This window comes from Syngnathoides biaculeatus, chromosome 22 (assembly GCF_019802595.1).
Source record: "Syngnathoides biaculeatus isolate LvHL_M chromosome 22, ASM1980259v1, whole genome shotgun sequence".
NCBI classification, from domain to species: Eukaryota; Metazoa; Chordata; class Actinopteri; order Syngnathiformes; family Syngnathidae; genus Syngnathoides; species Syngnathoides biaculeatus.
The window spans coordinates 18,407,405-18,834,594 of record NC_084661.1 but is presented as its reverse complement, the minus strand read 5'-3'; the positions used below and the strand labels follow the sequence as shown (position 1 = coordinate 18,834,594).

Below are 427,190 nucleotides of genomic sequence, written 5' to 3'. Positions count from 1 at the left end.
TCGCCCTGGACACCAGAACGGGAAGGCTCAGTTCCCCTCACCTAACCCTAAAATTAACCTTAGCTAAACACCCATCTTGGGAGCTCCGGAAGACATAATAATTCAACTCCCCTCCTAAAATATTTCCTAGGGATCGCGTCAAATCAAATCTAAACACGTTCTTCATCGCTTCTAAAACCTCAAACTTGACTCAAGAATAAATTACTATTAACATTACGCTCACCGTTTACCACTTTTTGACTCTTCCCCTTTTTCTAAAAAAATAATTTGACTCTTAACCCCAAAAGAAATTGGCTTATAAATAATTTTTTTTGATTAATCTTAAAATAATTTGATTAATCTAGAAACAAAATGGAGGATGGACGGTACCAAATTTTGGAAGGAGGTTGGCACGATAAAATTAGGCCCATTGGACACTATTTAAAAAAAACCAAATTTTTAGGCTAATCATAAAATGTCACACCACAATTGGCATCCGGTCCCTGACGACTAAAAATGATCGGCTCTATATTATTGTAAATTAGCTTCCCCCCAAAAAAAACATAACTTAAAATAATAATTCTTCAATTTTGACTTAAAACTCGACCCCAAACTTTAATTCTAACTTTAACATTCTCTGTTTTCTTTCTTAACAAAAACTTTTTTTACAAAAAACTGTACGCCTTTCCCCAAAACCCCCCCTAAACACAAGTATAAACTTACACTCTTAAACCTTCCCTAAACACAAAGATCACCTAGCCCTAAACACAAGTATAAACTTACACTCTTAAACCTTCCCTAAACACAAAGATCACCTAGCCTCATAACTACTCTATTCTTATTTTCAAAATTAAAATATCTTATCTCAAATTTAAAAACTGTATGCCTTTTCCAACCCCCCCCCCTAAACACAACAACCGATCTACTTTCCTCAAACCTTTTCTAACCACAATACCCACCTATTTATTACTTTTCTAATTCTAATTCAAAACTAAAATACTTCATTCTTAAACTTCAAAATCATATTCCTTCCCCCCATACCTAAACATAACTGTTGATTTACTTTACTTAGCCCTAATCTTAGAGTCAACCCTAACATGCTCAAACCCTAGGATGCTAATTTTATATCAACCTTAGCATAAAATAAAAAAATAGACTCTTAAAAGCAAAACAAATCCATAACCGGTGTGCCGCTTTCAAATGCTAAAATCGGTCGTCCGAGCTAGCTCTGCAGGATAACGACAACGATGGGAGGAAGAAGGACAAAACATTCACAAAACGAGGCCCCAACAACATCTTGCAAATGCATGGAGCCGCCCCCACAAACAGACAAATGCTGGTGAACATCCCAGACCCCAAGTACAATACTAACGAAGGAGGAGTAACCCAATGGTGCCCATCCACAAGAAGAGTTCCACCCACTTTCCAAGCCATCCCAGCCCAAATTTGCAAAAACAAATGAAACTGCAACTACGGGGAGATTTAAGAGCCCCAGCGAGCAGCTTGGACACAAACAGAAGTTCAACTCTGAACGCCTGAGGATCCACACGCACAAGACGCTGCTGCCGCTGGGAATTGTGTGCTATAGATTCTGAGGAAGACACAAAACTACTCGTCGATACGTTAATCGATCAGCACACACAGATAAGTATATATTTTCCTTATATTATTTGGATTTTAAGAGACTTATTCATAGGTGTTATACTCCAGTTTGCTCAGGGGCCTTAAACGTCTGGGGAATATCCCCTAGGCCCAAAGTGCCCTTTAGCAAACAGAGTTCTGCTCTGTCTTTTTTAAAAAAAACACAATTTTGTTTTTTGCACCCTTTCCTACCTTTTTACCACCTTTTAAACCCCCCTTTTTTTGGCACCAAGGACTTTTTCTTAGCAAAGCAACCTCAAAACAATTTTTTTTTGAGGCCTGCAGCGCTATAATCCCTTTGTGCTAAAAGTGAAGGCCCCAAACAAAACAACAACCCCCCCCCCTTCTCTTCCTTTGTCTAAGTGGAGAAGGAGTGTCGGCCTTCTTTGTTTGCACTAATTTGTTTTGCAATCATTTTTATGGTATTTTTCCTAGTTCATTACTTTACTCCAAAGTAATTTTTTTACCATACATCTTCACTTATTTTTCTGCACTTTGCCTCTTTTCCCTTTTTTTGGCAACCCACATCCTTTGGCATTTCTCTGGGGGACAAACTTTTTTCTCCCTCAGGTAAGTGTCTATTTCCCCCACCCGCACACATTGTCTCTCACAAAATAACAAGCTCCCACCAGGTTCTACACTGTAAAACAACCGTGATGACGCACCCGAACCGCGAGATGGGGTCCGGCCCACATGCGAACCAAAACCACGGGCATCGCCGCGACCACCACCACAGGGACACCGACGGAAATGGGCACAGGAGAATGGACCGCGCATTTCCTTCCCGTCCTGGGGGAAGGGGCGCTCGCCCTGGACACCAGAACGGGAAGGCTCAGTTCCCCTCACCTAACCCTAACCTAACCCTAACCCTAACCCTAGGCACTTCGATCGGAGGGCCGGTGCACCTCCCTTCCGCTTCAATGGCGGGCCCAATGCCTACCAGGGGAGAGGGAGGGTTCAACCTCCACTGCCTAACCCTTTTCACTGGAGTTGCTCTGTAAATAACTTTGTTTGCATTGCAAGCATCAAACTTGACAAGCAATTCCCTGTTGATTTGCTAACATCCTTGAGTCGTTGGTGATGAGGAGCAGCGTTTTTCCTTGGTCTGTTTGTCACTGGGACCGGTTGGTTGCTGGCTTGCATTGTGGGCATTGCAAGTGTCAAATTTGACAAGCAGTCCCCCTTCAGCAATTTGTGTGTTTTGAAGATTGTTTAATAATTTGTTGACAAATAACCCCCCATTGTTAATAAGCAAAAGTGTGGCTTGGTATTTTTTCTGAATTACTTTTATTGTATTGTACAAGGTTTTTGGTGGTGTTTGAATAACAATACACATTCTATCACCGGGACATTTCCAACACTAGCAACAGAGCGCAGCTTAGCGGTCTTCTTCTACACACAAACATCTACACGCACGCACAGGGATCACCCACAGTTCTACTATAACTCACACACACACACACATCCACACACTATTTTTGACCCTTTTGTTTCCCCTTTCACTCCACTCCGAGTTCCAACCAGACAAAAATTAACAGATTAAATAAGACAACCAAACGTCAACAACAAACGGTTACACGGACAATCAAATGTATTCAAAACAGGAAATGGGGGATGATGAATGGACAGTAGTCCGCTATGGGCGGCGACGCTCCCATGCTGACCCCAACATTTTCACAAATAATAACTGGAGTCAACCGTCCCGGTACCGGGGAAGACGGGCACACCGGGGGAAGGACCGTGCATTCACTTCCTCTCATTTTTATGAGGGAGGTGCTCCTAACCCTTACCCCATCCCTAACCCTAACTCCTGTACAGAAAGTAAACCCTTTTGGATTAACACGCCAGCAATGTACTTTCACACGTTTTTTTTTCAGATGCATTTTCAATTCTTAAACCATTACCTGTGTTTCCCCAACTATTGCTCCTGGGAAGAATCTTAAATAATCCCATATTACCTGTGTTTTGCCATTACTTGTAGTGTTGTAAATAAAAGCAGACCAACGTGACTAACTAGATTAATCCAAGTTTAATATATTTTGTTGCTACATGTCAAGTTAAACAGTTGAAATAAATTTTCAGAAAAACAGGACCCAGCATTCATGATACACACTTTTAAGGCTGTGCAATTAGTAGAAATGGGGATGTTCAATAAAAATCGTGTGGCATTCAATCAGTGAGGTCTATTTTCAGGGATGAGAATGACCATTTTGGAAAACTGAAAATGTCTCCCTGGGAAGGGGGGTGTCGAAGTGGGGTGCAGCCCACTTTGGGTAGGAAATTTATTTTTAACACACCCTTAAATGTTGACCTCTGGTTACTTCTAACAGTGTAAATACTGGGCAATCAATATTTCGAAAACCTAAAATACAAATACAAACCAAAATAATTTTGGCAAACTTCAGACAAAAATGTAAACAGTGAAATTTAGATCAAATAGGCTACTGCACTTACAAGTTATACTTGAGAAATAAGTACTCAATATATATATATATGAATAAAGGAGAGAATATTAGTGAGTGATAAAAATGCATGATCTACAGGGCCAGTGCTACAGATAGACCTAATCGTATTAACATTTATATATTTGAGAAATTTACGTCCAACTTACCTTTGCAGGGTTCATACTCAGTCTGACCAAAAAAATTTAAGGACTTTTTAGGGGCTGACATGAAAAATTTAGGGCTGACACGAAAAATTTAGGGCCATCGTGGGAAATCAAAAGTAAGGAAAAAAAGACTCACCCAATGGTGCCATCAATCGTTCTTGGTTCATCAAATGTTCCAGTACCTCAGTACCTGTGACAGTGATCACCTGTCGCCCCTTGTGGTAGTTCTCATTGATATGACCATTGTCAATGTCTTCACATAACAGTCTACAGAAAAACAGATTCTAACTACAATTGCAACTATATACACAAATGTCTTCTACTGTCTGTCTCAGCACCCCTACTCTAGCTCCTTGAGCCTACCCAGTGCCTCCTCTATTTGTTGCTGCAGAGGTGCCAAAGTGGCTCTCTTGCCCTTTGCTCCGCCTCTGAGTGCATTGACCTCAGTGATAAACCTCAGATTCCTCTTTTCTTCTGACTCCTCACACAGCCTATCAGCCTTCTCAATAAGCGTAGATATGTCAGACTCTATTCTGGCTTTTTTGGCTTTGAGGCAGTAGAGATGAAAAGTGGGCAGCGATGCCAAATGTAGGCAGGTACGAAGTCTTCCTTTCCCCACAGTGGTAGTTTTTAGCAATGTTACTGTCTGGGAACATGACTGCAAACACTTTTGAATTATTTTCACAAGATTTGTAACTGTAATGGCTGGAGATCACTTTTAAAGTCCGCACGATCTCTGCCTTTAACGAGTCCGTCTTCGTGTTAGTTGGGACTTTCACGAGTTCAAAGAGGGCCTGTGCACCTCATAATTAGACCTATTTAACACATCTAAATTTGAAATTTAATAAAGAAATAATCAATGAAAATGCCTGTTGTATAGAGGCAGATCATGGGGCCATTTTTAAGTGAATCCGATGGCAGTGCTCAAGAGGAAAGACACCTCTCGAGTGAAAGAAGTTGATAGATATGTCAAAAATAAGTTCCGATGAGATTAGCTGGAACGAGAAATCGTCGATACAGTTGGAAAGAAGGAACTTGCCACTCTAAGCGACTTCATTCGCAAAATCGATCGACCACCACAATAACGAGGTGAGAGTTCATAAGCAATTACTTGTTGTAAATGTCTATTATTTACTGATAACGACACATGACGTGAATAATTGTTGTCAAATTTATGCGTATCAATCATTTACTAAAGAAATTAAAACGTTTTTGAATGCATACAATACACACAGTATGAAAGCATGCTTGCATGCCATGATGCAAATCTGAATTCAATTTAGTTGTTTACTTGGTTGAATTTGTAATTTTGGGGGGTAAAGGTATGCACCTAAATCGAGGCCCCATAGCTCAGTGGTTAGAGCACTGGTTTGGTAAACCAGGGGTTGTGGGTTCGTATCCCACTGGGGCCTCCACTCCCTGAGAAGGGTTGCGTCAGGAAGGGCATCCGGCGTAAAAATTGTGCCAAACATATATATGCGTTCATCTGAAATGATACGCTGTGGCGACCCCGAAAGGGACAAGCCGAAAGGAAAACAACAACAATCAATAAATACATACATAAATAAATAAATCGGCTTCCCAGGGAAATTTTCTATTTTTTGAGGGGTGGGTATCTTTTGTTGGGACATTATGTCAAGGAGGGCCCGTGAACCACCCCTGTCAGTTTTGTGATTCCGATCGAGGTTGAGGCTGGCGGGGGTTCATCCTTAATTTCATAACACTAGTACAGGGAGTCCTCCATACACGGAAGCGTATTGCTGCCACACGCTTACCTGCATAAACCTCTCTGTGACAGATGTTTTTTTTTTAAATACGCATTGTTCTCAAATGACTCAACTTGACGTCATAAATACTTCTTGATCATTTGAGATTGAGAAGAATAATTCCTACCTGAAATGAAATGATCGTTACACAAGCATGTGTACATTTCGTGTGGCGCCATCGATCCCGTTTAATTTCCGAAATCCATCTTTGGTGGTCTTTTCTGCTAGTATTTCTATAGAATGATATCTTTGAAGAAATGTCTCATCTATTGTGACAACCAACAGCACAACAGGTCTCGGGCAATTTGAAAATCTGCTCCGGTTCAATGACTCCTGCACTGCCAAGCAGCTAGGTTTGACCGGCAATATGGCGCCGTGCAAACTGTGACGTCACATGCACGAGCTCTATATTCTGAGCCACTGCTGCTCCTTTATGATACTGGAATTAAAAAGAAAAATATAACATAAAGGTGTATTCAGCAGACAGCAGAAAAAAAGGATAAAACGCGTGTGCTTTTCGCACTCACTTTATTTGCACCTTTTCAAATGATACATGTTTCAGCTGATATGTAAAATAGTACTCTTAACATGTGAAACAAAGGCAGTAGAAACCATCATCACCTGCACTGGGAATCAGCACATAGGCATTGTGGGACATTGAGGTCAGCTGGTTTCGGATAGGCCGAGTGTTCAGTTGCAGGATGCCAGACTCTGAAAAACAAAACCAGAAACTAGGCTAAATTTTTTCTACTCATGAGTATTTTTTTGTTACTTGTCACATGTTTGGTTGCTGAGGAAAATGAACACAAAAAATGTGATTTATGAATCTGTTGTACAGTCACACTGTTAGTGTATTACATTTCGATTCCTTTAAAATATAAAGATATAAAATATACGCAAATTAAAAAGAGATGATTAGGGTGAGGGTTACCTAAACACGGTGGAACAACTGGTTTAGAGCGTTGCTCTCACAGCTCTGAGGACCAGGGTTGAAAAGCCTTTGTGGAGTTTGCATGTTCTCCTCGTGCCTGCATGGATTTTCTCTGGGCACTCCGGTTTCCTCCCACATCCCAAAGGCATGCATTCATTGGAGACTCGAAATTGCCCATAGGTGTGATTGTGAGTATGTCTGTCTCTACATGCCCTGCAATTGGCTGGCAACCGGTTTAGGGCACTCCCCACCCGCTGCCCGAAAATAGCTGGGATAGGGTCCAGCGCTCCCGCCACCCTTGTGAAGGGAGGCGGCTCACAAAATGGATGGATGGACAAAAATAGAAAAGTTATTTTGCTCGTGTCGTCTGTCAAAGCTGCAATAAATGCAAAGTTAACAATACCCTTTCACCACTATTCCATTCATACTGTGTGACGTGGATTTGTTCGCGCATTAAGGACAAAAGTCCTGTGTTTGCTTTAATGTCTCGTTTTAAAACAGACCAATGAAACATCTTTCCTTATGTTTTGGAGATTGTAAGGTGAAAGCTGCATATATATATATATATATATATATATATATATATATATATATATATATATATATATATATTATATATATATATATATATATATATTAACTACAAATGAACAATGTTTGAAAAAGGTTGACTTAAATATATTGAACACAATTGAACTCGCTCATTTGCGGAACCTTGAACCAAACTATAATTTAGTTCAACTTTCCCAACACTGATCTTACATTTTTTCACATTGCAATATATAGCACAGGTTTTAAAAAGATAACGTTATTTTTTTCTGCAAATACTGTATTGCCATAATTTATGACCATGATGATTAAATATTCTGCCCTCTAACAAAAACTCAGGTTAAACAAAGTTGACAAAGTGCACAACAAAGGAGGACAAACAAAAAGTGACTGAAAAGCAATCACTAAGATCACTATTACAAAAATACAAGATACACCAAACCAAAAGTTGTAGAAAAGTGACAATTGCTAAATGTAAATCAATGCAGAGTGCAGTGACACTGACTCACCGGCTGATGTTAGGACCACAGGATGAAGGCCAGAGAGAAGAATAAGAAGAGAAAGAGAAACTTCTCCTCTAATTCTTTGATTTGTCGTTTCTGGCCTTCGATGAATTCTTCCAACTCTTTGTTTCTCTATGATGGAAATTTGAAACTGTGTGACGGGTTAAGAGGAGTAAAGTATTGTGCAGGTTGTTTGCAGCCCTGACCTGCTGTGTGGCTTGCAGCAGATCCATTCGTTCTTGGAGGATCTGAGCATCTCGCTCCCTCAGTTCACACATCACAGCTCGTTTCCATTGGTTCATTGCGCTCTGAAGCCCATCCCTCTGGTCTTGTGTCAGCACATCATTCACGCAAGTGTCCTTCTGTCCAACAATTCTGGACTCATCCTGTTGTCGTAGTGCCTCATACAACATGGCCTCCAGCTCCAGGATCCTCTGTGTGACAACCATTGTCGATCAGTGGTCCGTCAGGAGATTTTAGTTTGCTTACCTTGTGAGCCTGATCCATGGAGCGCTTCCTGAAGTCGAGCTCTTCATCTAGGTAGCCCTTCTGCTTGCAGAACAAATCCTATCAGTGCAACACACACATGCGCACGCACATGCACACAGAGTTCATGATCGGAGTTGCTCTTCTACATTGCTTTTGTGCCTCTTTGCTGAGTTTCCACGTTTACCTTCTCACTTTCAATGTCCAACATCTTCTGTTGCAGTGCTGACTTCGTCACTTCAATGGATTCCAACCACTGAGGAAATGACAAATTATCACATTATCAACATTTGTGTTTCCCAGTGTGTGTGTGTGCGCGTTTGTGTGTAACCTTCTCAGCAAGGGTGAGAACAGTCCTGGCATGAATCACAACCACCTGCTCCTCATTGGCCAGATTCTGCAGAATACAGTAACAGCAGTATTAACCAGCTAGCAGCATGCTAACAAACTCCTTTATGTACTCAGCCTTTTCAAACTATATCTTCAGCAAAACAGTAAGAATAGCACAAGATGCTCCATGATGCTAACAAGTCAAAGTATAACAACGTGTTTGCTTGATATAAAATAACTTCAACATACACTTACGGCGTTATCGCCGAGGATGTCCAACTTCTTCATAAGGTCACTGATCACGATGTCCTGCCAAAACATAGAAACACAAACACGGTGACACCAGCTCGCATTTTGAATGAGTGGAGTAATGGGTGTGTTACGTACAGCTACGCCCTCTGCCTCACAATAGACCTGCAATGGGCTGAGACTGTCTGGGAATTGTATCTGCTGGAATTTCATTCCAGGGGAGCGCCACTCCCTTTCCTGAATAAAAACAAGGATTTGTCACATTCTGTCTCGGGTCACCATTGTTGTCTGAGTCTTATCACCTCCAGCTCTAAGATTCGGAACTCGAGTAGTTCATTTTGATCTCTGACATCCTGGATGTCGTTTTTCAGACGCACTTCTTCTGCCTCCATATGTCTCACCTGAAACAGCAACACACCAATTGAATACCATCATCTCCGGCATTAGCAGGGATATTGTACAGTAGTGTGCAGCGCAGTCATAGAAGGACCCATTTTGTTCCTCATAGTGAAGCTACTTGCTGACTCTCCTCACTGCGCAATGTATGCATTTGCTCAACAAATATCATCCATGCTTCTGTTTCCACAAATCTAGGCCCGTTTTATGAAAAAGCATCCAAATTCAAGTAATGATGAGTGACCTAACAAAGCTATTTTCTTTCTCCCGTATGCTCCAAGGAAGCTGCAACCTTCTACTGGGGAAAATTAAAAGTGAATACGAGTTACCTTTTCCACCAACTGCTGGTTCCTCTGATACAACAGATGCTTCTCCTCCACCCACTTCACATCCTGGAAGATTATGGACATTGCAAATCTGAAGTGTCTATGCAGGATTTGCTCTCCAGCACTTTTCCGTTCAATCGCAAAAGATTGTTGGACTGTGGTAAACACAATACATTTTACACTACAACTAAGCATACACGTGTGCATGTCCACGCTTACCCGTCCTTGTTGTTTCAACGCCGACTCTAGATCTGCTACTCTGGTTTGACATTGACTGATTTCTGCCAGCAGTTGTTCTCTGGTCTGAAAAGAAAGATTCAACCGCTCACGAGGAATTTGAGCACGAACCTGGAGGTTGCAGAAAGGGGTCGTCACCTTGATCTCCTTTTCAGCGTCATAGTTCCCGCCACTCGTCTCAGTTAGAAGAGCATAGGCTCTCTGCAGAGCTTGATATTCTTGTGTCAATTGGCGATAGCGAAGCTCTGCCTCCTCATGAACACACACCTGCAACACAACACTACTCCCAGAATCAGTCAGACGACTGACAAAACATTTTTAACAAAACCACTCTTTAGTCCTGCTCTCGTGTAGGAGAAAGAAGGCGTATCACAACTCCTAGGGAAGGGCCAAGGCGAAGGGGTGTGTAGACCTTGAAAATAAGTGTGCTCCAGGATATTGTTTGAAATCAAATAGTATTGGACTTGAGTCCGCCCACGCTAACAGGCAAAGACCTTGCTCCTAACATGACAGAATAGGCAAGGATGCACATAAAAGTGAGTATAATTATTGATATTCATACTCTTGACATTCATGTCTGTCCATCCATCCATCCATCCATCCATCCACCGTCAGATTAGGATGAAAAATTCATGGCAAATGCACTTAACGACAATGTACTACTTTCTATGTAGGGTTAGAAAGAACGATTTGATAGCTAGAAAGAACGATTTGATAGCTAAGTCATGTTAAAGAGCTACATAGTCAGCTGAAGTTGATGGGTTGTAGGTTCATGTATAATATAGTAAGTACAAGTAGTGTTGCTGATTATACTGTTTGCTTTACATATGGTTAAGATGTAACCAAGTGACTCATGTAATCTAGCATCTCATTCTTGTGAAGCTGTTATCCGTGGCTATCATAAACACATGAAGTTAGCGTAATAAATGACCAAAAGCCTTTTCTTCATCAGCAACACAACACAATCATCTTCAACAACAGCACACAAAAATCCAGACATACTAACCCGGTGCTAAAATGACAACAGACACAAATTGCAATTGTAGAGTTCCTTTGTAGAGTAATATATTCTTTTTAAGATGATTTTTTTTTTATGTGCTTACAAATGTTTGGTTGCATGTGTTTTGTGATGTTTGTTGTTGGCTGACATTAGGCCCTAAAATCTGCTGGTCAATATATATGTTCCTTCTATCAAAGGGTTACAAACAGAAAGAACTCTCGTGCGGTAGAGGAGATGATTAGCGCATTTGCATCACAATTGTGAGGAACTGGGTTCAAATCTGGCCTTGCCTGTCTTAAGTTTCCATGTTCTTCCACTGCCTACTTGGATTTCCTCTGGGTACTGCAGTTCTCTACATTGGAAGAACTGACCCGCTTGACTAGCTTGAGATGCCTAATGGGAACACACCTTACTAGTTGCCCACCAAGTATAAATTACTGCAAAACAAATTAGGATGGAACAAAGAAACACAATGATTCCCAGCTTTATCATCGCTCAACACGTATCCACTCATTTCACACTCGCATCCCGAGTTCAGCCATTCAGCGCGCCTATATCGCTCTCGTCATCCAGTATATCTTGTTCTTTATAAATATTTACGTGTCATCTTCCTCTAGTTCTGTTCCCAGAATTTCCCTGCAGTGTATATAACCCTCTCTCTAAATTAAAGATTGTGTATGTTTGAGTGCAACGTTTGACCGTTGAAAACGAGAACTATCATATTGAATATAGTGAGCCTCCAGAGAAAAGAGATTGAGGTTTTTCCTCACTTTCCGCTAACTATATTTACATAAAAAGAGGCGGTGCCGTATACAAGAACAACATAGCTTTGATTTTGAAACATTTTAACATTTGCTTTGAGTTACCTTGGAGTCAAACCCGGGCATTTCACCAGTGACGCCCCCTTTCAAAATAATCACGGTTTTATCCGAACCAATATACAATAGAAAAGAAAGAAGAAAGGACAACAATTGACCACCTCTTCAGGTTCCGTGTCCGGGGTTTTGTCCGTGTGAAAAGACAAGGATGAGCCATCTGAGTCCACTGACACGTCTTCATCATAACCATAAAACGTTTCTATAACCTGCAAACATACAAACGCAAAAAGAACAAGCTAAATAGACACATTATGATCTCTTGTCCAATAACATCCATCCATATCCAGAGCCGTTTATCCTCGCAAGGGTTGCGGGAGTGCTGGAGCATATCCGAGCTATCTTCGGGCAGTAGGGTTAGGGTTAGGTTAGGGTTAGGGTAACCCTAAAATATTTGCAATTCTTTAAAACACAGATTAATGTGGACTTCAGAAGAGTTTGTCTTGTCTCTGTCTGCTTCAGCATTAAAGACTCTTTGTGTCCGAGAGTGAATTTAAAACCAAGAAGAACAGTCCATTGGCCACCAATAGTTCATCTTTGTCTCATCCAATTGTTAGCTTTTCTTTCCCAAATCTACAGGATGTAGTCTACAACATGCTGTCAAAGCTTAGCATGTTACCCTGGAAACACTGTGAAGACATTATCCAATTTACTTGTAACCAGCTGCATTTTAATAGGTGCCAATGGTTTTGATACTTTCAATGCTCCTTGATGCCTCACTATATTGATGAAGCAAAGTTTCACAAAAGAGGTCCCATTGACTTGAAAAAAAAAATGTTCTCAGTGTTGGACTGGGGCTTTTATGCCCCAAATTTCTGTAACTCAAACTGCAGCAGCTTCATAACAGGGCAATTACATTTATCAGTTCAGAACATTCCCATCAGTTGTCCTTGCGCAGTTCTCCAGTACGTCCACCCAAATGCAGCATGTTGCTGTAGTTTTGGCACAATGTATGCAAGAACGTTAACCACAGCACCCTCTATGTCAGGGGTCGGGAACCTTTTCGACTGAGAACCATAAATGCCAAATATATTACTATGGAATTTCAAAAGAGCCTTCCAATATTTTAAAAACTAAATACAGGCGTGTTTGCGTGGTGATGTAAGTTTTCTGCTAGATGAGGATGTGAGCAGAAAATCGCGCACCACATTTCGACGCCCTCGTCGTTAGCGTCAAGACATTGGCATTGCTCAGCCACTTTTCACAAAAGAAACTTTTCTTCAGGTCCAGTTACTTTTGCTGTCTCCATTTTGGTGGTGACACACCGAAGAAGCTGCTTAACCCATTCCTGGGCAGGGTTTAGATTAAAGTCTCCTAACAGGCCACAATCACGGAAATAACACTTCTTTTTCGTTTATGGTTAAAATATATAATAACATTACTAATTTATAATCTCGTCCCAAAAATCAAACTGCTAAATTTTAAACGATGAGTTATCCTCTGCTGATACCAAATTATGGCTTCAGATTAAAACGTAAATATTTTGATATAGTAAAGGTTATTATGCGAGAAAATCCTGATGTCCCAAAAATGGGACGCTGCCCACGAATGTCTTAAAGTTGTTTTTTGATATCTTTCACAGTTGGCTCGTACCATCGTTGTTAGTGACAGAGTTTCTTTCGGCTTGTCCCTTTCGGGGTCGCCACAGCGTGTCATGTCAGACAAACGCGCATATATGTTTGGCACAATTTTTATGCCGGATGCCCTTCCTGACGCAACCCTTCTCAGGGAGTGGAGGACCCAGTGGGATATGAACCCACAACCCCTGGTTTACCAAACCAGTGTTCTAACCACTGAGCTACGGGGCCTCTATCGTTGTTGCTAGTGACATAAATTACATTATGTCTTGCTGATATTTCACGCGCTTGTGGCCTGTCTGGTAGTTATGTACACCAGGGTTAGGGTTTATTCTATCACCTGGGTAAATGAAAATGAAATGGCAACAAACAAATCAACAAGAATAAAGCTGTCTCACCCTGCAGGATCTCACAGTTCGTTTTCTCTTCAATGATTCTTGACGTCTGTATCGTAACAACAAATCTCTTTCCTGTTGACACAAATACTAAAGGTTTGAGATACTTCTAATTGTTCAAATGGAAACTTCATGGCTACAACCCAACACAACTTACGATGACATTTTTGACGTAACCTCCTGTTTCCAGAGCCTGAAAAGACGTTTGGAGGTAATATATAAAAGTATAATTTGTGAATTTGAAAGAATGTTCATTAGATTTATATATAATACGCATACATATATCAACTGTTGGGTGAAATCCTCACATGTCCAAAAAGCAATTTTTCATCAAACGTGAAAAAGGCCACAACTGTGAATATATTTCAGTGTGCTCTGATTTGCTCTCAAGCAATTTTGAACACTTGAAATTTTTAAGTCATTTGTACAAACAAGACAAGCATATGGGGACGGACCAATAGTACTGCACTGTGGGTACAAAATGGGAAATTGACCAAATTTGAATGTAAGAGGTTTCTGCCCGACAGTGACAAGATTGTGCCAGCAGTGTTTAAAATGCTACAAGGACCTTGGATAAATCGTCAATGATGTGTTGCTGCTCCAGAACTTGAAGTCGCAGAAATTCCATTTCACTGTCCTCCTGGCTGTAACCGTGATAACCACCAGAGTTGCTGCGGTCCAGGTCATTGAGCGAACTTGGCCTTCTCTGTGGATCACAACAAACGTAGCTTTATGTGGTCAAATTTTTTTCCCTTTTTGCATTACTGTTCAAGACAAAACTTTTGCTTTGGAGAAGACCTGCAGAGTTACTGTACGTACCATTTCCATGTTCTCCTGGGTGACAAAGCGCAGTTTGTTTTCTAGGCGGCACAGCATGAGCGATAGCTCTTCATTTTTCCTGCTCAGGCGTTTGTTTTTGTCCAGAAGAGGAAGAAACTGACTCTCTGTTTCTCTCAGTCGCTTCAACTACATGTCCCACCAAACAGGAAACAACACACAAAACAGGAAACATGTGGAATACAATACACTTAACAAAACCTCATTTCACAAACACTCCTGTACACAAACAATTCAGTTTAAGAACAAAATTAAATAAGACCCCTGACCTCCACCATACGGTGCACAAACTGGTTTAAAAAGCAGAACATTCCACCATTCATTCACAAATTCATACACAAATGGATGGTTGCTGCCATGGGTCAATTTGGCGTTCAGTGATTTACTCGAGAACACGTTTCTACCAACCAAGTCACAGCCACCTCAATTATTTTCTGACTTTATTTACCACCAATTAGGAGTGCGCTAGCAGACAACACTGCTACCGGCAGTAAAAAAATAAAGTAAACATACACTCAGTATAATCGCCAGTGCATCCAACTTTGTTTCATATCAGACTTTACAAAACTGAAATAACTCCTCACTTGGCAAGGAGCAGCGGATCCGCCTCGCTCGCGCACCCGTGCCAGGGCCTGTCGGCCGGTGTTCTAGCCACCGGCCCGTGCCAGAACACGTGTAGGGGGGGGGGGGGACTCTGGTTTGCAGTCAAACTAACAAAAATCTATAAACAGAGTTGTCGTTGGGTGACAGGGTCGATGACAGATTTGAACATTTGCCTCACAGTTCTGAGGACCCGGGTTCAAATCCTGGCCTCGCCTGTGTGGAGTTTGCATGTTCTCCTAGTGCCTGCGTGAGTTTCCTCCGGGCACTCCGATTTCCTCCCACATCACAGAAACATGCGTGGTAGGTTTATTAGCAGTAGGTGTGAATCTGACTGTGACCGGTTGTTTGTTTCTATGTAGCTGGCAACCAGTTCAAGGTGTACCCGCACCTCTTGCCCGAAGAAAGCTGGAATAGGCTCCTGCACGCCTGAGACCCTTGTGAGGATAAGCAGTACAATTGTCATTGTACCATATACAGTATAAACTCTTGTCAATAATTACCAGTTCATTGCGTTCTTCAGACAGCAGAGCATTTCGATCCTCCAGTTTCCTGATAACTGCGCTGAGCTCAGCAATTTTCAGTTGAAATCGTCGTGTGTCCCGATCCTCCTGAGACTGAACAAACAAATGCATGCACAGCCTTGTTGAGGTCACTTGCATTGGGGTCATGTGATCTCCAGATAAAGTACAAGTCAAAAAAGACAACTAGTATTTGTGATCTACAGTGAAATGATCTGATCATGTGTAATTATCAGTGACCACATAGCAAAGAAATGTGTGACAAGATGACTTCTTGATGGTAGTGTTATTGGATGTGCATGCTGGAGCTGGGCCACGTGGTGATGAACACGTAGTTGATTTTGGTATCTGGTATCGAACATGAACTCGTCATTACGATGTGGTACTGAGCGCAAAGTTGCATTTCCGATGAGGTGGTGAAGACAAAATTGGTTTCAGTGCGACTGGTGGCAACAAGAGGAGGCGGGGCTTACAATCTGAGGAGGACTGTTCATAATGGTGTTAGTGATGTTTCCTGGGTGGGTTTGCCCCGCCCTTTGTGCATCCCTCATCGCTGCAATTTGCTGCTCAGCAGCCTGAGTCTGCAGCTGAAGTCGATGGGCATGGCCGGCCTGTAGCCCCAGGGCTTTATCCAAAACACTAACTGCTCTATCCTTCAGTTTGATCTCGTCCATCTAGACATAAACAGGTAGCGCTTGGTCAGAAGTAGTCTCTTTTTTTCTGCCAGGATTTGACAAAACTAGTAGTAGTACACAATGTTTTTGATGTGCAATCGATCATACCAGTCGGCGGATCTCCCTTTCACAATCCCTCTTGGTTCTGCTAAGCTCCTCCTGGTGTTGGTGATGGGCTGAGCGCAGCTCAGCTACTCGGGATTGGCAGGCCTGGTGCGCCACTGCTAGAGCTTCTTCAGCGCTCCTCTTTGCTCCACGTTGCTCCTGAAGCTCCTGCTGGAACCGACATCGCTCAGCTTCCCAGCTCTTCCGGGTCTCATCCACCTCAGCCAGCAAAGCACTCCTCACCTGAAGAACCGCAAAGAGACAACACTCAGTAGGTCAGATCAAAAGAACCACGTGACGGTAAGTCAGATACTAGTGCCAAGCTACAAAAACTGGTTGCAGCCATGTTAAATGAATTGGGCAAATAATTGGAATCAACACTGGACTGGACAAATGGCTAAGCAATCGGAAAGCCAGATGTGAATCAGATGTCTCACCTTATCCATGGACCCATCGCGCAGGGTTAGCACCAAACCATTCAATCGTTGAATCTCTCCATCTTTGATTTTGATCACCCTCAACAACTCCATCTCGTGCTGCCGTAGTAACGTCTCCCTGGTAAAGGCTAATTCCTTTTGCTTCTCCTCGTGGAGTTTGCTTTTCAGTTCCGTCATGGCAACGGTGGCGCGGTGATGCTCCGTCCTCAGTTCCTGACTCTTCTCTCTCTCCAGACGACTGACCTGACATGACACACACACATCAACTCCGCATCACTACGAATTTGACACACATATGTGCAGTGACGGTTGAGGGCTTCACCTTGTTCTTCTCCTGCTGAAGTTCTAACTGTACGTTTATCAGTTTAGCTCTCAGTTCATCATTGACAGCTTGAACGGTCGCCATGGTGTCTGCTCTCTCCCCCTTTCCTCGCCCTCCTACAACTCGTTTGGACATAACTAACTTGAGGCTTGCTGCTTCTCTGTCAGATATCACAACATTTGTACCTGCAAACCACAAACACACAAAACGTGCTGAGCGACAAACAACACTTTGAGCAGGACATCCAGGGTAGGAATTGCTGTGTGTAGCTGCTCTCAACTGGCTCGGAAGAAGACTCGGACTTTACGTCAACCCCGACTTGACAAGGATGGAAACTGGCATTCAACTAAGAGGAAAAACACAATGGTGTATTTTGCTAAGAGTCCTATTTTAACAACAACTGATCACTTTAGTACAGTTGATCACTTAATTTTATTTTGTCACAGGAACAAAGTCATTATCTAATTTTCAGCTAGGGAGAGAAGAGATGAGCAGGCTGTCACTTATACAAACTGTTTTCATGAGAAGACACTTCAGTACTTGCACGCTGCAAAAAATAAGACAAGAGCAAACAAAAACGCTTGGACTGTTCAAATCCTGGTCACCACTTTTTCCCACTCCTTTCCTCATCCAGGCACCATTGAAGAAAGCATGCGGAAACCAGCAGATGATTCAACATCTTCTTCTCTCTTATCATTAACTTTATTGCCGTAGGGAAGTTTTGTACTTCTTAATTTAGTGGCACGACTACAATATCCTTTGTTGTAGCCTTTTCTCTCTGCATGATTTGCACAGCTGTCATTGATCAGTTTTACCAAACCACTGGATACTGTAGATTGCTGGAGGACTCTGCACCCTTTTGCACACTTGTTGTTGGATCAGACGTATAGAACAACCAGTCCCCTTTCATGGCTCAGTGACGCTTATGAGTTTATGTCCTAAATGTAATTTTGTCATTGCGCCTTGTTTACTGTAGTACTGCAGTGTATGCAACTACTGGTGGCAAATTCCTTGTGCGTTTTTTGTATACTTGGCCAATCAAGATTATTGTGATCTATGGGCAGAACCAGGAAAACTGACAGGACTAGATGTCACAGGGCCAACCAATAGAGCACACTGTGACTGTGACTCTGTCCAGAAGACTCAATCAATCCCATACGCCGAGTAAGTTAGACGATGTAGTAGAACCTTAGAAGGGAATTCAATCCTCATGTCCAAATTTTCTGTTAGATGTTACATGTTCAAATCTTCTTCAATGGTGGCTGTTAACTTAAATCCACAAATTAATCATTGTAAAAAAAAAAAATTAAAAATCAAATATGGTTACCCGTATGGACCACCAAGGCCTTTTCACTATGTGTGTGTGTGTGTGTGTGTGTGTTGTGTGTGTGTGTGTGTGTGTGTGTGTGTGGTGTGTGTGTGTGTGTGGTGTGTGTGTGTGTGTGAGAAACATGAGAATGTGATCAATGTTGACCAATTCTTGCATGCTTCATCTACTAAGGAAACCATACGGTTTGTAAATATTCAAAAAGAACAAGCCATGTATTCAATTTCAAGACTTGTAAAAAAGTTACATAAGAAACTACAATTATAAATTTGACCATTTAATGTACAGGTACAGTAGTTATGAGTTGTTAGCCAATTGGGATTTCAGTGTTTTGGATCTTTCTGATCAAGAAGTTTAGGTTTGACAGTTTGGCTCTTCACTGCAAATCCTCCGACGACCTCCACACATTTTGCATCTCTGCAATGCTTTACGCACGGTCCAAAAAGTAAATCCGTGGCTCTAAAATTTGTCAATAGGACTAGGATGCTAGGGAGAACCAGTAAATGCCGACAGGTAAGTCCAGATGAACCCTTACAACCAATAACACCAGTGTTTCCATGGTATTGCCATCAACATGCTACAGCACAGCAGACATTACACTTCATTGCACATGCGTCCGTACATTCATGCACACACACACAATGTAAGGTCATTACTCACCGTCCAATAGGACACCTGCATCCCCTGCGTACGTGTGTGTGCGTGCACGAGCGTGTGGGCGTGTGTCTGTGCCTGTGTTAGCTTCTTTTTTGTCTTTGTCAAGGCGCTCGGCAGCAACTAGGATAAAGCTATTGTGGGCATTATTAGCAAGTGTACTTATTAGCCACCTTCTTTCAGCATGAATAAAGGAATCTGCGCCTGCATGTAGCAGTTAGCTATTAGCTTGAGTGTCTGTGTGTGTTTAAGTGTCCATACTCTTCTGCCGCTGTCATCTTCATCCTCCACTCCTCCTCCCTCTCATCTTCATCCTCCCAGCAGCCTCAGCTGTGACGCGCGCCTTTCCGTCTTCGGCTGGGCATGCGACTTCCCCAAGTGGACGTTCACTGTCATTGTAGATAAAGTCACTGAATTGTATGTTTTTCTCCGTATTTTATGGAAAGTGTAACTCCAATTCAGTCACTCCGGACAAGATGCTCTTTTTCAGAGCCCTTTATTAGCACGTCAACAAGCTTATCTGCCGACATGCCAAGATACTTTGATGCCAAAATGTCAAAGATGGCATAGATGCCTTAAGAACTATATACAAAACAAAACGCATACACATTAAAATTCATACGACACAAATAAATGACAAAACAAAAGCGATAAACACACCTCATTGACCTTTCTGACCAAACATTCTTCTTGCTTCTCTCTTTCTAATTAACACCCTCCGAATCTTTCCAGCTGAAATAATTTGCACAGGAAGTGCCCCAAAATAAGCGTCGAGACACCGACAACATAAGTGAACGAGTTTCCGTTACATAAACATGGACTAACAAAACGAAAATGTTTTCTCTCAATAACATAAATTCTTATTTACTTTAATTCACTCTTTAATTCAAATACATAAATAACTAAGTTAACTCAAGTAGTGTAACTGACACGGCAGCTACAGAAAGGGTAGGGGCATCAATAAATAAGAAAAACGATTTGTGTTATTAAATATATGAGACATGCGCGAATGATTTATTTTATTTTTTTTAAATAGAGTGCCCTTTCTAAATGTATTTTTCTTACGTTTGCAATTTATTCTAACTTTAACACTATTTTCAAGAAAAACGATTTATAAGCATGATGGCATGGGAAAAAAATACTCTCTACAGTTATGGACGTTCACACTATATAATTACATCAAAAAATTAATAAGTATAGTTTACACTTTTGTTCTCATTTCCAAACGTCAACTTGGCCGACCTCAATAAATTTTGTCACAGCCCACTTGTTAGTGATGACAAACGATCAGGGTAAACAAAACCAATCGCTCCAATTCACCTTCAAAATTTGGGTTTGATAATGCTTAATGTCTTTTGACAATTCAAACCATAATAATCATCTGTTTGAATATCCAATAGGAACTTGGGAAAGTGAGACAAAGAAAGTGCCACTTGATAAGATTCTGGTGCTCTTTTTGTCCAATTGGGATGCTTCTATTTGTAAAAATAAATGTTTCCTTCTGCAATTGGTGAGCTGGGCCAAGTTTCTTATGATGTGGTTTATTATTCACAGTCTGTTACTCACAGAGTGCAAACCAGGTCGATACAATAGTGTACTGGGGTTGCGCAAACTTTTTTTTTGTTGTTTTCCCACAGGATAAATGGCGCGTGGTTAACCCGCACCGCAACACCGACATGGAGGTATTGTGTGTTGGTGGTCGTAATTATTCATGGTGTGTTTTTTTAGGCTGTCATGAATAACCTTTCCCCTCGAACCTTCATTTAAATGCACAGCTCCATGTTGACAAGATTATCCTTGAGTTGAATGGTTTGAGGTCCAAATCATTACTGTCACGAGTTGTTGCAGAAAGGCTTGTATGTAGTTTGACAGAAAAGTGATGTTTAATTTTGTAGACAGACAAGCTGCTGTGCATACTTTGGTTACAAAAACAAGTGCATTATGATGTTGTGCAAAACACAATAATACTGACACATCATCAGGGAGTGCTGTGTTTGGAGCATCTGTCGCAGACTTGGTACCATTATTGTTAATTAGCATCTGTCATCTTGGGACTGTGAATACTGTTCAAGATCAATGAACTTGGTACCTTTTAATACTGATCACCATCAACAAGCAGAACCAAAAGAGAGTCAAAAGGTGTCTAACTGACACTAGGGGGCGCCCTGCTGTGTAGCATCATAGAGAAATGATAAATTGTGTGGTTTAATACTTAAGGTATAGGTTTTAGTATTTCAGCATGCCCCGAACCTTCGAACGTTCAAATTTGGCTTCGAGGGCATATTTAGTTTGGTGAATTTTCCCAATACAGAAAATTCATCAAAATCGGAGTGCATTTTCAGTACGACAAGAACAGTGCAAAAAGTTAACATTTGGCTCATATGGGGCGCTCATCAACTTCCTTGTCAGACAATCGATCAATCAATCAATTGCCCGATGAGCTCGGACCTGGACAACACGACAGTTTGTTTTTGGCTTCAGCTCATCGTGACCGTCTACATGCATATGTTGATGTGTTTGCCTAGCTCTCGGTCCAGGTCGTGAATAAGGCTATCAAAGTCCTTCAGGCTGAGTTGACAATTAAACGGTGCATCAAAATCCATAACATCTTCCACATAGAGCGCGGTGCTCCCTCCTGGAAACCAAACATCTTTCTTCTCCTCGTCATCTTCACTTCCTGCCAAAATGTAGCAGCACACACAGACACACAACTCAAATCAATCCCAACATCATTAGACGTCATTTGAGTTATTTAACATGACATTGAGACAGGGTATCAACAAACATAAAACTCAGACATTAGAATGGATGACCAAAGAAGGCTTAGCTGCAGTTTAAACTTTGAAAATGTTTGTCTTCCTTTAGCATTAAGTGAGCCCCCGATACCAAAAGACACACTTGAAGACGGTAAAAGCCAAAAGCAAATCATCATGCTTGATTGTCTACCTTGGTCACTTTCACTTGCTGCCACCTCATCATAATCAGCTTCTTGTCCAGACAAAAAATGTTGCCCGCAAATACTCCAGTCACCAGCATAGCGGTTTATGGGGGGTGGACTATCCAGGCGTGCCACACCGTCTCGGCCACGACGCGACACCACCGCCTCCTCCTCCTCTTGCTCCTCGTCCTCCTCTTCCTCCTCCTCTAAAACAGAATGGGCTGGGCTTTTATGGCACAGAATGGGGGAAGAAGGAGAGGAGACATCAGCGCTGCCGTCTGCTGGGATTCGATGAGTCGGCACTGAGCAGGAAAGAGGTGACAATCCAAATGTAGTCACCAGCAGATCTCAATAACGCATCCCTTAAAAGCAGCCCGTCCTCTCACCTGGCCACAGCTGCAGCAGGTAGTGCAATGCCTCAATGTGTCTCTTGAAATCAACCGCACTAGCTGAATCTTCTCCTTGACTGAAAGCCTTCGCCCCTTTTTGTCCTCCTTTCGCTCTGTCACCCCTCCAGGACTCCTGGGTCTGTTTGAGGAGGACTGGGCCAAAACAGACAGCCAGGTTTTGGTGTGTCATCCTGTTGCAAGAGCTGAAGTGTGCCACAAGGCTAAGATGGTCCAGCAGCATAGTCAAAGTGGCCTAGAAGAGAGAATGGGAAATAGCCGCGGCCTCCATCCTCCTCATTGAGGCTGAGTTGTCTTGATGTCTCACCTTTTCTGGTGCTGGCAGACAGGACAGTAGCTGCACCGTGTTCTCAGATAGCCTGGGGTCAGGGTTCACCGTTGGAACGGGAGGGGGGCGTCGGGTCATAGCTTCAGTAACAACCTCGTACAAAGTCGTCGTAATGAGTGAAGATGGCAGCTCCCGCAGGTAGTCTTTCAATATGCCTGTCCACACATTCAACTCGGTTTTGAAAGGCAAATTGTCTTGCTGATTTTTTTTTTATTCCAACAATAATTGCTCATGTCATCTATAGCATTGCCAAACTAATGCTTTTGTACTTTCAATCGCTCACACCAATAAGACATGAACCTCAGGATCTTAGCTCATTTCAGTCCCATTTTATTTAACTTAAGATAGGATCAGTGATGGAAAGTGCAGAAAGTAATTGGTAAGTATGGCTCAACGTCAAACTCAAATCCCACTCTTCCAACAAATTTCTCCACTCACCTGTAATGACATTTATGTCGGGATAGAGATCCTCACCGAGGCGCACGGCTGAACTGTTCCTCTCAAACCAATCCCTGAGCTCCTTCTTCACCGCAGCAGAACCGCACAGTCTATACAGACCCACAGCCTGGATGACAGGAACAGTCACAAAAGAGAAAGTCTTTATTGTTTGTACTTGGATTCCGCCCAGTTTTGAAAGCTGTAATGCTACCTTCAGTCCTCGCCGTTCAATCTCTGCCACAGTCTTCTGGATGAGCAAAGGAACTTCAGAAGCAGATCCTTCTTCCTCCACCAGGTGGCGCAATTCAACCCCAAACACATTAGCGGGGGCTGTTGACTTGCTGACAAACTGAATTAAATCAAGATTGGTATGTGTAAATGATCACATATGGATTGCAATTCGTGTTTCATAAAAGTTAGCCAGTCTGATCGCCCCCTTCCCAAGTCTGCAATGACAAGCTCTCTCTATGTGAAGCGCTGGTTTTGTTTCTACACTTCTACCTGCATGTCCCATTGTTCCTGCAGTGACACTTTTATGTAAAGAAGACCTGTTGGTTCCAGCTTCACACACAGCTGCTGACTGCGACTTCCTGATGTACACATCAGTAATTATAATCAGTCCATTCCGTTACTGATCAAAATGTTATGGTGTACTCCACCTTTGAAGAGTGGCGGGATTGTGACTCCCCCGAGACAGCAAACTCTGTTCCTGATCTGGTCAAACTTCGGCTGAGCTGATTGGTCAAATTCAGACAGTGACGTGAGCCCCAATGGCACCAGTTGTGCCAGTGCAATCAGTTTTACCTGATGAAAGTACCACCACTCGTAGTTGACGCGCTCTCTCCAGCTCCAGGTGGAACGTGTGATTTAGAGGAATAGTGTGGCCTTGCAGGTTAAGAAGAGAAGTCCTGGCTCGAGTGATTCCATCAATCTGGATTGCGAGAAAAATCTCTTTGCTTTCATCTGACCTGAGCGAGACAACAACAAAACCATTCAAAACAAAGCCTTCCCGTCATCTTGATTGTTATTTATCCACCCATCCATTTTCTTAGCCGCTTATCCTCACAAGGTTCGCGGGAGTGGTGGACCCTACTCCAGCTGTCAACGGGCACGAGGCAGGGTACAACCTGAACTGGTTGCCAATGCCAATACCAGGGCACTTAGAGCCAAACAGCCGCACTCACAATCATACCTAGAGTGTTTTTGGGATGTGGGAGGAAACCGGAGTGCCCAGAGAAAACCCAAGCAGGGATGGGGAGAACATGCAAAGTCCACACAGGAAGGGCTGGGATTGAACCCGGATCCTCAAAAGGCCTATGCTTTCAACTGCACCACCATGCCGCCTTTGATTGTTCTATTACTGTTTATTTTTACATCATTTGGGCTTCCAGCTCATAAAACCCCTGAAATGAGGGATTCCAAACATTTGAATCCTGTGACAAAATCACCATTTACTTCTCGGTTTTTGGCAGAAAAATGAAAAATCCAAATGCGAAACTTTGAAAACGCTACATTCATTTTGGCTATTTGGTCGGGGGTCCATTTGCCTGAATTAGTGCCTGGATGCAATCGGTCTGTGGCATAGCCTGGGAATTCTGGAAGCCCAGATTTTCTTGATGATTGCCGTCGGTTCTTCATTCATATTGGGGTCTGGAGCCCCTCCTTTTCCTCTCGATAGTCTCTCATTGAGTCTCATATCATAACATATTATATATATATATATATATATATATAATTTAGGCTTACTTCTTTGTCTTCATCTGGTCCAGGCCCACAAGGTGAACAGTCAGTAGACCCGTTATTCGCTGGCAGGATCGTGACGGTTCAGAGCTCACGTAGAGTGGGAATGAAGCCAAATCACCGGGTTGCCGTGGCAGCAGTTCAGGTGAATCTCCGTCACTAAGATAACCTAAAGATATTTGTGTCCGGAGAGCACATTAATGGTTGAATGACAAACGTCTTTAATTAGTAGGGTGACAGCTGACCTCCTTGACCTCCTTTAGTGGCTGAGCGAACTCTCGATGACCGCCGCAGGGGCAATGCACGAGGGGCGGAGCTATCCAGGTGATATCGACTTATGACATTGTGCTTGGAGGCATTCTTATTGGTGCTTTCGTCCCCTCCTGCCACTCTGTCACTTCCTTGTCCAACACGGGAGGAGCGGAGACTGAGTTTGCGTGTCAGTTCTGGAAGTTTCCTCATCTTTAGCGAGAGTTTCCTCATTGTGCCAGGTGACCTCAGCCGGTCAATAACACCCCCTTTCTTTGAAGAGAGTGGCTGAGAGGCTGCCAGAAGGAGACATTGGGGTATCTTTAAACAGTCTAAAAAGAAAAAAGAAAAAATCAGCCCATGGCAAGTTTTCATACCTGAGCTTTCTGCAGTTAATTCGTCGAGATGGTGGCCGATAGCTTCCAGAGAAGGTCCGTCTCTGCAAGCGTGAAGCTGTTGTGTTCTGGTCTCTGACTGGCCTGACTTCATCTCCCTCCTCAGCCACACTTGTCCAGCCGTGTCCTCCTCCTCTGGGATGGGGTTGTACCAAATGTCACTGCCGCTTTCCTGCCACAATCCACAGGTCTCGTCTGACGTGTCGGGCTTTCCAGAGGACAGCACCCAGTCTCGACTGCTGCGATCCAAGCTCTGCAGGTAGGCCCGCTTGCCAGACAACTTGTTGCTGATTGTTGTGCTTCCGCCTGCCGGCTGTGAAACCACGTGAAATGTTGAAAGCCAAGAATCTAGATGTCCGTTCCTCCTTCGCCTTGTACCCAAGAACAGACTGTCCCCCGTTGACAATTACCTTGTCCTGGATTAACTTTGGAACCTCTGAGTTTCTGTCGGAATCAGTGTTTTGTGATGTGGGCCGAGCTACTGAACCTGGCCACACGCTCTTATCCGGGTGGATGAGTGACGCTGATGGAGGGTCTGCAGCTGCCTTCCTGGATTTACCTGTCATTCCTGGCAAGGGAGGACTGGAGTTGTGGAGAATAACATCGGACTGAAATGCAACTTTGAGAAAAACAACAGGTAATGGTCATCAATACGCATGTTGTGATGTTGCCGTTTTGACGTGTAACATTAAAATCACATCCAATATTTGTGTGTTGGTCTCATCCTGTACAAGAACCACTTTGTATGAACGTGTTTGCAAGAAGGGGGGGGGGGGGAGCGGGGGGTTCAGTGTGTGAGTGAATGAAGTCTCTGTAACCCATCCGGGGGAAAAAATGGTGCTATTCACTATTCATCATCCAATTCCGCACACGGTTAATTAAACAGGATACACAGTGAGCTTGGCTGGGCCAATGAAGCTAATCTATCAAAGTCTTCCCTTCTTTGCCAGCACACAGATAAACAGGAAGAACACACTGACACTGGCAGTAAAGTGTTCAGCAGGTCCATTTTCATACTGTTCATTACTGTACATACAGATTACATTCACCATTCACAAAATGAGATTTGCCTATGGATCATTCGGTCCTTTGGTTAAATGTGTCAAATGTTTGTCCTGATCGAAACATACTCCTAACCTGACACGACTGGATGCAAAGACAGTTCCTCACAACAAGTGGTCCCTTGAGCAGGATATAAGATAGCAGTTATTTCCCTGACAAATTTTCATAAAGTCTTCCCAAGTGAAAGCCAAAAAGATCCAGTTGTGAACGAAGAAGACGAAGAGCGTGCCTGCGATGCTCACCGTTCACTTGAGGGTCCGTCTTCCGGCGGGATCTGTTTTTGGATCGCAGCCGGGAGAAAGTTTTCTTGAGCAGAGGCTGGGCCATGGCTCGCTGGCAACGCCCGTCTCCTCCCTGCAATGCCGCCGCTGCTTTTGGGAGAAAACGCAGAGAATACTTCACTGCCTCATGTTTCCTCAGTTTTTGTCTATCAAACGCTCAGAGACGCAGAACAGGAAATGAATTCCACACATTCTTTCCCAAACTCCCCCTCCTCTTCCATTTCCTCCTCCCACCGTCCTCAGCACACAGCCACCAGCTCGGGCGGGGGCGGTAGGAGAAGGAGGGCTGTTGGTTGCTGGAGACTCATGGTAATTGCAGTTCAGATTTTGTACTCCAGGCCCCCAAAACAACAAGCAGACGCAAGAAACGGGAAGATGTTTGCTTACGCGGTGCACAGAGCCAAACGACAAATGCTAGCAATGCTCGAGCAACTTTGACTTGTTGCCGTGCTTGCAGCGCATTAGCACAAGCTCAATGTGACTTGTTGCCACGCTGACGTGTACAGAGATGATGCCAACACGTGTTCTTGTGATGGATTTACATTTCAGGGTTAGGCTTAGGGTCAAAATCAGCACCTACACATCTGAGACCATGGTCATCAGTAGGAAAAGGGTGGAGTGCTCTCTCTCCAGGTCAGAAATAAGATGCTGCTCCTAGTGGAGGACTTCAAGTATCTTGGGGTTTTATTCACGAGCCGCAGATTGATCAGGCGAGGGTTAGGTTTGGGGCCGTGGCCGTGGCCGTGGCACTTCCTTGTGCGCGCTGGGGCTACTTGGCAGCACCTCCACCTCGTTGCGCCCTTGTTAAGTTATGTATTTAAGTCCCGTTTTAACCTTTGTAAAATCCACACTTATGTTTCGGCTTCCTACATTTGGGTCCAACCTTCGCCTCATTTGTGACAAAATCAAGTTTAGTTATCATCTCTGCTAATATTGCAGAGTTTTGAAATGCAAGACGCCATTATGAATTTTGATCTCCTTTTGCACGAGAGACCTTGAATTAACAAGAACTGAAAAGTAAATGGCAGCACAATGTGCTGGAGACAGAGTGAAAATATTAAGTCCAAAAAAAAAAAAAAAATCTACCTATTGAACCTACTTCTGATTGTTTTTGGGGCCTCATCTGTAGTGATGGGAATCTGTATCATTTTCTTGTGGTGAAGAAGGTGCAGAGCCGAAAGGTGACAATTTTCCAGTCGATATACGTTCCTATCCTCACCGATGGTTACGAGGTCATCACCGAAAGAACAAGATTACAAATATCAGCGGATGAAATTAGTTTCTTCTGCACTGTTTCCGCTTTTCCCCCTGAGAGATAGGGTGACAAGTTCAGATTTCCAGGGGGGGCTAAGAGTCGACCCACTGCTCCTTGGCATTGAGAGGAGCCAGATGAGGTGGCTCGGGCATCTTCTTACGATGATCTTTTCTGGGCACGTCCCAGCGGGATGAGACCCCAGGGATGACCCGGGACCGCTGGAGAGACTTTGTCTCCAGGCTGACTTGAGAACATTTTGGGGTGCCCCCGGAAGACCTGTATGAAGATGTTGGGAAAGGGAAGTCTGGCCTTCCCTGCTTAAGCTGCTGCCCCCTTCCGATACGCGTAAAGTAATGAAAAGATGGATGGAGGGATTATATCTTTTCTCAAGTGCAAGGAGTCATTGTAAAAAGTCATCAGTGGAAAAAAATCAAGTCAAGTACAAGCATTTGAAAACTCTTCCTGTGTACAGGTACATTGGAATACACGACAGGGAGAGCACAGCAGAACATCTTCTCAGATTTCACAAGCTTTTGATAAACGTTTCATTTCAGCATCTTTTTTATGATGCAATTTCCTTTTTCACCCCTACGTGGCGACAAAGTCCGCGAAACGGCTACATGCGTGGAGCCGAATGAATTTTTCAATGGAGGTTAGGGAGGGAAAACAGAAAAGTTTCAAAAAAAAAAAAAAAAGGCCCTAGCATTTCTTCATGCTGAATAGCATTAGCATTCCGAGAGTTCAAGGGGCAGTGGTCTTCGTGGGTTCGCTGTTCCTTACCTGAGTCCTGATGAAAAGGACGTGCCAGGAATTTGGGGATTTTGGAACCGTGGAACCACCGCGCAGTCAAAGGTGAATTGTCATTTGAAATGAATTCGCCCATTCTGTTGAAAAGTAGTTCGCAAAAAATAAAAAAAAATGTAATACTTCCTTGTCGTGCACACAAATTGGTTGCCAGAACACGGTGGAATTTGCTGGCTTTCGGATGAAGGTTTGAATCACCATCATTTGGCAACAAACAAGGCAACGTTTTCTTAAAAAAAAATGTCAACGTTGTACTTGTGTTGATTAATGAGTTACAGTTGCACGCATGTCTTATTCGCTCTTTGGTGTTCTTCATGTTCAGCATTTGTTGTTCGGTGACTAGTTCAAGTAACGCACCTTGTTGTCCAAAGTAATTATATATATAACCGTTATCAATAGATAAGAGGCAGTGGCACTGAGCAGACGACAGGAAGCAGAACTGGCGATGCGGTTAGGGTTAGTAGTGAACAGATTGGATAAAATTCAAAATGAGCTCATAATAGGGACGACCAAGGTTAGACATCTTGGAGACAACATTTGACAGCGTGGATTCTGATGGTTTGGTGGAGAGAGAGTGAGGGGATTGGTCGAAGGGCGATGAGGGTTAGGAAGACCAAACAGAAGGTGGATGGATGGAGTTTTTGAGGGAAGACACGAGGGCAGTGGGTGCAGAGGGGTACGTGGAAAAAGATGACGCGCTGTGGCCAGCCCGTCCAGGGCAAGCCCAAAGGAAAGGAAGATTTAAAGTCATGGTATATTGCATAATCTCGCTTTACACTCGCACAAGAAGGCAAACTAATGGAATAAAATTCAATGATGCCACGAAGGTAATAGTGTACCTTATTAAACGAATGTCTATGTCTACACACTCGAGTTATATTGGCTGAATTTTGTATTACACAGGAGACCAGGATACTTGTTCTAAGAATGTTTGAACAAAAAACACCTTGAATTTGACACAGTCTAACCTGTGCCTCTGAGAAGAATCCCACTGAATCTTTTTGAGAGGGCAAGTAAGAATAAGGAGGTGAAATAATGTGAAAGCACAAGACGACTTCTTTTCATGGGGAATGCGGCTGTGTTCAAAAAGAACCAATCACATCCAGACTCATGTTACAAGGGAGCCAGCTGCACACGCTCGCCACCATTTGTAGTGCCTCTGATTTAGCCCAAATAAAGTGCAGATGTTCTAGTAGGCTTTTCCCAACTTGACGGTTTTGTGCCAGCATTGACTGCTACTTGCAGCCGTTCATAATTTCCCTCCACCCTGACCGAGGTGCCAGTTCCACCTGAAGAAAATCGGCATCCGCCAGTCTTTGCGCTAATCTTGGTGGACAGTGTTTCTTTTTCTTCTGAACCCTAACCAAGAAAGTTGAACCTTAGTTGCAAAATGTTCCATTCCATGTTGTGGGCCGATGAAAGCAAGGCTGACCGTTTGAGGCGAGCGTATCGAAGGGTTTGCATGCACCCGTGCGTGCATGCGTACGTGGCAACATCTATTCGTCCCATCTGAATCTCTTCAGGGTCGCGGGTCGCTGGAACCTATCCCGGGTGAGTTGGAGCTAAAGGCGGACTACACCCTCAACTGGTCGCCAGTCGGTCGGAGGGGACATAAAGACACGGACAACCGTTGGCATTCACATTCACGGCGCCTCTGAGTGGGAACTGAATGCAGGTAAAAAAAAAAAAAAACAAACCAAATCATGCCAATTTCCACGACACCATCAGTGACTGCAGCATAGAAGCAAAAACGATTTCTTGATTAAATGAATGTAGTTTTTCGTGTAATGCGTATTGTTTTCATATTTTATATAGTCTTCTAGCTTGCAGAAATCAAGTTTTGACTTTTGTCCAAAGTTGAAATATATTTGTACTTCACGGCATAGAAAATGGATGGATGTATGAACAAATTCAACAAGTACATAAAACTATGACGTGATGCTACAATAATCGTGGATTGAATACATTAGACAAAGAAAATGACACATTTGGACTCAGATCTGCTGCTAAATGGAAGTGATTTGAAATGAAATCATTTCATTAACTAACCCGATGAAAATCCCTGAAGGGGAACTTGGACTATTTGTTGAGCTCCAATATGACCAAGGAATTAAAAAGTGTGATAAATATTTCATCTATTTGGGTTACTTCAACATCTTCTCATCCACTCCAGTGGATGTAACTGAGGGTGGCAATGAACGCTGCAATTCAAGCATCCTGACGAATTCCTTCACCGTAGCGCGAGAGGGCATCCATCTTGTTGTGTTCTTTAGCCGCCATTTTCCTCAAAGTTTGCCGGTGACTTCTTTCGAGGCAGAGCACACGCATACTTTTTGTTTACCTGCGCTCTTGGTGTACTCTTGGAGAACAAAGCCATCTTCATCTTCTTTCTCTTCTGGAGACCACCTGATTGTTTGGGAGGGGGGAAGCAAGGTCTGCCTTTCCCCACGGCGGGTCGAGCGGCTCTCTCTCCATCGCTCGGCGCATCCTTATGAGGGCAGGCCCCGCCCCCGCTGGCGTGTCGTCATAGCCGTGGGGTTTTGGGGTTTGGGCGTCCGGTCCTGCGGGGCCACGGGGCTGAGACTTCTTTGCCTTCTCCTCATCGCTCCGTCCTCTTCCTCACCTTCGTGCTCGCCACGCGACATCTTTGGGGAAAAGAGGAAAAAAGTCTTTGCTTTCCTTCGATTCGCCGCCTTCATTTTTTTTTCTGCCCGGATTTTCTTTGGCGGCTGAATTCCCCAATGAAATTTTCCCCGTTCAAATTGTAAGCGTGGGGGAAAAAAAAAAATAAAAGTATCGCAGCCGACAGGCAAATAATTTTCTCTTGCCGTCTGTCACTTTTTACAACTTCCAGAAGAAAAAAGTAACAACAACTTCTTTTGGTTTTCCTGCCGGACATTCTTCCCGTTGCTCTCGTTCGTCATCTTGTTCTACTTCTTCTTCTTGGTCCCGGTCCCGGTTTGGGTCTTCGGGCATGTTCGGGATTCACGACGGCGTCCCGCGAGGTTCTTCGGCGAGCCTGAAGGAGGAGCCGCCGTTGGTTCGCTCATGGATGCACTCGAGCGGCGTGCTGGACGCCAATGCCGCCGCTCAGAGGTAAAAAAGAAACGCCGCAGCCCCAAGAGATTGTGGGAAATATCTGCCGCAGCCCCAAGGGATTGTGGGACGGGAAGTCCCGGCCAGCGCGCGTTTTTCTTTATTCCTCCTTTGCTATCTAATATGCTGAAGGTTTTTTTTTTTTGTCACTGAGTGAAAATGAGATGCGAGAAAAGGCTCAACTTTGAAACAGAATCAATTATTTTTGTTCAATTTATCACATTTTTAAAGCTACTATGTATGCCTTCATATTTTAGACTTGCTTTTGTATATTATTCAAATTCAGACTCCACTTCAGCACCAACCTGCAGATGTAAAATTAAATTAGGGTTAGGAAAGAATGTTACTGTTACTGTGGTTGTTATTGTCGAGAGATTTCAGACAATATCTGGTTTTCAAATGATAGGAAGGGGAAACAAAAAAGGAAAGAACAAGGAAATTGTGATATCATTTTAGAATTAATAAATGATATTAATATTACGGTTAGGTGGAAAGTAAACATTCGAGCTTTCCATTTGGTCAAAGAAAAATGCTGCCATTTGTGGCTTTCTCAATGAAAAGAAAACATGTTTCTGTTTTCATGAGATAATATTATGATGAATATACATTATATTTTCTTCTTATTATTGTGGATACGTGTATTGGTGCAGTTCTATGTGGTAGATACCACAGATGTGCTCCTTTGTACACAAACCCATGCACCCAGGTACATCCACATAGTGTTTTTGTTTTTGGAAACAATTTTTTATTGATTATTCTTTCAGGGAAGGGAATCCATTAGTGTGTGACTGTCAAGAAAATGCCAATGAAATATATTTTGGATAAATTCATGATCCTTCCAAACAAATTCATTTTTCTCTAAAAATCAATCCTCTCATCTCCTGTAATAATTTTGTTGAAAGCTTTACACAGTTTCTCTTCTCATGATAATGAATCTGATATTTTTCATCAATCAATGTTTTTCCAGCAGTTCTGAATCAGGAAATAAAACCCTTCAAAAGTATTAGGGTTAGGGTTAGGGTTAGGTTAATCCTAACCCTATCAGTAAAGGGCATTATGTTGTTCCAGTAAACATATTTGATTTTGTGTGTGTTAGCGGGGTGGGTTTAGCACGAGCCCACTTTGAGAAGCAGCCGCCATCCAATCTGAGAAAGTCCAACTTCTTTCATTTCGTTTTGGCGCTGTACGACCGCCTGGGTCAGCCCGTGGAAATCGAGCGCACCGCCTACGTGGACTTTGTGGAGAAGGAGAAGGTAAGGACGTTCACGAGCGTGGCCCAACCTCGGCAAAAAGCTCCTTACGCTCCCTTTTTTTAATATTGCTTTCTTTGAGGAACCCACCGCAGAAAAAACCAACAACGGCATTCACTATAAACTCCAGCTGCTCTACAGCAACGGTGCGTTCAATTATCTCACCCGGCAGCCCTGACGTTGCTGCTCTCTACACACTGTGTGCATACTTGTGCGTGTGTGCGCAGGAGTTAGGACGGAGCAAGACCTTTACATCAGACTTGTTGACTCCGTGACCAAGCAGGTGAGATCTTGATTGGTGATCCATTTTCCATGTGGTGTATTTGTGGAAACCTTTACAATTTGCATTGTAATTAGTCTGCAAAGTACGTCAAAAAATTTAACTTGTTTCTACCAGCTGAACGGCTCAAGAAAATGAAACTGCCAGTCATTGCCAAAAATGTCAATCCTCTTTGGAGAAAATGTTAAGTATCAAAATGCATTTGCCACACCCCTTTTTTCATCTCCGATCCAAATGGCCCGTGGACCGGTGCTCGGGGTCCGACGTATCACATTGTCTATGATGGGGTGATGTTGGCCTCTAAAGTCCTGAAGGCGCAATTCAGCCTGAAGTGATGTTAGCAGAGATGCTCGTACGTCCGTCCGTGTCCCCCACCACCACATTTGTCACATTACGGCAGGTTGCCTCCCGCTTCTCTCGCCCTTCAAAAATGGACGCCGGGTAGCTCCGGGACACCTGTGCGGCCCGGCGGGGGAGCTTAAATTCCGATCTGCCGGATCCAGAGTCAGTGTCAGTACTGCAAAGAGATCTCGCATGATATCACGACATCGCTTTTCTGTCTTCACTCATTTATTTCTTGTATTAAACGGCCCGGTCATTCACATGCAGTACGCACGGCTGCGTTTCTCATTCGCACCGACTGCTGAAACAATTTTATCATCAGTCGAAAATCTGAACGGATGTCAGCGCCTATCAGGACCTGTCGCGTCTCCCTCGTCCCATGTTGTGTTGTGTTGTGTTCAATCGTGTTTTTGCGCAAGGGGCCGCCGTGGCCACTGGGAACGTAGCGTATACGGGCCTCAGGGAATCGCGTGTGCCTGTCAGGCGATCATCTATGAAGGTCAAGACAAGAATCCGGAGATGTGCCGAGTCCTGCTGACCCACGAGATCATGTGCAGGTACGTCGCGCAGGTTTTGATTGGAGTCGACTTCATGCCGACAACCACTTAAAGATGAACGATCCTTTTTCTGCTTGTCCTGTCAGTCGTTGCTGTGATAAGAAAAGCTGCGGAAACAGAAACGAGACACCGTCCGACCCCGTCGTCATCGACAGGTAGCGAGCGCACACGCTTCCACGCGCTGCTTCTACACGCTTGGACACGCTTCCGGGCATTGCCAAATGCTTGCATATGCTTCCGCACGCTTACACCATTTTGCCGCTCTCGTTCGCTTGCGTGTGAACACGCGTTCACGTCAACATTGCAACAAAGGTCGCAGGCCACGCGCTCGGTGACACTCGAACTCTTTGTGCTCAGTGAAGCTGGCAGTTGTGGTTGTCGGCGCGGGATGAAATAGCCCAGCAAAATTGTCCTTCTGCAGGCTCGTATTTGAATCCCGCCCCCGTCCCAGGAGGAATCGCAGGAGCTCCGCTTTTCACATCTTCCTCCCCCTCCCACTCCTGCTATTAATCCCATCCTTCCTTCTTGAGGCTGCTGCTATTCCAGAGCCTTTCCTTTTTTTGTTTTTTGTTTTTTTTACCGGTTCGTGAAAAGCAAAACGGGAACGTCTCTTGTGGCGCCAATTTACTCAGCGACCATTTTAACGAGCTGTTCAACAAGCAATTTACTCATCACTTTCACAAGCACTTGAACAATCCCGTTTACCCTCCAGTTTAACAAGCAGTTGAACAAGCAATTTACTCAACAGTCCGGTCAGACTACACGATTGTAGCTGCGTCAGCAATTTGCTGAGCGCTGGCGCAATTTGTGACGGCAGAGAGTGCCGCGCTGTCAATCATTTGTTGCAGGCTAAATGTGTTGACGTCTTGACGCGTTTGAAGGTGAATCACAGCAGTATTGACAGCTCTTAATGGCAGAAGTACAGACAAAGAAAAATGGGTCCCTCTCAATATTTGCATCTTTCCGTCCACTCTCTTACCTTTGTCAAAATAACAAAGACAATATGAAGTCAGCCCTGCTTTCGTGTTACGCTTCCTAACGAGTTCTTAATCAGCCAATAAACTTCAGTCCAGCTGATGTCCGCCGTGACGTGACTGACGCCTCGCGTGTGTGTCTGATTTAAAAAAAATAAATAAATAAATAAAAAAAATAAAAAAATAAAAAAAAAAGCAGCTTCGATTGACAGCCGACGTTAAGTTTAGTGGTCAAATGTCAGTGTTTGAATAATGGTTGGACCAATATTGGACCTCAGTTGTCTGCTGCAATTTGACTGATTCCCTTTGAAATTAATACACCTTGAATATAAATGGTATTATAGAGTTGTAAAAATGTGATTTTCAGTGGTCCCAGTGTCTAATTGTTTTATTTCTTCTTTGCTCTACTGTCGAAATGAATACGTTCGACTATTCCGGTCTGCTTATTTGCAGGTTCTTCCTCAAGTTCTTCCTCAAGTGTAACCAGAATTGTCTGAAAAATGCTGGAAACCCAAGAGACATGAGGAGGTTCCAGGTGACACACATCGCGTTAGCGTCTATACATCTCGTGTTCTGATTAATGGAAAGCGTCTCTGAGTGTCTTGAGGTTTCATGTGTTATTAACACTAAGAAGTGGAACGACAGAGCTAAATGTGTATCAGCAACACCTTGACCACGCCTCTTCGGTCTCTTCGTCGTGAAGGAGTCAATCGATTTTTGCATCGGCAGGTGGTGGTGTCCACAACGGTCAACGTGGACGGACATGTCCTTGCCGTCTCAGACAACATGTTTGTGCACAACAACTCCAAGCATGGCCGCCGAGCTCGTAGACTGGACCCGTCCGAAGGTACAGCACGACTGGAGAGATCTTATCAAAGGATCCAGAGAGGAACTTCCTCACGACTTAGCAGAACATTGCCATCTTTTCAGTTGAATCTCATCATCACTCAGCCAAAGCGTTTGCCTTCCTTTAATGGGCTCAAGCGTGAGGGTTAGCATCGTCCCATGCGATTGTCATCATCAATATCATATAATAAGAGGACGTCGTGGACATTTATGAGGAAACGTGAAGGAGAAAGAGGGTGTGTTGTGGTGGAATGTGCCCAAGTGGACTTGGGGTTGATAGGACCTGAAGCCTGGCAAAATAAAATCACTTTAATTCCATCTCAGAAGAAATCAAATCAGTGGATTGTGGGTTAGATGAGCTGAATCCTTGCTTTTTCTGGGTTAGGACCGGCATTTGCTGGCCGGTCAACCACTTTAATCGTTCACCTAATTCAAGATGGTAACCCTGTGGATGCCCCACCCCCACCGCCATAGCATCTGCTAAGTTTGAGTGTCTCTTTCACTCACTTTTATTGTTTGGAAGCTAGACGGTGAGTCAGGCAACCTGCACAACATCACAGACCGTGTTTCTATCTTTTTGAAACATTTCTTTTCTCTTTGGGCTGACAGTGCCAAGTAAAGAACGCACTCCATTTCTCCATTGTGCTCAACATGAATTGAATAGAATAGAATGGAAGCGCAGTCAAGTGCTGAATTGTCATCTTAAATTGTGACAGAGGGTCACTTCACATACACACAAACGCACCCACACGTCTTTCATTTTGCTTAATAATTAATGTTCAGTTGCTCTTCTAAGAAGAGCAAGCGGTTGTCATTATCAGCTAACTGTGTGTGTGGTGGGTGTGAAAGTGGATAAAAGCCACAGCCTAATTAAATCATTTCAGTGCAATTGTGTGTGCGCGCATGCGTGCGTGAGTGACATTGCCATCAAATGTGTTGGCAAGAGGGCAAGTAAAAGAAAGTGAACGCTTCTTGGGCCCCAGCGGCGTGTCCGTGCATCAAGGCCATCAGTCCCAGTGAGGGATGGACGACTGGGGGGGCCACAGTCATCCTCATCGGAGAAAACTTCTTCGACGGCCTTCAGGTGGTCTTCGGCAGCATGTTAGTGTGGAGCGAGGTAAACGCGCGCGCACATTGTTCCAACGTTGTACGGGCTCCGAGCTAACGAGCATTTTTTTTTTGTTGTTGTTGCAGCTCATCACGCCGCACGCCATCCGTGTGCAGACCCCACCCCGACACATCCCCGGAGTGGTGGAGGTCACCTTGTCATACAAGTCCAAGCATTTCTGCAAAGGGGCACCCGGACGCTTCATCTACACGGGTAACGCGGCCATATCGCGAGATCGCAAGTCAAATATCTCCTTCGGACTCAATTTGGAATTTGCCAAACTTTCTCTTCATCAGCGTTAAACGAGCCCACCATTGATTACGGCTTCCAGAGGTTACAGAAAGTCATTCCCCGGCACCCCGGAGACCCGGAGCGTCTGCCCAAGGTAGCGCACTCGTGAATGTGCGCACACACACGGGATGCTAAGCTGATGATTATCGTGACTGAGCAGCCAAGCAGAACAAACAATGATGGAAGAACAATTGTCACTTTATTTTCTGTTTGGCAGCATTGACTTTGTGCGTGCTTAGGAGTGTGGGTGCTGGGTTGTTTGTTGTGAATGTGTACTTGCCAATTGTTCCGCCGGATATTGTTTGGGAACAAGGGCTTAAATTAGTCACACAATTAGCTTGCTTTAGCCAATTAGCCGAGAATAAGGAAGTGTGCTCTCCGATTTCATTTCACTCAAATGAGTCAATCTCAGCTCTCTGACTTGTTTTCCGATGGCACGTGGGAGTGGTTAACACGTGATGATGTCACTGCACGTTATCATCTGATCGCTGATGTCATCACCAAAGAAGCGCAAAGCTTGTCAACCGCGTTTTGCACTTCGACAACTGTCAGGTGGCGACTGTCGCCTCAACTCGGTCGGTTGCGTCTCCGCCGTGGGACTGCTCAGCTTTAGGACAGCCAATCACAGGCTTGCTTGATGCGTGAGTTCATCTGAACAAAACACAGCCACACACATCAACAAACACACTAACGCACAAGTTAACAAAAATTGAATGTGACAAACATTCAAGATGATTCGGTACACGTAAACCTGTGTGTGTGTGTGTGTGTGTGTGTGTGTGTGTGTGTGTGTGTGTGTGTTGTGTGTGTGTGTGTGTGTGTTTTAAGTCCATTGGCAAACAAGATGGTTGAAACAGTCAAATCAGGAAATCAGCGAGGGCAGTCATGTGGCAAAAAAAGGAGATTGGTCTACCCCCACACACACACGCACACACACATACACGCACTGCTTGACTGTTATTAAATTCCTTTTGAGAAGAGGTGTACAAGAAATTAAAAGTCATCTTTGTGAACATTGTATTGCCCGTATTTGTGTGGATGTCACTTCCTTGATTTCAGGAAGTGCTACTGAAACGAGCCGCTGACATGGTGGAGGCGTTGTATGGGATGCCTCCTAGCAACCAGGTGACATTCTCAACTACACGCAAGCGCGAGCACACACACACTCCAATTGGAGAAGGTGATATTTGACAGGTGTGTTGTTACGAAGGATGTGATCCTGAAGCGAGCGTCGGACATCGCGGAGGCGCTCTACAGCGTCCCGCGGAACCACGGGCAGATCCCCTCGCTGTCAAACGCGGCTTCCCACGGCATGATGGCCATCAACTCCTTCGGTGGCCAACTGGCAGTCAATGTCAATGACACGACTCAAGGTCAGACCTTGTCGTGAGCCCCCACCCCCGCAACCACCACCCCAACAGCCCTCCCGAGCCTCTCCCGAGACTGCCTGTTCCAAAAAAGAGCTTCGGTGATCGCTTTGCTTTTCTTCTCCTTCGTCTTGCAGGCCTGTACACTCGCAACGGAAACAGCCAACAATCCGCCAGAGGTTACGCCCCCAGCTCCACCCCCCAGCAGAGTAGCTACGGCAGTAACGTCAGCAGCAGCATCAACGGCTATGCTAATACTAGCGTTCCCAACCTCGGGGTGGCATCTTCACCCAACTTCCTCAATGGCTCCTCAGCCAACTCCCCCTACGGCAGTAAGTAGACACCCACCAGGACTGGCCAGGGCCCCGCACTGGGACACGTTTCACGTAGAGCCAGTACTCGTTGAATCTCTGGATGAGCGTTTGAACCTTGGTTCCCTTTAGTCCAAACGGCGTCAACGTGATGTCCTCAGGAAAGTTTATTTGCTGTTTCAGTTGTGACGACCAGTCCCACCATGACGGTGTCCAACTGTAGCTCCGCCCACAGCGTCTTCGCTTTCTCGGCTAACGTAAAAGCAAAGAGCGCCTTCGCTCCTGTGGTTCGAGCCACCTCCTCGCCGCCACTGCCGACCAATAACTGCGGAGTCTCCTCTGGACTGCAAGGTGATCGCTTGATATGCACGCACAATTGCACGCAAACACACACACACAGTGTAAGATGGGGCGGGTGTCAGTATTTGCTCTGTACTGGTGCACAAGTGTATTTGTTGTTTCAAATAAATCCACAATCGCTGTGTATGTGTGTGTGTGTGTGTGTGTTCATCAATCAATCATTCAGATTTATTTCCAGACTCGGGATCCATGCGTAAACAAGTTTTAAAATACATTCAAATAGTCCTCAAATATACATATATGCAGAGGTGGATAGAGTAGCCAAATATTGTATTCAAGTAAGAGTACTGTTACTTTATAATAATGAGTCTAGTAAAAGTAAAAAGTAGTCATCCAAATATTAATTTGTGTAAGAGAAATTACTCAATGAAAAAACTACTCAAGTAGAGAGAACTTTGGAAGTTCAGATTTATTTATTAGTTTTTTTTTTTATCAGAAAATGAACATCAAATTTAAAAAAAAAATTCAACACACACACCTGCCTACAGATCCATGAATTGCTTTATTCACTTAAATAACTTCATGAAGAAGCTGTTTGCTGAAGAGATCGTGTGTGTGTGTGTGTGTGCGTACGTGTGTGTCTCTGCACATGTGCTCCTACCAAAACATGAGCAAAAACATCTGGCACAACCCACAAGGTGAAGTGAGTTTGTGAGCAGAATTTTGCAGCCCACCAGCTCAGCTCTCCGACTTCCAGGGTTAGGGTACGATGATGTCATCGCCCGCTATCGTCCAATCGCTGGTGTCGTCACCAAAGAAGCGCTGTGCTTGTCAGCCATGTTTGTCAGCCATGTTTTGCACTTCGACAACTGTCAAGTGGCGCCTCGACTTGGTCCGTTGCGTCTCCAGCATGGGACCGCTTCAACTTGACGACAGCCAATCACGGGCTATCTTTGATGCGCGATGTCATCCAAACAAACATCTTTCTTTCTTTCTTGTTTGTTTGTTTTATTTATTTGTTTGTTTGTTTATTTTTATTTTCAAGAGACACCCACATACATCAACACACAAATTAACCAAAAGACATTTAATTTGACAAACATCCGAGATGATTCGGTACACATAAACCTGTGTGTGTTTTAAGTCCATTGGCAAACATGAAGATTGAAACAGTCAAATCAGGAAATCAGCGAGTGCAGTCATGTGGCAAAAAAGGAGATTGGGCTACCCCCCCCTCCCCCCCACACACACACACACTCGCAAACAGGCACATGCACACGCAAAGAATGAAATCCGGAATATAGGAATGCCAGATTTCAATGCACGCAGTGATGTTTTTATGGCATTTATGGAACATGTTGTTCTCAGGTATTTAAACATACTTGTAAAACAATACAAGCATACTTTAAAACATACTCAAGCGCAACAAAGTCAGCTGAGATAAGCTCCTGCATTCCGTGAGCCTGTATAAGATAAACACCACTGAGAATGGATTGAATCACCAAAAAAAAAGAATGAAGCAGTTTTAAGGAAAAGAGCTCAAAGGATGCAACTAATCCTATCGGCCTCTTATCAATTTAAATACTTGGTAGGTCAGAACAAAAAAGGACTGCACCGTACATACTTTATGTGTCCCCCAGGTTATACTTTGCTCACCCCTGCTTTAGTCTTTATCCACAGGAAATAAACTTGTTAAGACGGCGACAATTCTTGATTGTCAATATGCAGGCATGTCGGGCCTGGTGGCTTAGAAGAAAAACGGCGAGGAGGTGAAGAGGTGAGGCTCTGTGGGCGTGGCCTCTGCTCGCAGCCGATCCATTGGAGTGACCTATCGCATTTCTGGGCGGAGCCTCTGTGTGGAAGATGCGATGTCGCGCTTGAGGGATAACGCGCAAAAGCGTCCGTCTGATGTAGCCCCGCCCTCTGCCCGTCAAGCTCCACCCCTTGCATTAAATGTCAATTTTCACTGTCACCTTGTCTTAAAATGAGTTAGCAAAAGGTCATTTTCATATGTCGGAGATGGTTAGTGCGTGCGTGTTGTTTTCTATTGAAAAAACAAAAAACAATCAATCAAAGTGGTTTTAATTGTGAAATTGTGATTTTGGTTCAACCAATGTTGATGTTTTTCTTCACAAAAAAATAAAACATCATAATAATTTGAGGACCAAGTTAACTTATTTATTTGTCATTGAAACAAGCGTCTATAAGGGTTTTAGCAAGATGGCACCCCACCCCACCCCACCCGCACAAACAGTAATTACTGCACACAATTTAACGCCACTTTCGTATTTTTTTTCACTCAATATAGCAATTGGGGTTTTTTTTGTATGAAAATGTCTGACAGCTGTTTATTGTTTTGATAATTGAGTAGCTGAGATTGCTTGAGATATGAGATGAGTGACCCATGTTCTGAGTTTTTTCAAGATTGGACCTGTGGTTCTGATTATTTTTGGGGGGTGGGGGGGGGGCTTTGACTTGTGAGTAAGAATAGGCGATTGAAAACAGCACGTCCCTCACTTCCGAAAAACATTTAGCTTAAGACAAGCAGCTGTGAGGATTCTGAAGTGATGACGCACAATTAGCGACATTTCTGCTCAACAGATTTATTTAGCACGGCTTTTGGATTTTTTTAATTGATTGCACTTTCCAACATTTGAAACTTGAAACTGATAACATTTAGTCTTATAATAATAGTCTGTTAGGAAAAGGTCATGCTCGCCACATGGTAGCCGAGATGGACTTGTTTAGTTTTGAGTGCTAATGCTTATCAGTAGTGCTAGCGCTGCCATTTTGGAAGGAAAGGCCTTCATTCTGTGCTACAACTTCAAACAGTGACCAAGCGCCTTCCTAATGGAGCACAGGTGACTCGTTTTGTCGGGCCAAGTGGTGTAATGCTGCATTCCAGAAAAGTGGGAAGTCTGACTTTTACCACGTCTGACCGGGAAAGGTGCACTCCAACTAAACTAAACTAAATCTGATTCTGATTCTGCACTGAAACTGTGTTCCTCTAAAGAAAGCCAAACTTGGAGGTGGCGGAAATTAAGATGTTGAGGTTCTCGCTCGGAGTGAGCGGCTCGGATAGGGTTAGAAATGAGCTCATTCGAGGGAAGGCCAAAGTCAGACGTTATGGAGACAAGGTTAGAGAGAGCAGACTTTGACAGTTTGGACATGTCCACAGGCGAAAGAATCTGAGGATGGAGCTGCCAGGCAAAAGAGCGAGAGGAAGACCAAAGAGAAGGTGGCTGGATGTTGTGAGGGAAGACGCGAGGGCATTTGGTGGAAGATGGAGGAGAAAGGCGCAAGTGGAAAAAGATGGCGCGTTCTGGCCACCCAGTACAGGGCAAGCCCAAAAGGAAAAGAAGTCGATGGAAAGTCATGATGTATTGCATCAACTCACTTTACACGCAGTGAAATGTGATTTGTATTGTATTGACTATTGCTTCATATTGGTCTACATGGCTTACAAATGGATGTATTTGGGAATATAATTATGGCAATCAGCCATTGTTGTTGTTGTTGTTGTTGTTGTTGTTCACCTGGAACACTTTGATGTCGCAACAGGTCCAATTTGAGAGGGATTCATCTGACTTTCCACTTTTTTGGAAAGCTCTATAACGACTTGATTCTGGTTCAGGTGACCGGCGGGCAGAGTGGCAAGCATTGAATGAGCGATATTTTATTCAACATACTTGTACTGAAAGAGGACAGTTTGTATGCTAATGACACACACGTGCGTACTTTGTGTACGCGATTGACCTCGCGAAGCTCACCGAGCTGTTAGTTCACTGTTAGCTTTGTTTGCATGTCATTAGTTTGTTTTGTCTTTTTGTTTGTCTTCTTTCACTTCAGTCAACAAACATGGCTGACCTTGAGTTTCGGGATGGGGTGGGGCTCGCGGCATCGCTGTCCTGCCACTGGTCACTGCAACAAGACCACGCCCGTGGCTGGTCACATTGATCACTGAAGGAACTTCAAGTGGCTCGTCAAGCAGAAAGAAGAAGAAAGCGCCGGGAGACATGCTCAAACGATGAAGATCGCTGGTCATGAGCGTGATCGCGTCTCGGTCTTCATCATCTGTGGACGGCAGACGACCTTGTTGTGACTCTCAGCTCATGTAAACGGATGGAAGGCTCATGTTGTCAGTTTTGGTGGATTTTGGTTTTGCCGTGTTCCATGTCTTGCGTGCTGCTTCTGTGGGGTGTGTCCACATTCACCTTCACTCCAAAACGTTTCTTCTCTCCAAGTTGTGGGTCTCATTTATATGCTGTGCCTGTTTGTTATTCTTGCCATTGTACCGGCAAGGAAAGGAGCGTTTTGCACACTGACGAATTATTCGCTGTTGGCGAGCTTACTGCCCCAATGCCGTGAGAGAATTGCAGGTGGGATAAATGTCAGTACACTCTCCGATGTTGGTGGCAAAACTCTTCTGAAGAATCCTTTGGCTGTAAAGAATGAAACATCTTCTTCAAGTAAGAGGAGTCCAGTTGCTTCTGTTGGAATTTTGACGCCGATTACCAACGATCCACACAGACGTGGCTCATACTTTCTATGGTCACGATGTTGCTGCTTGGCTGACATTCGGCCAACGAAACGGACAAAAGACTCAACAGATGCAAGAATAACGGTGTGGACGGCTTCTGCTGCTCTCGGTTTTGGCTGCCAGGTCACTTCCAGGCCTGATGAGAAGACCGCAGCCCCTCCCGCACAGGCTGTCCATTGCAGCTTTTCCCCCATCCCTCAAAGGTTCGACCTGCAAATGTTCAGCTTGTGAGGTCGTATCAGCGAGCCAGTGTGAATGGATCCGTTGACTAGGGTTGCGCAGGAAGTGAGCTGAGAAAGGAAAAAGTCTGTTTGCCGATTTATCCGCTTAAACGCGATAAAAAGGGTTATTATTTTTCTGGGAAAAGTTGTCTGTGATGGATGTCGCTAGCACATTCCACTTGGCCCAAAATAAGAAAGTCTATTATTTCTTATCATCTTTGTTACATTACAAGTACTTTTATCAGCTCAGCGTCTGATTGGCTGTCACTCAGCCACTCCCCTTCCCCCTACTTGCCATCGCAGTGATCATATGTGGTGGTGTGGGGAGAATGGGGTGGGGGTGGGGCCTTGAGTGACAGAGATATTACTGGCCAGGAAGATTGGAGCTGCGATTTCTTTGATGAAGAATGACCTACTGAGGATGAGGAAGATGATGTGAGGATGATGACTATCAGCTAGGAGGTGGTGCACCACTTCCTGGACCACTTCCTGCTTCACCTTCCATCTTTTGCCCCAGTCATTTGAAATCATGCTTTATGCTTAATCCTTACATGCTACATACATGCTCCTTCGCCGGTTGTGCGAAGACCCAATTCCAGACCCCCAACTTCCTGTTTGCAAAGAGAGCCAGGAGACTGAACGCCAGCCGTCAAAGTCTCCCGGAGTCGAGCCGCTGCCGGTCGCCATGCCAACAGAGCAATGCAAGCAAGGTGCTTCTAATTGGTTGATTTAGTTAGCAAACGGCGAACATAGAAGACTTTCATTAGCACGGAGCACCCACGTCAGCGTATTGAGGCGTAATTACAACGGCGCCTCATCTCAGCGCAATGTATCGCGGGAATGAAATTGAGTCAGTGAAGAATAAGCGACGCTCGGGTTAAATGAATGTCTGGGTTATTTGGGAACAGCGTAGGTTCGAATCCCCCAGAGGACGCCGGTAAGACGTAGCGGCACACGGCCCGACGGCGCCTTGGGTGCCGCGCGCAAGCCGTGCGGCTTCGGCGCGCCAGCGTCCCATGCAATATGAAGCAAGACGGCGTTTGGGAGTCACATAAATAAACTCTAATGGAAACGTGTGTCTGGAACGTTGTTTTGTCACAATCAATATCCCGTTATCCTTCCATCCCTCGCCATGGCAATACACACACTGAAAGTGAGTGGGAAAGTCCTTTTGACTTGAACAAGACAGAAGAAAAAGAGAAAGACGACAAGAAAAATGAGAAGAGTCATCTGCAGGCACTGCAACGATGGAACAGATCGTTTTGTTGAGGTTTGAGGTTGAGGTAAACAAAGACTCGTTAAAAGATGCTGATAGAAATATCAATACTTTTTTCAGACTTCGGCGCTTCCGTCTTGCATCGGCGCCACTCGAAGCGTCTTGAAGACAACTGTGACGCTCCTAAAGTTGACGGGTTAGGGTCACAACTTCCGGGTCGTTTGCGAGGATTTGAGGCGCGAGTAACGTCAACATTAAGAGAATCGAGATGAGCCCCGAGTGTTTCAGCTGATGACGCGAGCGGCAGTTCCTCAATCAAAGCCTCATGGGCTGTCGCCAAGGCAACAGACAGAAAGTGACAAAAACTCCTGGTTAATAAAGTTGCTCATTAAAGTAACAGGGTGTTAATCATATGCTGCTAATTGATCTTTAAGACGAATACACTGTCTTGTGTGTGTGTGTGTGTGTGTGTGCCCTGAACTGACAAAAGGTTGTCAATCACACAGTTTTCTGTTTTACATGCACACACACGACGGGTGGGGTGAAAGTTAGGAAGTGCGAGGAGGAAATGAAAGAAGTCCAATTAGCATGTAGTTAAATGTGTGAATTTGCTCTGCGTGACAAAAAGTTTTGTTGAAAAAAAAAATCCTCTTTTCTTTGAATTCTTATTCCAACTTCAACTTGACTTCATCTTTAAGAGTTTTACTTTGCAATCATCCATAAATAAAACCAATGTTGTTGTGAAGGCAATGAAGAAGAAATACTGTAGTGTAGTAATAATATAGTAATAAAGTACTACTGTCGCAATACTGTAGTAACACTGCATCAATTATACAATACAAAAAAAAGCGTACTGTATTTTTTTTTTTTTTAAGTTGTCATCTAGGCTATACACGCCAAGGAAGACGGTCAGCACGTCTGCCTCACACTTCTGAGGACCCGTTTTCAAATCCTGCCTCGTCTGCGTGGAGTTGACATGTTTTCCCCCATACCTTTGTGGGTTTTCTCCAGGTACTCCGGTTTCCTCCCTCACCACAAACACATGTGGTAGGTCAACTGAAGACTCTAAATTGCACGTGGCTGTGCATGTGAGCGCGAATGGTTGTCAGTTTCAGCAGTGGGTACACAAATTATTCAGACACCCATAAATTTGATAACTCTTTGTTATAGTACAGCCATTTGCTAAAATCTTTGCTTCAGTTTCCCCCTAATTTATGCTCACACAGCACCCCAGTATTGACAGAAAAAAACTGAATTGTTCAAATGTTTGCATATTTATTCAAACAGACGAACTGGAATATCATGCAGAAAAAGTCTTCAAACCCTTTGCTGTGACACTCGTTTCTTTCACTTGGGTTCGGTCCATTTGTTCTGATCGTCCTTGTGATGGTTCCACACCTTCATCAGAGTCCAGCTGTGCCCGGCCGGGGAAGCCAAAGTCTACAGAAGACCTTACGGCTCCCAGTGGCTGTCAGGGGAAATGAGAATCGTGAGGTCAAAGGAACTGCCTGAAGAGCTCAGAGATAGAATTGCACAGGCACGGGGAGAACATGCAAGCTCCACGCAGGTGCGGCTGGGAACTGAACCCCGGTCCCCAGAACTATGAGGTGGTCACCCTAAATTCTTGAAAAATCAGACAGGGTTACTTTTTTTTCTTCTCAATTGTTTCTCATAGGTGAGGTGATGAAAATTCCAGGCCTCTCTCATCTTCTGAAGTGGGAGAACTTGCACATCGAGTGGCTGACTAAATCCATTTTTGCCCCACTTTAGAGTATAAAAGTGGAAGTTTGAAACATCGCCTCTGTAAGCACCCAAAACTGACGGAATTTGCCTTTTTGTACAATAATCTCCCTGTCATGTTTTTACTTGTTGAGGTCCAAATCCATACTTCCATACGATCCAGTTCCGTACACCGTTTGCATCTCGGCGGACGGACAAACGGACGTTTTCATCCGCCGACAGTTGACGTAGATTTGAAGGTAGACGCGCATGGACGAGGTTTGGCTGTGTGCGCGGTCTGAAGTTTGAAGGAATGTTTGTGTTGATGTGTTTCTATGTTGCTATGACAACAGGGTAATTATCGATTGCTTTAACAAGTTGGAACATAATTGAGACAGAAGACACGGAGATTTAAATCAGGCCAAATTTCTACCGTCAGCACTTTTTAAAAGCTCGCCCCCTCAAGGGAAGTCTGGTTGCTGACATTTTGTTCAAAGCCATAAAATAGACCCGCCTTCCCTCCCCCAACCAATTTTACCTTTTATTTCCCATTCCGACTTTGAGCACCACGCTAAACTACTATCCTACACTACTTTACCACATTGCAATGGTAAAATACTTGAGACACAACACCTCGACAGTACTTCCACTACTTATACTGCACTGCAATATTGACACGCCTGCCATGTTTTGTGTTTTCGTCAACTTAGTTTTGATGAGATTTCATTTGTTTTGTCAAGTTTACCTTTGGCCCACATTCATGTCTTCGCCTGCTCTCCTCAACACCGTTTACAGTACCCAATGATGCTGGTAACACATTACAAACTATGTCAAAATAGAAACATTTAAAAAAAAAATGCTACTTTGAGTAGTACACCAGGTAAGACATTACTTCTCCCAGGAATATATTTAAACTCTGTTTACTTCTTGAACAGTTACTTTTTGCACGTGTTCGTATAAGCGCACGTGCTCGGCGCATCTCAGCGTGGTCAAGCCCAGAGTGGAAGACAGACCGACCCCTCTCAATAGGACTGGCACAGGAGCCCGAGCCGTGCGCAGAGGCCAGCCCGACCATATCGAGTCGGAACTTCTCCACCTCACCCGCCGACTCGGGCTCCTTCCCTACTCGGGTGGTGATGCTCGACGGCCGTAGCCGCAGATCCGATCGCCGAGGTCGCCGAGAGTCTGAAGATAGCTCGCGCGTGCAATTATTGCTAAAGAAGCAAATATTAGTACAGAAAAGTCACGGTCTTCACGTAGGTCATTGTATCGTTTCTTCTCAACACAAATACTCAAGCAAAAGTAAAAAGTAGGTTATATTTAATTGCTCCGATACATCCCATTTATCCCAAAAGTTACTTGAGTGTATCTAACGGAGGAAGTGTAATCCATTCCTACCCACCTCTGGAGAATCCTGACTTTGAGCACAGCATTCTTTCAAGCCTACACTGCTAGACATATTGACATCACTTGTACAATACTGCAGTATCCGCAGTATAGACTAGAAGAGTCAACTGGTGGAGCGGTCAGGTAATACGAAGGTACTCGATACGACGCCAGAGAGGAGCAGCACGGCAAAGTCGCCAAGAGACAAAAGGGCGACCTCGACCTTGAGCGACGGCTCAGAGGACGAAGCGCTCGTTGGAGGAAATGCGTTTTGGGCGGCGACAGACGGAGATGGACGCGCCGGCACATCTTAATAAAATCCAAGAGGCTGATATGATCAAGCATGAAGTACATTACAAAGGTAATGTGAATTTAGAGCCACTTCCTTTCATTATCAAAAACACTGAGCCGGCGCTCGCGTACTCCGCTCGCCCAATTTATGAGGCCCGCTTCCTCAATCTAATAGAAGGATTCAGCTGTTACTAATGGACGATCCGCCGAGGTAATAGACGGCAAACCCGCACATAATGTGGACTGATGCGCCGCCGCGGCTGGCGTGCGGGCTGATGGAGGCGAAGAAAGACAAAGACGGAAAAGTTTGAGAGCGGGGCGGCCTGAAAAACAACGGAGGAGAATACACGCAGGAGTCAGGAAGCGGAACTGCGGCGGCTTCAAGACGGACTTGTAGTCGGCCTTTCGGCCACCGGGGCGTTGGCGTTGTTGCCGTCAATCAACGGCTTTTTTAATTCACTAAGCACAAGCGCAAATTGACTTAACCTCAGCTCACAGTGCGAGTGTGCGTGCACATGAGTGTGAGCGTCAGATCACTCAACTAAAACTGCAACACTAATTAAAAGTGTGCTGAGTGGGTGCGCTCTTGTCAGCTGCGGCAGCTTTAGGTTCACTTTAGGTGGGGGGGGGCTGTGTGTGTGTGTGTGTGTGTGTGTGTGTGTGTCAGCCATTTGATGAGGTGTCAGTGTGCATGTGAACTCTTAAAGGGTCAACACACACACTTTCTGTTTCTGGCCATTTCTCCATTTTTGTTCCTTCACTTGTCATTCTGTCTGTCATAGACACCCCCCCCCCCCCCCCTGTGCCCCACCCTACACCCACACACACACAGTCGAACGTCATTGTCAGGTGGCAGTGAAGCAGAAAAGCTTGCTAATAGCAGGTCACCGCCTGCGTGTGTGATGTTTACAGCTGTACAGCCATAAAGGTTGGCTACATGCTAACCCGTTTTTAAAGCTTCTCACACCAAAATAGAGCAGAGACATTTTGTCATTTAGCTTCAGATCGTCTGTTCAAAAACTGACGTGTTTTTCTGCACGTTCAGAACAATATTTCTCAACTTTGTATTTCAATCCACCTAACCTACACCTCATCCCGAATGAAAATGTTCAATATTTTAATCTAGACATAAATGAGATTTGGCTGTTGCGTTCAATATTTGGATTTAACGGCAACCAATTTGGGGCGTACCCTGCCTCTCGCTCGAAGATAGCTGGGATTGGGCCCAGCACATTCGAGACCCACGAGAGGAGAAGCAAGTACGGATGGAGCATGATGGGCCTCGCGTGGCGGCAGGATCCAGTCTGAATGGACCGCAGCCCTCTACCTGAGTGTGTCAAACGAGCCGTGTCCTGGCTGGGTCAAGGTTAACCGTGATCCCACCCGGTCCTGCGGATGCGCCGCGCTTTGCGACGGACCCCGGCCGTGGCTCCGGTGCAGGTGTGGGTGGACTCCACGGTGGGCGTGTGAAACTGCACCAACCCCGCGACTGGCAGCTGGAGATCACGGCGAGGCCCCCGCTCGAAAACGTCGCAAACTTGTAATTGTTGGTCCTCAGTTACTTTGATATCACAAACGTTCCACGCCAGCATAGGCACCCAAAAGCCGGCCGCTTTCATCTTTCATGAATATTGGCGCTCCCGAACGGGCGCTCGTAAATCTCGCTGGACGTTACGAGCCTCACATGAAATTTGATTGACACGTGTATGCCCGAGGATGCACCTGGCCCCGCCTCCTCCCCGACCGCCCGGGTTATGGCAGGTGAGCTCATTTTCCTTCTTTTATCGGCTGACTGAAGTCTGTCTGTCTGCTTGACGAGCTCCCCTTATTAGCTCGTTAGAGACGGGAGTGTCGTTAAAGAGACAAACTGACCATCTTTCACACACTCGCACGCACACACACAGCAGCTGTTCAAGCAAGACATTAAAAGTCTCATTTTTTCCTTTTATGGCTCTCGTTAATGTTTTTAGGGGCCTGCTAATGACATCACACACCCACACACACAGTCATTAGGTTTTTAGTAAGTGTGCCACTGCTGACCTTTCGGACAAACGACTGACAGGAAATTTCATCAAACGTCAGGCGAAGAAGACTTTCAGAAAGGCGGACGAGCTTCATTGGGCCGTATGGACGTGGTCTTTAAACACGCGCTCCTTTCTGACCGTGCTCAAGTTCGTTCGAGACGGAGCAAAATGAACGGACCACACCGCATCCAAGCCGTCGGAGGGCTTGGGCAAATGCGCTCGGCGCCATAAGATGCTGGCTTTTGTTTGCGACAGACACGTCATTGCGCATTCCCGCTTTCAAGCCCACGAGAGAGCCAATGCCAACATTTTGCTTGTATTTAGGAAGACGTCGTCATGGTCGCCTGTGATGTCACTGGGTGACAAAATGCTGAGTCGGCGTAGCTGTGTAATTAGCTCTGTCAATCATTGCTCAGCTTGTATCCTGTTTGCAAACAGCAGGTAGCAATCAGCCTCAAAGAAAAAGAGTTCTTGGGAGCGCTGAAGGATGATTGGTTGTCGAGCGATGAGTCCCTCCCCCCTACAGTACTTAAAGGAGCCTTCCCGAGTATACGCGTGCTCTCGTCAAAATACCCCAAGCATCAGAAGTATTAAACTACACGGTGGCGCAGCTGTAAAGCGTTGGCCTCACAGTTCTGAGGACCTGGGTTCAATCCCGGCCCCGCCTGTGTGGAGCTTTCGTGTCCTCGCCCCGTCCGTGCCTGCGAGAGTTTTTCCCGGGAACATCCCAAAGACGTGCAGCATTAATTGGACACTCTAAATTGCCCCGTCGGTGTGATTGTGAGTGCGACTGTTGCCTGTCTCGACGTGCCCTGTGATTGGCTGGCAACCGGTTCAGGGTGTACCCCGCCTCCTGCCCGTTGAATGCCGGGATAGGCTCCGGCACTCCCGCGACCCTTGTGAGGATAGGCAGTTAAGCAAATGGATGAGCGGATGGAAGTTTAAACGTATATCTGGCTATTGGGAAATTGTCTGTTTTTAGGGGTAGATCCGTCCGGTGCAGCGTGTCCACCCTCGTCCCCGGCCCAATACGAAGCCGGACCAATGGCGAGTTCGTTTTTGGTCGATTGACAACCCGTTAGCTGGGTCTGTTTGTTTGTCTCAGTTTCTGCCGACTGGCTTGGAGAGGGCACAGTGTGAAGCACGTGGCCAAAACTGGCAAGATGTGTGTGTGTTCCATATGGAGTTGTCCAGCTGGCATGCGGGAAATGGATCATCTTCAAGCAGCAGAATTCCCACAGAGGATTCTAATCGGCTTCACTGTGGTCATGTGACACAAATGTCTGTGAGTGGGTGTGCGTGTGTATCCAGCTGCTGGCTCTCTTTTGCTTTCCTTTGTTTTGATTCCAAGACCTTCTTGGGACTTGCTTTCAACATTGAAGCAAATGACCTTGAAATGTTTTCTACTTTTAACGTTATGATGTCAGATTTCTTTTGACGCGGGCGTCGATTGTCACTCATCGAGCAGAGGCGACAGTATGTCCATTGAATGTACGTGCATGGAGCAACCGAGACTCAAGTCTTCAGTCCCAAGCAAGTCAAGTGAGACGAGTCAAGTCACAACTCGTGTTGAGGGAGTTACGATTCAAATCGGACAATCTTAAGTCACAACACTTACCACAACACTTTTCACTAACTACAACACTAAAACGCAAGCTAACATCTTACAAAACAAAAGTTCAATAAACAACAGCCCAGCTTATGAAATTGATCATTCTAAAAGTGACATAAGACACAAATGACACTTGTTTGAACAACTTTACTTGTTTGCTGTGCACTTTGCGCTAAAGTGACAGATGGGCACGACGACGCCTTACACGAGCGGGATTTTTGGGGCCGCTCACCGATTCCAACACAAGATGGAGTAAGATGGAGTGTCCATTTAAATGACTTCCTCATTTACAGTCTAGACGTGTACTTTACAGTGAGTATCCTCAAAAAGCATTCTCTCTTCATGTCACGTATTCAAATCGGTCAAGTCAAACCTACATTTTAACAGGAGAGAAATAATGGCTCCTAATTTACTGTAATTACATTACCAAAACTTTCAAGCATCACAGAACGGTGGTACTGTATGTTTACGTACAACCTTTAGTGCTCGCACTAGCTTGCTAGGTTGCATAACATTTTATTGCGTGCCTGCGAGTAGTATCGCATTCAAAGTACGTGAACATACTTCAAGCGAGCTTTGAATTTAAGTCATTTCCTGAGCACCGGTGACCACCAGTACATCTTTTTCCTCATTTTCTTCTGACAATACAGAAGACATGAATCATTGTTTCTGTCGTTGCTATGTAACGTGTACCTGGTCGTGTTTCAGTTCACAAGATAAAGTCCAGCGATCGTAAAAGATGAAGTGGAAAGAACAAGACTTGAATGCAGTAGTCTCACATAGTGCATTTGTGAAAGACCAAATTTGTCATTTCGTATGAGCATGAGCAGAAGCTTCACGTGGTGGTTGTTTCAAACATATAATCTGTCCCACACCAGACATTTTTTGATATATAACTTTATTGGTGGTTGGATATTTACAGTATTACCCTAATGGGAGCCGGTTAGAAATACAAGAAATACATACATACATCAAAAGACGTGACAAGACTGAATCTAATCGGTTCTACAAAATAATGCGGTGGTTTTATTTTGAAGAGGTCACACTTCCCGGACGTGCCGTATTTATGACGCTAAGGATTTGAAGTTCAGTCCATCCAGGACCAGGACGTGCTGTAGGTCACATCTGGAGGTCAGACAAGAACGACAAGGCGATCGATCGCCTCTTGACGGCTTCCATTGATGTTTGCCTCAGGTTTTGCTTCGGGCTAACTGGATATTAGCCGGCCGTCTTTGGCATGCAACGCGAACAAGTCTTCAAGAGATGTTGGGAGCCGGAAATAGATCTTTGGACATGCAGACCGGTAAGCGTGTGCGCGTGCATTTATTATTATTTAGTTATTTAGCTCCATGAAACGTATTGCGTGGATGTTGTCTTGAAACGTGCAGAAGAAGCGAATCCGTTTAGGGACGGGACTTTCGGACGGCAGTAGTCCAATGGAAATGCTTTCCGCTTTGGTTCGTGAGGAGGAGAAGAAGAAGACAGTAGGGAAAGTGGAGCAGGGAGTGCAGGTCAGTCCCGGTTGCCGTGATGACGATGGGCTTTCCGCTGTTGTTCTGGAAAGGTGCAATGTGCTTGTCCGCGCAGGTGTACCTTCTCCCACCCGGAAGTCCGCACCTGTCTTGCGTCAGATGTCTCGCAGGCGAGCCGGTATCCGACCAGAACGGCAACACGCACCTGACATCACACATACATACGCAGAAACATACGTGCACAGAGCTTTACAATGCGCATAGTAGAGAGCTCGTGCACGAGACGTCACACTTTGCACGGCGCCATATTGCCCGTCAAATCTCGCTGCTTAGCAGTGCGGGAGTCGCTGAACCGGAGCAGATTTTTCAAATCGCCAGAGGCCTGTTGTGCAGTTGGTTGTCACAATAGATGAGACACTTCTTCAAAGATGTCATTCGATAGAATACCATCAGAAAAGATCGATGGATTTCGGCAATTAAACGGGATGGATGATGCCCAACCAAATACACGCGCCTGTGTAACGATCATTTCATTTCAGCTGGGAAATATTCTTCTCAAATCATTGAGATTTATTTTAAGTAATGGCAATTTGACTCATTTGAGAACAAAGGGTATTTTAAAAAAAAAAAAAAATTAACCGTCTGTCGGTTACAGAGGTAAGCGTTTGGCAGCAATACGGATCAGTGTATGGAGGAGAGTTCTCCCTGTTCAAATTGTTTCTTCCAATCATAGTTAATAAATGAGAGTCTGTGTAAAATCGAGGGTCATTTATTGAAATTTGAGTGGGTCCATCACTGGGATTTATTCTTGATTGAGAACAGATCCAGCAATGAAGTATTTGTGTACGTCCAGACTTTTAAACACTTTCAAACCCTTTCGTGTAAATCTCAAAATCTTCACCAGATACATGCATACCTAATATCCAGTTGTCCAAGACAAGCGGAAGCGAATTTACAGCCCACTTTCTTATCAGCGAGAACATCGCCTTTGGCATTAAATATGGATCCTCCTATGCCAAGTGTCTCATTTTTCCACGTACCTTCGTTTGTCACCTTCTACATATTTAATGGCATCGGACAAAACCCTGGGTGTCGTGCTATAAGACGTTTTCGTTTCGTCTCAATGGAATTTACTTGCAACAATGCTTTGTTTGACCAGCAATATGCCCACGTAATCAAAAATCACGTGATTTTATGACGGATGTTCACGAGTTTTATACAACACAACACACCCGCATGACATCCACACTCGTAGCACTTTTCAGATGTGATGGCAACGCGTTAACTCTGTGGGGGAATGTGGATGCCCCGCATGTTTACATGTAGTTGCACTTAGCCAAGCCCAAATAATAACACCATCACATCTTTCAATCACACTTTTCAGGGTCACATCAATCACATGAGGCCCGGTGGAGGCGGGGCTTTGACAAACTCGCACTCTTGATTGGCTGAGTGGGAGCAGAGACCAGCAAACAGGAAGTGGATGAAGTGGAGCCCTGTCGCCCCCTTTTGCCCGAGCTGGAATCTGTCACAGTCAACCGGGTGAGAGGCGGGCGTGCGCCCCAGACCAGTCAGAACTCCGTTGTGCTGAAGCCATTTCTTTTAGCCACTTTGCTTCTCACCTCTAATGTAATTACACTTTTGGTAACATCACTTCCTGTTTTTCTGAGAAAATGTAACCAACATTTTGTTTACGACTGTCAAAATAAACCAATCACAAACCTTTCAAGTAGGAGTTTTATTCTGAAGACATCCTGGCATGAACATGAACTTTTAATCTGCTGCAATCAAAAAGTAAAACCCCTGCGATCTTAAGATCCTGTTATCTGGGCTGGTAGCAGCGGAGGGGGGGAATAACTTATGTCTGGGAGTCTTCCGTCAGCTGACTTTTGAGTCGCTTGGCAGCAGGACCGTCACCTCTGCAAGGGGTGCCTTCGCCAGTGCCACCTACTAAGCAAACCAAAATTATGAATTGGCCCCACCGCCTTGAACCTGATCACTATTACTTACGAGGGGGGGCTGCCTCCTGCTGGCTGGGGGAGGTGCTGCAAGTCTTTTGGGTGAAAATGACACCACTTGCTGTCTTCCTGGTTTCTGCGACAAAAAAAAATCTTGGCTGTCAGACAACACACTTGGGATGCAAGCGCCACCCGCTTTTTACACCTACCAGCATGCAACAAAAGTGAGCGGCACACGCAGGAAACCGAGCGCTTAGCGTCCGAATCTGACAGACCGATCAACGAGCATCTGAGGGGCTCGTCAGGAAAACACACGTAGGAAACAACAGTTATGAGGAGTCAGAAGAGAAGTGGGTGGGCCCAAGGATACAAGTTGATGATGTCATAAGGTCCTCGCAGCTCCAGAGGCTGATGACATAAACACACATCAGCATTGGGCAGATAAACAACATAATGCGCACACACGACGTGTCAGACGCGCTAACTGCCGTACCTTCTCCGCCCCACTGGACAGCAGCACATTCTGAAAGACAAAATGGGCCATTGTGCTCAAGTTCATCATCGCCATGACGTCGGCGCCGTCACTCACCTTCCCTTTGCAGGCCTCCATCAGGCTAACAGCGTTTGCAATCGTGTAGCGCCTCAAGGTGGCGTCTCGGATGGCTGAGGCGAATGAAACTTCAAATGCCAGCCCCCTTGCCAAAGCCTACATGCGCAAGCACACACACACACACACACACACCATTGTGTGAATCTTGCCGGCATCAGGTGGAAGCCGTGCATATCCAAAATCTTCACTTTCCTTTAAACCCCCCCAATCCCCCAACACACACACACAAAAATGCATGTTGACAATCATAGAGAGCAAGTCATTCATTCCCAACACTTCAGTTTGGGCAGTGATTGAAAAGAATACCAAAATAACCATGGCAATTGACCACTAGTGGCCATTTGTGGGAAAAGTATGAAATTGACAACTTTGGGCAGCAGGTTTCCACCTATTGTCAAAAATATTTAACTGATATGAAGGGACTATCAAATCAAAATAAGTCACCACGTTGACTGGCGCTCTCTTGAAGAGGAAAGGAAGTTTTTCTGTCACTGACACGCTGATGATGTCCACGTCCAGCTGTGTGCACGCCGCCTTCAACAAACCCAAAGAGCACAACTCACAAGCATCAGTGTGTTCATTTTTGATTGTGTGTGCTGTGTAGATCTCACATGAAAAAGTTTTTCTGTCATTGGTTGGACTGCCAGCAAGTCATACCCAGTGTACTCTGTAGGATTTGGCCTCTAAACACACACACACACACACACACACACACACACACACACACACACACACACACACACACACCATTGTCTTGAGTACTTTTTAAGGACAGTGCAGAGATAACTTTTAATGAAGTAGATACTCACAAAGTGACTCAGCTCTGACATCACCAGAGTCAGTCTGTTGAGCACTCTGATTGGTCGAGAGCGACCCTGCTCCCCCAAAGACACACGCACAAACACATAACTCAGAGGTTTTGTAGCAGCGTGCAAACATACACACACACACACACACACACATTCATATATATGTAAACATACACATAAACAAGATGAGAAGTATTGATTACCTGGACAATGGGCAGCTGATCAATGAGCTCATCTATTGGCTTGGGTGCCGGAATGGCCTACACAAGCAAATACCGGCAGGTGTGTCTGATTCAGTGTGTGTTTGTTTGGATCAGTGAATTCCGTGTTTATCAGGGCGTCTGTCACCTGTTTCTTTTTGGTCGCTGGTTCAAACGTGTAGTTGACAGCCACTGTGGAGAAACCAACTGCACGAAGACAACATTGTTGGTCGTTATTTATACCAAATCACGCAAGAGACCCGCTGTGGCGACTCTCGACATGAGAACACTTGAAGTAGCTTCATCATAGTCTCTGACTGTAAACAACGTATTGACCACCATTGGCTTGCAAGTAGTTTAGGGCAGGGGTCGGGACTCTACTGCTCGCGAGCCATATCTGGCTCTTTTGATGGTTGCATACGACTCGCAGAACCCTCATAACAACATACTGTACATGTCATATCTGTCGTGCAGCCAACGCAAATTAGGCAGAGACAGTCTGTCGTCGTGGGGTTGCCGTAGTTTGCTGTGACAGTCAACATACGCAGGCCTATAAGGTTCGTACGCAGATCGGGTCGGAACAACTAAATTATGGAAACGCTTTTGACAAAGGTCACTCAAAGGAAAAAAAGCTGAGGTGTCCCGAAGTTTTCAACAGGAACGGACAGCCTTTGTGGAGATTGAGGGTTCTGCTGTGCCAAAATTATCATGATAAAATTGCAACAATGAAATGCTCAAATGTAAAAGTACCACTTCGACACATGCCTTACTCTGTTTGCATCCGAATACCCTCGGGGAGACAGCCGGTAGAAAGCATGTCAAGAGCTAGCAGAGTCCAAGTTAGTCAGCAGCAAATCCGTGTTTGGACCCAACAAGGTGAATGCAATTCAGATGGCTTTGCTGGCGCATTAAAAATTGTGAGAAACGGAAAGCCATTCACCGAGGGGCAAGTATACCAGAGCATTCATACTTGATGTTGCCAATAAACATTCTGACGGCTTTGCAAAAAGATAAGATAATCAAACGAATAAAAGACTTGCCTTTGTCGGCAAGAACTGTTCACCATCGTACCATCATGATGGAAAATCAAATTGAATTACTTTCACGATGAACAGATGGAAATCCCAAAGCCTGCAAGAAGCTTCATCTGACGACACCAGAAGTCGCATTCATGGTAAGAAGTACTTCGGGTCGTCACTGGTTAGTTATTTCAAAGAATTCAGAGACTTATTGTACAGTAAAAGTGTTGGTCTTACATAAATGCGCAAATACACTTACATTTAGTTTTGAAATTATATTGTATGGCTCTGAAATCTTTAAGTATTTAACATTTCTGGCTCTCTCGGTCGAAAAGGTTCGCGACCCCTGGTTTAGGGTGCAAATCGCCTCTCGCCCAAACTCAGCTGGGATAGGCTCCAGCACGGACGCCGGCCTAGTGAGGATAAGTGGTACGGAAAATTCATCGATGGAAGTAACGTATTAAATAGTAGAAAACTTCCGATTTGAGAAGCGCGCGCGTTTACAGTTCAGAGCGTAGAGTGTTAGCATCACAAGCCTCCTAGCTCGCTGCCTTTCGTATTCCAGTAAAATCAACTTTAGCCAAAACCTTAGGCTCAATTCGGTGTCGGGAGACTCACGATGAGCTGCCATGTCGATTAATTGCTGCATGTTTTGTTTATCTGGCGAGAAAGTCACGTTTAAGTCCATGAACACCGACATGATGGTGACCAGGAAGTTGCCGTCATGCACACGTTGGGCGAAACACCGAAGTGCCTCGTGGGAAATAAAACTTGGTGGCACAGGGGGCAGGCTGCTCCTAAATACTTCCACCAGTCAAGTGGCCAGAATCATGGTCACGTATGGATGGATAACACACGCCCTTTTTAGCTACGTGTCTTCGGCGACGCTAACTGGTCCGGAGGTTGAAGTCGTCGTCAGCGCATTGACTGTGCGCGGGTAGGGTTGCTACAATTTCGTCACGGAAATGGGACTCCTTTTGCATGAAACCCTAACCTAACTTCACCTTTTTTTTTTTGTAGCGTACGTTTTGGCGTCGACAAAGCAGTAAACCTTATGAAAATCGATTGAGGAATAAGCACGTTACCGTCTATTGGAACGTCGACCTTTCCAACATGGCAGTTATATAGACACGTCGGCTGTTTTCTATTGCGCAGGCGAATCTATGTCAATGATAGCTATGGACTGAATAAAAGAACGGGCTATCCGAGAAAGAAGGTCACGATCGAGTTGTCTGCGTGTGCGCTAAACTAACAATATTATCAAAACCAATCTTTTTTTACATTGAAAGCACAGCATGACATGCCATTAATCTATGTCACTTAAGTTCAATACAAGCACATTTTCTTGACATTTGGACAAGGGTTAAAGAGAATCTTGGTGTGAAAATGTAGAAAAGAAACTTACAATGTTGTTGTTGAAACTATGTGAAGGCATTGTTTTGTGTCCCATTAGCAGGAAGCTTGACTGATGAACTCTTGAGCCATGTGGAGGAAGTTTCTGTGTTCGTCTTCATATCTTCTCATGTTCCACCGTCGATCGGGCTTCGTCTCCAGGATGAGGTCTGCTCACTCCTCACTTGAAGAGTGGTGGGCAGATGGCTCCATGGATGGATAAATTCGAGACTCGATTGCTTATGCTGTCAGGTACATGAAGAAGCTGCAGCAGGATGACGAGGCATGCCTTGCAGCACTTGTGACAGGACATCTTCTCCTCTTCCACCGACTTGAGCCTATGCTCCGCAGGAACAATGCAGGAGGTTTCACCAGCCCAACTCTGTACTACACAGGTACACGCCAGAATGTTGAACACGCGCACACACAAGAGTTGAAATGCTCCTCCACGGCTGCGACAAAATCAATCGGACACCTTCATGTTCTTCACGTTTGTGTGTATGTGTGTCTGTACACGCGCACAGATATGCAGTCGGTGGTGCAGGCGCTGGGCGCTACAGAGTCACTGCTGAACGAGTCTCTTCTCCTCGGCTGCCGTGAGGACATGCACGCGTACTTCTGCCTGGATGTGGGTAAGAAAGAAGAAACAAGAAGCATGTGCAATCATTGCTCTTGTTGTTTTACTGTCATCCTGCTTTAATTTCATCTTTAAAAATGTTTTATGCATGCCAGCCCAGCTGGATCGGGAGTCAGTAGAGAAGTTGTGTGAAGGAACCTTTGTGGACCTGAAGAAGTCATTTTTTCTGCTGTCAGGAGCGGAGGCGCCTCTTGTGGCCAAGGTGCGTAGTACAGTATGCAGAAGGGACAAAAGCACCTCAATCCCTCATTGTCAAAAATGGCCCATTTTTTTCTTTTCAATATTGCTAGGTTAGGTTAGGTTCTGCTCTCGACATAAAGCCAGAAATGGACTAAACGATAACTTGTAATTGTTAAAACTGCAAATTTGGGTCGCCGGTAAGTCTAGGTAGCAGTGTACCTAATGTATGGATTCTTTCAGGGCAAGGCGCTCCTACGCTGGCATCAGACCAACAAGTACTGTGGTGCCAGCGGTCAGCCGACATGCCGAAACCAGGCGGGAAGTCACAGAGTGTGCGACACCACCGGCATGGTCTTGTATCCCACGGTAACATACCCCACCGCCCGTCTCCACATCTTGTCAACCCATCCCCAGTGGCCTTTTCACGGTGGTCCTCCAGATGGCGCCAGTGGTCATCGTGCTGGTGTCTGACGGCCAGCGATGTTTGTTGGGCAGGCAGCCGTCATTTCCGCCCGGACTGTACAGCGCTCTGGCTGGTTTCTGCGACATGGGTCAGGAGCGCCGGTGTCGCCGTGTCCCACTTCCGCCGCGGGTTCTTCCAACATAAATGATTTGTCTGTGTTTGCAGGAGAAAGCCTGGAGGATGCACTGCGTAGGGAGGTAGCGGAGGAGGTGGGCCTGGAAGTGGATGCCATCTCTTACAGCTCGTCACAGCACTGGCCGCATCCACACAGCTCCTTCATGCTGGCGTGCCACGCCCACGTTAGCCCTGACAAAACTCAGGTTAGACGTAAGCCGCAGCCAAGACAGCTTTCGTTGTTTTGGGGTTTTTTTTTTTTTTTGGGCGGTTTCTGTCGCTCGAAGCACTGACGTGCGCTATTTCGCAACTGTTTCCCGAAGTTTATTGAGCTAATGCAGATAATTTACATCTCAAAAAATCTCATGTCTCTCCACCCAACAAAAATCCCTCCATCTTCTACCACTTATCCAAGGTTGGGTCACGAGGGCAGAAGCTTTAGCAGGGATGCCCAGGAACGTAGATCAGTAAATTGAGAGCTTGACCTTTTGACTTAGCTTCTTCTTTATTACAATGGACTGATACAAAGTACGCAGACACTGGATCGATCCACCAATTCTTCCCTCAGTTGTGAACAAGACCTTAAGATACTTGAACTCTTCTACTTGGGACAGGATGTCATCCGTGACCTTGAGAAGCCACGCGACCCTTTTCTAACTGAGGAACATTGTCAAAGGATTGGATGGGCTGATTGTCATTCCAGCCGCTTCACACTCTGGTGCAAACCGCTCCAGTGAGAGATGGAGGTCATGGCTACATATGATGTCACTGAGGTGTGTTAACATTTATACAGTATAGATGGACAGATAAGCAGAACCCTAGAAACCTTGTTTTGCATGTGAGGGGGGAAAAAAGGGACCCAGTGGATGGCAATCGTGCAAAACATGGAGATGTGCCCGTTCTGACATTACGCAGAAGCACTCCTGTATCCATGCTTCCAAGGTGCCCACATTTGAATGAGGTCACCTTGACATCTTAAGAGAGACCGTAAATAGGAGGCCAGCTTGCTAGAGCGCGCCTTAATGTGCGTGCGATCGACAAATCCGCCACATCTGAATCAAGCGACGAGATGGATGATAGGCTGACGTCTTTTTTTGGGGGGCGGGGCTGGGAAAGCCGTCGCGCGATCGACCAAAACTTCCTCGATCGCGATCGACACATTGAGCAACCCTCATGTAGTGGTACACACGGCTGACTTTGATGCGGGCAGCGCGCGATCCGTTCCTGTTCAGTGATTGCAACCAGTTCAGAGAGTAGTCAGTCTTTTGCCTGAAGTTGACTGGGATCGGCTCCAGCACTCCTGAGACTCTTGTGAGGATAACCGGGTTGGAAAATGGATGGATGGATGGATGGATGGATGGTTTTACATTATTTTATAGTTTTTCTTCTTTAGAAGTGAAAGGAAAACTGGAAATTGGAACATAATTTCAAGGGCGCCATTTTGCCCAGGCACACGTTCTCATTAAATGTGAATTTTCATCCATTCATGCTGTTATCGTGATCCCGTTTTGAAGAATTTTTCGTGGAGAGCGCAGAGGAAACAAGTTCACCTTCGTTTTATGTCCAGCTCCTTGTGGACCACACAGAGCTGCAGGATGCTCGTTGGTTCACTTTGGACGAGATCACTGCCGCCCTGAAAGCAAAGTCTCCGCCCAGCGGAGGTCTCCTCGCTGCTGCTCCCTGGCTACCGCCAAAACACGCCATCGCTCACATCCTCATCCGCGAGTGGGCCGAGAGACGGCGCGACCCTGGGAGGCCGAAAGTGTAGAGATTTCCGCTCCGGTGTCCAGCCAGGTGTTTTAAGAAGGAAGAGTAGAAATGCTGAACACAAGCTTGACTTTTATTCCACAAAAACAATATACTGTACCTGAATTAATCCTCGTGACCGTCATACTGTATTTTCTCGTGTCACGTCTCAACACGTCACACAACTTGAACACAATTTGATCTTTTGGATTTGTTATTCATACTCGTCTCTTTTCAAAAGAATGAATAGCGTTCAATTTAAAATTCTGACATGAAACTTGAAATTGAGGGTGTTATGTATAATGTGGTTAGCGGCTACGCCCCACAGGTAGGATGTGACCACGAGTTGAAAGAGAAATTCTGGAAGGATCTAGACCAGGGGTGTCAAACATCCGGCCCGTCTGGTGGTTTGGTACGGCCCGGGGAAGAAAGCTGCATTGTATAAAAAAAAATATGAATTTTCTTTAAAATTTGTAGTTCTTGTATTATCCGCTAGGGGGCGCAGTGTTTTAGTACGTGCAGACAACATGAAAGCAACACTGCGGCGGAACTAGGACCACCTTGACCTGGTAAAATTGAACGTCTGTACAGCGTCTATTGGCGACAATTGCATTATCTACTTTTCCGTTTGCCTCGCACCCTCATCAGCAAAATGTCTTTGTCAAAAAGGAGAAAAGTAGACACAGTGTCGGACTTTTCAAGAAAAATGGACATGTTCTTATATGTTCACGGAGGTGAATGGGAAACCCGTGTGCCTGGTGTGCCAGCAGCAAGTTTCGGTGCTTAAAGAATACAATATTCGGCGCCATTACGAAACTCAGCATGGTGTAAAATACAACAGTTTGCATGGAGAATTGAGAAAACAGAAGGTAAATGAAATGATGGCGCGTCTGAAGAAACAGCAATCTGTTTTCACCCGGAGCCGAGAAGCCAGTGATGCTGCGGTGAAAGCCAGCTACCTAATTGCGAGCCAAATAGCAATGGCATCAAAGCCGTACAGTGATGGAGTTCATCAAAAACTGCTTGCTGACGGCTGCTGAAATTGTGCTGAGAAGCGACATGCTTTCGCCAATATAAGCTTGACAAGAAATACCGTGGCAGACAGGATTTCGGAACTCTCTGCAGATTTGGACCACCAACTAAAACGCAAAGTGGGGTCATTTGTGGCATTTTCTGTTGCAATTGATGAGAGTACTGATAGCACGGACGTCGCTCAACTGGCCATATTCATTCGTGGGGTTGACAAGACTTTGAATGTCACAGAGGAGTTTCTCGAGCTGGTGCCGATGATCGACACCACAACAGCTGGGGACATTTTCAGCTCCGTCGTCGTTGGAGCGCTGGACAGAGTCGGAGCGGACTGGTCGCGCGCCGTGAGCCTGGCTACTGATGGTGCGCCGTCAATGATCGGTAAAAAGGCAGGCGTTGTGACAAAGTTCAGAGATAAAGCACAAGCCCCAAATGGGGGAGGTAATTTTTGGACATTTCATTGCATTTTGCATCAGGAGGCATTACGCAGCAAATCGCTAAGAATGGATCACGTCATGGAGGTGATTGTCCGAACTGTTAATTTCATCCGAGCCGGAGGTCTCAATCATCGTCAATTTGACAGCTTTCTCAGTGACTGCAACATTATCCACGGTGTGCCTTATCACACGAACGTACGATGGTTAAGCAGAGGTGCTGTGCTAAAGCGCTTCTTTGATTTACGTGATGAAATCGGACAATTCATGGAGGAAAAAAGGTAAACCTGTTAAGGAATTCCAGTGCCATCTGTGGCTGCAGGACCTTGCGTTGATGGTTGACATCACTGAGCACTTGAATATTCTTAACAAAATGTTGCAGGGACGCAAAAAAATCGTAACGCAGTATTATGACAGCATACGTGCATTCAAGTTAGAGCTCGGGTTATGGGAGACGCAGGTGGCAAGCGGTGACCCTGCTCATTTTCCCTGTTTAAAAGATATGTGCGCAGCAAGCGTTAATTCTGACGTGAAACGGTTCAAAGAGAAGATTTCAGGGCTGTTGATGGAGTTTGAGAAAAGATTTCAGGTTTTTAGCGAACTCGAAACAGATTTTGCAGTTTTTCGCTCACCATTCACAGTCAAAGTTTCTGATTTGCCCGTTGCCATGCAACTTGAAATCATTGATTTGCAGTGTGATGTAGCGCTGAAGGACAGATTTGCCTCTGTAAGCTTGGACACATTTTACAAGTCGCTCCTACCAGGCTATCCTGCATTGACAGCACTAGCTGCTAAAACATTGTCCATGTTTGGGACAACCTACCTTTGTGAGCAAGTTTTCTCACTAATGAACATTAATAAAACAAAGCTGCGCTCAAAGCTCACACATAAGCATTTGAATGAGATTCTGAAATTGGCTGCTTCTCAGGACATGATGCCTCATATTGATGCACTTGTGCAGGATAAACGATGTCAAGTTTCAAGGGCAAATTCCAAGCAAGACGAATAATTGCTGTGAAAGTTATTCATTTGTTCAAATTGCTTTCCGGATGTTGAAAAACAGTGTTTTCAAGTTCCACAAGGCTGGTACTAAATGTTTTTGGAACATTGTTACTATTTCTGTGATCAGTTTTATGTACAACACACTTAAATATATGTTTAACTGTGTAAAAGTGTTGTTAAAATTGCACATACTTTATTTATGTTCTTATGTTATTCTCTTGTTCATAATATATTGTTCATAATGTAAAAGGAAAGTTCTGTTAATAAACATTTTGATAATTTACTCATTCTTTGCACTAATTATTAGTATTAGTGACTAATACAAAGGAAAAAAGTGGGCTTATTGTTAGTTCTATGTAATTTTGCAATGAGCTTACTGGTCCGGCCCGCTTGATCTCAAATTAAGCTGTATTCGGCCCGCAGACCAAAGGGAGTTTGACACCCCTGATCTAGACAAAGTACTTTTGAGCTTCCCAGACGGAGAGAGAGAGAGAGAGAGTTGTGATTGGTGCAGATTTCAATGGACATGTTGGCGAAGGAAACGGGGGCGCTGAATAAGTGATGGGTGAGTACGGCATTCAGCAAAGGAACTGGTGGTGGACTTCGCAAAAAGGACGGAAATGGCAGTGGTGAACACTTATTTTCAGGAGAGACCGGAACATAGAGTGACCTCCAAAAACACGCAGGTGGATTATATTTTGTGCAGACGATGTAATCTGAATGAGGTTACTGATTGTAATGTAGTGGTGGGGAAGAGTGTAGCTCGACGGCATAGGATGGTGATGTGTAGGATGACTCTGGTAGCGGGTATGAAGATTAAGAAGACAAAGGTAGAGCAGAGAATCAGGTGGTGGAAATTGTTGTGTGGCCTTTCGAAAAGAGGTGAGACGGGCTCTAGTTGCCCCCTGGCGCATCTCAATGTATTCCTTACGCCTCTCGTCAGTCCTCTCCGTGTGTAATCTCTTTCCTTGGATTACTTCCTGTATTTTGGGGTTCCACCACCAAGTCTCCTTCTCCCCTTTCCTACCAGAAGACACCCCACGTACTCTCCTGCCTGCTTCTCTGAATACCTTCGCAGATGTTATTGGGATCTGCAGTGAAAAGCAGGGAGCAGGAGGAGGAACAATTAGAAAGATGGAGGTAGGCACTGGAAAGGAGAGGAGTAAAACAATATATGTGCGTGAATGAGAGGGGCTGAGGAAGAAGAGTGAAGCTCCAGGGAGAAGAGATAGCGAGGGTGGACGACTTAAAATACTTGGAGGCAACAATACAGAGCAAAGGTGAGGGTGGTAAGGAAGTGAAGAAACGGGTCCAAGCGGGATGGAACCCTTGGCGGAAGGTGTCTGCTGTTCTATGTGACAGAAGAGTATCCGCTACGATGAAGGGCAAAGTTTATAAAACAGTGGTGAGGCCAGCCGTGATGTACGGATTAGAGACGGTAGCACTAAAGAAACAACAGAAAGCAGTAGTGGAAGCTCGACTCGGGACGGAAGTAAGTATCTGCGAGCAACAGTATGGTTTCATGCCTAGAAAGAGTACCACAGATGCCTTTGATGGTTTGGACATGTTCAGAGGTGAGAGAGAGAGTCTATTTGTAGGATGGAGCTGCCAGGCAAAAGAGCGAGAGGAAGACCAAAGAAAAGGTTGATGGATGTTGCGAGGGAGGACATGAGGACACTGGATAGTGCTAGAGAGGAAGATACACGAGATAGGCTTAAAGGGAAAAAGGGTTCACGCTGTGGCGACTCCTAACGGGGCAAGCCGAAATAAGAAGACATTTAAATGTTCTGTATTTGATCTATTTCAACCTCCATAGAGTGACTCTCTAACATGGACCGTGTCAGTTTCATAAAAGTAAAATTGTGGTTTTTGTCAGAACAGGCCCCTCTGACAGCTTATTCTGTTTGAGCCAGTTTTTTGTCCGTCTTTTCCATCTTTGCCTGAGAGGATGTACAAGCCCCCTTTCCTCTCATTGGTCGCCTCCGTGGAGAAGGTTCGTCTTTTTAATGTTGCCTGCAATTGCACTCAGCGGAGAGATCAATGGAGAGGTTCGCGGGTGATACGGATAAACTCCACAAAGTTCAATGAGCTGATGTCGAATCTCTTGGCAGAAAAATTTCCAACTAAATTTCTACTAAGAAATGCTTGAACCATTTTCATTCACATTTCACGTTAACTGAGGCAACATAAAGTCAACATAACTCCGAATTAGTCTAAAATTTGGTTTGATAAAATATGGCACCTTTTAACTGAGAACTTTTCGATTTTAAAATTAATTTAAATCTGTAATTATCCTACGAAATCTAAATTAATAATACAATTTATGTGTTTTTGCTTATTTTCCACGACTTATTTAAGTGAACAATTTTTTTTCACGTTTGGGTATTGCCGGAAATTCAATGTAGAAATGGGAAAAAAACCTTTCCGGGTTACTGAGCTTCCGGTGCAGAGTCAACGACTGTGTTCACTTCACGGTCATGCCCTCTCGAAAACTTCCAATCGATTGTATAGTAAGCAAGTTACTTGGCAAGTACTAAAAGTAGAATCGGTAAGTATTTGCCGTCACATGAGCCCGGACGTGCACACGCAGCTGGCCGCTGTCATGGAGTCGCTTGTCCACGCCGCCGTGGCCGAGCTCCACAAGCAGCATTCAAGCGGAGGAGGTGGAGGAGGAGACGGCGGCGGCCCGCCAGCCGACCTTCGCCGAGGAGAGGCGCCTCCGTGGGCGGCCAGCGTACACCAAGAGAGCCGCGAACAGCTGGTGAGTGCTCGGAGAAGCGCGAGCAATAATGAATACTGATCTCAGGAGATACGTCACTTCGTCCGCCATATTACGTGTGGCAGATAAACCGGTAAATTTAGACTGTAATTCAAGCACTGATCTAAAAAAAAAAAAAAAAAAGACTGGATCGCGCATCCACATCGAGCGGTATGGCGATTGGTTGAAGCCACTTGGCCGCCACCTTGGTACTCCCAAAACGTGCGCAGGACAAGGTTGACAGGTTGGATTATGGCGGGGGGTTTCTCAAAGTTTGGCATGTAGAATTAAAACTGGTCGTGTGACCTTGTCAGTTCTGGTAACTTCAAGTATTTTTAATGCGACTTGGTAAACCAGAAAAAGGATAAGTGCAAAGAAAAGACAGAACACCGTGACGACCAAGAAACCTTGCATATTAGCTAGGGCCCGATTTCCGTGACATTTTAACTTTTCCCAAAATACGCTGTGAAGCACTATCATCAGAACATAGCAAAAAAACTAAGCATTTGTTTGTCATTAAAACATTACATTTCAAGTCAATCAGTTAGATATATTTTTGGAAATAAGAACTCACAATGGGAAAATACATGCTAAACGCATTGTTCGTTTCTTGTCTCTGCTACGTCCTATTTCAGACAGTAAATTGAAACTTTCTTTCCTCACATTTGAAAATCAAATTGAATTTACAGAGTTCTGTATTATGAAATTCAGCAAAAATTTCCCAGAAAATGTGTTTTCTTGCTTACCCACTGATGGAGTTTGGGAATATATTTACATCGCTTTTTCGCGAAAAATCATCAGCTTATTAAGGTGAAGCAGAGAGCGAACAACAACAACAACCGGAAACAAAACTTTGTTCAAGTGAATTAAGCTCATCAGAAAATAAAAAAAACCTTTACAAACAAACTTCAACAATCTCAAAGTGAATCTTTCTAACTTGTGGAATCTTTTCACACAGCCACCAAACTGTCGCAAAGGTCGGCGTGGTTGTTTTGGGAGTATCAAGATGGCGGGTGGTGACTTCAGTTTTGGTGGCCAATGAGGCATCCAATTTTGTTTTTTGTTTTTTTAAGATCAGTGAAGTCAAGTCGTAAAGTGATGATCTACAAATTGCGTAAACTATGAAACCATTGAACCAACCAATATGTTATTTTTGATCTGATGGCTAAAAATTTTTACACCATTAATGTTTAGGCTAAGGAACGTACTAAACCAGGATGTGTTACTGACTGTAATGAAGGGTATTTTGAGATTCAATCTTCATTCATAATCAAACCCTGAAATGTTGATATGCCATGCAGGTTTTTCTGACTAAACAGCAGTGCTTTCATTTAACTGATTCTAATGGATAATTTTTATATTCTGTGCTTGGTATCAATCGATAACGATAGTAAGTGTCCAACTGTGATCTCATCCTTCCTTTGTATCGCTTTCTCAGGCCTTTCTCTTTGGAAGTGACATGTAGCTGTCCCTCAGCTCAATAAAGTGGCGAGATGTTTTCAGACAGCTTCGAGGGGCTACATGTACATGTCCTTTACACTCTGGAAAACGTTAGTGAAGTGGTTAATAAACATCAGACTAGATACTGTGGGGCTATTTATTTCAGCAGGAAAGACTAATTGTTGGAGCCCTGTTTTCACCACAGGAATTAAAAGTATTTGCACATGCAGGACTTCATAGTATTGGCTTCAAAGTTAGCCAATTATACTAGGTAAATTGTAATAGTCTACAAATACAATCAAATGTAATTATTCAGTCTCACCTGAGAGAGGAAATTCCACGAGATCCCATTTTGCGTCAAAAACCATTTCATGGTAGCATCACATGACTCTCCTCTCGCGTGATGTGAATGTCTGTCCCAGGTGTGCTTTGCTGCCATCTTGGAGACGCTGGCCAACGAGGCTTTGGGGAAGATTATCAATATTGTGGATGGCGTCGACCCGAGGCGGACTGTCAGCCGAGCGGACGGCAGCAAGATGCCGCAGATAGCCATCGTCCGCATCCTCAACAAGGCCTGCGTGGGTATGTCTCGAGGCCCCGCCATGTTATGTTGCAGCGAACAACGCTAACGTGCCGTCTGCCCGCACAGAAGAAGAGCACTCGTACGGCATCCCTCCGGCGGATCACGAGGCCCCCACGCTTGCTAAGGTAAGCCCGCAGACACGGCTGTCTGGCATCTTGCTCTGTTGTCCCCGCTGATGGATCTGTGGAACCAGGAGGAACCACTTGAAGAGACGCCATTGATCCCGGCTGTCAGCGTCAAAGACCAACACGGATGCGTGGACCTGGACGCCATTGCTGAGCGTGAGAACCCGATTCGGCGTAACCATTATTGGCTCAACTGCAACAACAAAATGTCGATCGTGGTACTGTACCTCAAATCACAAGATTTTGTGATATGAGCCTTACTAGTAACTCTGTCCTCGAACAAATTGATTTGGAAAGCATTTTTCCTTCCAAATCTTGATTTATTTATTTCTTTATTTATTTATTTTCCATCAAAGTGTGTCTCCTGGCCTCCACGTGATTCACCCGCTTGTGCTTTGTGGCACACTGCCTTCATAAGCCTCATTTGATCCATATGTCATCACATAGCTGAGCTTAAAAAAAATGCTTCTATTGCTGTTTAATTTGGATTACACTGGGTACATTGAAACACAAACATGTTCCTGGTATTGTTTATGTGCTTTTTGAAGAAAATTAGATTGCTAAGAAATTCTGTCCCTGTGTGTGATGTTCATAGCCCTCTGGAGGGTGACCAGTGTCAGTGGCAGCACCTAAACCGTGCATTAGCTGGCTGTTAAATGGAGACCATAAACACACGACTGTCTTATTTAGCAAAACCGGCAATCCAATCCAATCCAATACTGAGGCCATCAAACCGGACACCCTCAATGCCTCGGCTCCACCTACAAATTCTGACCATGATGTTATGAACAGAATTGAGGACAAAGGGCAGCCTTGGCGGAGTCCAACCCTCACCAAACCAAGTCCAATTTACTGCCGACAATGCAGACCAAACTCTGACAATGGTCGTACGGGGACCGAACAACCCGTGTGAGGGCGTTCGGTTCTCCATACTCCAGAAGCACCCCCCACACGACTCCCCCAAAGACATGGTCGGACACCTTCTTCAAGGCCATAAAAAACATGGAGACTGGTTGGCTCCAATGCACCTTCCGAGGACCCCGCTGAGTGTGTGGAGCTGGTCCACAGTTCCGTGGCTAGGACAAAAACCACACTGCTCATCCTGAATCTGAAATCCGACTTCCTGACTGACCCTCCTCTCTAGCACCTCAATAGACCTTACCGGGGAGGCTGAGGAGTGTGATTCCCCTTATAATTGGAACACACCCTCCAGTCCCCCTTCTTGAAAATGGGGACCGCCACCTCTGTCTGCCAATCCAAAGGCATTGTCCCCGATGTTCACATGATGTTTCAGAGGTGCTTCAACCAGGACACAACATCCAGAGTCTTTTGGAACTCCGGGAGAATCTCATCTGCCATTTTCACCGCCTCGCTGACCTCAGACCCAGAGATAGTTGAGCTTGCCTTAGAGAACACAGACTCTGCTTCCTCCTGGGAAGGTGTCTCTGTGGAATTGAGGAAGTCTTCAGAGTATTCTCCCCATCGACACACAACGTCCCTAGCCCAGGTCAGCCGTGACCCATCCCCACTATAAACTAAGTGTTGATGGTGCACTGATTCAGCATCCTAAAATGCCAGCTGGTGAACGATTGTTTCCTCGAAGCCGTCTGGAGGTCTTTTTCCATGGCCTCCCCAAACTTCTCTCGTGCCCAGTTTTTGCTTCAGCGACCACCAGACCTGCATTCCGCTTGGCCAGCCAGTACCCATCAACTGCCAAGGAGTCCCACAGGCCAAAATGGCCAGGTTGGACTTGACGGCATCCCTCAACGGGTTCGGGGATTGGCGCCATGACAGGCAGCGGCCACAGCTCCGGATGGCCACCTCATTGAATGGAGGCACCGAACATGGCCCCCACCTCCCTCGGAACATGAGCAAAGTTCTGTCTCCCTGACAGAGGATTCCGACAGACGTTCCCAGCAGACCCTCACAATAAATTTCGCCTTCTAGCCCCACCTCCAGGCTGGTCTCCAGACTGGTGCGCCAGTCACCTGCGTCGGGTCAAGCACTCAAATATAGAATACTAATTTTGTTGATGGAAAACAAATCAGTATTGTTAGGAATGTGAATACTCTACACTGTGTAGTGTCTACTGTGAGATTGGGCATGAAAATAAATCATTTCAACTTGGTGTAAGTCTTGACAGGACCTGCTTAGTACTACAGTGCAACGAAATATTGGTGGACCTCAGTATACCTCTGTGCTGAAGTAATCATCAGTTTTTTTTTTTTTTTTTTTCTACTGAAACCATGCTAAACTCTCAAAAAGAATAAATCAGGGACAGAAAAAGAAATGTGTGCTGGTTTATATATGCCCGTTTTATGTTTCCTTTCTTGTATTACTACCATTACATAGTGTCAGGTTTCTTTTAATTGTGCAGGCCTATCACAGATGTGTCCTTTTCCTCTGAGGAAATAAAAACAAGTGGTGGAACTCTGTCAACAGCATGCCTTCAATTACGTTTGTCTTTTCACTTCCTGGCAGGTGCCCGACTGAACACGGCGCCGCTAGCGAGCTGGGACTCCAAAGAGTTGGCGGCAGACGGCGTCACGCACAAGAGGAAGTCCTCCTCGTCATCGAGCCGACTGGCCTCGTGGAGCCATGTGCCACGGGAGACCTCCAGCGCCTCGCCCGACCGGGCGCGGCTCCAGCCGCATGGCGCAAACGAGAAGCCTTTTGCCTGTGAGTTGTGCGGCCGACGCTTCACTCTGAAACAAAACTTGCGGCGCCACGCCCGCGGCCACACAGGCACCAAGTCGTTCTGCTGCGGCGCGTGCGGGAAAGGCTTCACGCGTGCCGTCACGCTCAAGATACACCAGCTGATCCACACGGGCCAGAAACCCCTCAAGTGCGACCAGTGCCCCAAAACCTTCCGGTACGCCGTCAATCTGAAGAACCACCTGCGTGTCCACACCGGTGCGCGGCCCTTCGCCTGTGATGTCTGCCCCAAGACTTTCTGCCAGGCGGTCAACCTGAAGATCCACCGTCGCGTGCATACGGGCGAACGGCCGTACGCGTGCCGGCGCTGCGGGAAGACCTTCAGCCAGCAGAGCAGCCTGACTGCTCACGGTCGTACGCACTCGGCCGAGCGCCCCTTCGCCTGCGCGTCCTGCGCCAAGCGCTTCAACAGCGCAAACGGCCTCAAACTGCACGTACGCGTGCACACGGGCGAGCGGCCGTACGCCTGCGATGTCTGCGCGAAGACCTTCAGCCAGGGCAGCCACCTGCGCACCCACAAGAGCCATCTGCACGCTGGTGGAAAGCGCTTTATCTGCGACAGGTGCGGGAAACGCTACGCCGACGGACGCAACCTGAAGACTCACAAGTGCGGCTACGCGTGACGGCTTGCCGCCGCCTTAACAGCGCGTGCTGCTGCAGAGCTTTTACGTGTGATGCCACTCCCTCGACACGTTCCCTGCATCAAGTTTTTTTCATTGCGGAGGCTCCAAGTTTCCGATTTCATTGAAAGAATTTACAGAAGGGCCGCACGAGTGGTCACAATCCGGCTGAACAGGCTTGGACTTGTCGTGGCATGATTCATCATGTAGAAAGTTGTTTTGTTATTTTCTACAGCATTTCGTGACAGCTATTTGCGTGTTTGATTGGGTTGAAAACATTTAATATTTTCAAGTGCATCTCAATAAATTAGAAATACAAAATTTTATGTTTACAATTATTTGCATCAGCACTTTTGAAATCTACATTCAATTGAATACGCTAAAAAGACACTGTGGTTCAAGTTCAAAACGATTAACTTTTTTGTTTTTTACAAATATTCTTTCAATTTCAAATTATCGCCTTGGGCTACCATCCAGGTGATGATGCACCAAATCCCGATGGCCCCTCTCAGCAGCGGTGGGCCCATCGGAGGGGTGACCCATGCTCCCCTTTCGGGCCGTGCCCGGCCGGGCGCCATGAAAGTCTTGTCTGACCACCAGGCACTCTCCTTCAAACCGCCTCCAGAGCGGGGCCTCAGTGCCCCCAACCCAATTAAGGGGAAATGGCTTCGTAAATTGTTTGTCATCATTGGGGGTTTTGGAGCTGTGCTTTGTCTGGGCTCTCACCTCGGATCTGTTTGCCTTCAAGCCCCAGACGACGTAGCTCCCAGGATCATTTGGACACACAACATACAAACAGCTCAAGGAGGGGAAAACGTACCCCTGTCCTATCTTTTTGGAACATTTTATATTTACCCCCCCCCCCCAAAAAAAAAAAAAAACAAAATTGATCCGTTTGAATGTTTAAAAAATATATAGCTTTATAGTTTAGGTAGATAAAAGCACTTGTAAGTCATTATATTCTGCTTTTATTTTTCTCTATCTTTTTTTTTTTTTGACACAACATCCTTACTGCATTGGCTTTGGGGTTTGTACAAAAGAAAAAACCCCTACAATGAGGAAAATTAACGGAGTCAGGTTTCTCTTGCCTGGACGCGGGGCCCCCATTCTGGAGTTCAGGCCGGAGGTGCGGCTCGAAGGCGAACGCCCGCTGGCCTGGCCGGCACCCGTGGGGCTTGGCCTGGCACAGCCCGAAAGGGCAACCTCGGTCCCCCATTCCATGGGCTCACCACCAGTGAGAGGACTGATATGGGATGGGGTGCAACGTGAGCTGGGTGGAGCTTGGCGATTTGTTCCCGAGGGTACAGAAAGTAGCTCTCGGGGACATGAAACGGTCAAATATTTAGTATGGAAATGAGGTTGGAGTTGATCTTCTGAAAAGTGTGTGTGTTGAATCAATCCGTACGATTTTATTGATGACTTTCTCTTTTGGAAATCCAATGCTGAAATGCAATGCATAAATCTCTAGCGCCATTCTATTTTTTTTGAGTTGCGCCTTTTGGAAGGACAGGTTGCAATGCGGCATCCTACCGCTAGTTTCGCTGTCTCCAGCGGAACGTTTTGCATTTGCGTCATATCAACTCTTTAGTTTCCGGGTCACTGATCCTGATCCACGCGTTGCATACGCTTGTATCTGTCTTCGTTGTGCCTGAACACTTTTGAGCATCGTTATGGCTCCGGTGAGTAAAAGGCAAACAGAAGCCAAAGGGGATGTTAAATGGTTGTATCCATTTTCTTCCATTTATCCGAGGTCGGGTCGCGCAGGCTCCCCTTCTCCTCAGCCTCTTCTGGGCGTCCCCGCGGTATCTGGAAGGAAGAAGGCTTTAGGCTCTACTCGCCGCAATAAAACAACGAGCGAATAATGCAGGTGTTAGTTGACTTAGTTGAAAGTTTGGAGCACAGGTCTCCGAATGAGACGTCGAGTAAACACTCCTTTGTAGATGCGGACAGTCAGTTTTCCTTGGGAGCTACGCGGAGGGAGAATTACTGTGCCTTTTCGTTTTTTTGTTGCATTTTACTCCTGGAACAAGTCTCTGTGTGGCGCATATCTGTGATTTGGGGGGCACTGCACTCCATTTGGAGCAATTAAGCCCGATGTATCCTGAGTGTGCGGTTCTATATGCACAAAAAAAAAAACCCCAAACAAAATCAACCCTAAAAAAATATGATCCAAAAGTAGATGCAGCACAGTGTTTCAAATGTGTGGAGGCGATATATTAAGGGTTAAGCTTTAAAAAATGATTTCCTGATGTATTAAAAATGTCATAATTCTACACCATTTGTCAAAAGGTTCAATTGTTTTCTAATTATCAACAAAGTGCACAAACTTGAATGAACCGGCCATGCTTGTGTGTTTGTCTTGGCGTTTGCTTCTTCTTTGGTGGGTCGTCCGACCGTAGCCTCGCTCCAAGAAGCGCCGGCCGACGTTCCGGCGGCTGCTGAAGACGAGCAACATGAAGCTGGAGAACAAGTTGAAGAACCGGCAGATGAAACGACAAAACTGTGACAAGAAGCAGCGCAAGGAGCACAAAAGGATGCGGCAGGCGCTGAAGGGCGCGGCGCTCGCCACGCCGCGCCCGCTCGACGCCACTCCCCGCAGGTCCGGTGAGACCACGCACACACAAACGAGTCTCATTAAAGCACACTTTCACGTGACCCGCCGCCATGTCACCTTTATGGGATCATGGTGTGAATGTCCTGAGACTTGCAACATATTGAGTGCTTGGCATTTTTGTGGCAATGCCTAAAATATCAGCACGTCAAAAGACTCGAAAACCCTGCAGAACAAAAAAAGAAATCTGCAAAGAAATGACTGATTACTGATGCACGTGCTGCTCTTCTCACCGTTAATTTTAAGTAAAACTTTCAGCAAAAGTGGCAGCGTTTGAAATGTCTCGCTCATTTGGAAGTGTCCACTAGGAGAACTCGGAATTCTGGCCCGTGTCATTTTATTGGTGCATTTTTTTTTTAGAACATGTCAGCCAGTCAGAGCAGATGAAACCAAAGTTTGGAGGAGATACGTTGTGAAATAATCAAGAAAGACGTGTTTTACTCAGATTGAGGGGGTCTTCAAAGCAGTTTTTCTATTGGTGATGTCACACAAAAACATTGAGCGGGAACGCAAAAAGCTCCACTTTTCCAAATCTTATCATCCAAATTTTGAAGTTCTTGCTGTGTTGTATTCAGGTTGAAGTGTTTTTTTTCCAACCAGACTAATTTTTTTCATCAGACTATCTTCGCGGTGAATCTTGTCTCATTGCTAATTCTAGTGGGCGAGGATTCAGGACTAATGAGTGTTCACAGTCACCATCATCATTCTTGACTCCCAAACCAGAGCAACAGGGTTTTTAGTGGATATTTGAGGGAAAAATCTCGAAGGTCCACAAGTTGTGAAATGTTTATCCAACCAACCGTTTTTGCGAAATGTTCTCATGTTGCTACTGTTCCTGTCATGTGGCGTGGGCGTGTCAGAGGAAGAGGAGGAAGAAGACTTCCTGGAGAGTTTGCCCACCGACATGATGGATGACGACAACTTGCAACGGATGTCCTCGTTCCTCAGCAGAGACCTGTCGTCATGGTAACAGTGCACGCACGCACGCTTGTTCAAGGCGTGTCGGAAGATCACGTGTGTGTGTGTGTGTGTGTGTGTGTGTGTGTGTGTGTGTGTGTGTGTGTGTGTGTGTACGTCACAGTGGGCCGGTGCACGGCGCCAAGAAGCGAAAGTCGGAGGTGATGCGAGGGTACGAGAAAATTCCCAGAAAGATGACTGTTGCGCCTGAGACGGAAGTAGTGCACCTGCTGCCAATCAAAGACAAGACTAAACTCATCCCACAGAGCATACACAGAGGTGACGACCGAACCCCGAAATGGCCTCACCGCTTTGTCACTCTACCTTCTGTTCACAAATTATTCATCACTTAAATTGAGCACTTTTGTTGACGATTGGTCATCTTTTGTGCATGTGCAGTGGTGACGAAACAGATGGAGGAGGAAGAGGACGAAGAAGAACAAGAGGAGACGAGACAGGAGGCTGAAAACGGTTGGGATCACTTCAAAGTGTACTGACGGTCAACTTGCTGCCATCTTGTCAATAGCAACACTGCCACTGCGAGCGCAAAAGCTCCCTCCGGCGTTTCATACTGGAAGCTCTCAATCACTTGGCGCTGCCCTTGTTTTCAGGGGAGGCGGAGCTAGCGAGCGGCACGCCCCTCACGCCAGCACAGCAACAGGAAGTGAGAGCGTGCAAGATCAAAGAAAAGAAGTTGACTATTGCACGCCTGGCGTCCACTGTCATCTCAAACCCTGTCAAAAATGTCAGAGCCACACTTGTGTGTTTGTGTGCTTGCACAAGTGTGAATGGGCCACGTTTGTCTCGCATGTGTAACATCTCAACTGTGTATGCGTGGCAAATCTTCCCCGTGTGTGCAGATGAAGTGTGTCAAGCAGTTGCGTGGGATGTTGATGGAGGCGGATCCTCGGGTGGCGGTGACTGTGAGGAAGTTGGTGATGGTGTCCTTGATGGAAATCTTCAAAGACATCGCCCCCACCTACAAGATACGAACTTTGACCGCAGCAGAGAAAGCCACCAAGGTACCGGGTTTGTGGCAATATTTCACTGTTGTAAAGTTAAATGCTAAAAGACAAACCACTATTAAGTTGTCAAATGCGTGTCTTTAATATCTGTAATATATCTGTAATTTCTTTTAGCCGATTAACCGTTTGCAGCAGTTTAGCTGTCTAATGTCGGAGTGGCCTCAAACAAAAAAAATCTGATCATCTGATTGTTCGGGCATTATTAGTGACTCAGTGTGTGACGATGTTGATCTTGTTGCAGGTGAAGAAGGAGACGCAGGAGCTGCGGGAGTTTGAGGAAGGACTGCTGAGTCAGTACAAGTTCTACCTGGAGGACTTGGAGCAGTGCATTAAAGGTAGCATAGGGCGAATGGCACATGGGCACATGCTTGGTGCCAGGTGGTCACGGAGCACGTGCTACGCCGCGAGCCTTTTACCTGGCCAACACGCGTTTCAATGTTTATTTAACCACCGAAAAGTCAACGGCTGTGAAAAGAGTGGAATCAGCTTTTTTTGTTTGGCAAAGTATGTCACAAGACAAGCAAGTTTGTCTCCCGTAGTTGGAGCCGCAAACAGCCGCTATGATGAAATATACATTTGGGACGTTAAAAACGTGTGCAGCAACTAGGGTTAGGGTGAGGCTACTCGTGTGGTCATATTGAGATCATGCCAATTGCGTAAATGATGCAGTTCTCAAGCCATTTAAAGCAGTATAAAATGAGTAAGGCATTAAAATAAAAGCTTGTGGTTCCGATGTCCCGACCGACCCCAAAAATTCCCGCTGTCCCAAACATTTTTACACCAAGTAACAAATCTTTGAGGGCCGTTGTTCTCCACGGCCACACGCGCGCATATGCCGAAGCACAGTTCTGCTTTGACAGCAGCCGCGCCACTTCCTCGTCCGTCATTTTCTATTTCAGTCTTGTTTTCCTGCCTCTTGTTGCCAGAACGTTTTGCGTTCGCGAGCGTCAGCTAACGTTACTGCCTCGTCCCATGTGATAGCGTTACTGAGCAATATCAAGTCAAACGACCTAGCGACCCTAGTTCTGTAATGTAGGAAATCAGAACCAAGATTTTTTGGGTTTGGCTGAATCATGCTATGATCTGGCATAGTGACATTCGTGCAAATGGTGCACACACTTCTCAAAGACATTGAGTGGCCAGTAATAATTAACAGTATCCAAATAATGCCGCGCAATTGAAGAAGGGAGTTTACGAGTAGAAAGCAGCTGTTTAATGGAGCTCATGTTTTCATGGATTAGCAAGAATAAGACCCTATGAGTATTCTAATATATGTATACTGTTAGATCTGTTTGTGTGTGAATATTTGATGGTACATCCCTTTCCTGATCTAACGCTGATTTTTAGCTAGCTTGTCAGTCAGGTTTTCCATTGAGTGTTGGCAGTCTTTCCGGAACAACAAAGTGACTAATTAAATATACAGAGTGTGTGATTCTTTTTGTTGTGCATTTTAGTTTTGCAGTAAATGCTACCTGGTTTGTACAAAGCAAAGCAAATGTATTTGTATAGGGCATTTCATACACTCAATGTGCTTTCCACGATTAAAGGCACACTCGGGCAGGGCCGAAAAATATCCGTGACACACACTTGCGGCAAGCTACCTTGGGCGCATTCAGGGCACTTTTGCAATGCAGGAACTTGCATACACAACCCGCTCCAAAATCAAAATCATGATTTAAGTTTTGAAAAATTGCCCCGCCCTACTGCGTCCTGCTCTCACTTGCAATTCCGCAAGAAGACACGTGACGCAACGTGGCTTGCGTGGGGCCAGCTCGAGCTAACGATCGTTTGCGTGCGTGCAGACTGGAAGCAGAAAAAGAGCAAGCGCAGCCGGGCGGTGTCTCTGGAGTGCTACTCGGGCCTGGCCGGGGTGGCCGTGCGCTGCCTGTGTGAACTGCTGCTCGCCATGTCGCATTTCAACTTCCACAACAACATCCTGGTGGCCTTGGCGCCACTGATGAACGACTCCGACGAGACGGTCAGCCCCGCCCGGACCCTCTTGTCGCGCCCCATGCTGACGCGCACACCGTGTCTCCTCAGGTGTCCGACATGTGCTGCCAGGTCTTCGCCAAGCTGTTTCGCCAGGACAAGGTGGGCGGGGCCTCGCTTGCTGCCGTGCGAGTCATCTCTGGGCTCGTCAAAAGTCTCAACTACAATGTCAGGCCCAAGGTAATGCAACGTTGCAAATCCATTTCACAATCTTATTAGAGAGACAGATTAAATATTTTCCCATTAAGCAGAGGTGGGGAGAACAGCACACGTATTCCAGAATTCCGGAGGGTTTTCCGCTGAGAGGCTTGAAATCAGCTCTTTGGAATTTCTCGAGCTTATAAATGTCACTAGCAGAGCTCTGCGCCTGCCTCTCCTGTCACAAGCATTGGGGTCAACATAAATACGTGTGGAGACAACCCATCAGAGGAAAGCGGGCGGCCATCTATCTGTTGTTTACATCGACTGTAAGTGATGATCAGAATTCTAATAACAGTGGAGGTTTGTTGGAATATATGTGTATATATATATATATATTATATATATATATATATATATATAAAAAACAAACCTCACACCTCTCCAGTTTCAGGTCAGTCAGGATCACCAAAATTACTTCATTTTGTGAAATGCCACAATAATGAGACGGAGAATTTTAGATTTTCTCCCAGGTCAAAAGTTTACATCCAAAACCTTCATATTATGGAGTAGCATTTCATTTGAACTGCATGACTTGGGTCAAAGTTTTAGGGTCAGCTTCCACAAGTTCGTGCCAGTGCCAGTGCTGGACTTCTGGTCCTTTCCTTCTGACAGAACCGCTGGAGCTGAGTCAGCTTTGTCACTTTTCTTTTCTTCTTGCTCGCACACGCCTTTTAAGATGTGCCCACAACTTTTCCATGGTATTCAGGTCAGAGATTTGTGATGGCCACCCCAAGATACTGACTTTATCCTACAACAAATACACACACACACGCATATCTTTATACACTTGACTTCTACACACCTCCACTGTTGATATTAGAATTTCAATCATCACAATAACAGTTGATATAAACAACATTCCAACCTTGAGACCGCAACCTTCTTTTTCTGGTCTGCTATAAACATATGAGTAAATATTTCTGATCAGATTTAAAAGTGAAACGTGTAGTTTGGTGTTGCCGCAAAACTGTAATTGAGGGGCATTAAGTTATCTGTTTCAGTTTTTATTTGTCATCCACTTTCTGTATCCTCACAAGGCTAGTAGCCGTGCAGGAGCCTATCCTGTCTATCTTCGGGCGAGAGGCGGTGTACACCCTGGTGTCGCCAGCCAATCGGAGGGCACACATAAACAAGCAACCATTTGCACACACATTCACACCTACGGGCAATTTATAGTCTTCAGTCAATCTCCAATGCATGTTTTTGGGACATGGGAGGAAACCAGAGTGCCCGGTGAAAACTCACACAGGCACAGGAAGAACATGCAAGTTCCACGCAGGCGAGGCCGGGAGTTGAAGGCCAGCCTCAGAACTGTGAAGTCCCCCACCGTGCCAAAATTTTCCAGTTGTCCCTTTGGGAACATTTGGCCCATTAGCTTGTATCAGTTTTATGCGCGGCTCTGCCACATCCAATATGGCTGACGCCGAAGCCCTTATCTGCGCGTTTCTGTGCCTGCGCAGGTGCTGCAGACACTGCTGAACGTGAGGATTCAGGAAGTGCACGTGAAGAAGGACCTGAGCGACATCACACCCACCGCCAGGACCATGAGCTACAAAGACAAGAAGAGCAAACTGTCACGCATGCAACGCAAGGTAACGGAAGGCGGCCCGCGGCGGAGATGACGCTGCCGCCCGTCGCCGAGCGACATCGCTCACCCTCTTGCGTGTCTGCGTACAGTGGAAGAAGGCGGAGGAGATGCTGCAGCAGGAGCTTCTGGAAGCTGAAGCGTCAGACAGCAAAGACAAGAAGATCAAAATGGTGAGGAGTGCAGCGGGGTCTCTTTGGGCTCTCTTCAATACCCAAATTGAAATTTTAGTTCTCTGGAGCACTTCAGCCACTAGCGAGTCTTGTTTGGATGAGAGGATCTATTAAAATGCTGAAGTCATGATGAAACGATGGATAGATAGCTGTTGTCGCAACATTTCCGAGAAGGGTAAAAACCCATCCATGGAGAAAAAAAAATGTTGTAAGTTGAGCTTCGAGCAATCGTGTCATCATTTTTGTTAGTGGAGCAAAAACAGGAAATCCACAAACCTGTTTTGGGGTTTCTCTTCATTTGACGTTCCGCATATTGCAGATTATTATTTGATTTTATTTCCCCGTTAAACAATCCAAAAATACCTCGCAATCAATTATCATTTCCAATCAATTTTGATCTGACCATTTAACGGAATCTTCAATAGATTAATGGATTGTAAAAATGCTCAATATCTAAAGTAAAATTACGAAAATTCTTGTCGTCCTACAGCACACGGAGACTCTGAACATGGTCTTCCTCATCTATTTCCGAATTTTGAAAAAATGTCAGAAGTCTGTCCTTCTTCCTGCCGTCTTGGAGGGGCTGGCCAAGTAATGGGCGCGCGCGCGCGCGCACACACACACTTTTCATTCACCATCATACAGCCAAGGCACATATTTTACAATTGCGAAATTTCGCGACCCACTCAAGAAACAAAGTATGCTAATGGTGAAGTCTTGTGTCAGTTTTTCCCACTTGATCAACTTGGAGTTCTTCGATGACCTGCTCAATGTGCTTCAGAGCCTTATCCAATCAGGAGTGAGTATGACACAGACTCCCCCCCCAACTAGTCAGTTTTGGGACAGCACGACTGATTTGATTGCGTGCCGGTTTACCGTGCAGGATCTGACCAACCGGGAGATTCTTCACTGCATTCAGACTGTCTTCACTATCCTGTCAGGACAAGGTGTGTGCGATCGCTCGCCACGCGTGTACACGTGTACTGTCAGGTATTGATGATGCCTTTGTGTCCAGGTGACGTCCTCACGATCGACCCTCTGAACTTTTACGCTCAGCTGTACGCCATGTTGCCTAGTCTGCATGCAGGTGGGTGTCACGTGACCTTCTCTCTTCAAGCGGGGGTAGGTCGGCTGTTTCGGGAATCACTGGATGTGGATTTCTAAAATGGCCACTAAAGATTCCTTTGTGGTGATAGTAGTCAGGAACGATGACGATTGCGAATGCAGTCATTATTTCTGACTTCCGATCACCGTGTAGCCCAGCCTTGAGATATAAGTGACCAAACTCATGAGTTTTTCCACACTTTATTTATTTATTACTTGGGAGTGCAAAGTTGAGGTCCGAGCGGTTGGGTGGCAATGAACTTGACACCGTGCATACTTTGGCAATCACGATTAGTAAAAGTTTTCAAGCTGTTGAATGCCTCTCCCAGTGACGGTTTACTCAAAAGGTGACACATTGTGTAGTTAAATCGACTACAAAATGACTGTTAGTTTTTACGGTAACGTACAAGGGGGAAACTCCGTCGGCACTTGGGCTGACATTTAGCATCGATGTGGTGGCGGTTGTGGCGTTAGCTTTTATGTACCGGCCATCCCAACACAAATAGTGCAGCAAAACATGTCGATAGACAATACACCAGTATCTACAGACATGTTTTTCCAGCATCTGTGAAGAACGACTAATAGTGCTGTACTGAGAAGTTGGGAGGCGCCTGGTCTCCAGTAGAATGCAGTCGGTTTTGAATTGCCCCCAGGTGGCCAAGGTACAGATACCGCTATGAGCAGCATTGTTGGAGGAGTAACAGTGTTTCTTTTTTTTTTTTTTTTTTTTTTTTTTTTTTTTTCATTTTATTTCTCATTAATGTAAGTACAACGTTGCAATGTTTGAAGCTAAAAACGTTTGTGTTTGCAAGACGTCAGTGAGGAAAGATTTTAAATATTTTAAGTGGTTTTTGAGTTACAAGCGTGCTCATGGTACAAAAGCAAGTCATGTCTCAATGGCGGCAAGTAGGGATTTGACAAAATGGGCGCCTCACTATACTTTATAGCGGATTGGGAGGGGGCGGCATGGCGGTGCTGATGACCCGTGTTCCTCAGGGGCTCCCAATGATGACATCATCATCGTGCTGCGCTGCCTGGATGCAATGTTGATCCGCCGCAGGAAGCAAGTGAGCCCCCAGAGGGCGATGGCGTTCATCAAGCGTCTCGCCTCGCTCAGCATCCACGTGGATGCCAACGCCGGTGTGGGACTCCTCGCCGCCACCAGGGCGGCGTTGCACGTAAGTGCACGCGTGTGCGGTCGTGCCAACGTGTGCGTGCGGCGAACCGACTTATTCGCGGTTTTGTTTGCGTGCGGTGTCAGTCGTTTCCCAAGTGTGACTTCCTGCTGGACAATGAGGTTCAGGGCGGCGGCTTCTACCTGCCAGAACTTCACCAGCCGGAACACTGCAACGCTCACAACACCACCTTGTGGGAGCTGCACACGCTGCAGGTATGCGTGTACATGGCGTCAAGTTATGAGGCCATGTTTGACGTTGCACTGTGTCGTTGGCACAGAGACACTTCCACCCGGTGGTGCGCCAGCTGTCATCCCATCTGAGTCGCGGCGCCCCCAGCGAAGGCGCCGCTTCGCTCCCGCTCGATTTGACTCGCAGGTACGCCGGTGTGTCGTCTCGGGTAGTGCGCTGTGACCCTCTGGTTGCTATGCTAACGCATGTCAACATCCCATTCAGGTCGCCGATGCAGCTGTTTGTAGATTATGACGTCAAAGACATGAACTTCAACCCCCCAGTAGCTCCGCCCAAACACAGGAAGAAGGTACATGCAGCGTGTCAACACAAGCACACAAAAGACACACGTGAAAGTAACTTTTTTTTTTTTTTTTTTTTTCCCCCCCTAGGAGGTTTTCAGACTGGATTGGTCGCTGCTGGACATTGACCTGCAGCGACGCGTTGATGACATCCTCAGTGGCGGTCAGGAGGTGGAACTTAGCTTTCGTGCAACACACAAACACTGACACTCATGCACATATTTCGTGTGTGTTGGATGTCATCTGTAAAAAATTGTTTTGGGGGTGGGAGGGTTGCTACTCCTCAATCAAAGAACTGATCCCAGAGGACTTTGGGTTGCTCCTGTGGTTGTCCTTTTTAATCTTGTCTGTCTCTCTCAACAAAATACAAAATAAATATCAATAAACAAGACGTCGATGATGTCACTTGCTGCCTTCGAAGGCTTCCAAGGATATTCCAGACAGTTAGTTGACGAAAAAGGTGGGTAGAGTAGCTAAATATTTGACCCGAGTAAGGGTAGTGGTACCGTACTTTAGAATAATAGGACACCAGTAAAGAGTGGTCATCTAAATATCTATTCAAATAAGAAAGTGTGTTAGTTAGTTAGTTAATGGGGAAAATAAACTCGTCAAGCAAAGCTTTGGTGAAAAACTAAATGATTTATTTTGTATCAAATTATTTGGGAGTTCACACCTCCCATCATTGCAGTTTTTAAGAGGCTACATACCAACAACACGTGCAATGGGCCCTACAGAAATATTATTTGGTTTATTCACCCGACGAGGATGACAAACTCCAGTTCGGGTCAGGTCGGGATTCGGCGAGGACGACCAATGAACTTCAGTCGGATGAAGTCGTGACCCGGTGAGGATGACTGGCATGCAGATGCGCTTCCCTGAGGCGCTTTGTGACAGTTGAGGTCAAAATAATTTTCTTATTTTGCAGCAGGACTCTCAGCCCGTCTCAGAGGCGGACGTGTGGACCTGTTGGAGGTCTTACACGGTTGAAGGTATTGGCAAATTCTCTGAATCGGGATCTGCCGGACGTGCCTGCAGACAGGCCGGCAGCGTGTCAGTCGCGCGCTCCTGAATTGAAGCGTCCACGCCGTCGTGTTGTGTGAGTCACGTCGACGCGCGCATGAGAGGTGATCTCAGGCGCTCCTGTCGAGTAATCGTGCAGCTTAATCGCAAGCTCGCTGTGGCAAACCTGTCAGGTGGATGGAGCATCTTGGCAACGGAGAAATGCTCACTAATGCAGATTTCTGAAGAATATTTGAGACAAAAATCATTTGTATATCTTTGAGTTAAATTCTTGAAAATTGGAGCGAAAAGAAACATTCAGCCTGTCATCTTACATAGTTGGCTAAGATTTGTTGTCAAAGAAATCTCGCACAGTGTATCACTTGGACAAAATGGACTGGCGGATGAAATCCAACAAAAGAAGCAAGCCTATCAGATTTTTTGGGGGGAAAGTGGCGCCACCTGCTGTGAGGAAAACTGAACACACTAGTTGACAAGCCAAGTGTCCACATTCCGCCGAGAATTCCAAACGGGAACCACTCAAAACCATGGAACAAGCACATACACACAAACACATTCCAAAGCAGCTGCACGATTTGAGGATGTTCGTCGACCAATCAGATTCGAGCTTCACAAGTCCGTCACGAGCGCAAATCTTTTCCCATTTTCGGTCAAAGTCGACTAAGACTGTGTGAGTGATTCTGTGTGCGCATGTGCGTGCATCCAAGAGAGAGAAATGTGAAGGTGATCAATTGGTGACCCCTGCTCTTGCCTTACGAGGGGGGGGGGTTCTTGGCGGGGCTCCCATGTCTTCTCAGCTCCTTTTTAGGACTTGATGACATTCATGTTTTACTTGTTGGATTTCATCTACACATTTTACATGCACGCGCGCTTGAGCAGGAAGTCGTCTTGCGCGTCGTCTGTCTTCCTTTTAAGGAGAGCGAGTGTGTGCGCCTTCATCTTGACCTTTGACCTCATCTTCATCCCGGCCCTCGACTACATTTCCCACAATCCCCAGGCTGCGGTCACAGCAGAAACCAAAGTAGAACTCGCACCTGGCAATTGGTCGAGCCGGCTGAGGGGCGTGTCAGAAAAGGGAGGTAGGACCGGGAGTGACCCGAGGTCGGCGCAAGGTCAACGGGCCTCATTGAGGATAGATGGGAAAGTAGACCTTGACAAGTGTTCGGACCAGGAGGAAAATCACCTGGAATGGGAGACGCGTCGTGGGCGGAAAGCATGTTCGAAGCGAACTAGGAGAACGACCGAGACAAGAACCTGAAGCAGGAAAGCGCTTGTTGAATTTAGTTCCAGAGGGAAAGTCTGAAAACTGCCGGGAGAAGAATGTCCCCGGTGTCCAATTGGCTGTTTCCCTCGAGGCCTGCCCTATAAGGAGCCAAGCAGACCAACTGCAGCGGATGAGATGTTGGGGGGGCCGGAATAGGGGGACCGCTCCTTTTTTGGATGGATGAGAAGAGGAGGAGGAGGCGGAGGAGGCTTCTTAAGGAGTCTCCTCAGCCGGGAGCCTCACTCGATTGCCGCTCATCCGCTCGTCTTCTTCTGACCTTCGACCTCCCGATCCCTGCACCCAGCAGCTCCGCGGTAAGCTCCTCACACTCGTCTTCAACACCTCCTCCCTCTTCACCTTCATCACGTCCTCATCCTGGTTATTACATCCTCATCTTCGCGTTCACCCGTTTTGCTTTCCTGGACTTCGAACGTCCACCGGAGGTCTGCGTCGACGTCGCCTGCCGGTGCCCGGTGGTGGTCTCTGCTTAGAAGGCGCAGAGGAATGTCATGCCCAAATATGGTGTACACAGCTGAGAGGTGTAGGTGGGCACACGCATGACCAAATTAGGAAGTGTTCCTTTTCCTTGCCTTGCGGAACCCGGGCTCGTCCTACTGGACTTGGGGTTTGCTGGCGCCCCTGGCCGGCGTCACGCGTGTTTGTCAGCAAGGGCGGCTCACGGTGTGTGTGTGTGTGTGTGTGTGTGTGTGTGTGTGTGTGTGTGTGTGTGTGTGTGTGTGTGTGTGTGTGTGTGTGTGTGTGTTGTCTCGTTTGTGCCCTCGCAGCGTGGTAGCGCCCCCTCCCTGCAGCCATGTGTGACGACGAGGAGAGCACCGCCCTGGTGTGCGACAACGGATCGGGACTTTGCAAGGCCGGATTCGCCGGAGACGACGCGCCCAGAGCCGTCTTCCCCTCCATCGTGGGCCGGCCCAGGCACCAGGTCGCCGCCGTGCGGAATAGCTGAGCCGCTCCCACCCTTTTCCGCAGTTGTCATTTCATCGTGCGTGTGTGCGCAGGGCGTGATGGTGGGCATGGGCCAGAAGGACAGTTACGTTGGCGACGAGGCTCAGAGCAAGAGGGGAATCCTCACCCTCAAGTACCCCATTGAGCACGGCATCATCACCAACTGGGACGACATGGAGAAGGTGCGCGTCCGGCCGGCCCGCTTCCGCTCGAGCACGTGGCGCGTCTGAACATGTCCTCCGCTCTCTGATGGGCCAGATATGGCATCACTCGTTCTACAATGAGCTGCGGGTGGCCCCCGAGGAGCACCCCACCCTCCTGACCGAAGCGCCGCTCAACCCCAAGGCCAACCGAGAGAAGATGACACAGGTGACCTGTGACCTTTCGCTCAACCGTCGCGCCCCACCCGCGTCAGCCTCTGACCCGGTCACGATTAGCCTCGCCTGTGTCGCTCTGCGTCCCGCCAGCGCGCATCTTGCCTAACCGAGTCGCTTTTCTTCTCACCCCGTGTCTTGATCGCGATGTGGGTTGTGTCTTCGCAAGGATTTTAGCACTCGTGTCACGTTGCACTTAGGCTGAGTCCCACTCGTAAAGTTTGATCTCCAACGCTGAACCTTTTGCGGCTGCGTCATTGCGTGCAGATCATGTTCGAAACGTTCAACGTTCCTGCCATGTACGTGGCCATCCAGGCCGTCCTGTCCCTCTACGCCTCCGGACGCACTACAGGTGGCCACGACCGCCGACGGCCATGCGGGTGGCGGCCGATCGCGTCTAACCCTTTGTGACGTGTCGGCAGGCATCGTATTGGACTCCGGGGACGGCGTGACCCACAACGTTCCCATCTATGAAGGTTACGCTCTGCCTCACGCCATCATGAGGTTGGACCTGGCCGGGCGTGACCTCACCGACTACCTCATGAAGATCCTGACCGAACGCGGCTACAGCTTCGTCACGACTGGTAGGCGCACGACCGACGACCGCCTGCATGTCCGTCAATGTGCTTGTCATCGTCAGCGTTGCGGAAAAAAAAAATGTGCAAATCTAGCTGCGTAGCCTACTTGTCATAATCGTGGGAATATGTCAGTTACTTTCCCCAAGTAGAACTAGAACTATGTTAACTAATTCCTTTTAATAATGTCTTAATTACTTTTATGATAGCCTCAAAAAAAAAAAAAAGTGGTTTCAAACCAATGTTCACTATTTTGGAATGAATGAACAACACATCTGTTCTTTACAGAAACAATAATTTGGGAACAGAACATGAGGAAATGTAAAGGAATACAAATGTATTTGTTGCATGACGCATATGTTTGCATACACAGTGCACGTGTATAGAGAAGCATGTGGAAAACGTGATACCATGTTGATCTAATGATAAATGTGCACAGTTCCAACAATATTGCAATGAACGTTCCCCGCCAAAACATCCAAATTATTAAGATAAGTGGTCCAAAGTCAGTGTTCATTTCTTTGTTCCAAAGTGTAAATATGACTCCAACCTTTTCCCGATCTCAGACAAGCAAATCGATTGAACCACAAGGTGACGCTTAAAGGTCATCGGGTGTCTGTTTGGAAAATGATGTCATGTTTGAGACGAGAGCAGGAGAGCACAAAACCAGAGAGCCAATCACAAGCGTCTGCCAACAAGGAGGGTTGGAAGAAAACCCCCAGAAAAGAGCTTTTGTGGCTATTTTTCAAATGGAACTCAAATTAGGATAGAAATCTCCGAAAATAACTTTAATGACACATTTTCTTTACAATTACATAAATGACATTAAAAAAGCTAATCGCCTTAAGTGCAATTAGCGTCCATGAGGTCATGGCGCGTTCACCATCACGTGTGTCTGCCATCCCTATTCTGCCCTGGCCCGTGGGCGACATCTTGACGACGACGGCGGCGGCGATATGTGTTTTGCGCGTCAGCCGAGCGCGAGATCGTCCGCGACATCAAGGAGAAGTTGTGTTACGTGGCTCTGGACTTCGAGAACGAGATGGGCACGGCGGCCACGTCGTCCTCGCTGGAGAAAAGTTACGAGCTCCCCGACGGGCAGGTCATCACCATCGGAAACGAGCGCTTCCGATGCCCCGAGACCTTGTTCCAGCCGTCGTTCATCGGTGAGTGCGTGCGTTCAGGTCCGTGCGTCGCTAGCCCAACATAACGCAGCGTGCGTGCGCTCCGGCAGGCATGGAGTCGGCCGGCATCCACGAGACCACCTACAACAGCATCATGAAGTGCGACATCGACATCCGCAAGGACCTGTACGCCAACAATGTGCTGTCGGGCGGCACCACCATGTACCCCGGCATCGCCGACCGCATGCAGAAGGAGATCACTGCGCTCGCCCCCAGCACCATGAAGATCAAGGTTAGACCCCGCCCTCGCATATTTACAGGTCGACACCTGTCTGGAGACGCCGACTCGTGGACGTTGGCTCTTGGGGTGACATTTCCCAATCAACCAAACGCTTCAAGTAATAGAAAATCTTCATGTCCACACGCTGTGGTCAATCGTCACCCAACCTTTTGCCGACTCCTTTCCTTATGCCCACTTTCACCTCTGAAAATATTACAACGGCCGTCCCAGTAGTTTGGATTTTATGGACTTTTAAGAGTTTTCTTCTTCTTCGTATGAGCTCGCCGTATGCAGAAAAGATGGATGGCGTTCAGAAAAGGCAGGACTAACATCCGTGAAATCACCAAAGTTGTCAACTCATCAGCAGAACACCACTAACAGGAAGGGGCCCCTGAGCTTTGCGCGCGCGCGCGTGTGTGTGTGTTGTGGATGAAACTCGCTGGAACAAAAACGTCATGACAAGTTAGTTGTGCACAAAGAGCTCAGCCAAAGACAGGCAGCATCTGGTCTCAAAGCTGGATTTGCACTTTTTCATGGATCTGTTGTGAATGTTGCTGGCCGTTTACTTTCACGCAAGTTGTGCATGAAGTCGAGATCCCTTTAACACTTGGACATTCGCATTCAAAGGTTTACACACGGTCGAATGGAAAGGTTGAAATTTCCTCAATTTTCAGGTCATCCTGAAATATCAGCTTTTTGGGACTAGCGTGTATACACAGTGACCGTGTCGCCCGCATCCTTGACAGATCATCGCTCCCCCCGAGAGGAAGTACTCGGTGTGGATCGGCGGCTCCATCCTTGCGTCGCTGTCCACCTTCCAGCAGATGTGGATCAGCAAGCAAGAGTACGACGAGGCGGGCCCTTCCATCGTCCACCGCAAGTGCTTCTAGCGGCCCGCGCTCAAAGCGGCTAGCCGCTGTTGGCTAACGTCTGCGCCGCCTCAGTCTTGTTACTTTCTTGTCCTTTTGGTTTTCAAAACATGTTGGATGGAAAAAAAAAAAAGTTTGGACTGCTGCCACAGGGGCGTGGCCTCAAAATGAAAGAAAGCAAATAAAATTCAACTGCAACTTTTTAAAATTCGTCACAATGTTGTCAAACGCTCAGAAGGATTAGAGCGGGTTCTAGGAATTCACTCTGGGGGGGGGGGGGGGGGGACACATGGTGTGACATCCTATTTTTGTTTCATGATTTATTAGGCTACTAACTTAGCGCTACACAACAGCTTTCACTACGTCATGTTTTCAAACACAAATAACACAAGTACTGGCTATTGTTAAATGGGCGCTCATACGCACGTATTTGTGTGTCATTACTTCGTTGTCATTAAACCACACAGCCAAACGCGCACGCCATCTTCCAACAAGTGCCGCACAAGCTTCCCTCGTTCGGCGGATGTGACGTTAGCACCCGTGCGCCGGACCACTCCAATAACAAGAATGCACAAACACAAAGTCACGACGGGCCACGGCGGGCCACGATGGGCGCATTTGACATGAAGATGTTGGAGTGAGCAGGTCGGAGAGTATCGCCAATGAGCTCATCACAGGGACGGCGGCGCCCAATTTTCTGTATCCGTCCGCCGCGTTCGCCCTCTCCTGATAACGTTTATCCAGTCCGGGTCACGGGAGGGTTCGACGCTTTGGAGACAACGTTAGAAGGAGCAGGCTTTGATGATTTGGACACATCCAGAGGAGGGAGTGTGAACATTTTGGTAAGTAAAAGTGTGATGACGACGGAGCTGCCAAGCCAAAGGAAGACGGATGTTGGAAGGGAAGCAGACCTTGCATGCTCTTAATCGGCAGCGTGCAAATCCTCAGGGGTGGCTAGGGGGATACTGACCATTTTTCTGGCGGTCCAAAATGTCCGTCAAGGGCACGTTTGTACAAAAATACAAAACAGGGAGCTTTGCTATGGTTGGGTTTAAGGCGACAACGACGGTTTAGCTTAGGATACGCGTGGGAAACATCAACACAGCCAGTCACAACCGTCTTTGTCCGTCTGGAAGCAGTAGGACGTGTTCCACCGGGATTAAGAAGGCAACCGTCGTGCGACGGCGCCTGTCTTGGACTCGGTAATAATGGATGCCACCAGAGCCAGCGGAATTCCCAATGACCAGGCACATGTGCCCACATCACATACCTTTGACTCCACAAACAAGCATATAAAAACTTCCGCAGAATGTTAGAAATGCTAAAAACTGTGTGTGTGTGTGGGGGGGGGGGGGGGCATTGAAATGACCTAAAAAAAAGTCATCTTCGGACATGAATTTGGCTCATTTTGACCATTTGAAATCTTCAGCGTCTTCTTGTTCAGTGTTGCCAAAATAAACTGTTGAAATTTGACAGAGTACTGTTCAAACCCATACACGTACATATTGGGTCTTTAGCATTTTACAAGTAAATGACCTTAAGTGAGCCTTTCAATCAACTGTTCTTCTTGAAAACAATATTTTTTTGTCTTAAAAACATTGATTTCACATTTGTTGTATGATATATTCATAGCATTCAGGAGTTGTTCACACACTAGAATATTTCTTTTTCAGAACTCCAGATGGTTTGCTTTTATGAATGAATTGTGCTCTTTGGAAAGGTGGGAGAAAGTGACATCAATTTCTCTTAAAAGAAAAAAAAACCTTCTTCATTCAAAATGGGACATTGCTGACATTTCTTCCAAACCAAATGTTAAACATTGATCGGATCGATGATGTCAAACGTCTCTCTCTCTCTCTCTCTCTCTCTCTCTCTCTCGCCCCAACAATGCTGCGGTACCCGCTCGACCTGCAGATGGCGACATGAGCTCTTTGCTCAATTTACAACGAAGAAGAAGCACTCCCCAACTTCCTCTTCTAAGCTGCCTCCGAAATTATCAGCAAGGTGAAGATTTTGCCTTTAGAGTGTTCACGACTGATACATTTACGTGTAGTTTTGGCTTGGTGTTGTTTCAGCCACCATGTTTTGCGTCACTCTGCCGTCTCGACAAGCCGCCTTGCGCCCGCGGAGCCCTCGGAAGGTCAAGCTAATGCTAAGCTAACGAAAGCAGCGCCGACGACTTTCGCTTTTGGAAACGAGACAAGCGCCAAAGAAAGACGGGTAGACGTAAATAAACAGGTTTGGAAATTTGACGAGGAAGTAGGTCAATGGATGGACACGTTGAGAGATTGATAAATAGATGGATTAGACTCGTTATCCCTTGAGAGAGAGAGGGAGAGTAAACTCTTACATGGGTAACTTAGCAAAATTCTCAAATGAACTTGATGCTCAAACGGTCCACCACAATGAGGTTACAATGACGTCACAACAGTCTCAGGATTCCCATAGACTAATCGGATAAAATAACAATAGGTGAAGCGTGAAGTTTTTTTTCTACCACCTGTCGTCCCTAACCTCTTTGACACACAAGATGGCGTCATTTGAAACCCATCCATTGGTAGTCCTTGGCTCCTTTTGGAAACTTTCTGTTTCGTCTTTCAACTATGAAAATGTCCCTCGGTTTTGCTGTACAAAACCACAGGTTTATGCTTTTCGGTTACGATTGAACACTTTAACGGACGCGATGACGACGACGCGACGGTCGGACGGTGTTGACGCCCGCCCGTGCGTCAACGTGTGTCATTTTTATAATGAGGGGCGTGACAAGATTTCCCCAATCTGTCACAATGCTGTGTCTGGTCTGATTGCTCACAAGAGAGTTCCCCAAAATGTCCACTCAAAATCCCTTTGGAGTTACCGGGAAGTCCGATACGAGTCCGAACGACTGGGTCGGTAATCATTCATCCATTGGGACTCCTCGACCCTTACGATGTCATCATTTTGCATGTTTGCCATTGCTGCCGTGTCAAGATGCGCTTCTGATCGGGCTTTGACTTTTTCTGCGTCCCAGTTGGCTACGTGAGCGACGTCTTGAGGTGCGGCTCGCCGGCGTCGTTCATCATGGTGCTGAGGGAGCTTCCGGTGGAGCAGGTGGCGCGGCCCCTGGGCAGGAACGAGGTGCTGGGGCTCCTGTTCCGCCTCACCGTCTTCGGCGCAGTCACCTACTTCACCATCAAGTGGATGGTGGACGCCGTCGACCCCACGCGCAAGCAGAAGGTGGAGGCGCAGAAACAAGTCAGTTGATGCCGCACTGAAGTTGGTTTTTATGGTGCAGCCATAAAACAAGTATAGTGAGGCTGACAAAAAAAGAAATTGAAAAACTGAATTTGAAACTGCGCGTACTACGTGCTAATCAGTGTTGGTGATGTCAGTTCTAGAAAAAATAATGCCCAGCACAATAGGTCCAATTATGAAAGTGTAGTTTAAACTAAAAACTCCTGTCGAGCAGCTCATGTGATGACAACAAAAAAAATAGAAATTGAGAAAGAGCTGGCGCAGTGGACAGAAAAATATTCGGTAAAACATTTACAAAAAACCCTGTAAATTCAAATCTGCAATAGTGTACAGCGGGACCGGGAAGCGTGAACAGCTGACGCCCCCTCCCTCACTTTAAGACTTGAAGCCACGTCAAAGTCTGTCTGGACGTGATGCGGCTTTTGATCCTGAAGGACAAAAAGTGATGCGAAATATAACTGAAGCGTAAACATTGGAACAAAGGAAAAAAAGGTTCTGTGGCGATGTGTTTTTCCTTCCGCCCGTCCGTCAGGCAGAGAAGTTGATGCGGCAGATCGGCGTCAAAGACGTCAAGCTGTCCGAGTACGAGATGAGCATCGCTGCGCACCTGGTGGACCCGCTGAGCATGCAGGTCAATACGCCAGAGCACACAAAACGCAAAAACAAACACACCCTTGCCAAAAGAACCAAACGTTGTCTGTTTGGAAAAGTTGACAACATTGTGGGGTGAATTTTAGATGTCGTGGCGCGACATAGGCGGTCTCGACGAGGTCATCACAGAACTGCAGGAGACTGTCATCATGCCCGTCCAAAAACGACATCTCTTCCAAACATCTAGACTTCTGCAGCCCCCCAAAGGTCAGAGGTGCTTCTCCTCATCATCATCATCATCAGCCACCTTTACATCACGCAGTTGTCACGGTAACAGGGGTCCTGCTGTACGGGCCGCCCGGTTGCGGCAAGACCCTGATCGCCAAGGCGACGGCCAAGGAGGCGGGCTTCCGCTTCATAAACCTGCAGCCCAGCACGCTGACGGACAAGTGGTACGGCGAGTCGCAGAAGCTCGCCGCCGCCGTCTTCTCGCTGGCCGTCAAACTGCAGCCCGCCGTCATCTTCGTCGACGAAATAGGTGACGGGCGACTTTGCAGTTAGGAACCGCCGCTCGGCGGGCGTAGGCGACACGCAGGCGACCCGGGTGGCGAACACCTTAGTTGACATCCAGTACCGAGTGCAAAAATGGTGGCGCCGGACCACGGGATGACATCGAGGCACTCTTTTTGTGTCTTTATGTGCAGCTGCATTTTTTTTTTTTTTTTTTTTGGTCCTGTGCCTTCGCGTAGATTCGTTCCTGAGGAATCGCTCGAGCTCGGACCACGAGGCGACGGCCATGATGAAGGCGCAGTTCATGAGTCTGTGGGACGGCCTGGACACGGACCACCGCTGTCAGGTGAGGCGACGGCTAACCGCGAGCGCCCGCCGGCCAGCCGTAACTGCGCCCGCCGCCCTTCGCAGGTGATTGTCATGGGCGCCACCAACCGACCGCAAGATCTGGACTCGGCCATCTTGAGGAGGATGCCCACCAGGTTTCACATCAACCAGCCGGTACGAACGCTGCCACGTGATCGCATGTCGCTGTTGTGTTTATCATGTTATTTTCTTATTCGTTGAGCTCATTAAATGTTTAGAATTAAGTACACAACGAGAATTGGTACAATAACAAATGTATACATTTAACAATATTTTTTTTATTAGTAACAATGTTGAAAGGGGCATTCCAGTGGTTTGCATGAACAATGTATCCAATAGGTCACGTAATATGTACTCCATTTTGACAATGCGATGGTAAATCCTTTTGAGAAGATTTTTATCGGCAATTACGAACCTCCCCGGCCGCCGAAGCTCGCTCGTCAGGTTCCGCGTCATTCCCGTCCGAAGAATCTTCCGCGCCTGCCAGCCCGGAGGTCGGGGGGCCTTCGTTTACGCACTTACGTCCCACACGTAGGCCTCCGAGTAGTCAGACTCTGAGTCGTTCCGCCCAAAGAACCATCTGAATATTCAACATTATTTACAGCCACAGGTTCAAATCTGTATGGAAGTATTCCTCCGTCTTCCCGATCAAGCGATACTGCCATTTCTTCATCAGATGAGGATAAATCCGAGAATTCAGCACTGGGCATAAATGGTGTCCCACGTAATCGAGCGTTTGGAACCGCACGCGACACGTCACATCTGCCCACGTAGGTCATGTGACTTGTGATAATGGCAGCGCGCTTGAAAATTCATAATTGTCGATTAAATATCTTCTCAAAACACTCTGAAATGAGAGAGGATTTAACATCACACTGTCAAAATAGAGTACAGATTAAATGACCTATCGGATACATTGTTTATGCAAACCACTGAAATGCCCCTTTAAAATTATTGGCTAATTGTAACAAGAAAATTTGTAAAATAATTGAACAAACATTTCAGAATTCCGGCAACCCTCGTGAGACCAAGCGCGTCGGAAAATTGATGGAATGTTAATTATCATGTCATTTAAAAAAAAAAAAAAAATACAAATTCAAAATCAGAATGAATTTTTTCATTGCTAAAATGGCTCATCTGACTGTTTGGGGGAAAAAAACAATTTGCCCAGCCCATCGAGAAGCTTCCAGCAAAACATCAAACATGGTGCTGACTTCTCTCATCTTTTGTCCTCTTCTCTTTGTCATTTTTTTTTGCTCTCCTTTCGCTCCTTGCAGAGTTTGCGTCAGCGGGAGGAAATCCTCAAACTTATCCTGGAAAATGAGAGCGTGGGTTGACTTAATGGAGATGTTGGCGCCGCTCACTGCCGCCCGTCTGAGCACTGCCTGGCCTCCTCCCTTACCTCCCTCCTTCCCTCCCGCAGGTAGACAAGTCGGTGGAGCTTTCCGAGATCGCCAAGGAAACGGAAGGATTCTCCGGAAGTGACCTTCGGGAGATGTGCCGCGATGGCGCCCTGCTGTGCGTTCGAGACTTTGTACACACTCGCAGCGACGCGTGAGTAACACGTCGGTCGCCATTGTTACCCCAACATTCTTTGTCCGTAAGAGCTTCCCGTTTGTGGCTCTCAGCCCGTCGGAGGATTTCATCCGTCCCATTCACGCGTCTGACCTTCAGAGGGCCATTGTCAAGATGAGGAAATCAAAGATGGCGGGGGGGCACGGCGCCCTGTTGCACTCCGCTCTAGATTGAACACCCTGCGAAGCAACAGTCCACAGCGGTGCTGGTTGGATTTCAGCCCGATCAGCAATCAAAATGTTCACGTGCCACCTCGTATTTGTCGTCCAATTTGGACATGATCAACATTGAGGCTCAATCCACCAAATGACGTCCAAGGCCGTGCCAGGCCCGCCTGTCGTCTTTTTTTTTTTTTTTCTTGCTGAAGCTTGTTTTGGAAAGTCCTTTCCCAAAAATTCTTGAAAAAAAATTGTGTAAACTGGAATTGTTGTTTCCATATTTATGGCTTTAATGTGTCTCCTTCCTAGAGGAAAGTTTGTAAAGTTATTGTAGATAATCATGTCATTAAACTCTTAAGTTCAATCAAAGAACTTCCTGTTTAATTTCAACTCTCTTATGTTCTCAATTTCAATAAAATCAAAAAATGACAGCAGCCCAACAGTCAAGCTCATAAAACTCAGAAGATTCAGGAAGTTTAGTAAAAGCCGCCCAAGTTGTGAGGCATCCGCGAGATGGGCTGACAACTGTCGTCTTCCTTCCAGTTTGTTCATCTGGAGGCGGAAGCCGACAGGTTAGGGCAATATCTAATTCAGCAATAAATAGACTTGATTCCGTGTATATTTCACAACCTCAATGTTGCAAAAGAGCACAATTTCTTTTCCCAAAACGTGCGTTGACTTCACAATTAACTGTCTCAAAACTAAGCAATGGCACCCATTTGAGCCGCAGAAGGGCGCTTTGTTCGCTCTCCAAGACGTCACAAACACAACAGATAAATAGTGAAGCGCAGGAGCACAAAATAAGTCACGATAGTATTTCCAGTTCTGCGTTTTCTTGTTTTTGATCAACGAGGGAATCAGTTTTGGTGGCATCACGCGCCCGAGTTCGGCTTCCGGCGTTGACGCTATTTGTGACGCCACATCCAGGTCACGCGTTTCGTTTGGGGGTCACGCGCCTGAGTTCAGCTTCCGGTAAGTGGTCCCTTTTTTCCGTCGCTCCACAAAAGCGCTTTAAAGTGACCTAAAAGCGCGAAACGGCGTCTCCAGCCAGCCGGGGATGCGCCCGTGTGGGAAGATTCCCACTCGTGTGCGTGTCTGAGGCGCTTTTGCCACCTTTGGCGAGTTTGCATCAAGCTAGCGGGGCTTCGGCCGCCGCCGGCTTTGGCGAGTTTGCGTCAAGTTAGCCACGCTTCAACCAGTCAGTCTGTTTCTATCCGGTCCACCGATCGATGACAATTCAAGAGGAATACATGTAGTGTGTGCGCAGTCGGAAATGAAATAATATAGAACCATGGGGTGCAAGTGCAACTCACGATTGTTTACACAATTTATTCATCCGTTGATTGTTTTTTTTTTTTTTTTTAGATGTAAGTAAGTTTCTTTCGGCTTGTCCCTTTCGGTGTCGCCACAGCGTGTCATCTCAGATGAACGCACATATGTTTGGCACAATTTTTACGCCGGATGCCCTTAATAGGATAATAATAAAAAACGCTTTTTAATTTGCATCCCTTTGTCGAAAAACAGTATATGATGCATAATACTGTCAAATAAACGGACCATGATTTTGTTCCTGGTTTGGTCGTAACTCAGCAAAAAATGGAGATCACTTTTTTTTCCAAAGTAAAAGAAGAAGTTAGCAAATGTCTTCTTTTGATAAAACACAAAAGAAAAGCAGTCATCTTTCACACTGAACGACGGAATCTGGAGAATATTTGCTTTTGAAATGGTTCAATTCTGTAAGCAATTTCAAAAATGTCTCGAAACACTAAATTGATTCCCAAAGTAGTTGTTGATTCATTTGATAATCGATGAATTGTTGCGCTGCTGCTCGAAACCTGATAACAGTGTGTCAGAGTTCGTTGGCCGAACCACACCGCGGAGGCCGGAGTGGGGCTGCGGGGGGTGTTAAGTGTTCAGCTCAGGGGTTAGCAGCTCAGCCAAGGAGACCAGACGACCTTTGTCACCACACCGGGTAACAACAGGCCAGGGTGCTCTACGGGAATAAAAAAGAGGAACTTGGAGACTAATGTGTGTGTGTGTGTGTGTGTGTGTGCGCGTGTGCGTGTGTGTGTGCAGACAGCATGCGGTGTGCTCTTTGTGCTGCTCTTTGTCCACTTTTTGCAGTTCTGCTATGCGGTGCGGTCCCGGCTGACAGGTCGCCATCAACGGGGACTCGGGCGATGTTGGACCCGGAAGTACACATGAACATTGTGAGGATCTCACACGTATTTGTTAGGCCAGGCTTTCCAGCAGGACTTGATGGTTTACATTTGCACCCCCAACCCCTTGTATTAACAGAATAACTCAGTAATGTTGGTTACTGGAAGTATAAAAAGCCCAGAGTGCAAGGATTTTACAGATGTCTGGTTAAAATCCCCATTTGCATATTTCCAGCTGGTTGTCAAGCCTCAATTTGCTAAAAAAAAAAGAGATTTTCATGATCCCTCCCGGATGAGACATCCTGAGTGGAATTTTGCGATTCACATCTTAGTCATATTTCTTCATCTTTAGCGTCCCGCACTTATTTCCGAACGGGCTAGCCGGTGTGACGGTCTCCTTGTGACGAATGCGCATGCAGCTACAACGTTCATCTTCCTCTTTTGAAAGGATTTCTGGATATTTTTTGTTTCCGGTGACAGTTTCTTGTTTGAGTCCAGTTTTGGCCCGAGCTGTCGCCGCGTCCCGATGTGACGTCTTTCAAAACAGCTGACGGGGTCGTAAAAATGACGCCCGAGCCAGTTGATAAGCGTATTTCTCAATTACATGGCTCTGTGCTGAAATTGGCCGTTTTGCATTGGAAAACACTTCGAGGTGATTTTTCTATCTTTGCACCGTGGCCTTTAAAAGACTTTGTGAGTCGTCTGTTAAAAGTATAAACGCACACAAAAGTCATTCACACAGGCAGACTGCAGTTGCCACGGTAACAAAGTCACATGCGCACGCAGACGGAGATCATCGGCAGGTGGGGCTACCCGGCGGAGGAGCACGAGGTCCCGACGGAGGACGGCTACATCCTGACGCTCAACAGAATCCCCGCGGGACGTGAGCGCAAAGGAAGTCGGTGGAACGTTTCCTCTTCGACGTGTCGACATTTGCCTTCATTTTTATTCACCCCGAAAACTCGAAAGTATTTGTACCCGTTGAAGTCGAGGTGACGAACCAGTTTTCTTTGCGGTCGTCGGCGGCGCAGGACCCGGAGGCCCGGTCCTCCTCCAGCACGGCCTCCTGGCGGCCGGCAGCAACTGGATCACCAACCCGCCGGCTTCCGGCCTGGGCTACGCGCTGGCCGACGCCGGCTACGACGTTTGGCTCGGGAACAGCCGAGGGAACACCTGGTCCAGGAAACACCGCACCTTGACGCCGGACCACCGAGACTTCTGGAAGTTCAGGTACGCCCCAGAGGCCGCCTGGTCCCTCCCTGCGTGCGTCAAGTCAGTACGCCCGCCTGTGCGCAGTCACGACGAAATGGCCCTTTTGGATCTTCCCGCTGTGGTGGACTACATCCTGAAGGTGACGGGGCAAAAGCAGATGGTCTACATCGGACACTCCCAGGGGACCACCATCGGTGAAGCGCGCGCGCAGCATTTTCACGCACATCGTGGAGTCCAAATGATCAAAGTGATCACAAGTGTGTGTGTGTGTGATTGGGTAGGATTCATGGCATTCTCCAGACTTCCGCACCTGGCCACCAAGATCAAATTGTTTGTGGCGTTGGCTCCGGTGGCCACGGTGGCTTTCGCCAGCAGCCCCATGACAAAACTCGCCATCCTGCCCGACTCCCTGGTTTGGGTAGGACCCGCGACACCGGACCTGCCGACCCGTCGGGACTCCTTCGCTCGGTCCCTGTGATGCGCGACACCGGACCTGCCGACCCGTCGGGGCTCCTTCGCTCGGTCCCTGTGATGTCGTGGCCCAAATTGTTGTTCGCTCCAAATCTGGATGGAGTGACTCGGGAGTGAACTCAAAATCAGTAGAATGGCATTTTTCAATTCACTAAAAATAAGATTTAGAGATGAAGGGATATGGAAATGATTCCAAAGACGGCTAACGAAGCAAATGAAGTTGCAGTTGTATTGAACTTTTGAGGACATTTTTATGACGACAGTATTTTTTTTTTTTTTTTTTACAATGGAGCTTTGGTTTTTGTTTTTTTTTTAACCCAAATTTTCAGTTTTTTTGTTTTTTTTTTGCTATTGCGATGCGCGCGGGATGCCACAAATACACGTAGATGTGGGGAAACCCCGCGTTGAGGACACTTTTCAGGCTTCATCTCTGCACTGGTCTCGCATTCCGACAGGACCTGTTCGGGAGGCGGGACTTCCTGCCGCAGAGTCACATGATCGAGTGGTTCGCCGAACACGTTTGCGGCAAGCGTCTGCTGAGCGAGCTGTGCGGAAACCTTTTCTTCGTCCTGTGCGGCTTCGACGAGCTCAACCTCAACATGGTCGGTGGCCTCGTCGAACGTTACGTCGGCGTTCTCGTCGCGGCCCCCGTTACCCGTCTGACGTGTGCTTTCAGTCTCGCACGGCCGTCTACACCACGCACTGTCCTGCTGGCACGTCGGTCCAGAACATGCTCCACTGGGCCCAGGTCGGCGCAAACGTACGCCCGAGCGGATGGAACGAGAGCTCGATGACGCCGTCATTTGCTTTCAGGCGGTCGACGGCGGGAAGCTGGCGGCCTTCGACTTTGGCGCAGAGGGAAACATGAAACGTTACAACCAGGTGAGCGGGCGCCAACCCCGAACGGGAAAGGAGCGGGCGTAACGGGCGTCCTGTGCGCCCCGCAGACCACGCCCCCCCAGTACCACGTCCAGGACATGAAGGTTCCCACCGCCGTCTTCTCGGGGGGGCACGACACGCTGGCCGACCCCAAAGACGTCGCCCTGCTCCTCACGCAGGTCGCACCGCCGCCGCCCGTCTTCCGCTGTGTGTGTGTGTGTGTGGTCAGTTGTGATGTGTCAGGTTTGCTGCACGTGCGAGCGTTGATGGATGCATGGCTCACGAATTTGCGCTCACGCGAATGAGAAAGTGTGCTTCCGACATCACACGCCAAAATGCGTACTCTGTTTTCTTTTAAGTTCCAAAAAAAATGAGAACTTTGTAATTTGTTGGGCTATCATTTGGGAAGACGACAAGGCGGGTTGTGATTGCGAAGTCGTCCATTATTGTCGTCACAAATGGCGAATCGTCGTTGAGTTGAGGGCGGCGAGTGTGTTGTTTGACATTCGTGTGTACGTTAGTGTGTGTTTGACGGTCTTGTGTGACCCCCCCCCCCCCCCCCCAGGTGTCCAATATTGTGTTCCATCAGCACATTCCCCACTGGGACCATCTGGACTTCATTTGGGGTCTGGACGCTCCCCAGCTGATGTTTCCCGCCATCCTCAAGCTGCTGCAGCAGTACCACTAGGGAGGGCCGCTAGCTAGCTCACCCCACATCAGCTGATCACAACTCCTTACAAATTTCAAGTCTGCTGGAAATGTTTTGTCATTTTTACACCAATCATTTGTTTACATGTTTTTATTTGCCACTCGAGTGGATGTTTTAATTCAGGTTTCCCACTTGTGTTCTGAGCATCATGACGCTAAGTGGAGCTTGCTTTTCATCTGTGACCTTTTACATCAGCAACTCATTCAATAAAAGAAAAATAAAACATGACCAACATGTTTTTGAAAAAACAACATTTTTTTCAGGTTGACGTCGATAGCCAAAATGAAACTCCAATAACCGAGTGGTGATTATCGGTGGTCATGACCCGTAGTAATAGGACAAGCCCAAAGAAACTTACTATTTCTGCTCCGCTTGCTTCCAGTTTTACCGGCGATGACTCGACTAGACCCTATCACTGATCGCTATCTACGTGGGTTCAACCACTGATCGAAGATATCCGCCATCTTGATCCTCCCAAACCAAGCATGCCGACCTGTGCGCTAATCGCCAGTTTGGTGGCTGTGAGAAAACATTCCATAGGTAAGTTAGAAAGATTTACTTTGACACTGTTAAAAGTTAGTTTTTTACAAAAAAAAACAAAAAACCTTTTTTTTTTTTCCGATGAGCTTAATTCACTTGAACAAAGTTTTGTTTCCGGTTGTTGTTCACTGTTGACTCTCTGCTTGACCTTTAGAGGCCGACGTTTTTTTTGCAAAAAAGCCATGTCAATATTTCCAAACTTCATCAGTGAATGAGCAAGAAAACCACATTTTCTGTGACATTTTTGATGAATTTCAGAATACAGAACTCTGCAGATTGAATTTGATTGTCAAATACGAGGCAACGAGTTTCAATTTTCTGTCTAAAAAAGGACGTGGCAGAGACAACAAATGAACGTGTAGCATGTATTTGCCCATTGCAAGTCCTTATTCCCAAAAATATATCGAACTGACTGACTTAAAATTGAATGTTTCTGTGACAAAAATGCTTAGTTTTTTGCTCTGTTCTAATGATAATGCTTCACAGCGTATTTTGGGAAAAGTTTAACATGTCACGGAAATCGGGCCCTAGGTAATATGCAAGGTTTCTTGCTAGTCACGGTGTTCTATGTCTGTCCTTTGCACTTCGCCCTGCACTTGGCTTACAAAGTCGAATTAAAAATCCTTCATGTTACCAGAACTGAAAAAATATCAAGCTCACATGACCACTTTGAATTCTACATGCCAAAGTTTGAGAAATCCCCCACCATAATCCAACCCGTGAACCCACAATATTATTTGCACCTCTTTAGTTTCAGTTTTTAGGCTGCTTTCTATGTAGTTTGAGCGCTCGTTTTATTGGTAGCGACCTGAGGCCACAGAAACACGACATATGACAATGTTGGAACCTTGACGGCGTAGACAAAAAGGGGCGGGGGGAGGGGGGGGGTCGTGCGATAGAGCCGATTGTCTATTACGTTGCGGTACGTACTATGCACCTGCAGCACTGTGCATGACAAAATTGTAGTTTTTTTTTAAGTCCGCGGTGACATTGTCGACGTGCAATCCTCCTCGTCTGCTTTTAGTGTGTAATGAGAAAAATTGAGGTGGGGGGGGGATGTTTTTTTTTTCTTCTTTTTCTAATGTCATTAGCATTATCCTTTTGTGTGTGTCTTATGTTGTACTGTGGTTTCAAAACGCGGCTACTGTGTAACTATTGGCCAGTCGGTAATTGGGTTGAACAAGAGACCACAACGGTTGCCTGTCACTGCAGTGCCATTGCCACAGCCGCCGCCAGGTGGCGCACGTGCAGGTGAAGGGATTCCATCACTGCGCCTTCCTCAGCAGCCGCACTACTTTGGTGAACTTTAACCTCACGGCGATGTCCATCGGCGACTCGCCGTCCTGAAACCAAACAAAGGGGAAAAAAAAATAGCAGTCGCAAGCAGACGAAGGCGTGCGCGCGCGGACCTTTGGGGCCCGCGGCAAACGTGCGTGCTCGGTCGTACGCGGTTCTTGACGTGAGGGTCGGCGTCCCTGAGGAGCAGCGGAGGAACCAAATGATGACGTTTCCGGAGACACACGTAGTGAAGAGCTGTGTTGCCGTTCTGGGGGCGCCAACGCACACACACACAAAGTCACAGGCAAAGTTAGACGCGCGTGCTCGGATCTTGTGGCGATCGTACGTCGTCTGCCGCGTTGACGTCAACGTCGCTGTCCAGAACTTCCTTCATCAGAGCCTCGTTACGCCGCTGCTTCTGTAACTGCGCGGGCACACACACACACACGAGCGCTCATGTCACGTGATGATGTCATGCGACGGTGTCGTGTGATGACTATGTTGCGGGTGACGTGCCAGGATGAAGTATCCCAGGAGGAGGATGGGCATCAGGATGAGGACGATCAGGTGGTCCAGAAGAGAAAACTTCTGCTTCGCAACGTAGTGTAGGCACGTGCGACCTTTCTGAAACAAAGCAACGACATTTTCCAACTGGGGCCTTCGGGAGGACTATTTGCTGCTGGAAGAATTTCAACAGCTGTAAACTAGACAAAGTCCTTTGACGATTTTGTGAATTCAGTTGAAAGTCTACAAAACTCCAAGAAGAAGAAAAGTTCCGGTCTCGCGTGCACGACGGGGGCCTCCCCCACCTTGTTGCGCATTCGAGCGTCCGCGCCGCGCCCCAGCAGAACTGTGACGGCCCTCAGGTTGCCGCGGCGACAGGCGGCGATGAGGGGCGTGTCCCCGGTGACGTCATCCCGCCCGTTGACGCCGTCGGGGTCTCGGGCGACCGCGGACAAAAGCTGGCGGACGTCTCCGGCGTACGCGAACTGACAGGCCGGCTGTTGGAGGCAAAGAGCGCTCAGGGCGAGGGCCGCCGCCGCCGCGACTTGCGTGGGCAAACATCCCGAATGAACTTGTTGGACCAGTTCAAAAGCGCACATCCGCACACACGGGCCGACGCTCAGAGCAAAAGCCAGGTTTCAAATGTGACTTTTGGCTCATTTTTTGCTGGTCTTCGCAAAGACGACTTTTTGTCCATCAACTGGCTGAGCGACGGCGTGCGTGCGTGCGAGTAGCCGGAACGAGTGGGAATTGTAAATGTGACAGGAAAAGCCTTCTTACCTTGGAGTACACCTTCCCCATGTCTGCCGCGTGGGTGACACTTCTTGGACTTCCAAAATAAAAGAGGACGACCTTTGCAAAATAAAATTTGGAGCTTCCTTTCTAGATTGGTGTCAGAGGTCGTAATGGATTTTGATTGGACAGAAGCCGGCAATTTCCTGCCAGCGACAGGATGGAAACGCTTCATCTCAACACTAAAATCGGCTCGTATTTCAAATGCTGTGCGAAAACTTTCTTTTCAGAAATCCTTCGTGTCGCCGATTAGCGTCGCCGTCAAATGCCGCCGTCGGCCACGCAGAAATGTCGAGATGGACGGAAACGGACGCGGGATGTGCTCGCTAGATGAGCTCACTGCATGTGCAAGTGTTTGTGTTTTTTTTGTATTTAGATCTCCCCACCTTTCTTACTTTACAACAATATATTGCTTGGGTGAATGTGCATTGTTAACAGAATGAAGAAGCACTGATTTTATGAAGAACCTCACGATTGGGTTAACGAATCTTTTTAAAGAAGTCATTGGAGTCATTCAGAACACTCAAAAGAACGGCAGTGTACATCGCTTCATGGTCCACAAAGTTTATCGCCGGGGCATGCGCAGTGAAAACGAACGGTCACTGGGAAGCGGTGGGTCTTGCGCCCCATCGCCATCATCAGCGTTCGGCCATTTTAGTTTGGCGCGGCTAGCTTTTTATGAGTCTTCTTTTTTTGCGGTTGTTTGTTAGCTTAGCATTGCTAACTTGTTGGCTGGCAGGCGTGCGCTCACGTCACCTTGCAGGACCTGAGGTGACAAGACCGGAGTTGTCTTGACACATTACACCCCTGCCCTGGGAAGGTGATCTGTGGCAAAGGGGTCCTAGGTGGGGGACCGGAGAAACCGCGACTCAAAAGACCCCTTATGACCAGAAGTCTCTTTTAATGACAAGTTAGTAACGACGCACAAATACACACGAATGATTGCGCTGTAAAAAAAAAAAAAAAACCAAACAAACAATACCTGTGTGTTATTAGCGTTTTACACGGCAGGAAGGTTGCCATGTAGTCATCGCCAAGTTAGCGGTCTAATACGTGATGGAGAATGATATACGAATGCGCTGCCCCCTCAAGTATGCGTTCCTAGAACCGGCCATGGTAGACCAAAACCATTTCAAAACGGAAACCTCATGAATGAAAAATAAACGCGCGATGAGATTTTGGACGGGGACGATCAAATAAAGGCCGACTTGCCAATCCCACGAGCTGCCACGCTTTTCTTTTCCTACAGTTAGCATCGTCAATGTACATTGGCCAACGGCACAACAGGAAATAGGACAATATTCTTCCGTTTCCGAAGCAAAAGTCTGAAGACGAAGAAGAGCAGCGAGGCCATTATTGTGACAGTCCAGAAAGGAAGTATCTCCCCGTGGCCGCGACCGCGACTCTTTTGGCCTTGCTCACAGGCACAAAGGTTTTGTTTGCCGCCGTCGTCGTCGGGCTTTGCTTGAAATCAGGGCCGCCGGCGAGTCATTCGGATGCTTGGGACTTTGGGAGGAGGACCTGGAGGGCCCGGCTCCGACTGCGAGCAGGCTGGAGGCCCTGCGGACGCCTCCCGGCGGTTGTGACCCAGAAAGGAGCCGCGATAGCCGGGTCGCTCGGCTGCTAGCAGGCCGGCTAGCTCGCGTCTTCTCCGGACGTCTCCGGCTCAGCGCCGCCGGGGACGGACGGCGTCCGCTTCTCTCCCCGACCTCGTTGCAACGTTTGCCCCGGGCCGGCCGAACTTGTGGCGGCCCGCAGACGTCCCCCCGTCCTCCTCCCCCTCCCCCTCATCCTCATCCTCCGTCGTCATGGCAGCGCTCATCAAAGAGATCGTCAGCCGAAATAAAAGAAGATACCAGGAGGACGGCTTCGACCTGGACCTCACTTGTATCCTTCCCCGCTGTCCCAAGTCCACCTTTGGACTGGAGACTGCCTTGGTGACGTCACCGGTCGGATCTGTATGCGGCTCGTGGTGCTCCTTCGCGTCGGAGCGAGCGGCTAATGCGCTAAGCTAACCCGAGCAGCGATGTAAAAGCTGGAATATAAAGTGAAGGCTCTCGTTTACATTCGAAACTTGCAATAATGGCGTTTGAGGGTCGTTATCGCAATGCCCGCGAATTGGCTCCTGCGCAATGTTGGCGGATCGATTTGCAGAGAGAGGGACGTGATGGGTGGACTTGTCCGGTGTTGCGGAAAATGACGAACCACGGAGCGGCTCGGCGTTCTCTTTGTTTGCATCTTTTTCCGTATGAAAACTATGAACGAGGACTTTGTTGTGAATGGCGTACCGGGGCAGCACCGGCGACTGCCGCAGGGAAAATTCCCCGTGTGGACCCCCTCGGCCATGTGTCGTGCTTCAACTTATGCACTCAAATACTCAAGCAGGTGTTATAACGATGGTTTAATAGCCTCGATTTAGGAATGTGCTCATGACTAGCATGAGCAGAAATGCTTTTACACGTTTTGTCTGGCTGGACTATTTCTCAAATCCTGAATACAGGAAGACTTCATGCAAAGTAGTCAATACTTTTGTATTCCAACTTTTCTACGGAAGGAAGGAAAAAGAAAAGTTCCTTGGTTTCCTGTATTTTTGCGTGTGTTCGTTTTAACCCCCCCAATAATGGCAAGCTAGGTAGGTAGAGCGCGGGCATACGTCGCTCGCCCTGAGTCGTCTGCAAGGAAAAACGGTACGGAAAGCCGACGTGTCCGCTAGCTGCGTGGCGAACCCCGATTCCCAATGTCACCGACCACCCATACTTGCGAGTTCTTCTCCCTTTGCGCTTTGTCATCAAGAAGTTGTTGCCGTACGACGCTTTCACCATCTGCTGCTATTCCTCTGACGAGCGCCGCACGTCGCCCGTCTCAGCCGCGGCGGCCGAGCGGTCCGATGAGTGAAAATGTCGCTGACGTCATTTGAAAGTGCGCCGTATGAGCAGCTAACGTGCCGCTCGGGCACTCTAGCTGATGCCAATTTAAATTCTTATTTCACGTTGGCAATGTTTGTCAGACGGAAGGGGAGCCGGTTCAAATCGCGGCTCCGGCTGCCGTCGTGCGAGACGCTAAAGCGGAATTTTCTCACCCGTTGGTGCGTGAACGCGTGGGTGAGAGGGGGTGGAAGTGTGCGCGCCGTTCACGTTGAAGATGAAGGCTGCCGAAGTGTGCGCGCCGTTCACGTTGAATGCGTTCTTGCCAAAGAAACGATCAGGCTTAACGTGGCCTCGCAGACATCTACCCCAACATCATCGCCATGGGCTTCCCCGCCGAGCGTCTGGAGGGCGTCTACAGGAACAACATCGACGATGTCGTGCGGTGAGGCCGCCTCGCTCGCGTACGCTTTTTTTTTTCTCTCGGCTTCCTGTTGCTCATCACGCTGACGTCGCTGCTTTGTGGGACTCAGATTTCTAGATGTGAAGCACAAGAGTCACTACAAGATCTACAACCTGTAAGTGCAGCACAACAAACACATTTACGGAGCTGAGGAGATTTACAAGGGTTGCGTGTGTCGCCAGGTGTGCGGAGCGCCATTACGACACGTCCAAGTTCAACTGTCAAGGTAAGACGGCGCCGCCGTGCTGTCGCGCTTCTCGTGCAAAAACCGAGGCCGCCCCAGGAAATGTTGAAACGTCTCGTTTGTATTGCTGAGCTGCACGGAGACCAGGCGGCAAGTTGCCGAATTTGCAGTCGTGCCTTCCCTCAGTGGGCCGTTACCACCAGCAACAGTCCAAAAAAACGTGCTGGCCGCCGGGTCTGTTTTTCTCTTTGTGTAACGTTGCGCGACCTCAGAGAGCCTCGGCTAACGCCGGCTGAGCGGCCGTATGACATTATTCCTTTTCGAGCGAGCCCGCCGGCTGCATCGGGCCGGTCCGACCCACCGCGGCCGGCTCCTCTCACGGCTGACGGACTAGCGCATCTAAACTAGTGGCGGTCGTTTCGCCCTCCGACACTCCGGGCCAAAGCGATCCACATTTCTGTTGGTTTGAAAAGCTCTGAAGTTGTCCACCGCACTTTCAGTTGGAAAGACAATCTGCCGTTTGCATGAGCAGCGAAACAATGAATTGATTATCAAAGAAAGTCATATTTTGATTATCTCACTCATTCAGAGAAGTTGTCCAACTTCCAGCTGTCATCTGTTGAGCATCTCGACGGGGAAAGTGAGCCCATTTCGGTCTTCCTCAACAAAAGCAGAGTTGTGTTGAATCAAAAGAAATGTCTGCTTTGACTTTGAAAAAAAAAACAAAAGAAAACAGATCAACATTTTTGCTGATTTTCTTTACTGATGTATGCAAAAACGATGCAGCGCCCCCTACGGGTTAGCGCTGCAATTGCAGTCCAAATGACACCCAACCCTTTGAGAGGTTTTGGAGGCGGCGGCATCAAATTTGACCTGCAGCAAAACCCGGAGCCTTAGCGCAGCGTGTGTGCCCCCCCCCCCCCCACCCCCAGTGGCCGAGTACCCGTTCGAGGACCACAACCCGCCGCAGTTGGAGCTGATCAAGCCGTTCTGCGAGGATTTGGACGCGTGGCTGAGCCGAGACGAGCAGCACGTGGCCGCCATCCACTGCAAAGCGGGCAAAGGCCGCACGGGGGTCATGATCTGCGCTTACCTGCTGCACCGCGGCAAGTTCCGCGAGGCCCGGGAAGCGCTCGACTTCTACGGCGAGGTCCGCACGCGAGACAAGAAGGTGAGGGCCGTCGTCCCGCGCTCGAGACATTTGTCGCGCTGACGTTCCCGCGTCTCTCAAGTCGCTGTGCCCCTCCCGTGCGCTTTGAACACTTTTCCAAGGACTTTGTAGGGGTTTGAGTAACGTAATCATTTTTCACTTACGATGAGCATTTTTCACCCCCAAAGATCTTATCAAGTGTGCAATCTAAAGACTGACGACTCAAAAAAGGCTCGTACCGCCACTGTGCTAAATGGACAGCGGCCCTCCATTTTGAAGTTTGCGTGGTGTTGTGTGCGCCTTTAGGGCGTGACCATCCCCAGCCAGCGTCGCTACGTGTGTTACTACAACACGCTACTGAGGAGCAGCCTTCACTACTCCCCCGTCGCGCTCCTCTTTCACAAGATGCTGTTTGAAACCATTCCCATGTTCACCGGGGGAACCTGCAGTCAGTACACACGCTCGCAAGTTTGCTTTGTACAACATTCTTCCGTTCGATTTACGCTCCCTTGATTGGTCGTCCTCGCAGATCCACTGTTTGTCGTCTACCAGCTGAAGGTGAAGATCCACACGTCCAATCCGGCGTACACGCGTCGCGAAGACAAGCTGATGACGTTCGAGTTCCCGCAGCCGCTTCCCGTGTGCGGAGACATCAAGGTGGAGTTCTTCCACAAGCAGAACAAAATGATGAAAAAGGTGATCACTAGGCACGTTTTGTCTTGCGCTTCAGTCCATTTTGGGATCTGCCGTCATCCTGCACATCTTGTAACATTCAAAAAGATCACTGTTCATTTGCTCCAAAAACAGGCGATATCTGCCAGGACACGGTACCGAAGATATCAAATATGCAAAAAAGAAAAAAAAAAAAAAAAAAGCTCTTTGAGTGGTGAATTATAGGGTGATGTTGCTGCTTCGTTGGCTGCGGGAGGTTAGAGGTTGGCTCGAGCGGTTGTCTGTGTAAGTGGGGGGGGCTAAGGGCACATTTCAGCCAGTGTTCCTAGACATGCCACATCCAATATGGCGGGCACGCTGACGTGTCAGGGAGAGCCCATTTGTGTACACGTTTCTGTTCTTTGCAGCCCAGCTCACAAAAGTTGAATGTAGTCACGCTTCACCGCCTTACTTTTGTTGAAGTTGTACCACTTGACTTTTTGTCGATGCATGTACTCCAACCTAAGTTTCAGCAAAACGTCCGACGGCGCCATGAGGGCGTGCGCGGCAAATGATTGACAGCTCTTCAAAACATTGGCTTTCCGCCGGTTTTTGATGTTTTTTTCTTTCCCGTGTGTCATTTTTCCGAGAGAAATTTAGCAAACGTGATGAAGACTTTGAGCAGGTCAAAGAAATACGGTTAATATTTCTTTTGAAGGGAGGCGACCGCAGGAGCCGGTCGGAACGGCTCCCGAGTATTTCAAGTGGTCCACTGACTCCGTGATCTCCTTGCTCAGGACAAGATGTTCCACTTCTGGGTCAACACCTTCTTCATTCCCGGGCCGGACGACGAACCGGAGAATCTGGAGAACGGCCAAAGCGGAACCTTGCGAGAAGCCGACAGAATCCAGCAGAACCGAGCGCAAGCCGGCGACGACGACTTCCTGGTTCTGACTTTGATGAAGAACGACCTGGACAAGGCCAACAAGGACAAAGCCAACCGGAACTTCTCACCCAACTTTAAGGTTGGTGCGTTCGCTTGAGCTTTCTGATCACAAGGCGGGTGGACCGAGATACTTGAGGAAAATGGCCACGTCCGAGTGCTTCGGGAGCCGGTAATGAGTAAATGATTTCGGACCCGAGGGGCGGCAAGATGGGTTGTGGGCAGGAGAAAAAAAAAAAAGCATTTCTTCACATCATCCAATCCCCGTTAGCATCACAATTCTTTTCAACGTTTTTAAACAGAGAATACCGTCAACATTAAGTAAATAATAAAAAAGACGAGAATAGAAAGAAAAAAAAAAGTAAAATCTTCAACAGTTTATAAAAAATATGGTAAAAAGTATGAAATAAATTGGAACGCTAGTGTGGAATGTCTAAGCCCAACCAGCAGAGGGCAGCGTTTTCTACTCACAAATTTGAGATTTTCGGGCGGAAACCAAGACGAATGATTTCTGCGGCAGGAAAAGCTCAATTCTGATTGGCCGCCGTCACGCACGTGTCCACGAGCGAGCTCTCGGCCGATCACCGCGGTCCACCCGAAACGCATCACGTTCATATAATCGTCGGGCCGGGCGGCGGCAGGGGCGTTTGGATCGGAAGGATTCCCAACACGGCGTTTGTGTGCGAGCCGTCCCGCAGGTCAAGCTCTTCTTCACCAAGGCGACGGAGGACGGCGGCAGCTGCGAGGCGAACAGCGCGTCGGTGACGCCGGACGTCAGCGACAACGAACCCGATCACTACCGCTACTCGGACACCACCGACTCGGACCCCGACAACGAGACGCTCGACGACGACGAGCGCCATCACGTCACCGAGGTCTGAGCGGAGCCTCCGAAGACCGCCGCGACCCCGGCGACCCCCGCGGGCGGCGGTCCCGTTAGGACACGAGCGAACGGCCGCCGAGAGAAAAACGCAATTGAACAAATCATTCCTTCCACTACCCGGCGAACGCCGCACGGGTGCAGCCGAGACGGAGCTTCCGCCGCCATTGCGGACCTCGGCGGCGATCTCAGGTTCGGTCCGGGTGGAACGTCGGCGCGTTCGGTTTGTCTCTTTGTTTTCCAAAGACCTCACTAGTAAGTGAATAAAGCAAATATTTATCACGTGCACAGTGTTGCGCTCAGTGAACGTCGTGTGAACCGAGACGACGACGAGTAGAACCTTTATTGGTCTCACGAGCTGGACGTTCGGGTGGTGGAAATAGAACCAAAGCCAGCATGCAAAACAAAATACGAGACAACAGGACGCATTCCGTGGGTGCCTGACGCAAGCTAAGGCGCGAGCGTGACCTCCGCATCTACTTCCTGTCACATGACATCTTTGAACACGGCGAGGACGCTCAGTGCGGACGTCAGGCAGCCGTCGAAGTTCGAGTGAGTGAAGGCGTCGCCGGCGCAAACCAGCAGGGGGCGCTCCGACAACACCATGTGACCCGGGCGGCCTGCCACGGCGCTCACGACCTGACGAGCCACATCAGGCTTGTATCACGAAAGGGTCCCGAAGGCCTCAAATGTCCACACCGGCCTCACCTGCGAGTACCTCCACTTGTGGCACTTGATGCCGATGGGCTGAGGCAGAGCCGGGATGAGCCGGCGCACTTCCCGCAAGATGACCGGCTGCACTTCCTCCACGTCTCGCTCGAGGTGCCGCTTGCCAAACGGGACGCCGGTGTGGACCACTAAGGACGGACCGCGGCCGGCGTCGTCCTCTGGGTGCCGTGTACGAGTCGAAGGTTACCGACACGATCGCGCCAAATGTCAGCTTTCGACCGGGATGCGCGTCCGTCACCTGTGCCGCGTTTGCGAGGCTCCACGGCAGCGTAGCAGACCACCTTGAGGTCGGCGTCGTCGTCGTCGCCGTCGTTGTAGTAGCGCAGGGCCCACGGCACGCCGACGTCCACGCCGGGAGCAAAGAAGAGCGCCAGGGCGAAACGAGAAGAGTAGGACACGTCGCTCAACAGCGCCTTCTGCTGGACGGACACAACTGAGGGTACACACGCCAAGGAGTCATTTCTCGTGCAAACACGCTGGAAGCGTTTGAGCCGCAAGCAAGTAATTTTCCGGACTCTCCTTTCTGCATGTGCCCGTGAAAAACACCCGTGGGCCATTGGGGTTGGGCGCTCCAGTAAAGGCCGAAATGGATATTAAAGATTAAGTACACCTGCAGCGCAAACTTAACTAAATTATGCAACACAAGCCTGCAGATGACGACATTTTTGTTACGTTTGGAGCGGAACGGCGTTAAGATTCGGGCTCCGTCCGTTTGTGTTTCCTGGCTACTCTGATTTGATTTAGGTTTGTCATCAAAAAAATTGGAATAAATGTTCCAATTTATTGCAAAGTACCTTTATGTACCACTGGGAGGCGCTGTTCCTCATAGGACCGCCAAGGACTTCAACTCGAGGCTGACTTCCTTGGCAACCATCAGGCAGAATTGACCCCTCCGTGGATATTGCGCAATCCGCGTCACTGACCAATCAGAGGCCAGAGATCTGCATAGACCAAAGCCCGTTTTTGCTCCCGCCATTTTCCCAGACAACATTGCATGGTCCAGTATAGGTTTAGTTAGCGTTTTATCGCGTATTTGGGTTATTTAACAAAAAATATGGTTAAGAGGTGTAGTCACGGACTTTGACGACAGTGACGACGGGTATCCCGAAAGGCGAGTCGGTGGGACTTCGATTCGTGCCCTTTCCAAAACCGAAGACCCGGTCCGAAAAATGCCTTCGATGGATCAAACTTTGTGGAAGACCGCATCATCGACTGAATCCATCTAATATCGATCGGAACAGAAGACCGAGTATGAAAAATGTCTTTGATGGATCAAACTTTGTGGAAGACCGCATCATCGACTGAATCCATCTAATATCAACCGGAACACACATGTTTGCACCAAGGTATGCCCTATATTTGATTTTCAATAGACGTCTCGTATAAATGAATTCGAAGTTCTTCGCTAGCATAACAGTGCTGCGTGTGAACGATTGCCACACTTATTCTTTGTCGAGCGATATTTAGCGATGATCGGACTGCACAAACGTGTCGCTTTCTTGCCGGCTCGAAGCCGAAGCTTAACCAGACGGTGTTTGCACGAAGATATGCCCTAAATTTGATTTTTAATACACGTCTCGTATAAATGAATGAGACGTTCTGCGCTAGCATAACATTGCTACGTGTGAATGATTGAATGAAATCAGAAGCATGGCGTCTCTCTCAGTTCAGAATGTATTGCATTGTATTTGCCATTTTTACTGTTTGTCTTACGTCAGCGCACGTGGCGTGACGTCACTTCAGGGGGCTGTACGGAGGGGTCAATTGGGTTCAATTTTTGCGTGTCAACATCTCGTCATGCCCAAAAGCGCCACTGCAAATTGAGGCGGTTAGCGAGCGAGTACGTTTTACAATGTCAAATGGTTCACTGACGATCGTGCTCGAAATGAAAACCGTCACCGGAAAGAAGGAATGATCATTTCTGAAGACCTCGATGGAAATTGATGGGGGTTGAAAGCTTGTTTGCTCCCAGGAAACATAAGAGGAATCCATCTCAATAGAGACAAACGAATCAAATTCTTTTCTATGATTGCTCAACGAGTTGGTCATCTTTTGGCCCGCTACACAATACGACGTCACCCGGTTGGCCCAAAGCGGCAAAATGGCTCACCGTCCTCCAGGTCGCCTCGCAGCTGCAGAATTTGCGGAACGGGGACGGTCAAGACCACCGAGTCGAATTGCCGGCCGGCGCCGTCCTTCCTGCGGACCTCCCACGAGGCGCCGCGTCGGGACAGGGCCGTCACGTGATGCTCCAGGAACACGTCGGCTCCTGCGCGACCGCACGCGCCGAGGCTGAAACGGCGCTCGGGCCATCGTGCCGCAAAGACTCCGGGTTCCCGTAAAGGCTTACCTGACTCCCGCAGGAAGTGCTTGACCACGCCGCTCATGCCCAGCGGGGCCACGTAGTCCGCGCCGCCGTCTCTGCGCCGCAGGCCTTCCACGGCGCAGTCGAGCGGACGCAGGACGCCCGCCGCCAGCAGCTCCGAGTAGAAACTGACGAGACGAAGGAGTGAGAAGAAAGTGGAAAGGGACAACTTTCTGCTTGGAATATCAAAAATTATGATCATCTCAGATTTTCTCTGTGTGGTCACGGGCCTTTGCATAATTATTGTTTGGTGCTTTTTGAAAGCGTACAGCGGCGATCTGCAACCGGCGTGCCGCGGAAGATGATCACATTTCACTTCACCGGTCAAAATATGACATTATCGGCATTGTATCGCTGCACATATATGAGATGGCAGAAAGCCAAAGTGTGTACTGTACGTCATGAACTTGTGCGCGCATTCTGGTGACTTTTTGTTTCGTTGCTGGGTTTTTTTCCAAAAGTGAAAGGTGTGCCTGAGCCGGGTCGTTGGCTGACCTGTGGTGCGAGCGAGCGTACTCGCGCGTGGCGGAGATGTACTGCGCTCCCAAGTCGGCCGAGTGGGACGACGACGACGACGACGGGTCGGGAGGACGGAACGTCGACATCCTGCCGCCTGCCGCGCGCACGCGCACACACGCACACGCACGCACGTCCTACGTGACGTCCCAGTTCGACGATATGGCGAACCGGCGCGTGCCACAGCAGTGCTCGCGCTGGGAAAAGTGCAAGACGGCGGCGTTGACTGACCCGCTCCGCGCGCCTTGTCCCACACGACAATGTGGACTTTGTCCTGGAACTTCCTCCTGAGCAGGCACGCGCACAGACTACCCGTAAGGCCGGCGCCGACCACCAGAACCCGGCGGACCGCGGCCGGCGACGACGTCGACGACATCTTTGCGGTTTGATGGGTCGTCCGCTCAAGCGAGCTAACAGGAAGCCCGGCTTTTGCCGGAAGTGACGCGTAACGTAGCCTTCTGCTCTAAACCACCTTATCTTTAAAAAAAAACAAAAAAAAAAAAAAAACACGACTGAATGGCTGATTGGTCACCAAAAGTGAAGTCGCCATCCGCCGTCTTGATCCTCCCAAACCAAGCATGCCGACCTGTGCGTTAATCGCCAGTTTCGTGGCTGTGAGAAAACATTCCACAGGTAAGTTACAAATATTTACTTTGACACTGTTAAAGTTTGTTTGGAAAGCTTTTTTTTATTATTATTATTATTTTCTGATGATCTTAATTCACTTGAGCAAAGTTTTGTTTCCGGTTGTTGTTCACTCCCTGCTCTACATTCACAGACTGACGGTTTTCCGCGAAAAAGTGATGTCAATATTTTCCCAAACTTCCTCAGTCACTAAGCAAGAAAACACATTTTCTGTGACATTTTTAATGAATTTCATAATACAGAACTCTGTAAATTGAATTTGATTTTCATATGCGAGGAAACAAGTTTAGATTTTCTGTCTAAAAAAGGACGTAGCAGAGACAACAAATGAACAATGCGATTAGCATGTATTTGGCCATTGCGAGACCTTATTTCCAAAAATATATCAAACTGATTGACTTAAAATTTTATGACAAAAAAATGCTTAGTTTTTTTGCTATGTTCTGATGATAGTGCTTCACAGGACATTTTGGGAACAGTTAACGTGTCACGTATATCAGGGCCTAGATAATATGCAAGGTTTCTTGCTCGTCACGGTGTTCTATGTCTTTCCTTTGGACTTTGCCTTTTTTTGGCTTACCAAATCGATTTAAAAGTCCTTCATGTTACCAGAACTGAAAACAATCTCAAGCTCACACGACCGGTTTGAATTGTACATGCCAAACTTTGAGAAAACCCCCACCGAAATCCAACCCGTCAACCGTGTCCTCCGCAAGTTTTGGGAGTGCCAAGATGGCGGCCAGTGGCTTCAACCAATCGCCATACCGCTCGATGTGGATGCACTATCCAATCTTTTTTTTTTTCTTTTTAGATCAGTGGTCCAAACCAAGAAAAGGTTTAGTTCGGGTAGGCGCCAGCACACGTGCAACCAGCCAAACGTCAGTGGAGGGAGGCGGAGGTGAAATTCTCGAGAATCGCATTCAAATGTGCCAAGAGAAGTAGGACGAAGAAGCCAAAGGAAGTCACCTACATGGTATCCAAAAGTTGGAAGGGGAGCAAGTGCGATGTGAAGAGAAGAAATCGACTCAACGTCGGCCGAGGCACTCTACATTTCAAAGAAAAAAGGGCAAGACTAAACAGATTTATGTGACGGCTGTCAGGACACGAGCAGGTTCGACTTCATCTTCGTTATTATAAAAGAAGGCGCTGATGGCAGCGAAGAACGCAGGTTGACACCAAAGGGCGCATTAAAATGGAGGACGGCAACGCTTCAAGCGCCATTAGAACCGCTCAAGTGCAGGATGGGATGGCGCGTTCGCGTGTTTCCCATTTCCATTTCATCTCTGTGGTGGCTCTCGTAGAGCGCAAATGATTACAAATGGAGGCTCCGCCCGGACGCAGAGGTGTCAAACGTGAAGCCCGCGGGCCACAATGGTAAGGGGCTCCAATCCTTTCTGCGGGGTTAGCCAACACGTTCATTGCTATTTTTGATAGCTCTATTTAAAGTGTACAACTTGGCCGATTCCAATAAAAACACAAAACGATCGTCTTCAGCAGCTGTCAATCAAGCTAATAAATGAAAAAAAGATTCCGGAATAACAACAAAACAAACTTCGCCACGAAACTCTTTTTGTGAAAATATTGTAAACACAATCACCACAAAAGTGAAGTTAGTTGGTGCCGTTGACCACAAAACGTGTTTGAATCTCTGCCCACTCAGCCAGCGATGATGGGAGGAGCCCCGTCCATTGGCTGCGCTTTCACGACGGGCGCTCCAAGTAAAACGTGTCGCGTGGAAGTTGGGAGGATTCAACTCGATTTAGTCCCGAACAGAAGATGCCACAGTTTAGGGTTACTTTGTTTCTTCTCTCTTCTGAACGTCGTCCCGGGGCGGCGCGGAGACAAATTCCTTGGGTGTCGTTGCACGTTTGGCCAATAAAGCTGATTCTGATAACATAATCAAATTGGATCCAAAAAAGCAAAGTCCAACTGTCGATCAGGCAGACGCGAGCGAGTCCTCCTGAACGGTAAAAAGCGCAAGATTCCACAATGACGAAAGCAATTTGCACCCTCAGGCAGGCCCAAAGACGCTCAGAGTGTGAAAACACAATCAAGCACCAACAAAGTTCAGTTCACGAGTCCAGACTGGCCCAAAGTTTGTCGGCCGGCCAATCAGAGCTCGGTGTTGCGTCGGGGGCCGCCGACCGCTCCCTCGCACTCTTTGTGAAAGTCGCATCCGTCCAGCAGGTGGCGATACGCCGCCCGCACATCGCGATAAAGCGGCGCGTTCTCCTCCGGCAATCCCGGGAATCCAACAGGTGCCTCGTTGACCAGCAACTGCAGACGGGGGCCTCGCGCACAGTCCAGCAGAACCAGGACCACATTGGCTGCGTACGGGACCAGCGAGCTGGAACGGAAATGGCGGGCTGGGGGGGGGGGGGGGGGGTTGTGTAGTAACGCTGGGTTGGCGGTCGTGTTGGTGACTGGCGGGGGCGGTGGGCGGTTCTTCTTACCGTGCTGTGATGGGTAGTTGTCTGCGGTGGGCGGAGTCTCATCCTTGTAGAGGTTCAGCAGGCCCAGGAAGGGGAGGAGAGTCTCTGCGTGGCCAATCAGGATGGAGGCGGGCTCCGGGGGCGTGTCGCTGGACCTGCAGATGACCACAAGGCAATCCTTTCCCGTCATTTCAAGTTTTGCTCGTATCCGGAATCGTCCACCAAGAATTAACGTCGGCCCCGACCCGTTCGGGACTGGACCCGCCTGCTCCTAACACAAATTGGCTCCATGTGCGTTACGGCGTACGTTTGACCTGCGCGGGCGTCCGGCCTTGTCGAGGGTCCGGAAGACGTGATGGAAAAGCGGGCAGCTTGTCGCCAGCGTGACGGCGTGGCCGTGCGCTCGCTTCCAGAACAGCTTCAGGTCGCACTTGTACTCCAGAACCTGCCGGCGGAGAGAGGTGGAGCGTCACAGTCTGGAATACTGCTTGTGTCGTGCCAGGACACAACAGGAGGAAGGGTCCCGATTTTCCCTCCAGCCCGAAGCAAGCAGCACGGGCATCTGTAAAGCTGCCCCAAAACAAGGGCAGAACACACGCTTGTTACGTTGGGGCTGCACGATTTCATGGATGAACCCGTGAGAGGCCACCTGGCGCACTTTTTCGATTTGTTCTCCGATTGCGGATCTGAGGCAGCTCTTTCATACCAAGCATCAGGGACCTGGCGCGCTTTGAAGCTGGAAAACCTCCTCTGTCCATCGAGTGCTAATGTGGGTGGGGTACCATTAGGGTACCGGTGCGTACCCTTTGGGACGCGAGTGCGCGTACGTACCTTTGCGTCTTCCCGGTCGAACAGGAAACACCAGGGCGAGTGCAACGACTTGATGGCCAGCTCGTAGGAGCACAAGAAAAACGCCGCCTCCAGCAGATCTACGGAAGACGCGCTTTGTTACGTTTTCACGCCGGCCTGAGTTGCGCCGGGGCCTGTCGCCACGGTAACCTGGCGTGAGGCTGCGGTGCGGAAGGCCCAACTTGTCCGCCACCTTCTTCCTCAGGGCCTCCATCTCCGGGCCGCGCTTGAACTTGTAGACCTCGGCTAGCGCCGTGCGGTTCTTCTCCACGCCCTCCACGTAACCGCGGCAACCGTCAATGGAGCGCAGCAGCCCGTCGTCGGCTCGGTGGCGGTAGCGCACGGCTGTTGGGCCGGAGACACGGAAGCGTGTCAGGACATTTGGGCAAAGTCGGAACGAGACGCGTGATTGCGCAAGAAGACAAATTCGGACCGCACAACAAGGACGTTCCGGTTCGGTTTGTTTGTCAGGATGAAGCCCCCTCATGAACACTTGGCTAAGTTGCAAAAAAAAAAACAAAACCATGGAGCACCATTTTTGCCCAATTTTCTGGCAGATGTTAGGGACCAGAAAAGAAACCGAATGGGAATCAATTTACATTTGTACGTGTTGCGCAATTTGAAATAATTAAAAACGGATGTGATTCATCAGTTCATTGAAAAAGCAATTGTCAAATAAATTGGTAGTCGCAAGCAGCACGAGTTCATTTCTGTTGTCTTCCCATATTGACCTTTTCCTTCTGTTGACATTCTAAACTTGTGCGATGGATCTTATCATTTCCGCAGAAGCCGCTAACAGTTGACGCGGAGAAAAAGCGGCGGGTGCAAATCTGTCGCTTTTGCGTTTGCCTTTACGCCCGCCGGGCTAGGGTTAGATGCGACGGCGACGGTACGCACGTGTCACGTTGGCTCGCAGGTGAAGTCCTTCCTGGAAGGCCTCGGCGCTACTCACGCAGCGATGCTTGGAGCTGGTCAGCACGCGGATGCGGCCCCCCCGAAGCGGCTCCTCGCCCAGCAGGGACGGGAAGGCGTCGGCCAGACGGATCGCCAGCCGGCGCAAGTCCTCTCGCCCTTTGGGCGCCAGCTGACCTGCACGCACGTCGGCAAGGGCTTTACAATCGGACGCAAAAAGGAACCCTCGGGGCCGCTCGAGCATGCTGTCGGGCAACCTTCGGGGGGGGGGGGGGGGGGGGCTCGCTTGGTGCATTGGGCCATTTGATTGGTTGATTGGACTACTGACGGCTTAGTTGGATTGACGCCATCGATGTCGACGGCTCATCGGGTTGTTGGTTGAGCAGCCGCTCGCTGAGTGGACGACAAAATCTCGGGGTGGCCAGATCCCAAACAAAGCAAAATACAGAAGCCCCAAAAGAGGAAACACGCAAGTCATCAAAAATGAGGCCTAGGTTTTGCTAACAGTGGACATATTCTGCCTCAATATGGGAAATCTAAACTTTACTTCACTCACGCTTGAATTGAAATTGATTATTGAGATGTTAATAACTAAATCTCAGCACATACCACGAGAGAGAATTTGTGTACTACGAGCCATACTCCTCCCACACTTTGAGAACCACTGAGTGAATACCCTAAATGCACTTCCCACGTCTCTCAGGCCCCGCCTCTTCAAGCCACACACAAAGTCTCAGATACTACAGTGTAGAAGATGAGTCTGCCGACCCCTAAATGGACGCAAATCGCAGCTGCACCTCACATGCGTGTTTTGTAGTGGTATTTAATAATGTAAAATCTTTTTTTTTTTTTTTAAGTGAATACCTATACTTAATTGACAGGAAGACCAGTAGAATAATTGACTGTGACCGGGCCAGTCTAGCCGGAACGGTTCAGTGAGATAAAAAGATGTGCCCCGTCAGTAATCGTTGTGGCGGGATGAGGCCGACAGAAATTACTTGGCTCGGGCTGCGTGACGTTCCCCTTTATGGCCGGCTCGCTTGCTCTCCAACCACAGCGAAGGTTTAAATGACTTGGTGAGGTGCCGTGCGGCGTCCCTCCCTCACTGACCGTCCATGTCTTCGGTGTACCACATGTCCCAGCGGCGCAGGACGTCCCGTCTCCAGGCCGCGGAGCCCTCGCCTTCCGGTTCGGCTTCCCCTTCGTCTCGTCTCGGGCTCGCCGCCGTCCTCAACAGGTCGCTGAGCTCCCGCATGGCGCGGATGTTCTTGACGGTCGGGTAGCGGCTGCCGTGGCGGACGACAGCGGTCAGGTGCACCGGGACGCAGCGCTCTCCGCTCGGAACCCTCAGGAGCGAGCGCTCGACGGCCGCCGGGTCCCCGAGCGGCCTCCGGTAGGCGGAGGAGTCCTCGTAGCGGGTCTTGGAGCCGAAGTGAGCCGCGAAGTCCGGCACGTCCGCCGGCGAGCAGCCGCGGCGGCTCGCGAGGATCGCCAAGACGACGACGACGACGACGGCGGCGGCGGACAACATTTCCGAGGGGGGGCCTCGAGCTTCGTGGCGCTTTCCTTTCCTTTTCGGCTGGTTTCTGTTGTGTTGTTTATCTTCCGGTTCGGTGACCTTTCAACTCTGGCGCTACATCGAGTGTTGGGCGAGCGAAGCGAAGCGAAACTGTTCCGGAGCGTTCTTTTATTCTCAACCAACGAAAACGCGGACAGATGGATGGAAGGAATATTCGCCCCGCGAGTCGTTGGACGTCAAAGTACAACCAGTAGGAGAGAGCCGCTTTGCGAAGAATTATAATCACGACCCTCTCCCAAAAAACTGAAGATTTTTCATCGTGCTCCCTATTTATCGACAGTCACTTTTGTGTCATGACTCGGAAGTATTACTCGTGATATATTTGAATTGGGTGGACCAGTGATAAACTGGTTCGGACGTCTGTGTGCCTCGCAACTCCGAGGAGCAGGGTTCAAATCCCAGCCACCCGCCTCTGTGCAGTTTGCATTATTTCTCCGTGCCTGTGTGGCTTTTCTCTGGGTGCTCTGGGTTCCTACCACACCCCTAAAGCATTCACTTACATACTTGCTTGTTTTCATGTGCCCTGCGATTGGCTGGCGACCAGTTCAGCGCCTTCCTCGCCTCTCGCCCGAAGCACAGCGCCACCCTGTGGAGAGACACATTCATTCACCACAGCAGATCGCTCCCATTTCATTTCATCGGTCCGAAAATGATCCTTTATTGATTCCAGTTGATGTTTTTGTCTTTGTTCAGCAACGTCAAATAACGAGATGTTCTTCCACTCCGTGGCGGAATATGCGATGAATCCGCATATTCAGCCGTTGTCGTTCCCCCAAAGGAATCGGAGCAGCGTTCCATTCATGCAGCAGGCCAACATTTCACATCGTTCTTTAGCGCTGCGTCATTTTTTTTTTTTTTTTCTTGTGGGGTGGTGTGCCGTGAGATTTTCCTCCAGTAAAATAGACGCGTTGGATCGATCAATGCAAGTTGGGAAACAAGGGACTACCTGACCAAAGATTGAATGCACAAACGGCGAAAGGGGTTTAACCCCAACCTCTCTCAGCCGACCCTTAACCCTGACCCGTTGTAAAGAATGGCGTGATCTAAATGGGAGATTCTCAACTGGCGGATCGAGAGCCCTAAAGTGGGCCACGGGCTCCCATCACGTTGCATGTGCATTCCAAACGAGCTTTTCTTTGAAAGCTACGTTTTGGAAAATCAGGACTTGAGGTGGAAGTGCAACTTCCAGCAGCTTCTAAATGAGCCTCTCACATCAAACTATGTTTGGTGATTTATGTTGCACTTGCTTTGGTCTGCATTCTTTCCAAAAAAAAAGAAACATTTCTTGAAAAGAAGAGATCCGTGCCAACGTCTGATTTTTTTTCAAAGTCACGGTGTCGCCTCCCTCACTGCACAAAGTCTTTCTGCTGCCGTCCTGCCTTGAAAGCTAAGCTATGCTACGCTAAGCTACGCTAAGCATCTCAGTTGCTTCCCTCGCTGACGGGCATGTTGATGTGCGCGGTGAGCAGCGGCGCCCTCTGCTCCTCGTGCAGCACGAAAACTTTAATCACGTCAGAGATGCCTTTGTCGCTGGTGCACTCTACCAGGGTCTGGACCGGGTAGACCAGTCCGGGCACCAGCATTGGGATCTTCATGAACGGGTTTCTCACCCTGTACAAGTCGCCGTCATACACGAAGCTGACTGCCAGCTTGAGGACCGGCCGGCACGCCGCCGTGTTCTGCACGTTGAGTGTGAGCTTGAAGGACGGGCCCAGACCTTGGACCACCGCGTTCATCTTAAGCGACCGCCCGGGACCGGACGACACGGGGGTCAGACTGGACTCCAGGGCCTTGGCGTAGGCCTGGGCCGCCGCCAGTCGCAGTCGGACCAGGTCCATCTGAAAGGCGCGGTGCATGGCGGGGCCGTTCTCGCGCTCCCTCAGGGTCTGGTCCACGTACAGTTTGGTCTTCTTGGGCACATTGAGGCGCACGCTCTGGGCGGCCGGAGGTCCTGGAGCGCTGTCCCGCTCTCGGAACTCTGCCGTCCTCTTGAGGATTTTCACCATCAGGCCGCCGCCCTTCATGGTCATGACGAGGGTCCCGTCCTCGCGCCCGTAGCGGCCGAAGCAGATGGCGCTCACCGCGTCCGGAGTCTTGATGGTGCTCACCAGATTCTTGTCACGATACAGATGGACCTCGCAGTTGGCCAGACCCACCAGAACCCCCTGGAAGCCTCGAGCAGAGAGGTCCATGGTGGCCATGGTGCAGATGGGGGCCGGGAGGACCACTTTCCACAGCTTCTTACCCTGGACCAGTCACAGGAGATTATCACATTTGTAAACACCAGTCAGACGGTCGTTAGTCCTCGAGACCTTTAAAGAGTCAAGATCCTGTCCGGTCTCTAGATTTGTCACTTCCTCAGACCAGTAAATCAAGTCTTTAAACTCCCTAAAGCAGGGCTGTCCAAACTACAGACCGGGGTTCCGTTTGCACTTTTTGAAACGCCTGCGACAACCACAAAAGACGTTTGTCATGGCCTGCTACACTTTTTTTTTTTTTTTTTTTTGAAGGGGGCAGCAGAATCCAAAGTGTGGATGTTGAAAAGGGAGGGGTTGCGCCAGAGGCAGCCCCCGTGGATGCGATTGCCCCCTCGGTCCACCGCTATTAGTCGCACTAATGAGGCGGTTGCAGATTTTCTACACGCCAACAAACTATGATGTGTCTTTCTTGAGATGACAAAAACGACAACATTTAGGCTTTTTGTTTGTGTTAGCATACCAGCGTTGGATCAATAAATGATAGACACGTGTTCTAACGTTAGTTTGAAGGCGTTGGCAATGTGTTGTCGAGCAATTTCGGCTTCTCGTAGTCACGCTCGTTAGCGTAGCATCCACAGGAAGTCTGCGTGCGCTCACGTTTGGGTATGGTCTGCATACACCCAATGAGGGTGTGCGCACTTGTGCCACCACATGATTTCAGTTATTTGTACTTCTAAAAGATATACTCTTCTTTTCTTTTTTTTTTTCATTGCGTGATCCAAGTTACACGTCACAGTGGTGGAAAAGGCTTTGATATGATTTATCTTGGTTTCTTTTCTTTCTTTTTTTTTTACCCACAAAAAACACGCTTGCAAGCAGGCGTGCTAAGTCTTTTTGTCGTCGTTGTATCATTTTTTTTTTTTTTTGGAACAACTCAACAATAACAGCTTGATGGATTCGCTTTAGCGTCTTTGATAAATTAAGACTTAGCCTTTGCATCCATCTTGTTTTTTTTGGGAACGTGCTCCTCGGAGGAAAATGGTTCGTACAGCCCCGGCCTGAAATCTGCCGAGCCGTCTCGAGTCCCTCTGGCCAAGTGAGGCGGTACCTTCTGCGTGAATCCCTCCAGGTTCTGGTCCACGGTTCCCACCACCACGTTCTTGCCGACTCTCACCAGGCCGACGGGGTGCGACGACAGCTCCACGCAATACTTGGCTTTGTCCGAGTCCCTGTGAGCAGACGGAAAAAGGGTCAAAAGGCGCCAGGACCGGCAAAGCCGTCCCCACCCGGAGGCTGACCTGCGCAGGATGTAGACGTTCCCGTTCCGACACGCCGCCGTGATCCGGAACTCCACGTCGAACTGGCCCGTCACGTCCATCGCGGTGGGCGCGGCCGGCAGCGCCATCTGCGGCCGGACGCGACGCTCAGATTGCAACCTTTGACCCCCAAGTCCCGCCTCAAAATACCTCACGAGAGGGGGATGAGCCCGTTCCTGAGCCAAAATGGGCCACAGAGCTGCCGAGAGCATCCCTTCCGCTCCCACCGAGGTTTCCGCTACGACTTTGTTGAATTTTGCTGCCGCCTCCTGCCCACTAACCACAATTGGTCTTCGCGCCAACGCCCGCCCCGTGGAAACACTACAACTAGATTAGTAGATTGAGCATGATTGGAAGCCATTGTAGCATGACACTGCTGAAATATCCATCCGTGTTCTGAGCCGCTAATCCTCACGAGGGTGGCAGGACTGCCGGAGCCTACCCCGGCAATCTTCGGGCAGCAGGGCGGTTGCCGGCCAATCGCAGGGCACAAACAAACCGAAGGGTGATTTAGAATCTCCAACGAATGAATGCGCATTTTGGGGATGCGGGAGGAAACCGGAGTACCCGGAGAAAAGCAACGCAGTCACGGGAACAACGTGCAAAGCCCGCCCAGGCAAACTGTGAGGAGGGGCAGATTGGCTGGCGACCAGATGAGGGGGCACCCCCCACTACCCTAGCTGGGATAGGCCGCGGCTCTCCCGCGACCCTCATGAGGATGAGCGGTTCAGATAATGAATGGAGGCATGTCCTGTACTCCTTTCACGAGTCTCCCCGCGCTGACGTTAAAAAAAGCGTGCGGTGACCTTTGCGAGGATGACGAAGGCCTCCGGGTCGAGCACGTAAAGATGGCCGCTCTCCGTGCCGATCAGCAGGCAGCTGACGCCGTCGTCGTCCGCCGTGCTTTTCTTCAGGGTGGCCACGCACGTGATGACGGTCTGAGGACCACAAAGACAACGTCGGGCCCCGTGCGCGGCTGCACGTCGCGTGCGTGCGTCCGTCCAAACCTGTCGCTTGATCGCTCGCTGTTTGTGCAGCCGGACAAAGTCTTCCTGGTGCTCGGCGTCCAGAGACAGGAAGCGGAGGGAGTGGCCGGATAACGGCACGTCGGCCTTCTTCCTGACGCTGTCCAGCATCTCCTTGAGGGCGGCGGGGTCAATGTGCCCCTCCCTGGCCTGCTGCCACACGTCCTGACCAACCAAGTCATGTTTTATTTGTCTCGCACTTTTCATACATCCAAAAATTCAACCCCATGTGCTTCATACAGATAAAGTACACGACAACACAGCGGCCGTCAAAAAATTAACCAATCACGGAACAGACGTGCGCTTGCAACAGAATCACTTCATCGATCGACTATTTTGTTCATTCAGCGACGAATCGGGGGGGACAAAAGCTTTTAAAATTTCCATCCCTTTGCTCAAAAACAGAACGCTATTTCTGTCGGAATATCACCCCTAAGTAAAATGTTTGTCTTCATCGAATCGCTCCGCTTTCATGAAGGTTGCGAGGCAAAATTCTCAGCAGTTGGGACAATTTGAAGTTAAAGGCGACCATTTTTTCTTCCATTGTTTTATGCATAATAAGTCAAAATGTCATTATTATTCGATCCGAAACATGATGTTGGTTTGTGATTGATGACATTTATAAATGAAACGAAATGATTTAATCCATCCAATTTTCGGAGTTGGGAATGGCAAGTGCTACAGATTGGGGCCCAGACTTTGGTCCCCGCACACCTGCTCAAGCGTGTTGACGTCCAACCCGGGCAGCGTGAACTTGAAGTAGGGCCTGAGGTTCTTGTAGACGTAGACGCAAGGCCCGGACGCCACGGCCACGGCGGGAACGCGCGGCTCGTGCAGGTCCATGAAGAAGGAGACCAGGCCGCACGGAAGGTCCAGCAGGACGCTCTCGCTGGTCAGCGCCGTCCCGCGGTACACCTTCAGTTTCATGGCCGCCGGTCCGGCGCCGCCCAGGTCGGCCGCCACCAGCCGGCCGTCCCCGTCGCCGCTCAGGTCGGCCAGCGCCACGCAGGAAGTGAAGGTGCGCAGGCCCGCCACCGGGTCGTAGTGGGCGTCCAGCCACTTGCCGTCTTCCCCGTTCATGACGAGGCGCTGCGGGGCAACAACACGCGCGTGGCGGTCACGTGACGTGCGGAACTCTCGGACCCGAGCGCGAATCTCCATATTGCCGACAGCCGTTGGGAGCGCCTCAGCAGGACAAAGTGGGTCGGGGCCGCAGAGAAACACGACTTTCTCACCAAACGCAGACGCTATAATATCTTTTACGTTTGTGACACCTCCAACCGTAAAACGAGAGCCCACTCGGGAATAATGAAGTTGTCGCATAGCTGCGAGTAGCATGGATCCGGTTTTGACACGTTAATGTGAACACTCCATTTTTTTTTTTGTTCGTATGTGGATGAAAATCAGATGTGAATGCGATGAGAGTGCAGCCTTAACGCTCACCCTGGGCTCATCTGAGTTACAGTACACGGCGGCGGCGCAATTACTCAATCGTGCGAGTACAGAGCAGGGCCGAACGGGTCTTCCGGTCACCTGAGGGTTGCTGGTTTGAATCCTGACTCCAGCTGTGCTGCTGTTTTTTTGTTTTCTTTTTTGTGTTGGAAAAAAAAAAAAATCCTAATTAGGGGATGTTTTATATCAGCCCAAAAAATGTGGTCAAAAGTAGAGTTAAAACCGCATAAAGTTGATTATTTCTCAACATGACTCCTTGACAATTTCATTTGGTCTGCTACTCAGGGATGACCTCTGAGCGGCCGACAATAAGATCGTTCGGGGCGCAGTTCGCGTCCAAATGACCGGGAACATTTCAAAAAGCGTCACTTGCCCTGAAACACAAATGAAATTGCGCAAATTGAGCTATATTGGCGAGAAGGGCAACAGAATACGGTCACGGAGTCGTCAATCAATCATTTCCCGATGTACTTATTTATGAGTTATTTTAGAGGCGTTTGAAGTGCTCTTCGCGTGTTTTTTTTTTTTTTTTTTTTATGAAAATTCCAAAGACGGTGGGCACTTGTCACGTTTCAACTCAAACTCTGCTGCGCCTTTTGCATTGAAGAGATCCTCACGGTGGTCTTGCGGGCTCAATGCCCCTCCTCAGCATGAAAAGAGGGACAACAGAAGGAAGGGCAGGCCTGACAACGACCCCCCCAGCACGTAAACAATCGAGTACAACAAACATGATGCCGACGACTGATCCCGGATCGGCCTGCTCGCTCACCGTTGTCTAGGAAACTGTGGAGCAGCGTCTCACAAATGGCGTCCTTTTCCCGCGTTTGAGCACTTTCTGACGCAACGTCGTCGAGGGTTTTGATGTTAAACGACAACCGAAAGGGTTTAAGGGTCCGTCGGTTTTATACTTCTAATGTCGGCGGCGTTGTTGTAATCTAATCCACAAATCCGCTTCAAACTTCTTCCGCCTGTTGGCCAGTGTCGTGACGTCTTTTCGACGCGACGTATGTGCGCCCGTATGTTTCCGTCAAAACACGATCTAAGGTTTTTGTTTGTAGCAAAACAAATAAAAAAAATACAGCTATAAAATTAATTTGCGTGTCTGAATCAATTCTCCTAAAAAGTAAGACACTAAAGGGCAATTCTATTTTTGTTGATGTTACGTCGCGCTGTGTGACGTCACCAATCGAGTGTTCATGGATTGGTTGTTTTTTTCCAGTTTAAAAGTTGTAGCGCGGAGAGTGAACCAACTGCGGAGACATTTGCGCATTCAAGTATTTTCCACAGTGAGTTGAGTTTTTGGACAACAAGCACACATGCAGCGCATACGTCATAAACGTCCATATCTGAAAATCCGTCCAAACATTTTCTTCAGACACGTTAAACACTAACGGGGCACGTCCTTCGTCAGTCGGCTAGCTCTGGCTGTGCTAACAGCAGCAACGTTGGCACCATTATTTTGATCGATACGTGTCGTAATGGCACTTCTTACAGAGAGGACTCGCAAAAATGCTTCACATGGTTGAAGGACTGAATCGCCAATATTTCGCACTTTATGTAGCGGTCTTGCTACCAAACTCACTTTTCGTATGCTGCTCACGTTACTTGAAGACATTGCCTATTTGAAATGACAACAGTCGTTGGTCATAGTAACAGAATTTCAATGATCTTAGTCGTCTGTATTTGTGTCTTTTATGATTCGAACAAGATGATGGAGTCTTGTTTAGCCGGGAAGCCGGTGAGGATCGGCCCGGTGGAGGTGAACGACATCAAGCGAAACCTGCTGGAGGAATTCTCCGCTCTGCCCAAGCAGGTCAGGATCGCTTTCATCATCGTTGGCAAAAACAAACAGAAGCTCAATGAAAAGTTCTTGTCTAACTCTAAATGAAAGGCCAGCAAGAAGGTTGTTCACCATGCTAAAACTGGGATCATTCAGGTCTGGAACAACCGGTCCACGTCCCCTCACCATTAGCCAAGCTCGTTCTATCCATCCATCCATACAAAATTTGACTTTGGTGAAGTTATTCTGTTTTGGGTGTAGGCCATTAAGTTGTTGCAGTTGGGAAAATGAGCGTATTTGGCCAATCGGGAGAGCCACACGGAACTAAAGCATAAAAAACTGCTGACACCTCGGAAGAAGGCAAACATGAAAGTCGTCATGACGCGGGCATGCGTCCTACCCTGCAGCGCGTCCTCGTGCCTCACAACGGCATAGGCGTAATACTGCACATGAGCAGTAAACATTGTAATAGTGGATATAAAAGTGAGGACATGGATGCAGTGTCTCTCAACTGGGTGCTTGTTCATTTGTGTGGTGGCACCGCGAAAAAGCAAAAGCCGGTTTGAGGGCACTCGACTCTCCGTGACGGCCATCGACGTGTGTCCTCGTCCTCAGGAAGAAGTTCAGAGCCGGTCTGGGAACCTGCAGGTCTACCTGAGAATTCGACCGCTCACGGGAGCAGAGAGCGGAGAGTCGCAGGTAACGCGTACGGCGTAGCCGTCCAGGGGTCAAAGTTCGTAATGACGCGACTCCCAAATACGCTCAGGACTGCGTGGCCGTCGAGGGTCCTCACACCGTGGTCCTCAAAGTACCCAGGAGCAGGCAGGCTGACAAGGTCCCTCAGACTGCTCAGAGGTTCACCTTCACCCAGGTAAAGACGCGCCCACGCGCATTCTCTCTGATATCCATTTTGAGCTCTGAGATGATGTCACTTCCTGTTAGGTGTTTGGACCAGACGCCAGTCAGAGGAAAGTGTTTGAGGGGTCTGTTCATGGTTTGGTGCGAGACGTTCTGCATGGACAAAACTGCCTGCTGTTCACTTACGGTGTCACCAACGCCGGGAAAACCTTCACCTTCCTTGGTAAGAACACAACCAGGCTGAGCCCGTGTCCGTCCGTCCGTCCGTCCGCCCGCGTGTCTGACTGGCCGTCTCGCTGCATGTTCTCATTTTCAGGTCCGGACCACGACAGCGGCCTGCTGCCGCGCTGTCTGCGGGTGATCTTCAACAGCACGGAAGGTCGTCTGTGCGCGGGTTGCGATCTGAAACCTCACCGCTGTCGGGACTTCGTCCGACTGACTCCGAAGCAGCAGAGGGCGGAGAGCGCCGGAAAGACGAGTCTGCTGAGGACTGTCAGAGAGGTCGCCCGCCCGCGCTGAATTGTCGCCAGTGATAAAACTGTTGAACTTTTCACATCAGCATTACTATGTTTGCACTTGTCAGTGTGAACACAAAGTCCCTAAAAGAAATTTGAACAACAACAACAACAAAAAAATTCAATAGACTTTCTGAAAACATGAAATCTAAATCTCGTCAATGGAAAACACCAACGTGAATTTTCTCACATGCGAGACCCTAACAGAAAGAATGAACGTCAGTTTGAGGTCAAGCACAAAGTCAGCAGACCCATAAAGAAGCAATTGTTAAACGACACTTATTTGCAGAACACAATTGTCCGCATCGGTGGGAAGGCGCTTTTGATGGTGCAGCACTCGGTTGTTTGCGTTTGAGGCTCCGGACGGACGAGTTTTGTCTGCACCTGAGGACGCCGCCGCTTTCACGTTCCTCGTGTTTCATTTTTATCCAAGTAAACGGTTGCATGTTCACTTGTGCGTTTGTTTCTTTTCACAGATTGACAACAATGCGACTGCCAGATCAACTTCTCTTGACGGTAACTTCTTTTTATCGTTGACGTATGTTTTCATACGGGCCGTTTTCTCCTTACGTCGGCTAACGGTGCCCGCGTTGACGCGGGCGCCCGCGTCAGCCTCGTCTCTCAGCTCCGACTGCAGCCTTTCTGAGAGCGACCGCTTCATTCTGGACGTGGCCGGCGACGTTCGCTTCTCTGTTTGGGTTTCCTTTTGCGAGATTTACAACGACAACATTCATGACCTTCTGGAGCAGGTAACGCGAACACTCCATGTAAATGTCAGTTCCCCAATTGGCTGATGGCATCACGCGATGGTGTGTTCAGGTCGCTGGTGGACAAGTGAAGAGGACGGCGCTCCGTCTTTCTCAGGACATTAAAGGAAATTCCTTCATCAGGGGTAACGTGTTCCCCGACGCACAAATGAAATCACGCACAAACACAACGTAGACGTATGCACACAAACACACTCGCTCACGCTGTCAAAAGCGAAACGTACACACGAAGACACGGACATTCGAGGGCTGGGGGAGTAATCCTGATTACAAATTGCGCCTTCTCACGATTCTAAAAAAAAAAAAGATCGTCATGGCAATAATAATAAGAGCTTAGATTTAACTACAGTCGTGCCTTTCAACAATTTTCGATGTTCCTGCCGAGACGAAGCAGCTCGGGTTTACTCTTAATTTGAATTTCACACATCGTTTATTTAAATAGAACACGCGCTTTCTTTCCGAAACATTGCAAGCTTAGTGCTAAGCTAACTCAATGAGAAACCGGATTAACCAGCTGGCAAAAAATTGCACTCGACATGACGGGAGGGATTTCCCTTCCAATAACGTGCACGTAATGGATGCACGTAGTTCGTATAGCGATAGGCGCAGGCATACGGTGTGTTCTCGCCAACTTGTGCTCTTTTTATCTGGCCGAAAATGTATCGGCCGGAGGCGCCGCAGTCGCTGCAGCCGCCGTACTTCTTGCTTTTTCAATTGTTATTATTTGAATCGAATGTTTTACGTGTCACTCCTTTAAATTCGACTTAAAGTTGAGTTTCGGTAGTTGAATAAATTGTCGTCGTTTTGAAATGAATTATGGTTGACTGTATTGATTCCGACTTCAATATCAATCCAAATACCGTAATCACCATTATTCATTTTTCCCCACTTTGGCCGACCCCCGCGCACAAAAACAATCCAACTCTCACAGACATCCAGACACACGTGCACAGAAAGACCTGAAGTCCGGTGTGTTGCGCAGACCTGAGGTGGATCCAGGTGAGCAGCTCAGAGGAGGCCTACAAGGTGGTGAAGATCGGCAGGAAGAACCAAAGCTCGGCCTCCACCAAGCTCAACCATCAGTCCAGCAGGAGGTGAGGCCGAGCGCCCCGTCCGGCCGTCGCCGCGCGCTCACCCGCGTCCGTCTTTGCTTGCGCAGCCACAGCATCTTCTCCATCAGGATCCTCCGAACGGACGACTCCGCCGCTCCCAGATTCCTCGGCGTCAGCGAGTGAGCGCGGCCTCGCCGTCGGCCCCTCCGAACGGACGCCCGCTTGGTGTACCCATCGCCTTTGTTTGTGCGTCCAGGCTGGCGTTGTGCGACCTGGCCGGCTCGGAGCGCTGCTCGCGCACGCGTAACACGGGAGAGCGCCTGAAGGAGGCGGGAAACATCAACAGCTCGCTACTCGCTCTCGGGAAGTGCATCAACGCCATGAGAGTCAAGCAGAACGCCAAGTACGTGCCGTGCCCTGTGAGTGTGAGTGTGAGTGTGTGTGTGTTATTGGGCCTTTGAGCTGTCATTTTCATACGATGTGATCGATTAACGCTGTAAAAGCGTAAGAGTACATTTTTCCCCATTTTGAAACAGCCATGCTTCAAGTCCTCGTTTCTAAAATGATGCTCCGTGATTTCAAATTTGACACGTTCAGAATACGGGCAGTCCTTGTTGACAGAGCAAATGGAGACGGCGCAGTGAAATGGGGGCAAAAGCAAGAGAAAGACACTAAATAGGAGGCGTCTTTATGTCCACGTGCGCACTGGCGCGTCGGAAATTGGTCAAAACCGACCGTCGGTCACTCGACACGTGCGATCAAGCGACAAGGTAGACGATAGGCTAATGTCGTTTTTTTTTTTTTTTTTTTTTTTTTGCACGTGCTTATGCGATCGATCAAAACCGCCTCGACGATCGACTGTCGAATTGCAATTGAGGCGTTGGCAAGCCCAGATGTAAAGCCTCATTTCAATTCTAACCGCATTTATCTCGCTTTCTGCTGTTGTGTCAATGCAACATGGCAGCCGCATCGCAGATCCCTCTGGTGTAAAGCCGCAGCAATGATTCAAATACACGGCGGTCACATTTTTCCATTTTCAAAAGGAAATTCAGCGGCCCATGTCTTTGTACTGTGCAAATTTCCCTTTTTTACAGGAACAGATCAAACCTTGAACTGTTTTGAGTAAAAGAGTAAAAAGAGGAAATTTGTAAATTTCAGGCAAAATGAGGGAAAACTTTGAGCGTTTTGTGCCCGGTTGCAGATTCCAGCATCACGTTCCCTTCCGGGAGTCCAAGCTGACCCACTTCCTGCAGTTCTTCTTCTGTGGTGCCAGCAAAGTGTCCATGGTGGTGAACATCAACCAGAACTCCTCCTGCGTGGACGAGACGCTCAACGTTCTCAAGTTCTCCGCTCTGGCCCAGAAGGTGTTGGCAAACATTTCACAAGGTTCCCAAGTGTCTGACTGGCCCGGAAACTAGTTGGCGCCCTGACGGCGACTCCGGTCTTCCCCGTCACAGTTGCTGGAGTCGTGACTCGGGAGAAGTCAGCTTTCTCAGCACACGAAAAATATTGAACGGGCCCATTATTTCAGATTGTTGCGACCAGTCCACTTTTCTCGCGTTTGCCCCCAGGTGGTGGTTTTGAGCTCCCAGCCCACCAGCCCGGAAGACGCCTCCCTCAGGTCGGCCACGGAAGTGTCCTTCCTCGTGGACGGGGCCGACCGGCGCGGGAACTTGTTGGCCTGCGGGCGCAAAAGTTCCGCGGTGGCCTGGGAGACCACCCTGGAGGACGTCATGGAGGATGAAGATGAGGAGGAGGAGAGTGGGATGGAGGAAACGGTGCTCTTGGCAGAAGGAGAGGACGCCAAAGAGAACGAGGTAGGCGACGTGGCAAGTGTTTTCTCCAAAAGACGTTTGGAGTGGTGCACTGGCCCGATTTGGGCGCGGGCGGCGTGGCTTCACTTCCCCGCTCGCCGTCGCTGTGAGCGTGAGTGCAATTGTTGGCCGGGTCTACAACGGTCGCTGCGATTTGACGGGCGCGTACGCACCATCGCACTCGCAAATCTGCGCAGTCGAGCACAAAAAGTCGCCTGCGTAAAATTTGTTTTGAGTAGAAACACATAGATATTGAAAGACGTCGGTTATTTTGTGTAACCTTGAGCCCTCTGAGGCAGCGGTCGGCGACCTTTGACACCGAAAGAGCCATTTGAACCCGGTTTCCACGGAAAAGAAAACACTGGGAGCCGCACATCTAAAATGAAGAAGAAAAAAAAAAACTTCTACTACTTTACCGCAGCATGTTTCTCCATTGGCTTTGCCGGGCTTGAAAGTCGCTCCAAATAGACGGCGTTTCAGCGGGTATACCCGCTTCCGCAGTGTGACGTCTATTTTGAGCGACGAAAAAATAATATCAAATAATTTCATTAATATTTTAATATTTCAAGATCACAATCTTCAAATTTAGAACTAAAATAATATAAAAACTAACACAAATAAAACGCACTTCAATTAAATACAAAAAAAATTTTTTTAGTAATTTATTTTTCCCAAGCCAATCAGAGCCGCATTATAAGGATGAAAGAGCCGCATGAGGCTCCGGAGCCGCGGGTTGCCGACTGCTGCTCTAAGGCAACCACAGCCTAACGTCTTTTAGTTTATTTTTTTATTTTTTTTTAACACGGCAGCACAGGCTCTTTCAAGGAGAAATCCAGTGTATCCAACAGCGTATCCTATTTTGACAATCTGATGCTCAATCCTCTCTCATTTCATAGTGATTTTTGTCGACAATTACGTGATGTACTGTACGTGGGCGTATGCGACGTGTATTGTGCCGTTCCAAACGCTCGATTGCACGGGACACCGGTATGCCCCGCGCTGATTTCTCAGATACGGCTGATGTCAGCAAAGTAAGCTCTCCAACGGAACAGCGTTGCGAGTTAAACACTTGCATAATCTTGTGACTTTTTCTTGCGCTTCACATCAAAATTGCAAATGTGTGTTCATCATCTATGCGTCACTTTAAAGAAGTGTACTGGGAATATTGTGCTTGCTACTAACTGGCCATTCTTGTCATTTCAATTCTGCACTTAGTTGCTGATTTCACACTCATATTTAAGTTGTTGGTTCACGTTGATGTAACTTGTATGGCGTACATTACCAAGTCATGAGCGGATTTAAAATAATGCCTCTTTTTTTTTTGTTTTTGTTTTTTAATACTGGTTTAAATAGTATTCCCGTCACTTGCCACAACAAAACTAACACCGGACTTTGATGCGCTGGCAAAGATAAATAAAGATCAACAAAACAAAATAGTTGCCCTTTCTAAGTGAAACAAAATGAAAATCTTAACACTCTGTTTATTTTTCATACGTAAGCATCTGGTTGTGACATGATGCGCCTATGAAATTTTGAGGCCAAAAGTTTGCCCACCCCTGATCTCGGAGGTCCGCAAGTTGGAGGGGGCAAGACGAGCGCACCGACGCGCCTTTTGGGCAAACCTTGACTTCTGCTCGTGACCAAATGGACACCTCCCTTGACCCCCGCCCGTGTGTGTGTGTGTGTGTGTCAGTCGGATAGGGAGGTGGCGTACCGTTCGGTTGTGGAGGCCAAAATCCGAGAAGAAGTCTTCGGGGAGTTCATGCAAATCTTTAACAAGATGGAGCAAGACTACAGGTGACCGATCGCTCACCCGCACGCACGCGTGTTCCTCAGCTGACGCTTTGTCTTTTGTCCAGCGAGCATCTGGAGCGGGAACGCCAGATCCTGGAGGAGCGGGCCGAGGCCAGGCTGGAGATCCAGAAGAACCTCCTTATCAAGACTGCCGGCCTGCAGCCCGCCAAGGTGCGTGCGCGCCTTCCTGCGTGCGCGTGCGCGACGTGGCTTCTAACCGATTGGACGTGCAGGGAGAGGAGGAGGCGGACCTTGTGGAGGGAATCATCCGCACGGTCAGCGAAGACCTGAAGAAGATCCGAGCCGACGCTCAGAGCGCGCAGCGACAACTGCTGCTGGCCAATCAGGTGACGGCTTTCTCCTTTGTCATCTGTCGATCGGAAGCATCGGACGGCGGCGAGCCCCGCCCCCTCGCTGCTCCGGACGCTGACTTTTCTTGGCTTTCCCTGTTTGGTTCTTTCCCAGTTTTGTTTTGTCTATTTTGCATCTTGCCTTCTTTCTTTTGTTCCTTTTTTTTCCATTTTCTTCAATCCTTTCCTCCGCCGAGCGAACAGGCTGACCGTACGGCGCACGGGCAGCGGCGCGGCGACGACAAAGAGGAGGAAGGACGACGGACGAGCGCAAAGGACACTTTGACGCCCGCCCGCCCGGAAGAAGGCGACCAGATGGGCAGGCTCCGGGCGGACAACGCGGAGAAGGACGGCGCCATCGCCAGGCTGACAGAAGAAGTGCGCCGGCTGACCGGTAGGTGCGCCGAGAGCATTTGACAGCCTCACGCTGGTGATGTCACTTCCTCTTCCCTCGGCCTAGAGAAGGAAAGGGCGTGTCCAGCGCGGCTGCGGGAAACTCGTCAACTGGCACAAGACAAGGAAGTTCTCATCAACAAACTCTCGCAGGTGGAATCAAAAAAAGGCATTCTTTTGTCTCCTGGCTTTTTGAATATTCCTTCCTTTGTCTTCCTTCTCTTTTTGCTTGTTTTCTTTCTTCCTGTTTTTTCAGTCCTTTTTGTTGTTTTTCTCTTGCTTTGTGTCTTGCTCTCTCTTACTGCCCTTTTCCTAGTTTCTGTTGTTCTTCTGCTAGCTCACGTTTTCTTTTTCCTCTTTTTGTTGTTCTTGCCCTCCCGCTGCCTGTCTTTCCTTGTTTCTCCTTCTGTGTGTTGTCTTCTCCTCTCACTCCCTCCTTTTCTTTTCTTTCTGGCGCAAACGCGCAACCGTCGGCAGGTGAGCTCCGTAGAGCTCGAGTTGCAACAGGAGGTGGAGTGCGGCGCCGTCGCCGCCGAGGCCCGCCCGAATGCCGACGCACCGGAAGCCCAGGTTACTGTTGATTGACGAGCGTGTAGACGTGTGTGTGTGTATAAAGGTGGTGGTGGTGGGGGGGGGGGGGGGAATTATCGCTTTGACCGGCGACTGTTTGACTCAGGAGGACGACGGCGCCGACGTGACCGACCTGCGAGGGGAATTGCTGGCCGCCGCAGAGAGGTCCGCCCGCAAATCCAAAGTCATCCAGGAAGTGATGCAAGAAAAGATGCACGGATATTGGTTAGCATTTCAAATTGAACAATGTTTTGACATCTCGAGTTGAGCTACAATTTCTCCGTATGCATCCTTTTTTTTTTTTTTTTTTTTTTTTAAATCATCCATCCTCTGCTTATTCTCACTATATGAAACTTAAATACAAAATAAAAAGAGAGTAAACCTGTTTGATATGAATTGGAATCGTAGAGCAGCAGTGCACGCGTGTAAAGTTAGTCAACTTGAACTTTTCTCAGCGTCGGGCCTGTGAATATTCTTTGACGGGCGAGCGCCATTTGACGGTCGGGGCATCGCAGTACGTCGTGCCCGAGGGAGGTAGTAGTCGAATATTGTCCTGAGACAGTTGGGGGCAAAACCATTTCCATTTGCATCAGGAAAGCGAAGCGTTGGAGGTTTTCATGACTAGTTGCTGACTCCCTTGTATTTCTGCAGCGACCGGGAGTGTGAGAAGCTCGCTGAGCAATTGGCCAATCAGAAAGCAGAATACTGCCGCCAAATCGCGCAGCTGAGGGCGGAGCTCGAGTGTCAGCGTTCGGCACTGGAGAAAAAAATGAATGACGACCTCCAGCGACAAGAAGGTGAGTGACTGGGGGGGGGCACTTTCAATTCAATCAATTTGATTGATATAGGGGAAACTCATTTTGGGGGGTTTGGTTTGGGTCAATGTCTCCCATGCTGAAGCAGTCACACACCTTTGGAAAAGATTGCAAATGATTTCCCATATTTTGTCATTCCCAGTCAAAGCAGTGCTTCTTGACAGAGCCACTGAAATACATTTCTTTATGTGACACTAACAAGTCTACAAGTGGATTAACGAACTCAAGTACTCAGGGAAGCCATGACACTCTCGTCTTTAATCAGCTCTTAGCAGTAAAGACGTGTAATGTTTGCATACATATTCGCTCGTTTACTGGTAATAACAGCCTGAATGCCACACGACAACAAAATCGTGACGCATGCGGCATCGCCAGAGAGAGCCTCGTAATTTATGCACATCACGATATGGGCTCATTTGTTATACAAAAAAACAGCCCTCTTTGGACACCAAGGAGCATTCGTTTCCATTTTCATGGAAAAGGCGAATTCAGGAAGAGAAAAAAAACAAAACATCATCAAACTTCGTTTGGGACGACAAATGGGAAAGAAACGGTGATCATCTTTGGATGGAAAATTGCCAATAATTCAAAGACTCAAATGAATGGTCCATGTCTTTGGGCTCATTGATCAAATGATGCGCAAATCACGTTTGCGCCTCAGAACTCGAGCGTGTGGTGCGTGAGAAGGAGGCGCTGGTGGAGGAGCACAAGAGACAGACGGACGCCCTCAGACGAGGTGAGGACGAGCACGCGTCGGCGTCTACCCGACGCTCGCCCGATAACTGCCGATGCCCCTTTTTCCGGCCGTCAGAACTGGAGCGTGGCCAGGTGCGACTGCGGGACGGCGGGGGGCGCGTGGAGAAGGCGGCGCCGGAGGAGGAGGAGGAAATGCGCAGGGGACAGGAAGTGCGCCCGCAGGTCACCGTGACGACGGCGTGCGCTCAACTGCGAGCGTCCCCTTTGAGCGCCGTCCAAGTGGAAGGAAAAAGTGGGGCGAGGAAAAGGAAAAGCTGCCAAGTGCAGGTGGGAAACGGGACTTTTATCTGAGAAGCTTTTTGCAATCCAACCTTGACGTGAGGATGCATTTAGGGCTTGTCGTCCAGCGACGACAAGCGGACAAACGTTGGAAACGTCACGCAGGTGAGATGAGCAGCGCCATTGGTCATTTCCTGACTGGGAGAATGACAGAAAGACTCCTTTTGCGTCTTTCTTTTTCCTCTCTTGGTGAATCTTCTCCTTGTTGTTGTTGTTGTTGTTCAGGAGGCGTCGCCGTCAGTCCCGAGAGGCGCAGGTGAGGAAAGCCGACGTTTCGGGTCGCGGTCGGCAGGGGGCGCTTGCTGTCTTTTTTTTTTTTTTTTTTTTTTTGTCCGGTCAGCTAACGTTGGCTCTGTCTCCATGGCAGCCAAAGCCAAGAGAGGACGGAGGAAACTTTATGGGAAGGAAGCAGCCGCTCCGTTCATCATCTCGCCGCGCACGGTCAGTGTGTGTGTGTGTGTGTGTGTGCGCGCGCGCGCGTGTGTTTGGACACTGTCGCTGTTTGTGTGTTCAGACGTGCGCAGTGGCAGATGGCGACGAAAAGCAAAGTGATCACATGATCATCAAGCGTCAGCTGCGCTCCAAGACTGGCAGGAAGTGATGTCATCATTTTAAAGGATTTTTTTTTTTGAAATGTTTTTGTCCTTGGAAGTTTCTTACTTAAAGGAATTTGATGTTTTTCCTTGGAGGAAATAAAACTGTACAATTAAAAAAAAAAAAAAAGATCCAACCTCAGCCATCGACTCATGTTCTTGCATTCACCTGAGCGGGGGCAGCGGGGGCAGCGGCGGCAGCAGCAGCAGCAGCAAGCGTGGGCTTCCAGTCACTCGGGTCACGCTATCCCAGCTATCTTGGAGCGCAAGGCGGAGTCGCCGGCCCCATAGAATCGAGTTTTCAATTGACATTTTTGGGATGCGGGAGAGCAAGAAAACCTGTAAACTCTACACAGGATTTGAACCCGCAATCTCAGAAATGTGCCGCCATCCGCGCACTCAATTTAAAAAAAGAATAATCTAATCATTTTAGAATTGCCATGTAGGCACTTCTGCGGAGGTTTGTGTGTGCTGGGGACAACACTTAATATTTACAATCCAATTGCATCGTAAAAGGAAAGCAATTTTTGTTTATCAGCGCTGCCACGGAGCAAACTTTGCTCCGGGACCGCAAAGACGAGATAGGGCGCCACACGACCGATTCGCATGTGAGTTGCACTTGGCTTGTGCTGAATTTTCATGCCATGCCGTATCTTGTCATGACGCTTTTTTGTTTGTTTGTTTGTTTTTGTTGTTGTATGTTTACTGTTCTCGTATTTTGTGAGGTCTTGTTTCGATGAGTTTTGCGTTAAGCCGTGTTGTGTTGCGGGGACGTCAGAAGTTCTGGCATTCACCAGTAATGTCAAAGTGCTGACACTCTTCTCCCTATGAAAACTTATTTACGGTTCAGAGTTGCCTCGTTGCGATTGTACGACGTGTTCAAACGGAACGAGCTCATTTTAAAAGTAACATAGTATAGATAGTGTAATTAGTAGAATGTATCAATATTTGTTTTTAAAAAGTAAAAAGTCGGCAAGACTCGAGTAAAATACAGTCCATCCGTGTGGTTGAAACAATAATCCTCAGCTTTTCTTTTCAGCCAGGCTACTTTTAGAGGAGAGGAAGTCATTCAGCTCCTCTCACTTACTTCTTACTCTATTCGTATCTTTTCATCTTATCTTAATCTTTTAGTGATTAGCGTATTCGTTTCCCGCACTGACCCGGTTGTTGGGGCACTACAAACGACGCCCGGGCTACGACGCGGGTCCTTTCAAACGGTGCCACCTCCACTTATGAACGTCTGGAGTAATGAAAAATTCCGGTTACGAAACTCCTCCTGGGAAAAAAAAAAAAAAAAAAAAATTGTCTCTAGTTACGAAGGAAATTCAGGATAAGAAAGGAAAAAAAATGGATTCCCCAAATTCCACCGAACGCGAAGGTCCTGCATCTTGGTTTGTGTGGCGAAATAGATTGTAGACGTGCATTTAAGGGGCAGTACATCAATTGCTGATGTCGTATTCAAATGACGGCTCCGTTCTTTCGTCGTCATGCACAATTTGAGCTTAAGCCGTCTGGGGGGCAAAAGTTACATACTATACGTTACTAAGAAGACGTTTCCACAGCTGCTGTGTCTATGAATGTGATGTGCAGCGAGGTGATAAGAAGATGTCAGCCATATTGTTTTTTGCGTCCCAGTTCGACAAACAAGATGGAAGCCAGGAAGCGTTGTGCTCTTTCCTCCCTGGAGGTGATGCTGGCAACCCTCTTCGTCACCATGACGATCGTCAGCGTCACTCTGATTGCCGTGACGATCACGCGCTCTGCCAACACCTGTGAGGACCCGCCGATACACGTTAATGCCTACACGGCGGCATTGGTGAAGTCTTTGGTGCGCGTGTGAGCGATAGGTCCCGAGCTGACTCCGCCCCCAAGTGTAACTCCGAGCCCTGATCCGCGACCGCCTTTCCTGATTGGTGTAGGCCGCGCCGACTGTACGGGACCCCCCGCGGAACTTCCTCTGGTCGCTTGACTCACGACACAATACACTTTTTGTGGGCCGTGTGCGGCACGCCTCTCATGCGTGTTTTGGGGGTATGAATGTGTGCGCGCAGATGGGGTACGCTAACCCTCAGCAAACGGCCGCGGGCATCCACACCCGTTTGTTCAGCCGCGCCTTCATCATCGACGACGGCCGCCGTCGAGTGGTCTTTGTCGCGGTTGACGTGGGAATGATCTCGCAGAGGCTCCGATTGGAGGTGCACACGCGCACACGTGAAAACACCAACTGACTGCGTGCGTGGAATTGCAAATGACGCGACACGCGACACGTGATCAGGTCCTGAAGGCCCTGCGAGTGAAATACGGCGAGCTGTACCGGCAGGACAACGTGGTGCTGAGCGGGACGCACACGCACTCGGGCCCGGCCGGTTACTTCCAGTACACGCTTTTCATGATCAGCAGCAAAGGTTACCTCAGGTCGTCCGTTCAGCCGCTGGTCAGAGGTATCGTCAAAGTAAGACTCGTCGCTCCGACGCCGGGAAACAGACCCCGGCAATGCTCCGTGTGAGGTTTTCGGTTCTATTTCAGAGCATAGACAGAGCCCACGGCACCGTGCGGCCGGGACGGATCTACAAGAACCGAGGACGTGTGGACGCCAGCAGCGTCAACAGGAGTCCTCACTCCTACCGCCACAACCCGCAGGACGAGCGGATCAGGTAAAAGATTTTCAGTCTTACGCGACCAGAAAACGGCGCTGCGGTCGTGTTGTGTGCCCTGCGCGCCGATGATTTCAACACGCGACACGAAACGCAGAGAGAAAGACGAGTCCGCCCACCGCTGATCCCAAATCCAGTCCTTTCCTTTCAGGACCACAATATCGCCCGCGCAGAAGAAAGGCAATTCGGAAGGGCGCCGGTGTTCCGGACAGGCTCCGTCACCGCGTGACGGGGGGGACGTGGAACCGGATGACCTTTGTAATTATGGCTCACATTTGGGCAAAATAAAGACATCAAAGAGATTTGACGTTTAGCGACGTTCGTTATGCTGACGTCGGTGCGGCGCCATCGACGTGAGTCCCGCAGAGCTTCTTTTGCGGAGAGGGCGTCTTCTACTGAGACGCGGCAGCCAATGCCGGTGCAGCAGGGCGTGTCCCGGCAACGACGGACATGTTGCTCTGGTAAATATTGGCGGCACTTTTTGCCGCAAAATACATGGGATTGGATTTTGCTCAGGGCCGCGTCCTTCTTCCTCAGCGAGGTCGGTCTGTGATCGGCGCAGCAATTCCAGGTGTTGTGACTTTGCGGTAGTCGGTTTTCCTCGCACGTGAAGATTTTTGACAGTAAAATTGAGCACGCGTTTAATATTTCAGATTGTTTGATCGTCGGACACTTTCATCGGAAGCAGTTTGCTCGTGACGCACCTCAGAGCACACCATCATCTTATCGGGTCGTCTCGGAAGACAGACGAGCGACCGTGCGGCATTTGACGCGCTCGGTCGGAAGGAGCAAAACCGGGACAAAAACGGCCCGATTGAGCCTAAAGTCACACGACTCGTTACCCTCTCCGATCTCCATTCAGGTACGACGACGACGTGGACAAGGACATGGTGCTCCTCAAGTTCGCCGACGCGGACGGCGACGGCATCGGGCTGCTCAGGTAGCCGTCGCCCCGGGAAAACGGCCGCCGCGCGGGGGGGGGGGGGATGTGGGGGCGGGTCTAACTCTCGGGCCCGGTCTTCTCCCAGCTGGTTCGCCGTGCACGCGGTCAGCATGAAGACGACCAATCGTCTGGTGAGCGGCGACAATTTGGGCTACGCCGCGTACCTGATGGAGAAGGACAAAAACCCCGCGGCGCTACCTGGACAGGTGACGCCGGCGGTGCCTCAAGTCAAAAGGCGCAAAATCAAAACCGCTCACGGTCGCGTTTCGCAACAACAAAAATGAGACTGCGTACCAAGAATTGAAAGAAATCAAAGCATGGCTTCTGGAGAAATCGGCGGCTTGGCTCAATGAAAACATGCACCAACTCCTGCGCAAAATGAACTCTGCGGCAATTTGGCAAGTTTGCGCCGGTTGATCGCTGGACGGCCTTCCGTGATTTTGGGCCACAAACCTTCGAGGAAAGCAGCCCAGTGTGTGTTGTCTGTCTAGGCAGCTTTCGTGGCCGCGTTCTCCTCCAGTAACCTCGGCGACGTGAGTCCGAACGTTCGAGGTCCTCGCTGCGTCAACTCTGGATTGGCCTGCGACTACTTGAACAGCTCCTGTCCGGAGGGGGGGGTAAAACCAGACCGCACACACACACACACGCGCGCGCACGCGCAAGTCAATATGAGGTGTGTGTGGCTTTCAGACTAAGGAGTGTCAGGCGTTTGGACCTGGTGAAGACATGTTTGACAGCACCAGAATCATCGGACTCAACATCTACAGGAAGGCTAGGGTGGGTGTATGTGTTTGTGCGTAAGAGAGAAAGACCTGACCGTGTCTTTTGCGTGTGAGTTTGCAGGAACTGTACGCCGACGCGGCGGACGAAGTGACGGGTTTCATTCACTCGGCTCATCAGTGGGTCAACATGACCGACGTCGCCGTTCACGTCAACGACACGCACGTGGTCGGTGCGCGCGCACATGTGTGTGCGCGTCATGACCGCTAATGCTAATAGCGTGCGTGCGTGCGTGCGTGCGTTAGGCGACGACGTGCAAACCGGCGCTGGGCCACAGTTTTGCGGCTGGAACCACCGATGGAGGAGGAGACCTCAACTTCACTCAAGGTCACGCTCACACAATGACAAATACTGCGCATTGAAAAGTATACAGCGAGTCGGTGCGCGTGACAAATATGGCAAAATGGATCCCGCTATTGGCGGGAGATACGGACCGGACCGGACAAGAATGTGGGAATAACTGATGGCTATTACAATTGGACTGAATTTCTTTTTTTTTTTTTTTTTGTTAACCTAACATGTTAAAGAAAGCGGGGAAAAACTGGAAATAGGCGTTTGAAAAACAAAACAGGGAAAACAATCATCACATTGATGAATTTTGCATGTCCATAAGAAAATGTGTGCCTCAACTAAGAAATGCACAACGTAGGCGCCGTGGAGGGCGACCCATTTTGGGACGGTATCCGAGACGCCCTCCTGGGTCAACCGTCCAATCGGAGCCAAGAATGTCACCGGCCCAAACCCATCCTGTTCAGCACGGGAGAGGTGGGCGGAGCTTCACTCGCCTCTTACAGCGTGTCGAATACAACGTACACAAAACTGCGTGCGTGCGTGCGTGCGTGCAGATGAACTGGCCGTTGCCATGGCACCCAGAAATCATTGACATTCAGATCCTGACAGTCGGATCCGTAGCAGTTGTCGCCGTTCCCGGAGAGATAACGTAACAACAACAACAACAACAAATACACACACACACACATGTGCATAAAATCTCTGTTGTGAAGCACAGTAATGGTGTGTGTGTGTGTGTGTGTGTGTGCGCGTGCGTGTGTGCGCGCGCGCAACAGCACCATGGCGGGCAGGAGGTTAAGAGAAACGGTTGAACGGGTGCGTCACGTCCATCGAGCACTCACATAGCAGGCACACGCACAATTTCTGAGTGTCTTTGGAGTGGCAAGAAACACCGGCGTGCGTGTGCGTCAGGAGCTCCAGTCGGAGGGGGGCTTCTGGGACGTGGACGTGGTCATCGCCGGCCTGAGCAACGTGTACACGCACTACATTACCACCTATGAGGAATACCAGGTGCGCGCACACTGCCAGGTGGAGGAAGTACCGCGAGGACCACGACGATGACGATGAAGTCGCGTCTTCCAGGTTCAGCGGTACGAAGGCGCGTCCACCATCTTCGGTCCGCACACGCTCGGCGCCTACCTCCTCAAATTCGGCGAGCTGGCCCGCGCCATCGCTCAGGTGAGACCCCGATTCCGACGTCGGGGAGGGGGTTTCTCGGTCCCCGCTCGTTTTCTTCGTCTTAGTTCCGTCTTTTTGCCGTTGTCCCTTTTTTTTCTTGTTCTCCGATCGATTTTCTCTTCGTCCGGCTTTCACGCGCGTTGCTCGGAAAGCGGATCTGATCGTGAACTCGGCGGCGATGTCGTCACGCAGGACCGAGTCGGGTCCGTCCCTCCGGGTCCGCCTCCTCCGTTCTTCCAGAAGAATCTTTTCAACCTGTTACCCGCGGCGCAGGTGGACAGGAAACCGGACAACAGCTCTTTTGGAGAAGTCCTGGTGCAGGTCCTTCCCGCCTACAGACAGGTAGGACGTGCGAGCGGGCAGAAAAGCGATCAAGTCTGTTCCCAAAGGGACGCTGTGGTTTTTTTGTGGCTTTCCAGGGTGACGTGGTGTCCGTCACCTTTGTGGCAGGAAACCCCAGACACTCGGGAGACGTGGTGAGCCCGTCCGGTTTTGTCCTGGTGCGGTTGTTGGGTGCTCTCGTCCTCCGCTGGTGGGATTTTCTGTCTAGCTGGGGGAGGTTTTGTTCTCCTCTTTTTGTTTGGTTTTCCGGCCTCATCCTGTGGGCGTCTTGTTTTTCGTTCTGGTTTTGCATCCGTCTGATTCCTCGGTCGTGTCATTTTCTCGTCCTCCGATTGTCTGATTGTTTTCCGGGTTGGGGCCGCTCTTTGGTTGTCTGCTTCTCCCTTGCTGGAATCGTTTCCTTTGCCCGGTTTAACGACCGGACTCCTGTTGACGAGCGTGGCCTGTCTCCGGTCAGAGAGATCGGAGCTTTGTCGCCGTGGAGATGCACGACGCCGCCAGCGACTCCTGGACGCTGGTCCACACCGACGCATCCTGGGAAACCAGGTACGTGCGGGCGCCGACGACGCTAACGGCCGCCGTGTCGGCGAGGTTGACCGAAAGGCGCGCGTGCGTCCGGCGGCAGGTTCCTCTGGCTCAAAGGTCCCGAGCGCCGGAGCAACGCCACGGTGGAGTGGCACATCCCCGCGAACGCCGCCGTCGCGTCCTACAGGATCAAACACTTCGGCCACTACAAGAGCATAAAAGGCCTGCGACCGGTCATCACGCCCTACCAGGGCACGTCCGACGTCTTCCGGGTCATCGGCGGTTTTTATTCCCGCTGACTTTTGAGATGGATTCAGGCGACGTCGCGTCCTCTTTCTCCCGTGGAATTTCTTTTCAGTCGCAACAGTTTGCCGTTTCGAGTGTCCCCCGCCGCTCCTCGTCGGAAGGGTCCTTTTGGTGGTGTTGTTCCTCATTGTTGTGCTTCTGCATTGTCATCATCTTTGATCGTAGCAACGTGAGAGCGAAAGGCACACTTTCAATCAGCCTTCCGCACAAGTCCTTCATTTTTTAGTAATTGTATCGTAACAACAAGCCTCAGCATCAGAATCGTCATTTGAATAAAAGTATGGAAATCGTAAGGTTGATGTTCAGTGTTTTGAGAGAAAGCGACCGTCGTCACATTTGACTGTTCAGCTGTCGGACCGGGACTGCCGACATTCAGAGAGCATTCTTTTGACTTCAAAGTCGTAGTCCAAAACCGAGACGAGAGACCCAAGATGTCAGTCGTAAACTGGACCCGAGCGCGGGCATTGACGGGACCGGACAAAACCTCCCGGGAACATCGCAGCAATCCGCGCACCCGACACCCTGACATCAACCGCGACGTGAACCGAGGCAGCCGCGCCGTCGAGGCCTTCGAAGTCGTGCGACCGAGGAGGTTTTCGAAAGCGGAGGATGAAGAACGCGAGGCGAGGCGTCCTCCCTGGTGTTTCCAGACGTCCTTCCGCTTCTTCTCTCCAAACTCATCTTTGCCATCCGGAAGCCGACGCCACGCGCTGAGGAAGGCGTGCGCGGTTCTCGATGACACGGCGGCGCCTCGGTCGATTTTCTCCGCGGCGTACGTCTGGTCCGCTCGGACGTGCCGAGGACGGCGAGGTCAACGAGAGGAGCAAAGAAGAAAAGGAGGGCAGGAATCACATCTGATCTGACACAGACAAGTTCCGAGACCAAGAGCAAAGACCTGCGACCTTTGAATCAAAATGGATTTATTTTTGGAGGGAGGCAGCTAACTTACGGTACCAAGTGGACCGTACAACCGTGTATGGGCCCTGGACCGTACTTTGCACACCCCTGGAATTAACAGAGTGGATGAATTTTTAATGATCCCACGCAAAACAATTTCCTGACACGAATGACGTCCGCACAGGCCAATGATTTCATTCGGGGGCAATAACAAGCCTCCGGCCGCTCACATCGATAGCGGCAGGTTAAACATTAATGACGGCTTGGAAAGCTAACAAGAGCGAGACGGCGAACCTTTGGAGTTTGATATGATGCCATCGCACATGCGTGCGCGTGCGCACACACAACGGTCAGAATGACACGCGTCTGAGCGGAGGGAGGTGATCTCCGAAATTGCTCGGGTGAGTTTTTGTGTTTTCCCGAGCCCGCGCGAAAACGTCGACTTCTATACGTTTGTTTGCGTTTGTATGACCGTGCGGAAATCGACGGAATAGACGGACGGGAGCGCCTCAGTCGGCCAAACAAGCGGCCGACGTGCGTTTTCTTGAATTATCGTCGAGAATTGCGAACGGGCCTTTTCCGTCCTCTGTCGAAACGTTTGACGGCCAAATAAAGCACGTTTGAGAGGCCTCGGCGCTCGTTCGTCCGTCTTTTATTGTTGCTGTTGTTGTTTTAAGCGCCAAGCAATGGTGAAAACAACAACAAGCAAGCGGGTGAGCGACGCCTCCGCGACAAAGTCCGTTGATTCGGTGATCACGGGGGTGACGCAAAGTGTTTCATGACCTTTGACTTCACGCAAACACACGCGCACGCACTGAAGTTTGACCTGGAGAAATGTAACCTTTTCTTTTTTCTTTTTTTTTTTTTACATCCCCTTCGTGCTTCTGGTCTTCCTGGTGGTCCAGTGAGCTCTGCTAATTTCCTTGATTTATCCAGCTGTCAATCAAAGCCAATGGAAACCAATCAGAAGGTAGGAGGGGAGGGGCTAGTGGGGGCGCAGAAGGAGGAGGGGCTGAGGGCGCTGGTGCAGAGGACGGGGTACCGCCTCCAGCAGGTAAAGTGGGCGCGGCCGTCCGCCTTGTATGAAACTGAGCGCGGGGTGCCCCAAGGGTCAGTCGTAGGTCGACTTCTTTTTCACGGAGGGACGTCGTCGGGAGAACGCACGCAGCCGCACCCGCGACCTGAGACCGAAGGACTCATTATGTACGTGCGTAGAACCTGGGGGGCATTTTGACTTTGAGCTGCTGCTGTTTGTTCCTACAATGGAACCAAGATAGCGTTTTAACATTTTGGCAACACAGCAACAGTCCACCCAGTTTTTCCAGTCTCAGGTGCCAATTATCTATTTCTTAATTCTTCATTTATCCATTTGCTATTTCATTGCATCTCCTGTCGTCTTTCACTTTTGATCCTGTCCTGTCCGCCTGGCGTGTGCGTTTAAGTTTAGCATGTGAGGCTCCGCATTGGGTGGTGTGTGGCGTGCGCCCACCAGGTTGCCATCCTGCACTTTCCCGTTGGGGGGTGGGGTGGGGTGGGGGGGGGGGGGGACGAGACGACTGACTGCGCGCAATGTGAAGAATTCGTTCTCGTCTGCCCGGGCCGTGGCACCTCTGGGTGTGGACGCCATGTTGTCTCGAAGCCACGCATCAATACGTGCCTTTTTGGGGCGGGGGGGGGACTAACGTGTACGTTTCTTGCTGTTGTAAATGTCTGTCACGCAATTTGTGTTGCATTTTTAATATATAAAAAGCACTCTCTAGGATCTTTTTAAAAAAGATGCTAATACACGCGGCAGGAGAACGGCCAGCGGCGCTACGGCGGCCCCCCGCCCGGCTGGGACGGGCCCCCCCCGGAGAGAGGAAGCGAAATCTTTGTGGGGAAACTCCCACGAGATCTCTTCGAGGACGAGCTCGTGCCGCTGTGCGAGAAGGTGGGACGCCATCTTACACGGACGGGGCGGACTTGGCGGGTGGGGGCGGGCGTCACGCCGTCGCTGCGTGCTCGTCGTGTTTTTCTGTGCGTGACGGAGTCCTCGTGTTGTGTGGCCGTTTGCGTATTTTGTGAGGGGGGGACTGTTGTGTTCTTTCTTTCGGCGGCCTCACGACCTTCGTCGACCTTCTCGCGTCAGTTCGGTCAGATCTTCGAGGTGAGGATGATGATGGACTTCAACGGCAACAACCGCGGCTACGCCTTCGTCACCTTCGCCAGCAAACAGGAAGCGCGAGCGGCCATGAAGCAGCTCAACAACTACGAGATCAGGTGAACCTCTGGGGGGGGGGGGGGGGGGCGTCTGTCAATCCTGTGTCTGACCTTGACCTCGACCGAACCCTAACCCCCAGGAGCGGTCGCCTGCTGGGCGTGTGCGCCAGCGTGGACAACTGCCGACTGTTTGTGGGCGGCATCCCCAAGAGCAAAAAGCGCGACGAGATCCTGGCCGAGATGCGCAAGGTGACCGAGGGCGCCGTCGACGTCATCGTCTACCCCAGCGCGGCCGACAAAAGCAAAAACCGGGGGTTCGCCTTCGTCGAGTACGACAGCCACCGGGCGGCGGCCATGGCGCGCCGGAAGCTGTTGCCAGGTAACGGGCACGCAGGCGCGGGAACTTCCCGGCCGCGGGGGTGTGACTTCCTGCGTCGACTCAGGCCGCATCCAGCTGTGGGGTCACGGCATCGCGGTGGACTGGGCGGAGCCCGAGGTGGAGGTGGACGAGGACACCATGGCGACCGTCAAGATTCTCTACGTCAGGAACCTCATGCTGCACACCAGCGAGGAGAACATCCACAAGGAGTTCGACGCCGTCAAAGCAGGTGAGCGCCGTCGGCGGCGGCGACAAGCGGCCGTCGGCCTGACCGGCGTGTGCCGCAGGCGCGGTGGAGCGAGTGAAGAAGATCCGAGACTACGCCTTCGTCCACTTCACGCGCCGCGAGGACGCCATGGACGCCATGAAGGCCCTCAACGGGAAGGTGACGGCGGCGCTCGCTAGCGCGGCGGCGGGCCAGCTTGCGCAGGGTCTGACGCGCTCGGCGTTCTTAGGTGTTGGACGGCTCGCCCATCGAAGTGACGCTGGCGAAGCCGGTGGACAAGGACAGCTACGTGCGCTACACGCGAGGGACGGGAGGAAGAGGAGGGCGAGGGAGCTCGCTGCTGCTGCACGACGACTACGCGGGCCTGACCCTGGGACAGGTGCCCGATCAGAATCGTCGTGCGTTTGCCATGTTGTGGCGTTGGGATTTTTAAGCCTTGCTTGGACCTCTTTGGTTGGATCGTGACCAAAAAGAAGTTTTGTCTCTCATCCCCTTCAGGTGTACGACCCGACGGTGGCCTACCTCGGGGCGCCGGTGTTCTACGCCCCGCAGGCGTACGCCGCCGCCCCGCCCCACTTCCGCTTCCCACCCGCCAAAGGTCTCGTCGCAGGTCGCGGCCTGTTCAGGACACCTTCTGTTCGAGGTCAGAGGTCAAGCTTGACTTTCCTTCACTTGTGCACTGTCAATCAAAGGACGACTACTGGACGTCGGAGGCGCCGCTTTTTGATTGGTTACATCGCGTCCCGTCGCCATCTGCTATTTGCGGAAGGTCAGGTGACGAGGATCGACGAGGCGATTGTTCGAATCGTATTCTTTTTTTTCCTGCCGGTCTCTGTCGCGGCCACGCCTCTCTTCAGCGGGATCAAAGGCTTTTGCCAAATATTTCCACGCAATCGTTCAATCTTGAAGATTATCAGCCGCCCGTCTGGTACTCGATTATCAGGGCGAACGCAATTCCTACGACGGAGGTTTGCCGTTTGACGTCCTGGGTCGGGTCAAAATCCAGACAAAGACGGAGCCGCGACCTCGACGTGCATTTACGGAACCTCATTTGCGACGGCACCGCGGTTGCTGTTCCAACGTCCAGTAGGAGTTTAGAATCAAGAGGAACGCCGGGAAGACTGCGCCCGCCTGCGTGCGTGTCGTCACCGTTGCCTGTGATTGCGGCTGATTCGAACCGATGTGGTTGGTTTCTCCTGTAGAAGTTTACATGAGTGTGCCTGTAGGGGCGGCGGGGGTACGCGGGCTGGGGGGGCGGGGCTACCTCACCTACGCGGCGGCGGGGGGCGGCGCGTGCCGCCAGGCCGGCGTGCCCAAGCGGGGCGACGACAAGCTGTACGACCTCCTGCCCGGGACGGAGCTGACGCCCGTGACGGCGGCCGGCGGCGGCCCGAAGTCCGCCGCGCTCAAGCCGGCGGCGCAGGTAACCCGAACCAGGGGGCGCCCGTCCGACACACATTCCACCCGCGTGCGAGCAATCCACGCAGTCTTCGTGAGGCCCGCCGTGTGCGCAGGTTCTCGAGGAGTTGTGTGAGAAAAACAGCTGGGGGGCGCCGGTGTACCAGCTGCACTCGGCCATCGGACCCGACCAGCGCCAGCTGTTCCTCTACAAGGTCACCATCCCCGCGCTGGCCACGCACAACCCCAACGGGTAGGTAAGCGCCGGCGGGCGTGGCTTTTCTCTACAAGCCCCCGCGTGAGTTCGCCAGTCGTGGCGTACGAGTAAGAGCGCTCCGTCGTCCCGGGCGCCCACCCGCAGGCTCCCGTTCACGCCCAGCAAGCTGAGCGCCGCCGTGGACGAAGCCAGGGCGCACGCGGCTGAGCACACGCTGCGCACGCTGGGGCTGACCTCCGAGGGCGCCGGCCTGGCCCCCGACGCCGCCCTGGCCGCGGTGGCCTTCCCGGGTACGTGAAGGTCCGTACCCCGCCAGGCGCCCGCGGAGGACAGGAAGTGACCACGTGCTCCGTGTCTTCCAGGTTACGCGTTGGCTAGCCCGGCGCAGGGGGGCGCGGCCTCCCAGGTGAAGCAGGCCGTCTCTCTGGGCCAGGAGGTGGTCACCGGGGTGGCCGCGTACGCCGCCTACGAGGCCTACCCCGCCTTCGCCGTTGCGGCGCGCCACAGCGACACGTACGGCGTGTTTTGACCAGCGCCGCTTTCTGCTTTCTTCCTTCCTTCCTTCCTTCCCTCGACGAAGCCGTTTGCACCAGGCACCCAAATAAGATTGCCCCCCACCCCCCCTTTTTTTTTTGGTCATAATCTCCATTCCCAGGATGCGTTTACAACAATTTCCCTTCCGACTTTGCTCCGTGAAGAAGCTGATGAGCTCGTGCCTCGTCTTGACCCTGACAGTATTAAAGCTTTTATTTTGATAGCGCGCCACACACCCCGGTTCCTGTCTTCTTCTTACCTGCCAACGCAGCAACATCTTTCTTCATGACGCCGACAAGTCGGCGGCGGCCCCGCATCGGCCGCCGGCGTCAGTGACGGCTAACCGGCGTCCGTTTGCGCACGTGGCGGCGCTGACGCTGACCCCGCCGCCGGTGACGGGCGACAAGTCCGGCGTGGCGACCGCAGTGACTCGAGGATGTTTGACGATCACATTTATTTCTCGTTGACGGGCAAGACGATTGACAGCTTGACGAGCGGCGGGCCGACGTGAAAGGGGCTCACACGGCCTCCGCGAGTCCCAGCTGCTCCTCGACCCGCAGACGCAGTCGCCCCTTCTGCACCTGAAACGGGAAGCGGACCCTCAGGCCCCGAGAAGGCCGGCCCGCTTCCTTGCGGCCTCCTTTGCTTTCCTCGGCGGGCTTACCTTTCCCGTGACGGTGAGCGGAAAGCTGTCGACGAAGACCACGTAGCGCGGAATCTTGAAGTGAGAGATCTGCCGGAGATAGCGCCACGCGTCAAACGTTTTGCCTCGATTTGCGAGCGCAAACAACATGCGGCAGTTCCAAAAAGATCCCATCAAGATGTTTGTTGCCACTCCCGGCTGAAGTTTACTCAAAAGACGTTGAAAGACGCACATAGCTTAGCCTCTCCATCTGCTAGCTTCATCCTAACGTAAATAGCATCTACGTCGCGGATGCAACCCTTAAAACGACGGCCTGACCGCAGACGGTGCAGCGGCACATGTAGACGGAAAGTGTAAAAGTCGGCTACTCGTCATATATTAGTTATCCCCTGCAAAGAATGTCAACTGTGACTGTACTGATGAGTTTGGGGAGGAGTGGTGCCCTCTTCATGGCATCCTTTTGTGACTCCAACTTGCGGCGAGACACGCCCCGCTGCAATATGATTGGCCGCTGCATAAAATGGTGTACGGTTTTGTGAAGTATCTCTGTTTTTATCAAAATACAAATGACAACAATGATTGGCAATTAATTGATTGGTTAATTTTGGGCTTTTTTGGTCCTTGAACAATGACGATGAGCATCTGACAGTTTTACAAAACTTTTTTAAAAACTTTACAAAAAGAGGAAAAATAAGCAAAAAGTAGGTTTGTTTGAATGTCATTATCTTGGATCTTCTGCATTCATGTGTACAAAAGTAAAATGAGATTGTCGGAATCAAATGAAGCGCAGCCATATACGCTAATGCTAGCCAAGGCTAACCTTTCCCCTGCAGAAAGTCTTGACGTCGTCCTCGGTCAACCGCTGCCCGTCCTTGACTTGGATGCAGGCGCAAATCTCCTCGCCCATGCGGGCGTCCTTCACGCCCACCACCTGCCGCACACGTAAAGAGAATCGGGGATCCGATACGGTGAGGGTTTAGGGAGGGACGCCTTTGACGCGAGAGGTGTGCGATATTTACCACCGCTCGCGACCTTTTGTGAACTAATTGTGAGGCAAAATGGAATGCGGGTGGAAGGGGCGCACTCACCTGCGCTTCTTTGACATTGGGGTGGCCGTGCAGGAACTGTTCGATTTCTGCCGGGTAGACATTTTCGCCTCCCCTGATGATGACGTCCTTGATGCGACCTTCGACGCGGCAGTATCCGAAGGCGTCCAGGCGGCCGACGTCTCTGAGCGCGCCGACGCAGACGGTTGAGCGAGCGTTTGTGCGTGGCGTCGCACTTGGACTTTGTTTGTTTATGTTGGCTTTCTTTTGGGGTTTTGTTTTTTTTTTCCAATGGAGACGCGTCGCGTGTCACGTGAACGACACCAAGCAGGCCGGAAATGTGACGTTATCAAATATTCAAAATGCGAAGCCAGTACAAAGGTTGAAATTCAGTCAGCGCGTTGCAGCGCGAGTCCTCACTTCGGAGGGCAGTTGCGACGGCCGGATTAGATTTGGGACCCTCAGCCTACAGCGGGTCGGATACAATTGCACGCCGCACATTTGTCTGCGTGAGAATTCCGCGCGGCGTATTTCATTTCCGTTCCGCTTTACAATTACGTGCTACTTTGTGGTCGCATCAGATGTCAAGGAAAGTTCAAGGAAGAGCGGGAGTTTTTCAAGGAAGCGCACGCGTGACGCAACGTCGGCCGTCGCGACACTCAAGAAGGCCACGACGCAAGCGAAAGACTCGCACGCACTACAAAAACTCCCGAGCGCAGCGAAATGCGCCGCCCTCGCGAGCGTGTCGGGCGGGCGCGGCCTCGAACAGAAGACTCACCCGGTCTTGTACCAGCCGTCTTTTCCGATGCTCTCGCAGGTTTTGTCCGGGTCGTTCCAGTACTCCGACATGACGCAGTACCCTCGGATCAGGATCTCACCGGAAGAACCCAAAGGAACCGTCCGGCCGCTGGCCGGGTCCACGATTTTGGCCTGGGGACACGTCCGCAGACACTCGAGTACCGTTCGCTCGACTCCGCGTTCACGGACAGGCAGGTCACGGGTCACGGCTGTGCTCTCCGGTGTTAGGTCATGCTAACTCTTGTCAGTTGTCAAGGTGACTCGTGACTGGCGAAAGAGAACTAGTGACTGCGGTGTCAGGACAGCCGTCAGGAAAGGAGCGATGGGCAACTAGTGTCGGGTGGCATCAGCTGACCGGTAGAGAGCGACGGGCTCCTCTCGTTGAGCGAGCGACCTGTGAGATGTGGCAGGTCAACTCGGGCCCGATATCAGGCGACTAGCGTTCAGTGACGGGTGAGCGCTTGAGAGCAGCTACTAGTGCGGGATGACGGGTAACAACAGGCGACCGGTGGCGAGTGACGAGCCGGGATTGGGGGTCCGCCACGCACGCACGCACGCACGCACGCACCTCAGTGTGGTCCATGATGTAGCCGACCGTCTCGCACTTCCTACGCAGGTTGTCCAACGGCGAGCCGCAGAAGGTGACAGGACTGTTCTCCGTGGTGCCGTATCCGATCTGTCGATCACACGTTAGCATGTCGCTAATTAAGCCCCCGACCCCAGGGACAAAAAAGGCGCCAGCTCAAAAGACGGACAGCGGCCGAGCGAGTAGCAGAAGCGTCGAGTCAACTCCAAATTCCTTACGTAAGCGTTCCTCCCGCTTGCCGGAGGAATGTTTACAACACTTTGAGGCCATTTGAGCTCAAAAGCTCAGCCAGGAGGAGACAAACTTCCTCCTCATGCGGCTGCGAGATGTTAAAAAAAATAAATAAAAAAAAAAAGAGAAAATACGCATGTTGACCTTTCCCGGGCGGGAGCCGGTCAAAGCGGCGAGTGTTCTGGCGAGGGGGGGGGGACGTCCCCCTGAAGCGCGGCCACCGCCCACCCCGCTTTTTTCCCAGCAGCCCGGCGGCGGCCCGCTCACTCCGCACGACGACGACGACGACGACGACGACATGCGCCGCGCGGGCCGCCTGCTGCCGCTGCTGCTGGCGAGCGTCTTGACGGTCGGGGCGGCGCCCGGCCGGTGCCCGGCCCCGTGCCACTGCCACGGCGACCTGCAACACGTGATCTGCGACGGCGTGGGCCTGAAGCGGATCCCGCGCGTGTCGGAATCCACGCGGCTGCTCAACCTGCAGAGGAACCCGCTGGGCGGGGTCCCCGGCGGCGCCTTCGGCCAGAGCGGCGGCCTGGTGTCGCTGCACATGCAGCACTGCCGGCTGCGCCGGATCGCCGCCAACGCCTTCAAAGGCCTGAGCCAGTTGGTGTACCTTTACCTGTCGCACAACCACATCAGCAGCATCCAGCCCCACGCCTTCCGAGACCTGAGCAGCCTCACCTACCTGCACCTGGACCACAACCGGATCGGCGAGCTGGCCAAGGGGATTTTCTCGCCTCTGGTTAACCTTTTCGTCCTGCGTCTAGACGACAACAGGCTGCGCCGGCTCCGTGCCGGCACCTTCGCCGGCGCTAAGGACCTGCGCTGGCTGCACCTCAGCGGCAACGAGCTGAGCGCGCTCGACGCCGGGTCGCTGGACGACGTGGAGAATCTGGCTGTCCTTCACTTGGAGCGGAACAAGATGGCGGCCTATCCCGCCGCCGCTATGAGCAAACTGCGCGTGGTGGAGGAGCTGACGCTGAGCGGGAACCCCATGAAGAGCATCCCGGACCGCGCCTTCCACAGCTTCGGGCGCTACGTGGAGAAGCTCCACCTGGACCACATGGGCCTGGAGAAGGTCAGTGGGGGGAGGGGTGGGGGTGGGGGCTCAAAAAGCCTCCCGTGCGCTGGAAAACGGGCAAAACCTCACACGGCACGGTGTCAAACTCGATGCACGGGGCCCCATTCGGGCCCACATGGGCCTGGAGAAGGTCAGGATAGGGGGTGGGGGGGCTCAAAAGCCTCCTGTGCGCTGGAAAACTAAAAGAATTTGTGCGCCTATTTCTTGTTCATTGGATCTGTCCCTTTTGCAGGATGGTCAATACAATTTTGCCGGGGTATAATTTTGCGGTACCCAGAAATGTATTCGGGCCACTTTCACATCGATTGCTCAATAACAGGAAAGACCTGAATTCATTTGGCAATTTCAGAGTAGTTTTGTTCGTCCCCCAAGCTAAAAGGGAAATGCTTTTTTTTTTTTTAGCTTATTTTAGGTTTGAAATTGATATTGATGGCCCAGTGAAATATACTTCTTTTAAGAACCGTAAATACAAAAAGATGGTGTGTTGCACCCTTTCAAACTTTGTTCTCATTAGAGCGTTTACACTCATACGCAACTCTAATAACAACAAAGACGGCACAAATTCATTCGCATCTGAGAAATAACATCACTTATTGTGCCGTGGACACGAAACGGCTGCCCCATCCCAGATCGGTCGGGCGCGTTGACGCTCCCTCGAGGTCGTTCACGCCAGCGAAAGGTGCGTTCGGGTTCCTTTTCGCCGAAAACGCCGGTCGAGCAGAAAAAGCGTCGACTGCGAAGACTTTGCATACGATTGCAACGTTTTGATGGAAAAGCACAAATCAATCGATTTTCCCAGCGAAAGCCGAGCCCAGCAAATGGGAGAACGATTATACGATTGTTCGTTTTGAGAGTGCGACAAACAGTGACTTTGGCTGTCTAGCGGGTGGACAGATGCGTCTTTGCGCCCCCCAAACAAGCTGGGTTCCCTTCCCTCCAACCGTCCCCGCAGTGGAAATTTCCAAAGAGTCGCGGTCGCACCTGGACGAAGCTTTTAGCGCCAGCGGGATGTTGACACAAGATGAGAAAGGAGCCTTTCACGCAGCCGGCGGAGGCGCCAGCCTTCCCACGACCGCCAAGACGCAGTACTAGTACGCTTCTTGTCCTAAGACAGTTCCCGTGAAGCAGTATTTTCCCCTCTTCTCAAATTGAGCCTTTTTTTTAAGATCACCAAACTTGTGTCAATGTCAGACCAAATTCAGCATTTCATTGCTCCTTTTATCCAGTAAGAGAAAACACTTCAATGCCCTTGTTAAATTCCGACTTATCGCATCTTTGCGGTCGTTTTCGCTGACCACAGCCCGATGACCTCCAGACCTGTTCGATCAACAAATCACATCAATCCAACATGTCTGACAAAATCAAGTTAGCCAAAAGGTCTTGGGTTTGGCGCGCCCTGGATGGTTGTTTTTTTTTTTTTTTTTGCTATCTCTGCATACCGCTGACGTTCGTTTGATGATCTTAGCCATTAACGTGGGGAAAGTATTGAAGCCCAAAAAAATGGAGATGGGGCAAATCCTTTTTTTACGGCACCGTACAAAGATCAGGTCTGAGCGACGTGAAGATGACGGGAGGGGTTGCACGTTTTCCATCTGCTTGCGGTTCGCTCGACGTGGCTGCGGCGTTTCCGACGTGGCGTTTGTGTTCCAGATGTCGGACGAGGCCTTCGCCGGCGTGACGGCGCTGACGGCGCTGCACGTCAACAACAACAAACTGCGCTGGCTTCCGAGGAGCTTGGAGCTGTCGCGTGTGTCCAATCTGACCGTGGCCGACAATCCGTGGACGTGCACGTGCCAGCTGGCACCGCTACGCAGGTACGCGCTAACGGCTCGCTGCAGTACCGTCCCGGCGCTCTTCACTAACAGTAAGTAGCGTACACCGGTGCCTCGCCGTACCGAGGCCCGAGGGTTAACTTAGTTCACCCAGCGTGCAGGGTTTGGGGATGCGAAGCAAACCGTAGAACACGGAAATTCCGCGCAGGCGACTTTGAGGCGGGTGCGCTAACCAGCGGGTCCACAAAGACTGGCGAGCTTTTCAAGATAGGAGCCGTGGTCCTGGCCGCCGTTTGCCTCGACTTGCGGGCGCAGACTTTGTGGTTCCAGTGGACTGAAGTCAATTCTTGAGAAATCGGCGGGAAGCAGTTTTTGGGAGCGCTACCAGCTGAATCGCTTCAAACACAAATGACTCGTTTTTGTTTTAGAAGCAACACAACAGCTCCAGCCAGAGTCCGTTGTATGAAAAGTGCCGCTTACACGCTAGCGGTTAGCATCGTTAGTCGGCGTTCTGCTTCGACGCAAACGGTGGAGCGGCCCAGTCGGCTTTATCGCCGAACTGCTGGAATAACACGCGAGGGGAGAGAAAGAGAAAGCCAAAACGTCTTTCAAGTACTCATGAGGAGAACGCGATTGGCTCTCCATCGGCCTCTCCGTTCTGTCGCCATTCATTGCTGCTCTCGGGTCTCGAGGTCACCCGGAGCAAAAACAACGCGTGTTGCGCAGTGTCCTGCTCCAACCAGATCAATATCAATGATGCTATTGATGGAAAACAAATACAAATTAAAGGAAGCGGGGTCCATAATGTAATCCGACGCAATATGACTTGGGGAAAGTCGTGGCAATTACTTCCCCGCTTATTCCCTTTTCTAGAGCGACAACTTGAAAAATGCGATCTCGACCGACACGGGAGTCCAGTCAGGAATCGGAGCCGTTTGTCCTTGTTGTGTCCGCCCGCAGGTGGATGGACGCCAACGGCGGCGGCCCGACGGGGGCCGTCTGCGCCTCGCCGCCGCCGCAGAGGGGCAAGCCGGTCCGGGACAGCGCCGCCTTCGCCGCCTGCCGGGTCAAGCCCAAAAGGACCGAGGTGGCCGCCCGCCACTGAACGCTTCGGGGGTGGGTGGGGGAACCCGGCCGTCACGTGACTTGACTCCGGTCAGACTTTCCGACTTGCTCGAGTGCAGAAGCCCGTCGAGTGCAGAAGCCCGTCCGTTCGTCCGTCCGTCCGTCCGTCCGTTCGTTCGTCCGTCCGTTGGTTGGTTCGTTCGGCGAGCGAGGACCGCAGTTAGCAAAACCGAATCCGAGCGGGATTGCGTTGGCGTTACGGCAAAACTCCAAAGAGGATTACGTTTCCCTGACGACGGTTACGTTTTGGATCAAATGGGAAAAAGACAAAGAAAAAAGCGCCGCTAACCTTGCGCTTTAGCTGAGCGATTTCTGGTCCACCAAGCCAAGAAAAGGACGCGGTCACACGCTAACGCCTCTGATTCAGATCTTGATCGTTGTAAATGCTAAAAGTTATTTTATGCAATATACATACTGTATTGTTTTTGTGACTGTCCGATGAATCGGTAATCTGAATTCAATAAACTACAGCTTGGTCAGGCCCGACTTCAAATGCTTCTCAAATCCTGCGTAGCAAACAAATTTCAGCAAAAACAAACAAAAAAAAAAACATTAATGCGGACACGCAAGTCCTTCTACTGCACTCTCCCTCAATTTCCTAACGGCGCCACTCAAGTGGACTTGGGAGAATGGGATTGGCCGATATTTGGAATTGGAACTCGTCCGCCAATTGGAGGCCCGCTTCCACATTTAGCAGAGGAACGGAAGGGCTCCAGCGCATACGCCGGCAGACCGTCAAGGAAAAGGGTTTGACTGCAAGTTGAAGATTTTTCGGAACCAAATTTTCTCTCGCCGATATCGAAAACCTCCTCCCGCGCAAAATCCGTTTCTCGGGGACATTGATCAAATTTTCACATTTCCAGGCTGACTTTGAGCAAATCTTTGCAAATTCTCACCACTTTTATGCAAAAAAATTATTTGGACTGTGGCGGCGCCGGCGACGTCCCCCGAGGGTCCCACTTTGGTGACTCGGGAGTAGATCATTCACTCAATCGCTACGCAAGAGATTTCCGGAGACTTTTTAGGAAGGATCTGGCGTGCGCTGGAGCCCAACGTTTGGTTTTTGGCAAATCTCGCCACCAGAGCCGAGATCGTTGAGAGGTCGGCCGGGCGGGCGAACGGCAAACGTGAGCGCAACGTGACAAATATGTCACGAGCGGCTAAGCAAAATTGGACTTTTGACTGAGGTGACGGACCGACGGGACTGGCTCGAAATTTGGCGGAATCCAACTCGGGAAAGCAGCGGCGGAAAGCAGACGCTGACGACTTGAGAAGGTCCCCGTGACCGGCGCGCGTGACTTCCTCCCACCCCTGGCCGCCTGGTCCTTGGCAGATGGGTTGGTTTTTTTCCGCCTCTTTCCGGGCTCACAACTGCACGCCAACTTTTCCAGTCCCCCCCCCCCCGCTTGTTTGCTAACGCTTCTCGTTTGCGTCAGCCTCACGTTGCTCATTCCACACCGATTTGCCCTCAACGCCTCAATAAAAGAAACCTTTGCACCACTTTTGGCACTTTTGCTCATTCCAATTGGGTGACACGGCGGCACAGGACACGACGCCCAATAATCCGTCCATATTTTGAGCCGCTTCCCCTCACGCGGGTCTTCAGGCGAGAGGCGGGGCGCGCCCACAACTGGTCGCCAGCCAATCGCAGGGCAAAAGTAGTAAACGAGCGCTCGCACACCTACGGTCAAGTCCGAGTCTTGAGTCGGGACGCGGGAGTAAACCGTAGCAAAAGCGCGCAGGCACGGCGAGGAACGCACGCAAACTCCATGGGGGGTCAGATTTGAACCCGCAAGCCACCCTAAAATGTACAAACTGAATTTGATTTTTCCGGTTTAAGAATTTGTTGATTGTTTGATTGGAAATAAGAAAGAAACAACTTTGAAATGCAAAGCAAATTAATTGGTCGATTGTTTCTTTTTCTTTTGTTTTTTTTAAAAATAAGTATTTTATATATAGGGAGTCCTTGAAAACAGATGGCCCCTTGAGTCCATTTGCAAAACTTGGACTTCGGGACACAAGGCCTGCCTTTTGTCACCCTCTAGTGGGGAAAGCACAAAGCGCGCGTGCACTCACCGTCACTTCCTGGATGCCCAAGACAGACATGACGTTCCGAACCAGCTGAGGGGGGCACGGCGAGCCGGCGATGATGCCTGCGCACACGCAAAAGCCAGTCGCTCAGTCCCGAACGGCTCGGCGGCGACTTTCACGCACATTTGAGCCACCGACGAGGTCCGCTCGATCCAGTGGAAGTGACTGGTGAGTCGGGAAGGGGCGAACGATTCCCGGCGGGCTCATTCGCTCGTTCCCGACTCCAAAATGACCGGCAAGGGATTCGATTGTGATTCTAACTTAGCTTCGCCAGGAGCGATTCGGGAGTCGGGAAGGAGCCGCGTCGAGTCGATTCCAACGCAGCTCCTTCCCGACTCCCGAATCGCTGCGGCGGGATCCTTTGCGTTCGAGACGCCCGGCGGGACGGAAAGGAGCGGTCACCTCCGACGACAGACGAGAGGTCGAAGCGGCGGACGTCGGGATGGGTCGTCATGTCCACGTACATGGTGGGCGTGCCGTAGACGAAGGTGCACCTGAAAGCCACACAAGGCGGGTCGACGGGGCGGACGGACAAATGACGAAGGGCCGTCGGCGGCGGATTTCCCCGTTGTCTTACTTCTCGCTCTGCATGGCGGCCAGATTGTCTTTCCCGCTGTACTGGGGCGAAGGGAAGACCAGCGAGAGGCCGTGGACGGCCATACAGATGCCGCCCCCCACCGATCCGAAGCAGTGGTACAGCGGCACGGGCAGGCAGACTCGCGTGGCGGGCTGCGGCGGCAAAAACAAAGAGGGCGTCGGCAAGGTTTTCACGGGGAAACCTTTTTCGACTCGGCTACATCCGAAACCTTTTCAGGCGTCACGTCGTTCCACCAAACGTTAAAGATGTTTTCGAGCGCCTCGTCGTTGAACGAAACATCAAAAGCGTTTTCGGGCGTCACGTCGTTCGACCAAACGTTAAAAACTTTTTGGAGCGCCGGCCACTCACCCGCCAGTCAAAGCCGACGCGCTTTCCCACGAAGAAAGCGTTGTTGACCACGTTGTGATGAGTCAGGGTGGCGCCTTTGGGACGGCCCGTCGTTCCCTGGCAAAAAAAAAAAAAATCATCATCGGGTGACCTCACTAACGAACTGCTTTGCGATGAATCTCAAGCGGACCTGAGCTAATTGTCGTGACGAGTGAGGGAGTCGGCAAGGATGACAGGATACGCTCGTTTCCCTCCTCTCCTTTCCGAAAGGCCAGCGCTTATCGAGATAGCGGACCGTATTGTCGACTCTCGGGAGGAAACCACGAACCCAAGACTCCTCCATTGCCACATCGGCATTTTTACATCGCGGGTTGGCGTTTTGCCGATCGGGCCGCCATCTTGGTGACGAGCGGCGAGGCTGACGTGAATTGAGGAGTTTGGTTTCGCTTTGGCGTCATCTGGAGGCCTCTCTGGGCAATTAGGGGGTAAAGCGTCAAGCGGCCAACCGCGTCCAATATTTAGCCTCCGCCGTTGAAGGGTTTTTGCACGGGCCGAAACGAGATGATTGTTGGATTCACTTGCAGCTGAGTCACATTCAGGTCGGTCTTTATTTCGCGCCAAAATCGGCTGCGGAAATGCTTGCGACGCTCGCAAAGCTGAAAATGTGTCAAACTCCCAATATGACCTCTTCAATGACTCGATATGAATTTCATTCCCTCAGCGGTATCGAGAACGGAATCCAAACGTTTCCGCTTGGCCGCGGCGAACGCGGCAACCTGCCGTTTGGCCAGGGAGGGTCACGACCCTCCAGACCGCCTCCGCGACACGAGTACGATTTCTTGTACTGTTTATCTACAGCGGAGCCCCCCAAAAATTCTCCTTTGGCACCGATTCCCATTTTTTTGGCCGTTGTACTTATTTTATGTTACGGGCCTGGGGGCAACCCTCCCCAGAACGTTCACGGGCGCTTCACCCTCGCTCATTCAAACAGGCAATTATAACGGCCGTCCGTTAAATGTGGACTTTGGCTAATCGGCTGTCGGGCCCGGTCCGATAAAATCGATTCTAACTCGCACTCGGTCGGCTGTAAGGAACGAGCTAACGATGTGCGACGCGCCGAACGAGAGGCCCGCTTCCAGGAAGTCCCGAACAAAGATCAGATCGTGCGCCTTACCGAGGTGAAGAGGATGCTGACGGGATCGTCGCACGACAACTCGTTCCCGATCCGGTGCAGCAGGCGCAGGGACCGGTCGTCGCCCGCCTGCATGACGTCGTCCAGGTGGAACATTCCGGGCTGCCGGCCGCCCAGCGCGATCACGCAGCGGAGGTCGGGAAGTCTGCGGAGAGGCAACGTCACCGGCGATCGCGCCGTCGCTCGCTCCGTCGCACGGACCTGCTGCTCCGGATGTCTCCGGGGGGGCACGCTGGAATCTCCGGACAGATGAGCCGCAACATGTCGCAGTACTTTTGGGTCTTAAACGCCTCGGGACACACCACCGCTTTGCAGCCTACCTGCGCGCACACACACACACACACGTACAACAACAACGCCTGCTGGGGGCTCGGCTCGTAAGCAGTGTTGCACTCCTCTGGGCGCCGGTGTCGGATATTACTCCTGTAATCTGTTTGGACAATCCATTGAAACCACGGCGCCCCCGGTACGGGCACCGCCCACCTTTTCTCAAGTTCTTCTTGCAGTTTTTGCTAACACTCCAGTTTTCATGCTCCTGTTGATTCTGGGACCTTCATTCCACATTTGGCACAGATGTCGCGAGCCACCGTTTGTGCTAGCGTGTCTCCCAGCCTCTTACGTGAGCTGGACCGGCTCCACATTTGGAGGAGAAAAGGTACTGCACGTTGCCCCGAACGCACCAAGTTGGGAGGAGGGAACAAGGACGGTCCGGGGCTGCTTTTCAGCAAATGCTACTGGTAAAGGTCACATTATTGAAAGAAAGATGAGGGGGGGAAATGTGACAAAAATCTGCTGCCATCTCTGAGGAGGGTGAAAGTGAAATGAGGCTGGACGTTTTAGCAGTAGGATAAAATATAATATATATATATATATAAGAATAACGACAAAAAAAAAAGGAAAACTCTAATTGCTTTCAAAGAAAAACGAGTGAACCAGCCTTGAATCCAACTGAAAATCCATGGAAGGAACTGGCACTCAAGCCCACGGAACCTTCTAGATTTGAAGACACACACAGGCAAGTCACGCGACGGAGCCGCTCACCGTCCTCAGTGCGAACTCCGCCTCCTCCGCCTGATAGGCCGGGTTGACGGACACCTGCGGGAAAGGGAGATGAGCGGAGGTGGCGGTAGGACGCCGTCTTTTTCGCGTGCCCCACCATGATGAGTCCGGCCTTGGCCGTGGCGAACTGGAACAGGAGCCATTCGTACGTGTTGGGCCCCCACATGCCCAGGCGCTCGCCCCGCCGTAGGCCCAGAGCCAGGAGGCCGGCCGCCGCGCGCTCCACCTGCGTACACGTGCGCAAGGACATGACGGGCAACCCGAACCTCACCCCGAGCCCAACGGCGAACACGTGAGCGCTCACGTCTTGGTGAAATTGCGCAAAGGTCTTGCGCACGTCGTCTCGTACGAAGACGGCGGCCTCCCTGTCGGGCCACCTGTCGGCCGCCCGGGCGAGGGCGTCGCCCACGGTGACGTCGAGCAGCGACGACGACGACGTGCCGTGCGCGTAACTGCTCGTCAGCGTGGGGACGATCGGCGGCGCGTCCACGTGGATGGCGCTGCCGCGGCGACGGCCCGAGACAGGCGGGCGCAGGCGTTAAGGGGGAGCGGCATTTGCTTCCTTTTTGTTTTTTCACATCTTATCAACGAGGCCCCTAATCTGCCCGACGCCACGCGGCGTCTTCCGCTCGACTGTTGTCGGCAGGACTGCTCAAGCGTGTTGCATTTGTGTGTCGCTGCTGACTTGTCATGAAGGGACGCAAACTAAGAACAAGTTGACTGCTCGGGGGCGCTCCAAAAAGAAGACACTCAAGATGGAGCCCCCCAAAAATGCAAATTCAGCCCTTATTTTGAAGGTCAGAAGTGGCTCATTTCCGGTTGGACACCAACCCGTAGCCGTCACAAATCAGGTTTGGGCTCCTCAAACAAACAAACAAAAAAAAAAAAACAATGAAACAAATCCGCGCGCCGTGAATAAATGTAAAGTATAAACAATAACTATCATAATAAAGGATTTTTTTGTGGCCATTTTTACAGCCCGACGGCAGCACAAAGTCGACTTTTGGACGGGCGCGAGGTCTGTCAGGGGGCGTCGTGCCCCCGGTCAAAGGCGAGGCGACGTACACCCTGGACTGGTCGCCGGACAGCGACAGGGTGCACGCCGAGGAACAAAGGCACTGGTCGCCCACTTCCCACTCATCTTCATTGAAGCTAAGACGCTAACAGTTGCTAAGATGTTTTGTTTGTGGAATGAGCGACAGACAAACAGATTCCAATGTGGGCGCGTGCGGGCCACTCGGGCGCCGGCCGACTTGCTTTTTTTCTTCTTTTGAAACGTCATCTCACATCATAAAAGCTCATTTCTCTTCGACACAACTCGATTCTACTTGTTGACCTGCACTCGCGCGCGCGTGGATATCGCGTCGACTTTTCGTCAAACTTTTTTCTTCGTTCCTTCGCTCGTTTGTGCGCAAAAGTTGACGTTTGGAAGTCGAATGGAACTCACCGACTGGTCGCGGCAAGCGCCCACGCGCGTACACGACGAGCTTTCCCGAGCCAAAACTTTCGGGACGCGATGTTCGCAATCATTCTGGCTGGACGAGCACAAAAAAAAAGATTGGAAAAAAAAACAAAAAAAAACAGGCACTCCGTCGATACACACGCGGCCTGCAGGAGGCGCCCCAGGCTGTTTTGGGAGCACTACTGCGAGTATTTTTTTTCTTTTTTTTCAAACCCGGGTTGCTTCTCCTCACGCGGGTCGCGGGCGTACCGAGGCCTTTCCCGGTCGTCTGCGGGAGGGAAGCAGCCGGACCACATAGAAACAAGGACGGACTTCAATAAACCTGGCGTGCGTCTTTTTGAGACGGGCGAGGAAAGCCAAGTTTCCTTTACCCGGCTGGGTAAAAGCCACCCAGGAGAACACGCAAGGAGCATACAGGCTAAGCCGGGTTTCAACCCGCAGCCTCACAAGCGTGAGGCGGACGTGCCAATCTAGAAATGGTCGTGTCTAGGAAAAACAAAACCCAACCGGTCGCTCCCAAAATCCCGCCAATGATGCGAGCGTCAACAGCAAGTCGGCCCAAACGCGAGGCGGCGTTCGGATTCCCGGGTGACGAGTTCACGTTCCCTTTTTGGGGCCGGTTCCACCTTTTCCCGACCAAGCGCACCAGACCGCAGAGCCGACTGATCCGTCGCCGTTTTCATTTCGGAGCAAAAAGTCCCACGACGGCGGCGATTGTGACGTAACCGAGGCCGAAAGGACAACCGACAAAACCCGACCGACGTAGCGTCACGTACAGGAAGTACTCTTGCGAGGCTCCCGTCGGTGGCGGCCATCTTTGATCTTCTTGGGATTTGTGAGCACGCGAGATCGGGTGAGCGGTGTTCTACGTTGATATTATCGGAGCACAGCACATACCAAACGAGCCAAACTCTCGTAAGCCCGATTTGTAAAATGTTTAATATTTCGTCCCTCGTGCAGTGTGGAGCAAATGAAAACTTTTCAGACTGGGGAAAAAAAAAAAAAAATCCTAAGAGAGCGCTTGCGTCGGCTTCCTTCCAGACGTTAAAACGTCACGTGCGTGCACGTCCGTGGCATTTATGACTTTTTTAAAATTGTGGATTGATGCCCGTAATGAAGGAAAAGTGCTATAAAAGCGAAATATGACATAGACAGACCCCTAATTGTTCCTCCGGCGGGCGTGTCCCGCGGTAGCCGATCACCGCTCGGCATCGCCCCGAACGGCAGTCGGCCTGGGGCTGAAGAGCTCCTCCCTGAGTCTGTGGTAGCGCCCCCGCCTGGCCATCAGCTGCGCGTGCGTCCCCTCCTCCGTCACCGCGCCGTCCTCCATGAGGATGACGCGGTGGGCTCGCTCGGCGCTGTCCAGACGGTGCGCCACCATCAGGACTGTGCACCCGCAGCTCAGAACCTCCTCCAAGACCTTAAAAAAAAGTGACAAAAATGCATCAGCTGACTGAGCAGACGTCACGTGCCCTAATCCCTACTAGTACGCTATCGAGCGCAGTTTCCTCCTCTAAAAGGCGAAGAACTCGACAGACGGGTCAAGGGTCAACTCAATAAATGAGAAAATGTTGGGGGTTGGGCGGGTGAAGGGGGGGGCCCTCACTGGAGGACATCGCCCCCCCCAGCTGGTCTTGGTTTGTTCGTTATGTCGCTCGGACCGCAAGTTGTTCGCTGCAACAAAGTACTGCTGGCGTCATGCTGCAGTGTTTTTTTTTTCTTCTGTTCAACAGGATGAAGCGGCCCTTTTTCTTATAAAAATTGCGGATGACCACAAAAAATATAATTTTTTTTTTTTTTTTGCCCTGCGATTGGCTGACAACCAGTTCAGGGTAACCCCGCCTCCTGCCCGTCGACAGCCGGGATAGGCTCCGGCACTCCCCGCGACACTTGTGAGGATAAGCGGCAAAGAAAACGGCCGGACGTTCCAGTCGCATTCTCGAGGGCGTCCCGGTTGCGGAAGCGGCGCCACTCACGGCCTGTTCCGCGCTGACGTCCATCTGGCTGGTGGCCTCGTCCAGGAGGAGGACCCGCGGCCGCCGGACCAGCGCCCGCACCAGCGCCAGGCTCTGCTTCTCGCCCTCCGAGAGACGCAAGCCACCCTCGCCCACGTCTGCGTGCCACAAGTGGACGGGAAGTGCAAAGCTTTGGGCAAAGTCTGCTTCGAGACGGCGTACCCGCATGGTAGTTTGCCTCCAGCTTGGCCAGCAGATCCAACGCGTTGATCTTGACGGCGACCTCTCGCACCCGCGTGAAGTCGCAGTCGTCTAGGCCGTACTCCACGTTGTAGCGCAACGAGCCGCGCATCAGAACTGGATTCTGCGGGACCGAAACCACCTGAGGAAAATCACACAAATGACACCGAGGCTCCACCGGGATCCGAATAACCAGCATCTGTTCAGCATGGGATCACTCCCTAGACACCGCGGTCGCCAGTTCATGTCGCTTTGATCTGCAGTCGCCTTTGTCGCGGCTTTGTTCCTTGTTCGCAAAGGAAAAATGGCCACCGCATGTGTAGCCGAAGCTCCGCCCTGCGGCAACAGGAAGAGACCCGCGGTACCTTTTCCAAAGGTGCGCTCCGGGACGTCCGCGACGCCTGGGCTGGGCCACGTCGCCTGGCGTCTGCCGGCTTCCTTGCGGTCTCGCGCCACTTTATTGGTGCGGCAACCGAATGTTTGAGCGACACCTGCCCAGGCGTAAAGACCCGAGAACCAAAGAAAGGGAACGGGACCAAAGGTGAAGGGTCTCGCGGCCGCCGGGCACCCGCCTTGCGATGCAGGTAAGCGTTGCGGTACGCGTGCAGGGGCCGCCCGTCCACCAGGACGCTCCCTCGCTGAGGTTGGTAGAGTCGCTTGACGAGTCCCACGCAGGAAGTCTTCCCGCTGCCCGACGGTCCCACCAGGGCGGTCACCTTTCCCGCCTCCAGCACCAGAGACACGTCCTGGGCATAGAAGGCCGTGAGCCGGCGTGGGGCGACATTCGCCGGCCCGCCGCTTACCTTCAGCGCCGGTTTGTCCCGCGGCGCCGTCGGATACTCGAAAGTGACGTTCCGGAACTCGACGGTGCCCCCGAGCTCGGCGGGAGCCAGGCGGCCGTCCGGGGGGCTGTCGGGCGTCCGGTCCATGTAGCCCAAGACTTTGGAGATGATCCCCAGCGTGGCCAGCGTGTCGCTGCAGCACACGAAGATTTCCTGCTGGGCGGAATCACAATCTCAGCAAACCCCTTTCAGTATGCAGGACGCAGGACGGAGGACGGAGGCAGGCCCATTTGTGCACGTCAAGTCACGCCGCTCATATCGCTGCCATTTTTTTCCACGTTGACCACCGGAACTTGCTTGGCGTACATTGCGTTCGCTCATCGAGGCGGTTGCCACTTTCAAACGGACGACGCGCTCACCTTGAGGTTGTGCGACATGGGCTTCCGGAACAAGAGGAAGGTCAGGAGGGTCCCGACGCTCAGCTCCCCGCCCGCCGCCAGAGAGCGCGCCGCCAGCAGCGTGGCCGTCTTGGTGAGCAAAGCGCCCGACTGACGGGCGAAGGCGGGCGTCAGCGGCGCGACGCGGCGGCGCGGATGCGGGAAAGCCTCACCCTGCGCAGGAGGACAAAGACGGCTTTGCGTCGCGCCGCTCGCGTTGTGATGTCTCGCAGCGTTTCCAACTCTCGGCGGAATCTTCGGGCCTCGTCCGACTGGCCGCGGAAGCTTCGGACGGTGCGGATTCCGCCCAGCGACTGATGGCTCAGCTTCTGGAGGCGAGCCAGGCTGTCCTGCGTCTTCTCCTTCCATTCCTGGCGGGGTTGACATCGTCAGTCGCTGGCCGCCAAAGGGGCTCCGTGTCGGCTAAAGCTACTTTGATTTTGTATCAATCCTCGTTCGCCGATCCTAGTACTCAAGGATCCTTGCGCGTATACTGCTTCTATATTTCCTAGTTTCATAAAAACCCACTTGTAAGTATCCTCGTCCGTTTGCGTGGTCTACGTATCCCCCCCCCCCCCCCCGCGCAACCTACAGTCGGAGGTCGGTCTACGTCAGTTCTGCGCGTCCGAGTTCCGAGCATCCTAGTCTACGTCTCCTTTGTCAGTCCAAACCTAGCGGAAGGCAACCGAACGGGGTCTCCCCGCGGCGCGTTCATCCACCTTGTCGCAGCGGACTTGTCGTTTCTGCACGGCGGCCACGGCCAAGATCTCCACGCACGCCAGCGCCGTCAACGCGGGCGACAGACGCAACATGGCCGCCAACATGAGGACGGCCTTGACCGAGCTGCGAAGCGCCGCGTTGGCGTTCAGCGCCACCGTCAGGCCCATCCGGTTCACGTCCGAGTGCAGGCGGGAACAAAGACTTCCTGTCACGTGACACGCGCAACGGGCAAAATGTCATACATCTGCCATTTTTGTGTCGCTTCTGACGGAAAAAAAGAAAAAACGGCAGCGCGTTGTAAAGTATTGATTTTGCACATAAATAAAAGTAAATCAAAATGAATTGATAGCAAGATGGGCTCCTCTGCAACAGCTCACCTGGATCGTTCTCCTCGAAGAAAAGCACTTCCTGGTTCAACAGCGTGCGAAACAGCGCCACCTTGAGGCGCCTATTGAGCCGAGCGTGCGTGATCTTGAAGAATCCCGACCTCAGACCCGAGAAAACGCAGCTGCGGCAAAGAGAAACAAAACTGAGGGCGCCGCACAGGCGAGAACACGACGGACCTGTTCTTGGCGCGACACGTTTGAATTCCGTCCCGGTTGACTGGATTCAAGATCGGCTGGCGATGCGATTATCGGAGCACGACGCACGCGCTAACGGACGCAAACGTTGAATACGTTTGATGTTGAAATAGTCTCGCCCATATGTCGCCTTCGGTCATAAACATAACTTGAACTGCGCCGACCTTCAGACGAGCCCTTCCGAGCCTGGCTGGCGACGTCCGCACCGCGGCCCGGCAAAGTATCGCTGGCGATCGCCTTCTACCTATCTGGCGCCTCTCCGGAGGAATGGCAATCAGCAATCACTTCTGCTTATCTTTCCCAATGTTAAATCTTTCCGGATTTGAAATGCTTATGACCTCAGGTGGCATTTGTTGCCAGGCAACGGCGAGGCGGCGCTACCTGCCCGCAGAGAAGCACGCCAGCGCCGCCACGGCAGAGTAGAAGTCGGCGTCGAGCGCTCCGCCTCGCAGCGCGTCCGTCACCTTGCCCTGGAACAGCGGCACCGACGTGTCGCCTGGTGGCAAACGACAGCAAAACGTTTCATGTGCCAAATGCCGCTGACGTCTTTGCCCTCGCGAGCAAGACTCTTGCCGCTGAATGATGAACCAATCATCTGCTCCCTCGATGAGTCCCTTCCTTTTCAGGGCCGACGGAAACCGGCTCGGCAAATGACGCATTTCGACACATCTGGCCACGTCGCCTCGCCACTGGGACTTTTGTCCACAACTCTTTGACATTTATGCGCAGAAAAATGGCCCATTTGAAACCGGTTGACATCACGATGAACTTTTGAGGTCAGAGGACAAAGCTCTCATGGGGTCAGTTGCAACGTTGTCTATTTGTTATGTAATACACGCACGTCACTTCCAGCTTGTCGTTCAACTAAAAAGGAGCGTTCTAGGACACTCGGATATTTATTCCTCCCCGAACAGGCCGACCGATCCATCGGCGGGGTCAAAGTCCGAGTCGCCATCGCATTGAACCGATCGCAAAAGGCGGCGAGCGTGTCATGTGATCGACTTACAGACTACGGTGAGGATGATGAAGACGAAGCCCGCAGACAGGAAGAGGAAGTCGCCTCTGACGTACTGAAGCAGCCTGGCGAGCAGCCGGCGAGCGTCCGGCGGCGGCTCGCCCTCCCGCGTCAACTCGCCGCCGCCCGAGCCCGCCTCCCAAATCAGAAAGCTCAGCGCCGAGCACACCGCCGGCCACAGGGCGGCACCCGCCCGGGCGGGGCCGCGAGGCTCCGCGGGGGCCCCCGTCAGGTCACGGACGCTCCGGAAGACGGCGGGCAGGAGGGCGAGCAGCGCGGCCAGCCTGTACGCCGCCGCCCGTCGCCTCCCGGAGGCCGCCACGCGCGCCACCATGAGAAGGAGCGCCAACCTGAGGGACGCCGCCGCCCACTGCCCCGCCGCGCTGGCGCCGCCACCCGGCGGAAGGCCGTTCCAGAAGGTCCACGTGAGCGAGGCGTCCGCCAGCAGCAGCGGCGACGCGACGAGCGCAGGCCGAGTCATCTGGAAGCCTGCGTGCCAGGAAGAGAAAACATGGGGTTAGGAACGCGGCCGGCGTCAGCCGTCGCGATGAGCGCCATCTTTCCCGCAAAAAGACAGCAGATGATTTCGAATTGACAAGGTGGACAATGCGCAAATGTAAACTGATTATGATTCGGTGCCTTGTTTGCTCAGAAAACTGGCAAAAATGTTCACCAAAGCAGATGTTTGGGCTTGTGGGGGTACAAAAAAACAAACAAACAAACAAACAACATCAAAATGGAGTCTGTTCTTATGCAGGACGTCAGAAATCAGTCAGAGGCTTTGGACAATTTGACGTGAGACAAAGTCTCAAAACGAGTCAGCCATCTGACTGCCTTTCAATTCTTGAAGAAAAAATGAGTTGTCAATGATTGATCGATTCATCGTTCCACTGGCAGATGTCGTCCATACACGCCAAGCTAGCGACGCGACGCTCACGTTTCCATCTGGTGACTTAGTAGCCCTTCAAAAACTTCATCAGTTTAGGAATAAACATTCAAGATAAATTACAGTGTGCTTATCATTCCTTTCAGTTGATTAACTTTTGAGCAAACCTTGAAAGGGTCGTTTCTTGTCGGGATGCAACAAGCAAACCACCAAATGGGGAAAGGCAAAAAAAAAAAAAAAAAAAAGTTGTTTGCTCCAAAAGATTAGAAATCGTCATTTGAGATCAAAGACACGCGCACAAAAGTGGTTTTGCTTGCATGGCGCCCACTCTGGAAGGGTTCGGACTTCCATTCTTACCTCTTATCGATCAAATCGTGGAGACCAACACAAGCTGCTGCCAAACGCGTTTACTTTCACTTTCACCTTCTGCTCCACATTGTTGTCTTCTCGTCGTCAAAAGTGCTCCTCGTGTTCAATTAGTCCTCGCATGAATTCATATTGTCATTATTTCATAACTAAGCTAATGCTGTAATGTCAAAATGATGAGAACGACTTGTTGAACGTGACGATGAGCCAACATCCGGGACGTTCGTGACGCCATCATCAACGGACTTCTTTTGATGATGAAATAATAGAAAAGGGAGAAAATGTCATCATCATACGAAGATCTAAACAACGGTACTAAATACTTAACTGTAAGGTTTAACATAACGCTAAAACATGATTTTGCCTGTTGAAATTAGACACTGTCATCATCGTCACTGATGGGCTTTTGTTCTGCTGGTGTCAGAGCGCCACCTGGCGGTCCGGAGAGGACAAAGCCAGCCAACACTGTGACGTCATATTCTACGCCATTGCTTTGATGGAAAGCTTTCTTCCGGTCTCGAGCTTCCTGTCTTCGGCGCCATCTTGGGTCGAGACGAGGACGGCGGCCGAGGACTCGCGACCTCTCGCGCGCTTGTTCGTCCCTCCCCTTCCGCCTTTTTGGTTATTTTTAAAAACGTTTGCACTGCTTTTGACAAAAGTCCCGCCCTTAGCGTTAACGCTCACAATGTTGCCGCAATACACCAGAGGGATCTGAGATGTGAAATGCATCCAGGATCAGGCAGCCATTTTGCAGACGTGCGGGAATTTGACAATTTGCCTTGGGATCATTTTTATCTGCACTGTGAAGGGCCACAGGTCATCAAGCGGATACGGAAAATATTCAGACCCCTGTAAATTTTTCCCGCTCTCTTATATTGCAGCCATTTACAAAACTCATATGAATTCCATTTTTTTTTTTTTTTTTTGCTTGTCGGCGTCCACACGGCCTCCCATACTGGCAGACGTTCTTGGGCAGATTAAAAAGAAAAAGCTGGACTAATCACGCAGCAGTAAGTATTGCGATCCTTTGCTCAGTATCGAGCGGGAGCCGACGGATGTTGGCCAGCCATTTTCAGGTCTCCGTTAGGCTCCGGTCGGGCCAGGTTACCTGCTGCGCGCTGAGGGGTCATTGTCTGGTTTGGAAGGGGTCCTGAGCGGTTTTGGTCCAGGATAGCCCCGGATACTTCCTTGCATGGCTCGCGGCGGTCCTGCCCCCGCGGCTCCAAAACACCCCCACGCTTCACTGTCGGGAGTACTGGATCGGACGCCTGATGCCCGGGTGGAGGAGGGCTGACTTTCTAGAACTTTCTCCTATCTCCCCACTGGATTTCGTGATCTTTGGCTTCTTTTCGACCCCCCCCACCCCCATGGCTCGATTTGTGCGGAGGGGTTGTGGGGGTCAAAAATGTCTTCCATGGAGCCGCTGTGCTCTTAAGAACTTTTCAGTGCAGCATTTTGTTTGTTTTTCTTTTTCTGTGTGTGACCGTGGCCCGATCCGTGCCTTGCCACAATCCCGTCTCTGAGCTCTTCAGGCGGTTCCTTGGACCTCACGGTTCTCATTTGCTGTGACAGCCACTGGGGGCCGCAAGGTCTTCTGTAGACTTTGGCTTCCCCGGCCACAGCTGGACTCCGATGAAGGTGCGGAACCATCTCAAGGACGATCAGAACCCGAGTGAAAGAAACGCGTGTCACAGCAAAGGGTTTGAAGAATTTTGGCTGCACGATATTCCAGTTTGTCTCTTTTAATAAATGTGCAAACATTTCAACAACTGATGTGCGTTAATGAGGGGCGATTTAACAAAAAAAAAAAAATTTGAAAAAAAAAATTTTTAAGGGGATCCGAGTACTTTCTGAACCCGCAGTATGAGATGTATTTTTTTTCCCCCCCTTAACCGCTAGCATCTACCAGTCGCCAGCAATGCTAATACATGCTATCATCCTCGGCAGATAGCGTCCTGCTAGCATGATAATCAGGTCTGAAAAACGCACATGCAGGCGTCACGTTGACAACTCGCTGCTAGGTAGCGACACGGCATGCTAATGCTAACCCATATCCATTAGCATGTTAGCATTTCAAATGTCATTTGACGCTCATTCGATAAAAGCGCCAATTAACTTGAATGTCAGGCTTTGATCCAGAAAGTTGGCGTACAACCGTCGTCGTCCGAAAGACGCGACGCGATTGGCCAAACCGGACGAGCGTTTGCTCTCGCCGCTCCGCGCTCGCTGCCACGTGACCGGGTGATGGCGAGGGGCGGGGCCGACGCCCGACATGCGATGGTATGCCAGGGTCTAATTGCACGCGCGACACAGAGACGCTACGTCAAGAGACGGCGGCGCGTGTCACTTCCTGTGAAAACGGGAAGTGAGGGCCATCCAACGGGAAGCGTCCCACCTCGGTCGCCACGCATTTTCCCGCCAAACGGGACGGGAAGTAGCCCAGAACGACGAGCGGCATCTGTGCTCCAATCAGACGGCGCGGTCACATGCGCGAGCCTCGCTCCTGGAGGATCTGCGCAAGGAAAAGTTGCAGGGTCATTTTCAAGAAGGCTGGAGACACGCCCACTCAATTTCCTGTTGAAGTCATTTCTTTGATCCGGACGCCGCGTCAGGTTCAAGGAACGTGCGGGATTTGGGCCGCCACCCACCTTGGCCTTCTGGCTGGGCTCCACGACGACGCCGTTGGCCGAGTTGTTGAGCTCCCGAGACACCACGCACAAAAACTCCGCCTGGTCCTCGTTGCCGTAATTGTAGGATGAGCCGATGCTGATCAGCTGATTTGGCAAAAGAGCAAGAGAAAAGGTCAAGGGAGAGGTCGTGCACCCGCCGCATCCCCACGCGTCCCGTCAGACTTTCTGGTCTTGGTACTTTGGCGTGGCCCGCCTCGGTAGACGTCTTCATAAGGTCGTCTCGCTCATCTTCCCCCACGCCGTCTTCCTTATCTACTTTGGTAGGCGTTCGGGATTCTCGCCGCTCGGTACTTCGTTCCCGTCTCTCGGGCTCACCTGTTCAAATTTCCAGCCGTCCGACATGGTGGAGACCATCTGGGTCAGCTCCTCCTCCTGGCACTGCAGGACCCGGTAGACGTGTTTGACGGGACCCTGCGGGAGGTCACCGTGAGAAGCGGGCAAACACCGGCGCAGGCGCGGGGGTCCCGGGGGGGGACCTACCTGCGACGTGCGGCTCTCGTTGTCCCGTATGCGCTCCTTCACCAGACGCACCAGGGAGGCGATATTGTAGAACTCCGCCTCTTCGAGAACGCCTGAAGACGCGCGTGCGATTGCCATGCGTGAGTCCGTGCGTGCGTGCGTGCGTGGGCCACGATGGTCCTGCCTCCGGCGCGTCTTACCTTCCTCAGCGAGGTTCTTGTCCATGATGAGCTTTCCGTGGCGGAGATAGTTGAGGACGGGTCCAAAGTAGGTGGGGTCCCTGTCAATCAAATAGGCCCCGGTGCTGTCCTGGACGCAGAATTCAGACAATATTTGCCTTTTCGAAATATGCCCCCCCCAAAAAAAAGAAGAAAACAGCTGATGATTGTTGCAAGTTTACATGAAAGTAAGACAAAACTAATAACAATCCAAAATCGGCAATTTTGTTCTCAGTCAGCCCGTGTTCTAATCCTCAAGTGACCCAAAATGTGATTACGTTCATTCTATTTTCTAAATGAATCAATCAGTGATGGGAATTTGATCCGGATTTGGGTGAAAACAAAACAATCACCATCAGTCAAGCGGGAGCAGATCGATTTCCCCAAAGTATGTCACGATGCGGGAACTTTCTCGCGTGGACCTCGACACGGTAACGACTAAACCAGAGTGCCGGTGGGTGGGGAGCGGCTCACTTTGTCGGAGTCCAGGTCCGGGTGGTCCTGGCACAGTCGGAACAGGAACGACTTGGGCTCCCTGCAAAGAGTCTGCTTGGTGCTGACGAAGTACGTCCCGCCCACGTTGAGGCGCACCCAGCCGAGCGGGCCCGCCGGCGCCTGCGGCGGCGAAGACGCCCGGACCTTGTCGGCCGACTCGGAGGACGTCGGGTGGCGGACCGAGCCGCGGACGACGTCGCGGTGGTGCAGCTGGTGCTGGTGGTCCGCCTGCTCGGCCATGGCTTCGGAAGAACGACGGCGGCCGCTTCCCGTCCGCCGTCGAATCAGAACACGTCGTCGAGGCGGGAGCGCGGTGACGTCAACAGCGGTGACGCGTTTCGTCCGCGGCTTTTGACCTCAGTCGCGTAAAACACTTCCGGGTTGCGAGGCCGAGCACGTGACGCAATGCGTGCGGCTCAGCCGGAAGCTGCAGTTTTCATATTTTTACCCGTGGGGGGCAGTGTTGCTTCGCGTTGACGCAGAAGAGGGAGAGAAGAAGTACGTCAACGTAAACGAGTCGACCGCGAAGAAAGAAACCGACCCGTTTGTGAGCCGCTCGTCCTCACAGGGGTCGCCAGCCAATCGCTGGGCACATACACACAACCAAATGCACATCTGAGGGCGAAGACAGGAAACCGGAGTGCCCGGAGAAAAGCCACACAAAACATCTATCCATCCATCCATTTTCTTCGCCGCTTATCCTCACGAGGGTCACGGGGAGTGCTGGAGCCTTTCCCAGCTGTCAACGGGCAGGAAGCGTGGTACACCCTAAACTGGTCGCCAGCCAATCGCAGGGCACATGGAGACAAACAGACACACTCACAATCACACCGACGGGGCAATTTCGTGTCCAATTAATGTCGTTTTTTTTGGGTGGGGGGTGTAGAAGGAAAGCGGAGTGGCCGCAGGAAACCCACGCAGGCACGGGAAGGACGTGCAAACCCCACACAGGCGGGGCCGGGATTTGAACCCCGTTCCTCAGAACTGTGAGGCACATTTGGATTTATCCCGGTGTCGTCCTATTTTCCCAAAAGGAGCGTGACAAGTTGCCCAACGGCGTGATTGGGAAAATGGACGGACGGGTGTGTAGAAACGAGAGGAGGAGTGTAAAATAGCAGCCTCTCCATCCATCCATCCATCCATCCATCCATCCATGGATCCTTGCTCCGTTCTTGATTGCAACAAGTTTGTTCTCCACAAGGGGACACTGTCGGTAGCGTCTCGCACGAAGAAGCGCCGAAGCAGAAGGGGACGATGGCGCCTCGCTCGTAAAAGACAACAACAACAAACGAACGAACGAACGAACTCTCGTCATGCCTAAAGAATGATCTGAACGTGTGTGCGGCATCTTCCACACGCGAAAGCTCGCCGCGCGCAGCTTCTCCACCCGTCCACCATTTGTCGGCAGTTTTTTGCGGTACGACTTAGCAATGGCGGCAAACATGTTAGCATTGCACGTCGCCACTCGTCCGCGTCGTGAACTGCAATATTGTTGGCGTCCAATAAGAAGACCGGCACGTCTTCTGTCGAGGCAACATTGATTGGGAATGCAAAAGAATTGCAAGTATTTGACGCTTATCGCAGTGGTTTTTGACCCCGACCCCGAAAATGTCAAGCGCACGTGTATATTTGTGCACAAAAATCACTGTTCCAGCAACAAAACGTGAATGAGGCAAAAACATCCGTTCAGCCTCCTCTCCTCACAATTCAATGAAAATTGCTTTTGCTTTTGCCGTTAACCTTTGCTCATCTCATCAATTCGGCCGTCCCAAAAGCTTCAGGTGGAAAGTTGCAAATTGAAGGAAGGGGGCGACGAGCGACGAGCGGAGCGCTTGCAGCGGGCTGCCGGCCCGCCCGTCTCTCACTTCTGATCTTGGTCGAGCCGTCTGGCGATCTTTTCTCCATCTGTCCATTTTTCTTTTCGCCACTTGCAGCGGCATCATGAGCGAGTTTCGGATCCATCACGACGTCAACGAGCTGCTGAGCGTGTTGGACGTGCGAGGGGGCGACGGCGCGGAAGGTTACATCGACGTTCTGCAGAAGCACCGCACGCCCTACGTCACCACCACCGTCTCCGCTCACAGCTCCAAGGTAGTAACCCCCCCTTCAACAAGCAAGAAGTGTCTTTCACGGACTTTGCAACCCCAAAAGGTGAGGCTCGCCGAGTTCTCCAAAACGCCGGAAGACTTCCTGAGGAAGTACGAGGAGCTGAAATCGAAAAACGTGCGCCACCTGGACCCGCTCGTCTACCTGCTGTCCCGCCTCTGCGAGGACCCGCAAGTAAGACTGGACCGCGAGAGCTTTGTGGCGCGCGCGCGGCCGCCTCACGAAATTCTCATAATCCATCTCATAACGTGGCAGAAACTCAAAAGACCCCCACAAAACGACATTTGAATCTCTGTGGGAGGGGGGCCCCACCGACCCCCCCCCCCCAAAATGCTTTGTGGTGGTATTTCTTTCACGTCGTGACGGAATTAGAATCAGATTATGATCACAATCTCACTCAACTGATGGCTGAAAGGCAAAAGCGGTGTGAAGAATCGGCCAAATCCTGCAAATTTTGACCCCCGTACCGCATTATTGTACGCGTGCAACGCGTCACCGAAACGATTCCAAAGGTCGAAGGCGTCGCCGTCCCTGACCGCTCGTCGCCGTCCGCAGACTCTGCAGCGTCTGCAGCAGAACGCCAAAGAGCGTTCGGAGACCGGCGCCGCCGCGACGACCTCCGCGGCGGCGCCCGACCCCGTCGGCCTGCCGGCGAGCGGCTCCAAGATGTCCATGCGGGAGCTGGACGAGCTGCGCAAGAAGATCGGGAACGCGGCGGCGGCCAACGCGCCCCTGGTGAGCCGACGCCGCTCGCGCCGGGCGCTCGCCGGGCGCTCCCGTGACACGTCGCGCTGTGATTGGTCCGCAGTCGGCCGAGGTGACGCGGAAGATGCTGCGGGACAAGCACAGCAAGAAGAACCCGGCTCAGCTCAATCCCGTCTTTCCGGGCTGGGTGTACGAGCGGCCCGCCCTCCTGGGGGACTTCGTCGCGGGCCCCGCCCCGACCGCCGATCCCGCCTCGGCCGTGGGTGAGCCTTCGGCGTTGCGACCTTTGCGCTGTCCCATCCGGCGCCCGCGAGGGCCTCAACTTCCCGGTTTCTCCAGATCCGACCTAACTTGACACGTCGGATGCAGTTTCACTTACGGGTGTCGTCACTTTTGTTGCCAGCGCTGTGTGTTGCGTTGTTGTTGGTTTGGAAATCCAAGCTTTCCCCTCATCCGTTTGCTCGCAGGCACGCTGGCGCTGGCGGCGCAGGAGCAGCTGCTTCTGGAGGATCTGCTCTTCGTCCTGGTGGGCGTGGACGGGCGCGACGTGGCGGCTCAGCCGGTCCTGGGCCGCCAGAACCGCTCCTTCATCGTGGACCCCACGCTGGACGCGTCCGTCAAGGAGCTGGTGCAGCGCATCCTTCCTGTGGCGTCGTACTACTCCACCGTCACGCGGTCAGTCTAGTCGTCCGCCGTCCTTGGTTCTGAGAATGCCATCCGATGGAAAGCCATCAGCCAAAAGTGCCAAACATGTACGGGCCAGTCAGTAAAGTCTCCTCTTCGTAAAGCAAACCAAGCAAATTGTGGGCCGCAGCTTCGTGGAGGAGAAGTCGTCGTTCGAGTACGGGCAGGTCAACCACGCCCTGACGGCGGCCATGCGGACTCTCCTCAAGGAGTACCTGATCCTGGTCACTCAGCTGGAGCACGTGCACCGGCGGGGTCTGCTGTCCCTGCAGAAGCTCTGGTTCTACCTGCAGCCCGCCATGAGGACCATGGAGATCCTGGCTGCCATCGGTACGCTTGGGGGGGGTTCGGTCAGTGGATCGGCATTTGCGTGCAGTGGACCTGGCTGGTTGTGCTGGAACTATCCGGGTTTTTGCAAATATTCGCTTGTTGGGCCCCAAGCGGTCAAACCCAACCGAATGCTCTCGAATGGCCGTTCGGCGAGCATCGGAAGCCGCCCGGGCTCTCGCCAACTGGACCGACCGGTTCTGCGCCGTCCTCCCTGACCCGGTTTCTCTTCCCGCAGCGTCGTCGGTGGACAAAGGAGAGTGCATGGGCGGAGCCACGCTCAGCCTGCTCCACGACCGCACCTTCAACTTCACGGGCGACGCCCAGGCGCAGGAAGTGTGCCTGTACCTCACCAAGGCCGCCAGCGTGCCCTACTTCGAGACCCTGGAGAAGTGGATCTACAGGGGCATCATCCGAGACCCGTACAGGTGAGCGCCACGTCGGCGTTCATGGCGCGCCGCGAGGGATTCTGCCCGGTCGCCGACGGTTCGGGGTCGTTGTCGGCCTTTGGCTCAAAGTCAGCCGGCGTGGGCTCCCCGGACGGACTCTGTCGAGAGGAGGCGAGCCCGTGGACCGGGCCGGCCCCGTGCGTGTTCCGGAGCTGCGCCGCGGGCTTCCTCTTCCCAACAGACCGCCCGCCCGCCCGCCCGCCGGTCGGAGGCCGTTTTGGGCTCATGCTGCGGCGTCGCGCGTGCAGCGAGTTCATGGTGGAGGAGCACGAGCTGCAGAAGGAGAACATCCAGGAAGACTACAACGACAAGTACTGGGACCAGAGGTACACCGTGGTCCAGCACCGCATCCCGTCCTTCCTGCAGAAGATGGCCGACAAGATCCTCAGCACAGGTGGGATGAGAATCTTTTCAAGCGTCCGCAAATGACGGAAAGACGTTGTGGAAGTAGAGTTGCAAAACGTTGCCCCTGACCTTGGGATGTACGACCGGCACCGATATATGAATCGTTTTTCCGTGGCGTTACTGCGCTCGATCAATTGATTTGACAAAGGTCTTTCATCCCGACAAATACGGCAAACTGGACCCTTCCGCTTCGCTTCTGGTTCTGGTTCTTGACGTGACGCCCGCCAGGCAAGTACCTGAACGTGGTGCGCGAGTGCGGCCGCGACGTGACCTGCCCCGACGCCAAGGAGGTCCTGTACACGCTGAAGGAGCGAGCCTACGTGGAGCAGATCGAGAAGGCCTTCAACTACGCCAGCAAGGTCCTGCTGCACTTTCTGCTGGAGGAGAAGGAGCTGGTGGCCCGCCTCCGGTACCGAGACCAGAGACCCGCTCGCTACCTTTAAAGAATCGATTCGGGCGTTTTGAGATTTTAGTCTTTAGCGGATTCCCCCGCCCCCCGCCAGGTCCATGAAGCACTACTTCCTGATGGACAAAGGCGACTTCTTCGTGCACTTCATGGACCTGACCGACGAGGAGCTGCGGAGGCCGGTGGACGACATTGTCCCCCCGCGGCTGGAGGCGCTCCTGGAGCTGGCGCTGCGCATGAGCACGGCCAACACCGACCCCTTCAAGGACGACCTCAAGGTGGGCGACCGCGCCCACTGACACGGGAGGGCCCGACGCTCACGCCGCGCTTGCGTCCAGATCGACCTGATGCCGCACGACGTCATCACGCAGCTGCTCAGGGTGATGGCCATCGAGACCAAGCAGGAGAAGAAGAGCGCGGCCAACGGCGCGGCGCCGCCCGACGCCGCGCTCAGCGGCCTGGAGGCCTTCTCCTTCGACTACGTGGTCAAGTGGCCGCTCTCGCTCATCATCAACAGGTGGACCGCCTCGCCGCCGCGACTGCGCGCCGGCCGGCTGACCGAGCCCCGCTCTTGCGCGCAGGAAGGCGCTGACCATGTACCAGATGTTGTTCCGTCACATGTTCTACTGCAAACACGTCGAGCGTCTGTTGTGCAACGTGTGGATCACAAACAAGCACGCCAAACATCAGTGGTCGCACTCGGCCAAATGGTGAGTGGCGCCTTTCCCGTCCCATCACGCCGCCCGACACCCGAGCGCTCCGTCCCGTCCGTCCCAGGTTCGCGGCGGCGTTCGCGCTGCGTCAGCGCATGCTGAACTTCATCCAGAACATCCAGTACTACATGATGTTTGAGGTCATCGAGCCCACCTGGCACCTGATGGAGAACAACCTGAAAACGGTGAGCGGCCGTCCGTGCAACGGCAAGAAAAATCCCGACCTGGCGGTTCTGGAGCAGGGACGGGTCCCGCTCCCCGATCACTCCAAAAGACGTTGTACGTGCACTCGCGCGCTCTTCAGGCGTCCAACATCGACGACGTCCTGTACCACCACACCAGCTTCCTGGAAAACTGTCTGAAGGACTGCATGCTGACCAATCCCGAGCTGCTGCGCATCTTCTCCAAGCTCATGTCCGTCTGCGTCATGTTCGCCGGACGCATGCAGGTGAGGCGCAGACCGCCGCCGCCTTTGCGCTTCCCGTCTGAGCCGTCGTGTTTTGTTGCCTACTCGAGCGTTTCACTCAGACCTTCAAGCTGGAGCGCCTCTCGCCGGACGCCCCCCCGGCCGGCGACTGCAGCGGCCGCCAAGGGGCAAAGGTCAGAGAAAGGAACACGCCGCGACGCCGTACGGGCCGCTCACAAAAGTCTCGCGTGCGTGCGTTCAGCCAGAGCGGGAGGAAGCGGCCGCGCAGGCGTCGGACTCGGGCTTCGAGGCGTCCATTCTCAACTCCGATGGCAACTTCAGTGTTCTGCTCCTGGACCTTCTGGACAAACTCAGCATCTTCAGCACCAACAACTGCGAGCACAGCATGATCAGCATCATTTACAGGTGGGTGGGCCTTCGCCACTTTCGGGCGCTCGGCCGGCCGACGGTAACGTCCGACCGACTCCCGCCAGGTTGGACTTCAACGGCTTCTACACGGAGCGCCTGGAGAAGATGGCGGTGGAGCGAAGTCACAAAGCGGCCGCGTAGCCAGCCGAGGCGAGGCCGTCCATCGCCGCCGCGTCTTCCTTCCAATGAAAACTTGCGAGACGGTGGAGTCAACTTTATTCAACTTTACAAACAGCCTTTGTTAAATTAAAATGACATTTTTGTGCTGTTTGATTCTCCGTCTGTGTGAGTTTGTTAGTTTGGTCCCCGTCGCTTAACCGACGTCCGGCTTCAGCTACAAAGTGGCGTCGCGATTGTGACTTCCCGTTTCCTGTCCGGCGTCCAATCAGCCGCTGCAGATTCACCATTTCCCCTCACGCGTTCCTCTTCTTGAATTTGCCGCTCAGCGTTTCGTACTTGGTCCAACTCCAATCTTGAGCCTTGGGTGACAAAGTCCAAAAGAATTTGAGTGAGAGGACGAGAGGAAAGGGACCGTCGTCCCGGCGCGCGACCGATCGTGCGACTGACCACCATGCTCTTGGCCTGCTCGTCCGCCGCTTCTTGCATCAGGCTGGTCAACTGACTCAGGTACTTCTGGGTCTCCTGCAGCAGGCGGGGGGCCGCATCACTGAGGGTGGGGGGTGGGGGGCAGAAAGTGGCGCTTATGGACCCAGACCTCGACGTTTCCTAAAAATCACACTAAAGCGTGGCGGTTGAGACGCTCTCAACCAATCGCAGGCCACGTGACGAGACAAGACGCCGCTCGCACGTATTGGCTGTAAATCTACGCGCGACTTCCGGACGTACCTGTCGTTGGGCCCGGGCAGCGAGGTGAGAGGATGAGGAGCGCTGCCAGGCGGCGCCGAGCGGGTCCACTGCGACGGAGCCTCGGGACTGGTCGCCAGCGAGTTGCGCGTGTAGTTCTGGGCCTGGTGGAGACACGGCGGCTTTACGCGAGGTCCCCGTCCTGGTCCTGGTCCTGGTCCTGGCCCTGGCCCCGCCCCGGCGACGGGTGACTCACACACGCGATCTTGAGAAGGTGCCAGAACTCCCGCTGGCGCTTGATCTGCATCTGCATGACGGTGTGGTCCGCCTCCTTGATGCTCTCCAGCGTCTTCTCAATCCGCGGGAACAGCTCGATGATTTTCTGTTTGCTGCTCAGGATTTTACTGTGGGCGACGCGGTCGAGCGAGGTTGGGCCACGGCCGCCATATTGGATGTGGCAACGCGCAAAACGCCGTGGTGCGCGTTGACCGCTCCGACTGCGATTTCGGATTGGGTTCGAGCAATTCGACGTGATGTTCTACTGCGTGTTACTCGATACTAAGAAAATGGATGGAAACTTTTGAGCTGGGAGAAAAAATAAAATTCTGAAAGAAATTCACTCATTTTGGTGATGCTGAGTGACCTGAAACAGGAGAGCTTTCCCCTCGTTTGACTTGACGGTCAGACAACAAATGAAACGGAAACTTCTGGCTTCAAGTGTGCGCGTATGGCGACGGGAGGGGAGGAGCTTCAGCTGTCTAATAGAAATCATCATCATGTCGCATTGGAGGCCGACTTTCAGATTTCTTCCTAATGAGGCGGTATCGATCCCCGTCAATAGCGAGGAAAAACTACCGACTCGACGTGACGGGAGGTTCTTCTTGTTTTACCTGAGGTGCGTGTAGAGGTCTTTGAGGACTTTGTCCTGGTTCTGCACAGTCTGGATGATGGCCTTCACCATCTCCGAACTGTCGCTGCTCAGGTCCGCCTCCGGAACTGCCACAACAATCGTCACCGCCGCCGTCGTCGTCATTGTTATCGTCATCGTCATCGTCATCATCATCATCATCGTCGTCGTCGTCGTACCTTTGCATTTGAGCTTTAACTGTTTGTAGAGCTCCATGGCTCGCTCCCCCCTGAAAAGAGACATTTTCAAATTAGCCCCAACAGTCGCAGCCCTCGTTTGAGTCCACTTGCGTTTTGTCTCTCTCGCCTCGTCAAAGTGAAACGCAAAGGCAAGCAACGGCTCTCTCTCTCTCTCGAGAGAGAGAGGCAACGCCACCCGGGCAAAACATTTGCCGCTCGGAAGCCCACACCTCTTGGTCAAAAGTTAGGAATGTGCGGCTAAGCGCGCACATTTAACGGTCTTGCTTGTGTGAAAATGTTTGCGAGGCTCAATAAACTTGCACCAAAAATGTTGTCACTCACAGCTGCTCCATCTTGTCTCCTTGGCGCCGCGCGTACGGACTCCGCTGCAGCTCCACGATCTCCGAGTGCAGCGCCATAATCTCGTCGTCCAGGTGGCTCACCTCCGCCACCTGCGGGACGAGCCGGCCGGGTCACCATCTTTGCCGGCCTTTTCTCAAAAACACTATTGAGCGCTCGGAAGGCCCCGCTCGTGACGCCGTGCGAAACGAGCGCCCGGCTCGCAACTTTGTCTTGTCCAAACGAGCATATCGTTTGATATGTTGAAATGAAAGGCGGGGAAGCGCTTCCCCAATCGGCAGACGCATCCAAAAGGGAGAAATCGAATTTGAAGGCGTGATTTTCTCAAAGCGATATCCCACAAAAAGCTTCCCCCAACAAAACCAACACCATTTTTCTACTACGGAAACCGTCATCTGATCTTTTTTGGTGCACTTCAACTCAGGTACAAGTTGGCCAACCCCAACATGTGGGCCCACCCTCGGGGCAAATCTTTTGAGTCGAGCGATTTGGGGGTTGGGAATGAGTGAAAAGTGGCAATCACGCCTCACTCCCGGCTCCCGAATCAGTCCATGAGGACTTGCGGCGGACGCTTTGGCCGACCGTCTCGCAGGTCTACAAGTTAAAGAAGCGGCCGATCCGCGCGGATTTTCGGCACGTGGCGCGGTCGTCATTTTGGGGACCGCTCGTCACCGTCGGTGACCTGGGCAAAGGCCGCCGCTCTCTCCTCGTTCTCCTGCCAGGCCTTCAGCATCTTCTCCGACGCTGCGGAGGACAAGAACGGACGTGAAAAGACGGGACTGGACTGGACTGGACGGGGGACGGGACGCCGGCGCCGGACTCACAGATGCCGTAGTGCATCTGGTCGCTGTACTTTTCCAGGTCGTACTGGATGCTGCTGCGGAAGAAGTCCAGCTTGGCTTTCAGCTGCTGCGAGAATCCAAACATGCTGTTTTTACACCGCGTCAGGTTGGTGTTGTAGCGGAGGAGACTCAGCCTGCAACGCCGGCGGGGAAACGTCGTGACGTGACGACGCAAGTCACACTGGAAGCGCCTCGGTGGCATTTAGCGACTCACATGGCGGCGCGCTGACCCTGAAAGAGGCGGCTGTAGTCGTCCTTCAGGCCGCAGATGTAGCTCAGCGCCTCGGCCCAAACCTTCTTCAGAACGCCCAGCGGCAGCGGGGTCCGGGCCTCCTGGACTGAAAGAAAAGGCACGACTGGAAAAGGTCCACCTGACGCCGCCGCTAAAAATGGGAGGATGCCGTTGGTTTGAGTGGCAGAAAAAGGCCTGCCTGCATTCCGCAACCTATTTGGATGCTGTGGTAGACCAAAGTCCAATCCACGCGCATGATACGGCAAACATCTTTTCGCGTGGTGAAGCAAGCGGCAAAATGCAAAAGGGACCCGGCGGCTTCAGAACCTCCCTCCACTCCTTTTTTTCTGGCCACTTTGCTCAAGTACGCTCGGGCAGGTGATTTTTCTTTTTGTTGTTGTTGAACCGTCCACTTTTGAATGCACAGAAACAGGAGAAGCGCTCCGTTCTCCTTGTACGATGACAAATTGTCAAATCTGTTCTACTGACTTCTCCACGCAGGTGTCGGTACGCCGCGTTACTCACCGATGGTGTTGACCTTGTCCGGCAACTGCCTGGCGCTGAACGGACCCGAGTACTCGGTGGCGCTCTTGTCAAACAAGTACACGATGTAAGCGTCCCAGCCTCGCTGCGTCAGACAACAAACACGTTTTGACGGGACGTCGGCGGAAGCGTTGGTACGCGCGGCGCGCCGACGCACCACGCCGTCCAGGACGCACTGGGCCGCCGGCTTGCGGGGGTCCAGGGACACGCCGGTCTCCTGCAGCAGCTCCTGGTGGACCACGTGGATGCCGCTCTCCGTCTCCAAGCGTTTCTGCAGGGCGTGCAGAGACTCGTCCGGCGCCAGTTGGAAGGAATGCACCTGGGCCGTGGTCATGTTGAGGACGTGGACCGCCTGAGCACAAGACGGCGGCCGGCTCGCGCCATCAGGACAGGACGAGACGAGACGAGACGAGACCTCCGGCCAAGGGCGACGGGACTACCTTCATGTTCAGAATCTGATCCAGAAGATGGAAGCAGAGCGGCTTCCTGCTCTCGGGATGGACGCCGCCCCCTCTGTGGACCGGGTCCCATTTCAGCATCAGCTGCAAAAGTGCCTCCATGGGCTCCAGCAGCGTCCTGCCGGGACACGCCCCCGTTTACGCACTCCAACGTGACGAGATTTGCCCAAAAACGGTGGCCTGGCCACGTCAACCTGGAAACTCCACAGATAGTTCCCGAAAAATGTCCCCTCCAATTCCCGTAGTCACCAATGATGAACGACTGCGTTCGTGACGAGAAACTGGCAAAGGTGTTCTCGAAAGGGCCACTTGAAGCCCGGCACAATAACCGCAAGGCTTACTTTACAGCTCATCCCCGCAACAGAAAAAAATAGTGACCAAATGTTTCTGCTATTAATGATACGGAAACATATGAGGACCGACTGTTAGCTTGCTATTGACCGCTGCGGCTACCGGCAGGTGTGCCATCAATAAAGGGATTGGGGAAGAGTTCCGGCGGCTGTTTCCATCCTCCCTCTATCCAAACCACCTGTTACCAATGACAGGCAATATTCAATTAGCTGATGCTTACGTCTGTGCAGAAATGTAGTTTAACAACAGTACTATACATGACGATCCGACAAAAAAAAAAAAAAAAAAAAAAAAAGGAACCAAAAATCCCCGATGCACTGAACGCCGTCCGTATTAAGGGCACCTGCTCAGATTGTTGGGGTAAGGAAGATGCGTGGAGAAGCGCACTTCTCCGTTGGGCTCCTCCACCGCCATGATGTCTTTTGGACCCTTGTTGCGCACCTTGCTGGCCCTGTCGCACAACACGAGATTGTTTGTCCGGCGGAGGACGCGGCGGACGTTCCCGACGTACCACTGCACGGGCTGCAGGTTGTGCAGGAAGGGCCTGAAGCCGCAGCTGCACTCAAAGATCATGGTCCCGAAGCTCCAGTAGTCCACGCTCACCGTGTAGGCTTTGTTCTCAAACAGCTCGGGCGCCTGCGGACACACGGCGAGCGAGAACCCGGTTGCCCGTGTGCTGCTCAAGGCAGGAAAGGGAGCAGAGACACCTCCTCACCAGGTACTGCAGCGTGCCCACGAAGGATGTACACAGACTGCCCTGGTCCAGGTCTTTGGCGTAGCCCAGGTCGATGATCTTGTGCACCAACTGAAACAGGAAGCGACGAGGCGAGGTAGGTACACCCGTCGTGAAAACCACGGGCCTCGCTCCACGTTTCCATGTGGGGGAACTTGCGCAATTGCTGGCTGACTGAATACTTTTTGTCCAACGTATGAGGACTCGGCGAACCGATAAAACTCCACTGGCTAGCCAATCGCTTTTCTCTACCTTTGCTTTGGAAAAATCTGATGCGACTACGATCGTCGCATAAATCTGCAATCGTTGCAAGCGTGCAGAACGGAGGGAGCGACAACTCATTGAATTAAAAGGTCACCGGCCAGAAGATAAAACAAACTGAGGTGAAAAGATTTGGGGGAGGAAAAATACACGAATACTTTGGATGGTATTGACAGTCAGGGTAAAGGTGAAAGCTCAGACTAAGGTGCTAAGATGGAGGCGCCCCGATCGAGGTCACCTTCCCGTTGATTTCCTGCAGCACGATGTTCTCTGGCTTCAAGTCGCGGTGGATGATCTTGTTCTCGTGCAGGTACTGGATACCGGAACCTGCCAAACGTGCGAGTAACAAGTGAGAGCTAACCGCACGTGACCACGTCGAGTGCGGAACTGATTCCTTGCGTGTTGTCAGGTACTTGGCCAAGAAAGCTGATTGTGAATGTGACAACATGCACATAACATCGTCGCGACGCACCAACAAGTCAAACGTTGCAAGTAAGACGGCGTGCGGATGTTCCGCAAAGATGGCGCACGTGACGCGCGCCACACGACAACACATGCGCACGTCGCCAAACACGTGGCTTGTGCGTGACGTCGTGAAAAGGTAAGCACGTGCACGAGAGACGGCTCGACGTACCCACGTCGTTGAGCAGGGCCAGAACGTCGCTCTCCTTCAGACCGCAGCAGTTCTCCGGCCTGCTGAGAACCTGAACAAACGCAGGCCGAGGTCAACGCGCTCGCGCGGAGGCGCTTGGCGGGCGGGCGCTTCGGCCGCACCTTCCTGAGGTCGCCGTGCGAGCAGTACTCCATGGCCAGCAGCGGCAGGTCGTTCAAGGCGATCAAGCTGATTTCTCGCGGGACGTCCCGCGCAGTCACCACGTTGATGTGGTTTAACCTGAGCGGCAATCTCACGTTTTATGCCTTCAATCCGCCTTGCTTTTTCATTTGGCTTCCCCGCTGACATGCATTGACTTTAAAAATGTTCCTCTTTCCATATGTGCTTTGACAAAAAGGACTGCTTTTTTCTCCAAAAAGGAAAAACACATTTTTTACATGATGTCAACAACAAGAAAAATGGAAATTTGTCTGAAGTTAACGAGAATTAAATCATGTCACTGAGGTTTGATTTTCAACTTCAATGAAATTGGAAAGCCGATTTCGGACTCACTTCTTCATGATCTGGATCTCTCGGCTCCAGCGGTCCTTGTTCCTGGGCGTCAGCTCCAGTCGGCACATCTTGACCGCCAGCTTCTCTGCGCTCACCTACCCGACGGCAACGCATTTCATCGTGACGGCACGCCGACACCTCGAGCGTCTTTATTTTGGTTTGTTGTTTTGTTTTTTAACTCTCAGGATGCAGAATCCTCAAGCATTGAGAACAGTTCAAATGCCCGTCAGAGCTAAAGTCCGGTGCGACGAGCGCTGCGCAAAGGGCGTCAATACTTCAAGCGACAGGTGGTGCAAATGTCGCAGATCCTCACGCTCGATTGTCCAAGTGGTTCCGTTGCGACTCGGCTACGAGGGGCGAGTATTGGTCGACGGCGGATGAGCGGAGCGCTCCTATTTTGCCTCGTTGAGCCACCTTTTCACGAAGGTTAGCGCATCGTAGTACTTGCCGGTCTGGAGGTGAATGAAGTACATGAAGCAGTGATCGGAGGAGCCCAGGCCAGTGCGAGGAATAGGACGGGATGCGTTACTTAGCGGAATATAGCGCTGGTCTAAAAGTGTTCTTTTGCCCGGTCGGACAGTCGAAGCGCTGCTTGTATTTCGGGAGACGGCGGTTGAAAACTCCGACAATAATGAGGGGTGAGTCTGGGTGGGGGTTTTTTTTTTTTTCTGTTCTCAATTACGTTTACTTGTTCGGAGAGCGTTCGCAAGGCTGCGTTCACGTTAGTTTGGGGCGGAATGTAGAAACCGACTGGACAACGTCCCAGATTGCTGCATGACGACTCACTTGAAAGGGCAAACTTTCCGTGTTGCACTGGACTGTTGCCCTATTAGGCACTCAGAACTGCCAGAGAACTCTGCATCCTTTGCACAATCATCAAACAAACCAAAAAAAAAAAAAAAAAAGGTTCAATCATTGCCAGAGTACTAGCAAGCCTTCGTCCTCCGTGACCGTTCCCGCAATGTCTTTGCGTATCAATCGTCTTGTCACATACGTCGCCCTAGAGCACCTCCAACGACCGGAGGCAAATTCCTTGAATGTTTCTGTTTCTGACATACCTCTGCTTATGAAATTAATCTGTTCCGGAAGTCGTTTTGTAGCTTGAATTTTTCGTGAGAAGAAGCGGATTTTACATGTAAATGGCCTCATCCGGCCAAGAGAACACGTACGTACGAACGTACGCGCTCACGCAACTTCATTCCGCTAAAGTTTCTTGGGGCCCGTGGTGAAGAAACAAATGAAAAAGTTGTACTCCTCCAACGTGCGTTAGCTTGTGACGGCGCTAGCGTGAGTCGGTGACAGTCGAGTGTCCGAGGGAATCAAAAAGCATCGTGGGTAAAGACTGACGTACCGCCTAACCAACGGGATGCCAGGAAGCTGCTACGGCGATGGCCAATGGAAGATCGGCTCTATCGGGCCGCACAAACCAAGGTACCGGTTGTTTACGGTCGGTGGAACTTGGGGAATCCAGCGCCTAGTTTTGCCTTTCGTACCCTGAATTTCCTTCGTAACTACAGACAATATTTTTCCCAGGAGGCGTTTCGTAATGTGAATTTTTCCTAAGCAGCGGTACCACCGTACTTAGCGAATAAAGATAATTGCGATTTGAAATGTCACGAGTATTTTGACACGCCCACCTGGCGAAGCCCGCTCTCAGATTTTCGCCCCGCACTTGCTTATTGGTGGATATTTTCAACTCAAAATTGGCACCTAATCAGAGTTCAGCTTTCTGAAGTAGGAAAGTTCGAGGAGTCCACATTTAGACTGGCACTTATTTGGTGGGGGTCTAAATTCTTTAGCAATGAGCGAATGAATCCCGAACGGACAATTTGGGGAGTTACCTGGGAGTTCAACAGGTTGAAGTAGCGAATCCAGGGTGGGACACGTCACTTTGGGGAAATCCTGTCACGTAACGCAAACGTGTCGTCAGTCTTCCCTCGCCTCGACTCTTTGAAGGCATCGCCGGTGCGAGGAAAGAGGACTGGCATCCGGCAGGGCTTTGGGTTTCAGGTCCGCAGAAGAGCCCTGACACCACACGTTTAACAAGCGCTCCGAACGGCGGCTCCTCACGTTCCGCTGAACGACTTGACTTATCCGAAGCAAGTTGCGGCGCCCTTTTCCCCGTGACTTCACTTCGATCACCCGCACAGCCACAGGACCTGCTCTGGTCCAGAGCCGATATTCAAAGGGACTTCGGGGCTTCGTTTGCATTCTGGTGGCACAGGCTGGTCACAGCGCGCCCCCCACATCTATACAGTAACACCCTCATCTCGTCGTCATCTTCTCTTCGGGGGACTACGGAACCTCCCACGTGCGAGTCGAGCGCTTCTGCGGACCAACCTCAGGCGCCTCGAGCGACTCAACAACAGCTAGTCTGGTGTTACCCTGACGGCCCACTCACCTGATGCTGGTAAAGATAAACGTGGGCAAAGCCCCCCATGCCCAGCCGCTCCTTCAGCTCCCAGTCGCCGCAGTTGTGGCTATGTCGGAACGGAGGCTTCTCCATCGTGCTGCCGCCGCTACCTACACCAAAGAGTAGACGGTGACGCCGGTGGCTGACATTGCGGTCCCTCGTCCGACGAGACTCCGCCACCTGACAACGACTCAACTAACGCTAGGTGACAAAAAGGACTCCATTTCACGTCACGCTCAAATTAATGGCCACACCGAACCGGCTGCCCTTCGCCAATGCTAACGTCAACATCCGAGGGCGCTCCAGGACGTAGTCGCCGCCGAGCCCACGAACGCTGTCCCTTCGCGGGGTTATGTTGCCAAAAAAAAAAACACTCACGTCGTCGTCGCGTCGTCCTACATGAGCCGCATAAACAAGGCCGACGCCTTTGGTCTTTTTCCTTCGCTTCTAATTTCTTTTATTCCCGACAAACTCCGACAACGACTCTGTGGCTAACTGGACTTGCCTGCGTGACGTCATCAGTTAGTCAAATTGAAAGCGACGGGGGGGGGGAGAGAAGGAGCGTTCAATGACGCGCACAAAAAAAATAAAAAGGAGAACTCAACGACACGCACAAATAAATGCACGAAAAGAAGTTCAACAACACGAAAAAGGTGCGTCCAGCGACAAGAAATAAAAGGAAAAGGAGATTTCAAGAAGACACACAAATGAATAGTTCAACAACACGCACACACAAAGGAGCGTTCAACGACAAGCCGTTCAACAATTTGAAGTTAGCTACGTTTGCATCGTTTTCTTGCTTCGAAAACGACGGAGGCAAGTAACAATTTCATCTTGGAATGAAAGTCTCTCATTTGTTGTGCCATTTTGTTAAGAACTACCGAATGACTATAAAAACAAAATTTGAGTCAAAAGAGTTCAAAACCTGAAATATATTCAACATTTCAATTTTGATGGTAAGTTTTCCTAAATGTCAAAAATGAGTCTGTGTTGAATTTGATCATTATTTCACTTCCCTTATCATAACAAAAGTGAAATTTGCGTGGGTAATTGACATCCATTCAGAAAAGTTGAACAAATGAGACTGGACTTTCTTTTGAAACCGTTCTTTATTCCTTTTATTGCCGCAGGCAACGAGAACTCGATTGTCCCTGTAATGATGTGTCAGCTTTGTAAGGTGAAAGAAGCGCTGAAATGGACAAGAACGAGCCAAAGGCGGAGCGTCGGGCCACGTTTTGAGCTCAAGCTCGGTCGCCATCGTTACGTTACCCGGCCCGCTGGTCTCGCTTGGGGTTGTAGCGCCGGAGAAAAGGAGTCGGAGGCGGAGTGTCGGACACAGAAACAGAACTTGCTTTATTGTTCGACATCACCAAACTACTCGCATAACGGCGGGAACTCTGTTAACCTTTTGCTCCGGAAGCGCAACAACAAAAACAGTCCGTGTGGAACCCCGCACCCCAACTCGAGGTCCCGCGGGTGAATTATGTAAACACCACAGGGTCACATTTTGAGCTCGAGCTCGGTCGCCCCATCGTTACGTTGCCCTCCACCCTCGCTTGTCATTCCCGCAACCAATGCGGACGCTTCGATTTGACCCAAAGACGTCAAATTTATCATTAAGTGACGTGTTGGACATAAGTGCGAAACTTAGTGAAAATCTAGTTTGTCTTGTGTTTCTTTTGCTAGGGCCTAACCTGCAGTCGTTTGGACGGTTCTCAAACTCAGGATATAGTTGTACGTTTTTTTTTCCACGAGCACCGTCGGCGTTGTGTTCTCTATCCCTGGGAAGGAGAGCCAGGAGTCCCGACACAATGAAAGGACTGGTCGAAAAAATGATCAGTGGAAGAAATGGAGTGTCCGACTCAAATGACACAACCAGTGTCCCATTTAGGAAAGTCAACAACTTTTTATTCAACTGAAAAGCAGTAAAAAGAAGGCGGAGCAGATGCAGATATGATGAATGCGTCAAAACGGGCAAATCAAGTCCGAGAAAGATGCTAGCCAATCACGTGCGGCGACGTCGCAGCCAGCCCCCCCCCCCCCTCACTCGCAGGGCGCATCCCGACGCCAAAACAGCCCCCCCCCCACTCGCAGGGCGCATCCCGACGCCAAAACAACGCCCCCCCCCCCCCCCACTCGCAGGGCGCATCCCGACGCCAAAGTCACGCATCGAAACGCAACTGCGAAATTCAAAGGTGACGCACAAGTGGGCACGCTCGCAACTGAGCGCAGAACCGCCGGCACAGGATTCTTCCTAGTTGGAACGACGCGACCCCAAAATGCTTTTTTTGCACCGCTTAATCTACAATTTGGGCATTGAAGAGAAAAGAACCCCCCCCCCCTCCCTCCTCCCCACATAACTCGAACCGCCGTCAATTTATCGCAGACTTTGGCTGCCGGCGGCCCGGCGCAGCCGCTGGAATATTATTTACAGGTCACATCATTCGACACACTGAGCGGCGCAACTTTGATGGTCGTCACAATCAAGAACAGAGACGAGATTTTATTCAAGCTGGCGAAAAGGTGCACAAACGAGCAGAAAGAGAAGCCGGCGATCGTGCTTTTATGTACAAGCGTCGCCTTCGTGATTGACGGACAAAAACGTTGCCGTGCCTCGCCCCGCCAGCTGGATGCTGCGGTTACCATACCAACCGGTCCCTGATGTGGGGGCGTGGCTTCACCTGCCTCCTCCTTTCACATTTAAACATATTTTAGATATATAGACATTCATCCAAATACAGCACACACACACACACGTGCCGCTAAATAATTGCGCTTAAGTGAAAGCCAAGAAAGTTGAAATGTCAAACCCGTTGAGCGCGTGAGGGGGCGGGGCTCCGCCGACCAATGAACATCCGGTCGAGCGGCTGATCGACGGTTTTGAAATTGCCGTCAGGGTCGGGCCTCCCCCTCAAGGTCAAGCGTCCGCCAGCCGAACGCGTCGCCAAAAAAAGTTGAGCGGACACTCCAGATGTGTCCGGAAAATGCGACGGTGGCGCAGCACATGGGCTCCACGCGGGAAATGATGACATAATGAAGAAAAGTTGAAAGAAAAGAAGAGAAAAAGGACAGCAAAGGTGGCGACTGCTCAGGCACACCTTCCTGTTGTGGGCAGCCGCCAATTTGGACGCCGTTTGGGGCGCCGTTGTTCCGCCCATCCCACGATCCACGCGGGCGGCGGGCACGAGGGCCTCGGGAGGAGGCGGGCGGGCGGGCGGGCGGGCACGGGTCGGGGCGGCGGCTCCCGGGCAAAGAAACGGGCGTGCCCCCGCCGCCCTCACTTCTTCACGGCTTGCCTGTAGCTGTGCCTTTGGCCGTCCTGCCGAGGTTCGTCGCCCGCTCGCCGTCCGCCGGCCCGGCCGGCCTCCTGCGGCGCGGGTTCGGACCGCGTCCTTCGCGGGTCGCCGTCGTCGTCGTCCTCGGGAGCCTCCGGGCGGTCCTCGCCGCCGCCGCCGGCCTCCATCTTGGCCCGCAGCAGAGCGACGTACGTCTCGTAGCGCGTTTTCTGCGGAAGTCACGGACGGTCACGGCGTCGTTTGTCTCCCGTGTTAGTTGCTCAAATCAGATTTATGGCTCATTTTCATATCATTTGATCAATAACAAAGACAGGAAACTGGACTGAAGGGAATGTTTCCATTATTGTTGTCTTTCAAGAAAGATGAAAAAATGTTTGAAAGTCATATTTTATGTTATGATTGTTCCCAAAAGTGGTTTACGTCAAATGATGTCCGCCTCGGACTGCAAAGAGACGATTCCGTGTCCATCTCTCTCGATTGATTGCGGTTAGAAATCCGAAATAACTTTATGAAAATGGGACGTCCGACGTGGCAGTTTCGTCAAAAATGATGAGCGTAACTGATCAAATGAGGATGAAGCCGAGCCGCTGACTTTTTTCCGATCCCGACAGACCTCAAAGTGCAGATGCTGCTCCCTCCGCTGGTACTGCTCCAGCTGCCTCCCTTTCATCTTGCGTTCCGGAGGACTGGACCGCAGCTCCGCCAGTTCCAAAGAGACGGCCCGCAGACGGGCCTCGTGGGACCGGACCTGGTCCTCCTGCCGTCGGTTGCGCAAACACGTGGCACCGCATTAACACGCGCGTTTCCTCGCTCCGTGCCACGCGACGAGCGGCCCCCGAGCGTCATTTGCAAAATTGTCCTTTGGGTGTCGGCGATGTGCACGTTTTGGGTGAGAATTACCTCCGACGGCGCAGGTCGGGTGCGCAAAACCAATCGCCACGGCGACGGACGGCTCACCAAATACGTGATCTGCACGTCGCTTGCACAGCAGCCACGTGAAAGTTTGAATGCTCGAAAGACGGCGTCTGTCCAGTAGTTAATGATGGTTTGTTTTGACATTACGTATTCATCTACTGTTCACGCTTTACGTTCTTTCCTCGCGTTATTGACATTATTTAACCGTTGGAATTCACAAGCCGACGCGACTCCGGACGCAAACTCCGGACAACAAGCGACCGTATAGGCAGGACAGGGAGAATGTTTGCGTCACACTATTTGTTGAATTCATTCTCAATCGCGTCCTTTAATGGCAGTAAGTGCTTGCTGGACCTCCGCAGGCCACATGAAATGATGTGGTGGGCCATATCTGGCCCCCGACCTCGAGTTTGACACCCGTGAGCTAGAGAACGCTCGAATATGCAAGAAATGAACGAGTCATTGCCGGCCGGAGATGGAGATCGGATTAGTGATTGCTTTTTTTGCAAAAATGCTGACAGTGTAAAGCCTACTACTCACTCATTTATTATTTATGTAACACACGAGCTAACATGATATTTGAAAGTTACTTGGATGTTCTAAGCACATTAGTCACATGCGACTCGCCGATTCACACTACACACAGGTTACGTGGTATCAATATTAATTACGCATTTTATAACAGTGTCAGTCGGATGATGGCACATTATCAACGTTACTGGCATGCAATGTATGGCGTTTACGCGGGGGCCCACCTCAGAGAGTTTAGTCACGTTGCCCGGCAACAGCGGCCTGCTGAACTTTTTCTGGGAGCCGGCGGCGGGCGGGAAGGGCGGCGCCGAGAAGGTGGCCGCCACCGTGTTGATGCGAGTAATCCACGAGTGCATCTGCTCGGCGTTCCTGTCGGGTATGATGGTCAAACGTCAACGACAAGAAACGCAACACGTGCCCTGAAAGCTCAGTTAGTCGGGTCACTTTGTAGCGCTGACAGTACCCGCGCAGGTTCTCGTGCGCTCGTTGTATTGGGAATCCACACGTAGTGATTGGGGAGTCGCCAATGATGAACGCGGCTTTGGCCGCTTCGGAAGTGACGAAATAAGCACCGCGTCAAAATCACAATCCAGCCGATCAAGAGTCGGGAACGAGGAAGGACGAATGACCAACGATTCATTCACGACCTGGAAATCATTGGTCGATCCCGACTCGCAATGGCGGTACCGCGGCGCCTTGACGTACGCGTCTGCTTCCGAACCCACCGCTAGATGGCAGCAGCAGCACACGTGACAACTCTGGCCGCAGAGAATGCCAGGCGGGGGCGCTACTGTGCCTTCGACCTGTTTTGCCATTTGCCGGAGGAGGAGGAGGAAGGACAAATCATTAGGTACACTGGCGTTTTACGCTTGCCATGTCCGTCTTTGCGGCTTAGGCATCCGGAGAGCAAATTGGTCTCGTGAAAAAATGTGGTGAAAACCACATTTGGGGTGTTTGGGGGCACGTGGGATGGATTAAATGCACTTCCATTCATTTCAATGGGGAAAGAGGATTTGAGATGAGAGTAAAAATGTAAGCCGTGTCGCAAGGCAACGCTGAATAGGCCGCCATCCGACAAGAAGAGGAAGCAGGGCGATGTGGGGCGGTCGCCGTGGAAACGCAGAAAGAACGGGCCAATCGGCGAACGCCCTCAAGGCGGAGGCGGGGCTCGACTATCTGGGCCAAACGAGCCGCAACTGGAGCAAGGCCTCCGCCTCACGCCGCAAAATCCGACGCACACGCAGACTCACGGCGCCTGGAAGAGGAAAAGCCTCCAGTCGGCGGTGCGCAGGTAGAAGACGTTGGCGCGCTTGCTGTAGTCGAACGCTTTGGTGGCGAGCGAGTGATGGATGGAAACGGCGTTCTTCAGGTCTTCGTCCGTCAGCGGCTTGTCGGCGCCACACTCGCCCTGAGGCGCGGCGCGCCGGAGGAGGAGGACGTTAGCGTTAGCGTTAGCACGTGAGGCGTCGCGTGACTGACCTTCCGCAGGTAGAGGATGAGGCCTTTCAAGATGGCGTAGAAGGTCTTCCAGCCCCGCCTTCCTCTCGGCGCTGCGACACAGCAAAGACGTGTAAGAACGCTTTCGCGCTCGCGCACGGCTACTCTGGGCCCAAAACCCAAGCGGTGAAAGCACCACGTCGGGTCGCATCGATCGACGGATCGGACGAATAACCGCAACTTTTGTTTTCTTTCAAAGGGCTTCAACGGGCTTTCGCGACAGGGCCGGCCGGCCGGCCGGGAAGGGGAGACGCGGGATGAAATGTTATCAAATCCAGCATAATCACCAAAAAAAAAAAAAAAAAAAAAAAAAAGACAGCCTTTTTCCAAACTGAACGAAATTCTGCCCTCAACAGCCCGTAATAACAACGTAACAAAAAGTGCTTTGATTTTGGCTCATTTGCTGGAAAACAATCATGTGATGTGTGCATTCAAATCTGATATTACAATTCCAAAATTGAAATGTGTGCAATTGAAGTGAAAAGCTTGTCAAATCTTCAAGTGGCCTCTTACTTGACTTTCGATTTGTTTCCACGTTCTCGTTGCTCGTCAATATTGAACACGTCGATGATTGAACTTGACCTACTTGACCTGAAATGGGGCCAAGTCCGCCGTTAACGGAGGACTCGCGGGATCATCTTATCGTCTGGCGTCGGATGGACGTACTCGGTCGGGACGGGTCAGAAACGACGCAAAGACGCCCGCAAAGGCGGCGGCGGCGCGACTTCTACGTACTTCTCTTCCCGTCCGGATCGGCGTGCACTTTGCGGACCAGGAAGCCGTTCTTGTGAAGCGGCGTCCCGCAAGGCGCCGTCTCGTCCTCCACGCCTGTCCCGTCGTCGTCGGCGCCGCTCGCCCCCTTAGCCGATCTGGACGAATCGCACGCGCTGTCCCCGAGTTCCGAAAAGGACTTCCTCAGTTCCTCCTCGTCGCTACGGAGACAGCAAACACATGAGAGCCAGAACCGAGGTCGTCGTCGTCGTCGCCTCACTCGCACGCAGGCAGAAGCGGGAAAACGTAGCAAATCTGCTTAGAAATGTGAGGAAGGAAAAGAATTGCAGACGTGCGAAAAAACTCCACTCAAGCGCTAGTGCTCGGACTTCAGTGTGTGCGCTTTTCCAGTTGTCAGAAAAATCAACACACCTGAAAAGTAAGAAAGGAAGGATTTGTTTTGGCAGGGAGAAAAGGCCGATGACGTCACAGTCGCTCAGCAGGTGGCGCCGTGCGGTCCCACAGAGGAGGGGAGGACGAGAGCGCCACGTGAGCGCCACGTGAGCGCCGGGCCGGCCAATCGGCACGCGGCCTGTTGCCTGGCAACTGCCGCACCGCCTGAGTGGCTTCTTACGCCCAGACTGGTGGGAGGTGGGGGCGGGGGTCGTGTGTTTCCACGGTTACGCCTCGCCACGCGGGCTACGGACACGCCCCCTCAGGTGCTAACGGGACGTCATGAAAGAGTGTCGTCATGGAGACGAAGCGGCTATTCCGGGAGAGGAAGTGGGAGGATGCAGGTGAGGCGAGAGAGGAGAGAGCGGTCGCTGTGGTGCAGTTTCCATGGCGACAAAGCCCAGCCGGCCGCTCGCCTAATTGGCGTCGCCGAGGGATTTTCGTATCGTGGACTTGAGTCCGATGGGGAGGGGGGGGGGGAATAAAAAAAAAAAAATGTTGTGATTTGGGTGGAGGGGAAGATTCCAAAAGCTGAACGGGGGGGGGGGGAGCCTTTGGAATTGAAACGATTTCCTCAAGCGGACTCGGCAGCCAAACAATGAATTGAATGTGGCGAAATGTGACTTACAGCGTCCACTGCAGCTTCTGAGTCTTGATGGAGTTGTAGAGCGCCTGCGGAAAAACAAACAAACAAACGAGCGAGCGAGCGAGCGTTAGTCATCTCCGTCAGCATCGCAACGGCTAACGCAAGCGCTGAGACCAGCTCGCGGCCAGTTCACGACGAGCTTGTGGTGGGTCGGGACACACGCGGAAGGAGAATCGGGCCGGTTATGTGCCGATTCAGCCCCCTTCCCCCCCACCTCAAGCGCCGGACCCCCTCAAGTCCCGTGTCGATATATTGCAGCGGATTCGGGTCGGCGGTCTTTAATATTGAACGCGTTCAACGTTTACGACCAAAACTCTCCGTGCGGGGAGGGAGCCAGAATTGTGACACGGATCAGAATGTAGCCGAGCTCCGAGTCAACGGCCTCCGTTCGGGCAACGTCGGAGCGTACCGGGAAGGATCCGCTCGTCACGTGACTTCAGCAGCCAAACAGAATCTTGAGTTGTGCGACGCGCACGCGACGCACAATGTGACCAAAACTTCCTCTTGTCGGTTCTGGAACACATCAACAATCTTTGAATTTTGGGAAAATAATTGTGTGGACCAGGTCAAACGCAAGCGGTCCGTCACTAGAGGCGGCAATTCCACAGAACTTTTATAATCGCTCCAGGGGGTCCGTTACCGTTCTTGGAAGCGTGACGAAAGCCAAAACAACAAGTGGGGGGTCCTCTTAAAAGGAACCCAAGGGTGTCAAAGGGTTTTCGTCAAGAGACGCAAGCAGGCCAGATGAAGCCCTTCCCTGTTGTGGCTTGACATTCGGGTCGGGGTTGAGGCTCCGCCAGAATTCAGTTTGCAGCCGGTCTGCGACCGACCGGACGGCGGTCGGCCCAGAACCGGCGAAAGCGAAGTCAGCGGTCACCATCGAAACGCAGATAGTTTGATGGGTGGTGGGGGTACAACGGGCAGGTCAGATGGACCCGCTCGATGAAAACATGTTGGGTTTCCTTTTCAAGAAATGGCTTCTCATTGTTTTGGAATGTCTTCATCCTTCCGAGAGTGGGTTAAAATGGTTGAGGGAGTCCTGGAATTGTGCCGAGTGTCAGTAAAAAAAAAAAAAAAAAATACAAGAAAAACTTCATTTCAGTCTGGGCCTCATTTGAGTCTCCAGATTGAGTTAGCAACCGGCGAGTGAGGTTCTGGTCTAGGTCAGGAAATGTTGAAGCTCGGGTGGGGGACGAAAAATTTGAAAGAAATCTTGAGTTTGTGCAGAAATTCTTTGAAAATATAAACAAGCACATTTTTTGGAGCGAGCCAATTCTGAATATGCCATTTGAGAGCATAAAAATGCGACTTGGGCACTAAGACGTCAGCGTGAATCGCATCAAAGGCCTGGGAAAGGTCCAGAAAGACACGCGGCCGGCCGGCGAGGTTCCCTTCATTCACAATCGGTTCCGATTCAGCTAGCGAGCACCGAGTTAGCGCCTAGCGACCCGTCGGCGGACCGATGAGAACTTTGCAGAGGCTTGAAGTGGACCACGTGCCGGTTGCCGTGGCGATGCGCTTCGGCGTACCTTCCTCCTCTTTCGGGCTTGCGGGTGGTTCTGCCCGTCCTGAGCCTTCCCCAGCAGGTCGGGAAAGACGAGCGGCTTGAGGGATCGCGAGCGCGGGGTCCGCGGGTAGCGGAACGGGTCCATCACGCGGAAGTCGCGGCCGTAGCGCACCGTGCAAAGCGAGCGTGAGCGCAGGCGCCCCGCCGAGTGCAGGCTGTTCACGCCGATCATGGTCGCTCGCTCCGCCGGGAAAGGAGAAAGCTGACGGCCGCGAGGGGGGGTGTGGGGGGTGGCCGTCAATCACCGTCCGAGCACGTGCACACCTGACGCGTCCGCTCCACAACTTCTGCGATTGGGGGCGGTCAACGCTCGCAATCGGCGTCGGGATTCCGACGCGCGTCACTTTCGTCACGAGCCGACGGGGAGAAGCGCCAGGAAAAAGAAGCGTCCCGTTGTGCGCTGCCTTCGGCCTTTTCTCCGCTTTTCCTCCTTTTCCGAGCAGGCATTTCTCCTCGCCCCTTCTGTGTTGCCACGGCGACCAGAAGGCGAGGAGCTGCCGAATGTCACCGCTTGCCGAATGTCTTCCTCGCTCTCGCTCGCTCGCTCGCTCGCTCGTACCGCCCCCGACACCCCCCCCGACACCCCCCCCCCAAACGTTCTGGTCTTCGCACATCCGAGCGGTGACGAGCAGCTTGTGTGGGAGAAAATGTGCAAATGTTCGCCATCGAGTTTAGCGTCCACTTCCTGTCTCCGAGGGGCTGGGAGGGCGTCTGTCAGAGCGACAGAGAGAGAGAGAGAGAGAGAGAGAGAGAGAGAGAGAGAGAGAGAGAGAGAGAGAGAGAGAAAGTACGTGTGAGCTGGGGGGGGGGGGGGGGGAAGAAGGGTCATGTGTGATTCAGGGCACCGTTTTGGATGATTCAACCACGGTCCCGATAAGGAATAGCGATGAATCCACATTCTGGATTTCATATTTTCAAACAACTTGTCAGGATCCATGAAAAGAAAGAAAAGTGCACGGAGCGGCGACACGACAATAACATCCGAGAAATAAACTCTAAAGTGCAAAATGTTTCATGTGTGGACAGCAAAACCTTTCAAAAAGAGTCAACTGATAACCAAAATGGCCTCATTTGAATTTGCGTGTGGACGGCAAAGATGATGACAAACAATAAAAAAAAAACTCCCAAAATTATAAAGATGAAAGTCTTTCAAATGATGCCTTGAAAAGCAGAATTATAAATTGAACCTTTTCAAATTCTCCGACACGCCCAAAAGTTCTGCTTGGCGTTCATATTGGAAAAACCAGCTCAGAATGGCACGTGACCAGAGCGACCCAATCGCAAGCGTCGCTTTTACAAGGAGGAAGTGAAATCGGGGGAAAAAAAAAAAAATCCATCCATTTTCATCGCCGCTTATCCTCACAAGGGTTGCAAGAGTGCCAGAGCCTATCCCGGCTGTCGGCGGGGTTACCCGGAACCGGTCGCCAACCAATCGCAGGGCACAGCCGCCCGTTTTTTCCCGTTTATTTCCATATTCATACGGGCCGAAATGCCCGTCCGACATCCGATGGCAAACGGCGGACGTATCGGCCCACCCGGAAGGGGACGGGAACCCCGAGGAGACCCAAACGGAGAGCCGTCGGCTTCCGCGCCGGCTCGTTGGGGATCGGACGTCGTTAGCGGCAAAGGACAAACAAACCGTGTCTCACGAGCTCGTTAGTCATCTCCGTGGCGACCGGCGGAAGGCCGGGATGAAAGGGGGGGGGGAGACGTTGCAACCATGGCAACCGTGGAGAGGACACCAACAAACAGGGAGGAAAAAACACGCGCATCTGTTTACAGGCGTGGCTAAAAAAAAAAAAAAAAAAAAAAGCAAAAAACGGAGAAAAGAAAGCACCCACGCGCGGGACGTTCGGGCCCAAACGTTTGGAGCAGAGGCTCGCCCAAGCGTCCTCCGCCGCCGAGAAGGTGCGGACGTGACGCCTCGGCGAACGCGTTCTGACCGACAACATTCGCGTACGACCGCGACATCAAAACGGGATGCGCTCAACGTTCGTGCAAACTGTTTGTCTGGGAAACGACGAAATGAGTCTCAGCCTCGAAACAAGTGCGCCCACGTCGGCCGCGCAAGGAATTCCACGGATGCCGCTCGACTTTCTGGAAGCGCGGCCGCCGCCGCCGCCGTCGTCGTTCACATAACGGGCCACGGATGCCACCAAATTAGGCGCGCTCGAAAGTCCAAAATCAATCAATAAATCACAGTTCTGAAGACCGGGGTTCAAACCCCGGGCCGCCTGCGTGGACTTTGCGTGTCCTCCCCGCCGTGGATCCGTGGATTTTCTCCGGGTGGGCACTGCCCTTTCCTCCCACATCCCAAAAACGTGCGACATTATTTGGACGCTCTAAAAGTGGGACTGCGAGTGCGACTGTCGTCTGTCCCCCGCGTGCCCTGCGATTGGCTGGCGACCAGTTCGGGGCGTACCCTGCCTAATGCTTGGTGACGTCTGGGATAGGCTGGAGAACTCCTTTGACCTCGTGAGGATAAGTGGGTCAGAAAATGGATTAAAAAAAAAAAAAAATCACAGAGTGACGAGGTGGACAGATAGACAGACAGACAGATAGACAGCCAGATAGCTAGATAGATCGATCGATCGATCGATCGATAGATAGACCCACTGTACAGCACGGAATGCGTAATATCCCGTCCAGTCCGTTTGGCCGATGACAGACGAGAAGATTTTCTTGAAATGGAGGCCGAAAAGCCAAAGTTGTTTTGTTTTGAAACGATTTCCGCCTCTCACAGCGGGTCGCGAAGATCGATGGGAACGCGACGAGCGGCGACCATTCAGGTCCGGGCGTGAGCGCACGCGACGCGGACTTACCGGACCGCGCAGGTCGGCGTCGGGCAGCATCAGCGCACGTGCCAGCGTGCGGACGGCGTCTGAAGGAAAAAAAAAAGACAAAATGGATGGAGGACGCGCTCAAATTGCATCGAAGGCAAAATAATGAAAAGAATTCTTCATTATTGTCGCATCCCGACCGTCGAGCGAGCGTTCGCGTCATCGACAGTGGCAGAATATCAGTTGCAATGATTCTGTCACCCCCACAAAATGTGGTGAATATGAAAATATTTGCATCATGAAAACGTCCACTGAACGCAGGGGCCACCTGCACCCCAATTTGTCCGGGACATTTGCAAAATTGATCCAAAAAAAAAAAAAAAAATGGAAGCAGCCTTTTTATTGACATGTTGATGTTGTGAAAGTTCGCATTTCAAGACAAACAACAAAGACTTGAAGCGAAAAGTCCAAACGAACAAAAAGAAACCTGTCCAAAAAAACGGAAGCACAACACCACAGTGTCGAAATAAAAGCCAAGCTTTCAAAATAAGAGTACGAGTGCGCAAAGCAACTCAAAGCTGATTGGAGGCTCTCAATTGCCCAAATGTGTGCCCCGCGATTGGCCGGCGACCGGTCCGGGGCGCGCCGAAGATAATTCGAGGCCCGTCGTTGAAACCGTGTCAAGTATTCACAAGTTCACGTTGGCACGATTTGGGCTCGCGGCTCAGACTTCCTGCCCCCGAAACGGTTCCAAACATTCGAGTCCCGAGAGGAAGCCGACGGCGGCGTTTGCGACCCGGCCCAAATCCTGAGCCACTGCGCTGGTTTCACGCCGGTTCCGCTCTTCACCGGTCGTCCTCCCGAACGAAAGGCGCGCTTTACTTTTGTCGTTAGGGTCAGGTCGGTCCGGTCCGGTCCTCGTTCTCCTCGGCCCGTTGCGGGATTTAGCAGATCTGAGCCCAACGATGTCAACGTCAACTCATGACTACGAAGCGACTTTTGCCTTTTTGAACGTTCCAAATTTGCGCCGACGCGTGACACTTGCGCGCTCGTACGGGTTTTTGTGCGGTTCTCACCCTCCGAGGGAAAAAGTCTGGAGCTGCAAAGCCCAAAACGTTGACAAAAGCGCTTCCAGCAGCCCCTCCGGATTGGGACTCTCCCCCACTACCGCCCGCCGCATCAGGAAGGCCCTGCAAAGACGCACGCGGGCCAGCTGACCACCGGAGGGCGTCTCGAGCGCGACGGCGGCACCCACCTGAGTGCTCGGTCGAGACGGAGGCGCGAGAAGTCCGAATAGCGTCGGGCGAGCGTCGCCCGCCGGGCGGCTGAAATCCTGCCTGACGCACCGAAAGAAGAAAAAGAAGATTTCCCAGCACGCGTCGGGCGGCGCGTCGGGCCACTCACCTGCCGCTGAGCCGGTGCGCCGCGTCCGCCCGCCGGGGGCCCTCCGAGCCGCCCGGGTCGTCCCCCTCGGAGCCCGACGCCCTTCGCCTGCAGCAGCAGAGAGGAAGGGCCGCGTCGTCGTCATCGTCGTCGCACAAACCCACGCGGGCGCGGGAAGAACATGCAAACGCCACCCGGGTGGGGCCAGGATTCGAACCCCCAGGATGGCCCAAAGAACCAGCGCATCCACGCCGATATCGACAGAATCCAAACCTGACCTCAGGACGGACGGCGTCCGAGAATGGCGCCGCCTCTCCGGGGGCGTGTCCTCCGAGCCGCTGCTCAGCCTCTCGCTGGCGTCGGAGTCGGTCGGGGCGGGCCGCTCCTGGGGGGCCGGCGGCGCCGAGGCCCGGAGCCCCGCGGGGGCTCGGCCGCACAGACTGTCCCGGGACGTCCCCTTGACGCCCGCTGACTCCAAGATGCTCTCAAAATGGCGGCTGAAGGTGTCCTCGGAGTCCCCGCGAGGACCCGACGCCCGGACGGGCGACTTTAGAGCCGGGCGACCGGTGTCGAGGAAGCCCTCGGACGCTCTGCACGCAAAACAGCACCAGTGAAAATATGGCGCAGACCCCCCCCCCCCCTCCGTGGGAAACCGTTTAGAGCTGGGGGGGGGTCTCCAACCTGTGGCCCGCGGGCCCCAAGACGATATTTTGTGGCCCCCACCTTAAATGACATTTGATAGGAATGGCACTTTTACAGTGTTGTGTGCGAACCGACCAATCACGGGGAGGTTGTGGCTCTCGGGGGAGTGAGCGCGACCAGTCTTGATGCCACTTACAGCGGTGTTGCCATGGAGAGTTTCATGAGTAGTTTTGCACACGTCGTCTTTCCACTGGCTTCCTTGCTTACCTTATTTGGTGCTAAAAAAGGTTTTTTTTTTTTGTTTTGTTTTTTAAATTGTAAAATTTCTCGTGTAAATTGCGTGCACCGAGGCTGCGGCCCAGCGTCAGCTGGAAAGGGCCCACGGCGGCCCCCCGACGTGAAGTGAGTTTGAGGTTTTGTGGTTTAGAGGATTGAAATCCCGGCCCCACCTGCGTGTTCTCCGCCGTGCCTGCGCGGCATTTCTCCGGGTACTCCGGTACTACTTCCCCCCCACGCGTTGAGTGGAGAATCGAAATTGTCCGCAGGTGTGAGCGGTTGTTTATGTGTGCCGTGAGATTGGCCGGCAACCGGTTGCCCCTCGTTCAGAGTCAACTGGGACGGGCGCGAACTTTGTGAGCATAAGCGGCTCAGAAAATGGATGGATGCATGTTTGTGATGAGCTGCATACCTCTTGACCCCTGGGCAACGTTCTTCCGTGTCCTGTTGCTTCCTCGCACTGTCGCAGGGCACCTCTTCCTCTTCCTGGTCTCGGTCTCGGTCTCGACTGCCCTCTTCCTCCCCTTTTCCCTCGGGAGCCCCTAACTGAAACTGGTGAGGCCCTAGCGCTGACCCCTGACGACGGCCATTACGGAGCGTCGACGTAGCTCGGTCTTTCTGGCGTATTTCGCCAAGTCCAATTCGATCCCATTTGATAACTTTAGCGTAGATTTTGTGTGCTTTGTCTAAAACCTGAAGAGTTTCATATTGGATACTTTGACGAACAGGTTAGTATTGGAACGGGCATCTGCCTAAAAAACCAAAACCAAAACCAAAAAAAAAACCCCAAACAAACCTCCCGGTCTCTCAGGCCGAGATCGCCAACGTGGTCGCCCTCACTTCCAAGCCCCCAAAGGATCGCTCCAAAAGCAAATCCCAAGGGACTATCTCAGTCCGCAATATCGGGATTTGTACTGGAACGGGCCAGCCAACAAAGGAGTCGTCGGGTACTCGCCGGCGGCCTCTCGGGCTCCGAAGAGAAACTCCCGCTGGGCTCGAGCGATCTTCTGACAGTGCAGCGACAGGACGGGTGGCGCGCCGTCCGTCTGAAAGGTCCAAACGACAACAAAAGACAAATTCGCAAGAAGCTGATCCAAACCAGCTTCCAAAGGGGGCTGGAAGCAGTTGGGATGCGAGATTGGGGAAAAATTCCAAAATCAGAAGCTTTTCATGGGAATTCTCTCATGAAATATGAAGTGAGTGGTTTGCTCACTTAAGGAAAAGGTTAGTTGGTCTAATTGGGCCAGCTTGGACCCAAACAGGGGGCCTGACTTACTTCAGGCTCAGCTTGGCCATCAAAACGCAAACCGCTTGCTTTATTCCCATTCCCATGGAAAGTTTCCGGCTTTCACCGGCAACCCGGAGGAGGTCCGGGTCCCACCTGTATTCTTCCGGCGGAGGCTTCCGTCTGGTCGCCCTTCCGGCAGGACCGAAGGGACTCCCCGTCTCCCAAACTGCCCGTTACCCCGCTGGAGCTCCGCGAGGATCCTCCCACGGCCTCCGAAGGGTGGTCCCGGTCCTCGTCCGGAGAGTCCAGGACCACGGGGCCCAAGAGGAGGCGCTCTCTCCTTCTCCGCTCCGCCCGCTTCTGTTCCGTCGTCGTGCCGAGAGATCCGAGGCGGCTGGGCTCCCCGCAAGTCTGCTCTCCGTCTGGGACTGGCCGGAGACCCCCCACCTGCCAGGCCCCGCAGACCGGGATTGGGAACTGACCGCTACGCCGCTCCTTATCAGGTGCCCCCTGAAAACTTTCAGTTTTCTCCGGATGACCTTCTCTTTCTCTGTACCGTGAGGCCCTCCAGGTCCCGCCGGTATACTGGGGGTACTGGCACGGACGCAGATTGGGGCTGTCTGGCGTCTGGCGCTGGGCCACGGATAGGTTATTTATCTGAAAGACGAGACACCCGTCAGCCGTCTGCGTCGGATCCAGTCTTCTGTCGACTAGTCGCACTAAGGTACACGCACACTAACTTCAATATTTGCATCAATAGATGAATATGTGAGTGTGAGATGTTCTTTTAGTGTGTTTGTTGGTTCCAAATGTGTGTGTGGTGTGCGAATTCTTCTGCCGTCAGGTGTGCACATCGACTGCGTTCGTTGAGTCCGTGCTGCACGTGTGGCGTCTGGGGGGGGGGGGGGTCCCTGTGCGTGTTAGAGGGTCCAGTTTTTGGGGAGGCCACAACAGGGATGTCCGGCTGACGTCACGCAGAGGGTAAACGTGGGAGTCCGACCAAAATGTCAGCAAGTTTTGTCATGCAGGCGCACAAAGTTGCGTGAAAGCGTCCCACGAGGAAACGAAGACTTACTGAAAGCCGGCCGGGAACTCGCTCGGCGGCCATGTTGACGAGGACCGCGACGGCAGCCGCCGCAGTTCGTCCGTCCGTCCCGGTGGGCGCGGGAGCGTGCGCGTCCGCGTGCACTCGTCGTCAGGCGGGAGTGGGGGCGCGCGCCGTCCCGCAGCCCCGCCCATCGCCGAGCGTGCGCGCCGCCGTCGCCCGCACGCGCCCGCGCTGCCGCAGCTGGGACCGAGCGGGAGAGCACGTGGTGCAGTTTCACTTTTCTCCAGCAGGTGGCGACATCTCGACTCTGTGTGTCCGGAGGAGGAGGAGCTCAGACGCTGAACCGACCGACAACCCTCCCCTCCCGCCCCCCCCCCCCCCCCCCACCACCACCACCACCACCACAAACCGAGAACCCTGTTACGGTATTCGGGCTTCGGGACGGGAGGTCTTGGCCGTCGACTTCCTTCGATGGATCAGCCGGACAGCTCCGACCGAATGGGTCACGGACCGACCGGACTTGTTGTCGAAATCTTCGTCCGAGTGAATTAGAGCGACAACATTTGGAAAAAATATAAAAATAAAAGACCCCCTGGCGGCCATGTCGACTGTGTGGGTGAGGGTGAGGGTGGGAATAGAATCACAAAGGATTGTGGGTATTAAAATCACATGCCTTCAATATAGCATCAATAATCATCTTCTGAGCTGGAAACTGTGCCCCCAAAACCTCACACGCACAAATGATAATAACGTAAAAAAATAGTCATTCGACGATGAAGGAAAAGCTGAAAACAATAAAGTTTGCATTTGAAATGTCCCAAAAATGAAAAAATAAAAAGGCGGGCGCGCGCCCCCCAGCGGCGTGCGCGAGCACAGCGAGGAGGAGCCGCGCGTGCGCTTGCGCCAGCCGACCGAGGGGAGAGCGAACCGTCTCGAACAGCAGCCAGGTAAGGGCCGACCCGATGGAAATCCGTCCGGTTCCGAAAGCCGCAAGCCAATAACCGACCCGAAACCCTCCTCCGCCGCCGCCGCAGCGCGCGCGTGCCTCGTCTGAGGTCAGGCCCGCGCGCGTGCACAGACGTGTCGCGCACGCACGAAGCCCCGCAAATGCGCGCGTTTGCTTGTTTTGGGGTCGAAACGGGCGTCGTTCGGCGCGTGCACGCGTATCCTTCGAGCAGGTTCGCCCGACGACGACGACGCGCGCGCACACGGCTCATTGTGTCACGAGAGCGCGCGCTGCTTTATCCTACAATTCTTTGCATGTTGTGGGAAAAGAAAAACAAAAAACAAAACTAATTGGGTCGTCAACATATCTATAGAGCGAGCGTCTTCCTCATCGTCATCGTCGTCATCATCATCATCATTTTAATATGGCAAAGCCACGTTAAGACGCAAGCGTGCACTAGTCCGCTCTTTGTCCTCACGACTATGACAATTCGGTGCCGGCTGGGGTGGGGGTGGGGGTGGGGGGGGCGCTACATTCATTCATCCATTTTCTTTGCCGCTTATCCTCACGAGGGCCACGGGGAGCGAGCGCCGCAGCCTATCCCGGCTGTCGACGGGTACACCCTCGACTGGTCGCCAGCCAATCGCGGGGGCACGTTGAGACAAACAGTGGCACTCACAATCACACCTGGGGGGCAATTTCGAGTGTCCAATTAACGTTGCGTGTTTTTGGAACGTGGGAGGAAACCGGAGTGCCCACCCGGAGAAAAGCCACGCGGGCACGGTGAGAACATACAAACTCCACGCAGGCGGGGCCGGGATGGAACCCGGGTCCCCGGAGCTGCCAGGCCGACACTTTACTACATCTGGTTGTTAAATTCAAGCCCAAATTTCGTATCTGAAAAGTTTGAAAGTTGATCGCCAACTGAAAAACGTTGCGTGAACTGCGTGGATGCCATCGAGAAGGGCCGGACAAAACCAAAAAAAAAACCAACAACCTCAAAGTAAACAAATTGCGTCCTCAAGGATGTTTGCGCACGTGCGACGCTCGCTTTTGGCGTGGCGGCGCCAGCGGATAGCTCAGCGTCAGTTAGCGCAGGGTGGTCCACAGGTGGCGCTAGCGTTGGCGTATCAGCGCGTACCGCCGGCAAGAAAAATGACCACCTAGCGTCAAGGTGAGTGTTTGTGGTGTGCTCACATTTGCGGTGGCTGCTAATTGCTAATCGGCCCTTCGGCGTGGGTCAGGCTCAATGGAGCACAAAAGGGGAGGGGTGGCAGTGCCCCCCCCCCCCCCATCCCGATGGGTTCACCGAGTCGTTGATTCCAAGCATCTCGGAGGGCGACGGCCCGTTTTTTTCTTCAGCGATTCGCTTTGCGGGGTGGCCTCAACGGCGCTTTTGTCCCCCGCTGAATGAAGGCCGCCGTTGCTGAAACGATGACATCATCGGCAGAGTTGGCTTGTTAGTTGCGAGTCGGGCAGCGGGCGCCGCTGGAAGCCATCTTGACCGTGCCGAGCGCTGAACTTCTCGCTCAGCTTGCGGGAACTCCAAGCATCCTTCGTGGAGATAAGAAACTATTTGAAGCGGGTCAAGTGCCGCAACTTTGCCACAATGCAGGTGACGCCGGTCGAGAACCGCTGAAGTCGAGTCAAAGCGGAGATACGAGTCAGTTGCTTTGACTTGGGAGCCCAAACTTGAGATATGAGCGCGGTCGACTTGTCGACGGGCGGCAATTGTCAATAATTCGTCAGAAGCTGACAGCGTAATAAATGATCACGCTTTGCGTCTTTCCGCCCGCTAGCTAGCTTGACGCTTCTCTGCATCTGGGCTGCCGTACTTTAACGCCGAAAGCAACGCGAGACAACAGCATTCGCTCGTCTCTTCTTTATCCTCCGCGTGGAAGGTGACGCGCTCGCGTTCCGGTATTTCTCTCCATGGGCTCTCTACTGCCGCCGGGTGGCCGAGGCGAGCGCGGCAGAGCTGCCGACGCGACTGGAGGAGGAAAAAAATGCCCATTTGATGCGATTGGTGTGCACTTGCATAACGTCACACACGGTGGCGTGTTTTGGGGGTCTGGGAAAAGGATTGACGGTGCCCCCTTCTCAGCTTCGGACCTGCCCGGTCAGCTTCGTCAACGGCGCATTTTGTCTATTTTGGGGCCGTAAGCTGACTCACGGGGTGTCAGTTTGCATTTGCGACCCTTCCTGACCTCCCGTCTCCTGTGTGCCCCCCCCCCCCCCCCCCCGACACCCCACCGCAGCACCGCCGTCGCCAGCACGGACTACGGCGCCACCGCCGATAACGGCTACCCGGCCGCCGCCAAGCACGAGAACGGCGTCCCGACGGGACACGCCAAAGTCACAGGTGACGGCTCCTCGGGTTTCCCCCCGCCAGCCACGCCGGCGCGCCGCCATCGGGTCTCCCCACCCGCGGCTCTTAAGCGCCACGGGACGGGTCTTTGGCTTCTTTTGCTCATCTGTTGGCAATTTGGCTCATCGGCAGCATTTGGGCTGTCCTGCGCACCTCTGCCGGGGACGAGCTCTTCACTCGCTTCAGACGGCGTCACGTTGCAAAATGGAAAAATGTTGACGTTTCCGTTTCAAACCCTTCACGACAAACGATTCGGGGTGGAGCATTTTGCTAGGCGGCAAACCGAGAAGTCGTAACGGCCTTCTGCTGACCGTTTCCTGACCCCGACCCGCGTTCTGTTTCGCAGCTCACGCCTCCAAGATGGACAACGGCGCCGCAGAGAAGGTAGGCGACCGTCAGCGGCCACGTTGTGACGCGCACGCTCATCCTCCGATCAGAGCGCCTCCTTTGTTTGTCGCCGCAGATGTCTCAACCCCCCGCCGGCGAAACGCCCGCCGCCAGAGCTCAGCCAGGTACGCCCGGTGGACCGCGGCCACGCCCGCTTCCAAAACACGTGACGTGACCGCCGCCCGCTAACCTTCCAGATGCGACGAGCGGCCAGAGCAGCCCCGGGACGCCCAAGTCGCCCTCCGGCAAGGCGGCGGGCGACGCCCACAAGGTGAAGAAGGTGGCCGTGGTCCGAAGCTCCCCGAAGTCGCCCGGCTCCCTGAAGACCCGCCCGCCGGCCCCCCTGGCCGCCGCCGCCGCACCCATGCCCGACCTGAAGACCGTCAAGCCCAAGATCGGATCCACCAAAAACCTCAAGCACCAGCCGGGCGGCGGAAACGTAAGCGACGCGGGCGGGGCGGGGCGGGACGGGGGGTGGGGTGGGGTAGGGGGCTACTTCTGCGCTGCCGTTGAGGTGCTCCTTCCTTTGCAGGTGCAGATCCTGGACCAGAAGGTGGACTACAGCAACGTTCAGTCCAAGTGCGGCTCCAAGGCCAACATCAAACACATCCCCGGCGGCGGCAACGTAAGACGCGCGTGTAGATTTTCGAGGCTCCGTCGGAATCTGACGATAATTGGCGTTTTTTCCGCCGTCGTAATTCGCCGACCCGTAATGACGTCATGGATCGGCTCCGCGTCGCTGTGCTGAATCCAAAAGCGATTTCATTTTGAGATGGTCGTATTGGTCCAGCTGTATTTTGGCATCATTTGCCGCAGAACGGTAAATGGTTGACGGCCAATAAAGTGCTGAGAGACACGTGCAAGATGGATTTGCACCTTCACGATTGGACTGTGATTCCACAGAAGAAGAAGGCGTTACTTCTTCGACTTTATTGTCACAGCAGCTCCAGTTTGTCATTTCTCCTTGTCGTTGTCGTGCAGGTTCAAATCCTGGACAAGAAACTGGACCTGACGGGCGTCCAATCCCGCTGCGGATCCAAAGACAACCTGAAGCACACCCCGGGCGGGGGCAAGGTGAGGTGGCGGCGGGGGAGGGGGAGGGGGCGATTTGCGTGACCGCTGCGGTCCGCCTTCTCGGTGAGGGTTGGGGGGGGGTGGGGGGGGGCATTTTCTGCCCGGTAACTGGCGTCTCTGCCGTGTTGACTTCCAGGTTGAGATTGTGGACAAGAAGTTGGACTTGAGCAACGTGCACTCCCGCTGCGGTTCCAAAGATAATATTAAACACGTCCCCGGTGGCGGCAATGTGAGTAGCTCACTGCTGATTGGCTGCTGCAGAGCCCCCCCCACCTCCACAAGACATCGACCGGCCTGCGCTTCGAGCGCAAACTCTTCCTTGTGTGTCAGTCGCGCGACGACTAACGAGCGTGCGGCGCGACGGACTTTTCAAACGGGCCGTCCTCCAGCGGAGCGACGGGAAAGACGGGCCGTCCGGGCGGCCATTGCGAGCTTTGCTTTTTGAAGGGTGACAAAATTAATTTGTCCTGTTCTTTCCCGTCAGGTCCAAATCGTCCACAAAAAAGTGGACCTGAGCAGCGTGTCGGCCAAATGCGGCTCCAAAGACAACATCCACCACAAGCCAGGTGACGTCGGAAGCGTCCCCCCCCCCCCTCTGGCGAGCTCATCCTTCTTCTTGTTCTTGTCGTGTCCGCCAGGTGGCGGCAACGTGGAGATCAAAAACGAAAAGCTGGAGTTCAAAGTTCAGTCCAAGGTGGGCTCGCTTGGCAACATCAACCACGTCCCGGGAGGCGGACACAAGAAGGTACCGAACGTCAAAGAGCCGCAGAAAACTTGACGACAGCCCGTCAATTATGATCCGGTTTTGAAATAAAAGCAGCCGGACGAGAGACAAATACTTCGGGTGGAACATTCCAAATTCATAATGAGGATATTGGACCATTTCATCGGAAAAAAACTCAAGGAGAAAGATGATGGCGCAACATCAAATTTGATGACTCTGTAATAATAGTAGAACAAATTGGCAAAATGAAATTGCTCATAAAGTAAAAATGACCTCATCCGTGGATTGCTGCTGTACTCGCTTTATTGGAAGAACGATAGTCAAAAAGTTGCAATGACGCAAAGCGATTATTACGGGGCCCCTAAAGGGACATTGAAAAAACTCATAACAATCATAATAATAACGTGTTTCTCGTTGTAATGAGTAACAAGTCCAATGCATGTACAAAAAGAGCCTTTTTCCTTATTCAGGCCCTTTCATCGTAACGAGTGACTTAACTTGCTCGTGAGTCGGTTACTCGTTACAATGAGTAACCACATTTTTTGCCCCCCCCCCCCCCATCATGTCCCTTTAGGGGCTCCTAGATTATGACGACGTCACGTGAAAATAATCCAGATGAACTGAAACAACGATAATCATAGTACTGGCAAACGAAAATGTTGACCACTTGTAACTGATGGTCAAGAAAGAGGAGGAGGATTTGGAGGGCGGGCGAATCGTCGACCCGCCACGGTTGCCCCCCCCCCCCCCCCGCGCTTCTTTGCTCGTCGTCGTCGTCATCGTCGTCATTCCTTGTTTTGATTTTGCTTTCCTTTCTGTTGACTTTTTGTTGCATGCGTCATCTCTCGCCCCTCCCCCGCCCGACGAAGCGAGCGAAAGGGAAGGAAGGCGAGCGGAGCCCCTCGGCCTCGGCCGCCGCCGCCCTCCCCCTCCCCCTCCGCTCGCGCGCGCCCGCCCGCCAACGCGGAGGAAGGCAGTAAGTACCGGTGTGTGGTTTTGGTGGTCTTCATCCGCCATCTTCGGTGGCTCCACGATATCAAAACCTGGTTGTTTTGAATCCAAAGTCCAACCAAATTTGCAAAAGCGTTCGCGACGCTTCAATCGCTACGAAGGGACCTTTTTTTTTTGTAGCTTTCGCAGGCCCCTCCGTTAAAAAAAAAAAAAAAAAAAAAATCGACGTGACGGCAACAAAGGGAATTTTTCATATCGCAGACCAAATTCGAGCCTAAGATGGCTGGCGAAAATCATTTTGTAGTCGTCGGGAATCGAACGTCCGACTTTTGAGTCGTGATCCATTTGTCGTCTTTTCAGATCGAGAGCCACAAGCTGAACTTCCGCGAGAGCGCCAAGGCGCGCACGGACCACGGCGCCGAGATCGTCTCCTTGGAGGATTCGCCCACCCGCCAGCTCAGCGCGGTGTCTTCGTCCGGCAGCCTCAACATGGCCGACCCGCCGCAGCTGTCCACGCTGGCCGACCGGGTCAGCGCCTCGCTGGCCCGGCAGGGGCTGTGAGGACGGGGAAACCCCCGGTCCGGCCCCGGCCCCCGCCCCCGACTCGCCCGCTCATCACGCCGCGTTGGCCTTCCCTCGTCTCGCTTCTCACCGACCTTTTTTTGGGGCCGCGTTTCGTTACCCCGGTCGGGTCAAGCCCTTCCTTCCCGCTGCGCTGTTTTTTTTTCCTGGGGTCAACATTAATTCCATTTGTGTCACAGACGGCGTTCGACTCCCACTCCCGCTTCAACTTCTTGCTTTGGCTCCGCGGACTGCCCGCTCGACACTTTTGTTGTTGTGCCCACGGCTCGGTCTGGTGCGCACGCAAACATTTTTCAAATCTTCTTTCTGAGCCCCCCCCCAGCACCAATGTTTTTCCCACGGAGGTTTTTGATTGGCTGCATTCTGTTGACGTCACAATTCAACCGGCTGCACATTTCCCATTTTGATCCAATATTGAAGACGTGTATCTCCGCCGGTCGGCACAACAGAAGCTCCGATCAAAACAAAAAGCGGCCCGCTGGTCTTGGTGCTTCTCACTTTCTTTGCAAACGTTGCTAAGGGGCAGTCACAGTCGTGGCGTGTGGGACCGGGACCGTCTTTTTAAACGCTGGGGGCCAAACGAGCGCAAGACGACGAGCGACGGTCGGGATTCCCAGCAGTATTGACGCCCCCCCCCCACCTCCTTTTCATCTGTGGATCATCTCCAGTATTCATTGTCGGTTTCCCAGTTTGTACTCCCATTTGGGGGGGGGGGGGGGCAGAAAAAAAAACAAAACAAACCCCGTTTTTGCTGTTCCGTCACTTCCCGCATGCAGCAGCGCCAAACGGAAGCGAGCCGACTGAGCTCGTCTCCCTTTTTTCTGTTGTTAGCGCATCCGAGGTGCATGCTAACTGCCATCGTTTCACTCGAAGATGACGACGAGCCCCGTCAGCCAGTTTCCATAGTAACCGACACTCGCTGTACAGTGGCGCTAACGTGTTGTTGTTGTGCATTTAACGTATGTTTGTGTTTGACAATAAACGACGTCCACGTCCCCAAAGTCGTCAAGTTGCGTTTTTCGCAAAGATGGGCCTTTTGTGGAAAGCGGCTTGACCCACTGATGGGGAGGGGAAAAGTTAACAATGAGCAGAAAGATTTTTCAAGACATTACAATATTCATCGATTTTCCCGTGGCGGACCGGCCCACGCCCCCGACGATCTGGCCTCGCTGTTCGCTGATGGCGGGAAGATCACGTTAGCCGCAACCCGGCACCCGGTACTGCGTAGAACTGGAGAAGCCACGTAAGATACTGGACGGAAATTTCAGTAAATGAAGTCGCACTAATTGAGCGACCCACGTGTGGAATTCAGAACCGAAACTTGGAAAAGACAAGTTGGGGTGGGGGGCAAAGGAAACAAGTCGCTCGTACGCTACCCTTCCCAGAACATTTTCCCTTTTTTAACTTGATGCCAGCATGACAGGGGCCGGCGTGCAACGCTTAAACCAACCCCCCCCAATGACATTCGGTGCATCTTCTTCTCCTAGTATTTATCACTCCATTTCCAAAGAAAGTCAAACGACTGACAAATGCCATTTCCCCCCCCCCCCTTCTATTGCTAACTGTACAGTGTCCATACAGCCACCAGAGGGCGCCTCCACTTACGCTACATCAAAAGTGCGGCAGATTTAAATTCACTTCACCCAAACTGAGCCCCAACAAAGAATTCCAAAAAAGAAGTGAAAAGTTTGGAGGACGAAGAAGAAGAGAAAAAGAATTTAAGTTGAACACAAATGTTTTAATGCAACTATTTACAAAAAGCAAAGAATAGCAAGAACTGCTGCAACGATGAAACACGTACATCAACATGTGACATCACTACTGGAGAGGACAGTGATTGGCTATGGCCCAAAAAAAAAAAAAAAAAAAAAAAAAAGCAAAACTATGGATTCCTGGTTTTTTTTTTTTTTTTTTGTACTTTTCATCTTGCATAGTAATCAAGTTGACGGATGGCCGGAAGGAGATGTGAAGGGGGGTGGGGGTGGGGGGGGGGTCGACCGCCGCATCGCATCCCCGCAAAGTGAACGCCTCCTCGGACTAGTGCGGCCCCCGCGAGGGCATTTTTTTTTGGGGGGCAGTAGGAATGCTTCACAAGTCAAAGACGGACAACTGCACGCTTGAACACACAACATACGAACGTGTCAGGAATGGAAAATGAAAGCAACCAAAGTCAAGTGCTCTGCTCCGGGGGGGTCCACACACAAAATGTACCTGTTTATGTGGATGGGAAGGGGGCGGGGGGTGTCAGACTTTTTCCCGTCTTTTCTTATTTGTCACTCCACTAAAATGTACATGGGAATTACAAGCAAACTAAAAAGGATAGAAAAACACCCTTTGGCCACGTGGTATGCGGGCGTCGCTACATGTGCGCTACGAGCCGTGGAACAAACGCCGCTGACCCCCCCCCCCCCCCCGGACACGCCCAGCCTATTACACGAGTCCAACTTGTAACATGTTGCGTCGTGTTCACTAAAAACTGTGAAATAATTGACTGATGTTTGAATATCAAACAACAGGAAGGGCACAAGTCCGCTCAGGGCGATTTGCAGTCGCCATCGTCGTGGCAACAGCTCGGCTCACCGTCATCCGAGTCGGGGGGGCGTCCCGACGGGCTCCGCGCCCCCGGCCTCGCGCGCTCCGCCTCGGGCTCCGGCGCGGGGTCTTCGGCCAGCGGGAAGTTTCGCCGCTCCCACGGCGCCACGGTCTGGAAAAGACGGCACACGGATGGCGTCAAGCGGGGGGCGGGGCGTTTTGCCACATTTGCAACTGCCTATGAATCATTTTGCGTTTTCTCTTTTTTTCCATTTTCCAAGAAAGCGACGCAAACTAGACTTGACGCCGATTTGACCGGGGGCGTCGGCCAATCAATCTGGAATATTTTACGCCGATCGGCTCCCTTGTCATAATTCGCCCAACCATCAATGATGCGGCAAAAGACAGTTATGCTGCATCACCGTGGTGCCAAAAATATTGAAATACTGAAGAGTTTATTTTTTAGCATTCTCACACATCTTTTGACGTTGAACTGTAGATACGATGGTCCAAAAAAAAAAAACGGGAGAGACGACGCATCACGTGCAGATCAGACAAGACAAATTTGCTCCCTCAGGATTACACCACATCAGAGTACTGCTAGATTTTTTTTTTTTTTTTTTTTTTTTACAATCCTCAGGCTTTATCTTGCCAACTCAAATTCAACCAGATACTTTTGTTACCATGGTGACAATAAGTGGCTCGTGATGACTACAGGAGAGGGCGTTGGCGTACCTTGAACGAGATACGGCTGGCGAGGCGCCAACAAAAAGTTTGTGGTTTTTGCGTTCTCTCAAACACGTTTTGACATTTTTCAAGCAAAGTCTTTACAGGTGGAAACTCTCACAACACAGCAAGTGACAAAAAAAAAAAAAAAAAAAGCCACAAAAAGTCCGTCCATTAATTGCTGTCTTGGCAACTCTAAGCAAGACGTGACCGACCGCCGACCAGTTCGGGGCCTCTCGACCAAAAGGTTAAGCTGGGAGAGGCTCCCGCAGCCGTCGTGAATTCATCCCCAAAATACTCAACGTTAGTTACAAGCCCAAATTCTAATTCCCCGGAGACACGGAAGGCGGCGTACCCTCTCCTCGAAGGCCAAGTCGGGGGTGGAGCATCTGGTGTCCTCGCTGGACACCAGGCGGTGAGAGTCGCGGGAGCAGGGCGTGTCGGGGCTGGGGGGGCTCGCGGGCGACGCTACGTGCCCGTAGTCGTGCAGCAGCGGGTAGTGGCCGTGCTCGGGCGACGCCGGCTGGGGCGTCGGGGGGTTGGTGCCGCACAACAGCGGCGTGCTGCGCCCGTCCAAGGACTTGTACGACCTGGCGGAGACGAGAGAGCGGCGTCAGGACCGCCCGGGGGACGAGACGGCGCGCGGGGGGTGGGTTACCTGCTGCCCCGTCGCTTGGCCGGCGCCAGCGCCATCCAGGTCCAGCGCGAACGCTCCTGGTCCTCGTACGGCTGATGGAGCTGGGCGAAGGCGGCGTCCGACAAGTCCTCCACCTCCAAACGAGACAAAACAAAACGGGCTCGGTCATCGGCCGAGCGGAACCCGCGTGAGCGACCGACGGCAAGGCGGCCGTGTCAGGCCACGGACGCGCGTCCTCCTCCCGGGAAATAGGCAAGGACACGCCGGCGTGTGTGCGGAAGCCGCATTTCATCTATTCAACGCGCTTCGAAAAGTTTGCTGGACGAAGCAAAACAGAAGAGATTCTTCTGCAGAATTGCTTCATTTCACTGAACTTCATCTTGCCCCCTTCGGTTTCCTTTTTTTTTTTTTTTTTTTTTCTCCTCTCAATTGCTGTAACTCAACACAAGTCATCCGTTTGTTGCTGGAAGTGGCTTTCTTCAGAAACGTGCGTAGAAAAGACATTTTGAAAAAGAGCAGGCCGTTTTCAAGCAAAAACATTCCTGAACAAAATAGACATGCATGTATGCAAGTAAAATAATAACAATAATAGTAGAAAGAGTACCACGAGCTGGCGGGTGTGAAAACTCACCTCCCGCTGGTTCTCGTCCTGCGCGACGGGCTGAGACAAGACGTCCACGGCTCGCCAGCTGTGTGGAAAATAAATCAATACATAAACAAAAGTCACCGTCATTGGCGTGCAGCGGGCGGGCGTTGGGGGTTACCTGGGCGTGAGGATCTCCTTGTACTGCAGCTTCTCCACCCGCGTGGTGGCGGCCACAGACATGGGAATGACGATGTTGTTGATGTCGAAGGAGCTTTCGCCGCGCCGCCTCTTGACGGGCTGCAACTGGCGCGCGTGCACGGACGTTAATTAGAACAACAACAACACAGGAAAGTTGCAAAACGCTCGGACTTACCGGCGCGGCGTTGTCTGAGGACGCGGACAGCTGTCGCGCGACGGGGCTGTGGACGCCGGACAGCGAAGGACACGGAGCCACGCCGCCGGAGTCCATGAAGAATTTCGGAGAGCCTGCGGCGACACGAGCGGACACGTTAAAGCGTCGCTTTCGCATTCGATAGATCGATGACGGGCTGAGCGACTCACAGTCACTCCTGTCCAACGAGGGCTCTCGTAATCTTTTGCGGCTAAAGTTCCTGTCGTACGGGCCGGGCGCCGTGGAGACGGCGTGCAGTCGCTCCGTCTTGCAGGCGCCCTCCGGCGTCCGCGACTTATCTGCTCGACTCTTATAGTGGCCCAACCCTGGAAAGGGAATTTGCCTTTCATTCAGAGAAATTTGCCACCGCATCTTCGCTGGTGTGCACTGGAGGGCTGCGACTAACCCCCCCCCCCTTTCCGAATGACTTATTTCAATATTACTGAATATTGAAATCATAACTATTAATTAGTCCCGCGTGCACGCTTGCCCACTTACTGACTGCCATGAGCGAGCTGGCGAACTTGTGCTTCTCTTTGGATGAGGACAGCTTATGTTTGAGCGAGAACTTCTTGAGGGGTTTGGTCCGCTCCAGCGACCGAGCGCTCCAGCAGCTCTTCATGGCCTGCTGGACGCGAAGACCCACGCCCACGTCTGCGCACACACACGGTCAAAAAGAGAATCACACCCAGCAAAATTCAATCTCCCAGAGTCCAAACTACGCTCAAAAGTATAGACTCTACAACAAGCTATAGTTGTGTAACTTGACACTTTGGGCCATTTAGCTCGAAACTTTTTGAATTCCTGGGTTTCAACTGGCCTCAAAGTACAAGCAACGTGTCAAAACAACCCAGATGGAGCTTTTTTTTTTTTTTTTTTTTTTGTCCCGAAACCACAGAGACAAGACAGACCGTCGGCGAAGGACAGGATGGGGTGGACGGCCAGATCCAGTCTGGACAAGCGCTCCAGGAGCGGCAGCTGGAACTGGGGGTCCTCCCTGGGGGCGGGCCGACCCTCGCACATCACGCAGCCGGGGTTGACGCGGCACGGGCGCGGGACGCAGCCGCTTCGACCGGCCTGGCGGAACACAACGTGTACACGGGTCACACGCGGACACAATTTGCGCTGCGCCATTGAAATGGCGTCGGAACGCGAAAGGCTGAAATCCCCGCGGCGCCCCCCCCCCCCCCCCCCCTCCGGGGCCAAAAAGCAAAATTCATCGTAACTATTATTGCATTTGATCAAAATGTCACATATTGAAAGTTTTTGTCACGTTTTGCTTTACTTGAACGGCCACTGTGCAGCTCCTTCTGGTAGGCCCGGCTTGGCCACCAGGGGGCGGCATGCAGACAAATGAAAATATATCCCTGTGAGTATTAAAGAGTTATTTCTCCAGTTTGTTCCAACAGGCGTTGACACGCGTACCATGGAGCCAGGTCGACTTTTTAGCAAGCCAAAGCAATGTTTGCGACATACTTTTTCATTTGAGAGTAAATTTCGGCCGGGGATGCCAAGAAAGACTTTGAAGTCTCTAATTTGGAACAGATGTTCACAACATTCCCAACCTAAGCGACATTGAATAAAATTGGGGAAACAAACTCCAAAGGCGGGCGGGGTCCCTCCTATCTAAAGGCACCAGCCCACCGTATCGTGCGTGCGTGTTACTTTTCCGGTCAGGTTGGCCACTGTGTTGGGCTGGATGAGTCTCCGCCGCCGCCAGCCAATCAGAGGCCGCGTCCGCGCCGCCACGCACGTGCTGTCCGCCGTCTGCTGATGCTTGGCGTCAACGCACTCCGCCACCCTGCCAGGTCCACATTTTCTCATCACCGCCACCATAATCTTCATCATCTTCATCATCATCCGTACCTGCCGAGAACGCCGTTGACTGGCTGCCCGTTTTGAGCTTTCCGAGGTTCTGCAGCGATATGGTCCACGCGCTCCCAAGACCCATCCTGTAATAAAATTCAAACGACAATCGCTAACATGAGCACGGGAGAGTTTGTGGAGTGAACTTGTGGACGAGCGCACAAATTGAAAACGGGGGGAGAACACACATACAACCAGTTTAATCTTGGTGGTGTCGTTCATCTTCTACTTTCAAAGCCCCAAAATGAAAATATGTCGTCTTTTCTTAAGATGAGTAGTGAAAACAGGCAACGGCCGAGAACAATTTTGCACTGAAATTGTTGAAACTTGGTTTGTCATTCTTTCACCAAAACCTTCCTGAGTTTGTGAGAGAGGCTTTAAAATAACTCAAAAACACCCTCAACTATATCACCCTTATGCCACACAGTGGCCAATTGGCGGTATTGCACATCCTTTACCCACTTCTGCCAATACGGCATGCAAGTGGAATGTGTATTTGCGTTATTTGGGCTACATCTCTAGCGGGCTGCCACCACGAGTCGGCGGCTGAACGGAATCCGCCTCCCCGTGACCCTGCGCCGGCCCCAAAGCGGTCAGAGTAGCCGCCGGAGGTCCGGGAAAATAGCGTGACGGCAGTCAGCCTCAGAGCCGCCCGACGGACGTCGCGGGAGTGAGGAGAGGGAAGAAAAAAAACGTGTTGCCGCGGCTGTTTTGGGCACACGCTTAAGCGGCCACAGAAGCGAGATGTGCCGCTCCATTTCAAAGGAGGGAAAAGCGTCCAGACGGACCGCTGAGGCCGTGCCGCTTCCGTGTTTTTGATTTACAATGCCTGAGATATTTGCAAAAGGGTCTCAGTGCCATACTTGCGGCATCTGCAGGCTAAATTCTTCAACATTGTGAAGCCCGATTTCACAAACACTTTTTTTTTTTTTTTTTTTAAACCATTCACTCGTTCTCCAGCTTGGTAATCATTTTGGATGTTTCAGATGTACATTTTTTGTTTCTGTTTTGGGGTCTTTCTGAATAAAACTTAAGCTGCAAGCATGAATAATGTGTTTTGCTTTATTTCAATGCCAATGTTTACAGCGCCTTTTTTTTTTTTTTTAAACAGTTCATATTTGAATTATTATGCTCGAATATTCTTGTAGCAGTGGCATGAATAAAATCCACAATGCCGTTGTTTTGCCTCAGCACCCGCAGGTTTTGCCGCCGGACGCGAAGAACGCCGAAGCGACGTTACCTGAGTGCTAGCAGGTTCCGTCTTGGATTCTTGAGGACCGAGCCCTCCCAGCTCCACGGATCCCTGCGGACATGACGGAGTGGTCTCTGTCAGCGCGGCCGGCGGCGCACGTCCCTTCCTCGCAAAAACCATTATTGCCACGTCGGCCTTTAAAATGCTTCTGACCTTGTGTAAACTCCACAACGCTTAAGTACTTTTTTTTTTTTTGCATAACAACGAAGAGCCGAGCAGCAAAATTCCCAACAGGGTTTCGGCCCGCGAACAGTTCCGAGGCCGTCCGCTTTGATACTTTGTTAGTTAACCTTTGGACCTTTTGGAAAAGTCAAACCTCCGAACCTTAACAGCAGCTTGTCTAAACCTTTGTGAAAAGTGCTATAGGGTCAAGGCGAGATCAAATTCAAGAGGAGACACGAGTTCAACTCCCCTTTTCCTCACAGACGACGCACATTCATCAGTTGGACAAATACAAAAAAGGTCAGACTCAATTCACTCGCTTCGTTTTGTGCGGATTGGGAAATTTCAGCAAAGGCCGATCCGACCCGATGTTTCGGGAATCGTGCGGAAGACCGACCTTGCTGGCTCGGATCTGCCTGAAGATGTCAGTCTGCTGTCGGATGCGGTACTCCAAGTCCGAGATGTGCGCCTGCAGCCAGTTCCAGTGACTGATGATGGCCGCCCTCTCCAGAGTGTAGCGACTCTCCGCACGCTTCCATCTGATAAGACACACGCACACACAAAAAAAAAAAAAAAAAAAAAAGAATATCATCGTCACCATCTTGTATAGGTGAGCTCGCACCATTGGTCTTGTCAGTATCACAAGGGTGAAGTCTCACACAGTCAAAAAAATGACGTAAAAAAAATGGGGAGGCGAGCCCAAAACTTCACGACAATTTTTTGTTGTTGTTTTTGTTTTAAACTTGAGGAGCGAGCCGTCTCCAACTCTGCCCGCTCCTCTGATACAAACCAACTGCACACATTCATGAACAACAAATAACATGAAATGAAATTGTGAATCATTACAAAATTGACGCAACTCAAGGTCAATTAGTTAAGTTTTTTTAAATTTCCATGATAAAAATAGCTCCAATTTTTGTTCACATCAACCTCCGAAAGGCGACACTTACTATTACTACTTCTTCCCTCTCCGTAAAGCTTCAATTTTGGAAATGAGTTTGCTTCCCCTTCAGCCATCTTGTCCCTTTAATTCCCAAGGAAACTTTCCCGGTTTGACAATTCCCAAACTGTACGGAACGTAAACACTCGTGCCCCGAGATGCCGAGTGAACGGTACGCAAGAGTCCGGACGGGACCGAGGCGTGCCAACAGGGTGTGGGCAGGAAAGAACTGCAGCAGTCATTACATAAATAGGAGGGTGGGGGTGGAGTTATATAACAAGTGTGTTGAGGAACTGAGAAGTCAGCTGAACACATCCAGATGTTTCCAACGGGCTCTCGCAACCATGCCCGACGGATGTAAAACAAGCAGGCCTCCACTTTTTGTAGTCGTCGTCGTCGTCGCCCCCACCCAGCCAGTCCAAACACGTGACAAAATTGCTAAACCTTTCCTTGAAGCTACAAGTCGGGCGCCATTCATTGCTAATGAGCCGCTTTGTCACGGACGAACCAAAAACTAAAAACCTCGTCGCTGAAGACGGCCATCTGGGACACACCGTGGCTCCAAACTACTGAATGCTATAGTGGCCTGTACAGCGACCATCTTGTAGTCCTGCAGCAAGGTTAGCGCGGGGGGGGGGGGAGAGACGCCGCGTGGGCCGTAGCCCCAATGGGACAGGCCGAAAGGAAAACAAAACCCATCAAATTTGGAGACTCTACCACCCCCACAAGTATATTTAACATCCAAACTTCAATTGATATTTCTTTTATTGCCATCCTATCCCTTTGAGTCTGAAGCTACTAAATAGTCCACCATCCGGAGAAAGACTCTTTTGCGGAGACTATCGATTACATCGCCGATCGGCTCGGCGAATTACGCCAACCGGTATAAAAAGCTAATTACAGGCCGCTCAATAATGCCCTTGCATATAGGACAGGATTATCACAAACCACCATAATTAACGATGAGATTATTCCAATTTTTATGTACAAGAACACCTTTACAGCCATCTTTTCACTCATTAAGTGTGCAGCCACGTGTTGTTTACGTGCCAGAGGTTGGACGTTCACCTTGCAATTCCTCCCATCTCAACAAAATGCCACTCAAGTGTTGCCGTAGTTACTACTGAATTGGTCTTAAAAGTAACTAACTTGAAATGAAATAATCAGCAAAGTAACTAAGTCAGAAAAAAAGTAACTTTTTAAGTTACTTTTGCCAGCTGCATCACTTATCCACAGCACAAAAAAAGCATTAGCCTAACCAAAGCAAAGTCACTGAATCACGTCATCACAATGAAGCAATAATTGAAATATTAGTCCTGCTAAAAATCACATGAAATCAGCAACTTTGCGTGAACTTGACACGCCAGCACAATACAGTAAGTTCACAAACAAGCACACCGCCGATTGTGGTCCACAAAAGTGTGCACGGAAATGTGAACGTGAGTGACGAGCACGGATGAAAATGCCCCCCCCCCCCCCCCCCCACAGGAAATTTGATGTGGCGAGCCAGAAATCTTTTCTTACGTGACGTCAGCCATGGACCACGTTCAAACAGCTCAGACTTAAGTTGACTTTTCACTTATGGTAAATATTACTGAAGTGAGTCCATCCGTAACCTCCCTGATCGATTGATTTCTCACACTCCGTATGAATAATCAACCCACAACGCATCGAGTGTTTAACACCAGGAAAACTCTCCTTAAGAGGTAAACAAAAAAAAAAAAAAAACTTTCCTAATGAAAAGATGTGCGGCAACTGCAGCTAAATCCTCACCTACTCATCTTTCTCTCTCCGCAAGTTCTCGACCACTTGGCCTGGCTTATTACTCGTAAACAAGTCTGCAGCGGGTCTTCTGTTTTTAGTTGTTTAAATGTAACAATTTTATTGGAATTGGGTTTGGATTGACTGACTCCACAATTAGCTTGAAGAAAGTGCTGCTAGCGAAAGCTGGCCCCGCTCACCCAACAAAGCACCCCGTTCACTTCAGTCGCCGCAGAGCGCTGCCCGGCGGGGGCTGCTCATCGGTCGGAGATTCAAAAGTGACAAAACTCTTCAACGGCTCCGTTTCTGCTCCCAGGCGAAAACAACAAATCATTTCATAAACAGATTCGGTTTAGTTCAGTTAGTGAAAAGATTTGGTCGCCAGAACATATTGCTCATGAAATAAATGTGGGTGACTGTAAAAGCCTCTTTAAAGTTTGCCTTTATACTCGGGCACAACTCAGTTGTGCAATTTTGAAAATGTGCTGCAGTTCTTTTCCAGGTCACAGGTGTCACTATGGCTGGGATTGGCTAAGACACCACAAGGTGGCGTTTCCGCTGCATTTTGGGGTTATTTCCGGTAGACGGTTTTCACTTTCCTTTCCATAACGAGGAACAAAACACAAACGGCGAGCGTGGAGGAGAGTCTGCTAGAACAAACCGACCTAAATGACCACAATCCGTTCAATTAAAGCGCAAAATTGATCAAGGCGGCGACAACATAGGCGATATTGTGGGTCAGGGAGGAACGCCGAGTACGTCAACACAACACCACCATAACATACCAAACACGACAGATGAATTCCACGGCTTTCTCTTTTTTTTTTGACGTATGGGCGGCAAGTTACGCAAAGGTGTCGCGCGGAGGTCACCTGATGCAATGTGGGTGTATAAAGAGGCCTTCAGACAGGGGTGCCCACACTTTTTTGCCCCAAGATCTACTTTTCAAGCTGCCAATCAACATTTTTTTGTCATGATCCGAGTTTTACTCCAATGAAGCGAATGAGCCACGGAGGGGAGCTGCTGACGGGCCGCCTTAAGGCACTTCCGAATGGTCATCGGTTAAGGTGCAATTCCGTATGACTGGTAAATTTCACTTCCTACTTGGTCCAGTTCCCCACTCATTTTTTTATACCCTCTTAAGAGAAACCACCCAGAGATAGAAAAAAAAACAATTGCAAGGCTAGTTCCGACATACTTAGCCATCTTTGCACAGCTGCAGTTACCTTTCAGTGCACGTGTGTGACGCAACGGTCAAGCCAAGAGGTGGATTTTCTGTCGTCGTCGCGCCTTCTACAATTGCTGCCTTTGCGACCGACACATCGAACACCCCGCGATGTCGACTACACGACTTTTTGACACGTTAAAGTGCGCCGATGTGCAAGTTCATGCGCCAAATTACACCGAGCTTACAGTTTGTCTTAAAGAACTATGATTTCAAAGGAGGGATAGTTACATATATATTATTAAAAGGGGTTTGTTCTGCAGCCGCCCCCCTTTTACATTCCACATTCAAATTCACCTTTTAGCCTCTCTATTCTGATGAATCAGGAATCTTCTCAAACGTCACACTACTATACTCATTTGCTCCACTTTAGTTATTTTAAAAACTTCTCTACATTTCAAATTGTAGTTCTACTTTGTCAGTATTTAACGGCAAATGTGTTTTAATATTTGAAACTCAACTAAATCCTGGATCTCCGTGACTACTGATTTGTAAAGCTTTCCCCACCCCCCAATCATCCGGTGTCAGGGTTGTTGTTGTTGTTATCATCATCATCATCATCCCTCCCCGATGGACCACTCACATTTTGACGTGGCGCTGCTCGACGTCCACCCTGCTCAGCTCCTCCTCTTCGAGATCGGAATCTCCCCCGGAGCTGCTCTCCGTCACATCCGAGTCAAAGGCTTTTTCCACAGAGCGCAGGTTGGCCGAGCCGCTGAGGTACAACCTCTCCAGTTCCAAAGGCACGGTGCCGCTCTTCAGGAAGCGTCCCAGGCCGTCTCTGCTGTTGGCGCTCAAGTGGCGCCCCGTCCTCCAAGGCGCAGCTGGGCCGGCGTGGTCCTTGCGGCCCCCGGCCAACAGGCGGCTCACGGCCGAGTCCAAGAATCCGCCCAGCTGCTGCTGAACGTGGCGCTCCACCTGCTTGGCCTGGACCACCTGCAGGCGCTTACGCAAGCGCCTCAGGCGGCCTTCGATCTCCACCTGCCGGCTGCCGTTGAGGCGCGCGCGCTCCCCCACGCGAGCGTCGACGGCGTCCGAAGACGACGCGCCGGCCTGGCTGCACCCCGGCCTCTCGCGGTCAGTAGCGTGCGACCGCGCCGCCGATTTTGCGCACTCGGCACCGGGGTCCTGGTTACCGTGGGAACAGGGGGATCGCGGCGACAGTTGCGAATTTGGACAAAGTCCCGGGGAATGCTTGCAGTTAAGGGCTCCTCTGGCAGCAACGGGCGCCGGCGTCTCCAGAGCGTGCGAGTGCGCCGGAGGCCTATCCCCGTTCAGCGCCGCCATGGCGCAGCCGGAACCAGGCACTGCGGCCAGCTTCTTGGCCAGGCCATTGACTGGTACCACCGGCTGGCCGCCGCCGTTGGCGCCGCCGCTCATGAGGCTTTTGAGTTGGCCTCCAGAAAGTTCGATGGTGTGCCGCTTCCGCAACAGGAAGTCACCGCCGTTGAGGATTCTGTGACTTTTCAAGACCGACTGTTTGATGAGGACCCCTTGGAGCGTGATGGACTCTTTAGTGGAGGGAACGGGGGTCACATCGGAGCAAAGGTACGAGGCGACCAGGGGCTGGAGCTTCCCCAGGGAGTCGCCTTGGGAGGGCGGCGGCGGCTGCTGCTGCTGCTGATCCTGGTCTCCGCCGCACAAATCGAGAGTACACGAGTCTTCGGGGGCCACCTTACACTTGGGGGGGGCGCTGCCGTGGATGAGGATGTTGCTGGCGTCGGGATGGTTCTCGGTGCTGGCTGGCGACAAGCTCGATGACGGGGCAGCCAGTTTGAAGCGGATGTGGTGAGCTTCGGCTGGGGCGTCGGTAAGAGCGGGCGCCATCGCAGCCATGCAGTGCAGAGGGACTGGCACGGCGGCCTGCTCCACACCCACCGCTTACCGCCCCCCCAGAGGACAGCCTGGGTACGAGAGAGGCGCACACACACACGCACACACACACACACACACACACACACAAGGTCAATACGCGAACGGTTTTCGGTCAAAAGCGTCCTTCAGCCGAGGAGAGAACACGCAAGCGGATCAAAAGGGCACAAACGTTCAAATTATGATTTATAGCACGAGTCCGAGCACTATCCAATTGAATCTATCAGCAATGTTTTGGGGTTTTTTTTTTTTGGGGGGGGTGGGGGTGGTGCCGTTTTAATTTTGACATTTGAGATTCGATTAACCTGATTTGATGTTTTTAAGTTGCATTGGTAAAAGTGAATTAATCCACAACAAAATATCATACTGATATTTTGATTTAGGCAACAACCGTTTCCACCATTACAAGATTAATATAGTCAAAACATCAAAATACCAAAACCATAATTTATTAATTAGGACTCTCCGTACAGTAATGTTGACCCATTTCGGGAAATTCAGACAAATTGATCAGGGTGTAAATTTTTACAGGTTAGCAACTTTTCTACAATATGCTGATTCTGGTTGGATTGGGGACTTCAATTAAGGGGACCTAAACAGTTCCATAAAACATTTATCAATTAGGGAATAAGGAATGAGCGAACGATTGGGAATGCAGTACCTGCGCTGACAATCATTTTCTCCTTCCAGGCTCCCAAAGCGCTAGAATTTTTCCGGTAAACGCCAGTCAAGCAAAATGGCAAACCTGGTTGAAGGGGCCACTTCCACACCAGCACGACAATATATCTCCTGGCCCCTTTGGTTTCATTTGTTACTTTCAATTTTCAGATCAAATATGTCCACCGTTCCGCCGCTGAGAAGAGCTGGAATTTCAAGGGTGGGGTTCTCCAAGTTGACGCGGCAAAATGACCGGGACGTCGCCCGCCTTCAAAAGCTGAACCACGCAATGACCAAAAAATAAACATTATTGGTGAAAAGAACAACACAGTAGCTTATGTTCTTCAGTCAACTGCGGATGAATTTGAGGTGCTGGCCACACCGCGGGTCGGATTTGTCTTCAGGAGGAGTGGAAAAGGACACTTGCAACTTCAAGGACTCATTTGACGCTTCCTGGATCGAGATGGCCACATAAAGCAGGCAGAAGGAAAAAGGAGCAGGCCGGCCTGCTCAACGGGGAGGATTGAGGCCCCGTGACGTCATCGCGTCTCGTCCCCAACGTGGACGCGAAGGAGATGGTGTCAAAGGAGTTGAAAGGTGGGCTCCGTGATGAACACATCCACGCCAAGTGTCACACCGTCACGCCGCGCAGTCGCCGCACTTTGCTTCCAGTGGGCGCCGCTCGCTCACTTACGCCATGTTGGTACTTCCGAAACGCGCATTATGTAATCTGCCTTTCAGCACACAAACACGCTCGTCTTGGTGCTGCTGCTGCTGCGTTCGGTGCGGGCCGAGCGACGTGGAAACCTCCAAACGTCTTGCCGGTGTTTACAAAACGCACGACAACGACAAATGTCACGGAGGCTCCTGCTAACGTTAGCCCCGCTCGCCGCGTTGTTGCTGCTGCTGCTGCTGCTGATGCAACAAACCCGAGCAAAGAAGCCCCCGAAGCCGTCGCAAACCCACCGTCGGCATCGTTCCGACGACCCTCTCGTGAATAGTGACAAACGTTCCGTCGTTCCGCGGCTCCACATCCGCGGGCGCGAGGACGAGGGCGAGCGGGGCTCATTATGCAAGGCGACGGGTTAGGGTTCGGCCCATCGGTACTGGCGTTACGAACGCGCGAGGCGGTTGTGGGAGCATGAAAGCGCGGACAAGTTGGGAGGAGGCAGGCGGGCGGGCAGACGGACGCCAGGCAAGCAGGAAGACGAACACCGCCGAGCTAGCTGCGGCTAACAAAGAAAAAAGGAGGAACCTACCACGTGACAAGCTCGCACTATCCGAGGGAATTCGGCGAACAATTCCCTGCTGCACTCCGCCGCCTGGGTGAGGGGGGGCCGTGTGAGGGGGGGAGAGAAGGGTGAGGGGGCTGGGGGGGGGGGAAGGGCCAAAAAAAAAAAAAAAAAAAAAAAAAAGCGGCTGGAACCAACTCCTAGGCCATTAATTTCTCCGCAAAATACAACCGGGGGCCCGCCTGACGGGGGCCACTCGGCTTCGTTCCGGATTGAGGCAATGGACGAATCAACGAGCTACACCTTGCTCGCCAATTTCAGCACAAGGCCGTCGAACAAGTCCTCCCGGGGACCCGAGCGGGTCAAGTGGAGAGCATCTCGCGGCGACGCTCGGCGAAATTCCCGACTCGCGACGGGCGCAACGCTGTCCGGACGCCCGTTGGACGCTCGTCTTTTTCTCGGCTTTTAGGGAGAGACGCTGAGAAAATGGCGGCCCGCTGCTCGCTCGGCTTTGAGCTGACAAACACACGAGCGCCAGAGTGCGCATGCGCCGACTGCTGCCAGCGGGCGGGCGGGAGAACGCGGGCAATACCGCGGCCCGCCGTTTGGGGCGCCAGAAAAAAACGACACAAAGGCTTCAAAGGTCTTTTTTTTTTGGGGGGGGGGGTTTTTTTTTTTTTTTTTTTTTTAACTTTACAAAAAATACTTAGTTTGGCTGCTTCGTTCATGGACTCAAACACACCTTGAGATGTCGGCACTTTACTACAGCAACAAAAGGAAAAGGACAAAATAGACCACAGGGAGAAGCAAGATATTCCCCATCCATCAGTGCATGAAGGTGTGGGTAAAGGTGACGCCTTGACAAGCCACTGTCCCGATGTAGATAATGCGGTGCACTTTCTTGACCATTTTAATTAGCCTGCTATATTCTTATTCAAATTTGGTTACCCTCCATGAAAACGTGCTACTACCACACCCGCGTGACATCACCAAATCAATGATTTGGATCTTTTGAAATTGCCTGGAACTAGTACACGTCTTTGCTTTGCCTCCCCTCTTTGTGACACTTTTGTCAGAAGCGCGCGAAGAAGTGAAGAACCTTTATCGGCTAGCGTGTGGCGACCATCGGTGACTTTAATCCATTGATACCGGGCGAAAAGACGACTTCTGCCCGCGAGGCGAAGCGGCCGGCCGGGGAGTCAAACGGGGCGCACCGAGCAGCCGTTCGATGTGACACGCCGGTAATGTCGGACACTGGATTTTTTTTTTTTTTTTTTTTTTTAATAGCCAAAATCAGTGTTACAGAAGTGACGGCTCAATGTTCTGCTGATCAGGACTGAGGAGGGAGGAGCTTATCCATGACAGCCAATGAAGCGACTGCGCGTTCAGCGTGTGGAAATGATTGTGACGCAGCGGCTCGACAAATTGCGCCTGATAAAATACAAAAAGCAGCGAGCACAGCGCATGACGATTGTGCGGCGTCACCGCAAGTAGCTCGCGTGCAGTTTGCCTTCGTACTCGAGCGCATCCCAAAGCTATTGGCTGGGATCTACGGGGCGGAGTTTCCTCAGAATTTTGTGGCCGTTTTGACTTTCCTTTCCAGAACGAGGACCAAATGGAGCGAGGTGACCAGACGATACGTTGACGCTGTCAAGTCAATCAGGAAGGGCGAACGTGGAGCCGGGAGGAACCGCGAGGAGCTCATCGCTGCGTGTGGCCAAAATGGACCAATCGCGAGAGAGGACGTCCGCGGGATTCAACGGACCGACCGCGGCACTTTTTAAAGCGTCAGTCATGTGAAGTAAAGAGAAGCCTTCGCGCGTAACACAGCTCAACTGCCTCGCCACAATAATTATGATGAATCGGACTTTTGAGCAGAAATGTTATGAATCAAAGAAAATGCATCGTGAACCCACTCTGAACGCAGCGGGTCGCTAGTAGCAAGCATGCGGCGCGTCTCGTGCTTTTCCTCAGGGTAGCTAAGGCAGTTGAATGACTGACACCCCCTCGGGCGAGACCACCAAGCTTCCCGTTGCCGACAGCGGAACAGCAGCAAAACGTACCTCGGAGTCCATGCTTGGCGGTCGGGTGAAATCTTGGCAGACTTCAAAAGTCTTGACGGAGAAGTCTCAAAGAGCAACCCCCGCGCCACCTGAAGGGAGAGAAACGTTGCGTTATTAAGGCGACGGCATTAAGGCGACATTCACGCAAATTCAACATCATTAAAGTGGCGGGTAACCGCGACCAATCTTGGGCGACACCCGCAACAGGACCGCTTGCAGCCAATAGAAAAAGTTGAAAGCCTTTGGGATTTCAATTTCCACAAAAATCGCTCCTCAAATTGTTGTCTGACGAGGAGTGTCGGCCGCACCAACAATTATGTTTTCACAGCGTAATATGGAAACCGTGCGGAAATGGGGGCGACAAGCCCTCGGGCTGACGAAAGCGGTCGCCGCTTTGACGGCAATAGCGTCGAAAGGAACGCTTCCTGGGAAAAACAAACAGAAACGTCGGCCACACGAATCACAAGGCCAGATGGCAGTTTGCGAAGAGCCGCAAACGTTTTCCGGACCGAGAGGAACCTGGAGCAAAATGGCGGCAAGGCCAAAGTCGGGAGAAAGGAGCACGGCGGAGGTCACGTCACGACTTGGGCCGGCGCCGGGACGGGACCGCTCGTCTTTATTGAAGCTGCCACTCGTGATGCCATTCCGAAGCCTGGAAAAACATTTGGTCTGGAAATTTACAGAAAACCGCATTCAAAATGATCAGGAGAAGTCTTCCGTCCATTTCCGCAGCCGCTTATCCTCACAAGGGTCGCAGGAGTGCGGGAGCCTATCTCAGCCGTCGACGGGCAGGCGCCAGCGTACGCCCTGAACCGGTCGCCGGTTAATCGCAGGGCACACAGAGACAGACAAGACAGTGGCACTCACGTTGGCACCTACGGGCAATTTTGAGTGTCCGATGAATGCATGTTCTTGGGAGAGGAGAGACCGAGAAAGCGACGACATTGGTGGAAGGGTGCTGCCAGGCAAAAGAGAGAAAGACCAAAGAAAAGAGGACAGAGGAACATGCACGAGATAAGCTTGGATGGAAAAAGGGCGACACGCTGTGGCGACCCCGTACGGGACAAGCCCAAAGCAAAAGAAGACCAAGAAGAAGAAGAAGGAGGAGGAGGAAAAAGCCTCAGAAACAAGAACGTCTGGAAAGCATTTCAAATGAAAAACGCAACAGAGAAATGTGAAAAGATGCCCGTTCCAGTACTTTTTGCTCACTTGAAAAGTCGGTGTCCTCATTTAACATCGTGCTGTGAATAAACTCTGAATTTTTATGTCATGTTCATCTTTGGAGCTAAAATCCAAATGTCTTCAATACACCCAGAGGGGACCGCATAGACACACATTTCACCATTTTTTTTTTTTTCAATCTGCAATGAAGATACAACGCCAACATGGTTTTGTGACGAGGGGAGAACAGCGGCCGAGACTCGAACTCAGAACCTCCACACTGCCAGCCGGCAGCGCACGCCACTAGCGTTCCGCGCTGCCCGATGCTAACCCAGTGCCGAAAAGCGACGTGAGGGAAAAAAAAAAAAAAAAAAAAAAAAAGTTGTCCCCGTGTACATTCGTGTCACCGTTGGGTAGTGACAAGCTCCTGTAAGTGGAAGGCAGGACTTCTTGCACAGCGGACGCGTTTGCTAATATTTTTTTCATAATTTGATATTTTCGTCAAGCGTTGAAGAGTCTAGCGGCGAAGCTAACGCGAATGCTACTAAGCTAGCCCGCAGCCAATTGTCACGAATTCCCGATTGAAAAGTCAGTTAAAAATGTCAGCCTCGCTCCGAGCACACAATTAAAGTGGCTAGCAAATGTGTCTTTGGGTCTTCGCGAGAGCGGAGTTGGTCGAGTTCTGGCAAAAAAAAAAGAAAGAAAGGAAAAAAAAAAAAGCAAATAAAATTGTTCCCTACCTGCTCGGGCTGTTACTACTCCTTTACGAGCGCTAACGACCCTCCGCGCTCTTATTGGTCCCTGCCAACGTTTCACGGCTTCCCATTGGCTCACGCGGCTGTCAATCTGTTCAAATGCTCCGTACAGCGGAAATGTGGACGAAAGTTGGGAGCAGCAAACTTAAAAGGATGCCAAAATACGAAAGGATACGTGTCAAATGCTTTTCCAGAATCGGTAGGAGATGAAGAAATTCACTTGTACCGTCGGGAAGACGCTGCGGATGAGCCAGCTAATCTAGTGTCACTAAGCGCAATATCTGATGTTATATTTGCCACTTGACTGTTAAAAACAAACAAACAAACAAAGACTTCTCATTTGGTTTCCGGCCTTGTTGTTGTTGTTAAGCGTCAGAAGACAACGCACGTCGTAGCATGCATGCACATGGACAGAAATAGCGCGTCGCTTGTGTTTGACAAAATGCAACTTTTCTCTCTAGCAGCTGTGATGCATGGTCGACTTTTTTGGAAGGAATGTTGAACAGCCAGCAGGTCGTCCTCGTCCACAAGTCCGACGTCATCCGTGCGTGGGTCCCGCATCCTTCATCTTCAGCCGTCGTTTGTCGGGATGCGACAAGTAGCGCTTGAAAAAAAACCAAACCATTTGGGCTATTTTGCCAACATTGACATACAGCAGCGTAGGTGTTCCCGTCTCTTAGCTTAGGAAATCTCATCAGTTAACACTGGGCTTGAATATGGGAAAGTCAAAACAAAACCAAAAAAAAACTCCAACAATGTAAATCAGGATTCCTTTCAAATGTGTTGCACGTCAGAGGTAAATCCAAACTATAGCAATGTATCTTTGAAAAGAAATAGTTCCAAAAGATTCAGCCATTATCTAAGACGCTTATCCTCACAAGGGTCACTAACCCGGCTAGCTTTGGGCCAAAGACAGACTGGCTTTCGTCACTGAGCGGGAATCGAACACACTCTGCCTGCGCCGAAGTCAGCCGCGTGTGCAACTGCACCGTCGGCGACTGTGTGTGAAAAATACTTGCGTTCGAATCCAGTGCAACTGAAGTGTCATTGGGCAGTGGTTGTTTCACGTCCCACTGGAGGGAGCTCACGTACCACCAGTGGTATTCGTAGCAGCCTTTTCGGACTGGCCCGCGCCATCTTTTTTTTTTTACTTTATCGCTCACTTCACCGCATGAATAATCAGAATCATTTGGATTTGTCAGCCGTCGATGTTGTCAAAAAGTGTCAGCAAACAAGACAGGAGGACGCTTCCATGGCAACACAAGCACGGATGTCGTCACGTACACGTGGACCAGCACGTTTGACCTTGAAGAAAATAACATAAAAGTCTCGTTATTGCGGCGGAGAACATAAAGAAAGAATTGTGGCGACCCGAAACAGGACAACTTTAGTCCCATTTGACTTTGGTGAGACAAATATGGCGAAGAATTAGGAAAGTGGACACAAAAGTTGGAACATTAAGCAATATGGAAAACAAATGTTCAATCAATACTATATGTGCGTACTATACTTGTGGTTGGCGCTCCCATTCACACCAACGGGCAATTTGGAGTCGTCAATGAACCTAGCGAGCAAGTTTTTGGGACTTGAACCCGCAACCTCACGTGTTCTTGCATTTCAATGCAAGCGCTCGACATACTGGATGTATTATAAGTCCTGAAGTCAGCCGGGAGAGGCGCCTTGTGAGGATAAGCGCCTTGAAAAATGGGCATGGACTACAACGCGGCTCATCGGTGAAGCGGGCGAGCGACACTAGATGGCGATATTGCACAGCTTGGGTAAAAAAATAAAATGAAAAAAAAAAAAAAAAGCAGCAGTGAACCCGGCCTGGCTGGCGACTGCGTGCCTTCGCGTTGTCTTTGATTTCCATATCTTGTCCATCACGTCATCGGGACACCCCCCCTCCCCCCTCCCCCCAATCACAACGTCTGCAGGACTGGTTGTGCCGGATCCGGTTTTGACCCGATTTAAATCCCTTTTGAAAGAAGCAACGGCGGTCAGGGCGAGCAATTGGACACTTTTCACAAGCAGCAACTTCATTTACTATCGAGCATCCGTCCCGCTTATCCCCACAAGGGTCACGGGAGTCCCGCAGCCTGTCCCAGTCTTTGTTCTCTGAAATTGTAATCAATCAGTATTTAGTTCATTTCATAGCATTTGTTTCGGCTGCACTTGTGTGGTTGTTGATGGTTTTTTGTTTTTTTTTTGAAATGAGTCCTCGCTCAACGAGCAAGCGACTGCGAAGTGCTCCACACGATCGGAGTACCGCAATCTTGCCCTTTGGGAGCAATATTGATGCCTTGCTTTGGCCGCCGTGCGAGCGCGCGGTGCTATTTTGAGGCGGATGACGTGCGCTGAGGTAGCAAATGCGGCAGCAGCTGTGTCGTCGCTGATGAGGATGAGGATGATGAATCCTCCCGACCTCTAAAATCAAGCTGGGGGGAGCGGGGGGATCCTCGCGGGAGGTCACCCCCAGTCGAATAATTAGCGACCGCAGGGAGGCGAGGTTAGTCCACGTGTTGCCCCCGCCTGCAGACTTCTGGGAATCGAACATGCATTTAATTACGCCCCAGTGGGAACGGATCCCCCCCCCCCCCACCCACGTGGACGCCGGCGACAAACGCCGCTGTCATGTGGCACATGTGGTGCGCGTGCGCGTGCGCGTTTTGACAGGAAGTCCGAGGCCATAAATAGAGCAGACTTGTTTATTTGTTTGGAGTCAAAGCTCCACGCGCACTTTATTAGTCAGGAGGAAAATTGTCAAGCCGGGAGACGACATGAACCTTTTCCCGTTTGTTTGGTGCCAACAAGTTGCTTGGTAGCCTCGGTGAACATTCACATTATTTCAGCGGAATACATATTCATTTCCATCAGCTTGGATGCTGCCTACAAAAAAAAAAAAAGGAATTGACACCTGCATCGTTATTTTGGAATCATTAATAATAAACCCATAACATGATGAAATATGAATCAATCATCCAAAATGGGCCGGTCGCATTAAACGTGGAAAAGTCTCACGTCGACCGACCGACAAACGTGCGCAAATTCGACGACGACGCCAAGTATGGCAACCGGAAGCGGGAACCTTCCATTCCAAAACAAACAAACACAAGTCTCAAGATGTTAGTTTTCACAAATCAACGTTATTTTCGTGTGCCGGCCTTTTCAAAACGTCAAACTAACAGATTGTTTGGAAAAAAAAAAAAAAAAAAAAAAAGGTCACGTTTGACACTACGGCGGAATGACGCATGATCAGAGACAGCCAATCGCGTCGTTGGCTTTATGGAATATTTTTGTAGATGGAAAATGATCACGGGAATGTCCAAGAGCAATTATCTTCCCCCACTACCGTAATGATTTCACGGAATGGGCTTCGGGTGGACACGCGCCGGACCCCCTGACGGTCCCCAGTTCGCTTTTTTCGTGACACGTGAGAGTCAAACCTTCTCTTCGGTTTTTCTTTGGACCCAAAGGGAACGCCGTACGCGGCGGTCGCAAGCGCACCCTTTTTGTACGCGGCGAGCCCAACGCCGCGCGTTCCGAACGTGCCAAAGTATTCCACGTGGCGTATTGGGTGAGTCGCTGCGGGTCCGCCCCGACCAATCTCGCGAGCGTTGCGAAAAAAATGTTCAGGTGGTCTCCCGGAGTTCATAGGAAAATGTCAAGAAGCCAAATAAATAACAATAAATACAACAAACACCAACTAGAACACAAGACGCCAGCGTCGATGACATCACACACTCGACGCCAAACGTGACAACAAAATCAGCAGGACGGGACAAGAACGCCACAGGACGAAAGCGGCGCCGTACGGAACGTCGTCCGAGCCTTTATTCCGTAGATGTGACGTATCTGAGCAGCCGTTACTCAAATACTCAAAGCTAGGAAGTCCAATTCCTGACGACCTGACCCGAGAGCAAAAATATGTCTTGCTGTGTCTGTGTTGATGACACGCACAAAACACTTGGACGCGGGGAGCGACGCCGACGCCGGACAATTTTCCGTGCCGCGAGATCCCAAACGCGGGACGGGAAAAGGATTTTGGAAGAAAGCGCGGAATGTGTTGAAAGTTTCCGGAAAGACGGCGAGTCCCGGCGGGAAGATGGCAGACGTTGGACATCCGAAGCCAGCGAGTCGCGTTCATCAAAGCGACGTGGACTGTTTGATGCTGTGGAAGCTGACCCGCGAGGGCGACGTGGGGATGGACACGGCCTGGGTCATCCGGGCCCGGACGGAGTGCTGCTCCTGCCAGCGGTGGAAGCGCTTCCTGGCGGCCGAGCGCACCTGAAGGCCACACGCGCGCGCCTCTTAGCTCAAAAACGCAAAGGACGTGCGCGCGCGGATCCGTCTTTGTGACACGTTTGCGCCGCCCAGGTGTGGGAGGCGGTGACCACGGCAACCGTACCCTACATCACGGGGACGCCAATTGGAAACGGCCGGATCAGAATTTGCGTCGTTTTCCGTGCGCCGACACGAAACGGCTATCCTCGTCGCCGTGGTGACCGCGTCATCCAAGGAGTGCAATGGAGTGTCCCGCGCATGCGTGTAGCGTGTTGTGTCATGCGTGTCTGTGTGACGTGCATTTTGTAGGGCGTGTATTTGCCTTGTGCGCATGCTAAGTGTGTGTGGGGGGGCGCGTGTCCGTCCCGCTTTGTGCGACAACATCCATTTGGCAAAGGAGGCGGGGCTTAGCTCACCTACCTCACTGTTCAGGAAGCAGTAAAAGACGGAAACGAAGAACCCCTGGCGGGACAGACACAAAAAAAGTTGAGCCAGAAAGCGGCAGAGCGTCCTGGAACGCCGTCCGGAAGCGGTCCCACCTGGAAGGATTCCAGGAAGGAGTTGAAGTAGATGAAGACCAGCTGCGAGATCTCGTCCTCGCCGGGGTTGACGAAGAACAGCATGTAGGTGATGCCCAGAAGGGGGAGGAGCACCAAGGTGGCCTTCACCGCTTTCCTGGACGCACCAACGGACAGTGAGCGGTCGCGGCCCGCCCCCTTTCGGGCCACCCTCCTACCTGTACTGGATGGTCTCGGAGGTGGTGGACGCCCGCAGTTTGGTCATCAGGATCCTGACGATGTTGAAGAGGAAGATGAAGTTGATCTGAAAGACGAGCACACGCTGCAAATATTCCGCCGGCGGTCGGAGCGCCCGCGTGGGCTCTGCCGAGGATTGCGACGGCGCGTCGCGGTTAGCGGGAGGCGACTCGTGTCTTTGGCGCGGTTCCGCCGCCGCCTTCTGGAAAGCTGCGTGATTTTCTGCGCGGCGTTACCACCGTTGGCCTTTTGTTGGGTTTGCGTTCTTCCCGTGACGCCGGGACTCGCTCTTTGGGTTTTCGCCCCCCCGCCTGAAGTTATCCCACATTGGGTCTGTTTGCATTTTGCTGTCGGCTTTTGGGCAACTCGCGTCCTCGTTGCGGTCTGTGCCCCCCCCGCCCCCCTTCCCTTTTAGAGAAAGTGTGTAACTCGGGCCCACCCCGAGGGAGTAAAACGGCAAAACTCGGCCGTTCTCCTCGCGAGTAAAATCATCTTTTTGCCTTCCTTGTTCATTGTTGAAATGTTTCCGCTTGAGCGAAGCCGACACTCGCGTCGGCCAATCGGCTGTCTTTCAATCTGCGCCCCCCCCCCTTCCCTTTTAGAGAAAGTGTGTAACTCGGGCCCACCCCGAGGGAGTAAAACGGCAAAACTCGGCCGTTCTCCTCGCGAGTAAAATCATCTTTTTGCCTTCCTTGTTCATTGTTGAAATGTTTCCGCTTGAGCGAAGCCGACACTCGCGTCGGCCAATCGGCTGTCTTTCAATCTGCGCCCCCCCCCTTCCCTTTTAGAGAAAGTGTGTAACTCGGGCCCACCCCGAGGGAGTAAAACGGCACAACTCGGCCGTTCTCCTCGCGAGTAAAATCATCTTTTTGCCTTCCTTGTTCATTGTTGAAATGTTTCCGCTTGAGCGAAACCGACACTCGCGTCGGCCAATCGGCTGTCTTTCAATCTGCGTCAGTGACACTTTGTGATTTTTGGAATATTCACGTATTAGATTTTTTTTGTAATCTTCTTCTTGTACCTTTTTTTCCAGCCCTATGTTAGTTAGCGCATCAGAACGCCATTTATTGACTTCTTTGGATATTGACTTGACTTCATTTTGGCACCGTTGCGCAAAGCGTCACCGGGTAGAACCGGAAGTCGGCCCGCCGAACCACGACAAGGTTTTTCAAAAGCAACTCACCACCAGAACCAGAATCATGGGACCCTGGTAGATGTAGTCCGTGTAGATGCCCGCTCGCTTCCCGAACCAGCACCTGGCCACAGGACAGGCGGGACGCGCGTCACCATGGCAACCTCGCTACGCGGCATCCCGGCTGGCTATTGGTTGCTTTCCAGGAAATGGCGAGCCGCTACCTTGACTTGCACGACAAGCAAGTTTGGTTTAACTTGTGCACGATTTGTGGTGGAATAGCAGAAATACCCAGAAAATACATTGTTTACCCTCCTTCCAAAAAAATCAATAAGCAGGAAAAAAAAAAAAAAAACACCAAAAGGGAGAAAAAAATGTGCAGGTGCCGCATTGCAAACATGTGGGAAGAGTCGTCGTCCCCCCCCCCCCACTCCTCCCATTTAGATCAACTGAACACAATTTTCTACAATGAAAATGAAGCCCACTAAAGTACCGTTCCAGTCACTCGGTTTGCGTGCCTTTAAGGGGCGTGGCCCGGCGAGTGACTCGGGTCCCTGCCAGCGGCCCCATTTTATCGTGACCAGTTTGAGGATGCGTGGGCGCGGTCGACGGTAGCTGTGTGTGCTTCTCCTCGCCCACATTTGAATTCTTTTTTTTTTAACCGGGTCAGCTCGTCTCGTGTCGTCACGCAAAAGCAAAACGCGGCGGCTCGTAACTGGAAATATTGCCAAGTGGCTGCGTGCCCGCGTCGGTGAAAGTGCAACTGACTTCTCGTTGTCGTAGTAGAGCTTCCCGACGGCCCAGGCCACGATGATGGGGAGGGGGATACCTAGAGGGTCGGAGAAACACACCTTCATTATTGCCACCGCACACGTGTCAAGAAAACAAAATCCTAGCTAGTTACAATAAAAGATGCAGATTTGCGCTCTATGACGAGTGGTAGCGCGTACACACGTTTGACTTTTTGAAACATTTTGGCGGCAGCGTCACTTCAACATGTGCCGGTGACTCTCGGAGAAAGAAAACCGTTTGTCAGTCGACGCGAACGTCATCATTGGGGCACATTTGTGCGGAATTCCAGCAAACGTTGAAGGGCGAGCGTCCGTCGGCTAGGACGGATGCGAGGTTACGCTAAGCTAAGCCCAGGTGACGACTCGCGGGCGGCGTGAGCGAGCCCTCGCTCCGTGCGCGTACACCATCCGATGCAGATAAACATCCACTTGCGCAGTTTGTCCGTGGAGTACGTGAGCACGATGGCCGTGTGCAGGTAGCAGCCTTCGCCGAACATCCAGAAGAAGTTGGTGGAGTGGAAATAGTTAAAGGAAGCCGTCACCAGGCGGCACCACACCTTCAAAAGAAAAGCGCTCGCCGTGAATGCTTTGAGGCGCGCGGACGTTTGGCCCGCCGGCCGCCGGCCGCCCGCTCACCACGTTGCTCTCGTGCACTTGCGGACTCATGGTGAGCTGCACCACGAACCACGTGGCGTTCCTCAGGATGAAGGCGCCGATCAGGTTCCAGTGGATGATGTTCCTCAGGCAGCGGATGCTCCTGCCGCACCGCGAGCAAACAAACAAACAAACAAACAAACAAACAAAGGCTCAGGACTCGGACTCTGGAGGGAGGCCTCGCTCCTCCTCTTCCTCATTTGCATTTTTCACAGATGTTCCCCATTTGGAGCCTCCGTACGTAGAAATACTTCATTTCTTCCAGCCCATTTTTGGTGTGGTTTTTGCGACGCGAGTCTGCAGTAACTTTTGTCCAGCTCGCGACCCAGCGGAAACTCGTAGCATGAAAGGAAACCTGAAGCCGACGTCACCTTTCCGTAATTTGTCCCCTTTCGAGACGGACGACGAGCGAGCTTTGTTTTCCTCCAGCGCATCAGGAACGCCGTCGTTGCGAAACCATTGAAAGTATTTTCCGGAACTATCCAGGTCAAGCTAACGCAAACGTGCATTCGGTCACCTCCGACGAAGCTAACGCGCTAACGTGGTTTCGGATTCAAACGGGGAACTTTCAACTGCGGGGCAGGCACTAGGACGAGGACAAATTCATTTGGAATGTCGTGACCTTCGGCTATTTGGTGGCTCTTTTGCAGCATTTTGTCGAGCCCCCCCCGAGGGTCGCACCTCGCCCCCAACACGACTTGTGCATAAAGCCGCTCCTGCCGAGTCTTTTTCTCCTTCGCGCTTTTCGCTTTTCGCACTCTCGGGGCCACGAGGTCTGCAAGTCGTCCTCCCCCCACATTTCTGCCTGCGTGCCTTGACGCTGGTTGCCCCCCCCCCCCCCCCCAGTGGCATCAAAGTGTTCCGATTGTCTTTTCATATTCTCCCCGCATGCGTCCGTGTGTCCTACTTGGCGTTCCGTGACCAAACGCTTTGGAATAAGAGACGGGATGGGGGTGGGGGGGGGTGGGGGGGGGGGGCTCACGCTGCTTACCTCAAACACAGGAAGAGGAAGAAGGCCACCAGCAGCGCCAGCATGGAGACGGCGTGACCCAGGAAGTTGATGATCACCGCCATCTGGTAGTGCATCTTGCCCTTCTTCTGCAAAGCATCGTCATCGTCACTTTGGGATCTTTCTCACCAATCGTCATTTTGATTATTATTATTATCCCGATTACGATATTTGCCACACGAACTGATTAATCGGACAGTTCATTAAAACATATCGTTATCTGAGCCGCTTATCCTCACAAGGGTCACGGGAGCTACGATCGGGCAGGAGGCGCGGAACACCCTCAACCGGTCGCACTCACGATCGCACCGCGGCGCAATTTGGAGTTTTGGGGGTGTGCGAGGAAAGCGGAGTAAAACCACGCAGCCACCGTGGGGAGAACATGCAAACGCCACACGGGCGGGATTTCAACTCTGGGCCACACGTCTTTTTCAAATAATTTATGTACCGTATGTGTGTACATATATATATTAAAAGGTTGCTACCAATTACCCATGATTTTTGCATTTTTTTCGTTTGTTTTGCTACAATCAGCCAATTAATCAGTGCAACCTTAATCATCAAGATTGTGATTATTCTTCACGTTGACCCAGACGGAGTCGGACTCACCTCCTGGTGCAAGATGGCCGTGCACATGGAGTAGTTGCCCTTGGCCGCCCACGTTCCGTTGGCAAGGCACGTCCTGTACACACTGTCTACACGCACACACGTGGACATGGAAACATCGGCATCAAATGGGCGCGAACTTTCGATTCCGTTGAGCGACGGGCAAACCTTCAAAGTTTCAGTTCCCGAGCACGCAAACACGGAAGGGACCATTTTGGGACTCGCAAACGTTTTCACCCACAAAACTTTTCTTTTCAATTTACACACAACCGTCCGTCATCACCATGTGCCAAATTCCCCAAAATGAGAACGCGGGTGCGCTCGTCGGTCAACGTTTGCCTTTTCCCTCCGCTGAATCGGCAAAATGAAAATGCAAAAATCAAGTTCACGGCCGACTGTCGGACGTTACGACGTTAAAATCTACATACTTACAAAGTGGCGCCTTTACAAGTCAATCACGAAATGGGGAAAGGTCGCCACGGGCGGGGCCACGTGGCTGCGGAGTCGCGGAGGCCGGCCCCGAACGCCGACCCCGACCCCGACCCTGACCCGCCACCTTCCGGACTCGGAAGCTACGCGCCAGACTCCTCTGCGGCGACTTTCTTCGACAAAAATGGAGGTTTTATGTACGTTGGTGGAGCTACAGACACACACGACCCAAAAGAATACGCAACAAATAAAAAGGAGGAAAGTGCTTGTCCGAATGATGAGGCGGCGATTCACAGCTCTGACTCGATTTTCATGATGCCGCGCAGTGAAGGATTCCGTGACTCGATTCACCAAAGTCATTTGAATCCCCGCATGATTCCGTGCGCCGACTTCATTGGATGACGGATTCGGGCGACGGCGTCCCCCCGCGGCCCCTCCCTCTCGTGACTCCGTTCAATCCGCGGGCCCGCCGGCCAGTAGCGAGTCGGCGCGGCGTCTCCGTGCAAATGAGCGGAGCCGCGCCAAAAGACAGCGGCGGGCGCCGACGCGCCAACGTGCTGGCGGGCTAAAAATAGCCGAAGGGGGGAAATGTCATCTCACGTGAAGATTAGCCGCGTCGCGCTCAAGTCCCCGAAGCCCGACTCGTTTGAGATTCTCCGTCAGCAAGTGCGGGCGAGCGAGCGCTCTGCCAGCACCTGCCTCATATTTCAGCAGCGGCGGTGGCGAGCGGGCGCTAAATCCTCAAGCGGGCCGCGCGACCGACGTCGGCCGTTCTTCCTCTCTGCTAATTAGGTTTCCGGGGAAAGGATTTCGGCGCCTTAGTGGGATTGACGTGCTGGGTAACCGTGGCAACCCAAGAGCGCACAAGCGACCCCACTCACGCAAACCTGAAAACAAACAATCGACGGCGACCCGGTCTCCCGGTTCTACGCAGTTTGCGCGGTCGCTTTCTTGGCGCCTGGCTCGTATCAAAAAGTTGATGCGGGGACTTCCCTGAAGAATTTCGACTGGACGTGGCGGTGACCAAAGTTTTGAACGTAAAACCCCGTCGACGCCACGCGGCCTCCCCTCGATGCGGTCGACCCGTCTTACCGCTTCATTGACGGAAGGGCGCCGATCTCGACGATCGGATCCGCCGTCTCCACGGCGTTTTCCTGCGCCGCGTGTGGACACGCGACTACGGGGGCCGGGGGCCGTTGCAGATGAAGTACAGCTACAATTTGCAGTACTTTGGACGCGGACCGCTGAGACCTTTCCCATTCCCTGCCACGTTTGCGTTGGCCGGATCACAAGGTTCAATTCCCACCAAAGGGCGCGAGTGCGTGTACGCTGCATGCCGGTCGAGAGGTTCGGTGGTCAGGAAACGATGACAAAAATAGGCGGAATGAGGGAAGTGAAAGTGGGGGTGGGGGGTGGGGGGGGGGCGGATATCCAGCAAATTGCCTCTGGAGACCAGCGCGGGGGGGTCGGACGGACGGACGACACACACACAGCACCACTGGCAGCTGTCGCGTGCAGCCCGGACCCCCACCCAGAAGTCATTTGCTAGCACACGTTAGGGCCGTTCACAAAAAAATGTCTGAATATTCTCAAAGGAAACTTTAGGAAAAAAACATCATTTTTGAAATACGCTTGGAGAACGTTTGCTTTCAGTCATGGGCGTCGTCCTCCAAGGAGGATCTCGCAGACCAAAGAAGAAGGAAAAAAGTCAATGGAATGAAAATATGAGCAAGGAGCAAAGAAACAAAGAAAAGACATTTAAGACCACCGCCGGTTGGGCTCTAATTTTGGAAATCGGGCCCGTTTCCAGCAGCGGGATGATTCGTGGATCATATTCAGCCGTACAATGGGGGGGGGGGGGGGGGTTATTTTTAGAAGGGAAGACTTTATCGGGGATCAGGTCTCCTCGTCCTCGTCATTCTTCTTCTTCTCATTTGCACTTTGGCCACTTTTGTTGTTCAAGGTCATCCCAGTGACCCTTTGACCTTTTGATGAAAATGTTTCCACGACAACGGGAATGGAGGAAAAAAAAAGCCCCAAACTCCCGACCGAATATTCCCACGGGGAAAATCCCGACGACAACACATTCCAACTTTCAGAACCGGAAACGTCCGCCCATTTGCGCGCTCGCTCGCTTCCGAGTGACGACGAGCGAGCGACGTGGCTAACGTGACAAAAGTTGACAGCGGCGCCTTGAAAAAAAGATGGCAAAGGGAGTCTTGTGACCTGGCTGCTGCGCTCATTAAATATTTACCACCGATGAATAATTAAACGGTGTTTAAAATAGAGCACGAAAGGATACTTTACAAGCAATAACATCCACAGGGCAGCTATCAATATCACTTTTGGCATCCTAAGACAAATATGATTGGCCGCGCTTGAGAACGAGCTAACATCCCATATTAATCGCGCAAGTCGACGTGCTAAGATGTTCGCCAAGCTGCTATAAAATGCCAACGCACAATCTTTCAACAATTTTGTCAACACGCTGGCGCACGACGTTGGCTACACTCGAGGACGTCCCAGGAAATGGAAAGCGGGAGCTGATTCTGATTCTGATTCACCATGAACATTGGCCACACCCCACAACAAGCTGACATCCGCCGTTGGGGGGTCACACATCGAGACAATGGTGCAGCTTTTTGTCCCAAATGTTCCAAACCCTCCAACCCCAAAGTCGGCTAGGAGTTGGCCAAAAGGCTCAGGAATACCCACAATTCCTAGCGCTGATGTTCGAAACGCCGACTGAATGCCGTTCTTGTATCTGCGCCTGCCTGTGGTTCTTGTTACTGCGTCCATGAGCTAGCGGTGAAAAACGCAGACGGCGGCTTTATTTTGACGCGGACGAGGCACTCGCGGGGGGTGTCATGACTTGGATCGACCTTCTCCTGCCACACTTAAATCAATTAGCCCACAAATTTGGACTGCAAACGTGCGTGAAGCAAATCTGCCATGTAGTGCAGGAGCGGCCATTACTGCCACATTAGCCACGCGTTGCAGGTGCTAATGGAAATCATATCAGCCCCCCCTCCCCGTTAGCCGTTAGCCTCCTCCGATTTGATGAGATTGACGTTGACGTTTTTCTAAAATGTCAGCGCGAGGCGAGGAAATAGCGACGCCTATGCTAATTATCGGCCTTGTTTGTGCGCTCATCTGACAACTTTGGTGACGCCTTCAGCGGTAAAACAACAACTATGACAAAAAAAATGAAATTGTCACAAAGTGAAGTGATGACATCATCACGTAAGCCTCCATGTTTATGTATCCCTTTTTTTTTTTTTTTTCCTGTGCATTCAAATTAGAACGTTCACGCCGGAGCCCTCAGGAGCGACTCTCCTCCATTTTGGATTCTTCTTTTGTCCGCCGCCAGCGGCGAGATGGCCCATTCGGTCCACGCGGATGCGCGCAAAGTGTGCGTTGCTGCGTCGACGGCACGCGCTTTGCGAATACTTTTTGTGGCGCGTACGGACGGCACGTAGATTTCGGGTCAAGGGTCGGCGTGGCCGCCGTGTCGCTGTTGAGCGAACGCGTGTGCGGACGGCGTCCTTACTGGTGGTGTTGTATCTGACGCCGTAGAACGTCTCAGGACAGGGTCTGGCCACCACCCGGGCGGCGGGGCTGCGAGGCCAGCAGGTGCCGATGCCGTCCAGGGCCGCCTCGCAGTAGGCGTCCGCCGCGCCTGCCGCACGACACGACACACAAACGAACAAACAGGAAGTGGCGTTGGCCGGCTTTCGCGCGCGCTTCCCGCGAGCTAGGACGTCGCTCCCTCACCGCTGCGCTGGACGCTGGCGTTGGTCTGCGTCTGCGTCTCGTTCCAAGAGGACGGCGGCGATTGCACTGAAACCACAAACGGCAGGGAAGCTGTCCTGGCATCCACGTTAGCTAGCAAGACAAGCGAGTGCGCCGGTGGAACGGCGTCTTCCCTTTCTACTTTTAGTTTGACTTTTGGACCAATAGTACGCAGTGACACCTTGGTAACGAACCGCAGCTCTGTTCTAGTAACACCGGTAGGCACGGATCACGGGACTAGTGGCCTCTTAGATGATACATCACCAAATTGCCCACTGCTACTCTGTAATTGTGCTACTAGCGTGCACAAAAGTGGGAAAAAACATTGCCGATAAGACGTAGTCACGCGTTCTGTACTAGTGTCTTTTAGTCCTTTTACTTGTGTGCTTAAATGTGTTACTAAGAATACCGAGGGCCAAGAGCACACTAGTACATGCGCCTTAAGCTGGATATCAAGAAATGTGAATAAATGTTCAAACAGCTTTCCGGGACGTGTGTGTTTGTGTGTGTTTAAGGGCAACGGTAAGCGGTGGTGACAGGGGTCCCGCGGCGGCCACGCAAGCGCCAGTACGCCAAACGTGAACGTGTCCTCGGGCTTTGCTGTTCTTGCTCTGACAAGCCGGGAGCTTTTGGAGGAGCGCGGGGAGCAGACCCGGGTGGGGGGGTGGGGGGGGGACGCCGCCCGCTTGCTAAACTTAAACACTCCTTGAGACGTCCAAAGCAATTTTCAGCAAGACGCCAGATCGGGTGCTCGTTAGCGCCGTCGATACATGAATGATGTCGCCGACTAAATCTTTCATTTATTCATGAATGAATGACGATGAGCCAATTCGTCACCCGTGCCACGAAGCCGTTCATCGATGAGCGTCATCGGCCAACCTTCTCCAAGTAAACGTGGGCAGCTTTGGACGCGTCTCGTTGAAATTCGCACAAGCGGGACTTTGCGGTGCACGCGCTCACACGTCCGGGAGGCGCCGGACACGCCTCAAGCTGAGCCGCAGGAGCAGAATTTTTGCTGCTTTCGGCACAAATCAAACGATGCCGGATGTGCGCGCAGGAGCAACGACAAGTAAAGCTGCGGGCCCGTCCGTCGGGTCGCGTTGGCTTCCTGCACCCGCTCGTGTTGACGACTTACGCGAGGCGTTGGCGCCCGTGACGAGGGCGGCGTCGCATGTCAAATCAGCCCGAGAGGACGGCGGCAGGAAGACCAGGAGGGCGGAGCACATCTGCGGAAACACGGAAAGGTTACGTCGGCGTTGCGGTTCCAGTCGCCATCTCAAACATCATCACAAGCGCTGAGCGACGTTTGCGAACTCATCCATTTTCTTTTTTTTTTTTTTTTTGGTCCAATCAGATTTCGTTCTCACCCGCCAGATCCGATTAATCGGCTGACCAATTTGACCAAATGGCAATTTTTATTATTTAACCTTTTTTTTCCCCCTACGCATTAACACAAAACAACATGAAGACAGATAAAGACCCCCCCCACCACCAAAAAAAAAAAAAAAAAACTTTTCCCCTTGTGGAGACCTTTAGCAAATACAAAAGAAAGTGTTGTCAAACATCTGCCCGTAATTCATATCTTTGACGTAATTTTATTCATGATACTTTATATATAATTTTTTTTTTTTTTTTTTTTAAATCAATTCAGCTGATAGATCAGGTGTTGCAATTTCATTTTGCCAAAAATCCCAACGGCTTGTCCCGGCCCAACATTCTTTGCGATGCTTCTTGAACCAATCACATTTCAAATGCGTCCGTCCTCTGATTGGTCGCTCAAAACAAAAGACGTCTGTCGCGATCAACACGTGAATGCTTTTAATAATCAGATATCGATTCCGCGGTTGATTTTCTGGATTACGGTTGACGCACGCAGTCCGGCGGCACGCCCGATCGTTTTGGTTTTGCAGGACTTTGACTAACTGCGTGACGGACTTGCCGGCAAATACGTGACCACCCGCGATGACATCATCACGTGATGGGCGTGTTTGTCCTCTAAACACGCGAGGATGTGGCGGGAACGCTAGCGCCCGGCGCCACGCGTACCTGACGTGTCACATTACGCCTGACGTGGCTTTCGTTCACTTTGATCTCAGATTACTTGGGCGGCGCCCCCGAACGTCATCGCGACGACTTCGGCCAGAAAATGACCAGAAAATCCCAAGCGCGACATCTCAACAATAGATCCCGACTGGAAGCTTCCCCGTTTGACCGGAAAACCTAATCCAAAGGAGGATTGCGACCGGAACCGCTCGCCTCCACCGTCCCAAGCAAAACCTGACCTGAATGGCAACCCAATGGCTGCGGCAAACCCTGAAAGCGAAAAGACAAATATGAATCTCTCTCTCTCTCTCGTCACGACATGTCATTCGACACATTTCTCACGATAAAACAACCCCATCCCCCTGAATTGAAAATGTTCCCATCTTACGACTACAATTTGCTCAGATGAAGCGATTCAAATCGAATCCGTTGCCCGTTTTTTTCTGGCGTGCCCCGTGGCTCTGTGTCGGGGCCCTTGCTCTTTGTCACCTGCATGCTACCTCTTGTCAAAACATTCCCCGGTACACAAATGACACCCAGCTGAATCTCTCCACCTTCACCTTTCCATCCAAATTTGTACAAAGCAAAAGTATTGAAATCAAAATCCAAAATGAAGTTTTTCCACCCCCTCTCGTGTTAAGAGCGTGGTTTCTCCTCTTGACGGGCGGCGGGGGAGCCGTCGCCTATCCCGGCCGACTTCGGGCGAGAGACGGGGTTCGCCCCGGACCGGTCTCCGGCCGACGTCGGGCCACGCGTTGACAAGCGTGCCTTCGCGCCGACGGCCAATTTGTTCGCGTTTCGGAAATGTGGGCGGAAGCCGGAGCACCTGCGGGAAATCCACTCAAGTACGGCGACTTCGGCGTGCAAACTCCACGCGCAAAGGCCGGCTTGGAACCCGGAGCACCGGAGCCGCGAGACCGACGTATTCGCCGTGCCGACAGTCGCGTGCGCCAACGGGAAGATGGCAAGCGACCTATTAGTTTTAGGGAATGTCAGCAAGTCAGAAGAGGAAAAGAACTCACCTGGAGGACAAACATTTTCCCCTCACATCCTCCTCACAAGCAGGTGAAGAAGAAGAAGATGAAAAAGAAGAGAAGCTCTTGCGCTCATCAGGAGCGAGCGAGTGTTGCGTTCAGGGACACCACGAGGTGGAGTGTTGTCGTGTGCGCCTGGCGGGCGGGCGCTCGATCGCTCGCTCGCTCCTCCTCCTCCTCCCCGTCGTATTTGCCCTTCTGTGACGACGAGTCCGCGGCGCTGACGCACAACCAGCTATCTTGCGGACACGCGCGTCCCGTCCACGACGCTGAAAGCGAGACTCCCGTGCGCGACCTCGCGATTGCGGGAAAGGTGAGCGCGCGCGGAAAAGTTGCGCGGCTGCGGAGAGGCACCACGTCGCTCACGTGACGTATTTCCACTTGGACCTGCGCCAAAATGGGAGGAGACCAGATGTTAGTGACACCATCCCCCCCCCCCAAAAAAAAAAAAAAAAAAGTGGAGGGGGGGGGGTGGGGACCCATTATTATATCTGTGAGAAGATTCTGAGAAGTGGAAGGAAGGAAGGAAGGAAGGAAGGAAGGAAGGAAGGAAGGAAGGAAGCTGTCCTGATTTGCTAACATATTCAGCAGCTGAGTGTGCAGTGATTGCCCCCTGCAGGCCAGTTGAGGAACTAACGCCACCAAAAGCGCAATCAATTGCAAAAAATACCATCAAATACAAACAAATCATTTGTTGTTGTTGTCCTGGTGTCCCTCGCGGTTGCCGCTCGGCCGATCGCTAACAACAACCGGGACAGGCGGCGACGAGGCGTTCACGTGCTGTCGGGAATTCGGCGCCGTCTTGAAATGAGACAGGACGACTGAAGTGTTGATCGTCTTACCGAGGAGTCGGCAAACGCTTGCACCTGATTGGCTGCCGACGGGACAAACCCCGGCTCCTCATTGGCCGCTCGCGTCAGACCGGACACGGCAGCTGTGTTTTGCTTAGCCGAGCTTGCATAACAGATATTTTAATCAATTTCCCTACAGCTGGAAGTGGGACAATATCTCCCCCCCCCCACCCCCACCCCCAAGGCTTAACGCCACCCACGCCTGCCCCCGCTCTGAAAGAAGACAGTTGGTCTTCAATCGGCCTTAAATCCGCGGCTACGCGGGCACATTTGCGCCGATTTGATGGTCGTGGTCGTCGCCGTTTGGTGAGCGCGGCGGCTTCATTTTCACCTCTTGGAAAAGGTGACGCGCGACGTGGGTCAGGGGTCACCTTTTAAAAGCCACCAATGTTGACGCGCCTTTCATCAAATGTCGCTGGAAACGATCGAGTCGACAAGGGAGATAAATATCCATCCATTCTCCGAGACGCTCATCCTCACAAGGGTCGTTACACCACGAAGCGGTCGCCAATCGCAGGACACATAGAAACAAGCCAAAATTGACGCCTACGAGCAATTTGAGAGTATCCGCTGCGGGAGGAAATCCGGAGAGACAAACAGGGGCCGGGATTTGAACCCCGATCCGCAGAACCGTGAGGCCAACGCTCTGACCGGTCGCCCGGCGTGCCGTCAAGAGATACATATTGACATTGACAAATGTATGTGCTGGCCTTTTTCGAGAGCTTCCTAGGAAATCACAGTGAGCACCGGCGTGGGATGGATTGCCGCTCGGGATTTTTGCGCCCGGCGACCGGCTCGGGGCGCGGTCCGCCTTTGGCTCCCGCTACCCTCGTGAGGATGAGCGTGATGCCGAGCAAATATGAAGCCAACTCGTGTTTTTCACGATTCCAAGCGAGACGTTTCGATGCTAACAAACGAGTGGCTTTGATGTTCGCTGCTTTGTACTCGCTCAAAGTACTTTAGTGACGGAGTACTTTTAGAAAGTCGCCCCAAAAAACTTCAAAGACTTTGTGAGCTCCTCAAGTTCTGACCCAGAAAACGAAGACAGCCGCGTATTCTCAATCTTTGCGGTCACGTGTGTTTGCGCACGTGTGTCGAGCTTTGCGTTTGCGCACGTGTCGTATTTGTGTGCGTGCGTTTGAAACGAAGGTGGGCTCGCGTTTGAGCTGTTGTCGGCTGGCGCCCCCCACGTGAGCCGGGCCCGTCTGCTCGGCCAACATCAACAAACTTGGCGCCGCCTGAAGCGCCGAGACGGAAACAAACAAAGGCAGCGCTGGCGACCATTCACTCGTTCGCTCCTCCCCGACGGGCGCAAAGTTTTTGTATTTGTTTTTTTTTTTTTGCAACAATTCACTTTCACTTTTGACGCTCTCGTTAGCCGAAACGACGAACGGAACACACCTATCGGGTGACGGGCGGGTTAGGGGACACGACCCGTCCTCACTACACGTTCCGGCAACGACCACAAAACGGAAAAAAACGATAAATCATCCACGATAAAGTGCATTGTGAAGACAGCCAATGTCTCGGGACGGCTGGAGAAGATGAACTATTGATTTTGTGCCATCGCATCTTGACAAAAACCCGATTATTTTGGGATGCCGTTTGTCACGGGAAGACGGACGGGCGACCGTTTCTGATCGAACGAGACAAATGTCCTTCACGTCAATTTCGGTCGGACGCTCGGGGCTCGCTTCTCGTTGGCTGCTGAGCCGAGATTTCACCGCAACAACGCTGGGGCCTTATTGGACGCTTATCGCTCCATTGCTCCTGGTTGGTCTCAAGCTCAACAACTCATTTGGGGGTGCTAGAGATACGTCAAGTATTCGGCACCTCGTACGTTGTACAACTACAATCCCCTCCTCAGTCTTTATTGGTAATAGTTGAGAAGATGAAGATGAAGGAAATCGGTGACCCGAATCCTCTCATCCATCCGAGAAGTGAGAGAGAGTTTGCTTTCGTGCATCCAAAGCGCTCGACGCGGCACCTCGTCAATCCCTTTTTCGGTTGATTTGAAACACGAGCCCGAGCTGCGCTAGCCCCACAAACGTCCAGCAACGATACAGGAAGTAAATATGGCACAGGGGGCCGCAAAATATCACCCAGCCCCGGCCACGCGATGATGGACCTTTCCGACTGGCGCTCTTCAGCCCCCCCCCCCCCCCCAATCTTCCAAAATGGTGACCAAACATAGCAGCAGGTCCCTTGTTTCCTCAGTGGTTGAGGAAAATATGGTGTGGCGAGCAGGCGGGCGGCGGCAGGTGCGAAGGTCAACCGGCGGCCTCCTTTGAAATGGCCGCTAAAAATAAACGCCCCCGCACGTGAACATGCCGATCGCCGTCCCACGCTTGGCGGGCCCCGGGTGCCCTCGGTCGGCCATTTACAACCTTTATGGAGCCCAGCAACAAAAGTGGGCTGGATGTACCTGCTAGATGACGCATTTATTTTTCCCAACTATTTTTGGGCGCAATACTTTTTGGGAATCAAGAGTGGCGAGCGTGAAGCTAACAGGCACAAACGCTAACACTTGAGTTGGCTAGCAAAAGGCGGCTAACATTAAGCTAAATGAAGACGTTTGTAGGCCAAGTTGAAGCTCACCTAACGACTGAGAAGTCATCCTGGATGAAAGCGTCACCGAAACGCGTCCACATTTGAAATGTCGAACCGCTCTCGCGACGGTTTGACTTCCGTGACGTGACTCGAATCGGTGATCGCTGCTCTCTCGCGCCCTCCGTTGTTGCTTTCGAGTCATTACAGCTTAACGTCCACCAAACGCGGTTGCTTTCGAACGGTGGCCTGAAGTCGTTTTCGAGCTCAAACCTTCTTTTAGCCCAACGTGAAAAAAAAAAATATTCCGCTCGTTGTCGTCTGCACTTTTATGAAAAAACTTTTTTTTTTCAATAAGAGCGTCGACGCTACAGGAACAAACAAACGAGCACAAATGCAAAACATACATTTGACCTTACGTGTATGAATTACTATTAGGGTCAGCGGCGTGGCCAGCCCGCTGCGCCTGCCTCATTGGCTGTCATGATGGCTTCCTTCTTCTTCTTCTTCTTCTTCTTCTTCTTCTGGTTTTTGCCAAGCATCACGACCTCGTTTTCGTGTTTTTGTGCCTTTGCCTTCGGACTGCTTACCTGTGTAGGACCTCAGCTTGGAAAGAAACCACCCTCGGAACCACGTCACCGCCTCATACTTGAGCATTGGGTCCGAGGCCTTGTCCCCACGTTTCCGACATTAAGCGTAGAATTGTACACTTTAGCCAGAACAATTTGACTTTAATTTAATTTACTTTTACTCTATGAAGTCTATTTGTTTCCCCTTTGACCCCCTAAATGAAATGCCTTATTATAATAATAATTATTATCATGATTATTATTTCCGTTGAAGCGTCGCAAATGAAGTTGGGGACTTTTCCAAAAGTGCGCTACCGCCCCCAAGTGGCTGACTCAACTGCAATAGTTGGCAGCACGTGGAAATGTTGCCATATTTCCGTGGAAACAAAGCAACCTCGTTCCCTTATCAAGCGGGCGCTTCGGACCTTCTCCGAAAGGCCGCAAGTCAACGTTTCTTGAACGAATTTGGAAAACGTGGGAAAACCTCGGACTTGCGTCTGCACCGGCACCGGGTCCGCTTTGTGACGTGACGTGAGGAGCCCCCGCGGCTCCCGACAGGGGGCGCCATTTCCCTCACGCTGCCCCCCAAACGAGAGGCGAGTCAGCGTGTGCGCGCGCGCGCGCTGCAGCATCGCGCCGCGGCCCAGACACGATCCGGGACCTCGCAGCAGCCTCCGGATTCAGGAGCGGAACCGGGACCGGGACACGGCCATCCCCCCTTCCGTCATGACATGTAGCTGCGACGATGGCTGCCGTGCGAGTGTTTCGTGGGCTGGTTTTGGCGTGCTTGTGCGCGCTTTGGGAGGCCAAGTCCGTGCACGAGTTTTTTGGTAAGATCTCGCCGATGCGCACGCCCCCGCCCGCCGTGGGAGTGGTCCCTGCTTTGCTATTGTCATGTAAGCGATGGTCTTCACGTGCACGCGCCGTGCTTTTGTGCTATCGGCAATGACGTCATTGTGTCCCGTCCTGTCCCCGCGTGCACGCGCAGCATTGCACAAAGACCCAGCTCGAGGAGCGAGGCTAAGATGGCGGTCGCGCGCGACCCTCATCTCGGGCCGGAGGGGGGCGCTTTCCAAGGCCCCGCTCGGTTACCGTGGCAACAGCCCAGCACGAGCTCACGGCTGACACCCGATGAGCGATTTCCTGAGGTGGACCTTCACCAAGAAATCCCCTTTTTGCTCCTTTTTTTGAAAGCCAAATCCTGCCGAAAGCGACAATGTTTCATTTGGGCCTACGCAAAAGATTGAAAGTCTCCGCGTGGTCCGTTCAAGTGTTCAGTTTGCTCCACGTCTCCGCAGGTGGCTCGTATCCACTTGGGATCCGCGTTCGACACCGGGCCAAATACCACCAAAAGTCGAAGAGGCAAATTTCAATGGAGCCGTCAAGTTCTTTCCTCGTGCGGGATGTTCGGGCCCGACCGCAAAAGACCATTTTAGACACACGGCAGACCGTAGACCTTCATCGTCGAGAATTTTCAGTTGAAATGTTTTTTTTTTTCTTTTTCATATTGTTCACTCGTGAGCATAATATTCATGAATTAATCACGTTCTGCCGTGCTGGTCTTTGTAGGGCGCAAAAAAAAAAAAAAAAAAAGTGCTTCAGTTTCTTGGCAAATTGGATTTTGGGCCAACCCGTCCCACTGTCGGTCCGTGAAATCACACCGGTCGGGGAACGGGGATGTCGCCGTCGCTTTCTTTCCTCGATAGCCATCCGGGCTGTGTCCTACATCATCTTGAGTCTGTGCTCTGGGCCCAAATGGAAAAAGGGACCGGTACGGGTCCCCTGGCCTCGGTTTGGACACCCAAATGAAGAAACGCTTGTCTGGTTTTTTTTTTGGTGTGTGCGCGGCGCCGCAGAGGTCCAAATCAAGGTCCAAGTGTTGGACAGCGGCGACTTATCTCCGCTGGCCGACGCCCTGGTGCAGGTCCACGGCAATCAGAGCGTGTCGGCGAGCGCCCGCGCCGGAGCCGACGGCGCTGTGAAGGTGGACTTCCGGTACCGCGCCGCCACCTGGGTCATCATCAGCGCCGCCAAACCCGACTACGTCACCAACTCGGTGCCCTGGTACTCGGGCCGCCCTCCCCGTAAGACCGGCCCGCCCCTCTGACGTTCTGGTTGGGCCCGGCACGCCTTTAACGGTCTGCTCCTTCTTCTCCTTCAGTGTACGCCTCGGTCAGTTTGTACCTTCTGGCTCGTCGACCCGGGACGCTGATTCTGTACGATGACGTCCTTCAGATTCTGTCCAGCTCGCCAGGTAAAACCGAAAAGAAGTTGTGGCGAGTCGGGCGAAGGTACCGTGACGCCCGGGCACGCCCGCCGTCACTCACTAAACCCCGCCCCTCAAAGGCACACGCGAACACTCCGGAACGTACGCTCGTCGCACCGACGTCGTTCTTGGCTCTTGTTATGGTTTGCTTGGGAAAACGCGAGCAAAAGGTTTCGAGAGGGCGGGGGGCAGAAAGCCCCCACACGACGTTGCCATTTGGCCGTACTCGCCGAAATAGGTGGTTAATAATGTCATCGGGCCAAAAGAAGTCCGGTTTGGGCGCCGTACGGTGGCGTCATTGGAAGGAGAGACTTCATTTAGACAGAAGTAGTGCCTTGCCGCCATCTTTTGTCATTCAACGGATTTGCCGAACGAACGAAGGGCGTGCGCGTTGGCGCCTGTGGACTGAGCGAGCCCGCTTTGTGATCCGGCAGGTGGCGCCGAGCGTCCCGTGGCGCAGCTTCCCAGGAAGTCGCTGCGCCTGCCGCCCGGCTCCGACGGCACGGCGCTGTCGGCCTGGCTGACCGGCGCCGGGACCCGGGACGAGATGGGCGGCTTCCCCTTCCTGCTGGGCCGGGAGACCGACGGCTCAGGTCGGAGAACCGCGCCGTCGGGCTGTGAAACTTGTCCTAAGCGAAAAGTGGAATTTTGCCACCTGCGGAACCAAAAAGGACTCTCAGCTTGCAGGTTTGCGTTGGGGAGTCGCCCCCCCCCCCCCCCGCAAATGTGGACGCAAAGAAGTCTTTTGGTTCGAAGGGGGCGGCAAGAGTCCACGTGGCTGCGTTCAAATTTTCTCAAGACCCGAATGTCCTAAAACCAAACCAGAGACAGCGGAACCTCCTTTTCGGGACTAAAGTCCACGCCAATCGTGTGGAGTGAATGTAAATTTGAATATATTCGCAGTATGGATCAAAACTACAGCTCTGCATGCAAAAACCGGGAAGAGGAAGACAAATGAAGCGGCTGAGCAAACATTTCACGTTGATCGATTGCGTATGCGGCGAGGGAGAAGAGAAGGGAGCCATTTTCTCCCATTTTGTCAAATGGGCGCCGCTCTGAACTTTCGGGCACTTTAACGGACCGCCGGGGGGTCTTCCGCATCGGGCGAGTCAGGTGACCGTCGGCGTGGCCTGCAAAATACAAGCAGAGCCGTTTAGCAATCAAACTTGTTCAGCTGGGAGGCTCGTCGGCGTTGCGGAATGGGCCCCCCGAGCGTCCGACCGACGCCGCGTTTTGGGTTCCCGGAAATCGACGGCATCCGAAAACCGAGCGGACGTTTGGAAAGCGCGACCGAGTTCGGATGGAAAATGAAAAATTGCGAACGTACGGAAAGGGAGGTTCCGCTGAACGCTGAAACGGGGACCAGCTCCACGTGGGCTGGTTGAATTGATGGCGATCAATCGATCCCGCGAAGGATGAGCAAAGACGGGCGTAAATGCGATGGACAGATAAATGAAGTGAAGTGGCTTGGTTTGTTCAGGCGCAGACCCGGGTTGGACCGACTTGACGCCGCTGGCGCTGGTCAGCATCGAGCTCTCGGACCAAGATGGCCACCCCGTGGGGGTTTCCGACTCCATCCGCGTTTCTGTGCCGCTGCCGTCCGACACCCTCAACGAGATGGCCACCAGCGTGCCCTCTTGGATGTACCAGCACAGCACGGGTGAGGCGCTAAGCTAAAGTTAGCATCGGTTGGTGACGAGCGTTCGACGGCTTTCCGCATTTCTCGGCCCCGTTCCAACTTTTCCGTCTCGCAAATCCGCGGCAGTGCTTCCAGAAACCAAAGAAAGACAGCGGGGGACATTTGAGCAATGTCCGATTCCACGATTCCAACTTGGAACTATTTCGGCTCACTCCCAGAATTCACCCATTTCCGACCTCGGACCACTTTTTCCACCTGTCCCGTTGAGCTGCCGTTGAATTTTGAACTTTTCCACAATTTTGCAATGATTGCTTTGGTTTGTGTGGCACGTCGAAAGTTCTGACCCCTGTCGGTGCGTGACAGGACTTTGGGTGCGCAACGGGACGGGCTACGTCCAGAAGGAGGGCTCGCGCTTTGTCTGGACCGCCGTCCTTCCTCAGACGGGTTGCTGGTTGGCCGCCTTTCCCGCTTCCTCAGGTGACTCCTCCCTTCGGGCCCCTCGCAAACAACACCGACACTTCGGGGACCCCTTCTTGGTCACGTTCTGTACAAAGTAGAAAGACGAGTTCCGCTCCATGAAACAAAAAAGGTTATCAATGATAAAGAAAATCTATTCCTGCTTTGATCCTTCCGAGCACTCAAAGTGAGAAGAAAACTGATTTGTTTTTTTTTTGGTGTCGTTACGGTCGATCTCCCGAGGTCGGGTCGTTGGGGCGGGAGCTTCAGCGGACATCGGGCAGTTCTTCCGGAACCAGCCGAGCGACCTAATCTCTCCGGCGTGTCCCGGGTCATCCCCGCGATCTCCTCTCGTCAACTGCAACCGAGGGTGTCCCGGTGCCAAGTGCGCGTGCGGGCACCCTCCATGCGGCGAAGGACGGACGGAAAAGTGATCAGGGGGGTGGGGAGTGGGGCGTCGCCGTGGGCACCGTGGGCAACTCTTCAGCGGAACAGAGTCCAACCGCTCTCGAGAGCGACCGGTACCGGAGCCCGACCCGCGTCCGACTGTATCTAGTCGGAACTTCTGGACCTCACGCGCCAGCCGGAGAGGTGACCTTCCACATCCCGTAGGTGGGCCCGACCGACCCCTGTTGCCCCACCCGGGCGGGGGTCGGATCGCACCCGCATTGGATCTTCTATACGCTCTGTGCGCTCGTCCTTTTAACTGGCGTTTCGATAAGTTATCCTGTCGGGGGGGGCGATGCTTCGAGTAATCTGGAAGAACACGAGGAAGTGAGGTGGGGGTGGAGGTGGACTCGAAGTCAACTTTCTCACTTTGCCATTGCGCTTGCAGGACTGGGTCCGAGCCACCCGGGCCTGAGGGACATCAACGCCTACCATACCCTGTTCCTGCTGGCCATCCTGGGCTCCCTGGCTCTGCTGGTTCTCATCCTGCTCTGTGTTCTGCTTTACTACTGCAGGTGCGGCACCGTTCAGACCCGAGATCACGCCACACACGGTTAACGTCATTCCTAACACGTTTTGGGCGCAGGCGGAGGTGTTTGAAACCACGTCGGCAGCCGGGGAAACCTCTGTCTTCCAACGTCAACGGCGCCAAGCGGGACCAGGGCACGTCCACGTCACGCCTCAATCTGATATGCGGCGGGCACGCCGAGTCGGGCCCGTCCGCCGACAAGTCGGACCTGTCCCCTTCTCGCGAGGACCCGACCGAACAGCTGCGACGCGCCACGGGAAAAAACCTTTTGCCATCCCAGCGCGGCGAAAGCTTCGCCATGAAGGTGACGCGAGCCACTGACACCAACAACCTGGACAACCCGCTGCCGCGCGAAGACTACAACCGGGCCTACGGTCCCGCCGAAGCCGGAGAGTCCGAGTATCGCCGGCGCCGCAGCGCCAACGACAATCGCGGGTACTCGTCCGACCCGCCGTCCCCGCCGCGCTTCCAGGGTTACGTACCGAGCCAGCCCGACAAACCGCCGGAATACTCGGCCGCCGACGGCCTGGCTCGGCCCACCTCCCTCGGCGCCCGACCGGGCCAGATCATCTTCTGCAGCTCCGTCGACCAGATGAAGGAGAACATGTACCGCAGCATGGTGCCCACCCTGGTCATCCCCGCCCACTACATGCGCATTCCCTCGGAGTTCGCCGGCGCCAAGGACGGCAAGGAGCAGAAGGAAGCGGCGGACAGAGACGGCGTCCAGGTGGGCGGAGCCCAGCAGAAGCAAGGTCAGCGGCACCAGGGTCAGGGCAGCCCCCGCGGGGACGAGTCGGAGGAAGCCGGCTGGGCGACCGAGCCGTCCGGCGGACCCGTCGCCATCCCGGTGCTCTTCAACGACTCCGCCATGGCCCAGATGAACGGAGAGCTGCAGGCTCTGACGGAGAAGAAGCTTCTGGAGCTGGGCGTCAAGCAGCATCCGCGGGCGTGGTTCATCTCCTTGGACGGCCGCGCCAACGCCCACGTGCGCCACTCCTACATCGACGCCGGCAACGACCTCAGCGGATTCGGGGGCTCTTCCAGAGACGCCAACCTGGCGCCGCCCCTGGAGGCTCAGGAGCGCGAGGCCGACCACCAGCGGCGCTGTGCCGGGACCGGCAAAGGCTACTCGGGCGACGGGCGCCCCGTGTCGCCCGAGGAGAACTCCCTCACGCCGCTTCTGGACGAGGGGCCGCCCTCCCGCGGAAGGGGGCGGGGCCGCGACTCCGCCGCCGCGACCCCAGACGACAACGACGACGACGACAGAGAGGAGAACAGGAAAAGCCCCTGGCAGAAGATCGAAGACAGGCCGCTCATGGTCTTCCATCCCAGGAAGTGAAGGAAACGCCGTCCGAGCTTCTCGTGCGCACCGTTGCGCTCCGGGTCCTCGCTCGGAAGACCCCTCCCATGTTGCGGCAGAAGGACGAGGCGCGCTATTGCCTTCCACCTCCTTGAGAACACATTTCTGGAGACGAGTAGAATGAGTCGGGCGCGCTAGTGGAAGCGTTGGGCCGTTCCAATTCTGCCTTGCCTTGACATGATCGTCTGCACTAGTATAACAATGACATGTTACTATTGTGATGAAACGGTGCACTAGTTAACGACCCTGCGCTACTTGGACTACCAGCAATCGGTGACAATCTACCAGTTATACGTCCAGCACTATGTCAACCAGTACAGTTTTACCGCACTAGTAACATGTGGTTGTTCTACTAGTGTACTATTCTAGTTGTACTACTTCACTGAATTGCTTTTTTTTTTTTTTTGTGAAACGTATTCGAAGAAGGGCAGCATCGTACTCGCTGACATTAGTTCAGACGACTAAAACAACAACGACGTCACGTTGAAGCCAAATCGTGCACTAGTTGACGAGTGCGCGCCACTGGCACAACTACGGACTTTATCAAATTCTCCAGCGGCGTATAGACTACTAGTCAGCTCACGTAGACTTGGAGCTGGCTAATAGCGCTAGCGTTGAGAATACTGACGGCGCAGCGGAAGTCCAAAGTGTAACAAAGGTCACGTGTAACCGGAATGTTCTCCTTCGTGAGGACAAAGAGCGCGTTTGCAATTGTGCGCGGCGCCGGGACGGGACGCCCCAAAAAGGTCCAATCGCGAGAAGCACAAGCACCCCGCCGCCAAACTTTTTTGACAAGCAGCTGTTTTGAAAACACTACCGACGTTCTTTCGGGTCGGCGACTTGAACGTCAGATCGGCGCCGTGATCTTGTTTCGGACTCGATTTTTGGAAACCGTTTTTCCCCGTGAAATCCAAATGCTGTCAATCTGTCCCTGAAAGTTTGGACTACGTTTTCTACATTCGCACGTTTGTAACCGATAAATGAATATTCGTACAGGAGTGGAATATTCCGTAGATGGGTCGATTCCCAGTCATTGCGCCAACACCCGACCTCCGCCCCGACCCATTGAAGCGTCGCTTCAGGAAAAGGAAGGTTTTTTTATTTTGGTGTGTCTGCGGTCGAATCCCCCGACCGCGCGCAAGCGCCCGTACGAGTCTCGAGCGGTGGGCTGAGAAGAAATTCCGAATCGGCGTCATTTTGATTGGAATGACGAAAAGACCCGACCGACACCAGGGCAAAATATTCAAAAGCGGAGAACGTTTGAAAACGACGAGCTCGGCCCCGAGGTGACGGTTTCACCGGCGTGACCTTTTTACCCCAACTCGATGACATTTCTGAGCACCAGTAAGACAACTGCATGTCATTAGTGAACTGGGTCCAGTTCTACCAGCTAACATCTTAGTACTGCACTCCTATTTTGCCTCACCGGTTGTCGTACATGTTGTCGTACTAGTGTGCAAAAAATGTTGTGGAAAAAAGTTTTGAAGACGTCGTCCTTGCGCTTGTGAGTTCTTTGTCCGCACTAGTAAGATGATTGGACACGCTCACCGAGTGACGAGATCTCACTAGTGACGCTTTTTCCACAAGTGTACGACATTTCCCTGCCCTCGTAAAACGACGCACGACATTCCAACTGTGTGCTACTGCGACCACTCGCGATGAGAGAGAGAAAAGTCGAGCAGTTAAGCGCTGGCACAATTTTAAGGAAAGACAAAAAGTCGTGTCAAGGAAATGGAGCACGCGGTCAGTAGCGCCGTGCGTCCGTGGAAGGAAGGTCCGCGCCCAAGCCCCGCCTCCACCTGAATCCTCAGGTCCGCGCCGCCTCCAAGTGCCTTCCTCTCTGGCCAGATGGAGGAGGTCACGAGCCCCGCCCGCTTTTCCCGTCCGTCCACAAACGGCGACAAAAAGCGGCCTCGTCTTTTCCTTCTTGTTGAAAGAAAAACAACAACTGCCGGTGGGATCTTCTTTGTGTTTGTTGTTGACGACTGCGAATCGGCCACACCGGCCGGCCGCCGCACTTTCTTCTTCTTGTGCTTGTGCTTGTGAAAATGAGGAGCCACAGGCCTTCGTCACGTGACAAGTGTAATCTTTGTGTACAAAAATAGAAATAAATGTGTTGGTCACTCAGCAGCTGGTATTGGTATTTTCTTGTGAAGGAATGCCCCTCGAACAAAAACAGGAAAAATGAACCTTGAAGGCCAACTCTTGTCGGTTCAGCCCAGGCCCGCAGCTTCGGGCGGCTCACGACCGTCGCCCGCGTTCGTGTCCTTGAGCCTTGGCTGTCTACTCCGTCGTCCTCCGCGTTTTGAAGGTTCACCTTCCAAACTGAGGGAAATTCTCATCGGACCCGGCGCGAAGCTGCTCCCTCCCTCCCATCCCGATCGGCCCGACGCCGCAAAGTTCCCACCATTGTTTGCTGCTAAGTTGCTAAATGTCAAAGGGTCAAGATGAGGTGGGCGGAAACAAAAGGATGGCCGTTTGGCGCGGGGGCTCCGCTCTCACCAATCTCCGGGTCGACCCCCTCCCTGATGGTCCACTTACGAGGTTGCTTTTTTTTTTTTTTTTTTTTTTTTACAGAAATAGTAATTTACTATTTGGAGGTTGGGAACAGATTAAACTCGTTGACATTATTTCCTATGGGAAACGTAACAAAAACGAATTATCGATTATCTTCAATGTCGTCTTTTTTTTCCCTCCGAGTCCTGTCCCTTTAAGAAGCGACAGCGTCACGTGCCGTCGAGTCACGTGACCGTGGTCGATTTGACTCGACATCTTTCAGCGACGTTGAAGTCAGACATTAAGATTCACCTTTGGCTTGATTTTGTCTTCTCGACCCTTTTGGACTTTGGGGTCGGCCCCGTGGACGATTACGCGGTAATGAATCCAACCTCTTTCTTTTGTTTGCTCTGCTAGCGTGCGAGGTGGCAGACTTCCGTTAGCTTGCTCCGAAGGCCTCGGATAAAAACGCTGTGAAAATCATATTTCTTCGGCTTTGGAGTCGTACAGCATGTCAATATTTGTGTGCTTTTGTGTTCAGCGAGTCAGGGGCACGCATGCGCCCGAGAGACCTTCCTCTTCACTGACGTCATCGGCCGCAACCTCCGTCACGCTATGGTGAGTCGGCGTCGCGTGACGTCACATGTTCACTCATGACAGCGCGCATCTCGTGACACGAAGGAAAGGTCCGAGTCAAATGGATCTTCTTCTTCTTCTTCTTTTGCTTTCGGCTTGTCGTCGTCCTCTCTCAACACCCCAACTGGCCTCATCACCTTCTTCTTCTTCTTCTTTGGTCTTCCTTCCTCTCTGGTGCTCCTCAGCACCCTTCCACCAACATTGTCACTCTCCCGCCTCTGAACATGTCCAAACCACCGAATCTCGTCTCCAAAACAAACATCCAACTAAATGTGGATTTTTGGGAGCGACGGCCGCGACTGCTCTCCGGCCGATGTCAAAAATCGAAGACATCACTTTGCTGAATATTTGAAAGGAGCCGAACAAACCGCATACGGTTGTTGGCACCGAGATTTTCCCAACGGTTTGCCATCAGTTCAAAGATGATTTGCGCTCTTTTCATGATCGTGTTTGGTTTTTTTTTTTCAACTTTCGCCACATAAATGTCGAAACATTTCCCATCAAGCTGCCGTTTGACTGCGTGCAGGCGCTGGCGTGGTGCCCGCTGTTCTTGAGTTTGCTGGGCGCAGGCGCGGCGCTGGTGTGTCCCGACGGCGTCGTCTGCCAGGACGGAAGCGGGTGCTGCGAGGACGTCCCGGGCCGATACGGGTGCTGCCCTTTGCCCGCCGTGAGTTGGCGTGCGTGCGTGCGTGGCCGTGCGGTCGCCATCCCGATTCCCGCGTTTTTGTGTTCCCGCCGCAGGCCCCGTGCCGCTCCGACGCCCAGCAGACCGGGCGGGCGTCGGCCGTGATGTGCCCGGACCGGCAGACCGAGTGCCCGGACGCCACCACGTGCTGCCAACTCCCCGACGGCTCGTGGGGGTGTTGCCCGTTGGCCAAGGTGACGCCCGTGGCGCCGGCGGTCGCTCGCCGGCTCGGCTCGTCTCGGCGTCCGGGTGACCCGTGGACTCGCCCCGCAGGCGGTGTGCTGCGACGACAAGCGCCACTGCTGTCCCGAGGGAAGCGCCTGCGACCTGTCGCGCTCCATCTGCGTGTCGGCGGCGGGGAGAGACTGGCGAGGTTGGCGACCCCTGGCGGAAAAACTTCCCGCCCGGCCTCATCTCGCCGCTCCGGGTAGGCCGCCGGCGAGACGCTCGCGGGACGTGATTTTGACCGCCTGCTGTCTGAATTGCGTGCGCGCTCGTTTCAGTGGTGTGTCCCGACAAGGCGTCGACGTGCCCCGACGAGACGACGTGCTGCCAGACGAGCTCGGGCGGGTACGGCTGCTGCCCCATGCCCGACGTACGACTCTTGGAATCTAAACATTCGCGGTCCGTCACGCTCGCCTTTGTACTTCCAGTGCGTGTTTTGCGGGTGCGGGAGGAAAGCCACGCAGGCGCGGGGAGAACGCGAGCGGATTTGAACCCAGAACCTCACAACTGCGAGGCAAACGTGCCGCCTGTATTTTATAGTTGATTTCATCAAAAATTGACAAATGAGTTCTAATGACTGCGATTGGCTGGCGACCGGTTCAGGGCGAGCCCCGCCTCTCGCCCGGGATCGGTTTGCTCACGAAAATGGATTCGTCATTCTAATGAAGTTATTAAGAAATTGGCATCGATTCTTAGTGAGATCCGTTCTTGATTGGTGTTATGTTTTTACATCTTATCATGAAATAAGTATTGATAGGGCTAAAAAAAAAAATACAACTTTCCATAGATGGAAGTTGAATTTTTTTTTTTGAATCCGATCAGAAGATGAGAGTAAATGAATTTCTCTTTTTGCGCATTTGAAGTCAAGTCGGGCCCTTCTGCCCGCAGGCCGCGTGCTGCTCGGACCGCCTCCACTGCTGCCCACACGGCACCGAGTGCAACTTGGCCGCCGGGACCTGCGACGGGCCCGCGACGACGAAGCCGCGGGAGGAGGGGACCGGTCCCGCCGACGTGAAGAGCGTCGGCGAGCGGGATCGCCGCCCGCCGCCGCAGGTGACCGCTCGGCGTGCTGCCAAATGTCGCCGGATGCTGTGCTTGCCACCCGGCACGCCAACTGATTTGCCACGCTAACGTCGCGAGCGCGCCTCGTCGGCATACACGACACGCGTGCCCGCCGCCCAGTTTGTTTGATTTGACACGTAGCCCGCTCTGTGCCCTCAGGCGGCGTCCCACGGCCGGCCCCTCCCCCGAGGACGGCTCGCGGTCCCCTGGCTCGCTAAAACGCCCGCCGCCGCGCGCCCGGCGGCCGTCGCCGACGTCAAGTGCGACGACAAGAGCAGCTGCGCGGCGGGCACCACCTGCTGCGAGCTGCCCACCGGGGAGTGGGGCTGCTGCCCGCTCGTCAAGGTGAGGCCGCGTCGGGCGGCGCCGCGTCGCGATGTGACTGGAAGTGGCGTCTGTGCCCCCAGGCCGTGTGCTGCGCGGACCGGGAGCACTGCTGCCCGCAGGGCTACTCGTGCAACATGGAGACGGGCACGTGCGAGAAGAAGACGCACGCGCCGTCGGACACGACCGTGCCCTGCGACGCGGCGGCGACCTTCGCCTGCGCCGCGCGGGAGACGTGTTGTCGGACCGGCGCCGCGCACTGGGCCTGCTGCCCCCTGCCCCAGGTACGGTACCGACGTCGCCCCCGGAGAAAAAAGGGAAAAGAGATGATTTCTCTTCAATTCATTGACAAAAATGGACAGATGAATGAGTTATTAAATGCCTTCACTTCCCGTAGTCTCCAACCACAGTCAATAATGTTTCATTCACGCGTTCCAATATGGCGGAGTGTTGGGGGCGTGGCCTGACGCTGCCTCTTGCGCGTGCAGGCGGTTTGCTGCGCCGACATGAAGCACTGCTGCCCCGCCCCGTTCTCCTGCCACCCGAGCGGCGGCTGCGTCCGGGCGCCGCCCGCTTGAGACGGACGGTTCCTGCGTCAACGGGAAGTCGAATTCACTTGGCCGCTTTTGGCGTTGTGATCCGAAAGACGATTTGATCACGTGACCGCCGCCGGCCGCTCATCTTTTGGTTGTCACCTTAGCAACAACTCAAAAGTGCTTGGAATGAGTTGAATTTCAATAAAAATCATACGTCTGAAGTGTGGAGCTCTTTTTTTTTGGTTTTTGTTTGTGTAATAACTAAAAGAAATGGATCCAGCCTGCAAAACGTGACTCAAAAGCAGTCAGTGGCAATCAATCATAATAATAATGATAGTACGACCGCATAATATCTGTTGACTGAGCCAACGGAAAGCATCGAAAGCATTCGCGTCCGTCCGCTGACGGACGTCCGACAGCTGAGCGAAGCCGCGAGTCGCCGACGGCGGGCCCGGCCCGGGGAGGGAGCGTCTCCGTTGGTCTGCTGCTGCCCCCCCCCCCCACCCCCGCCGTTGCCCGGGAGAGAACACGCACGTACGGGTGTCATTGGACACGCGAGAGTTGTCTGGACCAATGAGAGCCGGCGCCGGGGGACGGGGGGCCGGGAAAGGGGGCCAAGTGTCACTTGACCCACAAAGAAACGTCCAGACGCTCGGGGAGGAACCCGGACCCCGAAACTGAAGAAAAGAGAAAAGAACCCGACTGGCCCCGAGAAGATCCGAGCAGGTAAGCGGTCAAACCAGAGCATCGCGTCATCAACGACGCCGTCACCTTCCCGGTCATTCGGCTCGACCGTTGCCGAGCCGCGACCTCACAAGCGTAAAGCGCCGGTCTGCCGGCCCACTTTGGGGTCCCGACCCACCTGTTGAGGACCGCCGCCCAAAAAGTCTGCCAGCGCACTTGTGGCCTTTTTTTACGCCCACGTGTCGCTCGCTGGCTCGGCGGGGGAAGACAAATCTGGACAGCTGCGCGGCCATTTTGAAGTTGATCCTTCCGACGGGCTTACTTGTCGAGCGAGCGCCGTTCTGGTCACGCAAGGGTGCGTTCGCCCCGTCTTTGCGGAGCCGCGGCGGCATTGTTACATGGTGACCATTTCACGGTCCGCTTTGTCCTGCCGCAGGATGTCGTCGTGGGGACGGGGCGGAGGGTCGGGTCGCCGGCTACCGGACGACGCGAGAAAAGCGCCGGAACCTTCCGTCGTGGCTCAGGCTGAAAGTGAGACGCGCGTACGCACCCAAGTACACAAACGCGCGTTCCAAGCCTCGAGACGAGTTCAGCGTGTGTGCAGGTGAAGACTTTCAGGAGTTCAGCCCGACGCGCCTCGGACGTTCCGGCTCGCGGCTCGACGCCGCGCTCGCCGGTTGCGTGTCCGCCACTTCCGGGTATCAACTTCTTCCCACATTGCAAAAACGTGCTAGCCACTGAGCATGTTAGCTTCACCGCAGATGTCGAACTTGTGGCAACGATGGACTTCCTCTCCGCGTGCAGGACAAAACCCAACCAAAGGAGTTGGGCTGAAGAGCAACAAGAGACGGCAAGAAGTCCGCGGCTCCGAGGCGCCGGTGACGGGATGACGTCACTGGACGACATCATCGCCCCGCCCCCTCGGTTTCGAGACCCGTCCGACGGCGATCGAAGTGAAAGCGAGGAAGCCTCGTCCGCCCGTGGCTCCTCCTCCTCCTCCTCCCGGATGGCCGGGCGGGAGTGTGGCTCCGCCCCCCTTCCGGCAGACGGGGTCGTGTCCCTTCGTCCTTATGTGACGCACGTCATCCAGCGCCGCCTGCTGGACTGGAGGGCGAGCGCGCAAAGCAACCGGGGCTTCCTCTTGCACCACGTGAGTGACAACACACACGCGCACACGTGCACGCAACACCACTAATCACCGGTGTTGTTGTCGTGTAGCAACTGCGTCCCGTGACGGGTCGGTACCGAGAGGGTCGCGAGTACGCCGTGTTGCATCACATCCACAGCGGGGCGTACGGAGACGTCGTGCGTGTGCGCGACTGCAGCACGCGGTTCACGTGTGCCGCCAAAAAGGTGCCTGTCGTGTTGTTTGAGTTGTGTGCAGTGGTGCCGTCAGAAAACGTCTTCATGGTTAAATCCTCCCCGACAGTTACACTTTGGGGCGAAATTCCCACAATTTTTGTCTGTGTGTGTGTGTGTGTGGGGGGGGGGCGGGCCCCCACCCCAAATGTCAAAACCCAGTGACGCCCCTGGTCGCGTACAGTTTGGTGTGTGTTGTTTGAATGTGTGTGCGTGTATATATTGGTTGTGCTTTTGTGTGTGCGTTTGACGTTGTGCGAGGTCCCCGCCAGTCGCTTCCGCGAGGAGGAGTTGACGTCGTGGAGCCTGGCGGCGGCGTCGTCGCCGCGCGTGGTCCGCCTCTTTGGCGCCGTTCTTGAGGGTCCCCACGTGGTGCTCTTCATGGACCTGAAGCCAGGTAAAGCCTTAAGCCCCCCCCCCAGGCCCCCGTCCCGACTTGACTGCGTTTCGAACGGGCTTTCCTCAGCCAGCCTGGCTCAGCTGCTGGCGGCGAGCGGCGCGCTGCCCCGGGATCTGGCCCTGCACTACCTGTGGCAAACTCTGGGGGCGCTGCAGCACCTGCACCACAGGAACGTCTTGCATCTGGATGTCAAAGGTCACAGCTCCGTCTGGAAAGGAAGTTATTGCACAACGACGTCCTAACCTGCGCGTTTGTTTGCCTGTTTTGCACCAACGCCTCGATGCAGCGGACAACGTGCTGCTGTCCGCCGACCTCAGCAAGTCATTCCTGTGCGACTTTGGACTTTCTCGCGTGCTGGCCGACAGCGAGCGCAGCGCGAAAGGCATTATGGGTAAAACGCGCACACTTGTGTGTATGAATCGTCACCTGACGGGACAGAAACTTCTTTGGAAAAATGAAGCGATTTCACGCTTGACATCCTTTATTTGCAAATCAAACGTGGCGAGTCCACTTCACGGTTGGCTTTTGTGCGTGTTGTGCGTCGAGGAGCGGCGTCCTTGGCGGGCACCGAGACTCACATGGCGCCCGAGGTGGCGCTGGGCGCGGGGGCGAGCGCCAAGGCGGACGTCTGGAGCGTCTGCTGCATGCTGCTGCACTTGCTGAACGGACGACAGCCGTGGCTGGGACGCTACGCGCCGCCGCTGTGCCTCCACGTACGTTAGGCCGCCCGACGCCTTTCCCGCTTCTGAGGCGCCGCTTGGCCGTTTTTGTCGAGTGGGCTCAGGAGGCGCCGCCGCCTCGTGACAACAATCAAGTCGCAAAAGTCCCATTTGTTCATTTTGGCCAAGCAGAATCCGAGCGGGGAGATCTTCTCGTTCCGCTCCGGATGCAATTTTTGCCGATTTTCTGCCTTTTCACTGTGGATGGAAAAACCACCACGTCAGTCGCGGGTGTTGGCTGTCGCTAGATTTTGAAGAACAACTTTTTTTTTTTTTCGCAACTTGGCCTCCTCGGGACTTCTCGGTTGACATCAACGTGACGCGCCGCGCTCGCTGTGCCGTGCGGCAGATCGCCACGCAGCCGGCGCCGCTGTGGGAGGTGCCGCCCGGCTGCGACCGGGCCACGCGACGCGTCTTCCGCGGCGGACTGCGCAAAGATCCCCGCAGACGCGACTCGGCCGGACGACTCCGCGGGAAAACTGCAATCGCGCTCAAAGCCGGTGAGTGCCTTGTGTGCATTTGAGAGCCTGAAGACAATTTGAATGGCACGAGTGGCGACATTTTCCTGCGCCACGTGCGTGGGTTGCGGTGCATTTGCGCGGCGCCCGAGGGTACGTACCCTCCGCACGCGTTACATAGAAAGTCAACGCAGGCGGCCCGAATGACACGGGCGCACGCAAATACGCCTCCTTCGCCCCAACGGTCAAATCCGGGAAGAGGTGGACTCGGATCGTCCGCGCCTTGCGGATGGGGAAGCCCCGCCTCTTCCCGACCTTACAACGCCGATGAAGCGCGTGGATGTTGAATGTGTCCAAAGCGATCGGCGACAGGCAACGTCTCGCCTTCCACAGCTGGGGGTCTGAACGGCGCCTCGATCCGGAGGGCCCGCGAAAAACTGTACGGGTCCGGGACCGCGAAGGCCCGCCTTCTCGAGCCCGCCGCCGGCCTCTCTCCCGCGATATGCTGGGTGAGCCCCTGGAGGACGAGGGCGGCCCACGAGGACGACGACGAGGACCCGGAGGAGGAGGACGAGGACCCGGAGGAGGAGGACGACGACGAGGACCCGGAGGAGGAGGACGACGACGAGGACCCGGAGGAGGAGGACGACGACGAGGACCCGGAGGAGGAGGACGACGACGAGGACCCGGAGGAGGACGACGACGAGGACCCGGAGGAGGACGACGACGAGGACCCGGAGGAGGAGGACGACGACGAGGACCCGGAGGAGGACGACGCTTATGTCGGAGAGGAGGACGCCCTCTACGGGGAGTACGAGGGGGACTGCGAGGACGAGGGTGAGGAAGCGTCCGCACGATACCTTCGGGATCTGCTGGAGGTTTTCCCTCTGCTGCGAAGAGGCCGGCAGACGGGCGGCGCCTGGGGGGGCTCCGATGGCCAGTTGGAAGAACTCCGAGACGGTCAGTCCGCCCGTAAAGTTCCAAAAACCTTCTGACGCGCAGACGAATCTCTACAACGCTTGCGGCGGCCACCACATCATTTGTTGACACGCACGCAGTCACAGATGGTCCTGTGTGTCCTCAGGTGCGGTCCTCAGGGGTGACACGCGGACCCCCTCGCCCGAGCCCCGAGACCACCCCCCCTCCTGCTTCAGCAGCTCGTCACGGGCCTCGGTGAATGCGTAGACGTGCGCGTCCTTTTAAATGCGGACTTACTTTTGTTGGTTTCCTCGTGAAGGACTCGGAGCGCTCGTCCGATGACGTCAGCTCGGGGGTCCCCTCGTCCTGCGGGCGCCTCGTGAAGAGTTCAGCGTTGGCACGCGATCCCCCCTCGCCCGGCTTTGAAGGTAACGCCGCAGAATGTCGGGCGGCGTCACGTCCTCTGTTTGCGTCACATTTGGTCACGGGACAGCGTCGGGCGTGGACGTCTGGATCGAGGACGCTCGGGGGGAGCGCGTGAGGATTCGCGAACGCCAGCGAGTCCGAGTCGGTCACGTGGCCGTCGGAATCGGCCGGCAGGTGACGAGCGCGCTCGAGCCCCGCGAGACGTGCCGCCAACAGCGCCAGTAAGTGACGCCCCCCCCCCCCCCCCCTTCGAAAAGGTGATCGTTGCATTGTGGGTCCGGAAGCCCAAAATGATGCCGATGGAGGAAACGCGGCCCACGTGCTGGCATCGGAAGGCCCATTATGACCTTCAACTCTGATCAATGTATGACCGTCTCAGAGTATGACAAACAATTCATAGAGGATTAGTTTTGCAATCAGAGCCCAGTAAAAACAAAAATCAAGTATTGTTCAAACCGTTTCAACACGAGGATTGGTTCACAAATATCTACATTTGTCAACATTTCCAACAATTTTCAATTTGGTATTCTAAGAAGAACGATGACGTTGCACATGCACATGATTGGTTTTTGCGGGCCACCTAAAACGATGCGGCAGGCAAGATCGGGCCCCCGGGCCCCGACTTTAACACCCGTGCTCTCGAGTGAAAGTCACTCGCAGTCGTCCAAATGGTGACCGGCTCGACTCGTCAACGGGTTGCGGGGCGCAATGTTGCGCTTTTGGCAGCAGGACTCAGTCTGCGTGCTTCCATTGCCGGCAGTGTGACGGCACGACGCTCTCGTGGTCACGTGGCTTCCTATCCTCCAATCAGATCTCGGCGAGCGCCTTCACCTTGGAGACACTGGACAGGAAGTCGGTGTCCTTCCGGCGGGAGATCTGCGAGTCATCTTTGTGGCTCCGGTGCGTGGCCGCGCCTGACTCGTGTCCGCGATGGACCTGGCGAGTTCGAGACGGCGAACTGGAAGTCCGACAATGACCCGGACCCGCGGGAACCGTGGCGGAGGGCGGCGTCTCCCTCGGCCGTCGGCAAACGCGGAGTCGGACGCTAGCCGCGGTCCGGGCTTGTCGGGCCACCTGCGCTTTCCGGACGCTGGCGTGACCCAACCGCTCTAAATTTCTTTCATCAGTTCCTCTTTTTTTCTTTATGGTCCGTCCACTTGTACTTTCGGGGAGTTCTCCGGCACTCGTTCCAGTCACGCTAGCTAGCGCAGCTCAATACTGCGAATGCAGCGCGCCCTTTTCGAGCAGCGTGCCCACGGTGACGCTAAACTAGCAGGGCGACGGTCATCAGCGTATTCCGTTTATGGCGAAGGCAAGAAGAACAAAAAGGACAAGGATGGCGGCGCATTGTGTGGGTACAGTTGTGTACGATACCGTACAATCACATCAAGGTGGATGGGAGTGACCTTCCTGAGGTCAAATTATTTTGATTCTGTAGTGACAGCGCAAAAGCTTGCGTTGACAAAAAGTACAAAAAAACGTTCTGACTTCATTTGAGTGTCCACGCATCGCCCTTGATAGGAAGCGCAACATGGCCGCCATGTCGGTTAGCTGGGCTGCCGCGTAACATCTTCACGTGTCTAATACTGCCTCCGTGGCGGGGAATGAGATCCACTGGACAAATGTCGTTATCACGTAACAGAGAACAGGAGAAGAGAGAGAAGCCGTGCTAACCGCTAAGCTATGGTGAAAAGTGGTCGCGCAACCCCGGAACGGGTTCTTGGGTTCTTGGGTGCTCCGCTAAGCCTCCCTGGAGCGAAAAGCCGAGAGCAGACGACTGTCAGCGGCAAATTATCGGGTGGGCGTCTCCGGAGAAGCGAATACAACAGCTACGCCGAAAGGCTGGAGTACGTTAGCGCACGTCAGCCAAGAGCAGGGGCCCGTCGGGTCGAAAGGATATGACGATATCGTACATTAATATTTCAGATATCAGCCGTCTATGTTTATTTGCACACTAGAATGCTGAATTTTGATTTGAACTTGAAAGATCTGCACAATAAATGTTGTCAAAGGGACATAATATCTTCATGTGTCTATTCTCTGTGGTTGGAGTCCCTCTTTCTAGAAAGTACAAGACAAACTATTTTGTGTGAAGAGGTTTTTTTTTTCCCATTGTGTCAGATTGTTATTGGATATAATTGATGGTGAAAAGTATTTAAATATCACTTTTGTGGTCCTACACTCAAAGTCGTTGTTTTCCTCCACAATTGAACAAGAGACAAAAACACATTGGCCTTCATCAAAGTCAAATCCAAAAAGGCTCAACATAACTAATCGAAAAAGGAAAGGACGACTAGCTCGAGCGAGCCTGCCGTGCAGCTCCCATTGCTCAATTCTCCAAAATTATGAGGATTTCTATTTTGCACAAGTCTGACGACTTTCAAAACAAGAATGAACTCCTTGTGTGAGTGGGGGAGGGGGTGTTAATTTCCTTGAACCACAAAAAGTAACAGATTTGATATGCATGCGCAGATGAGGACAGTCTCTGATCTGAAGTGACAAAATGTGTTTTGTTTGCGTGTGGGCGCGTTGCACTTCCGCGACATTTTGTGCACTCTTGGAAAACGCCGTCCGGGTGCGCTGCCATTGGACAGCGGCGTCGAGGAGGCGGGACCTCGGGGCCGCCCCGCACGCTGCGATTGGCTCAGACGGGATAGTAGGACGGCTCGCTGGCGCCGGTTGCGCAAGACGCCATTTTGGAGTGACGGCAGCCAATCTAACGGAACATAACGGAAGCATCGACAAGGTAGCGTTTGACAAGGTAAATTGTTGTGGAAGCCGACGGCGGCTCGCCGACCTTCGTCCGCGGCGAGAGGACGCGCGGAGGCGTCCGAACGGGCCGCGTTCATCTTAAGTGTTCGTGGAGGAGGTCGCGCTCGCTTCGCCTATGCTGTGACGCGGCATTTAGCGGCTAGGCTAGCACTTTCTCACAACGGCCCGTTTCGAAAAAATGCTCCATGCAGCATTTTTCTTTCTTGGGTTCCTCCTCCTTCCCCGTGGCGTTTCGCTTAGTCCAATGTTGCTTCGATGAAATGTTGCCAACGGTCGCCATTTAACGGCGCAATGCTTGGTAAACGTCATTTTTGACGTCGGCGTTCGGTCAGCTAATGCTAACGTATCCGCCCTTAAGCGGCGTTAACAGCTTAGTTGCGCCGTTCGCCTTTCGACACTCGACAACTTCATCGTCGGAAAAGGACTCGTGGAGCTTTTTCCGTTGTGCTTGAAGGCGAGCCGAGCCGAGCCCAGCCCAGCCCAACTGGGCTGAGCTGAGCTGAGCCGAGCCGAGCCGACTGTCCGGGGCTAACTTTTGCTTTGTGCTCACTGGCGTGCGTCGATGGCGGAGCAGGCCGCTCTCGGCTGATGACTCGGGTCCGCTTCACGCCGCAGATGGGTTGCAAAAACAAGCCGACAACAACACAAACAAAAAAACCCAAACCCAACTTGACGACAGCTCGTCAAGCGTCACGTTGATTTTGCCCTCTTTTGGACAATCCCGAACGTTTTGTCCCCCGCCCGCCCCCCAAGAAATAACAAACCAAAAAAGTTCAGACTTGTCACAACTAAAGAATGCGTTGAGTTCCACTTCCTCTCATCACTTCAAGTGGAACATTTCACCAAATAAGTTGACGAACAACTATTTAGAATTTAACAGGCAAACGAGAAATTATCTAAATCCTTTGATTTAACACCCTCAACATTATTAAATCATACAACGTTGTATTCTCAATTTTATGTCAGGCTGACTCTGCGTCAAAATAAGACATTTACAAACATTTCACTTTCAAATTTTGATGACGATTTTCGACGGTTTCCCCACAGATGGAACACAACCAAGCGGTGACTCAATCAGAATCAGTTTCAGGAAAAATGAAGAAAATCTGAATTATTTGCAGCCTCAGACGTGGATGTCACACTAGTCGCCGTTTTTTGCACGACTTCATAGTCAAAAAATCCTTGTTTCAAAAAGACGCTAACTCGTTTAGATGTCGTAAAAAAATGTGATTTGGCATTAAAATTTGCAATCGGATTGGTAGTCGTCATGACGTCCGCAAGCGCCGCTCCGCCGACCGAGGTTGTCGCGGATGAAAAAAGAAAGCGTTGCCTCCACTTCCTGTCTTCCATCCGCTAACCCGGTGTCCTTTTTTTTTTTTTCCCTTCCTTCGTTGTTTCCTCCCGGCCGGCCGGCAGCGTGGTCACCATGGGGAATATGTTCGCTACCCTCTTCAAGGGCCTGTTCGGCAAGAAGGAGATGAGGATCCTGATGGTGGGCCTGGACGCCGCCGGGAAGACCACCATCCTGTACAAACTCAAGCTCGGAGAAATAGTCACCACCATTCCCACCATCGGTACGCACGCCGACTTCCCTGACTGGAACCCACTTCCTCCTTTTCAATGCAACGTCAGTTTGTTGACCTTTTTAGTTCTCGGGGAACACTTTTTTTACGACTTAAAAAAAAAAAAAAAAAAAAAAAAGAAGCATAATACATTTCTGAGTTGCTTCCGGAACTTCGACCGATGGTGAGGCGAAGCTCAAAAGCAGACGGCGGGATTTGGAGGGCCGCCTACCGGCAGGCGGACGTAGCGCTCGGGTCGTGTGTTATTTCCGAACCCCGCGAATTCTGTTGGCGTTTGACTGCGTCGGCCGCATTGAATCCAGTCCTCAGGATGAAATATGTGAACTTTCAACGTTCTCGCCTCTGGTCGCTTGCCCGAAACAGGGTTAGGGAAGAGACGACGGCGGATTGGGCGAGGAATTCTGCGCCCGCCGGCGTTGCTCGCGCTTGAACGAAACGGGCGGAGCTCGTCTCTCTCATTCGTGGTTTTGGGCTAGGGGTCGAGGTTCAAGCTTAGTTCAAGGGACCTGAAGCAGTTTGTTCCGTGGGGGTGGGGGGGGGGACTTTTCCTTTTTATCATTAAAATGGAACCCACAAAATGCGGAATGCCACACGACCAAAGCTGTAAAACAGCTTTGAGTACTTCCTGTGCGATGAGCAGATAAGCTTGCCACCAAAAACAAACAAATCTTTGTGGGTGGCGTCTTTCCAGGAAAGTGAAATACACGTCGAGATGGACCGGACCGGACCGGGGATGATATTTGGAAGCAAAAAAGATTGTCTGTTGCGCTCCAGTGACATTTTGTCACACACTGTCGATGTTGAAAGTTCGCCCCCTTGTGGACGGGCTTCCATCTGATTAAACTTTTCTGATCTGTTGGAAGTTGAGCGTGACGATTGAACGTTTTCACCACGGGCGAGCCTTTCACACTTTGTTCACGAGCGCCAGAAGGGTTCAAACGTACGTCGGAAGTCCTTTCGCTCTCGGAAACGCTGACCGGACTCCGCGCGTGTCGTCGTCTTGTGCAGGTTTTAACGTGGAGACGGTCGAGTACAAGAACATCAGCTTCACCGTGTGGGACGTCGGCGGCCAGGACAAAATCCGCCCGCTGTGGCGCCACTACTTCCAGAACACTCAAGGTCAGTTTGCGCGTGCGGGCGTGGCCGTCGTGCGTGTTGACGCGTGTGGCTCCGGGCGGCAGGTCTGATCTTCGTGGTGGACAGCAACGACCGAGAGCGCGTCAACGAGGCCCGAGAGGAGCTTTCCCGAATGCTGTCGGAGGACGAGCTCCGAGAAGCCGTTCTTCTGGTCTTCGCAAACAAGCAGGTGAGGCGATCCGCCGACGTTCCTTTTTTTGAGGAGTCGTGAAAACCAAATTATTGATGGTTTAAAGAGCCCCGGGATCATTGGGACACTCGGACCCCCCCCCGGGGAGTCGGTCGACCGTTGGGGCTTTGGCAAATGTTCATTGATTGCACTTCACGTTGACCAGAATGACAGACCGAAGCGCTTTTGGGGTGCCGCAGTCGCAAACCATTTTCCGCGAGGCGTTTGTTTGTGTTGATTGTCGCGTGGCGCGTTTGCCCGCCAGGACCTCCCGAACGCCATGAACGCCGCCGAGATCACCGACAAGCTGGGCCTGCACTCGCTGCGCCAACGCAGCTGGTACATCCAGGCCACGTGCGCCACCAGCGGCGACGGCCTCTACGAGGGCCTCGATTGGCTGTCCAACCAGCTCAAGAACCAGAAATGAGCGCTCCGCACGCGCCACCCGCCGACTGACCCGCCCGCCCACCGACCGACGCGCGTCTTTCTCGTTTCTTTGTTCTCTTTCCGCAGGCTGCGACGGCACCCGCCCCTTTCCTCGTCTCGGGGGCAGGGGGGAATAACGCCGGCGCGCCTTTTCCACCCGTGTGCCCCGCCCTGCCCCGCCCCCTAAGAGGAAGCATGCTTTTCATTGCCCCGCCCGCCCCCCTTCAACGTATTAAATACCTGATTGCTAGATGTCATTTCACTCCTGTAAGAAGCATTTAACCTGTATCAGGTCAGAGTTCACCCCCCCCCCCCCCCACGCTACCGAGCATGGAAAATCATGCTTCCTCTACAGTCGACCCCCCCCCCCCCAAGGACAGGGCGCGTTTGTGGGAGGAGTCTTGTGTGGACTCAATGAGACTTTGTGGCGAGCTTCATTGCGGAAACATTTCAAGCAAACCTTTTTCCTTTTTCTTCTCCGACTTGTTCTCGTTCTTCTTCCTGTCCCGCAATTTTCTTTGTACTTTTGACCGCGCAACCAACCAACCAACCAACCAAAAACACCCCAAGCTCTTTTGACGACGACGACGACGTCTCCCAGCGGCGGGCGGAGGCGCCATTTGGTTCGGAAGAAGTTATTCGGGCGCCGGATCACGTGGCCGCAGGGCAGGAAGCGTCGGCGCTCGCCGCGCGGCAGGAGAGGACGGCGTGCGGGTGGGCGGGTCTGCGGGGACGGAGTCGGCGGGCCGCCCGCGCCGTCCGCCGCCGCCGTGATTGTAAATGTGTAAACTGTTTGTGTGGGCTTTCTTCAGTACATATTAAGAAAATAAAACGTGAGTTGATTTCCCGGTTTCCCCCCTCCCATATAAATGCGCCACGACGTCATCACGCACCGCAAACATTCACGCTTGCGCTGTAACGCGCCGGGCCGCCAGGTGGCACTCAAGCCCCGGTAACAAGCACAAGACAATTGGGGGCGACGACCTTCTTGAATTCATGACGGCATTCCTTTTGATTCTTTGTACAAAGTCATTGATCGGTTCTAATTTTATTCAATTATTAAGTCATGTAATTAATCTTGGACAACAATCACTTGAATTCCGTTTGAATCTTGAAAATTGGTGTGTATTTGTACAACTCCGAAATAGTTTTCAAGCGAATTTTATTAAAATGTGTACAATTATTTTCATTGCATACCATCCATCCATTTTCCGAGCCGCTTATCCTCACAAGGCTTGCGGGGGTGCTGGAAACTGTCAAATTCTTCCAATAGTTTCCCTTAATGTTAAACTTCCATTTTTTCCAATATGATCAACAATCTAATCACAGTCGTTGAACTTTAAAGGTAAAGAGCGCGAATCGTTACAAACCCGATAGACAATATTGTGTGTTCATAAATAAGTTATCAATAAAAAAAAGAAAAAGTAACGGTTCGATTTGCAAGACGTTTTGAAAGTTGGCAGTGACGCTGTTGACGACCATTTTCCAATAAACGTTGCTGTCTGGAAAGGAATGTTGATTTTATTCAATTGTTCCTATTTAGTATGTTGTTACTCTTTAGTGTGTTCATTATTAATGTTCCAGTTATTTGTTTTGGAATCAAATCAATGAAAGATGTTTTTCTGGAATTTGATAGCCGCACGCATCAGTTTGATGCGCGCTCAAATTGTCCCCGCGCCGAATCGGATGTTTTCCGCCATCGGAACCCGGAACTCTGCGGTCCCGTCGTGTTGTTTCCACTGTGAGGACGGCAGCCATCGTTCCAAACATGTCCACGTAGAAAACGATAACTACGTAGCTCGGTAGACAGTCAATGGAGATGTCGTTGATAGATGAGATGGGCTCCGGCACTCCCCTGGCGAACCTGCTGAGGACGAGCGGGAAAGAAAAGGGATGGATGGACCCGGTACCGTTGCCTTGCCCTCCCTCACCCGGCCCCACTACTTTTTTTGTCCCCCTGCCATGTGACCTGTGACGCCATCGGCAGTCGCCAAGCGCGCCGATTTTGCCGAAGTTGCTCATTTTCAGTGGCCAAGATGGCGCCGAGCCTCAAGTTGGCGCGTCCCAAAAAGAGGACTCCTTCACCCGTCTTTGGCTCGCGCTGAGGGGGCCGCGACCACCACGACCGTGGCGGCCTGAGGAAGAGGAGGAGGAGGAGGCGCACTCGGAATGGGCAACTCGTCCTTCGCAGGCACGTAAGACCCCCCACCCCCACCCCACCGCCTTGTGACGTCACCGACCGTGAGGCAAAAAATGATGGCGTTCCAAAAAAATCCCCAAAACATCGGCAATGCGCCCGCCAATTTGTTTCTGTTGCGAAGCCAAATGAGCAAAGATGATCCAGTCCAAAACATTCATCTGTCGTGTTCATTTTTGTCCACGAAGCGGCGCTCGCCATTTTATTGGGCCAACGAATGGCAAACGCCAGTCGAGTATTTGCCATATTTTGGCATTATTGGACGTATTGTCATTAGAGGTCGTGATGGCTTTTCACACTTTTGGTACTGTTGGTCCCAGAGTGGTACCACTGTTACTGGTCGCACCGTTATATTATATTATTGATAATTATGCATTATATTATTGACACTACTTACTACTTGTATTCGTCGTATTGTTGCTTTTGGTAGTACTACTGCTGACACTAAAAGTCTTACTAGTCAGTCCTCTTAGTGCTCCAAAGTACCGTCCCCGAGTCAGTCAGTATGCGAATTCATATATTCATATGCGGCATTCGAGGGCGCTCGCTTTGCCAAAAGGCGGCGGGCGGCCAAAAACGCCGCTGATTGGCCGACGCCGACTCCGCCGCCATCGCGAGGCGTGCAAAGAAGAGCAGCGGCGGGAAGACTGCGACATCGCAAAAGGCGGTGAAAGTTGGGGGGGGGGGGGTGTGCTCGGCGCCCAGATAGCGGAGGAGGGGGAGGAGGAAGAGTGCAGTGAGCGAGAGAAAAGCCTCATTCGCTGCCAAAGAGGATTAAAGAGGGACGGGAGGGGAGGGGAGGGCGCCGTCGCCCGACTCCTTCGCGCCGACCCTTTCCGGATCGCGCGTCAGGTACGTCCCCCTCCTTCCCGTGAGGCGGCGTTCGCCAGTCGCGCGTTTGCAGATGCGGCGCCGCGCCAGCCGTCGGCGTAACGGGAATGCCACGTGACGGGTCGGCATCACATGAAACTGCCATCGCTGCGACGCCATTGCCGTTTGTACTCGCATTGAGGGACTCTCGACTTTCCAATATTCTCTTTGAAGAGGACTCTTTCGGGTCCAGTCTCCCGCCGGAGATTCTCACAGGCCGCCCTCCCCTCCCCTCCGCTCGCTCGCCGTCGAGATGATTTAGCGGCGAGTCCGATCAACGGCCCGCGGACGCTTCAGCGACGGCGCCAAGGTCGGCGGCTCGATCCCGAGCAGGAAAGTGTTCCGACGGACCGTCGCCACGGCTGCGGAGGGGCACCCTACGCTTGAGTCGCCTTAAACCGACGGACCCGCTTTTTTTCCGCCCCTGAGGATATCCTGGTGGATTTACGACATGACGCCCCCCAGTGGCCGTGCACAGAATAGCTGTGCCGTAGTACAGCGAGCGACCCTTGCTGAGGATAGAGAAAACGCCCACCCAAATCATTTTGATCACGTCTTTGAGATTCTGGGTCAGCGCATCTCGGCGTCCTTCCTCAAGACCAGGAATTCCTTTTGGGCCTGATGTACGTTTTTCACGATGACCGCTTGAAAGAACAAAAGCGCCAAAAGCCTGCAAACTCGCTCATCTCAGGGCGGGGCGGGGGCGCTTCTCCGAACTTTGACAAAGGAAGATTTTGGACATTGCCACGTCCGTCCCTCGTCCCCCGTCGTCGTTTTGGCGAGCCGAGATTTTGCTCCCGATCCCGATCCCGATCTCCATCTTCTACTCGCGAGCGAAGCGATTCAACGCCGCCGCGGTGGGGGCGGACGCTTGCCCAGCTTGAACTCGCTCCAAAGAGGAAGTAGCGAGCGGCTGGCTTTACGGGGCCGCAGATTTTTGATCCCAAATAATATCACGTATCACATCTTTTCTTGCCGATTTCCTAGCGGAGGCCATTTTGAGAGCCGAAGACGTTCAAGGACGCCGGAACGTTCGCCTCCTCTCCTCCTGTCGGGAAACGCGCGGCAGGCGCTGCGGCGGATTAACGTCAAGTCGTACGTACGGGACGGCGGCTGGGCTGGCGCTCGTGTGTGTGTGTGTGTGTGTGTAAGCGCTACCTTCCACTTGCTTCTTGTGTTTTTGACCTCCGACCTCCTTCCTCTCACAGGTCGAGAGAAGAGAAAGACTCCGATGATCTCCGCCGGCGATGGCCAATTCCCCCGGGACTACAGCGGCGGGGCGTCGACGTCGCCGGATCGGCGCCGCAGGTCGGCGGCGGCCGGCGGCGCCGACGCCCCGAACGGCGGACTTGGGAAACTGTCGCTAGGGGGCGCCGCTCGAGGACGACAGGTACTGTCGTCGTGCCGACGCTGACGGCTCTACAGATCCGAATTAAGCTCGTGCGGGCTTATCCTCGCTAGTAAGACAATTTGCCTCCTGCTGCGGCTGTAAGATGTTTGGGATTCGTGTTGAAAGGACTTCCCGTGCGAGTTTTGACATTTTGGACGAACCGTCGCGGGACATTGGGATTTCCTAGGAATGCTTTTTTGATATTGATCCTAATTATTCCGGGGGGGGGGGGGACTGGAAAGGGAAGACGGCGACGCGCACGTCAAACCCGCCGTGACCGCCCCAGAAGGTCCAAAATGGAACCAAATTAAGCTTCTGTTCTGGCCTGACGCGATCGACGCCCGACGATCGGCAAAACGCCGATTTTAAGGGGGCGGGGCTCTCGAGACTGAGATGGGCAGCAGAGAAAGAGGAGGGCGGGGGGCAAGCGGGATGCGGATCGCCGCGCCGACGACGGGGACGGTCGTGGAAATTGCGCGGCCGCAACGAAACAAAATGGAGCGAGGGGACGACGAAGACGGGGGAAGCCGCGGGCGTGCTGGCCCGGTAACCGCGGTAACCGTCCCCGCCCGTCATCTCGTGCGCGCGAGTGTTCAACTCTGAAGGGGCTGCCGGTGCGTTTGCGGAACCCGGTCCGGAATGATGTCACGTTTGAAGCAAGTGGCGCAAATGTTCCTTCCGCTAGCCAATCGCGATCCGGTCGGACTGAACTTTTCTCCTGTGTACGATTGCGTTAGCAAGAGCACGCTAGCGATGGATGCAAATGCCAGTCCGAGTCCAAGCGGCAAACTTGTTGACTTTGTGTTCTCTTCTCGTCCCTCAGCAACAAGCTAACTACTGGAGCTTCAAGGTCAGCACTTTTTCTTCCTTTCTTCGCCTCGGCCGTCATCCGACATCTTCCCGTCGGTTCCGTCCGGTCCGCGGCGGGAGGGTTCGTTCACGGGGGTCGGGTCCGACATCCGCGATCTTTTGGTATCTACGGTGTCCGAGCTCCAAAGTCGTTTTGTCCCCGCGAGGACGTTTGCTGAGCTGCCGTCGGGCTTCGTTTTTGTCTCATTTGAATTCGGACTTTGCGCATCGTTTAGCACGTCCGCTGTCATTACTTGTCATTCCATTTTGTTTTGATGCCATGTCATTTTAATCTTTCTGTCCTTATTTTGTTTGTTTGTTTGATGCATTGTACAACATTTTGGAAACTTTGTGCTTGTTGAAAATGTTGCTATATCAATAAAGTGGATTGAATCGAAATAATTCACTGAAATCAGAGCCTGATGAAATGCAAACGCATCATAAAAATGGAATTATTAAGAAAACACTCAGCTAAACTAGTGGAGGCGCTTTTTGGAAGGATGTCTGAGACGAGGGCAGGACGCCACGTGACCAGAAAGGGCCAATCGCGATTGCCGGCTCGAGAAGCAGGAAGTCGCCAGTCCGACATTTTCAAACCTGACCAAAACTGTAACCATGGAAACGGAATGCAATTTCGTGGTGCATTTTCACCCCCAAATGTAAAACTTTACATTTCTGTGACTTTAGTCATGAAACATTGTGACATTTTAATTGTTACTTCCCAACACTGTCCAAAATGACGCATAACCAAAGAATTGCACGGTGCTGCGTCAAAAGAGACGCCGCAGGAAGCGAGCGATGTTCATCGTTTACGCCGCCGCTCGGCGATTTGGCACCTCGACCGCTCGCTGTTGTCATGGTAACAAGCGTGCGGGCGAGCTGGAACGATGTCTGCGGGGTGGGGGGGGGGATGCATCAGACCGGCGCACTCGGGATGAATGTGCCCCCCCCCCCCCCCGCGGATTTCCCCCGCGCTCCATTTTGCCCGGCAAGGGCCGAGAATCGTGCGCCAATGTAACCACGGCAACGGCGCGTGGCCTTCAGCCGGCGAGAACGGAGGATTTTCCGGGTTTTCTCGACCTGGGTCGGTCGGCGCCGATCCGTTGCGTTCCGTTCCCTCTTTGGCTCGCTTCGACCCGGTTGCGATCGTGCGTGCGTGTCCTCGATCCACAAACGGATGCGACTGAGCCCGCTGTTCGGAGGAGATAGGTCCTGGCGGGGGGGGCAAAAAATACATAAATAGATTGTGTGTGTGTGGGGGGGGGGGGGGGGGGAATCATTGACTCCCTCCGGAGCTTTGAGGGGCTCTTTGGGCCCGAGATGGGGAAGGAGCGAACGATTCCAGGAGATCACCTCCTTCCGTGTCGGACGCAGAGTCGGACGCCGCGGCCCAGCCCCACGCGGACCGGCCGAGTTCCCGGCGAGCGTCCGGACGTCACGGCGGACTTCCACGCGCCCGGCGGCTTCAGCCGCGCCGACCGACTGCGCCGGAGTCTCCCGCTCGCCCGATCCTCCGCCAACCCGGCCAAGCTGCACACGCCAGGTCGCCGCCGCGAGGTCCGCAAACGGGAACGCTCGCGCGGACTCGCGGAGAACTTTGTCTTTCTCTCGCCCGCAGGCGTCCTCTTCCTGCAGCTGGGCGAGGAGACCCGCCGCGTGCACCTGACCCACGAGCTGTGCAGCCTGGACACCCTGCGGGCGCTCATCGTGCACATGTTCCCGCAGAGGCTCAGCATGGCGACCCTCAGGTAGCCGTCACGCCCTCCGGAACCAACGGGTGAGCCCCGGCAAAGTCGCCATCCTCACGGGCGCGCCCCTTCAGGTCTCCCGGCACGGCGCTGCTGATCAAAGACGAGAGCCGCAACGTCTTCTACGAGCTGGAGGACCCGCGAGACGTCCGCGACCGCTGCGTGGTCAAAATCTACTGCAAGGAGCCCGCCGTCTACGGGACGTACCCGGGACGCCGCGACTGGCGCCCGCTGGCCAACGGCGACCTCAGGGTGAGTCGCTAAGAAGAAGAAGAAGAAGAAGGTCGGAAGGTCGGATTGTGGCTTCGCTCTCGGGGGGGGGGGGGGCTTCCTTCCCTTCCCCTTCCTCCTTCCTTGCTTCTTTTATTTCCCGTCTCCTCATCTCCTTGTTTCCTTTCCATCACTCCTGCCTTCCCTCCTTCAATCCTTTCTTCCTCTCCATTCCTTCCGCTTCTCTTTCCTTCCCTCTCGCTGGAGGTCACGTGACCTCCAGGATGGCCTCTTAACAGGCGCGTCGTTCTTTCTTATGGCCTCTCAGCGCGAGATGGTGTACGCCCCCCAGGACTCGCCCCCCAGCCAGCGCCCGTGCCCGCCGGCCGCGGCCTCGCCGCCTCAAGGCTCGCCGTCGAGGACGCGCTTCCTCTTTGGCGGGGGCGGCGTCCGTCCCTCCTCTTACGCCGGGGCGGCGGCGCGGCGGCGCACCGCGTCGCCGGCCTTCGGGGCCTCTTCCGGCGCCATCTTGGAACGTCGCGACGTGAAGCCGGACGAGGAGGCGGGCGGCGCCCGCGGCGTGATGCTGCTGCGGGCCGACGAGCGCAGGGGGGGCGGCGTCTACGCCGACCCCTACTCTCTGGGCCTGGACGCCTGCGCGGGGCTCGCCGGGACGCCGCGCTCGCCGCTACCCAGTCGCGGCGACCCGTACGGCTCGTTGTACCGGCGAGGAACGGGCGGCGCGGCGGTGTGTTCCATGATGGAGGGCGGCGGGCTCTACCGGGCAGGCGGCGCCCTTTACGACGACGCCCACGCGGCCTCCGTGTTGGCCGTGGGTCTGCACGTGCCGCCGCCTTCCTCCCCGCAAAACATTCCCGACGCGCGCGACGCCTACGGCGGCACGCTGCCGTCCCGCGGCTCGCCCTCCAGGGGGGAGCGTCGGCGCGACCCGCTCGTGTCGTCTGCGGGCGGCGACGGCCGCAGAAGTCGCGGGCTGACCTCGGAGCAGCTTTGCCTGATGGCGGCGGCGGTGGCGGGAGGCGACGGGATCGGAGGAGACGAGACGGAAACCAGGTGAGCTGAAGATCTCTGATGATGATGATGACGATGACGGTGATGACGGGGACGTACGCGGGTGGCAAGGGAGCGCATGGAGGTGATGGAGAAGCAGATCGCCAGCCTGACAGGCCTCCTGCAGCGAGTTCTCAGCAGAGCGGCTGAAGACCACAGCCCGTAAGTCGCAGCTTCCTTCCTTCCTTCCTTCCTTCCTTCCTTCCTTCACTCACCCCACTCGTGTGCTCCGCAGGGAGAAAACAGAGTCGGCCAGCGACGGCTCGGGGACCGAACGTAAGTAACGGACCGGCGCCGTTAGCGCTTTGCCGCTCAACGTTGTTAGCTCGTCGTTGCTAAGTGCCGTCAGCACAGATACGTGCCGCAAAAAAAAGGCGTCAGCGCGTTCTCCCAAAACCGAGAACGAGGAAGTTGGGACTTTGTGCTGCGTCCACTGGCACAAAATGCTGAAACTGGGATTAAGCTCCAAATATTTTTCTTCCCCCAAAACGTGAACTATTGATGACACAAAAAATGGAACCTCGTTAACAAGAGTTCCAACTTTAATTTGGGTGTCCGTGCCTGCACGTTGACCTTTCCAACATGGCCGTCACGTGGGCGTATCTTTTATCTGCTGCTGTCGGTATGGAACGGCTTCCTGCGAGCTTCTAAATGCTAATTGACGTTGCACCGGAGGCGCCGCCCCCCACCCCCCCAAGTGCTAGCATGTAACTGCTGCTCATGCTTCTTGTTCCAGCTGGACGTGCTAAAAAACGCAGAGGTACATTTCGAGTGTCACTCGGCAGTCTGGACTGGTCTGTGTTTGTGCATGCGCGCGTGCGTGCGTGTGTCTGCTTACATAACACGATGGAATGTGCATGAATGAAAAATGTCTTCATTTTCTTGTCCTTTGCATTTTGTTATTTGTCAACAAATAAATGTTGTCGCGTTGCAGCCGCGACGCCGTCGGCCCCCCTGGCGCTGATGCCGCCTCCGCCTCCGAACGTGTCGCACGTGCAGATGCAGCGCCACCTGCTGGGCCTGCAGCAGAGCACCAACGCGCTGCGTACGCAACTGTCGCAGCTGCGCCACGTGCAGGTGTGCGTGCTGTGTGATTTCGGCGCCCTTAGCTCCGGTCGACCGTCGGCATCGGCGTTTTCCGAGTGCCATCTGTGTGTGTGTGTGTGTGTTGCAGCTGTCCAATCAGGACTCCGTGATGGCGCTGCTGAGGCAGACGGAGGCGGAGCTTAGCGTCCTGACGCTGGACGCGGCTCGCACGCACGAGGATCCTCTGCAGAGACAGCGCCTCCTGGTGGAGGAGGAGCGCCGCAAGTATCTCACCCAGGAGGAGGCGCTGGCGCACAAACTGCAGTTTGTACTTGATCCTCACTTCCTTCGGTTGCTTCCTTCGTCCCGCACTTTCTTTCCTTCCTGGTTGCTCCCTTCTTCGATCGCACCCTTCACTCTTTCTCATTTCCTTCCTTCCGCCGTCCTCCTCCTTTTGTGACGTTGGCCTTTGACCTCCCCGCCAGAGACCTGGAGCGCTGGGTGGAGGATCTTCGGGAGTCGTCCGACGCGCGGCCGAGAACGGCGGTGAGCCAGCGGGACCTGCGGCAGAAGACGCAAGAGCTGAAAACGCTGGCGGAGACGCTGGACCGCCTGAAAAGTGAGTACTTTGCTACTCGAGTAGAGGCGGAGCGCACGTGGCTGAAACATCCGCCGGTCCCGGTCCCGGTCCCGCTCCCGTGGGGCCAGGCCAGTTCCCGGGCCTGCAGAGCAAGATGCGTGTGGTGTTGCGCGTGGAGGTGGAGGCGGTCAAGTTCCTGAAGGAGGAGCCTCAGCGGCTGGACGCGCTGCTGCGACGCTGCGACAGCATCCGAGACTCGCTCAGCTCGCTCCGCAGGTAAGCCGGCGCCGACGGCGGGCCTCCTCTCCTGGATTTGCCGTCACCTTTTCTTCCTCCCCTCGACGGGTGCAGTCAGGCCAGCGACAGGGAGCCCGAGGACCCGTCCGGCCAGTCGCAGACGAGTTGTCCCCGCGGCCCGACGGAGAAGACGCCTCCCGTGAGCTTTCGGAGTCGCGCCGGGCCCGAGAAAAGCCTCAACGCCCAGGCGCACGTGTCCGCCGACGTCACGCTGGTGAGCGGCGTCATCGGTCTTCGGGGGCCTCCCTCGGGCGCTCGGCTCGAAAACGAAAGCGCGCGCAACACGCTGACGTTTGCCATCGATTCTGGCGGCTTCCCAAGCCTTTCAGCGGCGGATAATTGAAGGCAAAACACACGAGCAAAGTAACTGTATTCTTTATCTTCTACACCGAGTCACTTCCACGACGGCGTACGTACTCTTTGATTGGATCCGCCTCACGGTTCTGAGGATCCCGGCCCCGCCCGTGTAGACTTTGTGCTGGTTTTCTCCGGAAACCTCCGCTTTCCTCCCGCATTCCAAAACGTGCATTCATTTATTGGACCCCCCCCCAGGTGCCCTGCGATTGGCCGGCGAGGGCGTACCCTTGCGAGGATAAGCGGCTCAGATAGTGGACGGATGTGGTATACTGCCCCCAGTGGTGAAGGCTGGCGTACCAGAAAGAGCAACACAACGAATTGGATTGAAGCTCCGACACGATTTTGGGATGTGAGGACGACATTTTAGGAGCGGAACAAATTTAGCTTGTACCTTAGTTGAAGTGAGTTGAGGCGCGTCAATAGACCAAAGTAGCGCTTTGTCGGGGTTTTTTTTTTTTTTTTTTTTTGCCGTTTGAAGGAGGGTTAAGTCTGAGAAAGCTGTGCTGATGCTGATGATGATGATGATGACGATGATGATGATGACGACGACGACGGCGGCGCTCAACAGGCGGCGGAGCGCGACTGGGAGGAGAAGCGCGCCAGCTTGACGCAGTTCAGCGCGCAGGACATCAACCGCCTGCTGGAGGCCACGCAGGCCCAGCTACTGAAGGCGCTCCCGGACCTGGACTTGGCCGCCAAGACCCCCGCCAAACCCGCCGTGCCCCCCAAGCCCCCGGTGGAGCACGCGGCGGGCAGAGTGCAGCTGGCGGCGCAGAAGCTGAATAGCACGGAGGGGCCGGCGTCCCGGCGAGGATCAGGTAGGCGTGCAAAAAAAAAAAAAAAAAATCCATATTTGTGTTGCGTTTGGGACTTTTCACTGGTTGCGCAACAGAATCAAATGTGGGCCAACAACCGTTGTCGTGCGTAACTCAACCGGTTTCATTTTTCACGATTGCATCGGTGAGACCTTTCAAAGCAAAGATCAGTTTTTTTTTGTTTGTTTTTTTTGGGGGGTTGATAACGTTGCTCCAAAGGCTGCGACTTTCACAAGTGTGACCCTTGTAAGCCATTTGCACTGCGTTCCCGTTTGGGCTTGTTCTCTGTACTCGAGACCAACGAAAGACAAACAAGTTCCTCCCCTCTCCCGATTCTGATTCTGACAAGCACAAACTGCCGTCTGTGCCTTTTCTCCAGCGGACACGGGCGTGGCCAGGTGCCGCGCCGACAAGCCGTCCAAGTCTCCGCCGCCGCCGCCTCCTCGCCGGACCTTCCCGTCGCCGCTCGCCGCCCTCAACGACAAGAGCGCCAAGGTGAGCCGCGGCGACCTCGCATCCCGCCGTTTTTTCGCTGACGCCGCCGCATTGACAGACGGAGGACGGCGAAGCGCCCGAGGCTCCGGTGAAGCTGAGACGGACGCCGTCCGACGCGCCCCGCCCCGCCTCCGCGCTGCCAGACGACGACGTCGGGAAGGACGTGTCGCCGGTAAATGTCTTCTTCGTACCTTTTCAGACGAGCGCGGAGACGTGATCCGAATCCGTCGTTGCGGAGCCGTCGACCTTTTGACTTTGGTGTAGCGCGTGTGAGCCGAACCCGAACTTCACAAATCAAAATCTGAAAAGTTGGTTCGGACGTGGGAAAAGAACAACGTGACCCGAATGAAATACTCTTTCAAATCCACAAATCAAAGCCATCGAGCTTCTAGCCACGCATCGTTTATTTATTTTTTTAACATTTTCATCCCGCGTTGGCGGCCGACGTTCCGCCGGCACTCAAAGTTGAAGTTTGCCGCGACGCCAAACGTTTCTCCGGGCGTGGCCTTTTCCAAGCCAGAAAAGAATTTGCCCAAGGGACAACAGAACCGACTCCGGACGTGCGGCGAAGGCGCCGTCGCGGTTTACGGCCGCCGGGTTCGTCCTCGGGCCGAAGACGGGACTGGCGCTCACGTGACGGCAGTAGTAGCAGGTCGGCCGCGTCTGATCCGGCGTACGTTTCGCGGGTTTAACGTTGAGTGTTTGCCCCCCCCGCAGACGCTCGGCGGTTCCCCGGCGTCCGTCCGAGGTCCCACGGTGGCGGCGCGCCTCAAACATCTGGAACAAGGAGGACGAAAGTCCAAAGAGGAAGTCAGAGCCTTCCCGGGGAGCCAGCAGCAGGTCTTCCACTTCTAGAAGGCGCAGCGGCCCTCCACGGCTGGCGGGGGCGCTGTTTGCCTTTGCCGAAGCCTTTTTCTTTGTCTTCTCTGGGATGCAAGATGGCTTCTTTTTCTTTGGAATTAGCTTCACGCTAGCGCGCAATAATCCCGCCGCACCTTTGCGCACCCTCACGGGAGGCAGGCGCTAGGAAGTGTCGTCTCGCCCGCGCACAATGGACGCTTTGGGGACCTCTGCGGTTTTTCGCATCGTTTGCATGACAATTTGTGTGTCGTCGCGGCATCATTTTCATATCATTCCATCATCCGGTAAAAAAAAGAAAACTGTTTTTCCAATTTCGCCATCTTTGGATGGCTACCGTGCTCGAAGTTCTACTTTGAAAAAGTCGTCGATGGTTCAAAAAGACAAGCAAGAGATCAACTTCACGTCGGCCCGACGCAAACGTCGCTTGGGATGAATCGAAAAGAGCAAAAATACGCGCAATTAAAAGACATAAATCGTGCCGTCCACTCCCCAAAACAACTTTTAAGCGTCCTAATAGGGACGTCTGACAAATAGCAATAACAAAATGGCTGCCCGGCCCCGGCACTCGGGATGACGGATCCCTCTGGTGCATTGCGGCGACGCGCCGAGGCCAAAAAGTTGCAAAGACGCCGACACGGGTTTGCGTTGGCGCTCGTGCAAAATCCCAACGTGGCCCCAAAACTCGGGCCAGCGGTGCCGAGTCTCCGGTCCTCCAAGTCCGCCGGCGCTAATTTGGAATGAGGACGTTGTTGCGCTCGCAAGATGTACAGAAAAAGACAAATACCATTTATGTTTTCTACTTGACTTGTTTTCTATTTTTCTACGCACGTAACACATCGATTGTGTAAACGATTATTTTTATGATTTTTTTTTTTTTTTTTTTTCGGACGACCGCACCCGCACGTCGGTCGCCTTCCGGCTTCCGATGAGTTGATGTTCTCCGTCGTCGCAATTAGAATTATTATCGACAGATCAAAGTGGCATGAAAACTGTGAACAATATGCACGCCGACCACTGGTCACGATGACAAGAATAATAATCGTATGAATTACGTCATCGCTGTTGTCAAAACTTGAGTGTTTGGTGAAACGAAAAAGTGGGGCGCGACTCGTGCCGCTCGCTGTGGGGTCCCCGTGACGCCCCCCAACTTGTACTTTTCTACGTCCTCCTCCTGTTTTGTGACAATAAAAGTGGTCGCCTCGTCTGAGACGCTCGTCTGTTTTTTGCCCCCGAAAGGCGTCGCCGCTCTCCCTTCAAATTGATGCGCCCCGAAATCCCGTGAAGTCGCCAAAAAGCGGGCAATTTATCAGGCTGTCACCGAGCCAAATGTTGGAAAATGGGCGCAAAAGGCAAACGCCTGCGTGACGTCATCTCGCCAAAGTCCTTTTCAAAGGGATGGCAATAAAGCGAGCGAGCGAGCGAGCGAGCGGCCGGCCGGCGAGGTCGCCTTCGTGCCGGCCATCCGGTTTTACTCAAATGTATCGAGCCGCACCGCGTCCAGTCGAAAAACACCTCGGCCGCAGTTCTGCCCCGCGGCTTCCCCGGAATGAGCGCAACACTCGCCGCACAGGTTTGGTCCCGAGTTGGTGGTAAAACTTTCAATCGGTTTCATGTTGTGCCAAAGTAAAGAAGCGAGCGGGGACGGAGCGGCGGCGGCGGCAATTTGTCAAAAGGGGGCTTCCGAGCGGCCCCGAAATGGAAAGGGTGAACGTCGCCCGTCAGAGTCGGCTCGTAAAGGTCAAGGTCCAGAACCTTTTTATTATTTGAAGCGTACAAGCTGAGACCAGGAGGAGGAAATGGGCCACAATGAATGCGGGTAAAGCCGGATCGGATGGCGTCGTCACGGCGCGGAGCCCGGCCGGCGACCCCGGAGCAGCTCCAGCGCGTCCCGGCGGAAGCGCTGGCCCACCAGGGCGTACGCCGCAGGGTTGAGGCAGCAGCGGGCGTACGCCAGCGTGCGCGCCACGTACTCCGGCAGCAGGGCGCACAGGGGGTGCGCCATCTTGACGCACAGAACCGCGCAGTGGGGCAGCTGGAAGAACGAGAAGAGCAGAACCAGCGCCAGCATCAGCTTCAGCGTGCGCCGCCAGCGGCTGGCTCTGCCGCCGCCCGCCCACAAAACGCGAGCGATGCCCGAGTAGCACGCCGCCATCACCGGGAAGGTCAGAGCAAAGACGGCGATCACGGCGCCGTCGGCGGCCCTTTTGACGCCGGCGCCGCCCAGCGTGCCGCAGTAGGCGTCCTTCCCTGAGCCCGACACGCCAGAGAAGAAGATCTCGGGCAGGGCGAGGAGCGCCGCCGCCGCGCCCGCCTTCCCCCGCCGGCTCCGGACCACGGCCCAGTGGCGTTCGGCGCTGACGCACGCCAGCAGCAGCAGGCCGCCGTACGTGCTGACGGCGTGGACGGCGCGCGTGGCCTTGCACGCCGGCGCCGAGAAGACCCAACCCACGTTGGTGTCGGCCGCCTGGAGCGGCAGCGTCAGCGGGTCGGCCAGCGCCAGCTGGAACAGGAACGCGTCGGTGGCGGAGCGCCGGCGGCGCGCCGCCAACGTCGCCATCACCAGGACGTTGCCCGCCGCTCCCGACAGGAAGATGGCGGCGAAGACGCACGTCTGGAACGCCTTGATGGCCGACCCCAGTTGGCCCGCCTCGCACCACCCGGAGCCGCCGTCGTCGCCTTCCGTCTCGCGCCAATCCTCCAGCGACCAGTTGGCGTAGTCGGCCCCGTCGTACTCGTCTCGCGAGCCCGACGCCATCGTGCCGGAAGCCCTCCGGCTCGCGTCTGCCTTGAAATTTCAAAAGGAAAACGAAAAAGAGACGAGAATCAAATGCGGCATCGCTGTGGCAAAGTTGCAGCGCGTTGCAGAGGAAAAGCGCTCCAAATACAAGCGCACTTACTCGAGAGCGGTACTGCGGGTACCGGTGCCGAGCGACCTCGAAGGTGGCTTCAGTTGGGTCGTCCTGGCTGTCGTCAGCCAATCGGGACGCGGCTGACCTCTGGACCTCGCCTTCAACTTTGGGGGCGAGCCGCCGAGGTCGACGCGCCCAGCCGCAAAAGGCGCACAATGAAAGTGGCCCGCGTGTACTTTGCGTGCATTTTCGGGTCACACGGTTTCACAGGAGGTTCGGGGGGGGGGGGGGTCATCTGAGTCAGCCATCTTTCGGTAAGACGACGACGCCCCACTTCCTGCCGCCGTCAGCTAGCGCCCTGCAAACACTTTGTAAATGCGAGTCTGCGTTTGTGTGCGTCTCGCTTTGTGCACACGTGTGTGTAGTTCCAAGTGTGCGTGTGCGTTTCATGAGGGAGGAAGTCCCTAAAGAGGTCTCTTGAGGGCCAACAGGAAGTTGAGGTGCCGCCTTGGCCCACACGGGCGCCACTTTGTGTTGTTGCGGTTTCTTTTTCTTTCCCCTCGACCGCCCTTTTGACCTTTGCCAACGCCTCGTCGCACGTACGCAGGAAAGAGGGCGGGGCCTCCGAAGCTCCCGCCAGCGATTCCCTCTCGGTCGTCAGTGTGGCCATGGCGTCGGCGCCGCTCTTGGCGCTTCTCGTGACGGGTAAGTACGAGCGGTCGCCGGGTCGAGGTCGCGCGCGCGTCACGAGTCGAGTTGTCTTTTGCGTCGCCTCGGCAGGTTTCGCGATGGTGCCGACGCGCCAGCAGACCGAGGAAAGCTTCCCGGACCAAAGTGAAATGGGTAAACTTTTTTTCCTCTGCTCACCGATTGGCCGGTCGGAGGTCGCGATGTCACACGTGTCTTTGCAGCCGCCGTCCGCAGGGTTCCGGAAGCATCCGACGAACGGGCCCGCGTGAGCGCCGACGGCGGTCCGCTCGCCTGGCGCTTTTTTCCCCGGAAACGTCGACCTTTCGGTGGTGTCGCGTGTGCGCTCGGCTTTGCCGGGCCCTCGGGAGGGGGCTTTGTTGGAATTCCTTTGGAATCAAACTGACAACTCGGGCTGTCACCTTTGAGTCCTTCGGCAATTGATTGTTCTACGCACATTTTACATTTTTGCATTCCTTGATGAGGTCCGCATAAAAAAATGGACAAAATGCGGCTTCGCATTGAGCTGCCCCATACAAGGCGGATTCCGCATGCGGTCGCGCCTTCAAAAATCACTTACGGCCGCTCCTCTTGTTAGGGGCAAAGGTCATCAGCGGGCCGACGTGGTTCCGGGCGGAACCTTTTTCCAAATTCTGCCTCAAGCTGTCTTTGAAGTTGAAATAGGCGAGTTCTTATTTCTTTATTTTGCCAGCCTTACAGTCAAGTTTCAAAAATTCCCGTGGTTCAATTTTATTGACGTTTTCCCATCTGAGAAGTCGTGTTTACTTTGCACTGCGCCGTCCTTTTTGCCACGTCCGTGTTGTGCTTTCGTGACATGGCTTTTTTGCTTTGTTTGTTTTCAATGCCGCCGCAGCGGGCAAGCAAAGCGAGCGTCTGCCGGAAAACGAGCCCAAGCGAGAGCGCGAGGAAAATGTCGTCAGCGAAGATGACGGTCGGTTCACGAACAAGAACACGACAACGTGGCGATAATTCGCTGACTGTGTGTGTGTGTGTGTGTGATTGTTTCCTTTTTTTTGTCAGGTTTTGTTTTTTTTTTTTTTTTTTTTTTGCGTATGTCTCTCTTTGCTCAAAATTTGTGCTTTCAGAAAAGTTTCAGGAAGCGGAGTACTGGGACCGGCGTCACGTGCTTTGTCAAGCGGAAGCCTTGGCCGTGATGAGCGTCGCCGTTTGCGCTTCCGCTTTTGAGCAGGAGATGGCGACGATGGAGGCGGACGCGCGCTGCGTCGTCGACAACATCATCAGGTGAGGAGAAGAGAAGAAGAGACCGTTAGTGGCGCTTAATGGCGATGTCATCAATACGCGCCGATCCCCCAAAAATTGCCCACCAAAAGTGAAGTCGCCATCCGCCATCTTGATCCTCCCAAACATGCGGGCAGACCTGTGCGTTAATCGCCAGTTTGGTGGCTGGAAGGAAACGTTCCACAGGTAAATTTAGAAAGGTTTACTTTAACACTGTTAAAGTTTGTTTGGAGATTTTTTTTAATTTTATGATGATCTTAATTCACTTGAACAAAGTTTTGTTTCCGCTTGTTGTTGTTGACTATTCACTCTCAGCTTCACCTTTTAGAGTGACGTTTTTTTTTTTTTTTTTTGGGGGGGGGAAGCCATGTCAATATTTTCCCCAAAGTTCATCAGTAGATAAACAAGAAAACACATTTTCTGTGAATTTTTGAGGAATTTCAAAATACAGAACCCTGCAAATTGAATTTGATTTTCAAATTTTCTGTCTGAAATGGGACTTGGCAGAGGCGACAAATGAACGATGCGTTTTGCTTGTATTTTCGCATCGCGAGTCCTTATTTCAAAAAATACATCGAACTGATTGACTTAAAATTTCATGTTTTTATTACAAAAAAAATGCTTGTTTTTTTTTGCTTTGTTCTGATGATAATGCTTCACAGCGTATTTTGGGAAGAGTTAACATGTGACGGAAAGGTTTCTTGCTAGTCTTTCCTTTGCACGTCGCCTTTTTTTGCTTTACCGAGTCGAATTAAAATCTTTCATGTTACCAGAAGTGGGGGGAAAAAAATGTCAAGCTCACACGACCACTTTGAATTTTACATGGCAAAGTTTGAGAAATCCCCCACCGTAATCCAACCGTTTTGGGAGTACCAAGATGGCGGCCAACTGGCTTCGACCAATCGACGCACCACTCGATGTGGATGCGCCAGCCAGTTTTTTGTTTTTTTTCTTAGGTCAGTGGTCGAGAGTCATTGGCTCCTCCCGAATCACTGATTGGGTCGTCCCCCGCGCGGTGATTCGGGAATGATTCTGAACGCAGCGACGGCGTTCTGAGCCGTTTGCTGGTGCGAAGGTGACTTTTGCTTCCAAATTGGTGTTGGCCTGCAACTATTTCAGTCATTTTGTCGAAGCGCCATTCGACAAACGTGCTTGCGACCGAGCCGTCAATCGCAAGCGTGGCGCTCGCCCCCCCCCAAAATTGGAACTTTTCAGAATCAGCCTTTTTTTTTTCAAAAGCCGGGAATTCCAACGACGCATTTCTTCCGCCGCGCCCCCCGCAGGCCGTACAACGAGTTGAGGGTGTGCCTGGAGAACCTGTCGCACTGGTACGGATGCTTCTACCCCAACGGCGCCGTCCACGCCGCCTTCCTCCGCGTCCACTCCGCCTTCTTCAGCCGCTGCGACGAGCGGGACCGAGAGCGCCACCCGGAGGACGCGCCCGCGGGGGCGGTGGCCGTCCTCACTCTGGCGCCCGTCGCCCTCATCCCGCCGCTGGTCTACGCCGTCGTACGCCAATAAAGGCAAAAAAATGTCGGCAATAAAAAGACGTCTTTTATTTGGCGCTTGCACAACCACATTTTTGAGTCTTCAAGTCACGATTCTGCTTTGGGAGGAGGGTTTTCTTTCTTTCTTAATGGTTTGGTGTTGGAATTATTCATATATTGAAAGGCAAAATATCATCCTTGCTTTGACCCCAGGGGCTTTGTTGCGAGTCCATTTTATAAAGGTTCCGGCTGTCATTTTGGATTTGCGATTTCTGTCGTCGTTTCGGAATGTTTTGATTCAGATTCATTGACTTAGACGTCGGCGACCAAAAGCGGGTCTCTCACGCGACGGCGCCCTGTCCGTCGGACGTCTGGGAAGTGGACCTGCTGAAGCCGGGCCCGGACGCCCGCTCCTGCCGGACCTTCCCGCAAAGAAGCGCTTTGGTGTTTCTGCGGAACTTCTCTCCCACGAAGGCGTAGAGCAGCGGGTTGACGCCGCTGTGCAGCAGCGCCAGGGCGTTGGTGACCACCAGCGCCGCGCTGAGCGAACGCCTGGCCTCGCAGTCCACGGGGATCAGGTCGGCCCTCGCCAGCGTGTCGACGGCGGTGGCCGCGTGGTACGGCGTCCAGCACGCCACGAAGGCCACCACCACGGCCGTGATGACCCGCATGGCGCGGTGCTTGCGGAAGCCGCGCGTGCGCAGCAGCCGGGCCACCGTGGCGCCGTAGCACGCCAGCATGACGCCCAGCGGGAGCAGGAAGCCCACCAGGTGGCGGAAGGCCCGCGTGGCCACCCGCCACGCCGTGGCGCTGCCCACGTCGAAGCTCTCGGCGCACGTGGGCGCGGCCCGCCCGCCGCCCGGCCCCGCCGCCTCGTTGAAGAGCGCCGGCAGCGCCAGGGCCACGCCCAGGGCCCACACGACGCCGCACACCAGCCGGCTGCGCTTGCCGTGGGAACCGGCGGGGGCCCGGTTGGCGTGCACCACGGCCCGGTAGCGGTCCACGCTGATGCACGCCAGCAACAGGACGCTGGTGTAAAAGTTGACCTCGAAGATCAGGCTCAGCGTTTTGCACGTCGTGTCCCCGAAGATCCAGCCGTGGTTCAGCGCCGTCGCCCAGAACGGGACGGTCAACGCCATCAGGCCGTCGGCCGCCGCCAGGTGGCACAGGTAAAGGTCGGACGGCGTCAGCGAGCGGCGGCCGCGACCGATCACGCACGCCACCAGCAGGTTTCCGGGGACGGCCAGCGTGAAGATGAGGGTGAGGAGCGCGCTCAGCGCCGCGCCGGTCGCCGGGTCCACCGGTCGCGCCTCGCACGCCAGCGTGTCGGGGTCCACCGTGAACCCCGAGCGGTTCCGCAAGGGGTCGTGCGAGCCGTTCAGCAGATCCGGGAAGTCGTCCAAATCAAAAGTAAACACGACGGACATTGTCGGATGCGGCGCTTCCCCAGCTCCGTTTGAGCGAGGCGCGGATTTCAAAATGCGCCGCGACAAGGAACTAAGTTGGAGTCGAGGAGCTTCGCTTCGCTTCGACAGAGATGAGGCTCCGGCCCGCGAGAAGTGCTGGAGTCGAGTTCGGAAAAAGCCGAGCGAAAACTCACCTCACCCCGCCTGTCGCTCAGCTCGAGACGACTCGACGGCCGCGCGCGCTCAGTGTCTTCATTCGCCGTCTGTCCCAATTTCCTGTTACGAAGACCAGGCCGCTTCCTGTCTGCCGCCTGCGTGTGTTTCCACGGCGACCGTGCTGCCAAAATCAGCCCGTTACGAGGGCAACGCCGGTTTTGAACGATGTCTTGGCCGAGTAGCACGTCCGGGGTTCGAGTACCGCGCGGCGGCCATAAAATACCAAAGTCGTGATTTTTTTGGGGGGGATCAGTTTGAGCACGAAAGGTCTCGTTTTGGTAGCCTAATCAATGAAGTTGAAGTTGAAGCTTGCGCGTCGCAACGGGGTCGGTCGGAGGAGACCGGGAGAACTCGGTACCGGAACCCCCCCGTCCTCAGATACCCACGCGTGTTTGCACGGGCAGCAAAAAGGAGCCCCAAAACGTCGTCGCCATCGGTGGTTTTATTGTCGGCTCAGGGGTGGAAGTGCAAGTCCCACAGCTCCACCTTCATGATGGCCCTGCCCAAGGGCGACATGGTGACCTTGACGTCCATCTTGCCGCTCTCGTAGGTCAGGCCGGACCCGTTGGCCTGCTGGCGCACGAAGCCGTTCTGGTTCTTGTCCTCGTACATCTCCTTGTAGAGCTTGTCGTCGGTGTCCCGGCTCAAGGGGAAGATGCCCACCGCCACCCAGTTCTTGTAGAAGGTGTAGTCGTAGGGCACCGAGAACATGACGGCCAGCTTGGCGGCGGCGGTTTTGCCCTCGTAGATGTCGTAGGACAACACGCCCACCGCGCCGCTGGCCGCCACGTCGGTTTTGGTGAAGTTGCAGACTTCGGTGCGCATGGGGCGCACGGTGGGCTGCGGCGGGCTGTGGCAGTCGCCGCTTTCCAGGTGCACCCTGCGGGAAAAAAAGGAAGACGGGAACCGGATTCGGTACTGGTACCTGGAACCCGGCGTCAAAAGCGGTCTTTTAGGGCCGTCCGCATCCTGACCGAAGTGGTTCGGATTTGCCAAATGCCAGAAAAACGAGAAAGTCAGAAGTTTGGTCGCGTTCGTTTCCCTGAAACGGTTCGACTTTAGAGCGCTGCTTCTCTCAAGAGTTGGAAGGAATTTGGGCCGGTCGTGGAAGCGGTGCCTTCGAAGGATTGACAATCGGGCCACTTTGGCGGTCCACCCGCGGCCGAGCTTGAACCTTCTTCCTTCGTAAAGTCTTTCAATATTTCCTCATGATGGCGTTGTTCTCTTTTGCCAAGAACACGCCTGAGTGGATTTGTCGGGCTTGTGAGGTTTGCCTCACCACCCCGCAAAAAGTGCAATTTGAGTTTGGTCGGAGCGCAGGGATGAAAGTCTTTGTCCCGCCGCGCGTTCGCAAACCGCATTCTGCTTTTTGAGGACTCTTGGAAGGCTACCGGACCGGTTTGGCCGTCGGTATTGACGTGACGGCGTCTTTACAAGGCTTGATGTGCGCGTTTGGGACCGAAGCGCACTCATCTCTGCGACGTTAGCAGATATTATCACCGTGTTTATGTTTGTGCGATGTTTTTGGGGTTTTTTTTGGACTTCCAAAGACATGACCTCATCCTCCAGCGTTTCCCCAATTTTGTTCAATGGCTGAACCTGAAGAAGTTGAAGAAAATCCTCGTCTCGCGTTCCTGGCATTTAGCAAATCAAAGTGGTTTTGGCCACCCTAAATGAGCGACGACCGGGACACTTTGGTCCCGATTTGATGTCAGAGCGTAAACGTCCGCGCGGGGAACTTGTTTGTCTTTCGTTGGTCTCGAGTACAGAGACCAACCCCCGTGCGTGCTCCGACGTGTCTTACTTGGGGTGTTTGAGGACGAAGCCGCCGGTCAGGTTGGTTATCTCGATGGTGACGTTCCGGCGGCTCTTCTGCTTGGCCGCCAAAGCCTCGGCGGACTCCATGGATGTACGACGGCGGCGACCTCCGGAGAAGACGAGAAAGGAAGCGCGGCCTCGGCGCGATTTGGATGGAGTGCTCCTCGATTGGAGGTCTAGAAAAGAAAAATCTCTTGCAGTGGCGTGAACGTTCCCCCGGGTTTGTGCCGCCTTATCGAAGCAAATCGTCTCCCAAATCGTCGTAGGACCCAGAGAAAGCCCACGGAAGAAGAACCAAAGTCGAGCCACATTTGAACCCGCGATGTCAGAACTGCGGTGGACCTGACGCATTTTCGCCCCCCCCCAGCCCAAATTTTGGAAGGGACAACACACAAAGTTGACCAAAGACAGCTGGACCCAAAGAAGTCGGTCCGCGTGACCGACGGAGGCCCGAAGTCTTCTTACCTGTGACGACGGCGAAGGCGCGAGGTGAAGACGGCGTCTGCGGAGCGAACGCCGGCCGCCGTCGCTTGTGGGGCCGCCTTTGACTCCGCCCACTGCGGCGGGGCGCGGTCGGCACAAATGTCGGCGCGCGCACGCTCTTTTGTCCGTTGTCGTTTCGGGGAGCGGTCGAGCCGGTGGGGCCGGCGGGCGTTCCCGCGAGCCGGCGCCGCACCCCGGCAACCGTCGCGGAGCTCCGGACGGACCGGACCGACGTGCGGGACTGGCCCGGCGGGGGACATTCCTGACAAAACAAAGACCCGGCGCCGCACCCCGGCAACCGTCGCGGAGCTCCGGACGGACCGGACCGACGTGCGGGACTGGCCCGGCGGGGGACATTCCTGACAAAACAAAGACCGTGTCGGTGGGCGTGAGGTGACGACTGAAGTTCTTCTTGTGTGTTTTGAATTCCGGGCCGAGTCTGACGACTGCGTTTGTTTCGGGCGTCTTTCGGCTTCGGGTCACCCGAGCGTCACGCGTGGTTGTTCCTGCGCCATTTTTGTCGGTTTCAGGCACGTTTGGCCCATTGTGAGTGTTTTTGATCCATTTTCATTTGTAATGCACGTTTTGTGTGTTGTTTTGTTGCGCGTTTGGCGCAAGGGTGCGTCTGTTTTTGCGTTTGTCGGATGGTTTTTTTGTTGTTTTTTTTTGTTGTTGTTGTTGCTCTTGGCCGTATTCGTGTTTCGTGTGTCCGACGTTTGTGCAACTTTCGAACACGCGTCGGCGTTGTATTTGCGCGTCGCGCGCGAGTGCGACAGAAAGAGGCGTCGTCGTAGTCAGGCCGCTTTTATTGATATTTTTGGAGTCAGGCCGTTTTGTTGTGGATCTCCAGCTTGATGATGGCGTGGCCTTCGTCGGACATGCAGGCGGCCACGTCCACGTCGCGGCCGAGGTGCTCCACGCCGGAACCGTCGGCCTGGTGGCGCGCGAACTCGGCGAAGTCCTTGGAGTTGTACATGAAGTCGTAGAGGTCGTGGTCGGTGGCCTTGGTCTTGGGGAAGACGCCGACGCCCACCCAGTTCTTGTAGAAGGTGTAGTCGAAGGGCACGGAGAACATGACGGCCACCACGTGGTCGCAGCGCTTCTGCTGCATGTGGAAGAGCTCGTAGGTGAGCACGCCCACCGCGCCCGACGCCGTGTTGTCGTCTTTGGTGAAGGAGCAGACCTCGCCGCGGCCCACGCGCACGGTGGGCTGCGGCGGGCTGTACGGGAAGCCGCTCTCCATGTGGACCCTGCGGAGCACCAGCGCAACTTACAGGATGACCGCGAGGACCGGTACCGGTAGCGCCTTTTCGGGAGTTAGCGAGCGTTTACGTTTTGGCTAAAGGAGCAGAATCTGTGACAAAGTCGCCCGAACGTCAACGTCAGTCAACCGCTCGGTCGCCGTCCTGTCGAGTCCGTTGGGCTTCCGTTGACATCTTCGCGTCCGGTGCGATTGGCCGAGCCGAGTCCGTCCCCGCAATTTAGTTTTTGCCGTTTTCCCTCACGCGGTTTTGTTTTTTTTTGGTTTGTTTGGAAAGAGGAGAAGAAGAAGGAGAAGAGCGGTGACGGCGCCACCTACTTGGGGTTGGTGAGGCAGAAGGTGGACGTGAGGTTGAGGACCTCGATGGTGCAGTTGCGGTTGGTGGTCAGGTGGAAGGCGTGCGACTCGGCCGTCTCGGGCATCGTGGCCTGAAACCATCGCCGTCATCATCGTCATCGTTATCGTGATCCACAATCACAGAGGTACTCACTTGAATTGGGCTCACGCGACGACAACTGAAAAGACGACTCGTGTCCCTCGCACACTTTGACAGTCTGCGCGTCGGAGTGGCGGTCGCCTGGCGTTCTGCGCCGAGGCCCCGCCCCTCCCTCCGAAAGACTTCCCGGACCGGTTTCCCGCGGGCGGAACTCCTCCGCCAGAAGCGGATCTCGACGCCGCCTTTCACCGGTCGACGTTCACGCGGGCCTTGCGCGTGAAGCGCTGCAAACGAACATTTTCGCAGGTCCCGAACTGAAGCCGCACCCCAGTTTGGGGTTTTTTCCGTGGGCCGCTTTGGAAACTGCGACAAACCCTAACCCGGTTCTTGGAATTGAGTGAACGAATTGAACGTTGGGGATGAACGCTCTTACCCACAAGTGGTCGTCTGGAAAGAAAAGAAACACATTTGGATGAGAAAAGAAAAACAAAATGACACGAAAATGGAAAAGCTGCAGCCCAGGAGTGGAGGTTTTATGTCGGTTGCCACCCACTGGTGGTGTCTCGCTACTGCGCTTGCAGGTGCGCGGGCCCTTTGGGAGGGTCAAAGGTCGAAAGTGAGTGATGGGTCATAGGGGCCTCTCAGCGCTTTCTTTCCATCCTCGATTGGACGTCGTCGCCTTCCTTTGGGACTGCGGTCCAACGAATCCACTGCAAATGTTCTGTGTGGCAGTTTGGCCAAAGGGAAGCTTCCTTCTTTCCTTTTTTTGGCATTGTTGTTGTCTCGTTAGCTCGTTGCTGCCCCCTGGCGGCCGACTGGTCGAGTCAACCAATGAGCGGCCACGATTCAGCGAAAATTGAAGAGGAAAAAATGGATCTCATGTAGAAAGATGGAATTATATTTTCAATGACGTTCTTTCCTTTCAAGTTGAATGTCCGAACACGAATGTTTTCTACTTCATGAACAACAATTGAATGTTCCAAAATACGTTTTGCAAATATAAATCACGTCACTTGATTGATGAATTTTTTGGAATTGAATTGAGAAAAAATGTAAACATTTAAAAAACAACAACAAACAACAACAACATGAATAGTACAAACTCCCGGTCAAAAATGTGACTTTAAGTCCAAGTTTGCTGAGAAGAATCAGACGCGGGCGTGCTCCCGGATCCAAGCCCGGTAGTTGAGGACTTTGGCGTAGACGCCGGGTCGCCGGTCGCGGGCGCAGCCTTCGCCCCAGCTGATCACGCCCAGCAACAGCATACGCCCGCCCACCGGGCACACCAGGGGACCGCCCGAGTCGCCCTGAACGCAAACACGACACGTTCAGAATGCGGCGCTGCTTTGAGACACGAGTTTCACACGCTCAGAAGTCGAAAGCCTCTCGAATCTTGCCAAAGATCCGTTCCAGACAAAACCGATTTCTGACCAGGAGAAGCGTACGCTGCAATATTTCTACATTTGCAAAACAAAATGAAACACAGACAATGAAGACCCAATTCAACGGAAATTGTGCTGCTCCACCGGGCAGCACACGGATGGACCTGTTTTGTTTGGGGGCGACCTGTCCCCATTTGTTGCAGAACGCTTGGGGGGAAAAGTGAAAAAAATCTCTTTCCACATCTGCGACCATGCGGATTGTTCGGTGTTGTTGTTGTCAATGTGCGTTGCATCACCATTTGTGTTCAAATCTCCGCCACTTCAAAGACGTCCATTTGGATGCCCCACGATAGCGTCATGTGCTAGCGTGAAGGCTTCTTCGCTTGGCGTTTCGTCAGATGGTTTGCGACTCTTTCTTTTAATCTGTTTATTTTTCGTGTTCGGCGCCGGCAAATTTGTATCCCGCGGCGTCAACGCGCAAAACTCGACCAACAGAAAACGGGTAACTCGGGTCACCCGTATCTCGAGGCGCACCTCGCAGGCGTCCCGGCTCCAGTCGGGCCGGCCCGCGCACAGCATGTTGCCGCTGATCTTGTCTCCGTAGTAATCGTCCCGGCGACACACGTCGTCCGCCAGCAGGTCCACGCTGGCCCGCAGCAGGAACTGCGAGTGGTACCACAAGCCGTGCTTCTCCTTGCCGAAACCGGCGATCTCGCAGGTGGAACCCGGCCCGGGGAGCTCGCGGCCCGGCGCCGGCAGGCACGCCGCCCGGACGGCGCGACTCTCCCGGGCGCAGCGACCGTCTTCCTTGGGTTTCAGCTTCATCAGCGCTGCGGGGTCAAAGGTTGCGACGCGGGGCGAGAGACGGAGCGCCGCTAGCTAAAGTTCTTCTCGGCTCGAGAGCAGCTTACCGACGTCGTTGTCGTAGTTTCCGTCTTCGTTGTTGAAGTCGGGGCGCACGACGATTCTGTCCACGCGGAACGTTTGCTCGAGGGCGTCGCTCCGGTTAAGGGCGCTCTTGCCCAGAGCCACCAGGAAGCGGCGCTCTTTGGCGTCGGATCTGCCGGAGAGGAAGAGGCGACGTGGCGCGACGTGGCGCGACGTGGGGTGGGTGCGTCTTACCCGTCGGGGAAGCAGTGAGCGGCGGTCAGGACCCAGCAGCTGGCGATCAAACTCCCGCCGCAGCGGAAGACCTTCTCTTTGGACCTGCCGCGCCAGAAGATGGCCGCCACCCACGGGTGCGACTCCGCCGCCGAAACCGTCCCGCCGACGATTCGCATCTGCTTCCTGCGAGAACGCCGGCCGCACGTCGCCCACGCTGGCCGGTAGGGGTGGGGGGCACAGTGGCGAGACATGCACGCGCAGAGAAACGCACACACGCAGGAGGGGGAGGAGCTTACGTGGTTGGCCGCCATGTGGGGCTGCCAGAGTGACAGGTGGCGCTACAGGAACGCAGATGAGATTTCAGCCAAAAATCAGGGGGGGGGGGGGGGGGGGGGCTTACCCGCTCGGGTGGTGCGTGGGGTCTCGGCGGTCGGCACCATCACGAAAGGTTGGGCTACGGGAGCACAAAGAGCGAGACTTTTCACAAAGACGGAACGGCAGCAGGTGGCGCTACCAGCCGCGAAGTGAACTTACGCGTTCGGCATCGGGGGATGTCGCAATATTCCCAAAGCAGCTGCTGCTCTTTCCACACGTGGCACCACGGACGACGCCTGAAGCGAACGTTCCTGGCGGACGCGGACGCGGCACGCCGCAGTTATTCCGGAACATTCCCTGGTGCACGCGCGCCATCCCGCAACAGCTCCCCCTGGCGGCATCGCCGGCCCGGCCGAGGACACTCGGCTTGCCTTTCGTGTTGTCATATTTTGTTTTCAAATGTTCATTCGGGTAACATTTACATTTGATTATGTAGGTAGGTAGTTTATTTTCCGAAAATTCTGAACTTTTTGCCACGTCACCATTTTTGCTTTGCTCGGATTACGCTTCTTTTGCTCTTTGAAGTATTTTTCCGTCGCTTTCGTCGGACAACAATGGCGTTGTGGTATACTTTGCTTTTCTCTTGCTAACTTGATGTCATTTTTCCATCCATCCCTCCATTTGATCCACGGTCGCACTCGCAATCACACTTTTTTGGGACGTGGGAGGAAAGCGGAGAGAAAAGTCTCGCAGGCAAACTCTCTTGATTTTGAACCGCCGTCCTCACAACTGTGAGCTGCCCGCCCCGCCCCGCTTTTTTTTTTTTTTTTTTTTAATTATCATTTGGGAAGATGCTGCTTTGTGTTTTGGAGCAGTTTCCTGTTGTCCTTGACTTCTTGTGGCACTTGAAAAGCGCCGTTGCCAAGGAAACCAAGAAAGCCTTTTTCAGACCTGCAGTAGTTGTGAGCGCCGGCGTCGACGTCGAGGGTCAGGTAGCGCCGCCTGGTGTCGGCGTCCCAGCGCCGGCACGGGCGGCCGCTCTCCGACTCGGACCGGAAGCCTCGGTAGTAAATCCCGACGCCCTCGTAGCAGTCGGTGACGTCTTTCGCTACGAGGGGAGGGGGCAACGTCAGACTCGAGTCGTTTCTCAGTACAAAAAAAAAAAAATCGCACTCAATATTCTCGCGCTTACGTCAAAACGTAAGCCGACGAGGAATCGAATCTCGCCTCTTTCCATTTTCGACAGCGCTCACGCGGGCGCCGGAGCCCGTCCCGGCGGAAAGGCGGGCTACGCTCCCGAGCGGTCGCCGGTCAGCGGACAGACATTCGCACTGACGCTCACGTCGCGGCCCACCGAGCGGGGATCGTCAGTGACGCGATTGTCATCTCTTTTTTTGCTTCAACTCTATGGATGTCGTGCGGCTCCTTCGGGTGTGCACGGGCCTTGTGGCCACCTGGGGGCAGCATTACACACACAATCAGAAACGGTCGCAGCTTCTCAAGTCATCGAGGTGGTGGTTTGCAGAGGATGAAGAATATATCTGTCTACATGTGTTGCCGTACGGTTTGTGGTCAACTTTCCACATGCCACAAAATTTTTGATGCTATCGTTAGCAAGTTTATCGCATTTTCCACAATGTGTTAGCATCAAAAGCTCAGCTAAGTCGGGTCGCTCTCATCCGGGGGCGCCGGCGCAAAGTTCTAAACGGAACACGTTCAGCCCAGCCGGCGACGCGTAGCACAACCGCACGCAACGGAACTCTCGGGCCCGGTCCCGCTCCGAACTCGACAAAGTTCTCACCGGTTTCGCAGAAGGCGCCCTCGAAAGCGTCGCCGCACAAGCAGAACATGTGCCGGCCCGTCGTCACGCTCGGGACTGACGTTCCTCCGTTTTGACAGATTCCTGCCGACGGATCACGGCACGCTGACTTAACCGCAGCCGGTCGGGCTCATTCCTGCGCCGACGCGTCCCGACTCGACGGCGGCTCACCTGAGCTCCACGACGACGACAGAATCGTCTGCCGACGTGTCCTCCCTTCGTCTGGCCGCCGGGCCTGAGACCACAAAAACGAAGACATTTTCAGGTGAAGCGAGACCACGAGAGGATGCGAGCGCCGGCCGCTTACGCTGGCGCCATTCGCTGATGATGGCCCAAACGCCCACGCCAGGAGGAGCGACGCCACCACCGTCCGCATTGCGTTTGCTGAAGATAGAACGGGGGGGGGGAGCCCCGCCAGGAAGTTGAAGAAGGAGGCGTCGCGCGTGCGCAAAGAAAGAAAAGAAAGAAAGAACGAAAGAAAGGAAGGAAGGAAAGGCACCTTTTGACCCTCACAAACGTGCAAGCGGGTCCACTTTGGATGCAGGACATCCTACAAGACTCGAGCCGCATCTTTTGGGCAACTGTCGGTCTGCTGTAGGACTCAACGTGGTTTTTTTTGTCGTACTGTGGGGAGCTCCAACTACCCAACTTCCCGGAGACACGCGTTCCTTCTTGTGTGTTGTTTCCATACTTGGCCAATAAAGATGATTATGATATATATATTGCGTACATTACACATACGTATATGCAGACCAGGATTCCCCCCCCCCCACACAAACAACGCTCGCCATCTACCTGCTCTGCGATGGGAGTGACGTCACCGCCACGCGGATGAAAGTCAAACAAAAACTTTTGCATCCCGGAAGTTTTCCAGCTGAGTTCCTGCTTGGAGGCTGGTGCTGGATTCACGGCCCGTGGGAATTGAGAGCTTTCGAGATTTTCACGAAGAAGCCTCGTTGAAAGTGATGTGTAACATCTTTAAGTAAGCCTTTTTGTCCTTAACGCACGGGCTCGAATGTGATTGCAGTGTGGAAATGTTGGAGATCCGCCGATGAGGGAACACGCGTGGCATTTGCCGCCAGGAATGGCGAGTGACTTTTCTTCTTCGTGGGTGTGTTTGCGCTCTGTTCGAACACTTGCAGAACCAAAAGCACGAGCCGAAAAATAAAAACGTATCCCTTTGCGAGACACGAGCGGCGGCCTTCCCGCCGAGAGAGAGAGAGAGAGAGAGAGAGAGAGAGAGAGAGAGAGAGAGAGAGAGAGAGAGAGAGAGAGAGAGAAGAGAGAGAGAGAGATGAGAGAGAGAGAGAGAGAGAGAGAGAGAGAGAGAGAAAGCTCTCTCGTGTCCGAGCGGGTCGCGAACGCATCGTCTTCCCCAGCGCACCTGAAGCTGAAGCTGAAGCTGAAGCGGAACCGGTCCGGACCAGCGAGAGATGGGAAGCGGAGACAGCAAAGTTCACTTCAGGAAGGCCGTGATCCAACTCACCAGCGCCGCTCAGGTCAGCCGCGCGGACCGGACCGCGGCGGCTCGCGAAACCGTCGGCGTGCAAACAGATGGTACCAGAACTAATTCCGACAGCGTGCTCGACTAAGTCTTGCGGAAGGTTTTGCCTGGCAACGAGGGTACAAAGTGGTCACCGCGGACTCGGACTCGGACTCGGACTCGAACGCGAACGCGAGAGACGCGGACCCTGCTCACAAAAACGTTTCGTCCAAAGTCTCCGTTTCCACTCACAGTTGAGGACACGTGACTCGACCGTTGATCGGCAACTCTCGTGCGCGTTTCAACTAGTTGATGAATCACATTTGTCTTGTTTTGATTCAACACAACTTTCGCGCAGTTCGACTGAAGACTCAAATATGTCGTCAAGATGTAAAAATGCCAACGTGGTGATTATTCGCCGAAGGCGGAATCGTTCACGGTTGCCGACTCCCCGGAAGCATCCGTGTCCGCTAAGCGAGGTCGCGTGTGCCCCGCAGCCCGTGGAAGCGTCGGACGATGGCTTCTGGGAGCAGTTCTGGGCCGACCCGGCCACCTCGGTCCAGGACATTTTCGCTTTGGTTCCGGCCGCCGAGATCCGAGCGCTGAGGGAGGAGTCGCCGTCCAACCTGGCGACCCTGTGCTACAAGGTGAGCGCGCTCGTGCGGGCGCCATCCCATCGGCGCCGAGTCACGCCACCCTCTTTCCTGCGACGGTCAGGCCGTGGAGAAGTTGGGCCGGGCGGCGCTTCGGGGTTGCCCGTCGGAGCGTGAACGCGCCGCCGTCCTCAACTGCGCCCGTCTGTTGACCCGCGTGCTGCCCTTCATCTACGAGGACGCCGACTGGCGAGGGTTCTTCTGGTCCAGCCTGCCCGGCGCCCAGAACCAGGTACGCCCGGACCCGCCCCCTTTTTTTCCGCCCGTCCGCGCCCGTTGACCCATTCCTGTTGACTTCAGCGTCGCCGCCACGACGACGACGCGGACGGCGGTCGCCCCCTGGCCGAGTCGCTGCTCCTCGCCGTGTCCGACCTTCTCTTCTGTCCCGACTTCTCCGTCCGGAGCCGCAAGCGCGGCGGGCAGGCCAGTCATTTTTGTTTCCCACAATGCAGCTGAGCTCCAGAAGCTCCCGCGTTAAGCCCTCGTCGTTTGCTAAACGACCGCGTTTGACTAGCGGGTGCGGAAGCGCGACAGCTTGAGTAAACACGGCGAGAGCCCACGAGGGGCGGCGCTGGCTGCGTCCCGCCCGGTTCAACTGGAAAAACGTCCGCCTTCAGATTTTCCTCACATATTCCAGAAGATGACCGACGGACGGGCACGCACCGTTTCCGTCATTTCCGTTTACGCAGAACCTCCCGAGCGGACGCAGCAAACATTTGTAGTGTCGGCGCCGACTTTGCCGTCTCCGCCGCAGGAAGACGTCCCGGTCCCGGTCACGTACACGGAGACTGAGACTGAGACGGTGGACAGCTGCGAGTTGATCTGGGAGGCGGGCGTGGGTTTCGCCCCGTCGCCTCCGCCCAACTCGGTCTACGACGGCAACAGGTGAGGGAGGCCCCGCCCTCGTCTCGTCTCGTCTCGTCGGGCGTCCGCTTTGTCGTCGCTGACTGACCTGGTCGCTTGTGCGCGCGGGAGGGCGGAGCTTCTCAAGCTGCTGCTGACGTGCTTCTCGGAGGTTCTCTACCAGCCGCCCGGCGACCACCGCGCCAACCCCTGGGTGCTCTTCTTCTGCTCCGCGGCCAACAGGTACCGTTTCAGCAGTTCCGTCGTGTAGGTGAGCGAGCGTCTGCGTAACGCGTAGGCGGGTGCGCGGCGGCGGGGGAGCGCAGACACGCCCTCCCTCTCTTCACGTCGCTGTTGAACGTGGTGTGCGCCTACGACCCTTCGGGCTCCGGCTTCCCCTACGACCACCTGCTGTTGTCGGACCGGCGGCAGATCCTGGCGGAACAAGCGCTGCAGGTTCTCGTTGTCAGTTTGGAGCAGCCCGACGTCCTCCGCCCTTCGACGGCCTCAGCGGAGGACGAGACCAGTGTGAGGAACGCAGCCAAAGTTTTTCTTCTTTTATCGGGTGAGCTGAAGGCGGTTTTGACGCCTTCTCGTCCTCTGCAGTCCGGCCAAAATCCCGAGAACCAGTTTGTCAACTTCCTGTCCAGGATCCACCGAGAAGAGGTGAGGTTGGTGTGACGTGACCGTGAATTTGCTTTGAGTTTTTTTTTTTTTTCAGTTTCTTTTCTTTTCAGGACTTGAGCTTCATCCTGAAAGGTCTGATCCGGCTCCTCAACAACCCCCTGGTGCAGACCTACCTGCCAAACTCTGCCAAGAAGATCTCCTTCCACCAGGAGCTCCTCCTCCTGTTCTGGAAGCTCTGCGACTTCAACAAGGTGAGCGAGCGCGAGCCCGCACGTTTCGCGCCACCGCTAATGGCGGCGACGCGTTTGCAGAAATTCCTCTACTTCGTGCTGAAGAGCAGCGACGTGCTGGACGTGCTGGTGCCCATCCTGTTTTTCCTCAACGAAGCCCGCGCCGACCCGTGTGAGTGGAAGAACGCCGACCGACCCGACTCAAACGTCTCCCGCAGACCAACGTGGAGCTCTCGACAACACTTGACTTCGGTTGAAGGCGCGCAGACTCGCCGCGTAGCACTTTGAGCACACGCACGCACGCACGCACGGTTTATGGCGCGAGGAACCGGCCGAGATTTATTTCAGGATTACGACGACCGCTTGAATCCACACATCTCTTGAGTCTGGCGCAGGAAGTGTAAAGTACGCCGTGTGAAAGTTGCAGCTGGCGTGGGGCTGGTCCACATGGGCGTCTTCATCCTGCTGCTGCTGAGCGGCGAGAGGAACTTTGGCGTGCGCCTCAACAAACCCTTCGCCCCGCGCGCCCCCATGGACGTCCCCGTCTTCAGCGGGACCCACGCCGACCTGCTGCTCGTGGTAACGTTGCCGGCCGGCGCCGCACGGGGAACCGACGTGGCTTTGACCGCTTTGCGCCCCCCCCCCAGATCTTCCACAGGATGATGACCTGCGGACATCGTCGTCTGCGGCCGCTCTTTGACTGTCTGCTCACCGTCGTCGTCAACGGTGAGCGTCCGCCGGCCGTCCGTCGCCTCTTCCGTTGTAGTCACGTTGTGCGGGTCGGCTGTAGTTTCTCCGTACCTGAAGAGTTTGTCCATGGTGTCGGCCAACAAGCTTCTGCACCTTCTGGAGGTTTTCTCCCCGCCCTGGTTCCTGTTCTCCGCGCCGCGCAACCACCAGCTGGTCTTCTTCCTGCTGGAGGTCTTCAACAACATCATCCAGTACCAGTTTGACGGTAGGCGGACCCTCGAAACCTCCTCAGCGTACTGAGGCCAAAGCGGCGCAGACCCCCGACCTGCTGCGTCTCGCAGGAAACAGCAACCTGGTGTACTCCCTGATCCGGAGGAGGAACCTTTTCCAGCAGCTGGCCAACCTCCGGGCCGACGCGGCGTCCATCCGCAAGGCTCTTCTCTACGAGACCGAGCAGAAGAAGAAAAAGAAGGCCGGCCCTTCGCAGAGCGACACGGACGACGCGGATTCCCGCTCCGGACCGAGCTGGCCCGGCGCCCCGCCGGGTCCAGGTGGGGTCCGTCGTCCTGTGACTTTTGCTGCGTTTGGCCTTCGCGTTGGCGTCACCTCCTCCGCTTTCAGGGTTCAGCAAAATCGCCCAGAAGTCCCGAGTGGGCCACGGGGGCGCCACGGCCGCGGACCCCCCGCCGACCGCCGCCCACACCGAGGGGGAGAACGAGGTGCGCGCCTGTGCCCCCGATAGTCTTCCCTATGTCACTCCAAAGGGATTTGCGCGGAGCGGGGCCCGATCGTTCTTGGGATGGCGGGAACGATGAGTGTTTCCCAATACGGAGCGTGAGGATTTGTACGTCGCGGAGGCACTTTTGTCCCTAAAAATGTTCATCATAAAAATATGGTCACGATGGGAAGAAAGCAAACTAAAACTTCAGTTTGGGTGATCTTGGGAGACGTACAGAGAGAAACGGTCCACTCGCCCCACATTCCAGCAGTTCTCCACACTAGGAAGGGATTGGCAAACAGTCCAAGTCTTAAGTAAGACGTTCATTTTCCGATTTCTTCTCCACCCAGACGGAGACGGAGAGCAAAGCTGCAACCGGGCTTGCCGGCACCCCTTCGGCTCCGGGGCCCTGGACTGCCTCCCCGGACTGGGTCAGTCTCGGTTTTTCCGTCCTCGCTTTGTGCTTTTCCGAGGCGGCGTCTGCACGGCCGCTTGGGGAAGAGCAGCCGTCGTCCACGAGACTTGATTGTATTAAGTAATGCATATTTGGGCGGCTCTAAATCGCCCCCAGTTGTGATCGTGAGAGCAAACGGTCGTCTGTTTCTATGTGGCCGGCGACCGGTCGAGGGCGTGTGGCTGGCTGTCGCCGCGACCCTTGTGAGGATAAGCGGCTCACAGGACGGACAGATAGCCCGATCTAACTGCCGGCGCCGTGTCGTGATTTCAGGTGTCGTCGTGGAAGTCCAAACTTCCTCTGCAGACCATCATGCGACTTCTGCAGGTTCTGGTCCCTCAGGTGGAGAAGATCTGCATCGACAAGTGAGAAATCCAAAGCGGTTTTTGTTTCTGCGGCCTCGGACGGAGGTTTGGCTCCCTCCCGGCGACTTTGCCGACGCGAGGGCTCGCTGACGCCTTTGGGGCGGGTTTCGCTATTGGATCTCAGGGCCTCCGTGTCGCCCGTCCTTTTCCCTCAGGGCTCTGACCGACGAGTCCGAAATCCTCAAGTTCCTCCGACGCGGGACTCTGGTGGGCCTCCTGCCCGTGCCGCATCCCATCCTGATCCGCAAGTACCAGGCCAACGCCGCCACGTCCTCGTGGTTCCGCACGTACGCGTGGGGCGTCGTCTACTTGCGGTGAGTCTCCGACGGGCGCGTCGGCCGCGTCGGGCCCGCGCCGGGTGTCACTTGTGGCTTTTTCTCGTCGCCGTAGCAACCTGGATCCTCCCATCTGGTACGACACCGACATCCGACTCTTTGACATCCAAAGGATTTAAGGAGCTTTTTGGTTTTTTAGTTTGAGAAAACATCGTCTTCATCTTTTTTGTCTCGGCGTGTCGGCTCCCTGGCAGGAAATCCAATCAATAAAATGTCGTGCGATTAAAAACACGTCGTCAGTCCGTGTCGGGAAGGAACACACAAAAGTAACTTTGTGGCGTATAACTGCAAAATAATGTCAGTTCGCTGTAAACCTTGAAAATGGACACAATACGTATCATTGTTTCAGAGGACGGCCGGTTAGAGCGTCTGCCTCTACAGCTGTGTGGGGACCGGGGTTCAAATCCCGACCCGTGCGGAGTTTGCACGTTCTCCCCGCGGCCGTGCGGCTTTTTCCCGCCGCACCCCAAACGCGTGAACGCCGAAGACTCGAAATTGCCCGGAGGTGCGAATGTGAGTTCCCGCGTGCCCTTGCGATTGGTCGGCGACCGGTTCTGGGTGTCCCGGAGTCAGATGGAATAGTCGCCAGCGCCGGCGTGAAGTTAAGCGAAACGCCAAAGAGAGAATGAATGAATACAAAAGACGGGGAAAAAAAAATAAAATAAATAATAATAATTTGGTGAGGCAAAGCCAACGATTGTTGTTGTTTGGCCTATGGCGATATGACGTCACCGACGAAGAAGGCCTGCCGGGCGCGGCTCGAGCAGGAAGTCGAATCGTTGGTGGGCGCGGCCTCGCGGAGGTGACCCCGTCCCCGCGCACCCGAGCGCAGGAATGCGAGTGGAATCTTCTCAGCTGGCTGCCGAAAGAGGAGCCGTCCACGAAACTGACTCGTCCGAGGTGTGGCCGGGACTCGCTCTCTCGCTCGTCGCGTGCGAGGAAGGAAAGCGGCACAAGCGCTGCGGGCGACATGGACAAGGCTTCGGATCCAGATCCAGATCCAGATGGGTCCCAGCAGGAGGACGCCGCCCCCGGAGGAGAGCCTGAAGGAAGCCCCGAGGGACGCCCCCGAGCCCGAGAAGCTCCCGACAAGGACTCGGGTGAGGAAAACGGGACTGTGCGTTTTGTCCGTACTCTTCGTATCAAGCTTTAGGTCCTTGTACACTGCAACACTCTTTTTGGACCCAGTACTGGGTCCACAACTCCCATCTTATTCCTGTTATGAGCATGTTTGGGCAACTCTTCTGCGGACCGGTAGGACAACTTTGGCGTTCTAGCGCGACGACTCCGTCGTACTCGTGACACCCCGCCGGTAGATAGAACGCAACCCTTTCACTGATAGGACTCGTAGTCGCGCACAGTTGTCAGTGAGTTCACTTTTGCCGCATTATGAAAATGTACCCCGGAAGCTGTTTTACCAGTCAATTGTCTCACTAGTGACGACGTACAGGTACAATCGTGGAATTAAAGTTCTTTCAGCATGTATTCAACGTGCTACTAGTGCGGTCGTACAAGAGAGTACAAAGGATGCACTAGAACGTAGACGTTACGCCGGATAGCAGGGATATGGCATCAACAATTTTCACACCTTGTAGAACAAAGACGGATGAGACATTTTTCCGCTGGTAGTGCCACTTTTGGGCTACTAGTCCAGAAATCAACCCAACTAGTGAGCTACCATGTTGTACTAGTAATACTCCTAGAGATGGGGTTACCAAATCCTAACCCTAAGCCCCACTGCGTGGCATGTATCTCTCACACTAGTAGCTTCTTTTGAAGGCAGTGCAGCAAATACTCACACAAAAAGTGTACTACTATGTCTATGTGAGACAGTTGAGTGGACTCGTAGAATGGCTGTTACTCTTGTTGTGGTGTTTTTGTCCCCGCTGAATGGCATTTCTGCAGACGAGTAGGACGACTGAATGCTACTAGTCAGACGCAAACATCTGGGGTCCAGGAAGCTACCAGTGCACCACACGTGCCTACTAGTGGAGCCCAGTCGTGTTTCTTCTCTTGAGTTGGATTGCATACTAGTAGTGGAGCCAAGATGTTGTATTTGTGTGGCCTCGTCGTGCTGATTTGGCTTACTAGCGAGGACAAAGCGTACCAGTGTGGTGGACAATAGTATTTGAGCGTCGATTGGCCGTCTTGTAGTTACACTTCATTCTTCCTGGCACTAGTGGGATCTCGACTAACGCCAGGCAGTGTTTCGGCAGAGGCGGCGCGCGAGGGGGTTTCGGCCGAGGACGCGGTGGTGTGCGACTCCTGCATGGAGAGCCCGCGGCCGGCGCTCAAGTCCTGCCTGACGTGTTTGGTGTCGTACTGCGAGGCGCACTTGCGTCCTCACCTGGAGAACGCCAAGTTCCACAACCACCGGCTGGTGGAGCCGCTGCGCGACATCGAGAGGCGGACCTGCGAGATCCACAAGCGCCCCCTGGAGCTCTTCTGCGACGCCGACGCCTGCTGCCTGTGCCGGGACTGCGTGGGCGAAGACCACCGCGGCCACCGCACCGCCGGCGTCGCCGAGGCGCGCCGTCGCGTGGAGGTGAGTCGCCTGCGGAACGGCGGAGGCCGGTCAACGAGGGGCGCCGGGGCGCCGCGCAGCAAAGGGCAGCTGCGATATCGAAACAGCAAAATGTTTGACCAGACCGTATCGTATCTGCTAACCAAGGTCCACCAGCTTTATGCTAACATACGAGGGGAAATTGTATCGACAGGCTAACAGAGATTAGCGGCCACGCAGCACTAATAAGTTATTTCAACGATACAGAAATCGAGCATCAAAATCAACTGAGCGGCAGATTGACGGGGGCGACGACCAACACTCAAATTTTGTTGGGGACCTTTTCTGCCTCTTCTTCTTGCTGCATGTTTTCCAGTCGCGCTCAGCGCCGCCCGGCATGTTGTGGCTCCACGTGGTACTGCGCCCACTCGAAATTTGGGTTTGACTGCAAAAAAACAAACAAACAAACAAAAGTTTGCTTAAAAAATGTGCAATTTAGTATATGCGGTGGAAAAAGCGACACAGACTCAATAAAATATGTGCGGTACTTGTTAAAATTCAATTATGCAGTGAATAAACGAACAAGAACAAAAAGAAGAGAAAGAATCTGAGTACAAGTTGACGGTCGGATTGTTACTTTGATTGATTTATTGATAAATTGATTGAGTCGTTGTTTGATTGTTAGCTTGCGTAAGTGCTCAGTGAGCAGAAGCTTCCGGTGACGCAATCCCGCAACTGACCCGACCACATCAAACTTCGGCTATCTGCGCTTATGAACGGTCGCCGACAGCGGCGGCGGCGGCGGCGGCACCAGCAGCAGCGGCAACGACAAGAACAAGATTCTGTCCCGGGATTGTTTGCTCGACAAACGTGTGTCAAACGTTCACTTTCAAGTTTTGTTTTGCCTTAGAGTGGACGAGCCACACCAGTTGGCAGTTGCGCCGCTAAGCACTGCTCAAAAAGAAATATACAAACGAAAGAAGCCCACTGAGCAAAGAAGGCTAAAACGAGAAAACCTGACGCCGTGATGAGTGCTGGATTTTCCCGGGCGGACCTCGGCAAAATCCCGGCACGGCTTCGGGCTTCCAGCTGGACGCCTGCGATTCCCGCCGGCGGGTGAAAAGCTGTTTTTTTGCGCTCCTCAGAGGGAGCTGCAGGTCAAACGCGGCGAGATGACCAAGACGGCCACGGCGGCGGAGAACGCCATCGACAAGCTGCAGCTCAACGCCGTGTCCATCCAGCGCTCGGTCAGCGAGGTCCGCGCCGTCATCCGGGCCCAGCTGGAGCGGCTGCGGGCGGCCGTGGAGAAGGCCGAGACGGAGGTGGGCGAGATCCTGGAGGCCGAGGAGAAGCGGGCCCTCGGGCAGGCCGAGGGCATCCGGGCCCACCTGGAGCAGAGGTGCGCCGAGCTCAAGAGGGCGCAGGCGCAGGTGGACAGGATCTCGCGCAACAAGAACCACGTGGACTTCCTGCAGGTAGCTCGGCGACATTTGCGCCTCTGACATTCGGAATCGGCTTCACGACGGTCACTCGGAAAAAAAACCAAAGAGTCCAGAATCATTTTGGGTTTGGTCCGGCAACAGGCTGCTCCTGTAGGCCACTTCCAAGGAGAACAGATCGTCCCGCCACGCCGTGCCATATTCCTACTTGGCTGCGTTCTGAAAAATGAATTTCCATCCAGGAGTATTCCGAGTGGAAGAAGGAAGCGTCCGACACTTCCTTGCCGGGCGTCTACATCGGACTGATGGATCGCCTCAACTCGGTCGGCCGCGTGATCGCCGACGCCACGCAGGAGTTGTGCGCCGCGCTGGCCGCGTCCTACGTGGAGAAGGTCCGGGAGACGTGCAACACCGGTGAGAGCTTTGCAACCCGTCCCGACCGCGTGTTTTGATCGTCTGGGCTCTCCGTTAGCCGTGGCCGTTATTAGCCGTCGTTCGATTCGTCGCTTGTGATGACTGCGCGGGCCTCCGTTGCCTCATTTCCACCTCCCGGACGACTTGGACGGGACATTTTGGCAGCTGACTACATCTGCCGTCCCTCCTTTGGGATTTTGAATGCTTCTGAATGCGATTGACTCGATCCCGACTCCTGGAAATGTTCTGCTCCGTTCGGGTCCTCGATAAACGTTTCCCCATCTCCCGTTCTGAGATGAAGCAGGCGTGTTCTCGCAAGTGCGGAATGTTCCGCCTGCGTGTCACGGGCGGGGCCGAAGAAGCGCCCGACCTCAGAACTTTTTGCCAATATTTCTTTGCCAGATTGTCGGTCGTCGGCGAAGCTCGAACGTAGGCGGGTGGACTCAAGACCGGAACTCGGACTTGAGTCCCAGTCGCGATATTTCGTCAATGCTGAGTCACGACTTGGTACCTTTGCAAAAAAAAAAAAAAAAAATTGGGTTCCTTCCAATTAGAAAACAAATAGCCGCTATCCAATCGGGCCGAGCCTGACTAACGATCGATGAAAAATCCCGACGATGGCATCGCACGAGCTCCGAATGTTCTGTTGGGTCGTAGAAAAGTGACTCTTCTGTTTGTTCGTATGTTCAAACGTTACAATAATTTGTTGCTTGGTGAGCTTTAAAAATGATGAAAATGAAAAATCTCCCAACAGCAGCTCCGCCCTGGAAATTTTTTCACTGTCATCATTTGCAAAAAGAAAAAAAAAAAACTTGCTTCGGGGACGTGGCGACGTGACGGCGCAAAATCAGGGTCAAAGGTCGAGGCCGGCAAATGCGTGTGCGCTTCCTTTTCAGACAAGATGGGCATCAAGACCACGGTCCAGGCCATGGTCGCCGCCAACCACGACGCCGGCGTTCCCGAGCCGGTCACGCGGGACGACTTCCTCAAATGTAAGTCGAGCAACAAACTCAAACGCGAGCGCCGGGCGTCAAACGTCGGACAAAGGGCCAGAAGCCAAAGACGAACGTCGGGCCGGAACCGGCCGAGGTTCTGCTTTCCCCCGGAGGGCCGCCGTCAAATATTCAAAGTGTAAAAAGAGACGGCTCAACTTCCCTCCCCCCTCGTCAGAATGCGCGCAGGTGACATTTTGGCACTTTGACGAGGCGGCAACTGCCGCCGCCAGTGGGCACCGGTAGCACTTCAAAGAGCCACGAAAATGCCGCTGACGCTTGTCGCTTCGGCCCGCAGACGGCGCGCAGGTGAGTTTCGACGCGGACACGGCTCACGTCTTCCTGCGTCTGACCGAAGACAACCGCAAGGTGACCAACACCACGCCCTGGCAGCACCCCTACCCGGACCTCCCCGAGCGCTTCCAGGACTGGCGGCAGGTGCTGGCCGCCGAAAGTTTCTACCTGGGCCGCCATTACTTCGAGGCGGACATCGGCGGCGAGGGCACGCACGTGGGCCTCACCTACAAGAGCATCCGGCGCAAGGGCGGCGACAGCGGCGGCTGCATCGCCGGCAACGACCGCTCCTGGTGCCTGCACTGGAACGGGCGCGCCTTCTCCGCCTGGCACAGCGGCGTGGAGACGCCCCTCAGCGTGGGCAAGTTCACGCGCGTGGGTGGGTATGGAAAGGGATCTTCAAATCGATCGCTCTCTACGATGAGTTCCGGGCCAAAAGGGTCCATTTGCTTGCTCCTCCGTTCCGTCTTGTTTTGGGCAGGCGTGTACGTGGACTCCACCCGGGGCCTCCTGGCCTTCTACGGCGTGGACCGAGCCATGACGCTGATCCACCGCTACGAGGCCGAGTTCCTGGAGCCGCTTTATCCCGCCTTCTGGTTGTCCAAGAAGGAGAACGTGGTGGTTCTGGTGCCGCCCGGGGAGCCCTTGCCCCTCAGGAGCCCCTCTCCCCCCTCGTCCCCGCTGAACGCCGACCCCCCCCCCCCCCCCCCGCCGTAAAAGCCGGGCGGAAATGAACTCACATTAAAAAGTTGACACTCCCAAATGGATCTTTGGATTTTTCTTTTAGCAAAACAACTTTTTAGGAATACCAAAAAAAAAAAAAAAAAACCCCAAAAAGATTCAGCTTGATGAAATGCCATTGACACGACATGATCGTGACGTTCCACCGTCCGTCCGTCCGTCCGTCCGTCCGTGTGACAAAAGACGAGCGAAGGAGTGAAAATAAAGAAGTCGCGTTTCTGAACAATGTAAAAAGTGTTTTGTTTTTTTTGGGTGCCACGGGTAGAGCGGCGGTTCTCGAACATTTTGTGGAGATGGACTCCCCCTCCCCCGTTTGAAATGAGTCAGACCGTCTGCCTCCCGGCCCCCGTGGCCGCCCTGCCCTCCCCCATCTCCAGAAAAGGTGCCAGTGGTGCGTTTGTTCCTGCGTGCCCTGCGATTGACTGGCGACCAGTTGAGGGCAAGCCCCGCCTCTAGCGGCTCAGATGATGGACGGATGGAAAGAATCATTTGTATTTTCTTCTTCTTTTTTATTGTTTAGTTTTTGTGTGTTGTTGTTCTTTTAATATATATACGTTGCGTTTGCTACCAACCAATCACGATCGTCCTCCGGTGCGTAACCAGGAAGTGATGGCTCGAGTCTCAACATGCGAACAAACACTTTTGCCTGTGCAACATAAAAATCATCTTTTTCCGCAGTCTGTATGGAAGTGCGGCAAATCAGTGCCATTGGAGTTGGAATGACTAACAGTGAACTTTTTATTTTTAAAGTACGGTGGCCTTGGTCACGTGACGTCACTCAGTGACGTGTCTTCCAACTAGCATGTAGCAGGAAGTGTTAGCTCCGCTGTCAACATGCTAAAAGACGTAAGTGAACATTTAAATGTTTAAAACAACATCTTGTGCGTCTTTTTTTTTTTTTCATCAATATGGATTTTCAGAAGAATGACCTGCTCGCAGAGTTTGGTGTCAGGATATTGAAGAAGCTCGTGATTTAGCAAACTAATATTTCTTCTTAGACGACGCGACATAAGATCAGAAAAAGTCTCGTTTTGCATTCATTCAGTCAGTCATCATCCGTTCCGCTTATCCTCACGAGGGTTATGCCTCTTAAAACTCGAGGTTGCCTTTTTACATTGTAAAAAAAAAAAAAAAAACCAAAACAAAACAATCGACAATGATTGAACTTGGACCGTTCGTTTATGAGAAAAGGTGGGGAAAGCATGTAAAAATGCCTTCTTTGGGCAGATTTGTGTCTTCCTTCTTTCTTGGTCCTTCAGGAGAACAACGATGAAGAGGTTTCTCTGTTTGACGCCGAGGACGACGCCGGCCAAAGATTGCCCAAGAGGACAAACATGGAGTTAGTCACTTTGCTCAGTCCATATGGCCTGATGATGATGATGATAATAATGATGATGATGATGACGACGACGACAACCACCACGTTTCCAGGCATCCGGTGGCGTCCTTCTTCCACCTTTTCTTCAGGGTTTGCGCCATTTTGGTCTACTTGCTTTGCGAGAGGATCAGCAACAGGTTCATTGGCGGCATGGTGGCCATCATCCTGCTGCTCTCGTGTGACTTCTGGACCGTCAAGGTACCGAGTGGGCCGTGTGAGCGAGCGAGCGAGCCAATCAGTCAGTCAGTGAGTGAGTGAGTGACATGCCGACGGTGTGTCTGTGCGTGCGCAGAACATCACTGGCCGCCTGATGGTGGCGCTGAGGTGGTGGAACCAAGTGGACGAGGACGGCCAAAGTCATTGGGTGTTCGAGTCCCGGAAGGTGACACGCACGCCGAAAGGTCGCGAGCGCTTTGCGGCCCCTGAGGACGTTTTTTTTTCCCCCTTTTTTTTCCCAGGGGACGAGGAAAAGGCAAAGTTCCGACTCGGAATCTCGCATCTTCTGGCTGGGCCTGATCGTGTGCCCGCTGGTGTGGGTGCTCTTCGCCTTCAGCACCCTCTTTCAGTTCAACATTAAGTGGCTGGTGAGGCCGCCGCTCCGCCTTTTATTTTTGTGGCCCTGCGGACGGCCGAGCGGGACTACCAACTGTGGCAGATTTTTGTTTTTTGTTTTTTTTTTTGGTTCTTTAACTGTAGTGACGCACTTTCCCCAAAACTCCCTAACGTTCTAACCGAGAAGCATTTGCACTCACGATCGCACTTGAGGGTAATTTACAGTCTCCGACCAATGCGTGTTTTTTTTTTTTTTTTTGGGATGTGGCAGGAAAGCGGAGTGCCTGGAGAAAAGCCACCCAGGCACGGGGGGGGGGGGGGGGTGGACATGCAATCTGACACACAGGCGGGGCCGGGAATTGAACCCCGGCCCTCAGGACTGTGAGGCGGAGGCTATAACCGGTCGTCCACTGTCCACAAACAAAATATTTTTTGAAAATAGTTGCACGGGGCCACGGCCTTCGGATTCTGACGGGAATGTGCGGGCGTTGCGTGCAGCCGGTGGTGCTGATGGGCCTGGTCCTGCAAGGAGCCAACCTCTACGGATACGTCAGGTGCAAAGTGGGAGGCAAGACCGACATCAAAAATATGGCCACAAACTACTTTGGCAGGCAGTTTCTCAAACAGGTGATTGGTTCATTGATCAATTGATTGATTGATTGATTCAAGACTGATTTATATACCATGTGTTTGTTTCCTCCGCAGACGTTGTCCAAAGAGGAAGAATCTTAAAAGTGCTTCTGCTGCTTCAGATTTCATTTGACCTGCAAATGCAAAACAGTTTTGATTTTCTAACTTGTGTTACTTCTGCGTTAGGGCGGGGATCTTTTATTTCCTCAGTTCAGTTTGCAAGATAAAGTTATCTGGATATTATTTATGTGGGGGGGGGGGGTTTATGCATATACATTTCCAAACTTTGTTATTTATGCAAATCACAGGGAGACGATTAAACGTCTTACATTGTGCATACACGAGTATTAATAAAACATGATTTGAATTGATTGCTTGTACTTTTTCGGCAGGATGGCGCCCCCGTGCGGATGAACCGGATACTGCATGCAGACTCGTAATAGTACACGATAATATTTGAGTTGATTTTACTTTCATCTAATCACTAAATGACATAGTTAGTACTAATATCAGCAACTTAGGTGAGAGATTGAATTTAAATTATTTAAAATGCGGAGCATGAAAACGCTTCCCGCCGGAAAAAACAAAAGACCATGAAAGTGCTTTCGAAATAAAATACTAAAAAATAGACCCGCCACAAAAGCAATTAGAAATGCTTGGTCACATATAATGAATTGCACCAATAGACATTAAGATGAAAGTTATCAATGACTTAATGTACTGAAGTAGCGTTGCTAAATTTTTACGGCAACCCGAAAGTTGACTTTGAAATTGGAGCCGGAAGCGTCCCAAGATCAAGCTAGCTTGAACCTCCCGGCCAACCGCGACGTAATTTTTAGAAAAAGTCTCGTTGAATTTTCTCGTCTAAGGGGGCAAAGTTGTCGCTTTTCGCCGTCAGGTGGTCGTCGTTGAAGGGGCTGGGGTGTTGCCAAGATGATTCCCACCGAGGACGCGTCCGCCAGGAAGAGAGAAATTGAGGAGAAGCTCAAGCAGGTCACGCGAGCTTTCTTGCTTCTGATCAGACGCCAAACGTCGCACATCCGGGGACGACTTCGCTGTCCAGTTTTGCGTCTGTTGAGACGTCACTGCGTGTTTTGTTGTACAGGAACAAGAGACGCTGTCGTTCATCCGGGAGAACCTGGAGAAGAGTGATCAGCTCACCAACGGCATGGTTGGTCAGAGGCACACACGTCTCTCTCTTTTTTTTTTTTTTTTTTTTTTTTTTTGACTGGTCAGCACGACGCCTTAGTGGTGAGCACGTCTGCCACGCACTTCCGGGCTTCACGGTTTAAATTTGCCCTTGTGGCGCTGACTTCTTCTCCCCGTGCTTGGGTTTTCTTCCCAATTGTGTTCCGGGGTGCTCTGATATTCTCTCTCGCTTTCAGCTAACCCCGACCCGATGGCTCAAGTGTCAAATTAGGCAAGCGAGTGGATGGACTTTTTCAAAATGTGTCGTAGCGATGCCAAAACATGAATAATTAACATGGTAAGCACGCCTGCGCCCGGTTTCTCAGCAAGCGTGGCCTCTTCTATAGGTCGGCAGGAATTCAACAAGTCGCCGAAGACGACTTTTTCCAAGCTTGTTTTCTCCAATCAGTGGTTTGCCAGGGTTGGGTCTTCTACTAGAGATTTGTCAAGAACGGAAAAAGCTAGAGGCCATTTTTCTTTATTTTTTTCTGCTTGCTCTTTGTGTTGGTGCGCCTTTTGTTCAGGTGTCCATCCTGTCGTCCTTCGAGAGCCGCCTGATGCAGCTGGAGAACTCCATCATTCCGGTCCACAAGCAGACGGAGAACCTGCAGCGTCTGCAGGAGAACGTGGACCAGACGCTGTCGTGCATGGACCACGTCATCAGCTACTACCACGTGGCCAAGGACACGGACCGCATCATCAGGGAGGGGTGAGGAGGGAGGATGGAGGTGCGGGGGGGGGGGGGGCCCTCCGTCTTTTCCTTTTTCCCAACGCCGACGTGCTTGCGTTCCAGACCGACGGGCCGGCTGGACGAGTATCTGGCCTCCATTGCCAAGATCCAGAAGGCCGTGGAGTACTTCCAGGACAACAATCCCGACAGCCCCGAACTCAACACCGTGGTACGTCGTTGCGCTTTCTCACAACAAAGACGTTTGCTCGCGGTAAAGTCAAACCCCGGACAGTCGCGCATTCACCTGGAGCAGTAAAAGTAGTGCTTTGGTGCCGTTCTGTAGCAGCTCGGTGCCAAGGGACCATGTTGGCGTTGAAGAGCCGGATTAAAAGTAAAGCAGTGCTTTGGCACCGTCTGGCATCGACAGGCAATTTTCACCAAAACGTTTCCCACCCCAAGTAGTAGAAAAAAAAATCCAAACCAAGCCTTGTTATTAGGTCCCGTCGCCCCCACCCCCCAAAAAAAGCAAAGTGGTAAAACATGGATTTGATATTTTGGTGATAAAACGGGAGTGGTCGTTTGAAAGCGACGCGGGTGCGGTCCCGCCACAGAAAAGCCGCTTGGAGAAGGGCAAGGAGCTCCTGGAGGCGGAGTTCCGCGGCCTGCTGACCCGCTACAGCAAGCCGGTGCCGCCCGTCCTCATCCTGGACGCCATCGGCGCCGACGAGGACCTGGAGCTGCAGGAGGACGTGGTGCTCGAGCACTTGCCCCAAGCCGTCCTCCACGACATCATCTGCATCGGCGGCTGGCTCGTGGAGTACGGCCGCAATCAAGGTTCTCCCTTTTTTGGAAAATATGAAATGAGCCAAATTCCATGCATCCAATGTACGGATCTGCAGCTTCATTGTTGGACTTTTGTGTGCCCCCCCCCCCCCCCCCCCCTTTTCTTTTCTTTTCTCTGGCAGACTTCATGACGGTTTACTTCCAGATCCGCTCCAGCCAGCTGGACCGTTCCATCAAGGGTCTGAAGGAGCACTTCCGCAAGAACAGCGCCTCCTCTGGCGCCCTCTACTCTCCCGCGGTGCAGGCCAAGCGCAAAGACACGCCCACCAAGAAGCTTCCCAAGAGACCCGGTAGGACGCCGGCTCGGCTCGCCGCGTTGGATGTGGCGCTGGCCGCCCGTGCATTTGGTACCGATGCCTACGGTGGAGCGGTTGGGTTTTTATTTCCGGGGTTTCCTCCCACCACCCAAAAGGGCGAGCGCTAGTTTGATTGCAGGCTCCAAATTGTACGTCGCTGTGAATGGGCGCGCCGGTGGTTGCCCCGCCCCTCGCCCGAAGATAGCCCCCGCCACGTCCGTGACCCGCTTGAGGAGATGCACGTCCGAAAATGGATGGCTGGATGGTCCGCTAGTGTGTCAACCAGTGCACACTTTTGTTCTGTTTTATTTTATTTTTTTCCACTACCGGACGCTGTTTGAGCATTTACTTTATACGCCACTCGTGTGCTGAATTTCCCATGCACTAGTGTGTTCACTAGTAAGACAATTAAGCACACTAGTAGACTATTCCTAACTCACTAGTGCCTTCCACTCAAGTATGAACTTTATGTGCGCTAGTAGAAGAAGAATTAGGTTCCAAGTGAAGCAAAATGTTGCTAACGTGCACTTCGTCGTAGTACTACTAGTCACGTGTTAATTTTATAATGCCACTAGTAGCATGCAGTTGACCCTGGTGCAACTGTGACGAATTGCTGCACTTTGCCACATCCAATATGGCGTCGACGTCGTTATGTTGTGTGCGCGGTGGATGCGTGTTGTAACTGTGCGATTAACCCTTTCTTCTCTCAAGTGTGTTGTGGAGTTGTGTGATGTTTGTTTGTCGCTAGGAAACCACCTCGGTTGTCACGGTGATGATGCTGTGTGTGTGTGTGTATATGCCCGAAGGTGCGAATAAGAAACGGAGTACAGTGAACCTCCGTGAATATCGCGCTCATTTTTCAGTCGCAATTTCGATTGGCGCGCCTCCAGTGTTGTACGCCGTTGTGCCACTACATGGCGGGCAGGGCTGATCTCTTCTGCCCGCTCACGCGTTTTCCCGGTTTGGTCACGCACGCACGCACGCACGCACGCAACCGTCGCAGGTGTTGTGACCTTTTTTTTATCTGGCCAGCAGAGGGCGACAGCGGAAGGGCCTGGCAGGTCTGGTCGGTCCCCCGCGATAAAACGAAGGTTCACTGTCAATGAGTCACGGTCTCTGTCGTGGATGTTGACCCGTGCAGCGGCCGGCGCCGCCACCGGTGCGCCGGCATGCGGTTGCGTTGGGCTGTTGCAGTGTTGTGTTGGTGTTCTTCATCTCTCACTGGGCGGCTGTGCTGTCTCCTTTCCCTCTTCTTCCTCCTCCTCCTCCTCCTACTTTTGGGGTCCCTCCAGGGACCATTCGCAAGGCTCAGAACCTTCTGAAACAGTACTCTCAGCATGGGCTGGATGGCAAAAAGGGGGGGTCCAACCTCGCACCCCTGGAAGGTAACCAAAGCAACGCACTTTTTCCTCTTGGTGCTCTTCCTTTCCCTTTGGCTCTCTTTCTTCTTCTTCGGGTGTTATGGTGTCGAGTGACGCCTCACAACAGCGCTAACTTGGATGTTAGACTGGGATTTGAGACTGGGACTTAGGACTGGGACTTGAGCCCCTTTCACATGGGCCACGAAGACGACTTTCCTGTGAAAGTGGACCGTCCGGCTAGCCCGCGTCGATGCAACTGGGGCTCCTCTTCCTCCCCCCTCCCCCCCATCCTTGTCTTCCTCCTTTAACCCCTTTCCTGTCCTTTTCTTCCTTCGTCTTCTCCGTCTTCCCCTCCTCTTCCTGGCCCCCCCCCCCCCCATCCCAATGCCATCGCCACGTTCAGCCCGTGACGGTCCCTTTCCCGCTATGTGGAGGTGAAAGGGGCTCGGGCGGCGTTAGGAAACTGTTGTGATGCTCCTTCACATTGGCCCCGCCCCCTGCCTCGGCACCGGGTTGTGTCCGGTCCCCCGAACCCCCCCCCCCCCCCCGGGGACCTCGTCGCACCAGCTGGGGCCCGGTCTGACGAGGTCCGTCTCAGCAGGTTACGATCACGACCCGCGGGTCAGACGCACCTCTGACCTTCTGGCCGACAAGCACGGCGGCCCCCCAGGTGAGTGGCGCCCGACCCCCCCCCCCACCCCACCCCCCCCACCCGCGGTCGGCCTACCCTACTTTTGTGCGAGGGCGAACGTCGGGCCGCAAACGGGTTCAAATAAGTCTGGAAAGTAGCTGTCAAAATCATGGTTTTAATTGGGAATTTATTATTTATTTGTGATCCATAAACAGCAGACTCCAAAATGATTGCGTCCGATGTCTCGATTGGCGTCTGCCTCACAAAGAATGAAGGAGGAAGTCATAAAAAAAAAAAAAAAAAAAAACCGCTGAGCAAGATGATTTTGAATGAGCTATTTGGCTATCGTAGTTTTGATGATATTTTCTCTTGAAACGATTAATATCGGCATTGTGGTATTTGCGGAAGAATGTCATTTGTTTGGGAAAAGCAAAAGCTGCATAAACGGGCGGAGCGGATGAGATGACGCGATTTGCGTGGGCCCGTCAGGCAAAGACGACGCCCTGGACGTGGAGATGGACTCGTACATCCACTGCATCAGCGCCTTCGTCAAGCTGGCGCAGAGCGAGTACGCCCTCCTCAGCGAGGTCATCCCCGAGCACCACCACAAGAAGACCTTCGACTCGCTCATCCAGGTCCGTCGCCGAGCGAGCGCCTGCTCGAACCCCCTCCGTCGCGGCGGCAAAGGATGACGGCGAAGCGCTTTTTCCTCCGCAGGAGGCCCTGGACGGCCTGATGATGGAGGGCGACAACATCGTGGGCGCGGCCCGTCGCGCCATCCTGCGCCACGACTACTCGGCCGTGCTGACCATCTTCCCCATCCTCCGCCACCTCAAGAGCAACAAGGCCCACTTTGACGCCACGCTGCAGGTGGGTGGGGTGGCGCGGCGGACGCGCTCGGCGCTCCGGCTGGCTGACTCCCTCGCGGCTTGTCGTCAGGGTACGGCGGCGGGCACCAAGAACAAACTGCCCGCGCTCATCACGTCCATGGAGAACATCGGCGCCAAAGCGCTGGAGGAGTTTGCCGACAGCATCAAGGCATGGAGGCGGCCCGCTTTCTTTCTTTCCTTCCTTCCCTCATCGTTTGGCTTCCTCTTCTTCTCCGGTTGCCCCCTCCCCCGCCACACTCCTCATCCTTCTCCTCCGTGTGTGTTCAGAACGACCCCGACAAGGAGTACAACATGCCAAAGGACGGCACCGTGCACGAGCTGACCAGCAACGTAAGCGCCGACCTCCGCCCCCGTCCGCTTCCGGTCCGTCCACTTCCTGTCCGTCTCTCCGCAGGCCATCCTGTTCCTGCAGCAGCTGCTGGACTTCCACGAGACGGCCGGCGCCATGTTGGCCTCACAAGGTACGAACTTTAGCGGTTTTAGCATCCGCCGGCTGGGCGAATGAACAATTTGACCCCCCCCCCCCGACCACGCCAACCTTGCAAGATGAAAACTCATCGTGTACGCTTCTTCTTCCCGTGTTCCTTCTTCCTCGTATTCATCCGCAAGCTCATAATGTGTCAACTGACCCCCCCCCCCCCTCCAAGACTCCCCCTGCTGATCTTTCTACTTGCTGTGCACTAACATCTTCTTCTTCTTCTTCTTCTATCTGTCGGGGTGGGTGCCTGCCCCCATTTAGTCCTGGGGGACACTTACAATATCCCCTTAGATCCCCGAGGTAAGCACTCCCCCTAGAGGCCTTTGCGCGACCGCAGCAGCACGGGTCGCGGCGAAGGTGGTTACTATGGCAACTGCTCACGCCCCGCGTATGTGCGTCCGCTTCACAGAGTCGACTTGTTCGTCGGGCAGCTTCACGTCGGACTTCAACAAGCGCCTCCTCAGCGCCTATATTTGTATGTACGCATAAACATGCACGCACGCACGCAGCCGCCACACACACACACACTGACGAGGGTGTGTGTGGCCCCCGTCAGGTAAAGTTCTGGGGAACCTTCAGCTGAACCTGCTCAGCAAGTCCAAAGTGTATGAGGATTCCGCTCTGAGCGCCATCTTCCTCCACAACAACTACAACTACATCCTCAAGTCTCTGCAGAAGTCAGGACACCCCCCCCCCTACACGCACACACACACACACACACACACGCGCACGCACGTCACCATGGTGATCTAATCACCTGCGCACGTGTGTGCGCGCGCGTAGGTCCGACCTGATCCAGTTGGTGACGGTGACTCAGAAGCGAGCCGAGAGTTCCTACCGAGAACTCATTGAGCAACAAATCCACGCGTACCAACGCAGGTACGGGCAAGCTTGCAAAACACAACATCATCATCATCGTCGTCGTCGTCGGGATGATTTTCCTGGATATGGAAGTGCAAAGAACCGGCGCAAAACGTTCCACGCCTCAGCACATTAGTATTGTTTTTGTTTTTCAATGACATATGGACGCCTCATCCCTTTGTTTTTCCACCTCCTTTTTCCCCGCCCGCCTCCGTTCCCGATGTCGCCGGTCCCGGCGCTCCGCCGGGCCTCTTTCCCGTCAGTTGGCTGAAAGTGACGGAGCACCTGAGCGAGCGAAACCTTCCCGCCTTCCAGCCCGGCGCCAAGGTCTGCGCTGACGCGACGGATTTCCCGGCCGCGTCGCCTCAGTAACGGAAGCCGTCTCGTTTCAGCTCAAAGACAAAGAACGGCAAGTCATCAAGGACAAATTCAAGGTGGGCGGAGCGAGCGCGGCGCGTGCGCGTGAGCGCGAGTGACCGCGCACGTGTGTGTGCGTCTCAAGGGTTTCAACGAGGGTCTGGAGGACCTGTGCAAGATCCAGAAGGGCTGGGCCGTCCCCGACAAGGAGCAGAGAGACCTGATCCGGCTGGCTCAGCGGCGAGAAGTCAGCGAGGCCTACGGCGGCTTCCTGCGCAGGTTAGCAGTTTGGCCCATCTTCAACACACTTTTGGGCTTTGAGCACTTTTCTTCCGCTTTCGACTCCAATTATTATTATTATTATTATTATTATTTTTCGCACACCTCCGCCGAAAGGCCACTCCCGCCGTCGCTCGCCATCATTGCGCCTAGCCGAGAAAGTCGCGGAGCTCGTGTGTCGCGATTGGTCCATTTGGGTCAGGTGACGTGACGGCGCTTTTCCCGCCTCCTCGACGCATCATCAGCTCATTTGTTTGAGCTTCCGCGGTCGCCGTTGTTGTTTTGTTCCTCGTTCCGGAAAAGGAAAGGAAGGACTGAATGGCGGTGAGGAAACTCCACCTGGTGGCGTCCTCGCCACTAGCGGCTGTGGCGCCACCTGTGGGAAGTGCGGCACATTTTCACACTGGAGTATGAAGGCGACGTACGCGTGAGCAAAAGAGTTTCATACTTTGACATTTGTTACATTCTTTGGCTGTCTGTCGATTTGAACCCTCCCCCCATTTTTTTCTTGATAAAAAAAAAAAAAACGGACTCAAATGCAGCCTTTTTTTTCCTACTTTTTCCCCGCAGCTTTAAAATGTGTACTTTTCATAATTTCCACAATTTGAGGCTTTTTGCCACCTTTGTCGGCGTCGTTGCAGATGCGCCAACCTGCCGTTCACCAAGAACCCGGAGAAGTACCACAAGTACGGCCCGGACGAGGTGGGGGCCATGATCGACAGGCTCTTCGACACGTCGGCTTGAGCGGTCGCCGAAACGTTTCAGGAGAAGAGCCCCCCCCCCCCCCCCCAGGCTCCCATTTGGTCATTTCCGCAACTGAGAGATGATTGAAAACTTTTTTTTTTTAATGCTATTTAATAAACTCGACCGATTGTTTTGAAAGTGAATCCGAGCGCATCATCATCGTCATTTTGTCTTTTGAATGATAGCGTTTATTTGGGGTGGGGGGGCTTCCCCCCTCCCCCCAATGATGATGACTCCAGACGCAATTTTTTTGTGACTTAAGAGATTTTTGTGCCATCTTTGGGCTGGTGCCTCCAGATTCCATAAATTTCAAATGTAGTCAATGATTTGGTGTCACAAAGTTGTTCTGAATATTGGTTTATTCTGCCGTTCATTTATTTTTTGTCATCATTTCAAGATTGAATCTTTTGGCTATTTTGTTATCCGAGGACCCGACGCGACCCGACCACTTTTTTCCAGCCTCAGCCCAAACTTTCCTTTTCCTTCATTTTGCTGTGAACAAAAAGTATGCAAATTCAATACGTTTTTCTTCTGTGTGCTGCCAAAGATACATTATGTATTGTAGATTGAGACTTATGTACACAAGGATGTACATACAGTAAATGAACAGGACATTTGAATAGACCAGTTGCTCCATCTTGGGATTGGTTATTGTTTTTGTTTGTTTTTTTTAACTTGCTGATTGCTCTCAAAAACGCAGATGTGATTTTCCAGTTCATAGGCAGAATTCCATCTTTATAAATTGCATGGATAATAATAATAGTAATAATTCTCCCATGCCAGAATCCACACTCGTTCAAATTCCGGTCCGACTTTTGGAAGTGAAGCGGAAGATTAGGTACGCGTCAGTTGATTGGTCGAATGTGTTTCTCCTGACCAATGAAAAGGCTTGTTGTATACGAGGCGGTTCACGGGGCCATTTTCGAGTCAACGCAATGGCGGTGCTCGAGGGAGGAAAGAAATTGATCGGTATGTCGAAAATAAGTTCCGATGGGACGACGAATGGTCGATACAGTTGGAAAGACGGAAGTTGCCACTCTGTTCAGGCACTTGACCCCCCCCCCCCCCCGGCCGGCAGGTATTCAGAGGCAGCAACATCCGCCCAAATTTTGCGCACAGGCTCGTCAAGAACCAGGTGAGCGTTCAAAAAAAAAAAAAAAAAAATGTCCGTCTGTATTATTCACTGATGACGACACATGACGTTGTCAAATTCACACGTTTCAATCATTTACAAAAACAAGAAATGAAAGAAAATGTTTTTGAGCTTTCTTGCCATGGTGCAACTATGAATTCAATTGAGTAGTTTATGTCGTTGAATATGTATTTGAAGTTTTTGGGGTAAAGGGATGCACCTAAATAATGAACAATCATATTGTGTACATTTTGAATAGCATTTATTTAGATCATAATGAGTTTCTTTCGGCTTGTCCCTTTCGGGGTCGCCACAGCGTGTCATCTCAGATGATGTTTGGCACAATTTTTTACGCCGGATGCCCTTCCTGACGCAACCCTTCCCAGGGAGTGGAGCATAATACAATTTTATAAAACCTCATCCTTTGATCATGCTTGCGGCCCCCAGAGCCACTCCGCTCTCAAATCACATAACCAGACACGTATTTTGTTATTTCACCATTTGTTGTTCAACACAATATTTTTTAGTGATCTCAATACTGCATGAATAAGTACGAATCTTATTAAGCCGTCATCGTCATTATTTCAGAATTGACTTGACGATTTGGCGTCGATGGAGACGGACAACCCCCCCCCCCCACCCCCACCCCCAACGGTCCTCCTTGGCGCCCCCTTGTGGCAGGCGGAGGTGCGCGCGCTGGTCGGTGAGTGCCACCTGCGTTTGGGAAAGGCAAGAAAACAGGATCCCAAAAGTCCAACAACATCCTCTCAACACGCACACGCACACACAATTCCCATCATTCATCTTTTTCATCACTTCCTGCTTCCTTCCGTCACTAAAATAGTCATCAACAACAAAAGTGCAGAGTCAGCTTCTCCACACGGAAAAAAAAACAACAACATCCATCCATTATGTGAGCGGCTTATCCTCACGAGGGTCGCCTATCCCGGCCATTTTCGGGAAGGAGGCGCAGGTGCACGCCCTCAACTGGTCGCCGGCCAATCGAAAGGCACGCAGAAACGAGCAAACTAGCAATCGGTCATCAGTTAACGCTCGTTTTTGGGATGAGCGAGGAACGTGCAGGAAATGCAAACTCCACACTGGAATGCCCAAATACGTCTTGATTTTTTTTTTTTTTTTTTCTCAGCCAAATAATAATGATACATACGTTCTGCACTCAGCTTGTAACTTTTTCATCTTCTTGCCACTCAAACGCTTCCCCTTCGAGACTCACTTCCTGTTTGCAAGTCTCTTCCTGCGCGGCGCATTTTCGCACGTCGCCCACGGCACGTAAAGTTGGCATTCGAATGGCATCTGTGGATTTAAATGGGAACGATTTCCTTTTCGCTTGTTGCTCGCGGTGCATTGCTAACGCCGACGGCTAACCGGCGACACATTTACGTCTGCGGCTAACGGCTAGGCAAATATTAGCCTTGGCACATGGCATCAGATCAGTGATGCTGCTATCATTCTCACTTGTGTTAAGTGCAGCCGTGAGGGCGCGTCGTGGGGTCACCGCAAACGCGACCGTGCGGTCGGGTTACCGCCATTGTTTGTACGTCATTAGGCTAGCTGCTAACGTCGGCAAACGTCATCTGCTAACTGTTCCTGTTTGCCACCATTGAGGTTGTGATTGGTGATGTTAGCGTGTAGCCTCAATCTGCTCACTTAGCGTGCTTCATCACTTAGTAGCTAACAACAAATGTGGGAGGTGGAATTGGAAATAATGATGTTGATATATTTCCAGTATGTGCCGTATTCATAGACTGTGTGTGTGTGTGTGTGTGTGTGTGTGTGTGTGTGTGTACATTTCTGAGTTTTGTTGGTCCGCAAATAGCTCGACGGCGCTCACGTTAAGGCCTCCCGCCTCCATTTTGAAGCGCTGCCGTCATCCAAGTTAGCCGAGCGACTTAGAGCGTCGTCATTAGTTTTGGGTCAGCGCGTTCGCCGGGATCAAAACAAAGCGTGGCGGCTAATTATAAACAGGATGAGGATGAGGATGAGGATGAGGATGAGGACGGACTGCATGCATGCATGCACGCAAGCGGGCAGGAAGGAAGTGGATGCTAGAGCCAGGAAGTTTGAGTCAACGGGACATTTAGCGCAGATTCGCTCGGATGGGTCACGGCCATGAAGGTAAGTCAAACTTTAGCAAGTCATTGAGAAGGCTCCTCAAGAACTGTCAACAAAATAAGAAGAAGAAGAAGAAGAAGAAGAAAACCACAACAGTAGCAAACGAACGCAATGACAGCAAAAACAAAACTACAAAAAAAAAAAAAAAGAAGAAAACAAAAAGTGAGAAAGGCGTAAAGATTCACCAGAAGAAAGAAAACGGAAAGCACGAAGGACCAAGCAAGGAAAAGGTCCGGTCCGGATGACGTTGCCATGTTGTCGGGCCCGCTCATTTCCGTCACCCTGCCGATGACCTTTCACCTTGACTTTTAGCCTTAGGCTAGTGGACCTTTTTTAAAGTAGGGTTGTCAAATTGCGGGTCAGAACCGGGCCGACGGGCACCGATAGGCCCGAGAACCCTGGAAGCGCCGTTTTTCAAGAAATAAGACTAATGAGCACCGTTGCAAATTTTGTCCACCGCAGCAAAACGTACTTGAATGATATTTTTGACGTCTTCAAAGTGTCCATTTCAAATCATTTGGTATCAGGTTGTCTTATAAACGGTACCAAACGAGCTTCGCTTTGTGAAAATGAACGACAAGCCCAGAAGCGTTTTTGCAAGTTCCGCGTCCGCCGCCGGTTCCGTTGATTGTTCCTCGGTCGCCGTTGGTCCGGACAGACTCCGAGTTCCACTTCCACGCGGTCGCTGGGGTTTTTGTGTCCAGGCGAAGATTGCGGACGTAACGGGAAGCGAGCGCGTGTCACTTCCTGTCGTCGGGCGTCGAGACGACAGGTGGCGGGAGCTTCCCGGCCGCCCCGTGAGCGACCTCGCCTTGTTTTCCACGCGCGGAGGTCACCGTGACAGGAAGTGGGACGGGAAAATCTTTTTCCTGCCGCTGGTGTAAATTTGGACGGCAGCTGTCAAAGGTGGAAACTATTCAAGGGGGGGGGGGGCAAAAGGCGGGCCCCCCCGGCGCTTTGCGCTTCCTCGACACCGCAAACAAATCGCTGGGACGCAGGCGGCCCGTTTGACAGCGCCGAAGCCTTTCATCACGTTTCCATTTGATCCAATCGGAAGCGGCGACATTAAAGCCAAATTCAGTCCAAGTTGACGCTGACCCGAATGCAAGAATTGCGAGCGGACGCTCACGGCCACGTTGAAAATGATCTCTTGGATCTTCTCTGATTTTGCTTTACAAGTTCAGAACTCGTCCCGTCCACATTCGGTCCGATTTGCGTCCTTTCAAATCCAATCTGATTGGGACGGGCCTTTTACATCAGGCCCACAAGCTGGAACCTCAACCCAAGTCCGACGTGTGGATCTGATCCCATTTGAATCTTTGGAGGGTTCGATGTTATTGTGGGCGTGAGTTTTGCTTTGCATCAAATCGTTCTTTGGGGGGGGGGGTGGAATTCAACTACCACTCGGACGAGCGTGAGTAAAGTTCTGAGCAAGCTCGCAGGTCGCGGTGGTCATTGCACCGATGACGCCGCCGGTGTTGATCCGCCCGATCCCGGCAGGGATTTCCCACCCGTGGTTCGACTTTTTCCAGCCGCAGTTGTCCGAGCAGCTGCGAGGACGGAAAAAAAAAAAAAAAGGGGGGGGGGGGCAAAGGCAACAATAAGCACTTTGGACCCGCGTCCGCTTTTAGCACCTGGTTGCCGTGCCAAAGACGCCCCGAGTCTTCGGCCGTGCGGGAAGGGAAGGGAAGGGAATGGGCGGCGCCAGCTGGCGCACGGGCCAGGCGCGCCCCACCCCCAAATAACGACAAAGTCGGCTCGGTGTGGCGCGAAACCAAAAACTTCCTGTCATTGCCTTCTTGTTGCCGTGACGCGGCAGCCAATCACGACACTCGCCGAGAGAACAAATGGAAAGAAATGACGTCATCGGCAAAAGTCTCCTTTGGACCTCAGATGAGACGGGCCCAAACGCGATCGGAAAAAAAAGGCCTACGTCAGCGACGCCTGCCGGACGAACCGGCGGCAGAACCGCAAGAAAACCGGACCAAGAACCCGGCGAGACGATCCAAAGTCCGCACTGAGCGAGTATCGACGGGACCGCCGGGAGAACCGCGGCAAGATCCTGCGCCGGATACCAGTTGAAGCACCGGAACTGAATCGGGCCGCGTGTGTTTTGCGTAACGTGATCCAAATGTCAAGTTGCAGGCGGAGAAGGAAAATCGCTCAGCTGTTGTTTTCCCACCTCGCCGACACGCCGAGTAGAAAAGAAGCAGCGGGAGGCGGGCCGGGCCCGAGCCCGAGAACCTGCGGCGACCGCCGTCACGTCGAAGGGTGACAAAAAAAAAAAGGAACATTCTCGAATCACTCGTGTGCGTCGACGATCGGCCGGTCCGGTTTTGCTCCGACCGTCGTCGCCGGATTGAGAAGACCTGAAACGGTCCAATCAGAGGTCGCCGATGTCATCCAGGGCCTCTCGGGGAGGAAGCCCCGGACAGGTTCGGCGGGCCGAAATCGGATCGGACCAAAACACCCCAAACGTTCGAATGCGGCAAGTGTAAAAAGGTCGTTTCCATTGGGTGGTTGCGCGATGCTACGGGAGGGCGTGGCCTCCATTGCCACGCCCCAACCATTGATTTCAAGTAGGACTTTGCTAACCCAAACATGCTTTTTTTTAATTGAATAATTGAGGGTTTTTTTTTTTTTTTTTTTGGGGGGGGGGGGGGAGTCAGAATCTGTACGCTTTTGTGCTGGAACATTTTTTCTGAAATCTTATTTTTTGAAACGATTCCGACGTCGGTCACTGACTGTTGGCGCGTGCGACATTGGTACGGGCAGCGTGGGTTCGATTCCCGCTCGGCGACGACGTCGACGCGTGGCCCGCGACCGACCGGCGACCCGAGCCCGATGGGTCGAGGGGGCGTGGCCAACAAAGGGGGCGGCCGGACCCCCCCCCCCCCCCCCCTCCAAAACCTGCAGTCGCGTCAGTGACTTCAAGTCAGCTAAGACAAAAAATATCATTTGGATTTTTTTATTGAAAAAAGACAAAGGAGACAGAATGGAAAAAAAAAATAACAATAATAATCAAGTGATAATATCTTATTATTCCCGGTTAAAAGTCTGCGGGCGGATTCCCGCGTGGACTTGGCGGGACTTCAAGTTTTTCGTTGTTTTCTCTCCCTCCACCAAGGACGCGCGTTGCCTTTGCAAACGTTCAAGAAGCCGGAAGAAGAAATTCTCCAAACAGGAAAGCGCCTTGGCGGGGAAGAAGAAGAAGAAGAAGAAGACGCGCTTGTACCGTTAGCAGAGCGACAGATTCGGATACGAGGAGGAGACGGACGGCAGAACAACGCCGGCACCGTCGCTGGCCACGCCCCCCCCCCCCCCCGCCAGTCGCGACCGCAGGGTTCATATCTCCGACTCTCGTCGGAGCGGCCGGTCGGCGTCCGGTCCCACGCTGCCCCCCCGGCCCTCGTCCGTGTCCTCCCGAGCGTCCGCCGCCGCCACCTCGTTCTCGTAGCAGAAGGAGCCCGAGGCGGACACGGCGTACTTGCTCCGCGCCAACTCGCGGGCGCTGCACTGCGGCGTGCCGGGCACCTCGTAGGTGCGGTGGAAGCGGGCGTAGTCCACCTCGTAGCGGCGGTTCTCCTCGAAGAGCACGGGTTCGAAGCGGTGGCCCCACAGGATCTCGCCGGCCACGTAGGAGCTGCGGCACTGCGTGGTCATGGCGGTGGCCTCCACCATGCCCTCCAGGATCACCACCACCTCAAAGTCGCAGGCGCGGAGCTCCTGCTTGCCCACGCCGTAGAAGGGGCTGCCCTCGTCGATCACGTGCACCACGGTGATGGGCGACACCAGGAAGATGCGGTCCACGCCGCTGTCGAAGCCCACGTCGATGTCGGTCTGGTCCAGCGGGATGAACTCGCCCTCGGCCGTGGTGCGCGAGCGCAGCAGCTGCGCCCGCACGTGAGCCTCCACCAGGTGACTCCGCCGCAGGTTGCCCACCCGCCACATCAGGCACAGCTTGTCGTCCCTCATGGCCACCGTGGCGTTGTGGCTGAACACCAGCGTCTCGTTCCTCTTCTTGGGTTTGGCCATCTTGGCCATGACGGCGCCCACCACGAAGGCGTCGATGACGCAGCCCACGATGCTCTGGAAGACCACGGCCAAGACGGCGGCCGGGCACTCGTCCGTCACGTAGCGGTAGCCGTAGCCGATGGTGGTCTGCGTCTCCACGGAAAAGAGGAAGGCGGCCGTGAAGCTGCCCACGTTGGACACGCACTTGTGGCCGGCGTGGACCTGCAGGTCGCCGTGGAAGATGGCCAGGAGCCAGAAGACGCAGCCGAAGAAGAGCCAGGAGAGCAGGAAGGCCGAGCAGAAGATCAGCAGCATCCAGCGCCAGCGCACGTCCACGCACGTGGTGAAGATGTCGGCCAGGTAGCGCTGGCCCTTCTCGCTCACGTTCACGTAGCGGACGTTGCAGTGGCCGTCCTTCTTCACGAAGCGGCTCGCCCGCCGCGCCCGCGCCTGCGCTTTGCCGCGCCCGTCGGCCGGCTTGCCGCCCGCCTCCTCGGAGGACGCCGTCCGGCCGTAGCGGCCCATGGCCCGCCGGGTCGCTCCAGGAACGCGGCGAGGCGGCGCTGGCTCCTTTGTCTGAAAACCAAAGAGGACGCGTCACGTCACGAGCGGCGCCGAGGACCCCGAAGCCCCGAGCGGGTGCGAGCGAGCGACTATTCAACGACGCCGGTCTCTCGGATGTCTCGGGACCGTCCGTGTGGGAGGAAAACCGGAGAAAAGCCACGCGGGCACGGATTTGAACGAGGTCCTCAGAACTGCGACGCTGACATTCTCCGGCGCCCCCGGATCGGCCCTCGAGAAGTCAACTCTTTCCTTCGGTTTCCCGTTTTTCGCGGCCGTCGATAACGGGTGGCTTGTTGCCGGCCGAAAATCCTCGGGGGTTTTCTCGGGCGACATTTGTTCGTCAGCCGCCATCGCCGTGGCGATGAGCTCGGAGTGGGCCACGCACGCCTCCGTTCTCCGAGACCAAAACGTTTCCGTACTATCGTGTCGTCTCTTTGCAGGCGCTAACATATATGCCATATGAGAGCACCGTTGTCATGTCTGTCCCCCCCCCCCCCCCGCCCACTACTAGCAGCGCTTTTGGCCTCTACACTAGTAACACGACTCAGCTGTGCTAGTAGGCGTGTCTCACACTAGTAGCCCAGGGTATGAAATAAATGCTCACGAGTCCCATTTCATTAATTATCGTCAATATCCAGCCTAAGTTTCATGTACCAATACTTGCACATCTTTTGTAGTGAATAGAACAAAAGTAAATGTGCACTAGATAAATGTTACTAGTCATGCATTTGTCAATGTCCTTGAAATGCAGCTTCCGGTCTGTCTTTGCCATTCAGCACACTAATAGATCCAAAGTCACCAGTGCCGTTTTTGTTCCGCTGTGAATTGTACTTTTGGCCTACTGGTACATTTTTACCCCGCCTAGAAAAAAGATTTGGATTCAATTCTCACAAGACTTAAACGGAAGTTGGTACGTACGTTATACTAGTGCAGGCTCGCAGGGCACGTGAGTAACATTTTCTCACTAGTTTCAAGTGGATGTGCAGTAAAGAAGCATTTCGTTTGGATCTTCACTATCCATTTTGAAGTCCATGTACGAGTACGCTCGCCGTCCCCACTTGCGATACATGTTGCCAGTGTGGCGAAACTCGGCACTAGTTAAAAAAGGCGTGCTACGAGATGCTGCTAGCGTAAGATTGGAAAGACTGACTCAAGGGGGGGGGAGCAAACTCATTGCCTCAAAGTTTGTGTGACTACTTTTTGGAGGAAGTGACTTTGCATCTTTTTGGAGTAAAGTCAACTCGAAAAAGGATCAATCTGCAAATAAGATTGCATGTTTTTTTTTTTTCTTCAAGCAGGAAGTCAACTTATTAGGGTGAGGATTGACGCTTGTCTGCGCTTGTGCACCGACTGGTCCTGCTCGTGAGGTCCGAGGGTGCAAATTTATACGCGTAGCCCGAGCAAATGCCGGCGACAGGTGCGTGCGTGCGTGCGCGCGCGCGCGCGGGGAGGACTCACGCGAGAACGGAGAAGCCGAGCGTGCTCGTGCACGTCAAAGGCGAGCCGGCATCTTCTTCTTCTTCTTTTTGTTCTTGTCCTCTTGGCGAGTTTCTCCTGGAGAAAGTTTGCGCCGATTTGCGTGGGAACCCGCGCCCTCATCCGGGTCCTCGGACCTGGCCCTCCGCGGAGGGTGCGCGTCTTCGCGGGTTCGTGTGCGGTCGCGGGTCCGCTCCGGAGCGTTTTAAGCTCGAGACGCGGACTGGGCCCGCCCCCCCCCCGACGTCGCCGGTCCCGAAAGGCCGCGCGCGTGCACGTCGGGGCTCGTGAATATTCAGCGGCAACTTTTTCGACTGCTCGATTATCAATCGTCAGAGACAAATATTGTAAAAGCTCGGACCTCGGAGAGCTCCCAACCTCATTCACGTTGAGCTTTGTTGTCTGTTTTTGTTTTGTTTTGATTTTGCTGTGAGTTTTTTTTCCTCTTGACATTATTTGGCTCAAACTAAGTGGCGTGCGTGGCTCCTTTGGCCACGCGGGGGCGCAGTGGAGCGACGGAAGTTTGCTCCTCTTGCGCACGCGATCTCACATCGAAAAGTGAACTTTTTTCAAAATAACGTTTGAGGGGACGACAAACGGAAGCCCAAAAGTAACCCCCCGTCCGCTTGACAGTTGACGTTTGCCCGGAGGTTCTAGTCAAAGTTTTCTCATTGAAAGCTTGAAGAACGACTAACCGGCGGTAGGACGGTAAATCGGGCTCCGAGCGGGTGGAAGGTTCTGGGTTGCGGGTTCTTCTCTTTGACTTGAGGCGACTTGAAGCCGGCGCGGTGCTTCCCAAACAAGTAGCGCGTCTCCTAAACGTTACTAGTACAACAACATGGAAGTACAGAGGCGGAGTGGGCCCAGGTGTTCAACTCAAGAGAAGCGGCCATTTTATTTGTCAAATGTCAACTCTTTTTTTTGGGTCATCCACTGAGTTCAAATATTCAAAAACGGACACTTGGAAGGGTTAAGAAATGATTTTGTTGAAACGGGTTCCGCATACAAGTTCAATCAAAATAAATTGTGATTGTAAAACATCGACACAGGTGAACTGCAGCCCCTCCCAACAGACCCAAGTTGAGGTTCTGGTGGACTTTTTGACCCGGAGGTCACGTGACATGCGCGTCAGCTGCGGAACGGGATCACGCGAGAAGGTCCGAGTGGACATTTTGCTGATGACTTTTTTTTTTTTTTTTTTTTTACTAGAAGTTCCTCACAGAAGTTGTCGGTTCCGCGAGGAGGTCCAAGTCCAAGATTCCGTAAGGAACTTCTAGTAAAACAATCTCGCACGGCGGAGAAGCGTCAAGGTCTTCTCCTTCTTCGGTCGCATTTTCAAGCGTAACTTTCGAGCCTTCGGGCTACGTTTCCCCGTCGGGCACCGGGACCTCGGCGGTCCGGTTGAAGAGCACGTAGTCGACGGTGTAGCGCCTGCGGCCGGCCCGGATCATCTCCTGGAAGACGTGACCCCACAAGATGTCGTCCCGCGTGTAGGACGTCCGCGTCTGCTGCAGCGTTCCCGTGCTGTCGTCCGTGTACGTGAAGGACGCCACCACTTCCAGGTCGGAGCGCCGCAGCTGCGCCGGGCTCATCCCGTAGAGCGGGCTGCCCTCCTGGATGCGGTGGCAGACGGCGGTGGGCGCCACCAGGACCAGCCGGGGCTGCTGGATGAGCAGATCCCGGTAGGTGACCTCCAGCCGGCCGGCGGCGTGGGCGACGGCCCGGACCAGCTGAGCGCTCGCCGTGCCCTCCACCAGCCGGTTGCGCCGGAAGTCGCCCACGCGCCACGAGAGGCAGAGGTGGCCGTCGCGGAGGTTGACCACGGCCCGGCTGCTGAAGCCCACCGTCTGCGCTCGCTTCTTGGCCGAGGCCATCTTGGAGACGGCCACGCCGATGACGAAGGTGTTGATGAAGCAGCTGACCACGTCCTGGAGCGTCACCGCCGCCACGGCCGCGGCGCAGTTCTCCGACATCCCTCTGGCGCCGTAGCCGATGGTGGTCTGAGTCTCCAGCGAGAAGAGGAAGGCGGCGGTGAAGCTGCGCACCTCGTAGACGCACGGCGCCGTCTCGCGGTCCCGGACGTCGCCGTGGGCCAGCGCCATGACCCAGTAGACCGTGCCGAAGAAAAGCCAGGACAGGATGTAGGACAGCGCGAAGATGAGGAGCATGACCCGCCAGCGGATCTCCACCAGGGTGGTGAAGATGTCCGTGACGAACAGGAGCCACTCCTCGGGAAGGTGGCGGAAAACCACGTTGCAGCCGCCCTCTCGCCGCACGTAGCGCCGCCGCTCGGGCCCCTCCGGACTCTCCGCCGTGGCGTCCCGGCGCTCCGCGCTTTGGTACCGCGTTGCCATCCTGGCGGCTGACCGACACAAAGGGCAAACTCTCAAGTTGTGGCGGAGGCCCACCTTTTCCGTTTCAACCGGAAGCTTCCGGCCGGTCGGAGAAAGATCATTTTGGCGCCACAAAAAGCGGGACCGTGCCTTCCTTTAGGGTCTTGCGCTTCAATCTTTCTCTCTTTCGTTCGAAGGTCCGGCGGAACTTTTTCCCTCCCGAGCGGGTTTTCAACTTGGAGGCTATCAATACTGGCACGATTTTTCGTATTTTCTGCTCTACAGCCCTCACCGTGGACGTATTTCTTAGCGCGCGCCACTACACGGAGTTCTTATCCGACTCGAGAGATTTATTTGCACTTCCCTGTGATTTTGGATCATTTGCATTGAACGAGACTCCACTTTTGTTTGTTCTGCTTGTCAAATTGTAGTCGTGAATACCTTCGTCGTGCAACGCACAGTAAGTTGAGCGTGTAGGGCACTTAGTACTCGGTTGCCCCCGGGCCACGGGGGGGAATTGTGTACAGGTCGCCGGGCGGGCCGGGATGTGCTGCTTGTTTTCTCCGCGCGCCAGCGGCGGCCTTTCGACCTCAAAGCCGCCGACGCTGTGTACAAAATACACGCACGCCGAGCTTGTCTGCAAACTTTCCACTGCGACGTTGTTCGTGGTGGCGGTGTGGGAATCGCTCGATTCCCTCAATTAGGACGCCATTACACGCTCCCTGAGCGCAAGTGGGACTGTGCGCCCCCGGGGCGAGCCCCCCACCCCATCCCCATCCCCGCTACCCTCGGCTGAGTCCGAGTACCACACTAGTTACTGGTTAGCCCGCGGCGGCCGACGTTCCGAGACGACCTTCAAATGTTTTTGCGACGGTCGGTCGTCGCTTCTCTACTAGTACGCCGCCAGCGAGTCAGTGGCCGACGCCATGAAGGTTAGCGACGTGCGTTCGCCGATGTGGTTAGCGACAGAAAAGTCTCCGAAAACCACAAACCTGGTTCTGGCTTCTTGCGGGAGACGGAAGTACAGACATTCTCCACTAGTGCAGGTTTTCTAGTTGAAGCGTCGACCGGGGTTCGAGTTTTACTCGAGGTTTTCTACTCGAACCTTGTTAGTTGAAGCTTAAGACGTGTCGTTGTCGTTGGACATTCTCGTAGAGGTTTTCCACGGCAGGAAGTTGCGCTAGCAGCTTCTACTCGAAGTTTCCTCCTTGAAGGAGGAGGTTCTAGCGCAAAGTCCTGGTCGGAGGTTCGACTAGACCTTTTCAACGCAGTCGTAACAGTCAAACATGGAGGAGGGAAAAAGACAACGGAGCCCCCAAAAAGTCGCGCTCCTTACTTTGTGGCGCACATCATGCCAAAGACGTTTTGGGGGCCAAGAAAATCCACGACAACAACTTCCAGCTTCATTGATTACCAAATGAAATTCAGCGCTGTGTCGTGATGCCCCCGCACGTCACCAAACCACGTTATGCATAGCGCCTGCTACGTAATACGAACGCGTGATGACACAAGCGTAGCGGGCGTTTTTGTCCAAACGTGACCTTGAGTTTAGCACCAATCAAGACGACGAGTCTCGCCACCAAGGTCGTCCGGGCTCAGCTCGCGGCCAAAACCGACGATTTTGCAGCGCTTCGGCGGCGTTCTGACGCCAAACGCGACATCCCGGCAAGAGAAGAAGAAGAGGAGGACGAGCGCTACCTGAGCTTGGAGTCGAGTCCCTCCGCAGGCGCGCGCGCTCTGGAATGAAGCCGCCACGCCGCCGTCGCGGCAAAACACGGCGGCCTCGACGCCTCCCAAAACACAGGAGGGACACGCCCTCGCCGGCTTTTCAAAAGAAAAGGCCTGACGACCTCCTCGCCGAGGTCGGGGCTAAAACCTAGCGGGGGCCGACCCGACCGTTTGCCCCGACGGGCCGGAATCAGCACGCACGCATGCACGCACGCACGCCGACGACGAGGCCGGAAGTGGTCCAGCCAGTTGGGCGCCGTTTCCTTCTGTGTGCGAGTCGACGGCCACCGGGCGGACGCTCCCTTCCGAAACCGGTCTTTGTTGGGGTCGTGACCTTTGCGCAATCCTTCCAGCTCAGGGGTCGTCACTCACCTGGAGAAGTTCAGGCGGCGCTTTTGACGGTCTCCGACGCTTTTGCTTGCGCGGGAGCTGGGGGGGGGGGGCTCGTTCAGGGCGGTCTTCGGGCGCTTTTCGTGCGGTCGCAGGCGTCGGCTAGTTGGCGCGCTAGTTGAGCTGGCGCTCGTTCAAGCGATCATTTTGCAGTTTGCTCCCCGCGTTTTTTGGCGCTCAACCGGCCGTCGCTTGCGACGTGAGGTCAAAGTCCGAGCGCGGCGTGTAATCATTCAGCCGGCACCGGAAGATTCTCAATCCGACGAGTCGTCCGAGGAACGCCCTCTTTGCCCTGGCCGGCGTGGGCCGACGACCGCTTCCCCTGGGCTCGGGAACGACTTCCCGTTAGCCGAAAAACAAGAGCGAGAACCCGGCCCTCGCCGCTAAAGTTAGCGGCCCTCGTACCGCAGCGTAATTCAGTCGCGTCCGCCGCGGTCTTCGGCGTGTTGGCTCGTGACGACAAACACGCGTGACTTCCTCCCGCCGGGTGACGCCATTTTGGTTCTCCGTAAATAAAGTTGAGCCGATGTACTCCGCCAGAATAGGAATGGCTGCAACTCCTTTCAAATCAAGTACAGCATTTAAACGTCTACATGTTCCCTAGTTTTTTTTTTCTTGACGCTCATCTGGGAATGCACTCGTCCATTTGAAAAGTCAAAAGTTTTTGTTTTTTTTTCTCCCAGGATGCACCTGGGCGAGCGCTCGCTCGCGCCCGCCTCTCATCTGCAGCCAAGCTAGCGCAGCGCGCTGGATTATATTGTTACACTCGTGCGGCCATTCCAGCCGCCTGTAACATTTTCCGATGCGCTAATATTTTCCATGATATTTTCCCAGCGCGGCTGCAGGCGCTCCGCTGTCATCGCTACTTTGAACTTTTTTTTGTTTTGTTTTTTTTGTTAACCTTTTCAGAAGTACGAAGGCGCACTCAAACGAGGACTCAGGTGCGCCTCGGCGAGGTCACGGCGACCTGTTTGGCTGGAAAAAGGGGCGCACGTTGGCGCCGGAGGAAGGACGCGTTCCGCGGTTTTGCGGGAACGGGTCGATCCGAAGGCTCCGTGGGACTTTCAAGGCCAGAAGCTGAGCCGCTCCGTGCGTGCCATTAGCGTCTTGCTAATGTGTCAAACAACTTGCTGGACGCGCCATGTGTGTGTGTGTGTGTGTGTGTGAAAGACTTCCTGTCACCTTAAAAAAAAAAAAAAAAGTCACACATGCGTGCGTGAGCGGCACACATGGCCCACACGTGTCCGGCTGTCACAGCGCCGCCGGCGCTGTGACAGCCGGCGACCGGCCCGATGCGCGGCGCTGATGGGCTCCAGATGCGAGCCCGTCGGCCTGTCCGGGTTAGCCTCCCCTCGCCCGCCGCCGAGGCCCAAAGCAACAGCAGGGGCGCCCGCGTGCGCCGTGTTGCGGCCCGCTAACGTGCTAGCTGCTCATTACAAGCCGAGCGTGCGCCGAATGGTTGCAAAGTGGCCGCCTTTGTTTATTTGGCAACTGTTGAACTTGTTTACTAGTTAGCAAACTAGCGTCTTCCGCTCAGCTAAGTGCGTGCGGCTCATTATCATCTTCCTGTCTTGTGTGTATTTGTGTGCGTTTACAGGTGTGTTGTGTGGCTTGCTGGCGTGTGTATTGCCGCGCGCGTTTGCTGCGCGCGTCTACCAAGGCCGTCAACGTGCGCGTCTGTGTCGGTGAGTTTTAAGTGTGCGTCCGTGCGCAAATTTCTGCAACTGTATTATTATTATATGTAATTGTGTGTGTGTGTGTGTGTGTCCTTGCTGACGCACGTATGCGTGTGTTTTGAAGGATTGCGTGTCTTTCTTTTCCTTCTGGTTTACGGGTTGTACTTCCCGTCCCTTTGTGCACCTGTGTGCTAACTTTCGAAATCCAAATTCCAGGTTTTGTGCGTCCATGCGAAGTGTTTATTTCTTTTTATTTTACGATCCTCATTATTTGTTTACGACGGGCCGCTGGAAGCTAGTTAGCCGCAGACGCTAATTACACGGCAGACGGCGCGTTCAAGCGCTTACGGCCTCGTAAAACGCACCAACGCCGGTCCGGCTCCCGACGGAAAAAGTCAGCCGTCGCGCCTTAGCCAACGCCGGCCCTCGGCGCCAAAGTACGGACGCGCGCTATGTTGCCCCGGTGCCGCCGAGCGCGGCCAAGTACCTCCGAGTCTCGCCAAGTCCCGTCTGCGATCGAGCGGGGCCGGAGGGCTTCCTCTTCCATCTCCGCCGCGACTGGAAATGGCCGCTAACACGACCGCCTCGCCTCGGATTCATCTTCGCTAAATCCCATCGTTAACAACAAACAAGTACATTGCACGTCGCGTTTCGTTCGAAATCAAAAACGACGCCCAGCCGGCGGCTGGAAGTGAACGTCGGGACGTAGAGTTGCAGTCGGCGAAAAGAGGAAAACTGCTGGAACGAGTCGCGCGAGCGGTGGTATGCGTGGTGAGCAGTGAGCTGCTAACCTGACAGCGATTTTTTTTCAGGACGAAAAAAAGTTGTCCGCGCGAGACGCCGTGCAGGTACTCCAACTCCTCGTTGGCAACCCAGAGAGGGCACCCCGCCCCCTTCCGACTGAAGACCGGAGGCTCAGATTCGGAGGTGCCGGTTTTGACCCGAGCCTCCGCGGTGAGAGTTGAAGACGGCAACTCAGTGAAGCTGACAAAACCGCACCGTCGGCAATAAACGCAGCTTCGGCCACCTGCGTCCGCATAAGTGACGAAGTTCAGCCTCGACCGAGTCCGACGTTGACCGGGTCCCGTTTCCTGCCGGGCCGAGGCGGACCAAACTCACGCGGGGACTCAACAGTTGATGTCAGCGGTTAGGGTTAGGGTTAGGGTTAGGGTTGGGGGTTCCTGAGGAAATCCCCAAGGGACCCGTCGGAGGTATCTTTCCGTAGACGGACCGGACGGAAGCCCTCGCCGCCATCCAGAACCAGAAACCCGCTGAACGCGTTGAGATGAAACAAAGAACTGCGAATTCATCCGGCTGACCTCCGTCTGACTTTGTGAGCACGTTGATGGTCTTCAGCTGTCTGGGCTGACTTTGCAGCTCAATTAAAACAAAAACAAAAAACGCGAACTCTGACCCCGCGTGTGTGCGTGTGCGGAATTAGCGCGTCCGGCAGGAGCCTTCAGATGGCCGGCCGGAAACGCTCCAAACTGGTCTGGACTTTGTGTGTCTACTTCTTGTAAATGTTTATTTGACAGACGCAGGTCACGCGATGAACGCGAGTGCGAATCGCCAGCGTTTAGATTCGCCGGGCCGCCGCTGTCGTCGCGGCCAATGTCGTGATCCCTCGCGGCCCGTCCATTGAAAAAAGTCGAGCGGCGGCTCAAGTGCGTTCCGACGCTCCGGATGGTCGATCGAAATAAAAAAAGAAATGGCCCAGTGTGACCGGGTCAGCGCTAAGCTTTTATTGGTCCGCGCGTTCTTCTGTTTTCCGCCGTCGTCGTACTCGAGCAGCTCCGACTCCCCGCGACAAATTGCTGGCGTCTTTTTGACACGCACGGCAAATCGGAGATGATCGGGATTTCCGCAAACATGACAATGCCGTGATTGACTCCTCCTCATCCTCAAATGGGGTCAATTTGGGCTTTGATCAAAAGTAGAGATTGAACCTTTTCAAAATGTGGCGTGTTGAGGGCCTACTTGGAGATGTTGGTCGCCTTTGAGACGACGGCAGAAGAAGAGCCGATCACGAGCGTCGGCTTTACGAGGAGGAGGTCGGATGGAAAAAAAAAAATGTTGTTTAATCAAATCATCGTGAAAATTGTATTCAGGGAATGTTTTTAAAAGCAGCTGTAACTGAGGGACGCAATTTTTTTTCCCAGGATTAAACACCATTTGACCAATTTGATTTTCACCTGAAACGACCTCATCCAATTTGACATTTTAGAAATTCGACAAACTCCAAAGGGTTCGCTTTTGTTGTTGTTGCTAAATCACGACACATTCTGCTTTCTGCAACCGAGTACGCCCAAGGCGACGCGGCCAGAAACGGAACCGCCGACGCTCGCCGACGGCTTCCTGCACCGAGAAGGGCGGAGTCTCGCGGCCCGAAGAGCCGCCGTCGGCTCAGAGCTCGGCGGCCCCCCGGGACCACCTTGACGGAGGTCGCCATGTCGATGTCTTCGACGCGAAGAAGTCAACGTATGTGTATCTTTATGTTTTGTCTAGTTTTGTTTTTACGACACAGATCCAATAAAAATCCTTCATAGATGAATTTGGCTTTGGATTGGAGATGCTTTCAAGTGGAATGTTTTTAATGCATAAATGTCAAAAGAGGGGAAAGGAGCACATGTGGTGAATATACGTATAATAGCACCATAAGTCGGGGTGGCAACACAACACACCGATCGGGCGGGAAGGCGACGACAAAACAAGCGCGGGCGCAAACATGCCAACCGTCAAGCTTTTTCTCGTACGTGCTGCAAATTGGCTTTTTCTCCTTTGTGTTTGTCAGACGACCGACGCCGTGCGCTTCGTTGGTTCTGAAATTCTACCGGCGGCGTCACTTCGAGGGGAACTTTGCAATTTTCAGCTTGACGCCTCGATGTTTCCAGAGGTACACGAAATCCTCTCCAAAAGCCGGCCGAGCCTCAGCCGACGAGCCGGCAGCGCGAGGCAAATGACTGACACGCTGCGGCTTCTCTCGACAAAAACTGCAAATGCGCCTGAATTCCACATGAAAGAAATAGCAGAGGTGGACCGGGGGCGACCGGACTTTGGCGTCGGCCGCCTTTCTCTTTTTACGTGTAGATTTGGGGGCGGTCGCAGTGCCGCCATCGAGGTCGTTAGCAGGTGCGGCCGACCGAGGAGCGTTTTGTTGGCGACCGCTCTTGGTGCACATTTGAACTTTTGGATATTTACATATCAGAAGACAAAAAAAAAGCCCTTTGGATTAAAGACAACGAGGATGCCTCCGCGGCCTATCGCCGGCCGGGTGACGGACGGTCTACGCGAGCGGGCACGGGAAGCTTCGGTTACGATTGGCATGTGAGCGCGATCAGTTCTTGCCGGCGACCAGGGTTTGATACAGGGGTTTGACGACCACGTGGAGCATCAGGGAGCCGTCCACGAGGTACTCGGAGGTCCGGCGGTGCAGGTCCGCGTCGGCGAGGAAGTCGCCGTTCTCCTCGGTGCTCTGGTGGAAGTCGTACACGTGCTTGACCATCAGCCGACCCCGCTGCTCCGCGAGAACCAGAAGCGTCTTCTGGAAGCTCACGCCGGCAAAGTCGGCGCTGGAGGTGGCGGGAGTGACGATGACGCGGGGGCGCCCGCCCTCGACCCGCGTGGGCTGCATGGCGCCCGCCTCCGTGTACATGGGCCTCATGCTGAGCGGCAGCCAGCGGGGCGAGAACAGGACGTTCCAGGTAACCTGCGCATTTACGCAAAAAGGCGTTAGACACGTGAGTCCGGTTTGGGGACTTCCGTCCCCGAAGGGGGCAATACATGACAGCTCCAGCTATACGTAGAACCTTTTGACAGACTGACTCAGTCCGCTTCCTTTTAAAAAGAAGATCCATCCCCTCGTTCTTTGGATCTTTCAACTCTGACCACCTATAAATATGCTCTTTTCGGTTAAGACAGCTGCCCGGTCAGGACTTCTGTTCATCCACCACGGTATGGCCGGTAAAACTGGTCAGCCCGCAAAAGGACGCTGGAACCGGGACCAGTACCAGTACCTTAACTAACGTGCCCAAGAATTTGTCACAATTTGACATACAAGGGAACTTGAGGTACTCTGCCACTTAAGTTCTGTGAAAACAAACAAAAAAAAAACTTGGTAGGCAGTAGTTCAAGCTGCAGTTGGGTGGCCGAGTGCGTGAGGCAGGAGGGGCTGCCCTGTTTTTGCTGGTGTTCTGCTGCGAGCCCGGCTGTTAGCAAAAAAAAAAAAAAAAAAGAATTCTTTCCTGATTCGCTTTAAATGCCGTAAAACAAACAAACAAAAAAAGGAACGCGCCGGAAAGTAACTGCAAAAGGAACCACGGATCGACAGTAGACCAAACCGGTCGATTACCCGCTTGTTGGCGTCATGACCGCTGGGCCCGAGCTGCGTCTGGAAGCTGGTGCTGCGGTCATCCCGGGTGGGGTTGCCCACCGCCCAGGAAGACCCCCACAGTGGGGCCAGGTAGTTCCTGGGCACGAAGAGACTGCAGTTGACGTCGAAGTACTTGGCCATGTGCACGGGGGAGGCGGCGTGGAACTGGTAGGACATGTAGAGCAGATCCCGCACCGACTCCCCGTAGCGGGCGAGGACCGCCGACTGGGTCTGGAGACGGAAGAGCTCTCGAGGCGGTATCATGGCGTAGCGCACCGCCCTCAGCGCGTTCTCTGCCGTAAGCCCGTCGGGACGGTTGTGGGAAATCCACTCCTCCAACCCGGCGAAGAGCTCCGTCTCACTGTGTAGAACCAAATCAGACCGGCGCAGTAGCGTCATCAGCAGCCGGAAGCTAAGGCCGGTCCACTCGCCGCTTTGCAGAACCGAGGACAGGTTCCAGGCCAGGTACTGGAGGCAGCTGTCCCGCAGCGCCACGTCACCGGCCTCCGCCGCGTATTCGTACCATCCCGCCACGTGACCCGAGGGTGACTCGCGGGCCAGGTTGAGCGTCATGTAGCGGGTGAGACCCCGCTGCAGTGTCTCCACCTGGTACTTGGTGGCCAGGCGGTGCAGGGGGGTGGCCTGCTCCAGTCGCAGGGAGAGGTCGCCGCAGTACAGGTACCTGCAGTCCCAAAAGCATTTCGACTCTCAATTGTCTGTAGGCGGAGATGTGAGTGGAAGTGAATCTTTTTGCCGCTGACTGGGTCCAGTGCGGTCCAGTGTTTTTGTCATAAGGGCCCAGACGCCGACGTTGGCATGTTCGAGGCTGCTCTGACCTGATGAACTTTTCGAAGACACCGGCGCACTCAGGGGTCTCGCGCAGCGTGAGCGTGCTGCCGTTTCGGTCCCGCAGCATGTCCCCCAGGACCGGACTCTGGAGCGACAGAACCAGCGTATGGACCGCCATCACCTTCACCTCGTCGGCGTTGGGCGTCTCCACCCGCAGCGTCACGTCGCTGCCGTTCCCCTGCAGCAGGAGCGCCTCCAGACGCTGAACCAGCGCCAGGGAGTGGCTCAGGGTGTCCACGGCGTCGCTGGCGCCGCCGTCCGCCTTCGGCAGGCCTGAACCCAGGCAAATCAAGTTTAGGAACCCCAAATGCGTTGTAGAGTTCAAGGAATAGGGATGAAAACCGTGCTTGAAGGCTGGAGGAACTGCAGAAGCCAATTTGTAGAGTCCAAAAAAAAAAAAATGATGACCTGATCTCCTTACCTCAGACTAGTAGCTTAGACCCTTCTTCACATCACTTGGACTGGTACCTTCTCTGCATCCTAGAACCTTCACCCCAACCATGTACTTTATTTCCACATTTTTTTGAACCGGCACGCGACCAGTCTCGTGGTTTGCCATCTAGATTTCGGCCCGTTTTCCTGCTGGCCGTCACGAGGACACTAGAGTGGGTCATCGATGGTGAGGCGTGATGTGGGTCACATTTAATTAAAAGTCTGCCCCCCGCGTAGTCCACTTATCGATCCCTTTTTCACGCCTCGCTCATCGCGTTTCTACAGCGACATCGTTTCCACAAATTCCCGTGCTCCTCGGTGAAATACTCGAGAGAGTTGGCCCGGCAAGTTACCAGCCGCCTGACCGGTTAAGATTGCAGGCGGGACGGAGTCTACGCCGGCCGGCAGAGTTCGGGTAAGACGAGCGATATGCCGCCTGTCGCGCCGCTCGCCAGTCAGGGTCAGGGCACGTGTAGACAAACAACCAAGTACCAGGACAAAAGCACTTTTGCCCGCACTTCACGGCGCCAAATATGCAAACTCGGCACATTCGAGACTCCCACCCTTCGCCTCAGAACTGTCATGAAGTTCCGGGGTTGGGACAAATCTCACCGCAAGAAATCATCACCGTTCGGTCGGCATCGAATTGAATTTGAAACCTTTGTCGTACCTGCCGCCACCGTCAAGGCGCACGCGGCCTGAAGCAGCAGCGCCGTCGGCTTCGTCGTCCTCATCTTGTTCGACTTCACTGAGCGCCGCGACAGCCGACTGTGACGACGACGACGACGACGGGGGACTTTAGAATGTGGGTCGCGGGCCGGGCCCGCTTCCTGGGTGGAGCCTGCGCGCCACCGCGGGGGGTCCAGAGGAGGCGGGCTGCGGTCCGTCGCGCGTTTGGGCTTCGACAAAAGTGCGCCTGCATCAATGTCTGCACGTTATTTTGTTTGTTTGTGCGTGTTTCTGGGGGGTTTATTTGGATGTCGTCGGTGTCTTGAGTGTGTGCGTGCATGCGCTGTTTTGACTCGTCTGCGTTGCCTTTGTACGGTGACGTAGTTGTAGGCGTGTGTCGCGTTTGTACGGTGACTGGATCCGTTGAGCGCGGCAGCATTCTCATCCGGTCCGATGTATATTTCCACCATGCGCTCATAGCGGAGCCGCTGCTCCTCCGCATCGAGAGGGACCAGATGAGGCGGCTGGGCCGTCTGGTCGGGACGCGTCCCGGGAGGAACTGCCGTTTGACGTCAGTGAAAGAATTGGTCCGTGTTTCGTGGCCCGCCGAAGACCATTTTGGTGGAAAATCTCTTTTTTTGAATTCACTTTTCCCAGATATTACATACATTTTGTTCACAATATTTGGGCAATACTTTTACAGTGGGGGATTGGGACCGGACCCCACAGCTAATAGTGAAAATCCTCAAATAACTGTCGCTCATTAATTCAGAATTCTTTTTTTTTTTTTTTTTCTGGGGGGAAACGGAGGAATTGCCAATAAAACGAAAATAAGAACCTTGAATTCGGAGGTTGTCACAAACATGGGGACAAGGGGTAAGACCCAAATGCAGGACTTTGAGGTAGTGACGTGGTTTCGAGGGTGGTTTTATTCCAGGTGCAGGTCCTACACGGGTATGCAGTCCCAGAACAAAGGCAAATCCACAAAAGATAAGGTGGCAAGGTCCAAAACCATGCAAACGAGGTCGTCCTCAAAAACGGCTTAACCAGACTCGGCTGCGGTGGCGCAGGAACGCCGGGTGGTGACAGCGAGACGGTCCTACTGACCGACTGACGCGCTCTCAAACGCACGCACGCACGCACGCACGCACGCACGCTGGCCAAGTCAGCCACGCCCACGGAAGCGGCACGGCCACGCCCCTGACAGGTGGAATTGCTCGTCATCATTTTTTCATGCTTCTTCAAAATATACATCATGTAACCAAAAACAGCTGACTACCACGTTCCATATGTTGAGGAGATAACCTACACAAGCGTCCGCTATTTTCTTTTTATCACCGCCAGGCGTCGCCACATACTGACTGCAGCGTGTGCGCGCGGTCGTGCACGTGCGCGCTCGCGCGTCTCGCACAGGTGCTCTCGGATTTGTGTTTGTGGCTGCGCTGCGCTGCGCTGCGCTGCGTTCAGGTGTCCCGGACGAGACCTCAGGAAGGATTTTTGCTTTTTTTTTTTTTTTTTTTTTTTTTTTGCGCTGGACTTTCTTGTCACACGAAGCCAACTCGCGTCTTGTTTGCTCGACATTTGAAACCTGCGTCGAGATTTCTCATCACGGGAATCTGATCAGGTACGTGAACGGATCACTTTGCTTCCGTTTGCGCTCTTCCACATGCCAATCTTCGGGTGTGCGCTCTCTTTTCTTGTTGTTATTATTGTCACTTCTAAATATTTAGTAAAACGCCAACAAAGTTGATGTAGACGTCACTTTTTAATGATTCTAAATTTGCTTTGGATTTTGACCCGGGGGCGCTTTTGGGATCCGCTTGCTGAGCAGCTCGCTGCATTAGCATTAGCATTAGCATTGAGATGCGGATCCTTTCCACACGCCAATCATGCCAAGGTGCGGGGTCACCATGGCAACTGTCACAGAGACCTTGTCGCTATCACAAAGCCACGACTTCCGCGAGGTCACGTGACGCCCCCGCCCCCGCCCCCCGCGTGCCACCGAATTCCACATCATTTTGATAAACTAGACAACTTCATCCATCGCAACACCAAACTACACCAGTCCGTTATGTAAAGTACACTGGACTACACGACGCTAACCTTAACTGCACTAAATGAAACTACTCGAGACTCCACTCAACAACACTTTTTGTAAAACTAAACTATTGTACTGCGGTCCAAACACGCTACCCGGCACTAACCGAAATCGCACGACGACGACGCAGCGCAGCGCAGCGCACTGGAATACATACACAACGCAATGCTAAATAAACGACACTTGCAATGTGCTAAACTCCACTCCAGTAAATGCTAGCTAGCCAAGTACACAGCGCAGGCAGACACGCTCCAGCAAAGTACTGAACTGCACCAACCGCAGTCGCACGTTACTTCCTTGGGGAAGTTTTGAGGGGACTTTTGAACATCCCGTGTGCCCACCCGGCAGAATCGCCTTCCTCAGCAAATCCTTGCCAAGGTGTCTTTGTGGACGCGGACACGGAGATTGTGCACGTCCGCTCCATTGGTTCCCATCGGGCGTTTTGCCACTTTCAACCACGTGAAAGTCGCAGTGTTTGGCTCGAGTTAAACACGAACGTCTTTCTAACCTCACGGCCGCCGAAAACTAAGTCCCCGTCCGTCTGTGTGCGCCGACAGGAACGCCATGGCGTCCGACGTGAGCCGACCCGCCGGCTGCGGTCCGGCGGTGTCGTCGATCTACTACAAGCTCTGCGACCTGGGCGCGGCGTGGGGCGTGGTTCTGGAGGCGTTGGCGTCGGCCGGCGTCGTGGTCAGCCTGGTTCTGTTCGTGGTGCTGTTTGCCAACGTGCCCTTCGTGCGGGACCCCGACCGCAGGAACGCCGTGGGCCTGCACGCCCTCTTCCTGGCGTGCGCGGCCGGCCTCTTCGGACTCACCTTCGCCTTCGTCGTGGCGAAGAACTTGTCCACCTGCGCGTCACGCCGCTTCCTGTTCGGCGTTCTCTTCGCCGGCTGTTTCTCGTGCCTCCTGGTTCAGGGCGTGCGGCTCAACGCCCTCGCCAGGGCCAAGCGTGCCCCGCGCGGGCGGGCCTCGTGCCTCGCCGCGTTGGCCCTGTGGACGGTGGAGGTGCTCATCAACGCCGAGTGGCTGATCATCACGGCGGCCCGCCACCCGCCGGGGCCGGGAAACTCCACGGCCCGGGCCGACGCCGACGCCGACCCCGACGCGGCCGCGCCCTGCGACGTGGCCAACGCGGACTTCGCCATGGCGCTGATCTACGTGATGGCGCTCCTCGTCGCCGCCCTGGGCGCGGGCCTGGGCGCCGTGGCGGGGGAACGCAAGCAGTGGAAGAGGGAGGGTGCCCTCATCCTGGCGTGCGCCCTGCTCAGCGTCGGGATCTGGGCGGCGTGGATCGCCGTGTATGTCCACGGGAACCGGGCCGGTGGCGGACCCCGCTGGGATGACCCCACGCTGGGCGTCGCCCTGGTGACCAACGCCTGGGTCTTCCTGGCGCTGGTCACCGTCCCGCAAGTGTGCTGTTTGTCCGGCGACGGAGACTGCGGCCCCGACGTCGGCGAGACGCCGTACCCGGCTCGGGGCGTCGGCTACGAGAACATCTTGAAGGACCTGAACCCCGACGGCGTCCTTGCGGAAAACACGGACAACAAAGCCTTCTCCGTGGACGAGCCCGGGCAAGGTAGGCACCCGCAACTTGAGAGCCGGCGCGTCCGTCTTGTGGTTTGCGCTCCTGCCTCGCAGAACTGAGCTTCACTGTTTGACTCTCGTGTTGTTGTTTTTGTTTCTCCGGGTTCTCCCCCCTGGTCCCATGTTCCAAAAACACGGGGTCCAGTCTGTTGTTCGTTTGGTCCGGTCCGGGACAGTCCGAGGTGTAAATCGACGACCGGCTGAAGTCAGCTGAGACCCTAATGAGGATAAGCAGTGAACAGAAGAGGTTTCAGATAGGGATAGCGCCGTCGGCGCGCACTTGATCTGACATCTGCGCCCTTGGCCGACATGAATGTTTAACGTTTAACGACAAAGTGAAACCGTCTCCCGGGGGAAAAGTCAACAAGCCGTTCCCACCTGGGAATGCGCAGCTTCTCGTTAATGTGTAACGTTGACGTCCAAGCGCATCCCCGAGCGCCCCCTCGCATCCCGGCGCAAGCGTCGGCACCCGATGTTGACGTCGTCGCCGTAGTGACAAAGCCATGGCGACATTTTCCTCCCCGTTGGAGGCTTCAGTCACGCCGCACGACGACTACCCGCGCAAAACTCGCTTCACGGCTTTCCGAGCCGCTGCGAACCCGAAGCCATCAGAAGGAGAAGTGGCAGTCAAACAGGCCAAAATCCCAAGGCGAGGGGGATGCGGAACCCTTGCAGCCACAGCCCGACTTCAGTCATTAGCAGAGTGCCCCGTTCTTTTGAGCAAGGGAGGAGGGGGGAGGAGAGAAACCAACAGGCTGAATTGTCAATGTCGGGGCCGGAGGCGAGAGCAGCACCGACGACGACAAAATCAAGATTGAAACATTTCCGTGCGGCTTGCCGCTCTCATTCCTGCAGTTTGGATTTTCGCTTCTGCACTGGACCTGGCCCGGTCACTCAAGGCAGAACCCTGACTTGCGACAGCTCCGCTTTCATCTTCCTCTCTGTTCCCGACCGCAAAATAGAGACGAGTCGCTTACTTTGCTCTTAAAATTGTTTGAGGCCTCAAAGTTCTGTGGCCTGCGGTAAGAGCCGCTCAGTTTTCCACCTAAATACGGCCAGACGCAGCTCAACGTTCGCCCGCCCGGTCTGCGATGGTCTCCGTCCACCGATGGTCCGTGCCCGCCCGGCCGAGGGTTCTGGACTTCGCTGGTCTTCATCTCCAGCTGCGGCGCGGACAGCGGCTCCCGCGCTTCGCTGCTTGCTGCTTTTTTTTTTTGTTTTTTGGTTTCTTGTCATCCGTCTTTGCCGATCCCCAAAAGTGCTCCGCGTGGAACATTTCATATTATTAGCAGCACTTACTGGCCTCTCCAAGTAAAACGGGCCAAAATCCAGATGTCAGAGGCAATTTTCACTCTCTCTGTGCTTCAAGTAAACGCAAGAGTGTCAGCAGGACTCTCGAGTCGAGGCTCGGAGGAAATTGTTTTTCTTTTTTTGCAGAGAACTGAGAACCCAATCGGACCTGCTGACCTCCTTTTGGCTCTGGAAGTCACCAACACGTTGCCGTCGTAAGTCTCGAGATTCAACTCGTCAAGTGTTGACCGTTGTTCCGGACTTTCCGTTTTCAGGCGCCAAAGTTGCGTCCCCGTACAGCGGCTACGCGGGCCAGCCGCGGAGTTGCGTGTACCAGCCCACCGAGCTGGCCCTCATCACCAAAGGCCGCGCCGCCGCCGTGAGTACGCCACGCCGACGCCACCCGTGAGCGGGTGGCGCTCCCGCTTGCGGCGTCTACAAATTTGTTTGCGCCCCCGCAGAATCCGCCGGCAACGTCCCACGACTCCGCCGTTCCCAGAGCGTCGGGCGGCGTCGCCAACGTCGCGGGCGAGTCCTCTTTCGGAAACGGCGTACGTCTACGTGTTCCGTACTTGTTACTGTTTAGGTATCCCGCCCCGCATACTTCCCGTCTGATGTTACCGTGGCGACCACCGCCTCTTGTTGTTCTTCTGTGGGCGTCAGCAGGCGAACCCGTCGTACGCGACGCGTCAGTGGTGAAGCCGCCGTCCGTCTCGACGTCCTGCGCGCCGACTGCCGCCGCGGCGATGGTCCGGACGCGGCCGCGTGGACGCCCTTCGGGACCCCCTTTGACCTTTTGGCCTTCTCTCCTCGGTTGCGATGAGGCAAGAATGGAAAAAGGAAGGCGGGACTTTGCATACGTTGTGTTTTGTTGTCTTTGATATTCATGTCCTTTATGGTCACGTGCACCCGTGCGTCCAAACTCCACAAGACACGACACTTTAGAATATTAACATGAAACCACGCTCCACTATACCTAAGCTACACAATACTACTACATTGTACAATATACAACACTACACTGTAGAATCGAGAGTACAGCATAAGACTAAATGACAGCACATGACAGTATACGGCGTGGTACTACAGTACAATTTGCAATACTGCCAATTTGTCCACATTCCAGGACTAATAAAGGTTATTTTATCCGAAGAAACAACTTGACTGCTTATTAAGTAACATTTGTGGAAAGGAGTTCACAACACTTAACCGGCCTTGGCAAGTGTTCGTCTTGCTGTAAATAATATAGAATGTACACACACACACACACACACACACACACGTGCTTCCACGTGGAAATGCAAAGTAAACGTGTAAGCGTGATCGTGTTGAACACGTGAGGTGAGTTTTGCGCATAGGATCGCTGTGACGTCGGCTTTTCAATAGTTTGGTTCTGGAATAAAACCACATCTGCTCATTTGTTGTCGTCGCAACGAGTCTGCCGAACCTCGCGGGAAGTGCAGGAAACGAAGTACTCGAGGTCCTGGAAGGACTCTGCTCGCCTGCTTCCTGTTGCCAAGCGACGCGCTCGCGTGTGTGAAAACAAAACAAAAACAATAAGACAACCGTCAGAAGTCCAACTTCTCGCTGACGTTTCCGGCTCGACGCGTCGACGATGCTGCGGAGGTTGTCGGTGCGTTCGCGGGAGGAGGAAGCACAACAATGTGGTCTTTGTGCCCTCGGAACAAAGACGCCGCTGTCAAGGAAACCTTGAGCGGGACACCTGAACGCCTCATCTGCACGCGAGACTCAACAAAAAACAAGAAACCAAGCCGAAAGGACGAAACTGGTTCCGCTCTGCGTGTGTTTGCGGGAGTGTGCGAAATGTGCATTTTATAGTCCAGTCCAGCAAGGAAAAAAAAACCCTGTTCCGCTGCAAAGAAGAACTAACACTACTGCGGTTTAGCGAGGACTTTCGAGCGGCTCTTCTTGTGTATTTGGATGTCCGTGTTGTACTGCCCCCGGTGGCCAAGGTCCGCACGACAGAAGGAGCAGCACGATGTCCAGTGAAATTGAAGCAAAACCGTGGACAAAAAAATGTTTTGGGTACTTATGGACAGTCCGTTTTCATAACGTACAATACTACGGAGCGCTTACATTATCAAAAAAAAAAAAAACACACACACACACACACACACAAAACAAAACAAAACAAAAAAACGGGCTGGAACAGGTTAATCTCACACCTCAAGCCAAAACTGTATTGATCAATACAATATTTATTTTTGTAATGATTGCCAAAAATTCCCGCCAAAGTTCTGAATATTTATTTTCTACAAATGTATCTTACTTAATCTGAGTTCCCACGCCAGCGGTGTGAAGTGACGGACGGAACAATTTCTAACTTGCCGTTCGATGGCAGACGAGTCGTACGACAACCCTGGTCCACATTTCAGAGTGAATAAATGTGTTAGTACTGTACACAGAGACGAGAAGATGCATTACACAGTATGTATTTTGTGACATTTCGGGTGATATTTCTGCTCGAGTGCGCCCAAGAGGTTAGGAACGATGAGACGCAGCACGGTCCTGACCTCTGCTGGATGTTTTTTGTCAACGCCCAGAGTTTCTGTGACCGCCCACTCGCTGTTCCATTGGTTAACATTGCAAACGCCGCTTTGTGATTGCTTCAAAAATTCTCGCTCGCAGCCAATCAATGCTTTGTTGACACCATTTTGCTTCCGGTTTATTGAAAAACCCTTCACGATTACGTCAAGGAAAGCTCGACTAGATTTTTGCAGTCGGGGAGTTCTTCTGATTAAAAGACAAGAATTTGGGGGATAGTTCGCGTTCCTCGAACTTTTTTTTTTTTTTTTTTTTGTCCCCACGATGGTGGTTTATTTGGCTCTCAACGTGACCCGGTCGTCCGCTTCTGTACGAAAGGTTCGGTAGCCGACGACGTCGATTGATTGCCTTCCGAGCACCCTGCGACGTAACCGAGCTCGTGTTACTTTCAGGCGCATCCACGATTGATTTGTCTCAAACTGTCACGTGCAATGTGGTCCATTCTCAAGGTTTGTGAGGACCCGGGCTCAAATCCCGGCCCGGCGGTTTCCGGTTTGGTTGTTTGTTTAACTTGATGTGCTGGCAAGCAGCTCAGGGTGTCCCTTCCGCTCCCGGCCGAAGATGTTCTCAGATAGTTCTCCGGCGACCCCTGTCGGGTTCAGGTTCAGGTTCAGGTTCACGTTAGGGTTTGGGTTAGATGAGTTGCGGAGTTGCTGAAACTATTTGGAGTTAAATAGTCTCTAGTTTGTTCAGGAAAAGCCAAGGTGGCGAACAACCTTCCTGGTCGAGCCTTTCACGCATGCATCCAGCAAGGCCTCTGTTGGCCTTTATTGATATCATATTATTTTCCACACATGACTCAAATCAGCGGATGTCTTTAGCCGCCTAACTTTGCTGACGTTGCTGTTTTCCAGCTGTACGTGATGTCACGGAGGCTGCGGCAGCTGAACTGGAACGTGCGGGGCCGGTGCGCGGACGCGGGTTCGGCGGCCCCCCGGCCAGAAAGCGGGGCCCCCGTCCCCCCCGAGCCCCCCGCCCACTGCTGCATGAGCGGCTGTCACAACTGCGTGTGGATCGAGCACGCCGAGCGGCTTTTGGCCTTCTACAACGACGGCGGCGAGCGCGCGCTGGCCGCCGTGGAGGAGAACGTCGTGGACGACAACCTCAAGGCCTTCTTGAAGATGGAGATCCGACTCCTCAACAAGACGTGAGGGCGGTGAGTCGCCGACCGTCAGTTGAGGCGATTCATCGAGAACTCCTTTTGCGTCTCGTTTAGAAAACTCGTCCAAATCTTCCGCATTCCCGACACCAATTACACAGAACGTTAGCTGGCATGATAATAAAGCGCTGAATACTCATCCTTGCATTTACTATTGTCAGAAAGCACTACTGCTATTTTCCCAATCTTTTACCATATCCATTTTTTTGCCGGATGTGACAGACGAGAGAATGAGAACCGAATCTTCATTTTTTTTTGTTTTTTTTTTTGTTTTGCATTTCGCTTGGAAATCATTTCTTGGCTTTCAATAAAAGTCTCCAAATATGTTTTTCATCCAGACGATCACTGCAAACGTCAGAAAATGACTTTTTGGTCTAAATTGAATTTTTATTCAGAGTCCCACATGAAGAAGAAGAAGAAGACGACAAGTCCCAGTTGCGCGTGTGCAGAAGTTCCCAGGACGACGACGACGTCGCCGCTCGCTTGCACTTTGGAGCGTCTGGCGGCGGCGGCGGTGGCACCGTCGAACGCCGTCGGGACGAGACGAGACCGGCGGACGGCGGCGTTTGCCGACGGTGGACCTCTCGCCGGCGAGCACCCATTTATTTATTGCTGCTGTGATTACATACACATATTTATTGTAATTATGTATTACCAAATAAACACTTGCGTCGTCGCCTTGGCAACGTGAAGCCTCGCTGTTGACCATGTTTACGGCACGTCGGGTTAGTGAGCTTAGTGACATCGTCGCCGGGGTCGCTTCAGGTCATCCGCCGGCGGTTAGCGTCCTTCCATCTCCATCTTGTCGTTTTTCATCCTGTCATCTTTCCCGCTGATCTCCAGTCGCTCTCTCTTTTCTGCCCGCGGGTCCAACGGCGAGAGGGGGCGTGTCGCTTCTAATCCCGGCCGTATAAGAGCGACCCCGTCGGCGTCGTCCGCCGTCTTCTCGTCCGTCCGTCTTTCACGCAAGCGCAGCCGCATGTGAGTAGAACCCGCTTTGGGAAGGGTCGTCGCGGCGAGCGCGCCGCCGGCCGCCTCCTTCGGGCTCGCCGACTTCACACTTCGGGATTAATATGGCGAATATAAACAATGAGGTGCTCAGATGAAAAGATGGTGCTTGAGGAGTTGACAAAATTGGCTGACATTATTACGCTCTTACTTTGAAATTCAACACGGCACGTATCCAAACAAAAACAGGACAAATAATGGGCGACAGCGCACAATTTTTACGCAAACGCTAAATAAAAATGGAACAAACGTTTTATGTTAAACCAGAGTGAACTTTTTAATGTTCGAAAGAGGGTTAGGAACGTATTCAGTTTTTCCATTTAATGTAGATAAATATGAATATTAGAAGCTACCATGTTTTGTAAATAAAAAAAGGTTCATGAAAATTGATCTCGAGATATTTTGAGGTTTAAAATTGCAAGTCAACTTGAATATTGAACACTACCACCTTTTCTTTTCGATTCCACCCGTTTTACGTCGCGTTTCTCCCCATGCGGGTCGCGGGCCCGCCCGAGCCCATCCCGCCGATCTTCAACTGGTCGCCAGATGAAGTTTCATGAAAATGTTATTCAAAAATAGGAACTGTAAATATTTAGATTTTCTTTCGATTCACTTAGGCGGCACGTTGGCCTCGCAGTTGTGAGGAGGGCGTTAAAATTTCCCCCCCCCCCCCCCGGCCTGTGTGGACTTTGCGTGGCTTTTCTCCGCCTTCCTCCCACATCCCAAAAACACACGTTTCATAAAAGTGGCCCCACGGTGCAGATTGCGAGCGCGACCCGTCTGTCTTAATGTGCCCTGCGATTGGCTGGCGACCAGTTGAAAAGTCCAAAAGTAGCCAAGATAGGCGCCGTCAGTACGCACGCCCACAAGATGCCACAGGAAATCAGTCGATGCATTTTCACTTCAACATGGACTGAAAATGTGTATCATGCATGTATTTATTTTCTCAGTGTAGGGTTAGTACATCGCGCCATCGTGCGGCCTCGCTCTCTTTTTGTTGTTGTGTTTTCCGTGCCGTTGTCATTGAGGTGCGCCACTCTTAAAACCGGGAGTGTGTGCTCAGCGTTTGCGCTTCGTCCTCGCTAACCCGATTAAAACCAGATCAGTAACACGAGCGCCGGATTAGGATTAGGTCGCATCGGGGTCACGCCGATGGAACATGATGTCATCACTCGCGGTCGCCGGCGAGGACTGCGACGAATCCACCTGGAAGCGGATTACGCACAAGCGCGTGTTTTTGTGTCCGTCCACGCTTTTGTGTTCATTTGCGTGCACACGTGTGGTTGTGTTTTCCCAGACAAGCGTCGGCGACATGAACCTGGAGGCGCCCAAAGTTGACATCAAGTCGGCCACGCGGGTCAGCGGGGGCCCCGCCACCCCCCGCAAGGGCCCCCCCAAGTTCAAGCAGAGGCAGACGCGCCAGTTCAAGAGCAAACCCCCCAAGAAAGGAGTGCAGGGGTGCGACATTGCCACACGCTTCGGCCCGTCCGTTCGCGGGATGATTCCCCCCAAAACGCCTGCTGAAAATCTTGCTGTAGTGACTCGGGAGCAGCGAACCAATGAACGAATGAACGATGGCGAGCAAAATTTGACCTACGCTTTCAGACGGCCGCCGCTAGATGGCGCCGGCGCGTCTCGCAGCGTCGGGCCACCTTCAGTTCACATTGCTTTCTTTGCAATGAATGGAAAATATCAGGTGGTGGCGCTAAAGCTCGACGACGCGCCGCCGCCTCCCTGAAAAGAAGGACGGACAGTGCATTAGGTACAGGCCTTGCTTCGTGCTTGCGTTTTCCGACTTTGCAGGTTCCGCGGCGAGCAAACGATACGCGGGTAGCGAGGTATCGGGTGCTCGTGAAGGCCGCAGATTTGTCTCCAGCCGAGTACTACAGCAACTCTGAGTAATATTTCTTGTCACGTGTTTGGTGATTGCCAAAATGGGATTTGTCTCGCTGTGGTTTGTGCGCAGGTTCGGCGACGACATCCCGGGGATGGAAGGATTGGGAACCGGTGAGTTTTTCCGTCACGACGGCGTCGCGTGTTTACAAAGTCCGAGATCCTTTCGGCCGACGCGTGCGTGTGTGTTTCAGACATCACCGTGATTTGCCCGTGGGAGGCCTTCAACCATTTGGAGCTGCACGAGCTGGCCCAGTACGGAATCATCTGAGCCCGGCCCGTCAACACAATAGAAGAAGAGATTATTCTGATTACTTTTTTTTAAATCCTGTTGTTGCGACACAGCGTCTGCTCTTGGTTAGGCTGTGATCTCCTGCATGGTTGTCATTTGTTTCCCAGCATGCTTTCTCAACCCCCCCCCCCCCCCATGTCCGTCTCCTCGTTTGGCATTTTAGAGCAAACAAACGCAGCAGCAGTTTGCGTTTGCCGGCGTCGGTGAGCCTGCAGACGAACTCGCAGTGTTTGCTACCATCCGTGAAAATGTGTGAAATAAATGCAGCTCTTTTTCCTGGACAAATGTCTTCTCTACAGTTTGGGTTGTGGGGTGGGGGGAGGGGGGGGTAATAAGAATAAGAATAATTTAAAAAAAAAAAAAAGGAAATCCAAAGGTATTTGTTGTTGTGTTTGGCAGGGCTGGGCTGAGCATGAGAGTCCTGGAATAGTTGTTACATTTATATAGTAAGTCAATCAAAATGTGTTTGGAGCCTTCATTTTTCAAACTAATTTATCTCAATGAACTAGTTAAATTAATCAACATCATTTGAAAATGTTTAAAAAAAAAACCACTTTAAATCAAACTTGGCAACCAGTTCAGGGTGTACCCCGCCTCCTGCCCGTTGACAGCTGGGACAGGCTGCGGCACTCCCCGTGACCCTTGTGAGGATAAGCGGCTAAGATGATGGATGGATAGAAATGAACTTTTTCGTTTTGTACAAAACAATACACTGTTTTTAACATTTTGAATAGATAAGTCTCATAGTTTGAAATCATTGAAAGATGATAAATATCTTTCTCAGATTATTTTTTGATAAATCGAATACAATAATTAATGTGTTAAATCATTGGTTCATTCAGTATATTGAGAAATGATTTATTTCTCGTATTAGGGCTCAATAAGTCAACATGTTTGTTTGTTTTTTTTTTTAAATAAAAAATAGGAGATAAAAGAGCTGGCACAGTCCGTCCCTTGAGCACAAAAATGAGTAATTATAATACTAATGTGACAAAAAGAAAAAAAGAAGGTGACGTCACCTTTCGGATTACCATCGCGATCAAACATCATGTCGAACAATTTTCATATATTATGCCATTGATATACTGTATGTCTATAAAGACGACTAAAATGAAGCCAACACAATAATGATAAATATATTGATCATTACTACTGATTGCAAAGAAGGGCAGGCCGTCAATGGAATGAGGCTGTGTTTTTATTTGATGTTTTTTTTGGGTTTTTTTTTAATCGGATTGTCCCGTATTTTTTTTTTTTTTTCGGAGACAAGAAGGACCTATTTCCGGGAGCTTCGGTTCCGCATCGGACACGAATGTCGGTTACACTTGGCCGTGTGATGGAGTTTCGTTGACAAACACGCCGTCAAAGTGCGTCGGTTGTTGGAGCTGCAGCGAATTTGGCTGACGAGGCGACGATACCTGGCGGGCCGGCACCATGGCGGACACCATCGTAAGTGCAGAAGGAAAGAAAAGAACAGAAAAAGTGGCCTTTGTGTCGGTCCCGGCTCGCTCGGCTCTGGCCAGCTAGTTAGCCTGTTAGCAGCAACTGGTGGTAGTGATGAGGCAGCACAATTAGCTCGCTAGCGGGCTAGCCGGCTAAAGGGAGATCGCCTCTTTTTCGACATTCGTGACACGAATATCACTTTGGCTCCTTTTGAAATATTCCGTCATTTTTGTGCTCTGAAAGCCTTGTGAATATTTCGCAATGCGCTGTCACACGTTGCTTTTGCTTGGATTTGGTGACGTTTTTACTGGGAGCATCTTGTCAAAGTAGTGGAAAAAACTTGATTTCTGTTTCTTTTTTTTTTTTTTTTTGGGGGGGGGGAAGAAGACCCCCCCCCCGTCATCGTTTCCAGACCGTTGGAGTGCTTGTGACGCTCGTTTTGATTGACTCTTAATTCTTTTATTTTGCTCTATATTTTCATTTGTAAATTAATGTGGCTCTGAACTTTGTTTTTATTGTTGGCCGCGACCAATTCTGATTTTTGAGGCTACTCCCGATTGCAATGTTTGTCAGGATTTTTGATAGAAAACAAATAAAAAAAAAAAGTACAGTTAATAAGGGCCTTAATGCTTAAGCACAACAACGATATAAAATACGGGCAGTTTTCACACTATTTTATCCTTGACTATTTGTTTAACTGTGAGACGGAGAAATTCAATTTCACCCCAAACGTCCTCCGGCTTGCCCTTCTGGTCGTAGCACACCAGGAGTGTAAAAGTCATTTTTGTCACAGGCTACGTCGTCGTCGCGGTTTCCGTTGGCGACTGCTGTGACTGTGTACGTCCACCCTCTCATTACGTATACTAGTTTAAAAATCAGATGCCAGTGAAAACATTTCAAGTACAATGGAATCTCGGAGTTCAAACAGAATTCCTTCCTGTGGAATATTCAATGTCTGATTTGTTCCCCCAAAAAAAAAATCCCATAGGAAATAATGTCAACGAGTTTAATTCGTTCCCAACCTTCAAATAGTAAATTCCCATTTTAATTTAATGGTAAAAAAAAAAAAGTATTTTTTTTTATTTTTTTACTTTTAGATCATCAGGGTACAGTCCCCAGATGGCATGAAGAAAATCCCTTCGACCAAGCGAGAGACTGCTGCTGCCTTTTTAAAGAAGGTGCTTTATCCGTCGTACACTACGTCATAATGTTTGCTTTTCAAAGGTGCTGCTTTTCATCATCATAAATCACAAAGTTTTGAAACAATCCCGTTATTCCAAAAAATGCTACGATCAGCACGTCAGTGTTTTCCAAACCCCAATTATTTCTATTCTTGCTGTTCATACGTCACATGATCTATTATACAGACAAGGCTTTATGTAAGCGTGTGTGTGTGTGTGTGTGTATGAATATTTTGGGGTGTGCTGCTCCTTGTAGAGTGCGTGAATTGGCCACGTGGGGGCGCCATAATACAGCCATATGGATATAGGGTACTGCACGTAGGGAGATGTTTCATATTTGCTGAGGAATCGTGTTAGCCTAAAAGCACATTTGCAATGTTTAATGTACTCTTGCAATATGAGTTAAAAAAAACCCCCAATAGACATTGCCGAGTGTGCTATTTATTTTCTTTGAAATGTCTGGCGTGACGCCATTTCCGTCATTTTGGCAGGTGGCCAAAGAGTTTGGCTTCAACTCAAACCGTTTCTCGGTTTATCTGAACCGCAACAAAACGGGAGAGATCCTCTCCCAGAACAAAAGCCTCAGCCTGCTGAAGATCAAGTGAGCAACGACGGGCAGAGGCGTCCCCGCAGAAAGGGCAGCAAGTGACGTCACTAAGACGCCATTTGTACTCTCTGCGCAGGCACGGCGACATGCTCTTCTTGTTCCCCTCGGGCTCGCCTTCTTCCTCCTCCTCCTCCTCCTCTTCCTCCTCCGGCGGGGAGGTGATGGACACCGCCGCCCCGCACTCGTCCTCGGCGACGTCGTTTCCGTCCACCTCCGTCTCATCGTCGTCGTCGTCCGTTTCCTCGTCCTTCGTGACGGCCCGCCCGCAGTCGGCGCCGCAGATCCGGGAGGACGACATCGACCAGTATCTGACCAAGCAAGACGGCAAGATCTACAGGAACCGAGACTCGCAGCTGTGAGGAGACGCACACGCCGCGCTAAGTCTGCGAGCTTAACGGGAACGTACAATGTGAAAGGCCATAGACGGGCTAACGGTAATGAGGGTTAGCTGTTCCAGTAATTGTAAACACTGGAGCAAGTGCAATTTTTAACCCAGAGCAGAAACGTGTAGAAACAAAGCCGAGCAAATACTCACTGTGGGAAGCAAACAAAACGCCTCAACTCACTTCGATGTAGTCACGTGACAACAAGATGGCGACAAAGCGTACTTTTTTTTTTCCATTTTTTTCCTTGGGACGAAATTCCTCAACTCAATGAAGTCACCCCGCTTTCTTGTCACAGATGTCGCCACGGCGCCCTGGGGAAATGTGTACATTGTGTACCCTTGGAGGTGAGTCTTGGCGTCTCCGTCGCCTCCTTTGTCTGCACTTGACTTCTGCCTTTTCTTCTTCTTCCGCGCCTCGCAGCCTTTCGATGAGGACTACCTGAACCACTTGGACCCGCCTGTCAAGCACATGTCCTTCCACGCGTACCTGCGCAAGTTGACCGGAGGAGCCGACAAGTAAGCGCTTCTGCCGTTTTAGACCTTCTTTTGTGTTTTTTTTCTGCATTTCTTCTTATGCCGCCATATATGACGATGTCATCAACGAGCAGACACTCAATTGGTCAGTGGAGTCCAAATGTACATTTTACATTTTTTTTTTTTTTTTTTTTAATTTCAAATGGGCAGTGCAGAAAATGCACCTCTAAAAATAGATTCTGATTCACGTTCTGGTTTGGTTTCCGACATGTCATTTAAAAAAAAAAAAAAAATCTAATCGTTCATCTTTTTGTTGAGCTCTCTAAATGATTGATCATTTCTCAAACGAGTTTGATGAATTGACAACTTTATTTTTGGCACACCGAACCCTAAAGCGTGTTTCCCCATGGAAATGAACAGCGCATCTTTTAATGGGTTCCTTTTTTTTTTTTTTGCGGGGGCGGGGGGATTGACTGTTCTCCCGTGATGTCACAGGGGGAAGTTTGCCGCACTGGAGAACATCAGCTGTAAAATCAAGTCTGGCTGCGAGGGGCACCCCCCCTGGCCGGAGGGCATCTGCACCAAGTGCCAGCCCAGCGCCATCACGCTCAACAGACAAGTAGGCGGCACGCTACAGAAACCCCGTTCAGCATTGACGAATCGGTTACCGCAAAAGATATTTTTTCCGACGCGGCTGGCTGCCTCGCCTCTCGACTTATGTGCGTGACCCCCGATGCGCCGACCGCGGGTAACCTGTAAATTGGAGGCGTGGCTTACTCAAATCTGAGGGAGGCTGTAAATGGAGGAGAGCGGCGTGCCGGCGTGGGCGTCATCCCGTCGATCCTTTCGTTTGCTGCGCAGAAATACCGACACGTGGACAACATCATGTTTGAGAACCACACCATCGCCGACCGCTTCCTGGACTTCTGGCGCAAGACGGGCAGTCAGAGGGTGGGCTACCTGTACGGCAGGTACACGGAGCACAAGGACATCCCGCTGGGGATCCGAGCCGAAGTGGCCGCCATCTACGAACCCCCCCAGGTAAGAACGCGCGCCAACGCTCGGCGACGACGGCGGTCTGGTCTCAATTCTCTCTGGTTCAGAACGCGACTCAGAACAGTCTGGAACTGCTGGAGGACCCAAAAGCCGCAGCGGTGGACGAGATCGCCGCCAAACTTGGTCTTCGTAAGGTCGGTTGTCGACGCGATGGCGCCTCCTCTTGATGAGATGGCTCAAAAAATGTTGGGGGGGGGGGGCGGCCAGGTGGGCTGGATTTTCTCCGACCTGCTGTCCGAGGACACCAGGATAGGGACCGTCCGCTTCACCAGAAACCAGGTAGGATTCTCTGGGCGTGGAGCGGGTACCGCTTTCAAAAATGTCACCCCGAAAACTGTGACATCTGCAATGTTTCAACCCCCAACCTTTTACAATCCGTCGGGTTAATTGTTAATGATCGATTTCACATCCCGGTTATGCCAAAAGTGGTGTGACTCGGTGTCTTAGACGCTCGGTAATGTTTTTTTTTTTTTTCCCTCCTTTTGCGCCCCTGGAAGAAGATTTGTCTTCAGCTTGTTGAAGACAAATGCGGCGGTGCCAATTTATGTTTGTGTATTTTCTACATTGTCAAATTGGGAATCAGGATGGAAATGAAAAAGTTTTGATTTCGTCTGATTCATTGAATGGGGGGGGGGGGGGGGGGGGAGTGATAATTGAATAAAAGACGAAGCCTTCCCGAGCCACTGGGCCCATTTTAGCTCGTTCCCCAACAGGATTCTCACTTCCTGAGCGCGGAGGAGTGCATCACGGCGGGCTTCTTCCAAAATCAACATTCGAACGCCTGCAAACTCTCTCGAGACGGACTCTTCGGCTCCAAGTTTGTGACGGTGGTCGCGACAGGTCAGGCCACGGTCGCCGCGGCGCTCTTTGTAGACGTTTTTGCGGACGTCGGCGCTGCTTCTCAGGCGGCCCGGACAACCAGGTGCACTTTGAGGGCTACCAGGTGTCCAACCAGTGCATGGCCCTGGTGAGGGACGAGTGCCTGCTGCCCTGCAAGGACGCCCCCGAGCTGGGCTACGCTAAGGAGTCCAGTCCCGAGCAGTACGTGCCGGACGTCTTCTTCAAGGTATCGCTCGCGCTCCCCCACCCGCCCCCGTTTGGGAACCGGCGGTCACGCAGGCTGCGCCGTTTGGTCAACAGGACAAAGACAAGTTCGGCAACGACGTCACCTTCCTGGCGCGGCCTCTTCCTGTGGAGTATCTCATCATAGATGTGAGTTCCTCCCGTCGCACGTTGCGTATTGGAGAAGGTTATATGCGGTATTGCGCTAGTTAGCGATTGGCTGAGTCAAAACAAGCCGAGAAACACAAAATCCGCTGGTGTCCTTTCTTGTCCTTTTCTTCCCAGATCACCACCACGTTCCCAAAAGACCCGCAGTTCACCTTCAGGTCCGCTCAGCGCTTCCCCATCGAGAATCGAGAAATCCTCGGAGAGACGCAAGTAAGGTACGCCGGCTGGGCTTTTATTTGGAGCGGAAGGGCCTTGAAGTTCGCCGCTTTCCTCCTCAGAACTTCCACAGCCTAGCCACGTATTTGTCCCAGTGCGCCTCCGCGTCGTTCCTGGACGTGGTGTCCGACTTCCATCTGCTCCTCTTCCTGGTCACCAACGAGGTCATGCCTCTGAGGGTGAGTCGGCGCCGCCGCCGACGTCGTCGCCGCCGCCCGTCTGACCGGGGCCCGCGTCCGCCTTTCGCAGGACAGCATCGGACTGCTGCTGGACGCCGTCAAGACGTCCGACGAGGATCTGGCCGACGCGTGGAAGAAGTCGGAGCAGTGGGCCACCGTCGAGCAGCTGTGCGGTGAGTTTCGCGCCGATCGACGTACTTCCCTCTCGTTTTAAGCGCAATGTCGGGTCTCGCCAGGACTGACGCGCGTCTCCTCCCCCGCAGGCACGGTCGGGGGGCAGCCGTCGGGCCCGGCGGGTTTCGACGGCACGGCCGACCGCCCGGCGCCGCCGTCCTCCTCCGCCGTGTGGTCGTGCGCGCACTGCACCTTCATGAACCAGCCCGGTACCGAGCACTGTGAAATGTGCAGGCTGCCCCGTAGTTAAACAGCAGCGGCAGCAACATGGCATCATTTCCAGCGGGGCCCCCCCCACCCCCACCCCCACCCCCACCCCCATTTCCGCTCTAATAAAATATGACGAGCCCTTCTACTGAATTCAGTATTGAGCGCCTCCCCTCCCGCTCGAACGTGGTCTGACGGCGGTCGTCGTCCTCCTTCACCTTCACTCAAGTGGTGTTCGTCGCTTCCTCGCTTGACTTTTTCGTTGTTTACGATCCAAATTGAATTCATTCCGTGATTATGAAACGAATGCAAACGCCCTCCAAAATACATTCAACGAAGACCCGCGGTCCTCGGATTTGCTCTCGGCGTGACCTGCAAACACGAGCGCCAAACGTCACGGCGCCAACAGGCCTTGTGACGTAACGCTCGCGTGGCACTTCCGAAATATCGTTTTTGAGCTTTGTCGGCGATTGTGCCCTTCCAAAATTGTCCTTGCGACACACGAAGCCCTCACATGCAATTTGCGAAATTTGTAGGATTTAGTAAATTGTGCGCGAGATGCGTCAAGTGCGCCACATAAAAAAAAAAAAAAAAAAAAAAGGGAAGAAGAAAAGCAGACGTGCGACGAATCGGTCTCTGAGACTTGATGGCGCCCCCCTGAGGACCAAAAGTGCTTTTGCCACATTTCCAAAACCGGGAAGGAAGTGGACGCACTTTGGCGGAACTTTCCGGAGTCGAAATGTTTGCGTCCTGGCTATTTATTCTTCTTTGTGGAAAATTCCATTGAAGATGTGAGAATATAATATTTTTAAGTCGAGATGGTCATGAAGATGATGCTTTGCTTGCTTGCTTGTATTTTTCTTTTTCTTTTTTTTTTTTTTTTTTTTTTTGACGTCAAGAGTGGTTATCTGAAGTCACGTAGGCGATGTGACCTGAATTTGAATTAATAAAAAAACAAGAATTCAAAATTGTTTTGCTCTTCCTCTTGAAGTGTTTATCGTAATATTAGTGGTAGTAACGTTAAATTGAGGGAATTATTTTCTTAATTAAAAATTTACGTAAAATACCAAAAAAAAAAAAACGCGACATTCATCGTCATACGTGATTGACTTTTTTTATTAAAATATTTCTTTCTATTTAGATATACTTTAAATGGTTGGTTGGTTATAATTAAGTTAACAATACATCATAAAATGAACATGAATTGTTAAAAATTGTATTTGAAGCACAAAAAATTCTCAATGTACGTCTATAATGGCATCAAATCAATCTTTCAAAAAAAAAAAAAGCACAAATGGGTTGGTGTCAGGACATCAATCACAACTTGAAACCTCTGATTTGAAATTCCAAAAGTTTATCCATATATTCCATCCAATCTATATGAAATATCCCTACAGGAGCCAACAAAATGAAATATACATTGCCAGAATGCTTTTCCTCCTAAGCGGGCGAGACGCTCAGAGAAGATCTCCTGCTCCTCCGCATTGAGAGGAGGGTGGGTGGGGCGTCTGATTCCCCGGTTTTTGAGTCCCACACATGACTTTTTTATCTTTTTACTTTCCCCAAATTGAATTTAATGGCTTCCGTTTTTCCGATTATTTGTATAAAATTTTTATACTTTTTTTTTTTTTTTTTGTACGAGACGACGTTTGCGTGAGCGGTCACGCTTCACCAGTCAACTGTGCAGAGACAACCGAACTCACGTCGGCGCACATCAACTGATAGGCGAGATCAGCCAATCGGAACCAAGAATGCGAGAGCAATTCTACCGGCGAGCCAATAGGCTTCCCGAGGAGGCGGGACTTGAGCGCGTGGCGGTGATGATGGGCTGAGGGGGCTGCTGTCGGTTTCCGGTCTTTTGAAATGTTTGTGTTTTGATGTCCTCCTCCGCGGTTGTCCCCGCACACTTTGCTTCGGAGACGTCCTCAAGCGGGCGTTCCAATCCACATTTCGTCGGCTCTGCTAAAGTAAGTCCCGTCGACGTTTTTAGACGGCGAGGACGCCTTAGCTTGTGTTGATTGTTGGCGTTTTGTTTTGACACGCGATGATTTTGGAGATTGCAACCTGGACCTGGACCTGGACCTGGACCTGGAAAAGGTCCTGGTTGCAAGGTCGGCTTCGACTCAAATCTCATCTTATTTCTTCCCCTCGCAGTGCGGCGCTCGTCGCGGTTTTGTCCTTTAGCTGGTTAGCATCATCCGGACTGATTGATTTTGGACATTTGCAGCATTTTACGCTTCCGTTTCCATTCTGAATTTTGTGGACGTTTTCGAGTAGCGAACCAACATCATCCACTTGTGTGCACTCAAACCATCGTTACTGGCGGTGTGAGGACCCAAAACCTCCTGCAGAGAGCCAAAAAGTCAATTTAAAAAAAAAAAAAAAAATGGTCAAAAGTAGCCCCCCCCCCTCCCCCCAAAACGTTTTTAATTGCCAATATTAATCGTTTGAACACTAAATGCACCCTGAAGCATGATCACAAAACAACGGATCAGTCGGGTATTGCAATATTACCTTGGCAAATATCGCAATCGGTTTCGGCCAGAAATGTCGTGAACACTTCTGAGGTTGCGGGTTCAAAACCAGCGTGGCCCGCGTGGAGTTTGCAAGTTCTCCCTGCGCCGGTGTCAATTTCCTCCAGGTACTCGGATTTGTTTGTTCCTACGTGCCCTGCGATTGGCTGGCGACCGGTTCAGGGAGTGCCCCGCCTCAAAGAAAGCTGGCGTGCACAAAGAATTATTATTATTTTTTTTTGTTATGGGATGGTTTCAGATAGCAATCCATAAGTACTTGATACGAGAGGGGCTTTGGGAACAGCAAGCTCGCGTTTGCGATTGGTCGCCACGGGCGATGACTGGCTTTCTTGTGGACAAACGGCACGTCCCGCCTGTGACCCGAAGGATGCGCAGCGCGCGAAGCCCCCCGTCCATCTCGGCCACCCCCCCGGGGGAGGCGCCGGACCTCAGCCTGTCCGGCTCACGGCTGTCCGTCGTCTCCGCCGAGCCGCCCGGGAAGTTCCTGGCCCGCTCCGTGTCCGCGTCGGCGCCGTGCGAGCTGCGGGGGAAACGCAACACCTCGGTGAGGGGTCGCCACGGCGACGCGATGAATGAAAAGGCTCTTGTTTAAAACAAAAACAAAAAAACATGTCAGTCTCTGCAGAGCGACGCCTCGGGAAGCTCCCGCTCGGTCAAGAACCTGCGGCGCTCCAACAGCACCACGCACGTCAACCGGCAGGCTCAGGTGGCGCTCGGGTACGTACGCCGGTGTCAAGCGCCGGCATCGGGTCACGTCGCCGAACGTCACGTCTGGTTCGGCCTTAGCATGTTTTTTCACAGGAACATTTGACATTTTTTGGAAATTCTAAATCTTTTTTTTTTTTTTCTTTTCTTTTTTTTCATTTAACAATTTTTCCCAAACTCGCGCCGACGTAACGAGACGCCGCGGGGGAAGGGGGGTCGCGACCTCGGGGTGAAAGAAGGAAAGTTGCCCCGCCCCCTCCCCTTGGGAAGGCCGCGTCTTGACCCCCCCCCCAAAACGTGCTAGGAATGTGAAATCATCTTGGGGGGGCAAAATGTTAGTTGCGGATGAAAAAGATTTTTCATTTCCTTGCCTTTTTATTGAAAACGGGACATTATTTGGAATCGAGAGTGCAGAAAAAAGCACCGACGGACGTCGTCGGATCCCGGCTCGATTCCCGTTTGCTCCAAAACGTGCGTCGGAAAATGCGCCCAAAAGTGACGACCGAAGCGGGCAAATGTTTGCTGTCGTGAGGATTTTTGGACCCATTTGAAGTTCAGAAAGGTCTGCAAAGCTTCCTTCTTGATTCACTTGATCATTTGTTAAGATTTTGACTCTTTTGCTTGTGTTCGGTGGTTCATTCAAATTTGTGGAATTCATGAATCATCGTTTATTTTTCATTTCTTGAGTTGCTTTATTTAATTTGCACGTCATTAATGTGCGCGTGTGTGTCGGCGCGGACTTGACCCGCATTCCCCCAAGTCCGGAGCAGAGCGACGTCGAACTGACCGCGTCGGACGGCGGCCCGAAGAAACCGGACGGAACCACCTGGAACGTGCTGGTATGGACACGAACGCGCAAACACCGTCGACGTGGCGACGTGCCCGATCCGCCTTTTTCACACCCGCCCTCGCGCCCACGTCAGGACGAGCGGCCTCGGGCGCCCGCCGCGCCCTCCGGCGCCCGCCGCGGCGGCCCCGTCGCAGACCCGCCCGCCGGCCCGAAGGGACGGGACCCCGCCGCCTCCTTCACCGCCAACAACAGGTTCCTCCCCGAGCCAAACGTGTCGAGCGCCTTCGGGCCTCGTCGGATGCGTCCCCCCCAAAAAAAAAAAAAAATAATAAAAAATAAAAATATAATAGTAGTTTAGATTTGTCACTTTTTTTCTGGGACAAAATTTAAAAAAAAAAATTTTTTTTTACAAACAAAAAAAAATTATTGTAAAACAATTTTTACACCCTGATGTTGCAAATAATTTCACAAAAAATTAACATCACTTTTCTTCCGTTAGATTTGTGAAATCTATTTTACAGAATAACTTGAAAAATATCTGAAAATCAATTATGACGGAGTCACGCTGTTTATTATGAGGGAAATCAATTTAATGTCAATTGTGATCATTGTCATTGTTGAGGTCCAGTTTTTCTTTTGACAAGATCTTTCAAAAACAATCAAGCCATCTTTGTCCATTTTTGTTTCTATTTTCTGACCGTCAGGAGCAACAAGGGGGCGGTGGGCAACGCCGTCACCGCCATCCTGCACAACAACCACGGCGAGAAGCCGCTGACGCCCAAAAGCTCCAACCAGCGGCCGCCCTTCAAGTACGAAACCACCCCGAGCGGCGGCGGCGGCGCTGTCGGGCTCGGGCCGCGGGCGGGACTGACTCCCGTTGCCTTTCTTTCAGCAACATCCTGAAGGCCAACGACGACGGCGGCTCCCTCACCAAGTCCCAAAAGAACTTCTCCTCGGCGTCGTCGCGCGCCAAAAGCCCGGCCGGCCTCCCGCGGCCCCGCCGCGACCGAGTGTCGGAGGAGGAGGCGGAAAGGTACGGCCGCCCTCCTCTTTTTGCGGCCCTACGTTTGGCTCGCACCAGCGGAACCGCGCCACTGAGCGCAAATACGGCAAAAGGCCAACTTGGTCTGTTCCCCCCGAGTGTAATCGAGCGTTTACGTGCGGTCGCAGGTTCATCCAGCAGGTGAACCAGGCGGCCGTCGCCATCCAGCGCTGGTACAGACGGCACGCCGGGAGGCGCCGCGCCGACCGGGCGGCGCTGCGGCGCGTCCTGGACGACAAAAGAAAGGTTAGCTTGCCAAATCCCATCTCTCGTCTCGCTCCTTCTCGCGTTCTGGCGCGCGGACCCGAAGGATTTGCGACGAACGCGGACCTTTGCCGCGGCGGCAGGAGTGGCGCCGGCGAGCGGAGGCCCAGAGTCGGCCCGAGACGCCGGGAGACGAGCGCGAGCCGATTCGCGACCAAATGGGAGGAAAGTTTTCAATCCTTTGCAGTAAATCGAGTCAATGAATGAAAAGCGTCATCGCTGATCCTCATCAGAATAGATTCTTTTCTACTCTTTGTCTTGATCATGAATTTGTAATTGATTATTGATGAGGATGCAATTGGCAGCGCGTACCCCGCCTCCTGCTCGATGACGGCCAGGATAGGCGACCCTCGTGCTCAGAAAATGATTGAATTTTTGAAGAGAGTGAAGCCCATCTGTTCGTGCTGTGGCTGTGAGGCCTTGCGCTAATGTCTCCCCCTGGTGGTCACCGAAGGAGCTGCAGCAGAAAGGAGCCCACCACCACCACCGTCATCACCATGAGGGCGCCGAGGCGGCGAGGCATCCGGGCGAGAAGTCGCCCAAGATTTTCTCAAGCGGCGCGTCGCCGGCCTCCCCCGGCGGCGACGTCGCAACTGCCGTCGTGTCGCCCGCACGCGCCAAAGCCAACAACAACAACGCAGGTGGAGAAACGGGTCATTCGTGTCAGATATACGCAAGACTGTCAGGACACGTTTGCGTCACGCGTGCGTTCCGTTCACTAAGCGCGTGTGCCAATGCGCTGGCAGACTTCCATCCGAACGTCCCGACCGACTGGAGCGAAGCGAGCTTTGCGGCGGCCGCGCCGTCCGCGCAGGTAGAACGTCTCAGCCGTTTTGCGCCCGCCGCCGTCTGCTCTTTTCCTCACGTCTTTTGTCGTCGTAGGGCTGCGGCGCCGACCCCGCGGAAGCAAACGTCGACTCGGACGACGACGACGGGAAGCGGACGCGCCAGGTGAGGCCTCGCGACGTACGTGCGCCTTTCCGGCGCCGAAAACTTCTCCAGCTCGACGGTCGTTATCTGAGCCGCTTATCCTCACGAGGGTCGCGGGGAGCCCGTCCCAGCTGTCATAGCCAGCCAATCGCAGGGCAACAGTCACAATCACACCTTGGGGCAATTTTGGGCGTGTGGGAGGGACCGCACAGGTGGGGGGTGGGATTTGAACCCTGGTCCTCACAACTGTGAGGCCAACTCTCTAACCAGTCGCTCCACCGTGCTGTAAAAGCAAAATTGGGGACTTGAATAAGAGAGTGGGTGAACGGGGGAGAAAAAAAAAAAAAAGAAACTGTACTTACTAAATGAAGTGAAAGGAAAAATGTATTTTTAATGACAGGAGAATGAATTGTGAGTACTAATGTGCTGAAAGGTGTCCGCGTTTGCGTGGGTTCAGGCCGTCGGTCCAAAGTCCCCCCCGTCGGCGCCGTTCCGTCGGACGGGCCGCCGACCTCTGGCGCCGCCGGTCCCTCCTCGCCGAGGAACGCGAGCCCCGTGTCGGTCGGCGGCGAGAAGGCGGAAAGCGACGCGGGCGAGCCGTCCTGCTTCCGAGCCGTTTCGCCGTCCTGGTCCGCCCGGAGGGGGTCTCGGTCCTCCCAGGTACGCGGCGGCGTCGCTTCCCGCCTCCGCGCGTCCTTTGGAATCAGTGGTTCGTTTCCCGTCCTCCAGGAGCTTCACCGCAGGTATTTGAGCGGCGGCGAGGACCCCCCCTGCGCGGCGTCCAAGTCCACCCTCGACGACCTGCTGGACACGCTCAGACTGCTGGAGGAGGAACCGGAGCGGCTACCCGAGCCCAAATCTTACAACAGAGACAAATACGCTTGGCTGGACGAGGTGAGGACTTTTCAACGTCAGAAATGGTCGCGATCGCTTCTCGCTGGAATGAGCCTTTTTTTGCATTTCATCCACGCCTACCTGTCGAAAAAGGTACTCGACAAGTAAACGAATTTGCTGAGCAATCCAATTGACGGATAGAAACGTCAATGGCAGTGAAGGACTTCTTTGTTTTGATTGGATTCCCAAACGTGGTACCGTGACCGTTCAAGTGTGCTGCAGGAAACGAATGTCCTTTCTTGACATTTTTGTCAGTCTTCCTACGGGAGCGTTTCCACCGTTGGTTGGTTCCCGCTGCAAATGTACATCGCATTGAAACGTCAAAGCGTGTCCGATTCTCGTCCCGCTTTTCCGAAAGCGCGAAGTTAGTTGCCGAGTAGAAACGACCGTACCCTGCGCGTCTCCCCGGAAGGACGTCGACGCGGACTCCCTGACGGCCGACAACCTGGAGCGTCACGTCCGGCTCAGCCTGCCGCCGCCCGCGGACGGAGCGGCGCTGTTGTCGGAGGCCAAGCTGCAGAGCATCATGAACTTCCTGGACGAGATGGAGAAGTCGGAGCAGGAGCGGCCGCGTTCGGCCGCCTCGCACGGAGAGGTCAGCCGTCGCCCGTCCGCAATACGGCGAAACCGTATTTCAACACAGACGTGACAACGACACCCACTGGCACGCGTTCTTTATCCTCTGCCAAGAGTGGGGCGGGCGGCTCGCCGGGGACCGCCTCTCTGTATTGCGCTGGCCCCGGGTGGCCGGAAGGTCCGTTTAGTTTTTAGTTGAGGCAGAAACATTTCATTCTTTGAATTGTATTGACGTTTTTCCTCAAATATGGCAAAATGTACGACCGGCTGCTGCCGTTTAGCTGAAGGAAGGAAGCGCAAACTTAATCTGCTACAAAACGGGGAGGACGGACGGAGCCCACGATTGGGAGAAAGCGCCTGCCGCCTTTGCCATCATTTGCTCGCTGATGTCCCTCAGGCGGCGGCGTCCTTGGAGGAGGAGGAGGAGGAGGCGCCCGTGGCCGACCAGGTCGCCGCCACCGCCGCCCAAGTGTCCGGATCCATCATGAGGATCAAGATGGAGCTGGAAGAGAAGAAGCGGGTGGTGGAAATGCTGCAGAACGCGCTGGTGAGGCTCGCCACTGGGGAGGTCGTCTACGCCGGGGCCTCGGGCACCGGGCCTCGGGCAGTGGGCACCGGGCCTCGGGCACCGGGCCCCCGGGGCTCGGGAACCGGGGCTCGGGCCTCGGGAACCGGGGCTCGGGAACCGGGGCTCGGGCACCGGGCCTCGGGCACTGGGCACCGGGCCTCGGGCACTGGGCACCGGGCCTCGGGCACCAGGCCTCGGGCACCGGGCCTCGGGCACCGGGCCTCGGGCACCGGGCCTTGGGCAGTGGGCCTCAGGCACCGGGCCTCGGGCAGTGGGCCCCGGGCACCGGGCCTCGGGCAGTGGGCCTCGGGCACTGGGCACCGGGCCTCGGGCAGTGGGCCTCTTGCACCGGGCCTCGGGCAGTGGGCCTCGGGCACCGGGCCTCGGGCAGTGGGCCCCGGGCCTCGGGCAGTGGGCACCGGGCACCGGGCACTGGGCCTTGGGCACTGGGCAGTGGGCACCGGGCCTCGGGCACTGGGCCCCGGGCCTCGGGCACTGGGCCCCCGTACCACCCCCCACCCCCCCGTCCCTCGAGGCCCCGTTCTTATTCTCTCCCTCCCGCCAGGCCCAGCAGAGGGAGCTGACGGTGCAGCACGTGAAGGAGACGGAGAAGGAGCTGAGCCGAAACCTTCAACTGCAGCGGGACCAGTACGAGGCCACCGTGCAGAGACACCTGACTTTCATAGACCAGGTACACGTTGAAATACGGAAACGGCCGCACGACAACGTGGATTTGATGGATGCAAGCAGGAGTTGATTATGATTGGTCGATCCAGAAGACCGGTCAGAAAATTGTCACTATTTTCCAAAGTCAAAGCAAATGTCTTATTTTGATGGATTTCATATTTCCTGTTGAGAGGGTAAAATTCGAGGATTAGGACAATTCTCTTCAACAGAATCCATTGTCAAAATATTTTTGCGGTCATTGATCTGTCGTCTATTGATTGTTGCAAATGAGCGGGAAGTGTGAAAGTTGGTTTGTCTCCGTCCGCGCCCCGATCGGTCGATGGCCGTTCCGGGCCGTGCCCCGCCTCTCGCCAGATGGAAGGCGGGCGGGTGGAGTTCTGCTGTCGTTGCGCTAACAGAGCGTAGATGGGCTAAGCTAGCTCAGCATTGATGTTCCGCCACGTACGACGCAGTCGAAGCCTTTTTTTTTTTTTTTTTTTGCCTCTCCTTATTCGAGCGTCCGTCTGTCCTTCCCCAGCTGATCGGCGACAAAAAAGCGCTGAGCGAGCGATGCGAGGGCGTCATCGCCGAGTTGAAGCTGGTCGACCACAAGTACACCAAGAAGATCTCGCAGATGCAGGAGCAGCACCAAATGGTGACCCGCCCCCGCCCCCGCCCAGCAGAATTTCTTACTTGCGTTCACGTGGAGCTACGTGGACGGACCTCGCCGTGCACTTGTACTCGCTTTGTCCTTCCTCGCTTGGACGGCAACGCAGCAGAATGTGGAGTAAACGTTTGCGAGCTCTTTGATTGATGTTCTTCGTATCCTGCTTGTCGTCATAGTACTAGTACACTCTGCGCCCTCACTAGTAGGAATACTTGGTTGGGTGAGCGGTAGTTAGTAGTGCCGCACTGTAAGTTACCAGAAAAGGTGTAATTATGCATCAGAGGTGAAAAAAGGGCCAATAATTGTCCTCTCGGTTTTACTACGGAAAAGGGATACTAGTGCGTGGATCTTACGCTAAGTATGGAGCATCCGGAATAAAAGCTGGACAACCGCTGGAGCATTTCTTCCAGATTGCATAAACTAGTAAGACGAGTCGAGTCGGATGAGGACAGAGCGACTACGAGTAGCCGCATTTGAAGGTTAAATACTGAACGCGTGGCCTTTCTTTCTGCCGCACGGGCGTCCCGGCCTCTTCCTCGCCTTCCTCTCCCCCGGCTCGGTCTCGTGCTTCGGGTTTCCGGCGTCAGGTTTGGCAAATCCTGAGTCCGCTGTGCCAGGTAACGCTTCCTCTGCTCCTCTTCCGTCTTTTTCTCTTTTTTTCCCTTTCCCTCCTTTGTCGCATGTGAGTCTTGCCCATCTTCTTCATCCTCGCCGTCGGCCTCCTCTTTTTCCTGTTCCTCACATTCTTCTCCTTGTACCCCCCCCCCGACAGGAGATCAAGAAGCTGAAGGAGCTGATGAGCGTGACGGAGAAGATCCGGAGGGAGAAATGGATTGACGAGAAAACCAAGAGGATCAAAGAGATTACGGTTAAAGGTGGGGGCGGGGGATGAAGGTGGCCCGGTGGACCTCCCGGAGGTCCTCATGGTCTTCTTCTTCCTCGGCAGGTCTGGAGCCCGAGATCCAGAAGCTGATCTCCAAGCACAAGCAGGAGCTGAAGAAGCTGCGAGCGCTGCACGAGGCGGAGCTGCTGCAGGCGGAGGAACGGGGGGCCCAACGCTGCGCCCGCCAGTGCGAGGAACTCCGGCGGCAGCTGGAGAGCGAGAAGGAGGAGCGCTGCCGCGAGGAGCGGGAGTCGGCCCGCCGCGGCTTCGAGAAGCGCCTCCGCGACGAGGAGATGTCCCTGCAGCGCCACAAGAGGCGCGTCCACAAGGATCTGGCCGACGAGAAGGAGCGGCTGGCGCAGCTGGCGGCCAGGTAGATTGGATCGCGCGCGGGGGGGCGCGTGGTCATGCCCGCGTGTGGTCCAAATCGCCACGAAAAGCCCTCCGCCGCCCTCCTCGCTACGCAGGCAGCGCGCGGAGATGGACGAGCTGCGTCGCCGCATGGAAGAAAACTCCAGCGTGGCCGGACGGGTCTTCAGGGAGGAGCTGGACAAAACCAGAGAGGAGCAGGAGAGGAGACACCAGGTGGCGCCTTTGCGTTCAAAAAGCCTTTCAAATTCATCCCGTTAGCTTCGACGTGGGGCCAAGACGCTCGAGAAGCGGCCAAAATGGGCCGTAGGCGCAAACGCACAAAAAAACACGCCAGCAAATGCGTCAACATTTTTTGCTTTGTTTTGACTCGGTCGGCATCGCAAACATCTTTTATCGCTCGCTTTCGATATTCCCTCACACCAGTTAGGCTTTCTCAATTAGCCGGGGCTCTGGCGCCATCTTGTGGCACCTCGTGACATGACGGCGTGCAAAATGGAGCCCGGCGGGTGCTTTAAGTCGAATGCGCCGCAATCATTTTGCTACCAGGCGGAGATAAAGAAGCTGCAGGAGCAGTTCGAGCGGGAGAAGACCATCTGGGAGGAGGAATACAGGAAGAAACAGGTGGGCCGGCGCCACCGTCCGGGTCCCAAGCGGCGCCGGCGTTATTGCTGAAGAGGGTGTTTGTCGTGTTTCAGGAGGCGGGGCTGCTGAGGCACGAGCGCCGGCTGCGGGAGGAACTCCGCCAGGAGCGTGACAAAGAGATTCAGCTCGCCGTCTGGACGCTGGAGGAGGAGACCAACAAGGACAAGGAGGAGTGCGAGCGGGCCGCCCAAAACAGGTAGCGGAAAACGTCAAACTGTGAGCCACACACACGCGTTTCCCCTCCCTGGAAAAAAAAACTTTCCTCTCGTCGTCGTCGTCGTCGTCATGTATAAACTCAAAACAAAATCGCAATATTTATCTAACCGCATCCAATAAGACCAAAAATAGTTCCAGTAAAATTTGCGGTCCTCACCGGCGATACCGAAGCTTCTTTTCTTCCGGCCGGTTGTGTAAGATAGCGCTCGCGTGCCGCTCTAAAAGTGGCCCGGAATATTTTTCTGGCCTGACCTGCCCTCACAAAGTTGCATTGCAAAATGCATGCGCATCTTCAGCTCAACCAATCAGAGGATGGGAAAAATAGCAATGCGACTGCGCCAGCGTGAGGGCGCAGCGGCGACTCTCAAATCTGATTGGTTCGACGGGCGTTTGAGTCGGCAGTTGGCAGCAGCGCTTGGGACTCGCGAGGCCTCGGGCAAATTCTCAAGACTTGGCAAAACCGTAGACGCTCGAATTTAACGGAGCGAGAAACTTTTTACGTGCTGAGCAAAGCACACGCACACATGCTACGACGTGAACTCGATTCCCATTTTATTCTCTCGACGTTAGAATCGATCATTGAACTTGTCGTCAGAAGGTCGGCGCTCCCGACATTTGTCCGTCATCTCGTGGCCGGCAGGGTGAACCGCGTGAGGGAGACGTACGAGGCGGAGCTGAAGGAGCTGGAAGGTTCTCTGAGGGAGGCGCTGGACAAGCAGCAGGAGCTGAGGAAACTGCAGGCGGACACGCTGCAACAACTCGACGCCGTCAAGGACGCCTTGCGGCAGAAGGAGCAAGACGTGCAAATCGTCACGCGAGTGAGCAACCCCCCCGCGTCTCGCGAAAGCAGACAGAACGGGCCCGCCCAGCTGCACGTGTCAAACTAACTGCCCTAATCATGGCGTCACTCGGTTTAGCGGACAAACCCCAACCCCATGAAAAGATAAGAAAAGAAGTCGCTCGGCCGGCGACACTTAGCTAGTCCGCGGCCGTCTGCTAACGTTCCACGTTGTCCTCGGTCGACACCCGCGTCACTCACCGGCTTCAGAAGCCGGAACCTCACGGGCCAATTTTCAGCTCGGCGATAGGCCCGACCGGGCAGGGCGTCGCTTGGTACCGCCGCTCAGCGTTTGTTTCCGTGCGCCGCCTCGGCGTGTCCAGAACCGGGACCGGCTCCTGGAGGAACGCCAAGGCCTGGCCTCGGCGATCCGGGAAGAGTTTAGCGAGCGTCTGCTGCTGGCCGAGGAGGAGGCGCAGAGGACCGGGGCCGAGGCCGACGACCTGCGGGCCGCGCTGAGGGCGGAGGTGGACAGGGTGACCAAAGAGAAGGAAGACCAGCTCCAGCGGGTCCACCGGCGGTAGGCTGACAATGTGGACTTGGTATCGCGTATCCCGCAATCCATCTTGAATCCCTTTGGAGTCATTCGGGAGTAGGGAAAGGGTGAATGACGCAGAACACGCCTCGGACTGGCCAAAAGTCCTTTTGGACACCGTTAACTCATTCGCGTCCGTGGAACTTACTTTTACGTTTGCCGACACCCATTGAACGGATTTTGGGGGGGTTTTCCACCGTTCTGCGTCCGTCACGTCACCCAGAAAGGGAAGTTGTAATGGCAAACAGATGCCAGGGGGTGGCGCTTTGGGGTTGACTTCAGCACAGCTTTTCGGTAGAAAATGAAGATCAGGCGCTCACGTCGATTGTGACGGAAAGAAATGGAAAGAAAGCGTTGCACCTGTAGGCGGGAACTAAACCAGCGGTTCCCAAGATGGGACCGCAAAGCAGCGCACCAAAGAATATGGACCTTTTCCGGTAGCACCAAAATGATCAACATAAACAAAACCCATGTGTTTGGCAAGGACTATATAAAGATTTTTAAACTAACATAGATTTCATGTTCATATCTCAATATATAAATCTGATCAAATATGTCCAATAAAAATTCTACAAAATTTTTAAAACCACAAATGATCCACATTTCGCACTTAAAAGTTGAATGAAACAGATGTAATATACTCTCTTAAATGAAAAAAAAAAAAAGTTGAATTCGGCAATTCTTTGGCGTAGCACTAGAGGGCGCCTACGAACCACAACAGCCGCTTGAAATTCGTACTGTAGCATGTGCGGGAGCGCGTGTTGTGACGTGTTCACTCACGCAGCAACGCGGGAATCGAATGGATTTGGTGGCGGAAATGCAATGCATCGTGGGACTTGTCGCGACTTTTCAACATGCATTGTGGGATACATGGAGGGAGGCCACTTTGTGGGCGACGCGCGCCACGTCGGAACATGACGCTCGTTGACGCCGTCGCCTTCTCCAGGGTCAAGTCGGCCATCTTGAAGAAAGACGAGGCGGTCGGCGCTCTGCGGAGGCAGCACGAGGTGAGCGAGGCGCGCGCGAGCGAGCGAGCGAGCGAATCGCCGTCGGCCGACCGACTGACGTATCCACGTGGCGCTTGCTGTCGTCCGATAGGCTGCTCTGAAGAGGGCGGAGCATCTGGAGGCCTTGTGGGAGGAGCAAAGGAGGCAGCTGCTGGAGAAATGACCGCAAGACCGGCGACTTTGCCGGCCGGCCGGCCGGGCCGGGCCGCGTCCGTCCGGAGTCTCAAGTGAGCCGCTTGGTGACTTTGCCGGACGGGTTTAGTTGACTTGAGGCCTTGAAGTGGCTTCCGAGGGACTCCTGAGCCACTTTCAATGAATTTAGGGGGACTTTCAGCGACTTTGTCAATTGCTTGGAGGGGCCTCCGGTAACTAACGGAGTAATCCGACGTAAAGTGGCCAAAGAGAGCCCAAAAGAAATGGACTTGGACTTGGACTTGGTCTTGGACTTGGACTTGGCCTGACAGTCACCGGACGTCACTTCAGTCGCTTTGAAGGCTTTTGGGTATCTTTAAATTGACTCTAGGGCGACTTTACGGAATCTGTGACGAGGGACCAGCTAGAATCTTCTGAGAACAATTCATTCCCCCCCCCCACCCCCCCCCCAACCTCCAGAGTGAGCAACAATGCGTCCATATTGCGCTCAAAGATCTTTTCCAGATGTTTCCGGGACCAGCCCGGGCAGGCCTGCACCTCGGGGGCGGGCGTCGACTGCAAGAAAGAGGACGTGTGTGTCAGGGAGGGCCCCTTTTTCTATTTTGCGGTTGCCCTCGAACCGTGCGAGTGAAGAAGAATGGGGGGGAGGGGGGGGGCTTTCCAATGGGGACGCGCTCGTCAGATCATGTGACTTGGACAAAGACCCAATGAAGGACGCCAGCAGCCTTTTTTTTTTTTTTTTTTTTTTTTGACGGCGAGGAAGGTTTTCTCTCGCAAACTTTGGAGTCTCGACTCGCCAGAATCCTAAACTGGTGTTCCAGAAATGATTTTCAAAATAAAACCCGCACATTTGTGCTGAGTCAGCAAAGGGGCCTGCCGTTGTTTTCCAGCACGTACTCGCTCCTTTTTTTTTTTTTTTTCGTCGTCGTCGTCGTCGCACTTCGGGCCCGTCGGAGAGTGAGCGGGTGGGCGTGACCTCTGCGGTGACCCACTTTCGCTCCCGTCAAAGCCGACACGGCCACCAAAAGAACGCGAAATGAAGCAAAGAATCTTCTTGTGGTTGTGGAAGTACGCGACGTCTTGCTCAAGAGCACACAAACGGACGAGCGTCACTTTGAAGCCGTGTGTTCAACTTACGTTTGAATTGATCATAAAGGACTTGAACGTTTCTTTGGAACTTTGCAGTTTTTCTGTCTTGTCGCTTTTTGTCTTGTTTTGGGTTTTTTTTTAAACAAATGTATCCTGTTAAACACTTTTAATTGTAAATCATCACACTAATTTGTGAAAATCATTTGCAGCAATTCATTGGAATGAACTTATTTGTAAATCCAATTCACTGTCTTGTCTATTTTACATCCATAAAAATTGTAAAGATTGTATTTTTGAATGAATTGTTACCTGTTGGCAGCTTTGGCCTAAAATTGGGGATTTCAAATATATATTGCATTGATTAATTTGTTGTTATTTTAACATTTGTGCATATAAAGTTTAAAAAAAAAGGGGATAATTGCTTGATTTTCAAATTTTTTTTTTTTTAAATAAGCCATTTTACAATCCAACAAACAAAGCCACCTATTGGAAATGACAACACTTGAAAGCGTTTCATAATTTTCATGATGTCAAGACAGTAAAATGAGCCTCTTGATGACTGGCACATTGGAACTTTTTCAAAGTTGAGCCCAAAGGTCTCCCCAGGCCCGGCGGAGCCCACCGACCGCGCCCGCGTTCACAGGAGAAGCGGACCCTGAGCTCGCTTCCTCGGAGAACCCCCCCACCCCCACCCCCACCCCCAGTCTTCTGCTGCTCGTGCGGGAGAGGCCGGCAGCTGTTGCTACCTCACAGCGGTCCCACCCTGCGCGACGAGGACCGCCCACGTCCTGACCAGCAGCTGAGCTGAGCGTCGGCGACTCTTCGGGAAGCTCGGCTGAGGGACGCCAGAGAGCGGACGGACCAGGTGAGGCCTTCTGATTTAGAACCCTGACACCCCCCCCCCTCCCTCCCCACTCTTTTACTAGAATCGCGTATAAGATTCGTAGAATTGCGTTGGTCACGTTGGAATCGTGTCGTCGGCTTCCTACTTGGAAACATTGACAGGGTGAGAAATAGTTGTAATAAAGTTGTTACAACGTGAGGGATTCCCGCTTCGACTCCTTCGAATTCGTACGTTGGAATCATGGATCAGATGTTTGCCTTGGTTTGCTTGGAATCACGTTCAAATTGTAACTTTATCACCAACGTGACGGATGTGTCGGCGTCATACACATAATTAGATATTCCATGCTGAATGTTATCCGCAAAGAAGATTTCCTTTTTACTCGAACTTGGTCGCGTAAAAACATATTTGAATCGTTCCAGAATCTTGTCGCCATTATGAGAAGGATGTGGAAATATACTTTGAAAGGAACGTGTCAGAGTAAAATCCTTTGAGAGCATGACCAATTCAAATCAGATTCGTGGGCAGAATCATGTAAGAATCCCGGTAGATTCATATTGAGAATCATGTCGTCGGGTGCGGTAAGCAACCCCCCCCCCCCCCCCCCAAAAAAAAAAAAACAAAAAAAAAACCAGACAGACAGAAAGATGAGCGACACTTTTTGGAACTCGGCGTCCTTGTGAGTTTAACAGCAGGGCAGGGAAAAACATTCTTTCCGTTTTCAGTGTCACCCCCCAGGGTGGACTTTGTTGTCTGTCCATGGGGGGGGGGGGGGCCCTCGGCTCGGCACTTGCCTCGTCGGAAGTTTGTTGGACCCGTGCGGGATTCAATCGTATTAAAGTCTGTTTTTTGGAATCGTAGCCGGAATTGTTTCGACAATCCCGAATCACCTTCCAACTCTGAGGGATCATTTTGGAATCATTTGGGATTTGCGGTCGTTGAGATTCTTGTCGGATGCAGTCACACTGAAATCCCGTCGGAATCTTGTAGGAATCGTCGGTGTTGCAATGCCTCGAAAATCCCGTTGGAATCCCGCTCCGGTCATCGGAACCACGCTTCGGAATTTGTTGCCTTCATCTTATTAACTTTGAATGTCGTAATCGGGTTCCAATCCCGTTGATATCATTTTGAAGTCAAACGACAATCACGTTGGATTCACGGTCGGAATCGTGTCCCGATCCTTGTCAAACAATTCCCAAAATCATGCTTTGGATTCATGTGACGAATGTTCTCATTTCATATTCTATGAACGTGTCGTTGGAGTCTTCTTTGCTTCCCTGATTCTTCTTCTCGAAACGCCAGCGACGTTTCTTCCTCTTCCGCGTTTTGTTTTTGTCAAACGGTCGTTGCGGGTCGCTCGCATCGACGGCGAGCCGACAGGAAATGAGGGTCGCAAAACAGGATGTGGCGAAAGGAGGCTTGAAAACGCTGACAAAGATTGAAAGGGGGCACTCGACGGCCTTTCTCTTTCTCTTTCTCTTTTTCGTTTTGTTTTTTCTCTCCAGAAATTCGAAGCTCCTTCCCGCACGCGCCACCCGATGCCCCTTCGGCGGTCGAGTCGCCCGTGACGTCGGCCATGTCCGGTCGGAGGCGGCCGGCGCTGGCCGCCCTCGGCGTGGCCTCCGTCCTCTGCGTCTACTTCCTGTCCGGGCATCTGGAGTACCCCCTGGGGCTGTCCTGGTCCCACTTGGCCCGGAGGTGGGTCACGAGCGTCGGATCTCTTTTCGGGGATAAAAGGAATAATAATCGTTTGTCGTCCTCTTTCCACTTCATTTTTCATCCATTCCGTTTTCAATTGGTACTTTGTATTTTAGTCCTATTTTACAAATGTCTTCCATAATTACTCATGTTTAAAACGCTTTCATTTTAGTAAACGATGAGGCTTTTCTGGTAATACAATTGTTTTACTTTGACCAAGTTTTTACATTTTTTTGCAATACAAGCATTCACCAATTATTTCCTGATTATAAACGAAGAGAGTAAATAGTCAAATCAATCAAGAATGCATTTTCTTGGTATTCTTTGTTGTGGATTAAGGGATAATCGATGAAGTGCCTCTAAATGTACTTGTATTTGCAATATTATTTGCTGCTAATAAATGAAGCTATTATTTTGTGGCAATGACAAGTTTCTTCTCTCCGCTCAAGCGCTCCTCTTCCTATTTGATCGTTTACAATGAATCGAGCGCACCCACGACGCGGATCGCCGTCACGACTGACAAACGTTCGGTCTTCCGCAGCGAGCCGCGTCTCCACGGAAACCGCACGAGCCCCGCCCCCTCAGCGGCGACCCCGCGCGGCCCCGCCCCCGCCGGCACTCCGCCGGCTCCGGCCGACGTCGCGGCCACCCGCGGGGGCGTCGGCGCCGGGCCCGGCGAGGCTCCCTTCGTCGGAGACGCTTACGCCGGCGAAGACGTCCCGCCGCAAACCGTGAGTGGCGCTCGAGCGCCGGCCGCAACCTCATTGGTCGATTCGCGGTTGAATCCCGTCAGCCAGTTTGGCTGACCGTCGAGTCGCCAATTTTGTCATTTTGAAGAATCACGTTCAATTCGTGGTCGGAATCATGGAAGATTCTTGCTTTGAATCTTTTTAAAATGAATCCCGTTTGCCACACATTAAGATTCATGACAAGAATCTTGTCGTCACTGTGTTAAGAATCGTTTTAGAACGCGAGGGAGACGATGTCCAGAGTCCCCTTGAAAATGTCGGCTTTCCGCTTTTACAATCCTGTCGGAATCCCGGTCGGACCAGAACGTGGTCCGACCTGAGCTTTCGTGTGCGCAGGACTGCCCCGACGGCATCCGGAACCGCATCCCCGAGTCTGAATTTGCCGGGCTGTTCCTGAAGGACGTTCCGGTGCTGCAGTGGTCCAAACACGCCACGGCCGACGAATACCGCCGCCTGGGCCCGTACGCCGGCGCCAACGGCTGGGGGGGCCTCACCTTCCAAAGTCAGTACCAACACGGCCGCCGCTTTCCCACCACTTTTATTTGGAGTTTATGGAACGGGAATGGAACGGCGGCGGCGGCGGCGGCGGCCGCTCGCTCGACACGGACCGACCGGTTGAGGCGCCAAGCCACGCCCCTTCAAGGCCCTCAAGCAGTTCTTTTCCGTGTGCAAACGGGTCAAAAGATTGCGGCTCTGTCTGTCGGGCGACGGCGCTCGCAATTTTTGGAGCGGGTTCGGTCTTCGTCGAGGCGGCGCCTTGGCCGTCGGCGGCGGGCTCGCCAAAATCCTGCCCGTGATTGACGCTCTTTTGATCTTTTTTTTAAAACCACAAAAAAGGCGTCTTTGGGGTTTGGATCCCAAAAAAAGAAAACGCAACCGAAGAAAGCCGATGACGGTGTTGTTGTCCCAACGCGCTTCCCGGTACTTTGTACTCGTCTCGTTTGTCGCACGGGATGCCCGTCACTAACGTCGGTCGATGTCGTCAAACGTGGGAAAAGTCAACTTTTTGCGTTCCAGCCCGGCTCCGAATTGCGCCCGTCGAGTAACGCGAGGCCTGCTTTTTTTTTTTCTCCCCGGCCAGCGCTGGCGGACGCGCTGGCGGCGCTCAACGGGTCCGCCAACGCCGCCGTCCTCGACGACTGGGAGGGCCGCGCCGGGTCGTCCCGCTGCATCCGCTGCGCCGTGGTCGGCAACGGCGGCATCCTCAGGGACTCCAAGAAGGGCGAGGAGATCGACCGGCACCACTACGTCTTCAGGTACGTGGAGGTTGGCGGCGGGTCCGGTCACCGGGAGAAATGCCGAAAATGGATCAGACAAAAGCAAACGACTGCGTTTGTTCGATTCCTCCACAAAGAAAATTAGCAAAAATGTTGAGGCTTGTTTTGCAAGTGAGGGCTGTTGAGTTTGCTGAAACGAGGGCCCAAATCGTTCTTCTCAACCGGTAGTCGATGAGTCGACTGATTGCGAGTCCCGGAAATGGAGCGAGCGCCGAGTCCGGTTAAGTCACGGTAGGCCGCTTCTGGAGCGCCGCGAGTCCAATCTTGGAGACGAAAGCGAGTCAGGTGACTGCTGTGATGTCATCGTTGCAAAGGAGGGTCGGAGTTCAGCCGCGCCCCTTTTGTTGTTTTTGGCGTAGGACCAACGGCGCCATCTTGGCGGGCTTCGAGGAGGACGTGGGCGTCCGCACCACCCACTACAGCTTCTCCACCAACACGCTGATCAACTCCATGAGGAGCTACGCCTCCGCCGGCTACCGAGGGCCGCCGCGGTCTCAGGTGAGCCGCGGACGCGCGCCGCCGCCGGCGACCTGGCGCTGACCCCGGCCGTCCCGAACAGGAAACGCGCTACGTCTTCCTGCCCGACCACGACCGCGACTACCTGATGGTGAAGGCGGCGGCCCGGCGGACCCTCGTCGAGGGAGGACGCGAGCGAGGCAAAGAGTCAGTACCGCGCGTCGGCACCTCGGCGTTGCGCTCGGTCGCCGCAAAGACGTTTTTTGTGCAGTCGACGCCAGCGAAGCCCGTTGCGGTCGTTGGGGGGGGTGGGGGGGGTCCGCGTACGAGGGAGGGGCCCCAGTCGAGGGACATCATTGCTGCGACGTAATCACGCCGTCAACGTGGAAGATCTGTGACGTCAAAAGCGCCAAAAAATCAATTAAAATGCGCTTGAGGTCGCTTCGGCTCCGCTCACACGCGCGATGCCCTAAACAAACATTTTGCCGACGCGACTTGACGCTCGGCCGGCGCCGTACTTTTCCGGAGCGTTTTCAAATTGCGGCCCGGGAGCGCAAAGGACCGGTGCCCGAGCCGCCGTCGGCGCCGATGTCGCTGATGGCGATGGCGGTGTCAGTGATGTCACTGTGTGTTTTTTTTTTTTTTGGGTTGGGGGGAACTCAGTCCCACGGCGTACTTCGGGAAGGACGTGACGGCGGCCAAGTTGAAGATGTACCATCCCGACTTCGTCCGCTACCTCAGAAACAGGTGAGGGGAGCCCCGACGTTCCTCCGGCCCGGAAACCGCGGCGACCGGACTCGCTCCTGGAAATGTTCTGGTTTTGGGTCCCCCCCCCCCCATCTCAGGTTCCTCCCGTCCCAAACCCTGAAAACCAAACACAAGAACATCTACCGGCCGTCCACCGGCGCCGTCATGCTGCTGGCGGCGCTGCACGCCTGCGACCGGGTCAGCGCGTACGGCTTCATGACGCCCCAGTACAAAAAGTACTCGGACCACTACTACGACGACAAGTACCGACCCGTGGGATTCTTCGTCAACCACGACCTGATGCTGGAGATGAAGCTGTGGCAGCGGCTGCACCGGGCCGGTCTCATCGCGCTCTACATGCGCTCCTGAGCACTTGGGGGCGCTTCTGAACGCCGCTGGACTCTCGTGGATCCGGGAGCGAGCGGGCCCGGGTGCACCCGGACGGGTCATTCGCGACGCAGCCATCGAGCGAGCGCCCGCGCAAAGAGGACGGAGCCAAAAGCGGCGCCCCCGGCCGGACCGTTCGCCGTGGTCGGAATTGGGTCGCGCGCTAGCCGCAAAAATCGCCTGCCAAAGAAAAACGCGGATTGACGTTTACGACGAGTTCTCGTCAACGTTCGAGATGGCTTTTAAAAACTTGTCTTGGTTCTTTCCAGCGACACTTAAACCAAATGTTTGAAATGTTTTTGGGAAATATTTTGGAAGACGTTTTTGTTTTTGACACAGATGTCTCCAAATTAATATCTGAATGATAATGATTGAAAATAAAAGCGGCCCTTTTCACCTGTTGTAGACATTTATTTTGAAGGGTTTTGTTTTTCTTTTTTGGACGTTTTGCCTTTACCGTGTGAGTCACGTGACCACCGCGTGGGCGGCGTGTGACTCGTCAGAGTTTTCGAACGTTCCTGTTTTGTGCGTAATGTGCAATAAAAGCACAGAAGAGGAAAAACTTATCAGGTGTCGAGTGAATAAGTCACTAGGACGCACAAAAAAAGGCTTGCTCTAAAAAAAAACAAACCACGTGAGGGCTGAAATGCAAATAGAACAAAGCGGGAAATCGTAACCACGAAAACGCAAGCTTGTGAAAAGGAATTCAACGTTCACCCGAGACGTGCGCGGGCGTGTAAGCAACCGGCGTACTTGGAAGGTGCGCTAGCAAATCCGGCCTTCGTCAAACTACTTTTGTGCTCAAGCGTTGGGCCAAACTTAGGTGAAAACATTTTCAGGCTTTGAAGATCTCGAGCGGCGTTCCGGAGCCGGAGAAGTTCTTTGGCCGCGCTTAGCGTTAGCCTCGCGTTAGCAAGAAAGGTCAGACGAGGTCGCTGAAAATGCGACGCTGCCGCCCGGTGGCGACGGCGGCCCCCGTCTTTGTGTGCGTTCTGTTGCTTTCCCTCCTGGTGGGGCTCAGCCGCGACGGAGACCGCGGCGCCCTCTAGCGGTCGCCGCGAGCGCCGCAGCCTGAAAGCCTTTCCCATCATGCCTCCGCGGTCATCGGAAAAATCATTTGGATGGAAAAGAAAGGAAAGGTTGAGTTTCACCAGGACGACGGCAAACCGGAAGTGCGCAGTGAGAGTCAAAATTGATCTCGATGAATTAGAAATGACGCGAGTTACATAAGAACAAAGAAGACGTGAGAGTGTCTTGTTGTGTCTCGTGTGAGTTCTGGACTGCGTGTTGTGTGTCAGCGCATGCGCGTGAGTCGTTCCCCCCCCCCCCCCCCCAGCATTAGCGAGCAAGATGGCGCTCTGGCAGGCAGCGACCGCCCCTCCTCTTCCTCCTGTGAGACACCGCTGAACCGACACCGCCGAACCCCGAGCTCCATCCCCCCCCCCCCTCCGTGACCAGGGGAATGTGCCGATCTCCGGAACCTTCCTGACTCCTCGGCTGGGAAAGGATGAAGACGAGGATGCGGGAAGAGTGAAGACGGCGATGGAGATGCGGAAGATGCTGACGGCGCTGACGTGCGCCGCGCTCTGGAGCCGCGCCGCCGCCGCGGGCCCAGGTGAGCGCTGCGGTTCCGACGGGGGTCGCGGACGCCCCCGCCGAGTTCCCGGAGTTTAGAACGACGTCGGTCCCCTTTCTCGATATTACGCAACATCGCGGTCGGTGGTGCGACCGGTTGCCATGGCAACCGCATCTCCAGCTTTTCGCTCAGGGAGCGGGAAAAAAAACCCAAAACGATTTCTATTTTCAGCTCCTTTCGATCACCGGCCGATGACGTCGTTTCTGCGTGACGTCGCGTAGAGACGCTAACGTCACGCCGTCGGGATATTTTGATGTCGTTAGCATCACATTTTTATGCTAATGTGCTGACCACCGGGTTTTGACGGTCCCGAATTTTTTAACCTCCACGAGTGACCGAGCGTAACTTTGAATTTCATGAATATAAAGAAACCGCCAGATAGGCCCCTCCCGCCCTGACGGCGACTTTGACTCTGCGCTGTCCGTATTTGGTAAAGACCGCCCCTTCCCTCTGATTGGCCGACTCCGTCTCGCGACGACGCCGGCTCGGGAGCGGAGAGGTAGTCGGGAAAAATAAGCTGGACAAATTCCAAAAACCTTTGAAATGATATTTGACATTTAGACAAAATACGTACTGGAAAACGCGACCATTACATGGTCGCCTCACATTTTGATCCAAATTTAAATGCGATAGACTCGCATTATGAGCCTAGCGTCATCAAAGCTAGTGTCACATTTGAAGGCTAAGATCACGTTTCAATGCTAACAAGGATAATGTTATGTTTTAATGCGAGCATCACCTTATAAGTCTAGCACGATGTTTACATACATCCATTTTCCATGCTAATTTACTGCTAGCGTCCTTTGGCGCTTTCCTGCTTTAATGCTAAACTCGGTGACGTTAGCTTTCGAACGTGGACGACGGAGCGTCCGTGTTGCCGTGCGCATCATTCAGATGACGGATTTTTGTGAGGCTCAAACTCGATTTTCTCCATGCTCAAAAAGTACAACGAGGTACACGTGACGTGTCATTTGCGCTCGCAAAGAACTTATAGTGGTGATGATGAATGAAATGATTCCAAATCTGAAATTCAAATGACGTAAGGACGACGCGCTACGAGACGTTTTGCGCATTCTGTCGACGACGCCGTCGGGCAGACGAGTCAACGTGAAAGCTGTTTGGTGTTGGTTTTTATCTTAGCTTAGCAAAGAGCCCGTTTGTTGCTACAGGCCTTTGGTCTAGCATAGCCTATCTTAGCTTCGCACGTTCTGTACGGTCGTGATTTTGTGCCAAAAATGCTCAACGATTAAACGCCGGCAGAAGCCCGGAGGAGGAAGCGGCCGGTTTCCACGGCAACCGCATCACCCTCCGTATCCCGGCGAGGCCGCGAAGGGGAACGCGACGACTTTGTGGCGAAATTTGAAAATGTGCAAAGCGAATCACACGTGCGTGCGCGACGTTGATGCTGTCAGAATGCCCCGAAAATGGCTTCTTCTTCTTCGTGTTTTTCTGAAGTCCCGGTGTGCACGTGTCGCCCCCCCCCCCCCCCCACAGGCGGCGCCGCGTCCGCGGATCGGCCGTCGGCTTGGCCGTGGGTGTCGTCGGCGTGGGCGTCGGCCTCCGCCGGGGCGGGGCTCCTCTTCCTCCTGCTGGCCTGCGCCTGCTGCAAGAAGGGCGGCGGCGGCGGCGGGGCGCCGTTCAAGGTCAACGCACGCACGCACCCGCCGACACGAACGAGTAGCCAGCCAGCGGCACTGACGAGATGGCGGCTGTCAATCGGGTCACGCTGTGTTTGTGCGTGACGTCTTTGCGCTTGCGTGCGTGTCTCAAGTTGAGTTGAAGTTTAGCGTGGTGCGTGTGTTTCTTTGCACGGGAGAGAATGGCCCAGATGCGCGCCGGTGATGTCAGCGGACCCGGGAGGCGACCCCCGACCCCTCCTCCTTCCGTCCTCTCTTTGTCCTCCCGTCGTCTCTCCGTGGGGTCACCTGAGGGAGGTCCGGGGGTGGACGCACCGGAACCTTCTTCAGTCGTCTTTCGTTTTGGCCTTTTTGAGCAAACGGAACGAACGTACAGAAACGAGAGGGAGAGAGAAAGAGTTGAGCGAGGGGCGAGCGGGGCGTGTGAACGCGGGAGGGTCACAAGAGGGAGAAGAAGAATGCGAAGAAGCGCAGGAGGAAGGAGGTGAAGAATGGGGAGGGGAGGGCAAGACCAAGCGCGATCAAGCGGGACAACGGCAAGAAGGGAGCAAGACCGGCAGATAGCACAAAGTCCAGTTCTCGGTCTCGCCGACGTTTCGTCTTTCGGGAGCTCGACGAGTTCACGTCGAGTTTGAGTTCGCGCGTCGTACGTTCCAGTCTTGGGTTTGGAAAAGTCGCTTCTTTTGCTTGCTTCGCTTCCTTCTTCACTGCGCTCCTTTCTCGATGGCTAATAATTTGCTCTGCGGATTCCTCGAAGGTGGAGTCGTCGCTTGGCCCTTGGACGCCGAGTTGGTCAATTGATCGATTGATCGGTTTGCCGGGGTTGCTCCCCGAACTGTTTTTTTTTTATTTAGTCAACTGACTTGCGTGGTTGCTATGGGAGGCGGCTCAGTTCAAGCGTTGGTTGGCCAATCAATCAATCCATTGATTGCTTCGTTCCTGGAGTAGTTTCTTTGCCTTTTGGGGAATTGATTGATTGATTGATTGGGTCCATTCATTTGTCGGCTCGTCAGTTGCTTCGCTGAATCGTGTTTTTATTGCTGGGTTGCTTCTCTGCGTTGGCCAACTGATTATTAAATTTGGGTCTTAGTCGGTCAGCTGAGCAGCAAAATTTGGTCGCTCGGGTCGTACCCCGTCTGGCGCCGACGCTCAAACGGCTCCTCGGTGGCCGCTTTTGCCGTCCTGTCGCCAAAGGTCCCGTCACGGGTGCGCTGTTGTTGTCATTTCAGGAATTGCGTAACATCGCCGATGGCGAAGGGTACCGCGCGCACGCCTCCGCGCCGCCCTCGCCCGCCTCGCGCTCCGGCCCGGACGTCTACGTCCTGCCCCTCGCCGAGACGGCGCCGCCGACGGGTGAGTGCCGGCGGCCACGCGCGAGGGCTCGTCGAGATCGGCCGAGGTCCGCCGCATTTCCTGCCGCGGTTTGCGCCCGTCCGTCCGTCTCCTCTTGGGACTCGCGGACCGTGAGATCCGTCGCGCCCCAGCGCAGCTGTCGCTGACCCCGACCCCGACCCGAAACTCTCCCACGGAAACGCAAAGAACGCCAACGCAGCATTGGGTCACTATGTTCTACTAGTGCAATCCCTCGTCCATGTATGCACTAGTATGCTCTACCGGGTTGCACTAATAGCCCACGAGACGATGGTACTGAGGGCCAAACAAACAAGTTGACAACTTTGTGCTTACTAGCAGTGAGGTGATCAAATTCAACAAGTTCAGAACTATTGTTTCAATAGTCGTACAAGTGGAGTGGCGATGTCACGTGGAGAGTTTTGCCTCACTGGTAAAATGTCGTTGGCGTACTGGAATGTCCAATTCGATCTCCAAGTCCACCCTCCTCTAGTGTCCCGCCTAGTCCTTGTACTACTTGCAACGGAGTTATTTGTACTGGCGCGTTCCCATCCTTCTACTAGTGGATCCCAATTGTTCCCCTTGCCAACGTGAGAGTCGTTCTACTCGTACGTCCACATCGTACGTCCAAGTCATCCCACGAGCGAGTCCCAACTCTTCTCGCAGTACGTCTCGGGTCTTCTACTAGTGCACGATGGTGGTTTTCCTCGTGCGTCCTCAGTGCCCGCCAGTCATGTCGCTGCCGTGCGTTCTCGCTGTCCTTGCCAGTTTTCTGCTGTCTTTGGAGATGTTCCAGTCGTGTGCATTCCAAAGAATCTTCTAGTTCGTGGACAATTCTGTGGAACCAATCTGCCGCACTCCAGCTCAGCACAAACACACGCGGGATCATTTCCGCTCGGTCCGAATAGCAGCGGCGGGTCCATCTGGACGCGAGTGCTGCCCGTCCGTCTTAGAGCGCCAACACTCGTATTGATCGGGAGCGGCACACAAACACAACAATAACAACAGGAAGACGTCGCTCAAAATAAAACACCAGCACGCACAGGTTGGCACACCAGCCACCCCACCCCACCCCACCCCACCCACGCACAGGTTGGCACACGAGCCCCCCCCACCCCACCCCACCCACACACACACACGTCCACATTCACACGCAAAGATACGCACACACTTTCCCTTTCGCTCGGTGCTTGGCGGCAGTCTGCGGGGGCCCAAACGTGCGACGCGAACGCCGTGTCCAGTCCGGATACCGGCTGGTCTGCGTGCTCTTTGTTGTTGGGGGGGGGGGGGGGTCTCGGGGCAACCACAAAGGGTCGTTTGTCCGCGTCTCCGCCCACAACAGAAGAACGCTCGGGCGATTCCGACAGAGATTCCGGTCGAGGACGTCGACTGCGACGCAACACCGAGTCGGACGGACCGAATTTGGGCGCGCTCGACGCGGGAGATCCTTCAGCGGACACTTCCGGAAGCCGACGACGCGTTTGATTGGCGACTCTCACGCCGTGGCTTTTTTTGTCCCGGCAGCGCGCCGCCCGAAATGGGCCGACCTGAGCCGCCAGAGTCTGCTCTACCTGAAGGAAATCGGGAACGGATGGTTCGGGAAGGTAAGAAGAGCGCGTCCGGTGCTCGTGACTAGGGTTGCAAAACCTTCTGTGGGATTGAACGAAAAAAAAACGAGAAAGAGACATTTTTTTTTTAATTTTGCAGACGTGGATATTGAAAAATAGCAGCAAAGCTCCTGAAGCTCGAGCTACCATGTCAGCACGGGGCTGTGGGAGAGCGAGAGAGAGAGAGAGATGGGCGAATGATGGACAGCTCCTCTGTCCCGCCTTCACGCTCTGATAGGTTGTTTTTCCTCAGGCCAGGCCGCTTTTGGAAAGGAACAAAAGAAAAGAAACGAAAAGCGCAGACGAATTTCCAGCAGCACGGCCGGAAGCCTTTGCAGTCCTAGTCACGTCATCTGTCGAATGTTTACAAGCAGATAACATCTTCTTCTTCTCCTCCATCCCGGTTTTCCACACTCATCCACATCCGTGTTATCTTCGTGACCGGGTATGTCCATCACGCTGTGTGTCCCTCCCGCCCCCCTCCCATTCTAAATTGCCTCGTGTCAACAACCTCGCTGGCGACGCGTCCCGCCGGTCCTGCATCCGTGTCCGTGTGTCTCGTGCGGCAGGTTCTTCTGGGGGAGGTGACTGAGAACCTGAGAACCAGTCAGGTGGTGGTCAAGGAGCTGAAGGCCAGCGCCAACGTCAAGGAACAAATGCGCTTCCTGCAGGAAGCGCAACCCTACCGGTATGCGTTCAGCCTTCTCACGCACGCTTCTGACGCCCTCGCGGCCACGCACTGACATCACTTCCGGTCCTCAGGGTGCTGCAGCATTCAGCTCTGCTGCAGTGTCTGGCCCAGTGTACCGACTTCTCGCCTTTCCTGCTGGTCATGGAGTTCTGTCCGCTGGTTAGTTGTCCGGTCGCTCTTCCTGCGACAATACCGCCCCCGCTGGCCGGAGGTGGTGAGAAGTGGGTTTTTTTTTTTTTTTTTTGCGTTACCAGGGCGACGTGAAGGCTTACCTGAGGAGCAGCAAGCCCGAAGACGGCGGCGGCGGCGTCCCCGAGCCGCTGACCCTCCAAAGGATGGCCTGCGACATCGCCTCAGGACTCAAACACCTGCACGTGCACAACTTCACCCACAGGTGCAACAAGAAACGTATCCGTCCGTCCACGCATCTGGCACGTTGTTGTTGTAGTTCTCTCGTTAACAGGTCACTTCCTGCAACAACATCCTGGTGCTGCTCGAGTGTTGCTGAAAGACTCCAGCATCAGTGATTTTGTTGCAGGCGGTGGTTGTCGCCACGTCGCTATCTCCAGGGTGGGCCAGAATTCACGACCGCTTGGTTGCGTTTGGAAGCTGCCCCTTGAGTGCGGACATACGCTGATTTTCTTGGGATGAATGTCTTCCATTTCTTGCTGTTTAATACGTGAGATCGCAAACTTACGGGTCACCGGCACCCGTGAGAAAAGATTCAAGAGGATTCATGAGTAGTTTGATGGAACAGCTGCTGCGGTCTAGCCCAAAAGATGAAAACGACCAACACTCGGGGACTGAGTTAGACGTGAATCCCGAACTCTGGCGACTCCTGCGTGTCTGTTCCTTTATACGCATATGCGCCACGTCGACGCACGTCGCCATGCGGCTCTCCAGCGACCTGGCTTTGAGGAACTGCCTGCTGACCGCTGACGTCACCGTGAAGATTGGGGACTACGGATTGTCCCACGCCAAGTACAAGGTAGAACTTGCAAAGTCTCCTTAAAAGAGGTTTCCTACTGGCTCAGCTTTGCCGTCAGGACGACTACGTGGTCACGCCCGAGCAAACGTTGGTGCCGCTTCGGTGGATCGCCCCCGAGCTGGTGGACGGCTTGCACGGAAAACTGCTGGTGGCCGAGCAGACCCGACGGAGCAACATCTGGTAGGCCCGTCGTCAAATCCCTGGTTTGGGAAGCGTCCAAGGACAAATAAATAAAACGTAAAAGGACACTTGTGAACGTGACAACGTAAGAACTGATAACCGTGAGTGTGAAGTCGCCAACGTGTGAAGTCGCGATGCGAACGAGTGAGATTGTACCACCTGACATCTGGACTTACTTCAAGACACGTTCTTTTCCTTTCTCCACAGTAACTGGGGCCTCGGTGGACTTGATAATGACTCGGGACTTGCACATCCAGATTGTGACTTGCTCCCACCTTTTACCTGTTAGGTCTCTGGGGGTGACCATCTGGGAGCTGCTGGAGCTGGGAAAGCAACCCTACAGCCATTACTCCGACCAGCAAGTCCTGTCCTATGTCGTGAGGGAGCAGCAGCTGCGACTGGCCAAGCCCACGCTCCAAGTTCCTCTGGCTGAACGCTGGTAAGGCACACAAACGCTTGAAAGCGTCGTCTCCCCAGCCTCACTGACGACCGAGTGGCTTTTCAGGTACGAGGTGATGCAGTTCTGCTGGCTCCCGCCTGATCAGAGGCCCAATGCCGAGGAAGTGCACTTGCTGTTGAGCTATCTCTGCGCTAAGGGGGCCAGTGAAGCCGAGGAGGACTTCGAGAGGCGCTGGAACTCCATGCGTCCCGGTGCCGGACGCAACATCCGCCGCGGTCCGCCTCTGACGACTCCCACGGAACCCTTGCCCCCTGTGTCGTCTTTCCCTCTCCTCCGGCAGTTCTCGCCTGCCGACGGCTACCGCGGCGAGTCCGGGGATGACGTTTTGACCGTCACCGAGACTAGCCGCGGCCTGAACTTTGAGTACAGGTGGGAGCAGGCTAGGGCGGAGGAGTCCTACAGAGGCCCGGACCCCTCAAGTGCCCTCAGTTGTGACGACCGTCGCGAAGTGTTCTATCCTCCCGTGGGCATTGTGGGAGGCTGCCCCTTGGAGAGCCTGAACAATGACGCTTCTCCTTCTTACTATCAGCCAAAACATCTCCACGCTCCAGGTGTAGTTCCTGTCTTCAGTGCCCACAGCCCATCAGTCAACAGTGAATTCTATATCCGCATCGAAGAACCAGCGGACCGTAACACCGAGCCCGACTACACACTTTGCTCTTACAGCCCGGATTACCAGAGCGGCGGGAGCTTCTTTACTGGGAGCGCCGACTCTGGCGACTGCATGGTCTGTCCGTCACAGGCTCAGAACTGTGACGGCTACTGGTCAGCAGATATCCACAACGTTGTTGATGTTTATGACTCCAATGACTCGAGTCCTGCCATCTCCCTAACAATGGAGCCCCTCTTAGGACAGGCATGTGACAACAGTCCCCTCCGACCCTGGGAGTCCAGTCACTACGTGTCCTACAAAGACCGAGACGGAGGTTACTATTACGAGCACTCTCCGCCTGTGGACTTAGAACACTATCTAATGGGAGGTGAGCCGGCCAGTGATCATCTGCAAGAAAGTTGGGGGTCAAGGAGCCTTCGACAGGCGTTGGGCGAGCTGGAGAACCCGGCGGGAATACCCCCTTCCCGTAACAGTCCGTCCGAACAGGTCTACAGAGACTCATACCTGGACCTGGACACGAGTCATTCCTCCGTCATCGGTAGGAGTGTGACCGGAGGCTACTACGACATGATGGGCTCCCTGAGGAAGACCATGCCGAGTCACAGCGGGCACGGCTCGGTCAGCATTAACATGGAGACGGAGAGGGCGCTCTTCGTGGGGCGCAGGGGGAGCGATTCGGGGGAGGATGAGGATGAGGACATATTCCTGGAGGGGCACACGTGCAACACTTGGCCTTCAAAACATCGCCACAGAAGCGCCGGCAATCAAAGACGAGCGAGTCAGAGTTGGAGACAAGATACGTATGTGGACATTCACTACACCATGCCGAGTACGGACATTGAAGACTCCTGGCCGGAGGACCTCGGCCTGCAATACCACAGCCTGCCCAAGGGTGTCAGCTACGTGGAAACCCGCCAGGCTAAAGACAATAGGAGCTGTCTGAGTCGACACCCTGCCGTGGTGTCCCCGGACCGCTGCGATGCTTTGGTGTACTTGTGCCACCAGAGCGACAGCCGCGCGGCGCCGCCGAGAGACTACTGCCACTCGCACTTGGTCGACCCTCTCACTGGCTCGCTGGTGAGTAGCAACTACGGCTACAACCGCAACAAAGTCACGGACGACCCGAACAGTGACGAGACGATCAATCTCTCACCGGCGCCGGGAGGTCCAGTCGTGTGCAAACCTGCCTCGATCAAGCCCGCCGGTGGCAGAGGAGAGCAATACGTGGATCTTAGACCGGATGAAGTGAAGAAGCAAGATGTCATCACAGAACATCCTCTCGTAACCACGCCCGACGTGGAAGAGACGATCCAGAGTCCGGCGCCGCCCGCAGACAACACGAACGTGACGGTGATCCCCACGGATCTGCAGTCGGAGACAAGTCAACTAGGAGATAGCGGTCTAGACCAAGGCGGCTCCAGCGTCAGTCTGACAGACATCCTCGACTGCAGCGACAACGAAGATGACGACGAAGTCACCGGCGACATCGCTGATATCACGTCAGGAACCTTTGCAGACGAGCCCGGCGAACAGAACGCTTCTCCTTCCGTCGAGTTGCTCCACAAGGAGGTAGGAATGCCGGATTCCATCGAGTGTGTGGATCCGCCGTCTGTTACCGGGTCTCGCGAGGGCTCCGGCCCCACCTCACGCCCGTCCTGTTCTCCAAAAGCCACCGACAGCGGCTATGACACAGAAAATAATGAGAGTCCAGAGTTTGTCCCAAAAGAACTTCACGAAGCCAAAGACCAAGCTGTGTCTCACACGGACCTTGGTGTTGCTGCCCAGGAGCAGGAAGGATCTTGTGAAGACTCGTCATCAAAGTCATCCGACCACACCTTCTCGCCACTGAGCCCGGAGACGCCGTACAGAGACTCAGCTTACTTCTCTGACTACGAGAACGAACGCCAGATGAGGAACGAAAAAGAGGAAGTGCATCGGGCAGGAGAGGGTTGTGAGACTGAAGATGAAGAAGCACTGAAAGATATCCCAGGAAGGGAACACGGAGAACGTCGTTTGCCAGAACTGAGCGGAACATTCCGAGCAGAAGACTGTGATCATGACGACTTGTTGGACGGTTCGAGGGCAGAATGTGGTCTGGATGAGTGGCCTTCTCAGGAGGAGAGCTCGTCTCTTGGAGACTGGGCAGCAGAGGTGGTGGGAGCCATGGAGAAGGCTCTGGATGCCCTGAATGGAGAATATCAGTCCACCGGCATCGCAGAGGACAAAGAAATAGTTCATAACAAACCATCGGGGCCGGAGCTGTTGCACATCTTACCGAAGGATGAGGTGGCCTTGCAGCACGCCCTTAATTCCAGAAGGTCATCCTCGTCTTCTTTGCCAGAAGACCGAGGTCCTCCTCCGGACGGGGAGGAGGCGGACAAAGAGGACGGCGACTCGGACGACAGCGACGCGTCCGACGAGGAGCTGCGGCGCTTCGGCGTCCGGGAGGAGGAGAGCGAAGACGAGTGCCACCCGGTGCCCGTCGTGGTGAGCGACGACAGCCGGGCCCGCACCCTGCGAGGCCTCCTCAAAGCGCCCGCCGTGCTGAAGATACGGGAGGAACTAGAACGCGAGAAGAGGAACGTGTCCTTCTTCGGTGACGTCACCGTCTACCTCTTTGATCAGGTGATCACGCGTTAGCAGCACAGATGGGAGACTCCGCTCAGTGAAGTCGTCAATTTCAGGGCTTGGGACTTGCTGGGTTAGCTTTTAGAAAGACTCGACTTGAATTGCATGACTTCCTCAAGTTGTTTCTGCTAGTTCCGGCTCACTCACGACTTTAGGCTAACATGACTCACCTTGCTTGAGATTGAACGAGGCCGCCGCCTGACTTGAGCCTTGCGCTTGAGACTGACCCCTGAACACCGTAACCGAGCCCAAAAATCAGGAACATCTAACGGGAAAACTTGGTGTTTCAGGAGAGTCCCACCAAGGAGCTGAGCGCACACGGACTCCCTCTGGCCGTAGAAGGTCCAAGCGGCAAATCTCCCGAGAGGGTCGGCGCGTCTGACGACTCCTCAGACGGAAACGTCTCAGAAGAGAGTGAGTTGGGCCTTCCCTCTCGTGAGGGTTTCCTCAAAGACGTTGTTCTCAAGAGCCTTTTCCGTCCGTCTTTTGCCAGGTGTAGGCTTCGAGTGGGAGGAAGACTTCCCTCTGCTCCCGCTGCCGACGTCCTCGCCCGCCGCCGCCGCCGCCGCCAGACCTCAGGAGACCGAGTCGGCCGCGCCGTTCTCCCGCTTCACCGTGTCGCCCTCCGGCGCGTCCCGGTTCTCCATCACGCACATCTCCGACTCGGACGTGGATTCCGCGGGAGGTGAGGACAGAAAAGGCTCAAAGCCGCCATCTGGCGGGACAGGCTAGCGGAAATTTGCACGGTAATTTCGATGAGGCCGCCGCTTGGCCTCGCCCGGAGCAGAACAGCAGAACAGCAGTACGCACGCCCACGTGCACGTATTCCCTCTGCTCTGTGGGGAAAGGAAACAATCCGAGGGCAAAACGCCGTCGTGGACTACGCGGAAGGGGGCCTCCCCTCTTTTTCTGTCTGTTAGTTCCGCTACGTGTCTCGCAGTAGAGCTCAGCGCCGCCTGGCATGTTGTGGCGCATTTTGGTACTACGCCGAATTGGCCGACGGCGACGAGCTCCCTTGGGTGCTCCGTCCCGGCGCCGGAGCGTCTTTTCTTCCTCCGTGATATCATTTGCGCAAAATCCACAACAAACCGACGTCTGAATGTGAACGTTTACTCGGCAGGAAGCGGCGAGGAAGGAGAGCGAGAATGAAGGACGGACGCTTACCAACAAATTGGGAAGATTTTTTTTACCGGAAAAAAAAAAAAGAAGCAGCAGCAGCAGCATCTCATGAAGACTTTTGCGAGGTTTCAAAGTCAACAGTCCAAGGCGGCATCATTGGACGAACCAAACTGGAACATGGCTGACGCGGCTTGGAAAATCCGGCGCGTTATTTTCACGTTCCATTATTTCCACACCGGACGCCACGCGACATTTCGAGGCTGCCCGGCGCTTTTGCCTTCCAGCCAATCACGTCGAAGTTTTGCCAGACCGCAATTGGGCCAACTTGGCCGCCGATAACCGCGATCATCACAATCGCGTCTTTAACGTGATACCTACTGGGCAAATTACGTAGGCAGCCATTTTTCCCCTAAAATTGCTTACTTCTGACGTATTATGTGCTCAATTATACGATGAAATAGTTGATGACTTATTGTAAATAATCACAAAAAAATACATATCTAACATTTTCAATTCATTTCAGCAAATAATTGAGTATCATTAATTTATGTTTAAAAGTTGAATGAATGATTTTACTATTGAAATGAACATTTACATATTTAATGTGATTTTTTTTTTCCCCATTACTTGATCTAATTCAGTTATTAATTGTAAGTCATTGCATTTTAAAATCGTTAACATCATGTAACATTTTGAGAGGAAATGAAAATTCTTGAAAAATCAATTCCTTCCAAATGATACAAAATGGAAACTAGAAATCAATTTGTATTTGCGCCCGTCCACGCGTAACTTGCATCTTCAAACGCGGCCCTTGAGCAAAAGCGGCGAAACAAAAGCAGACCAAAATCCACGTCCGTTTCGGAGGCCGGCCGTTTGCTTTTCCGGACATTCTTCAAAACGTCGTAAACGTCGCCTCCGAAGAGCGAAGCGGACTTCGGTTGACGGGCCGCGCCTGCCGGACGTCTGCGGCGGAGAAAAAGAAAAAGAAAGTCGGCCACGCTGGCCTCTATTTAGCAAATTGTTCCCTCTCGCCACACCTGTGCACGAAACTTCTAGCGAACAAACAAACAAAAAAAAAAATAATAATAATAAAGTCTCTTTTACACATGGCAACAGAAATCCGGAGGTTGTCAATTCTTGTACTGCGGCTCGCATGCTAACTAGCGGCTTTGTTTCCAAAGCGGGGCGCCTGTAGTTTGGCCACGCCCCCGGAGCCTCTCGCTGTCTTTGATGCTTTGTGACATGTTTGTCTTTCTTGTACTGCGGCTCACATGCTAACTAGCTAGCAGGCTAACTAGCGCCTGTAGTTTGGCCACGCCCCCGGAGCCTCTCGCTGTCTTTGATGCTTTGTGACATGTTTGTCTTTGGGGACCTCGACAACACTTTGGAGTCGCACAAGTCGTCCTCGTGAACTCGTTCGTCTGCGTCGGACTCGCTTCTCTGCTACTATTGCGGTAAGTCATCGGATTTGAATGACGACTCGTCGGTTACACAAGTTTGAATCCGGGTCGTTTTCCTGTCATTTTCTCAATAACTGTGAAGATTTGGGGGGTGGGTGGGGGGGGGGGTGTCACCTTCCTCGGGCACACGGGAAACCTTTACCAAAAGAAAACCAAAGTCATTGCGAAATGGGAAATTTTTTTTGTCTTTACCGGTATTGATGAAATTATATAAATGTACAGTAGGAATACGTAGAAAGAATATTACCGTGTACGGACATATGTATATCCATACCGGTTATATTAGCGTGCAGCTTTCGCGGGCGCGGCATGGAGTCGACGTGGAGCCGTCGGCTGTCCGACTTGGCGGACGAAAAGACGAGCTGGACCGGCCCGCAGGTCCGGCGGCTGCTCCAGGAGCTGCTCCTGGTCCACCGCGCGGACGTGGACCGGGTGCGCTCGTTCTGGGTCGACGAGTTCGGCCGACTGCAACGGGCCCGGGACGCGGCGCTGAAGGCGGCCGACGACGAGTGGCGCCGGCTGTGGGCGCGCCGCGAAGACGACATCGCCCGCCATCTCCTGACCATGAGGGAAAGCGTACGGCTCCACGTGGAGAACCACTGGGACAACATGGAGTGGCATCTGGACCGGACCGTGGACGAGTGCGACGAGGAACTGCGCGGAGTCAAGGCCGCCATGGAGCGCAAGGTACGGAACGTGTTTGGGACGCTACCGTGCCACAAGCAACCGACATTTCATCGCTACGTCAGGATTTGCTTTTCCATTGTACACGCACGCTTACTGTAGGCGCCAGTAACGATAAAAGGCCTTCCGTCGGTTCGATTCCGGTATACTCGTACGACGGACATACCGCCACTGGGCCCGAGTTTTCGGACCTCTCCCGACCCGACCGGTCACATTGGAATGGCCACTCGTGGCGCACGACCCCTGCCTGAAGTAATCGAGTCGGGTTCTGCGCTTGCACGTGTGACGCGGCAACCGACGGACTAACCGCGCGCGGGCTTTCCCTCCGCAAGGTCGAGGAGAAGGAGAAGCAGCTCACCCGGCTGCGGCAGCTCCACGCCGACACGGCGGCCAGCCTGGAGGAGAAGGAGGAGCAGATGAGCCGAGTCAAAGACTTCCTGCTCCTCCTCAAGTCCAGCCTGGAGGACAAAGAGGAGCAGAAGGACCGGCTGCAGCGGCTCCAGCGGGAGCGGCCGGAGAGCGAGCGCCGGAGGAGGCGCGCCGACGAGCCGGCCGAGCGTCCGGAGCCCGAGCGGGAGGCCGGCGCCGGGGCGGAGGCCCTCAGGCGCCGCCGGCGCCTCCACGGCGTCAAGAGTCTGGTCAAAGGCTTCGTGGGACACAACGCCCGCTTTACGGTCAGCGGCGCCCGACTGGTTTGTAAATTTGCCAGGTTCCGCTTTCGAATCTTTCTGCGTCTTCGGTGGGGCCTTGACGGAAGAGAGGAGCGCTCATCCGGAGGATTATTATTATTATTATATTTTTTTTTTTTTCAAATAGTTTTGTCAAAAAGAGCCTTCAAGCTGTTTCGTGCCGCTTCCGGCTCACCTTTACTGTCAAATATATAAATAAACACCAAAAAAAAAAAAAACCCAACCAAAACAAGTACCTGACGAGAGGGCTAACCTAAGCTAATGCTATCCCGCAATAGAAAAGGCCGTTGAAATGCTAACCTTTAGCATCAATAGTTGGCGGTTAGCCACGTCTGGCAGTGAATTTAAGCACTCTCTTACGTCAACTGCACAAGTAAAAACAAAGAAATATGCAGATTTGTCAAAGCTAATCGAGGAGTAGCGCGTGAAGACAGATAAAAAGAAAAACACGAAGAAAGACTCCCGTTCCGGCATCTTACGGAGTCGGGTCGAGCGGTTGTGGGACTTTGTCACCTTCGTTTGTCGGCGTGACTCCACTATACTGCCCCCCGGTGGCCGATGCGGGCACATCAGAAATCGACTGCCTTATGTTGGATGGATTAGTGAGTGAGTGAGTCATTTTGCGTGCATATGGAGAGATATTTTTTCTTTTCTTTTTTTTCCCGGTCGAACGCATTGACGCGTTTCGGCGGCGAAAGCGGTTCACGCGTTTGCCGTCGACCACGTCGATCCATTGATTGACGGGACGGGGGTCTCTCTCGCTTTGACAGAAGAGCGACACGGACAAAGAGGACCAAAGGAGGGAGAAAGAGGAAGAGAAGGAGGACAAGAAAGAAAATCGGGGGAGAAGAAATTTGCCAGCTGGCAAATTCTCTTAGTTGCTGCCGAGAGGTCGTTGGGCCGAGGACCCCCCCACGAAAACGAAAGACTTTGCCTGCCCTTTTTGCCTTGGCGGGATGCAAAAGTTGTCCGGCGACTCACAAAGGTGAGCCTTTTTGTCCAAAGTCTCCGGGACTGCAACGGTCATCGCCCCCCTCCCCCATTTGTCCGGAACTTGTGAGATGAATGGCAGTCAAGATGGTGGAATGGAAATTCTTTGACTTCGCAAATGGAGAATGATTTTCCTTCAAAGATATTTTGGACTGTTCAATAAACTGGTGGGCAACGGATCCTGTCATTGACTAAAGAGCGAACGCCACTTTGAGTAGTAGCGTTAGACAAACTTTACGGGCTTTATTTTGATGACATTCCCCCTCCCGTCTGAGAGTTACGATTGAGAAAAAAAAAATCATTTCCGTTTGCGAGTCACAGTTGGCGTAGCGGTACACACGCCTGACTTTGGCGCGGGATCGATTCCCGCTCAGTGGGCGGCCAGTTCAGGGTGTGGTCTGCCTTTCGCTCTGGCTCTCCTGTGACCCTTGTGAGGACGAGTGGCTCGGATGACAAATGAATATTTGTGTTTGCTTTCCTTCTCGGGTCAGCTTGTCCGGCGTCCCGCCAGGCTCCGACGACAGCACTTTGACGTTGTCAAGTCCGCGCAAAATACTTTCAGCACAAGTCAACGTTTTGTTGTCAATCATTTTTTTTTTTTTTTTATTGGTGAAGTTGTTGAAATTGCTGTCGGCTTGTCCCGCTTCCACATTTTCATTGTTCTCATCTTCCTCTGCACAGATTTCAAATGAAACGGGCCTTTCGGGGGGGCTGGGGGTCATTTAGGGTCACGTAGCCTACCTGAAAGACTCACAATGAGTCGTCGTCATACATCATAATGTAGCTATATGCAATCACGGTCATAAATATACTGGAAGTAATATACACTATGTAATATACATAATCGAGTCAGTGATATCATTTATATATGCATAATGTCAATATGTAATTATACATAGTAGCTCACTGTAATAATGACAAAAGTATACGTAATGTCATTATCGAAACCATCACAGTGTGGGAATATTAACTGAAAAAAAGAAAAAAAATGCTCCAAAGCGTTAATAAAGTCAAGTAAAGCCATTCGCTATATACGTAAATACATACGCACGTGCGTGCGTGCGTGCGTATATGCACACACGTCAACAAATATACTGTTCTGATGATGACAGAAAATGGACCAACCGTCGCTTCATCTTCCTTGTGGGGAAGGGGGGGGGGGGACGACACACACACTTCCTGTTGCCAATTTGTAGAGGGGGCAGAGTCCGGCCGTCCGTCCCTCCGTCCGTCCGTCCGTCCGTCCGTCCGTCCGTCCGTCCGACCTCACACTGTGGAAATTAGTTTGACTTCTGAAGCACTACACGCGCACACACGCACACACACGCACACGCACTCAATCACTAGAAAATATTGAACATGACTTTGAACTTGTTGAAACGTAACATTTGTTTGGGTTTCGTACTTTTCTTCGTTTGCGTCGCAAAAAAAAAGTTTTGCTGACTCGAAAAGCAGATTTCATACAAATTGATAGAAATGAACAAATACGATTTCCACGACAACTAAAATAATAACAAGCTGCCCACCTGCTGGCGAAACGGGCCGGATCGTATTCTTCAACTGCGGCCTGTCAACAACAAACAAACAAACAAAAAGAAAGACGAGTTCAAGTTCAGGCTGCAATAACACCAACGACCCGGAGGGGGCAGCAACGAGCCACCCAACGCTAGCACGGTGGCCTAGTGGTTGGCGCATCTGCCTTACGCATACCGAAGTCCGGTGGTGCATTCATCTGTGTGTGTGTGTGTTCACAAACACACACAAACCTCCAAAGTCGTGGATTGGCTTTTTTTTTTGTGGTGTACAATTCCCCCCCCCCCCCCAAAAAAAAAAAAAAAAAAAAAAGCAAGACCTAAGCAAGTAGAAACACCCATCAGTCAGATGTTTCAATCAAACAACAGAAACAAAGCAATTGTGGCAAAATGGGGGTGGGGGGCGGGGGGGGGGCGTGTCCTCGCATCCTTTCAGCCGCTCAGGTGTTTTTGAGGTGTCGGCGACGCGTCGACGAGTGGGCGCGAAGCGCACTTGCACAAGCCGTCTCCGTCAGCCGGTGACGTGCGTCATCGCGCTCTCCTACGCACCTGAGCCCACCGCTCCGCCCCCCTCCCCCCGCCAGCCGGTCGCCGTTTATGTAGCGAGATGCGACGACGCGGGTCGCGCACCTGCACGCCGACGCCGTAGGGGCGCGCTTGTCTGGAGCGGGTCAGGCTGCGGTCCAGAAGGTTTCCCGTGCTGCTGCACTTCCCCGGATGGAGGCTGCACAGAAAAAAAAAAAAGCGCCGGTCGTCCCGAGACGTCACCACAAATGTTCGGAAAGGTCGCTAAAAACGTCAAACAAGAATCCAAAACACAACAAAACAAAGTACAAACGCGACACGCGATGACAACGACGACGTCGCTCGCCGCCTTACGCGTGCGGCGGAGGTCGGCCGGCGCCGTCCCCGTCGGCCTCGGCGATGACGCGCGTGTACGAGAAGGGAAACCAGCCGCGCCTGAAGACGGCAGAAGAAAGAGGGCGGGGTCAGGTCGGGCCGCGGTGCGCCCGCCCCGCCGTGGGCAAACTTACATGCGCGTCTCCTCGTTCTCGCCGTAGTGCCACCCGTCTCGGGCTTCGGGCACCAGCAGGGTCACCAGGTCGCCTTGCTTGAAGCTCAGCAGCGTGTCGTTGTCGCCGGCCGCGTGCGAGAAGAGCGCCTGCACCCGGGCGCTCCCCCCCCCGGGGCGCCCCCGCCCGTTCCTCTCCAGGCCCGCCGCCACCGAGCTGGACCGGGGCAGGGTGCCGGGCGACGCTGGAAAACACCACAGCGCGTCGCCTCGTTTTCATGTCTGTCTCACTGTCGAAAGATGACCCGCGACCGGGACAATTTTTGATCGTCGCGGCCGGCGGCGGCGGCGGTGCTGACGTCACATGACTTTTCTGGCCACGCGACAGGAAGCGGACGTTGACTCACCCAGCGAGGCCTTGCTCTTGGCGGGCGCCGCCTTGCGTACGGGCAACGTGTTGGAGTACGACGCCTTCCCGCGGGACTCGGGCCGCCGCCGGTAGCGCTCGGCGCCGTCCGCCGCGCCGCCTTCCGTCAGCCGCTGCGGCGACACGTGACACGCGCGGTCAGCCGCGAACAATCGGAGACCGCCGACGAGTCGAGCGACCGGCGAGCGAATTTGCAACCACCTGCGGGCCGCCGGCGCCGCTCCCGAGAGCCTCCGGCTGCGGCGGTCCGGGCAGGATTTTGGTCCCGGGTTCCGTCATGGCCGCCGCCTGCCGGGCAGAGAACATCAAAAGAGTTGCACGCACCCACGCGCACACAATGGGTTTCCCGTGACAGTGGTTTCCATGGCAACGCAGTCTCCCTCAGATGAGGAAACACTTCAGCGTTCATCGTATCATCACTTTGTGTACTTCCCGGCATTTTGCGCTCACACACAAAGTAGGTCGTCCGCCCCCCCCCCCCCCGCCAAGGAACTTTCACTGGCCGGCAACCGGGCCAGGGTGTACCCCGCCTTTTGGCTGACGACGTGATGCCCGATGACTCCGGCACTCGCGCGACCCTTGTGAGGATGAGCAGCTTCGAAAGCGGATGGATGAACTTTCCGAGGCGAAAGGCAGACCACAGCCTGGACTGGTCGCCGGTCAGTAACGGGGCACATAGAGACAAGGGCGACCGTTCGCTCGCCGCGTTTGCTCGGCACAGAAAGACAAATTTGGATCCCTTTAAGTTCACTTCTCAAAGCCGGCACAGAACCGAAAAAGGGGGGGGGGGGCGACACAAGAGGAAGACGAGTCACGTCACAGCGAGCGGCGTCGCTCGCGTGGCCCACGCGCGCCGTCTTATATAAGCCCCCCCCCCAACATTCCGACGAGAACTGGCACATCTGCCGCTAACCTGCGTTTGGCGCTCGGCGTGCCTGTCCAGCGTTTTGCTGCTCTGACTTTTACGCCGGAGCTTCTTCAGCTCGTTCTGACACTTCTCCAGACTCTCGCCTTTGCTCTTGTGCTCCGTCCGGTACTTCTTGAGCGCCGCCTGCGGGGGGGGGACGCCGTCAGCGCTCAAAGGCAGAAACTTTTCGCTTTTCGGTTCTTACGTTGAGGTAGCGGGCGTCCATCTGCACTTTCTTCTCCAGCTCCGTTAGCAACTCGTTGTGGAACGATTTGAGCTGGAAGAGGAAAAACAAAAGCGTCAAAGCCTAATTTTATCCTCAACGGATACCTCGAGCCCGGAAAGACGTCGAACCGACTCTCGGTCCGAATTTAGCGAGTCTGTTGCTAAAGCTAACAATGCTAATGTCTGCAAAAAAGGGCGTCCTTGAGCTATTTGGGCACCCACGAAGCCCCCGCGTCTTTGTCACAAACGCCTTCCGGTGGGTGGACGCGTCGCTCACCATCTCCTCCAGCTGGATCTGGATGCGTCTGTGCACTTCGGCCATCTGGAACAGGACCTCCCCTGGGGAGGGCAAAACAAAAAACGTCAGGAGACGTCGCCAGGCGGCCACCGGGAGGGCACGCGGCAGCCCGGGGGGGGTGTTGAGTATGAAGGCGAACGTGCACATGAATAAAAGACAACGTCAACGTTCCACAAAGTGAGTCGAACGTCGGATGGACACGATACCTACACGCTGTTTCTTCTGAATATGCGGCGTGTTGCGGAAACACACAAAAACATTCGGTCAGAGTAAAAAAAAAAAAAGAAAGAAAGAAACTTTTCCCAAAGTTGACCAGGATACGAGCAAACACTGTTGCCATGACGACGATCAGACGACACAAAGAGCATAACATCAAATTTCGCTTCTTATTGACAACGGATACGTTTCCGATGACGATGGAAAAAAAGCTTTAGGCTTCACCTATGACCTGCGTTCTCTGACCTCTATGACACACGAGATGGCGTCATTGGAAACCCCTCCATTGGTCAAAGGACGCGTTGGAGTCGCACGTTCGTTCGTTCGTTCGTTCGGTCGGTCGCCGCTTTCGCTGTCTCATTGAAAAAAACAAAAACAAAAACAAAACCAAAAAAAAAAAAAAACCCCACACACCAAATTGAAAATCGTCTCTCACGCCTTCCTTTATCCCGAAGCCGATTTTGAATCTCGAGGCTCGCCGGCTTCACTCCTTATTTGGTCAACCGGGGCGAGCGGAACTGCGGGAGGGAGGGGGGGGGGGAGCTTCCTGCCTTTCCTTCGCTTCTCTTCACGGACGCCCATATTTGGTCGGCGGCAGAAGCGACAGAGCCGTCCGACATCACCCCTCCCTCCCTCCCTCCCTCCCTCCCTCCATCCTCCAGAGGAGCGGCACTCGTCTATTTTTAGCGCCGGCCGACGGCGGGTCGGCCTTCTCGTTCCCGCCTTCGCGTGACAGCGCCTGGCGGTGCCACAAAACGCACCAATCGTCTTTCACCATTTGGAAAAAAAAAAGAGCCATCAAACGCCACTTGATGAAAACATCCTGCATTAATTCATAATGCGTTCATCTGGCAATAGTCTTTGGCAATTCATCGATATATTGTCATAAATGTCGTTTTGCGTTCACGTCCGTGTCTTGAACACGACATTGCGGAAAATGAGCGAAATCGACGAAGATTCGGTCGGCGACGTGGTTTCCGAAATCCAGTCGGAAAACCGAGCCTAACCGGACCTGACCCGGCCGGCGCAAGGACTCACCGAGCTCCTCGGCGCCTCTGCTGCCGCCGGCCGCCTCGCCCATCCGCAGCAGAGCGTCGAAGTAACCCTTTGCGGCGGACGTGACACCTGCAAACACGCAATACGGAAAAAAAAGCCCGTTCAGCATTCGCTTCACATCCAGCTCCGGGTCGGCCGTCGGCGCCCTGCTAGCGACGAGCCTCCGACCGTCGGCGCCCCTTCAAAACTCGGGAATGGCCGGATATCGAGCGGCTGACCTTTGGACCGGGCGCACGCCCCCGTCCGGACCCAAGCCGGAGGAGGGGGGCCATAATTCCCGGAGACTTGCCAATGCCGCACGCATCCATTTGGAAAACGGCGGCACGCTTTCAATCGGGGATGAACTTCCGGATCGAGTGCGGCGTCACCGGCGAGGCGTCTGACGCCGGTTGGACGTCACCATAGGAACAAGAAGAAGAACTGAGTGACATTGAAGCGCTTTTCCGCAACAAAGGTCACAAATGCGCTTTTTGTGGTGTCAACACCGCGCGGAGAATCTCCGCGCACGGGAAGTTCCCTTTTTCTTCAATCCAAAACCAAACGGAATTCTCGGGAGAGTCTGCTTGAAATAAAAACAACGTCAAAATGCTCAGCTGACGACATTTTTGCGCTAACGAGGACCTGAAGCTGGACACGGGCATTTTTTTTTTTTTTTCCGTCCACGGAAGTTTGCGAGCGGCAAAATCCCGAGGTCGCCGTTTGACGGCTCGCTTGCGAGGACGCTTAAAAGTTCCCAAAGTCAAGAAGACGCCAGGAGCTCAACGCGACGGAATCCGAAGACGAGCCGTCGCTCCAGGCGGGAGGCGACGTGTCGGATGACAAAGGCGTCAAGAGAAGAAGATTAAACAGAAACGCAAAAAGAAAAACAAGAAAGCGGCGGCAGCGGCGAAGCCAAACGGAACGAAAGCGAAGTCGACACGAGCCTCAGTGGCACCTCCGGGGAGCCGTCGGCGACCCGCAAGTTCCCCGTCCTCGTGTTGAATTTGCGCCGAAACCTCCCAAAACAAACGACGACGACGACATTTGTCAGCGCCGATCATCGGTCGATCGGGAGAGACCCTCGCCGTCGATGCTAAAACTTGTTGGTTTTTGGAGGAATGCGAGCGGGACGCTAACGACGCGACTCATCAGTCGACGTCAAATAGCGTCGCGCCGTCCGTCGAGATCTCCGATTCCGGATTCCACGTACCTTTGCTCCCGTTTCTCAATTCTCGCGACGATTTGTGTTCCGCTTTCCGGCGGACGTGTTCCACGTCTTCTGTCCTCACATGCAAACGCTCTTTTACGGCTTTGTTATTTTGCAGCAAGCGCAAAACTCGTCCATTTCCGAGTCCCCCAAACATCTGCTCAAAACTTTTCACGAATTGACTTTTGCCTCAAGCGAAGTTTGGATTCTTTTCTTTGTGGATCGCCATCGTTTGCGACGCAACGCAACGCGGACAAAGCCATGCGAAGGACATCGGAAGCGGCCCGCGGCGTCGTACTCACTGGTCAGCGCCTTCTCGTAGCTTTTGCCCATGGCCACGAAGTTCCGCAGGCACGGGTTGAACTGTTCCATGATGGACTGCGGACACAACAGCAAGTTACTGAGCGAGGCGCCCGCGACAAGGAAAAGCCCGGCCGGGGTCCGACCTTGACCGTCCGCCCGCTGCGCCCGCTAATTGTTTTTTCGTGCGCGTCCGGTCGAGCGCGCCGCGACCTCGCCGGTCACGTGACCGCAGGACCGGCCGACGGCGACGCGCGGCTCCGTCGGGCCGGTCTCGCCCAAACTGGCGCGACGGCAAACACTGTTCCGTCAATTTCTCGTCTTGGCCATAAAGAAACCACACGCGTTTTTGTATTTTCCGAGGACACGTTTGCGTACTTTGGAAAGCGCTAGCGAGCGGGCGCCGTAACGCTACGCCGACCCGCGCTGGACTCGAGCGCCGCAGGAGGGATCAGGACCACGAATACGTCGAGGCTTAGCTGCGGTGCTACCTGGAGAACCGCTCGGAGATCTCGTGAGTTGGTTGACGCCGCAGAGCAAAAGTGAGACAAGCAGTCGTATCCGCGAATCTCGGTGTGCGTGATGTGCTTTCGCGCGTGCGCTTGTGCGTTTGCGTACGTGTGAGTCAGCGCTTACATAAAGAGCAGCATGGAGGTTGGCATCATGTCGGGGTGGAAATTGCTGCCCAGCCGGGCGGCACCCTTCGCCCGCCCGATTAAAATTAAGGGGGGGGGGGGGGGGAATTGGCTCAACGCTGATTGAGAGGCAGGACGTTCGCTTTACGGCCCCCCCACACTAAGACAGCTCGAATGTGGACTCAGCAGTCTTTTTCAAATGTGTGCTATGGGGGGGCAGGGGGGTGGGGGGGGTCTGCCGCGGCATGCTGAGATTCCACGCGGGACTGCCACTGAGCACAGATGGTGTTTGACTGCCACAACAACAACACAAACTCCACACACACACTTCATCATCATCATCATCATCACGACTCGGTGGCCGGCAGCGGGAGTCGTCGTAAAACGCGCACGTTTGCATCTTGGCCGCATTCTGCCGGCCGACCGATCGCCGGCAGACTTCATTCACGCCCGACCACTGAGGAGCCTTTTTTTTTTTGCGCCGTGGCAAAATCATATTTGAATTCCTTGATGTCAACGGCAAACGACGAGAGCGGGAAGGAACCCCCGCTGGGGTTTGTGCTGCTCGCTTGACCTTTAACCCCCGGGCGGCCTGCGCTCGACTTGAACGTCAACGTCAACCAGCACAGAACCTTGAAAGAGAAACAAAAAAAAAAAAAAGAAGCCACGCCCCTTAAAAAGCACACATTGGCGTCGGGATATTTCTTTTTATTAATTATCGAGCAATTTTTTTTTTCAGACCAAAGAGAAGGTTTATGGATGTGGTGAGGGAAGACATGAGGGCAGTTGGGGTGTTGAGAGAGGAAGATGCAGGAGATAGGCTAAGATGGCAAAAGATGACACGCTGTGGCGACCCCGTACGGGACAAGCCGAAAGGAAAAGAAGAAGAATTATCGAGCAATTTTTCCTAAATGCGTTTTGATGCTGGAACAGATCATTGGCAAAAACATTTTATGTTGACTTCATTCAATAATGGCTCAATTCGTTACAGCAACATGTGAGACTTTTTTTTTTTTTTTCTTTTATGAGCTGTGTGTAAGGTTTCTTTCGGCTTGTCCCTTTCGGGGTCGCCACAGCGTGTCGTTGTTTCAAATGAGCACAAAAAGACACGAAGATGATGACGACGTTCAATCAATCCAACTTTCACAAGAAGCCACTTCTTTGCTTTCTTACATTTTGCATTCTCAGCAAAAGTGTTGCGCGTCGTTCCCATGAAATACTTTTAGTCGTCTTTATGGCTTGAATCCTTCATTTTCACGCTATTTGGTTATTAATTTTCCGGGAAAAGAACGTCACGATAGATAGATAGAGAGCGATCGATCGATCTCGGGTATAATGATGAAATATCAAATGTGCGCATAACAGCAAAATCATGCAGCGTAAAAATTGAAAGGACGTGAGAAAAAGTGCCCCAAAAATATGGTCGGCGAGTCGGTGAGAGAAATGAGAGACCGCAGATCGTGCGCGCGCGCGCTCGTGTGCTGCTCTACCTTGTAGACGTTCTCCGTGATCCGGTGGACTTCGTCGGTTCTGGACATGACGTCGGTGTCGGTGAGCGGCGTGGACGCGTTCCGTGTCGTGGGCTTTTTTTTTTTTTTGGGCGGGGGGGGGGGTCTGGAGTCTGCGCTCTTTTATAGGAAAGTCCCGCCGACACGGCACCGGCGAACCCACGCGTGCGCGCGCGTGCCGGCGGGCGACGGCTCGCAGGGGCCGTGACGTCAGCAGCGCCGCCTTCGCGGAAGCCGGGAGAAGGCGACGCTGCTGACGTCACGGCCGCCGACGATGGAACACAAACGGCAGAAAAGAGGACGCGTTCCACGGAATTTCACAATGGAGCGACTGGCCACGGCCACTTCACGACACGGAGGCCGCGTGGGGCGGGCAACTCGGCTCACTTGGACCGCCCCCGGCAAAGAGTCACTGCGCCTGCTGGCCTCGACCAATCACACTTTTACGCAACAAACACACGCGCACGCGCGCACTCGGAGTCGGCCTCCAGCTGACGTTAAGTGCACGAACAAACGCGCGCGATTGGCGCAAAACGTCCGTGACGTCACACGCCAACATATTCTGGCAAGATGATGAAGGTCACCTGAAGGACTTGAACGAGGAGGCATCGCGCCTCCACGTCCACGCGCGTGATTCAAGCGGATTGGCGCGCGCGCGCCACCGACGACTCACTCCTACGCGCGTGCGTGAGCGCTGGCATTGGCGGAGGCGGCGTATGCTGCACCCTAGCGGTGTAAAGGTGGGACAGCATTTCTCCCACAGCCACTTGGTCAATTCAGCATGCTGGTTGGTTTGCAGTACTAGTAGTGCCAACTAGTACGACTACTACGCAAAAAGAATGTGGCCTAAATGCTGACAACACCGAAATTGTTCTGTGACAATAAAATTCGACCAGGTCGAAAATGCCTATTATTGCAAGAGGCCGCCAGCGCGTGGTCGGGTCGAGTAGTGTTCCCGTTCCTGTTCCCGTTCCTAGGGCAGCACACTTTACTGCTAAGGTTTACTCGCATGGGGAGGGGGGAAAAAAAAAAAAAAAAATACTGCATTACAATGACAAAGTCGCATTTGTACTTGTGGACACGTCATGCAATCGTCATCAAAACGTTATAAGACACGTTTTTTTCTACTCGTGCCTTCGGGTCATTCTGCGACAGAAAAAAAATTCTCGTTACAGCTTGCACTTCACTGGTCGCACTCGCGAGGTCCAAAATGCTTTATCGGTGTTCCTAGTCGTGACAAGGAGGCCGGGACTGGGGGAAAAACTGCGGACCGGCTGACAGCCCACCCAAGACTCGTTTGAGAAACAAACGACGACAAGATGGGGGTGGAAGTTTTATTGTGAAAACAATTCACAGGAAGAAAGCAAAGAATCAAGGGAGGAAGGAAGGAAGGAAGGAAGCTCATCGGGATAGC

At 52.5% G+C, this 427,190-nt stretch overlaps 55 protein-coding genes, 3 long non-coding RNA genes and 1 other non-coding gene across 189 annotated transcripts; 35 read left to right on the top strand and 24 right to left on the bottom strand.

The window, feature by feature from the left end:
- Positions 1–5,567: 5,567 nt before the first annotated feature.
- trnat-ggu (transfer RNA threonine (anticodon GGU)) lies at positions 5,568–5,640 on the top strand. The gene has a single exon. It is a non-coding gene; the product is annotated as a tRNA-Thr (tRNA).
- Positions 5,641–6,496: 856 nt separating this feature from the next.
- LOC133496079 (janus kinase and microtubule-interacting protein 3-like) lies at positions 6,497–21,811 on the bottom strand. Of its 7 annotated transcripts, none has more exons than XM_061811287.1 (24): positions 19,986–21,811; positions 19,587–19,714; positions 17,345–17,529; positions 17,023–17,265; positions 16,589–16,828; positions 16,280–16,480; positions 15,789–15,902; positions 14,668–14,814; positions 14,417–14,554; positions 14,006–14,041; positions 13,852–13,923; positions 11,981–12,085; positions 10,140–10,268; positions 9,984–10,067; positions 9,768–9,830; positions 9,345–9,443; positions 9,181–9,279; positions 9,043–9,102; positions 8,795–8,860; positions 8,651–8,719; positions 8,467–8,544; positions 8,184–8,411; positions 7,984–8,109; positions 6,497–6,705 (listed from the first exon to the last, which is right to left on the bottom strand). In XM_061811287.1, exons 3-23 carry the CDS (start codon positions 17,477–17,479, stop codon positions 7,993–7,995), a joined length of 2,523 nt encoding a protein of 840 aa, XP_061667271.1. In that variant the 5' UTR covers positions 17,480–17,529; positions 19,587–19,714; positions 19,986–21,811; the 3' UTR covers positions 6,497–6,705; positions 7,984–7,992. The 7 variants fall into 7 exon arrangements, 3 of the variants coding, with proteins under 3 accessions (XP_061667271.1, XP_061667272.1, XP_061667270.1); XM_061811288.1 differs by having other exon boundaries at positions 9,049–9,102; XR_009793720.1 differs by having other exon boundaries at positions 7,984–8,411.
- A 507-nt stretch (positions 21,812–22,318) lies between these two features.
- LOC133496080 (rho GTPase-activating protein SYDE1) lies at positions 22,319–29,311 on the bottom strand. Its single transcript, XM_061811289.1, has 14 exons — positions 29,199–29,311; positions 27,125–27,250; positions 26,231–26,439; positions 25,803–26,133; positions 25,422–25,721; positions 25,183–25,345; positions 24,241–24,404; positions 24,096–24,170; positions 23,938–24,026; positions 23,648–23,785; positions 23,437–23,563; positions 22,978–23,153; positions 22,650–22,805; positions 22,319–22,565 (listed from the first exon to the last, which is right to left on the bottom strand). Exons 1-14 carry the CDS (start codon positions 29,299–29,301, stop codon positions 22,470–22,472), a joined length of 2,253 nt encoding a protein of 750 aa, XP_061667273.1. The 5' UTR covers positions 29,302–29,311; the 3' UTR covers positions 22,319–22,469.
- A 2,460-nt stretch (positions 29,312–31,771) lies between these two features.
- On the top strand, positions 31,772–40,299 carry LOC133496082 (transcription factor COE3-like). 2 transcript variants are annotated; one of them, XM_061811291.1, is made up of 15 exons: positions 31,772–32,318; positions 33,415–33,571; positions 33,651–33,714; positions 33,796–33,851; positions 34,674–34,747; positions 34,834–34,902; positions 36,175–36,256; positions 36,451–36,620; positions 37,558–37,684; positions 37,762–37,888; positions 37,972–38,060; positions 39,026–39,091; positions 39,177–39,339; positions 39,471–39,665; positions 39,828–40,299. In XM_061811291.1, the coding sequence occupies exons 1-15, from the start codon at positions 32,197–32,199 to the stop codon at positions 40,199–40,201; spliced, it is 1,935 nt and encodes a 644-aa protein (XP_061667275.1). In that variant the 5' UTR covers positions 31,772–32,196; the 3' UTR covers positions 40,202–40,299. The 2 variants fall into 2 exon arrangements, with proteins under 2 accessions (XP_061667275.1, XP_061667274.1); XM_061811290.1 differs by having other exon boundaries at positions 31,788–32,318; positions 36,451–36,568; positions 37,551–37,684; positions 39,828–40,290.
- Positions 40,300–56,154: 15,855 nt separating this feature from the next.
- rpp30 (ribonuclease P/MRP 30 subunit) lies at positions 56,155–59,774 on the bottom strand. Of its 2 annotated transcripts, none has more exons than XM_061810634.1 (12): positions 59,640–59,774; positions 58,151–58,209; positions 58,006–58,062; positions 57,803–57,868; positions 57,605–57,676; positions 57,438–57,527; positions 56,973–57,089; positions 56,877–56,906; positions 56,754–56,791; positions 56,593–56,672; positions 56,436–56,519; positions 56,155–56,375 (listed from the first exon to the last, which is right to left on the bottom strand). In XM_061810634.1, the coding sequence occupies exons 1-12, from the start codon at positions 59,719–59,721 to the stop codon at positions 56,284–56,286; spliced, it is 867 nt and encodes a 288-aa protein (XP_061666618.1). In that variant the 5' UTR covers positions 59,722–59,774; the 3' UTR covers positions 56,155–56,283. The 2 variants fall into 2 exon arrangements, with proteins under 2 accessions (XP_061666618.1, XP_061666619.1); XM_061810635.1 differs by having other exon boundaries at positions 56,155–56,372.
- nudt13 (nudix (nucleoside diphosphate linked moiety X)-type motif 13) lies at positions 58,219–66,264 on the top strand. 8 transcript variants are annotated; one of them, XM_061810632.1, is made up of 10 exons: positions 59,827–59,958; positions 60,475–60,581; positions 60,666–60,808; positions 60,938–61,045; positions 61,146–61,252; positions 61,471–61,596; positions 61,670–61,781; positions 61,859–62,013; positions 62,422–62,580; positions 63,375–63,504. In XM_061810632.1, exons 2-9 carry the CDS (start codon positions 60,505–60,507, stop codon positions 62,542–62,544), a joined length of 951 nt encoding a protein of 316 aa, XP_061666616.1. In that variant the 5' UTR covers positions 59,827–59,958; positions 60,475–60,504; the 3' UTR covers positions 62,545–62,580; positions 63,375–63,504. The 8 variants fall into 8 exon arrangements, with proteins under 8 accessions (XP_061666610.1, XP_061666611.1, XP_061666616.1 ...); XM_061810626.1 differs by lacking the exons at positions 59,827–59,958; positions 62,422–62,580 and adding an exon at positions 58,219–59,176 and having other exon boundaries at positions 63,375–66,264; XM_061810627.1 differs by lacking the exons at positions 59,827–59,958; positions 62,422–62,580 and adding an exon at positions 59,205–59,450 and having other exon boundaries at positions 63,375–66,264.
- A 1,790-nt stretch (positions 66,265–68,054) lies between these two features.
- LOC133495936 (zinc finger protein 391-like) lies at positions 68,055–74,579 on the top strand. The gene is made up of 5 exons (XM_061811003.1): positions 68,055–68,779; positions 70,639–70,798; positions 70,866–70,924; positions 70,993–71,080; positions 73,406–74,579. The coding sequence occupies exons 1-5, from the start codon at positions 68,342–68,344 to the stop codon at positions 74,260–74,262; spliced, it is 1,602 nt and encodes a 533-aa protein (XP_061666987.1). The 5' UTR covers positions 68,055–68,341; the 3' UTR covers positions 74,263–74,579.
- A 1,202-nt stretch (positions 74,580–75,781) lies between these two features.
- Positions 75,782–87,897, top strand: noc3l (NOC3-like DNA replication regulator). 4 transcript variants are annotated; one of them, XM_061811195.1, is made up of 23 exons: positions 75,782–75,938; positions 76,659–76,863; positions 77,731–77,836; positions 77,952–78,106; positions 78,227–78,298; positions 78,439–78,572; positions 78,688–78,849; positions 79,094–79,187; positions 80,655–80,830; positions 80,893–81,021; positions 82,503–82,634; positions 82,720–82,800; positions 83,291–83,391; positions 83,527–83,599; positions 83,684–83,747; positions 83,816–83,887; positions 84,901–85,082; positions 85,166–85,294; positions 85,360–85,457; positions 85,536–85,620; positions 85,703–85,783; positions 86,347–86,456; positions 86,541–87,897. In XM_061811195.1, exons 1-23 carry the CDS (start codon positions 75,930–75,932, stop codon positions 86,710–86,712), a joined length of 2,622 nt encoding a protein of 873 aa, XP_061667179.1. In that variant the 5' UTR covers positions 75,782–75,929; the 3' UTR covers positions 86,713–87,897. The 4 variants fall into 4 exon arrangements, with proteins under 4 accessions (XP_061667179.1, XP_061667178.1, XP_061667181.1 ...); XM_061811194.1 differs by having other exon boundaries at positions 86,538–87,897; XM_061811196.1 differs by lacking the exon at positions 75,782–75,938 and adding an exon at positions 75,989–76,126 and having other exon boundaries at positions 86,538–87,897.
- Positions 87,898–88,058: 161 nt separating this feature from the next.
- Positions 88,059–92,289, top strand: acta2 (actin alpha 2, smooth muscle). 2 transcript variants are annotated; one of them, XM_061811218.1, is made up of 9 exons: positions 88,059–88,210; positions 88,682–88,836; positions 88,913–89,041; positions 89,118–89,228; positions 89,501–89,585; positions 89,656–89,817; positions 90,783–90,974; positions 91,043–91,224; positions 91,959–92,289. In XM_061811218.1, the coding sequence occupies exons 2-9, from the start codon at positions 88,708–88,710 to the stop codon at positions 92,100–92,102; spliced, it is 1,134 nt and encodes a 377-aa protein (XP_061667202.1). In that variant the 5' UTR covers positions 88,059–88,210; positions 88,682–88,707; the 3' UTR covers positions 92,103–92,289. The 2 variants fall into 2 exon arrangements, with proteins under 2 accessions (XP_061667202.1, XP_061667203.1); XM_061811219.1 differs by lacking the exon at positions 88,059–88,210 and adding an exon at positions 88,300–88,441.
- Positions 92,290–92,637: 348 nt separating this feature from the next.
- atad1b (ATPase family AAA domain containing 1b) lies at positions 92,638–98,887 on the top strand. Of its 5 annotated transcripts, XM_061811202.1 has the most exons (11): positions 92,638–92,923; positions 93,996–94,085; positions 95,092–95,315; positions 95,848–95,946; positions 96,053–96,173; positions 96,244–96,444; positions 96,656–96,762; positions 96,828–96,917; positions 98,060–98,110; positions 98,206–98,336; positions 98,411–98,887. In XM_061811202.1, exons 2-11 carry the CDS (start codon positions 94,004–94,006, stop codon positions 98,529–98,531), a joined length of 1,227 nt encoding a protein of 408 aa, XP_061667186.1. In that variant the 5' UTR covers positions 92,638–92,923; positions 93,996–94,003; the 3' UTR covers positions 98,532–98,887. The 5 variants fall into 5 exon arrangements, with proteins under 5 accessions (XP_061667186.1, XP_061667188.1, XP_061667185.1 ...); XM_061811204.1 differs by lacking the exons at positions 92,638–92,923; positions 93,996–94,085 and adding an exon at positions 94,105–94,319; XM_061811201.1 differs by lacking the exons at positions 92,638–92,923; positions 93,996–94,085 and adding an exon at positions 94,349–94,969 and having other exon boundaries at positions 98,388–98,887.
- Positions 98,888–99,211: 324 nt separating this feature from the next.
- Positions 99,212–104,464, top strand: lipf (lipase, gastric). Of its 8 annotated transcripts, none has more exons than XM_061811213.1 (10): positions 99,212–99,487; positions 100,592–100,725; positions 101,417–101,581; positions 101,708–101,904; positions 101,971–102,080; positions 102,168–102,304; positions 102,813–102,959; positions 103,034–103,239; positions 103,305–103,415; positions 103,802–104,173. In XM_061811213.1, exons 3-10 carry the CDS (start codon positions 101,449–101,451, stop codon positions 103,922–103,924), a joined length of 1,164 nt encoding a protein of 387 aa, XP_061667197.1. In that variant the 5' UTR covers positions 99,212–99,487; positions 100,592–100,725; positions 101,417–101,448; the 3' UTR covers positions 103,925–104,173. The 8 variants fall into 8 exon arrangements, 7 of the variants coding, with proteins under 7 accessions (XP_061667197.1, XP_061667192.1, XP_061667196.1 ...); XM_061811208.1 differs by having other exon boundaries at positions 99,350–99,487; positions 101,461–101,581; XM_061811209.1 differs by having other exon boundaries at positions 99,449–100,487; positions 101,461–101,581.
- Positions 104,344–114,480, top strand: ptenb (phosphatase and tensin homolog B). Of its 3 annotated transcripts, none has more exons than XM_061811216.1 (9): positions 104,344–104,485; positions 110,255–110,368; positions 110,457–110,501; positions 110,569–110,612; positions 111,503–111,741; positions 112,027–112,168; positions 112,250–112,416; positions 113,169–113,396; positions 114,013–114,480. In XM_061811216.1, the coding sequence occupies exons 2-9, from the start codon at positions 110,307–110,309 to the stop codon at positions 114,193–114,195; spliced, it is 1,110 nt and encodes a 369-aa protein (XP_061667200.1). In that variant the 5' UTR covers positions 104,344–104,485; positions 110,255–110,306; the 3' UTR covers positions 114,196–114,480. The 3 variants fall into 3 exon arrangements, with proteins under 3 accessions (XP_061667200.1, XP_061667201.1, XP_061667199.1); XM_061811217.1 differs by lacking the exon at positions 104,344–104,485 and adding an exon at positions 107,135–108,946 and having other exon boundaries at positions 110,284–110,368; positions 112,273–112,416; positions 114,013–114,151; XM_061811215.1 differs by lacking the exon at positions 104,344–104,485 and adding an exon at positions 108,084–108,946 and having other exon boundaries at positions 110,284–110,368.
- ankrd22 (ankyrin repeat domain 22) lies at positions 104,687–107,189 on the bottom strand. Of its 4 annotated transcripts, XM_061811224.1 has the most exons (6): positions 107,048–107,189; positions 106,573–106,764; positions 106,280–106,387; positions 106,110–106,187; positions 105,933–106,031; positions 104,687–105,828 (listed from the first exon to the last, which is right to left on the bottom strand). In XM_061811224.1, the coding sequence occupies exons 1-6, from the start codon at positions 107,066–107,068 to the stop codon at positions 105,751–105,753; spliced, it is 576 nt and encodes a 191-aa protein (XP_061667208.1). In that variant the 5' UTR covers positions 107,069–107,189; the 3' UTR covers positions 104,687–105,750. The 4 variants fall into 4 exon arrangements, with proteins under 4 accessions (XP_061667208.1, XP_061667207.1, XP_061667206.1 ...); XM_061811223.1 differs by having other exon boundaries at positions 104,687–106,031; XM_061811222.1 differs by lacking the exon at positions 107,048–107,189 and having other exon boundaries at positions 106,573–106,948.
- Positions 114,481–114,523: 43 nt separating the features above from the next.
- rnls (renalase, FAD-dependent amine oxidase) lies at positions 114,524–118,196 on the bottom strand. The gene is made up of 7 exons (XM_061811220.1): positions 118,036–118,196; positions 117,784–117,901; positions 117,274–117,416; positions 117,034–117,192; positions 115,162–115,356; positions 114,903–115,081; positions 114,524–114,833 (listed from the first exon to the last, which is right to left on the bottom strand). Exons 1-7 carry the CDS (start codon positions 118,178–118,180, stop codon positions 114,681–114,683), a joined length of 1,092 nt encoding a protein of 363 aa, XP_061667204.1. The 5' UTR covers positions 118,181–118,196; the 3' UTR covers positions 114,524–114,680.
- A 297-nt stretch (positions 118,197–118,493) lies between these two features.
- Positions 118,494–124,714, bottom strand: minpp1b (multiple inositol-polyphosphate phosphatase 1b). 2 transcript variants are annotated; one of them, XM_061811206.1, is made up of 7 exons: positions 123,753–124,709; positions 122,628–122,819; positions 121,881–122,075; positions 121,713–121,810; positions 121,196–121,326; positions 120,903–121,036; positions 118,494–120,815 (listed from the first exon to the last, which is right to left on the bottom strand). In XM_061811206.1, the coding sequence occupies exons 1-7, from the start codon at positions 124,171–124,173 to the stop codon at positions 120,562–120,564; spliced, it is 1,425 nt and encodes a 474-aa protein (XP_061667190.1). In that variant the 5' UTR covers positions 124,174–124,709; the 3' UTR covers positions 118,494–120,561. The 2 variants fall into 2 exon arrangements, 1 of the variants encoding a protein (XP_061667190.1); XR_009793709.1 differs by having other exon boundaries at positions 120,676–120,815; positions 121,189–121,326; positions 121,713–122,075; positions 123,753–124,714.
- Positions 124,715–124,832: 118 nt separating this feature from the next.
- Positions 124,833–131,201, bottom strand: bbs1 (Bardet-Biedl syndrome 1). 2 transcript variants are annotated; one of them, XM_061811199.1, is made up of 8 exons: positions 130,982–131,201; positions 130,830–130,895; positions 129,475–129,849; positions 128,743–128,925; positions 128,542–128,673; positions 127,718–127,824; positions 127,528–127,648; positions 124,833–126,467 (listed from the first exon to the last, which is right to left on the bottom strand). In XM_061811199.1, exons 3-8 carry the CDS (start codon positions 129,838–129,840, stop codon positions 125,643–125,645), a joined length of 1,734 nt encoding a protein of 577 aa, XP_061667183.1. In that variant the 5' UTR covers positions 129,841–129,849; positions 130,830–130,895; positions 130,982–131,201; the 3' UTR covers positions 124,833–125,642. The 2 variants fall into 2 exon arrangements, with proteins under 2 accessions (XP_061667183.1, XP_061667182.1); XM_061811198.1 differs by lacking the exon at positions 130,830–130,895.
- Positions 131,202–131,416: 215 nt separating this feature from the next.
- On the top strand, positions 131,417–142,690 carry LOC133495340 (kinesin-like protein KIF20B). 2 transcript variants are annotated; one of them, XM_061809851.1, is made up of 28 exons: positions 131,417–131,498; positions 131,921–132,025; positions 132,608–132,691; positions 132,759–132,863; positions 132,935–133,073; positions 133,167–133,351; positions 133,842–133,881; positions 133,978–134,114; positions 134,185–134,257; positions 135,115–135,226; positions 135,292–135,363; positions 135,441–135,587; positions 136,386–136,548; positions 136,756–137,001; positions 138,692–138,795; positions 138,858–138,963; positions 139,026–139,139; positions 139,347–139,536; positions 139,603–139,688; positions 140,013–140,105; positions 140,212–140,330; positions 140,757–140,902; positions 141,582–141,656; positions 141,732–141,943; positions 142,010–142,060; positions 142,181–142,211; positions 142,323–142,396; positions 142,470–142,690. In XM_061809851.1, exons 2-28 carry the CDS (start codon positions 131,921–131,923, stop codon positions 142,554–142,556), a joined length of 3,096 nt encoding a protein of 1,031 aa, XP_061665835.1. In that variant the 5' UTR covers positions 131,417–131,498; the 3' UTR covers positions 142,557–142,690. The 2 variants fall into 2 exon arrangements, with proteins under 2 accessions (XP_061665835.1, XP_061665836.1); XM_061809852.1 differs by having other exon boundaries at positions 131,423–131,499; positions 131,910–132,025.
- A 61-nt stretch (positions 142,691–142,751) lies between these two features.
- asah2 (N-acylsphingosine amidohydrolase 2) lies at positions 142,752–149,808 on the top strand. Of its 7 annotated transcripts, XM_061809860.1 has the most exons (21): positions 142,761–143,156; positions 144,184–144,320; positions 144,390–144,508; positions 144,600–144,743; positions 144,824–145,000; positions 145,075–145,202; positions 146,065–146,142; positions 146,231–146,351; positions 146,637–146,762; positions 146,836–146,922; positions 146,989–147,093; positions 147,171–147,252; positions 147,575–147,690; positions 147,771–147,865; positions 147,993–148,032; positions 148,129–148,227; positions 148,300–148,395; positions 148,588–148,737; positions 148,815–148,871; positions 149,195–149,283; positions 149,363–149,705. In XM_061809860.1, the coding sequence occupies exons 2-21, from the start codon at positions 144,197–144,199 to the stop codon at positions 149,559–149,561; spliced, it is 2,232 nt and encodes a 743-aa protein (XP_061665844.1). In that variant the 5' UTR covers positions 142,761–143,156; positions 144,184–144,196; the 3' UTR covers positions 149,562–149,705. The 7 variants fall into 7 exon arrangements, with proteins under 7 accessions (XP_061665840.1, XP_061665843.1, XP_061665837.1 ...); XM_061809859.1 differs by having other exon boundaries at positions 142,757–143,156; positions 148,300–148,737; XM_061809857.1 differs by having other exon boundaries at positions 149,195–149,808.
- Positions 149,809–149,831: 23 nt separating this feature from the next.
- a1cf (apobec1 complementation factor) lies at positions 149,832–155,653 on the top strand. 11 transcript variants are annotated; one of them, XM_061809874.1, is made up of 12 exons: positions 149,881–150,866; positions 151,371–151,519; positions 152,261–152,724; positions 152,805–153,043; positions 153,108–153,272; positions 153,331–153,428; positions 153,499–153,648; positions 153,768–153,912; positions 154,472–154,692; positions 154,784–154,920; positions 155,029–155,174; positions 155,247–155,653. In XM_061809874.1, exons 2-12 carry the CDS (start codon positions 151,418–151,420, stop codon positions 155,411–155,413), a joined length of 2,034 nt encoding a protein of 677 aa, XP_061665858.1. In that variant the 5' UTR covers positions 149,881–150,866; positions 151,371–151,417; the 3' UTR covers positions 155,414–155,653. The 11 variants fall into 11 exon arrangements, 10 of the variants coding, with proteins under 10 accessions (XP_061665861.1, XP_061665856.1, XP_061665855.1 ...); XM_061809875.1 differs by having other exon boundaries at positions 150,448–151,519; positions 152,261–152,395; positions 152,594–152,724; XM_061809876.1 differs by having other exon boundaries at positions 150,450–151,519; positions 152,261–152,395; positions 152,594–152,724; positions 154,496–154,692.
- On the bottom strand, positions 155,605–169,630 carry LOC133495348 (medium-chain acyl-CoA ligase ACSF2, mitochondrial-like). Of its 2 annotated transcripts, XM_061809881.1 has the most exons (16): positions 169,415–169,630; positions 168,272–168,467; positions 168,065–168,193; positions 167,950–168,003; positions 167,110–167,228; positions 166,891–167,053; positions 165,738–165,833; positions 165,369–165,520; positions 165,194–165,285; positions 164,777–164,853; positions 158,474–158,581; positions 157,886–158,037; positions 157,150–157,291; positions 156,882–156,992; positions 156,083–156,151; positions 155,605–155,999 (listed from the first exon to the last, which is right to left on the bottom strand). In XM_061809881.1, the coding sequence occupies exons 1-16, from the start codon at positions 169,495–169,497 to the stop codon at positions 155,937–155,939; spliced, it is 1,806 nt and encodes a 601-aa protein (XP_061665865.1). In that variant the 5' UTR covers positions 169,498–169,630; the 3' UTR covers positions 155,605–155,936. The 2 variants fall into 2 exon arrangements, with proteins under 2 accessions (XP_061665865.1, XP_061665866.1); XM_061809882.1 differs by lacking the exon at positions 158,474–158,581.
- On the top strand, positions 158,590–164,769 carry chad (chondroadherin). The gene is made up of 3 exons (XM_061809883.1): positions 158,590–159,800; positions 161,454–161,617; positions 162,536–164,769. Exons 1-3 carry the CDS (start codon positions 158,859–158,861, stop codon positions 162,678–162,680), a joined length of 1,251 nt encoding a protein of 416 aa, XP_061665867.1. The 5' UTR covers positions 158,590–158,858; the 3' UTR covers positions 162,681–164,769.
- Positions 169,631–170,366: 736 nt separating the features above from the next.
- Positions 170,367–176,816, bottom strand: LOC133495347 (antigen peptide transporter 2-like). 2 transcript variants are annotated; one of them, XM_061809880.1, is made up of 12 exons: positions 176,213–176,332; positions 175,151–175,648; positions 174,526–174,640; positions 173,941–174,071; positions 173,563–173,768; positions 173,017–173,214; positions 172,826–172,954; positions 172,428–172,619; positions 172,197–172,370; positions 171,607–171,766; positions 171,406–171,542; positions 170,367–170,849 (listed from the first exon to the last, which is right to left on the bottom strand). In XM_061809880.1, the coding sequence occupies exons 2-12, from the start codon at positions 175,638–175,640 to the stop codon at positions 170,628–170,630; spliced, it is 2,154 nt and encodes a 717-aa protein (XP_061665864.1). In that variant the 5' UTR covers positions 175,641–175,648; positions 176,213–176,332; the 3' UTR covers positions 170,367–170,627. The 2 variants fall into 2 exon arrangements, with proteins under 2 accessions (XP_061665864.1, XP_061665863.1); XM_061809879.1 differs by lacking the exon at positions 176,213–176,332 and adding an exon at positions 176,403–176,816 and having other exon boundaries at positions 170,369–170,849.
- Positions 176,817–176,929: 113 nt separating this feature from the next.
- On the bottom strand, positions 176,930–180,656 carry LOC133495350 (BTB/POZ domain-containing protein KCTD2-like). The gene is made up of 6 exons (XM_061809884.1): positions 180,253–180,656; positions 179,761–179,869; positions 179,582–179,673; positions 179,417–179,512; positions 179,060–179,185; positions 176,930–178,923 (listed from the first exon to the last, which is right to left on the bottom strand). The coding sequence occupies exons 1-6, from the start codon at positions 180,511–180,513 to the stop codon at positions 178,894–178,896; spliced, it is 714 nt and encodes a 237-aa protein (XP_061665868.1). The 5' UTR covers positions 180,514–180,656; the 3' UTR covers positions 176,930–178,893.
- A 169-nt stretch (positions 180,657–180,825) lies between these two features.
- tubgcp2 (tubulin gamma complex component 2) lies at positions 180,826–187,106 on the top strand. 2 transcript variants are annotated; one of them, XM_061809862.1, is made up of 18 exons: positions 180,826–181,690; positions 182,208–182,364; positions 182,425–182,553; positions 182,935–183,114; positions 183,188–183,347; positions 183,552–183,759; positions 183,899–184,098; positions 184,334–184,523; positions 184,793–184,938; positions 185,178–185,358; positions 185,453–185,633; positions 185,694–185,872; positions 185,937–186,065; positions 186,133–186,253; positions 186,373–186,516; positions 186,597–186,668; positions 186,737–186,900; positions 186,969–187,106. In XM_061809862.1, exons 2-18 carry the CDS (start codon positions 182,215–182,217, stop codon positions 187,042–187,044), a joined length of 2,610 nt encoding a protein of 869 aa, XP_061665846.1. In that variant the 5' UTR covers positions 180,826–181,690; positions 182,208–182,214; the 3' UTR covers positions 187,045–187,106. The 2 variants fall into 2 exon arrangements, with proteins under 2 accessions (XP_061665846.1, XP_061665845.1); XM_061809861.1 differs by having other exon boundaries at positions 186,585–186,668.
- LOC133495343 (inhibitor of nuclear factor kappa-B kinase subunit alpha-like) lies at positions 187,103–197,571 on the bottom strand. 5 transcript variants are annotated; one of them, XM_061809864.1, is made up of 22 exons: positions 197,421–197,571; positions 196,140–196,261; positions 193,739–193,833; positions 193,348–193,465; positions 193,208–193,277; positions 192,812–192,900; positions 192,295–192,384; positions 192,091–192,215; positions 191,923–192,030; positions 191,211–191,346; positions 190,928–191,122; positions 190,753–190,855; positions 190,210–190,333; positions 189,978–190,129; positions 189,836–189,897; positions 189,136–189,245; positions 188,794–188,843; positions 188,598–188,703; positions 187,964–188,111; positions 187,750–187,871; positions 187,471–187,570; positions 187,103–187,382 (listed from the first exon to the last, which is right to left on the bottom strand). In XM_061809864.1, the coding sequence occupies exons 2-22, from the start codon at positions 196,242–196,244 to the stop codon at positions 187,317–187,319; spliced, it is 2,274 nt and encodes a 757-aa protein (XP_061665848.1). In that variant the 5' UTR covers positions 196,245–196,261; positions 197,421–197,571; the 3' UTR covers positions 187,103–187,316. The 5 variants fall into 5 exon arrangements, with proteins under 5 accessions (XP_061665848.1, XP_061665847.1, XP_061665849.1 ...); XM_061809863.1 differs by lacking the exon at positions 197,421–197,571 and adding an exon at positions 196,530–196,682; XM_061809865.1 differs by lacking the exon at positions 197,421–197,571 and adding an exon at positions 196,530–196,663 and having other exon boundaries at positions 196,140–196,257.
- A 1,068-nt stretch (positions 197,572–198,639) lies between these two features.
- On the bottom strand, positions 198,640–212,144 carry LOC133496020 (PH and SEC7 domain-containing protein 1-like). Its single transcript, XM_061811130.1, has 16 exons — positions 212,125–212,144; positions 211,948–211,963; positions 211,764–211,894; positions 211,261–211,566; positions 210,209–210,520; positions 209,952–210,038; positions 208,590–208,648; positions 206,283–206,478; positions 205,730–206,006; positions 204,183–204,226; positions 203,126–203,322; positions 202,373–202,443; positions 202,144–202,301; positions 201,118–201,262; positions 200,061–200,204; positions 198,640–199,656 (listed from the first exon to the last, which is right to left on the bottom strand). The coding sequence occupies exons 1-16, from the start codon at positions 212,142–212,144 to the stop codon at positions 199,429–199,431; spliced, it is 2,391 nt and encodes a 796-aa protein (XP_061667114.1). The 3' UTR covers positions 198,640–199,428.
- A 1,581-nt stretch (positions 212,145–213,725) lies between these two features.
- Positions 213,726–220,272, top strand: LOC133496019 (microtubule-associated protein tau-like). The gene is made up of 12 exons (XM_061811127.1): positions 213,726–213,746; positions 214,001–214,071; positions 216,329–216,432; positions 216,785–216,822; positions 216,902–216,950; positions 217,023–217,264; positions 217,358–217,450; positions 217,807–217,899; positions 218,036–218,128; positions 218,384–218,465; positions 218,538–218,644; positions 219,935–220,272. The coding sequence occupies exons 1-12, from the start codon at positions 213,726–213,728 to the stop codon at positions 220,133–220,135; spliced, it is 1,194 nt and encodes a 397-aa protein (XP_061667111.1). The 3' UTR covers positions 220,136–220,272.
- Positions 220,273–222,072: 1,800 nt separating this feature from the next.
- On the bottom strand, positions 222,073–240,045 carry LOC133496068 (KAT8 regulatory NSL complex subunit 1-like). Of its 5 annotated transcripts, XM_061811247.1 has the most exons (16): positions 239,960–240,045; positions 238,059–238,147; positions 232,818–234,138; positions 228,706–228,847; positions 228,135–228,197; positions 226,895–226,980; positions 226,673–226,829; positions 225,940–226,105; positions 225,527–225,682; positions 225,199–225,354; positions 225,011–225,123; positions 224,816–224,940; positions 224,683–224,740; positions 224,073–224,185; positions 223,770–224,004; positions 222,073–222,860 (listed from the first exon to the last, which is right to left on the bottom strand). In XM_061811247.1, exons 3-16 carry the CDS (start codon positions 234,068–234,070, stop codon positions 222,690–222,692), a joined length of 2,994 nt encoding a protein of 997 aa, XP_061667231.1. In that variant the 5' UTR covers positions 234,071–234,138; positions 238,059–238,147; positions 239,960–240,045; the 3' UTR covers positions 222,073–222,689. The 5 variants fall into 5 exon arrangements, with proteins under 5 accessions (XP_061667231.1, XP_061667230.1, XP_061667233.1 ...); XM_061811246.1 differs by lacking the exons at positions 238,059–238,147; positions 239,960–240,045 and adding an exon at positions 236,023–236,156; XM_061811249.1 differs by lacking the exons at positions 238,059–238,147; positions 239,960–240,045 and adding an exon at positions 236,023–236,156 and having other exon boundaries at positions 226,694–226,829.
- A 42-nt stretch (positions 240,046–240,087) lies between these two features.
- LOC133496077 (uncharacterized) lies at positions 240,088–240,616 on the top strand. Of its 2 annotated transcripts, none has more exons than XR_009793716.1 (2): positions 240,088–240,173; positions 240,439–240,616. It is a non-coding gene; the product is annotated as an uncharacterized LOC133496077 (long non-coding RNA). The 2 variants fall into 2 exon arrangements; XR_009793715.1 differs by having other exon boundaries at positions 240,436–240,616.
- LOC133496072 (corticotropin-releasing factor receptor 1-like) lies at positions 240,308–260,573 on the bottom strand. Of its 25 annotated transcripts, XM_061811260.1 has the most exons (16): positions 257,343–257,501; positions 257,185–257,280; positions 256,489–256,887; positions 254,559–254,649; positions 253,406–253,471; positions 253,182–253,310; positions 249,206–249,291; positions 248,579–248,685; positions 247,570–247,690; positions 247,337–247,490; positions 246,911–246,971; positions 246,194–246,266; positions 244,992–245,077; positions 244,795–244,930; positions 244,672–244,717; positions 242,664–244,258 (listed from the first exon to the last, which is right to left on the bottom strand). In XM_061811260.1, the coding sequence occupies exons 3-16, from the start codon at positions 256,501–256,503 to the stop codon at positions 243,708–243,710; spliced, it is 1,722 nt and encodes a 573-aa protein (XP_061667244.1). In that variant the 5' UTR covers positions 256,504–256,887; positions 257,185–257,280; positions 257,343–257,501; the 3' UTR covers positions 242,664–243,707. The 25 variants fall into 25 exon arrangements, with proteins under 25 accessions (XP_061667250.1, XP_061667255.1, XP_061667259.1 ...); XM_061811266.1 differs by lacking the exons at positions 242,664–244,258; positions 257,185–257,280; positions 257,343–257,501 and adding exons at positions 240,308–240,578; positions 259,950–260,272; XM_061811271.1 differs by lacking the exons at positions 242,664–244,258; positions 257,185–257,280; positions 257,343–257,501 and adding exons at positions 240,308–240,578; positions 259,950–260,266 and having other exon boundaries at positions 244,676–244,717.
- A 406-nt stretch (positions 260,574–260,979) lies between these two features.
- On the top strand, positions 260,980–269,291 carry LOC133496071 (protein FAM171A2). Of its 2 annotated transcripts, XM_061811254.1 has the most exons (8): positions 260,985–261,297; positions 262,324–262,551; positions 262,629–262,721; positions 263,168–263,326; positions 264,214–264,393; positions 264,736–264,849; positions 265,664–265,790; positions 265,862–269,291. In XM_061811254.1, exons 1-8 carry the CDS (start codon positions 261,213–261,215, stop codon positions 267,141–267,143), a joined length of 2,268 nt encoding a protein of 755 aa, XP_061667238.1. In that variant the 5' UTR covers positions 260,985–261,212; the 3' UTR covers positions 267,144–269,291. The 2 variants fall into 2 exon arrangements, with proteins under 2 accessions (XP_061667240.1, XP_061667238.1); XM_061811256.1 differs by lacking the exon at positions 263,168–263,326 and having other exon boundaries at positions 260,980–261,297.
- Positions 269,292–269,885: 594 nt separating this feature from the next.
- On the top strand, positions 269,886–273,349 carry grnb (granulin b). The gene is made up of 10 exons (XM_061811282.1): positions 269,886–270,038; positions 270,202–270,278; positions 270,823–270,963; positions 271,038–271,175; positions 271,255–271,408; positions 271,485–271,576; positions 272,095–272,259; positions 272,428–272,613; positions 272,676–272,876; positions 273,081–273,349. Exons 2-10 carry the CDS (start codon positions 270,276–270,278, stop codon positions 273,168–273,170), a joined length of 1,170 nt encoding a protein of 389 aa, XP_061667266.1. The 5' UTR covers positions 269,886–270,038; positions 270,202–270,275; the 3' UTR covers positions 273,171–273,349.
- A 133-nt stretch (positions 273,350–273,482) lies between these two features.
- On the top strand, positions 273,483–280,112 carry LOC133496070 (mitogen-activated protein kinase kinase kinase 14-like). 3 transcript variants are annotated; one of them, XM_061811252.1, is made up of 14 exons: positions 273,483–274,343; positions 274,417–274,510; positions 274,617–274,962; positions 275,031–275,165; positions 275,433–275,568; positions 275,638–275,766; positions 275,858–275,962; positions 276,121–276,284; positions 276,640–276,790; positions 277,142–277,708; positions 277,833–277,921; positions 277,986–278,094; positions 278,160–278,313; positions 278,904–280,112. In XM_061811252.1, exons 1-14 carry the CDS (start codon positions 274,211–274,213, stop codon positions 279,139–279,141), a joined length of 2,550 nt encoding a protein of 849 aa, XP_061667236.1. In that variant the 5' UTR covers positions 273,483–274,210; the 3' UTR covers positions 279,142–280,112. The 3 variants fall into 3 exon arrangements, with proteins under 3 accessions (XP_061667236.1, XP_061667235.1, XP_061667237.1); XM_061811251.1 differs by having other exon boundaries at positions 276,118–276,284; XM_061811253.1 differs by having other exon boundaries at positions 276,109–276,284; positions 278,160–278,266.
- Positions 280,113–280,708: 596 nt separating this feature from the next.
- Positions 280,709–285,031, top strand: LOC133496076 (ADP-ribosylation factor 1). Of its 2 annotated transcripts, none has more exons than XM_061811283.1 (5): positions 280,709–280,853; positions 282,281–282,438; positions 283,456–283,566; positions 283,629–283,753; positions 284,019–285,031. In XM_061811283.1, exons 2-5 carry the CDS (start codon positions 282,291–282,293, stop codon positions 284,178–284,180), a joined length of 546 nt encoding a protein of 181 aa, XP_061667267.1. In that variant the 5' UTR covers positions 280,709–280,853; positions 282,281–282,290; the 3' UTR covers positions 284,181–285,031. The 2 variants fall into 2 exon arrangements, with proteins under 2 accessions (XP_061667267.1, XP_061667268.1); XM_061811284.1 differs by having other exon boundaries at positions 280,745–280,838.
- Positions 285,032–285,498: 467 nt separating this feature from the next.
- On the top strand, positions 285,499–298,148 carry LOC133496067 (SRC kinase signaling inhibitor 1-like). 5 transcript variants are annotated; one of them, XM_061811241.1, is made up of 20 exons: positions 285,499–286,370; positions 288,234–288,341; positions 288,455–288,636; positions 289,460–289,486; positions 290,860–291,028; positions 291,104–291,233; positions 291,308–291,485; positions 291,772–292,517; positions 292,587–292,676; positions 292,750–292,790; positions 293,251–293,274; positions 293,449–293,591; positions 293,689–293,864; positions 294,026–294,159; positions 294,249–294,396; positions 294,472–294,631; positions 295,343–295,592; positions 295,969–296,084; positions 296,143–296,256; positions 296,802–298,148. In XM_061811241.1, the coding sequence occupies exons 1-20, from the start codon at positions 286,349–286,351 to the stop codon at positions 296,937–296,939; spliced, it is 3,096 nt and encodes a 1,031-aa protein (XP_061667225.1). In that variant the 5' UTR covers positions 285,499–286,348; the 3' UTR covers positions 296,940–298,148. The 5 variants fall into 5 exon arrangements, with proteins under 5 accessions (XP_061667225.1, XP_061667227.1, XP_061667226.1 ...); XM_061811243.1 differs by lacking the exon at positions 288,234–288,341; XM_061811242.1 differs by lacking the exon at positions 293,251–293,274.
- A 420-nt stretch (positions 298,149–298,568) lies between these two features.
- On the bottom strand, positions 298,569–300,115 carry LOC133495876 (C-C chemokine receptor type 10-like). The gene is made up of 2 exons (XM_061810909.1): positions 299,843–300,115; positions 298,569–299,730 (listed from the first exon to the last, which is right to left on the bottom strand). Exon 2 carries the CDS (start codon positions 299,698–299,700, stop codon positions 298,786–298,788), a length of 915 nt encoding a protein of 304 aa, XP_061666893.1. The 5' UTR covers positions 299,701–299,730; positions 299,843–300,115; the 3' UTR covers positions 298,569–298,785.
- Positions 300,116–300,303: 188 nt separating this feature from the next.
- LOC133495877 (receptor activity-modifying protein 1-like) lies at positions 300,304–303,287 on the top strand. 2 transcript variants are annotated; one of them, XM_061810910.1, is made up of 5 exons: positions 300,323–300,499; positions 300,575–300,637; positions 301,356–301,433; positions 301,588–301,744; positions 303,025–303,287. In XM_061810910.1, the coding sequence occupies exons 1-5, from the start codon at positions 300,463–300,465 to the stop codon at positions 303,260–303,262; spliced, it is 573 nt and encodes a 190-aa protein (XP_061666894.1). In that variant the 5' UTR covers positions 300,323–300,462; the 3' UTR covers positions 303,263–303,287. The 2 variants fall into 2 exon arrangements, with proteins under 2 accessions (XP_061666895.1, XP_061666894.1); XM_061810911.1 differs by lacking the exon at positions 300,575–300,637 and having other exon boundaries at positions 300,304–300,499.
- An 11-nt stretch (positions 303,288–303,298) lies between these two features.
- LOC133495875 (C-X-C chemokine receptor type 2-like) lies at positions 303,299–304,903 on the bottom strand. The gene has a single exon (XM_061810908.1). The coding sequence runs from the start codon at positions 304,653–304,655 to the stop codon at positions 303,570–303,572; it is 1,086 nt and encodes a 361-aa protein (XP_061666892.1). The 5' UTR covers positions 304,656–304,903; the 3' UTR covers positions 303,299–303,569.
- A 370-nt stretch (positions 304,904–305,273) lies between these two features.
- On the bottom strand, positions 305,274–307,485 carry LOC133495874 (DELTA-sagatoxin-Srs1a-like). Its single transcript, XM_061810906.1, has 3 exons — positions 307,134–307,485; positions 306,655–306,844; positions 305,274–305,730 (listed from the first exon to the last, which is right to left on the bottom strand). Exons 2-3 carry the CDS (start codon positions 306,753–306,755, stop codon positions 305,304–305,306), a joined length of 528 nt encoding a protein of 175 aa, XP_061666890.1. The 5' UTR covers positions 306,756–306,844; positions 307,134–307,485; the 3' UTR covers positions 305,274–305,303.
- A 454-nt stretch (positions 307,486–307,939) lies between these two features.
- LOC133495873 (DELTA-sagatoxin-Srs1a-like) lies at positions 307,940–309,541 on the bottom strand. The gene is made up of 3 exons (XM_061810905.1): positions 308,903–309,541; positions 308,731–308,840; positions 307,940–308,401 (listed from the first exon to the last, which is right to left on the bottom strand). The coding sequence occupies exons 2-3, from the start codon at positions 308,832–308,834 to the stop codon at positions 307,975–307,977; spliced, it is 531 nt and encodes a 176-aa protein (XP_061666889.1). The 5' UTR covers positions 308,835–308,840; positions 308,903–309,541; the 3' UTR covers positions 307,940–307,974.
- Positions 309,542–309,730: 189 nt separating this feature from the next.
- On the bottom strand, positions 309,731–314,697 carry plaub (plasminogen activator, urokinase b). Of its 5 annotated transcripts, XM_061810902.1 has the most exons (12): positions 313,968–314,695; positions 313,776–313,852; positions 313,640–313,703; positions 313,451–313,552; positions 312,601–312,757; positions 311,869–311,960; positions 311,735–311,788; positions 311,631–311,672; positions 311,353–311,548; positions 311,142–311,290; positions 310,765–311,060; positions 309,731–310,155 (listed from the first exon to the last, which is right to left on the bottom strand). In XM_061810902.1, exons 2-12 carry the CDS (start codon positions 313,842–313,844, stop codon positions 309,997–309,999), a joined length of 1,380 nt encoding a protein of 459 aa, XP_061666886.1. In that variant the 5' UTR covers positions 313,845–313,852; positions 313,968–314,695; the 3' UTR covers positions 309,731–309,996. The 5 variants fall into 5 exon arrangements, with proteins under 5 accessions (XP_061666886.1, XP_061666887.1, XP_061666884.1 ...); XM_061810903.1 differs by lacking the exon at positions 311,631–311,672; XM_061810900.1 differs by having other exon boundaries at positions 311,142–311,672; positions 313,968–314,697.
- A 90-nt stretch (positions 314,698–314,787) lies between these two features.
- On the top strand, positions 314,788–320,343 carry LOC133495183 (protein HID1-like). 4 transcript variants are annotated; one of them, XM_061809524.1, is made up of 20 exons: positions 314,788–314,967; positions 315,449–315,598; positions 315,669–315,836; positions 315,905–316,027; positions 316,359–316,489; positions 316,580–316,690; positions 316,774–316,975; positions 317,054–317,113; positions 317,185–317,325; positions 317,386–317,563; positions 317,732–317,883; positions 317,952–318,030; positions 318,095–318,259; positions 318,336–318,545; positions 318,616–318,713; positions 319,063–319,143; positions 319,440–319,531; positions 319,687–319,845; positions 319,922–319,942; positions 320,216–320,343. In XM_061809524.1, coding segments are annotated over exons 1-20 (2,388 nt in total). In that variant the 5' UTR covers positions 314,788–314,901; the 3' UTR covers positions 320,217–320,343. The 4 variants fall into 4 exon arrangements, with proteins under 4 accessions (XP_061665508.1, XP_061665507.1, XP_061665509.1 ...); XM_061809523.1 differs by lacking the exon at positions 320,216–320,343 and having other exon boundaries at positions 319,922–320,060; XM_061809526.1 differs by lacking the exon at positions 320,216–320,343 and having other exon boundaries at positions 314,790–314,967; positions 317,386–317,476; positions 319,922–320,060.
- A 148-nt stretch (positions 320,344–320,491) lies between these two features.
- On the top strand, positions 320,492–326,281 carry trim16 (tripartite motif containing 16). Its single transcript, XM_061809536.1, has 7 exons — positions 320,492–320,966; positions 322,083–322,411; positions 323,515–323,844; positions 324,051–324,222; positions 325,119–325,214; positions 325,513–325,887; positions 325,990–326,281. The coding sequence occupies exons 1-7, from the start codon at positions 320,492–320,494 to the stop codon at positions 326,223–326,225; spliced, it is 2,013 nt and encodes a 670-aa protein (XP_061665520.1). The 3' UTR covers positions 326,226–326,281.
- Positions 326,282–326,822: 541 nt separating this feature from the next.
- Positions 326,823–329,180, top strand: tvp23b (trans-golgi network vesicle protein 23 homolog B (S. cerevisiae)). 2 transcript variants are annotated; one of them, XM_061809544.1, is made up of 8 exons: positions 326,823–326,840; positions 327,000–327,095; positions 327,509–327,588; positions 327,681–327,825; positions 327,920–328,009; positions 328,086–328,211; positions 328,678–328,806; positions 328,885–329,180. In XM_061809544.1, exons 2-8 carry the CDS (start codon positions 327,084–327,086, stop codon positions 328,909–328,911), a joined length of 609 nt encoding a protein of 202 aa, XP_061665528.1. In that variant the 5' UTR covers positions 326,823–326,840; positions 327,000–327,083; the 3' UTR covers positions 328,912–329,180. The 2 variants fall into 2 exon arrangements, with proteins under 2 accessions (XP_061665528.1, XP_061665527.1); XM_061809543.1 differs by lacking the exon at positions 326,823–326,840 and having other exon boundaries at positions 326,880–327,095.
- Positions 329,181–329,594: 414 nt separating this feature from the next.
- On the top strand, positions 329,595–338,047 carry exoc7 (exocyst complex component 7). 8 transcript variants are annotated; one of them, XM_061809527.1, is made up of 20 exons: positions 329,595–329,802; positions 329,915–329,980; positions 330,522–330,706; positions 330,791–330,896; positions 331,279–331,501; positions 331,633–331,800; positions 333,099–333,191; positions 333,766–333,837; positions 334,288–334,433; positions 334,516–334,668; positions 334,738–334,836; positions 334,956–335,018; positions 335,083–335,149; positions 335,576–335,641; positions 335,723–335,843; positions 335,950–336,045; positions 336,291–336,354; positions 336,420–336,461; positions 336,530–336,663; positions 337,305–337,958. In XM_061809527.1, exons 1-20 carry the CDS (start codon positions 329,743–329,745, stop codon positions 337,405–337,407), a joined length of 2,127 nt encoding a protein of 708 aa, XP_061665511.1. In that variant the 5' UTR covers positions 329,595–329,742; the 3' UTR covers positions 337,408–337,958. The 8 variants fall into 8 exon arrangements, with proteins under 8 accessions (XP_061665511.1, XP_061665513.1, XP_061665515.1 ...); XM_061809529.1 differs by having other exon boundaries at positions 333,769–333,837; positions 337,305–337,957; XM_061809531.1 differs by lacking the exon at positions 333,099–333,191 and having other exon boundaries at positions 329,596–329,802; positions 337,305–337,956.
- A 5,579-nt stretch (positions 338,048–343,626) lies between these two features.
- Positions 343,627–347,308, bottom strand: LOC133495187 (inward rectifier potassium channel 2-like). The gene is made up of 2 exons (XM_061809537.1): positions 346,709–347,308; positions 343,627–345,262 (listed from the first exon to the last, which is right to left on the bottom strand). The coding sequence occupies exons 1-2, from the start codon at positions 347,177–347,179 to the stop codon at positions 344,018–344,020; spliced, it is 1,716 nt and encodes a 571-aa protein (XP_061665521.1). The 5' UTR covers positions 347,180–347,308; the 3' UTR covers positions 343,627–344,017.
- A 279-nt stretch (positions 347,309–347,587) lies between these two features.
- Positions 347,588–351,748, bottom strand: LOC133495190 (inward rectifier potassium channel 16-like). Of its 2 annotated transcripts, none has more exons than XM_061809542.1 (2): positions 351,160–351,748; positions 347,588–349,088 (listed from the first exon to the last, which is right to left on the bottom strand). In XM_061809542.1, exon 2 carries the CDS (start codon positions 349,078–349,080, stop codon positions 348,088–348,090), a length of 993 nt encoding a protein of 330 aa, XP_061665526.1. In that variant the 5' UTR covers positions 349,081–349,088; positions 351,160–351,748; the 3' UTR covers positions 347,588–348,087. The 2 variants fall into 2 exon arrangements, with proteins under 2 accessions (XP_061665526.1, XP_061665525.1); XM_061809541.1 differs by lacking the exon at positions 351,160–351,748 and adding an exon at positions 350,758–350,988 and having other exon boundaries at positions 347,590–349,088.
- A 158-nt stretch (positions 351,749–351,906) lies between these two features.
- LOC133495193 (uncharacterized) lies at positions 351,907–355,142 on the top strand. The gene is made up of 3 exons (XR_009793504.1): positions 351,907–352,266; positions 352,775–352,862; positions 353,666–355,142. It is a non-coding gene; the product is annotated as an uncharacterized LOC133495193 (long non-coding RNA).
- A 489-nt stretch (positions 355,143–355,631) lies between these two features.
- On the bottom strand, positions 355,632–361,815 carry btbd17a (BTB (POZ) domain containing 17a). Its single transcript, XM_061811031.1, has 4 exons — positions 360,993–361,815; positions 358,059–358,333; positions 357,202–357,904; positions 355,632–356,559 (listed from the first exon to the last, which is right to left on the bottom strand). Exons 1-4 carry the CDS (start codon positions 361,029–361,031, stop codon positions 356,188–356,190), a joined length of 1,389 nt encoding a protein of 462 aa, XP_061667015.1. The 5' UTR covers positions 361,032–361,815; the 3' UTR covers positions 355,632–356,187.
- Positions 360,445–366,099, top strand: gprc5c (G protein-coupled receptor, class C, group 5, member C). Of its 4 annotated transcripts, none has more exons than XM_061811027.1 (5): positions 360,445–360,796; positions 361,828–362,846; positions 364,420–364,523; positions 364,606–364,730; positions 364,808–366,097. In XM_061811027.1, exons 2-5 carry the CDS (start codon positions 361,835–361,837, stop codon positions 364,965–364,967), a joined length of 1,401 nt encoding a protein of 466 aa, XP_061667011.1. In that variant the 5' UTR covers positions 360,445–360,796; positions 361,828–361,834; the 3' UTR covers positions 364,968–366,097. The 4 variants fall into 4 exon arrangements, with proteins under 4 accessions (XP_061667011.1, XP_061667012.1, XP_061667014.1 ...); XM_061811028.1 differs by lacking the exon at positions 360,445–360,796 and adding an exon at positions 360,820–360,852 and having other exon boundaries at positions 364,606–364,695; positions 364,808–366,099; XM_061811030.1 differs by lacking the exon at positions 360,445–360,796 and adding an exon at positions 360,820–360,852 and having other exon boundaries at positions 364,606–364,695; positions 364,811–366,098.
- Positions 366,100–366,819: 720 nt separating this feature from the next.
- On the top strand, positions 366,820–368,565 carry oxld1 (oxidoreductase-like domain containing 1). 2 transcript variants are annotated; one of them, XM_061811006.1, is made up of 3 exons: positions 366,820–367,027; positions 367,564–367,865; positions 368,264–368,565. In XM_061811006.1, the coding sequence occupies exons 1-2, from the start codon at positions 366,974–366,976 to the stop codon at positions 367,858–367,860; spliced, it is 351 nt and encodes a 116-aa protein (XP_061666990.1). In that variant the 5' UTR covers positions 366,820–366,973; the 3' UTR covers positions 367,861–367,865; positions 368,264–368,565. The 2 variants fall into 2 exon arrangements, with proteins under 2 accessions (XP_061666990.1, XP_061666991.1); XM_061811007.1 differs by having other exon boundaries at positions 367,020–367,158.
- A 153-nt stretch (positions 368,566–368,718) lies between these two features.
- Positions 368,719–371,346, top strand: pde6gb (phosphodiesterase 6G, cGMP-specific, rod, gamma, paralog b). 2 transcript variants are annotated; one of them, XM_061811005.1, is made up of 4 exons: positions 368,719–368,849; positions 370,174–370,334; positions 370,843–370,883; positions 370,964–371,346. In XM_061811005.1, the coding sequence occupies exons 2-4, from the start codon at positions 370,189–370,191 to the stop codon at positions 371,038–371,040; spliced, it is 264 nt and encodes an 87-aa protein (XP_061666989.1). In that variant the 5' UTR covers positions 368,719–368,849; positions 370,174–370,188; the 3' UTR covers positions 371,041–371,346. The 2 variants fall into 2 exon arrangements, with proteins under 2 accessions (XP_061666989.1, XP_061666988.1); XM_061811004.1 differs by lacking the exon at positions 368,719–368,849 and having other exon boundaries at positions 369,545–370,334.
- Positions 371,347–372,343: 997 nt separating this feature from the next.
- nploc4 (NPL4 homolog, ubiquitin recognition factor) lies at positions 372,344–379,085 on the top strand. 2 transcript variants are annotated; one of them, XM_061810930.1, is made up of 18 exons: positions 372,344–372,510; positions 373,602–373,682; positions 374,177–374,286; positions 374,369–374,647; positions 374,974–375,022; positions 375,099–375,193; positions 375,647–375,770; positions 376,013–376,192; positions 376,255–376,341; positions 376,415–376,486; positions 376,921–377,047; positions 377,113–377,273; positions 377,348–377,419; positions 377,555–377,647; positions 377,716–377,832; positions 377,903–378,005; positions 378,096–378,290; positions 378,324–379,085. In XM_061810930.1, the coding sequence occupies exons 1-17, from the start codon at positions 372,496–372,498 to the stop codon at positions 378,254–378,256; spliced, it is 1,926 nt and encodes a 641-aa protein (XP_061666914.1). In that variant the 5' UTR covers positions 372,344–372,495; the 3' UTR covers positions 378,257–378,290; positions 378,324–379,085. The 2 variants fall into 2 exon arrangements, with proteins under 2 accessions (XP_061666914.1, XP_061666913.1); XM_061810929.1 differs by having other exon boundaries at positions 378,096–379,085.
- Positions 379,086–380,036: 951 nt separating this feature from the next.
- cep131 (centrosomal protein 131) lies at positions 380,037–394,209 on the top strand. The gene is given in 27 exon segments (XM_061811088.1): positions 380,037–380,180; positions 381,114–381,291; positions 381,364–381,464; positions 382,213–382,291; positions 382,376–382,494; positions 382,947–383,051; positions 383,135–383,275; positions 383,413–383,530; positions 384,003–384,189; positions 384,295–384,362; positions 384,431–384,499; positions 384,936–384,939; positions 384,942–385,138; positions 385,208–385,372; positions 385,785–385,967; positions 386,346–386,495; positions 387,082–387,207; positions 387,721–387,837; positions 388,622–388,724; positions 388,796–389,105; positions 389,200–389,317; positions 389,651–389,725; positions 389,800–389,942; positions 390,603–390,780; positions 391,124–391,320; positions 392,282–392,342; positions 392,434–394,209. Coding segments are annotated over 26 exon segments (3,363 nt in total). The 5' UTR covers positions 380,037–380,180; position 381,114; the 3' UTR covers positions 392,506–394,209.
- A 97-nt stretch (positions 394,210–394,306) lies between these two features.
- On the top strand, positions 394,307–400,164 carry st6galnac (ST6 (alpha-N-acetyl-neuraminyl-2,3-beta-galactosyl-1,3)-N-acetylgalactosaminide alpha-2,6-sialyltransferase). The gene is made up of 9 exons (XM_061811085.1): positions 394,307–394,449; positions 395,934–396,126; positions 396,668–396,857; positions 397,212–397,377; positions 397,957–398,131; positions 398,512–398,650; positions 398,712–398,815; positions 399,272–399,355; positions 399,454–400,164. The coding sequence occupies exons 2-9, from the start codon at positions 396,005–396,007 to the stop codon at positions 399,722–399,724; spliced, it is 1,251 nt and encodes a 416-aa protein (XP_061667069.1). The 5' UTR covers positions 394,307–394,449; positions 395,934–396,004; the 3' UTR covers positions 399,725–400,164.
- Positions 400,165–400,258: 94 nt separating this feature from the next.
- On the top strand, positions 400,259–413,640 carry aatkb (apoptosis-associated tyrosine kinase b). Of its 3 annotated transcripts, XM_061811075.1 has the most exons (15): positions 400,259–401,357; positions 402,873–403,021; positions 404,245–404,368; positions 405,890–405,969; positions 406,226–406,417; positions 406,542–406,660; positions 406,735–406,822; positions 406,918–407,057; positions 407,567–407,651; positions 407,710–407,831; positions 408,121–408,270; positions 408,337–411,529; positions 411,823–411,946; positions 412,026–412,217; positions 412,653–413,640. In XM_061811075.1, the coding sequence occupies exons 1-15, from the start codon at positions 401,285–401,287 to the stop codon at positions 412,679–412,681; spliced, it is 4,860 nt and encodes a 1,619-aa protein (XP_061667059.1). In that variant the 5' UTR covers positions 400,259–401,284; the 3' UTR covers positions 412,682–413,640. The 3 variants fall into 3 exon arrangements, with proteins under 3 accessions (XP_061667059.1, XP_061667061.1, XP_061667060.1); XM_061811077.1 differs by lacking the exon at positions 406,226–406,417 and having other exon boundaries at positions 406,557–406,660; XM_061811076.1 differs by lacking the exon at positions 406,226–406,417.
- On the bottom strand, positions 406,467–407,075 carry LOC133495981 (uncharacterized). Its single transcript, XR_009793696.1, has 3 exons — positions 406,936–407,075; positions 406,659–406,864; positions 406,467–406,568 (listed from the first exon to the last, which is right to left on the bottom strand). It is a non-coding gene; the product is annotated as an uncharacterized LOC133495981 (long non-coding RNA).
- A 341-nt stretch (positions 413,641–413,981) lies between the features above and the next one.
- Positions 413,982–416,653, top strand: LOC133495978 (trichohyalin-like). Of its 2 annotated transcripts, none has more exons than XM_061811087.1 (4): positions 413,982–414,105; positions 414,398–414,798; positions 415,128–415,469; positions 416,255–416,653. In XM_061811087.1, exons 2-4 carry the CDS (start codon positions 414,421–414,423, stop codon positions 416,360–416,362), a joined length of 828 nt encoding a protein of 275 aa, XP_061667071.1. In that variant the 5' UTR covers positions 413,982–414,105; positions 414,398–414,420; the 3' UTR covers positions 416,363–416,653. The 2 variants fall into 2 exon arrangements, with proteins under 2 accessions (XP_061667071.1, XP_061667070.1); XM_061811086.1 differs by having other exon boundaries at positions 415,128–415,487.
- Positions 416,654–417,100: 447 nt separating this feature from the next.
- On the bottom strand, positions 417,101–426,289 carry baiap2b (BAR/IMD domain containing adaptor protein 2b). Of its 7 annotated transcripts, XM_061811079.1 has the most exons (15): positions 425,759–426,260; positions 423,636–423,711; positions 422,366–422,533; positions 422,130–422,216; positions 420,855–420,916; positions 420,558–420,629; positions 420,359–420,496; positions 419,647–419,733; positions 419,426–419,558; positions 419,041–419,263; positions 418,886–418,966; positions 418,637–418,730; positions 418,001–418,041; positions 417,600–417,745; positions 417,101–417,215 (listed from the first exon to the last, which is right to left on the bottom strand). In XM_061811079.1, the coding sequence occupies exons 1-14, from the start codon at positions 425,804–425,806 to the stop codon at positions 417,607–417,609; spliced, it is 1,449 nt and encodes a 482-aa protein (XP_061667063.1). In that variant the 5' UTR covers positions 425,807–426,260; the 3' UTR covers positions 417,101–417,215; positions 417,600–417,606. The 7 variants fall into 7 exon arrangements, with proteins under 7 accessions (XP_061667063.1, XP_061667062.1, XP_061667064.1 ...); XM_061811078.1 differs by having other exon boundaries at positions 417,192–417,745; XM_061811081.1 differs by lacking the exon at positions 417,101–417,215 and having other exon boundaries at positions 417,606–417,774; positions 425,759–426,249.
- Between the last annotated feature and the right edge of the window lie 901 nt (positions 426,290–427,190).

What these genes read in the sequence shown, in the direction of transcription:
- LOC133496079 (XM_061811286.1), bottom strand. Translation starts at nt 17,479, where the DNA reads ATGTCCAAACGAGTTGTAGGAGGGCGAGGAAAGGGGGAGAGAGCAGAC. An exon ending in TGAACAGTCCTCCTCAGATT is followed by an intron (nt 15,903 to 16,279) that starts GTAAGCCCCGCC and finishes TTGTTTGTTCAG; the next exon opens with TCTCAGGAGGATCGGGACAC. An exon ending in TCCGAATCTTAGAGCTGGAG is followed by an intron (nt 9,280 to 9,344) that starts GTGATAAGACTC and finishes GTTTTTATTCAG; the next exon opens with GAAAGGGAGTGGCGCTCCCC.
- LOC133496080 (XM_061811289.1), bottom strand. Translation starts at nt 29,301, where the DNA reads ATGGGCGAATTCATTTCAAATGACAATTCACCTTTGACTGCGCGGTGG. An exon ending in GACGGACCCTCAAGTGAACG is followed by an intron (nt 26,440 to 27,124) that starts GTGAGCATCGCA and finishes TTTTTCTCAAAG; the next exon opens with TTGCATTTCAGTCCGATGTT. An exon ending in ATTAACTGCAGAAAGCTCAG is followed by an intron (nt 25,722 to 25,802) that starts GTATGAAAACTT and finishes TCCTTCTGGCAG; the next exon opens with CCTCTCAGCCACTCTCTTCA.
- LOC133496082 (XM_061811291.1), top strand. Translation starts at nt 32,197, where the DNA reads ATGTTCGGGATTCACGACGGCGTCCCGCGAGGTTCTTCGGCGAGCCTG. An exon ending in TTGACTCCGTGACCAAGCAG is followed by an intron (nt 33,852 to 34,673) that starts GTGAGATCTTGA and finishes TGTGCCTGTCAG; the next exon opens with GCGATCATCTATGAAGGTCA. An exon ending in CGGACGCTTCATCTACACGG is followed by an intron (nt 37,889 to 37,971) that starts GTAACGCGGCCA and finishes TCTCTTCATCAG; the next exon opens with CGTTAAACGAGCCCACCATT.
- rpp30 (XM_061810634.1), bottom strand. Translation starts at nt 59,721, where the DNA reads ATGTCGGTGTTCATGGACTTAAACGTGACTTTCTCGCCAGATAAACAA. An exon ending in ATCAGCTGCCCATTGTCCAG is followed by an intron (nt 57,869 to 58,005) that starts GTAATCAATACT and finishes TTGGGGGAGCAG; the next exon opens with GGTCGCTCTCGACCAATCAG. An exon ending in AGAGAGCGCCAGTCAACGTG is followed by an intron (nt 57,090 to 57,437) that starts GTGACTTATTTT and finishes TTGCGCATGTAG; the next exon opens with GCTTTGGCAAGGGGGCTGGC.
- nudt13 (XM_061810626.1), top strand. Translation starts at nt 60,505, where the DNA reads ATGTGGAGGAAGTTTCTGTGTTCGTCTTCATATCTTCTCATGTTCCAC. An exon ending in AGGCGCCTCTTGTGGCCAAG is followed by an intron (nt 61,253 to 61,470) that starts GTGCGTAGTACA and finishes GGATTCTTTCAG; the next exon opens with GGCAAGGCGCTCCTACGCTG. An exon ending in TTAGCCCTGACAAAACTCAG is followed by an intron (nt 62,014 to 63,374) that starts GTTAGACGTAAG and finishes TTTTATGTCCAG; the next exon opens with CTCCTTGTGGACCACACAGA.
- LOC133495936 (XM_061811003.1), top strand. Translation starts at nt 68,342, where the DNA reads ATGTGTTTTTGCTTATTTTCCACGACTTATTTAAGTGAACAATTTTTT. An exon ending in AAGAGAGCCGCGAACAGCTG is followed by an intron (nt 68,780 to 70,638) that starts GTGAGTGCTCGG and finishes TGTCTGTCCCAG; the next exon opens with GTGTGCTTTGCTGCCATCTT. An exon ending in AGGCCCCCACGCTTGCTAAG is followed by an intron (nt 70,925 to 70,992) that starts GTAAGCCCGCAG and finishes CTGTGGAACCAG; the next exon opens with GAGGAACCACTTGAAGAGAC.
- noc3l (XM_061811194.1), top strand. An exon ending in TCTCAAACCCTGTCAAAAAT is followed by an intron (nt 78,573 to 78,687) that starts GTCAGAGCCACA and finishes CCGTGTGTGCAG; the next exon opens with ATGAAGTGTGTCAAGCAGTT. An exon ending in TGTCACGCATGCAACGCAAG is followed by an intron (nt 82,635 to 82,719) that starts GTAACGGAAGGC and finishes GTCTGCGTACAG; the next exon opens with TGGAAGAAGGCGGAGGAGAT.
- acta2 (XM_061811218.1), top strand. Translation starts at nt 88,708, where the DNA reads ATGTGTGACGACGAGGAGAGCACCGCCCTGGTGTGCGACAACGGATCG. An exon ending in ACTGGGACGACATGGAGAAG is followed by an intron (nt 89,042 to 89,117) that starts GTGCGCGTCCGG and finishes CTGATGGGCCAG; the next exon opens with ATATGGCATCACTCGTTCTA. An exon ending in CCAGCACCATGAAGATCAAG is followed by an intron (nt 91,225 to 91,958) that starts GTTAGACCCCGC and finishes CATCCTTGACAG; the next exon opens with ATCATCGCTCCCCCCGAGAG.
- atad1b (XM_061811200.1), top strand. Translation starts at nt 94,612, where the DNA reads ATGGCGTCATTTGAAACCCATCCATTGGTAGTCCTTGGCTCCTTTTGG. An exon ending in ATACGAGTCCGAACGACTGG is followed by an intron (nt 94,970 to 95,091) that starts GTCGGTAATCAT and finishes TCTGCGTCCCAG; the next exon opens with TTGGCTACGTGAGCGACGTC. An exon ending in ACTTCTGCAGCCCCCCAAAG is followed by an intron (nt 96,174 to 96,243) that starts GTCAGAGGTGCT and finishes TCACGGTAACAG; the next exon opens with GGGTCCTGCTGTACGGGCCG.
- lipf (XM_061811208.1), top strand. Translation starts at nt 100,597, where the DNA reads ATGCGGTGTGCTCTTTGTGCTGCTCTTTGTCCACTTTTTGCAGTTCTG. An exon ending in GCGCAAAGGAAGTCGGTGGA is followed by an intron (nt 101,582 to 101,707) that starts ACGTTTCCTCTT and finishes GGCGGCGCAGGA; the next exon opens with CCCGGAGGCCCGGTCCTCCT. An exon ending in ACGAGCTCAACCTCAACATG is followed by an intron (nt 102,960 to 103,033) that starts GTCGGTGGCCTC and finishes GTGTGCTTTCAG; the next exon opens with TCTCGCACGGCCGTCTACAC.
- ankrd22 (XM_061811221.1), bottom strand. Translation starts at nt 106,866, where the DNA reads ATGTGCGCTTTTGAACTGGTCCAACAAGTTCATTCGGGATGTTTGCCC. An exon ending in ACGCTCGAATGCGCAACAAG is followed by an intron (nt 106,388 to 106,572) that starts GTGGGGGAGGCC and finishes GCTTTGTTTCAG; the next exon opens with AAAGGTCGCACGTGCCTACA. An exon ending in ACGTCAACGCGGCAGACGAC is followed by an intron (nt 106,032 to 106,109) that starts GTACGATCGCCA and finishes TGGCGCCCCCAG; the next exon opens with AACGGCAACACAGCTCTTCA.
- ptenb (XM_061811215.1), top strand. Translation starts at nt 108,868, where the DNA reads ATGGCAGCGCTCATCAAAGAGATCGTCAGCCGAAATAAAAGAAGATAC. An exon ending in CTTCGACCTGGACCTCACTT is followed by an intron (nt 108,947 to 110,283) that starts GTATCCTTCCCC and finishes GTGGCCTCGCAG; the next exon opens with ACATCTACCCCAACATCATC. An exon ending in AACATCGACGATGTCGTGCG is followed by an intron (nt 110,369 to 110,456) that starts GTGAGGCCGCCT and finishes TGTGGGACTCAG; the next exon opens with ATTTCTAGATGTGAAGCACA.
- rnls (XM_061811220.1), bottom strand. Translation starts at nt 118,180, where the DNA reads ATGTCGTCGACGTCGTCGCCGGCCGCGGTCCGCCGGGTTCTGGTGGTC. An exon ending in GCGAGGCGACCTGGAGGACG is followed by an intron (nt 115,357 to 117,033) that starts GTGAGCCATTTT and finishes GTGTACCCTCAG; the next exon opens with TTGTGTCCGTCCAGCAGAAG. An exon ending in ACAAGTGGAGGTACTCGCAG is followed by an intron (nt 114,834 to 114,902) that starts GTGAGGCCGGTG and finishes GTGGCTCGTCAG; the next exon opens with GTCGTGAGCGCCGTGGCAGG.
- minpp1b (XM_061811206.1), bottom strand. Translation starts at nt 124,173, where the DNA reads ATGTTGTCCGCCGCCGCCGTCGTCGTCGTCGTCGTCTTGGCGATCCTC. An exon ending in GTACACCGAAGACATGGACG is followed by an intron (nt 122,820 to 123,752) that starts GTCAGTGAGGGA and finishes ACGTGCGTGCAG; the next exon opens with GTCAGCTGGCGCCCAAAGGG. An exon ending in TCGACCGGGAAGACGCAAAG is followed by an intron (nt 121,327 to 121,712) that starts GTACGTACGCGC and finishes CTCCGCCGGCAG; the next exon opens with GTTCTGGAGTACAAGTGCGA.
- bbs1 (XM_061811199.1), bottom strand. Translation starts at nt 129,840, where the DNA reads ATGAACGGGGAAGACGGCAAGTGGCTGGACGCCCACTACGACCCGGTG. An exon ending in ACGTCAACACGCTTGAGCAG is followed by an intron (nt 128,926 to 129,474) that starts GTGTGCGGGGAC and finishes TTGGTTGGTCAG; the next exon opens with GACGTGTGGCAGCAGGCCAG. An exon ending in AGCGAGCGATCAAGCGACAG is followed by an intron (nt 128,674 to 128,742) that starts GTTTGGACGGAC and finishes TGTGGTCCTCAG; the next exon opens with ACCGTCATCACGTGCGTGGC.
- LOC133495340 (XM_061809851.1), top strand. Translation starts at nt 131,921, where the DNA reads ATGATGGAGTCTTGTTTAGCCGGGAAGCCGGTGAGGATCGGCCCGGTG. An exon ending in AACTGCTGCTGGCCAATCAG is followed by an intron (nt 139,140 to 139,346) that starts GTGACGGCTTTC and finishes CCGAGCGAACAG; the next exon opens with GCTGACCGTACGGCGCACGG. An exon ending in GTCAGTCCCGAGAGGCGCAG is followed by an intron (nt 142,212 to 142,322) that starts GTGAGGAAAGCC and finishes TCTCCATGGCAG; the next exon opens with CCAAAGCCAAGAGAGGACGG.
- asah2 (XM_061809853.1), top strand. Translation starts at nt 144,197, where the DNA reads ATGGAAGCCAGGAAGCGTTGTGCTCTTTCCTCCCTGGAGGTGATGCTG. An exon ending in CGCAGAGGCTCCGATTGGAG is followed by an intron (nt 144,744 to 144,823) that starts GTGCACACGCGC and finishes ACACGTGATCAG; the next exon opens with GTCCTGAAGGCCCTGCGAGT. An exon ending in CCACCTATGAGGAATACCAG is followed by an intron (nt 148,228 to 148,299) that starts GTGCGCGCACAC and finishes CGCGTCTTCCAG; the next exon opens with GTTCAGCGGTACGAAGGCGC.
- a1cf (XM_061809868.1), top strand. Translation starts at nt 151,244, where the DNA reads ATGACCTTTGACTTCACGCAAACACACGCGCACGCACTGAAGTTTGAC. An exon ending in GTTCGACGCCGTCAAAGCAG is followed by an intron (nt 153,273 to 153,330) that starts GTGAGCGCCGTC and finishes CGTGTGCCGCAG; the next exon opens with GCGCGGTGGAGCGAGTGAAG. An exon ending in CGGGCCTGACCCTGGGACAG is followed by an intron (nt 153,649 to 153,767) that starts GTGCCCGATCAG and finishes CATCCCCTTCAG; the next exon opens with GTGTACGACCCGACGGTGGC.
- chad (XM_061809883.1), top strand. Translation starts at nt 158,859, where the DNA reads ATGTTGACCTTTCCCGGGCGGGAGCCGGTCAAAGCGGCGAGTGTTCTG. An exon ending in ACCACATGGGCCTGGAGAAG is followed by an intron (nt 159,801 to 161,453) that starts GTCAGTGGGGGG and finishes TTTGTGTTCCAG; the next exon opens with ATGTCGGACGAGGCCTTCGC. An exon ending in CAGCTGGCACCGCTACGCAG is followed by an intron (nt 161,618 to 162,535) that starts GTACGCGCTAAC and finishes GTCCGCCCGCAG; the next exon opens with GTGGATGGACGCCAACGGCG.
- LOC133495348 (XM_061809881.1), bottom strand. Translation starts at nt 169,497, where the DNA reads ATGATTGCGAACATCGCGTCCCGAAAGTTTTGGCTCGGGAAAGCTCGT. An exon ending in GCGTCGGCTTTGACTGGCGG is followed by an intron (nt 165,521 to 165,737) that starts GTGAGTGGCCGG and finishes TTGCCGCCGCAG; the next exon opens with CCCGCCACGCGAGTCTGCCT. An exon ending in TGGGCATCCAGGAAGTGACG is followed by an intron (nt 158,582 to 164,776) that starts GTGAGTGCACGC and finishes TGTGATCGACAG; the next exon opens with ATCGGATACGGCACCACGGA.
- LOC133495347 (XM_061809879.1), bottom strand. Translation starts at nt 175,640, where the DNA reads ATGACTCGGCCTGCGCTCGTCGCGTCGCCGCTGCTGCTGGCGGACGCC. An exon ending in CATCATCCTCACCGTAGTCT is followed by an intron (nt 174,641 to 175,150) that starts GTAAGTCGATCA and finishes GTTTGCCACCAG; the next exon opens with GCGACACGTCGGTGCCGCTG. An exon ending in GGAGGCAAACTACCATGCGG is followed by an intron (nt 171,543 to 171,606) that starts GTACGCCGTCTC and finishes TGTGGCACGCAG; the next exon opens with ACGTGGGCGAGGGTGGCTTG.
- LOC133495350 (XM_061809884.1), bottom strand. Translation starts at nt 180,513, where the DNA reads ATGGCCGAGCAGGCGGACCACCAGCACCAGCTGCACCACCGCGACGTC. An exon ending in ACGGCTGGAAATTTGAACAG is followed by an intron (nt 179,186 to 179,416) that starts GTGAGCCCGAGA and finishes TTGCCAAATCAG; the next exon opens with CTGATCAGCATCGGCTCATC. An exon ending in AGCCCAGCCAGAAGGCCAAG is followed by an intron (nt 178,924 to 179,059) that starts GTGGGTGGCGGC and finishes TTCCTTGCGCAG; the next exon opens with ATCCTCCAGGAGCGAGGCTC.
- tubgcp2 (XM_061809861.1), top strand. Translation starts at nt 182,215, where the DNA reads ATGAGCGAGTTTCGGATCCATCACGACGTCAACGAGCTGCTGAGCGTG. An exon ending in CTCTCGCTCATCATCAACAG is followed by an intron (nt 185,873 to 185,936) that starts GTGGACCGCCTC and finishes TCTTGCGCGCAG; the next exon opens with GAAGGCGCTGACCATGTACC. An exon ending in TGGTCGCACTCGGCCAAATG is followed by an intron (nt 186,066 to 186,132) that starts GTGAGTGGCGCC and finishes CGTCCGTCCCAG; the next exon opens with GTTCGCGGCGGCGTTCGCGC.
- LOC133495343 (XM_061809864.1), bottom strand. Translation starts at nt 196,244, where the DNA reads ATGGAGAAGCCTCCGTTCCGACATAGCCACAACTGCGGCGACTGGGAG. An exon ending in CCAGATGCACTACGGCATCT is followed by an intron (nt 189,898 to 189,977) that starts GTGAGTCCGGCG and finishes TGTCCTCCGCAG; the next exon opens with CGTCGGAGAAGATGCTGAAG. An exon ending in GAGCGGCGGCCTTTGCCCAG is followed by an intron (nt 189,246 to 189,835) that starts GTCACCGACGGT and finishes CTCGTCCCGCAG; the next exon opens with GTGGCGGAGGTGAGCCACCT.
- LOC133496020 (XM_061811130.1), bottom strand. Translation starts at nt 212,144, where the DNA reads ATGGCCAAGCTGAGCCTGAA. An exon ending in CAGAAGCTGCAGTGGACGCT is followed by an intron (nt 203,323 to 204,182) that starts GTAAGTCACATT and finishes CTGTCTCCGTAG; the next exon opens with CGACGAGGAGGAACTGAGGA. An exon ending in CGATCCGGACGGGAAGAGAA is followed by an intron (nt 202,444 to 203,125) that starts GTACGTAGAAGT and finishes GCTGTGTCGCAG; the next exon opens with CGCCGAGAGGAAGGCGGGGC.
- LOC133496019 (XM_061811127.1), top strand. Translation starts at nt 213,726, where the DNA reads ATGTCGACTGTGTGGGTGAGG. An exon ending in TGTCGACTGTGTGGGTGAGG is followed by an intron (nt 213,747 to 214,000) that starts GTGAGGGTGGGA and finishes GCGCGAGCACAG; the next exon opens with CGAGGAGGAGCCGCGCGTGC. An exon ending in GGGACACGCCAAAGTCACAG is followed by an intron (nt 216,433 to 216,784) that starts GTGACGGCTCCT and finishes TCTGTTTCGCAG; the next exon opens with CTCACGCCTCCAAGATGGAC.
- LOC133496068 (XM_061811247.1), bottom strand. Translation starts at nt 234,070, where the DNA reads ATGGCTGCGATGGCGCCCGCTCTTACCGACGCCCCAGCCGAAGCTCAC. An exon ending in GAGCAGCGCCACGTCAAAAT is followed by an intron (nt 228,848 to 232,817) that starts GTGAGTGGTCCA and finishes GTGTCTTATCAG; the next exon opens with ATGGAAGCGTGCGGAGAGTC. An exon ending in CGGAACCTGCTAGCACTCAG is followed by an intron (nt 226,981 to 228,134) that starts GTAACGTCGCTT and finishes ATTTTATTACAG; the next exon opens with GATGGGTCTTGGGAGCGCGT.
- LOC133496072 (XM_061811261.1), bottom strand. An exon ending in CGCCAGCGTCCAGCGCAGCG is followed by an intron (nt 253,311 to 253,405) that starts GTGAGGGAGCGA and finishes GTCGTGCGGCAG; the next exon opens with GCGCGGCGGACGCCTACTGC. An exon ending in TCCGAGACCATCCAGTACAG is followed by an intron (nt 244,931 to 244,991) that starts GTAGGAGGGTGG and finishes TGGTGCGTCCAG; the next exon opens with GAAAGCGGTGAAGGCCACCT.
- LOC133496071 (XM_061811254.1), top strand. Translation starts at nt 261,213, where the DNA reads ATGGCTGCCGTGCGAGTGTTTCGTGGGCTGGTTTTGGCGTGCTTGTGC. An exon ending in GATGTACCAGCACAGCACGG is followed by an intron (nt 264,394 to 264,735) that starts GTGAGGCGCTAA and finishes GGTGCGTGACAG; the next exon opens with GACTTTGGGTGCGCAACGGG. An exon ending in CGCCTTTCCCGCTTCCTCAG is followed by an intron (nt 264,850 to 265,663) that starts GTGACTCCTCCC and finishes TTGCGCTTGCAG; the next exon opens with GACTGGGTCCGAGCCACCCG.
- grnb (XM_061811282.1), top strand. An exon ending in GGTGCTGCCCTTTGCCCGCC is followed by an intron (nt 270,964 to 271,037) that starts GTGAGTTGGCGT and finishes TTCCCGCCGCAG; the next exon opens with GCCCCGTGCCGCTCCGACGC. An exon ending in GCCTCATCTCGCCGCTCCGG is followed by an intron (nt 271,409 to 271,484) that starts GTAGGCCGCCGG and finishes CGCTCGTTTCAG; the next exon opens with TGGTGTGTCCCGACAAGGCG.
- LOC133496070 (XM_061811251.1), top strand. Translation starts at nt 274,211, where the DNA reads ATGGTGACCATTTCACGGTCCGCTTTGTCCTGCCGCAGGATGTCGTCG. An exon ending in GGGGCTTCCTCTTGCACCAC is followed by an intron (nt 274,963 to 275,030) that starts GTGAGTGACAAC and finishes GTTGTCGTGTAG; the next exon opens with CAACTGCGTCCCGTGACGGG. An exon ending in GTTGGAAGAACTCCGAGACG is followed by an intron (nt 277,709 to 277,832) that starts GTCAGTCCGCCC and finishes GTGTGTCCTCAG; the next exon opens with GTGCGGTCCTCAGGGGTGAC.
- LOC133496076 (XM_061811283.1), top strand. Translation starts at nt 282,291, where the DNA reads ATGGGGAATATGTTCGCTACCCTCTTCAAGGGCCTGTTCGGCAAGAAG. An exon ending in CTACTTCCAGAACACTCAAG is followed by an intron (nt 283,567 to 283,628) that starts GTCAGTTTGCGC and finishes TCCGGGCGGCAG; the next exon opens with GTCTGATCTTCGTGGTGGAC. An exon ending in TGGTCTTCGCAAACAAGCAG is followed by an intron (nt 283,754 to 284,018) that starts GTGAGGCGATCC and finishes TTTGCCCGCCAG; the next exon opens with GACCTCCCGAACGCCATGAA.
- LOC133496067 (XM_061811241.1), top strand. Translation starts at nt 286,349, where the DNA reads ATGGGCAACTCGTCCTTCGCAG. An exon ending in GCGCTGGCGCACAAACTGCA is followed by an intron (nt 293,865 to 294,025) that starts GTTTGTACTTGA and finishes CCTCCCCGCCAG; the next exon opens with AGACCTGGAGCGCTGGGTGG. An exon ending in TCAACGACAAGAGCGCCAAG is followed by an intron (nt 296,085 to 296,142) that starts GTGAGCCGCGGC and finishes CCGCATTGACAG; the next exon opens with ACGGAGGACGGCGAAGCGCC.
- LOC133495876 (XM_061810909.1), bottom strand. Translation starts at nt 299,700, where the DNA reads ATGGCGTCGGGCTCGCGAGACGAGTACGACGGGGCCGACTACGCCAAC.
- LOC133495877 (XM_061810910.1), top strand. Translation starts at nt 300,463, where the DNA reads ATGGCGTCGGCGCCGCTCTTGGCGCTTCTCGTGACGG. An exon ending in CTTGGCGCTTCTCGTGACGG is followed by an intron (nt 300,500 to 300,574) that starts GTAAGTACGAGC and finishes TCGCCTCGGCAG; the next exon opens with GTTTCGCGATGGTGCCGACG. An exon ending in CCCGGACCAAAGTGAAATGG is followed by an intron (nt 300,638 to 301,355) that starts GTAAACTTTTTT and finishes ATGCCGCCGCAG; the next exon opens with CGGGCAAGCAAAGCGAGCGT.
- LOC133495875 (XM_061810908.1), bottom strand. Translation starts at nt 304,655, where the DNA reads ATGTCCGTCGTGTTTACTTTTGATTTGGACGACTTCCCGGATCTGCTG.
- LOC133495874 (XM_061810906.1), bottom strand. Translation starts at nt 306,755, where the DNA reads ATGGAGTCCGCCGAGGCTTTGGCGGCCAAGCAGAAGAGCCGCCGGAAC. An exon ending in TTCGTCCTCAAACACCCCAA is followed by an intron (nt 305,731 to 306,654) that starts GTAAGACACGTC and finishes TTTTTCCCGCAG; the next exon opens with GGTGCACCTGGAAAGCGGCG.
- LOC133495873 (XM_061810905.1), bottom strand. Translation starts at nt 308,834, where the DNA reads ATGCCCGAGACGGCCGAGTCGCACGCCTTCCACCTGACCACCAACCGC. An exon ending in TTCTGCCTCACCAACCCCAA is followed by an intron (nt 308,402 to 308,730) that starts GTAGGTGGCGCC and finishes GGTGCTCCGCAG; the next exon opens with GGTCCACATGGAGAGCGGCT.
- plaub (XM_061810900.1), bottom strand. Translation starts at nt 313,844, where the DNA reads ATGCGGACGGTGGTGGCGTCGCTCCTCCTGGCGTGGGCGTTTGGGCCA. An exon ending in GTCGTCGTCGTGGAGCTCAG is followed by an intron (nt 313,553 to 313,639) that starts GTGAGCCGCCGT and finishes ATCCGTCGGCAG; the next exon opens with GAATCTGTCAAAACGGAGGA. An exon ending in GGCGCTCACAACTACTGCAG is followed by an intron (nt 311,961 to 312,600) that starts GTCTGAAAAAGG and finishes CGCGTCCGCCAG; the next exon opens with GAACGTTCGCTTCAGGCGTC.
- LOC133495183 (XM_061809523.1), top strand. Translation starts at nt 314,902, where the DNA reads ATGGGAAGCGGAGACAGCAAAGTTCACTTCAGGAAGGCCGTGATCCAA. An exon ending in CAGCGGAGGACGAGACCAGT is followed by an intron (nt 316,976 to 317,053) that starts GTGAGGAACGCA and finishes CGTCCTCTGCAG; the next exon opens with TCCGGCCAAAATCCCGAGAA. An exon ending in GAGAAGATCTGCATCGACAA is followed by an intron (nt 319,532 to 319,686) that starts GTGAGAAATCCA and finishes CTTTTCCCTCAG; the next exon opens with GGCTCTGACCGACGAGTCCG.
- trim16 (XM_061809536.1), top strand. Translation starts at nt 320,492, where the DNA reads ATGAATGAATACAAAAGACGGGGAAAAAAAAATAAAATAAATAATAAT. An exon ending in AGGCGCGCCGTCGCGTGGAG is followed by an intron (nt 322,412 to 323,514) that starts GTGAGTCGCCTG and finishes TGCGCTCCTCAG; the next exon opens with AGGGAGCTGCAGGTCAAACG. An exon ending in CCGGGAGACGTGCAACACCG is followed by an intron (nt 324,223 to 325,118) that starts GTGAGAGCTTTG and finishes CTTCCTTTTCAG; the next exon opens with ACAAGATGGGCATCAAGACC.
- tvp23b (XM_061809544.1), top strand. An exon ending in GTGACTTCTGGACCGTCAAG is followed by an intron (nt 327,826 to 327,919) that starts GTACCGAGTGGG and finishes GTGCGTGCGCAG; the next exon opens with AACATCACTGGCCGCCTGAT. An exon ending in GCAGGCAGTTTCTCAAACAG is followed by an intron (nt 328,807 to 328,884) that starts GTGATTGGTTCA and finishes TTTCCTCCGCAG; the next exon opens with ACGTTGTCCAAAGAGGAAGA.
- exoc7 (XM_061809528.1), top strand. Translation starts at nt 330,293, where the DNA reads ATGGTAAGCACGCCTGCGCCCGGTTTCTCAGCAAGCGTGGCCTCTTCT. An exon ending in CCAATCAGTGGTTTGCCAGG is followed by an intron (nt 330,419 to 330,521) that starts GTTGGGTCTTCT and finishes CCTTTTGTTCAG; the next exon opens with GTGTCCATCCTGTCGTCCTT. An exon ending in CAAGCACGGCGGCCCCCCAG is followed by an intron (nt 333,838 to 334,287) that starts GTGAGTGGCGCC and finishes TGGGCCCGTCAG; the next exon opens with GCAAAGACGACGCCCTGGAC.
- LOC133495187 (XM_061809537.1), bottom strand. Translation starts at nt 347,179, where the DNA reads ATGTCAAGAGGAAAAAAAACTCACAGCAAAATCAAAACAAAACAAAAA. An exon ending in CTCGGCTTCTCCGTTCTCGC is followed by an intron (nt 345,263 to 346,708) that starts GTGAGTCCTCCC and finishes TTTGGTTTTCAG; the next exon opens with ACAAAGGAGCCAGCGCCGCC.
- LOC133495190 (XM_061809542.1), bottom strand. Translation starts at nt 349,080, where the DNA reads ATGGCAACGCGGTACCAAAGCGCGGAGCGCCGGGACGCCACGGCGGAG.
- gprc5c (XM_061811026.1), top strand. An exon ending in CGTGGACGAGCCCGGGCAAG is followed by an intron (nt 362,847 to 364,419) that starts GTAGGCACCCGC and finishes TTCCGTTTTCAG; the next exon opens with GCGCCAAAGTTGCGTCCCCG. An exon ending in CCAAAGGCCGCGCCGCCGCC is followed by an intron (nt 364,524 to 364,605) that starts GTGAGTACGCCA and finishes GCGCCCCCGCAG; the next exon opens with AATCCGCCGGCAACGTCCCA.
- btbd17a (XM_061811031.1), bottom strand. Translation starts at nt 361,031, where the DNA reads ATGCTAATGCTAATGCTAATGCAGCGAGCTGCTCAGCAA. An exon ending in GTCTTCGAAAAGTTCATCAG is followed by an intron (nt 357,905 to 358,058) that starts GTCAGAGCAGCC and finishes TTGGGACTGCAG; the next exon opens with GTACCTGTACTGCGGCGACC. An exon ending in GTCATGACGCCAACAAGCGG is followed by an intron (nt 356,560 to 357,201) that starts GTAATCGACCGG and finishes GTAAATGCGCAG; the next exon opens with GTTACCTGGAACGTCCTGTT.
- oxld1 (XM_061811006.1), top strand. Translation starts at nt 366,974, where the DNA reads ATGGTGGTTTATTTGGCTCTCAACGTGACCCGGTCGTCCGCTTCTGTA. An exon ending in CGTCCGCTTCTGTACGAAAG is followed by an intron (nt 367,028 to 367,563) that starts GTTCGGTAGCCG and finishes GCTGTTTTCCAG; the next exon opens with CTGTACGTGATGTCACGGAG.
- pde6gb (XM_061811004.1), top strand. Translation starts at nt 370,036, where the DNA reads ATGATGTCATCACTCGCGGTCGCCGGCGAGGACTGCGACGAATCCACC. An exon ending in CCCAAGAAAGGAGTGCAGGG is followed by an intron (nt 370,335 to 370,842) that starts GTGCGACATTGC and finishes GTTTGTGCGCAG; the next exon opens with GTTCGGCGACGACATCCCGG. An exon ending in GATGGAAGGATTGGGAACCG is followed by an intron (nt 370,884 to 370,963) that starts GTGAGTTTTTCC and finishes TGTGTGTTTCAG; the next exon opens with ACATCACCGTGATTTGCCCG.
- nploc4 (XM_061810930.1), top strand. An exon ending in AGGAACCGAGACTCGCAGCT is followed by an intron (nt 374,648 to 374,973) that starts GTGAGGAGACGC and finishes TTCTTGTCACAG; the next exon opens with ATGTCGCCACGGCGCCCTGG. An exon ending in AAATCCTCGGAGAGACGCAA is followed by an intron (nt 377,648 to 377,715) that starts GTAAGGTACGCC and finishes TTTCCTCCTCAG; the next exon opens with AACTTCCACAGCCTAGCCAC.
- st6galnac (XM_061811085.1), top strand. Translation starts at nt 396,005, where the DNA reads ATGTCCGGTCGGAGGCGGCCGGCGCTGGCCGCCCTCGGCGTGGCCTCC. An exon ending in AAGACGTCCCGCCGCAAACC is followed by an intron (nt 396,858 to 397,211) that starts GTGAGTGGCGCT and finishes TCGTGTGCGCAG; the next exon opens with GACTGCCCCGACGGCATCCG. An exon ending in GAGGGCCGCCGCGGTCTCAG is followed by an intron (nt 398,651 to 398,711) that starts GTGAGCCGCGGA and finishes CGTCCCGAACAG; the next exon opens with GAAACGCGCTACGTCTTCCT.
- aatkb (XM_061811075.1), top strand. Translation starts at nt 401,285, where the DNA reads ATGGAGATGCGGAAGATGCTGACGGCGCTGACGTGCGCCGCGCTCTGG. An exon ending in GGAACGGATGGTTCGGGAAG is followed by an intron (nt 405,970 to 406,225) that starts GTAAGAAGAGCG and finishes GTTTTTCCTCAG; the next exon opens with GCCAGGCCGCTTTTGGAAAG. An exon ending in CGGAAACGTCTCAGAAGAGA is followed by an intron (nt 411,947 to 412,025) that starts GTGAGTTGGGCC and finishes GTCTTTTGCCAG; the next exon opens with GTGTAGGCTTCGAGTGGGAG.
- LOC133495978 (XM_061811086.1), top strand. Translation starts at nt 414,421, where the DNA reads ATGGAGTCGACGTGGAGCCGTCGGCTGTCCGACTTGGCGGACGAAAAG. An exon ending in AGGCCGCCATGGAGCGCAAG is followed by an intron (nt 414,799 to 415,127) that starts GTACGGAACGTG and finishes TCCCTCCGCAAG; the next exon opens with GTCGAGGAGAAGGAGAAGCA. An exon ending in CGGTCAGCGGCGCCCGACTG is followed by an intron (nt 415,488 to 416,254) that starts GTTTGTAAATTT and finishes TCGCTTTGACAG; the next exon opens with AAGAGCGACACGGACAAAGA.
- baiap2b (XM_061811079.1), bottom strand. Translation starts at nt 425,806, where the DNA reads ATGTCCAGAACCGACGAAGTCCACCGGATCACGGAGAACGTCTACAAG. An exon ending in AGATCCAGCTGGAGGAGATG is followed by an intron (nt 420,630 to 420,854) that starts GTGAGCGACGCG and finishes TTCCTCTTCCAG; the next exon opens with CTCAAATCGTTCCACAACGA. An exon ending in TGGACGCCCGCTACCTCAAC is followed by an intron (nt 420,497 to 420,557) that starts GTAAGAACCGAA and finishes CCCCCCCCGCAG; the next exon opens with GCGGCGCTCAAGAAGTACCG.